This window comes from Sylvia atricapilla, chromosome 3, assembly GCF_009819655.1.
Source record: "Sylvia atricapilla isolate bSylAtr1 chromosome 3, bSylAtr1.pri, whole genome shotgun sequence".
In the NCBI taxonomy this organism is placed as follows: Eukaryota; Metazoa; Chordata; class Aves; order Passeriformes; family Sylviidae; genus Sylvia; species Sylvia atricapilla.
This window is the reverse complement of record NC_089142.1, coordinates 41,364,663-41,941,378: the sequence shown is the minus strand read 5'-3', so window position 1 is coordinate 41,941,378 and position 576,716 is coordinate 41,364,663. Positions and strand designations below refer to the sequence as shown.

The window sequence follows — 576,716 nt, the reverse complement described above, 5'->3', positions numbered from 1 at the left end:
GGGTTACTCTTTACAACACTTCTCTGTAGACACATTTTACATCACTTAGATGTCCTGGTAAGGTAGCTTTAGCCTTGTAGTTTTGTGTAGGAGTGAATAATTTATGTGTGAGCTATTTATTCTAGAATGTTTCAGTGGGAACATTTCTCTTTCATAAAATAATGTTCACCAATTCAATTATAGAGCCCTACAAACTGTAGGATTGGCTTCTCTATTCACAGTTAGAGTGCCAAGATGCCTGTAGGTAGATAGGTATGTCTGTCAGTGATCACAGCACCCACCGAGCAGAAATGTGCTTCAGAATAAACATTTCAAATCTTGAAAGTCAACAGAGTTGAACAGCAAAATACAGACTATATGCTTTAGGCAACTAGTTTTGGTATTGAAACACCTGAAAATCCAGCAGCTAATTCTTTCTGGACAGTACAGACCACCTTCTTTAATTATCTGGCCTATCTATTCAGTCAATGGCAAAATATTTGATTTATCTAAGAGGCAATTTTAAATAGTTGAGTTCCTTGGTTTTTAAACTGACTGCACACAGAGCTTGAACTCTTTGACAAGAGAGATCAAGGAGAAAGCTGCCTGCTCAGGGGCATATTCTAAGCCCCAAAGCACAGATCTGGAGCTAAAGAACAGATGCCTGCATGCACAGACTCTGCTTCAGATTGCTTCATCCTTAACCAAGACCAAGGAAAAAAAAATATTAATGTGTCCAAAGAACTTGAGACAATGTTTCTGTTCTGTACACAAGCCTAACTGACTGTACAGAACCACAAGACTCAAGTTTCTAAGCATTAAACCTCACATTCCATTTTCAAGCATTTGAGCATTATTGTTCAAGCAACAGGCATAATATAGAAGATAGACACTGGAATGCATGTTCCTCCTCCATATTTCTCCTTCTCTCACATCTTAAAGCTGGTATTGTGTAATGAGAAATGCAAGTGACATGGGGCTAGGCAAGCAGCAAGCAAAGATGAAAAGAAGGGTGAGACTGGTAATCTGCAATTGGAAGGTTCCACTCTGCTAAACAAAAGCAGAACATATTTCTGCTCACAACACTGCTTGTTTATTTTCTATCAGAATCATTGGACAAAGCCCAGAAATAGTACGAAGGAGCAGAAAGTGGTTTTGAATAGAGGTTGCTGTGCTTTATAAATAAATCGATGTTGTCTGTCTTTTTAGACATGCTCAAAGAACCTTTGCCAGCTGGAGTCCCTCTGAGATTCAGACTGTGGCTCAACACCTCCCTTTCATAGATCTTGAGCACACAAAAGCTTTGTTGTCCACAGTGCAAGTGCTTACAGGGAGAGGCAGTGAAAGGAAATGCTTTAGGAATTTTTTTCAAACCCCATCTTTTGCATTGCACTGAAGTTCAGCTCAGGCAGTCTGATGGTTTTCAAACTTGTATTGCTTTGTTAGACTGTAACTCCATGTTTTTTCTAAAGATGAACTCTAAAGAGACCGTTGAGAAAAAAACAATCTCCTTGCACACATTCCCTATATCTGCATGCTGGGCACACACTGTGCATTGGTATCAAGAGGAGGGTCGCACTTCATTCACACTTTCTTTGTAAGAGCAGAGTTACAGTTTCTTTGTGCTCAGAAGACCAGGGATTACTCCCTAGCTAGCTGGATGCAGAGTCAGGTACCCTTTGTAGCAGACTGCAGCTGCGTGAGGGCTGGACAGACCTTTGCTGAATGTAGCAGTAGTTTGTACAAGGGTGGCAGCACAATAAGGGATGGTATCCTGCTCTGTCACCTGCAAAACTCTCTGAAAACAATGTGAGCTGAAGTAAAAGCTGTGTTCTTTCAAGCACTCTAAGAGGACCAGTCAGATTTTGTTATGTGGAAGCCCTCACAATTTTCATTGAGTCATCTCTTTTACTTCATGTTTGCATTTACTCTCTTGGTTTGTGAGAGCAAATGTTGGATACACCACTATGTTACAATTTGCACATTATCCCTGGCAGTTAGAGGGCTCATTGGTTCACATCATCCTCTCTTTACTACGAGAAACCTGACCAGACCCACCACTTGCACATCAATAAGTAGGCAAGTATAATCTTTTAATCTCACAACCAGTAAATTTTTCATGCCTTTATTGTGTATCAGAACTCAAATACTGCCTCATAAGAAGGTGGAAAAGTAAATAGTCTGCCACACATGTCAGCAGCCAGCAGCTCTCTAAACACCTGACCTTAAATAGAATGGTCTGGAGTATACACACAGCACATTATCCCCTTCTAAAAACTTTCCTGAAGTATTTTACAAATAGCAACACTTTGCTGGCACTTTATAAATACTGCTCCACTTCTGATTAAGGCTACCTTATGATGATGACGAGATTTTGTTCATAATTAGCATTGACCTACATGTCAGATATTAAATCTGTATTTGAAGTCCTCTTACTTACCTGTTAAGAGGGACAACTTCCCTCAATAGTGATAATGGAAATGGATTGGAATTCCTGTCTTCCAGTTCACTAGTATTTCTGGATATTTACTGGTATTTCTGTGATCACATAGTATGTGTGTGGAAGTGTTCCATAGCATTTTGTAGTCTCGAGTCTGCACAATTTTTATTGTTCTAATGCAAATGCTGGTGGGAAGGCATTATTTTCTAGATGAAGAGGGACAAGAACTTTTTATATAAGTAACATTACCACAATATATGCAGTTTTGTCTGGAAGAGCTTACAGCATAGATACAAGAATTAGAGAGATCCTAATAAGTATTGCAGAGCTAGTACCAAACCAACCAAATAAATCTAGCAACCATCATGGCATAAGTTTGGGTCCTGAAGCAGTAGGTGACCATTTGCATAATGTTGCATCAAACTAAACCTCATCTTTTAAAATATTTTGCTAGGAAAAGAAAACACAAGGATAGTGAAACAGACTTTAGCTAACTTATTATTTCCTTAGCTTATTTCAAATACTCACATGTACTTCATAAAGAAAGAGCAGTAAGAAATACATTCTCCCAAGTGAAAGACTGACCTTGTTATATCCCTACAGTCTAGTGGAAACTTCCTTTATTCTTCCTGTAGACAGTCCAAATATAGTCTCTATGCAAATGAAAGGAGAAATTAAGTACACAAGGTTATATTCCACTACCTTTCCCCTTTTGGAGCAATGCACACATCATCAAAGTGTGATCTATCAAAATCTCTGCTATAGTCTCATTTCTCTCTTTTACTAGGTTATAGAGGGAGGAAATGTTAACTGTGGCAAAGAAAAGGCCAAAATTAGCCCCAAAAATTTTAATATGGGTTTGCTTTTGTGTAATTTTAAAAACAAATAAATCCGTATGACTCAAAGCAATAAACAGCTATTTGCAGCATTTCAGCATTTCAAAGTTCTGATGAAAAGGGTTTGTCTATAAGTGTGTCTGAACTTTACACCCTTTCCCTTTTTAGTATGCAGTAGGTCATTCACATGTTAATCAGCTCTCTGCTTTCCAAAATTTTGATTCTGCTACAAAACTCAATTGTTTCGATGAGGACTAAAGGTCTGCAGATTTTGCACTCAGTATAGACAAGGATTAGCTTGGTGATGTTGCATTAGGAACTATTATCCTAAAAATAGAGCTCTTTCATGACACAACATCAGTTAAAAATTTGGTGGTTTATCTGTGAGACAATGGGTTATACCAGGACACAATGTAAATTTAGCCCATGTTTTGATTGACAAGGTTCCTTAAATGTGTTATTAACTTGTTCTTGGACACTCCAGTCTTTTCTAAGGACATGGAAATTATTAAAAGGAATATGTTCAATAAGAACACATAAACAAAAACAGGACCTTTTTTTCTCTTTTTGTAATTTTTACCGAACATAGAGATTGAGGAAATAGAGAGCAGGTGATTGGCATGCAAAAAAGAATGAGTGAGTACCTTGCTGTCTTTTTTAAAAATACCAAACCCACAAACCAAACCAACTAAAAATAGTTAATTAATTTTTATACTTAACTGTTTGTTTATTTATTTATCTCTATTATTTTTATTCATAACTCTTGATTTTAATAACTTTCAAGAAAATAAATAATGTTAAAGCAAAAGCTATTTTAACAATGCTTTTATATTACATGTTTTTCAAGGGAATATGTGCTTGCAGTCATTGTAGGCAATTTTGCCACTTGGAAGTCTAGGATCTTCTACTGAATTTCCTGAGACCTCTAGTTTCCTTTTTTTTTTTTAATTTTTTATTTTATTTTATTTTATTTTATTTTATTTTATTTTCTAGTGAAAAAATAAAATTATTCTGAAACATCTCACTCCCTATGAGTTTTGAGGTCAAAATATATCTTTTTGGCTTAGAGAAAGAAAGAAAGAAAGAAAGAAAGAAAGAAAGAAAGAAAGAAAGAAAGAAAGAAAGAAAGAAAGAAAGAAAGAAAGAAAGAAAGAAAGAAAGAAAGAAAGAAAGAAAGAAAGAAAGAAAGAAAGAAAGAAAGAAAAAGAAGGCAAGGCAAGGCAAGGCAAGGCAAGGCAAGGCAAGGCAAGGCAAGGCAAGGCAAGGCAAGGCAAGGAAAGGAAAGGCAAGGAAAGGCAAGGCAAGGCAAGGCAAGGAAAGGAAAGGCAAGGAAAGGCAAGGAAAGGCAAGGAAAGGCAAGGAAAGGCAAGGAAAGGCAAGGAAAGGCAAGGAAAGGCAAGGAAAGGCAAGGAAAGGCAAGGAAAGGCAAGGAAAGGCAAGGAAAGGCAAGGAAGGCAAGGAAAGGAAAGGAAAGGAAAGGAAAGGAAAGGAAAGGAAAGGAAAGGAAAGGAAAGGAAAAGGAAAGGAAAGGAAAGGAAAGGAAAGGAAAGGAAAGGAAAGGAAAGGAAAGGAAAGGAAAGGAAAGGAAAGGAAAGGAAAGGAAAGGAAAGGAAAGGAAAGGAAAGGAAAGGAAAGGAAAGGAAAGGAAAGGAAAGGAAAGGAAAGGAAAGGAAAGGAAAGGAAAGGAAAGGAAAGGAAAGGAAAGGAAAGGAAAGGAAAGGAAAGGAAAGGAAAGGAAAGGAAAGGAAAGGAAAGGAAAGGAAAGGAAAGGAAAGGAAAGGAAAAGGAAAGGAAAGGAAAGGAAAGGAAAGGAAAGGAAAGGAAAGGAAAGGAAAGGAAAGGAAAGGAAAGGAAAGGAAAGGAAAGGAAAGGAAAGGAAAGGAAAGGAAAGGAAAGGTTTTCCAGTTGTATTGTTCACAGGATATATTGGCATGAATTGAAAAACATTTATACTTCTATGAAAACCACTCCTTCAATATGAAGGTCTGATCCCTCTACCCCTCAAATATTTGCAGTAGCTCTGGTAATGTTAACAGCACTTCTCTCAGTCCGCTTAGCAGTGCTAACTGTGAAGCAGTCCCCAAACACCACTCTAGTAGAGAAACATGTGTACAAACACAATATGACTGCTAAGCCAGCTGCCCAGTAGCTAAGAGAAATTAATCTTGGGTGAATTTCTCTTAAAGCTGAAGTTCATTGCCCAGTTTCATGTAAGCTTACAGCATATGAAATAAAAGATTAGTGCCATCATTCTGACATATATTAAGCAGAAAACATTTCTCTTGTATTACACAAAAACATCTTTTTTTTAAAGTTTTATCCTTAATATCAAGTCTTGAAAAATTTCTGGAGTTTATGATATGTCTTAGAAAAAGTAGATTTAAAATCTCTCTTTAGCAGTTTTTTTTAAAATTAAGTTATTCAACATGGAAAGGAAAGTAGCAGAAAGCGGGGGGTGGGGGGGGGCGTTGGGGAGCACAAGGCACTGGAAAGAAAAAATGAAAATAAATCCAGATGATTTTTTTCCTATTATATATTCCTAAAGACATTTCCCTTTGCCAAAATAACGATTTAGTAATACAAAATGGGTTAAAATGAGTCCAACACCTAGTTATCTTTTTCTTTTTTTTTAAAGTAATATTTTAATTAAATAACTAAATAGAATTCTAATTCATAGCTAATGAAATGATACAAGGACAAAAAAAGCACAAGGAAACTGAGTAGAGGATTCAGAGTCTCATCTTACTCTTCTGTTTTCACAGAAAGCAAGATATTAATACAGAATTATATAATGACTAGTAGAAATATGAACAGTTCTGTAAATTTAAAATATTAATATCTCTTTCTAAACTATTTAGTTGCTTGGTTTGGGGTTTTGGTGGAGTTGGTTTTTAACCATTTGTTCAAATGGTAAAAGAGGTTTGCTGAGAACATGGCTACTATGGGAAAAAGCTACCACTGAACAGAAATCATCCAAGATGGAGAGAACACACACAGAAAAAAAATTGGTTTTTAATTTCAGTTTTAAATCTTATTTTGTGTTCCTGTCACCACCTCAAAACTAAACATGCCACTTAATTGGTTTTATTTAGCACACATTTAGTAACAAAATACATTTAGCGTTTAAATCACGTAAGTCATCTAGCACAGAAAAACAGTCTTTAGGTAGCTACTGTGATGTATCTTTGAATTCTTAATGTCAGACCTCTAAAAAGGGTTATTTGCTACTAAGTTATAGCCATCTGACCTTTATTTGTAAATGTGTGGAGTGAGATGCTGCATCCCAACCAGCAGCTGGAGGCACAAACCCGCACTCTGTTGGCCTAGACACTCCCATGCTCTCTGGAAATTACCCACCTGTGTGGGCTTGGGTACTCAGCTCTCCAGGTAACATGGATGCATCCTGTTTCCTACTTATCCATTACTTCTTCAAGGACAGCAAATTCTGATTTTACCAGTTTCATGCAAATTTTCAGTCCCATCTTCTGGAACCAGATGATTTAACAGCAAAATCATAGATTTATTTCATGTACTTATGGAAAGGCTTATATTGTATTATGATTACATTTCTGTAAGCAGATTAAATATAAATATATATATATATATATAAATATTCAGTACTAATTTAAATTTAACAGGATTTCCTTCTAGTATATATGGTACTTTTCACCTGAACATTCCTATGTATCTCAACTTCATCCTGCAAAATCCTGTACTTCCTTTTTAATAAAATAGATATTTTAGAAAAAATATCTGGTCCTAATCTGTAGATGCTCCACAAAAATAAAAGCCAAGAAAAATAAGCAATATATAGCAATATCACAATACAATGACAAAGAAGCAATTGCATTCAATTCTCTTTTAAAAAAAATAACCTCCAACATAATTAGACCCTTGCTCCATTTGGCAAATTTCTCAGCTGTAACCGTATAGACTTATGAAAATAGTGTCTTAGGGCTTATAATTTTTTTGCTTGATAAATATTGAAAGATGGCACCAGTTTTGAACAATTTCTGTCAGCTTGCTATTGTTATGAGTCTGAGGATTCATGAATTCCACAGAAAATCCTGAATCAGCAATTGTTCTGCAAACCACCACAAAAAAATTATCCCCCCAGTTAGTGGTCACAAGATAGCAGATGAAACCCAAACATGACCCTGAGATTAGCTAGTTTGGTATAGCATGGTGTTGATAATATCAGAGTAGTATGTTTGGTCCCTGTACAAGCCATTCACTTAAGAATGTGACTTAATGGTCCTTCTTGGTCCTTTCTGTCTTTGAAAGACTGTTTTGCAATTCTGTGACCTAATTGCAAATGCTACCTTTCAAAGCCAGTCTTAATCCACAAGACATAATTCCAGTTTCAAATTGTACAGATGTTTCTTCTGCCTATGCAGGAATTTGTGTATTCACATTCTATCAGAAAACTATTTTTGCATCCTAATTGGTTTTGTGATCATCACATCTGCCTGACCATCCTTTGTTTTAGAGATAGATGAGTTGACACTGCTCTGCTGGCAAACTAACAGCTTTTTTTGTGTTTTCCAGCAAATAATATATTGCCTTTCCATTTGAAGAAATAAAAGTCAAACATCAAAACATAATATGTTGTCTCATTTCTTTCAATTTAGAAACTAAGTAGGCATTCCGGGCTTTGTTGTCCTCATAATAGTGTACCACAGAATGTACCGCAGTTTATTCTAAAGGCTTTGTTATTCTAATAATAGCAAATAAGGTTTTGTGTGTAGACCCTAATAGGGGTTAGTGGTTTGCAAAATTTTATAGACCTTTTTCACAAACTTCACAGTTTGTTACCTCATTTCTTTATGCTTGATGAAACTCCATAGCTTGTGTAAAATAAACAAAAGCCGAACTTTTCCTCATGACTTGGCCTTTCATCTCTTCATGTTAATTTATCTGGATTATAGTTCATCAAGCAAAAACTTGGGCTTTTTTACATTCTGTAAAGTGATTAGGACATCTTGCTTGATGGATAAAACATAGAGCTTACATAATTTTATACCAAATGATGCTGCTTTTTTTTTTTTTTAACAACCTCTTAATAACTAGTCTTCTTTTAAAAAGTAAGAAGAGTCAGTATATACAGGCTTCTTTCAGTCTTCAAATAAGAAGTTACACAACAAAACTTGAGTGAGAGTCAGTTCTAAAACTTAATGAATCATAGTAGCTTTTATTTGATTTGATTTTTTTAAATTTGTACCAGTCTTGACCAGTTCTAGACTTTTCAAGTAATTTTTTTTTGTTAAAAACTGACATTGCAGTGACAAAACCAAAAGCATTTCTGCTCAAGTATGTTAGGGAGTTCATTACATTTTTGTAATTTCTTGAAAGCTAAGTACTGTTAAACATGTAGTTCTACCCTAGCTCTTGTCCTGAAAGTAGTCATACATTAAGCAACAAAGTAATAATGGAATTCCCATGGTGTTTCTTTTCATTCCCAACTGAGATGACAATGTTTAGTTCAATAGTATGTATCAAACAGATGAGTATAGAATTAATGTGAGGTTGTGACAGGACAAAAGTTCTGAAAACTTTCAGCTCATGGAAACCTGAGAAGCAGAGAGCTGACAAGATGCAGATGATGTGACTAATTTACAATGCTTTAACAACTACATGCAGCAAAACATGAACTTCTCATCTATTTCAGAAACTAAATAGAAGTTTATCATCTCTTGAAATAGGCTGTGATGAGCTTTGAATCTACATAAAATATACATCATTTCGGGTTGCGATTTTTTGCCCTCTGCACACAACCTTTTCAACAAATCAAGAGCAGAGTAAATTGAAAAAGGGCTGAGGGAGATAAATGGTGCCCTGTTCTTTTCTCTGGTCCAAACAAGAAATTTGTCTAGCTACATGCAGAAATGGATAAAGAGACACTATATCTATCTATCTATCTATTTATTTATATATATATATATATATATATGCACTAGTAATACATTCATTGAACTATAGCTTGAACAGACACAGGCACCTTGATCAAGCAAAAATAATGTAGGCCATATCTATTTATTTTCTTGAAAATATCTATATCAGTAATTCTTCTCCTCCAAGAGTTCTGTCACTAATAAGAAAGTGTCCTTTTTAGGTAATTCAGGAGTATCTTATGGACACCCCATTTCTTTGTAAAATGAGGCAGAATTGCAATGAAAAGTTTTAGTGAAAGTTAGTATTAGTTTTATATGATCTTCTTTAGTTTCTTCTCTCTCACTGACTAGAAAATAACATTTTCTAATATATTGCTTTCTTCTGTACTAACATTTGAATGCATTTTTAGAGTAGCTTTAACACAGAAATTATTTCTGGACATATATTTTGAAACACTTCTCACTATTAGACTGGAAAGAATGATATTTCTGTATGATTATTGGAAGGACAACTTACTTTTTGAAAATATGGAAAAAAATATAGAGATTTCTGTTAACACACCATCTCTATTGGAAGTCTTACAGATATAGTAAGTATGAGATCGGTGCAAAATGACAAGAACCATGAGGAGATATAAGTAACACAATTATTGGTACTCTCTCATTGTCTTTTTCCAGATGAACTGTGGCTGAGCACTATGATTCTTCTTCCTACTAGAGAGCTAGAGTATAAAAAAATATTCTATGAGCAAGCTGGAAGAGAGCTAGAGCATTGCAAAGGCTGCAGTTGTTACCATGCAGATGAGTCTGTGATTTCATGGAAGTTCCTAACTTTCAGACTGGGACTTATTTAAGAGAGAAAAGAATACTGGGAAGAAAGTGAATTTTTCTTGCCTTGACAATCATAAATAATTCTAGCTGAAAATAATTTTTCTGTTTTTTTGTTTCAGCACAAATAAAAAACATTGTTCAAATGCAGAGGGGTTTATGCTTTCACTCTATCTGCTCTTAAAAGAGTGGTTGTATAAAGAGAGATTTTCCTTTTTCTCTAAAGGACTAATGAGCTGTAATTTCTTCAAAATATGTCATAAATTGGGTGAAATAATAATACTTTTACCTTTATTAATTTGGCTTGCCATCTCTTTGTGTTGAAGTCTATTTAATCTCTGCAAACTGTCAACCCAAATGACAAATGCTCAAACAAAAAAAAGGAAAACTTTCTAGAAAAATCTTCTGGATCAGAGAGTTTAAACTTCTATTGTTAAAAATACTAATAATTTCATTTCCCTTTCCTAAATGTGTTGTGATCTTTTATTAGTTCTGTTGGAATACAACCTAGAAAATTTCTTTGATAATAATAATTTTCACCTGGTTTATTTTGAGTCATGATTGCAAACTATGTTCCTTAGCTGCAATATCTTGATTCCTTTACTGGCATTCATGCTCTCTACAGGTACAAAAATCACATCTCACTATTTTTATTTTTTTTTAACCTGTTCCCTTCATAAACAATGGGTGTTTTGGTAGTCTATAAATTATCAAGAGGAAAATGGGAGGGAAGGTAGAAGACTCACATTTGTGTAGTCAGGCTTTGCTTTCATTTCCAAAACAATTATATTCTACTGAGTAGAATTCAAGGGTATAATCACTATATATCATACTGAAATAAAGTAGCTCATGTAAATAGCTAAAGAAAAAAAATCAACCAAAATTATTAGAAAACGTCACACATTTGCAGAAGGAAAACCTCTTGACAGAATTCTGGATTCCCAGAGACACAAAAGTTCAAATGAAATGGTTCAAGGCAGAAGACCTGTACATACAGAATGATGCTACCAATCTCTTGCTATCAGATCTACGACTGAAATAAAAAGCTCATAAATATGATGTACCATGTCACACTCTATCTGCTGCTCCAAACCTAATCTGATTAATTCTCATGTGACAAGAGCATGAGAAAGCAAATGCACACGTGTTAGAAGGGATATTTGTCAAGATGAATAAGTAATTAGTTTTATTATACAGGATACTAGACCTAATTTAAAGAAACTGAGAAGTCACTGATTAACTGTGAGGAAAGACAGTTGGGTTTATGAACAAGGCAGAGTCTTTTTTGTCCCAAAAAGCAAAAAAAGTAAGTTTCTTAGTAAAAAAATTCAAAAAAGATGTGGTGATTTTTGTAAAAAAACTTTTTTGCCCATTAAATGTATCTAAAATCCAAAGTATGAATTCTTGGGTCTTCTTCCAGAGAGATCTGTTCTTGTCATACGTGAGGGCTTTGCATGTAAGTTCAGAGCATGCAGTGTTTGTATATGCTACTGAAGGCCACAGACAACAGCATAAAGAATTCCAGTTCCTACCTTTTCACAGTCATCATTAACATAAATAAATGTATTTGCTTTGATTACTTTCTGTTCACTGTCTACAACTGAAAAAGACAAGATTATAGCAAAAGACCTTTTTCTTGTAACTCTGGGAAAGAAAAATAATGGAATCTTTTTTGTTTTTATCACAGGAGAATAACGTAGCTAATTGTGATTCTGAATTAAATTAATCTACAAGAAATTTATGGTTCTGAAAGCATCACCATTCTCTCTATAAAAGGTTTGCTGTAAGTTCAGAGAGCACTTCTAGGTTTGTAACTGCCTCATGACTTGAAAAGTAAATGCAGCTTAATATTTAAATTAATAATTAAGAACTGAAATATGATGCTGCTTGCATTCATTAGTGTGCATCTATTAATTAAAAAAATAATCCTGCTGTCAGGAATTGCCTTCATATTTTACTTGTATACCATTGAGTGAACCGCCGGTGCTCAGCAGCCCAGATGGAGCAGCGGGAGGCATTGTGTGAAATGTCTCACAGCAGATTACATTATTCTCTACATGGAGAACTGAGCAATCTGTCATGCTCCTTTAAGGTTTTTACTTAGCAGCTCTGTTGGCTACTGCTTAACAGTGGCAGAAAAGTTATTCCATCTACATTTTGGACAGAGGTTGCCAGCTGGGAACATATTTACAGCAACATAGGGGACATGATTTTATGGAATCCTTTTGCACACACTCAGAAACAGACTCTCTTTATTACTTGCTTTCTTAACTGTGTTTGGGGATCTAGCTCCAAATACATTATTCATAAAATGGTTTATGTGTGTGTGTTAAATCAAATGAAAATCTTCCCAGGAGAGGAAAGTGCCCTAATAATGTACACTTATTATGAGAAAGGACATCACTAAGGAAAAGTTACCATATCTACATCTTTTAACATTACTCTGAGAAGCTCAAGAGAAATCGGAAGGTTGAGAAAAGTTAAGAGAAAAAACAGATGACTTTGGAATTCTAACAATTCGTTAGCTGAGTGTCTTTTGCAAGCTCAGGTTTACAGAAGCTCCGGGTTTTCTCGATTGCAACTGCAATGAGAAAATTATAGTTTTGAACCTTTTTTGAGACACTAAATGCATGATCAGTGTTTTTTGACACATTTTTAATGGAAGAGTACTAATCCACCTAAAATTATTAGTTCATAATCTGCAAAAATAATTGTTTATTATTTGTTTATCAGGGAAGATTTGCTGAATAGCCCCAAATAAAACATATACACTATTTACATGGAATAAAACTAATATTTAAAATAAAATAATAAACAAGAGGGATGTTGTTGGCAACAACTTAAGAAAATCTTTGGACTATTGAAATTAATGGAATTCAGCCAGTAATTTTTCAATCCATCCCTGATTTACTAACTTACAAAGGAACTAAGAGTCCAGTTTGTTTTGCAACCAGTACAATGATTTAGGAACTGCATAAAATTGTGCATTTTTCTGTATACATATATTCAAGCTGTCAACGTTACCCACATGTTTTACAAACACTATGTACATTAACATGAACAGACTTTAACTAATTAGGTTTGAAAAGTAGCAGATCTTACAAGTGTGATTTCCTCTGTGTTCAATGATTTCTTATAAATATTAATAAAAATTTTAGGAGAAATACTATGGACTGAAACTTATGTTAACTTTAAAATATGTCAAATATATTTTTCTTTAATTATGCTTTGACTAGAAAGAATTTGTGAATGAGAAATAAAAATAACCCATATTGTACAAGACAAAATACAGTCCCTTAAGCAGAGGCTTGGGCCTCTGTTCTTCAAGAAGTAGCAAAGACTATTAGAACAAAATAGGTTCTTTTGGACATAAATTTCTTCTGTAGGCATAAGTCAGATATTGAAAATGTCCCATTTTTATGAGTACAGATATATTAGAAAATGAATCTCCAATTTAAGACACATGTGAGTTTTCCAGCTTGTTACCTGTGTGTGTCACAGTGATGCTTTCTTTTAGAAACCTATTTGCATTAGTAGTTCCACTGCGCAGAATGGGAAGAAAAGTCAAAGCATCAGACTGATAGTTAAAAGGAAGGCTGCAGTAGAAAACAAATTTTAATCCAAATTGCCATCATGGCATTTTAGTATAGTAAATGCTGGACAATCTATCTTCTCTAGAAGTTCTTTCCTTACAATTTCAATAATTTCCTCTTGCCTGAATTACTACAGGCTTTTGAAGTCTTCCAGTTTGTATTTCCAGGACCAGGTTTAGCAAGTAATGAAAGAGAGAAAGAAGCACACAGGGCTGAAGGGCTTCCAGAGCCACTTCCACACAGGGTGTTAGCATATGTGTTGTAGATCTGCAGTGGCTGCAGTCTGCTTCACCCTCACACTTAATGTCACATCCAAATTTGTCATAAGAATTTCTGTACCGTAATTGCTTTCTCAGTCTACAATGGCTGGAGCTTTTTCATGTGCATCTGAGAGTGTGTGTGATCTTGCAAGGAAAAAAGAAAGAGCTAAAAGCAAGAATGTGGAAAATTTGACTTCAGGTAGAAGCAAAAGGAGGAGGAATACTGAATGAGAAGAGTTACCAGAATATATTTTCAATGTTCAGGAAGTAAAAGTTAAGTACCTTTCAATCAGATTATCATAGAATGGCCTGGGTTGGAAGGGACCGTAAAGATCAGGCAGTTCCACCCCCCTTGTAATAGGCAGAGATACTTTTACCTAGACCAGACTGCTCAGTTTCATCCAACTTAATTTTGAGCACTTCAAGGGACGGGGTATCTTCAGCTTCTCTGGAAAATTAGTTCTGATACCTCACCATCCTCATAATAAAGAATTTCTTCCTAATATCTAATCTGAACCTACACTCTTTCAGTTTGAAACAATTCCCCTATATCCTGTCTCTGTATGCATTTGCAAATAGTCCTCTCTACCTTTCTTACAGGCACTCTTCAGATACTAGAAGGCTGCGATTAGGTCATAATGAAGCTTTCTTTACTCCAGACTGAACAACCCCAATTCTTTCATTCTCTCTTTGTAGGAGAGGTGCTCCATCCCTCTAATCATCTTGACTGCCCTTCTCTGGATTTGCTCCAACTGGTCTATGTTCTTCCTGTACTGAGGACCCTAGGGCTGGATGCAGCACCCGAGGTGGGGTCTCACTGAAGCAGAGGAGCAGAATCACTTCCCTCAACCTGCTGGCCATGTTTCTTTTGATCATATGTCAATAAAACTGTATCTATGCATTCCTTTCAAGAGATATCTAACAGATACTTAATGGGGTGCTTTTTATCAGTTGCAATGCTGAAAGTCCAAATAAGGAGGTCTCCTGAAGATTTTCCATTTTTATCAGAAAAAAAATCTGATGGTATACATGAATGTTTGTGCCCTGTTTTCTACTTCTTTGCACTGTGGTCTTCCTTCTGCTGCTTCTGGTAGAAAAATAAGTTCTTGTTCTTGTTACAAATGCATGGTGCTGTATTTCAAAGGTAAAGCCAACATGAGGCTTGCATTCTGTAGTGAGGGCAAGGTTAAGTATGCTTAAAGAGATACTGTCTATTAGTCTGAAGTGAATTACCATGGAGATGCTGGATTTCTGCCCAGAGATAAAAAGCAGTCAAGCTACCTCTTCAGATACACAGATTAATTATGTATTAGTCTTATTATTAATTGTGTGGGTTTGTTCACTTGGTAAGAATGGTAAGTTACAGACAATTCATTCATTTTGTAGTAAACAAATAAGTGGATATTTAATCCTAAGTCTACTGGGTAAACCCTATCTCAGATGACAGAAAATCTGTCATCAAACTACATCTGTGGATTCTGGCCATCACCTGGCATGACTATATTCCACCTAACAAAAAATTCCAGAGTTTTGTGATTTGATTTCAAATAGAAATCATGCAGGAAGATCACCAATGATATTTTCAGAATTATTTATCCGTTCTTAAAGAAAAAAATTATGTACTGTTGAGGACATATCAGTTCTCTTAAGAAGTGTCTGACATGCCTAAGGTAATGATCTCTTCATTTCAGTGACATTTCTATTTGTTGCATTATGATTTAATTCTATGCCTTCTACCTTTCTTATGATGACAATTAGTAAATTATTTTTGTTAACCTACTCTATGTTAATTCACAATTTGCGTTGGAGCTGCATTGTCAGCAAGGCTATAGCATATCCTCCTTGAGCTGATTATAAAGGGGCTGTCAAATTTCAGTGATCAAACAACAAGGTTATCCAGGTTGCTTTACACTTCTGATACAAGTAATTTGAGAAGCATGTTAGGGCTTGGCTCAAAGTTTTTTCAAGCTTTAAAATGCAAAGTAATTTTTGGGACCAGATCCCTGTCCTTGTATTCAGGACTGCTATTTAAGTCAGGGAGCTGTCTAAGTACAAATATACAAGAACTTCAGAACTTGCTTACTTTAAAAGTGTGAATGTTTAGACATTTATAGTTTTCCTTTTTGCCATGGAGAGGGTAAGTTGGTAGCTTAGCAAGCATATAGCATACTAGAATTGTGATAGAATGAACATAAGGAAGACAACATCCATGCCTCCAAAAGTGTCTAGGACCACCAGAATACTTACATTTATCTTCTTCATTAGTTCCTCACTCATTTTTTTTCACTTGCTTACTTGCACAACATATGGGAGAGGGCTGAATTTATTCTTGGTTGCATAATCATTATAATTAGTCCCTCACCTCATCAACCAAGAGGTTGTACAAATAACCTTCAATTTGCTATCAACAAAATGGATGATCTCAGAATTTTTCTTTATTCAAATGCTGCCATTATCGTATTTCATTACAAAGTTGTCACCTGCTCATTTTAAATCCTGAGCTGTTCCAAGTCCTGGCATTCAGGAACAAGCAGTGTTTGCTCTGAAGAGCTGTTCTGTACCATAGCACAGTGTATTATCAAGTCATTCAGGCAGTAGGATCAATAGCTTGGTTAGTGCTGAAAGCCCTAGATCTACATTTTACAGTTACAGTGTTTTACTTCAGACATACCCTGTTCCCATGATAAAGAGTACTCCCCGTGTAACTGATTTTAAGCTGTCTGAAGGATCATACATGTCTTACTGGGGTGAAAGTACATTGATCCACCTGAGGCAGACATCCTGGTTCAGTTTCCTCTGCAAAATATCTTCTTTTCAATCTTTGAAGCAATTCTGGAAACCATCCAATCTTCAGTAAGCATAACGACTTGCTTTAAATCTATTTGATTTGCTTCTGAATCAAAACCCAGATACAAATAAAGCCACAAGTTTCCAGATCATGTTACAACCCTTTTAGTGTTTATTATTAAAAGTATTAAACTTCTCAGCTATAAATTTTAGGATCAGAATACACTCTGAAATACCATATGCGTTTAAATTTTTTTCAGTAACTGATACAGATGTAGACTCTATTATAAACTGGGGTATTATGATATATTTTTCTAAATCTACAAAATATTTTAATCCCGCTGTTCATCACCACATTGTATCTGTGGTGAAAGTTCACTCTTGAACAACTGGATAGAAACCCTGCCTCCACGGAAAAAAAGTCTAAATAACCTCGTTAATTTTTAGTCAGTCAGGAACAAATATCTACTCAATATTCTGTCCACACCATACAACAAACAACATATGTTCACAAGAAATAATGGTGTGAACCATTAGTCACAAAATAGTTCACACATGAAATATATTAATTTTCAAAGCTGAGATAGAGTTTAAAATAAGATAATTAGTAACACCACCTACAGCAGTGAAAGAAAGTTCAGGAAAGTTCCAGATAAGTGGAGAAACTGAGCAAGAGGAAGCCTTACAAAGAATTCCGAAGAGATTATCACGATGTAAAAGCTACACTAAAAAGTGCAATTGCAGCCTTTTCTCACTAGAGGGGAGTAAGTCTTAATACTCCTGGCAAGATGCTCTGCAAGCTCACTGGTTGGGAAAAAAGGTATCAAATGTTTATCCGTACCTCAGTATATGTTTTGCCATGTTTTCAGGACTACTTATGCACTAAATAATGCTCCACATAGACTTCAAAAGTTCCATAGAGTTTAGCTGGAGGCCTAGTCACTAGTGGTGTCCCTCAAGGTTAAATACTGGGAACAAGCCTTAATGACTTGGAGGAAGGTCCTCATCATCCACCAATGCCTCCTCAGTGAATTCACCAGTGACACAAAGCTGGGAGGAGTGGCCAATCCTCCAGGGTGCTGTACAGCCCTTCAGAAGGGCCTTGACCGGTTGGAGAAAAGAGGAGAGGAACAGTCTGAAATTCAACAAAGGGTCTTGCACCTGGGGAGGAATAACTCCATGTACTACTACAGGCTGGAGATTGACCTGCTGGAAAGCATTTTGTGGAGGAGGAGCTAGGGGTCCTTGTGGACAACAAGCTGTCCATGAGCCAGAAGTGGCCAAGAAGGCAAATGGTTTACTGCCAGAAAATTGAAGGAGATAATGCCGACCTTCTGCTCAGCCCTAGTGAGGCCACCTCTGGAGTGCTGTGTCAGTTCTGAGCTCCTCAGGAAAAGAGAGACTTGGAGCTCCTGAAGCAGGTCAAGCAGAGGGTAACAAAGATGATTAAGGGACTGAATCATCTCTGTTACAAGGAAAAAACTGACAGAGCTAGGCCAATTCAGCCTTGAGAAGAGATGACTCAGAGGGAACCCATCAATATCCATAAGAATCTGAAGAGAGGATGTAAAGAGAATTGGAGCCAGGCAATGGTGCATGTTCCAAGCAGTAGGACAAGAGGCAAGGGCAGAAACTAATGCACAGGATGTTACAACATGAGGAGGAGCTTCTTTACTTTGCAAATGACCAAGGACTAGAACAAATTGACCAAAAAGGTTGTGGAGTCTCCCCCACTGGAAATATTCAAGAATCATCTGGACACAATTCCATGCAAAGTGCTCTAGAATGACCCAGCTCGAGAAGTGATGTTTGACCAGGTAATGCACTGTGGTGCCTTCCCATTTTGTGATTCTATGATAACTAATCTGAGAGTAAAGTTGAGCAAAAAGCAAAAGATAGCAAGTTTAAGTTAAGCACTGAAGTACACATCTTTTGCACCAAGATTAAATAAGATCTTATGCAATAGCAGCCTCATTCCCAGTATAGACTCTATTTTTTATGATATAGATGTACCATGATCCACAAGGTCATTGCCAGCTATGATTTTCTCCTCGGGGAATGGGAGAACCTGTGATTGTATTTCCTTTAAAAGCCTTCAGCTACAAATAACACTAAGAAGTACAAGTTTAAAAAAAAAGTGTTTTTTTATTCAGTAAGTCACTCATGTTGAAATTTTCTGCATATTCCCACTAGCATTCTGCTGGGAAGAGAGAAAATAAAAGAATCCTTGCAAATAATTAAATATCATTAATTAATTATGGGGAAAGCATGGTAATGTACCTCCAGAGTGCAAGTGCATTATATAGCTTTTAGTGGAGCTAATTTTGCTCTACTCTTTTTGTTGGTTTTTATTTGGTTTAATATTGGGGTTTTAGTTTGGGCTTTGGGGGTGGGAGAGGGTGAGGTTGGTTGCTTGGTTGCTTGGTTTGGTCACTTGTTTTAGTTTGGATTTTTATGTTGTTTTATTTTTTACACCTTGCGCTCAAGCCTGGATTGTCTTTTCATTTTAATTGAATCAGTGTATTAAGATTAAATGGTCAAGAAATTTGGACTTACTGGTTTACTTGGAGAAAAAGTCACAATATTTGGATGCAGAAGAGAGTAGTATTTACTAGCAAGAATCACTTTTTGTCCCTTCCTGTAAGCAGCCTGAAAAGGGAATTCTCAGAATTCCTATGGCAGGACAAATATATTTTTATCACTATATTCAGACTATTCTTACCAAGATTTTCATTGAATCTCATATCCAATCTCCAGCAAGATGGAAGAACAACATTAATTTGCTTTGTCCACAGAAATACACATAATTAATGGTTCTAGAGGTTTATACACTTTACCCTTGGATTCCCAGAGTAATGCAAAAGCAAGCCTTTGTGTCTGCATCAGAGGAATAAATTTCCTCTTTACAACCTTTTCAACCTAATCCACCTTTCTGGGAAAATCATTACAAACCATTCTTACTTGAAAAATGTGAGGAGAGAAAATAACTGGTGGCATGGCATAGCACAAAGAAATCCAGGTTTCTGTTAATAGCCTCTATATATCAGTTTGAAAATGTGCAGATTGCACTGAAGTTCATTTCAGAGGAATCCTGTCTTGAAGTAGTATTCATACTGAGCAGCTGGAAAACGAAGAATGGCAAATAAGGATTTTTGGGTTGCTGTGTTTGTTGCTACAAGAACTTGGTTGATTTGGCAATTAGATAACAGAAGAATACGCAGAAGAAAGTCTGAAGCCAAATAATAGTCAGAAGTAGTTATGAAGCAAATTACATTTCCTTTTACTCTGTCTTCAGAGTGAGCAAAGCTAAATGTAGTGGCTTCGCTGACCTTGTCACTGCCTCTGGATATAGTGGTTTCTGAAGGTCGAAATAGTTCTGATGCAGTAGCTTAGTTGTAATGATGCTAGAATGGTAAAATTTAAGCCATGACCAAACAGGCAAAGAACTCTTTTTAGAGTCCATTTTTCCTCCCAATAAGTAACAGAAGCAGAAGTAGTATGGTAGCAATATAAAGAGGTGTTTCCAGTCAAGCATGTAAAGCAAAATAAAAAAAAGAAGCTTTTCATAGGGCAAGAATTCAGTTTCTGTATCTTTAGATTTAACCTCGTGTTTCAAAATTAACAAGTTTTCTTAGTTTTACATTTTAATATCATAAACTGTCTTTACAGAAAATTCAGTGAGATGATCAATGCACATCCAAGACAGCAGTGATCCAGAACAGAAGTGACTGGTCACTATAAAAGCGACATCAATGTACTGTCAGAGATCGTCAAGAAATTTTTGGATGAGAATAAATCTCTCGTAAATCTCAGATGACACAGAAACCTTCAAATGAACATCACACAGGTTCCCAAAGATATTATAGCCTCTTTCAATCATTACAGTGCAAGACTCAATATAAATTAAAGATTAAATTTTTACATGAGGTATGGGTTAATTTCTAAATGTCTGTAATTTTCATTGTCAGTTCTCTAATCAAAATTTTTATCTACTTTGCAAATATGGTTCTCCTCAAAGTATTCAATTCAACATCTCCTCAAACTATTCAAATCTCCTTTTCCTCGTTTATATATTTACAGAGCAGAAACTGAAGTCCAAAAAGTCTCTGTTTAAAATATTTTTAAGGAAAATGCAGAAGATATTAAAACGAATTTTGCATTTGTTTTTCCACTAATCCCCAAACATATACATAATGTCTACAATTTTGGAGCCAAATTTCAAATTTGGTCAGATCTCTAAAGACATTATTGATGTTTGTGAGCTTATGAAAAATATAGTAGGTACATTTTGTATCTTTCAGTGCCTAATTACCTTAAAAAATTTGGTCAATTACTTCCCCGCTATTTTTGATGGGAATGCCCTTCCTGTATTTGTATTAATTCTTCCAATGCTACATGAACAAAAATAGAAAAAAACATTCTTAATGCAGCAGCATATCTTGCAGTAACTCATGAATTTCAAAGCACCACATGCTTACAGATCTAGCTAATTAGGCACTCAGACAATGCTAAAGCAAATCTCAGTGTGCAAGGAAACAAACATGTGAAGTGAAACATATTTGCCTCTGTTCATCTATTTGTCTTGTTTTGCTCTTCTCCTTTTTCTACCCCTCTGACAAGCTGCTCTTTTTCATTTTGTTTTTCATGCTTGACTGGAAGTGCCTACTTCACGTTGCTACTGTACTAGCCACACTTCTGTTATTATTGACAAAACATAAGCTCTTTTTACTGCCTTGTCTGTTTGGTTGTAGCTTAGCTTCTACCAGCCTAGTATCACTTCAGTTAAGCTGTTATTTTAGAACTGTCTGCACCTTCAGAAGCTGCTATATCCAGGGTATTAGCCAAAGTACTTGGGCTTGAAACTTTTGCAACTTCTACCTGTTTTTTAGCAGTAACAATATTTCAGCTCCATATAAAAATATAAAGGTTTCGTTTGGTTTTTGAGTGTTCCCAGAATCCACGTCTAGTCAGTTTTTCTGAGTCCTTGTATCATTTTTTTTTTTTCTGTGTCCCTGCTGCTTCCATATGCAAGAAATTATGGTTGAAAATTTCCTTTTACAGAATCATTCCCAAGTCCAAGATTTCCCTGATTTAATATTAGGGAGCCAGCAAGGAAAAAATCCGTTTAAATTTACATTTCCCACTATCAACAGTACAGTTCTGAATTAATTTGATAATCCATATCCTGTTCCCATACAAGAAGCTTCTCTTGGACTGCCATACAGTTAAAAAAAACCATATAGCCTGAGGAGCTCTGACCCGTGACAAGGCAACTTATTGTCATCATTTGTAAAATAAAATTCTGAAAATACTTAAAATCATTATATATATAATCTTTCTTCCAGGGAGTTTTATGATTCTATTGAGCTCATAGTCAAGATATAGTTTTAGATAATTAAATCACATCAATCTAGATGTATCTTAATGGTAATGAATCAGCCAGGGCTGATTTTTTAGGTCAGCTGCTGGGTTTGGTATGTTTTGGATACGCGCTTCTCCCCCAACCTTGTTAACGTCTCCCTAGACCTGAGATAATTGCACAGTAGTGACACCTTCATCCTAGCTCAAGTTGCCTTAGGCAGTTTAACAGTCTGAAGTTCCCCTCAGGAGGCATTTTCAGGGAGGGGTGGGCTTTGGTGGTCATAGCTCATTTATACATTTTACCATACTGGGCAAAAGTCCTTCCTAACAATATTTAAGCCACTAAACATAACATTTCAGTCTCTCACAGTGAATGATCTCCATGTCTATCTCAACCCATGGGCTTCTCTATCATATTTTCTCTCCCATTCTTCTAGAGAAGATGGATAGGGCACTTTGATGGGTACCTGGCAACAGCAAAGGTCAATCCACTGCAGTGCCAAACAAAGTTAACTGAAATCTTATTATTTTACCATATGGAATTACTTTTATCCTTTCTTCTCTTTAAAAACTTTCCTTTACCCGTGGATTTTAGAAGAAATCCAAGTTTTTATTATTTTCATTGAATGTCTAAAAATTGGTATTGCTTATTTTTATACTTTGCTAATTAAAATTCTGGACACCTGTTCTTTTTTATTTCCAATTTGCACATTACCTGCACTGGATTAAATTGTGCTAACTATCAAATATTCTTCCATAGAATTCTGTCATTTATGCAAATAATGTGACATCTATAATTTCTGAAATGCAATTTGTGATTAGATTTAAATTTTTAAAAGTAAATTAGGTTGAGATACAGGTGATTCTTAAAGTATATGTAAATATTTTCATTTGATTATAAAAAGTAATTATGTTGACAAGCAATATGTTTGAAAGTGAAAGGGAGGTTATGAAAAATTAATGCAATCATTGAACTGCTTGATAACTCTTGAAAATGTGTTAATAAAATAAATCAAGGAGATGTCATTTTGCAGAGCAAGAAAAGTGAGGTTTGGGCAAAAGTAAATGTGTGAAAATCAAATGCTGTTCTGGAAAAGAAAATGCTGACATAATCAAATATAAACTTTAGACATTTATTTCTGAGTGACATATCACATACAATTCCCATACTTATGGGCCTGGAACATTTTACCAAAATAAAATTGCTCCAGGGTGATTAACTGGAAATATATATTGGCCTAAAAGACTCCATTAATGCTTCCTAAATACATGTTCTGTCATGAACCTGAGCATTCTTAAGTAATTTTATCAATCAAATTTTTCGCTCATTTCTGCATGTCATGTTTCCAGACCTGAACTTCAAAAAACTAATAAGAAACCCAAAATAGAACCAAAGCCATGATCCTGCATAAAGTTCATATATCCACAAGGAAGGGTTAAGAAGGGGACTGAATCATCAGCGGTGAATCCTGTCCATAGTGGCAGGATTGTTCTCTACAAAAATGTATTTTCTTTTTAGTGGGCACTTTCATTCTGTTGAGTCACATAATGGTTTGGGTTGGAAGGGACCTTGAAAATGGTCAGGCACCTCTTCCACAAGGCTCCATTAACACAGAGCCCCATCCAACCTGGCTTTGAACATCTCCAGGGATGGGGTGTCCACAGCCTCTGGGCAACTTATTACACTACCACAACAATCTCATAAGTAAAGAATTTATTCCTAATATATAATCTAAATTGTGAAAGTTTTATATTCTTTTCTTCCTGTTAAAGCTGAGATTAATGCAAGGGATGCAGTTTTATTGTTCAGACTCAGTGTTTATTAATTCTTGTCTATAGAACAGTCACATATGTTGTGAGTTCTAACTAATGAGGTAGAAAATGGAGTACCTCTAACTTTTTCCAAGGTCTTTTAAGTGCTAATTACCCCATAATGAGATGACACTCTATTGTTTATACTTTTAACCCAATAACTGACTACCCAATGTCCACAATGCAGACCCTTTTCACCTAATTAGAAAAAAAACACCCGAAACCAAGAAGAAGAAGGTGAAGAAAGACAATGCCTTAAATCCTCCATCTTGCCCCATATACATTACTATATACCAAAACTCCAAATCCTAAGTTTTTCACCCTGTGAGATCACACAATACCATTAAACTACACACCCACAGCCCCAGTGCTATCACTCAACTTTGGAAGCCTGTTCCACAGCTTCAGGTCAAATGCAGTGCCTGCCTGAGGGTCATTGCCTTTCAGCATAGAAAGCCTAAGATTCTCAGCTACCAGAATTCCAACACTAAACCTACCCTCTTTCAGCTTAAGGACATTCCCCTTGGTCTCATCTCAACATACCCTTGTGAATAGTCCCTCTCCAACCTTCTTGTAGGTCCTGGAAGGCTACTCTTAGGTCTCCCCCAGTTCTTCTCTTCTCTAGGCTTAACAGCCCAACTCCAAGCCTGCCTCCACAGGAGAGGTGTTCCAGCCCTGCGAACATCGTAGTGGTCCTGGTCTGGACTTACTCCACCAGATCCATGTCTTTCTTGTTTTGGGAGCTCCAGCACATCAGTTAAAGGTGCCGATGTTAAAACACAGAGTCATTCAGAATGTGGAAGGCACAGATCTGGGCTATCCCCAGGCTGTGAAGCCATTTGTCTCAAGTCCCAGAAAAATGTGTAAGCAAAGATAGGACTGAAACACACTTTTCCTGTTGAAACACACTTTTCCTGTTCAAACACAGAGTAGGTGGAATACTCAGAGTAGGAGGAAAAGGGAAAAAAAGTTCTAGTAGCTGTGCAGTTAGGGCAGTTGTGTGCAGCTGTCTGCACTCATGTTGGAGAAACTTGTTGCAGAGTTTCTTAGAGAGCGAGGGCATGATTTATATTTGGACTGGGCCCTTTGGTCTGCAAGACGTGGGGCCCCTGGGGCCGACAGGGCCTGCAGGCCTCTGTGGTACAGTAAAAATTCACATTAAGGTGTCCCAGGGAATAGCGGGTTTCTAAATGTAGTATTGTAACACTGACAATTTAGCCATCTTAAGACTAAGATAAATAAGGCTTGTTTGCATTCTTTGTATGACCTGTCATGGTAAACTATACTGTGAATCTATATAATCCGGTGTTGGGAAACGAATATATGGAGAACGTCGTGGTAGCCACGTTGGTTTAGACGTGTCGCTGCTCTCTGTCCAGCCTCCTATTATTTGGAGTCTCAGCTACACTAATCCAATTATTTAGATTAAAATATATGAACAGCAAAAGTGAAAGGGGTGAAAGTACTACTTTGTCACTCTAAGCAAACCCAGAGTGCTAGTTAAGAATTAGCCTGCTCATGTCTTACACACCTTCTGAAGCAGCTCCTTTCTCCATTAGCCTTGCAAAACAAAACTGGAAAGGGTACATCTCTATAGCTATATTTAGGAAAGCAATCAAGAGCTTTGATTAAGAATCAGCTCTTCAGTTCTGAAGACTAGAATAATTAATAATTACATTGTTTCGCTTTAGCATTAGACATCTCAAACCACAGACAAAGATCTCCACATTTGCGTGCAGCCTACAGTGTCAGCACTTAGGAAGGGTGGGACAGACAGAAAGGAGTTCAGGGCTAAGGCCAGTCTGCAAAGTAATTTCTGCTGCATCATGGCACTGAAAAACTGAGGGGAAATGAAAAGTAAGAGAAGAAGTAAATAATTTATGCCATTTTTTGTAAGACTCACAGGATCAAAAACAGTGTGGTACAAGCAATATAAGATAGTTTGTTCCTCAAACATATGGCTAAGCTTCCCAAATGCATGATAAAGGTTTACCATTTTTTCTTGCATAAAGTAAAATGTCATTGCCCATAATAGAAAAAGAATGCTTTTTCTGGTAGAGGGCCAAAACTTTTCATGGAGGTCAAGACTTGGAGACAGCAGAGACCATCTAACCTCAAACAAGCAGAAATGCCTAATCTTCATTAATAGTGGAACAGTGTAGAGAGTTATGCTGTCAGAGCTCAGGCAACAGTCCCAGAATTGCTAGAGAGAAAATTAAATATTCTTTTCCTTGCATATTGAAAATGTCGTTATCATATGCCATGCATTTAAAATATGTATGTTGTTATGCACTTTGAAGGCAGCTCTAAATCTTGAAGTATGACAGTTTTCAATATTTTATATCTTTGTGTATGTACTATTTAATTGACTATAGACAGTCAGTGATTGATCAGGTTGTATCTTACAGACAAAACAATATTGTTACCTGTAGCTGAACTGTGCTGATCAGCATTTTATTAGAGACACTGTTTTTGGCAGAAAAAAATTCAAAATTACAAGAAACTGACAAAAAATAAAAAGAAACAAAGGGTAGAATGGAGCTTGTTAAACATGGATTACAAAGAAGTAACTCTAAATCATTTCAAGAAAATTTAATTAGATTATACATACAAAAAGATTAAAGTTTGATCTTTCTAAGGATAAATGACCAAGGTACTATACTTCAGTCCATGCGTTTAATTAAGGACAAATTTTTGGAAAGATGAATATAGAAAAATATGGAATACAGGACAAGAAACAGAGAAGAAATAAATGCTATAATAGTTACTAATGTTAGGGAATAGCATTTCTAAGGAGAGTTTATTTTCTCTATTTTAGATGTAACTGAATGTTAGTTATGACTTGGAAATCTCAGGAAAATATTGTAGTCAGTAAAAATGAATGAGATACGGGGAGAATGAAGCAGGAAAATAAAAAAGTTCATTTAACTAATGCAAATAAAGCAGAGGAAAAAGAAAGAAGTTGAGGCAAATCAGAATCTGACACATGGTACAAAGGATGCAGTAGCAACCACTATAATTATGAGCATATTAATAAGCCAACTCAACAACACTTCGAGAATTACAGAACCATAGAATCAACTAGGTTGGAAAAGACCCTTGAGATCATTAAGTCCAACCTATGACCAAACACCACCATGTCACCTTGACCATGGCACTAAGCGCCACATCCAGTATTTTCTTAAACACCTACAGGGGGCTGATTTCACCATCTCTTTGGGCAGGCCATTCCAAAGCCCAATCACCCTCTCTATGAAGATCTTCTTCCTGATGTCCAAATGAAACCTCCTCTGGAACAATTTCTGTGGAACAAAGACTGTGTCCTCTTGTCCTATCTCTTTTTTCCTGGTAGAAGAGACCAGTACCTTCCTTTCAGGGTGTTGAGATAAGGTTACCCCCAAGCCTCCTCTTCTCCAGGATAAATAACCTCGACCTTCCTCAGCTGCTCCTCATGGGACGTGTGCACCAGATCATTCATTAACCTTGTTGCCCTTCTCTGGACACGCTCCAGCAGCTCAGTGTCCTTCCAAAACTGAGAGGCCAGAACTGGACACAGCACTCAAGGTGTGGCCTGACCAGTGCCAATTACAAGGGAAGAATGACGTCCCTGCTCCTGCTGGCCACACCATTCCTCATCCAGGCCAGGATGCCCTTGGTCTTCTCAGCTACCTGGGCACATCCAGGCTCATCCTCAGTCTGCCATCAATCAGCACCATCATCTAGAGGTTTTCCTTACCTGTCCTTTTTCTACCAGTGTATAAAAACATTTTTTTATTATCCTTTAAGGAACTGGCCAGGTTGAGTTCTGAGTTTTTGTCTCTCCAATTTTCTTTCTGCATGACCTAACAGCATCCTTAAACACTTCCTAAGGTTCCTACTCCTCTTTACGCATCCTCTTTTTTTTTCCACTGAGTTTCTGCAAGTGCTCTCTGCCTAGACAGCTGTTTTCTCCACCAGCTCTTCTTTTGTCACATGGGTGATCTGAGACAATCTTCTTGTTTCTTAACTTAAAATTTTAAAATTCTCTGTTTTGCCACAAGACACTATTACTTATTCATAATTTCTACTGCTTGTTTTCAAAGTCAAGGTAACATTTTTCTTGGTTTTGTGTAGTGTTCTGACAAAAAAATAATGGGGGACTTAAAAATATACTATTGAAATATTATATCAAAGGTATTATCATCGTGGAACTGGAACTGGGAGCTGGAACTGGCCAAATTAGACTCATTTTTGGATATCATAATGGTTTCACATTTCCCCTCTTATATGAGGTGATTGAATGTCCTCTACATTAACTGCTTGGGATCTTTGACAATATTTGATTCATATTTTTAATTAAGCAATGTCTGTGATAGCCTTATTGTGAATTCATTTGCATGTCAATAATATTATTAAGCAGTTCCCCCTCCTGAGAGTTCAAAACACTTAGTTAAGAGGGTAATAATCACTAGTATTATTTTAAATGTGGGTTAAATACTGCATAAAACGTTGAACTGACATGCTAAATGTCAGAGTCAGCAATGATACAGATAAACTCTGGATACACTAAATATCAATTGAACCAGAAACACTGTTTCAGATTCCATCTCAGGGCACACTATGCCATTTTATTATAGGGTTTCACTCTTTTTAGAAGTTTGCTTTGGAAAATGAAAATGACTTGTCACTGGACTAATTAGAGAGGAAACTAATAGCTGAATATAAACATTAGAGCTAAATATTTCTGTATTGAAGGCTGCTGATTTCTTTGCACATTTTATGTTGAATACAAAATAATGATATAGGAAAATATATCTGTGACACTGAATAAAAGTTGGCTTATAGATACATAGAATGATTCCTTCTACTTAAGGAATCAAAATACTATTTTGTGTCAGCAACAAATGTCCTGTGTGATCTAGAACTACCTTTCAGCCTTACTGAGATGCAATTTTTCTGTAAGCAAAAATTTCTAAATGTCTCTGAAAGAGAAATAGAATTGCTTAAAATGTTTTGGAACAATGGTTTAAAGGCTCTATGATATTTTTAGCAAAAGCAGTACTTGCTTTGCTTAAACAAAAATGTTGCATCAATGCTACCCTATCTGCCTCCATGTTTTTTGCATTGTTTGGAGAACTTACACCTGCCTTTATTTTTCTTGGTCTGGTTAATACAAACAGACATTATTAATATAGTTCTGTCAAGTATTATTTGGAGATATTTTTATTACATGATTAACAAATTTCAAACTATACATATGTATTAGAATTTCTAGTAGATTTGTACAATAACTTGGGCGTTGCTAATGTATCATGAATATCTGAATATTGTTAATGCAATGATAGCAAAGGTCTCAGTCTCTTTATCAACTATAATTAAGTCACCTGTCTTTTTTATATAATTGTGAATTTTTCTTCATAATGGCTAAAAAAAATAGGGAATCTTTTTTTTCTAATGCAAACAACTATGCCTCTAATTATTAACCTACAACACTGTGTTGTTTGTCTTACAAATAATGATCAGAGGCACAATCCATAACCCAACCAAATATAGCATAATACCAAAATTTCATCACAGAAAAATTAAAAAACAGTGAATGATCAAATAAAAAGAACAACACGACCATGTAGAATTACAAGAATGAAGAAAAATTATTAAGATAAAGCATAACTTTATTGGGCAGTCTCTAACACTCAAATATTTGCAAAGCATTTTCCCCATCAAAAGTTGATCTGAAAATTTTTCTCTATGCACCTCTTTTCTCTACAGCAGATTGACCATTGATATAATTTGGTCCAGTAGTTCTTTATTCTGAATGTAAAATAGCAAAGTTTTATTATCTCTTTGTCAGGTGAATATATATGCTAACGACTGTATGAATTCAGGTTTTTTCCAAGCTACAAGTTTATGTTAAAATTGATTTGTAGGAGTCTTTTGACTGAAAGCAAGGAAGGACTTAGAAAACTGTTTGAAGGAGTATTATGCATTCAATGAACAATATTAGAGAAATGATTAGTTCAGGCAATCTTGCCCTTACATATTTAATGGTATTAATAGTAATGAACAAAAGAAATGTGAGTGATGTTGAAATTTTACATCTCTATAGCATATTTCTGACAAACCAGCAAATTAGTTTAGAATTAATTAGGACAAATGAAAAGCAACACTCCAAAAACTGCGGGTTTTTTAATTTTTATAGAGAAGGTTGGAAGTTTAGAGTAACTGTTTGTTCTCTGGCCTAGAGACAAAAACAAGAAAATATTCAAGTTTACTGAAGCTTTCTAAAGGAATACACGCAAATCCATCACACATTGTATTAAAAGATTCAAAAGATTACTAGACCTTACTTGATTGACCTATTTTTTTGTAAAAACTTTTGGGAAAAATACAAGCCTGATAATCTATGTGTACACAGTCAGTATAACAACAAGCAATAAAAATTTTAATAGCAGAATAAATTTTATTATTATGCCTAACAATAATGCAACACCTGATAGGATATTTCCAACCTGAAACATCAATAATGCAACCAAACAAACTGAAAATATATTTAGATCTTTAAATTTGTGGTGGCTGTTGGAAGAGATATTGGAATCTGATCTACTTTAGGAGACAAAAAGGGAGAGAACTAGTTCATTATCAGATAATTTTGCATCATGCAAATTGTAACTTTGCTTTAATTGTTGAAGTATTGCTATCTAAAGTTTCTTCACCATTTTTGCAGTACTCAGATGAAAACTAGAAAGATAGAGTCTGCATGATTATACAGCATTTTTATATACTGGCATTGAGAACAGGAAGCTACAAGAGTCAAAAGCTCCTGTATTTCAGCTGAAGGCTTTGGGATATAAATATAAATTTCCAAATACTAGTGGTGCATGCTTTCTTATACAGTAAAAATTGCTGCATTCAATGCTTCATGAATAGAAACACAGCCTATAACCCTAACAGGACAATGCCAGTCAGGGACCTTCAAATTTCCTCCCACTTGCCTCTGACAATCATCTAGGAGAAACCCAAAACAACCTGGTGAATGAAAATACATGTTTTTTACACAGGAATAAGACTCAGAATTTGGTTTTTTTGTTCTGTTTTTTTTGGGGGGTGGGATTTTTTCTACATATTTTAAAACACTTTTTGTCACTTTGACAAGTGACTTTAGAAGGGATCAATAAGTAATGTTGGGACTCAATGGTCTCCTTTCCTTGATTCAAATCTTCTGGCTTATCTCCAGCTTAAATAAACATTTTTCATACACCTCCTAACTTTTTCAAAGAGCTTTAAGAGGATATTCACTCACAGAGCACTCAATGTTTGCGTGCAATTGCCCCCCATATCCTTCAATAGGAATCTCTAACCTTTCTGAACCCTATAAGATTTTCACATGCCTGGAATATTTTCCTCAGTGTCAATTTTCCCTATCAGCAGCTCTGGATTCTATTTATGAAAACATTGAAATTTTTCACCTTGACAGGATAAACAAAAAGAAAATTATTTTATTCACCTCTGCTAAAATACTAAAAGGTACAGGCAGCGTTAATAGGAACAATATGGATTTGTTACTGAAAATTATCCATCACAAATTAGAAAAAAGCCCACAGAGTCATGACAATAAAACCTGGTTGTTTCTTTTCTAAAAATTAATGTCCTTCTGAAAGGTTTCCTGAAAAAGACTGGGATCTAGCCGTTACACTGGGCATTTGGAGTCATAGTCAGCTACATGAGGTTGAGTAGCATTAAAGAAAACACATGTTCCTAGTGGCTGCTTTGCACAATGTGAGACAGAACTCACTAAACTAGACCTAACTCCCACCCCAAGCAATTTCACTGACAACATCAAAAAACAAACAAAAAAAAAAACAAAAAGAAAAAAAAAAAAACCCAAAAAGAAAAACCAAACCAACTCACCCAAAACCAAAAAACACCCAAAGAAGCAAACAAAAAACCCCAAGCAAACAAATACACATTTTCTTAACATGTAACCAACTGCAGGAATTTTCAAGGAAAAAAAAATTTCCTGTGACTAAAGGGAGTAGGAAATTTTCCCTTTAGAAAATTTGACATAGGAGAATGACATAAAATATGGGGGTTTTTTTAAAGGCTTTAAAATGTTCTCCATTGCACAAATATTTCCATTCTCTCATTCTATTAAAAAACCAAAAAGTCCTATATTAAAAAAAAAAAATTGCTGTCTTTGAAATTAGTATTTTTCAAGACAGAAGTAGTAGATTTTAGTGGTTGCAGCTATGACTGGAAGCAGATGGATACACTTCATAAAATCACTTAATAATTCATCACTGTCTCACATTGCACACTATACTATAACACTGGTTACAGTAGAGCATATAGCAAGTTTGATAGGTTAAAAAGAGAGCTATCAGATAATACCTGGAGGTTATAAGTTATTTCATTTAGAGATAGGAGTAAAAAATATTTTTAAAAAGTCATGTCTAAGCACTGAAATTAAGTTTTCACAGAATACAACAGTATATAAATGCATTCCTTCCCTGAAAATGTTACCAGGTCATGGAGGAGAAATATATATATATATTCTGGTTGCTATTTCATTATGTTATTGACTGGATAAATAGAGGGAAAACAATGTCTCAACATTAACATTTAGAAAGAAAACACAAGCAACTGCTAAACTTTGTGTCTGAACTTTGTAATCAACCAAAAAGAACTTTTTAAATCCTTCAGTTCATAGGGGAACAATTGCTCAGGATTACAGGAAGAGATTATTTTTCCTCAGTTCAGAGTGAATTAGGTTTGGGAGTTGACATACAGTGAAGAAACATGATAATAATACGAGGTAAATTGTCTTTATTAATTTTACGGCAGTAAGTGAGAGTATATAGACTTAGGGACAGCTTGATACAACATGCTTTCCCTTCACTTATCCTCAGGAAGGTTTATTAGTGATTCTCTCGATCTCTTCAGCTACAAAGCATGAGACGTCTACCTAAGATGCACGAGATAATACATAAATAACTCCTGTCTGTCCTTAACATTTCCTAACCTGCCAAATACCAGGGATCAGTGATCGCACTGGAAATCCGCCATGAACTGGAACAAGGTGTTTAAAACAAGCAATTTCTTTTCATTACGCTGACCTCTACAAATGGCCTCATACCTTCATTAGCAGCTCAGATGAGGTGGAAAACTAGTTTTGTTTTGGAGAAGAAAATAAACTATCATCTTATAGTTTCTCAGCACCAATAGAAAATTCAGTCTCTTGGTTCATGGTAAGATATGCAAAATGGGCGTAGACCCTAACATAGTAAGCACAGTGGCATCATTAACCCAATCCAGAGTATAGAATGATGCCTCAATGTGCCTATGTTTTGGGCTGTGGTTTTTTTAGGATAAAGCTAAATGCCCCTAAAATCTTTTTTCAAAGATAACCTTTAACCATTGCTAGTAATAATTATTTTTAATCATTGTTTTCTAATGAAAGCAGTAGTCCCATACTAGATAAAATATCAGCTGTGCACATGATAATGTGTGACAATCAGAACTCCATCAGAAAGTGCAGCACTTTCTTTTTTTGGCCTAATTAATTCTAAAATGGGTTCAAGGAGAGGGTAAAGATCTTCCTTCTCTTTGTCTAGCTCTTTTGGAATATGGAAGATATGCTTTTGACAACTTTTGCAGAAGACTGAGTGGGTCTTAGATCTTCCAGTTCCTAGGTGTGTTCTGCAGACATTATGCTGTTGTATAAAAACTGGAATCTGATTTTTAATAAAAAACCCACAGAGAATCGGAGCTTGGGACAAATTAAGGGGAAAAATCAAACAGAACTATCTAAATAGTTTTACACGTAATAGTTTTACAAATAATAGATTTACATGCACATTTGTATATATTTGAAAGCATAAGATGAAAAATCTTTAAAATTTAGTATTCTTTTCTTAATATTTTTTACCACTCATCTCATTTTAAAAATGGCCTATTAGCCAATATTCTGAGAATGATGGTGATACCCCATAATTACCCCTAACTCACGCATATTTTTAATGAAAAAATGTAACTAACTTCCTTTTCAGATTTGTGTCCCATGATAAGATTCTATTCGCCAAATTTTTATTAAAAACAAGAGAATGTTCTAAATAATCTTACTTTCTGTAACAAAAATGGAAAAGGAACTCCTAAAAAAACCAAACCAAACACTCCCTTGCCTCCTGTAAAATGCACCAATGGATCCATAGCATGTGAAATGTGTGTTCCAGCACGACATAATCATGGTTTTCACTTGTGCTTTGTAACCACTGAGAAAGAAGCACATAGAAATGATACTCCCAGTCTAGAAGTGTATTTCTCCATAATAATAAGTATTAGTTGAGGAATTCTTTTAAAAATATGAAATACAGTTATAAAATGAATCAGGTAATAAAAATGAGATTTTTGGCTGTTGGAAATTAATATTGTTCCACTGGAGACAAAGGAACCTCTTTATATTAGCTGCAGATTTCATTATTATTTGATATTCAGGGAGCTCAGCAATGACAGAGCTGTAAGGCAAACAGTGAAACAGATGAGAGAAGTAAGGAATGAAAAGGCATGCAGAATGCATATTCACGCTGATAGGGCAGATCATCTGTCCCTCCAGAAACCCCAGTAAGCACAGAGAGACCACGTGTCCATTGGAAACACCTCGCATGTCTACTGAGAACTCACTCAATCTCATTATAGTCCTTCCTGAGGCTTGCCTGTCTCTCTCATTCCAAGTCTCATTCCAAGTGGAACAATTATCTAAGCATTTAACGGTGCGGGATCTCAGTCTCGCTTTGGGCCTTGTCAGCTGATATGGTTCAGACTACAGCAATTAAAGTAATCACAAATTAAAAATTAGGTTGGAGGTAAGCCTTAATTCTCTGAGTTTCTGCTTTATCATGCCTGGAATTTTTATGCAAATTAGTCTTCTGGAAAAGCGATATCTGCTAATCCATAGAAAAATGCATGCAGCACTCTTCTTGTTTAAAGAAAAAAAATAATAATATCCTCATGCTTGTAAGAGATTATTTAAAATGTTGCAAATACTGATATGAAAGAACCCTGTTCAAAAGCCATTAATATGCTTTAAAGTGTGTGTTTCTTTCCATTTACTGCAATGAGATGCTAGGGTAGAACTTAACACACTAAGGGAAATGCCTACCAAGGGCAAGTAATCATGTCAGCTCTGCTCACAGCTGGAGCTGGCAGACGAGGCTTATTAGTACATCCCAGCTGTACATTAATATTCTTGAATGCAGCTCAGAATGGAATCCATTTTATGACTACTGATATAAAGCAGGTATGCTACTGTCTATTCCTGAGCATATCACGTTTTTCAGTGATCATTCCATGTGCCTTTGAGTCCCACATAACCCAATCAGCATGCTCTACCTTTACTTAACACTCCATGTAGCATCTTTAGTATCAATTACTTGGTTTAGATTGGGAATCTACAGTTGTTGATTGTCACACGGTAATTATTTCCATGGATGAATATACTTTATTCTTCAAATATTTCTCTTGAAGATTCATAAATTTGTACATCACGAAGTACTAAAATAAAGTGTTAAATGTTTCTTAAAAAGTTAAAGCTTTTTATATTCAAGTTGGTTACCAGTTGGAGATATCATACCTGGTATTACATGTTGCAGGGGAGCAAATATTTCTCCTGTGAGTTCAAAGGAGTAAAGAACTTCCCATTTTTGTCGGTAAGTATCTCTATTTCAGAACCATTAGACCTTATCTAATACAAATCAGGCTTATAGTTATTCCTGTGTCCTGGGGAACATATAAACTGCCAAAACATTGTGCAACTGAACAAAACCATTTGCTCTCTATATTCTCTATTTCTTTGCCAACAAAATAACTGGTTTTTTTGAACCCTGCTCTTTTGAGGCTGCTGTCAAGGAGTTGAGTGCATCAAAAGGCTTTGCAACCTGTCTGCACTCTAGATGTTTAACTAACTCTCACATGTATTGAAATTCAGGTTTTACATCATGCTTGGATCAGACTGATGTGAGCTTTACTATGTGGAAGCTCCAGTTCTTGCCCTTGATCCTTGCCTGATCCATAAAAGCCAATCCAACACACATCTTCGTGCCTGGCCGTCTTAATTCTTACCTTCTGACTTGGTTTCGTGGCTTGACCTTGGGTCTTTCACATAATTGAAAACACTCCTTGCCACTCTGGACTGTGGCTGACCCTGATTATCATCACTGGACCTGGTCTTGTTCACCATTTGTGTGCTGTTGAAAGATAGCCATGCTTTGCCTTGTAAGCTCTGCTTGTGGTTTGCCTTCTCTTTCTTGTTTTTGTTGCAAATTGACAGCCAATCTATGGACAAAAAGCTAAATATGAGGTGGGTTTAGCTACTCATTAGAAAAAAATAAAGCATTACTTTGGGTTTCTTCTGAAAATAAAACAAAAAGCCTGAAAAACTCATTCAAATAACATCATGGATTCAGAACCTCTAATCTGCAAAAGATAAATTGTGTTATTTTTGTTCCAGTCAAAAGTGATGGATGGCAACTCACCTTTTGACTGACTATCACTTGTATAATCAACAACACACATGAATAATGGTGATTTGAGCGCTTCAACTGAAACACACAGAAAAATAGCAAAGTACCTTCGTATTTCTTAGGAAAGTATCTCATAATAAGGATTTATACATTTGAAAAACCCTAGGTTATGCAATAAATTATGCAGATATAAGTTACACCAAAACTCAGAGCCATTGTTCATTCCCACAGTCTTATTTGACACACAGAGATAAAAAATGGCTGTTAATATAATTGTTAACAGAAAAAAAACCCCAAAAATCAACAACAAAAAAAAGAAATTAATCCATATTGCAAAAAATTTTCTAGTAATTTTTATTCTCTGTATCCTTTTGTCTGTGCCAGTGGCACTCACACATTACTCATACAAACACAAGAAGAAATGGAAACATTTTATGTGTCTCATCCTTTCAGCAAATAACTACTAAGGATTTTTCCATTGCAGAGTTCTGTACTGAAGAGATGGCTAATAAGAATGTAGACTCTCTACAGAAGAGCAGTGCAAGGTAGTATAACAATAACCAACGTATGCAAGTATGCATACGTTGTTTATTGTAAAAAAAAATGTATGCAATTAAAATTTTTATTCTATAAATTCTTTTAATGAAATTCTCAAAAAACTACAAATGGGCTTGATGATCTTAGAAGCTTTTTCCAACCTAAACAATTCTATGAGTCTATGAAACAATAATGTATTATACTTGACAGTATCTCTATGTGGGAAGAAAAAAACAAACCTCTATGATCCTCTGTCAGCAAAGACAGAAATGTTGTATTAAGTTGATTAATCTACAGTATTTGCTGTAAATAAGTAATAATATAATTTTTTAAAAAGATAATATAAACACTTTTAAAAATAAATTTAGGGAAACTGTTCTGACAAACTACAGAACTACCACTACAGGTTAAAAAGGCCTTTAGGATATTTATACTTGCCTTTAAACTTCTGCATATTTTCCGTCGTGAAGTTTATTTATCTTTAGCAGAGGCAGAAGACTTCTTATATATACTTTCATAAAGTGTGAAAGATTTTACATCAGCGGTGAAGTAGGAATGGTAGATTTTTCTTCACACTGAATTTAAGAAAGGGTTGAGTGAGAAAATATGCTTTTTAAAAGTAACCTATTCTTTAAAAGCTATTGAAATAAAAACTACAATAAAAAGCCATAGGAATATTTCATTGTTAGATTATTCTAATTTTGTGAATCCGCAGACAAAAAATTAATTATTTCCTTAAGAAATCCTCCCAACGAGTTTCTGAGGCAGTTTGTTTTCTAGAACTCAAATAAATTTTGAACTTCCATATTCATACTCCTACTGGATTCCTATCACTATCATTTTGTTTGCCTCTTAACTAATACCTCTTTAACCATCAGCAATTCAACATAGCTTCAAAATCTGGACTCCTATGGTTCCTGGCATCATTTTTAAAAGAGCATTTTAAGAATATGGAACACAAAAACCAGTTAGATAAAACATCGGCCAACAAACCAAAAACACTTTCTTCCCCCCCCACTAAAATTAAGTGACAAAAAAAACACCCTTCATATATTTTGAAAGACAATTATGTTGTAATTTGTATGAATTGCATATTGGTTTGAACTAGTCTGTTAAAGCCTTTACTTTGCACTGAGTGTTCAAGGTGAGTGTAAATATTGATGTGTTGGGATGGCTGTCTTAGGGCTTTTACTTTATTTTAATCACCAGTTTTTCAATATAGTCTTTTTTGTAGTAACATTAATATTTAAAGAAAATCTTAAATTAAATGTAATGGAGCTAATTATGAGAGAAAAAGCATAAGTTAAATCTAATCTTTAAAAAGAAGACACACGCTGGGAATTATATATTTCTTCCCTATGCATTTTTGATAAATTTTGCCAGATTGCACACTAAAAAAAATTAGCTGGAAAGGGTTTTAAAAATTTTTCTGCCAGATTCAGATCATGTGCCGCAGATAATACATAAAATCAGTTTAGTATATGAACTTGATTTCTCATATTATTGTATAATGTCTGTGTTAATGACATGAGAAGTACTCTTTTGTCATATTAAATAGATAGATAGACAGACAGATAGATAGTTAGATAGATACTTAAATGTAATGCATTTTTCCACTATCACTCTGTTCTTAAATGTGAAAAACAGAAGTTCTGGATACTTTATTCTGCTACCTTGAACTTACCTCTTAGTCTATTATATATTATAAAATTTGTGAGTGATGTAATGTATTTCTTCAAATTAGAGTATTTTACCCAATTAAAAAAAATGCCTGCCAATTTCTCCATTAAAACCTTGCTGTTAGGTTTTACTTAAATTATATCAAATTTTCTGTAATGATCCCAAAAGCATGGTTATGCATAGAAATAGAAATGACTAATAAAAGATGAGTTTGAACTGACACAGCTGGTGAATTCAAGTGATCACTGTAATATTCCAAACAATTACTTATTCTTTTTGAAACTTCAAACCTCAATTTTCAAATGAGTTGCAACATTTTCTGTAATCAGGATCATAATTCTAAGTGCTGCTCCTTTCAGATAACCCAGAAACTTCCCCTAATTACTTAGCATTTAAGAAGTTTTAACCCAAGCATACAGAAACAGATGCTGTGCTCATTTTGTTGTGCCCTATTACGCCTGTAAGAAACCATAGTGCTGAAGATGCATAAGATGGCTTTCATTTTCCAGATGACTAGGCCTGCCAGGAGCCACTAGAAAAGAAATAATAAACTTCTATAATTTTCTTTATTTCTGCATTTCCATGAGTTTACTTGATTTTGCAAGGAAGGAGAAGTCACATCATGAGTGCTAAATTTTGTCTACAGAAAGCATCCCACTGGAATTCTTAGCGAACTCTTTATGTCAAGGACATGACATTTTAACAACAACACTTTGTTCTGAAGCTTGGGAAAGTTCAGATTAACTTGATAATAAAAACTAATCACCATTTCAAAATGGAATTAATCTAATTGAAATGAGAGGCCTATTCCCTTCACACTATCCTGTAATCAGAATTATTCCCTAGAATTCTGAAGATCATGCCACTTTAGGCAGCATGAGTAAGGGGAATGACTAGAAACCTAAGTGCAAGCTGACATATTTGACAAATTCAGAAGTCCTTGCAATCTATAGCTAAACTGATAGTGAGACAAGGTAGAGAACATTTAATAATTTAATAAGATTACGTTTGTGGATTCAATTACCAATATATTAAAATAGAGATATTTTCACTTCTGAGAATTACTACGGAACAGTGTTATATGGTCATTCAATTTTTAACTAAAGCTGTTAGAGAACATTTTGATAGGAACACCTCTGTAAAAAAGTGTGTTTTCTTGGGAAGAGAGAACAGGTTTCATTTTACAAATGTTTTTAAAATATAATCTAGAAAAGCTGCCCAAAAGTAAGGGCCTGCAAGCACAGTAATTTAGCTAAGTTTAATAGCAGTGTAGTTATATCCCAGCCTTTGAGAAAGATATTTGCTGGAAAACCAGTCATCCAGGACTTCCAGGCAATCAAAATAAAGTTAGGATATGCTCTTATAATTTAGGTCACGAAAATAATTCTTGCAAAATTGAAATGCAAATAAGAGAACAGTTATTACTGATACCCAAATAGTCAAAGTAGAAGAAATTTCTACCTGAAATAATTTAGAAAAACTAGTAACATACCATAAAAATAGGTAAAGGATAAGAAAGAAAGTTATATACTGAAACCCAGCCTACAGAAATATAAAGCAGATGAAATCTGATCTGAAAATAGAAATCTGGCTGAGAATCTGTATCAAACTGTCTCATAGCTATTGATATTAGAAAATTATAATCACTTCTAAATCTATAAAGCATGAATGCTAGAGTGCACAAAAGCTAGAAGATGAAGAGCTGTAACAACCAGGATTATAAACTAAAAATAAGGGAGGATTTTACAAGCATGTGACAATCATTTAAGTACATACATTTGAAAATCTGATAAATGCCAGAGTTTATATGTTTGGGGTTTTTTTACTTCTCAATGACTAAAAGTTTAGCTCACCAGCCTTTTGTGTGGCATGAACTTGTAGCATGGATTAAATGATAGAAATATTTGCTTTGTCTTTGAAGGAGTGATATTGACACATAACACTGAAAAATACTACAGTTCTCCAGACTTTAACATTGACAAATACAGCATACTTTTTCATGCTTTGCTACCAATAAAGTGCAGTACAATGCATTGCATTGCCAAGCTATTTTTGTTAATATTGAGAATATTCTTTCTCTTAACAGACTTCTTACACACAGATTTTTTTTCCGATTCTGTGGTTTTTTATGTATCTATTGCAATGCAAATTAGCAAAATAAAACTTATCTGTTTTTTAACCTTTACTGTAAAAAAAATCATAAACAAAAGCAAATGTAAATTAGAAAAACTAATTAGTTATCCATGGAACGTAACTTCATAATAATATATCTCACCCTAGACTTCCCGTCAAGATCCATCAAGACTTCAGGAGGTATTCACCTTTATGGAGAATTTGTATGTAATTTCTTTTTACATAATAAAATTTAGCAATAAAGTAATTACCTTTAAGATTATGGACTGTTGAAAAATAAAAGAGCATCGCATCATGCAGCAAAATAACAATATACTTTGTTCTGGATTAAGCTTAAAGTAACTATTTCTGAAAGTGTAATGTGAGAGTTTCAATTTTATTAGATTTATAAATACTTCAGATGTTGATAGATACGATGGTTCTACCTGTTCACAAAGTAGTATACCACTAGAGGTTAAGATGGGGTGAAACAAAATGCAGTCTTAAAAGTGAGTTTTCACAGAAAGTATTACAACTGAATGAACTATGTCAACAAACAAGTGTTTACATTTGTACAACCCACGCACCTGAAAGCGTCATTCTTCAGATTGATGTCACCTGTGTCATCCTCCTCCATGCCACTTCTGTGTATACTTTGTATACTTTTACAGAAATCTGAACACCTTCTCCAGAAGAGCTGGGTGACATGATTAATATGGATCATTAATACTTCTCTTTCTCTTTCTTATCTCCCTAGGGAAGTGTGGCTGTCATAAAACATCTCCCAGTTGAATGAGCTGAGTTGTTTTTTTCTCTTGCATTTTAAGCATGCACACTGCCATTTTTATGTACTAACATTTAAGTAATGTTGTATAAATGTGACAAACAACAAAACCAAATCTTCAGGTTTTAAAGCCACACATCTTATCCTAATCTACTTAATTTGTCAAAGCAAGTATGAGCACTGCAGACTGCAGTCCTTCATTAGTACGTGGACCTCCTATGAGTAGTCACTAGCAAATATGAAGGTAAATGAACCCACTTTATAGTCTTAATAAGCAGTGCAAACAAAATTTAGAAAACTGACATTAAATAGAATGTTAAAAATGGTTTGTAAATGAACAAGTTTTTGTCACTATTTTAGTCTTCACTTAAAAATACAAATTCATGATTGGTTACTTAAAATTGTATTTATATTATCTGATTATCTATTCATAAATTCAGAGCTGAAAAATTTGCAAATTATTTGCATCAGGACAATCATACCTGCTCTAAAAGATGAAAAGATACACATAAAAATAATCATAAATAGCTAAATTGATAAAGGCAAAACCAAAAATTGAACCCACAAATATGAATGAGAGATTTGCATTACTCATCGTGAGACAAAATATGGAAAAAGATAAAGATAACAAAAGCATTAAATGGATTTTGACACCTATAATTCAGGGCTAACCAACACGTAGACAAATATCTGCATGATTTAAAACTCCCAGTCAAAGGAAATGTTCCATAGTTCTAGGACCGTAAGTAGTTGAGCCAAGCTACGAATTACAGCGGAATTACACAGATGACCAAGGCAGAGGCACCAACTACAAAGCTGTCAAGTTTTTTCATAGTAGCATGAAGTAAAAACAAGCTGAACTCTGAAAAAAATTTGAATTACTAATACATAAGAGATGAATCTTGAGCATTTACACTCTACTGTGAAATTTTATGATTTCTCTCAAAATATTCCAGACAACATGAAATAATGAAAGGACTTGTTAAAGTCAAGCACTGTTTTAAACTAGGTAGAAGTTGTACAGACATAATAGAGGTCCAGATAGCTTAAGATTTAAAAAAAAGGCAAGCCAACAATGAGAAGTAAGAAAATTCCCCTTGCTATATTAATTTTCTATAGTTTTTCTAACATAGTTCAAGTTATAGAAGTACAATATTATATGCAGAGCTTTTTCAGAACTATGCAATTTGAGGCCAGTTTTGTCTCCTAATTCTGTAAAACAGTCAAAGTACTAACGCAAAAAGTTCATTATAATGACATTTTCTGGAAGGCACATAGCTATCATAACAAATGTTAACACATGTTCTTAGAACCAGCACATGTTGCACTGGTTTTGACCCAGATTGATTTTCTTCATGGTAACTCTTATGGAACTCATTCAGATTTGTGCTGAGAAGAGTATCGATAACACAGGGATTTTTTTTTATTTTTGTTTTTTACTGTTAAGTAGTGCTTACACCGAGGTAAAGTTTTTTTGTGGTTCTCATACCACCCCACCAGAGAGTTGATTGGGGGTCCACAAGGAGCTGGGAGTGCACACAGCTGAGACAGCAGACCCAAGCTCACCTAAGGGATAATCCTTACCATGTGCCATCATATTTACCATAAAGGTGGGAGAAAAAGAAGGAAGGAGTAGTCATTCAAAAAGATGACATTTGTCTTCCCAGGTCACCAGTACACTTGATGGAGCCCTGCTTTCCTGGCGATGGCTGAACACCTGTCTGCCCATAGGAACTGATTAATGAATTTCTTGTTTGCTTTGTTTGCATGAGTGACTTCTGCCTTACCTGTTAAACCACCTTTGTTCCAACACCCAAAAAAAGTGTTCTCACTTTTACTCCTCAGGTTCACTCCCCCATCCCACTGCAGAGCAGAGTGTTAAACCATGACACTGGTAGAGCAATTTCTTGGATTATTTTATGAAGGTATCTTTTCCCTTCTGACAGTTCTTTGTGTAAACAAAGACTCCTATGAGGAAAAAGTGACTGTAGATGGGAGGCTGTGGTGACTGTTGGTAAAATACCCTCTCAGCCAGGGGGTCAGGCTGAAGTAGATCCCTACCCAACATCCCTTGGGTTACTCTTCATTGTTATCTTGACCGTGAGACTCAAAACTGTCAAATCTCCTGGTATGAACCTTATAGTAGCACACATACATAATGTAAAAAAGGTCCCTGAATAAACCATCTGTCTAATATTTGCTACACTTACAAATAAAATTCTGTTTTCCACTTATTTTATGAAGGAAGAAAAGCTGACAGAAATATTCATAAACAGTAAAAGCATAAAAATCTTAGAAATGCAAGATGTAAACTACAGTATTTTATGTAGCTTACTGTAAGCAAAGACAGACCTGATATTTATGCTGAATATTTCCAAGGGAAAAAAAATCTTAAATCCCACAGAGAAATTATAGAATGTATGTCTCTCTCCAGTAAGTAATGAATATATGAATTGTTGAGCACATAGGTAAATACTTTGGGGAAATTTTTTCTCTCCACATTGAATATTGTCCTAAATTGGAAGTGCCTTGCAGTGGGGTTCTTTTTTTAACGGGTTATTGCATTTTCTGTTAAAAACACCAGTTCCATGTAGTTTATTTTAATAGTAATAAAGGTTTTTTTTTTACTTTCTTTGCAAAGCTCTTTGAAATTTGTTGATGAAAAATACTATAGGAAAGCCAGATGCTATTATCATCATTATTGTACATGTAATTTCAACAAGAGGAGTTCACAAGGAATTATATGTTGTAATATATTAACTGTTAGAAGCAGAAAAATTAGGAACTTTGCAGAGATTTCTACTCCACATCTACAGAGACATATTAGGGGAGAGGAAAAGGAGAAGGGAAATAAGTAAGCGATCCCTCGTGATTTTTTCACACTAGTCAACAAATTAAGGGGTCTCTTAGGGAATTATACATCTGCATGTATGATTAATTGATAAGATAAATTATGTAAATTAAGTAAGCATTATGGTTTACAAGTTACTTGTAATTAGTTCCTGTGAACACACTTCTGCTGTAGCCATTTCAAAAGGGATCTGAAGAAAAAGATCATTGCAAATATCAACTGATTAGGCAAATGCTATTTAAACAAGATGGAATCAGTACAACATTGGAATTTACAACCAAGAGACTTATCAAAATATCAAAATAACCCTAACCTGCTGCAAGCAGCACTTTTTTTTTTTTTTTTTTTTTTTTTTTTTTTTTTTTTTTTTTTTTTTTTTTTTTTACTTCATTTACTACAATCTATTTCTATGAAAGAATAGATGTTTCTTCTATTACCTAAGATAAGACTTGCTGAGAAATGTTTAAAAATGTTTTGGTTCAATTAGTGACAATGCACTGCTGTGGTTATACTAGCAAAAATATTGAAAGAACGGTCAGCAATCAACTACAGTGGAAGGCAATGCCAAGTATAGCAATTTTCTCTACTCAGAAATCTAATGATTGGAAAAATAGTATGTCAAAGTCTTACAGAGCACCCTAACAGTAAAGAGCTGAATAGCAGTTTCTATTTAGTAAATTGTGGGCAAGGCAAGTTCACGCTTCCAGCAAGACTCAGGTTTAAAAAAATATAATTAACCATACCATACTGCAGAACTGACCAAGTTTGTCTGCACCTGTTTGATTTTGAATATGTTTTAACTTGATTTTATTTGTATTTCTAAGTAATTTAAGAAAATTGTGTTGTGGTGCCAACTTTCTCTACTGATTTGCAATTGTCTAGGTTGTTCTACTTGCTATGGTAAAATGGACAGATCTATTGCTTGTGCTGTGATTTTGAAGTATTAAAGGCATATTATTATCTAAATTCCTACTTTAAGTGAATACAGTGTATAATTTGTTAATAAGTTGAGAAGTATAACCATAACCTTGAGCAACAGCCCTCAAGACAAAAACATTCCAGTCAATGTAGTAGTTGTCTCTGTAAAAAAACAGGGGTGCTGACAATGTGCCATAGCAGCATGCAAGTAGTGTGGGATTTATATAAATAAAGGAATACAGGCTAGAAAGTTGGTCAAAACTATTTTAGTAGGATGAAAAGAAATTGCCTCAAGTTGTGCCAGAGTAGATTTAGATTAGATATTAAGATAATTTTTATCATGGAAAGGATAGTTAAACTTTGGAACAGGCTGCTCAGAGAAGAGGTGGAGTCACCATCCCTGTAGGTATTTCAAAGATGCATAGAAGAGTCTGTTAGAGAGGTGGTATAATGGTGCACTTGGAAGTGTTATTTTAATGGCTGGACTTTATTATCTTACAGATCATTTCCAGCCTAAACTGTTCTATGATTTTATTCTATACAATGGCTTCTCTATCACAGTAACAGAAAAGCTTAAATAGACTGACAGTATTTACCTGAATGATCAAGTAAACACAGTCTCAAGACACAATGTAATCCTGATTGATGGCCAGCTTAACCTTTACCTTAGTCAAGAAAGTTAGCAACATAATCACTGGGTTCAGTCTCAGGTAAGTACATTGAAAATCTATCTTCAAAATAATTACAGTTATATGAAGGATATGAATTAACTACATGAAATAGAAATCTTCAAAAACTAAAATGTAATTTCTGTCCTAAGCATTTTATGTTTAATTTCAAGACAAAGACATTTTCCCTTCTTCTGTGTAAATTACCTTCCTTAGTCCAATGTTTCAGATAAGTCATAAATAATTTCTTTTCCATACAAATTACATGATGATTTTATTTTCATCAAATTTATTTATAGTGTCTGTTTATTCTTTAGTAATGACAAAGCTGTGAAAAGGCTGCAGACAAAGTCAAATATATAGCTGAAAGATATTCTGAACTATTTCCGGCTGAATGATTTCTTCAACATGTGATTCCACTGCACTACAGATCCTGGCATGCTCATCAATCGGCCCATGTTTGAAGTTACTATTCCCCTGGGAAAAGGAAAATATCATATGAAATTGCTTGAGTGAGCTGTTCTGTCGCTGTGTTTTCACAGTCAATCTGGGAGTTCAAAGCACAATGTTTTATTAAGACAAAAAAAAAAAAAAAACAACACCACAACAGTCTAAGATGCAATGAGATGATTAGGTCAAATAAGCAGAAATGCAGTGTGCAGTACGTTTTAAGAGAATGTATTTATTTTCTTGACATATCATCTTCCTTATTTAGTATCATTAGATTTTTCACAGTTACAAGTGATCACAACCACAGATTAATTTGGTGAAGCAGATGCTATAAATGGTTTGTATCTCCCATTCAACTATTCACAATTGTTATGCTTATATGAAAGAACATTCTAAAGGTTAAAAAATCAGGTAAAGAAAAACTAATCTGAAAATTTAAATTAGTTTTGTAGACTTATTTCAAAATTTTAAACGTTTATATATGTTTTATGATACTGTCATATTTTTCTCTACCCTCTGCTTCATTTGGTAGAAAATAAACATTGCTTAGATGCACTGGATAGTACAATAATATTTTATATTTTCAATTAAAACATTTTTGCTGAAAATATAGATTTAGGATTTATTTACTGGACATTATTTCAATGCTGTTGTTATTAAAGTTTAGTAATTATCTCCCAGGGTGTTCTGGACTAGTCTAAGAACTATAGTATCACAAATTTTCAAAATATGTTTGGTAGATGAAGGAACAGTGTCATTTCATTTCATAGCTGGAGACCCAAAATAGAGGAAGATTGCTACATTTTGTGCAGGAGGCAGCTGGAACCTCTTATGACTAAGCAATTTTCATTATGCAGCATTTGATACGTTCAAGGCACATGTCCCTTTGTTTTTAATTGCTACTGTGAATATACATAATCTTCAGCAATTTGTTGTGAAAGAGCTCACATTTGACAATTGCCAAAAATGGGTGACCATTTTCAAATAATTTTTTTAGGTTACTCACTTCATATTTCATGAACTATCAGGCACACCAAATGAGAATTTGTCCCAATTTTCTTCTAAAACACTGCATAAGTAGAGTATCCTTCTATCAGAAGAGGACTTGACTTTAGTCATTGCATACTTCCCAGGTTCTTAGGGACTGTTGCAATGGCAACCTTCAACACCACTTGCTTGCTTTATCTACATCTGTACAATGCAATGAAATAAATGCAAAAATATTACTCTACTTTTTTAAAAAAATTCATCATTTTATTAACATCCAAAGTACCTTATAATCTTACATTTCTCAAACTTTGATTTTTGCAGTATGTTCTTCTGTGGTTTCCAACTTTAGATCTATCTTTTTAAACAATTTTTCATAAAGATATCTACCTATTTCAATGAGCACTGTCAAGTGAACAGGTTAATAACAGTAATATGTTATCTACTACGAGAATATTTTCAAAGCATTTTGTCATTCTGCTTCCACCTACATCTGAAAAGTAAAATAATTTTAAAACAAATGGCACATTTTGAGGCACTTTGCTCCATTCCAATAATTTTCTACATTTATGTTTATGAAAAATTTTAAATGTTCAATTGAAATCAAATTCCATATTGTTATTTTACTGGTGAGCAGAAAGATAAAAGCATTGCTTTTCCTTCTTTTCCCTTCTAAGGATTTTTGAAATGTGTGGAACAAAGCTTAGAAATTCAAAGAGAGGAAATGTATCATAATCATATGTTCAATGACTCAACAGAAAGACTTGGGTGATTAGCACAGGCTAAGCTAAGATTTCTCATTTTTCATATCAATATGCACCTCACTCAGGACAAAGAACAGCTTTGAAACTGAAAAAGGCGATTGCAGAAAAGCCTGTAAAAATAATCCCCAAGATGAATTACATGGTCATTTAAAGAAAATAAATCTGTCAAAAATTCTCATTTTAATCTATAGCCTTAGGAGTTTGTTGTGAGGTGTGTCCATTTGTAATTTCTGTATCAGAAAAGGAAGTAATACACAAACATAAGTTACAGAAACTTAGATATATCTACATTAATTTACATAGATATTTTTTAAAGGGTGACTTGTTGGCAAGAACTTAAAAAATCAAATTTCTATAGAAATCTATCTGCAAGAATTGAGCTGAATGGGCTATGAGTAACACAAAATGCTTGATTTCCAAACTGATACTATTTAAGGCAGTCAAATATCCATCAAAACACTTCTATCTGCTCCAGTAAAACACACATTCTAACTTTTGTGTATATTGATTAAATTGAACATTTGTGTTATCACTAAGCCAATTTTTTTCACTCAATCTGCATTGTGCGCAACAGAAATATAAGGCACTACTAAAAAAAGGTGATTTATGATTTATAAATAGCGAAAATCAGGAAAAATTTGATTTCTCATCTCCTTGGAATGGCAGGTAGTCAAAAAGGATGAGACAGTTTTGTTTGTTCAAAAGAGATTATATATAAATCACATCAGCAAAGTGAAATGAAGGTCCAGCAGTCCAGTGTTTGGCAGAAGCAGAGAATGAAATCAAAAATTTTGTTACAATAAAACTCAAAAAACCAACCAACCAAACAAACAAACAAAAAACCAAAAAAAGCCACAACAAACAAACAAACAAAATAAACCAGGAGAAATATAAAAAATATTTTTAAAATGTATTTTTAAGGAGAAAATTTTGTGACAATGACAAATTTGACTTAGTCACTACTTCAGAAATAATAGGCAAGAAGTAGAATATACCTGAAAGAAGTTAAGAAAGTTGATAAGTTGATAGTGTTTTATTAAGTTAAGAAAATATAACTTTTTCTGTCAAAATGTATGAATATTTTTATTGCTGCTTTTGTTTTCCATAACATAGTTTATGCTTTTACCAGCTGTCAGAGCTTTTAAAGATTTTAGAATGCACAATGCAGCACACCCTGAGCTAGAATTTTTCTTTTATTAAAATTTAATTTGTAAAAAAATAAGTAAAAAGGAAGATATAGAAAGAAAGGAAGGTCCATTATTTAACAGATACTTCATGTACAGTTTATGTGGTAAAACTCCAAAAATTATAAAAAATAATATAAGATATGGAAATTATATTGCATTATAAATACAGTTTTCTGAAATAACTAGCTATTTGTTTTACTTTATTCTACTCAGCTAAAGTAGAGTATATTTCCATGAATAATGTAAATACAAAGCATGTATTGCAGGAGATATTGCAATTGGTAGGTTTGCTATAAATTTTGATATGGTTATGATAGCAAACACAAATGTGTGTAATACATATTGATATTTTAATGAGAAAATGTAAAAGAAACTTACTAATATGACCAGACATTTTTATCTGATATTTTACTTTTCCCTTTCACTGTTCTGCTGCTGTTATAGTAGTGGCCTATCAACTCTTGATTACATGATAACGCATTGATATATATTTCAAACTGTGAAGACATCCTTAAGGTGAAAATACCAGTTTGTCCTATATCTCCAGTTTCAGTTCAACTGCAATGATGCTCCTTTATTGCATCAGCAGAAATAATTCTTAGATTTGGAAGAAAAACTACAGTAATATTTCAGGTTTCAAAAAACAGCAATTTGGAGGGGACTTCCTTCAGCACCCAAGAAGCTGGTTGGCATTTTACTCATCACTTCAGCATCTCTAGATTCAGAATAGTCCCTTATTTACTCCCAAAATATTATATTGCTCTGCCATTTCTCAGTGTTTTTAATTCTCTAAATTCTATACTAAATCTCAGAATAATCTTCATCTTATTTTATTATTTGTAATGTCTCCTCTTACTATCAATTTATTAATTCTTGCAATTGTTATGACATTACAAAAAACCCTCCACAAACCAGTGGTGATGCCACTGTTTATAATTAGCAAAGGAAACTGAATATTTTCAATTACTCTAACTGTTGCTAACAGTTCATGACCACTGGCAAATGCTGACTTTCCAATAACAGCAGGTGATGGTACTTAGGAATTACAAAAAACAACAGTTCTTGTTCATTTTGGTTATATGTAATTTTAAAAATTATGGACAATTTATCCTCCATCTAAAATTAACTTCTTCCATCTATATCAAATTAGGATTTCTGGAATGTCATACTTAGTTGCTAAATTCATGGCTAGAAAAATATTATTGATTTTTTTTCAAGATTATCTTAATTATTTAACAGCAGTGCTGTATGAACAATGTCATGTGGGTCTTTTTTGGTTTATATGTTCAGAGTTTTTTGCTCAAGACAAAGAAATAGCTATTAGAATACACAAGAGGATCCTATGTAAACATCAAGGAAGGCTTTTAATGAGCTCTAAACACAAATTTTATTGCAAGGTATAGTTGAGGGTCTCTGCAGACACAGTAAACATGACGTGCATATATAAAGAAAATCTTTTGTCCTTCAGGAGAAATTTCCTTTAAGACAGTGATAAAAGTATAATTTTACTTCTTTTACTTCTTTTTCCTTATCTGATCAATTATGAATGGATGAATGACCAAGAAATAACCATTGTAACAATTTTTAAAAAATTATTAATGAAGGTTATTCTAAGTTACCACAATCTTTTGCAGATGCTTTTTTCCTCTAAAGAGCCATTTGACACTGACTGAAGGATATGAGATTTGCAGTTTTTGCTGAATGTTGGTACCTGTTTTCCTATTTAGTGACAAATTTTGGATCTTGCAGAAAGGAAAATATAATAATATGTACGAATCCTCAGGCACACAGAATATGATTTCTAACCATCAGCATTTTTTAAAATAGACCTCTTACTTTTGGAAAAATAGAATCAAAGCTACAGAGAAGAAAGTAAGCCATAGTCACCACTATAGTGTCCTTCAAGAGTTGAATCTTCCCAGAGAGAAGGGTCATTTATTAATGTAGCATATCACTTTGGTTCTAAATGGGAGAACATAAAGACAAATGAAGGAATTAACATATTATAAGTAGCTATCCTAGCAGAGGACTGGTGTGATGGATATGGGCATGGAATGGATAGTTCTACACTGATATATTCCTAATAATAGTAGGTTCAGGATTCATGCAAACATATTAAACAGATCCTATAGTGAGTGTCTACTGTAAATGTCACCACAGCATCTGTCTGGGAAAATAATTGTGGGAAAGCACAGGTAAGTACTCCTAACATTCACAGAAAGATTACATTAGAAGAGTGAGTTTCTAAATGAATCAGAGCTATTCTATTTCAGAAGGAGTGAAATAGTTTAGCATTTTGAAGCTTCAAATAGATTCAGGTTCTAAGGATTTTTTTTTTTGAACTATCAGTGAACTGACTCAAAACATCACATATTGTCTTTTTTTTATTACATATTTTGTATTTTTTTCAAACCTCTGCTAATGTAAGGCTTGTCTTTTCTCTCTATTCCTTTTTATATAGCATAAATATTGTTAGAGTAGCTTAATCAATTTTATGCCAAAACTTATCCAGGCTTTACTAATGCTGTCAACTGGAGTATTGCATCTTATTTGTTCTTCAGAGCCTTGGTACAAAGGGTTGGAATTACAGCATACAATTTCATACTTACAGCTCAACCTTTTGATCAGCTGTATTTCAGAACTGTACAAGTGAAATAAAATTTTCTGCTGTTTTAAAACATCACAAATGCATATGAAGATAATTACTTGCGCAGCTATTAAATGGTTTTAGTATCTTCTCTGCAGAGTACTTTCTTGTCATAGTATAGTTCTGTCAAAGTTTAATGCTTCAAATTCAAGTATATAATTTTAATCTAATGCAAAGAACAGCTAATATTTCAAACAGTGTGATATGTGCACTGAGACAGAAATGTGTAGCTTGTTTAACAAGCCATCTAGACTGACTACGCTCTCTGAAATTATTTGACAATTTAAGTGAAAACTCTTAAATTTGTGGTTTGGTTTTTGTTTTAGATGCTTGGGTTGTTTCTTTTTTATTTTTTTTTTTTTTCTTCTCCTAAGCAAGGTGAAATAGTACAACAATACTCATGTTGGCTAAGCAAGATGTATCATCACCCAAACAATAATGAATGTTAAGAGAGAAAAGGATTTGTTTGAGGTATGGTTTTCTGTTTTCTTTGTTTTTCAAGATAGCCATTTTATTAGGTGTGAATTTTAGCATTCAACATGATAACCTTGATTACAATATTGATTTCCTGTAAAAGCTTAGAGTCTGATCACAGAAAGCAATCAGTTGCATGATTCTGATTATGAATATCCAGCTCCAAACATTGCTCTTTTATAGGAATTCCCTGCCTTTACAGACCAGATATAATCTGCCTTGTCTCTTAAATCTCTTAAGATTTATATCTACAGAAACAAATCTAGACTAACAGACATATTATGTATCAAGAAAGCATTTAACTACTTAAGTGCCTCTACTCATTAGAGTATTAATTTCTTTTCCTAAGACCACACCTTAGTAATGGATAGAAAAACTGTAATTGATGTTTTCTTAAACCAGACACAAAATAAGAATTTCAATAGAACTGAAAATGCCTTTCTTGCTAGCTCTTATCTCTCCCCTTTTACAGTGCAACTGATTGTACAGTTATAAGGAATAAAATGAAATATGAGGACCACAGTCTTCTCGAGTGGCATCCCTGAAAGCTGTTAGTTTTCTCTTACTCTGAGGGGCAGTTTTCTGTATTGATTGATGTACAGGCAAGCATGTCAAAACATAGTATGTACGTGGGCTAAATTCATTATGCTTTCCACCTTTTTCTTATTGTAGGTTTGATCTGTACTGGAGAAACCATAGAAGCCACTTATCATTCTTTTCACCAAAGGCTTTCTGTGCTGCTCATCTACTTGTCCTTTCAGAAATAAATTCAACTTGCTACAATTAATAAAATAGCTGTTTTCTGGATGCAATTTATAGAAATAAATGTAAGTTACATCACTGTGTGCTCATGGTCATGTACAGCTAGTAATATTGATTTCATACACAAGGCACTTTCTAGACAACTGAAATCGGTATGTAAAGATTATCTTTTCAGAAAGATTCCTCTTAATATATTTTGAAATCACTTACAGACAGACTCAAGAGGCAAAGTGGATTTCATGCAGGTTTTTACCAATTGCTTTTCTTCTCTGATCAAGAGTGAAACAAAATATAGCAATTAAATAATATTACTTATGTTACACAGAAGCAGCATATTGAATGTATTTTCTTTTTTAAGAATATGTAGCTGGCCATATGTTCCTCATCCTGTGGAAGGAAACAAATAGAATGGAAAAAAAAAGATTAAAGCTTATTGTTGTGAACTCATAAAACTATGTTTTTTAAGAAAATTTAAAAATAGCATTATGAAGGTTATACTGTACATGGCATCAATCCAGCACAAGATTTTGGAGAGTGGTTTTCTTTAACAAAATAAGTAGATGTTTCTTGTAAATTTTTTACTTGAGTACTTCATGGGGTATAAAAAGCCTGAAAAACACCATTTCAGTACTTTACGTATAACCTCAGTTTAAATATTTCTTATTTAACTTTTCATATTGCATAAGTGTTTTAGAAGGGAAATTAGACATATTTAATTCAGAAAACATTGAAACAGAATAGTACTGTACCACTTACCATTTCTCATCTGAAACAAATTTTGTATAAAATCTCTATGGTGTTAAAGGCATGTTTTTCTTTGCACCGATCTCTAATGTAATCTATACAACAAGGGCTGTACACAAAAGCTACAATACATTTTGAAATAATCACTAGTGCCTCAAAAGAGAAAAGCCACTAAAATATATCACTAGTTTAAGTACATCTTGATTTTACTATCAGCTTACAAACCACTTCAGAGATGTCGATCTTTAAATCGTCACACAGATAATTCAACAAGAAAGTTTCCCCATAAACTGGTATTTAGAACTGAAATTTTCCAGTTAAGCAACAACATGAACCAGAGGATTTCTCTTGACAGTGTCAAAGAGCAGAATCGTAGAATCATTTAATTTGGAAATAAAGTTTATGGCCTTGAAGTCCAACAATTAAACTGTCAAGCCCACCGCAAAACCCTTTTAAGTGACATATCTACATGGTTTTTTTTTTAAATCCTACAGGGCTGATGACTCCACCTCTTCCCTAAGTAACCCATTCCAATGCTTGAAAATCCTTTCAGTGAAAAACATTTTTATCTTAATATCCAATCTAAACCTACCATGGAGAACTTGAGAACTTTTTCTCTCCTATCACTTTTACTTGGCAGAAGACAGCAACCTCCATTTCGCTACACTTTGCCACTTCACTCCTTTCAGGCAGCTGTAGAGAGTGATAAGCTCTCCCATGAACTTCCTTTTTTTTTTTTTTTTTTTTTTTTTTTTTTTTTTTTTTTTTTTTTTTTCAGGCTAAACAACTCCGGCTCCCTCAGCTACTCCTCATAACACTTGTGCTCCAGACTCTTCACCAGCTTTGTTGCCATTCTCTGTGCACTCTCCAGAACCTCAGCGTCTTTGTAGTGAGGCACAAAACTGAGCACAAGGTTCAAGGTGCAGTCTCACAATTCTGAGAATGATCACTGTCCTGGTCTTTCTGGCCAAACTATTTCAGACACAAGCCTGGAAGCCATTGGCCTTCTTGGCCACCTGGTCACATGCTGACTCAGGTTCAGCTGACTGTCAGCCAACCCTTGCAAGTCCTTTTCCACCAGGCAGCTTTCCAGACACTCTTCTCCAAGCCTGTAGTGTTGCATGTTCTCGTGACCCAAGTACAGGACCCTGCACTCAAGCTTCCTACAACTGACATTGGCCTATTGAATAAATCACCAGTTGTGAAATCCTATTCCTTCAAAACAAAAGAACTTGCTGCAACTGAAACATTCGGCTCACATAAGAGCTCAGATTTGTAAATGCATTAGAGGGTCTACTAAAGAGAGGAATTCAATCTTTTTCTTAGAGAAATTTGTAAGTTCAACTCTTGTAACTCATCAGACATTTATATACATACTTCTAAAAACATAACTGACTTTTTTGACCCAGAAGGACTTTTTAAATTCTTTTTATGACTTTGACACTTAATTCATTAACATTATTTAAATGCAAATTTTATATGTGCAAGACAATTATTGAAGCTTGGTTTTCTTCCAAGTTATTCCACTGGGCCATAATGTATGCTTTAAGACCAGTCTATTTAGACGATTTTAGGATATATGAAATCACACTGAATAATTTCAATTCTATTTGTTTCCTTTGAGGTTTCTCAAATACTTTGATGCATTCTCCTTCTCTGTCTATCCCTTCAAAGTCCCAATATATTCCCATTAGAGGCATTGTAAAAATATATCCTCAGGGTTATGATTTATTCCTAGGCATATTGACTAAAACTTTGCTTTCTTCTCCTGTCTCACAATTATGCAATGGGGATTTCAAAATGCAAAGTCTCATTGGCTTAGATTCAAAGGGTATTTAGGAGCTAACACATCTAAATACTTAAATTTTAAGCACTGGTCCCATGGATGGAATCATGAAGATCCCTACATGATTCATTAGAGAAGTTAGACATCTTAAAATGTTCTCCACAAAAACGTGCATGCTAAATAGAGATCTATACCTACATATAGTTCCTTCTTCTCCATTTTGAGAGGATACAGTCTATGACTCTCACTTGTCCTGTCCTATCAAAACTGGTTTATCTTGCTTGTTCTGGATGCCAGGGTGAGCATATTAGATATGCATTGAAAATGGTTTTACTTTACATATGGTAACAGATATCAGTCACCCAGAAAGAGCAGGCTGCTAGATTTTAATCTTGTAATAAGTGTCTTCGAGAAAGGTGTGATGGGAAAGACTAAAAGCAGTCTTTTCAAAGGTTTACCTCAGCATATCATTCACTGACTTTCATTTGACTCACAGATGTTTTGTTTATGTTTATGCTGGTGAACAGAATGGACTAGGACTAACATGTGCATGACTAAATTGTCCTTCTTCCCTCATACAGACTTTATCCACAATGTTTGGCAGGAGCACCAGGAATACTCTTACCTCTCATCAAAAACTTTTCTCCAGACTACTTGGCACAACCTGGGCAGGCATTAGCTATCATGAACCAAAACAATCAGGTATTATTTTAATGGTTAGAGTCATCACATACCAAACTACATGCCCTGAACACTAAGTGTGACCTTTATGATCTCGGATGAAAATGCAAGATCTCCTGATTCTCACGGGAAAGAATGATCCAACTAGGAAGAAGAGTTGCCTCTTATTTTCACTACAGGCTGGCAAGTTTACTCCCCTAGAATCAGAGGCAGGTGGTGAAAAAGGGTCACACTACTCACTTTTAGCTAGGAAATAGATGTGAAGCTGATTTCCTGTAGAGTAGAGCCAAATAAAACCCCCAGTCAAGCAAGCCACCAAAATAACCCAGCTTTCTCACATATTAGATGAACGATGGAATGCAAAGGAGAAATTTCAAAGCAGGTTTGAGTAAAAGCCTCGATGAGAAACAGTCTGAGAAATACTGATTTTATGAAGCTTAATGAGACAGGGGTAAGAGAACTGAATCTGGCTACAACTGATGAATTTTTTGCCATATGCAATACAGGAAGGTCAGTGCAGCAGATGAGGCTTCCAGCATCATAGCTCTGTGTGAATACCTCTTTTACAGTGATCATAATTTTTTCCTTAACTTCAAGTAATTATAAGCAAGGTCCATCTTCCTTGTTTCAGGCTAAACCACATTTTAAGCAGATCTGATGAACTCTTCTGATTTATGGACATACCCAATTAGAAGGATAAATGTGTATACTACTTGTGCTCTAATGTCAGAGTAATTCAGCAAGAAGTTCAGGTGTCCAGGAGGAGTGAGTCATAGATAAATATTACATATATAAACAATGAGTCACAAACTGGACTATCTCTGGTAGTCTTATAACCTGAATAACTCTGGTCTATAAGGCATCTACTCTTTTCAAGTGCAGACAGAGTAAAGAAAACATTAAATACTGTGGAAAAAAGTTATATCAAAAGGGCTCTAAACAGCTGGACAGTGCATGCACCATTTCAGGAAGATACACACAGAACCTATATGGGGAAAAAAAAAAAAAAAAAAAAAAAAAAAGTAGGAAACATAACACAAAGATTGCTTGTCAAAATTGCAAAACCTCTGACAACATTTGCCCAAAAGCCCACTGTGATTAGAGCATAATGCTAAGAGGAAACATGCATGTAATACATATTTATGACCTTAGTGAGAACTGGCTCTATTAACTTGAGTACAGATGGCCCGACATTTCTGAGGGAAATATTTTCATTGAAAAGCATTTCACGGAGTCTGATTGCTTTGATTGACTCATCTCAGGTTTGACTACATTTTGCCAAATCAAAGGCAAATCCTCTAGTCCTGCCAGGCTGCTTCAGAGCAATGAATTTACTGCTGCCAAGTTTAGCAGGTCTGGGACTGATCAACCAGAATACTTCCAGAGCAGGGAATCTGAAAGTTTTGATTGTCAAAAGCTGGGACAGGTTCACACAGCTTATCTGTTCTGGGTCAGTCTACATGATGAATCTGCCCTGGAAGCTGTTGGCTGGTGTCCCCAGCTCTGGCATGAATTGTCTGGTAACAGAACAATTATGACAATCCTGTAGCTTCCTTGATAGTGTACAAACACGGTCAGGTTGATGGTCTTACTAAAGCCTCCAATCTGAGAATCTGAGAGGCACAGTGCCAAAAAGCTCTGAAGGGCTCAGGCAACCTCTTAGGCAAGAGGTCTATTGCAAGCTCTATGTAAGAAAGCCAGGACCTAAAAGCCCAGAATGAGATTCTCCATTCTGTGTTTCAAGCTTATCTGCATGGTGAAGCACCCTGAAGACCTCCAGAGCTGCTTAACACTGTTCCTTGTCAGTTCCTCTAGTCAATATTATCCAGTGTCTTAGGCTCAAGTGCAGCACTTTTGGAAATTCTTGGCCTTTATATATGTATATGTGTGACTATATATTGACCCAGAGAGACATCTATACAGATACATATGTGAATATATGCACATGTAAATGCCTACATATAAAAAAGATATGTGTTTGTGTGTGTTTGAATTAAATTCCAGGAAGCAAGTCAGTCCAAGGGATCTGGTGACCAAGAAACCATTAAAAAGGGTAATCTTCACAAATGTCACACTTGTGGGAGTACCTAATGAATGCAGTGAACACACCAAATAGTCTGTTCTATATAGCAATAGAGACTCTGCAACACAAAGGACTTCTTTATTTGAAAAAAAGGTAAAGATACAAAGTTAAAGAAAGCAGTCCAGAATAAGAAACATTTTCATCGGTTTTCTCAGCTACATAAGTTTGACAGGCCCATTCTCTATCTTTTAAATATTTTAATTGTTTTCATTTTCCCCTTAGATTATTTTATTCTTGCAGTCAGATTAAAAATCAAATTTCAAAGCAATAATTCTCTGGCTTTTTGGTCACTTATCTCTGTTCCATCTTGTCAGGGTAGTCAATTTCTTAGCTTAATCAGCATGAATCCAGCTGTGAACTGTAAAATAATTAAGGAAGAGCATCCAAAATTAATTTCCATGTCTTTCTATCATTTCTTTAAATCTACATTTCTGAAATACTTTCAGGATTTTTACATCAAGCCTTCTGTTTCATTTATGGAAAAATACAGATCTAGTTATTAACACAATTGTCCAATAGAAAAGCAAATGAGATTAATAAATTAATGTATATCAGATGACTCAGCAGGTTGGTGCAAAGCCAAAGAAACTGAAAACCTGTTCTTTGATCTAGGTATGAGATCATTCTTTGGGAAATGCCAAAGGTACAGCATCTTTTGTATCTTAAGGTTTGGCCTCAAGAAAATGTGTAACATTAATACAAAAAGGCAAAATACTGGATGGAAAACAACACTGAAAAATAAAGTAGAGATGGTATTCTTCTGGGCTTGTGGGATAGGAAAGAAAGAATATCAAAATTTACGAAGAAATTATAAAATTTCATTGGTGGAATACATGTGAGATGGTGCAATAACTTCTTGGAAATAAAAAAGATAGGGATAAAAAAAGCTTAACTGTTGGGGAATTTCTTGATTTAGATAGAGAGGACATAATAAAGATGTATTTCCCATTTAAAACAATGGTAGAAGAATGAGTTGAGAGAAATGGGGAATCCTCTGAAAAGTTTGGCAAAGATAATTTAGTTTTACATCATAATATTTTGCTATCTCTAAAAGGAGTTTGATAAATGAACATTTAAAATATGTGAAAAGTTACTTAACAACCCTAAACTGTTACTATGTGAAAAATATCCACATTATTGAAAGTGCTTCTGATTTAAGGGTGAAAATAATCTGTAAAATAATACATGTGTTCATACATTCTATTACTATCCTATCTGTATGTCACAGCATCATGTGCACCAAAAAGGGATCATGAAAACACACAAATGGCTTAGCTGGTCTCATCTGGGCTTGTGAAAGAAAAGTTCATACAGGCCTGACCTGTGGTAACAGACTGCAAAATTTAAGAGGCTGAGCCTACATATCAATGACTACATATAACTTTAGGTTCACATCTGAAGTTCGAGCCAATATATCTAAATAAAAAAAGTGTCAGAAAGTTAATAGTTTGTAAGCTATTTCTGTATTTTTCATTACTTCTTGCCTCAGTGGTGAAAATAATAGCTGGTTTGGATCTCATGTTGGTCCAGGAGACAGGTGCCAGCCAAATGACACAGAGCATTTCCTCATTTACATTTTAGGAAAACTGAAGATCACATACTGTGCAGCAGAGCATGAAGATGGTTTGATAAGATTCCGTTAAAGTGAGCAGGCAGCAAGGTTAAAGTGAACTGGGAAAACTCACCTGGTTGATATCTGGGAAAGAAACAATCTGTTTGACATTTCACATTATCAAAATGAAAGTCAAGTGTTCCTTTTTAAAGGCATTACAGCTGATACTGGGATCACTCTAACTCATTCTAGACTGTAGAAATAATTTTCTTCCTATGGTGAACATGACAGATGAAGAGTTCTAAAATTACAGTAAATATTGTAAGAAGTATTGCTACAAGTGTGGTATATCCTGCCTTGCTGTATGATGATATTGAAAGATTGATCTAAGTGTTAAGCTAACTCCATTTCTGAGGAGTTTGGTTTTTTTTTGTTTAATTTTAAATATTCTGTCACAGTCTTATTAGCATCTCATTACTAAGCAGTTAGCTAAGGAAAAGGACAAAGAAGGAAAATTAGATGCAACATTATAATGTATATTTTCACCTTGATGAGCAAGTGAAACTCATTAAGGGTTACTGAAAGTCATACACATGCTTCAGAGGAATAATGCCCTCAAGGTATTTTGTAATTACTAAAATGTTAAAGCAACAATATTGATTTTTTATATAAAAGAGAAAATTGCCAATAACAAGTAGGAATACATGCAAGGCAAAATCTATACAGATAAGAGAAATATAATTATGCAGTTAAGGAATTTTCTTTCTTTTAATTATGTAGAGACAAAGGAATTGTAAGAATAAGATAACAGTGTAATTTGAAAGCTAAAACTGTTAAATGCATACATAAATTATTAACGGTTTCTTCCCTGCTATGCAGGGACTTCTGAATACTATCTTATATTCCTTTTTGGAGGGGAAGGAGAACATGGAGGATTTTGAGGCAAGTAGCTGAGAGCTGACTGAGCACCAAACAAAATGCCTATGCGATCTGGCCAGGTACAAACTGAACCCTGGGGAGAAGAAACAGTAATGCAGTAGGGTTTCTGTCAGGAAAAACACAGTCCCCATTCACCATGTGTGTGCTTCAGTGCTCTTCTGGAAGAGGCAGAATGAGCAGTGTAGGGCAGGATCAGCCCCACCTCCAATCACTCATATACATATACACACACATACATGGAAGAGTTATTTCCTCTACATTTGTGTTTCATTGACTTAATTTTGGATTATGAAGTTGCTTCTAGTTAGCCAGTGATTCAAACACTAGAAATATTATCAAGACCCAAAAATCACTGTCAGAACTTTTTTCCCCCACTCATCATCTCTAGCCTAGCCTTGTAGAGGAACTAAAATCACCCTCATCAGCTTAAATTCATGAAATGGGTAATTCCAAATAGCATTCAGAAACATTCATTGAGACTCTGGTGGACTGCATTTTACTCACATACAGTTCTGAAATCAGAAGTTTTTATGCTAAGGTTTTCTTAGCTCCCATTTTCCAGTGAAAGAACTTTTAGCATTCATATTTATAGAGAAAACAACATAACCCACTCTGACCTTTCAGGAAACATTCTTGAAAGAGTTGGTACTTATGGGTCCATTGCAACCAGGTACACTGTACTTTTATAATGTCTTACTAATATACATCTGTTTCCTTTCTGATCTATATATTTCTTGACCAGACTCAGGATTGTCCTGTAATCCTTTTAGGAATTTTCTTCTGTTTATTTTGCTACTACATCATGGCTACAATGCATTTGTAGCAAATTCTGTCTTTTTCATCAAATTCAACTTGAAGACTTAAATCTTCAAGACTGCAACTGGAAGAGCTCCTCAGCAGCGCCAGTGTGTGATTTGTGTGATTTAAAGACCAAATTATGTTCTATTCTTCCTGTTAAAATGTTAATGGTCATCACACAGAAACGTGTAATGCCATCTAAAGTAAAGACTACAGAGAAAAGTTTTAGGGAATTACAAGTAGCAAATTGGCAGCACTGGATTCCCTCTTACCAGAGTCTGTCCAAGGATGTGATATGCCTCTCGACTGTCTCCAATGATTGAGGACTGAGACCCCAGACTCTGAAAGGAGCCCTGGCCTGGCTGAGGTGGAGCGTTTGCCAAGTCTCGGAGGACTAGTATGCATCCCCATGAGAACAGAGTGCAAGAACAATGGAACTGGTCACAGTGGACTGAGCCAAGGCTACTTGCCCAAACTGGTCTGTCCATAGCAGAGTACGGACATGTGTGGTATGCAGCTTGTTCCTGAGCACCCAACCCCAAGAAGAGTGGTTCCTGCTATGGCTCTGTGCCACTCACTTTGCCTCAACACAGGTGGCTCCTGTTTTGGCTCTGTGCCCCTTGCTTTGGTTCCTGCCTTGACCAACCTATAAAAAACTCTGGAGACCCCCGCTCATTTTTGTGATCACCCCACTGGAGAAGATTGCATCTATAGGCATCTCAGCTTCGAGGACTCGTCCCTCCACATTGGTAGCTATAATCCCATTACCCTCTCTCTATCTTTTCTTACTATTCTTTATTTCTCTCCCCACTATCGCATTTTGGTGGCACTAAATAAAGGTGCATTTTTTATTGAGTAAACCGAGTTGTCCCCCACTGTGTCTTTTGTACTCTGAGATCCTTAAAACAAACCATCAGGTCTCACACATATGTTTTTGGACCTGACACCTCAGTAGTCAAAAATGAGGAGAATATCTAGCTGAATTTGAAGTAGCAAAAATTTGATGTCCAGTCACATATTGGGATGTTACTTTTGCCAAAGTTATGCAGTTAGTGGAGCTGTCCTTCCACAGAGAGATCTCTGGGAACATTAAAGAATCAGTGTGCAGGAATAAGTGGATAAAACTAAAGTAATTTTTTAAATTAATTAAATATTAATTGTACAAAAGTACCTAAAATAATTATACCAAGTAGAGTGAACTGAGAAAAATACAAAAGCTAAATGTAATCACTATCATAAAGGATCATATTTTATAATTTCTGTGTTCTATATTTTTAAACAATTCAAATAAAAACGGTGCAAAATGAGCAATAGGAATAGAAATAAGCCAGTGGAAACACATATCAAATGTGTAGGTCAAACAGAGAAATGCCACTCTGGGTCATCAAACCATCACTCTTGAAAAATGATGTTGGCATCTCAGGTACCATCTCAATAGCTCCCACAGTTTGCAATTCTACATTTACCTCATTGTTCAAACAAGAGTAAAATCATGTCATTTGATTGTGGAACTCTTCCTTTCCTTCAAGAATTATCATTTAAAGACTGCAATGCTGTAAAACATTATAGATTAGTGCTCGATGCTGATGGAATAAGTTTCTTCAATCTATCCCTTGGTTAAAAGCAGAACCAATTAGACATAAGCAAAAGTAAGTCACACTCTAAATCAATTTTTGTAAATGGGAAATACATGTTAGTTCAGTCACTTTAATTCAGTTATTATTTTGATACCAACATTAATCAACAAAATAACTCTTGGGATAGGCAAATAATTTTCTTCACTAACATGACTAAAGCTGCCACTAATGTTCTCCGCAGGAATAATTCAATTGACCATGTGTAAAATAACTATAGTGACAGTAGTGACATCTAGAAATAACTGACTGGATATGAGCTGATTTGGGTGCCAGCTGCAGATTAGCAGAGTTTCATGTCTGCTTTTTGATGTGAGAAGCTGTGTGATGCTAAACCTGCATGGTTACCAACTCACTGCAAATGGGTACTCTTCAGTTTTCTCTGATGCTTCTACAGCCACTTTGAATTGCAATCACATTGCACAGAGGTCAGGCAGAGTGCTAAGAAAGGGCTTATGAGGACCCAGTACTCAAGCATGGCCTTCCTCAGAGTTCTGTAAGATTTGTGGAGGTTGTCTGAATCCAGGATGGGTAATGACACTATATAATCCATTTGCACTCATCAATAGCTACTTCAGTGTGCGTATTCATCTAGAACACACAAAAGATATTCTGCAAGCAGCCTACTCCCAAGAAAGTGCATGGCCTTAGGCTCCTCTCTGTCCTCTTCCTACTTCAATGAGGTTGAAATATACTTACTCTTCATGTAAAGATCATTCACTGATCCTTTTCTAGATCTTTCCCTGGGTGGAATGCAATGCAAAAATATCTGTCTTTCATGGATTTCTTGTTTTATACACAATTTGTATTCATTATTAATGGTGACGTGGAGAATATTTATCAATTCTCTATTTTAGAAGGATATCTTTAGCATATATTTTTCCACATCTAAATGCATGTGTAAAAAAGAAGGCCAAAATCAGGAAGAAGGATTTTATTATTATTATTTTATTGGGAAATCCACAGGAGAGAATCATTATATATAAATCATGTAGTTACTATTTTTATGCCAAGCATAAGGTGATAAATGTCACGTCATTAGTTTGAAAAGTTTAGTGTCAGCTGAATGCTAGTTCTTGGCCTGTCTTTTCTTTTTCTATTTTTATTCTATGGGATATTGATAACTTGTGTCATGCACACAATAAGTAAAGGAGGACATAAAAAGAGCTGTCATTTGCAAAACATCTTGTTTTGAAAAGAGGGAATTCAATAATCTTTTTTTGGAAATGCAAAGGTGAACAGAATTTAAAGCCTTCAAAAAGGCCCAGTCTAAAATTATACCGGTTAGCACTAGGGAGTAAGTTAGAATACTACTTCTTTTATGCCAGTTGGCATGCAAGGCTCCACTTAGCAGTAAAGAATGTTGCTAATGTGCTTCAAGTGTTTCTAAATTCAAATTAAATACTTCCTCATTCTGTGTGTATGCTGGGACCATCCTTTCATGGCTTGAATAGACCAAACTATGTTGTTCTGGCTGCTGTGCCCAGCTTGACGTAAGGACAAGAATAAGTAGGATAATTTTAGAGGTTTTTTTGACTTAGGGTTTTTGAGTTTGATAGTTTTACTTTAGGAAAGAATTTACCAGTTGGAAACATGTATGTATTAACAGCAACAAGAGCTGCATTTTCAGGGTAAGTTAACAACTCTTCATGTCTAGGAAGTCCCACACTCACCAGTGTGGGATACATTAGAAATAGAAGCAAAGCCTTTCTCTGTTTGGTAATCACCTGAGATTCTTATTTTTTCATTACTAATTCCTTTTTTCCCTGTATATTCATATCTCAGTTTTCTTAAAACTGAAAATACTAATTTTCTCTATTTTGGGCTGGTTTAAAAGCTATGATTTTCAGAACATACTGAGAACTTCCCACTCAGTGCTACTCCATTTTAAGTACAGAAAAAGATAGACATCCAGAATGACTACTTATCTCTGAAAACCTGGAAATAAATACCTAATATTTCCCTGAATATTTTATGAGCATTTGCTTTTGAAACACTTCATGGTCATGAACTGAAATTCAAATCATATGACCTAATTCAATAGACAAATTTTTATCTTGTATCCAGCACCTAAACTGGGCTGCTGCAGCTTGCCTGTGAGAAGGTGTTAGCACAGAAAAGGCTAGAAACCCTGATTGTGCCATTTTGTGGTTGAGTCATGCAGAGAAAGTGCTTTTTTAGTCTTCTGTTCTCTTCTTTGAGCACATGCAAAGCTGTATGGCAGACTGGAAGTAGGAAAATAATTTCGCTTTCTCTTTGCATAGTATGTAACATTTTAGTGTACCATAAATTTGCACAAAGAATCATCTTTAAAAGCATCTCTGTTCACCTCTATCACTGCTGTCTAAGACTTTTCAGCAGAGGGAGACACTGTGAAAAACTGATCTTGCTTTATTTGCAGCATGGCTTGAAGGTCAATGAAGACATTGTGTCTCATTTGACTAATTGAAATTCCTTTGAACAGCCCAAGTGCAAAAGTTTAACTCATAATTAAATGCTGAGATCACATTTCCTGTGTAAGACACGGTGGGTGGAGAGAAATATGAACAAGAACAAAACTAAAAACCAACCAGCCAAAAATACTTTAGAAGAGAAAAAAATTATTTTAGGGCCATCAATGCTTAACATTACACAATTTTTTAAAAAAGTTCTTTATTATTTATTTTTTATTATTTTCAGAGGTGAAAGAGTTCATGGGTAGTGCCAAGCACTGTAAGGAAGATCTGGTACCATCATCATTCTGCAGACAAGTTCTCAAAGGGCACAGGAACACACAGGGAATCAGATCAGTGTCATCACAAAATAAAAGCATATAACAGTGTGACTATTTAAGCACATCCTGCTTATAGGACAAAAGTTAATGCTTGAGTCCTCAACATCATCTTAGGAAAAGCTGTGAAACCAGTGGAGTGGCTCTTTGCAAGCCTCTACAAAAGAAATCATCTTCCTGTGCCATTTTCTACTTAATCTTGTTCCACAGAGTTCTTTAATCTATTAATATCATCATTTGCTCACTCAAACTCAAAGAGTGAAGGTATCTACTGTGTCTAAATGTCAGCATCATGTATCTGCATTTTTTACTGACTTCTCTGGTATTAACATTTTCTTTTTCTAACTTTCTAACTTTGTCAAACCCTTAGGAAATTACACTTTTAGCATATCATCATTATTGAGGACAAAACATCAGGTTCTGAGGAGAAATTGCAAGATTAGACCACCATATGTAACCCTTACTTTTCGCACAGTTATGTATGGAATTTGAATAACTAAATATGTGATCACATGATTTTATGAACTGCGTGAATATAAGATATTTTTCCAGTGATTTCTGCCTTGTTTTGTTCAAAAAACTAATATTGCATAAATTATAAGTATTTGCTTGTTTTTCTTCTGATTTTTTGTGTTTTGTTTCTCATTTTCTTTAATATCATTCCTGAAAATGTTTAGTTTACTCGAGTTTCTTTTTTGTGCTTGTGAATAGACCATTTCAAAGCCAAATCTTCCTCACTGACATATAACTATTTTTTTCTAGAATTATCATTTCACTCCAATCTAGTTACCTTTTCTATAGACAGTGGTTTCTAAGCTGGAGGTAAGCAATATTTTCCAGCATTATAAGAAGAAAAAATAAATTCAAAACTCACAGGATAAATCTTGGTGTCATAGATGCCTGAAAACATCCTGCAAGAAAACGGACTTTCCTCACATATGCACCAGCAAACATAATACATAGAATAAGATTATACTCTAGGAAAGTTCAGTGATTTTTTTTATATGGAAATCAATAGATTTTTATGATTTTTTTAGATGTTGCACCCACTAATCAAATTAAAAAGAAATCTCTCTACTTATCCTCTATTTGCTCATGCTCAACTATCAGAAGCACTCTCCATAAAAACCAAAATCATAGTGAGGATTTTGTGTATTGTAATTTTTTCTTTTTTCCTGCAATAATTCATTTTTCATTTAAACATGAAATAAGTAGGAAAATAAACTTTTCTTTAATCATTGTTTCATTTAAAATAAATCTCTCTCATAGCCGTTTATTTTCTGTGGATTCTGTAGTGAAAAGAATTGAAGTTCATTTGAAAGATAAAGCTTTACCAAATAACCTTCACTGAGGAGCTGTGTCTTTCACTCTCCTATAGGAAATCTGTTTTTGATTTGACAGAATGATAAGCCTTTGAAAACTGTGGACTGAAAATACACAGTAGATTTTTGCTAAAGTCATAAAGTGCCCAACTAGGAAAGGATTCACTGCACATGAATACGAGCTAAATTAGCTGTGCATTCATGATGTGAAAGTCTCATTAGACTAGAAGTCCTTGCAGAACTTGGGTCCTAGTGAACTGTTTCTGCTCACTTTGTCACAAACTTTGTAGAAATCACAATTCTGAGGTGGTAAAAAGTCTCTTCAACATTTTTTGGCTGATCTGAACTTTACACAGTATCTTATAGCAAATCTAAAATACAGTCTTTTGTGGGTTTTTTTTTTCTGAGGAGGAGACTAATTTATTTAGTGTTCCTTTCTGGTATCTTTCTTTAAAGAGGAACCTTGTTACACAGGAAAGAAGGATTTAGAAGCAACTGTACCCAATTCTTTATTGGGTACAGAATTGTTCTGTGACTTTTGAATATGATAGTCATCCACACGTTTGAAGAAGAACAGACAAGTTTTAATTGTATTTGTGTGGGAAAGATTAGCTGCTATCCTATATAAAAGGCAAGATACAAAAGGTGAATGAAAGAATTAAATAGGCAGTGGACTCCAAAAAAATCTCACAAGAATAGCCCCATGTGTGTAGTTTCATACATGTATGTTGCGTCTATGATAGAATACTTAGGATTGCAAATCTTTTGATGGATTTTTATAAAAAGGATTTTGATGGAATTTTATAGAATGATTTATAGGAAGATTTTTAAGATACATTCTGAAATGTCTCATGTGGTATATGTTCCCTGTCACTGTTGTGAGAAGAATTGTAATAAGAATTATGATGTAAAATTATGTAAAATATATATTATATGTTGCAAAATGCATAATTATTATCTTTAAAATATAGAAGCCCAAGAATAAATCTCAAACTGATATAAGGATTACTACAGAATTAATGCACACTGAAATAGTAAAATCCTACATAAAATTATTATTATTATTATTGAGTCATAAAAATACAAAAATTAAAAGGATCTCCTTACCCTGAGTGACCTGTAATCTTCTCATTGACAATTTTTACTCAGTCCTCCAGATTCATATGCAACTTTTATACCTCTGCTGCTAGTATTGAAAACCAGTGTTCTACATTTTTCATACTCTGGAAATAATTTTTTCTAATTTTCAGACTAAATTCTTGGCAAGTTGAAAACCATGTTTCCTATGTCAATTTTAAAAGTTTAATGCCCTTTTTTCCCCACTATGTGTTTAATACAGAGATGATTTAAAAAAAAAAAAAAAAACAAACTACTTTTATTCTCTTTTGTTTTTTTATTGTTCCTAGCTATATTGCATAAACTTTTCTACAGTATAAGAGTTGAAGTTAGCTTTGCAATAGTTAGTTCAGGTGTTGTTAGCAGCCTAGCAGTAGCTGCAGTGAGATGACGATTGCCTCATTTACTGTCTTGCTAAAAATGAAATCTATATCTACACTGTTTTTTTCTGTTTAAATGACAGAGGAGAGAAATCTGTGAGGAATATGTGCAAGTGGTATCTTGCCCCTCTCCTGAATAGACTATGTTATTTGCACTAGGCTAGGAAGATCTATGAAGAAACTTCAGCTTTGGTCATTCCTTGGGATCTCTTTAAAACATTAATTTAACATTTCATAACATGAGTATAACTCCCTATATAGAGATGACTGTGTACCTGTGTATGTCTATAAAATTGGGAAATTGTTTCCAAAAGTTAGCAAAAGACCTATTAAACAAAGTTTTATCTCTCTCATCATGGATATTAATCTGGAAAACAGAACTGGAGTTCCCTTCTCTCTTATTTTGAACTGATCAAGTAATTTTTTGATTAAAAATTCAGTCATTTTTTCTCCAGGCTGATATACTGATTTTGATCAGAAAAGCTCTTAGTTCAATTTCAATTATATACAAAATACAAACACATTTTCAAATACATTATTTGATAAGATTTCATGAAAACAAATGCAAAAAAGCTATCATTTTCATAGGAATAGAAGATCCAAGTCAAGACAATGTTTATGATATATGCTTATCAACAATAGTGAAGTCCAGTTTTACACATGCTTTATTTTTGCACACACACATGTCTTTGAGCATATTCACTTCATGTGAAGTTCCAGTAAGCACAGTACCTTCCTAAGGACAGTAGCTTAGTTTCCAGTATTTGGCTGCCACAAACAAGCAGATATATCTATAATAATCCCCAGAGTGAAATCCACACTGAACAGGTGAAGTTGGTCAGGCTTAGCAAAATTTGTATAGATAAGGTTTATCCTTTCTTCTGGGCAGCCAACAATTTGCACATTTTTAAGCTGTTATTAATAGGATTAATTTTCTATCACATTATCATCTTCATTTTCTGTTGTTCATGGGGAACTGCAATTTACACTAAATTATGTTTTGAATAATTCTGAACTAGTTTTACTTGTGAACTAGGTGGTATTGGCTTGAAAGGAACTTTTATATCAGCTAAAGCTATGTGCTTGGAACATAAGTAATGTGACAGATCTACTGAAACTTATGAATGTATTATTGCTGGAACATAGAATACTTGACTTTTGTACTTTAATATCAATCTTTTGGCAGCATAACTGCTGCAGATGAAAAAAAAAATGTGGATATCAGCTTTTATTCTTATTCATGTGTTGGCCTTAAATTACCCCCTTTCCCAGATGGCCAGTCATCTCTAAGTTCTGAAATGTTAACTGGCACCATTATGTTTGCCCTGCTACTGCAAACCTGTTCTCCCTGAATTCTGTACCATATGAAGTATTTTGCAATTATGTGCCAAAGAAAACCCAAAAAACCCAACAAACAAACAAACAAACAAACACCAAAACACCAAAAACACTAAAACAAAAACCACCAAAAAACCCCCCAAAACCAATGAACACCCACCCAAGAATTAAAGAAGGAAGATATTATTTTCTTGAAAAACCCAGGAAAAATTGAAATATTGTTTAACTAGAGCTTTTCAGATATTATAATCTAGCTAATTGTTTTCTTTAGATTTACTCAAATGCAATAAACGGTACTGTCATAGTTAAACAAGGCTATGACTTGCATTTTTCTGAGTACAATTCATCAATCATTTTATCAAAATTGAGGCAGACAGAAAAAAACTAACTTGTTTCAAAAAAATTCTAGGGCCATTTATCTAGGCCTCATGATTTAACATAAACGCTCTAAAATGCTTTAGAGGAAAAAGGATAGTAGAAGAGAATGGCATGGTGAACACCTTATGCCGAAGGGCTTGACAACAGGAGAAAGTGTTTGCCTTCAGCAATATCACTATATTCTTCTCTGGGAAAACACCCTAATCCACAGTTTAGCCAAGGAGCCTTTTCCACTCACAGGGAGGTAGCAAAATGGACAGAAGTGGAAAGGACTTGTATCAAGACCCACTGAGACAGGGGAGATGTTCATAGGAAGCTCTCATCAGTCTGGACAAAGACACCAGACCACATGGGAAGGAACTCCTCTGCTTTTACTGTCTGGGCACCCTAACTTGAGCAACCAGCCCAATATTCAGAATCAAAAGAGGTTGACTAACAAGCCCTGAAATTTTACAATGCATTCCCACAAGTGGTGGCTAGCAAGCCTTAAATTTTACTGGATTGAATATGATAGCAGTGTTTTTCCCAGGCAAAGCAAGGGAGGAGACAAATGAAGACAGAATAGAGAGAAAGAGAAAAAAAATCCCTGCTTTAGATCTGATGTTTATCCTGCCAAGTGGATACAGCCAATACCCAGGATAAACAGTGAGAATGAAAGAGAAAGAGAAAAAAGAGAAGGCTAAGAGAGAGAAGAGAGAAGAAAGGTGTGTAAGGGGTAAACAACTTCATTTTACTGTTAACCTGGTGAATGCCCCTTATGCAAACTAAACTTTTTTCACCATTTCATTCTCACTTACACAGCCAGGCTTTCTGAATGAGCCCTCGCTCCCCTAAGAAGTGAGTTAGACAGATGAGGCAGGATATAACATCATTTACTGCTGGACTTGAAAGTGTTGGGTTAACACTTAGACTTGATGATCTTAAGGATCTTCTCCAACCTAAATGATTCTATGACTCTATGATTTATACTCAAATTATTTCACTATTTACCTCTTTAGAAGGAAAGTTTAGTTGCCTGAACATTTTTCTCCACCCAGTTCATCTTTCTCCCCATGTTTGCCATTGATTAATCAGATTCATTCTTTTTTATTTTCTTCAATACATCAGGGAGTTTCTTTCTCTTGTCTTATTTATGAAATCAGCATTCTCATCCTAAAAATATTCCTTACCCCAAAGTGTTTCTCAGTCCATTTATACAGTAAGTCCTCCCTCTGTTCTGTTCAGATTTTGGTTCTCTTTCCTAATGTATTTTTTTCTGCATTTTCTTCATCAAGAAACATTTTTTATCTCAAATCTGCCTACCTCCATCAAAAGAATCATTCTCATTTTTGACTTATGCAGGTATTGATGTCTCTCCTTTACTTTTATCACAAATTCTCAGTTCTCATTCCATCAAATGAAATATTAGACATTATTTCCTTTTGCTATATGTAATACACACAGCTGTATTGATTTTTAAAAATATTTTTTTTTACTTGAATATTCTTTTTTTATTTTTGAATATTTGAGACTGCTCAGAAGACAAATTTGCTGTCCTTGCAGGCGTCTTTCCAGGCAGACTGAGTTCAGCAAAGCTTCATAGCAGAGATTTCTATCAAGAAATTTTCACATCTGAATCTGCCATATTGCAACTTTTTTTCCCTTATTGAATCTGACCAGGACATTTTCTTTGCTTTTTACACTCCATTCTTGTCTGATAAGATTCCCAAAGGAAATTAAAGCAGAAACAATGGATAAAGTAAAACCAAGACCTAGAGTTATGAGAGTTGCCTACTAAACAATGTGACTGAATCCCTGTTTAAAAAGCATTGAATATAAATAGGCATCTTAGTAACCTGTTTCACAACCGAGTATAGAGATGACATTTTCCACAAGCCTGAGTGTGCAGGAACTCCTATCATTTTTGTTCCTCAGTCTGACTGATTAGGACTCACAATGAGTATCTTGTAAGCATTTGCATCTCAGCTCTTTATTGTTTATACACACATAAGAAAAAAATAAGCAACCTAAATCAAGTTTTAGATTTCTAGTTTAGGAAAAGAAATGTATATCTTCATTCTTTTTATCACTGGCATCAAGATTGAAGGATTTTTTAATATATATTTTAATAGAAATAATAAATAAATAATTTTAATATTTTAATAGAAATAATACTATTTCTGTTTAAAATTGAAATAGTTTGAAATAATCTACAATTATAAAAGTTAAATCCTATTTAAAATACTCTAATGCAAAAAAATACTTAAAGAACTTAACCAAGAAAAAACATCTAGTTTGAAACCCACAAAAATACACTCTATAACATATATGAGGAAAAGTGCAAATACTAAAAAAACACAAAGCAATCCTTTTAATAATTTAAAAGCATTTAAATCTCATTTTCTTTCCAATCAGATATACGCTCTCATGTGCTGTATCGTTTCGTAAGGTAAAAAAAAAAAAACAAAAATCAAACAAAAAACCAAACCAAACAAAAAAACCATAAGCAAAACAAATAAAAACAACAACAAAAAAGCAACCAAACTCATTATTTTGCAAAAACCTGGATATTCATTTAACTTCATGCTCTGTGATAGTTCATCTAAATTTACCAGGACTGCTCACAAAGCATGAAGTTAAGGTCTAGTACAAACCTTCATAGTATCAAGGTAAACATCTGCAACCATGGAAAGTCACATTTTCTTAAGCTGATTCTGTGTCATTTGCTTCCCCTCCATCCTGTCAGTGGATGTTTAGTACAGTCACACTGGCTTTTGCTGTAAACAGAAAAAGACACTTGAGAATAATAAAATGTTCTTTGGTATTTCACTCGGGGCAAAGACACTAAATTACACATTTATTCAGTTTCTCTTTACACAATCAATGGAAACACCTACCACAAATCATATGACCAACATTGGATGCAATTGATTTTAAAATTAATCTTTTTTCACAGTTTCACTGGAATCAAAAGGGCAGTAACACCATTCAAAATATATTAAGTGTATTCTTCCATCTAATGTTTTTCTGATTCCTAAGATGCAAATTTTATGAGACATAATCTGAGAGTTTTCTTTTTTTCACTTTAAAAATACTGTCAAAAATTTAAAATTCACCAATTTTTGTGAACAAGAAATTTATTTTCCCTTCTTTTACTCTATCCAGTCCCTCTTTAAAAAATCTCAGTGTGAGATATACCCAGGTACATACAAGGCTTTTGTTTCAGAATAATAGCAGACATATTGATCAATATGTGTCACTGGATGACAAATCACTATTTTGGAAATTACTTATCAAATAGATGATGTTAACAAAGTATAATTATTAGTATTGGTTGTTTTCAAATTTCAAACACACTTAGAATGAATGTTTTGCATACACATAAGTGCTCCCCAAATTCATTGCTCAGGCCTTGCACCGCAGGCAAAGTGACTGCAAAGTGATGCAACAGACCCAGAGTTTGCTGCAAGAGGTGGTGTCAAACTGACTCCCATCCCCAGGGGGAGGTACCTGGAGGTACCTCCTGGCCTAAACATCTATTAACCCATGGGATTCTATGCTTCTCAGGGAACCCTCACCACCAAGACCACTTGGAGAGGATAATCAAGATGACAGTGGGATCCACAGAGTAGTGATATTTCTTTTAATCTGTCTCTGTCACTATCTTTCTGTCCCCTAACCTCTGTCTTATTTTTTTTCCTTTTTTCTCCTCATTGCCATATTTGCTATTAAATAAAACCCATACTATTGATTTTGGCATGTGATCCTGTTTGCACCTTTATTTGGGCAGAGGCATTTTTAATATTTTCAAGAAACTGATCATAACACCCTCAAAAGAAAATTCTTGTTTCAATCCTGACTGTACTTTATTTCAGCTTAAAACTTTTACACCATATCCTATGACTACAAAAATGTATTTTAAAAAGTGTACCCAACATTTTAATGAAAATCTGGAGCTATTTCAGCTGAACAAAATCTTGCACAAACCTTTGAAATAATCGAATAACAGTATTTGGGCAGTAATAATCTCCATAGTGTACAACAGATTTGCTCACAACAACCTATATATATATAAAAAAAAAAAAAAAAAGACCAAAAACTTCAAAAATATTTTCATCCTGGAAGTTCATTGAAATGATACTATTTTTAATTAGTTTGCTTCTTCAGACCATCTTTTGAGATATGACTGAAGCTACCAATGTATTTTTCCAGGAATGTGGCAGAATAAAATTTTCATGTCCCATTTTTTCTCCATTTTCCTTGTGTAAATTGGATCCTGGGCAGGCATTTGTGTCACTCCTTTCCACTGACTCATAGTGTTCAATATACTTGGAGGGTATAGATTGCCTCTTCAAAGTTAGGGCAATTAATTAAACTACCATTACCATTTAACTTTTACCATCTCCTCCAAATTCCACTTTCCTCCACTTTTCTTCTTGTGAAAAGAATAATACACAAGATGAAGGATTAAAGATGAAATGACAAAATCCTGACACAGTCTTCCTTGTTTGTTTGTTTGTTTGCTTGCTTGCTTTTTACTTCTTTTAACTTTGCAGGATTTCGCTCCAGTCTTCTGTCACTGCTCTGTACGCCACCTGGAATCACAGCCAGTCTGCTCTTTCTGAAGCAGAGCTCACTTTCTCTCTCTCCAAACTCTTATCATCACAGGAGAATAATCTCCCTTAGGAGAATGGACTTTAACAATCCCCCCTGGATTCTAGATCTGAGCAACTCCTCTTTCTGGGTATTTTTTTAAATTTTTTTTTTCCACAACTGAGACTATTCTTTGCTCTGAACTTGCAGCATCCTGTACATACCTATTTTTAATTACTCAGATCAGGAAACACAATCTAAATCCACATAATCAGACAGTCCTTTCTAAATTCAAGCACGCTGAGAATGACAACCATATCAACAGTTGCTCCTTTTTGTAGTCCCTTGAAGAGGTAAAGAAAAGCTTGAGGAACTGGGACCCAAAGAGTGTGTTTGCATGGTATAAAGAAGCCATTTTTTAAAATTAGGGGTTTTTTTCCCCCAGGAAATGAGCATAAGGAGACACAGTATATCAAAATCTGTTTAGTTTATCACTGATTATCTGCAAATTGTTTCTTCTATAAATGAATGAATCATCACCACTGAACAAATCACTTTATTATATTGCCATTATTAAGAAAAATTGTCTGCAAAAAATGTTGCAGAAGTTGTTTCACAATGGTTCTTTGGACAATACTTAGTAACATGCTAAAACTAAAGATGCATTTATTCTCATACAACTGTTTGCTTTCGGTGATTTAAATAGTTTATGGAATAATACAGTGTTTCACTTTCAAAAACTGAATTAATCATTGTAAAATCAATCTATCACAGCTTTTCTCACTTCAAGGAATAGTGCAGTGACTATAATTTTGTATAATGTTTTCACAGATATTTGATGGATTGTTAGGGCCAGGCTCAGGAAATAGCATAAACTTTATTTAATTTGTGGAGCACATGTGCATCAGTAAACTACATCTAAGTGTTGAATATTGATGCCAGATTTCTTTTTTTTACTGAGACTCTGAGAAACAAATCTTTGAATGGGATCTGCCATTACTTTTCATTAATTATGCACCCTGAAATCTTAAATAATTTTAAATCGCAAAGATCAGATATTATTAAAACACAATCAAGAATGAGCGTCTTAGATAGAAAAAAAAGAAAACCGAGACAAAATCCACAATCTATCAAACTAACAAACCAACCAAACCCACCGGGCTTTAAAAGAGATAGAGTAGGCTTAAAAATCAAAGCCAATACCTAGCATTAGAGTACAAGAATATCACTTCCCTTCTTCTTGTGTTTTTGTTGTGTAATGTTCTCCTTTACAAGCTTCCTCCCATCTGCCACTTAAGAGATGGTCTGGTTTGCAACAAATTCTTCAAACTCCTTATTGAGCCTTGGGAAAAGTTTCTTCTTGTAAATTCCAAGGCCTGCTGTCTGCTGGAAGTCCCTTTCAGCAAAGCCCCTCCAATTCCATTCTAAGTCTTCGTTATTCTGACAGCCCTTTTTCTTAGACTGAAGAACCTGTCCCACTGGACTCTGCAAAAATCCCAGAGCTATGGGTGTTCATTCCTCAAATGCAGTCTCTTGTACCCTACATAGCTCTGCCTAACCTGTTATGCAACAACCAGAAAGTAAATGGAGATTCCTCATTGCTACTATTTAACCTCACGCTAGGAGGAATGTAAACGAATAACACACAGAAACTATCTGTTTCAAGCATCAAAACCTAAATTTTGCTATCTGTACATAACTGACTGAAAAAAGTTGAGAATTAATGGTTTAAAACTGCAAAACTTTTGCCTGCATTTTTGTGCTGTGTAGCAATAAATCAGCTTAGGTACAAGGCCCAGGCTAGGTTAGTTAACATCCAGTTTTGTTAAGAATTGTCTTGCTTAGAATTGTCTTTACAACACAGAATGCCTTTACATACAGAATGTATGGAACATTGATGTATTACAAATCATATTTGGTATTATTAACTGCTCCCTGATGCTGGTTAGTACTGCCAGATGAGAAAGAAATGTGTGTTAAAAATAAAATTAAAATGAGAACTAAAAAAAAGTAGACATAAAACTTGCATGAAATTAGATGAATTTGCTTCTCTTGCTCTACTTACTACTTGTAATTATAATTTCACGCTGTTTGTTTGTGTGCAGAAGCAATGCCTGTTGGATCATATTAACTTGCATGTAGAAGTGTGAGCAATCAAATCCTATTAATTTCAAAGAGGATTCTTAAAGAGGAATCTTTAGCTGATGCAAATTAATTAAACCTTTTATGACAACACTAGAAAAAATAAATGGTATTAAGACCAAAATTTATAAGCATAAGGAAACAAAAAGGAACAGAGCTGGTAGCAATGGTTTCTTACAGTCTCAGGGTCTTTGCCTTCATCAGATGTTGTCAACCGTAAATTCAATTGAAGAAGAACTAGTCATCTATCCCAAACTGCAGGCAGAACACAGTTCCACTGCAGAGCAGGAGGAAGCCCTCTGGTAGCCAGAACAGCAGCCAAGCCGGTTCACCAGAGGATCTTAAACACCCATGTTGCTGAACCAAGTGTTCCTGCAACACCTGTTATGTCATTCATTTAATTTCTACTCGAGATACAAGTCTGCGAACATCAGCATAAAGAAATAAAACCCTTGCATTATATTGACAGAGCTGAAGCAAATTGTGTTCCGATGATTCTGACTCATTAAATATAATAATTTGGGCAGGGATAGAGTTAATTTTTTTTTATAATTGTCTTCAGTTGCAATGCAAGAGGTAACCAAAAGTATGCATTCTATTACCATCTGTTAAAACCAGTTGGGGAAGTGTTTCTTTATCTCTTCTGTGACCCATCTCTCACAATCCCAGGGCAGCTTCTGTTAATGGGCCAGCTGTTAAAACCAAGTGGGGCAGTGTTCTTTATCTCTTCCACAATCCATCTTCTCTCCGGGGGATATATTCTGTTAATGGCCCATTGAGTCTCACCGAATAACTGAAAAAATTACATCATCCCATTGTGAGATGCTCCACTCAGTGGGAGGAGCCAAACATTCCTACCTGGATAAAAATCTGAGATTCAGAACACCAGAGTAGCTGGCTCTCCACTGGATTCCCAGAGGAGGACTGGACCCATCTGCACCACCACTGGACCTTCAGAGAAAACTACACCCTTCTACAGGATCGTTGCTTCAACAGAATCACATCTGTCACTCCAGGAGGACTGCAGCCACGATTATAATAGAACCACTACCAAACACCCTGACTAGCTGGGTTTCAGATTGCATTCAGACTGTCACTGTTTTAGGGGGTTTTTTTTTGTACTACTTAATTTTTATTTTAAGTTTCCTAGTAAAGAACCGTGATTCCTCTTCCCATACCTTTGCCTGAGAAACCCTTAATTTCACAATTATAATAATTCAGAGGGAGGGGGTTTACATCTTTAAGGGATGCTCCTGGCTTCCTTAGCAGACACCTGTCTTTCCAAACCAAGACAATTCTTTATTTTTTAAAACTTTTTTTAGCAGCTTGTATGGTATTATGCTGTGGTTTTGTGACCAAAACAGTGTTGATAGTACATTAATTTTTCAGGTACTGCTGAACTGTGCTACCACAGCATCAAAGTCTTTTCTGCTTCTCACACTGCCCTGACAGGGAGTTGGCTGAAGGTGCACAAGAATTTGAGGAGTACACAGATGAGACAGCTGACCTAAACCGACCAAAGGGATACTCCACAACATTCTTAGCAATAAAATGCAGGGAAGATGGAGGAAAGAGGGAGGTATTCAGAATTACTGTGTGATCGTGCTGAGAAATCTATTTAACTTTTTGGTGTCAAAAACTCATGACAAGTTGCGTTTACACTGTTGTACTCTTACAATTATTTACACACTATAAAAATGACTTGCATTTGTTAAGCATGAACATTAAAATATACATCAAATTTCATTGCTAAAGTTACTGGAATGGCAACAATTTCAGTTTTAAAAACATTACAAGTAATATTAAAAAAAATAAAAGGAAAAAAAAGAGAGGCAAGCAATACCCAGAGATTATGTCATCAGTGCCAGAGGTCATTTTCAAATCATATTATAATGGCCTTCAAATGCAAAAGAACTTCGTTCTTTATGCAAGCAGTGTATCTAATAATTATTTTCCCTACTGAAATTTTGTACAAGAGGATAATATATGGGTAATTTGATTTTTTTATTACAAGAAATAATAATGAATAATGCAGATCATTACTTATCAATAACTAGTCGCTCAAATGCTCAAAATTGTTGTCCCAATATTTTTCTGAGAATACTCTTACTTGACAAGATAGGTGAGCTACATTATCACATAAAAGTTCAAATGTCAATTATCTAGTCTTTCTACCAGCATGTTCACAAATTGGACTAGGCAGCTTGAGTGATTTGGCTCCTAATGGACTGCAATATCAGCACAAGCGGAAGAATAGCATAGGATTCATGGCCATAATTCTTCTTGCAATTTGCTTCACTCCACTGGCCAGACTTTTGAAAAGCTTAGCTTCTAGATATACAGAACTCCCTGATTAAAATTTAGTCATCAAGAATATCTTGTAGCAATTGGGAATTGTTTCAAAGATTATTTATCACCCCTGCTAGCACATATTATCAGTAGCCCTATATGGTTAAGTTTAATTTCCAGCCTTTGAAACTGTTATATTTCTTTATTTTATGCACAAGCAAGACTTCTTTTTCTTCACAGATAGGAACAAAACCATGCCCTAATCTTTGTACTACCTGCCTGCTTGAGAATTAGTTTTCAAACACAAGGTGTTGTGATTGAATTTTCACACTTGCTACTAAGCTGTTGTGGTGACAGATTTTCGTCCAACAGCCCTCTCTATCTCCACTGGCACAGCATCTCACCTGGAACATTCCCTGAGAATTATCTCTGTGCCCAAGGAGTCATTGCTGAAGTCCTTAGTTGCATCAGGGTCACTTCTTTCAGATCTTCTGTTCAAAATTGCAATGCATCAGGCTAGAAAAGTTGTGTTGCAAAAGCAAAGCTAAGCTTCAACTTGGATGAATTTCTAGATATTAAATTATTTTTCCGTAACTCAGCAACATAAATAACACTTTGAGATAATTCTCTTCCTCATTTTTCCTATTGCATTGAACTCGATTTTTTATGAAGTAATGACAAATTTTTTCAGGATCTTTCCTGTGTTCTTAATTTTTTTTTTTTTTTTTTTTTTTTTTTTTTTTTTTTTTTTTTTTTGTATTGTTCTGGTATGGGTTTTAGTTGGGATTTTTCATTTAGTTTGTTTTTCTCTGAGGAAAAATTCTGATCTCTAATTTTTGGTTTCAACTTGTTAAATAATAACTTTAGTTTTTAAATGGCTGAATAGATATCACAGCTGGAAATCCAACTCTCAGGAAAATTTCTGGGAAAATTTTTCAGCACTGGCAAAATCATACACTTCTTCACTTTCAAAATAGCTATTCAGCAATTTATGATTTTTTTAATTACTACCTCATCCTGGGAAAGACAGATTATTATTCATCTTTTGTTAAATAAATGACGTTTAAGACAAAAATATAGTAGAAACAGTATTGTTTAAAGTTATGGTCAACTTCACTTTACTCAGATTTCTACATCCATACAGATACTTAATTAATGTCATCATATCCTTCTGGTCATGACCTATTCACTAGTCAAATTAGGTTTTGACACAGTATCTCTTAATGCACATTTTCAAGTACTTGATCACTTTCACCGCTCTTCTCTGAAACCTTTTTAACTGTTTCAATATCCTTCCTTCAATGTCATCATCTGAATTATAGGATTCAAATAAATTAGAAAATACACTAGCATTATAACTTTTCTTGCTCCTAATAATTTTTCCCACTTATTGTAGAATGAGAAAAAAAAATAGAACAAATAAATTATCTTTGCCTGCCATAGCAGTGCAGTAGATATTCATGTTAAACAGATTATCTGTCACCACTTTTTCAAAATTTGCTTCTGAAGATAGACTCCCTTCTTATGCCCATACAGATACTTTACTCTATTCATAATTCTGTGACATTTCTTCCTGTTTTATAATGGAAAACATACTGTTAGCTCACACATTGCCAGATTATAGCTAGTAGTTTTTGAGGTGATATAATCAATAAAATAGGATTGGGAGGGTAGAGAGCAGTAGCATATATGGTGATTATAATTCAAGCTCTTTTAATTTCTTAGCAAAATCTCTAGAACTGAGACATCATGAATTTACAACACAAATTGCAAAAAAAGTTTTTATTTTTTTACACATTTCATGGCTCTTCGATTAACTTAGTCCTTGGAAATTTTATGTTAAATGAATATTTATTTTTTTCTGTCTTTTCTTCTACTCTTGAGTAGTCTACTAGTCCAGCACCTAGAATATGAGTTTTGTTTGTACAAAAATTTAAGATATCTAAACAAATTAATTTGTTTTTCCCTTGGGAAAAAAAAAGAGTAAGGGGTTAATTATACATAAAATAATAATAAACAACAAAATAAAGTAATAATTAAAAAAAACAAGTTTCTTCAACGTAGTCTATAATTTTTTTTATTATTGGCAGGTAGATTCACACTTTCTTGATTTTGGGATTATGTTGCCTTCTGAAGCTACTTGAGCTTTCATCTGCAGAGCTAGCTTCCTTTTCAAGATTTAATTTAAATAGAACTGACATAAAGCTGCAAAATTCCTCTGTCCTTACTGTAGCAGAAGACGTCAAAGACTCCCTTTTTCACCAGTGATTTCCAGTATTTGCTGCATATACCAATTCAGTATCTGTTCCTATTGAAAAAACATCACTCATAAATAATTTCACATTGAAATGAACTAAAAAATTAGACTTCATTGTTGGAACACTGGTACAGTGACAGATTTGTTTAGGATGATTTCACAGCCATAAAATGATTTTTAAATGTTGTATACAATATAGGTAAAATGGAATTTGTCTGTATATCTATCACATAATTAAAATAAGACTTCCTTCACTCCCAAAGGATCAGTGCTGAAACTCAACTTATGAGGAACATATTCAGCAGTCATACAGTGCACTAGGAATTTATCCAGAGATTCCTAAGACAGATAATATTGCTATGTGGTTTATAGACTCTGTTCATCTGCATATTGAAATATTTCATTTTAGACTAAACAAGTGAGTTGAAAAAAAACCAGTAATGGGAAGGCTCTATGCCATTTCCATAAAATGAGTAAGTTCTTTTCAGTTAGTATATTAGGTAGTGAAGACTGTTTTCAATTTGGAAATTTTAAGTCAAATTTGCCTGCCCAAATATAAATTTCTACATGTCTACTACCAAGCAAGAAAATTTATGTTTTTATCACCACAGGAGAGAACGTGCTAGTTTCAGACTATAATTAATGCTATCCTAGAGTAAGCATCTAAAAATCTACAGATAATTACCTTACAAATGCCTTCTTTTTCTCTGCTGGCATGTGAGACAAATATTTTTAAACTAAAATGAAGTAAAGCCCCTGACACTCTACTAGAATAATTTTTATTATTATTTAGTAATTTTTAAAGTAATTTCAAAGTAAGACATCCTATACATGAAGTGGTTTTGCAGATTCTTCTCAAAAAATGAATTCAGAATCTCAGTAGGAAGAAAAATGGAACTGCATCTTTTGATTAAGTAAAATATTAATTTCTGGAAGATGATGCCATCTAGCAAAGCGATATGCCTTTAAAATATTTTTTGCCATTAAGTGTTCTGATGATCACATAACTAAATTATCAAAGTACCACATGAAGCTGAGCAATTAAAGGAGATCCATTAGACCTTTTTTTTTTTCCTGGATAAGGAATGGAATCCAGTTTTTTCTGCTCTTGGGACTCCAAATCAAAGATATTTTGTAGATGATGTTCTTACTACAATCATTCTTAGTTTGTCTTAAGGCAAGCAATGGTGAAACTATTTTACAAAAAAAAGAAAAAAACTTCAGCAGGAAAGGCTCAGAGAAACTTGTTAAAAAATATCCACTTGCTCTTGCAAAAGTTTTAGAAGTACCACATGAAATCTTGGGAAGACAAATAAAAGTCTTTACTCCATGCTAGACTTCTGATTTTGGCAGTACTCGTATTTTAGATGACCATGTATGTCTGGGGGTAAAATATAGAAATCAGGAGATGAACATCAAGAATGTATCATTTGCTTTTCACAATGGACACCAAAGTCTACAGAAAGCTACTGCTTAGTTGGATATTTCTTATTCTATTTTACAAAAGAAAAAAACTCACAAAATGCTCCACACCACATATTCACAGAATCACAGTATTGCTGAGACTGCATAGGACTGCTGGAAATCACCCAAGTCCAATGGCATGCTCCAAGTTTGCTTGTGAGGTTTTCCAGTTTTGATAGTGTCCAAGGATAGAGCTTCCACAACCTCTTTGGATGAACAGTTTCAGTATTTGGCCATTCTAACAGTGGAAAAGGATTCTCTTAAGTAGAATTTCTTGTATTTCATCTTGTGGCCAATGACTCTTTTTCATACGCTGAACATCACTTAAAAATCCTGGCTCTATCTTTTTTTACTTTCCATGATGAGGTACTTATAGAAATTGCTCATTTGTGCTTTAGTTTTTCTCTTCTTCAGGCTGAACAGCCCCATCTCTCTCAACCTTTTGCTGTGTGACAGATACCCAAAGCCTTTACCTGGCCTTTTGATGGGCACTCTGCAGTATGTCCTTGTCTCATACTCAGGAGCCCAGAACCACATAGTGACCCAGATGTGGTCTTGAATAAAACATTTCAGACTAAATGAAATAAAATAGTTCTTAGTTAAAATAGTTCTAGTAGCTTATTTAAATTTATATATCAGTTCTCAATGCTGTCACCAAGTGGAGAAGCAATAACTTACATCATGCCTTAAAGAAAACACTGTAACCACTAAGTATTTAGAAGTTAATATCCTATGATGAATAACTGAGACTCAAAAGCAGTGATCATTCATACCCCAGCAGTCCTGCCTCATAAAGTCTTATAAAAGCCAATAAAACCAACACTCAAGATTCACCTTTGGCCTTTTTGTATCAATATGCAAGGATCCCTATGATTTTGAGCTTGACAGCTGACAAAATATATTCCATCCTAAGGACTCTCTTCACCATTGTGCATAAATGCTTCTGCCTTCAGGAACAGCCATTAGCACATCACATGGCAGGCAGACTTTCATGATCTTGAGTAACACACACTTATGAGGTGGAAAGAAGCCCTTTATTTCTAATAAAGCCAGTCATAACATTTAGATGTCTGAAAAACTGCTAAATTTGAAGATGTATGAGGGGGTTAGCATTAGATGCAAATTAAGGGAAGGAAATTATATCATGTACAAAAAATAACAGTGCTAATGTTTAGTTCATATGCTTTCAAACTACAGCTATTGGAAAGAAAGAAGGCTTATCATTGCAACTCTAAGCTACAGATTTCATACAAAGGACAATTTTTAAGGCTATCATTATTTATTATTTTTGTCTTAAACATTGCAGTTTTCTGCACTTCCAATTTAACACATCAGTATTCATTTACCACTGTAGGGCATCAATGACAGCTGCAAAGTGAAAATCCAACTAGATGTTGGCAGACATGCACAGAAATGTAATGTTGCCCTGGGTTACATCTACAGTCTAATTTTGACTGATGAGTAAACACATGTGAGTTTGGTTGTTTGTTCTTTGATCATTATTGGTTGATCCTTTTTAAAATAATATTGACATGAATCCCTTCATTATCATTTACCTTCTACATCTGTGTTTTACTTTTCATCCTGCAATATTTTTTTTTTGTCTTGCTATGAAACCATCATATATGCCTTGCCTTTTGCATTTATTGAGGGCCACTTCCAAATTTTTTTTTCCCTAGAAAGACAGTTGCTAGGTCTCACAGTGTCTATCACATTGTCCTGATCTTTTCTGCAAGCATAAGCCAGAGACTTTCAAAAGTCCTCCTTTTTTGCTTTGCTACACTAGTAGTTTATGAACTGTGTCTCTAGTATTTTACTTGTGTATGAGACCTACAGATCATGACCAGCAGCAGGACTAGAAAAACAGATTCAGTGGAGAATCTCTTTGCACAGCAACAAAAATCCTAAAACTATTAATGATTTTGCAACTTCAAGTTTTATATCTTATTGACTTAAAAGAAATTTTTTTATAGCCTAAGTGATACTCAGTGACTGTATGTGTCTACAAAAGATAAATAATATGCTGATTCTGTTTAATACAGCTAAATTTTGCCATCTTGCTCATAATAAGAACTTTGTTACGTGAGGAGACATTATGGTACACATCATGTACTGCACAATTTACAAAAATTATTTAAAACTTCCTCTAAAGCCTGAGTTCAAGACGTAAGACACTAATTCTGTAGATGTTCAGATACAAAATTTCTAATTTGAACTTACTGCCTTTATTAAGAAAATCAAAATAGTTCCATTTAGTTTTGGGGAAAACAGTTTATGAAAAAGTTACTTACAATCATAACAGATTAAAAAAAAAAATAACAGCTCCAAAAAACCACCAGAGTTTGTTTAGGTAAACAAAAAGATCCCAGTTTCCCTATGCACCTTCACACACCTTTTGTGCCATTTTGTAAGAGACAGGAAGTATATACACCTACTTTCCTGAGTACTCTGGAGTTTGTAGAAAATCTAGGATGTATACATATTCACATACATTTTTCTCTAAGTTTTTGCATCAATGTTCTGTTCAGCAATAAAGTGGATGGCAGTTTCTGTTCTAAGCTGCAGCATAAGTGTTTTCAAGGTAAATTTCAATTTATTCATAAAAGCATATGACATTTGTTTGATGTCTTAGAGCAAATTATAGCCTAAGAGACACCAGAACAGTGACAAACATATGGTCCATCCTACCTAATATAATATTTTAGGCAAATGCCTGTTCTAGACGTCTCTGATTTTCATAGGCATTAGCAGAGAAGTGTCTGGACTTTTATGTTTCCAATCTAAATTAAATTTCTGCCTCACCCCTTCCCTTCCCTTCCCTTCCCTTCCCTTCCCTTCCCTTCCCTTCCCTTCCCTTCCCTTCCTTCCCTTCCCTTCCCTTCCCTTCCCTTCCCTTCCCCTTCCCTTCCCTTCCCTTCCCTTCCCTTCCCTTCCCTTCCCTTCCCTTCCCTTCCCTTCCCTTCCCTTCCCTTCCCTTCCCTTCCCTTCCCTTCCCTTCCCCTTCCCTTCCCTTCCCTTCCCTCCCCTCCCCTCCCCTCCCCTCCCCTCCCCTCCCCTCCCATCTTCTCCCTTCCCTTCCCTAGAACAGAAACTATTCAGCTACAATGGTTTGTCAAGAATTTAACTTTTATCTTATCCTGTTCAAATGTAATCTGCCAGACTGAAAAACAGCTGAAAGAAGTTACAGAAAAAGAAGAATAGTTTTGGGGAACTTATAGAAAAAAACTAAAACAAATTTAACAGTATCCAAAATCATCTAAGCCAATAAGTTTAAAATATTCATAAAAATATTTTGAAGATCTATGTAGAGCAACTGCTTGTTCAAAAGTATAAATGAATTTCTAATTTATCCATCTGCATGTAGTGCTGCACTGATTTTCAGCTGATTTATAATCACAGTTTAATTTTGAATCATCTAAGGAATAGATTTAGACTCTAATCTATTAAGTGACTTATGCTTTGACAGTAGATGAGATTAGAAGGTCAAGGCAAACCTGCAGTACGGGGGACTGACTGATCCATGTTTCTGACCCTCTGTCCTTAGGTTTATACTAATAAATTTGATACAACGATGTCTGCTTTTTAATGTTAAGGGCAACTGGAATGGAATGCCATGGACTTATCAATAGATTACGCTCTCTGACCTCTCAGACAGGATGTCTGCATTGTTATGGGACAATAAATAGTTTTGATCAAAAAAAGGTAATTTGAAAATATAGAAAACTAGAGTCTGATGCTTGGAAAATAGGTGAGGAAAGATTTATTGTTATTTTCAATTAATCTCACTTGGTAGATATCTGATATGTGCTTCTAATTCAACACCTTGAAGCACAGAGTTTTCTCTGCCACATGTTTCATTCACCCCCACAGGAGCCCACTGTCCAATTATATGTAACGCTCGTGGAGAACTCTTATAAGCAAAATTTAAACAAACAAAAGAAATTTGTACTCCACTGAGATGTGCCTATGTACTTAACCTTACTGGGAGCAGAAACATTATTTTTTAAACATTCTCTGTAAAATCCAAGTTATGAAGTTGTTCATCCCCATGGACATCATATGAATAAATTCCCTATATGACATTTTACAACTAATACTTTTTTCCTTGAACTAAACATAAACAATCTGTCAACTGGCTTATGCAAATTTGTTCTGAACTTCTTTGAAGTAGCTATTTTTAAAGGCAGATATCATCTCTGCTTGGGGCTGAGCACTGGAATGATTTATATTTGTTTCAATAATGAAAAAAATGCTAGAAGTTATTTTCTACATGGTTTGCTCCATTAGATACATTTATTCTGACAGGAAGTGCTGAAATGCTAGCAATAAAGTGCTGGAACTACACATTTAAGTTTAAGATCAAAATTCAGCAGAAAATTCCAAGTGAGATAAGGTTTGTACTTTTGAACTTAACTGGAGACATGTATTATTTAAAAAGCCATACATTCAAACACAGCTTGTCTGAATCAAGAGCTGTTCTTTAAAGGGTCACATGGAGAAAATGATTGGAAGGAAAAAGTAGCAGGGACCATATGTACATAAGCTGTAACCTTGGTTTAGGGGAAAAAAGGAAATTTGAAAAGGTCATTAAAAAGTTTTAACAGGACATAAGCTGTAACCTTGGTTTAGGGGAAAAAAGGAAATTTGAAAAGGTCATTAAAAAGTTTTAGCAGGGAAACCTCAGAGTTGATTTAGTATGGAACTAATTTCCAAGGCATCTGTGAGAACACATGGGTTTAGATATTATTACTCAATTTGTAGAATAGTTGGAAACAAATAACAAGCTTTGGAACATGCAAGTCCCTCCTCAGACTTCATAACTTGTTTTGTACTTAATTTAATATTGTCATTTGGATGGAAGAAAAGTCCTGTAATTCAGCAAAGGGAAGTGCAACCTCCCACACCTGACGAGGAGCCACCCAATGAACCAGTATATCCTGAGGTCTGGTATTCTGGGAAGCAGATTTGCAGAAAAGGATCTGGGGCCCCTGGTGGGCACCCAATCAAACAATCAGCATTTTACCTTCAAGGAATAGTAGTATGGTATCCTATCTGCAAAATTTGGGAGTGCTGACAGCAGGCTGAAGGAGATGAACCTTTCCTTCTCTTCAGCACTGGGGAAGCCACATCTAGACCTCTGGGTCTAGGTGTTGGTTCTCAAGTGCAAGACAGATATGGACATAGTACTCCAGCAAACAGTCATAAAGATGATTAAGGGACTTGAAGTTCTCTTCTATCAGGAAAGACTGAGGGACTGTTCAACTTGGAGAAAGGAAACCTCAGTAGGATCTTATCAATATATATAAATACCTGAAGAAATGGTGTGAAGAAGATGGGATCAGGTTCCTTCCAGTAGAAAATATGCCTAAATTACATTCTTATAGATTTTCTAAGATCAAATTATCATTTGCTAGTATGTGATTTTGATTTCAGAATTATCACTGGGGGGATTGTCAGTTTCTTTTGGTTTGGTTTTTTTGTGTGTTTGTTTGCTTGTTGGGGTTATTTTGTGTATTGTGACTGGCTTTTTGCTGTTTAACTCTCATTTTTTAGAATTTGGTGATAACTGCAGTAGTATTTGAACAATAGAGGCACTCAAAATCTGAGACAAGTGAAAAAGAAAATACCTTTTTCTTTTCTTGTTTTAAAATGGAAGAGCTATATAGCATTTCAGCTTGTTCATTTACTTCACACATGAAAGATATCTTCTTTGCTTTTGGATTTGTTTAGGACCTGAAAAAACAAATCTTTAAAAAACCTAAAGAATTAAGATGAGGAAGAAAACCAATCTTGTTTCCAGGTGAACTGGGCCATACAAAATTAAGCATCAGTCAGTACTTTCTTAAAATAAAAGCTGGGAAAATACCTGTGAGTAGATTTAGTCAATGTAAATCTCACCACAATATGCTTACTCTCCAAAATTTAAATAGCTTTCCAAATACTGATAAACTTGATTAGCTTCCTGACACACTGTCAACACAGTTCCTAAGCAAACAGACTGATCAGACCACTAATAATATTTGGAATCTGTGTTTACTTTGAAAAACCTTTTTTTACAGAATTTTGACAGTCTATTTTTTGCTTTCTGGATTATAATCTCTCTGAAATATTCTGCCTGCCAGCACATTCTTCTCCAATCTGCTCAGGAATGTAGATTTGTTTTGTCTCATTTTTACCTTATAGATTTTGTTTGCACTGCCAGCTATTTCTGCATGCAACAGTGCTATTGAGCAATGCAGCACATTGTCTTTAAAATGACAAGATGTAAAGAACGCAGGAAATCTTACTTGAAATTATTTTTTTCCTCATGATAGTTTAAAACAGAGATCTATATATACCTTAAACTGAAACTACTGAGTTTTCTCAGGCTTTATGTGAACAAAAAAAAAAAAATTATCTTTCCCAAACAAAAATGGCATACATATTTATGTAAATCTACTTATTCTACATCAGACAACAAAGAAATTGCAAATTGTAACTGTCCATGAGAAAGGCATAGCAAATACCAGAGTTAATTTTAGCACTAGAGAACATCTACAGTATTGGATTACTATTTTCAGTGCTAAAGAAGCAAATAAACAAACAAAAAAAGGAAAGCGTACCTTAAAAACACAGAACTAAAGAGTAATAGAAATTTAATAGTCATGGTCTAAAATTTAAAAGTTTCAAGTAAAATTTTGATACTTTCTTGTATCTTCAGATGTCCTGTAATTTTTCTTATTTCTGTGGATTTTCTTTGTCCTGAACTGTTATACCATGACATAATCGGTCCTTGAAGAAATAGCCAAACTCACATGCAGTTAATTTATCATGATTATCACTCTGGCTGTACCAGTTCTGAAACTTGCTCCTTTGGAGTGATCTCAGCATGTCTGTGTGGTTCTCCATTTCAGCTATTCAGCTGTACTGTAAGAATTTTTGTTCCACTTACTGTGCACCATCTGGAAAAATTATCTAAAATCATAAATCTAATGACAGCCACCATCCTTCCCTCTTGCTGAGAGGTGGTGGAGTCAGTTGCAGGGAAGGATTGAAGATGAACCAAGAATGACAGATTGAAGAATATAGAGAGTTTCACTATACATGATGTCTTCTTGCTTGTATTTGACACATATCTTGTCTATCTCCATGCAGCCTCAACATATGTTTGAGCTAGCTGTAGTCACGATGATACCATTTTCCCTAATTCTCAAAGTAGTCTCCACATCGGGTGGAACCAGCAAGTTTGAATGAAGACAAATGTCTTCTATTCACAGTTATACCTTTATTTATGAACTAGTTTTGAGGCAAGAATTGGTGGTTACATTACACAGATCAGAAAAGTAATCACAAGGTCCTAACTATCTTTTACATCCAGGAAAATAATGTGTGGTGTATGTTCAAGTTCACATTTTGGATTATTTAAAGTAAATACAACACAATTCTTAATGCTTTGTATTATATATAGCGAATTCCAAGAAGCTGGTGAAGCTATAGGATACTTACATTAACAAATTCATAACCTCCTTCCATATGTCATAGCTTTGAAATTACTGGTTTTCTAATGCTAGTGGGAGTCAGTTAAGCATATTTTATATTGAAAAACAAAACCAGGTCTCTATAATGATATTCAGAGGCTATTACATTTAAATCTATTTTATCCAGACCCACATGCACAGGAACTGATATCCACTAAGGAGTGATGAGATGAATATTCATTTCCTTTTCTAACCCTAAAAGCCTGTGTTTTTATCAGATATAGAGATGACAGAGTTCAATATTGCAATTGAGTTGTTTCTTTTTCTTAGTCTCTTTTTCATATCATAGCCAATCTTAAAAAGATTCATCAGAAATCTTCTGGGTCTGTAGCAGAGTAAGAAATAGATATAAAAGCCCTTGTTTCCTTTATTTTTTTAAAATTTCGAATAATTTATGCATCATTTGTACTCCTAAACATCTTAGAGTATACTTCAGAATTATCTAGTATTATTAATGACGATGATGTTGGTCATAATAACATGGTTTGGTCAATTCTTGTTTTCTTTTCTTTTCTTTTTGGTAGGCAATCATGATTAATAACAGCCAAGGCTCTATCCTGCACTATAAAGAGAACTAAAAACAAATTACATGAGATGGAAACATAACAGGGCAGACAGAAACTTCAGTCTGTGTTGCATGATTCCTGTCGTATGGTATACACTGTAATGACATGCAAATTACTTACAGCATGTCAGAATTGTGAATAGGTCTTGTCTCTTCATTGTGAAAGTTTTCTGTGAAAGGTTTATCTTTCATAGTTATGGAAAAGCATTCAAAGAAACAAGTAAAAAATACAGCAGAAGTTTTCACAAATCTTTTTTATTTAAATAAACAAGCCAGTCATAAAGCAGACAGAGCTATTGTTCTACACATTCTTTTCCAGACTTCTGAACTTTCTCACACACTTCTGGTGATGCAGAGAGGTGAATATCACTTAGATTCATATGGTGAATGTCAGACATCATCTTGTCACCTGAGGAGGGAATGATGAGACATCTCCAACCTCTTTGTTTGCCAACTTAATTCCATGTTACTGCTGCTAGTCCTCTTTGGCATGTGGTGTCATGGAGCAGAATATATACCAAGGCATATACACTGAAGAAACATGAAATGATGAACGAGCTTGGGACCAGAATGGGGCTTGACTTCTCCAACTAATAGATGATGAAGTTAGTAAGAAACCAGAGACATCAAATAACATGCTATGATTTACAGCCCATTCTCAGTGGAAGACCACTCAAAAAATGTCATGTCTCACATAGAGAAATTCTTACCCAAAACCAAATGATTTGAAAATGCCTGCTCAGGCTTAAAATGATAGGAAGTTGGCCTTTCAGCAAGCATTCTATATTGATGTGTGCTTCTTTATTTTTTTTTCCTAATAAGCCTTATTAATCATGTATCCCCTCCTCATTTTTTTTTTTTTTTTGAGTAATACCTTGAATTACCACATTAAACATTGTCTTCCAGAAAAACATCTAACCTCTAGGGTAAAAAAAATAAAGTTATATCAAATTTAAATTCTGGCATGAACATGACTGCATCACAAGAAGCTTAATATTAGAGCTAGAGTTGATGATTTTTGAAAGCAAAAAAATTCTTTTTCTTATAATTTTTAGAAATAATAGCTTCATCACACTGAAATGTTTTACTCTTTCTACCATAAATGAGTCTCCAAACCACGTGTCAATCATGTATTGATGGACCCTTTATTTCAACTCTCTGTATCAGGTGAACAAACAAACAGAAAAGAGTCCCAGGCAATTACAGAAGCAGTTTTAGACCTAAATCATTTTAAGTGTACAGTATGTTTACTCACCATGCATCATGTACTGTCTTGTTGATATCTACTAAACTTTCTGAAAAGGTCTTTCCTGATGGATTATTGACAGTTGTCTCAGAAGCCACTCAGGGCTTCATGCCTTGAAAATGCAGTAGCAGAATGGGCATACTCTTCAGAATGGATGCTGTCAGTTTTTGGTAATTTTCATGGAAAAAGAATGGATAAAGTTGTTTTCACCAAACTCGCAGCTGCTTGAAAAATCCCCCCCTCACCCCCCATCCCCAAAAAATAGCATGGGTGTTTTTTTGAATGTGAAATGTATATTGTTTTCTACCTGTGTTATTCATGAGTAGCAGTATATAAAGCAAATACTTGACCAGTCTAATAGCCTATAAAACTATTATATCTCCTCTGTGATTTATATTGTCCATTATTACATTTTGATTTGATAATACTTAAGAAAACCCTCTTTATCTAAAAATGTAAAGAGAAAATGAGACATCACAGAAGTGAGGTAAAACAAAAAATATATTAGAAACTGTGTTATGAAAGACTCTTCACAGAAATAAATCACCCCACAAGGCCTCTTTGTGTCAGTGGTTATTTGTCTGCAAGATGGGAAACGTTTATTCCTTCACAGTTCTCTTTTAAGATATATTTAATGATCTGCTAATAGGTTTTATTTTCACAAGGGCACCGAGAAAAACAAAGTACTGTATAGAAATGACTTTAGGCTTTGAAGAAGTATAAAACTGAAATTCTTAGGAAAATATTTTCCTTTTCCACATTTTGCAAAAAAACATTTGTCTTCACCACCTACAACAGCAGAAGAAAGCAAAATTTCAAACTGAATATTCAGGATTCAAAATCCATAAAACAAAGGGAAAAAGAGCCCTTGGTAAACTTTAATTAGGAAAATTAGAACACTATGCTTTCAAAATTTAAGCTGTTTGAATTGCCCAAAGAATGAAATATTAATGTCTAATTTTCTTTACAAATTTGGTAAGATTCAAAAGTTATTTTCTGTTCAAAACTAAATCTGAAAAATATTTATTGCTCTGGGTTACTACTCAGAAGTGCCCAGTATTTTAAATCATATATGCTACTTAGTTATTACTTGGATGAACAGACGGGGGGAAACTTATGAATTAGCTTAGTCTCTAGACAGTAGAAAAGGTCTATTAGTGTGTTGTATTGAAAAGCAAGGTTCACAAGTACTTGCCCTCTGGATGTTGAACAAAATGGACGTGGAACAAGACAACTGAAAATAAGAAGCAAAATGTAGTAGAATTATCATTGTTGCAAATTTTAGAAGTGTGTTTAACAGGAAATAAATACAACACTTTATCATTCTCCTGTTATAAATTTCATGACGTCTCAGAGAAGTAAGAAAAGGTAGTGAGACAAACATCTTTTAAAAATAATTGTAAAGAAATTAATTAAAATCCAAAGTAATTCAATATAAAATTGATTTTTGTGTCTTCTTTTAGTTTAGGTTTTTTTGTAAATGCTGAGCTTAAAACACAAAAGCTGAATTGTCCTGAAATATTTGAAAGAATAAATCTCTCAAATAGTTTTCCCTAGAAAGAGAATTTATAAGGGTGAAAATTGCTGTGAATTGCTCTGTGAGACATATTATTGGTTACTAACTTTATGTGAACTAATGAACTGTTTTATCTCAATATTATTATATGAATAACTTCTCAGTAATATAATTACCAATAATGAGAAAAGCACATAATTTTACTGCTCATAAAAAAAAAAAAAAAAGAATACTATTAATAGGAGAAAATTATTAAATGAATGAAATGGCCTTAATCAACTTTGGCTTTAGAAGTCTATATATCATTTATTAATATGTTTCAACTCAGTGAGTTGATAAGGTTGTTCATATCTTATCTATAATAGTTTGCTTGACCAGAATATTTTAAGAGGTTTTATTCTGCTTTAAGAAAATTGATTTTCTTTTCATTTTTTCCACAGTTCTATTTATATTTGCTATGCTACTTAGAGTGTTAATACTACTGAAAGAAGAGGGGTTACAGACTTCATAAGTGCTTTTCTTCCAAGTCTCTCTCTAGCTTACAGTTTTTGCTATTTTTAGTACAGAAAACTATATTGGTCTGTTTACCTTTGTATAGATCAGTTCTCTTGAACAAGAAAAACACCAAAGAGTAAATCATTTATGTATACATATGTGTGTGTGGCGAAATCAGAACTAAGAATAGGAGAACTGGATTACTCCCTGTTTTGAAAGCATAAAACCATTCTGCTGCTCTATGAAAATGCTAAAGATTGAACTCTGTCATTCTTTTAGTTTTCTCTCTGATCACAATTTACTTCAAGGCAGCTGTAAACTCTCACCACTTTCTGTGGAAAAGATTCTCATACACATTTGCAGTAACTGACATCGTAGGGAGGAGACAAAACTTCCTCCTCCGTGTGCTCTCTCCTGTGAATCCTCACAAATGTAATACTTCTGGTCCTCTGCATTGTGCAGCTCCCTGGAACAGGGAAATACAAAGGAGCTTCATCCCTGCATGAACTGCACTCTATTCCATGGAAAAGGCAAGTTACAATTGTGATTTTTATTGTGAACAAAGAAGCCTACTCTTGGGAGAGCCACCATAACATGGACTACTCCTATTTGTCAAGATCACTGAACAAAAATCTTGGTAAAGCTTTATCGACTTTAATTTACAGAGCAAGTTCTTTCATGGTTCAATATTTTCCTACCTGTCTCTTCAGACCTGTTCTTTTGGAAAAAAAAAATGGCCCTCCATGACAACAGTTAACACAGTGGCAAAGGAACAATAAATACAACTTCATTGTTATTTTAGTTTTGAAGTATCTCATCTATTAAATAATAGGTTGAAAACAAATTATTCCAGATATCATCTTACTTTATAAAAAAGTGATCTACATGGGGAGTCACAGTAATAAATGCAGTAGAAGTAATGAAGACTGTTTCTTAAGGTTTAAGTTGTTATAGAGTGATATGTAATTTGAAAATGGAAGAGTTGGTGTTTATCGTAAAAATTTACTGTTGTATAAGGAGAATATATTTCTTACACCTAAATAAAATATAAAGAAGAATTTTCATTCTCATTGTGACAAGGATATCACAATGCTGTTCCAAGGAGTAAGAGGAAGAAAAAATAACAAACTTTGAAATCTAACAAGTGAAAAATTGTCTCAATGAATAGATATTGCCATTGTGATTTAAGAGTTTAGGAATAATACCACAAATGAGAGAATACAGAATGGTGCACAGGCAACACTGAGGGGGATATATGCATCTCTCCTCACACCATTGTGCTTCTGTATCTATCTAGCTTTGTTACTTTGCAGCTTGATGCACACCCTGGCAGCTCATGGTAAGTCATTTCACATCCCTTTTTGTCAATTTCTCATCTGTAAAGTTAATATGAATTCTGCCAACACTAAAACTGACTTTCAGAAAAAGCTCCAGGAGATAAAGTCCTAACTTTCAAGCATGCTTTAATCCAAATTCCTTTGAAGATTTCAAACAATGGATTAAAGACTGTCTTTCAAAAGCAAACAAGTGAAAAGGGAAATTCTTAATACAGATATTGCTCAATTTCCACTCATCTTTTTAATAAAGTCAGTAGTGCCAAGAGCTCTTCTTATTAATGAAGTCCAGAGGTTTGGACTACCTGCTGCTATCAAAAAGAGTTCATCAGCAAAGGAGAGTAATTATTTCCTTTATTATAAAAGTAATTAAAAACAAAACAAAAAAACACAAGCTTAATTTATTTTCAGAGTAGATTTTTCCAACATTTGCAAAAATTGTCAACATTTGCTAAATATTGTTGCTCAACCATCAGAGGTACTTTCTATTCTAAGCTCTTAAAACCTTCAGGAAATACAAGGCTGTGGGTAAATTACTTTTTTCATAGTTATACCTGCACAATCCCAGAGCCCAGAGTGTTTTTATATTATCTCTCTGTATTAACCTTAGCAAGAACATTTCTGAATATGACCTCTGAAAGTTTGATCTTAGTTTTTTTCTTAGTAAATACTTGTAATATATGAGGTCTCAGGGCAACTGTTGGTGCTGCTTTGTCAGTTAATCAGCAGGTTTTCCATCTTGACAATACTTCATTGCTCTCAGCTCCTGAAGGGCCATGTCATGAGATTATTGAGGACCTGTTGCAGAAAATTGCCTTGAAGCTCTTTAATAAAACTGGGGATCTTAAATTTGCTGTTATCATGGTATAGAAGGAAAATGTTAACTGGCAGTACGACGTGAAACCATCCTGACTATCACAATTAAAGCTCTATCTCTTGAATGTGAGCTTACAAACACAACTTTGGTATTAAAGTTAGTTGATCAGTCATTTGTAGGAGTTAGTGATATTTTTACTAAAACGCTTAAAGACTGTTTTTGATAGAATTGAAAGTCATTCAGCTGTGAAAACAGCTTATTGTGCCTAGCAGCTCTTTGCTTTAAGGATCAGAGGAGAAAAAATTAAACTGAAACTATTATATTTTGCAATAACCAAAAATTTGTTGGTGTATTATCTTCATGATGTAGACTAAGCCTAAGGCAAAGAATAGAGTATCTTGTTTTTCAGCACTAGATTTACTAGAACATGTTAGGTATATTTCCTGGAGTTGTGACTTGTATTATATTTTTAGCTTTCCAGCATTATAATTTAAGACAGACAGAATCAGTAGAGTGGCTATGCAGTAACTCAAAGGTCTGACCTATGAGGATGCTGAAGAACCTACCTCACATATATTTTGCATTGAAAAATCTCTGCCTGTGTTTATGCTCATTCAGCCCTGTGTGAAATGCTCTGGTCAAACTAATTTGATTTAGATCTCTATTTTGTTTGTTTTATTTACTATTTGTACAGCAAAGATCACTTTAAGAAGGAGAAAAAGTTATGAATTTTGCTTTTAAAAAAATATTGCTCCAAAATATTTGCTAAATTCTTGAATCCTGAAGACTCCTTCACTGTAGAAGTCTGTCTATTTTCCAGTCCTGTCCCACGGGAAAAAAATGTAATTCCCATAGTGAGCATGCATGCAAAAACATAGTGACTTTGAAGTGGACTCCTTCTGAGATTTTTTAATTCATGATGCCAAATGCAAAATATTGTCTCTATGGATATCATTATTTTGTATGAAATGTTCAAGCACTTTTAAAAACAACTTAAAAATTCAACCAAATCCTTAATATATTTATACTGTTGTGTTCATTGATTTTATTTCACAAATTTAGGTAATTTTAAGATTGCAATTTATTTTGAAAGACACAATATTTACACTGATCTCTAAGCAGGACAGTACTCAGTGAGACCAGAGATGTTGAGATCTGTGATCTTAATCCATACAAACTTGCCTACTGCATAGTTACTGTCCAGCCATTATGGATGACTTATTGTAATATAATAACTGTCAGACTTTAAACTGAGGGACCTTATGCTGATTTTGAGGTTTTTTTAGGTTAGATCAGATAGAGTTCCCTTTCAACTGGTGTTGACATTCTATGATTTTTCACAGAGATGTAGAGAGGAAATAAAAAATTAGTGCATAGACATAATTCAGATACCATTCATCACAAAACAAAAATGATATTTCAAAACAAAAATAATATTTTTGAGGGGCAGAAAGGAAACTGCATTTGGGGAACACTTAAGTGACGCATGTGAGCTGTCAAAAAGTCTGAAGGTTACAGAAAATGTGCACTCAACTGAAAAGGTGACTGAGTCAGCCATGTTGGATAAAAGCTTCTCCAGCCTAGAAAAAACAAAAACATCAGTTGCGGAAGCAGCGGTTTGCCTGCTTTCCCAAGTGGAAAAAAGCATTGCTATTAAGTGTTCTGATAAAATATTAGTGTACCTATTAAAGCCTCAAGAATGGAAGTGCCAGCTCAACAGCAACTACTTTTTGAGTGCAGCTTTTACTTGGTTTTACCTGAAATGAAATCAAAGTTTATTCAGTTTTCACCTATTTTTCATGAAAACGGAAATAAAGAAACAAGGACAAGGCATTCCTTTTTCAGCAGGCTTAAGAGACTCTCTTTTCTCTATTTGACAGATTCCACTACTTCCAAAGGTGTTTTTTGGTTTTTATATGAGGAGCATTTTCCATAACAATGCAAAATGTCAAAGATCAAAAGTGGTTGAAAAAGAATAAATTCATCTTCAGTACCACTCCAGTTTTAAAACAATCACATCTCCTTCATTTTACCTCTAGACTGCTTCAGAGAAGTAGCTGAAATCCCTCAAAAATCTGTACTTACAGTAGAACACAATTAATTCTCGACTCCAGTCTGGGGCATTCCAATGTTAAATAAGAACAATACGAGGTGTAGCTAAGGCCAGATAGAAATCTTTGGTTATGTGAAGCACACTTAAATTATACTTTCCTTGCTGACAAATGGCAAGGTACTCATAGCAGCTCTCTCCAGAAAAAAAAAAAAAAAAAGTAATTCTATTTTGCCTTATCTTCCCCAATATTCTCAAAGATAGTTTAATAAATCTAACAGTTTCAGAAAGAGTAAGTAATAAAAATAGACACAGTAGCTTGCTGAAGCTCTATTGAATTATGAAATATACAGTGGACAACAGAAAACTAAGAGTTAAATGATAGTCAAATAATTGATTAATGCATATAGTTCTCTGGGTGTTGCACATTTGAATACCTGTGGCATTTCACATACATACATACAACTGTCTTACTTATTTAGTTTTTTCTATGTAAAATATAGCTATAAAATTAATTGTGAACAAAGAAGATGATTCCTGCTAAAATATCTACTCCTAATTGCTATGATCAAAGCGAACTGAGAGTAAGAACCCATTCAGAGATAAAACCAACACATTGAAACCCATCAGGAAACCTCTTCATACTCAACTCCCCAAATCCATCTTTGCTGTTAGTTACTCACATCAGCCTATTCATATACAAGAAATTGTTATTGGGAGATCCCTTAAAAATGTCATGGAAAGGGGTTAATAAAAGCATTTCTTGAATACTGTCCTAACAGCAGCAGGGAGACTATGATGAAAACTGATGAAACTTTCCTACATGGAAAGGCTTTGGTTCAGTAAGTCTTCAGACTTCTTCTGAAATAAAAGAATAATACAGATGATTCAGAGATAAATTTTTAACCCAATATGTAATTATTTGGATAAGGAATTGAAAGGCTTCTTTGGAGGACATCAGGTAGAAGCTAGAAATGTAATTTGGTCTGAAAGCAACATAAGCCACTATTGACTGAAACAAAACAAGGAGGTTAAATGGGATGAAAAGAAATAATTTTTAAACAAAATAGACAGAGGTGGTTATAAAAAAAAAAAGAAAAAGTTTGCAAAAACTTTTCATCTCCAAACAAAGCATTTATAAGAGTGAAAGTTCACTTAAAGAGAACCTTAAATTATGATTTTTGACTAAAAAAATTTTGAAAGCCCACTACAGTGATGGCACATGGTATTGAGTTGCTAATCAAGTGCATCAGGATAAAAAAAAGGAAAATAACAGAGAGGAAAATACCCAGAAATTTAAAATCTATACTAGTATTCAAAAAGAAACAGGTTCAGAACTGTTAAGCTTCACTGGAAGCTTACTGTTGTCTACTGGATTTGAAACTGTTTTTGAGATAGATGGTGCTTGCAGGTAAGAAAATTGTCTAGCAAGACTCGTGCATGAAATCCTAGGTAATGTTGTTTAGGTACTTCTAACCCCTAGCTTTCTATCAAAAAAAATTTAAATCAAAGTCACTTTTTTCAAAATTTATTGCCCGGGTAAATAGGACAGGCATATTACAAGTACAAAAAAACACCAATTTTACCTTTGTCTTCTGTCTTTTTGTTTCCTCTAAAATTCAGGTTACAAATGAAAACAAAAAGTTGTATTCTCTCTGCTCCCATCCAGTTCTTCCTGGCTATTAAATCATAAATATTAGATTTTGTTGCCCAGTTTCTTTCTTTATGAAAAGCTTTTCAGTTTTCTCTTGCTGTTGCCTATGGCTTTTTCTAGCATCAGAGCTCAGTTTATCTAATTCTTTCAGTACTGTGAAAATTATATTCCAAATTATGAGCATACCCCTGGAAGACACAAATCTGACTTAAAACAATTTGATTTTTTTAAAAAAAGAAATAGATTTGTAAATATTTTATGAGGGAAAGCTCACAACAAGTATGTTAAGGTTAAAGTATTACATCCTGTGAGAATTTTGACATTTTATGTTGATGGTTTTGTTATGAGCACCATCAGTAAAAAGAAATGAGCCATTTTTCAATCTGTTGTTTCCAATCACTGTGACAAGCTACGGATAAATCTGACCAGCATTTAGCCAGCTGCCAATTAGGAAAGCCATGAACAGCAGCAAAGACAATGGATAGATTTTACAGCACAGTAAGGAAGACAGTACCCCAGGCATAATCTATATTTCTTTGCAGTTCTAAGCAAAAGGTCAAGGTCTATGAAAGCCAAGGGATATATCTCAGGACCACCTCCTTATGAATAAAAAGAATTTTTTTATCTGTCCAGCCATTTTTATTCAATCATATTGTTCTCTTGCAGGAAATCTTCCTAGTGTAGCACAAAGAAAGTATGAACATTCTTTAAATAAGTCAGTTAAAATGATGGTAACATTCCACCAAAAAATAAGAATATGAATATTTTTAAAAACATTTTAAATGAGGGGGGTTTCTTTCTGTTGGCTGGATTGATTAGAATTTTTTGAGGTTTCTTGCTGCTACACCTGTCCATAAAGCACAGACCTGGAGTATTTCCCTTTCTAGAGACATGTTCATTCAAACTTGTAGCATATTGTCTACAGAGTTCACATCTCTTTATCTGAAGTCTTATCTGAAGGAAGAAATTTTCAAAACTTCCCTTATTTTCCGAAATACATACTTCCATGTACATGTCACTGTCCAGAGAAGACCTATGAGACCGTCACACCTGAAATGCATTTGGCATTATAGAGTTGAGAATATTTTCAGTGAGAATAGCCATCTTATGTTTGACACTAGAATTTATTCTGGCTTCTAAAAGTGCACTTTGTTTTAATGAGCATGGAATGACAGATCTTATTTTATTGTAGCTTCAAAAAGAATTATTTTGTTCTGTAAAAAGACAGGGTTGTTGAAGGACAAATTATGTTATTACCTCAACTGAATATATAAAAATGGAGATGTTAATATGTCCAGTACTATTATTAATAAGAAAGATAAATGGTAATGGACAGTAAGGAAAGGGAGAAAGAAACCACAAAAACGTACTACATCGTTTGATGCAGGAAAATGTTCAAGGAATTCTATTTTCTTGCTGTCAGTTCCTTCAAAAATTTCCGGCTTCAGAACACACAATGAATTCCAAATATGTTCTCGACTTCCAAGAGGAGAGGAGAGGTTTGTCTTCAATTAAATACTTCATTTCAATTTTGATCACATATTTAAATCCACTTATCTATGAATTTGTATATTTAATGAAGAAATCAGATTAACTTATTGTGTACTTGCACAAGATTTTAAAAAATCCGAAATTTTTAAAACATTTTTTTACTTTAATAATTAAGTATGTTGATGAATAAGGATTGTCATGTCGATCATCACAAAATAGGTCTTTAAATATAGGGACTCTCTTTTTGTATTGATTTAAATAGAAGACAAATTTACACTTTTGCACCACAAAAAGCAAAACAAAACTTTTGTTTCTTTTTTGGCAATGTAGTAAATTAAGAAATCAAATAAAAGATGGCACACGACTACTTGGCTACACAAGCCTAATCCTAAACATATAGTTAAAATTTATTTATATTAAAAAAATTTATAATCATAAACATTTCAGACACTTCAGATCATTGACACATTTATTAAATATTGAAAATTATATTCTTCTGCATTTGCTTATTTTTCATGTACTAGACTGTATGAAATAGTTCAAAATGCTGTTTTAGTTAAAACCCCCCTTTTTTTTAACTTGAAGCCATTTAATTAATTCCTGAAATCAATCAATCAACCAATCAATCAGTCAATCTAGGGTCAATAAACCACAGAAAATTTTTAATTAAAGAAATGATCTGGGATAATGTAGCTTCTCAAATGAAAAGTTAGATTGCAAGGAAACAAATATTTAAGACATAGAAATTTCAAACTCATCCAAAAAAACTATGTCTATGAAAACCTTGGCAAGTGTGAGGCACCAGAGAGTGGTTGGAAAATATACTCTAACAAAAAAAGGAAAATACATACAATTGAGAAAAAGAGTTTAGTAATATATTTCCAATTGGCATATTGTTCTTGTTTGCATTTGCTAGAGGTTTAACTTCTATTGAATTATTAATTAGTGAGTAAAAGTTTGGACACCTACAAAGGCATGTATAGAAATCAATATTTCTAATTTCAAAGTCTAACTGTTTGCTTCTGATACAAAACTAGGATATATTTAACAGATTCATTAATATCATAATTATATGCATGATTTCAGACAGTTTCTCTGTTCATTCAGTTTTACAAGTAAGTGGACTGAAACCAAAAGATTCCTTTAGAGTCACTGCCCTGGGTTCCTCCATTAGTCACCTGTCATTATAAGTACACACTTTATGTGTACTTTTTACTGCAGTGCAGTTTCATAGTGATCCAGTATCTGATAATTTATTATCTTTAAAACATTTAATTCAGTGTGACTTCAGAGAATATACATACATTTTACTGACTTGGACCCACGACTGGAAGGGATACAGGGCAAGTTTGCAGACAATACAAAACTGGGAGGAGGTGCTGACTCCCTCACAAACATGGAGGCCCTGCTGAGAGACCTTGGCAATAGGGGTCTGGGCAAACAACAGCCATATGAAGGGAACAAGGGAAAGTCCTGGGATCTGCACCTGGGATGGGACAACCCTGGATGTACGGACAGACTGGGGAGTGAGACTCTTGAAAGCAGCGCTGCAGAAAGGGACCTGGGGGTCCTGGTCAGTGGCAAGTTGAACATGAGCCAGCAGTTCCCTGGCAGCCAGGAGGGCTCACCCATGTCCTGGGGTGCATCAGGCACAGCATCACCAGCCGGGCAAGGGAGGGGATTGTCCTGCCCTGCTCTGCACTGGGGGGCCTCACCGTGAGTGCTGGGACCAGTTCTGGGTGCCACAATGTAAAAAAAAAGACATTAAACCTTTTTTTAGAGCGTCCAAAGGAGAGCCCAGCAGGATGGTGAAGGGCCTTGGGGGGAAGCCCTGTGAGGAGCAGTGGAGGTGACTTGGTCTGTTCATCCTGGAGAGGAGGAGCCTGAGGGGAGACTTCATTGCATTTAGAACTTCCTCGAGGGGAAGAACAGAGGCAGACACTGATCTCTTCTCTGTGGCGACCAGTGACAGGACCCAAGGAAATGGCCTGAAACTGTGTTAGGAGAAGGTTAGACTGGATATCAGCAAGAGGTTCTTCAGTCAGAGTTGTCAGGCACTGGAATAAGCTCCTTAGAGAAGTGATCACAGCACCAAGCTGAACTCGGTGCAAGAAGCATCTGGACAATGCTCTTGGACACTCTCCTGGTGTGACTCTTGGGGCAGTTCTATGCAGGTCCAGGAGTTGGACTCAATGATCCTCACAGGCCCCTTCCAACTAAGCATATTCTGTGATTTGACAGAGAAAATATAGCTATTAATGAAATTTTCATATTGAGGAAAATCATATTCAGGTATTATTTGGCTGTTTGGAAACAAAATGTCAACTTATCATTTTCTTTATAAATCTTTTTTCTTTAAATTCCTGAGCCTCTTTAGTACGTGAAATGGCAAGAACACTAATGTTTTAGTACTTAGCTTCTTTACCAAAAGATCAAGATTTGTCATTTTGTTTTTGTCTGGGTACATGTAATTCTGGAATAATTCCATAATAACTGCACTAAATACACTGGCCTGATAAATGTAACAATTCCATCAAGTTCTCTCTTGAACTGAGAGCTACTCTCATTAAATTTCGTGTTGTATGCAGTAAATCTTAAGTCTGGCAGAATCTGACTCATTCTTTTAATGTCAATAATTTATATATTTGATTTTGCATTTTTTTTCATTTCTTAACTCAAATGATTAGCACTGTGCTGCACTATTAAAATTGTTCACAAATTACTCTTCAAGTTATTTCTTTTTTAACATGGTATATTGTTGAAAATCAATTGCTAATAAAAGCTGGCATATTCTGTTGAATAATATGGTTTCTTAGACACATATATTTGGAATAAATTCTATTTACCTACATTATTCTTTAAGGTGAATACAAACAAGTCAGCTACCACTGCTTTGCCACCTGAATGCTTTAACCACTAGTTATGGGATTCCATATATAAAGCGTGAGAAATCCTAAACTCTACACATGTTCTGAGCTATTTCTATTTTTTCAATGTGCAATACTCCCAGTTTTTATAGCAAAAATAAGAACCAAGAGCTTTTCTAATTTGGGCAATACCATGTTTAATAATGCATATAAGGATGTCTGTATATGTGTACATGTATGGTGATTAAATATAAAGTTAAAAAAAGCAACAAAATCCTGGGGCAAAAGGTTGGCTAAAAACCCATATACTTCTGAAGATCTTTCTCTCTAAAGACAATAAATTCTAGTTTTGAAATACAAATTCCTCTTATCATTTCAGTGACAATCAGTTCCACAAATGCATCTAAGAATGTGAACACACTTTTACATGCTTTATAATATGAGAGCTCTTGTGGGAATGGCATTTAGAGAAAGTCATTTAGATGAGAAACATTCTTAAGAGTGCAAAAACATTCTGCACAATCCACAGTCTTCTAAATCATAATCTAAATTTTTGATCTGCAGTAGTTCCAGAACACTCTTATCATGTTATTTGAAAAATCCTTTATTCAAATTTGTTACATTTGCACCTTGAATTTCTATCCTTTGCACATAACTTTTGGTTAGTGGGTTTATTGGGTGGCTTTATTTGGGTTTTTTTTTTTTGATTGGCTGGTTGGTTAGGATATTTTGGGAGTTTTGTTGTAGATAGGTGGAGTTATTTTAGCTTTTTCTTTCAATTAAAATTAAAAAATTTGGGATTGAAGAGCAAAGTTGAATCTTCTCTAATGTCTTGTCCAATTCATTTCTCTTGACAAATAATATTTAGAGCTGGTAAAAATTATTTGTGGAATATTTTGTCCTAAAAGAGGAAGAAAGTGGCTTTTTACTGTCTGCCACATTTGAATTGTCATGATTATTTCATTTATACTTAGATAAACCTTATAGAAATTGTGGCTAAATATTTTTTTCATGTTTAATATTCTTTTAAACTTTTTTTTTTTTTTTTTTTTTTTTTTTTTTTTTTTTTTTTTTTTTTGCTTCTGCCATGTTAAAAGTTAGAAAATACATTTGTTGTAGGTGGAACTAAAATGTATTATGTGCTATAAAGATCAGTGTTACAAAAATAAGTGAATAATAGGATTGATTGACACTAGGTGGGAGTTTTTTGAGGCAAATAGTGTATCCAAACCAGGGAAGAGTTTTTCTTTGACCTCAACTGGGTTTAGTCATTCTGACTATGCAGAACGGAGAATATTTGTAAATTTACAATCTCAATATTTTTTGCACTGAAATGTTTTTTAAGTAATACTTTTGCAGTATCAAAGTCTATAAGAAAACCCAAGGAATAGATCTTGTACATAAATTTATTCCATGATTGTGAAGACATTTACACCTATGAAAAATACACAGTAGTCTTATGCAGGAATTGTAAAATTTTACAAGAAATAAAGTGTGCACAAGAAAGCCAAATTTTTACAAGAATTGGAAATAAATATCATTGAGACTCTATTGAAATACACCCATTGTAAGGATGCTTAGCTCTATATGAGTCTTAACATAAAATCTAGAGAAAAGATATAGGATAAAAAGTACAGTAAACGTTATCAGAAAGGACCCTTTCAAAGTTAAATTATGCTAATTACAGTATCAGCATCAATAACTAATACTTTTAACAACACCATATTACTAATACTAATGATACTACTTTGAAATGTAATTGTCTAATTAATGTCTGTATTACGCAAAATCAAATTGCACTTGTAGTAACAATGTACATGCTTAACAGTTAAGCTTCTATTCAAGCTGTGTGACTTTTTAAAAATATTCATTTTAGGAGAATGAAGACAGAGGATGAATTTATTCACAATATGGATTATTACAGCTTTACCTTTAGCCTTTGGAACTTTATTATGGCGTCTAACTAGAAAAAAATAGTAGAAGGATACCACATCATCTCTTGAAAGCATTGTTTGTTCAAACATGCCATAATAAAATATATCTCCAGCAGAATTACAAAACAATATAACCATTTCAAATAATAACTTAAGCCTGCCTACTTCTGAATTTTGTTGTTATAATTTTGTGAATCTAAATCCAGTAAAAAGGTTTGCCTAGCATCCAATGTTCCACTGGTTTTTACTGAAGTTTCAGCTACTAATAGTTATATTAATAACAGTGCATAGTCAGCTAGACAGACCAATCCAGCAGCTATTGTTCAGTTTTACCTTCACCCTTTTTTAAATCACAACACAACATATATACATATATAACTCTATCCCATATCTTGCAGAACAGTAGCACTATGAAACTTGAAGGTTTTTTTGGTTTTGTTTATAGGATAACATATTTGACAAGTATTTTCAAAAATACTTGTACAAACCCACCTTATCTTTTTCTGCACTGCTTTATCCAGTAAAAATACCACTTTGTTAGGGCCTTAACACGGAATGTGGAGGACTTATTTTTGAAGCAGTGCTGTAAAGGACTAAAGCAGAATTTTTCCCTTTCTCTCTCTTACTTCTGTCATTCATTCTGCCTCATGAGATAATTAACATTATGAAGTGGGAGTCAGTAGGCAGGGCATTCAATGTGGTTCTAGTTATTACTGTTACAGTAACTTCAACTGAAAAATTTCAACACAATAATCTCAGAGAACCCTGAGTTACCTATAACCTCATGGCCATACTTGTCTAGGAATACAAATCCTCAGAGGGAAGGGGTATGTGAACACTTCCATGTCCTGCATTGCCTCTTAGATCAGGCAAAGGAATGGAAGGGAGCTCACTATGCAGTCTGTGCTCCTTCTTTCTCTGTAATAATATCTGTGCAATAATATCCATGACTGAAAGTGCAGAATGCAATGAATGTGTTAGGAATATCAACAGTTTTAGAGATTTTGTTCTAAACCTGTCAGTGTTTCAAGATTTGGATGACTGTAATACAACTCTGCCTCATATTCCACATCACTGTAAATAATATTGTATCATGTAAAACTGCACACCACCTTAATTAATCCAATTAGTCCCCAAGTCTCAGTATACTTGTAAATTAAACATGATGAGACAGATTATGATACTAAGTCCATCCACCCCAGAGAGCTCTTTCTCATTAAAGAACAACAGCACATCCAAACCACCTTGAGACAGAACATGTCCTTAGTCCTAAACCATGACAAGGATGTTTGGTTGATTGGTTGGGGTTTGGGGTTTTGTTCTTTTTGTTGTTGTTATTTGTTTTGTTGTTGGTTTTTTTTTTGGTGGGTTTTTTTTTTTTTTTTTTTTTTTTTGGGGGGGAGGGTGGGGGGTGGAGGAAATGGTCAGAAGACCATGCAAATTATTATGAGGAGCCAGGGAACTTTCTATAGTATTGTGTCCAGAAATCCCTTATTTAACTTACTGATATGAATATAGCCAAAGGATTCCATTTTAACACAATCATCTTAAAATATCTGGAAACAAAATGTCTATCTATAAAACCTACCATACATTCTAATAAAATAAAAAAGTAATAAAATTCCTTAGGGACATTAAATATTATTTATTTAATTAAGATGCATATAAATAAATTCATAACAATATGCAAAATATAATTTGAATTTTTTTTTTCTTTATTTAATATTTTGAGCAGTGAAATAACTCTTAACTCCGAAGATGTCAGTGAACCAAGCAACTACCAGAATACTTTGAAAAATTATTGGTCACCTATCTGGTATAAAACCTATCAAAACACTTCAAGATAGATTTTGAAATGTGCTCAACTCCTATCTAGTACTAGAATTTCCAATGTTCTTAAGCAGTTACTGTATCTGATGATATCGTACTCGTTCACAATACAGTGAATAGTACGCATCTCCTTAAAATCTAGAACTGCCCTTTATGTTTCAGACCATTAGGTGAATTTCAAAGATAAAACAAACTCAGAGTTGTAAAAAAGTCTAAGAAAGATATTTAGATATGGAATTTAGTTAGTTTACTCAGATGTACTTTGACAACTCTTGGCAGAGTTACATGTCTTCCATGTAAATTGATATTTTATGCCTTAATCTAAGATGAGTTGTTTGACCTCAGAATGTTACACTGATAGTAACTTGAAGTGGTCTTTTTCATGAGGAAAATTCGTATGAGTCAAGATATCCATACAGGTCTGATGAACTTGTCTATACACTTTAATTTGTGAAGAGTTATGTTTATTTATTTATTCATTTTAATTGTCTGTTGGTGTCTTTCAGGGATCCATAGAAAAGTTGCATAGAACAGCTCTAAAACAGTACAATTCATCATGTACAGTACAATTCATCTTCATTACATTTCTTCAGCAATCCTGAACTTTTCTTTTCTTTTCTTAATTTTGCACACAAAGCTGAAGAAAGTAACTTTTAATTGAACAAAATTTAACATTTGGAGTTTTTTAAGAGTTAATTTTCATGTTGCTTAAGTGTGAAGCATCATCTTGTCCTTCTGCTTTCTGCATTTCCCTGCTCTGTCATTTACCATATCTGCTGAATTAACTTGAGAACAGATGTCTTTTTCCTTTGCTTTTTATCTCTTGCTCTTTGTTCCACATCATGGCACAGGTGTGCTGTGAGGTGTCATATGTTCTCATCTTGCATCATCACAAGACGTGAGGGGTCACTCTGGAAGGTACCTGGTGATCAGTTGTTGTTATTGGCTGTGTGTAGAGGGCTCTGTGTGGACTAGTAAGCCTACTCTCCTTTTAAACACTATTACTTTTATGGAAAAATTGGTTTCAGAAGAGGATTCGATGACTAGTTCAGGCATGCCTATCAATAGCAATGTCATGTAGTGTTAGTTGAAAATAAATCCTTCGTAAGGAAATACATTGCATCAGTAGCGCTGTTGAACGTGTGAGATAATACTTCATCAGCAAAGTAAAGTTGTTGAATCAGGATAAAGTCCTCTGCAAGTAAATTAAACCATGTTCCAACTATCCATATATCAGAATAAAAATGAATAGGGGAAAAAGTGAGAGCATAAGTCATCCAAATGCACTAAGAAGAAGAAAATCCTTTGGTCCCAGCGAAAGAACCAAAGAGATGAGCCCATCATACCTTAAGAGATAAATATAAACCGGGTTATTATTATAGGCACTTAATATTAGTGTCCTACAGGAAAACTGAATTTAGTACACTCTTTAATTTATTGAATTTTGTTTCTAAATTTCTGGTTCAAAAATGTAAGACAAAGACACACTTAATTCCTTATATAGTATAATCTAGGTGAAAAAATTAGTGCAACATGAAGGCAGCCCCCTTCAGCCTCTTTAGCTCCATCCCTTTTTTACACAGCTGAAACTCTAAAGAGAAAAAAAACTTGAAAAATATCAAGATTTTTCATTCAAATTAAGCAAGAAGAATGAGGGAAAGAATGATTATGTAGTCTTGTGTGTGTGCACTGAGAAATTCAGGAGTTGTATCACCTCTGGGGAATGTAAAATACTATTGCTTCATGAACAGTATTTAAAGCACTGAAGTCAGCCCCTTACCAGGTAGGTGAAATCCTTCTGCTTTGAATGCCTGGAAACACTCAGAATGACAGCACAGACTGTTGCAATGGGCTTTGTAACACAGTAGCATTATTCACTAGCATGTTCATATTCAGGTAAAACCTTGCGAATTCTATAAATCTAAGACAATTCAAATACAAAAAACTCTCAATTGGTGTTCAATTTCTGTCTGAACTGCTGTTCTTTTCTAAAGCAATTGAAGTGTTTGAACAATTTCCTAGATTTTCTTTACCATATTGTATGCATTATTCTTGCCAGTAGTCATTTTTTCATTTCCCTGTTCATCTATATTGGTTAAAAGAAAAAAAAAAAAAAAAAGGAACAGAATGATACTCATCTCTTACTATATTTATTACTAGGTGGCATGCATAATCTCTGTGCCTAAGAAATTTATCTCTAAACACTTTAATTTTCTCTCCATTACTTAAAATCATTCGATTTCACCCATCATTTCCTGCATACTTCCAAACCTTGTTCTGCTGAAATTCAGTCTTTGGTCTCACTTCAGTACTAGATATAACCTAAAAGAGATTGCATTACAACCTTCATGGTTACCTGTTCACCCTATACTGTGGAGTAGCAGTGTACTCATATTTGCAAAAGTCCTAATATTTATTTCTTCACATAGTATGTTACAGCTTATATTTTTTAGTATTTCAGTATTTTATCTTATACCTTATCATTAGGCTTTTTTTAAAAAGAAATTTCTTTTCTCATGGGTAATACTAAATTATTTTTATTTTATGGGTGCAAATAGATGAAATAAAAAAGATAATTTGTTTTTCCTCTGCAAACAAAGTTAATTTCAGTTAGTTTTAGGAGTTCTGTAAAGCTTCTATAATGTAAATTTATAAGTAAAGGGAGACCTATGTAAATAGACTTCCCTTTCCCTTCATCTCCTGCTAGATCTCACTTCTATTTCTCCTCTAACCAGAGAGGAGACACAGATGAGAAATGAAGTCATCGACTGTCCACAGATGGGGATCCTCCTACCTGCATCACCAGAAGGCTCACAGAGCTCCTACAGCCCTAGGAAATATTTCTGCATAAGAGGATTGCCTTAGTTTTTCTTGTGCCAGAAGACAGATAGACTTATTGCAGAAACAGAGCCCTTCTCTGGCTAGCTGATACCTCAGGAAGACAGTGGCTTTGGGAGGGATATACTCAGGAAGGAGACAGGTTGTGTAACCATCAAATGAACAAAGTAGGAGAGTCTATAGCACTTGGCAGTGACTTTTAGTATAGGACAGGATGGTCAGCTGCACAGGCAAGTAATTACTAGGAAAGACATTTAGAGGCCACCTTTCACTCTGTTTGATGCATTTCATTAAAACAAACCAAAAAAACCCAAAACAACAAAAAAGAGCCCACACCAGTCCATGAAAATATTTCTGTTGTTTAATATGCCCTAATTGGGAGCAGCTGTATTTGATTGCATAGTTGAAACTGCCTTTCTACATTCTTTCTACAGCTATCTATCTAGCCAATAGACAAAGTTATTCTGTGTTTTGTCCCTCTTAAAGCAAGACATAAAATATACAATTTATGTTTATCTTCCCACCACTGCCTCATGAGGGTCACAAAAGGAAAAATGCAGCAGTTCCAATTGGATCATTGGACCCAATGCTTGACCCTCAGAAAATGTGCAGTTCTAAAGAACCAAATGCTCTTATTTACTCTTTGCTGAAGTTAACAACACTTTGTACTGTTTGTTACAACACATCAAATGCTCGAATATTAACGTGTTTTAGTTACCTTGCTGCATTTAAATTGTGAAAAAGTGCGTGGAAAGTCAGAACGGTCAGTAGGTTGGTGCTGCAGACCTGTGCAGTGAAGCTGCAGAAGGCCAGTCAGGAAAAGGGGGTAGAGAAGGTGTGTGTCACAGTTCAGTTGCTGTCAACAGTCTGTAAACATCAGAAAGTGTTATTCATCCTCACAGAGGATAGAACAGTCTAAATTACTACATGTGTGTTAAATGCCATTCAGACAGTCTGCTTTTGTTTTCTCACCTTTTCTTTATTTCAAAGTAAGGGGAAATTGAAGGAAAGAGGATATAACATTGTGTGTCACATTTCTTGTTTAAGACATCACAGCTTTAAACCTGTAATTAATGAAGGCTGAAGTTTTACAGTTTCATTAGTTCAGTGAGCTGTGTATGTCATGTAAAGTCACTGAATGGCTCATGGTATCAAGCAAAAAAAAAACCCTACCAAGATGCCAACTGTCTTGTGGAACCCTCTAGTTTATTTTATGTATATGTCTGTCTGCTTTCTTCAGAATATCCAAGAGTAACAATTAGCTGTGTCATGTCTTCTCTTACTTTGCCGATGATCTGGAACTTCGTTAGCAAATAACTTTCAGAGAAGGAAGCTTTAAACTGTACTCCCACAAAATCATCAGCAGGTTGTGCTAATTTTGTGGTAGTTTTCTCAGCTTGCTTCTGTTGACAGTGAAAGATAATAACATGTTTTTGTGTAGCTACCTAAAAGGCTGTTCCCTGGGTTATGGTAATTGTTTTGCTGAAGTCCACAAAAGGCATAATTGAATGTAAATGGAATAATTAGAAAAAGGCTCCTGCAAATACCTGTTGCCTAAACACGTGCATTTATATGCCTCACGTAAAGGTAAATAAAACCTTTCTTCAAACAGGTGTCTTGCTCTGTTTAATTAGTCTTCCAATGATTCTTTTATATACACTGGAATACACACTGGAATACTGAGATAGAAAAAAATTAATAATTTCTGTCACATCTTCCTTGTCTAAAGCTCTCGTGACAATGATAGGCAAGGAAAATGGAGGGGGAGGATGCAGTAAGGGAAAATGTCATGTCTGTTAAATAGTCTTTAAAATACCTAGCAGAGGCTTGGGTTCTGTAAACAACATAAATATTTAATCCAAAACCCCTTTATATCATTGTTACCACTTTCATTTTCAATTTACAGTGTCACTAGCATAGTTTATATTTAGGTTTGCTGCAGTGTTGACAGGGTTTTCAGAGTCTGTAGGATATCTTTAAAGCTCTAATAGTCTCAGACACTCAGAAAGCTTGTATTCCCTCTTATTTCACTGTTAAACTGCTTGTAGGTTGATTCAGTGCTGTAACTGTGATTTTTATATCAGACTCTGTAAACCCAGCTTCTCAGGCAGTTCCATTCTAAGAGGCATCCCTTTGTCAGGGACTCCTCCTCAGCCTTTTTAGGAACCTCAGTTAACAAATTCCAAGTAGAATAAAAGATTGGCATAGTTGAGCCATTTTTTTTCTCTTGTATGTACATAAAGGAATATATAGGACTAGTAAAATGAGTGGCTCCATCTTTAAATATGGACACAACTCATTTGTGCCATATTTGTTCAGCTTCTGTTAAGATACATTTGTCAGGGAGATTATTACAATGATACTGTTACTTTGCTGTCTTGGATGAGCAAGAGGTCAAACCACTTAGGGAAATAACACAACTTATTCTACCTTCACATTCTTCAAATAAGCAAAGACAAAAAGTGGGTGAAGGAGCACAAGACTTCTGTGTGCTGCTTACAGTAAAAACCTCTCTATATAAAGAGTGAGATAATTCCCACCAGTCTGGAAGGAATGCAAGATTATGGCCAGTCATTCATGGGTTCATGGAATGCATCCACTTCTAGACAGTGTTTATTCTGGAGGGTTAAAAAACAACATACAGTGAATTTTTTTTCCTGTGTTCTTATAGATTTGGATGTTAAATTTCCTAGTGTTAAAAAATAACATTCTTCAGTGAAATTTTGCCACAGTTATCATCTCACTGCTTTACAGCACACCATCATTCCCAAAAGAGGTATCCGTTCTGCAGTTTCAGTGACACCATTTCATTAGCCTTTTCCTGTCTTGTTGGAATCTTCACAGAAGAAAACTGTCTTCTCAGAACAAGCATAATAAACAAAATTATCAACCCCTTCTTTTTAAAAGGAAAATGCTAAAAATATTTCAGAGACCCAAAAATGTCAATGACAAGGTAAACCTTGAATGATTTATACTCACAAAATGTCAAGAGTATAATGCAAAATATTGTCTTCATAACACTATATTGATTATGTTTTTAAAAGCTAAAAACAAAAGCAGAAGAAATTTTTGATCTTTAGGCTCACCCTTAGAATTGCCCACAGTTCAAACAACAGATGGTCAAAACTGGAGTTGAGAGTATTTGAATAAATAACATACTGAAAAGAACCTTTCTAATCTTTACTGTTTTGCATTTGTGGAATGAAGGTTAAGAAGAAGTTTTTTGTGCTGTTCACATCATTCAAGTCAGAGTGAATACTTTCAATATATTTTCCTGTGGTAATTCTTTCACAAAGGGCAGTGTTAGCCACTGCAATCCAAGCTAAACCAGAACTCCGCATGTTGCAATCCTGTGTCTAACATCAGATTCCTCTGCTGTTTGAGATCATCATTTCAGCATACACCTAAAAGGTTCTTCTAACATATGATTAAAGCATATATTCAGCATCTGAAGGTCTTATAAGAGAATCTGTTATATGTGTTCTTACCTTGCTGAGCTAAATTAAAATGTAAAGCTACACTTAATGTGTAAGTTAGACTTCTCTAAAAATACCAAATGCAGTTCAGTGCTTTGATTGCCCCATGTCTAAAAGGGGCAGAGTTTTAGAGAGTAAGTGCAAAAATAGCATGAAGCCAGAATTATTCACTAATGAGCCTTTGATCATGTAATAACCCCTCCTGCAGGAAATCCCTTGATGACATGTTTTCTCACTTATTACCTTCCCCAGACAATACTTCCGCAGAATTGAGCTAACGGAAGACAAAGACAGATTATTAGACACTGATTCTAGTTTTCATTTTCTGCCTCCCTCTCTGCACAGCAGCTACACAAATCTCTCTTCAAAGTCCAAAATAAATGTTCCGTAAATATAATGTTCTTCACAGTAGAGGAAGCACAAGCAACCCAGGCTAAAGAGGAAAAGCTAAAAATGTCACAATATAGCTTGCAAACAGACATCAATACAGACAGACTTATACACCGTAGAGAATTATTATACAGTTCTCCCAGGCTAAATAACTTGCTTAAAGAAAACTAAACAAAAAAAAAAAAAAACAACCCCCCAAACAAAAGCAAATTAACAAAAGAACAATAGAAAACAAAGAAAAAGAAAAGGGAAATTATTTTTAAAAAGTAAAAAATAAGAAAGAGGAAAAGAAGAATCAAGGAGAAGGACTCAAGGTTGGTTTCCATTTTATGGTGAAACTTCAGTGTAAGCTGAATCAGCATCAGGGACTTTGAAGTGGAAAAGTACATGATGCATACACCATCAGACAGATTTGGGTGGAGAGAATGCAATTTTGGTCAACTTCTGACATATCTGCAATGTAAGCAGAATTGGTTGGTCTAATTATGTGCTTTCTTGAGATTTATTCTTCTTATTATTGATTTCATTATTTCTATACACTGAAAACGAACTAAAGCAACAGAATAATACTCCCACAGTTCTCAGAATCTCAGTTGAAAAATAATTTTTGCTTTATGTTTTCGTTGCAGAAGTAGTCACTGTTTTGTCTCCTTTTTTACAGAAATAAGATCAAAATATTTTTTCTGCCTGGAAACTGAGATAATATTATGTGTTTTAGTTGTTTTATGCATTAGCTCAGATATAGCTTCTGAAAGTCTAAGGCTACCCACGTTAGCATCCAAAAGCAATCTTCAAGCTGGGAGAATAATAGTAGGCAAAACAATTTAAACCCAAGAGAAGCATCTGGTCTGTACGGAAGAAAAATACATAATGTTAGATTTCTGTCCCAGAGAGTGTCTAATTATCAGAATCTGAAGATACTAAAAAGAAAGAATGTGAAATAAAAGTAAACTTTCCACAGCTCATGGTTCTCTCCTAAAGCGATAAAGTAAGAAAAATAAATGCAAGGGCAGAAGCGAGATAAAATCACAACGATAAGAAGTAAAACAAGATCTGAAAAAATTGCACCTCCAAGTCATTTAACAACACACTTTTCTGGGACCTGTCATTCTTCTTTCTTCTCCCAATGACTGTTCATTATTTGTACTTTTAGATAACCATGTTTCATTATACAAAATGTGAATTAAGTTACTAAGAAATAAACACTGCTTTGGAAAATAGCACAAGGTTTGAGATATTTCAGATAAGGAAAATTGTGATTCAAAATATTCCAAAGTGGTAATGCTTTCAGTGGTTGTTTTTCTGTCTCAAAATCAAGTATAGTGGTTGCTGTAGTCTTCTCTATTCTGTGCTGCAGTCTTCTCAGTCGACTTGCAGTGCTCCAGCTGCAAACAAGTCAGAGGGAGAGCTGACTCCTCACGTTAAATGGAGCTGGAACTAGAACTTGGTTGGCTTGAGCATCTGATACCAATCCAGCCAGGGAAGAGAATGCAGAGCAACTCTGGGCCTTTGCTAGGTGAGGTGCTGGGGGTCACAGCTGCAGCAGAACCCTGCTTCTCAAAACAGCCAAAACCCATGAGAGGGTTGGCAGCATCCAAGCTGAACAGGCACCTCAGCCTGTAATGACAAGGGCAGGCCTCCTGTTACTAGAGTTGTACTGGAGCAGACACAACCCAGTGTTGTTCTCCAATTCCTTTCCAGTACTGAAATGTGCTATTGAAATATTTCTCTCTCAGCTTGGGGGAAAACATAATTTTTATGTAAGGGAACATAGATGGCTATAGTTGCCTGCAGTTAGCTTAGTAAAGGTCCTTCTTATCATATGGTCAAAATACATAAATAAATAAATTATGATGGCTCAAAGAAGTTAAAAAGGTAGAAAACGGAGAGAGAAAAGAAAGAGAAGAACAGGCAGTAGCCTGGATTTATGCTGCATTTAAATGCTCATGAGACTGAAGACCTGGACTGTCATCTAATTTTAGGCAATTCTCTTTTCATTGTCATTTATGCCATTCTGTAAATTGGAAAAAAATACTCTTTGATTGGAAAGCAATTCTCCTTATGAGGGTGTAAATATTAATGCCTATTAGGAAATCAAACACTGTAATAAAGACCTCTGCTGGAAATATATACTAAATAGATTTATTACAAGTATAATTAAACTAAAAAAATTATTTACAGTCATTGAGGAACACAAAGAAAATATCTGCATCTCCAAGAGATGAGGACATAGATACATGAGCAAATGTAACCACTGTTACAGTCTCCAGTGTAAAAAATGTAATCACTGCTACAGTCTAAAAGCTATTTTAATAGTCTCCAATGTGAAAAAAAGAAGGAAAAGGACATTGGATACATCTTTGAGAAATTTTTTTAAAAAATTATTAATTTTAAGCAATTATTTCAGAATTATAACAAAAATTATCTATAATTTAGTTATCTGAAAATCTTTACAGAAACTGACACACTGCTAGGATTTCATAATTAAGCTAGCAGACAAAAATTGAGTCAATTTTAACTATGAATCATCTAGATCACTGAAAAGAAATTTAGAGCATTAAATGATGAAATCTCTTATCAGTCATTTGCTGGTTATCTGTCAGATTTAAAGAGAGCCTGATACAAGTTTAGAAATAGGATTCAAGATTACTAATGAGAAGGAAAAAAAGTTTCACTCAAGAATAGGCAATCTTATCTACTTTTTTATACACAGAATTTTAAAGAATGTCTTAATGCCTATGGATTAATTAACATTTTCATACCATATTTAAAATTTTAACATCCATTGCCTAATGTGTTTCAAAATTAATTATTTAGGCTGCATTTGCTTATTCTCGTTATCTTGACAAAACCATTTGTCACCTTAAAAAGAGGCAAGAAAATTGCAACACTGATGTGACTAAGAGGCCAAGAAATTAGGCTTCATGTATCATTCAGTGTATCAATATATGGAGTTCGTGAAAAAAAACAGGAAATCACATGCAGGTAGGCCTTGAGGAACACTAGCAAGTCTGGACTAATACATATCAATTCCCATATTTTACCAGTCTAAATATTCTGCAAAAATTCCCATTAGTTTCATTTTTGCCGGGCAAGGTGTTAGGTAAGTGGGATGATTATAGCAGTCTCACCTTCATAATGAGTTTTTATGAAAATGACTGAAAATGGACAGCATCCATATTAAAAACTAATCTGTACCATCAATGGAGTAAAAATCACTGGGCTCAGATCAATTATCTAGTTCTCATAGCCTATTCCTTACAAGTGGGATACATAAACTTGGAGAAATTCAGAGTTCTGCAGAATTTAGAACATTCAAAGCAAAGTTCACACTGTTTATTTTTTACTCTCAAAGATGTCAATATTAATTATGTGTTAAGAGTTTGACAGCCTAACAAACAGATGAAAAAATGGGTCATTCAATTCTGCTCTAGAACAAGACTCCTTGTAGTTCATGTAGTACGTATTAATCCACAGCTTGTTAAAAAGACCACACCTCATTCTATCCTCCTCATTTTATCATTGTAAAATGTAATTGCTCCTTGCAGTGTTTTTGTCAAAGTCACAGTTTAAAAAAAAGCTCTTTGATTTATAAAGCTGGTTTTTACCAGCTCCCAAAGAAATCGTGGTAGGCCCATAGGGCTGTGTAGGCAAACTGAAGTCCCAGAATCTCCATAGTCTTATTTCATTAATTTTGTTCCATAATTGGAAAAAGACATGATTCATATTGTTGATGTGCAGCATGGTGGAACTTGGTCTTGTCAAAAGGGTGCCAATACTACAGATTTGATACATTATAGATAGCCCATATATGTTAAGAAGAGTGGAAAAACTTATATCCTGGAAGTGGGTCCTTAGCTCAAGCTAATGTGATTTCATCACATAGACATCTTGTACCAGAATATCTAGGAGGCAAGATGGATACCAATCTGAAAAACAATGTACATATTTTGTTCTTTTGCTGTAACATAATATTTGTAGTTTGAGATAATTCTCTTTTTTTGGAGTCACTTTACATAAATGCATAGGTTAAAACCAAGCAAATCAACCAAAAAAATCCAGCTACCAGGACCAAAACTAAAAAGTACAAAAAATTCAATGAAATTACAAGAAAAATGCAGTTGTTATAATGAAATGCAGTCTGCTAATGCAACCTCTCACAGTTCACAATTTTGTAGAAACTAAAACGTTCTCTAGCTTCATAGGCAATTTCTGGAATATAATGTTAGACTAGTTATTATTATTATGTGAACCCCTGTAAAACTGGAATAAAGAAAAGGGGAAAAAAAGTAGATCTAGCAATCAGAATACCCATGACCAAAAAAGAAAACTTCAAGATGAAATGTGGACAACTGATAGTATCAATAGCTTGGTTATAATTGTGTTCCTTTGATTTGATTTTAAGGGCCATGTTTTGTCTCCCTCAGACTAGATTCTGGCCAAAGATCTCATTTTTGGTAGAACGCTGTACTGACCTTAAAATATATCGAGAAGCAAGAGTCCAGAGGAAGTAGTTAGTGGTAGATTTAAGTTAAAGATAAAAGCTAAAATGAAAAAGCCTCATAAACTTTACCAGATAGAGGAAAACATTTGACTGTACTGCAGACATGTTTCTAGGACACTTTCTTCTGAATCTGAAGGACTGATTTGGACAGTGGGAGCTATTTCATCTTCTGGAAATTTGAGAGCAATACACGTGCCTCTCCAGTTACCAAGTTGAGTCTGTGGTTTAAAATCCTGCTACATGTAAACTTACTAAGTCATAGTATTCTGGTCTAGAAATAACTCCTGAGTTTCATAAACCATGAATACAAATAGGCTTTATTTGTTTCTTTCTTTCTTTTCTCATTGGTTTCATTTTTCTTTTTTTTTTTTTCCTCATTAGGAAACTTCACTTCAAAACTTCCAAAGAGAAAGATGAAAATATGTCAATTAATTAGGTATGCTGAAAATATACCTTCATTTTGAAGCAACTGAACTGTCTGATATATTTCAAAGCAGAACAACAAAATCTGCTTTCAGCCACTTTTCTGTTCACTCTAAAATAGTGAATGTTGTCCATCACATATGCAGACATAAAACTTTTTTACAGCTAATCAGACAACTCACTAAAAGTTGAAGTCCAGTTGGGGAGATATATAGTCATGGTTCTCTTGGCAATGCTAAGAAATATTCAGAAAAAAACCCTCAAAAAATCGCAATAAATCTGTAAAAAACCCCTTATTTTTTAATATTTTCTAAACAAAGTTTTTTTAAAAATATTATTGAATAAGAGTTCCAAGAGAATGAAGATGATATACTGCAAATGAAGATGAAAGTGTATATTAGCCTGATGTATAGCACAAAATTTGTCTTGCATGTTGTAAATTTTGGGTAGATTATGTCTTCAGAAAACTGGAAGAAGCTTCATGTTCTCTAAGTCTTCAAGTCCTCATGGAGACTTGAAAAAGCATGGTACCTACTGAAGAGGCAACAAATCAAGGCAATTTCTAGCACAGTTTGACGATAATTTCCTGATAGGGATGTTGGAGGAGCCAAGAGAGGCTTTGTCTGCTCAATCTCATGCTTGCAAACATGGAAGAATCAGGGTGAGGGACAGTAGTGGCTTCAGGTGATCAATTTAAGTATTCTGAGGGAAGAGGACCAAGGCAAAAAGTTGGATCATAATCCTGGATTTCCATAAAACAGAATTTGTTTTTTGGCATTCCAAGATCTGCCTGTAAGAATTCCAAGAAAAGCAATCTTGGAATACAGTCACAGTTTTACAAATGCCAAAACCCACCTGGACTGAATCCAGCAAGCAATCCAATCCTTCCTTGTAAAATGAAACAAGAGGCTTTCTACAAATATATATCAGTTGAAAAAAGAAGGCTAGGGAAATCATGAGATGGTTGTATGAGGTGGGGGTGGAGAACTGCTGACAAGGGATATGGAGAAGGCCAAGTACTCAATATTTTCTTCAATATGTGTCTTTATGGATAAGCCCTCAGAAAAGTGAGGTTTCTGAGACCTGTGGGAAAGTCTGGAGAAAGGAAGACACCCTTGGTGGAAAAGGAGCATATTAGGGAACATTTAAACAAACTGGACATGCATAAATTGATGAAAGTTGATGAGATGCACTTGCAAAGTATGAGGGAGCTGACTGATGTCATTGTGACATCATTCTTGATAATCTTTGAAAGCTTATATTGGCTAGCAGAGATGCTTGAGGTTTGGAAGAATGCAAATGTCACTCCTCCATTCATGCAGGGCAATAAGAAGGATGTGGAAAACCACAGGTTAGTCAGCCTAATCTCCATCTCTGTGAAAATGATGGAGAAAATCCTCCTGGAATTTTTTTCCAAGTATTGAGGTCAAGAAAGTGCCTGATATTACTCAGCATGTATCTGCAAAGGGGGAATCATCTTTGGCTGATGTAACAGCCTTCTATAATGAGAAGAATAGATTCTTGGAAGAGGGAAGAACAGCAGATTTTTGGTTGTTTTTTTTTTTACTTTAGCAAGGTTCTCAGCATTATTCTTATAACAGCCTCATAGACAGACTTATGGTATATGAACTAGATCTGTGAAAAGTAAGGTAAATTGAAAACTGGCCTACTTAGCAGTTAAAATTGTTACTCAGTGCCAGCAGGTAACTAGAGATGTATCCAAAGGGTCTCATAATGTTTAATAATTTCATTAATTATGTGTATAGAAGAACATTGTGCAAGTCTGAACATTGCACAAAGGAAGAGTGTTCAATAAAGCAGAAATTTGTGCTGACATTCAGAAGGACTTTAACAGGCTGGAGAGATGACACAACAGGAAGGACATGAACCTGAGGAAAGGGAAATGACAAGTCATGCACCTGAGGAAGAATAGGCCCGTATACCAGACCAGTCTGGGAGCAAAACAAGTAGAAAGTAGTTTTGCAGAGAAGGCCATGGGGGTTCTGTGGCAAGCAAACTGAATTTGCACCAGCAGTGTGTCCTTTCAGCTAGAAAAACCAAGTTCTCCTTGACTGCATTAGGAAGAACACCGCCAACGAGTCAGGGAGTGGAATCCTTCCCCTTTTGGTGAAACACATCTAGGGTGCTGGGTCCAGTTCTGGTCTCCCCAGTATGAGACAAAGACTTATTAGAATATGGTTCCTAGCTAATGGCCATAAAGATGATTAAGAGATTGAGCATCTGTCATGCAGGGAGAGCTGAGACACTCAGATGGAGAAGAGAAAATTTAGCAGAATCTTACAGGGGGGAAATGGAACTGGACTCTCAGTGGCAGCCAGTGAGGGGATAAGAGGTTATGAATACAAGCTGAAATGCAATAAATTACCTTTAAATATGATCCAAAAAGTATTCCTCACTGTAAGCATAATTGAACACTGGAAACCGAGGGGCTAGGGAGTCTCCATCCCTGGACAAACTTCTTTAATTGACCCTTCTTTCTGCAACAGGGGTATTGTACTCAAGAGTCTCCAGAAGCCCCTTCCACTTAAAGAAGGCCTTGGACTCAGCAATTCAAAACCTTAATGATTCTGTGATATGATTCTTTTGTGATAAGCCTACAGGCCAGTTTTACTTACGCCAAATTAGCATTTTTAAGATTGACATTAAGGCATCAAATTGCTTAGCACATGTCCATATCAGAAATTTCTGTTGATCTACCTGAGCTCAAACGGCCCAGCCAGTCAGTGTGGTTACAGTATAAAGAGAACAATGATGGTTACCACTGTGTTTGGTTGCTTTTCATATCCTGGGCTTAACAGCCAGAAGTCTACGTGCAGGAAAAAGTCATAAGACAATCTTTGGCATAAATCTATCATAAGTTGATGTCATACCTTCAAAACCAAATCATTACAAATTTGGTCTGTGGTGGTCAAAGGAACATTAACTACAGATCCTTTACTAATTTTTCATGTTTTCATACAATTTTTTTCTGGTAAGTTCAATGCAATGTATCCAGTTTCCACCAAGCAAAACTCCTACAGTCATGCCAAAGAGGAAACTCTAAGATTTTGTCATTATTTTAAAACTTAGGATTAGATTTCCCAAGTATCTGGAAGCACAATACATTGTGTGGTCAGGAAAGAAAGGCATTCTCTTGGCTCTGAGAATTCTTGAAAGACAGATCCATGTATTATTGCCAGCATACACTTTAACATTCAGAAGAGCTAAGCTCAGCGATATAGAATGTCACTCCTTGAAGAGGAAAAGGGTAAAAGGGAAAGCTGATGTTTGTCCTCAAAACCACATGTGTTGTTTCCTTTCATTTATATAGCTAGCATTTTTCTGGAATTCCCACAATTTTTCATTCCAGCAGTCACAGAAAGACAGTGTTCTTGAATAGAGGCAAGAAGTGTTTCTTTAATTTTGTTTAAAACTATATTTTGTAGAAAAAATCTAATTATATCCATAAAAGTATTAACAAAATAGGAGTACTATAGATTTCAATAATGAAAGGCTTGTTGACATAAGTGGGTTGATAAGATGAAGGAAGGAAAGGTTCCTGGTGTTCAGCTTAACCAATCTCTTAATCATAACTTTTTCAAATTTTAACCAATCAAAATTCTCATTCCAAAACTAATCCTGTATATTTTAGCTAACCAACCTTATTATTATTATTATTATTTTCTATTTTAGATTATTTAATATTTAAAGCATTATAGAAGATATGTGAACATGACATTCTATTCCTATACCCCAACCATGTAGGGAAAATTCCAGTAAGATGAGTCAGTGTGATAGCTCCTTTGGGTCACTTTTATTATTTTTATTTTTTGATTATTCTATTGCTGCAGTGATCAGGATTTCAGGCAATGAGCTAAAACAATATATTACTAGACTGGCAGTCAATCAGATCACTATCACTTCAAACATCATTTAAGAAGATCTACATTTTTTATTATTTATATAGCTCCATAGTTCATGGTGCTACATAGAACAAATCAAAGACAGATTCCCTGCCCCCTAAGAGCTTACAGTCTAGGCAAGTACAAGAACAACAGGAGAAGATAACACAGGCAGGGGACAGAGAGGGGTAGAAAATGAAAATAAAGACAATTAGATTACAGTCACATGAAAAGCTAATGTTTTTATCTTGGTGGATACAAACTGGGGAGATGAGGTGTTTGAGTAACTTTATTTTAAATTAGAACAAGATTTAAAGGGAAGCCAGAAGAAAAGGGCTTTGAAAATAATTTTCATAGTGTCAGAGGTGCTTGTAGGATGGCAGAGAGGCAAGACTGGACGGGAGCAGGACACTAGCAGGTTTGAGGTTGGAAAGCAATGATCTTGTAAGTAAGAGAAGCCAACCTCAGTGACCCTTTGTTTTCCTATATACCCTTGAAATTTTGGCAGAAACACAATTGCTTCTGTGCACCTAGTTCTGCCTTAAATTTTATATCTGTACATATTTGGAGCTGTATTGGACAAAATCTTGATTCCTCTTAAGTAGGAGCTTTGGCACTTGTTTCAAAAGTGTATTTCAGTTATATTTTGTGTTTGTTGATGTATTTGGAGACTAAGCTAAGTGGTGTCTGAAGTACTTCACATTTTCCTAATATCCTTAATGTTAAAACAATAAACCATTTTTTTACAGCATAGTGTTTTACCTCTTGGTATGATATTATCTCTGCTCATGATCCCTTTTCCCTGAAAATATTTTTATTTTGTAGAATATTAGGACATTTCTCCTATTTGTGGCTTTGGATTTTGGCAAAATATGTCTTTTCCCTCATAAACTATGTTTTTTTCAATTCTGAAATACTAACAAGTTAGTGTAATAGGACTAAACTGTGTTATTTTGGGGGTTGTGAACACTCTATGGAAAAAAACCAGGAAAGATTAATGGACAGAGCCTCAAGTAATAATAAAATGAAAGAAAAGGTTATTTCAAATTTATAGTGAATTCTTCAACTGAAAATTGAGACAAATTTCAGAAAGAAATGTCACATATAAAATCTGCCAGATACTCCCTGTATATGTCTGTACTTACATTTATATAAAAGGAGAATACCATTAAAAAGGCCTGCTAATGTCTATAATAGGACAAATTCTCATTTACTATAAAGCACCAGAGATCTCTTGATTTCATCCAACCATTTGGCTCATAATTTCCGCTACCAGTCCTTCACAAATGACATTTGTCAACATAAAAGGGTTTTGTCCTTTTTTTTTCTAGTTATCTATTGCTGTACAACCATGCTGAGGTAACCTGAAGATCTAAATGGTGTGTCTTCTGCGTCTTAAAGATTATAGATGTCTATTTTCATTGAAACAGATACAGGGGGAAAAAAAATCTTTTTCGGTTTTTATCTCCAGTTGTCATCCACCAGGCAGTGCCATTTCACTGAGCTATAACTGCTTCAAAATTCTCTAGAGTGACATTTGACGTCAGTCAGAGAAGCACCCATCATCCTGTCCTGAGAAATCAGTAGACTAATTAAACTGTTATATGAAACCACATAAAGCAGTCATATGTGGATTTCAAATTTTTGTGGGCCAGATACTTTCTTGATTTTAGCTCAGAAGTTCTGTCAATTTTAATGACAGTATCCAAATTTATGCAGCATGAGAATTTTGGAATTTTGCCTTTGAGAAGTCTTTCAAAATGACGAATTTTTCTTCAAAATTGTGGAATTTTGAAAAGAAAATTAAGCTTTTGAAGAAATTGAAAGAAATTGAGCTCTTTCAAGTACAAAAGTATCAGCAGTATTTTCTATTCTTTTGGTGGTCAGATCCTTACTAGTCAATTTTCTGTAAGTGTCTGAATACAGAAAGAATTACTAATGCACAAAGTAACAACATGAGTTAGTGTATGATTGTTGAAAAAAACCCCATTATCTTACTATGAATCATAGTGGAGCCATGCATTTCTAGTCTTGATCTTTAACACTAATTTCCAATTACTTTGCATATTTCCCTCAATAATGGAAGGCTGAAATTCTAACCAAAATCATAATTATGCCATGCTACCTCTGTGATAGAAGTTTTTTTCCTTGGAGAACTTTCACTCAATAAAATATTTGGGACATATTCTACATTCACTCACTTCAGCTTATATAAAGCTTAATGAGAATTAGTCTGATGAGAATGAAATTCTGCTTATTTCAATATCCTCAATGGAAAAAAGAATGGTGTGTTTGAATATAATACAGCATTTTATTACATGATTTTGCAAATTTTATTGTAAATCATCAATCAGATGCAATACCAAATTTTTTCCAGTCCAAGCCATCATAATTAGGAGTTTTCATTGTGTTATATGACAGTTACTCTTTTCCCCTTTGTGTTCTAAAGAATTAACTTAAATATAAATTATGTAAGTATACTCATTTCCAGAAAAATTGCTTTAAATGTTTTTATCCTTTTTATACTTCAGACAAAGATAACCTGTTCTTTGTTATCACATAAATGGGGATGAAACTCACAAATATAAGAGAATTTGCTTTCTCAGTCCCTGCTCACAATGGAAATGGCCAGCTCAGTCTCTATGAAGATTTATGATAACTGGGTAGTAGACACAAACCTCCCACTTACCCCCAAATTTCATGATATAATTTCTACAGTTTGGATGATATATTTCTGTGCCACAAAGATGATGATAAGATTAAATTAAACTCGAGTAAACAACCAGTCTCTTTACTCATCACTGACTTATTATCTATGATAATTTTAATGGTTTTGGGGGGTTTTCCTAATTAGTCAAATTATTTTTTCCATGTAAAGACCATCTTCATAATCTTTTTGGTTGAAATAACATTCCTATATAGTCCATACTATACATTTCTTGTTGAGATACAAATAAATTTACAATAGACAGAGGTGCAAGATTCAGCATCTGTAGGGCAGTATTTCAAAATGTTATGTCCAGGAACTTACCACAGTCAGGACATATAAGTTAGCCTTGAAGCAGCTAAGAGCCAAATCCTGCAAATATTATCACAATGTGCTGTAATGGCTTCTGTCAGAAATACCAGCAAACTCTCTTGTCACAAATTTAGTGGCAAGAATCATCAGGATAGGGCACTAGGCTGAAGCTAAGTACCAGTACTGACACAAAGTACTGCACATGTGTTGCTCAAATCACACAGCAAAACCAAACCAACTAAAACTGACATAAATTTAATGCTTTCTTTTTTCTCTTTTTTTTTTTTTTTTCTTTTTTTTCTTTTTTTTTTTAATTTTGTGCATTGGATTCAAAAAGCAAACTGAGTGCGTATTAAATTCTATCACAATGTGGTCAAGAGGTCTGTGTCTTTTACCATTTACACACAATTGTTCATGACAGCATGTTATCAGCTTAGTGGAAACCAGGGGTGTAGCATGGTAAGCAGTGGTGGTAGTGCACCTAGTTTTTTTATATTATATAACTTGAAAATATGTCTCTTCTAAGATTCCTTTTTCATGATAAAAATAGTTTTCACCAAACGTTGGTGGTGCGCACGCACTACCACTCATGCTTGGCATCACACCCCTGATGGAAACACATGTTCTTCTTTTGTTGATAAAAAGTATTACAAAAATTTCCATACAAAAACTATTTTCATAGAAATCTTGCATTTCCACAAATAAACCTGAACATTTTTTTTTTTTTTGGAAAAAAAAAAACTGCTCAAGAATTTTGTTCATTTAGTACTGTGACTGTATTGAAAAATGCAGTCCTCCTTTAAGTTCTTGACATTCACTTCTTTTAGGTGACCCATCCCTCTTCCAACATTAGCGAGAATAGCACAGGCTCCATTGAGTTCAATTAGTAGCAGGAACAAGTGTTTCAAACCCACTCAGGCTAAAGTGCAAGCCCTCTATGTGTGAAATACACTGCTTCCCACCCCCTCCCTCTTTTCACAATTATAGAAAAGAAAATTAATTGCTTATATCTAAAGGCTGTAAGATACATTCCTTTGTACTAAGGAAACTTTCATTCATCTAAAAATTGGGTCAAAATTCTGGAAATACTTTTCTCTTTTTTTACATCAAAGTTCCAACCCAGCTAATTTTTTTTTTTTTTTTTGTAATTATTATTTATTTACTAAGTTCAGTGTCACAGTCTGAAAAAAAAAATAAAAAAAGCAGGTGAGCATCGTCATATTTATTCTTCTATTCATGGGATTCATGTTTCTTTACTTTTAACATTTCTTCCATCCAGGAAGATCATATCGCCTTCTCCAGATGGTAGTTTCAGTCTACCAGCAGTTACCAACTTCTCAGTGCTGGGAAGTTCAGAAAAGCATATGGTTTCTTGTTCCACTACAGTTCTGAGACATGACTTTTACTAGACTCCTTCTGTGGTTTATATCATCTTGGGCATTTATTCTCCCTTTATCTGGCAACCGTTGAACGTCAAAAGGAACCTGTAACTTCTCACTGAGACTGCATTTGAAACCAGCCACAAAACTCACATGGAACATTCATTCATTCTGTATGGTGGGAACCCATGACAAACAGCATAACCCTGCATAACTTGGTTGATCCATGATGCTTGTGATTTGAGTCTGGCCATTGCAACTGCTGAGATCACAGAGTCTCTAGTTCATAGACACAGCGGCATGAGGTAACTCATTTTATTTTGCACTTGTTGCATATTTCCACAGGAAACATTCTCGCAAGGTTGTTTGGAAAAAAAGATGACAGTTTGTGCTTGGGGTATTTGGCTTCCCAGCTCTATGCCATGGTTTCTTTACCTGGCAACCTTCTGTCGTTAAATGTGTGCATGTTGATAACTTCTTCTGTTTTCACAATAACAGGGGCCTGTGGCTTGTGTTTTAATCGACGCTGACACTTCAGAGACATCCTTAGCTCCTCTATCATGGCACTACAGAAGGACCTCTACAGAAGGAAATAGAGGAACAAGAGAAAAAAAACAGCTGTAAGAAATTACTAAATGCAATCCCTAGAAGCAGATTCAATGTGCTGGAACAGTCTTGTCAGTCTTTGCTTTGTCCCAGTCTGAAGCTCAAAGCAAATTGCTGGCCTTATTATATGCATCACATAATAATTAAAAATAATTATCAAACTGTGATGACTCAGTTTAAAAATCACCTTGACTGTACAATTGTTTTTTTCTGGCAGGTACTTCAAGCAGATTTCCTGTCAACAGATTAGCTTTACAGTACAGTATCTGAATGTAACATGTATGTTAGGCATTCAGAAGACTCTCCTTAGCCATATTTCAAAATAATAATTGCATTTCTATGTGACTTAAGTAAGAGTTCTTCAACAAAACATCAAGTTTAGAATAGGAAGTTTACCTGAATTCATGTTTAAATACTGTTAAAATCCAGATCCATTACTGAAAACCGATATTTGATCCATTATTTATAATATCTTCTATATATAAACACTTTTCCCAGTACTGGTTATCATTTATGGAGTATGCATTTGAAAAAAAACCCCAGCAATTCAGTTTTGTTTGTCTTCATGAAAAGTATATTATTAAAAACAGTTTATTAACGTTCCCATCAAATCCTCAAAGCACTTTTTCCAGTTTTCAGAGCAAGCAATTTGAAAGGTAAAGTAAAATCTCCCTATTCCCTCAGTCTAACTGAGTTCTCAACTGCATAATAGTGTGCTGAGCGATTAACCTCTCAGTGTGAGAATTGGAGTATCAATGACATATGGTAGGAAGGAAAAGAAAGTCTCACTTTTGGCCTCTGCATCATAGTTTAACTTAAACATTTTCCAGCTAATGGAGAAATGTATGAACTAAATAACACATCTCAGAAGCTCAGATGTTAAGCCAAGCCTCTGACAATTGCTCTCAGCCAAAGCAAATTTGAGGCGTGGTCTAACCCTTCACATTCCTCTCTCTTAATAGTTAATCTCCAGTTTAGGGAGATGATCAGGAAAAAAAGGCAAATGAACAAAAGAAAAACAAACAAACAAACAACCTATCGAACAAGAACCGAAGAAGTCAAAGCACTTAGAATTACTAAAAACTATCTCTTGACCATTTTTTGATTTTCTATAATTTGTGGTAGTCAATATATAATTATCTCATTTGGCTTTCATATCAAAACGCTGCTTTATTTCTGAACTGTTATATCTTCACTATTCATACAAACCTGAAACTTGGAGATTAGATCCAGATAATATTTAAGGATCTCACCCTACCTAGTTCACTGGGAACCTAGATTGAAGCTGTATTCGTAAAAAGTTTGCATTCAGCTTCCATCCTCCAGGATTGAAAGCACTCTAAGCAGTAAGGCAGTCAGGTTTCCCCATTAAATTTTACAGCTTTGTCATTTGGCTACAGTAGAAATTCTGTGAAACACATTGGTGTTTGACTTAGTTGTGGATCCTATTATTATTCACATTCCAGTTGTCCATGCATAGTTATCAGTCCAATAGGTATGCTCTGAAAGGACTTAACAGACCAAGTTCCTTAAAAATGTGGCAACAGCTAAAGAAGAATACGTTTCAGATATCCTTTTCTTCACTGCAGCCAGTTGGAGCATTACAGCTGGAGCATTAGAGCTCAACATGAGTCGCATTTAAGAGTGTCAATATAGTAGCATCTTCTGCCAGGGAGATTTAAGCTGGTGTCTCAGTAAACAGCTATAACCTACAGGCATTAGACCATTCCAAGGTAAAGTCAGTGGCAGTGGCAGTCTACTGATCCTGTTCCACTTGGCACAGTGGCAGTTAGCAGAGGAACAGAGAGAGAAAGGGAGCCAGGGAAAACATGAGCTGTTCTCTAGATGAGGGATGAGACCACAACAGCAGCAGAGGAAGGGCTTCAGTAGTAGTTCCTGTTTCACTGAAAACTTCAATAGTTTTTACACAAAATTCTGTTTTGTGCAGAAGACTGCAAACATAAGTTGTCTTAATCAAGAGTTAGAACTGAACATGAATCCAACAAATCCTGAATCCTTCTTCACTAATCCTTTGGATGAATAAGGAAACGGGCAGGTGGGAAGTGAAAGAAAGGGTAATCTTCCTCTGGGCGCGAGACACTGTGAAATATTTCTTTCTCCTGCTGAGTTTGAAATAAAAGAATAATGCCAGCTCAACTTACAATAGAAATTATCTTACCAGCTACAACTAGGAAAAGTTTAAGTTGTGAGTCCACAGGAGAAGAAGGTATATTTCTCTCGTTCAGAGTCAATTACATGTCCTTCAGAGGCAAAAGTTTGGCATTTCTGGCTGAAGTGAGCTCTGCAATGTGCACTGGGTTGACATCCAAGACAACTCTCATTGTGTGAATGAGGTGCCTAAATTCCTGATTGAATGGTCTGAGTGTAATACGTCAGATCTTACTGCATAAGATATCTTTACTGACCATTGTGTAGAAAATAGAAAACTGCATCTCCTTATCCTGCTATACTTTGAAAGAAAACATTCAATTCTCTTAGATTTACCCTTTTTTCTAGTGAAGTGCTGTTGCTTAACATCAAAACTGCCGTTATGATTACAAAATTGAAATTAACCCTGAAATATTTTCAAAGGGCAAGATTTAATTTAGTATTCCCTAATGCCTTACAGGCTAAAGTGCTAAGGCTTGAAGAGCTTGGCATTTCCACTATGTGAGGAACCTAGCACATAACTCAGGAATTTCATAGGGAATCCATTAAGTAAATGATGCAGCTCAGCACTACACCACTTGCAGCCATTATACGGCTGTCACCCCTGGAATTAAAGACCTAGCTTAAATATTCTAAGGAACAAAATCCTTCTAAATTTTAAAATGATGCATTAGCTCTTAAAACTTTCAAGATTATGTCCCTTGTCTTTTTTTGTAAAGATATCTAAGAAGAGCGCCAAAGTAGAACAAATACTTTTCAAGAGGAATCAATCCACCAAAACTTTTGCAAAATCTGCAAGGGATATAAATTATTAGGTAATATCAGTAGGAAATGGATTACAACCAACATACAAAAGGTGAGAAGATATGTCAACATTCTGAAATACCCTGAAAATGAGATCTTAAGAAACTTGCCAACACATTTTATCTGCAAATTTTACCTGGATATGAAAAACTCATTAAAAGAGAAATGCTTGAATGACTGACAGTCTTAATAAAGCAGATAATACAACTTTGAAAGTGTTACTTTATATAAAATATTCTTCCATTCTATGTTTTCAAATTATTTTTTATAAAGTGTATAAATCTTGTATGCACATATGATAATGAAAATATTGTTTCTGGTTAAGAATATTGTTACATATCATCTGTTTGTTTGCTTGTTTTAAATTTCACTCACTGAAATAGTCATGTATTTTAAAAATATTATTTCAAGGCTATGTACGAGTTTATGATCCAGATCTTTTTCTTCTTTGTGTTCTATCTGAGAAATTTAAGGTAGAGTTTTCACAAATTAAAAAAAGTAATATTCAATAAATTTTAGAAAGGATTTATCGTTTACTTTTTAATTGAAATTAATCAATTTTTTTGTCTCATTTCAATTTCAATCTCTGTAGTCTCCATTTTCTATACCATAAACCTTTCTATTCTTTCACTGTTAGGATACACTTTCTGGAATAATCCGACATGAAAACAAGAAACAGCTCTAGAATTTTTTTTTTTTTTTTTTTGTGACAGATAGAAGATGTTTTCAGATATGATTCTAGAAAAGATAATCCAATGTCTTGAGCCTGAATTCAATTTCTAGGGGAAACCAGCAAAATGTTTACAGAACTGAAAGGCTACATTTCAAAAGTGTTGTCCATCATGGAATTGTGAGCACTTTAGTATATATTACAAGACTCTCCACTTAATTCAAAGAAAATAACCTCTTGCTCCCAACTTACCTTTCACACTGCAAGCATGTTACAAGAACATCAGTTATTATTGATTTTTCACTAACCCTTACAAAATCATAAGTTGTCTTCTCAAAGGCTAACAGAAAGTAAATGCTGCCTCCAAGCCATCTTAGATATAATCAAATGCTAGAAGAATTTAAGTACAGCATACAGATCTCTAAACCATAGTGTACATAAGTGCATCTGTTTGTTGCAGCATATCATGATACTACATTACAAAAAAAGTGTGTAAAATGTCATTTTAATCAGAACTATAGTTCTTAGCCTTCTACCACAAAACAGTTTTGGAAAAAATCCATCTCCTTAAGATAAATAAAGAAGTAGCTGACACCTCTGACATTCTTTGCCACAGCTGACATCTCACAAATCATGGAGAATCAAGATGAGAATTTTGTAAAATGTTACCACTGCTTACAAGCTGATTAGATAGCTTGTGCATGGCTTTACTGCATGAGAAAAAATTTATTTTTGCATATGTGTATTATATGAAAGGTAGATAATACTTACACTGCTTTCATTATTTTGCTTTATAGGAATTTAGAAAGGTAATTAGAAATCATAAAAGCATTTGTTAGACACATAATTATGAGACTAACATCATAGATTTTTCTTTTAACAGCCTAAAAAGAGCAACAGGAAGAGAGAACAGCATGCCTGCACCACTCTAAACATTCTGATTTAAGCGACTCAGTGTGTTTTAAATTAAAAAATCTCCAATCACTGGTTTATATTTTTCCCTTGTTTGATGCAGATAAAATAAAACTGACTGTCAAAATTAAATAGAAGGATTTCAGATTTACTGAGAAGTTCATTGCTTTCAGTCTTATCTGTCAGACATTATTTGAAGATTTGTTTAATTATCTTAAAGCAGTAACAGAAGTAACCCTATATTGTGTTGTGTTACAGGTCATTTTCTAGCATCTAGGAGGACATATCGCTCAAACTGCTTTTTGTCTTGAAGTTAGCAAAGAATGAATGTACAGTCCTACCCTGACTCTCCTAAGCACTTTCTGATTCCTATGCCACTCCTTCAGGGATTTTAAACATGTGTATGGAAAACCTGTCAATCTTAAACCTTTTAGACAGAAAAACAAATCCTATCAAAACTTTGGCTTAGGATCACAAAGAGATGAACAATTAAAGAGAAAATTACCTCAGAAAAAGTGAAATCATAGATCATGGTAGTTGAAGTACAAGCATTTCAAAGTTGAAGTGTACTTGTAATGATCAGATTTTTAGATTATTTAGTTATATATCTATTCTTAAACATGACTGTAGATCAAAGGTTGCACATATATATGTGGATACTATACATATCTATGTATGCATAATACAGTTGTATTGGGTTTTTTTTTGCCACTGACTTTTCTGATGCAGTACAGTTTCAATACAAAGAAAGTATAATGCACAAGTACACTTCAAACTAAATTCACACCAATTACCTGAACATATAATCAGTATATTCTCAACTTCATATTAAGCCATTATTTGGGGTTTCAGTAGAAATAGAACAAGCAAGATGCTATTTTCAGACCAAAATATATGTCACTTGTATGCAACAGAAATTTCACTGCCCACTCAAGTGAAGACAATAATATCAAGCAAAGTGAAAATTTTAATTCCACAGATAAACTTTTGTGTTCACTGTAGTATCTACAAAGTCTCCACCAGTAGAGTAGTTCATGACAGCTTGATGAAGCATGAGGTGCTTTACCCTGTAACTGAAGGCTGGTTGTTTCAAGGACTTTTGTAGCTATTTGATGGAGAGGATCAACAACAGTCTGATGAGACTGACCCTTTCTATAACAAAACAACACTGACACAATTTTCTGCAGGCTGAAGTGCTCACTGAGTTTTAGAGTTATGAGATGAACTTAGATGACATATGGCACCTCACTGCTGGCCACTTCTTGGGTTTATTGTAAGTGTCTCCCAGTGGGACAATAAAATTCCAGCTTGCCTTAAATAAATTATTAACTAGTATAAAAAAAAAAAAAATTTAGTCACTCTTAAATTCTAAAATTTATTTCCTAACAGAACAAAATGCACTCTGGTGGATGACAGAGACTTTCAGGAAAGCAACACTTGAGTTCATTTAAAGTCTTCTGAAACTATTTTCCTTGTTTCCAGCCTGACAGCTACCCTTCTTCCTGTGATTGATGGGGAACATCCATTAGTGCAGTTAGCTTTTTTAAAAGTTGTTTTGTTTAGCTCTGCCAGCAGCCTTTCTAGCCATCACGCTGACCATAATGTTTTTCTGACTCACCTGTGGACCTAGGCTGGGGCAGAAGGGATTGCACTTGTGTGGTTCCACTCTTTTCTCTCAGAGAAATCCCAGAGGATGGCATAGGGCAATTGCTCATCAGCCCCGAGGGCTCTCTCTCATGCAGGATTCCACAAGGTTTCATCCTGTCATCTCTCCTTTCAACATGTATATGAGGCCACTGAGGAGATAATGAAATAATTTGGGCTGTGGTGTCATTGACACGCAGATGATACACAGTCCTACTCTGTTGTCAGACCAGGATGGTGCAGTCATTTTGAGCTTCCAGTGCCTGGCTGAAATAGGGGGATGATGGCAATTCAGTCCCAGGGAGACAGGTGCTGTGTTGGACAGGTTAAAGGCAAGCACTCAGAAGACATCTTCTATCCTCATTTTTGCACTCAACCTCTTTTGGAAGAGGCTGACAGTCTCTCATTTCTCTAGATTTGGATCTGTATTTTCCAACTCAGAGTGACAATATATGCTATTTGTTATTAGTGTTTCAGTCAGAGGCAATAGTTTCCACTGCTGTAAACCTTCTCACACCAGTCCAGGTTTTCTTCCAGAACATGGTACTGCTGTCTCGAGTCCCTGGACAATGGCTACACATGACTGGAAGGTGTTTAACAAGGACTGAGAGCAATTAATAGTACTTGAGCTGTGTAGCTGTCACTGAGAAAACAAATAGCAAAATATATGGCACTGTCTAACTGGTTTAGAACAATAACCATTACAATGTTAATGGACGTGTTTTTTGGAATTACATCTGTGCAGATAATCTCTGCCTTTCAGTGGAGGTGATCACGGTTGCACTGAGTCAATCCCCTGAGGTCTTGCATTCTTAGCCACAGGATAAAAGGTTCATTCACCTGTTGAATCATCTTTGATCCTACATCTAAATTTATTCCTTCTGTCCAAGGAATGTTGGGTTTGTTGATCAGCAGGCATGGTGAAAGGAAGTGCTGATGATATTAATGCTTTGTAGTACCAATCTATCTGGATTCAAATGCTTTCTATAACAATTTACAGAAATGTTTTAGAAAATAAATATAATCTCTCTTACCTGAATTCTAAACAGCGATTTTTTAAAATTTTGATCAGATTAAGTCCTCTGTACTTTATTCACTGTAAAAATTTATACTAGTTTTGTAGTTCAATGTGAGAATATGAACTTAATGGGAAATTTGGCATGGCCTCAATTCATATTGAACAGAGAGAGACTGCTAGTATTAACTTAATGCCAAGCATTTTTTCTACTCTGGAAACACTGTTATAGTCATATTGCAATACATAATATCAAAAGGTTTAGCACCCATTTCTCTACAATTATGTGGTTTCATCTGACAGTCAAGGATATTTCTAAGTCTAAAAGTTAGTAGGAAGTGCTTGTTATTTTGCTAACCTATATAAAAGTCAAAGTAAATTAATCAGTGGAACTAAACTGTATTTGCTACTGCATTTAGCTATAGCATTTAGCTATAGCATAGATGATCAATTAAAAATTGAAAGTTTAATGTTTTATATTAAAATATTATATGCTAAAGTAATATTTAGAGGGAGACAATGAGAAAATATTAGAAAGATATGAATACTTTATGATCTCACATTCTTTCCATTGAAATGAAAATATATTTTTATCAGAGGAGAAAATATTAATATAATGCGTTTCTTCTTTCTACTGATGAGTGAAAGTGAACCATATTTTCTATAAAGTAAACAGCATGTAGGGGTTTCAAAATTTTTTGATCCAACTTTAAATTCTTCTCAGACTTAAAATATTCCATAACTCAGACTTATAATTTAAGCTCTGACCTTTGACTGAATGAATATGAGACTACAGTGAACTTCCTGAACTTGTGTCCTTAGGTATTTATGTAATGGTCAACTTTACATACACTCCTATATTTTCAGTTGTTTTTTGAAAGACACAAATAAAGACGTTAAAAATACATCAGAAAAAAAGGTCCATTACCAAACAGATAGTGGTTGAGCTGCAATCAAAAATCAAAAATCAAAATAGAGTTCTTGGTTTTAGTATTTTATTGTTTGCAAATTACTTTAAAATATCACAGTTGGTAACTTGCTTTCTTCCACTTTTTCTTTTTTCTTTTTTTTCTTTTTTCTTTTTTCTTTTTTTCTTTTTTCTTTTTTCTATTTTCTTTTTTCTTTTTTTTTTCCTCTGTTAAGGGTGTGGATTGGATTTTGATTTTGGGAGGGGGAGGTTGTTTTGATTTGTTGGGTTTTGTAACAATTCCTCCCCTTAGAAAATATCCTCTAATATATACTTACATTGTTTCCAAGAGGGCATTCAATTAAAATTAATACCTGAAATTCACGTAATCTCTACACTTACACACACACACAAATTAACCATACAGGTTTATACATACTCATACAGTGCTCAGAGGACTACAGGATGATAGAAACTACAAATTTTCCAACAGCATATCTGCAGAATGCAGTGTGCTAATGTTGGAAAAACATTTTCTTCCATAACCTGTCCCAGCTACTTTCCCAGCCAAAATTACAATTTCTGAGCTTACTCCATTAAAAAATATGACACAAAAATACAGAACATCGCTGACTGTAGATTGTATAAAAGCTACTTGGGATATAAATCCCAAAACTTTTACTTCAATTTACCAAGAATATCCACATTCTTTTGTTTCTTGTAGCCTGAGGAACAGGCTTTTCAACTTTAAAATCTTTTGAACTTGTGTCCCCCTGGACAAAAATTACTAGGCCGAGATTTACTTTGTCATTGTTCCAAAACCATTATAAATTACCGCCCCAAATTCAAAGGCTTTTGATATTAAACTATTAGGAATGTTCTTGAACTCCAGAAAAACTAATGTAACTGTATTTTTTTGAAGAAGAAAAATACTTTACTGAAAACTAAATTAGTAAAATTTGGAAAAATAACCCAAACCACCACACCATAAAATATTATGATAAAATAAGAAAGATCCTAAGACCTTTTCATTTTTTCATGTGAAACTACTGAAATTTGGGTTTTCATGGTTGGCGAGACAACAATTACAACAAAGATTAAAATACTGACTTTCTACACATCTTGCTGAGAAAGAAGCATCATGATATTTCAGTAATTGTTAACTTCTTCCTGCATGTCCTTTCCATATAGAAAAAGCTATATTTTTGGTGACATGAATTCTAAAAAGAAGCATTCCAAGGCATAATGAACGAAACTTATCCTAGTACAAATAGATAATAAAAGGATCTTGGAAAATAAACTCTTGTTATCATTTACACTGACTCCCTGTGAACACATTGAGAACATTTAAATTATATTTGAGAGAAGCATAATCAGGATGATGTGTAACTGCAAACGGTCACAGTGCAACAGCTGTTTCTGCCTATGAGCTCTTGGCCCCTCCTCACCTCTTGATGAGGGTGTGGAACCACTACACCAATAAAACCAGGTTTGCACATAACTTCTCCAGCCAATGCCACCCTCTCCAAAGAGATCCTGACCAGGATAGGCACATCGACAACAATTTACCAAGGACAACAAGCAATGTTTTATATATCCGTGGCACTGCCTTCATCAATACTGTGAATTTTATCCTAATATTTTCAGCAATCCATCTGTGTAGTTTCTATCACACAGATGACATGGTAGTATCTAATCACTGTGTAAGGGTGGTATGAAAATGGAAATTATCTCAGAGAAAACTTTAAAAAAACCCTTGAACACAAAAGATCAAACGAAAGTTCAATAAATTCTCAGACTGAGAATCATCAATGTATTATGCTAAATATTAATGGTCTTCAAGGTCAATGTTTTCCCTGGCATTTACAATAATAATATGAGCTATACAAAACTTAATCTGTAAAATAGACATAAACCCATAATGCATTGATGCACATCAATTAAAAAAAAAAAAGAAAAGAGGAAAGACATAGTAATTGCTTTAAATGGCTTCTGTTTCTAACCTTGCTTACGCACTGCCCTCTGAGTGCCTGTTAAAATAAGAGAGCAGGTCATTCAGCAGCAAAAGCAATTATAAAATGCAAATAACTGAGCATTTATTGTCAAGATTGGCTAGATAAAAAAGGTCTGATAATAATATGTTTCCAAGTAGATGACATAATTAGATGTTTGTATCATAAACAATGGGAAATAATACAAGCCTTTAGCATTTTCAGAAAGGCTGCAATTAAACAATAGGTAAGCATTGCGACATAAATTTTATGTAAAAGTGACAATTAAATTTCCCTCTCAGAAATTGGAAGACACCATCTTGTGGTTGCACTGCAGGAATGCAATTAGGACAACCTCTGACCTACCTTCTCCTCCTACCCCTTCCCACTGTGCCAACTGGAATATTGATATTCTGCCATGGACAAGGATATGTGCTCTGCCATTCCAGGCAGTTTCTCTCAAGGAAAGAAATAGACTATGTACTAGGCAAGACTAGAAGAATGACCTAGTCCAAAATATACTCCAGGTTATCACATTATTAAAATCTCTCTGTGAAGTAGAAAATTCAGAATTACTAGCAATCATAGCAAAACCACATTTAATTTCCAATAATTTTAAGATCAAATCATACCATAACTTAAAGACTCCGCAGCTCATTAAAGCTGAATGAATTTTTGATCCTGTTAGGATCAGAAAGTCTTGTTCCTACTATCCTTACATTATAAAAACATGTTTTGAGCATTTTACAAAAAGTGTTTTAAATTGTTGTATTCCATCCATTTTAGGCAAGAGTCACCCAGATAAATTTGTGCAATCTCCGAAGACTTAGTCTCATATACAGGTCACAGCTCAGCATTCTGAATTTCTTGCTCCATGGAATCTGCTGCTGTGAATAAAACAGTTCTGTATGTAATACATGTATGTTACCAGCTACTGATCTCTGCTTTGTTCTGCCAAGAACTCAGTGATTGTGCCTTGTGAGGTAAATATCCTCACTAATAGTTCTCAACTCAATTGTGCAGCACCGCAGTGAATTATTTAACATGGAAAGTTCAATAGCTTTTGTCTTCCCTGTAAACATATATGAAATATAAACAAGTATTAATGTACTTATTGCTTATATTGCTTTTATAATAAATTATAAATTAACAACTATTTCAGAGAGGTTAATTTAGTTGATGTTTATGTTATTATTTGATTGTATAACTCCAGAAATACTCTGTTGGCGTTACTGTTTCAGTACACGTTGAGGCTTAATCCAGTACTTTTTACTGTCAGAAGTGTCTGACCTCATCTCTTAACAAGTAGTTAAGGTATGTGTCTCGTTTCACATTGTTTGAAGTACTAAATGGTTCAAAATTAACAAAATTTACATCTGCTATTTTTACACAACCATACCTAATTCCATCCTGCTGAAGGCTCAATGAATTTTGAATGGCTAGAAATGATAGCAGAATTTAATCCATATATAGATGTATTCACATTCATAATTTCTGGATTTTCTGGAATATAGTTAGCAATTTAGGATACTTATTTTTCAAGCAAGCTAGCTCTAGTATGTGCCAGTGACTGGCAGTCTAACCGTGATAACATTCAGGCTTATCTTTGCTTTTGAAAGATGTCAGTCAAAGAGGAATTTCTCTCTGTCTGGAAAGTGTTGTGGTAGCATGAAATCATCTGTTTCACAGAAAGTTTCAGGAGTGTCACGTTTCCTTTGGACTTTTAAACACATCAGGGACATGGATGTTTTGAGTTGTCTTTTCTTAGAGGATGCAACATTTTTTATGTTTTAGTAAATAACACCATTTTATCAGCTGTTTTTATGAGCTTGATTCCTTTCAAGATTTCACTCCTCCAAACAGGTTCACACCAGACAATATCGCTATTTATGTGTAAGCTCCAAGAGCAGGGTGACATAAAAAATTCTCAAACTCCATATCTATATGATATAATTTCAATCTGCATTGCCTCACTGATGGAAGTACAACTGAATATTTTGTACACGTTAAAAAGCAAACACTCACTCCCACTTATATCTCAGGATACTCCATATACTCAGCAGCTGAAGTTATCTGATTTTGTTTCCTTGGCTCTTAATATGGCCTTTGCTCTTCCCTCTTTCCAAATATTTACAAACACTATGCCAGAATGATACTCTTATTCCTAAGGGATGAAACCACAAATGTTGCCAAAAATAGATACCTCCTCTTTCCCATGGGATATGCAAAGCAGAATTATTTGCATTGTTTATTCATCTCAGCAGGGACTTTTAGAGACTGGAGACAAATGACAGGATTTCTCATCTTGCCCTAGGCTGCTGTTGCTCCCTCCCCAAGCCAAAGGGGATCTGCTACACTTGGAGAGGTTGCAAGATGTTTTCTGAAGTCTTTGTGTGCTGCAAGAAGAGTAAGTGAGGGGATGTTGGGGTAGGCCATGTGTAGGGATACAAGCATCATCGTCCTCTTAAGTTCATTCCATAAATAAAACTGCAGTGAAATTTTGGTGGTCTGCTCATATCAGCTTATGTGGGAGTAGCAGGGAGGAGATGAAAGGTAAGTGATTGGAGGCGAAGAGGAGAGAAAGGAGAGAAGCCTGACTCAACTCAACTCAGCTCAACTCAACTCAACTCAACTCAACTCAACTCAACTCAACTCAACTCAACTCAACTCAACTCCTTCAGATTTATTCTTTAACTTTTTTAAGTATCTAAATACTTGATGATTAAACATTTCTGGTACAAATGCTATTGAAAGGTGACATTCCTCCAGTCATTGTTATCTCTATCCAACACTAATAAAAAGACAAGAGGAAAAAAGTAAACACAAAAGAAAAAGAAAAAATCAAGAAAACCCCAAACTAAACAAACATAAGCAAATTCCTCCCCTACCTCTCACAAACTAAAGGACTTAAGGATACAAATCCTTAATTAGAAAGTTTCTGTTCGTTTCCTCTCACAATTTCCAACATGCTGCTATTGTCACATGTGTATTTACACCCTGTAAAATACTGAGCTCATGTAACAAAATTATTATCAAAGCAGTGCTATTTTTCTACTTGAGTGCTTGCTTAAACTCCAGAAAAGCTAAACCAAATTTTACTGATGTTTATATGAGATCCATATCCATTTTAGGAATGGAAAAAAAATATTCATATTTACATGGGTTTCTTAAGTAACCAGTATATTTTTCCTTACAAATTCAATTCAGAAACATAGCATTCCAATAGCATGTTAACAGAAGAAATTAGCCTGCAGTATTGTAAAGAAGAGGACCTAAAGAGTCCTTTCACAATTAAATGAATGTACCCATGTTCAAACAGTGTTTAGGACCTTGAAACCTCACACTGTCTTAGTGTGTTAGAAAAAAAATTCTTAACAATATATTTATAACAGGAAATTTGAGTACCAAAAATTGCCTCAAAAGAAGTGAAAACAAATAGTAAGTTTTCTGAGTAATGATTCAAGTTACAAAAGCTCACTAGCATCATCTGGAAAAATACGAATATAAATATAGCTTTCGGATTTACTACTGATTTTATTAAATTACATTTTTAAACATAAATTTAAAAATTGTAATAGATCACAACCTCCTCAAAAGTAAAAAAAAGAGAAGACCTAGCAAAATCCAACCATTTGTCCGAATGTTTAAAATTCAGATTTTGCCACAGCAATAAAATATACTATTTTATTTTAGGTTTAGACATGGGCACATACATATGGAAAGATTTATTTAATTATTATGCAAAATGATAACTTCAGTAACAAATTTTTCAATATATTACTAGTCTTAGCACAATTACAGTATTCTGGTTGTATAAATTGCAAGTACACAACAAGTCAACAATAGGATTTTCAAAACTGGGTCAGTTTGAAATTACAGGACATCATATCAGTAGTAAACCCACAAAAAAAAAGCATCATGGTGATGTAATCTTTTCCAGATGTTACCAGGACAACCTTGCAAGTATAAACTCCTATAAAGAACATTTCTATAGAGACATTTTTAGATTTTGACTTTGAGCTACAGACAGTTTGTCTTTTGAAAATCAGAATTATCTGTAGATTAATTTGTTTCCCATTACAGTTTCAGATATCTTCTTCATCCATAAAATTAACTGCAGTGAACTTCCAGGAGTAAAAAGCTGTCTTTTTTCAGGCTTGAATAAGAGGAGAAATAGTCACTTGTCCTGAAATCTGGCTACAATTAAACACATTGAAGAAAAATTAAAAGCTGTAAATGTAAAACTGGATATTTTGCTGTCATCCTTTGTTATACAAATGCTTTAGTATAAAAATAAACAATAAGTATGCATCACACACATTTCACTAAACATCACAAAATGCTTAAAATATTATTTAAATAGACCATAAATATAAAATAAACAGGCAACGACAATATTTACCTTTTCCAACTGGGCATTTTTTTTTGATTTATACAAAAATTCCCCAACTGCCACAAAGACAGAAAGCACCAATCCCGCTGCCAGCACGATGAAGATTCCTCCAATATTCTGAACTCCCAAAGCACTGGCCTCTTTACTTTCCTCTTCTGGGCAACCATTGCCTCTCCACCATTTCTCTTTCATCATGTGGAGCTTGCCTTCTTCCTGCAGCTGAAGGATTGCTATAGTGATCTTGTCTCTGTATGGAGAACCTGAAGAGACCACAGGGAAGAAATATCGTATGGAATATATTACATGAAATGTTAGTTGTTCGGAATAAAAATAAATAATATCTCATGAAGAACTATCTTTAACAGCTGTAATATTAATCAAAAAAGGCCGTTTTGCTTCTCGACACTATCACACTGGTCACATAAATACAAACCCACTTGCTCACAGAAATATATATCCAGAAAACTTGACCCAGCTGGTGTTTGCCAGTAAACCAGGCCACTTGATTCAACAATTCCTGTCACATTTAATCTCATGGTCTCAAACGTCTTCATACCCAAATATTATATTTAGCCACACAGTATTCTTTTTTCAATTTTCTCCCAATAAGTTTTTTAACAGGCTTCAGTATATTTAGTCTAATATACATAAATCTACAGGATGTTGCTTCATAGCTACACTACATAGCTACACTACATGGCTACACTATACTCTACAGCTAATAAAAGGTCAAATATCAAGTGAACATTTCATCCTTTTACATTATTTAAAGCCGGACAAACAATTTATGCTTCAGGACCAACCTACAAAAGTCTTTATTTGATAGATTGTCAGGCACTTGAAACACCTTTCAACATGCACTTACTTATTAACACTACCAGGTAGCAAGAAATTCGGAAGGATAAGATTCAGTGTGTTCGGATAACAAGGACACAAATTTTCATGTTTTGATGTGTTTCTTTCTCATAATTCATTATTTTAAAATGACATGATAATTTTGTAGCTTTTAAACACTTCAATATTTCAAGGGGTAATTCAAAGGCTGGTTTCATATCTTTGTATGCAATCTGTTCTCTTTTTCTTTACATTGTGCATAAAGGCTTTTCAATGAGTATTTTAAAGTATACATTGGTAATTGAATATTCGTAATGGAGAAAGCTTCTATTTTCTGAATTTTAGAGGGTAAATTGTGCCAGTTAGAAGTGCTTTCTCTGTTAAGACTTGTGCAGTGTTTGAGTAGAGAACAAAGCCATCATTTTTCTTGTCCTTCTTCGAAAACAGGAACAAAAGATTCTTCATTGAAGTAGTTAAGAAATCTCAGGAAAGGAAGAAAAAGAGCAAGATGAAAAGGCATGGCATCCCCTCTTTCAGTTGATATGAATGCAATTCTATAATGTATCCCTCCTCCCCCTCTTTCTATCATAATAATGCTACATACTGGCTATAGTTTTTAGGGTTTCTTTTGGCTAAGCAATAAACTACATTTTCATTAATGTTTTAAATAAATCCTCTGTATCTGCTACAGAGATACTGCCTGTTTAAATATTTAATGTACAGTGATCAGCTGTGAAGAACATGAAGGAATACACAGATAAGATGTTTTATAGTCTTAAAACTGTTGGAGAACATGTATACATTTTTTAAAAAAATTCTTTGAACTTATTCAAGGTTTCTTCAAATTCTTTTTACATATCTAGAACTTATCCTGAGAAGAAAGCTTATAACAAAGAGCTGCTGTGCCAGTATAGAACACTGGACTGTTAATTTCCAAATACAAATTCCTATATTCAAGAACGAAAGGTGGTGAGAGCCATCCTCAAGGTATTCAAATTGCCAGGATTTGTGCTTTTATCATCTATGCTTAAAAAAGGATAATGTTTTGTGCTAGGAGGAAAACTGTGTCTGCACTGGACTATACAGAAAGCACAAAGAAAAGGAAAAAAAATTATTTTCTACACTCTTGTGCATTCAGGGGCCTAAGCCACATCATTTCAGACCATCCTGATTATGCTGGAATTCTGCAAAACTCTAAACTTGACATGTTGCTTCAGTCAGATGGAAGAAAGAAAGTGATTAGTCCACAAGAGCCTGGGGAAGTATAAGTGCATTCTGTAATCTTTTGGGGATATTTTCAACATTACACTGCATATAAATATTTAACAACAACAACTTAAATAACATTAGATTCAGAGAAATAGTCTTGGACTCAGTTTAAGCTGTCTTCTGATCTGACAGGCTGCTTTCTACTTAAACTGATTTGCATTTTGTTTCCACGCTCTCTGTTGGTCTAAATATAGTGAGTACCGTCTATTCTCCATGTAATATTTATATTTTCTGGGGATCAGATTTGTACGCTTACAATTCAAGTCTATTTGAAGCAGTTAAAAAATTAATTAACTGAGGAATTCATAGACAGAAACAATAAAGGATGGGCTAATACAGTCTATAATTAGTTAAGCTTATGAGAGTTGCATTAGAAAGATACAGCTAATAGTGATTCAGTTCAATAGTATTTGTATTACTTACTGTTAGTGGTTAACAAAATTTTGCACAGAGTCATGGAATGGACATATTACAGGACCTTTGGTATTTCTAATGCAATGTCTTATTTGTTATACCTTATTATCCTGTCTAAGAAGTGATCCTGTCATAAGGATCAATGTGGGATGACAAATATATATTGCTGCTATTAAATCAAGCATTTAAAAATTTATACCCATGAAAAAGCTAGCATTGAGTGCTGCAATTCTATTCTAATGCTGGAGGACTTAAAATATTCTAAATTCAGAGGTTTACATTTTGAAGCAAATATTGAGTACACCTAATAATCTGCTACTTTGGAAAAGGGAAATTTTAACTCTGTTTATACTGACGGAAGTAGCCATTAAGAGAACAAACGAAGTATATGAAAAAGATTATTTCCTCTTACTAGATTTTCTCCTAGCTTTTTTTCTCTTACAAATGGGACTGCAAGTCCCAGCAATGGAATATCCATCCAGAAGCACCTGATGTGGCTACAAGTACCACAGTCTGATCTGTGGATGACAAAAGCAGCATAAAAAAATAAGAAACAATAAATAGAAAAGGAAAGGCACACAGATTACACTCTGGATGTAACAGTTGTTTTCCCTGCAGAACTTAAAAAATTTAGCAAGTAAATGCAAAAGATTTCTGACATTTAGAGGTAATTTTGTCTATCAGTCTCATCACATGACTGAAAGATTACTTGAGCCCTGCCTTGAGGTGTTTCAAGAAGCCCATATCCTGATTTTTAAATGTTTTAATCTAAATTGCTTAATATAATTCTATTTAAATCCTCATTAAAGAGAATTTAATGTTCAAAACAAAAACAAAAAAGCCATAAAAGGAAAATAGAAACTCTAAGACTCACAGACAAAATATATGAATGAAATTGCAAAATACCTACAGTATGAATAAGAGTGAAGTAAAAAGGAGTAAGAAAAAAGAATGAAGAAAAAGAAAAATAAAAATCTGCAACATGAGAAAATAAAAACTTCACATTCTCAACTTTCAATAGAAAGACAAAGCAGTTGGAAAAAAAACCCCCAATCTTACAAGTCTTTGTATGGAGGGAAGACAGGGAGGGAACAGTGATTTTTAAAGCTCTCTTCCAAAATCAGGGGGAAAACACTGAGTACATAATCTTCCACTCAGTGAAGAGAAAGAGAAAAGACTAGTATGGAAATATCTGACTTTTTCTCCCCTCTGTTTTGTTGGCTTCTACTCCTTTTATTTCCCTATCCACTGATTATTCCCATGACAAACTAGGACCAGAGGATCTACAGAATATAATCTATAAATTTGATCTGATCCTACTCTAACTTCTGTTTGCAGGAATGAGAATTTCTGCCAGAATAATTTTAAGCCCTTCTGTTATATATTATAGAGGCCTTTCTTCCTTCCTGCACAAGTTCAACGACCTCAAGAGAAGAAGCAAGAATTTTTAGTTGCAGTTAAAAAAGTTTAAGACAAAAATGAAAATTTGCATAAAATAACTTTTTTTAAAGCATTTATACAAAACTAAGTCTCTCAGAGTTACTGCAGAAGCTATACATAGATATGTTTTCTGCCCTGAAGTCTCAGTATATAAAGATTTATGCACATAATGATATGTTTAAACATAAATTATGAACACATAAGCTTTCTATATTGAGGCCTCACTGCATACAGATTAGTATTTTGAAATTCTGCTGATCTAACCGGTCTTGAAAATGCTTCCTACTTAGATTTTAACTTAGACTAAAAGTAACCAGGCAGGAAATTTTACTGTTTTACTCATTTTATCATATGAAAGCAGTTGGAGCACGTAGAACTGTTTTTGACCATAAGTAAATCAAAAAAAAGAGCAATATTCTGCTAATTCCTCCAATAACAAAATTTTGAACCAGGAATTTTTTGTTTAATCATGCCAGATGTATTTTACCAAAAGGAATTACTATGAATTGCCTAGTATTTTTAAATATGTCTACAGGAGATACTAACGTTACTTTTGATTTGCTAGATAGGAAAAATACATTCTGAATACACAGAGACCACAGATAGCATTTTTTATTTCTGTTTGGTTTTCTTTCTTTTGTTATTAGTAATCCCAAGACAGTTTTATTTATCTTGCAACATTATTTCATATTCTGTGTACTTGGCCTAAGCAAAAGACAAAGGTAGGTAGCAATACACCATCAAATTCAGAACCTAGGTACAAAATGGAGATAATTTAGAACTTATTTGAGTAGTAAAATATTTACTGGAAGGAGAAAGTCAAATATAACAGGAAAGATATCCAGGGTTTGAAGCTGTGTATGACTAGTATACAATGAAGAAAACAACCAGTTTAAGTTATAGTTTTGCCAGTTGAAAGGAAAAAACACTAAACTCAGAATAGGAGAGTTCCAGTTTATTCGTTTTGAGTTTGTTTCTCATCCAGAACCCATCCCTCTTGTGCTTATGCCAGCTTGATCTATCTATCCTAAAGACAGTTTGTGTGTAAATTCAATGTACTGCAGACACAATCTCACTCCAGGGTAAGCATACCTGAAATTTCCATAAGAATGTTGATTAATACCATTGATACTACTGGGAATGGGTGAATCATTTAAGTTTTAGCTTAACTATATCTCTCTTACCCAACTTCTTAGCCCTGTCAAGAACTACAGTCTAAACGTTCTGCCACAAAACTGTTTGCATGCTTATGAATATAGTATTTGAAAGTTTTGGGGTTTGTATTGTTCCATTATCCCTGCTCCTCTGTCACTATGACAAAGTTTCCTTTTGCTTTTACAAGATAAAATTCAGCTCAGTCCTTTGGAAGAGACATCCCTTCCTAGGAGATAACTGGTGACACACTATGTGGAGTTCAGTTTCTCACAAGTGTCATGCAAACCGTAGTCACAGGCATGACAGAAACAACATGGAAGGTTACACATTACTCTGGAGCAGATGTTTAGATTATGAGGAACCATGAAAAACTATTTCCTACAGCCTCATACATCCCAGGGCCTGAAAAACCTTCCAGGAATCCAGAGTATAGTCAGCACTCAGTAGTGAAGACTGACAGTCACAGTTATTACATGCCATAGGAAAGTCTTAGGTACTGGCTCTAGGACAAGCATTCACTTTATCTCCACACAAATGTTTTTCTTTTAAAAGTTACAGCCACCTCAGCTCTCTAACCCTCTTTACTCTCCCTAAGTGGGATAGGAAGGAAGCAACAGAAGGAAGGGTCAATATAGCTCGGTTCATTCTTCCTATATGTAGGTTCTAAAACCGCAAGAAACATATGAAGAAAGAAAAGGGAAAGGGATCCTCTTAGTTCCCAGTCCCTGGCTCCATTTCCAAAATCAAATTTTTGATGAAAAAAAAAAACACCTTAGTGTTTGTAGATTCTTATTCTTACCCAGCCACTTCCTGTTACATTAAGATCATAATATTTTAATATTAGACATGGAGTTAACAGAAAATATTAATTAAGTTGCAGTTACTCCAATGGAAAATCCTCAGTAGATGTTTACTGTCTAACTAGATGTTTAGCAGTCTAAACTACCCTATATCTAAATTAAAATTGCAAACATTCAAAACAAAATCCAAACCAAGCCTGCTCACTAAACCTTTACATGTATATATAAATGTATATGTAAATATACATATATATATATATATATGTATTCATCTTTGAGTTACTTGTATGGCTTGGGAAAGACAAGTTGCTGGTATGTCAGGAAGCACTTAAAATCAGTATTTTATGCTAAAGGTAGTTAAACCACTTCCTCAGGTGCTCTGTTCTCTAATTGTTTTCACTTCTTCTCACTCATAACCATTCCCAACTGAGGCTAATTTCTGGTAATTTCTTTATAGAACCACTGTTTTAAAGTTCATATAGGTATAGAAACAGAAATGTAACCAAGATGAGTGATGTAGCTGAGATTTAATAAATATTAATTTCCCAGACACAAATATGCAAAATCATTTATATCAAAGATTAATATTTGGGATTGGAAGTACAGTAGCCATTGAATAATTCTCATGTCCATAACAACTTATTGTTTTAAGACAGAGAAAGAAACATACTTAAAAATACTAATTTGCAACTAGCTTAAGACACATCTGTCCTCCACAGTGAGCACATTTAAAAAAAAAAAAAAAAAAAAAAAAAAAAAAAAAAAAAAGCAGGATAATGGTAGCCTATAATTAATAATTCAAATAAGACATGACAATAACAGGTTTAATACTAAATACACACTTTCTTCTTGTAGTACCAACATAACATGAACAGAAAGAAGATGTTTATGGATTTTTTTTGCTGTTTTAAATACTCACATCACTATTATATTATTTTATTAGCCATTCAAGTTGTTTTTTCCTTTTTTTTTGACACAAGTTAGTTTTTTCAGCCATTCCTCAAACCATCGTTATAAACTGCTCTAAAACACATGTCTTAGATAGATTAAACAAATGAGTGTTAGTAACATTTTCCACAGACTCTTCATGCATTTTAACATCACAGACAATTTGAAAATATCATAATCATAATACACTATTATCTCTCTACCCTTGTTGAATTGCACAGCTGTAGAATGGGAAGATATCTTTGTTGAAACCTCTAGTGAGAAAATCAATATTATTTTTGTCACAGATAAAAGTATTTCATATTTATACACGGCTTTCTTTTTTCAATTCGCCTTGCAAATCTGTGACACATATGAATGGTTTACAAATATAGCTTCCCTTGGAAGAAATATTTGTCTAACACTACCCAGCAATAAACAGATGAATTAATGAAGCCTAGAGAAATTCTACAAGTATTTCTGGTATATGGGAAGATTTTGGTCAGGCAGGCAAGATTATTTTGACAGACAAGTGTAAGGTCATAATAAAACTGCCCAGACCTGAAAACCATTTCACACTTTTGCAGAACACCCCAATCCTTTGGTGAGCTATAAGGGAAATTCTCTAAACAATTAATATCTTGCTATTAACTATTTCATCATGGATATGCACTGGGGTGTGAAGTCGCCTTGGGTGCATCTAACTGCAAACCATGGAAAAACCACGTGCTGTGATGTAATACACCAGGTTTTTTTCTAATTAAGGGCAATGTATCAGGCCAGAGAAATTTTAAATTTGTAGATGAGTCTTTGTCAATCCAATCTGTAGATTCATGGAATTCACAGAATCATTGATTTTGGAAAAGACCTCCAAGATCATCAAGTCCAACATTTGACCAAACACCACCTTGTCAACTAAACCATAGTGTAAAGTGCAACATCCAGTTGTTCCATGAACACTTTCAGGGATGGTGATTCCACAACTTCCCTGGACATTGGACACCTCATTCCAGTACTTGTCAACACTTCATAAAAAGAAATTCCTCCTTGAAATGAACCTCCCTTGGAGCAGCTTGAGGCCACTTCCCCTCGGTTTGTTGTTAGCCGCCTGGGACAAAAGGCCAACATTCTTGAAGGTCACCTATAAGCTCTATTTTCTCCAGACTAAACAACCCCAGCTCCCTCCATTGTTTCTCATATGACTTACTCCTTGACCATTTACACAATATGTATATTACCATATACTATGGTTCTAGGCAAAATAACATCAACATTATGTTTTAATAATGTCTTTGCTTTGGTTATATCTGTTTGGTAAATCCCTACTAGAAGCCCCTTCTCTAAGGCAGAGTGAGCTCACAATAACTACAGGATATTAAGTGTTTTGGTAATTCCTTGTTGATATAAAGCTCAGTCTCAGCATGCCTCCCAGAGAGTGCTTCAACATGCTCACAATCCTGAGGCAACTATAGAAACCACTTCTTTCATCAAATATGTTAGCTACACATTCTTACATTTCAGAAATAATAAATTAACTGTTCAGGCAGTTGAAATTCAAAATTAGTTTCAATATACAGCTTGACCTGAATAAAAATAAATAATGTATACCTTTTTTTTTTTTTTTTTGCATTATGTTCAACTAATGAAGACAAATGTATTAATTTGTTTTAGTTATAGAAGAACTGAAGTTCAGCACTTTTATGAATGTATAAGTGATGAATATTACAGTTCAGATTGTATGAAGGATTACAGACTAAGTGCAGGCAAGCATAAGAAAGAGGCATTCTGTCTTGGTACTTGATTTCCTATTAATTTCTACAGAGATAGATTTGTTTATATGTCTCATCTCCAAGGACTGAAAAAAATTCTCATATTCTGTAATATATATGGTCTGAAGGTAAGACACTAGGGTGTTTTAACAATAAAAGCAAATATTGTCTAGAATTATTTTACCACTACTAATAGTTTTGCTGCTAATAATACTGCTACTTTAGATCTTGAAAACTATAGGCAGTGGGAAGATGTTTGCATGCTGAGTACTCATATTCAAAGTGTGTTTTTATTTTTTAAGTGTTTAAGTGTTTAAGGTTTTTTAAGTGGAGTTCTAGATTGTGAGATGGCAAATTTTCTCCAGGAGTAGCAGTTTACAACAGCTAATGGCTGAGATACCCTGTGTCCCACACAGTATCAGCAGGAAATAGCTACAGATAAATAACTACAGATTCTGAAATCAAAAAAATGGTTAAATTTGCAACCAATGTTAATTGGGTTTCTTACTTTACAGTCTGGAAATCTGAGAATACATCTGCAACAATGAAAATTTTAAACTTCCAATGCCTTCACTTTTTTTTCAGATATGTACAATTTTGTTTCAGTTACATCAATCAAGTGTATCGCTTACAACTTCAGGGACTAAATTTATATATAATACCAGTTATTTCTTTCAGTCTTGAAACTGCTTTTTGTAAGGTTTTTGTATGATTCATACCTGTGGCTTTGTTGCTTTCACATAAATATATTTAATCATAGATGTGTAAAAAGAACAGACCTTCTGTTTATTCGCCAGTGTCAGACAAAATAGAGTTACTGGAAGAGTAGAAGCAAATCTCACTAACTGTCTCTGTGGAGCCTACTGCGTATTCTGATTTTAGAAAATTGTTTAATGTGTAAAAGAAGTAACAAAAATTTTGAAGAAAAAAAATCCTGCTTGTGTCTCATGGAAAAAAAATTCTAAAATTTTGTTCTGCATAGGTCACTAACAGTCCAGTGTATGCATTAGTTGAAATAAATGTGCCAGTAATGCTTAGTGCCAGTCATTGTGCTCACTAGCATTGTTTTCTAGTCTTGAGATTAAAGGAAACTTTTCAAAATGACTCTTCAAAACGTGTCACCTTTTAAGTTTGGTGAAGGTGTGAAAAGAGAATTATGTCAGGATACAGAAAGCAGCCTCAGCTACAGTAAGGACTTAACTTCAAAGAGTAAGGAATGTTATAAACTCCAAACAGTTACTTTTGAAAGGGTCCATGGGATCCCTTTTTTTTAATGTTTTTTAATATCAGCCTATATATTATAATTTCTTGTGCCTCTCTTGCTACCATAGCCTAGACCTACAGGAGAAAAGAAAAAGATTAAAAAAAAAGAAAAAACAATCTGAAGTGGATGATGCTCAAGTTCTGCAAACCTTGAGGCAGAGTGAATGGAAGGTATTGGGAAATAACAGTTTTAAATATATGCAAAAGTCACTTAGACAGCTTGCCTCTGTATTGCATCTACTCACATCTGTTAAATTACAAATGTTTTGTATCTCCTACTGAGAAATACATTAGACCTTTTTGAAACTACCAGAAAGCAGGAAAGTCTCTCAGGATGGCCTTCAGACTTGGTGTAACAGCTAGAAAATGTGCAGAAATCCCATTTTGTCTTCCACATCCCTGTCTGCCTACTATCACTGCTTGCTTTGTACTATGTCTACTTCCAGCCTCATCTGCACCTATGTAGATAAATATGAAGCAAAATAATTTCATGAAAAAAAAATTGAGCATGATTTTTCTGGTTTAGTTCACTAAACCTGCTCAAATAGCTGCCAGTTTTTGCAAAGTGCACCAGCCCTGTGGCAGCTTGATGTGCTGTGAATCTTCAGTGACAGTGAAACTTCAGCCTTACTTTTGTATTCACAAATGTTAGACATAGAACTATTACGTCATGGGGATTTTGTCTGGTTTTTTGTTGTTATTTTGTTTGGTTGGTTTTTTGTTGGCTTTTGGTTTGTTATTGATTTCTGATTTTTTTGTTAGTTTGTTTATTTTTTTCAGATTTTATTAATTATCTAGTTCACAAAATCAGATCGTTAAGTCGTTGCTATCCCTATCATTTCTAGAAAAAGTTAATTAAAATTAGAGGAACAGGCTGAAAATGGGCAGGAATACTACTGCAACTGCAGGAACAGAGAAAAGCACCATAGAATGAAAGCATTAAGCATGTAAAAGTCTCTTGTCAAACACTTCTCCAAGGAAAAAAGTATTTTTCCTCAAATCTGTCCTCAAAAAGCAGTTGGGAAAGCAACAAAGAACTTCATATTCTTACCAAGAACAAAACACTTTGTCAGAACTGAATGCTGTAAGAATTGAAGTAATGTAATTGGTCTGATTTACCTACACTGAAACATATTTGGAATACTAAAGTATGTTGAAGGCACTCAGTAATTAAAATATAATACTTCAAACCAATTCTTTTGGTGTATCAAGTAATCTTCTCTTAGTGTAAAAGCAAACAGAAAAAAAAATGAAAAAGAAAAAAATGACAAGGGAAAAAAGGGAAAAGCAAAAGGGAAAGAAAAAAAAGAGAAAGAAAATGAACTGTATAAAAAATGGCATTGAAGGAATAGAAAATAACAGAATAGAGCAGAATAATTCAGTTTAAAAGGACCTACAGCAAGCATTTTGTCCAACTGCCTGACCAATCCGGGGCTGACAAAGTAGAAGCACATTGGTAAGGGCATTCCCCAAATGTCTCTTAAACATTGATAGGCTTGGGCTCTCAAACACCTCTCTGAAAGTGCATTCCAGTGTTTGCCCATCCTCTGAATAAAGAAATGCTTCCTAATGTCCAGTCTAAAACTCTCTTTGAACCATTCCCACACATCCTATTCAGACATGCTGCTGCAAATAGCAGAGCTCTGGTGTTTTTAAAGCTAAACAAAACATAGGCAACAACATCCTACACATCTATAGGATGATGAATTGCTAGTCATATATTTACAAGGCATCTACTCTAATCTATTTTTTATTTTGGAGGCAAGCCCCAGAAGTAAACTAATTTTTAGACATTTACAAAAAAAAAAAGGCTGCAAAATCTTTCTGGAATAATAATTGCAGCAAGGAAGAAGGCTGACTAAACTCTAAGGGGAGAGTTAAGACTATTCTTTTCACTTGCTGTTGCGTATTTAGGAAATGAATAATTTATTTGTTTGTATTTTTAAAATATCAAGCTATAGTATTTGAAATTAAAAGCATTTATTAAAAGATCTGTCTTGAGTAATTTATATGCCCAGCTGTGCCTGATTTAAAATTTTCTATATTTGGAAACTTGCCCTTAAAAAAAGCAGGTAGTGAAATATTTGTAAAAAAAACCAGCATTAAGAACATGGTCAGGTCAGCTAAAAAAATTCAGTATTATAACATAAAAACTTTTACTGTGAATACTTCTTATAGGTCATTCCCTAGAGTCACAGCAGGTTCTATAAATCAGCTGAATCTATACATTGTTACAGGATACTACATGAGAATTAACTGTTATACATTTACTGATTAAACAATTTATTTGTTTAAATTCTCTTTGAATCAAATAGCCTATCACTGAGATAAGAAGAAATCCACTGTATTTAATTTATTGATGGCTTAGATAAATATAAGTGATTAATTAAGTCATATTCCTAGAGAAGATATCAAGTAACATATCATAAATTACTGCCTGAAATCCTTTTTTTCTCCAGTAGAGTCTTTAATTTAAGTGAGTGGAGTGTGAAATACTCTTTCTAGAGTCTATGACTGATGAAATTGTATGAATTTTACCATCTTCAAAATGCACATAATCCAAAAACCATTTTAATTACATGCTACAAAGCTGACTGAATTTCAAAACAAATACAAAAGAAAGAAAAATAACCCCACACTTGGCTTTGATTTTACAAAAATAAAAATTTAGAATATTACGATTGGCTACATTATTCAAAAATATATTAAGAATTTTCTACATGTAAGTGTTGTGCACCTTACATTAGTTGGCCAAAGAATTTTTTGGAACTCGTATGTGAGTGGGGACAATTTTGAGAATCTCTAACAGTCTAATGTGAAAAATGTGGGGGTTTTGTGTGAGAGGTAGAAGTGTCTGTAAAAAAAAGACATTTTATTTGATATTTCATTTGAATTTACAGAAAGGAGAAGTTCACTTTAAAAGGCACCTCTGAATCAATAGAACATGAGAACCTTGAAGTTCTATTTCATGCTTTGAACTTAAGTGAGTGTGCTGATATCTGGGGCCTGCAGACAATGCTTTTCTGCTGAAAAGCTGTTGATTTTACCCATATATTTTTCCTTTTGACATGTGAGGTATAATTTGCTTGAATCACAGTAGTTACCAACTTCCTATTGTGCATTTATGACTATAACCTATGCAGACCTATTTTATGCACTTATATGAATTAATTGAATTAATTTTCGTACCTGTATCTGTGTTACTATTGCAAGTTATTGTAACTTTGAATAATGGGTATTTATGTAAGGCTTATCTTGGAAACGAAATGCTGGAAATGTTGATCCCAAAATACAAAATTTAACATCATTCATATCCTGAGAGATGTATTTTGTGCCCATGCACATTGTGGAGTCTCTATATAGTCAGGGAAGTGCCCTTTTTTTTTTTTTTTTTTTTTTTTTTTTAAAAAATTTTTGAGTTAACAATTAGCTTTCAAAGATCTGAATGTTAAATCCTTTCCAGTGTTTTTCAGGGCATCCTGGTAGTCCATGAATATGGAAGTGCCAGGCATACAAAGAGTGATATGTTCTACAAGAGTCATCGTTTGATCTGCTTGATCACAGCTAGTGAAAAGTTAGTTAAAAAGCTGGTAAAAGTGAAGAGAATCATATAACATATTCAAACATCTTTCTCATTATATTTTGCAAATGAGGCATAATTGATACTAATGACAGAATTTGATTGTATTAACTGCACAGGAATGAAGAATAAAGAAATGGGTATTTTACCTTTTTCTCTCTTTTTTTTTTCCTCATCATTATCAGGTGTTTTAGGAACATCACTGCAACACCGCTAAAGCCCCCTCTTTATCTAGTTCTGCAACTTACATTACAGAAATTACTAGCTCTGATTTCTTCTATGCACCATATCTATATACTTTCCATTTTGTGTTTCTTAAGAACTAGAAGAAATATGTGCAATTTTTGAGATTACTTCACATACCATTTGTCACTTTCAAAATGTCAAAGGCATTACTTTGCACATATCTCCACACATACAGAGTTTGTCTGGCATGTACCAATAGGATACTCCTCATCTGCCACATAAAGGCAGATGATCTGAAAGGTGCATGCTCAATAGATCTATCTATTCATATGGAATCAGTTCCAAATATTCCCTTGTCAGCCATCTATGTGCTCCAGGTTCAACACAGAAGCAAATGGCAATTCAGTAGAAAATCTGCCCAAGCCAGATGGGAAGTAGCCTGCTGTCAAACATGATGAAGAGAGACAGGAATTTAGAAAAGAAGTAAGAGAGAGATGAAGTATGACTTTTCCAAAAGATGGTTTCAACTGTGTTCCTTCCAATTGGAAAGTAGAAAAAAAGGAAAGGAAAGGAAAGGAAAGGAAAGGAAAGGAAAGGAAAGGAAAGGAAAGGAAAGGAAAGGAAAGGAAAGGAAAGGAAAGGAAAGGAAAGGAAAGGAAAGGAAAGGAAAGGAAAGGAAAGGAAAGGAAAGGAAAGGAAAGGAAAGGAAAGGAAAGGAAAGGAAAGGAAAGGAAAGGAAAGGAAAGGAAAGGAAAGGAAAGGAAAGGAAAGGAAAGGAAAGGAAAGGAAAGGAAAGGAAAGGAAAGGAAAGGAAAGGAAAGGAAAGGAAAGGAAAGGAAAGGAAAGGAAAGGAAAGGAAATAGAGAAAAACCCAAGGAAAGTGAAAAGTAAGCATTAAGACTTTAACATTAATTGTATAAAAGCTACATTTCTAACATTCCATATGGTTCACTTCACATTAGCAAAGATACTAGTAAATATTCATTATGCAAAATAGCATTTGTCACTTAATATTACTGTGTTTTAGAGTACGTTGACCATAGGAAATTCACATTAGCTGTGTTTCAGTAGGACATAGAATGTAGATTGCTGGATAGTCCAGGTTTTCTTGAAAACAGTGTTACAATTTCTGTATGCCTGTAAGCATTTGGATGCATCATAAACATTTACAAGCTCATCGCAACAGTAAATTTAGGCCCAACGGGGCTTTATTCAAGAACGACCCAAATTTTAAGCAAGCATGATGATGAAATGGGAAATTGAAACTACTGGAAATGATAACAAATGCTTCAGATTATCTGTAACGGAAAGCATAAGCTGCCCTGCATACCCAAAGGATTTGTTCTCCCTCCTTCCTCCTTTCCCACTACCCCTTACTTAATCTTCTTTTGTGTCTTTTCTCTTTCTATTTCTTCTTCCCTCCTTCCCTCTTCTCATTCCTGTCTTGAATGTCAATATTGATGGTGAGGTAAATTCCCCTACAAAGAAAAGTTCAAACCACTGGAAGACATTTATGTACATTTTTAATGGATAACTGTGGATGATACATATCTACATTATTAGAATATGATAGAAATTATTAAGCAACTATACACTATGTTGACAACTATATGCAAATAATTTTCCTCTCTGCCAGATTCACTGATGAAGAACACAGACCTGGCAAAATAGTGCCTCCTAATAAAACGTTCCAGAATAAAGCAAATTAAAACCCCTTACATGTGGATCTTCAAAGTGAAAGACTAAAAAAAACCCAAACAACGAAACAAACAAAAAGTAAATAAGCAAACTCTAGCAACTATGATACTATTGATTACAAAGCTATAAACAATGTTGCAAAGTTAGACAACAAAACAATACAACCCATTACAACCTCCTCCCTTATCTGCTCCAAAGTATCAGTTGCTATAAGACATCTCATCCCAGATCTGTTATTCTCTTTTCATTATAAATCAAGTTCTTTTAGCCTAGTGTCAGAAGTGGCTAACCAAAAATGAATTCTGGTATATACAAAACTTCAATTTAAAAACTTTAATCATAAGAATCAGTCACTGTATGCAAAATTTATCAAATTCACTCTCTCTAGTTTATATTTCACTTCTGGAAAGACACCATACAGAATTTTGCTTTGCACCGATTTCAAGTATCAATGTATCTTTTTGATTGTAAAGATGTACACTGATTCTGATAAGCGGATTTTGTGCAAAAGTACATTATTTCCAATTTTGTTATTGAATGTTACATTTTAGCAATTTAGACTTTACTTCACTAAAGCTTTTAGAGGAAATAAAATAATCATGTAAACTCATATTTTGTTTCTCCATTTTTTTAGGAAGGAATTGATGTACTGCCAGCTCCAGTGGTGTTTTTTACTCTTAATCTTGTGCAACTTTCTTTCTCTAAATTTAAAATATTAACATCATGAGGAGAGAGCTTTTACTGTGGTGCTCTAAACTGGTGCTATATTTGCTTGGTTGCATTTTCCAGGTGATTATATTGTCATAAACTGATAGCATATTTTTCTGTTAGGAAAGCTTTCAGCTCTTTTTTTTGTAACTGCTTAAACTCAAGTGAATTATGTTCCAACTAATTATTATTCTATTGTCTTCAAAATAATCAAGATATGTTGCACTTGCTTCCTTTGGTGCTGTTCTCCAAAAGTAACCATATTTTTTTTTACTGCAGTCAACATAAGATCTGTAACAACTGTATCCTACCAATTTAACCTTATGTGCAAAGCCGCTATTCCAGGAGACAAACTGGATTTTTAGTAGATGTTGCACATTATATCTACATCTTTCCAACACCATGCCTGTAACACCATATGAAATTTAAAAGGGCAACTGCTGGATTCTGCACCTAGGACAGCACAATCCTGCTTATGTGTAAAGATTAGGGGGAAAGAGGCTTGAGAGCAGCTCTGTGGAAAGGGACCTGGGGGTCCTGGTCAGTGGCAAGTTGAACATGAGCCAGCAGTTCCCTGGCAGCCAGGAAGGGGCAACCCTGTCCTGGGGTGCATCAGGCACAGCATTACCAGCCAGGCAAGGGAGGGGACTGTCCCACTCTGCTCTGAGATGGGGCGGCTTCACCTCCAGTGCTGGGGGCAGTTTTGGTCACTGCAATAAGACATTAAACCATTAGAAAACATCCAAATGAGGGCCACAAAGATGGTGAAGGGTCTGGAGAAGAAGCTTTATGAGGAGCAGCTGATGTCTCTTGGTCTGCTCAGCCTGGAGAAGACTGAGGGGAGACACCATTGCAGTTACAACTCCTCATGAGGGGAAGAGATAGGGCATGTCCTGATTTCTTTACTGTGGTAACCAACGACAAGACCAGAAGCAACATGAAGCTGAGTGAGAGGATGTTTAGGTTTGATGGAAGGAAATGGTTCTTTACCCAGAGGGTGGGTTGGGCACTGGAACAGGCTCCTCTTCCCTTCCAGGAAGTGGTCACAGCATCAAGCCTGAGTTCAAGTATTTGGACAATACTCTTAGGCACATGGTGTGATTTTTAGTGTCCTGTTCAGGGTTGTGAATTAAACACAATTATCCTGATAGGTCCCATCCAACACAGCATATTCTATGATTCTATAAATGCAAGTAATTCTGTACTGTTCTTGGAGACAAGTTGCTTCTCAAATAGGCAAAAGCAGTAATATATACTTTGTATATGAAGCCATTACCCTGCAGTTTTCCAAGCACTTGACAAGTTACTCATAGGATTATTAACTCTAAAAAGATATTACTCAGTTGCATGTCTATACACTTCTTTCGTAGTCATTAAATAACAATGTAATCTACTTCTATAGATATAACCATGTCATAAGTTCTTTTAAAGTCTGCTGAATTATTTTTTCCTTAGAAATGAGATTAGCTATAATGCATGAGAATATTTTGCATTATCCACTGCTCTGCAATACTTTTTAGCTTCAATAAAGCAAAATATTTATCAAAATTATTCTGACAGGCACCATGGAAATGATTCTTCATAAGGATTCCTTTCAAATGTATGTGCAAACTATGCATCATTCTAGCAGAGGCTGCACAATCCCTTTCCTCTGAGACTGTGCACCTAATAAACAGGACATAAACCCATTATAAATGTCATCTCTCTCAACAGCATTTTACAGATACTGCCAAAATATTGGATTAATCTCTTATTTCTAGCTGTTCTGGGAAGGCCTCAGATGCTGTTTTGTTCTACCTTAATTTCTTTAGTGAAAAATTTTACTTTACATCCTATTTTATATTCTGTTCTATTTCCCCTTGTGAAGCTGTCATCTTTTTTTCAGATCTTTCTTCAACTTCTTTTGTTAAGTTTAACACTGTTTCAACTCTTATTTTATCTTCTTTGGTAACCACTGATTCCTGCAGGTATGTCCTCTATTTCCTTCATCTTGATTCAAGACAACTATCAGCTCTCATATCCCCTTGTATGACACTAGTATTCCTCTTGACACAGATAATTTGTTGCTACTTGGAATCTTGCAGATGAATAAGAACTGAATAATATCTCTGATATGACTCAAGGTTAGTGAAGAAATAGTGCCTACTGTCTCCATAGAAAGTAGGGAACAAAGACCAACAGACAGTTTACTCGACTTCCTTGCCTCTTTACATTCAGCATTTCTTCTGCTAAACTTAAACCCCAGAAATCTGTTCCAGGATTTATCGTTCTTTCAAAGCTGCTTTCTCTGGTGTTTATGATGCTGCTCTGACTTACAGATAAACAGAACATTTTCTAGAGTGTTTTGTTCTCTCTGATTCCTATCAGCTTGGCATTTCAACATTCACTTAAATTTCTGGGGCATGCCTCAGACACTTCACAAATTTGCACGCAGATCATTCTAAGATTATAAACTGTCCCTGGGATTTGATTTTTCCGTACTAAACCTAAATGTAAGGTGAGTTTTACCCTCAAAATAACAAAAAGGTTTATAAATAAGAAAATACAAGATGCCAAAAAGACCAGCAGGACCGAAGTCCAGTCCATTCTGTCACTTGCACATCTATAGAATATATTCAGTAATAAAAAAGCCCAATAGAATAGGGTGGGAAAAATTGTATGAATCAAAACTAGATTCCTAACAACTAAGTGTTCAATGAGAGAATGAACGCAATCATAACTTCTTCAGCAGGTGTCCATTACATGGCAAATTACTGAAATAATGAAAATTTCAAAGATATAATTGAAGTAGCAGTAAATATATCCAATATATAGTCAAATATGTATTTGATAAAACTAGGTACCTCTTTACCCAAAATATTCCAGTAAACTTTATTTATTAAAATTCCTTTCCATGTCCTCAATTTATAGTACTGGACAAAACTTTCCCAGCACAATGATTTAACATACGTTATTAACATAGATAAAAATGGTACCAAACACAAGACCTACCTGAGAAAAAATAAAAGCATATCCACATCAATCACAAAATGATGAATTATTGTTCAAAATTAAGTTTAAATAAATATTTGCCCGAGAAATAGGTCTGTAAGCAGAACAACCTTACAATATTAACTTAAATCATTGTGCGGTACTCACAGTCTTTGTTTCACACCATTTTTATTCCCATCTACTATGAAATTTAAAGCCATATCTTCACCTCATGTTATTGAAAAAATCACTGCACTCAGTGGGTACTCATTTCTTGTTGAATCCCATTTTGTGGATTCCAAGAGCCAAGCTACAGACAAGCTAACTCCTGTAGGGAGCTTTTAATCTCACAACTGAAGTTTTGTACTCAGTAAAAAGCAGCTGACCTGGAAAGTACTTAAAGGATTGGAATTGCCAAGCCAGTATGCAAATCCATATTCCACAAGGCTATGTCAGTCGTTGTTTTGTCTGTGGCATGGCATGGAATCTGTCCTGCTCTTTTAGCAATCTCAGCAATTAGCCCTCTCACTTTAAAAGAATTAGCCCCAATTGCTAATGCAAGCCTTCCACTGCTAGGACTTCATTCTCTAAACACAGAGATCAACATCTTTATTTTTTTTTTTTTAATAAAATAAAGTACTGTGAAAAGTACTTTTGTTGTTTTTGTTGTTGTTGAACATGTGGAAGGCATCATGTAAAACAAATTTACCATATGAAAATATCCAACTATTTATAAAGTAACAACTGTTTTCTGTTTGGAAAATACAATAAAATCCATAAACTTTGAAAAAATATGTATTGTGCCTGGTTGGGAAAAAGAAAATAAAGGTAAATCTAGCAATGTAGAGAAAGAGCACTGTATGGGACATTTCCTATGCTGCTGCAGCAACTAAGATTAATGAACAGAGAGCAAGTGGCTGACATAGCACCTACCCATGGGAGTTCCAACGCCGTAACCTTTGGAATCTATCAGGCCTCCAATCTGTGTTAGGTTACAGTTCCTCTGTGTGACAAACTCAATGGTTGTCGACTCCATTAGAAATGCGTAATCAGAGGTAAGCACCCTTTGGATACCTTCTTCATTACTTTTGACAAGTACTGACTGCCTCCTGCTGCTCATGAAGGCCCACATCTTGTCATAAGTGGAGATTTTAGATTTCTGAAAGACAAATATTAAATGCAATATGAATAAGAATAATATGCTTATACGAGTGAAAGCAAACTCTCAATTTGCACGTTGCTCTCCTCTCAGATTTTACTACATCAGGTTTTACCAAGGCAATTTTCTAAGGATGCCTGTGCCTTTTATCCTATCTGTACTTCTCATCTTCTCCATGTAAAAATAAACAACTGGACAGATTGTCAAATGTGAAAGTTCTGTTGTTGATCTGTTTTTATTTTTTTTATGCTTTTATGCAGGAGGAAGGCCTAAAAGTACTTCAGGTGGAAAACTATTAAGTATTTCACTGTAGCAAAGATAATCAACTATGTTGTTGAGTTTTGGTAGGAGAATCTGTGGATTCTGGCACAAGTCAAATTTTGCTGTTATTTCAATCACTCAGCTGAACAGTTTTGAACACCTCATGCATTGCATGGCAATCTGAAGTAATCAAAACACTTACAGATGGCAGTGTGTGGAGAAAACTGTTGTGAAGGAGAGGGCAGAAAACATTTAATCTATTGTACATGACAAAAAAACTTGGAGAAAGATTTTAGCTAAGAGATAATATTAGTCATTGGTCATAATAAGGATAGCTTGCCCTACGGAAATGGACTACTGGAAGTTGCAAAAATTATTATGCGTTTTCTGTTTTAATATTTCCAGAATACAAGGAACTGTTGTGGTAGGAAGGGATTCAGTTATTTGGGACAAAGGAGTCAGTAGTTTGGAAGAAATTGATGCTGGGCAACTACAGAGGAGATGCTTCATCTTTTTTTCACATGAGTTGGTTTAAAAAGAAGGTAATTATCTCCTCTTATTTTTTCTAAAGCACGGTGCTTAAGAGATCATAATGACTGGATAAATTGAAGTTATTTGAAATAGTGAACATTTTATACCGCATTTGTCCCATCTGTTTAATAACACTACAATCTGAGATGTATCAGAAAATGTTCTGTAACATTAAATTTTGCCTAGTAAATAAAATGTAGAAATACCATGTAAACACTAGTATTATCAGACTTTTTAAGGTCTCTTTCCTCTTTTCATGTCAGCCTTAAACATATTTCTGCCATCAGCTCTGGAAGAAATACTAAACAAATATTGACACTACAAACATTTCAGAAGTTCAGATGATTGACAGCCAAAAATTCTGACCCAAAACAGAATTAGTAGTGTATGTGGAATGAAAAGAACCTTTATTTAGAAAAAAGAGGTTACTTTGTCCCCCTTCTGAGATACAATCCAAAAATTCTTTCACTATGCCAGGGGATTTAGGAAATCAAGCATTTGAACTAAGTTTAGTGTCAATCCTAATGAAACTAAAGACTTTCAGGGCTCTGCACTATGCATATTGTTATTATACTGAACACAATCTGGGCCTGATTGCAAAAGATTTTAGTAACAATGAAAGAGGAAAGTATTTTTCTTCAGAATATTCTGTAGACACGTAGAACAGAGATGACCAAACAGATAGGGTCTCTCCGCATAGTATTTGGTTTTTTAAAATCAAATAACTCTTGCAAGCATTTAGTATTGTATTGTAGCATAATATACTTCAAGCAATACATACCAGCTCTGTAGGAATGTAAGTTAATGTGTTACACAAACAGGGTGGAAATAAATGTTTTTCAATATTTGTAAAATTTTAGCAAGAACCCTTATTTAGTTCATTTATTATACAATCTTTACCCCAGTAAATATATTAGCTATTATAAATAATCTGAGAAATATAAAACTTTGGCAGAGAAAACAATTTTAGTAAATGGTTAGATGCACATGGCTGACAATGTTGGAGGGGTGGGGGGAAGAAAAAGCCAAATGAGAGACAACCAAAAAAAATAAAGAAGAAACTGTAATACACATGTATTTTTCTATTTTTGTTGAGAAAAAATAAACTTCAGGATTAAAAAAATATTAGCAAGGTGAACGGTTGCTTTCTACTCAATCACTAGAACATGTGAAAAAAAATACAGTATCCTTTAAAAGACAGAGTGTTCATATTATGATGGCTGATTTAATCAACTGGGTTGAAGCCATTACTACTATTGAAAAGAAAAGAAAAAAGGTCATCAACAAAAATCAAAGAAAGCTACTGCACAGGACATTTCATTTACTGGAACAATTAAAATAAAACTAAAACATTTAAACAGTCTACACATAATTAATGAAGAAGGGAAGAGAACGCAAAACCTAGAGTACTAGTGCACATGGCTCACTGCTATAAAGTTGACAAAGGTAACAAAAAGTGCACAAAAAGTGAATGCTTTTGCACTACTTTCTTCCACCCCTAAAACCTGAAATTATGCCAGGGAATAATGCCATTCTACTTTTGAACCCTGTGTTAGTTTTTGTTGTTGTTTTTGAATGTACAAGAGATTTTTTTTCAATCTTAAATTTAAAAAACCTTCTTCATTTGATTTAGGAAAATATAACCACAAATAGTTGTCTTGTGTTTGCCAAAACACTCAGCAGACTCATTGATGAAAATCAAGAAGTCAGAACAGTGAAAAGCAGCTAAAGCCTATTTGATATTAAATTAAAGATAATGACACTCCAGCATGCTTCCTGTGGTTATGACTGTATCATTCATACTCTTAGAAGCAGATGCTGCAATTTACATTATGTTTCCACCTTCTTTCACTGTGTGCAAATCAATCTGGGTAATCAACCTATACACTCCATCAATGAAGTGTATTATTTTATCTGGGTTAGTTCACCATATTGTTTCATCTAACTGGAAATCACTGTCAGGAAATCCAACCTAAATTGAACTCAACCAGAAGTGATATTTGTATAAGATAACTTGTGGTGACATGATTTCTCATGCTTGTGTTCCCTCAGGAATACTAAAGACAATGTAGAGTAATAAGAAAGCTGCCTATGCCTTGAATTTCACTGGAAGAAAAAGGGGAACGAACTAATAGGAAAGCTGGAAATGAAAAAGCAAATCTACCAACTCCTATCAACACCAAACTTGATGCATAAAATGATAGCTCTCATAATGACATTCAGAAGATACTGTCACTGCCATACTCAGCATTCATGAATTATACATTGTTGGAAGATAACTGTGTTTGTCAGGGACCACAAACAGAACCATGGCAAAGGCTCTAAGTTAGTCATAGTCTAATGCTGTGTATAAATATGAGTCTGGAAACAGAATGAGTCATTGTCAGTAATGTGCTACTTACTGCTCCATCCTGGAGCACTGGCTTGGAAAGAAATATCTGAGCAGTGGGACTCTGGACCACAAGGTTAGAAAAATATCAGAATGTTGAAAATATGACAGAATAAACAAGGATCAAACTACATGGAAGCAGATCTCATGATACAAGTAAAGAGTGGATAAATGCACAGGAAAAATGTGCCAGGCTAATTCTGACATTTCTACAAAAGAAAAATTACAGCTCCATTAATGGGGATTTTTATTTTAATGATAGCTTGCAAATTCTTTCCTGGCTTCTAATAGCATTTAGGTGCCACAGAAAATGTTTTAGCTTTGCTTTCACCCATGCAATACTTAAACTCAAAAGAGTCTGTAGTAACTAAGGAATGATTGAAGGTAATTAAGATTAAATTTCAAGAAAAAAAATTAAAAAGTCAGCAATCCAGTTCTGATATATTTTATGAAAGCACTCTCCACCTCATGAGAATTAATTATCACAATCATTATGTGAGGAAAAAACTCCACAGACTCCCAATCCTACCATAGTATTTTCTATTTCTGGCACCGAGTATAACAGCTTTGTGACTTTTGTTTTCCTGAACATTACATGATTATTGAACACAAATCACTTTTCTTAAAGTTGATCCATGGATTTTTTTAATGCCAAAGGAACAATGCCCATTCATTCTGACTTTATGTAATGGACGAACTACAAAATGTCACTTCTGAATGACTTCACCAAGCTCATCACTTACACATTTGCACTGACAAAAAGAATGACCTATGCAAAGAGATTTCAAAAAACAGAATCTGTATGAGCCATATTAAGATGTCCAACATGGTCTTTCAAAACATCTTTGATGACAACCTGGAAGGATAAGGACTGGACAGATGGAGCAGCTACAAGTGGAGAAATGGCAAAGAAAATGGTAGTTAACATCTCAAGCCAGATTAGCATCTTGTCAAGATTTGACTACCTCAAGAGTCAGTCCTTGACCTGATGCTACTCAGTATCTCAACAAGCAGTTGAGAAAATGGTACTGACAGCACCCTCATCAAGCTTGTGGATGACACAAAACAGAGAGGAGAGGTAGAAATACTGAAAGAAAGAGCTATTGTGCAGACAGGTAACAAAAGGCTTGGAAATTAATATAACAGGAAACACACAAGATTTAAGAAAAATTAATTCAAAGTCTGTGCTGGGAAAAAGCAATACCAAGCACCCATACTGGCTGGAAATTAGCTGGTGGGAGTGATCTTGGTAAAAATGACTTATGGTCCCAAGAGGGCAGCTAGCAGAACATAAGTAGCCCATCTCTGCAGCAGACTGCCGGAAATATCAGCAAACTATGGCCAAGCCCAGAACAAGGAAATGGATTATTCTACAGTACTTGGCACTTGTCAAGCCACATCAAGAGCACTGCGGCCAGTTTTCATTCTCTGAGTTCAAAGACATGTTAAAATTAGACAGTGCTCACCGAAGTGATCAGAAGATTGGAGATATTAACTTATAAAGAAAGATTTGTATAAAATTATGTTGTTTCTACAGAGATTATAAACACCTTCTTCCATTACCTAAAGAGAATGTTAGAGAGAAGCTGAAGGTACTGTCTTCATTAGGATGTGTGGTGACAGCATAAGAGGCAATATCTAGGACTGCCAATTGGAAATTCTCTGAGTATATAAGGAAAAAAAATTTCACCATGAAAAAACCTAAGTATTGGAACATGTAGCTCAGAGAAGTTGTAGAATCAGCCCACTGGAAATATTCGATACACCTTAATGTAACTCTGAATAAATTAATCTAGCACCATGTACCCTGAATAAGTTAATCTCGCATCAGGGTTTCAATTAGAAAAGCAGATGTCCTCTAACAAGAGTAAAGGACCTCTAGAGATTCCTTCCAACTGAGTTTTCTTTGATTTCTTTGAGTCTTTATCAGTATGAACTTATGTACAGTAATTAATGATTTTCTGGAGATTCTTCAAATTTTTGAGCAATTTCAAGAAAACAAAACAAAGTATATAATTTCTTGTTTTGGAAAAAAACCAAACCAAAACAAAAATAACCCAACAACCAAGCAAGTAGAAAAAAATGAAACAAACCCCAAAAGCCTTGTGAATTTATGTGGTTCATGTATCAAGATAGAGGTATGCGCATCATTATCCTGAGTGTGTTTTTCCTGTCCTATTTTTGCATTCAATCCTCTGAAACTCAAGTCGAATCATCCCAATTGTTTCATACACGACCCTTTGGAAATCCTGAACATGAGTATAAGAATCCAAACTAAACTGTTCATATAGCAAGTTATTTTATTCATTCCTTATTCTTTTTTGCAAGTTTGACATTTCATTTTGACATCTGACCTAAATCTACATATCTGTGAAATAAACTAGAAAATATATTTTTGGTGTTTTAATAATGACAAAAGCACTAATGTATCTCAAGATTTTTTCTAAACATAAGAAGACTAGATGTTAAATTTAGGTGAAACAATTATTATAGTCATTCCTCTTACTGCTTGTAGATGCTTTAAAACATTTGGGATATGTCTCCAGTATTTTAGGCCACAGAGGATTAGTACCATAAATAGAGAGATCAACAAAGTTAATTAATGGAATATATTTCAAATTATAGTGTCATAGGCTTAAAACTGACAGAACAAACAGCCTAAGGTAAAGAATGTTTTAGGAATCCTGTTACTCTCATGAAGTACTATTAATTCAGTAAAACTCAAAGATAAGGCTATCTGGAAGAATTAGAACAGCAGAATAAATGAAAATAAATTGTACAGAAACACTGTTCACCTGCCTATAGTCTCACCAAATGAAAATTTGTAAAGGCTAATTGCTACTGTTCAAATACCTATCAATGACTTTGGATGTGTTTTATCTATTGTGTATATTAATATACTTAATTGTTTCTGTAATGTATATCTGTGTACGCTGATCCACCTCTCCCAGTTGTTAATATGAAACCCAATTTTTTGGAACAGGTACTGTTTTCTCCAAACAACTCAATGTTTCTGGAGTGGACAACAATGATTCTGTAAGGATATAATTAATATAAAGAAATAATTATAAAATCCAGAATCAGAATAAAATATGACACTTTTTATTAATTTTTTAGCTTTACACAATTTTTAGCTTTCACAAATCACTACACATGTTGTTGAAGATACTTTGTTTAAAATAGTACATTTAAATTTGTTTTAATGACCAAAACCAATTTCTAGTTTCTCATATGTCTTAGCTAATTCTACACTCCAAAACTAAGTGCTGTTTTTGAGGCAGCTAAAGCATTATAATTACTGATTTTGACATAGCTAAGCATGTTATGTGTAAAACGCAATTTGGTCTTAATTGCATATCTGCACCTTATGCCTCCACAGGATAATACAATGCCATGCACAACCCAGACTTAAATCAGCTTATCTGTCCTCTATCACCCAACAGATAAACTCAATTCAAGTGGGCTTCTGAGTATCATCTGATTTTTTTAACAGTTTAGGAAGTAGTTTTAAATACAAACCTCTTTAACACAATATTTTCTTTATTGTGTCCTAGGACTATTAGACTAGCTTCTTCTCAGTCATCACAGAAAAATGAAAAAGACATTTTCTTTTTTCATCCTGGTCTCATTCACTATAACCCTCTGACCTCAGAGTATTATTTTTCTACTTTTTTTTTCTTTCTTTTCCCCCTATTTTTTTCAGAACCGCTGAGGCCTGAAAATCCCTAAGTGAACCAGACAATTTAGATTTTGTTGTGTCAGCATAAAAACAATAAAAGTAATGCATACAGTGTTCTCTCCTCCATAACGGCAGTTTTTATGGTCCATAGAGCACAAATGAAAAGAGGAAAGGTGTTTCTGCCAAGAATAGAGCTACAAAAAATAAAAGATGCAGTACTCAGAGAAAGACATTTTCACTCTTGCCCTGATTGTGCTGACTTTTTGTTTTAAAACCCAAAGATTTTTGAACAAATGTTAAATATTTCAAGTAACTTGTGGTTAAAAAACCCAAACACTAATGCTACTGAAATAATTTTTTGCTATCAGCTTTGACCTGGAAATAGGTAAAGATTTCATAGCTCCAAAATTACTGATGGATTTCAGAAAACTTTCTTGCCTTTTATACCTAAATGATATATAGTCCTCTACTGAATAATAACTAACATCATAAGAGCTCTTCTTGTAAAATATTGAGGAAGATGACAAGTGTCATATATCTCACACTTCAGCAGGTTTCTTCCTTTATAAATAGGAACAGGAATTTAATCAAACTTAGTCTGTTTCTAAAGCATATCCTATATTCTGGGTGTTTGTAAAGATAAACCTACTTCTGCTCACTTTGCCTGTTCTGAGATACAAACTGCACGTACAGAACTCCACACGTCATTTGTGCTGTATCTGAAAACAATCTCATTTTCCAAAAGCACTGACTGCATAGTTTTATCACTGGAACTAAGCATGAAGGTCACAAGTATTACTTTAAATATTACCTCTAATAGAGCAAGAATTTGTAACAAAGGCACAATTTTAAAAAACGTATTCTTACAGCCTCTATAGCTGTATGAGAGATGTTTCTGCAATATTCAAAGCAGAATTATTATGTGCTACTCCCAAAGTACTGTTGCTGTTGAGATTTGATATAAACTTATTTGGTAGCATTAAAAGCCAAACTCTGCCTTCCTTTGGTTAAAGATCTCTTTGAATGAGCAGAAGAGACAGAAAGTCCATTAGTTATTATTGGTCATTTTTTTCCCCCAAAAAAACCCCATAATTCATAGTTTAAAATACTGTTTTATTGTCTCCACACGTTTCAAAAACTTAATGGAATTTCCACTGTCATTTATTTCCTAATGGTACCAGTCAAGCAGCAGAAGTAGCATTAACTATTGCTTGTAATGGTAAGTCATCAAAATGAGCCTCATTGCACGGACAGATTGTTGGGTTTTTTCTCCCAATAAGTTCAATTATCGGTTCTGTTGACAGACATAAAAAAACCCCTCTTTACATCCAAAATAGCAAATTATTTTCAATATTTCTTCACAAAATAGCTCACATTAAAAAAAATTGCCGTCTATACATTAGCATAAACCACCGAGGTATTTTGCAGTGGGATTTGGGTTTAGCATACTGTACTTTTTCTATTACACAAAGTAAATTACCAACCACATTGGACCATATGTGCTAACAGCTGAGTCTTTCTCTGTACTTTTCTGACCTTGGTGACTAGAAAATTAGAGTTAATTCAGGCAAACAGGATTGATGTCATATGTGCTTTTTATCAAAGGTGTAGAAGAGTGGTGGGATACTGATCAGAAGAATTTTTTGTTAAAAAATCTGTCAGATCTTGGAATAATTCTAGCAGTTTTATCTTTAAAAACCTTTAGTTTCCTAAACAACTTACTTGAAAAGATAAGCAGCTCCCTTAAGGAGCTGCTTCCTTCCAATAATAAAAAGAACTAAAAAAAGTTTAAATATTTTAAAAATCTAAAATATCCAAAATTAAAAGTTACAGTAAAAGACAAAGGAACTTTTCAGCCAGACTAGTTCCTGATGAATACATCATGAAGATTTCATCTACACAGCTATATGAATTTACATGTTTTAAGGCAATGATACATACAGAAAACACAGACAATAGCTGTTATAAGAGGTAGTGTTGAGTACTTTTTAGTACTGATATATAGAGCCCTTACCCAACGTACCAGAAGTTGATGGAGAAAATTGCAGTGCTGACAAAACCATAAAACATGTCAAAAGTTAGAGTAAAATGCAATGCGTTTATTTGCATCCTGCAATTTGGACATCTGTAGTGAGTCCGGACAGCATAGATGTAGTTCAGCAGAGAAAGGGATATAGTATAGCTTTTGAAGACTAAGTTCTGCAAAGGCTCTGCTTTATTTATAATTGGGACAGGCAGAACAAGTATATGGCAGAACAAGTATATGGAAGAACAGAAGGAAAGAATTGACTTTCCAGCATTATTAACTGGCTTATTTGAACTCTTTTCAGAAGAATTGCTAAAAATTAGCAGCAATAAAGTAACTGAAAATTTTCAATTAAGGAAAATGTGAAAACAAATCACCAGCTTGTTTGACCACCCAGTGATTTAAATTAGTCATGTTAATGTTAAATAATACACCAACACTCAGTCATAGATTATTCTAAGATTTTCCCAGTTAATCCTGTGCCAATTACTTAATTATTGCTCATACAAACGCCTTAATATATAACTGAACTGTGCAGAACCAGTCTTGGGGGAAAAATCTATAATTTAAAGTAGCACTCTCATGTGTGATCTTCTCACACATGTGATGTGAATCCAAATTCCCCTATTTCATATATTTATGTAGAAGAAAATCAAAAGTAAAATCAGTGAAAAGTTCATACACTGTATTTCCACTACCCTATACAAATGGAAGAAACTTGTGCTGCCCAAAATTAGACTTTAAATACATAGTTTGCAGCTTCAGTAGAACCCTGGCTCCTCTGTATTCTTTAAGTTAGATTGAACTTTAAATTGCAAAAGCCATTTTAATTTGAACATATTTAACATCAGCTGTAGGAACAGACACTTTTTCCTGTGGCAACAGTGAAGTGCTCTCCCATGTTTGCACCAGGAAATGTCTGTCATATGGAATAGCCTCAAAATTGCAGCCTTAACATTATAGATATTCTGTTCACATTAGTTGCCCTGAATTCTTGGAAAGATCAAGATGAAAAGCACTGTCACATCTTACTTCTTCCCATCTTCAGCATTTTCTCTGTGCACTTCATGAAGTAAACAGGTCCAACTATAGTCTTATTAAACATTATCTTCAGTAATGAAAATCAGAGTTAAAATGACAGTAACATTGAGTTATATCAGTCAAAATAAGGAAATAAGTAGCTGGGCTGGGATGACCTCCCCTCAATCTTTACTTTGGTTTTTTTTCCTTAAGTGAACAATAATGTGAAATTTCAGTGATAAACTAAACTAAACTTTCAAAAATGTTTCAAAAATTTTAGATAATAGTGTATTAAGAAAAAAGAAAACAGAATGATGGAAACAATAGGGGAGATCAATATTTCATATTGATTTCAGTTGAGAGAACAATTATGACAATAATAAGAATCAAAATTTAAACATGTAATTTCTTTTATTTTTGGGAGAAAAATATTTTTTATAGATAATTCCTCAGCTGCCTTAAACATTTTCTCTGTTACTCAGCAAGACCACATCATGTGACGTGTATGCAGAGATACATTAGTGACATTTTAATCTTTCTAACTAAAAATTTCTACTGATTGTTATAGTAAAAGATTTTTTAATACTGACTAAAATATTATTCAATATTGATGTATTTATTGTTGCACATGGTAAAAGCAATTACACTTTATAATCTGTGCATTTTGGGAACAGAGCAGAATTTTTTATCAGTAATGAAGCATTTCAAATATGGCTTGAAATAGTTACTCTGTGGCCTTTGATATCCAAGTTCTGAAAAAAGTCAAGGGAAAGAACAGATATTTGAAATATACTGATATGGTCTAGTGCAAATCTACGTGCCATCAGAAAAATATTGTGTGAGCTGGTATGTGATAACTCCTAGAAAATTTACTGTTGACAATCACAAGGGACCTGGAACTAGGTGATCTTTAATGTTCTTCTAGCCCAAATTAAGCAATAATTCTACGATTATCCAGCTGCCAAGGGTTCTAAACATTTCCTTCATGGAATCACTGGGTTTAGCTGTGTGTCATTCTGTTTCCCCTGTCAAACTGTCAGTAAATTGATCAGTTAAACAGAAAAGTAATTCTGTTATTCATCTAGTAAACAACAAATGGGAAACTCAATTTCTGATGTAGTTTGAGAATCCATTAAGTTGAATTTAGCTAAATTTATATTATTATCTTTGCTAATCTGCTTACAAAAACAAGCCAGCCTTTTCAGGGTGCTACCAAATTATTTTGCTGAGCAGTTTCCAATAATAACAACTGGGACTACAGGGTTTGACTTAGTTCCTTATTTGGTTTTAATTGAAATATTTGAGAAAATTCCATTCTGGGGAATTTTATGGAAACTAGTTTATGAGCAACCATTTTAGAAACCTCTAATAAACAATGAGTAAATATGTATTAAATTTCAATTTAAAAAGCTAGTAACATTCCTGGTGACTGACTTAATGCTTTGTTGTTCACACGCATTATAGGAAACTCAAAATAACGACAATGAAAACAAAAATAGAGTGAAAGCACAGAAAACTCATTGAATTCATTTTGCATTGTACACCATGTTACTTATCCCACTACATCTTGTTCCCACATAGTCTGACAAAAATAACAGTTGCCTTGATTGTGTTTGTGATTGCATTTTAGCACATAACTGATGCCACTGTCAATCTGTTATCATGGCTATGTTATTTGCATGACTCTCTGGCTGACCCCTTCGCTACTCACAGATAGGGTTAAAGAGATCACCTATGAGTTTGAAAGCCATTGTGTTGGAAAACGTCTTTTAGCAACACTGCACATGATTTCCCTGCACATGCTGAGAAAAAATGCAACCAAAGCAGTGACAGTACAATTTCAAATATGACAAAGTGGAGGAAATTGCTTGGGCAAGTAAGGAAATAGTTTCATATTTATTTTGAATATCAATCATCTCCTGAATTTGCTTAAAATGTGCTAATTAACATGAAAGGTTTTTCCAACGAGCACCTGGATCAGCAGTTGGACAGATACACTTAGTTCATTTTAAAGTAAATAGCTGCAGATAGGTGAAAGACATTTGCTGTCAACAAGTAAATTAGTAAGGAAACATTCATGGCCTGCTTTAAGGTGTATGGCTCCACAAACAATTTTTAACTTGTCATAAGACCCAAATCAACTTTTATGGTTTCATCTTAGCAATAACTAACTTCAGTATTGTGTATCAACACAGAGTAATTAATGTCATTTCTCAAGGGGACAGGTATTTTAATCTTATTAATTTGTATGGATAATCTTATAATTTGATTCTGGTTTATGTTTATATGACAAAGTTGCATTGAACCTTTTTGGAAAGTGACAACTTACTGAAGATCTCTGGGAAAAGTATATTCATATTCATCATGACAGATGTGATAGCATCTGTCAATTAGGCCACGTTTCTATTCAGATCATGACAGTATTTGCCATAATGCTAGGATTGTATTTTTCTATTCTGTATAGCAAATATATTCTATAGCTAACTTTATCTCTTGCTGTGTTTTTACATGCTCCACTACTTGACCCTCACAGTAAATTGTTTAAATGTAAATGTTCATATTTCAATTTTTGCCCGCTACCTTATCTTCTTTCATTGGAAACCACCAAGTAAAGACTGGCTCCATCTTATTTACACCCTCCTATCACATATTTATAAATATGTCTACATTCCCCACACACAACTTTTCTTTGTTCCAGACTAAACAAACCCTGCGCTCTCAGCCTCTCTTCTAATGATGGATACTTTAATTCACCAGGGACTCGGCATTTTCTTTTTTTAACCTACATGAGGTTCCTTCTTACCCATTTCACCAGCCTATTGAGGTTCCTCTAAAAGGCAGCACAACCATCTGGACTGTCAACTACTCCTCTCAGTTTTGTATCATCCATAAACTTGCTGAGATATTACCATCCAGATCATAAGAGGATCTGTATGGGACCTGATACACCCATGAGAGCATCACCATCTATAAATGGTCTCCAGTGGGACTTCAAGCTCCTTATAACAACCCTTTGAGCCTGCCAGCTGAACCAGATTTTAGTCCTATTCACTCTCCACTTGAAGAGAGATACCTTTAACCAATGATACACTAGCAAAACTCATCCTGGTGTTGTTGTGGTGTTGAAATCTCCTCCTCGTCTTGATATCCCTTTTAAAATCTAAGTAAAGGTACTCAGCCTGTAAGGGTCTCTTTATACTACTTATCATAATTTTTGTAGTCAGAGTGGATTTCTGCTACACTGAAGATTAATAAATCATAGAATATGTTGCTTTGGAAGAGACCACAAAGATCATTGAAGTTCAGCTCCTGGTCTTGCTCAAGATTGTCGCAAGAGTCACACCATGTGCATAAGAGCATTGTCCAAATATTTCTTGAACTCTGTCAGGCTTGATGCTGTGACCACTCCCCTGGGAAACCACTTCCAGTGCCCAACCACCCACTGGGTGAAGAAGATTTACCTAATATCCAACCTAACCTCCTCTCACACAACTTCAGGTCATTCCTTTTGGTTCTGTCACTGGTGACCAAAGAGATCAGTGCCTACCTCTCAACTTCCCTTCATGAGGAAGCTGTAAGCTGCAATGAGGTCTCCCGTCAGTCTCCCCTTTTCCAGGCTTAACAAGCCAAATTACCTCAGCCCCTCCTCTTCCCATCTTTTTTATCTTTTGTCATCTTCACGTACAAAATGACACTTATCTCCATTTCCCTCTATTGCTCCACCAATTTCTTTGCTAGGTACAAGAACTTGGATTTAGACTCTACTTCTTATTTTAATTCCACCTCCTCTGCTGCTAATAGATATTAGATTGCTAACATTTGAAAAGACAAAACAGCATCCCTGCTGCCCCCAAAACATGAGTAAAAGTAAATAATTAAAAACCTTTTTATTTTTCTGTAGTAGTTAGAAAAATCAGTCTTATCTCACTTCCTTTGTTCAAAACCAAGTTTTCATAATTTCGTTTGATCATTCATTAGAATTTTTCTTAGCTCTCTTTCAATTGATAAGACAAAAACCCCCATTGTTATCTCAACATTCAAGTCTGGAGTGCTTGTCTTAAAAACATTTACTGAGAATTCATTAAAACTTTCCCACTGTGCCTTATCAATCTGAACCCGATTTTGTGACCTTTATGCTTCACTTTAAAAATTTCAATCTGTTTTAGATCACTAGCTTAGCTGGCTTTTTTCCATTTGCCTGCACCAAAATGCTCCTTGTTCGTCTCAACTCTTTTGACCCTCACCCCTGTATAGTATGATTAATGCCTAGAGAAGAGATATGTTAAACGTTTGCTTTGACCAGCTTATTTTTCCACTTTCAATTTTCTTATTTCCTTTGAGTCTTTTTTGTTATGTATGAATTTACTTCAGACTGGAAGCTGACAAGAGGCTTAAGGCAATCTTATTTTCTCCCCCTTTAAACAGGCTTTATCTAAGCAATACCAAATACCATAGTCGCAGTGCAGTACCTTTTCTTCTTGATTGCAGGGCAGCCCATTTACTAGAAATTTCAAATTATGGAGAAGGAACTAATACAAGCTCATACATACATTTACTTGTCTTTGGGATCAACTTTTTGAACTCCTTGAAGACAATGATGAAGCTATTTCTTACTGTCTACCCAGCTCTCCTAGACCAATTTACAGGTTATAAGTCAGCCTACTTCTTCACTTTTATCATCCATTAGAACAAATCTGCAATGCCTGGAAAGATAATAAAACTAGCAAAGCAAAAACATCAATGGATATAAAATATACCAGTTCACTGAAACCATCTTGCTTTTCAAAAATCCTGCCTAAGCATTGTGCAAGATATTGTGCAATATACTTAATTTTTTATTTATTTCTCCTGATTCTAATAATCCATCAGATACTGAAACTAAAGCTATTGTCCTTTTAATAGTTTCTAAATAAATTAATTTATACTTGTTATTCTAATTTCCCAGGATCTTGATTTTCCAAGAGAAAATTAAACTTCCAGACATTTCCAAAAATATTTTCCCTTTGAAACTGCAGTTCAAAAAATGGAATGCATGTTACATACTTCAGACATTGTATATAATGCACTCAATATGTAAAGTTTGTGTAGACACTCAAAAATGAAATTTCCATAAGTATTCTAAATCCTTGATGAGTTGTATATGGTGGGAAATTTTATTTTCCAGTTGTGGAATATGAAAAACTTACACCTAGGTCAGAGATCCTTAACAGAACCCCAGACTCAGCTGACTAGTTTGCAATGAAGTCCAAACAATGGTCACAAACATCAGTGAGAAATAAAAGATATATTTTTTTGTGAACACTCAAACATAAATATTATGAACTCTATACTGAGATAACACTCAAAGGTAAAATTTCTACTAGTCATTTTGGAATATGCTTACCCCACCTGACTAATGGCATTCAGTATATTTCTATATTACACTAAATGTTTCAGGAATTCATTAAAAAGATTCACACATTAAAGAATATCATTAGTATGAGCAAATTATGTCATAGAATCAGAGAATTATAGAATCATTTAGGTTGATAAATATGTATCTTCTAAGATATATCCAGTTCAGCCATGATCATAACACTGCCAGGTCTACAACTAAGCTATATGACTAGCCCAAAATTCATGACTCCATAGTGCAAATTGCTTCAAACTTTATAATGGATTGATAAAAACTTTATATTGATCCATGGAAGGGTTTAGGTTGGAAGGGACCATCTAAGAATATCTAGTCCAACCTTCCTGCCCTGGGTAGGGGCCTCTTCCACTAGATCAGGTTGCTCGAAGATCTCTCCAATCTGACCTTGAACTAGCTGATACTAATGTTGCTGATACTTATGTTGCTGTTCTAAGCAACATAACAACTTATGTTATTATCCCAACAGTCAAAGAAGGACTATGCTGAAGCAGTAGTGTCCATCTGCCTAAGTTCATATAGATTTGGAAGGTGGTTTTTATTAAAGAATCCCCTACCACATTTTTTCTGAAGCATCCTTAGTGTTAACACCTTCAAATGGAAAACATCTTCTAAATTATCAAGCTGAAGCCTTCAGCTTAAATAGTTCTTAATGGATATTTTTTCTGCAGTTTTTGGACTCTCAAAGTTTCTTAGAGAAAAATCAATCTGGTCAACATTTCTGTTAAAAAAAACCTGCACTGAAAAATATATTACTCTTCTAAAGATGTCTTAATGATATTTTTTGCTTGCTTTTTTGTTTTGAAAAGTGCAATGTAGCTAAATTTATTAAAATATAAATTTGATCTCAGTTTTTTGAGCCAAAATTTATTTATTTAAATAATTAAATAAATAGGTAAATAAATGCTACAAAGCTTTGTTTGGGTTGTGTTTCAGTTTCCCTGAACAGAATATTTTGTTTGGTTTGCCTTTTCTCCTAAATAGTCTATCCATGACAATTAAATTTTGCCTCTGTCAGAAGTCCAGTTTGAGGAACATGTTTAGGGATCTAAAGTAGTTCTTCAGGAAAAAAACCCAGCAGATTAAGTGACATGATATTGTCACTTTAATTAAAGTGATATGATATTGTCACTTTAATTAAAGTGATATGATATTGTCATACATAGTCCCTAAAATCCTTTCTAATGATCCAGGATAAAGCCTTACTATCTTTAAAACATAACTTATTTTCAGAAAGTCATTGACATTAAATGAAAATAATAATTTTCCCTTTCTTTATATCTCCCTGTCAGCATCCCCGGTTTACAGTCACTTGTAACATTCATGTAAAGAGGTCCTTGACTCTCATAATCACTACGTCTTCTTATTTAACAAGAAGTAAAGTCTAAAAATAGTTTTAAATAGAGCCTAAAATCATAGACAAATTCACTGAATTTGGATATTAAACACTTTTCTTTATGATGGCATTCTTTCCTTCATTGCATCACTCCTACTAGCTCCCAAATCCTAACTTAGCCAATCTTTAGCCATTTGGAACAGCATATCATTCTATATATATTCATACACAGGTATAGATACACCTCTTGCTCTGTGTTTTTGTGTTTATACATAAAAATACTATGTTTCTGTGTGGCTTTATTTTTACAACATATTTCTCACAGGTCCTAGATGGAACACTGAATTTAAGTAGACTAGATAATTAGGTTTAACAAATAGTCTTTCTATGTTACAGCTTCTCTAGAGCCTTCTATATTTTATGAAAGAGTTAAAGAAAGTTAGGTATTTTGGACCTTGAAGAGCATAAAAAACTTTCAGTAGAGGATATTGCACCCTTGCAATATAATTCTTCGAATTTGATGGATACTGATTCCAGTGAATATCTACGATATTGACACTTACATTCAAACATTTTCAAATATATTCTGTCTGCTATATTGTACTAGCAAAATTGCTTCTTGTCCATTTATGTTTCCACTCACTTCCTTAAGGCATGCAGAAATTAGTATCTCCTTATACATCCACAATGTTCTCCAAGAGAAAGGTCATCTGGCAGGGTTGGAACTATCTCCTTTGAAAACTCTTTAGAAGTAAATTCCTCATTATCCTTTCAAATACATGACCTATGGTTAGAAAGCTATAGGTCTTCTGAAAAGATCAAGATGCAATCTATTCTGGAAAAAATACTGACATAGCACAATTTGTTCTTCAAGGAAGAGAAGTTAAATTTTTTCTTTATCCTAATTTAACGTGCTGAGGTAAGTGGTGGAAATGGAGAGCCAATAATCTTCCAATAATCTTGATCTTCCAGACCAGCAAGCACTCAGGACCAATTTACTTGTATTAATATAAAGAAGATATTTCTCATGTTCTTGATGAAATTTAAGAGCCTATTTCATTGCTTATAAATAATGTATAAATATTTATAGAATGCTATAAATTTCATTTGGTTATAAAAGTAAGGTTACACAGGTAAAGTTCTCATTTGCATATTCAATTTGAGCCTTACTCCAAAAAAAAGTAATTCTTTTTGTTTATCTGTGTTCATAAACATCTTCCCAATTGCCTACCACTCTCAGTATAAAATATAAGCATCGCTATTTTTGTCAGGATTTTTGAGACAGGTCAAATATGACGGAAAAGCAGAGAGACATCAAGACATTAATCTTGAGACACTAATAATTTCAGTTGAGCTATTTCATTCAAGACCACATGACGATGAGAAGCTACAACCTTGCACCTGTACTATGAGAATTCTGATCCTGAGAGTTGTCAAATGACTCAATTTATACTACTCTTTCGTTCTCAAAATAATAATTGTTATTAAGTAAATAACTTTCTTCACCATTCTCACTTTTTTTTCCAACATCCCAGAAAAGAGGAGTGTATGGGAAAGGAAAGCAGTAACTATTTCTGGTCTCTGAAGAAATTTTTTCCATTAGACCTATTATTGCTGTACAGCTTTTTTTTCTGTAGCAGCTGCTAGCAGAAAAGTATATATGATAAACATTTCATGACTACTCAAAAATGAGAAGACACCTACTGTACAGTGTGCCCTTGAGTCACTAAGAAAGAGAGTTATAGTTAGAAATAAGCTGGACAAGTCTGCTTAGCAATACCAAGCTTTGTGGAGCAAAAGATGAAACAGGAAAGGAAATTCAGTGATTTGATAGAACAAATATTCAAGAGGGTTGACTTTAAACAGTTTCCAAGGTAACTACCTCTGTGGCTGGAATCTATAAATAAGGGTACAATCAGGGTTTCAACTATGACACTGAAGACAATCAAATAGACAGAGGAAAATAAATTATTAAAAGAATAGAAGATTGAAAGAAAGAACATGGAAATTGCATTCAATGAAAAAACATAGCAAAATAATAGTATTTAAAATATTACTGCATATTAGTGCTGTCAGTAGTATATTCACATTGGCCTGAAAAACATTGACAAAGAATATAAAATTGTCTACCAGAGGAGTATTTGGAACAAAATTATATGACTTTATAAGTAAATTGGATGCGCATGTAGGTGCACATCTGATTTATATAGACTGTATAAGCATAAATGTACACATACACTGTGCTTAGGTTATCTGATACTGCTATAAGTACAAGAGATCAAATTAATCGTATAGTTGATATATGAGGTAAATTGAGAAAATATATTTAATCTGAGCTATGAATTTATCAAATAAATATTCCCTTAGATTGCAAATATTGTTGTTAATGATTCTTTATTTAAAAATATACCCTTCCAAAGACCGCATTAGATTTTCCTTCATGATTTGACTGAAATAAAGTTTGCTCGTTGTGGGCCAATATCTAATTCAACCCCAATACTTTCGACATTACAGCAAAATTGTTTTTCCCAAAAGTAGTAAAAAAAGACAGAGAGCAACAGCTAGATTATCATGTAAATACAAGCACCTTTGAGCCAAAACAGATTTGACAAAATTCTGAAAATAAGATGCAGAGAAGATTCAAATGATTAAAAATTATTAAGGTGGATTTGTGTACATTTGTGCTGTGCACATGAACCTAATGTGTGCATGCAAGCTGATGAAACTGAAAACAACTTGAAAAATTAGTGTTTGATATCATTTAAAAGTTTGAGTTTTCAAGAGTGACAGTAAATTTTTCTGATGCATTTAGCAGAATACAGAGGAAAGAACAGAAGGAAAGGAAAAAGAGAAGAAATTAGCTCTGAAATCCAAATCTTTCAGAGACTGCTGATTTTAACACCAAATGTTGTTGCAAACAATGATATGAACCAACTCATATCTGCTATTTGTCAATGCTTACTCAGGTAAGCTCTATGAACTATAAACTACTGAAAAATGTAAGTTGTGAAAGAAAAGCAAGTGACACCTGTGGGTTTGCCTAGACTTAGTACTTAAACAATAAGAGTGATTCTCTTTTTCATGTTCTCAAAGAAAACAGCCCAGAATGTAGTTTAGCCACCTTAGGCCGAATGTACATGTTGCATCATTCCAGGATATTTATTCCAAACAATAAGGTGAACTTTGTTCCATGAAACCAAATTAATTCCTTTAAAGAGACATGGCAAGACATGACTATTACATCTGTGTACTTCAAACTGCTGGAATCTGGCTGCCTGACTACCTGAACCCCTACTAGGTTATGGAGTTATGCCATGGTGAAGGCCAATAAAGGAGTATAGATAATAATATGGGCACGGATCATGGAAGAATGAAAATTCGTTCAGAACAATTCAGAACAAATGGTGCAGCATTACTTTAAAAATTTTTCTGGAAGGTCATATTAATTTCATTAGAAAAAAAAAAAAAAAAAAAAAAAAGCAAAACTTATCTCTTCACTGCCAATACCAAAGAGTATTTCAGATTTTTGTTAAACATTATTCTTTAACAGAGGTCTATTTGATAAGTTTTATGCTCTCAGTTGGTTTTGGATAAGGCCATTTTGCTTTGCTATTATTGTTTAGATACATTTTAAACTTTCAGCTATACTTGTTCAAAGTAAACATGGAGGAGAAGAACTCCCTGTTGCTGTAGGAACACAAAAGAAAATCAAAGGCAAAAGTAAATAATCGACTTTTTGACTATTAAACGGTACACTTCCATGAGAATTTCTTACATATCTTTTTTATATTCAAAGTTTTAAAGCATAGTAGGGCAACACTTCTGTCACTTGAAGATGATGTGAGCACAGAGGTAAGAGTGTGTAGAAAGCACAGGAGCCCAAGGTATTCAGTGCTTGAATATATAATACATGCAGGAGCATTTAGACATTTAGGTATTTTCATAGGTAACTACTGCACTAAAGTTGACTGCATTTTCTGGTATGTTTAGAAGAGAATTTTAGACACATACTAAAACATACAAGATGTATTTATGTCATTATGAATTTCTGCCTACTGAAATTAATATAACAGGGGTCTCTGTGAAGAAGGCTGCTGTGCTATGCTAAATCCAGCCAGTAGATAAGCAGGTATTAACATGTAGTGAGAAGAACAAACAGAAACCAAACATATATTGCTTTGTCATAGTAACTAATTCTCCTAATATTTAAAGGGGACAGACAATTGTTTGGAACCTTGTATGGACAACATATGACTAAAAAGTCTTAGAGGTCTTGCACTAATATTCTTCAGGAAGAATAGAAGACACCCAATTCATTTTGATTATTATGATAATTTTCAAAACACTTGATTTTTTTCAATTAACATCATATTTCAATTATATTTTTGTCTACTCTTACATGAGCCCAGAGAATCTAGTTGCATGATCTTGTTCCTACTATACCTTTCTGCACTAGCAAAAAGTAACATATCAAGGAAAATATGATTCCCAGCAGAAGATTAATTACAAACATCCAAAAAGTCAGAGGGGCATAAATCAAGAGCATAATGTATGCATTTTTTTTTTTTTATTGACTCTTCTCACATCTTACTCAGTCTCTAAGATTTATACAGGAAATAAAGATCAAATATAGCAGTTTAATAAGATTTCAATTTTCATTGCTTTTACCGTGAATTTAATGCAGTGAAAAGAAATTAATTGTAGAGAGCCATTCAAGCAAGGGGGTTTGTCACTGCAAGTTTTCTGTTATTGCATGGCTTGAATCTTGAAAAATAATTTGATAAACCTTTGATAGGATTTTTTTTTATCATTATGCAACCTGCAAACAGTGATACACTTACAATAATTTTGTTATTACAAAATAATAACCTTTTTTCTTTTAGGAAAAACAGATTTAAGAGAATTTCCACCTCTGAGGACTTAGCCTTAACCTTAACCTTATTCTGTGACAAACAGACTTTAAAACAAAGTAACCTCCTTAAAAGCTTAATTTCTGTTGCATTTTAATACTAACTTCTCTCTAAAGAACACTATGAGACATGTAGCCCCACCTGTTGCATCAGATCTTGTATGGGACCATTGTGCAGGGCATCCCGAGGATTTTCCTGTAACTTCTCCTTACAGCTATCAAGCAATAACCCTTTTATTACTGCTGACAAAGTGTTTATCAGAAGCTGACTGGGGGCTGAGAGGGACAGAAAGGATAGGAGGAGAGAGTGAAGTAGAAAAGTATAAAAAATACACTTGCAATTCTAAATACAGGCAACTGTCAAAAAGCCTCTAAAAGCTATTCTAATTTGTCTGCCATGCAGGGCCAAGCACAGATATGGTGCATAATCAAAATAAATGAGCTAACAAAAATGGGAAAACAAAGCTCATGTATTGAAAACAAATCAAATGTTCACAATTCATTTAGGGAGAGAAAAACTTTATCTAATGACATATCAGTGGTGAATGATAGGTCAAACACTTCTGGTAGTAGTATTTGTGATTGCAACTTCATCCCATACTTTGAATAAGAGCAAGAAAGATTGAGTGAAGACATTCTCTGCAGGCTAGCAATTTTCCAGCTTCCTTCTGTCATGCATTGCCAGACTGCCTTAGTAGTACAAAGATACAGAGAGTATGGAGAGATAATAAGCTGAGAGTGAGCAATTTTCTAAGGGAAGAAACAAGATGAGGTGAACACCTAACAGCTGCCAATCAGAATTAAATGATATTATGAGGATACTTACCTGACAGTTGATGAATAAAAATTTAGCAGGTGTCTCAATCTGCACTTTTGTATATACATAGCACTAAACCAATACTGTCCAAAATATAAAAATTAAAATATTATTACTGAAGATTCTTTTTTTCTCCCAATATCTTGTTATTTGATAGAATTATTTTAAGATAGTGATATGATGGGGTTTTCACACTCTCATTCATTATTAAACTTGTTATTTCAATTTAATAAATTTCTAAATCTCATCAAGTTTTTTTCATGCTGTGTCTGGTAGTTTTTCCCCATTGAAACTGGGAGGCAAATCTTGACTGGAGACAAACAGCACACACTACTAACACAGGAGACAGGTAAATTCCAGGAAAGCAGCATTAATAAGTGCTCTCATGACCCATCTTAAAACAACTTTTTCATCTCTGCTAGATTTTTGATTATAACTGATGACAATCTACCATGGTTTTTAATTTTTTCTCTGTGGGGCGGTTTGGAATGGATTGTGATTGACAGGTTGGCTGACAAATGGGAGTGTTTCTATGTCTCTGGAAACACAGCCTTAAATCCGAACTTTTCAGGCGACTCAGGCTCTTTCCTTTTCCGGTCATCGAGAAGGTAACATCACCTCGTGGGTCGGGGTCGGGGTCGTCCCCCTAGGGCCAGGCCTGCCTGTGGGACAGTGGATGAGGCTGGCCATGTCCCCTATGTCCCCTCCGATGGGGAGAGGAGGAGGAGGAGGACTGCAGACCAGAGTCTGGCCCTGCGCCAGGACCACGGTGGCCGTGCTCTGGGCCTTGGCTGCCAGAGCCGCTGGTCCAAAGGAGGAGAGGCTTTTAAGAACTTTTTCCTCCAGAGCCCCAGGAAGCTGATCTGAGTTTAAATCACTTGAAGTCTGACCAGGGGTGGAGAAGATTTCGTCTATCAATGTTCTTGAGCCTGTGCTCTCCCTTGCTCTCTCCTGACCGTCATCTGTGGCCTTGAGCCTGCTGAAGAAGAAAAACTCTAAGCAAAGACTTTAACTCTTTTTCCTCCTCCGTGGAAGACATTTGAAACGTAGAGAGAGAGAGAGCATTGAGAAAAAGTGAGTAAAAGAACTGAGAAAGACTATTTTGAAGATGGAATAGAGGAAGTGGACATTTCTGACCGGAGTTTTCTAGATATGAATTATGGGGAAATGGACTGTTTTTTGTAATATCCTAATGCTGCTTGGGGGAATGCAAGTTCTAGCCAAAGGGTTGTGTGTATTGATATACGTGGGTTTTAATTAAGAATTTTGATTAGAATATATCCCCAGCTCCTGGGAAAGAATAAGGAGGTCTCTATTTCTTTTGAGAGAGAAGTGAATTTAAAAATTGAAAAGAATCCCTGTTTTGTACTAGAAAAGCATTCTTAAAACGATACCCCAAACACGTGGAAGCCCATGAACAGCGTGAAAAGCTGTTATATGGATGAGACTGCACAGAATCTGCAAAATTCCGGGTGATTGCAGATCTCTGAAAGCCACTCGATTTTTTTTTTTTTTTTTTCTTCTGGCATGTTTCCCATAATCCTAGAGAGGCTCCTCTCCCAGAGTGATACAGAATCGTGTTTAAATAGTAGAAACTGTTTGAAAATCATAGTTTTTTCTCTGTGTAGTGTGTGAAAAAGTAAACAACTGGAAGAGGTGGGGGGAGGAGGTGTTTGAATGTCTCAGCAGGTCTCATTTTTTATCTTTACTTTTTTTTTTTCTTTGGTGTGTATTAATAAAATCTATCTGTTCTTACTTTTAAGTTGTGCCTGTTTTGCCTTTTTCTCCCAAAAATCCTATATCTCAGCTGATAAACGAAATTTGACGAATGTCAAACCACGACACTCTGTCATGTAATCCTGCATTATTTTTAATTTCTAGAGTAATACCTAAAGTCAGCCCATTGTGAGGAGGTATTGGATTTTAATATGAACGACTTTACACTATACTGAAGAATAAGGAAATTTTATGGAGATGTAAGTGAAAAGAGGAGCTATGATACCACCACTGTGATCTCTTTCTGATAACATTTCTAGGATTTGTTAAGATGAGTTTCTACTACTGTTGGAGGATTCAATTTTCGCTGCCTAATCCAATTTTACAGTACTTTGAAATAACATATTTCCATATACATCTATGTGTTTTTTCCCCTCTTTCCTGTAATTTAATATGTCATGTGATTTCTATTAAAATTATGCAAAAAATTAGGGCAATGTGAACTGTTCCCTTCAATGGCAAAAATTAAGTATGAAACACACTAGCATGACTATGGTCCTTGTTTTTTAAAATGTTATTATTTCACCTCATCGTTTTGGATTTTAATTTTACTGATGAGTATATTAAATGACCCATCAAAATATGGAGAAAAATATGGAGAAAAATCTGTAAACTCTCCCCAGTTCACAGATTTGTTTGGGACAAAATGACACATTCTGCTTCTGGTATTTCTAAAAAGAAATGGCTTCTATGTATGACAATGCACCCAATACTATTCTCTCAGCCTAAAGATCTGACATGTATTTTTATTTCCTTGTGGCTGTAAGAACTGGAGATGATGCCTGGCTTAGAATTCCCCAGTGAAAATTTCCTCACATCCTTCAGCCTTTTCTCCTCCTGCACATATAGGGGAAAAAGAGTAGGATTTCAGCCTCTCTCTCTTTCGTCTATTGGTTCCTTGCAGGCCTTCACAGACAAATTATGATACTGACCCTTTGCTTAGAAGAAAAAATGTAAGGAAAGGAGACTGGAGAAGACAATGCAAAAAAAACCCTCTCATAGTCTTGGATGAGAAGGGTTCTCAGACAAAAGAAGAAAACAATGCAGAATTAAACCCTTCATTTTCCAAGTACTAATCAAATATAAACTACTCCTAACGTCAGACACTGAAGTATGTAAATATAACTCATTTTTTTCAATACAGAAATTGAAGAAAAAGAACACATTAGGTGGCCTTATTTGTAATAACATCACTTGATAAACAGAGGCTGAATTTGGGAGTTTTGGTCTTGAATTCAGGTGTAGAAGTGTGATAGGTCTAAAAAAGAGATGATAAAGCAGGGTAAGCTGCTGTAATGGTTACTTCAGTTTTCACATCATTAGCAGAGCCCACCCGGGTAGCAAAACCAAATAATGTTGATAGAAGACCAATTATATACATGTTGATTCATAATCATGGTTTTTTCCCTTTCAGAAAAAAACCTAAGCAACCCTTTTTGTATCCTATTAGTAAAAAGCTACTCTGGGGAGCAGGTAACAATTACTGGTCCCTATGGTAACACTGCCACTCACTGTTTCCCTCTCACTTCTCAGAAGGCAGGAAATGTGCTCCAAAGCCAAGGGAACCTAAACCTATTATGCCGTCTCACCGTAAGATAAGTCTTCAAACTAGCCCATGGCATACAAATATATATATATATATAAATTTTTATTTATGTATATATATAAATAAATATATATAAATAAATAAATAAAATAACTTATATATATATATGTAAAGTTACATACATATATATATATATATAAAAGTTGCAGGACATTTTCAAGAATCTGTATACAGTTGTATTTTTTAAGTGAAATCCACAAATAACTTCGTAAAAGAATCCTTAATGAAGTATTGAGTAAACAGTTTGCTCATTCAAAGTCTAACTGTCAGTAGGCTGTGATTACAGGATAAAATATAAAGATGCACTTAAATATTCAGTGTGTTGCAGTGCTTTTCACTTTTAAGCTTCACACATTATAGGTACTTTTGCTGCAATGCATATTGTTATTTTACTCAACAAATTTTTTAACACCATACATTATATAACAGGACAGATGAGCAAATCCCTTTGCTTAGAACTAAAGCTCTTCAGGCTAAATATGGGGGAAAACACAGGTCTAGCCTCTAACATCACGAAATTAGCTTGATAGTATATATTTGACTGGATGTATGAATATTTGGAATAAGCCAACAGAAATTAGGAGACAACAGGATTCATGGAGCCTTTTACAGGGTCACAGGGAGGGCTGGCTGCAGAATGATGACTAGGATAGATTTTGTGCACCATTTGCAGAATAAAGGCAGCAGGTGAGCAATGTCCAAAGCTTGACCTTATCTGACAAGCTATCCAGTTCCTTTTCATGTCAGGAATGATCCTATTCCCTTTGCCAAGTCTTCACTGGAGGAACAATCTGTTTGACCCTTCATAATTCTTCCAGATCTTACCTCCATTGTCAACTAGCCTCCCAGCTTTTATTCCACTATCAAATTTTCTTTGCTTTTTTTGCATCTGAAAATAGAGACCTGCAAGTCTATTAAGTGTTTCATAGACCTATTTCTACTATCCCTGAAACATCTGGAAAGATTTCTAAGAAAAAATTTCTAAAAAAATTTCTAAATATCTGGAAAGCATTTTTATTACAGAAAAATAAAAGTGGACTCAAGTGATTTGCAAGACATTTAGAAGACAAGTAACATCACTGTAAAGCAGCAATCTTCACCTCTGCCTTTTATTTTGGCAATGTAGTTATTAAATATAAATGGTGCTACTTTTATCTCAAGAAGGATATGAGCTACAAATCACTGTCAGTTCAGACAAGTAACACTATGTGCATTTCACTTTCTCATATTTCACCCTAGACTGATGGCTGCCATAAACAACATGCTGAGCTAAGAGATACAGTGGTAGCCATGCTCATATTCTTATATTTGCTATGATTTGTTTAAATTAGAGGTGTCCATATAGAGATGTCCGTTCTTGTTCTAGTCTCACAACTACAAAAGCATAAAGCATATTGCTAGATTTATATTATTTCAGCTCAGCCAGCAGATATTTTCATGCATTTTTAGACAAAGTATCAAGATGTTTTAGGGATCATGTCTAAAGAGACAACATAGACTCCAATAGATTTCATTTAGCTAGAAATAAACCTAGACTAACATCAGTCCATACTCTCCTAAGTAATGAGATAATCATAGATAGAAAAAGAAACTCTTATAATCTGTTAAAACCCCATGAAATAATTAATGTGCATCTACAGTGTTGGAGCAAAACTCCCAAGGGGCATACCATGATGGTGATAGTGATCACAAGCCAAATTCTAAACTTCCACGTGGTCACTCAGTGTGGCAGGAGTACTTGGGGTGTTCAGGAAATTTCTTGCTAACAAAGTGCTGTCGTGGGCCATAACCAAGCAGCTGTCATGATTTAGACTATGTTTGAAATAGAATCAACCCCAAAGACAGAAAGCCACTGTTCCTCTGTGCAGCTTCTTTGTGTGTCTGCAGAACTAATCTCTGTCATAAACAACAATCAAAGATCATCCCATTTATAAAATAAAACCAGTGCCTCACCTACTCATTGGAAGTAGTTGATTTTTACAAAGCTTTTAAGAACCATGCTTTAACATATCTATCTATCTTGTGCATATTATTTCCCTTAGAAAGTAGTTCAATTGATATATATGGTGACTCATCATTGTCACTGAAAATTGAGTTTTCCTCAAAATCAGAAGGGTACCAGGTAAGTTCTAAGGTCTCAAAAGCTTAAAATATTGTAGGTAGAAATTAGTTTGAGGGGGGAAAAAAAGTACTTTTGGGAGGATATATACTTTATTTTTATATTTAAAATACTAAAACTTTTTTTCTTGTGATAGTAATTTCTAACCAATCAGGTTCATTCTTGTCATTTGCCTGTGTTTTCAGTCACATGCAGTTCCATTCTGGAGTTTACCTGTGACCCCTGCAAATACTTGCTAATGTGTGTGCTTTCCAGTGAGAGGCAAAAGGCTCTCTCACTTGATTAGTTTATTGTGCACAGAGAAAGTAATCCAAACAAGGTTGTTACGTCTCCTGGGATACAGAATTCAAAGGCATCTCAAAAAATGCACCAATATCAAACAGTGTATCTATCTCAAAAGGCCTGTAACTGGGGATAATCTCCATGTGTCATGATGATCAGTTCAGGCAGGGGGACAGAAAGACACTGCACCAAACACTGTATGTTTCTCTTTATTAAAATCTGGGGAATGAGAAGCTCTTTTCCCTTAAAGTATTCCCCTCATAATTAGATTGTAATTGTACCATGTATCTTCATCTTTTGCACATATATATAATGTGTATATATATATTAATATATATATATATATAAATACACATATACAACACATATACAGCACATATATATGTGTGTGTATTCTATATGTATATATATTACATTTATATGTGATATATGACAGTTTGTCATGATTGACCTCATTTTCAAAATATTCTTTATGGACAAACCATACTATGTTAGAGCAAAGAGCTATAAAACAGAAATTTAAGATTCATGAAGAACAGACTGTTGCTTGACAGTAATTAACAGTAAATAGAAAGTAGCACAGACAAATTCTAATGATCTGTTTATCATATTTTATAGTAAGTTATTGCTACAATTTTTATTGGCATTTTCATTTTGTCATTAAATGTCACGGGGATTATGCAGCTCATTTTTCTGAGGTCATATTAATGAGAAAGCTAATGAATGGCAATAAGAAACACTGCAAACATAAGGGACTCAAATAACAACCCAGTACTCAGAAAACACGCTCTACTGATTAACACCATCCCTTAGCAGCCTGGATATCTAAACAATTGGAACATCAACAGAGAGATGATAAGTGAGGTGCAGTCATAAGGACTGTTGATACCCTTTAATGTCACATGTAAGAAGTGCAAGATCAAACTTTGGAGTGTAAAAGGTATTCCTCATCTCTGAAGTACAAACGATGAGTTGAGAAAGATGTAGCCAAGAATGGAAGTGCTGTATGTGCTATGTATCTGCTATATGGTAGAAAGACAAAAAATATTCCAAAGAAACCTTAAGGAAGCACTGTTTTGTTGCTAACACTAAAATATGTTCATGAGCCACTCACCATGGAAATGACAGTTGCTTGGCTAGGCTTATTTTTTATTAGAAGAGTTAAGCAAAATTATTTAGCTACATTGCAAAATGAAATTTTACCACCTCAGAATAGGCTTCATTCAGACCTTTACCTCAGTTATTAATTGATTTAATTGATCAGGTAAAATATTCTCTGACAACATAGAAGACTAGAAAGATTCTCTCTGGCAGAGGTCAGATTAGTTTCTACCAATATGGCATCTTCCCTCACACTAGTTCATTTTTAGGGATACAATTGATGGAGGCAAGAATCAGCTCCAGATGGGAGGCTTCCTAATTTTTTGCTTTAACTAACTGGGTACTTACACTGCATAGTGATGTGAGCACTTCAGCATTACCACAGTAATATGTAAAATGCAGTAAGAAACAGCAATAATGAAAATTACTGTTTTGTATTTTAATATATACATTTTTAATTGACTTTTTTGAATTTTGGGGTTTTTTTTTTGGTTTTACTGTTTACTTTTACTAAATTGAAGATTAAATATTATAATCAGAAAATATACTGTATTTTGCAGATATTAAGGCAAGGAAATTAGATTCTTTGCAGATGTGCTATAGCAATTACTGAACATGAATACTCAAGTAATTACTATGTTAAATACCTTATTCAAATAGGCAGAGTACAAATTAAAGCTATCCTAGTTTGTCTGAAATCCATAGCTTGCTATGAAACATTTTCTTCTTTTTCCCTCCAATTTTTCTTTCTGTTTTTTTTTAAAGCAACAGCAAATTTTCATGCTCAGTGTTCTAAGTAGAATGACCTCAGTTTTCTGCACCTTTGTATCTTTGACATCATACCAAGAGGAAAACATATGTTTACTGATGTTTCCAAAGAGAAATAATCTAAATCAAAATAGACTATTTAAAAACACAATTTACATTTTGAACAGCATAAATAAAATGGAAATACAAGTTATGTAGAATTTTTTTCCATCCTGTATGCATAGCATTGGCAAAAAAGACAGAAAACTTACAGTCCCTATAAATAAACCAAGTAGCAAAGGGTTGTTTGGTATATCACACATTAGCGTTCCAGTGAAGAAAACCCTGAATTTTCAGATGTGTTAAATGCCTTCTGTCCCTTCTCTTATCTTAGAATGTTAATCTATTTATCTATTTTCTCTTTTGTTCATAATAATTCACAAAACTGGGACATCTTAAATGGTATGGATGCAAAGAGTTCTCCCTTCCAATTGTCTCAGAATTAAAAAATCCAGTTATTCTTTCTAATGTATTTTTTAGAAACTGAATCACCAGCTAAAACCGAGTTATAATAACACTGCTGTCACTGTTGGAATCAAGGAAGATCCAGTCATCTTGTTTCCAGACCAGTCCCTCAAGTATTGTTAGGTCCCCAGCGAGATTTTGAAGTAGGCACTCAGCTGTTCAGAATAATCAGGCTTAGTCATTTCTGCATAACATCAGAAGCAAACTTTCTTAGGAAACTAATGAAATTGCTGACTGCAGGGACAGGTGGCAACTGAGGATTTAAATGTTGTACTTTGACTAAAGCAGCAATTAGTTACCTAAGTTATCTGTAGAACAGATGGCATCTTAGGAGAAGAAATGATGGATGTAAAATTTTATTTGAATAATTTAGATAGGTAAATTCGGGAGTAGTCCTTTGAAAATTTAATGCAATAATAATATGCTTTAATCAATATATCAACACTGCAGTTTATCTTAAAGTAAGAATACTTATTAAATTCATAATTATTTCCTTCACCACTTTCTATTATAAGAAAAATATGTGGGTACGATTAGCATTTGGACAGTATATTTTAATACAGAGATTAATATGGCATAATATTTCTTTAATGATTTAGTAGGAGTTTTTATCCATAAAAACCAAAGATACAGTTCTAGTCAATTAGAAGGGAAGAAAAGAACAAGAATAACCAATTCCTTAAAGTAAATGGGGAGCTATCCAACTTGCATATAACCCAAAGAGGCAAAAGACTGTTTATAAACTTTCCAAACTTCAAAAACTTAACTAAAAAATTCCTGAATGAAAATAACATCAAAAGTTAAATAAAAATACAGTTAAAGAGAAAATCATAGTGGTCTATTTAGACCTTCAAAAGTAATTCACCTGTTAAAATCTAAGATATTTATAGAGGTTCACTTTTTAGTTAACAGAAAAGGAAAAAAGAGGATATCTCCACAGGGTAATTCTCTAGCTGTTCTAATCTTACATTACCAACAGAAGTGAAATAAAAAGACCTCAGTCAGGTTATGCTCTGAAGCTAGGGAAGATGAACGACTTGGTTTAAGCCAGGGATAAGTGAATTCAGGTAAATTCATCTGGAGAAATTTGATAGCAATACCTACTAAACTGATGAGATTTTTACAATGAAACTTTTTTTCTGTTGGAAACTGATTTTCTGAAAATATAAAATGTTTGAAAGACCTTTTAATTGCAAGGACAAGATACTTTCATTAGTTAATATGACTGGAACAAGATAATAAAATTAGGAACTCTACCCAAGCACTTTCCTATCCATGCACCTCCAGACTTTAGATGAGATCAGAAAATGAAGACACAAGTGAGGAAAAACTTCCACCTTCTACTTATACCTGAAATTCTGGAAAATCCTGTGGGAAAATATGTCATTGGACCTGAAAAGATTTTTGTGGGTTCCTCACACCTCTCTCCATGCTGTCCACTGAGAGAGATTAAAAATAAATTTATTTTATATTTCACCTCAATTTACATCAGCCTTTTCTTTTTGCTTTAAGTTTAGATATTGCCAAACATTTTCAATAGATAGATGAAATGAAGTCACCTAAAAGCTAAAGCATGGCATCTTGTGGAATACCACTAACCATATGTTATTTATGAGGATCTAAAGAAGAATAACAAGCTGCTGTTCTGTTGTCTGGAAGGAAAGGAAGCACCAAATTAGTCTGTGAGAGAGCTGGGCAGCAAGAGTACATGCCAAGCTAAACATCAATGTCTCATGAAATTCATGTCATAAAATGAATCCAAATAATTGCTTTCAAACCATGGCTTTAAACCATAATAAAAAGACTTAAATGGACCATAAGGCTAATGGCAGAGAACTTGGGGCTAGATCTACCTGTATTTAACAATGTCATTATTGAACAGAACTGACACAAAGGCATCACAGAGATTAGAAATATAATGAGGAAAAACATTGCATGTAGTTTCAGAGAAACTAACGTAAAAATAAATTTTCTGAGGAATAAAAAACTCCACTCCTACACCTCAGACCTGCAACCAAATAATCTGAGAGATTTGTTCATTCCTTCTGAACTTTAAAAGGGGTTTTAGTGTTCTGATCTCAAGCCACATAATAAGCACTTATTTCTCTGCTGTCTGTGATAAATATCAATGCTAGGCAGATAGAAAGATATAAAATAGATGTTACATCTTTACAATAATGTCCAATGACAGAGGAGTCCTGCTGTTGGGGAGGAATCAACACTAAAGATCTGTTGTCTTTAAATCACCAGCTGTGATTTAAAAATGATAGGCTTGTTTCTTACAAACTTGTATAATCAGGTATATCCGTGTGTAAAAAAATGATAAAACATTTAATTATAAAGATTTTAGGAAATTAATAACTTTTTATGTACAGTAATCTGATAAAACTTCCAAAGCCACACTATTAATAATATAATTAGTATACTATTACATATTAATTATATAATTAATGTAATTAATATCATTAATTTACATACCTAGATTATGTTAAATTTATGGTGAGCATAACTCTCTGTAAAACTCTTTGGCAGACAGATCTTGTATTATGAACCTGAAAACTAAGATCCAAATTTCAGATTTTCTGGTCAATTAAATTGGGTTTATTTAAGTTACTGGATAAATGGTTACACATTCAGGGTGCCACACAACAGTGAAGTGTTAATCTTAGTTTATTTCATGGGGGGTTTTTGTTTGTTTGTTTTTCCTAGTTTGGAAGTTGTTGGGGATTTTAGGTGGGTTTTTGCTGATTATTCCAATTTATTTTTTTTTTTTTTAACTGAAGCAGGTTTTTTCTGTTCAACTATCTCTGTCATAAAACAGCTCTGCACTTCGAGTATACTGAGCATGCATAAACTTTGCTGAATGAATACAATGCTGAGGGCTGAGGAAGTACCAGGAGAGCTGGAGACAAGCAAGCTGTTAAGATCCCAGACAGCCAATGCAGAGGAAAATTTTCTGTGACTTGGACATGTGAAAGCTGAATCACTTTGTTTACTGAAGAGTGGTAACCAGACCACCACATTAAAGCATGGAATTCTACTGCAAAGAAAAATTCTTGTCACTACATGAAAATTAAATCACTGGTGCAAATCCATGCAGGGATTTGTGCCTTTTATGAATTGCACTACATTGCTAATTTCACTCAGATTTTAACTATTTGAATTCACACTAGGGCTTTAATGTAAATCTATTGCAATATAATGCCTAGGATATTGTAGACAAATGAAAGCAAGACAGTAAACAAAACAAACCAACAGATAAACAAACAAAAACCAACCAACATAAGCCATTTTCACTAATGCAACAAATAGCTGGTAATTGAGTTGCAAGTCTCTGAAGTTATCACAGGAATAAGCATGGCATAATTATCTTTCAAAAACAAGCGAGAAAAAAATGTATTTCCATGAGAAGGTGAATAGGTGTATGGGTTTTTTTCTGACTGTAACTAGAAGTAAAATAATTTTCTGTATAGGTAGAATTTAAACCACAATTACACAAAAGCATTACCTCTAATGTAATAAATCATTTTTCAGATTGTCCCAAGAGAACAAACTGACCTGGAGCAATCAAGACCATGAAGACAACCAGAAACCAGAAATGAATGTTATCAATCTGAAAGGAGGTGTGTGATTCAGTAGTTTACATAAAGAAGGTAGGGGAAGGATATTAGCAGATATTCTAGAAATATTATATGTCTCCTAAGTATAAATTAGCCTTTTAAAATCTATATATTCTTGAATATCTGTCAAATCACATGTGTAGTTAGTTCCTTGCTTCAGTAAAACACAGTGAATTTGATAGTACCCAAACTTGTTAATGTCATGAATTTGATGTCACAAGTAACAGCATTGTTCTGTTTATTCTGTACATTTCTGCATCAGTAATCTGTGAATATCCTGCAACAAATTTTCATTTACTTTCTGTTGACAAATTTAGTAGAACACATTGCGGCAAAGTGGATTTCTCTGTGTACAAGTTTAAGAAAAAAATTAGAGGAAATGGCATTTGATAACTGTACAGAGAAGGCTACAATTGTAAGTCAATTATCTGATCCAATATCTATCTATTTGCCTAGAGACTTTCAGCATAATACGTTGGGATTGCATAGAAATACAAATTTCAACAATTAAAAAAAATATATATCCATAGTCCTTAGTAAAGTGTACTGTTTCATATGATACTATTGTTTTGATAATGCATGTCATTATGAAAAAGAATTTTCTTGGATTTAGAATTATGATAGAAAATTATCCTAGAGGATCAGATTCTTCTGATGAACATTTTTTCTTCATGGCACCTCGTTGTATCCATGTGTTAAATTTGCTACGGCTGAGCTTTGAAACAGCTCTGTTCCTCATCTTTTATTGAATCGCTATGTAGTTCCTGAGGAAAAGTAGTTTATCTTAATTCTTTGAACTTTATTATCTTGGTAATCAATTAAAATGATCATTGTTTTCAAAAACCTCTCAGGAGACCTACAGTAAAAAATAATACACTTCATATAGTCTAATTAGCTAAATTGCAATATTTAATGAATGAGACATCACCTGTAGGACAATCAAATATTGTCACTAATTTCATTCTGTAGGGATTTGGGGGTTTTTTTCTCTTTTTTTATGGTGGCTTGCAAAATGCTAATTTTAATGTGACTTACACAAATACAGTCAGAGGACATACTCTATATTAGATACATTCAAACCAGATTTTCCCACTCTGAAGACTACAATTCTGAGTAGAAGTTCTTTCTATAAAAGAAATGCAGTAAAGGAACAAAAATATACTACAGGAATCGTTACACTTCTAAAGCTATATTGATTAAAGTCACAGATATCAGAGCAGATGAAAAGCAGTCAGAATAAAAACTTACAGGTCATCTCACTTACAGGTAAACTTGACCTTGAATCTCAGTGCTCACCGCTGATATAGTTGGCTGAAACTCTGTTATTTTTTCTGAGCAAGTATGAAATCATTGTTATCCAGCAATATTAAAAAAGGTTAATCTATGTCCTCTCATATTAGAAAAGACTGAAGATTTCAGCTTGGACTGTTTTTTGTTTTGGCTTTTTTTTTAACTTCAACACACTGACACAGTTAACATTGTCAGCATAATTATAGAAGGTTATTTTCTCCATTACTAATGTGGATTTGCTACCTAAAACAAGAACCTAATTGCAAACTTCCAGGTTTTAAACTTTTATGCATGCTAGATGCAGATCTAAATCTTATTGCTATCTCTGTTTTCCTTGTTTTGAGAAATTGTTGATGAAAAGCAGCAAAATCACAAAAGAGGTGAGATTATTTGACAGGTTTTTGTGGTACTTGTGTCTATGTTTATTGAGGAAAAAATTAGCTAATGTATGACAGGAACACCTCAGCTTGATTTTAAATCCAAAGGCAAAATAATTTTCTCTTGTTGCTAAATGTACCTTTAACTACTGAAGGCAGAAGCAACTTCCTTGTAAACATCATTACACGGGCTCTAAAAAGAAAGACCACTCTCAACAGATACCACGTGTGCATTTAAACTCTTAATGTCAAAGTCCTCAGTTGTGAACTTTGTTGTTCCCCTGTTGTGAACTTTGGAGTCACAGGAATTTGAAGCACTTCAAAGTACTCATCAAATCAAATTCTATTCTGGCTCTAAATGCCTAAACTGTCTGTGCAATCTTTGATTCCGTGTGTGTCATTGTGCATTTATTTGTTTATGAGCCCAAGGACAATTAATTTTCAATCCATGCTGGATTTCAGTGAGAAAGGTGCTTTTAGATATTTAATGCTGACTCCTTCTTCATATTTCCAATAAATATATTTTCTCTAAATATTAATCAACCAGATTAGAGGCATAACTTCCATTTAGCAGTATTTTGACTTAAAGATCAATGAGGAGAGAAAGTTGTTTCAGTGTTTTATAAGTAACATGTATCTATCCCTTTAACAAGTGGTATTCTTAGAGAAAAATATATTATTAAAAACTGAGCTCCTTTTTTTAAAGAAAAAAACCCCTGTATAACCAGTCTCAACCACACAAAATCTCTAATTCACCTTCTCAAAACCAAACTGTCTTACAAGTTTGCAAAGTGAATGAACAAAATCATCCATCAGTATTTCCCTACAAGTACTCTCTCCTCCTTTTTACAAATGCTCAGAAAAGCATTCAATTGCTAACAGAAACTTCAAGCTCTTACACTGACAAAAACTATTATTCACTGACTCTCCAGTTTTACCATTCCTGGCAGAACAATCTCTTTAAAGAGAATGAACTTGACTGACGTATTGAAATTCAGTTTTTCTGCACTAGTTTCTGTGCGGATCATTATTTATAGTCTTCAGAAAAACAAACAAATATGAATATCCAAGGTAGTCCCGAAACAAGAAACTTTCTGAAGTTTTTAAATATTTATACTGTAGAGAAATGATAACATGTTGTATTTTTCCTATGAACAGTAACGTTTATACTCATCTACAGTTATTACGAAGGGAGGCAGTCCTTGTCCCAGAGCCATTGCACTGGAACTGCTTTCTTCAGAAAGAGAACAAATTGCAGCATTTAAGTCTAAAACCCAATAAAACCCTGTTCACTTGGTACAACTTCCCTGATGGATAGCTATCTAACTTTTTAATTGTTTTTAAAGTGAACTCTTTCAGAGCTGGAGTCATGAAAGCCATCATACTCTAATTTTCTGAAAGCTTGATAGAACCAATATTCTGAGTATAGATAAAGAGTAATGAAGCACTTTCTTTCCCATAGGAAAGCTTTCCCACTCATATTCTTTGATGCCAACTAACCTTCACATCTGCTATTTCCCTATTGATTGCTACAACTTGGCACTTTTGTAGAGTGTCTGATGAGGCAATTCTATTCAATGACACCACTTCCTCTTCAACAAAAGAAGTGCAGTAAAATAACAGTGTGCTTCCTATACCTTTAGGGGAAAGGCTGTTTGCAAATTATGCACACAAACATGTAGTCATCATTTATGTGCGTGTATGTGGAGAAGAAGAGCATTTGTTCCTTTAGACTGAACTGTTATCTATGTAAAATTATGCAAAGTAGATCTGGGTTTGAATTTTTTAAGCAAATGAGGAGCCATTCTGGGTCCCACTTAAAAAATCCATCTCAAAATACATCATGTTCTCTATGGAAATAAGCTTGGAATTAGTCATCACTTAAAATGCATTCCAAATATATGTTTACAAATCAGTAGTGTGCATTAGACAACATCAGAACTAAGAATGTGTTTGTTTTGCTGTCCTTGGATACGAAAAAACCAGATTCTCTTTCAAATTAAATGAAATAATTTCTTTTTGACACGTATTACTGTAATGAAATATTTTATTTAAAAATAAAATGGTAAGCAATATCGACCACATAATAGTTTCACCACAGTGCTGTGGAAAACACCAGCATGACAAAAAGAAAAGTAGTTTTTAAATTCAAGATCAAACACAACACTTTTGTTTCAAACAGACTGAAAGTGTTAAATGACTGGTGTTTTAGTTGCATTTAACTTTGGTTTTCCTTTAGGCCCTGGACTCTACTGTTTTTTGTTTGTTTATTTATTTGTTTTGTGAAACTTCAGTTTTATTATGCTTTAGAGACCGCGAATAATTCTGTGTTTAGTCTTATTTGGAATTAGGTCCTTTCTTTTCCTTTTTATTTTTGTTATGTCTTCAGACCTAGATTCACAGAGGTATTGAAATACCTAATACTTACTGGAATCAATGGGAATTAGGTATAAAAAATAAACATAGAAGAATTAAAGATTTAGTTCCATCTCAGGATTTTCAGGTTGTATTTATAACTTAAATTACTCTCACAACAATTAATTTGCTCTAAGTTGAACCAGTACAACTAAGAAAAAAATTTTCTTTTGTGAGAAGGACAGAAACAAAAAACAAATAACAGGTCAGGAGGTGTCAAATACATACCAAAGACTGTTTCTAATGGGGTGTTTGTACATGATTGACTAATTTTGATGGAAAAGAAAGTTTAGCCCAGTGACCTTGATTTCAAAAATTATCCTGTCCTGTTTTGCTTAGTACTAAGAATATAGTCTGAATGTGTACAAGACAGAGATATAGAACACATTTAAAAATATTTCTGTGAAACTCAGTAAAGATTTCAGTATGTATTTTGCTTTAAACAATCCACTTCAAAATTCTTACTTCAAAACCAGTGGTGAGAAATCATGATTTTTTTAGCAACAATTTTTAAAACAGCTTTTGGACACTGGAGCAGGCATGCTAGAGAAGTGGTCAATGACCCAAGCCTGACAGTGCTTAAAAGGCCTTTGGTTAATGCCTTTAATAATTTGCTTTAACATTTGGTCTGCCCTGGATTGCTCAGACAGTTGTACTTACTCTAGATCTCTTCCATCTGAAAAATTCTGTTCTAGCTATAATATTTTTTGTGTTCTAATTATTAACTAAGAAATCCAAAATTACAGAAAAATAAAACTTGCAAAACATAATTTCTGATTCAGAATCTGTTAGAGGGTGTAGTTTGTTCCGATGTCAGCTAATACTATTTTTCCAGTAAACAATTAACAATGTTAATTTTGCTGTGTCGTCCTACTATCTCCCATATGAAAGCTGAACTGTACCCTTTCAAGTTTCCATGAGAATTCTGACACAGAATATGTCAAGACTACCACATACTTCCTACAAAATATGCAAACAGTGCAAACACATTACTGGTACACACATCAAAATCCTGCAGCTGTCTCTCTAATTTAATAAAACTATTTGAACTTATAAATGTAACAAAAATGACAAGTTATACAGCAGATGACACAGCAACACCTGCCTTGCTGGTCAAAGATAAATGTACTGAATCTCTAATGTGATCAAGCACATGGAGCCATATAATCAAATCAAAATGTTGCAAAGTGTTTATTTTTACATCTTTTGTTTCCTTTTTTGAAATACTGGCCCTTGCAATAAACAGCTTACTCATTGTGACCAGCTAAGTCTTTCTATATGCAACTTTTACATACACAGATCTTAATTTTGGCAATATTTCAACTCAGACTTGTAAGCCAAAACATGAAGTTTTTCTATGAGAGATTTTATCTTTTTCCTTTTATTTTCTTTTTTCTTTTTTTTTTTTTTATTTTTGTTCTTTTCAGTGTTAACATGTTAGAAAATAATTTCTTTGCAGTTTTTAAACTATTAATCTAAAAAAAAACAAGCATTCTCTCTATGAAAGGTAAGTCAGTTTTACTATAGAATTGAAATTATGTGCACTATTCCTTGTAAAATTAATTAATTTGAATACATTTTTTTTTTTAATCACCACCTCTCCCTATGGTAAAACTGTAATTTATACATATATCAAAATTTCTAGTATTTAAAAAGTGGCTATAAATTTTATAGGATTCTTCTTAAATACTTCTAGCCACCTGCACATTAAGTATCTACACTCAAGTATTAACACGAGTTTCTCTACCATCACATTACAGATTAGTTTCTGCAACTCTGGAGAAGGCTGTCCTTCTAAGACATTTGTTTAGTACAGAGGAGTTACTTTCTGGTGCCTTTCAGTTTTTTCCCAGTGTCAGTCAGGGACATGTAGATTACTACTGAAGAGGAAAGCAAGTATCTACATTTTGGAGTCAGGAGAAACCTGCCTTACATGTTTCAAAAGCTACCTTTTCCCTAATCAAAGAAATCACGTGTGTGTGTGTGTGTGTGTGTGTGTGTATGTGTGTTTTCTGGCTTTGAGACCAAAACACAGGATATTATTATGACTTCCTATTAAATTCTCTCAATCGACAGTTGATATCCTTTCCATACCAATTCACCAACCTACTTTTAGTGCAGTTCTACCCTATGCATTTGGAGAAACTTCAGGAATACAGCTTATTCCTGCTTTTACTCATTATTATTTTAGGGATGCTAAACTTTCTTTTATAATTCCTATATCTACAAAGAATAAATTACCTTTGCTAAACATTTTACCCATGAGGCAAAACTAACTACAGTAACAGCTGATAACATTAAAATAGGGGTTTGTGTAATGCAATACAGTGTAAGAAAATAGAGTATATATTAAAAATTTAAGTGACAAATACATAGTAACAGGAGGTTTTAAGCACTTGACTTCATCAAATGTAAAAATAATGCCAATAAATGTAAAAATAAAAGAAAAAATGCAAATCACAAGTTACTGCAACTGCAGACTTTTTCAGTGTTGGTGGTTTTGCTGTTATATTTACTCCCCTGGAAGTTAGAGATTCAATTTACCAAAGTAATTCTACATTTCAGAAATTAAAATTGAAAACCTAAAGATTAAGATCACAAGTCTTAATGTATTTTTGTAAGTGTTAAGACATTTATTTGAAGTATTTGGAAATCAAGCTCTAGCTTGGAAAGAAATCTAAAAATTCTTTATGAGATGAATAAGAATGTAAAAAAATAATTTGCCTCAGTACTTTAGCGAAACGAGCCCCATGGTTCTCCTTCAACCTTCCTTTAATCTTTGATAATCTGATTTGAAAAGACAGTGGTTGAAACTGCCAAATCTTCTTCATTATGAACAGACTGTGACTGAAAGAGGGAACTCAAAGATCAGTGTTTCCTCCACTAACTTCTGATTCTAGAGGTAGCCAAACCCCTGACTAGAATGGCATTATTGGATTGCACACATATAATGAACTGTGATAAGCATCTCTGCTCTTCAAGGAGCAAAAACTGCATCAGGAATACAGGGTGTCCCCATAAAATAAATTGAGAAACTAAGCTGTTGTTCAATTCAAGTAAGTTCCTTAGCGATTCAGCCTGAATAAAAAATACACTTGAATGATAACTACCTGGATAGACCTAGATAAAAGTCTTAGAATCAAAGAAATTAACCTCAAAGCTCCTTTGCCAGATATGGTAATAGGGTGAAGAAAGAGATAGAGAGCATTCTTATCAAATCACAGAAAATTTTTAGTGCTAGTATTCCTTCCTCACAGAAAGTTCCTTTAGGGATGCATATTCCTTTTTCAGAAGGTGGAAAAGCATGTATGAGTACATGAAACTTCTATCAGAAAAGTCAAACAGAAGCTTCTTAGCCTTCTGGAAGAGGTCTTGTAAGTCAAGGAAGGTATCACTAGTATAAAAAAAATTAAAAATGAAAGCCACAGAAAGACAGAGCTTAAGAAAGAGGAACAGAACTTTTTCTGTCTTGCCACTGGTCCGCAGAAAGTAAGAGTTCTTCAAAGAAAGACCAAGGAATTCAAGTCTTCAAAGACCTTCGTGGTATTTGCTATTTTTCATAGTTTGTTGAGAGATAAAAGATTTCAGTTTTCAAATGCAAAGATATACAAACAAATATTGTAAGGTAAGGTATATCCTTTGCTAGTAAATAATAATTTGCTAATAGTATGTCTTAATATAGTAAAAGTTCTCTTGCTTCCTTCAGACCACAACAGTTCACATGATCACTTATCTGGATTTTGCTTGCCAATTGTTTTTCAGTGTCTCGTTCTGATAACTGACTGCTCGTGTCTTGGAGGGGTATACTCTTTGCTGGGTAAAAAATGTCTGGATGGCTAAGCCCAATGACTGGTGAATGGAGTTATTTATTTGGCAGCTGGTCACAACTGGTGTTCCCCAGGGCTCAGTATTTGCCCCAGTCCTGTTAAATATTTGTATCAATTATCTGGATTAGGAGATCAGATGCATCCTCAGTCATTTTGCAGATGTCACCAAATTGTGTGGGACTGTTGATCTGCTGGAAGATAGAAAGGCTCGGAAGAGGGATCAGAACAGGATGGACTGACAAGGCTGAAGCCAGGTGTGTGAAGTTCAACAAGGCCAGTGGCTGGATCTTGCACTTGAATCACAACAGCCCCATGCAGAACTACAGGCTGTGGGAAGAGCAGCCTCTATTCCAGAAAGCTGCCCAGTGGAAAAGGACCAGGGGATGTTGGTGGCAACTGGCTGAATATGAGCCAGCAGTGGCTTGCCCAGGTGGCCAAGAAAGCCAAAGGCATCCTGATCTGCATCAGCAACAGTGTGGTCAGCAGGACCAGGGCAGTGATTGTCCTCTTTTGATCAGCACTGATGAGCCCATACCTCAAAACCTGTGTCCAGTTCTGACACTCTTTGCTACCAGAAAGAAACTGAGGTGCTGGAATTCCAGAGAAGGACAACAGAGTTGGTAGAAGGTCTGAAGCACAGGTCTTATGAGGATCAGCTGAGGGAGATAGGGGTATTTAGCCTGAAAAATAGGAGCCACAGGGGAGACTACCTGAAAGAAGGTTGTAGCAAGGTAGGGGTCAGTCTCTTCTCCAAAGTAACATGCAACAGGATGATAAGTAATTACTTCAAATTTTGTCAGGGTAAGTAAAGTCTGGATATTAGTAAAAATTTCTCTCTGGAAAGGACTGTCAAGAGTTGGAATAGGCTGCCCAAGGCAGTGATTATGTGTCACTGGAGGTGTTTAAAACACATGCAGATGAGGTGCTTAAGGACATTGTTTAGTGGTGGACTTGTTGTGATGGTAGTGTTGGTAGTGTTAGGTTAGTGGTTGGACAGAGCCCTTTTCCAACCTAAACGCTCTATGATTCCACAATTCTAAAGCATACTTTCTATACTCTTTTACAAACTAGTAAAGTATATTGTGCAGATAAGGGATCTTTAATACATTAAATACAAGTTCAGTTAATGCTTGGATAAAGAAAGATGCCTAAAAAGCAAAAAAGCTTGCATAATTACATAACTATTACTCTAGATCTATTGCAAAAAGGATGGTTTAATCAATCTCAATAAGTACTCTGTTTGGTGAACTTAATAAATCTGGAGAAGGAATTCATCAGCATAATAAGACTTTAGGTGATGTCTAGGGCAATTCTGGCACTGAAAATATTTCTGTACACAAAGCAATGCTAATGTAGTTGGACAACACCTCAGTACTATGGTAAATTGACAGGCAGAAATAAGAGTTCACTTCTGTTAATGAATGGAGGATTTCAGGATGTTTTAGTGGGCAGAAATTCAACACTGAAGGTTGCTCATATGGCAGGATCTCACAAAAAAAAATCTGAAACAAGGGCCAGTTCACTCTGGAGAATTGCTTCTGAATCACATTCCCAGGATGAGTCATAGATAAAATCTGGCAAACTTTACATGGCTACTTGGTGACAGATCTATTTGCTTTGAAGAGCAAAGCATTTTTTTTTAGACTCTGATAGTTAAAAATGTTCAGATGTACTCTGAATTTCCTAAACAAACCCTATCTCTGAATTATGTCTTTCATACAGAATGTTGTTTGCAGTTAAAAGTTTCTCTATGATCTACTTCAGTTCCCTTTCTCACCTTGCTCAAGATCTGAAGGCAAACATAAAGGGAAAAAAAGCTGAAAAGAGAAGAAAAAAGAGAAGTGTTCTCACCCTGCCTCCTGGGGAAAACAGCAGGAGGAGAGAAAGGTGATAAGGAGAGAGAGCAATTAGGTTATGCATTTCTGAGGAAAAAGCCTTGCAACTAAACTTATGATGAGAACCGAGAGATCAGTAATTCTCTTACAACTGATCCTGTCAGCAGTGTCATTACAGGCCCTGAAGAGAGCCTGTAAGAAAGTAGAGGGTATCAGGTAAGGGAAAGAAAGAAAAATGTGTTACAGTTTAAGACAAAACCTGAATTAGTGCATAAAGAAAATGTGCATTTCAGAAATTTCAGTGTTGGTGATTTTCTCATTGTCACACTTTCAAATGTCGAGGTGACATGACTCACTTCCCAAAGAGCATGGATTCCCAGTGGCTTTCACATTTAGCAGGGTGATATGACTGCCCTGCCATGTAATGACACTCTGCTCCGCTCCCATCAGTTCTAGCATTATAGTGGCTAGAGCAGTTTTCTTCACAACTGAAAAATAAAAACGCAACAACAAAAATGTTCATTTGCAGCTGGATCAGAAAGCTGGGTTGACTCTTGCCAAAGGCCTAAGGGATGTACAGCCCACAGTGCTTGAAGCTGAAGGTACAAGAAGAAGTTGGACTACTTGGAGTTAGACTGGCTTAAAACAAAACAAAACAAAAAATAAAACAACATAAAAAAGCTATTGAGAAGTGGTGATTAAACTCCATCTGACTTCAAAGGAAAGCAAAGCATATATTGGGGTGCATTAGGTAAAGCATTGCCAGCAGATTCAGGGAGGTGATCCTGGCTTCTACTCAGCTTTAGTGAGGCCACATCTGGGGTGCTGTAACCAGTTCTGGGCTCCTCAGTACAAGAGAGATATTATGCTGCTGGAATAAATCCAGAGGAGGGCTATGAAGATAGGTAAGGGCCTGGAGTATCTCTCTTAAGAGGAATAGCTGAGGGAGCTGGGCCTGTTTGGCCTCGTGAAGAGATGAATGAGACTCGACATCAATGCAAATAAGTATCTGAAGGGGGAGGTCAAGAGGATAGAGCCAGGCTTTGCTCAGTGATGCTCAGCAATAGCACAAGAGGCAATGGGCAGAAACAGATACACACAAGAACAGGTTGACCAGGGACATTGTAGAGTATCCCTCACTGGAGATATTCAAGACCTGTTTGGACACAATTCCACGCAATGTGCTCTGGGATTGACCCTGTTTTAGGCAGGAAGGTTGGATTAGATGACCCACTATGGTACCTTCTAACCTTACCCCTTTTGTGATTCTGTGATTGTTGTCTTCTGTGGCATCTCTATATATTCTCAAAAAAAAAAAAAAAGGAGGCAGAATGGGTTTCTCTTAACTACAAAATGATTTTTCAAATGTCCAGATTATTGTATCTCTCTGGATTATCTACATTTGGTAAAAATTCTTGTCTTTTGGTGATAAATAATCTTGACACAATTTCAGACTCAAACTGTGCTTTGGGTAACATATGCATATTAGGCTTGAATTTCTAAAGGAGAAATGTAAAGTTGTTATTTTTTTACCCACTTTGGGCTCTGATTTCTTGTATCCCATATTTCTATCCAAATGGAAATTAGATCTTACTATATTTTATCATACCTTATACACTGTGAAAGATCCATTTTACTCAGATCATCTCCACCATGTACCTGCAGTATGGATCATTAATGCATATGCACTAATTAATGCATATTGTTGGATGAATTTTGAAAAATAATGCAAATACCAGCTTCTTGTTTGCATGTGTATTTTACCTCTGTATAACAGTCATCTCTGAAATACTTATGGCCCCCGTATGGGTAGCCCACCTGAGAGTTCAATGGGAGGATCAGCATAACACTTTTTACCCTCCAAAAGCTTTTGATAAGGCAGAAACCGATACTGAGTTATGGGAAAGTTTAATTGATTCAAAGAGAAAGTAGAATTTTCATAATGCCAACTTTATTTTTTATGTCTCTCTTTGATTTCCTTTCAAAATAACTAGTGGGGATCATGGAATTCATGGAATTCATATCTCAAGGATTTGTTTCAATATTTTAATTATTGTGAATGTCTACTCTTGTTTTCACTGGAAAGTTTGGGGTTTTTTTCCTTGAGACGACATCAAAAGACAATTGTACGTATTTCATCTATTTCCAAGAGCTGCAGCCTGAGACAAATGTAAATTATAGAAATGACTCCTGTGGTTTTTGAGTATAACCAGTACAATGTTATCCAGCAGCTCATTAGGAGTACCTACTATCTGGATATATAGACTAGTCTTTGAAAAAAGAAAAGTTGACTAGTCATTTCCATCTTTTTCAGTCCTTACTGAAGGGTATAAGAAATGAGGAACAGGGAAAGGAGAAAGGGAAGGGAAAAGGCATGGATGGGGACAAACATGTGAATGGAAAAGTAGTGGATTTCTGTTCCACTCCATCTATTTTTAGTTTCATGCCTCAGCACTGAAATGCGACACAAAGCCAAACATATGTTCTTATTTACTGTAGGAGTAATAATCACTCTAAGGGTCAAAACAGCATAAAACCATTGTCCCAATAACTAGACAATTATTAGGAATTAAGTGCTTTCCGTGAATTTGTTCTGCTTTCTGCCTTCAAATTCAAAAGAAAGGCAGCTCATCCCAGAGAACTTAATGGTATCAAATTTATTGTAATTTCTTCTATATAGAATTCAAATCTCTACTCTTCCTGTTATAGTCTGTGTCAATGTATCATATAACTTACCTACCATTGTCTAATTTCTCTCATCTTTTATGAAAATAAGTAGAACTCAGTGAGGCAGAGATGCTTTGAGATCTCTGGACAAGGCCTATATCCCACTCTCATAGACTCTGCTATTGCAGATTTAGTTCTTATAACTATATGGAGCGACCACAGACCTTGTTTTAGAGATTTACAACTATATCTGGATTTGTTGTGTTGGTTCTTTTTGTTTGGTTTGGGGGTTTGTTTGCTTGTTTGGTGTTTTTGTTTGTTTGTTTGTTTTTAATATTAAAAGAAGCAGTGGTTAACTAAGTAGTTGTGCTGGTTTTGCATTTATTGACATTTGGTGAGGAAAGGAAGACACCTAAAGAAGTGAATTTTAAGAAAAGTTGTGATTAAACCAATCAGCAACTAGGTTTGAATATTGACATCTGGTTAAACCACTAGAAAGATGACACACATCTGGGAAAACATATGTTAAAAATCGGGAAAAATTATGGGAAGCTCTCTTTTCCTTCAGGCCTCAAAAGAAGTGACAAGCAGGCCCAGTGCCCTCCTTGCTGTGAGGGCCAGGCGAGCCCTGCCGAGGAGCCCGGCCTCTTCCCAGGGAACCCCGCCAGGTCCCAGGGAACCCCGCCAGGTCCCAGGGAACCCCGCCAGGTCCCAGGTCAGGGCCAGGCCCAGTGGCTGCCACAAAGTGGCGGGGCTGGACCAGTGGCGGACAAAGGGAGAAGCGGAGATAAGGGCCCTTCCCAGCCGGATCTGTCCCCAGCTGCTGTTGACATCCTGCTGCTGTGATCCTACACTCATCAGCCCTGCAGAGTGGTCCCGCAGCTGGAATTGAATGCAGCTAAACCCCCTGAGATCCTGACACAGCCCAGCACAGCCTCCATAAACAGCTCCAGAGTTGGCTGCTGAATTATCTTGTTGAGATACTAGTCCAGTGCCATGAGAGATCATGTGGCAAAAGACCATCACAAATCCCTACAGGCCTGGGCGACATATTAAATCTTTCCTTGCACAAATGAAACTTGCAAAACATTGGATCCTCTGTGAGTGAGAGAAAAATATGCTGAAGACATGTAGAGAGAAAATATGAAGACATCAAAGTCAGTGAAAGAGGAGTCACGTCTTAAATGAGAAGAAAATGAGGAGATGCCTAGTCTTAGGCTGAAATTATTTTGTAAGGTCATGGTGATAGACTGTAATTTACTAGAATATCCCTTTAAGTTGTAGAAAAACTTAGATGGGGGTATGAAGTATTCAAAATTACAGACATGAAGAAAGACATTTATATTGAGTAAACGTTGAAATACTTGTGATCCCATGAAAAGCTTGAACAGAGACAGGGAGAGATGAGATGAAGACCTCTCCCAGTAAAAGAAGATCTCTATTCCTAGAGATGAGGATGGTCTAAAAAATAAATGAAGAGAACTTTTGCCTTTGAATAGCTCATCCTTAAAATAGTACCCCATAAATTTATATGACCCATAATGCAGCTGTGGGAAGGCTGCATAATGTGGGAGGGACTTCACAAATGCAAATTCCCAGGTGGCTGCCATTTGTGACAATTGAAGACATACGAGAACTGTTCTTGTGGGAGAAGTTACCATGACATGTCAAAAGAGACTTCTCTTTCTAAAAGAACTGACGAAAGATTATTTTAGAAGTGGTAAACTGACCTAGGTTCCACATTTTGTCTCTATACAATGTCAGTGAGAAAGGAAAGGAAAGTTGTGGTGGAGCAGAGCTGTTTTGAAGGTTTTATTCCGATTCTTATTAACTTTTGCTCTCTTATAATTTTGTTAGTAAAGCTTTCTTTATACCCTTTAAGTTTGAGCCTGCTTTTCTTTTTCTCTTAATCTTATCTCACAGCAGAAAATGAGTAAATAATTCTAGTGGGCACTCAAACCACTCCAGTAGTGTTCTTGCAAAGAGGGAATCATGGCAAAGAGGAAATGATGCATTTCAGCTGTAAGTTTTTCTGCTGTTAAGTCCAAATCAGCATGATCAAAAAGAAGTAAAAAAATGTTTACATTATATTTACATTCAATTCCCTTTTTAGCAAAATGTACCACATGTTTTTCATGCAAGAACAAGTCTGTATTTGTTACATCAAAATGCAACTTTTCCATAAACTTAAATATCATTAAATCAAACTAAGCATGTATCAGTAGTATCAGTATCAGTAGTATCAGTAGTATCAGTAGTATCTGCTACCAATTATTTTTTGTATTGTAAAATTAGTACAAGGAAGCTGTGACTCAAAAGATTGTGTTCCATTAGTCACTGTCAGTCACTGGATGTTTGAGAAACTCACAAGCGGTACTTTTCTTATCTTTGACTTGCAACTATTGCACCAAATAATTAACACACACTGCCAAACATCATGGTGTGTGTCAATTGAAGCATTAAATTAAGGTTCTGTGTGTGTGTACACCAATGTGTTTGTAGTGCATCTTTACTTGTTAAAGAAATAAATATCATTTGTTTATTACAGTGTTCAAACCCAGGCTTGAAAATCCCACTGAAATACTGGTTTTGTGCACATCAATGCCAACTTCATACTTGACAAATGAATGACATTAATACCTTTATTCTTGTTGCTGTTCTTCTGTTTATGTCAGAAGAATCTGTCATTTGTACTCTAGTTGCAAGCAGTGGGAAAATTCCCCTATAACTCTTTCCTTTATCTTTAAGAGACTTTTCCTGAGACTTTGTAAGGTATAGGTAGAGCTTAATGCCATTTCTTTTGACAACAGGCTGAGAATGTGGTAGGAGAAGATAGACAAAGACTGCTGAATTCTTGCTTCTCTAAATTTCCTCAGAAAGGTGGCAACAAAATAGCTAGAGTGAAATGTGAGGGCATGGGGGTAAAGGAAAATTACTAAAAAGGGTGAGCAGGATGGCTCTTTATAGAGAGAAAGCACTGCAGGAAGAAATTAAATATATTGTAGAAAAGTAGAGCTGGAGTACAAAACTTGATCCTAAAGAAGAAAAGCAAAGAAACTGGCAAATGTAAATGGTAAACAGAATAGTCAGTCTACTATATAATTCAAAGGTTCATGAATCAACTTTTCTGAATTAGTCCTCTGTCTACTTTTCACCAGAATTAGTTCCCTATCTACCTTTCACCAAGTGATCTTGAAAAAGATGCAATCCCATTTAGTGCCTCAGCTTCCTTCTCAACAAAACAAGAGTATAAAATACATGTCACACAGATTGCTGAGAAGACCTTTAATTTCTGATACAGGGGTAATGACACTAATTTACTGCTATTAGAGAATGAAAAAGAACTTTGGTTTTTACTTTTTGGTATGCAGATGCCTCATAAGTAAGAAAAGCTGCATTGTACCTGGTACTGTACAAAAATCTAGAAAGCAAAATTCTGACATTGAAAGTTACAGATATGAAAAATTATGGCAAAAACAGAAGCACATGACAGCTTCTATTAAGATATTATATATTAAGATATACCATGTTAATATATTTCTGACAAGAAATATCTTAACATTGTAGACCACATACACGCATATGTGTTGAAGTACTTTGTGTGCAAGGGTGAAGAACTGTGGTACCCAAATAGAAGTTTGATAGAATTAATATTGTTGTTCTCAATTTCAGAATTGTCATTCAGCAAGAAAACCAAGTGAGAAACATAGACTGAGAGACCATAGAAATCAGAGGCAAATGAAAAAATCTGAGTTTTTTCATCCAAGAGCAGTTAGTAGATTATTACCTTTCATGAAAATAATAAATGCTTTTTATTTTATTCTAAACAGGAAAAAAACGAGATTTCTGAAATTTGAAAGTGGTCAGTAGTGACAAAAGCAGCCAAAAGAAAGGAAAAGAATGTCATAAATATCCATAACTTGAGAAACATCAAATAATGTTTCAGGAATGGACACTCCTAGCCTAAAAGCAGATATGACTTAGAACTTATTTTCATATATCTTTCCTTCTAATTTTTGGACATTACTAAGGTTTTCTTTATTATTCACGATGAATTAGCCAAGCAGACCCACCAAGTGCATAATGGACTTGTAAAATTATTTCCTTTCCATGCTTAGACCAGATCTTAAGAGGAGAGAGCACTTAAATTTTACCTTGCTTTCTGGCTTCTAAAAGAGTTTAATTCATGTTTCTCAGACTATGAGGAGGTATGAGATGAAGGACTTAGTAAAAACCTGAAGACAACATTCTCCTTTTTCATCAAAGCTGTTTCACAAGGATGTTTGACTCACAAGGGTAACAGCACTTTCAACATATATCCCATGTGCTCTCCATATTTTACCTTCAGGAGATTTAATCCAGTATTTTTTTGTTTGTCTGATGCCCATTTAGGTTCACCTTCAATAATAGGTTCTTTTGTTTTAGCATCACACAGCTTTGGCTGTGCACCAAAGTATTTTTGAGAAAAGCATTCAATGGCCTGCTATGTAGTTAATTTATGCAGAAATTACTGTCAGTCTTGTGGGCAGCTACCAAGCCTCACTGTGATTGGAACTAATAACTATTACCAAGATAAGATAATTTCATTTAACATTAGCAAACCATCTGGTGCCTTTATATCTTGTAACTCAGTGTCACTGTTTTATTCAATCCACTCTCATTAAAACAAGACAAAAGTAACTAAGGATGAACATACACACAAATGATAAATTTATCCTTTCAATTATCTTCGTGCAACCACTACCTCCAGAACTCATAGCCTTTGAGATTTTTGAAGTATGAGAGTACTACTAAAATCTAATCTGACCTCCTGTATAATGAAGGCTTTCTGTTTCATCAAGTAACCTCTAAATCAAAAGAACAACATGCTTGGACTATGCTGTATGTATCTTTCTCTTAATGGCTGCCTGTGATGGATGAATCCAACCCACTCCTAGATAAGTTATACCAGTGGTTAATGACTAACTCTTAAAAATATGCACCTTATTTCTAGCCTGAATGTGCCTAACTTCAGCTATGAAACATTGGATCTCATTATGCCTTTTTCTGCTAGATTAGAGAGTCATCTACTGTCAAAAGTCTCATTTCCATTAAGGCACTTGCAAACCATGATCAAGCCACCTCTTAACCTTCTCTTCAGCAGATTAAGCAGACAGATCTTTAGCCTCTAACTGCAATGCTTATTTTCAGACCTACAGTCATTCTTTCACCTTTAATGACCTCTTTCCAATTTTAAGCATATTTTCAAAGTGTGATCACCAGAACAGGACACAAAAGTTCATTAGTATTTTTCTTAATGCTATACAAAAAGGCACTTCCTACTTGATATTCAGTTATCTATGTGTCAGAGAATATAATATATACCATTTATAATTGTTTATCAGAGTCATGTGCCTAAATGCTTTTTGTATTTTTTAGCATTCTCTATGAGATATTCAATTCTAGCAGTACCTTGTAATGCAATTCCACTTAAGGTCTTATTTTAAAAATATTTTCTTGCATCTTCACTCTTTTATGTAAGGAAATTTCATTCCTGAAGTAATTAGCTTTTGCAAAATAAAAGCATATTTTGAAATATGCAGATGTAGATATACTATATTGACCAAAATTATAGTACTTTATTTTCTGATAACTCCACATCATTAGGTAAAAATTCCTAATTTTAAAAGGAAGTTCACTATTAAAGATTTTATATAGATGTTTTGGTTTATCTTTCATGGAACACATATGTAATTAACCTACATTCCTTACACAGGTAGCTCCAGTGAATAGCATTTACTTCAAGAAAACCCTAGTGTTCTGCTGGACATTGCTTCAGACCACTGAATGAATCAAATGGGATTATATAGTTTTCATTTACTTTTGTATTTGAGCATGATTTTCACTTATTGATAATCTACAAGAACAGATGTAGCTACGTCTAATATTTAAGTTTAAATTCATTTCATTAGGTAAATAATATCCATTAAAATAATAATAGTAGTAGCAAACAATATAAATTAATTTACCACTAGATGAGATAGTAAAAAGCAGAAAAATATTCCAAATCTGTTGGTTCCAAATTGGAACAGTTAATTATTGGTTCAGTTTCACATCATAAAACATTTGCTAATCAAAATCTCTCTGCACAAAAAATCCAGAAAATATATGTGTTAAATAGAATAAACCTTAATTTGACCTAAAATTTATCAGATGAATAAAGAAATCCAATGTTTTCTTATGATTTCTCTTTTTCACTCATAACAAAGGAGGAGAATTTATTAACAGAAAAAAAGTAATACTAAATTATGTGATCTAACATCCTAAATCTGTTGTGTTTAAGTCTAGGTTATTTCAACTGCAAATAAAAATCTTCAATGAAGGATGTGAAAATGCTATTTCATTAGATGTAAGGCCTTTCTAGTTCTTTGATACAATATATTAGATAATCACAAAATAAATCTAGACAAATGTAAACAGAAGAATGAAGAAAGCAGAAAGGAATAATTGTGCAGAAAAGAGAGTACTATATTAACATCCAGAGGGAAAGAAGTCCAAGAAAGAGGAATAGTCTCTGTGCACTTAGAATCTTAGAAACCCACATTAAGGACATAAAAGAAATAAAAGGTGAATAATAAAATTAAGAATGAGAAGGAAAACTAAAAATTTAAAATTGCTTCCTAATATTTCAGTGCTCACAGTTTGAATCTGAAATAGAATTAGATCAAAATTTTCAGCCATACTAAAATTAAGTTAAATCCCTGTAGTGTTTTCTGGTAATTTGATAAATACCTTGTGTTATTTCTTTATGTCTTAAGATAAAAATAATTTTGACTCTTGTAAAAAAATTAGAAACTTTACACGTTGTTATTTAAACTTTCCATGTTGTTACTTTTAACTGCTTCACATATTTCCTGACATGAAGAGATCTCTAATTGATTAGTTACTTCTATCAATTTTATAAGCTCCTTTTTCTAACTAGTATTCTGAGGAGAATGCTCAGAACATTCCCAATGCATGCTTGAAGTTAAGCTGCCCGAAGCATTTTGAGATATTGGAGTTAAATGATTTTTATTTCCAAGAAGAGGCTGAAAGCCTTAGAAATTATTATTAAAACTATTTGTACACTTTGATTTGGTACAAGGTCTATGGTCGTAAGATTAAATAGAGATTATTTAGCCTTGATATGTAAACAAATTTTGTGGTCTCTGAATTTCATGAGAGAAATTGAGAACACAAACTTCAATTTCTGTACCAGTTTAAAAGCTACCTTGGTCCTCAGTTTGCTGATTACAAATACCAGCGTTACAGTCCATGCAGAACTTTAGGTGATACCATAATAGCTCTTAAAACTAGACCATATTAGCCAAAAGTCTTCATAAATTACTAAAGATCAGGCAAATATTGTTAAGCACCTTTCTGGAAGATCTGAAACACCTCTGTGCTATCCAACTTAAGGAGTTAGAGAACAAATCACTTTCGCTCTCTTCATAAATACTTATCACTAATTTAAGTCTGCTTAAATGCCTGATGAATCTAGGCAAGAAATATTTTTCCTCTAATTCAGTATCTCACTTCACTATATTTCAAGCTGAATTCTCTTAGTAGCAGGGTAAAAGGAACAGTAAAACGGAGATAATCTGAGTTTTTTACATGGATCCAAAATTTAATTCAGAAGTTTCTCAAAATTATGAAGTCCAAAATTTTCCTTAGTAGAGCCACTAATATCCTTAGTGCTTCTTGAGTAAAGACTACAATTCAGTATAAAGCTGCTGAATTAAAACTAACTTTAAACATGACAAAGCTTTATCTTGTACACAGTTATAGAAGATCTGAGCAAAGTATTCAGGTTTCTTCATGTATAAATTGCTATAAATTCAATTCTTTAAAAGAAATCATTAAAGAAACTTCTGCTTTTCTGTGAGAGATATTTCATTTGATTCTTTTGCTACCTTTTTAATCATAAAAAAAGGGTTTTCACTAGATTTTGACAATATCAGGAATCGTACCAGCTGCTCCTAAGCAACGTGCAAAAGCTTTCCCCCCAAAATCAGGATATAGCATCTTCTTAGACAGAATATAAAACTTACCTTGAAAAAAGTCATGGTGGCTCCATCTTCAACTGCCCCATATTCAATCTTTGTCTGCTTGGCCAAATCATCAGCAGAATCAATAGGGGATTCCATACGTTCCACTGTCAGAAAGGCGGCTAGGTTAGCAGTGTACGAGGAAATGATGATAAGTGTGAAAAACCACCAAATGCCTCCCACTATCCTGGTGGAGAGGGCTTTAGGCATGAGCTCAGAACCTAATGAAAACCAGGGGAGAAAGGTGAAATGGATGCACAGAAAATAATTAAGTGTTCAGCACTTTTTGGCACAGTGGGGAGATGGAATCACTGTGCAAAAACATCTTTAAGATACAGTTTTACATGTACTGCTTGTACAAACACACCCAACTGAAATGCAAAATAACTGGTTAAACTTATAATGACAGATCTTTTTAGAGCTGTGGGAATCAAAATATAGCAATGGGAGATTCAATGAACAGTGCCATTTTAAAATTTCTAAACATATGTATATAAATACCAATGGGAAAAAAAAAAAAAAAAAAAAAAAGGCAGTTACTCCAATTTGCTTTCCAGAAAAAATAAGCAACTGATGAAGGTACCAGATGTGAAAGAAAGGATTTCTTTCAAAGGATTTCATTTGAAAAATAAAATCCTAAATCTATTCTAAATATGCTCTTGAGTTTTGTCATTTGCATTGCTGTAAAGGATAGTTTATTAAATGTTTAGATTTTTAAAAATTAACATCTCCCATCTCTATGTTTAGCCCCACAATTTCATATAAATATGGATGGCTATGCTACACACTTAAATTTAATACAAGAGCAATAAGAATATTAGACTTCTATGCATAAACTAGATAAAGATAGATTATAATGCATTGCTGGAGTTGCCTGCTCATGGCACTAAAGAATGGAGGGGGAGACAGACACTGTATAGTAATTTGCATAATTTTTAATGCTAATTTAGAGCCTAATGAGACAAGTTGAAGCACATAAACTCCTCTTGTGTCTAATTACTAAAAATAGGAATAAATTAAATTCACTGTAATATACAATCACAAATATTTATTATAAATGAGCATATATGGATTTTTTTCCATAATGTTATAATTGAATGAAATGAAATTTCTAATGATGTCAAATAAACAATTTTGAGCTTCATTTTAAGAACTTTATGCAAGATCTTTTAGAAGTATCTGGAAACTTGTTTCCAAGGAAATAGTTTCACCATATCCGCTATATCATTGTACTGAAACAATCCCTTTTTGTTAATTGGTTACTATGTTTGCTCTTAAATCTCCTGGGTAAAATGGAATGAAGGCAAGATGGACTATTTTATTCCTGTTAAATTTTAGTGCTTATATTGAATTAGTTAAGGAACTGGTCCAGCAAGGTAACACATCTTCATAGAGGTGAAAGATTATGTCAAACTTCCAAACTCAATGCCAAAAAAAAGAACAGAAGGACTGGGGAGGGAGGGAGGAAGAAAACAAAAGAAAAGGAAAAAAGAAGTGATATCATAACTGGACTACTGTATTCAAAAACAGCCCATCTTACCCTGCAGTTCATCTTACCCTTGCTGTTTCAAACAAAAAAGGCTGACAGACTTGGACATGACAGCCAACTCCAGCGCCAGACTCTGCCTAGAATTCTGCAAGGGAAAAAGTAGAAAAGTACCTGTCTGATGTAGTTGCTCCTAGACCCTGTTAGTCAGACACTTAGACACCATAACACTAAGAGATTTCCCAACAAGCCCACTATCATGAACTCTCTTTAATTGCTCTCACTTCATTTTAAAAATCAACAGTAGTAAAGTCAGAGAGGACTGGGAAGAAAAGCAGAGTGGAGACATTTGCCGCAGTTACCTCAGTTACCACAAGTTCATACCTTACCAAGGACTGAAACCGAGTGCCACCTGGGCCCATGAAACAGAGCCTGGTCAGGGGCTGACTGTCATGTACCCAAGGTAACGTCATGTCCAGCACCATATCCCACAGTTTCCTGGGAGCGAGAGGTGCCAGCAAGACACGTATGAGTTTCCTCTACCATGTACCCTCCAGCGCTAAGCTATTCTTTTGTAAAGAAGTAGCACTTAATAAGTAATATGAGTATGGCCCAAGTGTTTCTATATTGTTTTTTAGTGGAAAGTTACTGCTATTAGGTGAGAACTTCTGTGCTTTTCTAAAAGCCTACTTTTAGATGACTTTAGGTTTTTGAGAATTTTTTTTAAAGCAATCATCAAAATCAAGACTGATACTGCATCCTTAAAATGGTGCCTTTACAGTTTATTAAAGGATGAACTGAGTAAAGGTAAAATAATATAAGGCAAGGACAGAGGGTCAGCCTTAATTCTGAAAAATTAGTTTTCCTTCAAGGAAAACTATTATCCTCCAAAGATATCTTTTAAAATGAAAGTTGGGGTTTTCTTCTTATTTTGATTCTCAAAAACAATGTTTAGGTGTTACAGACTAAAATACCTTTTTCTTGCAAAAAGGTGTGAAAATCTAAATGGCTTTCCATCCTTCAGAAATATGAAGAAGCATAAGTACAACTCAGCATTGATAGAGGTTCCAACAATTCTGAGAACTGTGAATGGAATTCAAAATACCTTCTTTTTTTCAGCATCCAATTTTTGATAGCTTCTTAAAAGCAATCATTATCTTACAAACACGTATTATGCAATTGTGCTTCAACTATATAATTTCTTGAAATGTATATTGACAACCTAGTTGATAGTAAACCCTTAGCCAACTATAGATATATTTTTATTTCTGATTTGAAATCCTGGTATCTTTTTACGCATTAATTAATGTTTTTCTGAGTACCCTTTTGGCTGAGGCATTAGGAACTTTTTAAGCCTACCAAGCTGATATATGACAGAATATTTACTGCAGTTACAGGAAAACTTTATGAAATCATTTGATGAATTAAAACCAGCATTTATTTATGGTTGGTGTACTTATAATAGGAAGTTTTAAAAATTATTGTTCAGGTACATCCATTAAAACAACTCTACCAATATGTACTCATTCCTGCCAACATTTTCTATGATTTTTTGGGTGGATATGTAGTGGTTATTTTTCCAGAAAGAAAAGTCATTCCTTTTAATGGCTTTTGGACAGGACTAACAATCTTTTGTATTACACTGTACTGCCCAGTGAAATGTCAGAGCAAAAACTGAGTCTGCGCTATTCAAATGTGCCTGATATTATATGACTGTATTCAAATCCTTATGGAAAAGTGTAATGAAATGGTGATATATTTTTACGTATCTATATATTTGGTATACTTTCAAAATAAGAGGAATATGGCAAGAAAATTATGGATTTTTAAGAATGTGCTTAAGCGTTTTACTAAGACACATATAGTTTAAACAGGTTGTTGGTATTACTCTGGGCAATATGACTACACAGTTGCCAATTTTATTGTCAGCAATGGCATCACTTTCTCAGTGTATGGATAATTGAATATAGACTTTTTATGTAAATCCTTAAGAATGGGCATTCTGATTTTAAAAATATAAATTATGGCTGGACAGGATTAAATCTCCTATATTATTTTATTTTACAGATTCTAGCTAGTAGATAAAATCTTTCTGTAGTTGAAAAATTTCTAGACCAAAATTAAACAAATACAGATCTTTACATTTTACTTTTATCTGAGAAAGTTATACTCTGTTTTAGATTGCTTAAATTGAGATTATTTTTAGGTTATAGACAGATTATCTAATGTAATTATTCAGTAAGAGTTTCCTGTTTAGGAAATAAACTATATGACTATGCTGTACTTTTTGAAGTTTTAATTTTTTTATCTGTCTTCAGACTAATTCCTGAGGTGCTGGGAGGGCCTGGATAATTGCAAAAAAGCTGGTTTATGGCTACATGCACAGAGGCACCCATGCAAGTGACTTGCACCAGAGAGCTGTTACCCCCAGCAAAAAGTGGGACATGGTGCCCAAGAAGAAGAGCAGACTGAGTCGTATACCTTGCTGCATGAGAGCTCCAACTCCAAACCAGAAACTATTTAGCAAGGTAAAATTGTTTTCCACCACGTCTGAATCGGGGTTGCAAGGATGTGGGTTATACCACTCATAGGGGCTAAACCTGTGGTAATTGACAGAAAAAAAAGAACAGATTTAAAATGCAGCCATCACAAAGTCTATCCAGTAAATCTGCTGTAAAAGAAAAAAGAAAAACAAGAGAGGTTATAAAGAAAATAATGATTGAAAGTTTTTACAGTGTGATTGCATTATAATTAACAGCAATATTAAAAGGAAAAACAATTTTGAAGATTAACATTCTTAACTATTGCTGATACTGATAAAGTTGCATATAGATTGGCTCTGAAAGATTCCAAGTGCCACCTGTAAACATCAAAGCACTTATTCTTCTATTGACACCAATAGAATCACAGAAAATTGGTCCCATTTAGGATTAGGTTCTATAACCACTGTGTCAGTATTTTGCATCTTAAAAGAAAATTATTATGTTAAATCACAGAAATTAACCAGAAAAATATACATCAGGCAAAATGTTTTTTCTCGTCAAAATTACAAATAATGAATACAACATAAAATAAATAGTTAGCAGTAAATGTGGCATTGTTAATCACCAAACAAGGGTAACGACAACCACAATTCACAGAAAAAAATACTATAGCAAAATAAGGAATTGCATCCTGTCCTGTGAGGTGCACAGTAGCATCCCTGGAAAGGTTTTCCAAAAGAAGCTGGGGACACTCACAAGCACCTTGCAGGGCCAGGCAGCTCTGGGGAAAAAAAAAAAATGAAAAAGATAAAGGATAAGACAACAAATTAATTATCTCAAAAATAAATAGAACAGAGATAGTAGAAAGATGCCTGAGTCTGGCAATAGATTAAAAGCAGATTATATACAATAAATTTTAATTCATGACTTTACAATTGCTGTGCATTATGATGGGTTCATATCTAAATGCTATTTTATGAATTGTAGCTAAAGCAAGCAAACATGTCTAGATAAATTATTCTTTGTTACAATTTCTTTTGTTAAAAACAAAATTTTTAGTTCTCTCTTCCTCAGGATGCTTTTGTAGAACTTTAAATTTGAATTCCAATGTGCAGGATTATTCTAATCATTTAAGAGCTTTAATCACAATGCCTGGAGTTGGAGGCACACACCTGAGAGGGGACTTTTATTTTATGCTTAAATCATGTCTTCAAATCTTTGATAATGAATACAAGTTAATGCATGTGCATAATATATTTGAGTGAAAAAACTGAAAACCACTGCAACACAGTAGAATGGAACTAGCACAAGACTCCAGCACAATAATTAAAAATATTACAGATTTTAATTATTAAATCAATATTAATGTATTTTCATAATTTCTCAAATCATTAAAGCCACTCTGTTAAAAAACCTTCTTATAGGCAGCCATTATGAAAGAACTTTTTTGATGTATCTTATAACCAAAGGTATCTGAATAATTCATCTGTCACTTTGAAAAATTGAATTTTCTTCACAATAATATTTTAAACACACTATAATAGAGAAAATCAAATGTTCCACTTTGAAGCTCTTAATGTAATGTTAAAACACCTTTCTTCTTAAAAGTGTCTACTTGACAAAGAACTGTTTCATTTGGATCTCCAAAGTAATACTGATATTCTTTTCAAAAATGTTGATTGGGTTCTAATTAAACATTTTGACCTTAATTCTTCTATTACTTTAAAGCAAAACTAGATCAGAAATTTATTGTCTCATTAAAAACCTAAGTATCTTTCATGTCATGTTGTTGTCAATCCAATAAAACCTGGAAACTGAGCACTCGGTGAAACTGAAGCAGGTTTTTATATCCTTTTCTTGAGAGATATTTGAAGATTGAATAGGAAAACACGTTTTTCTTGTGAGGACAATGTTTTCTAGACAAAGCGAACACATTTTTTATTTAAAGATACATATTCAAGTGTTGTTTTTAGTGATTGTGACATTACTGAGCAATCTAAAGCATAACTCAGTAGTTTTATATTTTTGTTCTGATGGTTTATTTAATTATTTTTATATTATTTTGAAACATGGGAAAATTGTCCTTAGTTGTAACAAAAGGAGGAAACAACCTACAAGACATACAAGATGGCTTTAGGAAAAAGAAACAATGCAATCTGAGTCTTATAGTTTTAGAATTCTCTACTTAAAAAGTAAGGAAAACTATTACTTGGCTTATTATGGATAAATATTGTTCTTTCTTATTTTAAAGATGATCTATGATATTAGATAGTCTAGTTTGAAAATCTTAAGGTATGGATCCTTTATACTATTTTTGGGTTTTTTGTACCACATATGTGTATCTTTCATGCTCTTTAGCCTATTGCAATAAATATTCATAAATCACAGAATTGCAGGTTCACCTAGAAGGTTTTATAAGCCAGGATCCTGCTCAAGGCAACATCTGCTATTTCACAAGAAGGGACTGTTCAGTCAGCTCTCAAAAATGCCCAAAGACAAGAATTCCACTTCTTCCTTGGAAAAACTTTCCCATGTTTAGTTATCATAATAACTTTTTCCTTTAAGTCAGGCTTGAACTTCCCTGGTTTCCAAGTATAAAGAACACCATCTGTTTTGATCAGCTTCTTCTATGAGAAAGTGACTTTTAGGAAAACATCTTCTGCCTGATCCCAGAACTGCTCGCAGTATTTAAATGCGGTATAATAAATGATATTATCAGAATAATCACTTTCCTTGATTAATGGACTACATTCCTACTAATTTAAATGCTGAGCACTAGTTCAATCAAGAACAAGAATGAAGCAAAAAGGGAACTTCAGTGAACAGATGGAATTTTGAAGATTGATTTTTCTGACCACTGATAACAGATACTCTTCCCATTTATCCATTGCTATTAGTGTTTATTCTAACATTTCAGATACAGTCTCTTAATCTCTAATACCTTCAGGTGTCTGAAATACTTGAAAAAATAGACTATAAATGAACTTTACAAGACCTGAGTTCCAGTTTTCCTAATTGCTGCTACTCACTGAAAAGATACAAGTACTCTCCAAATACTATTGGCTAGTGCAAATAATGTTTAAAAGTCAGCTATCTCAGCAATCCACAGGAAGGAAAAATTTGTGTTAAACTTTAATTCCACTTTAGGAATATACCATGATATTAGAAATTAAAATTAGTGCTCCCAGTGATCAGACAGACCTACTTCAGAACTGCAAATTATTTGAGACAGACTATAATTTATTATACTCTGTATTCACACAGCATTTGAAATGATAGTGTAGAAGCCCAGAAGACAAAGGATCTTACGAGTGTGTCTCAAACACCTGTAGTTGAATAGCCATTGAGCCAACCAAAGGTTATTGGTAAGAACATGTTGTGATAAAGAACATGATGTGACTGGAGAAGGGGTACATACAACAGCATTTTCTGGGATAAATGTCCTTGTTCTGACTCCTGAGAATAAGCACAATACAGTACAGTTCAAGTACAGGACAGAGGTCAAAAAGTAGACGCAGTCCATTGATCTATTGATCAAAGGCTGACCCTGTACAGGTGGATCAAGACCACCAAAGACCTCCAAAGCCCTCAAACCTAGTTTCAGAAAGGTCTGGAAGAACAATCTGCACCTGATAACTAATTTGTATAGAAAGGAAGAAACTTATCTCCAGGATGGGAAACATAGCTAAAAAAAGGTACCTCCATGAAGACCAGATGGTGCCCACAGGACCTTGGACACCCTACCAGCTGGATGAGTGCTGAAGCCACCACTGGTGATCTTATTAGTCTCCTTAAGCCTGTTTGACCTCAGAACCTGTCATAATATTAACCATGATCTACTGCTAGCATTCATCTTCTCTTTTCATTTAGGAGCTTGATTTTGTGTGCTTGTGGCACAGGGAGTCTTGTGATGATGTTGTAAGATTCTGTTAACTCTTGACTCACAGGCACCCACTCCTCCCTTCTGGCATCCAGTTTTAGACGAACTCAGGAAGAGAAATTACTTATTCTGGATATACTAGAACAGTTTCTACAATTTTGGTCTGTAATATAAATATAAACAGAGTATTAGAGCCACGGACCTTAGACATGATTGTAGATACAGGGTTTTGTACACCAACTATACTCAGAGCAGTTCATCCTTTCACACACACTGACTACTGTTTTCAGTTACTTTCATAAAAAGCATTGTCTGGCATGTCCTATGCAAATCAACTCAATTCAAAACTGCTTAGAATATGTCAAAGGTACCCCTCACCAATTTCATTAGTTATCAAATCAAAACCTTTCAGTTTATTTCTGACAATAGCATGAAGATAGTATTAGGTTTTGAAAGCAAATTAATAGATATGCTTAATACAGACTGTAATATCTGGAGATAAAGCCATTTTTAATTTAAGCTGTATCTTCTGGAAAGCAATGCAACTTGTTACAAAGAGTAGAGAACCCAAAACTGCAATTTAGAGAGAAGAGAAAATGGACTAGTGGAGTAATATTTGTAATTGCATTTTGATTATACCAAAACACAGCTGCCTAGGAATATTACACAGAACTGAATTTAAACCAGTAGGGATACTCGCTGTGGGAAAAAGACTACTTGGACCCATTATTAAGATACACAGGCCATTCAAGTTTTGTATGCTGCTTTCAAATATTTGCAAAACAGGTATCAGGTACTGTCATTCAATCATATTCAGCATGCTACCTGATTAAATTTTTATAGAGAATTTTTCTGGAAGGTCTTAAATAGTTTTTTCCTTTTCTTTTTTTTTTTTTTTCTAATTATTTTATTTTTATTTGTTATTTAACTTTTTTCACTGAGTATCAAAAAAGCAAAACACAAGAGATTTTTAAAACACAGGCTGATTCTGAATATTTAGCTAAAAGTCTATGAGAGTTATCAGCTACCATTATAGTGCCTGGACTTCAATTCATATTTTAAAATACATACTGACAAAATCTTTCATCCTTATCTCTGACACAATACTGCCTTCTGTTCTGACCCAAATAGAAGCTAGATAACAACTGTGGAAAGGCTAAGAAAAATCTGTGCTCTACAAGTTAGTTTGAAATTACAAGACAACAATCAAACACAATAAACTTAATTCTTGGTCTGATGCAGTCAGATAGAATACTTCCTTAAACCTATGGAATTATGAATATAGGCAAGGGACATAAAGAAAATATGATTGCAAAGAAGTATGATACAAGTATAATTTAAGAGACTAATGAAGTTATTTATATGCCACAGACACCTGCCAAAATTCTTTACTTTTCCTTTAATCAGGTCTATGAAGAAAAAAAAAAAGAAAATATGATTACCCACTTACATGCATATAGACATCTCTTTTGCACAGTCAGACCAAGAAGTGAGCAGACAACAGGTTTCACTTCAAAACCATTAGCACAAAGATTTCACAAGCTGTAAGGCTTCATCTAATGACCAGAAATTGATAAATCAAAATAATCTTCCCCTATCTTCTTCATGAACTGATGAGCAGACTGATCTAGTGCTGGCTGTTGCTGAACACAGCAAACTATCAGATCTAATCTCAGCTCTAGCAAATTACACATTCTCCCATACTATAGAGCACAGTGCAAGAATGATTCTTCTAGTTGTTGTTTTACAGGGCTTCTATGCAGGACTACACTCTCAATCCATATCTTACTGAATAAGAGCTGACAAATTATGATATTTCAAAACATTTTCAAGAATATCCAGGATATGAGATGGATGCTTTATTATAACATACTACACTACTTAAGAATAAAATATTTTACTACATCTCTTTATTAAAGCCTCCAATTTTTTTTTCTAAATTATGGCTCTTAGAAAAACTGATGTTTTTGTTTGGCTCTTTCATTGTCTCACCTTGTGACATTCACTGCCACACCTGATGACTTCTGGGCTGTAAACAGAGACTGCTATTACCAACCCCCCTCCCCTGTTCATATACATTTCTCAGTACAGCAATTGCCTTGCTTGCATTGTGCTCATCTTCCACATCATCTTTCCTCATATAGCTGCCATGCTTTTGCTGCTTTCTGAAAAGGACTAATAATCTAAAACCTCTTTTATATACAAAAAAACCCCCAAAATCCCCATCTAAAGTAGTTGCATCGAATCATAATCACCTCTCTATTAACTAGAAATTTAACCCAATGTAAAGGACTTTTTATATCGCTAAAAGAATATCTGTGTCTTCTAAATTTAGGTGATATCATCTAGTCTAAAGTCTAGACAGCACAATATTCACATGCAAGTTCTATACAGACTTTACAGAATTTTGCGTTATATGTTTACCCCCTATACCTTTAAATTGCCTATAGGCACAATTAATTTTAAGCATAGGACAAACGTAAACATTTAAACATAAACATTGGATCCTGTTAAATCCAATTGAGTCAGAGATAAAATACAAATACATAAGCTACTGCAGGATCAGAACCAAAATCTTCATTATATGAATGAATATATCTTGTCCTATTTTTATACAACTCAAGCCTCCTGGCTAATACAAAAAAAAAAAAAAAAAAAAGACAAAAAGACAAAAAAGGCCAAACAAAATTAGCTTATAAGCAAATAATATAAAATTGTTTAATAAACTTCTACTATAAGCAGCATGAATCCTACAGGAGTAATATAACCCAGCAATAGGGAATATTTGATGATTTTTGAATTTGTCAGTTTTTACTCCTGTATTAGCTACTAGTCCTGCTCTTAAATCAAAGAAGTATAGACTGGGCCAGTCCTTACATAACTTTTCAATTTCCAGAACATTAGTCCATCCATTTCTTGAACAGAAGAAATGTCAATAGAGTTAAATGACAGTCAAGAATCTGAAGAAAACTTATTTTAAATTACTATCTTTTAATGTATGTGAACTTCACAATGATTGTAGACTTCTCCCAAAATGAGTATGTCCTGACTACTGCTAAATATATTGAAGTCTTACGGAAAATATTCTAGGCGATATTCTGAAATATCTCAAGCATGATATGTTAGGGGACATGTAAAAAGATTTGCCTCCTTTTGAGTTTTCACTTTTACTAGTTCTAACCACTTTTCCTAGTTCTGTATCTGAGAGATAACTCAGAAAAGTAGAGTATTTATTATGTTATAAAATATTTTGCCCCCTTTTTGGCTACATAAGTAAAATGATGTCTCCAACATGATTTTCCCCTTTGTATGTTTTGCTCTTTAGGCTCTTAGTGTACCTGAGAATCTTTGAATCTGCATTTGTTTTGTTTTATTCTTCTGATTCAATAGTAATAACTGGGTGCCGTTTCAAAAAACAGATTATTCACAATATTTCTAATATTTTTAATTTTCATTTTCCTTCTAAATAGCCTACATTTAGCTCTTTTGTATAACATTCCTACATCTTTACCAAAGAACATTATTATTGTTTATCCATACATGTTCTTCCCTGAGCATATTAAAGAAAAAAAAAATCGGTAGAAATAAAAAATTGACTACTTTGGAAAAGCCTCATCCCTATTTTTTAGAAATACTTAAATTTCAAGCAATTTGTAAATTATTTTTCACTGGAATTGAGTCAATTTTCTTCCTAGCAGCTGGTATAAGCTGGTAAGTTGTTCAATTTTGGATGTAGTATGGTAGCAGTGTTGATAATACACTGATTTTGTAGAGGTTTCTGAGTCGTATTTATATGACCTCATCATTTTCTTCTTTCAGGAGTGCCCTGGTCTTGTGCATCCTTTTCTCATGATTTTTAAGCTCATCTTGAGGGGTGACTGTCCCAGGCCTGCAACCATACAACAGAAAACATTTAGAAAAGGCCTGAGCATCATAAGCATATGCCTTGTCCAGGGATGTGTAGTGTGTGCCTCTGATTAACAGTGCTGAGCTTTCTTGTGAGTCCTGTGCCTAACAGAACAGAAAACCTCTTTTAAACAGACATAGTGACTAAACCAGCCACCTAAGGGATCTGTTGGATTACAAGCCCTCCTCAGCCTGAGCAGTTTTGAACTTGGCTTCTGACATGGAAGGCACTTCTCAGAGGTTAAAATCTAAGATAGAAGTCCATCTACTGAACCTTGGCCAGTGGTCATAAAAAGGGAGGCTAAGGAAGATGGAAAGGGGAAGTTGGGCGAAGTGTATTGGATATAAATTGCAAGGACTTATATGTGGGCAAGAAGCGAGAGAGAAACCACTGACTACAAACTGCCTCTCAAGCTCCCTTCTCTGTCCGAGGGTGGGCAGAGAAATCTGGAGCGAAGGAGTAAAGTAAACCTTGGAAAAGGAGGGAAGAAAGGTATTGTCTCAGTGTCTGTATTTCTCACCTTCCTAATTTTTTTCAGCTGATAACAACAACTGGTAAGCAACTCCTTGCCTTTATCTCAACCCATGACTGTGCTCATTCTATTTTCTCTCAACCCGTGCTGCAGAACGGGTTGAGTGCCTAAGCAAACCTTTGGACCTTAGTCAAGGTTAACCCCTAAAACAGAATTGGCTTATTTCCTATATTAGGAATCCTCCTTTTGGAGATGAGATCTGAATTCTGGTCAACAGTTTGAGCATCCACCCACACACAACAGAAAAAACCTGCCCATGCCCCATCCAGGAGATACAATAAATTTAAGTTGTAACTAACCACCACCTTGGAGTTATTCTACAAAACTATATTAACATATCTAGCAAAAGAGAAAGTCTAAAATGTGCTTCCACATAGATTCCACAGATTAGTCATCATCCAAATATCTTTTGATGGCTAGAAGGTCACAAAAAAAAACAAAAGAGGATGCACACAAATTTAGACTCTAATTTTCCATGCAAAATTACTTTCTTTTATAACCTCTTTGAGGTCAGCTAAATCTTAGACACACTCTTATCTTTCAGATACCTCTCCAGATACTTCTGGAATACTTATAGAAGTTTAAAAAATGTCATATACAAATTGAATAGTCATATTATGAAGATATGCATGAAATGAACCCAAGTAACCCTGTAATCTCAGTGCAACCCTCTTCAACTTCTACCCTTCCACACAATTTGCTGTGCACACTTGTTTTGTCATGTTTAAAATTAGACTTGCCTGCTTCTCCCGGAAAAAAACATGTCTTATTTGCTTTGTGAAGTCTATACCATATCTAGTCCTGGATGAGAACCGTCTTCTTCAGTTCATTATACTTTTTATGTTCTCAATTAAAACTTAATCTGAAAAAAGAAAAATAAAATCTTTCGAGAGCCACAACCTGTTGTGTTTGTGGGAGTGTACTCAAGAGAAGAACTCAGGTAGACTTTTTTAGCTTTTAACTTTTCTGTATGCATCTACTTCTGCCCACACTCAGAGATAAAGTACTCGGCTAAATTAATTAAATCTCTATTGCATCCTTAGTATTTACCAGGGAATAGAGAAAGGCAAAATTCAAGTTCTTGTTTTCCTTCAGTCAGTAACTGGCACAAACAGGACAAAAAAATTTACTCCCTTTCAAAGGAACCTCTTTCTCATTCTACTGCCCTTTTATTTTAATTAGAATTTCTACTAGATACATGAAGGTTAAAAAAAATAACTATTGCACTTTCTGGAAATTATTTACTATGTCACATTTTTCACTTAAAAAAATACATCACTTAAAATTCCTGGAAAACTGGCAAAAAAATATTTTATGTCATGAACAATAACATGCTTGATGAAAATTAAAATACAGTAATAACTTCTCCTACATACAAATCAAACCTTACCAGCTCATGGTTGACTTGTGAAGACAGCCATAAAGAGCAGAAAAAATTACAGCGGTAGGGTGTTTGCAGACAAAGTGTTACTCCCTGTATCCCCTTTTTTATTTATTCAAGCCACTTTTCATTCTGAGTAGTTGTAGATTTTTGTTTCTAGAATGAGAAATTTCAGTCTTTTCTTCCCTGTAAATACTCTTGCTTAATAGCTTAATTTAAAAAGTGCAAAATATTTCCTTTCTTATTCAATAGTCCTGCTGTACATCCTGTATAGAACTAGGGCTTCACATCAATATTTAGTTAAGGCTCTGTAAGATTATACAATTGTTATCTGCTTTATCCACTTCTTATAAAAAGTAAACTAGATAGAACACCATTCCTTGCTTGGCCGACACTACAATAAACTCAGAAGAATCTCTAAAGATCATTGTTTGCAAAATATTATTTACTTTTTGCTAAAAAGGCAGGAGATATGATCCTGTATCATAGTGTCTTTATTGATCAATTCAAACTCTTAACAAAAACATTAATGACCTCCCTAAACTATGCTTGCAGTATATTATGTGTTTTTAGAGATCTTCCTGCCAAGTATTCACAAGCACATGTGGTTTCTTTTGCTTGAAATACCTTTGACAGCTTTGCAGGCCTGAAGCAATGTTACACAGAAAAGTAATTTGCATTTCCTTAAAGGGTCATACTGGACAGATAATTTACTTATTTATCTTCAGAGGTCATACATGCTATAAATTTTATAAGGCCTCCATTTCCTGGGCTCAGTAGCACTGTACAGTATCATTGCTACTGGAAGTAATTATACAGGATTTTAGAAGGTGTTTCCCAAAGGAAGAAAATGTTTAAGGGTCTTTTTCCTTCTCAGAGAAAAAAAAGGCATTATACAGTGTCCTGTGTGTAACTGTGAAGACCAGACTCAAATTTACAGAAATTCAGTTCAAAGAAAATGTGGTAACTGGTTTATTTGGCTTTGAAATAAAGGTTGACCTTTGGAGTATTTTGGAGTGAGAGAGAGCAAGAGGGAAACCTCATTTCTCTCTGGAATTACCTGAAAGGAGTTTGCAGTGATATGAGGGTCAGTCTCTTCTGTCATATCTCAAGTGAAAGAACAAAGAGGGAAGGGCCTCAAGTTGTACCAGTGGAAGTTCAGGTTAGATGTTAAAAATTGTTTTTCACTCTAAGAGTGTTTAGCCACTGAAATAAATTGTCCTGGGGTGTAATGGAATCACCATCCCTGGAAGTACAAGTGTTTAAGAGACATTTAACACTTGTTTAAGAGTGTTTAACACTTGTTTAAGACAAGTGTTTAAGATGTGGCATTTGAAGACAGGGTTTGGGAGGGATTATGGTAGTTCTGGGTTGATGGTAGGATTAGATGATCTTGAAGGTCTCTTCCAATCTTGATGATTCTGATTACTTGATATTTTGGTATTTTTAGGAGAAACATAAATTACTCTGTTTAAATGTGAAATTAAAATCAGTAGTAAAATTAAATCAGTCTTTTTCATAAATGCATGGTTAAATCATAAAGCTAATCATGTATTGTTCTGCTTGTGACATGAATATGCATTAAAGATAATGATTTTGTTACCAGCCTGATCTCAGGAGGAGTGAAGGGATAAGGCAGTGTAGCTAAGAGCATTCTTCTTCATCATATGTCTAAAAATATGCATCAAATTAAGCGTTCTTAATGCAGGAGTTAATAAATCTTTCTGCAACATACCTGTGCTTATATAGGGGTACAATATAGTACATTAAGGAACAATTTATATTCTGTCAATATTCATGAGTGAAGAATACCGTGTAATTTTTTTTTTTCTTTAATTCTTTCTAGTTGGGCACAAGAGATAAAATTTCTGGTATGCTGTATTCTGGTGTAAAACATTCTAAAAGCTCATATGTCTAATTATATCAATTACAATAGGTACCAGCCAGAAAACTCTCATCTCTTATGTTAGGATTTTACTCCAATCTCACAGTTTGTCTATGCTGTTTCTATATTATAACAATTAATTACTTAACTGCTGGTTTTATGGATTAGTTTTATAACTTTCAAATTAATTTACTGACTCTAATGTCAAAATTATAATAGAAACTCCGCCAGTAGAAGATCTATTAAAAAAAAAAAAAAAAAAAAAAAAAAAAAAAAAAAAAAAAAAAAAAACCACTTAATTTAAAAAATTATTTTAAAGTTGATGGGTTTCTTAAACATGTTATCTCTGGAAAATTACTCAAATATCTCTAAATGGGTCTGAGTAATTTCACCAAAAACACTGAGAATATATTCACAGAGTGTGAGGAACATTTTGGGAACTGTAAAAAACAATCACAATTCCTGGTTTCTTTTTTTTTCTGAGATATTATAAGGTGTAGCTGTCCTAAAGGTAAGCTTGAATGTACAGACAGCATAGTCATTCTTAAAAATTGTACTTCAAATTTTCCAACTGATATCCTTCTTCAAAATAAGAATCAATCACATCAGAACTGGAGGGATCACACTTTTCTACTATTTTCCTTTCGAGGAGCATTATAATCTTTGATAAAATTATTACTACTTTGAGAATTAAGAAAAAAAAATTACAAAAGCGTATTATAATAACTAAAGATGAAAGATCCACATCCCTTTTAATACTAGTGCCTCTTTTTCCATTTCCTTGCCCACCTTACAGATAAAAAATTATTTTTTGTTCATCATGGATTTTACGCCCATTAAAGCTATGTGCTATGAACTATTGAAATATGTAGAGTTGCATTCTCCTGACTAATAAACCCATAGTAATTATTACAGGAACCCTGTCAAGTTTGGATAAACTCAAAGTTACACAGGTACAAACACACTCAGTAGAGTCCTGGCAAGGTAATATAACTTTAATAGTCATTAGAAAACACAGTTAATCTTTCCCAAGATATATTTCTTTTACACTTACAAAGAGGAAACTGCATGAAGAGAACCTATACCAAAGATATGATTTCTTCATCTGTGGTGGCACAGACTACAAAATAAAATGAGTGTGTTGAATTTTCTAACTATGTCTTTATTGCTCCTGCTTACGTTATCACCCTGTATCCCCAAACAAATTGAGTAAATAATTCACTTAGCTGTAGTGCTCCAACTGTTTGATCATAGGTGGATAATGTTTTTTAGCATATTGTAAAACAAGAAAACAAATGAAAATACTTTGCATTCTCACTGCTACATCTCATGGAAATACTTAACAAATTACCAACATTTTAAAAGAAGTCAGATACTCAGTATGAAACCAGAAATTATGAGCACACTTTAAAACCAGTTCTGACCACATTTGAATGAATTCCAACTGTTTAGGTTATCTGATAGGATAACTAGCAGTCTTTAGGCCACTTTTAATATGGAATAAAGATTAACAAGAAATACAAACCCCCACAAACCAACATCTCTATGAGTCTTGCATACAAGAATTTATAAGGATGCTGGTTTATGCTAAAAGGAATCTGAAGCATGTTATGGATTAGACCAACCACAGAGATTAGTCTGCAGTTTCCTGAGCTACAGAAATTTACACGATGATACATAAATAAGTAAAGGATAGAACCATTTGATGAAAACTAGAATTAATTTGAAAGAGAAACAAAATGGGCAAGGGAAACCAAGATTTTTAATATAGACTGTAACAATAACTGTCAGCAGATACAGAAAAGGAAAAGGTCTCTGAGTATATGGGATACAATTGTGTACCCCTAACTGATGATTTATCTGATGCAATAATTGGACCAAAGCAGATAAAGAGGACAGTCCTAATTAATTCAGTCTTCATTCTATCTTAAAAAGTAGCATCCCTTTAAGAATAACTGTTCCTTTACCTGATGCAATTCATACTAACTTAAAAAGTTTATCTGTATTTCATAGTAGAGAAACCCATACTTAAACTAGAAATGGTTAAGACTACCAGAATTCTGTTATTTTTTCCAATTAAACACAACAAGGGAAAAGAGAATGGAAGAGTAAATGGAATTAACTGTTCCAGGACTGTCTTCTGATAACTTTTAATTCATGTTAAAAAAAAAAATCATATAAAATTTACGGCTAATAATGTTAGCACGGTTAGCTCAGTTAGCAGGCAAAAATGCTAGGGAACACTAAAGACCTGGAGACCACAATAGAGCTCCATGATGTTTCTTGTCTCACCAGGGTTCTGAGATTCAGAGAAACACCTGTCTGATGGACAAAACAACTTAATCAGTGCTTGTAGAAGTCCAGAAAAGATATCACCAAGTACTCTCCATATTCCTGCAACTGACTCTGTATAAAAAAGCCTACATTATGTCTCTAAGTTTTTGTATGTGTTAATGAACTGGTTTCACTTAGGATAGTATACCCACTTGCAGAAGCCTATTGCACTCCCCATCTGAAGTGCAAAATGATTTGCAATGAATCGAGGCCAATCTTTATAATAAGACATTATATATACTCACTTCTGCCTGGTATCTATCAATGAAGTAAAATTACTGTTGACAGCCATCTAGTTTGGCACATTAGAATTTATTATTGGACAGTCCAGGAATTTTTCTGTAAACAGGATAAGATAAGCAACACTGTGATGAAAATATTAATGGACATGTCAACATTATTGCATGTAAGAAAACCATCTCTCTCCACTTGGAGAATGCTAATTTTTTTGGTATTGACTGTTGAATATTGTTTGATTGATGCTTATCTAACATAAATTAGAAGATTAAGAATAAGAGAGTAATAAGGGCAGCCCCACCTGACACTGATTAGTTCTGAAAACTTATTTAGGCAAAACCCTTCTCTATTAATTGTTTCCTTTACAAACTGACTATTATAGTCAAAAGACAGGCATATAATATTCAGGAATTCCTCCAAAAAAAGCAGTGTCTCCTTCTAAAGTTGGTTTTAGTAAATGGATAGCGTAAATTTATAGAGACAGATCACTTCTTCAGGCCACATTCAAAGGAAGTCCTTGATGTTTGGAAAAAGAAAATGTCACCTCTATCTTCAAAGAAGGTCATAGAGGAAGATCCATAGAACTACAGACCAGTAAATCCCACCTCAGACTCTGGGAAGATAACAGGGAAAATCCTCCTTGAAAGCCACTACCAAATAGAAACACCAAAATGTTTCAGAACAGAGAAATGAGGTTTACAAGGACAATCATATCTAACCAGCTCAAGGATTTTCAGTGATAACATGATTATCTCTGTGACTAGAAAGAATAGGAGATGCAAACTCAATTTTAATGACTGTTTATCAGAGTGTCCTATAGCAGCTCTGTGGCCAAATTGGAAAGATAATGCCTGGACACCAGTAGATTACAGAGTGAAGAAAAAATTTCTGTATTTCCATTCTTGGAGAAGAGTGGAAATACTTCAAAATTTAGCTGACAGCTAGTAATGGACAGTATTTCTCATTGGTTGATATAGGAGCAAAAGCTGTCAAAAAGCCTCATTAGCAACCTGAATAGTGGAATGTGATATACACCTCAGCAACTTTCAGCCTGAGTGTCAAGAGAAATTATTGTTCCTGCCCATTGGACAGCCATGAGGCTACATCTGGAGTACTGTGTCCAGTTCTGGGCCACCTGTGGCATAAACATCTCAGAGTCCAGCAGAATGAGAGATTTGCAGAAAGAGTAATAGGGTAATATCTACTTTCTGTGTTTAGCTGTCTGAAGAGTGGATGGACTTAAAATCCTTCCTGAATATTAGACTTCAGGAAGTCTTAGACAGAGAAAAGACTTAAGGCAGAAAAAAGAGTTCTCTCTGGACATAAGGGTTTTTCACAGTGAGAGTACTGAAGCACTGAAACACATTACAGAGAAGTTAGACCACCTCAGTTTTTGGTGATCCCATAAACTTGACTTCGGCATGGCATTGGGAAACCTTCAAAGTCCCACCTGCTTTCAGTGTTGGGGATTCATGTGGATGACAACAAAGTGTCCCTTCCAACTCAGTCTATTCTATAATTCTATCATATTTTCTAGGAAAAGTATATTTACACAGAAGGGCAAGACCTATGTTAGCTGACTTTGCTGGTATTGCTCTAGTGGGACTAAAAGCTGCTATTCAACTTGTCTGAAGGAGTTCATATACATGTTGTCTTTGAGTATAGCAAGAGCTGTAATTTTGTGCTTTGTAATGGAACAAACATAGTCAAGAAAACTATTAGAGCCTGGCCTCTTTGACATGTTTGACCCTTAAAGTATGAAAATATTTACAACTTTCATTTTCCAGAAGCTTGATATGAGATATTTCGAAAGGATCAGGCAGCATTTTTAAGATTTTTAATACAGGATTTTTATGCAGCTTAAGGCAGGCATCTTAGAAATCAGGAACATAGAATAATTAGTCATTGTATAGAAATATATATTACTTAACATCTAAATATATATAAGAATATGTATTGCTCAGTACATGTAAAATATTATTATAAAAATTTAAATTTACTAATAAAAATTTTTGCGAGTTTATCCATGAGAAACTAATCTTGTATTATGTGAGTATGAAGGGAAAACTAAAGCTTATTGTTCATTCAACCAGACAATTATTGCTAATATTTATCTACATAGAACCTAATCTCTCAAGAGCACTGTTCTGTATTGAGTAAAACAGGTCATGTGCAGGATAAAAACCATATTTATGATGAAAACACTCCAAGTTTGTAACATCTGAGTTTGTAAAGTTAACAAGTATGGTCTCAGTAACAACCATTAGGCCCATTCACAAATTATCCAATAATCTAAATATATCTGTCAGCAATTTGAATCAAAGAAGTCCTTTCTTCTTCTATCTATTTCAAAGCATTTCCAGCATTAGCCTTTAATGCCTACTAAATGTACAGTCCCAAAGCTGAAATTATTTCTTCTTCTATTTGTTTTTACATTTTTATTTTGAATTCTGTTTATTTCAGTGCCTCTAACAAGCAACTACATTTCTACTAAGAATTTTGAAGCAAGATAATGTTTTTGTAGAAAGTATACAGGCAATAAAACTCAACATTTCAACCTGTGACACAGCAAGCAGATACTAAACATCCCAAGGTAACTTTTACTTAGGCTAAATGGGCTATGTTGCAAGTGTGCATTGCAAGCGGTCTGGCAATTGCTCTGGGTCCTGATACACTACTTTTCTTTTTTGAATAGTAATTATTGTAATGCCAAGCATACTTGCCCACTGTACCTCTGGACTATCTGTCTTGGTTTTCATTTATCAGCTGTGCAATGACTTTGGTTGCGTATGTGACCTTAAGAATACAGACCCCAAACAAACAAAATCAAGTCATCATTTCTTAATGCCAAGCTGGTGACTACAGTCATTTGTATATCCTCCTTTTGTCTGTCCAATTGACTATAAGGTCAAATCCACCTGTTCAAACTACCTTCACTGAATTTAAGCTAACACATAACACTGTGTCATAAGGATAATTTAAGAATATTCATAATTATACTAGTATTGGCTGCAGATGATAACTTAACAAACAAACATTATAAAAAAGTGTAATTGTATAACCTTATCCTCACTATGGTCTGGAATACATGATATGAGTTTTGCCATTGATATCCATAGTTTTTTTAACTTTTCACGTGGCTGTATTTTCAGACTGATCTTCCTTTAATACTTTGGGAGAGTTATTCTTGCTGTGAGCATGCAATGCTCTGTCCATTGAATGATACAGTGGATAAATGTAAAATAGATGAGCCACTGATACAGCATAGATGTCAAATAAAGATATTTTGTCTGAATCTAGGTTCATTCAAAGTGTGTCTTAGTAAGAAATATGCAAAAATTTTCTAAATACCTCAGAGATTTATGAAAAATCATGAAAGGCATTTAAACTTGTTTCTTTCTTATATTTCTTTTACAAGCATAACATTTTGTTTGTTTTATTCAATCCATTATGTTGAAATAAACTTGCACTATTTTTATTTTGTGTTTAGGATAGCCCAAATTCACCAAGTTTGTCGCTTATCTCAAGAAACAATTACAACCTAAAACAAGATGACTTTCTTATGACTTCTGCTGATTTAGCTTTCCATCCATATTCATCTCTAAAATAAGAGAAACAATTCCCATCAGAAAAAACTGCTTGATGATCAAAGAAGCAAGTCAGCTACTTTACAAGAAGAACTATCTTTTTGTTTATACTGTACTTGCTTGCAAATAATTCCTTCTGGGATCTGGGCTATTGGGTGTTGTAAACTAATTACTACATGCAAAGAGATTTTGCATGTCATATGTAGCTGCTGGGAAGCACCTGGTTATTCACCACTATACCAAGGGGAAAATAGATTACAGTGGTACCTATTCTATTTATTAAAAAACAGTTCTGTTTAAGCTTTTTCACACAGTGTAATCTTCTAAGCCAGATAATACTATGTCCTTGCTTCAAAAAGACAGGTTTTGGATTGATTTTGTCCATTTAGGTTTTCTTGGTAGTGTGTATTCAACAATAATAAAAATCTCAAAGCAAATTAAAATACTCTTATGAATATGTACAATCATTGTACAATTATATGATTGCTATATTAGCAATATCTCCAACATTTCTCCGGTATTCTTTCCCACTTTCCTTCCTGATATAATATAAAATTTACAATAATTATGGTCAATTTCTTTACTATATAAACTGATATCAACATACTCCACTAAGACTGAATTATAAATCAGGTATTTTTTCTGTAATTAAGAAAGTGAGCTCTTTTTAAAAAGTGAGCTGTTTCAGAAATACAAAAAGGCTATTATTTTATCTTTCTAATGCTTACAAAATCCTTTTAAACTCTCTGTTCAAAAGATAAGTATAATTAAGACATAAATGTCATCACTGTAATGAGCATTTTTGTTTTATTGTAGCAGTAATGATAGATTAATTTAGGGCAGAAGATTTAGCTATAATATGAAAATTCAGTAATTTAAAAAAATCAGCCATTCTTTTGTTTCAAAATTGTTTACCTTCATATATCAGGTGGCAGTCTTACAGTATAAAAACCAGTCTAATCCCCTTTAAAACAAATAATAACAAATTAAATAATGATTCTTTAATATTAATTTAAATTACATTCTTTAGAATCGCTCCTTTTAAGAATCCTGAACAGTAATGGCTGAACAGAATTGTAGCAGTTACTCACACCTGTGTTTCATCAGACTTTATTAAGATAGCATTTATACATACAAAGTACTCTTTATGTAAAACCACAAGGATAGATTTGGAGGATAATTTACTGAGCACTTGTAGGTTATTGAGAGGTGTTGTGTCCAAGAAAATTATAATTTGAGTCATATATTTTACCCCCAGAAAAGTGGGGTTTAGTATACCATGATATTTTGTACCAAACAGCATTTTTACATTAATGTATTCTTTGGGGATAAAATAATCCAAGCTTTCTATTCCTGATATGACAATCGGTTGCTTTCCAGCTATATTTAGAAATATATTAGCTAGTTCCAGCAAGTCAAAAGCTTGACTCTTTCCCTAACAACAATGACATTTCTCCTCAGTATTTTACTTTGAGTACATTTTGCCAATTTCCATTGAAAATTTTCTGGTCTATTTTATTTTTATGTCATTCTCTAACTTCTTTTAAACTAACAAATAAAATTATGAAACACTACATGATGTGATATAATTTTAAATGTATTTCTAAGAGTGTAGAAAGAAAAGACGATATGGCTTCAGCGAACATTTGAACTGCTAAGCTGAATCTCAAATTATTTTCAGCTTTATTCATCACTAATTCTCTCCTGAGGTTTGAACAAATGATTTTAAGAGATGGCACTATAGGAACCTTCAAAGTCAATGCGTGACAACTGCTGTTAGTAAAACAAATGCTAAGGACAATTGGATGTACTGGAACAATAAGCAAAAATTTACAGCCTATATAGGAAATTATTTGCCTAAGAAGCTTATAGATAATATCATGCCTTAATGGAGGTATAAGAAAGAAGGAGAAAGGGATATTTCACTGACAGTTGGGAACAGGGAGATAGGAGGAGGGAGACAGTCACATCCACTTAAACCCTTAAAAATGTGTTTCAAAGATTAAAATGATCCTTTAAATATAAAAGGCATTTCTTTTTGAAGAAACACAAGGACTGAATTTGAGGTTAATTTACAAAATGCTTTGAGGTCAATGGAAGATAGCTGTAGTTCATTCCACAGATCCTGGCTTCAATCATTCCCTGTACAATGCTTACCATGGGAACAGTAATAGTCATCTTAACACTCGCAAGAGATCCCAGAGGATCTTTTCTGTCCATGCTAATTGGAATGGTAACAAGGAAATTGTAAGTTGACCCTGTAAATTGCTGTGTCGTCCCTAAATTTTAGATCAGCTGCCATGTGTACAGGGTATTCAGACTTAACCGCCACTACACCTGTGGAAAAAAAATACAACCCTTAAGGCCTCAAGAAAAAAGCCATCTGATGGCAGGATTGTAAAAAAATCAGGATACTTGAATACAAATCACACACGCAGCCATCACCTACATATCTACATATATGTAGATATAAATATACAAATATAAATTGCATATGAACAAAAACTACTAACTGCCAGAAATATATTTCAATCACTACCTGGGCAAATGTTTCCTAAACTGGTTCAGACTAATAACTACAAATGTCTAGTGCACAATTTAAATTCCATTATGACAAAAAGAGTATATATTGCCTCAAGAACCCAGACCCAATTTTAGAGCTCCTATACTTTAGCTGAAAATTCATTTTCTGCCACATGACATGAACATAGCGAGTCATATTCAAAGTTGAACAGGAAAAAACTGTTAATATAAACAAATCTAAGCTACAATTATAATTAAAAAGTGGCAACTGGAGGTAAAAAGAAAGAAAACCCAAAAGAGTTTTTAAACAGGCTCAGAAAAGGAATGCACTTCAAGCAAAGTTCTCAAAGATTCTACATTCTCTTCTCTGAGAATTCTCTCTCTCAGAGTCCTGTAATTGGACTCTGCACCTCAGTTCTATGAGTACTATGAAAATGGATGAAAATGTAAAGTTCTAGAAATACCCAAATAGTTTTCTTTGGCAGGGGCAGTACAGCAAAGCAAAATGCTACTTTTATAGAAGTTTGTGTATTGAGTTTTGGCACATATTGCACAATAAATAAGTTTTCTCTATATTTTAAATTGTTTTATTTATTTGAATGAAAATGCAAAATATCTTTCAAGAAATTATTTCTGTTTTCAATTGATCCCTTTTATTTTTATTTCATAACACACTACTAATTCAGGCAAGAAAGAGTATGATCTCTTATTATTTGCTTCCTTGTTCTTGATCTCTTGCCTAGAGAGATCTCTTGCCCACGTACAAATGAAAAGTTTAAGAAGAAAGCCACATGCTATTGTTAGATGTCTCACTGTCTCACAGAGGCACTAGGTCTAGCTGTCAGAAATAGGAGAATGAGTTACTTGCAGGCTGAACTGCCTTCTTGAATTCTATCAGCTGCATCAGAACATCCCTCCCTTCATTCAGTCTGCAACACTGTCTGTAAATATGTTAAGAATCTTTTTGGAAGTCTCTGTCTCTTACTCTCTTACTCATTGAGGATCCCTACCTTTTTTTTTTTTTTTTTTTTTTCCCTTCTCTTTTCTTTTTTTCTTATTTTTCTTGTTGTTGTTGCTGGAATTCTTTTCCCTTGTCTAATTTTTAAATTTTATGAAATAAAGAAACTAACACTATTTAAATGGAAGTTAAATAATACCTGATAAGAATACCATCAAAATAACAGAGAAAAGTGCTCTTCACTTACATATCTAGTCCATTAGGTAGTCAATGCTGTGTGTAAGAAAGAACCTGGTCCTATTTGCTTTCAGATTTCTAAAGTCTCAGAAGACACCACATCCCCTCTCAGTAAGTGGAAGGAAACAATAGGGATAAGCCTACTGCAAAACACAGATATAGAAGCTGGGGGGTTTTGATTTTTTTATTATCATGCTGAAGATTTTTTTTTAACTTAAAAAATATTGACTTTAATTATTGTTACTGCTGTTGTTCTTTTTCTAGGCTATTTTTCTAATTTCCTAATGCCTATTTCTGAGAAAATAATGGGGCAAAAGCTGTGCCATGCATCTGGAAAAATGGCTTTTAAATTTCTCAGATTTATGTAGGTTATAGCTTCACATCTAGTATGAGTCTGAGCCTATCACAGAAGTCACTCCCAGTCAGGTGAAGCAGGACTTGAGTTCTAATGCACACTGTATCCTTTTGAAAAATATCACTTTTTTATCATTCCTTAATAATTTTTTTCACGTTTCCCACTAAGTAAATTTCATTGTATCTTTTCGTAAGTATACATTTCCTGAAAGTAAAGTAGAAGACAAAAGTGACAGCTGTTCTAGGTCTACCAGGTTCTGTCTTTACACTGTCACCAATTCAGAGACACTGAATCCCCATGAATTCCTTTGTAAAGGTTTTAGACAACTTCATTATGCAGGTTGGACACATTTTTTCAATTAATGGCAATGTAAGCCATGAAACAATGACAAAATGTAGAAATGCACTCAAACTCATACTCTATCACCTTAATGAATGCATATTCATAAATGTTTCACTCTCAAAATTAAATATTTAGAAGCAATCTCTCAGAATTACTTGTAAAAATGACACTTGATCAATTCATTACATAGTTTAGTGAGGCTATCGTTTGCAAAGCTCTTACTTAACTGCTTGTTTATCCTGAATAGGCTAAGACCTGCACTCTCCATTAGCATTCAACAGGAAAGCATGAGAAGTGCTAGGTATCTGTAAACAAAAGATTAAAATGCATGGATGCCTTACATGGTAGACTAAGTGGATGCAATTATCACAGGATTATAGAGAAAGATGAGGCATTCAAAATCATCACCATTTGCTGATGAAAAGCAAATGAGAGCTGTTTCAGTGGAAAACTGATCTACCCTTCAAAGAGATTTCTAATAAAATCTAGGGTTCAGATTTAATCCCTTTGGGATGACGGACGTGCTATATGCCCATTTTCCTCACAAAAAGTAAGGCATTTACCAATTGTATATTTCACCTAAGTAGATATTATTTAAATATTATATATGGGTTGCTTTTGTATATATGTATAACAACTATATGTAGAATTATTACTAAGAAACTGAACCATATATAATATAGCCACACACAAAATATAAGAAATACTTCTGAAAGAACTCGATAAGAAAATTGAATATAGAAATCATTATGGAACAAAGACAACAGAGTATTACCTGTGTCATGAAAAAGTTAAAAAAGAAAAAAAAAAAAAGTGTAACATTTCCTACAATGGGAAAAGAATAATGGGGGTTATGGGTATGTCTGTTACTTTTCAGAGAAGACTCACTGTATTGGCTGGCAGTGTCTAGATTCCTTACAAAAAGGGTTTTGCTATTGACAAATCTTAGAGTACAGGAAGAATACTCTTGCTGGATGGACTTTGTAGTGGATTGTTACTCCAGAAAACAACAGACTGCAGAACAAATATCAACTTAGTCAATAAGAAAAAGGAAACACATGCAGGAATATGCCAGAGCTTAGGAATTACTGCTGTAGATTCTCTCTGAGTGGCTTAATTATATGAAAATAAGAATTTCAATTAAAATTACTACCAACTGGGAAGAGCCAAGGATTGAAAATATATCCATTCAAAATATACTTTTTTAATATTATTGGAATTGTTGGCATTGTTTTTTTTCAATTTAATTCAGTTTCCAAAGTTGTAAAAATCATAGGCTATAACATTGTTATCATGCCAAACTCATATTGTCTTCATTTTATTAGTAGTTGTGCTCCCAGCATCTACTAGTTTTGTTCACAATGCAAAGAATAAAAGAAAATTATTGTACAGTTCATGTGGCCACTCATCTTGAAGAGGTGAACACATTTGGTAATTTGTTCTGACCCAGCTACATTTATCCAACCAGGGTTATCTAATCTCAAGCTACTACAAACAGCAATGATCCTTTCCAGTTTTGAAAAGCAGACAGAAAGTGAAACGGGATGTATTATGTATTATATCAGTTCTATTATGAAGTCAAGCAACAATCAATATCAGTACTGCATAATCACTAGATCTCTTGAGTAAACGAAAAAATAAATCACTTCAGGTTCATGCTCTTAAGAATCCTATTTAGTCGTATCTAAACACTCATTCAACTATGAAATTCCTCACATTCTCAGGCAGTGTAAGATTTCTCTTTTCTGTTATATTTATCTGATATCTGTAAAATCAAGCAGTTCAAGAAGTACTGCCTAGTCCTTTTAAATTTGCCTGAGCAATTATTGTCTAACTACATGAAACAGTACTAGTTCTTCATATTTTACAATCCAATAAGAGGAAGCTGGCAACTATGAAACCATATGCTTTCAAATTCTTTTTAAAAAAATGTTAGTTTCATGCTGCACAGTAAAACTTCAAATAAAACATTTTCTTTTTGCTACAAACAAGGAAAATGGAATGATAAAATAAAAAGGGCACCATATTGTCACAAACATGTCTCAAAAGATTCAACCTGATTTTTAATTTTAGCCACAAAAAATTAAATCAGACAGTAAGGAAAAGATAAATAAGAGATAAAAAGGAGATGGATAATATTTCTTTCTTATTCATTTTAATATGCAAAATATCACTGCTTCTAAAATTTAAAGAAAATTACCAGAAATCAAATAGTTGCTGTTTTGATTTGGATGCATTACTTAAGAGCACACCTTCCTGAACAAACTTATTGTGTAGAGTTCAACATACTGCACTTTCAGCCAAGTTCAAGCGCAATAACGCAATCTCCAAGTTATATTCTCCCTCTAGAAATACACATGCAATTCATTCTGGCTTATCCTTAAAAAAACCAAAAAAAAAAATCCCCCCAAAAAGACCAAAAACCCTTAAACAGCCGTTAAGCAATAAACACAGAATAAAATAATTATGGATAAACATCTATTATTTTATCCATGCTTCTTTGATTAAGGACTGACAGAATGGACCCAAAACTTGCTTTAGCTCATTTGGATATAACAGTACAATTAATCCTTCTAAGTTGAAATTGCTTTATATATGACTGAGTAATTTTTTTCACTGCTATAAAGCAATTTTTATACATATATCATTGATCACAGAGTGGCTTTAAATTTGAGAATGAAGAAGGAAAAAGCTCATGCAAAAGAACCATATTGTTTTCTGTAAATGAAACAGCAGTAACAAATTAGGCAATTCAGGAAAAATATTTCACCTGACCACAAACTCTCTTTTTTTACTGTTCTTTAAAGCAAAACCAAAAATTAATGGTTAAATTATTGTACTGATTTTTTGACCTGAAAAAAAAAGATTGAATTTTATTCAATTGAAAAGAGTTTTAAAAAATAATGCAAAGAACTAAATATTATGATGGATTTTCTTGGGTTAATTAGGTGAAAATGCAAGCAGGATCATTGTAAGCATCAAACAACTAAGCCACATGTTGATTTTATGAAGAATTCTCAAAGGAAAGGATGTCACTAACAATTTAACTAAACATATTTGCTTTTATAAAATGAACTAGTATAGCATAATACTACATGAGACACAGCAAATTCATATATGAATTGCCCCTAGCAATATTTTAAATCTATGTACATTATCTTTTGCTGAATCTACATAATCAAATACAATATATGGATAAGTATATTCTTAATTTACTGAAAAATATTAGTTATCATTATAAAATATATACATTCACATTACATTTTATTATTAGTTATCTGCATGAATTATTTATGCCTTTTTAAAAATAGTTATCAAAATTACATGCAATAAATGAGTGAAATAATATTTGTCTGTGAGGTTTTTAATAATGACAGTACAGTAAACAGGTAGAGACACTTTTAAAGATACCTATATACAAAATTGTTTTGAGCCTTTGACTTTAAATACAAAATGTGACATTTATTACTACAGATAAAACTGCTTAAGCATCAGCAGTTATTAAACATGCCTGGAAAAAACCCCAAGCAATAACCTTTACCTAAATTGAAAATTATCTATAGGTCATTAAGAATCAAATCTTGTCTTTACTTTCCCCACATTGTTGTTTTCAAGTTACAAATGCATTAACTAGTATTTTCATGATTTTTAAAATTTATTTTTTGCAAGGAAAAAAGCCAACCTGTTTACCACTCTGTCATATTTATAGCTGTTTAAATCAACAACAACTTTCTGTCTCAACACACCATTTGACCTAATTGAACTGCTAGACATAAATTCATAAATCAGGAATTATTAACAGGGAAGTAGGGAAAAACTTACCTAATTGTCACTTACTATAGTAAAATAAATATTCAGGTGCATATTCTGAACCAACTTAGATGACAGTTGCAGCTTTTGTTTCATAATGGTCATGATGCCAGTAACATTCATAGAGGCCTGAAGTCAAGGCCATATTTTTCACCATTGCTTCAAATACTAACTCAGGAAACTCAGGAGAACATTTTATTTTATCCTATATGTGTTCACCTCACTGAAATATCTGTTTCTACTTAATTAAATTCCATGTTGTTTGCTGATTTATATGTTCAAATGGACCTTAACTAACGTCTACAGAAGTTGATGGAAATATTTTCCATGATCTCTGGGAATGCTGTCATAGACATTCAGTCTAGAGAAAAATTTCCCAGATTTATGTATTGACTTGTGGATTTATCTGATACACAAAGAATTTTCTCAACAGACAGTGTAAACAGGCTAATGAAACACATAGAACATAGAATAAAACGACATTACACAGTACCATCTATGAAGTAGATCTACTATTTCACTAAAATTTTCACAATAGGTAAGACTGCTATAATAGTAAATATTAACATAAGAAAATCAGAATATCTGCTATTTATCACGGTGATGACTTTTTTTTCTCAACACTACTGCTCTCTGAAAAGATATAATGAAAAGTTGCTGCAAAAACATATTCTGTTTCTGACTTGTATTAGTACTAGCATTTCATACGAAGATGCAAAAAAAATTAAAGCTGAAAAGTATGACAAAATTGAAATTGCCCACATGCTGCTGAGAAAGTTTCTTTATAATCTCCACTCCTTGCTTCACACATGAAGCACTACCTCAGATGCGTTTGTATAGCTAATCACTATAAGTTTATTGCAAAGCCTTTTTTATTTTATCCTAGGAAAAGTTTCAGAGGTTAATTAACAATCTACAAGAATAAAAGTAATTAAATTCTCTTTTCTGTTTTTAATTTTTTATTTTCAATTTGATTTAGCATTCTCTCTTTTTCTGTATTCTGAAAAAGGGCAAATAGTAAAGTATAATTTATCTTCTCCACATAATTCTCTCTTCACTATAATTCCATAGTTTCTCCTTTGTGTTCCTGTTCTCTAATTGAAGTTTTTACTGTTTCAAAAGACTTGTTTTATATAGCATAATTTGCTTTTTTTTTTTTTTTGCTCAGACTAAGAAATACTTGGACTTTTAAGTCTAGTAAAATGACGCACATTTGAACTAAAGTAATCTTACTGTCATGTGGCAAAAGAAATAATGCAGCTATGTGTTATGAAAGAGTGTTATCTTTAAAAATGCCATGCCTATGAATAACTAGTAAACCATGACATCCTGAAACCATGAAACCACTCTCATTTTTTAAAAATAAAATGCATCTATATTTTCCCAAATTTTAAATTCCTTTAATGTATGTTAAACATTTGAATAACACATTATTTTAGAAGTATCTATTATCTCCATTGCTTCTAAATTACTCCTGAATGAAGAATGACTCATTAAGCAATACTAAAATGATAATAAAAATAATACAATTCTGCTAAGTTTAATATGTAAAATAACTTGACTCCTTCCGAGTAAATTCATTGATCTGATCCTAGAGCCTAGACTAAAGAAATATAATTTTACCACGGATTTTCCTTTATATTCCCCCAAAACACACCTTCAAGAAAGTTTTAGTAAATCACAGAAACTGAAGTCCTCATCTGGAACTTAGAAGTTATTGTCAAAGAAAATCAGCAAATCTAGTCTGTTAACATTCAAAAAATATTCAAATATGCACAGTGTGCATCAGCAAAATGTTAGCAACACCTTAAATCAACTTTTTGAAATAGCACACACTGATATTTAGCCCATGCTCTAACATATGGGGAAAAAAATGCTTTCAGGCTTCCAAGGAATAAACCATAAATGGTACATAAGAAATAACAGATGTATGTAAACCTTAATGATTATGTATTTTTGCAAATGATTACTTTGCTTTGTCTGTAGAATGTTACTCCTTGTGTTTGTGATAGTTTTAAACTATCATGTACTATTGCTGTCATGGACTTCACTAGGTTTTGTAATGTTCCTAAACTGAAAGGGTGAGCTGAGTTCTCAGAAACTACTTTACATAAATACTTAACAAGCTGACACATCTACAAAGATTATATTTAGCCAGTTTTCCTAACTGAAGAAATTTCTACATCCTACATAAAAGATAGGAGCTGCAAACGCATTGCATTCATTCTCCATTTAATTATTTTTAAATAAAAACACATACCAATCACTGCCTCTGAAGGATTACCTATGATTCTTAAACTTCGTGGTATAATATCTCATATTGCCCTTACTTGGAAACAGGTTTTATTAGGAAACCCAGTCTGTAAGAGTTTGGTGTAATTTAGTCCAAGAGTGTGTAACTCTCTACTAGGCCTTGCAAAGTTGCTCACACTGTCGACTGACACGTTTGCAATAATAAGAGATTCATTTGCACTACTGATTAGAAGATATTGCCATCTTGGTCTGAATAAAATTTTTAAGATAGTTATTCTGTATCTATGAATAAGATTGTAAATTTATAATATAAAACAGTGATAGTTATTCAATAGTAGTAACCTACAGTAATAAATTAATAATTATTTCTCTTTAAGAGAATAAAGCACAGTACAAGAGAAAGGTACTTGAGAAATTCAGATACTCCCTCTTTTAAAAAAGTAAAGCACCTATTGATTTCTTCAGTTTATTCAAGACTTTGTCACAAGTTGCAGGGAAGGGTAAGATACTGCAGAGGATCCCCTAAAGGCACATAATGAAGTGTGAAATCGTATTTTGCGATGTAAAATATATGGACTTCTTAAAAAAAGTTTGGTCATTCAAAGGTTGCATAACAAATCTGGCTTTTCTATTCAATTTACAACGACCTTCTTGTTTAACATTTAACACCACAGCAAAGGAAATATTTATTTTAGAGTCCATAACAATTCGCTGTTGCCCTTCACTGTACATTAAATGCCACCCACCAGAATGACATGAATAAAAAAAAAATAATATTACAGTGGAGACACTTCATAATAGGATATCCGCTAATATAGGCACACTGAATGTGATTTTTACATAAAGAATAAGCCATGAAAATGTTTTCAAGACCAACATTATGTTTCCATCTGCTTTAAAATTGTCAAAATAGAACATCCTTTAAATAAAAGCAGTAAACTAACAACTTTAATTGTGATATATTTGGGTGATGTGGAGTATTTTGGAGTATTTATTTACAGTGAATATTTTTTTCACTTGTACCTCACTCTGAGAGTACAAAAGTTTTTCCATCACAAATTAGGACCTGGACAATTGTTATTTTATGGTTTGGTTTAGGGGGTTTTTGGTGGCCTTTTTTTTCGGGTGTGTTGTTCTTTGGTTTTCCAGCCTCTCCAAAAAAAGAGAGCATAATATTTTTGCGTAATATTTGTATATAATATAAATATATAAATATATAAATATATAAATATATAAATATATAAATATATAAATAACTGTTCGTTTAATGTACTTGATTAATTTCTCATTTACAATAAATAGGAATACATATATTCTATGAACTGCCATGATTACATCTGTATCAGTAAGTGAAGGCAAGGACTCAGATTTCAGCAGTGGCATGTGATCTTCCATACAATTTATTTGTTAGGGCACTACTGCTAACAGTTTTGGCCTAAGCTATGCCCAGAGAAATGCCCAAATGTGGTTTAAAGAGACTGAAATTCTGCTAAGAACTGTGGGTGGGACAGCTGGAATGATGGAGTATTTAATAATTTGGAACTTTCTGGCCCTCTGAGCCAGAAAGCAGGCCCTGAACACCAGCCCTTGCAATGTATAGACACTGCCATTAGAATCCACTGTGCCACTATCAAACCACTGAGAGCTTGAATGTCTAATGCTGCAGGAACACGATAGGAGAATCGTCTACTATTGACAGTGGATAAAAAAATGTCCCTTCCTTTTTACTTATGCCATTACGATTTTCAACTGTACTAATAGTTGTACAAATATATCAGTTGCTGCTAATGGAACACATAGGCTTTTTTCAGGAAAGACCATGGTTATAAAGGAATTCAAGCACAATACACGTTTTAAACTAGGTAACAACTGCAACTGAACTACAAGGGTTTTCTTCAGGGATCCTGCTGAGTTGCAGCTCCATATCCTGATTGTGGATAAATAATTGAAATTGTTTTGGGTTAGGATTTTTCTGTTTTGTTTGTTTGAGTTTTTTCATTATCTAGAAACCTTTCTCTCACCTTCAAATAACACCCTGAGGCCTAGATATGAGCTGCCTATGATATATTCAGCTCAATATTAATGAAATACCAGTGCTTCTTTGATTGACAGCACTGATCATCAGGAACTCACATCTTCACATGACCACCACCAAAATGCCTCCTTCACAGAGCTGTCAGTTAGCTGGAATTCATCCCTACAGCTTTCCAATTTATTAAAACTCTGTCAGGGTACTAAGTATTTCAAGTCTTGGTTTAGCAGAGTATTTATTTTAGATTTTCTCCAAGAAACTCTGATTCTAGAAGTAGTATTTCAACAATGTAGAAACTAGATCCAAACTGTTCCTGGCCATATGCAGCAACATTCTTTTCAATAGAAACAGACTATGCATAGGCCTTTATTTTTCTTCTTTTCTGAGGAAGGTCAATTACATCAACTGTTTTATTACCAAGGACCACTCATGTGACTTCATTCTATATTTAGCCCTGTCATTGGACTAAAACCATACTAATACCACCTGGCCCACCTGAATTTAATCTATCACCTTCCCTCTGACCAAACTGCTAAAACAAACATATGTGGGTTATAGAACATTGGAGAGATTTAGCTGCTGTAATACCAATGTCTCAGAGATTGCCCTAGAGACAACTCACATGTTTCTGCAAAGGCAGTAAATTCATAACTAAGTCCCATATATCTGCAGATCTTTCCATCAAATTTCAATACTTTCAAACACATTCCTTTCCACATAAACTAATCTGAAATGTAACTTTTCAGATATTTTTCTTTTTTTCCTGTTCCTTATATCCACTGCTCTTCCCCAACAAAAAGAAAAACTTGGAATTTATTAATGCCACTTCCATAGGATAACCTGTGCAGCTATTCCACAGGTGCCAGTTGAATCTTATCCAGACTACACATGAGAATAGCCTCAAGGCAAAAATCAATACCTCTCTTTCAAAATCCTCCTCAAAATTCTCTTGCTTTCAAATGTAAACAGCAAACTGAAATATGCTCCTGCCTACATAGCTGAAGAACAATAACTGCTAACTTCTTAAGAAAATTACTCATTTTTCGCTTCATTTTCTTCATGCCTCATAGAAATTTTGTTCCTATTTAACTATCGAAATAATTTAAATACTCCTTCTGAATTGTTTAAAGCAAATATTTGGTGTTGGCTATGTAACAACATGACATGATCCTGCTCAGTGGTGCTCCAAAAGCTGTCCTGTGTTACAGGAAAGCCCAGTCAAGCTTCCCCTGCCACCCAGAAATCTTCACTGCTTTCACCTTTGCAATAATTTAGATTTGTGCACAGAGGCACAACACTGTCATTCTTACTACACATTTGCTTTAGTTCAGGCCCAAATGACTATACAGTATAGGAGGCAGGATGATGAGGAAGGTGTTACAGACATTCCCCATCAACTTATAAGCTGAAGTCAAAACCGAGCTTCTAGCAGCAGCTGAGCAGAAAGCTATGAGGACCCCCTGGTAGGCATCTACCTTTATCCAATTACAGTTACATTTGAAGCAAGGTGAAAATTCCTTTCATTGCCATAAATGAAGGGCACACTGACCAGATTTTGGCAAGTACTGGCTCTCCTCTAACATGCCCGTTTAGAACAAAAGGAGAGTAAGAGAGAGAAAGTAAGAGAGAGAAGTGTGTGGAGGATAAATATGACAAATTTGAAGCCTTTTTCAGGTATTTTTGCAACTTGATGTTAAATTTGCCACGCTCCATGAGCACAGCAAAGCAGTGCAATTCAAAAAATTCTGCAGCCTGCTTCCACTTTTTTTCTAGGCAGGGTTCATTGGTTGCATTGTGTCAGCCACAAAACCAGAGAATTTTCTAAGCATTGGAATTCCTTCCAAAGGAACTTCTCTGAACCTTCATTACACTATAAACCTTTTGATTTTCCCTCCAAAATACCTACCAATAAAATTTCTCCAGAACACAAACTAATTGTTGTACTACCTGTTAGCTGAAAACTGTCTGATACCCTGGTGATGGTTCTCCAGTACAGAACACTATAGCTTTACTTCTACAAACAAAAATGTTAAAAGCAAATAGGCATCCTGTTCTGTGTAAAGCTAAAGCCGTTATTCCTAAGAAAGGACAAAAATATCTGGGAGAATGGATAGAAATTGTACAACCTTCTTTTGCTGTCTACCACTTCGCTATTCACCCCATAAAACTTTTCCGTGCAGGGTTTCTGTCCCACACTGTTGAGCTGAAGTAACATTTTCTTCATGTTTCTTTCTCACAGCTAATGGCTATCTGATGTGAAGTCTTTAGGAAAATCCTAAATGGCAAGTGAAGTTGCCACATGTCTAATGGCCACACAAAACAAAACAAAGCAATATAATGAGAGTGATTTTCCAGAACAGCCCTATTTATTAAAAATTACTCATATTTAAACTTGTCTCTGATGTGCTGTAAGAATTATTAATGACAAACTTTTTGATACTTTAAACACTTATTTTTTTTCTAATAAAATAATCTACATCCCTTAGCTGATGTTGGATTTTCAACCATGGTGCTCAAAACTTTTAATATTGTTGAATAATTTTCCTGTAAGAAGAATATCTTAGTTGCCTAAGTAAAAATTTTGATAATACTATAATAAATTTTAAAACGAAAAGAAACAAACAGAACACAAGAAAAAGGCATCCACTATTCTTAAACCTGAAAATGCGTGACTGGACTTACATAAATTCAATTTGACCATCATTTGAGTTAACACTGAGTGACTTCCATACATAAAACAGAAATGCTTGGAGGACACACTACAGATTTAATTTCAGCATCAAAATCAGCTATCATACTTATTTCTTCAGACTGATTCTGATCAAGCCCTGTCAGTACTAAAATGACTAATACTCTCTAATGAGTTAGAGGCAGAATTCTTGCGTAAGAAGGGTAAACTGGAAACAGCTAAATAGGAAAGATCCAGAGATAAATAATTCCCATATGTCTGTCTAGAAGGACTTGTATGGAACAATTTTTTTTTCTTCAGATAGTGAATAACACTTACAGTCAAGAAATATTCACTTTTTATTTTCTTACTGCTTTTAAAGATATGCTTCTGGTTTGAAGTACAATGCTTAACCATGACTTAAGTCTAATAATTTTCTTCTCCAAAAAAGAAATGCTCTATTCTTCAAAAAGATAGAGTTCTGTTAAGTTTATTTTTGTTTGGAGGTTTTCTTTTGCTGTTTGTCTTTTCTTCAGTTTAGCTCTACCTAAAAATCTATTGTAATTTATTTCTCAGAATATAAATAATGATGACTGGGAGAAAAGAGATTTAGAAATTTGGTTTAGCTAAATTTGCAAAAACTAAATAACTTCTGGTTCTGAAGTCAGAAACTTATGCCTATTAAAAAAAAGAAAAAAAAATCAGAAAAAAACCTCACAGACCCTTAGATTCTAACTGGCAAGTTTCACTACTCCAAACAATCAGAAAATTGGCAATTCAGTTACAAATATCTAAAAGTACTTGAGAATAGTATCTGCATTTTTAACATTATATAACAGCACAACATCAATTTTATAGAGAGTGAAGGAGTAAAATAGTAAAATACTTTTGTTTCCCAGATTTTCCTATCCTTCAAGTAATCCTGAAACCAAAAAATCCAACAAACAACTCTGAAATACTATCCTACATAAATTGCTATTTCATTCCACTGAACATCTATTCCTAGAATTTTCTATAAGGCTAATAACCATCATATCATTTTGGTTTTTCTTCCAATGTTTTAACTCTCTCTCTTAATTTAGATGAAATAAAGAAATTTATTTTTGGGTCTACATATTTAGCAAAAATATAATGATCTTTCTATATGTTTGGCTTATTTAGCATAAAAAGTGCTTTTCATTCCTTCAGTCATTTTTGCTCAATATTATTTTATGTTCCTGGGTCCTCCAGAAGAAAGGTAAATAGAAACCATGACTGCTAAGATTCAATTTTCCATCTCTTTACTATAACCTCTACATTTTTTTATGAGGAGACTGCTCACTGTTAGTCAAGTGTTCCAAGTAGAGTGCATACATGAAATTACTCCAATAAATAAAATGTCTCCTACATCAGGTTTTTGTTTTGACCTCGGGGAAAAAAGCAAACAAACCTAAACAACAAATGAAACCAAACAAATAAACAAAATACCATGCAACAGTTCAGCTGCTGGTTGAATTAACTTTCTAATACATCAGACACTCTGTAAATTCATACACTGGTGCTAATGGAAAAGGAATCAGTCAATTAGGTAACTTGAGCATTTTCAAATTACCACTCACACCTAATTATTAACAAAATCTTTTGGAAACACTGTGGTACATCCTTGGATTCTTGATCCCTATCCCAGTAGAGCCTTGTGTTCTGTTCTTTAGGTAGGGGAACTATGAATCTGATGAGAATGAGGTTTTGCATATCTCATGAGAAAACTGCTACTTTGCATTATGGTGAGCGTTACAGTTTCCTTCTCCCCACAAATACTTATACATGCCAAAAGACATGAAATACAACCAAATTTAAATTAAAGCAAATAAACCTTCTGTCCCCTAACTCCAAACACATAAGTGGCACTGGCCTTTCTCAAAAAGATCATTTTAGCTTTAAAAGCATTCAGCTTCATGTACAGAGAAACCTTTCTCTTTAGGCACATTTAATATTCCATGCTATCATATGCTACATAAATATACGAAGTGCCAAGCCTAAACTTGTGTTTTCTTTTCTTGGCACATATAGAGGAAGAAACCTTTGACAAAACAGAATTAAATTATTCAATTTCAAAAAAGCTGAATGTGCAGCACTTTTTTTGGAGACTCAACATATTTTCAAGCAAGCTAATTCATAGAAGTAATCCAATATTCTTCCTGTGTATATATCTTATACATATATCTTAGTAATATCTTAGTATATCTTATGCTATATATCTTAGTAATTAGCAAGGATTAATGCACTGTAAAGAATTTTTCAAAACTAAAAAAAGGATGTTCCTCAGATGTCTTTTTACAAGCATGGACTAAGGCAATATTTGTTAATGGATGTTAATAAAGCACAAATAAATTAACAAATCACTGCCCATGCTAGATATGAAACATTATTTTGCATGATGCCATAGAACTCTTGATAAAACAGTCTTCAGATATTGACTCACTTACAGAAATTTTTTAACCAAGACATTTGAAAACATAAAACTAGGTAGATGACAAATACCTTGCTTTCAGTTAAACTCAATTAGCTAAAGGCAATTACAAGTCTTTTATGAGAAATATCACTGTTTTGACTGCAGAGAAACTTTCAAAATAATTTTCACTGTGTGTATGTTTATAACATTTTAACTTGGCCATAGAGTGTGCAAAAATAAAATCACAGGGAAGTGGGCATCTAAACTCAATTATGAATAAGACAGAATTACGTGTGTCTGAAAAGAAATGACAACAGTGTGGTATCATATCTTTCAGTATCTCCAAGCTTCTTCTAAAGATGAAGGGAATGCAAATGTAATTATTAAATTGTCACAGGCAGTTAGAAATAATGATTTAGATAAAAAATGAATGGTATTCAGACAAATGTCTAGCAACGAACTCTGTGAAACACAATGAATCAAATAGAACAACTCTAGTCAGTCAAAAATCAAAATAGAAGGCCACTGAGTATACTCATAATTCCATCAGCTATTCATCAATGAAAACCTAAAAGATTTTACTTAGATGGTTTATCCAACTGAATCCTCTTCAAGAGCTTTAGTGAACACCCTTGAGATCTTAAGATTCAAGATACTGTTGAGATTCAAAAGCATATTTAGGATCCTGACATGTTTGGGCAGTGAAATACTCAGTGAGATATGTAAATGATTAACCGAAACAAAGAAGAAATCACAGAATGAAAAGTAGTTCAACATGACTTCGGAAACAACTTTCCATAGATACCCTCAAGAGTCTATGAAAGACTGCATTGCAGTGTTCCATCAATATGGACAGGAAATACATGCTTTAAAATACGTAACACCTGTATGTAGGAAGTCATAATAGTCAGAATGTGTACTTAAGTAAGTGACAATGAAGAGATTGAAATGCTGGTAGTAACAGACACAAAATTCCTTAAAGGATGAAAAAGAGTCAGAATTTAGTGCAGCCATTAAAAATGCCTACATTCTTGGATAATTAGTAATGGATTGTAGAGCCTTGTGATGTCTTCAGAATAATGAGAAAAAAATAACAAGAAGGGTAGAGTTTCTAGGTCACCTTCAATTCTAGAGAGTATTATTAAGATATTTCTATACTTTTCATTAACAAAAATTAAAATCTGATTGGGATAATCTACAAAGGAACAAGAATTAAGATAAACATACTGGTGAAGCACCTGGATAAAAAATGCATATTATAAGATGTTTTCCTTGAGGGAGAAGTCACCAAACCCACTGCTTTCCTAAAATACCTACATCATGAGAAGCAGAAAAAAAATCAATTTCTTGACATAGGAATCCAGAATTGACTCTCTTCAAGTGAATATATTTTTCTTCTTCAATATGCATATAGAGACTTAGCCAATGGGGAGTACTATATTTTCTGTTGGACTGCTAAAGCAGTTGGTTATGATTTTTTCAGCCAACCTCAGTGAAGTTATTTCAGTATTTTTGCTGGTATCAGTTTCTTCTGTTTTGATGCACGGCAAGTAGTATCTGGGAATTCAGATTGATCTACCACCAATATAGGAAGAACTGGGGAATTTTACGCCTAAAATATAAGGATATATATGTTAAGAAGTTTAAAGGCTAAAAAGTTTTCTCTTACTGTGATCTCAGACAGTAATAGGGTAGAGGTTATTATGTAGATACTGTGCTTGTCTGTAGACTCATAGACCTCCTGGAAGTCATGTCTCTTCTTGATCAGCTGGAGATCAAAGACCAGAAGGAGACTGGAAGCATTCAGAAGTGGTTCAGGCTTAGAGGGGTTGGGATGAGGAGCCCATACTCAGTTTCTTATTTTTAAACTATAAATTCCATAAACTAGCACTAAATTTCTTCTGGAAGAGTCAGAGAGATCAAAGCATTCTTCCAAGTGTCAAAATGCAAAGTGAGAGATTGTTGCTTAACTCATTGCTATACATGTCCCCCTTTAAGCCATATATCCTCATCTAGAACATTTAGATTTTATAGCACTGATTGTGGTCTAAATCATAACCTCTCAAAATAATTACACAGTCTAGATGATTACTATGAGAAGGAATAAGTTTTCTTGCATTTTTCATATAGAAAAGGGATAGATCATCAAATCTGTGTGCTAGCCACAGAAAATTACTTAATTACTCAAATACTGTTATTACTTATACAGATTTATGCTCGTATAAATGGCATACAGCACAGTAAACTATTTAACCAATTTAAAGTTTACTTAGAAGTATCTGAGCATATTTGAAATAACATGGACAAGTCTTGCTCACAAAATTTCCAGTGATTCCTGTCCAGACAAGATAACTTCATAGTTATAACATTTATCGTTATAACATTTAGCAGGATCAACTAAGTAAGAAACAAGTTCTTAATAATTTGCTTAGGAGTGCAAAAAAATAAGATATAGCTGCTGTGTCTTCTTTATATTACCTCATTTATTGAAACTTCATTTGAATTTTAGAATTCTAAAATTAAAATGTCTCAGTTCTCATGTTAAGGAGAAGAAATTTAGTTCAGGATGTAAGCTTTCTAGAACATTCTCACAAATAATTTCTTGGTACAGCAACACAAATGTATCAATTAATAAAAAAAAGCTTAAGAAGTCATCAAAGAGAGAGAAAAATTCTTGTCATGCAATCTGCCAAATACACTTGACAAAACAACCTCAGTGTTCCAGAGGCTGGCACAATTTGGTTTTTTTTTACAGAATAGCATTATTCTGAAAGGAGGATAAGGCAGGAAGTCCTAGCACAAAAATGTCTTACACGTAAAGGAAAATAAGCCCTTTAAAATGACAACTCATGATTCAAAATTATCAACTATGGCAGTGAGCACAGTTTAATGTATATTTGCACAATATTCACCAATACTTCAGACAGCTCAGTGTAAGAAGCACAAGAGCTCAATAGTGGAAAATTATATCCAGGATAGGTTATCTGCTTCACATCTGATATGTAATATAAAAGAGAAGCACCTTGCTGAGGCAGATGTATCTCTTCCAGTTTTGAAGATAGGTCACTAAAGAGTAAACTTCTTCAGGACACACAGAAATGTCCGCAGCAAAAAAAAAAAAAAAAACACCAAAAAAAAAAAAGACCTTACTGCACAGAGAAATCCATCAGTGTTCAGAGAATAACTTGAATAACTTGATATCCAGTAAATTAGGCATAAAATTAATTTAGTCTCCCATCTATGTTTTCAGGAAAGATATAAAAAGACATGGATGTTTAAAATTATGCATTAGACTCATAAGTACAATATAGACATAAGAAAACACAGCTGAAAAATAATTTTGAAAGCAATTTAGGAAGCAAAAGCAAAAATAGAAAATCTATGTAAATAAAACACATTAAGCATTTTTCAATGCATAAAACTGGTTTTCTTCATATTGCCTACAGAGAAAGGGAAGGATCTTCCAGTTACCAACATATAAGATTTTGCAGGCCAAAAATAGGAAGTGTCTTTTTCTTGTACACAGACTGATGGAAAAGAAGGGACAATATGTGTCCATGAAGTTGATATACAACACTCTAAGAAAACAGCATGTTGCTTAGAAATGGAACAATGGCTTGCAGCAACAGATAGAAAAAAAAAGAAATTCCACTAATTGAGATTTTTGATTACACAGATCAGAAAATGTTGTGTAATTGACAGAAATCCAAAAAACAGCTGGTGTGCTTTACTGAAGTCTTAGTTTTCCTTCTAGTCATATCCAAACTGTGAATTTAACTGGTATTCTGAATCGAAGAAACTAGTAAAGGCAGAGGCATAAAGGTATGGTATTGGAATACAACAGGATTTTAGATGACACAAGACAGTGCTAGCAGACACAAAAAAGACAATGCTATCTAGCACCAGAAAGATCTATTACTGTTGCCAAAAGAGGAAAAAAATGCTGTATGAATTTCTCAGTTCACAGGAAATGAATAGTGTCAAGCAGACTGGGTTTAAATATCAGTCATCAGTTTGTATAACAAAGCAAGGAACTTCCAGAAACTAACCACCCTAACTACTGAGGTTCAACATCAGCGATAAACTAGGTTAAGAGGTTTTTGTATCTATGGAGAAAGCACAGTCAAAGGATGACAATTAAAGAAAAGTCTTTGTACAACACATATAAGTTAATCTTACACACAGTGCAAAATCTGTCTGTTCAAAAGTAGAATCATCTTTTTGGAGAGAACTACAAGAAGAAAATAAAATAAAAAATCCCTCCAGTTAACACATAGATCTTTCTCAGCTTGTCTTGCTGAGTGTGCAAAGATTGCCCCTCTTTACATATGGTACTTCAGTGCTCCTTCAAATAAAGAAAATAACTGATATAGATTTATGTTATATTTCTCTTTCTGTGGAAGTATTTTCAGCATTTCATTCCTAAAGGTTGCTGAATCTTTTACTAATTTCTTCATCTTTCCTTAAATATCATCATACCACTAATTAATGAGTGAGATCCAAGTGGCACAACAGAATGGTACTTTCCATTTTCAACATACGAACCCCTTATATGTCAATATTGGTTGGAAGATGTGATGAAACAATAATATCACAAAACATTGGACACAAAAATGGGAGGTTTCAATTTTAAAATAAATACTCTATACTGAACACTCTGATGAGTTGCAATTACAAAACATAGTATTGTTAAAGACATACTAAGTACTGCTCCAAAGACACACCTTATTATGAAACACACAGTAATTATTATAAAACACTGGTAGTTAACATCCATTATGGAAGAATTGTTATGGAATAGAAATCTTCTTAATAAGCAACTACACTACCACACTTTAAAGTATCTCTCTATACATGGTAGATAAAATTTTTGAATTGTCTTTGCAAACAGCTCTTTAACTTCTGAATGTGCTTCTCTCTTTCTGCTTAGTATTCAGCAGGAAATCCAACTTTTAATTTTGACCTGCTTCCTTTTACGAGCAATAATGTTATGAACATACTATTAAGCTATTCTGCATTATGAATAAAATCTGTAGATTGTCTTTACATAACCCTACATCTTTTATTTCTAAATGTGTTACCAATATTTAATTGTACCAGTTAAGAAATATTGAAAATGTCTAGATATGAAAGCTAGATATAAATTTATGTCTAAAAAGATATCCAATTCTACAAATACCAAACTTTGCTGCTCACTTTTGTATTTATACAGAGTATAAAGATATTCTGTATTGCTTTACAATGAAGATAATGATTCCAATTGCATAAGGAATTTATGGTATTCATCACAAAAAAAAGACAAATGAAAAAATAGTCAGCATTATTGGTCTATTATCTGGTGCTTCTATGTAAAGATAAATACTCTTTCTTGTTCTGTTAGTGAGCTCAAGTGTCCAAATATCTTAATCAAAGAAACCAAAACAGAGTCTTTAGGAAAATCTATCTTTCAAAAAAACATATCAAGGCACATTTTCAAAGCATAAGTAGGAATTCAGCCATACAAATCCTACTAACATTAGTAAGAGCTATCTGTCAAAAACACTGTGCATCATGCTGAATATGTTCTTCAGTGATAGCAGTAGGGTTAAAACTTCTAGACATCTGCATAAATATTTTACGTGAGGGATTTCACAAGATATCAGTTGTGATTTATGCTCAGCTGTGTTTTCAGAGGTATCTGTATGGCAGGAACACCTCAGAAATGATTGTACTCTCTGGTTACATAGTCCACTAAAATACAGGGGTCTTTCAAGAATCTTTCAACACAGCTCTGGCTCTTTAAAGCAGACTTTTCAAAAAAGTACACAGTAAAGTCTTTCATTACAAAATATGTTTCAGGGTGATCTATATTATTTTAATACCACATGTACTTCATATACAGGTGCTAAATTACTTTCAAATTCCTAAATATATTGCTTCTCCCTAATATAGGAATGATACAACTTCTCCAAAATTAAACAGAGAGTATCAAAGACAGATGGAGAACCCTGATACTAAATACAGCACAATAGAGAAAGAGATATATGAAGATTCTTCTGTGAAACACAGAACGAAATCACAGAAATCTCAGGGCTGAAGTGAGATTTCATTATCAACTCAAACAAAAAGACCCTATCTTATTAAAGAGATAAAAGCCAATAGAGTTTATACACATTTGATTAAAAAAATTGGAAATTGCTACAAGGGGAAAAGAGATTACATACTCTGTTCTGATTTCTTTCTCTTGTTGTCATGACAAAAGTCAAAGTTGCATGTAAGTCTGTATTTATGTGAGCATCTGAACTCAACCCTAATGAGCTAAGAAGGAAAAGGTAGACATATAGGGATTTTTTGACAAAATATACCTTTCTGCTCATTTGTATTGAAAAAAAAACAGATGAAATGATGAGCCCTGTATATCAAATCAATTATAATTTAAGAATTGATATATTGAGTTACTTAATTCCAAAAGCTCAGCTAAGCTTCCGAAGACATTCCACTCAGAGACTTCAAATTCTTTGAAGTACCTCGGGAGTTTTACCTATCACAAAATGTAAAGATAAATATTGTTACCCTACTTCAAATATACTAATCTACACAAACTGTTTTGCAGCTGGTAGTGGCCCAGGTTTGATATCTAGAATTAGCACAGACAGCTAAGTACTAAAATTGAGATTGACCACCACAGCATAAAAACAAGTCAGGGTAACAAAATGAAATATGTAAATGCTGGGTTTCTAAATGCAGACTCATTGGGAAAAGATATTTTGAAAACTTTCTAGTGTCTCTATATTTGTAAATTAAAGAAGAAATCTAGCTAGCATACTGAAGACTTAGGGAAAAAGTCTGGTAAAATACTGGAGACTTAGTATGGCAGTGGAGAATATTAATAGTGAGAACCCTCATCATTATTCTTCTGTAAACCATTAAGTTTAAATATAAGAGTATGAAAGTAAGAAAAATTTTGTGACTTTTGACAATTATTAGTAAGAAAAAATATGGTAACAATTGCCAAAAAAATCACAAAAGTTGACATGTTACCTGGCTATGACAAAGAGCACACAACTGACACCCAAGTAAGCCAGCAGAATATACATCCAGATATCAGGGGAGAGAGGATTCAGGAAGGAGAAGACGCCCGGGTTTGTACCATTGGGCTTGCGGTACAAAATACTTATTCCAAGAGTCATAAAGGGCTTGGAAAAGTCGATGACCTTCTCACGAACATAGGTAATTGCCAATGGTGCAACTGCAAGGTCAGCTTTCTGTTAACAGAAATACAAAAAGAGAAAAAGGCCATAAGTCAGAAGAAACAGGCTGAAGCAGACAATCAGATTACGCAAAATACAAACTCTGTGTGGAGGATGTTTATTCTTGTACTAGGTTGCCTGAAATTGAAAACTCTCTTCTCCCTGTAAGTAAGGTAACAGATTTATTCTACTTCCTCTTTGCTAAACTGACACAGCATTTAGAAAAAATTAAAAGCACTGCAACAGGGATACAAGTAAAGAAAAATATTGTACCTTGCAGAAAACATGAACATCCATTATCATATACCTTAAAACTTTATTAATTGTGCATTTCAATGTGTCTTCTCTTTGTCACTCCTTCACTGTGTTCTTTAGAAGCAAATATATTTGGGAAGCAGATGTGAATATGCTACAAGTGCAGGAAAGGGCCAAGAGGCAATTCTCCATATTTTAGAATAAAAAATGCTAGTCCAGTTAAAAATGGAGACCAGTTTAAAATTGAAAGTTAAGAATTGCTACACCTGCAAGGTTGTTGAGGATGTTCTAACAAAGTACAACTGTCCTTACTCATTTCTGGGAATCACTACAAAACTTACAGATAGTTATTAATCAATTAGACTATTTAAAATGAAATCATCAATTGAATGCATTCTGTCAATTAACATTTTTAGTTAATTGTTTTTTAGTTTTGGTTATTACAGGAATAATTCATATGAGATTAATAAATGGCCTATGCTATTCTTTTAATAAAAACCAAATGGAAATCAGAGTCAAAAAAATTGACAAAATCTGCTTCTTAATCTCTTTCAACAGCTCTTGAGACACTCCTGTGCATGTGTGTATGCATTTGTGTGTGTGCACGTGCACAGAAGAGGAAAGTTCAGAGTGAGAAAGTTTGCATTACAAAAGCTGGAAAGCTGTAAACCAAGAATTCCTTATAAACCACACATAAATATAGATATGTAATTACAGAAATTGTATAGCTACCATGGAATACTGTTATCCAAGTAATATATTCAGGTAACATAGCTGCAAATTATACCATTTTCAGGATGTTTGTTTTAAGATACAGAGATACAATTCCTAATAAAATAAATTAATGTATTTATGTATTTTTTCCTCACTTGGCATTATGCATACTGTGTAACATTCAAAATTCCATGCAATGTAGCATTTCAATGTTCCCTTTAATTTTTATTTTCTCACCTCAAGAAAGTTCTTCACTGGTCTATTCTTGTTACGAGCATTTATATAATTAGATCTACTGTAGTCAGTTACAATGTGAAACTCTGTTGGCACTGCTAATTTTATTTTTTAAGGGTTTACTGGTCAAAAAAATTACATGCACTCCATTTCCATTGGTATTAAGAACTTATAGATATTAATCAAAACAGCAAGGCTTAATTCCACAGTGAATGGCTTTTTATTGATTGCATATTATTGATGATATTCCAGCTGATGTAGAAAGAAAATGTTAAAGCAAGAAACTAAAACTAATTTGAATTAAAAGTTACAGGTCAACATGCAGAAGTTTGCAAAACAAACAACCCAAGCTATTAGTCTGAGGAAAGTAGCAGAGCTTAACTTGAGTCTGAAGGCAGCTGACTAGAAATTGTCAGGAAAGGCAGCTTCTCAAATACAGAGAAATTAGATCTTTTGGAAGGCTATTGGTAGATGTGAATTTTGATCGTATTATATTAACAGAACCTTAATGAATAACAAATAACTAATTTTAATAAATACCATAGAAAATCCGGCCCTTGGTCATTAGATGTAAAAAATCCTATATACAAATTAATATAGGTTGTAACTATCTCTAGTGAAGCCAAGTTGCAGATGAAATTAGAGAAATAATTGATTGAGAAATAATATGTCTCACATGACAGAATAGAACAGATATCCCAGCCTGAGAGGACAGGTATAAAATTAATGTACATAACTTGAAATCTCAAGATTCTCTTCAAAGCTGAGTAACTCTGTTTTAATACTCTTAAATTAGAATATCACAGTAAGAAAAATTAGGCAGCTACAAAAAAAAAAAAAATCCAGAGTCTTAAATAACTGAGGAAATTACTAACTTAAAAAGGTAATGTTACCACATGAAACTTTATTAATATCTTTTTTCTCCAAAACACACAATTCTCCTGGCAATTCTTTAATTCTGAAAAGAGCACTATTTGCAAGTATGAGAAAGCAAGGGCCAAGTTTCCAGAAGCACAGAGTACCAGTTTCTCTCACACTCAGTTATAATGAAGATATACAAGGAAGAGGATCCTCTTTAGTTTACTTCTAGAGACGCATAGGGGAGGAATGATGTAAAACTAGTATTTTATCTATATATATCTATTTATATATCTATATATATATCTAAATATATATCTATATATTTATCTATATATATATATCTATTTTATCAATATCAGTTAAAATTTAACAATATTAACAAATTAGTATATCCTAAAATGGCTTTTTGAGAAGTTCCATTACAAAGAATATTTGTCTCACTTGGCAGTGATGGATAATTTTATTTTTTATAATGAATGTATGCATGCTTCTATTCTTTAAAATAATAAAAACATCTATCTATCTAAAAACACAGTCCATAATAGCACTTACACTTTCTTGAGATGAAAGAATTTTTTATGACAGGATTGGTGAAGTAAGTAAGCTAGTTGCTACAAAGAAAAATTCTGCACCAACTGAAGGTTACAGTAGTGATTAGAAACAGTCTGACAAGGGCATTCCAACATGAGGCACAGTCCTGAGCAAAATGGAGGAATTGTACAGGCTACTGTACTATGTGCTAGAGGACTGCACTGCAGATAATGTGGTGTGGTTGTGCATCCTCTCCCTTCCTGCCTCACACCACCCCTCAGGAACTCAAGAGCTCCTGACAAATCTGGACCAAACCAGCTGAGCAGTGAAGCACCCCCTTGATCATAACAGTAAGGCAGTAAATCATCCCTTGAAAGTACCAGAAGCTCATCCATGATACAGGTAGGAACAACCCTGACCATAAAACCTACCTGACCAAGGTGGAGACAAAGGATAAGCATTCACACATGTGTAAAGCTTCCCTGTCCTGCTACCATGTGCAGTTGTACAATGCTCATTCACCAACAGCTCAGGTATCCTTGATTTATTTCAGATATAGAAGTGCCCAAGGTAGGCTAAAGTCATCCTCCTTTGCTTCTTCACTTACATTTCACTTCCAAGCAGCTTGTTCATCGACCATTTTACGTAAAGCAGTATTCAAAGTAAAAAAGGGAGGACATTTTTTTTTCACTTATATAGGGCTGAAATTTGGTACATAACCTCTAAGGATAGAGATTTTAAAATTATATGGAATTCAATCTATGCTTGCAGCAACAAGTACCATTAATGTTGAGTAGTGTATAGCTATAGCATGCACAAAAAGTTGGTATTTGCAGAAATTGGTGCTTTTCTGTGAAAATTAACTCTAAAAAATCCAGAGAAACCATCACAATAATTTTGGAGGAAATAGAATTTTGAAAGGATTTCATAGCTTCTACTACTAACACCAAGGAAAGGAAAAGCAAACATGGATTGAATTTCCTTTTGCTGATAATTTTCTGAAAAGCTTTTGTCTCACCTATTTTATTCAAAAGAAACAAGAATTTAAATACAATCTAGACACAGGAGCAATAAAAAGGCTAAAAACTCCTTTCATTAGACACTACAATTACACAATATTTCACCATAATAATTGAGGTTTTTTACCAATATAAATGGAGTCTTCTGGTAAAAATTTTGCTCCTAACATTTTGCATTGATTTAGCAACCATTAATGTTTATATTAAAAATGCAAAGGGAATCATACACTATTGGTTCTCAGTTGTTTATTCAGTCAATCAGACAATCATATTGTAATTATGTAATATGCACAGAGCTACACATACACTGAAAATACATTTAAGTAATTTTACTTCTCTACAGGCAGCAATGCACTTACTGCCTGCAATTATTCTCAAAAATAAAGGGACTTGCCTTTTTCAAAAAGGAAAATTTCATAAAGCTTTTATTTAATCCACTATGTTTCCTCAGCCAAAGACACTAAGCCGATATGAAAACTTCTTCAGTCACCCCAAATTTTTGAGACTGTTAACCTGAGTTGAATTTCAGTCACGTTTCCTTTGGAGAAAATGCATCCTCAAGATAAAAGAGGAAGGCTAAAGCACAGCTTCAATTCTTTAACCCTGTCTAACACTCTTAATGCATAGAGACTTTATGCATTATTCCTGTTCACAGAAGTGCATTTCCCTGCCACTTATTTGAAAAGATAAGATCTGTAATTTGCTTTTAAGCTTACAGTCTATCCTAAACTGCCTTGTTCATTCTGCTAAGTTATCAAAAATTTTATACCCCACAAGAAATTTTTGGTCTTGTCACAAGATCTTCATTTCCTTTGAAACCACTGGGAATTTATTAGGGCATTATTGGTATTTTTATTTTAACTAGCCACTTACATTACTTTGACAGAAATTGTTTCTCTACTACCTTTCACAAGATAATAGTACAATTCAAATGGGGAGAGATCAGGAGGTCTCTAGTGCAATTTTCTGTTCAAAGCATCTACATGGATGAGACCAGTTTGCTCTGCACTTTACCCAGTCAGTGTTGAAAACCTCCAAGGAAGGTGACTATGTGACATTTCTGGATTAGCTGGTCCACTGCTTGTATATACACATAGTGAAAAAGATTCTACAGACAAGCAGTGGAGCAGGCTGCTTAGAGAGGTTATACAATTTCCATCCTTGGAGTTTTTCAATTTATGCTTGTTGCCTTTGGTCTTCCTGACAGCTCTTCTCTGAAAAGCCCAAATGTAGCTTCTTGGTAACCTCCTCCTGGAAAGCTGCTACTAGAAATTATTGCCTTTGCCAAATTTGAGTAACATACTATAAAATTTAAAAAAAAATCCAGATTTGATAGCTGAATTTAGATGTCATAACTTCTTATTTGTGGGATCCTGATAGGTATAATTTAAACTTAATTTCTAACAATACCCCACATAGATGGAACAGTAGCAGTTGCTACTTTCTTAACATAATAAAGTACTTTAACATAAGAAAGTGACATATGATTATAGTTTCAATAGATACTGGCTCACCTAACACATATATTTGTAAGTGCTGAGGTGCTTCTCAGTATTTATTCAGCAACAAAAAGTCACTGGAAGACAGATGGTTTACTGAGATATATTTCATTGACAGTAATATTACACAGTGGTTGCATTTCATTAGACCCTCTTGTGTCAGCATTCTTTTCTTGGCAAAGTCTTGAACAGCAGTGGTAACTAAGGGGGTTTTATCAACTCTCCCTTTAGAGAGGATTCTGATCTAGAAATCAACAAGAACATTTACTAGAGGTAGATTTTTTTTAAAGGCAAAACGTTTTGTAGAGAGAATTTGTATTGTGTCTACTACCACAGAAACAACTTTCTATGTGAATTCAATTAGACAAAACTGGTATTTATGGACTGTATGGAATCCTTCCAATTCCAATGAGTCAATTTTCATTTGCCTATGCCAGTATGGATAAGATTTAATAGCTGAATAGATGTAATATGAGCACTCATTAAAAATAGATATAGTTTCTGTTTGTTGATTTATAATGCACTTTCACTGAAGTATTTTGCACCAACTTCAGTCTAATCAACAGGTAAGGAAATTGCATGTAAAAGGACTAGAGGCAGTAATCCATGAAACTATATGTAGCAGGAAGATGGGTGAATATTCATTTCAACAGTAAAAAAAAAACCCTTATCACTTCAGTTCAGGAATTTTGTACAAAGATTTCTTCTAATTGTTTAACGAGGAGGATTCACATACCTCCAGAATGAGGAAATTGTCAAAGACATTTGCAAGACTGTGTGATACTGTGGCTCAGGATTCAGGAAAGAAAAACTCTCTTATTAAAAAAAAATAAAATAAAATAAAATGAGGGCAGTTATATTATAATGTATTGGTTTTTCTCTGCTGTTTTATATACTCTTTCTAACATTGTATTTTTGTACTAGAAATGTTTACCAAATATTTAAATTATTAGACAACATACTGAAGTACACCTTTTTGAAATAAAGTACGCAGGTAACATTGCTTCCTCTTTCGTAGCTAACATTTTTGTTGCTATATTTTTGCAGATTTACTGTATCTTCCTGGAAATATTGGAGTTTTTTTCCACTTGCTAAACAGCTGTCACCTAGACTTTCAGTTTCTGCACTCAGGACAGAAGAAATCCTACATCTTTTAACTTTGACAATTTTTGTTCTCAAACGGATGGGGTTTTACCAAATTGTTTCTGTGAATTAATTTCATCACACAAGAAAGTTTCACTTGTGTCAAATTTTACTTAATCTCAATTTTTTGTATTACTTTGTCATCTGCAATTTTCCACAATGGTATCAAAAAGATTAACATTTTTACATATCATTTGGATGGAAGTAGATCACTGCAGGATATGCCATCTCTTATTGATTAACAATACTCATTTTTTTTGTAATCTATAATTTCATCATCTTAATTAATTACTGAAGTAAAACTTATTAATATTGGCAAAATCAACCTCTTGTGCACTCACCTGCATTTTCATGCAGGAATCATAATGCACACTCTGGAATTCTTAATTTATCATTAGATTCCAGGGTCTTAGACTTAACTAAAATTGATCATTATTACAAATAATAAAAAAGGTCCTTTTACAAAAGTCTATCAAATATTAAATAAAACCAGAATATTTTGTATATTCTCAAAACGTTCTATCATAACAGGTTTTACATGTCCCATAATTATGAAAACATAGGCAATATAGTAAAGATTGTATTTCAAAAATATTGTCACAAATCTAAAGAAGAAAAATGTTAGCAGTATTTTTATGCTCTAGATCTTAATTTAGCTCTCTTCTGCACAGTGTATATATATGCTAGCTCATTTGAAAAAATTGTTACATTTATTTAAATTGAATAAAGCTTATCCAGGCCCTAGGCACTATTTAAGTGCTAAAGATACCAGGACAAACTTATTAGCAATCAGCTTTAATTAAAATAAAATGTAAGTCCTAAGGAAGAAATATGTGGTGGCCAAGTTAAAATATTTCTGGTATTTATAAGATGAAATGTATGAAATCCTTTTAAATTTCATTACTTTTATAATTTATTCCTTAAGTGATGTTTTGCTTCATTCTAGAAGACAAGGGTGAACAGAGGAGTAAAAATACTTAATTAATAAGAACACACAAAGTAAAAAGACAAAAAAAATTGTCTGCAAGACAGGCAAAAGCAGATAAATTCCAGTCTAACTACTGCCCAGTTACAAAGTCAATGGAGAGTTAAATAACATTACCTATGTTACTAGACCCTCATGAAGTCCAACAAGGTAAAGTGCAAGGTCTTGCATCTTGGTCAGGGCAATTGCAGGCACAAGTACAGGCTGGGCAGAGATGGATCACGACTAGCCCTGATGAGAAGGGCTTTGGAGGTGTTTGTGGACCAAAAGCTCAATGTGACCCAGCAATGGGTGCTGGAAGGTAACCCATAAGGCCAACTGCATCCTGAGCTGTAGAAGTGTGGCCAGCAGGAGAGTGAGGTGATTCTGCCCCTCTACTCTGCTCTTGTGAGTCCCCAGCTGGAGAATTGCATCCAGCTCTGGGGTCCCCAGCACAAAAAAACCCGTTGGAACAAATTGAGTGGAGAGACAGTAAATTGATAGAGAGCTGAAGCAGCTCTCTTATGGAGACAGGCTGAGAGGGCGGGGCCCTTCAGACTGGGGAAGAGAAGGCTTTGGGGAGAACTTATGGAACCTTCCAGTACCTAAGGGGGCCTACAAGAAGGCTAGAGAGGAACAGTTACAAGGGTATGTAGTGATAGAACAAGAGGGAATGACCTTAGGATGAAGGAGGGTAGGTGAGGATTAGCTATTAGGAAGAAATTCTTTACTATGAGGGTGGTGAGGCACTGGAACAAGTTGCCCTGAGAAGCTGTGGACTCCCCATCTATGGAGCTGTTCTAGGCTAGGTTGGATGAGGCTCTGAGTAAACTGATCTAGTGAAAAGTTCCCTGCCATTGGCAGAGGGTTTGGAACTTGACAGTTTTTAAGATTCCTTCCAGCCCAAATCTTCCACAATTACTTGATCTTTACTGAATTATTACATTGGTAATCCTTGATGTCTACTCAGCACTTCATGAGACAAGTGGACAGGTGGGTTGACGGGTCCAGGCCCAAGCTGGTACAAGAGAAACAGGGACATACAGGAATGAATAGAGCAAAGAGCTATGGAGATTACTAAAACATTGTAGTACCTGCTGTATAAGAACACACTTGAGAGACCTGTGACCAGTTAGCTTGGAGAAGGCACAGTGAAGTCTGCTGAATGACTACAAATAACTGAAGGATAAGGGGAAGCAAAGACAATGGATCCAGAATCTTTTCAGTGGTACCTAGTGAAAGAGTTAACAGACAGAAACTGAAATGCAGAAAAATTGATTTAAAGATATAAACCCCACCTTTCCATTTTAGGAATATTCAAAGGCTGGAGCAAGTTGCCCAAAGTCCCCATCCTGAGGAAAAGTCAGAAGTTGACAGAACATGTCCCTTGGCAACCTGCTGTAGCTGGTCATGCTTTGATCAGGGATTTGGGTGAGGCAGTATCTAGGGTCAGTTTTTGATCTCAACAATTCTTCAATTCTGTAGGGCAAGTAATTTCTCTTTCGATTTCTTTAAACCCATCTCTGTAACAAAATTGCAGTTTTATTTCTGTTCTGGCTGCAGACAAAGTTTACAACTAGTGAAACTAGGTTTGGCATATATTCTCCTGGTTTTCCAACAATATTCCCATGTTAAGCTACAAGTAACAGATAAAAAAGATAAAATCTTTTTTACAGTTATGAAGACTATTAGAAATTGCTCAAATATCTAAGCTTCTAGTGCTCCTTCAGCAAAATCCTGATAGCAATAGGATTACTCCAGAAAAGTGCAATGAAGTGTTTCTGTGGTGGCTTTTCCTAACTGAACTGTTTTTTCATTGTTATTGCACCATACCAATAATATAAGTACAGATCTTAACCTAGATTTTTGCTTTTACATTTTGGAATTATGAAATATTACAAAGGAAGGATAACTTCCAACCAGAAGGCTCACTTCCAACCTAACTTGAAGATCATAAGGCATGGGAGTGACAGAGCTGAATGCTGCAAATGATATTTGAAATAGCTCAATTATTTTTCTATCCAGAAAACCTAAGTTTAAATACTAATGAAGAAAATAATTCGCCATGAATTTCAAGAATGACTTTTGACATATTTTTGCCACGACACTTATTTTAGAACAAGTGTAACTTTTTTACAATACTGATCCACATAACAAAAAAATCTAGCAAAATACAAATGTTTTCATTAATTATCTATTTTCCATTCTATAAATGAATCTTTCAGTAACGGATTACCGTATACATTTCTAAAGCAGAGAAAGAAATAAAAAAATTCCTTCAAGTTTAACATTTTTTGGTTTTTGAAACTTGCTTTTGTAACCTTAAAAGGAGACTTTTAATCATTTATGTCACATGACACAGTTTTTATAAATAGATTATCTCAGTATGTAATTTTTTTATTCAATATCTTGAGCAAAAAAAACTCCAACAGGTCTGTCTACTGTTTCACAGTTTTGTCTGGCATTCTATGAGTACCCCACCCCACAGGTTCACATAGAAATATACATACATTCTTTACAAGCACCTAGGCACAATCACTGACACGAATATCTATGTGTGTATGTGTATTTGTTTCACAGTAACATACTATCTCAGGAGAAAATGTTACTTATCTTTGGAAGTTACCACACATTACTGGACCTCATATTTGGGCCTTCAGAGGTCAGGAAATAGCAAAATAGAAATTGACTGTATGCATCAATTTCAACATGTGGTGAGAAAGTAACATAATTTTCTTCCTAAGACACACACAGTGAGTTTCATTTCATGTATTTTGGACTGCTGTAAAGCTGCACTCATTGTCTTTTTTTTAACTCTGACTGTTTGATGCTTGTATAATTTTCTTAAACTACTGAATTATTTTCAATGCCCTAAGAATAGCAGATCAGACTTGATATTTTCCAGTTCCCCAAACACTGTGGATGACATGCTTTGGTCATCATTCCCAGAGACACATCTCCCACAAGCGCATCCTGAAACTCTTTTACCAAAATGGTGTTTCCATGAAAATTGACATACTCGAAGTTTCCACAGTCCCTCCTCCCTGTCTTCCATGAAATGTTCCCTTTGAAATATGTTGAAATTCTTTGGATAGGAGTAAAACACAAATTGCAGCATTATTAATAATCCCTAATAAAAGGGATAAGACCCAATGGAAATTAACTCTGCTATTAGAGAATTCTATTTTTCTCATGTACTTCACTTCAGCAGACATACACATAGAAACAAAAATCCCAATGTTATTTTCTACCATTCTGTACTATCATTATACCAGCAAAAGTAAAAAAATCAGATAAAGGTATGAGGATATGAAAAATTTAATACTTTTATGAATGCAGCCCTAATCCTGGATCCAATTAGTTCATAATCATTACTGTAAGCATAGATGATGCCTGAGCAAAAGCATTATTGTTTGGAGTTTCATCTGAAAAACTTAATGCCACTGCCTTGATTGGCTATGATTCACTTTGCTGGCAGATCATTGAAAGTTAATTACAACTATTTGCTGTACAATGTTTCTCTGTAACTGAAAACTAATTATTTTATAAACCCCAGTGCATTAGCCAGGGACGTCCATAATGTCCTAATTGTAAAAGAACAATACATAGGCATATTGCAGCTAAACAAACAAGAAGACAACATTCACTTACTCTTAGTGTCAAGAAATTTCAAATAAACTACCCCTGGAGTACAGATCTCCAGAAAAAAATCCACACATCTCAGTCCCTACTGTCAAAGTCCTCTGCCACCTTTGGTGTGAAATCACTGAGAATGTAGTTAAAATTTTTCATTCAGTTTCTTTGGGAAACATAGGACATGATTAGTTTAAAAAATAATGGATTAACTTTTATAACCCTTTAGAAAAATTGCATACTTTATTATTCTCTATGCCTTACAGTAATATTAGAAATTTTGCTGGGCCTTGCTTTACTAAATGCAGACTGTGTGGAAGTTCCTTGCTCTTTAGAAAACAAATTGTTCACTTAAAACTGCTGTTATATTGGAATCTGCATCTTCATCTCTCCTGTACTTGAAATCAATAACAAATTAATAAGGAATTAATATATACACATATATGTTCCTTACTGAATTTATACAGAGTTTAGCAAACCTGGTCTGAACTTCTGGATTAGGATTTCTTTGGCATATTAGATTACTGACTTCTTTTTTTTCCCAATTTCCCCGGAATTTTTTGTGTATTTATGCATCTCTACCTGAAGTTTACTTTCTGCATAACTTACGCTGAGTTAAGATGTTTGCACATTTTCCATGGAATATAATACATAACCTTAATTAAAGAGTGACAAAGTAGCCATGAAAATTGTCTTCTTGTGAGAACAGAGATGAATGTTTAGCTGTTGGTTTGAAATGAAATTGTATTGTCATGTAGAAGACCATCTCTTTGATCTTTTTACTTCAAAACAAACAAACAAAGATGGAACAGAAAGTGCAAGGTATGGCATGTTTGAGTGAATTACTTTGATAAATTCAGACATGAAAAATATTTGAAGAGAGGTTTTGTGAGTCTATAAATATATACAGTTTGCTTTAAGTGAAAAACAGGATCTCAAGCAACAGAAGAGATATGATTAGTTGCTTCTCAGGGACACACAGATGCTTATTCAGCTTGGGACAAATTACTTTGGAAATAAAAGGTCAGAGCACTTGAAGCTGTGGACTAATGAATTAGCAATCAGACTGAAGAGCACTAAAAGGACAAGTGATATTTTCTGCCATATTACAAATTATCATAAGAAATTATCTTATGACCCCAGGACATGTTTACAGAAATGAAATGCTACTTTAATAAGGAAGGAAAACACACAAACAATAAAAACTGGAGGCCAATATGAATATTTAAAACAGAAAAAATACACATGGAATGTATGTTACAGGCACTTAACAATTAAAGGGTCGTGGATGCTATATCATAGCACAGTATAACTGGAAGAAATTGGAATATATATTTTAAATAGTAAATAATGCAAATCAGTAGCTTTATTTAAAGAGACGGTTGTGCTGGACTTCCTACATAGCTTAATAAACGTAACTAATAATGATTACTAGAAATTCAGGGAAGAGAGCTTCAGCATAAAATATCAATGCTTAATCTGCAATGTAAATAAAAAAGTACAGAGGATAAAAAATGCACTCAAAAGAGATGGCTTTCAAATAGCTAAATAGAAAAATGGGGAAAGAGCTAAATTATAAACAAAACATAAAAAAGCTGAAAATACAAACAGATAAGGATAATAAAACTGAAATATAACAGCAGCATTTATTTTATTATGTGTTATTTTATTTTACAGAGACAACAGGAAAAAAGTGAATTGTGCCTTATTTTTCTAGGAGAGTAAGGAAAAATGAGATAAAATCCCAAGAAAAACTAGAAAAACAACAGACTAGAAAATACTAGAAAAACAACATTAAAACGGGGCTAGTGGAAATCAGTTGTCATTCAGGTTACCATCTATCTACATTCACCAGAGTTGCTGGTTCAAGCAGCAATAGCTGAACTGCAGACAAGCCAAAACACTATGTTGTTTATGATCTATTACCCCTCAAAGCCTTACTTTCCCAAAGCATCAGAGATAAAATTTACTATATGTAGAAAAACCTTTAGTGTGAGTGAAATTTTCATCATATGACACCTGAGATGCAGATTCTAGTTCCATTATAAAATGAGGAAGACATGAAGCAGACATGGTGCTTTAAAGAGTACTGATAGTCCATAGATATTATTGTTGAGCACATTTAATGATGATGAAAAGAGGAACATTGCCCTTCCTTCCTTCCTTCCTTCCTTCCTTCCTTCCTTCCTTCCTTCCTTCCTTCCTTCCTTCCTTCCTTCCTTCCTTCCTTCCTTCCTTCCTTCCTTCCTTCCTTCCTTCCTTCCTTCCTTCCTTCCTTCCTTCTCCTAAAGATTCTCTAATTGCCTATTACCATAGAGTCTCCTGAGATTTTCACTTCTAAAAGCCATGGCTAAATTATCCTGCATTGTATTGAAAGTTTCAACTGTCAGACCTTTGGCATAAAAACTGCAAGAAGAAAGAGGGAGGAGAGTTCTGCAGTCTTTTCTTATGAGTCTCTATATGGCAAGGTTTCCTGTAGGAAAGAGGTAGAGTCCAAACAATGTGATGAAATTGCTTTTGAAATGGAAGAAATAGAAAAGAAAATAGTGGAAGAATGTAAAATTTCACTGCCTCAAAAGGAAGGAACCAAACATCTACACAGTCAGTTTTTAGAAGGTTTTTTGCCACTTCTATACAATAATATAACAGTTTTGGCTATAGGTGTTCAAGATCATAAAGACCTTATTTTAAAATAAGAGAAAGAAACCAACGTGTTATTGAAGGAAAAACACAAAAAATATTTAAACTGATCATATAAACATCTATTCTGTTACAAAAAGAATAAAAAGCTACTACATTATTTTTACAAGTGTAAGTATTTGATACATATTTATTTTGAAAAATTGATATAGATTTTGAAAAATTCAAAATATACTTGAGTAAAAAACATTTTGTCTAAAGTTAGCTTAAACTAAATAGTTCTTTCTAAATGTTCAACTGTGTAAAATTCCTCCAAGCTGAAAATCTGATTCTTAGAGACAAAGTTCCATTTAATCCTCACATATGATCAAAGAGCAATCATGATCTAAAAACTGAATCTTTTCTGTAATTATTTATGAATCATAAAATATTTGCAAGCCTTGAAGTCTATTTGTAATGCATAAGCTTTGTGCTGTAGAAGAATCATTCAAAGAACCCCCCACAAAGGTTATTTTTAATCATGTATGTATAATAACAAATTATTTCCAGTGGATTTTTCATTTAAAGCGCTGTCAAAGTATAAACCAGTATTTTTTTACCTTTTTTGGAACCCAAATTTAAGAATTTTTTAAGCAATGTTGGATCCTTAAAGTTGGATGTCTAAGTTTCTAAAAACAATAAAATTATATATTTTCATTCTGTCCATCTGTGCTAGCTATATTGGAATATAACTTACAGGAATAAAGGATACATCTCATGCAGTATAATACAGTGACATGACAACTTTTAGTACTTAGGAACAACCAGAAATTCTCCAGAAATTATGATTCAGTTCAAAACCTATTCAATAAATCTGTTCTTTCTTAAAGTTTTTGAATCAAAGGCAGGAAGTCAATATAAAGAATACTTTTTTTTGTGTATGTGTGTGAAGAATTCATCCATAAAGAATGGAGATACCTGGAACTTAGCTTCCCCTCCCTCCAATATGTAACACTCTTACCCTGAACTAACCTGAGAAGAGGGTAAAATACTCAATGAAAAATTGTGCCAAAGAAATCGGAATGCTTAAGTGGAGAAATTCAATTCAAAATTTATTCATAGAGAAATGTCATCTGTATTTGCTTTCCTAGTTAATATTTGTCTTACATTTTCAATTCTAGACACCAGTGTCTTTTTCCCAAAATAATTTATTGTCAGTGGTCAAAGGGAAGGAATCTTTGTACTAAATTTCACTGTCAGTATTTATCACAAATTCAAAAAGAAGCCACTTATTGCTTGGAGAGTGGTGTAAGAATGCAGATGTGAACTCTAAGTCAAACAGTCAAGGAAAGAAGAAACATGAGCAAACTGTGGAAAAGGAGATTGAAAACAAACAGAGCCTGATGTAAACTCTTCTGTCTCTGTTTATACTACAAAATTTACATTCTGAGACTGACATGATATGCTGAGCTCAACTGAGATAGCATTATCTTTATTTCATTTAGACTTTTGAGCCCCAGCCATTATGCAAGTGACTAAGTACTGATTTAAACAGTTTATTTAAATCTTAGATTTTATTTGGTACTTTTAATCTTTACATAAATGCGCATTTTCTTTTCTATACATATAATATACCAAAATTATTAATTTCATTTATTCTTGGACTATGCATATTATATATTACACTTGCCAACATATATACTAGAGCATAGTGACCTTTCTCTCTGAACTTAATTGACTGACAGATAAAACAAAGAGATAAAAATAATTTATAAAAACATTTTTCAATAGATTTAAGTGCTATGGCAACTTTGAGAGCTGTCTTTATTCTGTAGTCTATTTTAATTAGAAACTCTAGTTGAAAAATATAGAGTCATTTCACCTTTCAAAAATAAAGAAATTGAGCTTATTAAATTACTTAATAGGAGCGAAAACCTTCATGACAGTTTAAAAATATGCTCTAAGAGAAAAAGGAAGACTAGAAAGCCAACGGAGCATGTGAAATACTAACCATATGGAAACATCCAATGTGAGAACTGTCTATCTGGAGTGCCTCACTTTTGAGGTCTGAAGTGTTGCTTGCTAGTAAAATGCACCAATAACATGCATGTAAATAAAGGGCACAGGTGTATAAATAAATTGCATGTATTCAAATAAATTATAAAGTAAGAATTGAGAAAACCAAAGAAAAATTTAAAGGAAAAATTTTAACAAGTGAGGAATTGAGAGAGACTAATAAAAGTTATGGTCCAGATTAGGAAGTGGGACTACATCTTCCATGTGTACTAACACAGTCTCTAAACTTTTCTGACTCCTAAGTAAAAATAATTTTAAAAGAATAAAAATAAATAAATCAAAATTAATCTAGGTTCTAGATTCAGCTGTATATTTTTAATGGGAAAAGGAATACCTGTTCCATTCTGTGTTATCAAGAGGAAAGATGGGGAAAGCTACTGTTTCACTCACTTTACTTCTGCAACTTGTTCAAATGCGTTTTATTTTATTATCTTAGTGTAAAGCTTAGGAGGCCATACTAGTGTTTTCTTAAGAATGCTTTAGGGCTGAATAATAAAAGATGTATAAAAATGTGATTTATATTTGTTTCTAAATAAATACTTCCACAATATACACCTCAATCACAGAAAATTAGTTTTAGATGAGGATGTTACTTAACAAGCATCAAATCAAATAGTTGAACAGGCCTATGCGCTTATTCATGTGTAAAAATGCACATCTATAGAGAGTCCAGCTAAATAAGTTTGCTTTCTATGTGTGTGTGTGTGTATAATAAATACACACATTTAAAGATAACATAACTATAATACTCCCACGCATTCTTCTTAAAAGTGTGAAGCCAGGCAAAATCAACATCTGTTGCAACACCAGATTATCATTTACTAGAAAAGCATGAAGAACCACTCTCCCAGTAAATATGAATATTTTGATTAGCACATGTTCTGCCCATCTGCTGAAATCTTAAAGCAAATTGAAGCAAGATAAGTAAATATTTTTCAGGCTATTCATGCAGTTTTTGCCATCATTAAGAGGTTCCACTTGAATTAACTACAGTCTTCTCTCCCATTTATTTTAAATGACAGTGATGTGCAGAATATGTTTCATCTCAATCTTCGACATCATGTCTATAGAGAAAATGCTATCAAGCAATTTACCCAAATAAATGCAGAAAGGAACAATGACATAATTTTTAAATTTACAAAAATATTTCTAAGAGACTGAATTCAACTGGCATGACCAACTGAGAAAGCATATTTTGAGGAACCTGAAGTAATGCCTCCCTTAGTCACTTACAGCCGATTGTAATGGCATCTGGTGTGACATTGCTTTGTTCCATCAGTGTATGTTGACATTGTTGTCTTGCTTCTTGCACTTAATTGTTAAAATGTCAAGAAAGATGAATATCAAATGATGTGTGTGTGCTTACACTTCACACAGAGAAATTTCTCTAGGACAAAATCTCAGATCCATGATCAGAAAAGGAGATCTGACTCGTATTCCTGTCACAAATTTTGTTATAAAACCCCATACATCTGTTCTCAGAAATAAATTCTGAATACTATTTATTTTATATTTTGACTTAGATGTTTGCTATGGAAGAGCTAAACCAAAACAAACCCTGTCTATAGGCAAAAAGGAGATGCTTTATTTTACAAATTCTACACAAAAGAAATAATGGATATCAATCTACTTGCATTATTTCTTAAAATAGCTGCATTTTGAAGACAGTAATATTAAAATGGAATTATCATAAAAGTTTCACAATTCTTATAGAAAGATTTGAAATCTAAATGCATAGTTGCAAGCCTGTAAAAGTTAACTTACATGATCAATTAGTTCACGAACCATTCCATTCCACTGTCCGCTGGCATCTTCTTGGGCTCCATATTTTCCATCTTCCACCAGTCTAATCTCATAGGAAAATCCAAGGATAGTAGACAGCTCCCTGAGGAGGTCAATGCAATAACCTTCAAAGCGATCATTTCCATACAAGGGTTTGTCAGATTTCTTGAACATAACATATGGTTCTTCCTGTAGGAATTAAAAAGACAAAATGGATAATGGGTGCCCCCACAACCTTTCTTCTCATTTTAGCCTTAAGCAGTAGACACTCAGGTGCTTACATATGCATACACTCATGACCTCAGTCGCTGTACAAAGAAATAATATGAAAACTAGAATCCTCTTAGCTTCAGCTATGTGTGTCTAAAGTCTTCATGTATTTTCAAAGATTCTTTTTTCTTTTGGAAAAAATTACACTCTAAACATTGTAGACATGTCTTCAAGGAATGCATATACACACTAAATTTAAATGTGCTCCTTAATTAATTGCATTTTACAGCAATATAAAATGTATTGTTTGCATGGACAATGTAAGCCTATTAAAACGCAGAAACAATGTGCTTTGGCAAAGGAAAAAAATTCATTAAAACTAAAAATTATAAAACATTTTAAGTATTAGATTTTACATTTTTATTTATACAAGTACTTAAACTGTTTTCTCAATGATTTATTAGGCAAAGTGTAAAAAAGGAGGAAGAAGGAAAAAGTCAGTGAAAGAACCTACATCTCAAATGCCTCAAGTTATAGGCTGCCATTTACAAGACTTCATCAAATCCCGAAAACATTTACTCAAAAAGTAGATTCTATGATAGACATTCCATAAAAACTCAATTAAATTTCTTTAAGCATTTATGTTCTATTTTAAATCAAATTCCAATGTAATTTTTTACATTAAATGATGTGTAAACAGACAGAAAACAAATATAAATGTTTGTCAGAATAATTGTAATTATAGGAAGAAAATTTACATTTATCAAAACAGTACTTTTACATCTGCTTCTCAGTATAAAATGACCTTTCTCAAATAGAAAATTAAAGAGAAAATACAAGAAAAACTGTTGGTAGTTTTCCTCTACAATATGGAACCAGTATTCAAGCTGTGTTTGTTAGGTTAAATATGTAACTCGGTCTTTGCTCACTTTTGGGAGAGACTTTCTATTTTTTATAATTAAAAAGAAAAAGAACCAAGTAAGATAAGACAAATAATAGTATATTCAATCATTGCACCCAACACAAGACTCATTGAACAGTCAGATATACTCTCCAGGGTGTAGGAAAATTCTCATAGTCCTAAGTCCCCACATCAGCACTCAGTGAGGTTAAAGGAACCTCAATCCACAAGTACCTGACAGCTTTATTAATGTAATCTTCTTCCTATTTTTAATGTAACCTTCCTTCCTATTTTCCCATGATTTAAACATTATATCCACGTATAACTGGAACTTTAGGACATAAGATTTTATTCAAATGAAAAGGAAAATGCAGGGATGAATCTTGTTCTTAAAAGTACTGTTAAATACTCCTATTGAAATTAGTAAGGTTACAGACATTTTCAAAAAGTACATCACTGATCTTCATACATTTAGGAAGGAACAAACATGAAATAAATTGTCCAGCCAAACAACTAGGATGTTTTGACAGAAATTTCTCAAACAACAGATAAACATATGACTCCAGAAGAGCCCTTCAAGATGTAGTACTGACAAGAACAAAGACCTAGCAGAAAACATGAAAGTTGAAAGCAATTTAAATGACAAGGATCATTGAATAATTCTTGAGAATCAGAGATGGTATCAGAGCAAAAACTATGTGTGAAAATGGTTGTTTACAAACTTGGGAAATTGATATTAAATATCTCAAGGAAAACAACTGTAAGAAAAAATATTTTTCAGGTGAAGCGACAATTTTGTGAGGAAAGCACACCACTAGCTTTCTGTGGTGCTGGAAAACACAGTGTGCTTTTTTTTTTTCTTTCTGGATTAGCAGCAATTTTCTTCATATTAACTAGTATGGTTTGGGTTCGTGCTCAAATAAATGTTACAACACAGGAGTATTTTCATTATTCCTGAGCAGTGCTTGTGTCGAGGCCTATTCTGTAGGAATGAAGGAATTCCAATGTGGCTTGGAATGCTCATGTGCACAGATCTGAGACATTTGCTCTCAGAGTTCTTCAGGTATTTACAATCTTACATGTCTCTCAATCTCTGAACTTGGCAAGATTCTTGACTACGTCTTTGTCTCTCTCTTCCATTCCAAGCAATCCTGAGTTATCTGGGAGAGAATTTAAATATGTGCAGTATCGGGGAGGACATATAATTGTCAAGTTATGCTTTTAATTCTCTTTTGCTTAACAAGCACAGCCGGGTTTTCTTCATTGAGCCATTCAGCTCATTCATACATTCCTACATATTTTTCTATCGGATCATTTTAGAAATCCTTAGACATTTTATCTGTTCTGCTGATGCTTTTTTTATAGTTTGTTAAAGAAAAATGAAAAATCTTGTAGCGCCTTCTGTAATTCTTAGCTCCAACTCCATACTCATTTATATTCTTCACCCTGGACAACTTGGATAAGGGCTGCAGTAGTATCTGTACTACTGCTTAATGATTCTCAACTTTTGCTGAGAAGACTGATCAATAAGCTATTCATACTCTCTTAACGCTTTTCCGATCCTACATTAAGTAATTTCTTACTGATACTTGTTACTTTTTCTTATAGTCTTCTACTGTATAAAACATTTGTTTTTTCTTTTCAGACTTTTTACTTGCTATCTAAAATGATTTCTAACTTTACTTGAGCTGGGTTGGTGTTGACAGCTTCATCTGTAATAGCTCTCGTTAATCCTATAGTTTTCCCTAGTTCACTTTTTTCTCAAGTAATACACATTCTAATATTGAACATGGCATTCAGGTACTCCAGACAAGTGCATGCAAAGGGTTCTAAATGCTTTATTGGCTCAAGATTTGAATTTGTAGAATGGGCTAATGTAAAACTGGTTGCTAAACATGATCTCAGGAAAGTTTCTATGCACTAAATGTACAATCACCCTTGCTTCTTGGTGGATTATCACTTCCACCAAAATCTGTCACTAGGACAATTGTCACTGATTAGGTAGGCAGAGCTTTTAAATTGAGTGATATGTAGATTGGCAGCTGCTTTAAACTTACTTTAACATTGTTCACAATCTATTTTTTTTCCTTCGGTTCCTGAAAGCATGACCCTTGTAATTACTAGACCAAATAACAAAACGGGTATTTGAAATCTTCTAAACAGTTTCAGTTGAAATTAAATCTTTCAACTGGATCTCCCCAGGAAAACAGGGAAACACCTTCCCTTGACACTTTCATTATTGCTTGGAATGACACTCCAAGTAGCTTGAAACAAAAAGTCACTAGAATAAACACAACATTTCCAGAAAACATTGCTATGCTAAATTAAAAACATGTGAGCTTGCTACAAAATTTTAGGATCAAAGTCATCATTTAATGTTTCATAAGATGAAAGTATCTTCAGTGAAGAGGGATACAGAAGAGCCCTATCCCAAGCCAGATAAACACTAAAAATGAGAATGCAAAAAAAATATTCTGAGAAAAATTACTGAAAAGTAAACTTAGCTAAAATACTGCAAATAATGGTATGGCTACAAGGAACAGTGGAATCTCAAGTAGATTAAAAACTGTATCTGTAAATAGAAGATAAATCTTTGAAAATTAATTAATATTGTAACTTTATAAACTCTTTTTAGTTATAAAAATGTACAGCTAATGCTTGAATGAAAGCACATTTATTCTAAAAGAATTTAGAATACACACTTTTCTGTGACTTTCTCTATTTCTTTTCAGATTTAAACAATAAACATTTATTTGAATTATTCTGCTGAGTTGTATTATATTTCAACTCCAAAGATATTACTAGAAATTACAGCAAGTTTTAAATTTTGAGTAGTTTTATTTTGTATAAATATTAATCAAATATATAATTTTTTATTAATAATTTCAACATGGAATAACATTTTTTTAAAAAATCTAGAATTTGTTTCTATCAGTATTGAGGAAAGCAAAACAAAGCAAAAAAAAAATCAACAAAAAGAAGTGGAAAACCTAATGATGAAAAGAGGAAAACCATTTGCAAATTTGCCAGTGTTAGAACAGAGGTTTTAATTATTAGATTCTGTTCACCAGAAGATAGGATACTAGAGTGTTAAAAGGCTTCCATATCTTCTTAATATTTATTTCAGATATAAGGAATACACAATTGGTTTTCACAGTACGCAGTTAAAATTGTAGTGGGAGAAGTGAAGCAATCCACTAGTCACTATCAATCAAAACAATTGATGGGCAACCCATCTATATAAAGATGACAGGTAAATTTAGTCTTTAAATTTAAATATTCTTTTAATATATATTATTTTAAAATTTGGCCACTGAAAACTCATGTTTGGGTATCCAAGAGAAGAGGGAGAAATATTATGAACTACCTATTTGAGAAAGCAGCATATATTAATAAAATACAATGTAAGAATACTATATTTTGAACTAGGTTAAATAATTTTAAAATTTATTATAAATATTCCTCCTGATTCCTACTAATTCTATTCCTATTACAAACCAATTTTTAATGGAAGTACAATAAAAAGGTAATTTCATTTTTCAAATGCAATGTAACAAAAGACTACTAAATTTGAGAACATCACACATCTTTCATAACTTTCACACATTTCATGGAAAAATTAATCTTGACAACTGTGAGCTTTTCTGAGCTTTGATGTAAGCAGGTACAGAAAAGTACATAAATGCTACACACAAATGGAAACAGGAATTTATTTCAGTAGAACAGGGCCAATGAACCAGTATGATAAAATGTACGGACTGATATGAAATAAGCATAAAAAACCCCTAAGTACCATGCACATACCTTTATAAACATGGAAATTGAATTCCAAAGTTAAAACTCTTTGAGATTGGAAGTAGTATATATAGAAGAGAAAAAATATTCCGATATTTACATCTGAAGTGTAAAGAGAATAAACATTTCAGAGTTCTGGTAGGAATCAGTTTAATCAAATAATAAAAAGTCCTTACTACTGGAGCTGAAAATCTATATTATGTAGGTGTTTTCTTTGGTTTGATTTTTCCAAATGCAGAATATTCTTAAAGCAGACTTTTAAAAAGTTTCAATGCAGATGGTTTTAAAATAAAACAAAGCAATGTTATCAAAAAATTGATATATCCAAAGCCATAGTTATAAAAGACAAAAACAGCACACTTATTATTTTTCAAATGTTTTCCCCTCTCCACAGGACTCTCTCTCCTGTGACCATGTTCAGCTGGTGTTTGGGGCTGCTATGGGATCAGAACTTGGAACTGAGACACATTTCTTCACAAAACCTGCTTGTAGGTAGATGTCTGAGACAGGATGAAACCCTGAGAACCCCTGTCCCTTTCCAGAAAAGAGCACTGAATTGTTGAGAAACCAAGGAATAATCTTTCATCTAGCTACCTCCAAAATGCATTATGAAGAATTCAAGACAAAAAGGAGCACACAATTCTGTCCTTATTTAAAGTAGATAAATTTGTGCATTACAGTTTATATTTTATTACTTTTCCCATCAATATATTTGCTTCTTCTAGAGGCTCAGCCAGCACTGAAAATGCAGGGTATACTTACTCACAGCTGTAAAGATCTTAATGACTGCAAAATATAGGAGGAAAAATATATTGCTCCAAATTTCAGAAAGAGAATTCAAAATAAAAGAAAGACTGGGATATTTAAATGTAAAGTGAGCATTAAAGAAAACTACAGAGAAAAATGATCAAGGCTCCACAGCTGGCAGTACACTATAGACTATTGTAGGGAATTCTTAAAGTGAAATGAAGAAAAACCACATGAACAGCTTAAATGATAGAATTGCCTTTTTTCATTTATGCAAGATTTTGCAGACTCAAAAAAGGAAGAAAAGGAAGCTAATGAGGTAGGTATTTTTCTAGGAGCTTTAGCATTTTATATTTTTTCCTTGCATTGCTACCAAGTGAATATTCAGTAATATGTTTTCTGTCCAACATAAATGTATTTTTAAGCATAAAAAAAGATAGAACTACCAAATTAAGCAGAACGTGTGTTTCTGAACCAAAAATGGTTTGGTTCCTTTTTACTATTCCAAGTACAGCTCTTCCAATTTGTACCACTTCTTCTGAGTACCATTCTTCATGGTAGCTGAAAAGAGTAACTGCAGTTACCAAAATTTTTACTAAACACTAACTGAAGAAGAAAAGGCACCTACAAATGAGCAACTTGTAACATCAATTTATAGTCCTCTTTTTTTCTTTTTATTGCATTGTTTAGATACCTGCAAAGATGATGGATACTTATAAAAGACCACTAACCAAAAGTTAACTCTTAAGAGAAGGGTACCCTTGATTACAGAAGGCAGCTTTTCTTTTACATCTCAGGAGTCTTCTACCAGAATAAAATCAGTGTTCATTGGCAGCACTGCTATTTACACTTGTGCAATTTACCATTTCTTGAGTTAATTACTTCATCCAAAATCATTTCAGTATCACTATATAAAAACCAATATGATACTCAAAGTATATTAACTCAAACCTCATCATCAGACAGGTGTTAAAACACAAACAAAATTGAAACACCCCAAGTTATTGAGTGTTTCTTCTGTAATCTTGCAGGGATTGATCCTTGTCACAGTACTGTTATCACTGGTCTGGAACCAAGCATACAATGATGGCTATTGAAGAGTGCAGATACAAAGTCTGGTTGATCATTGAGTAAAGAAGGGAGCAGGTCACTCAGAGAGACAGGACTATATTCTGTAAAGGCGTAATTCTAGCAGCAATTAGGCTCACATAAATTAAAGTTACATATCTGTGAAAATCATCAAGAAAAATACTGTGTAGGATATCTGAGTACAAAGCAACAGCAGTATAGAGAGCACGGGAGGTCAATTAGAATTATTAATAATTTTTACTTAATAATGAAGTATTTTTTACATGTAGAAAAATTGTAAAAGTCAGTGGGAAGAAACTTGACAGATAAATACTCTAGAAGACATGCTTTTACTATCAGAGAATATATGAAATTCCTTAACATTTCTTTAAAATATAGAAACAAGGGATTATAAATTTATAAACTAATGTATAACTATAGTGTACTGGTATTATAATTAAATGCTAAAAGAGAAAATTGTGGTAAATCTGTGCTGGTGTTAGCGTAACAAAAAATTACATCTGAAGGTGAGTCAGCCATGTTCCATTTTATATATTTGGTATGCATTTTTCAATTAGTGAAATAAATGAAAGAAAAGATTTCAGAAGATTTTGTATCACTGGTAAACAGACCTTATATGCAATGAAAAAGTTACCCACTGGATGAAATTATATGACTTATGTTACACAAAATGTTAAAAGTACACTGGCATTTGTGTCTATGGACCTGTAAAAATTCATTCTAGCTTGAAATGTCATAATATATGTTGGTAGGTAAAAGCTCCTGAGCAAAGTGTACAACGGCCAGGAAGTGGATACTATTTTAAAATCTTCAAATTCATTATAATGGTGGTAGCAGACAAACTTCTGGAAAGTTTAAAATTTGCTTTGAAATTAAAATTACTATTTCAAAATCATTGTGAGGAAATAAATGAACACTTCTTTTTTTACATAAATAAATGTATTTAATTATAAGTAAAAGATACCTCATTCACTGCTGTGAATTTGCCAACAGTGAAAATAAAAAAGAAGTTACTCAAATTGTTTCTTCTGCTCTAGTTCAAAGGACAAATCAATTAAATATCTGTATGACTAAAAATTTCATCGCAATAATTGAGTACTAACAATTCTATATAAATGTTAAATACTTTGTACTTTCCTTTGAGGTGTTAGAATACCAAACAAAAGCAATAATTTTTAGCTGGCTAAAATCATTAGGCTAACAGGAAAAACACATTTTAAAACCAATTATCTCTTGTCCTCTCACATGGCACTGAAAAAAGCAGCTTTGTAAAGAAGAAAACATTTTAGTTAATAATAAGGAAAGTTAAATTACTAATCAATTAACATAACTCCAAAATTGGAATAACTTGCTCGCAGTTAAGGTAAGTGTAAAAATCCCCAAGTAGCTTAACAACCAGAGTTCATTCAAGACACCATAAATTCCAAGTAATTTTAAGTTAATTATAAATTGTGATAACACATACTGCAGACTATTCATTGCTATTGCAATTACTGTGTCACATTCTATCAGTTTTTCTGCATAACTGTATTTCAGGAAAAGCAAATACAGTTGCTTACCAAGATGGTAGTAACAATTAAAGAGCGATTGGACAGGGAATCTGTGATGTTTGCTGGTTTTCCTTTCTGATTCTCTGTCATGTTAAGGCCGCTCAATGGATCCCAAGTTCCAACCTATAAAACAGTAAATTACTGTGTAAATCACCCATGAGTTGCATTTCAGCATCTAGAAAAGAAGACTTTAAGGAAAAACAGATTGCTACAGGGAAAAAATTTGATTGGTAAGAGCTATCATTGAATTTTGTTCCATTTTTCTCTGTCATTGCATTTAAAGTCTGCTATTTAAAATATGATTAACAATACCTCAAATTGTGTTTTTTGAAGTGTGACATTAGGTGTAAAGATGATATAAAGAATATCTAAAGCTACTCTTAATATTTAATTTTCCATTTCTCAAGATAAACCACATCTGAAGATAATTTAACAGACAAAAATTAATTTGCAGAGCAGAGAGCATTGTCTCTACAAAAGGATTTACTCTTTTCTGTGATCAGAGAGAACAGCAGGACAAAATATGGTTTTGGGAAAAAATAATGGAGAAGACAGAAACAGGCTAAGTGCAATATTTTAATTAATTTACAGATAAATCTTCAACACATGAGTATTTTGACATTTTATATTTTGAAATAAAGTCCATAGGATTTTTATGTAAGTAAGAACATGCAAGGTTGTGCTCCAAGGTTCAGGTCAAGCACAGACTTACATAATAATTAGTAAGTAATGAGGCTTATCTGTAATTTATCTGCATTTTCATCCCTATACAACTAAAATGGTAATTTTAACTATCCATTTTAGAAATCAGAATGTTTATATTACTCCATTGTCTAAAAAAATCCCCCACAAATGTGTCTTATTTTGGTTTTAGACAGGATTTTGAACATCATTTCAAATACTAAGTAATATCTGTAACATAAGGTCAAGATATTTTAAAACTGAACTCAGAAAAAAATTAAAAATTTCTGTAAGGATTAATTGCAAATATATATATGCATGTATATAAACACATACAAATTTTAAATTGTCTTTTCAACTGAGTCCTGAGAGACTGTTTGTGTACTTTAAAGTGATCTGTTGCCACAGGGCTGTAAAGTAAGTTTAGGATGCAATGTGGATAAAAAGAGTTCCAGTTCTAAAACTGAGACTACAGCAGAGCATGAATCAGTGGATGCTGTAATAAAGAAAAGACAAATTCAATCTCTTTTGCTGCAATTTTCTGTTCCACAGGATTAAATATTTTGTCTTTATTCCTTGCTTAACACTCAGTTCCAGGAAGTCACTCTTTTGAACTTGGCCATTAGGTACCTCATAAATTGATCAAAGAATCATGAAGGGAACAAAGAATACGTGTGTCTCAAAAATACAATTGGAAAATAATATCTAACACATCGTTTCAAAGTATTGAAATCAAGCCTGTTACCAAAAACCTCTTCTTCATTTACTGTTTTAATACAATTTGATTTGGTGAATTGAAAGACTCATAAAACATAAAATGTTCAGCCTTGCAGCTTGGTCACAATCAAGAAATTTTAGAAGGGTTGCTAACATTTAATTGCAGTGTTCTACTAATTATGACAATCACAGTGTTTGGTTTACTTCAAAGACAAAACTAGAGTAGAATAACGAGAAATGAAAAAGACCAGAACTTGAGACTGTCACTGAAGCTGAACTAATCTCCTCTATGAGATATAACTTCAGGTACACAAGTAGCACAAAAATTTCTGAGGAAACACCACCATCTTATATGATCAGTTTCAAATCCTAAATTCATTAATTTTTTTTTCTCAAATTCATGTCTATAATTCAAATTAATATTGGCAAAAGTTAAGATTTTGCTAAAATACTCCCTCTCCTACTCTTTAACATAGTCACGACCACAAGCAAAAGAGTATCAAATGTTAGGATTTGGATTTTATCTCACTACAGACTTAATCTACTGCTGACCTATAAGAATTATCAACAGCATTACTTTAAAAAGAGACTTCTGTCTCTTGATAAATCAATACATTAATTTCCTAAATTAGATCCATTGTACTTTTGCTGCTGATTTTGTTAACCCAAAATCTAAGAAATGGACCAAAAGTCAGAGGTTAAAAATCAGACTTTCTTTGAATTATCGTTGTTGATACGAAACAATTTGAACCACAGGTTCTTATACGCTACTGATATGTTTAGCTACCAAATCATACAAATGTATTTTCAGAGCTGCTTCTTACAGAAAACTTGTGCAAATACAATGCAACAAGTTAATTATTTTCTATTTGTTTTAAATAACAGTGTTTGTTTTAAAAACCAGTGTTTTAATTTTTAAGTAGCTTTTTGAACTTAGCAGAAGGTTGCCAAGGTCTTTTTTACTAGAAAATTTTAAATTCCAAAAATGTAGAAAAAGTGCATCAAAGTAGTCTATAACTGAAATTCAAACAAGGTACAATTTCATTTACTATATTATATTTATATTATATTGGAAAAAAAAAACAACCATAAATTTTCCTAAAAAGTGAAACAGGTATTCTTATATACACTTTAGAGACAATTTCACACAGTAAAAATATTGTAAATATTGACCATATTGTCAAGCCTTCAATCTCCTATTATTCTTTCCCCTAAATGGCTAAACTTCTGAAATTCTGAATCGACCATATTTTAACACTTGTTATCCAAAGTACAGGATCTAAACCATGAACATGTGCTCCATAGTGAGACAAAGAAAAATGATAGAAAGAATTAGCTTAGGCAAGAATCAGTTTATTTAAGTTTAAACCATTCCAAGAGCTACATTCATCACTGAATATCACAGAATATTCTATAACATGGTAATTGCAGTGGTCCCTCAAGGACATGGAATACAATTTCCCAAATTCATGTGAATGGTTAAAAACTTGTATCCAAGCTTTCACTTATTTGACTTCCAGGTTACTGCAGTCCCTCAAAACGAGGTATTCCCACCCAGCTGGACATCTCCACCCAGGATTATTTTGTAGCTCTGCAGGCCAAGGAGGCCTTGACTTTGTGTAAGAACCACTTAGCAATTGCTGAAACATTCCTGTGTTATCAATGCTGTTTTCAGTTGGAATCTAAATCACAGCCCCATACAAGCTTATAGAAGGGATTTAACTCTGTCCTGGCCAAAATCATCAAAATATTTCACCATCCCAAAAAGAAGCACTGAACACTCACACAACTTAAAATTTGCTGAGTTTACATATGTTTTAGAGCATTTTACTGAAATTCAGTTTCATGAGATGCTAGCCACAAAACTTCAGCAGCTTTCTTACTTCAGCAAGTTTGAAAAGTGATTTATCTTCATTAACAGATAAGCATACTTTCAAGTATTATTCTTTTTGATTTATCTTCAAAGTTCTCCTGAGAAAATTAACATTATTTTTGCTCTGAATCAATCAAAACTGTGAATATGACTCACAGTGAAGTGCCACAAGCATTGTGTTAGGAAGGATCATTGCCTTTCTGCAGTGCTTCCCACTGACTAAGCAACCAGAACCAGAGCCATGTTCAACTCTCAGAGAGTTTTCAAATCTATCTATACCTTCTTTATTTACTTTTGTGGAATAGTTAGTACTAGTGGCGATTACACCAAGTAAATAATTATACTCCATTAGGAATAATAATGTTTCTTCATATTTCTGTATTTGCCATTTGCAATCTGATTAATTTATTTTGTTTTCTTCAGTAGTGTTATTATCCATGCTTTCTTAATATAACATTAATAACAATACTTCAATACTTCTGGATCCCACAGATTTACTCTTCCTCTTATTTTTTTCCTCTTACAAAACCTTACTATTTACTTTTTTGTTTTTATCATTTTTAGAGATACAAAATAAAGCAAGATCTTACACTGATATGCTAGACAATGAATTATAACTAATTTTTTGTCATTTATGTTCATCCTATGTGAAGGTTTCTAAGCAAGGCTTCAAAGCTTCAAGCCAGTTGTAACGTCTCCTATTCAGGATGTGATTCTTCTTCAGTGACAAATTTTCATATCAAAAGTGGTATTAAATTCAGGTATTTGTTATCTCCTTGAAGCATAAAATAATTTTCCTCACAATGCAGTCTCAGTCTAAAGACTGATTGACTGCAATTTAAATTATCATTTATTATGCTGGAGTGTCACAGTTTTTGAATTTTCACTGTGCTTAATCATGAATAGTTTCAGTCTGTCCAAAGTGACTGTAATAAAATTTTGTGGTATATTATGTTAGCAGCACTCCAATCATACCTTAATTTTGTCATTTTCATCTTATAAGGAGCTATCATTTTTGGCAGACATGAAATTTTATTTGGAAACATATACTTCTTATTGACTGATGTCTGATTATCACCTCTCATTCAAGACTTTCAGGAACAAGTATTTTACATAAAATCTGGGATTGTGCATAGAATTTTTTTTAAAACAGTGAGGAATTGTTCTGTTGTCATTGACTTTAGCAATCACTTAACATTAACACATGATTTAAGTAATTTCCCAGTTATACTGGTTATACTAACCAGGTAATTTATCTAGGATATATTTTCTACAAAATCTAAGTTAAAAAATATGTCTCCTGGCATTTCTTCATAATAAATCTTTTTTTTTCCCCTTCCATTAATATTTTTCTCTTCATGGATTACAGCTGAAATTGTTGAGTTAAACTCTTGTCCTTGACAAGAGAATTAATTCTCCTTTATTTGGAAGGAAGTTAGAAGAGAAAATAACATTTTACAGTATGGAAACTTAACATACATTTTATGATGCACAGAATTATTCTCTCCCCATCTTTTCTCATCCCACAAGTGGCAGGATGTACAGAAGAAAAGGAGAGAAAAAAAAACAGCTGTTCAGGACCTCTTACTACACAGACAGAGGTGTCTGACAAAATGGTTTGGGAAGAACATTGAAAACATACGCGATAAAGACAAAGATGTAAAAAGGTTCCTTAAGGAAAAAAAGAAAATAGAGAGAAACTGCATGGAAAGAGATTAATAGGTACAAGGGAGAGGGATAAGATGGAAAGGGAAACAGGCAGGGAGAGTTTGGAGGGAGAGACTAAGGAATGGGAGAGGAAGGAAGAAAAGAAAGGAAGGAGTAGCAGAAAGAAGAGAAAGAGTGTGATATGGGGAGATGGAGTGCACATATGGAGTGAAGAAAGGGACTGAGAGAAGGGTGACTCATCATAGCTTTAACAGAATTAAGTCTAGGAGGAAAAAATCCCAACTTTGAGACAGCCCTTTTAAATAAAGAAACTGGCTAAAATGTACTCTTTCTACTAGGAAGTGTCCTGCTCCAAAGCATAAATATTCACTCTGGATTCAAGAAGAATAAGTTTTGCATTTTTTCAGAATAATGAAGTTTGTTCAAGGAGAAACATTTCTCTGTAGGCATTGATTTATCTTTCCCAGTAAAATACACCGTATGTTCCGTATGTTTAGTAAGCAATTCAATCGAATGTGCATACACTTGATTTTTCTTTTCCTAATCTCATCTTCTTACACCGCAGAGAAACTGCTCTGGTTTCGCTCATACACAGTAACTGATTCCTTCTACTCATTCCAAAGATTGTCAGCACTTTTTGGTGAAAAAGTATTATCACTTCCATTTATCACATGACAAAAATAAGCTATGAAGGCAGCAAAAGTATCTTCCTTTTCTATGAAAATCTTTATATATAGCTCAAGCACATACTGTTTTCTTTAAATATCCATATGCTTCAACAATTATTTCTGGTTTTGTCTCTTACTTAACTTTCAATATAACTGTTTCGCAAGTTCCTTTTTTCTAGTATGTGTTTTAGAGTACTACTGTACTTCCTGTTGAATTTTATTGTCTTTCATGTTTCTCTGTAGACCTTTTTTTGCTTTATCTCTACATTTTCACTGACGTATATATCTCCTAGTGCATTGTCAACTGAGATTCTATTTTCCAGAAATCTCATGTTGTTTTGTGGTTTCCAAATGTCACCTAAAGTTCTTAAAGCCATCCTAAATTACAAAGATTTCCTTTCCTCATTTTCAATAGTTGTCACTTACATTCAAATTCTTCAGCACCACTAATTTATTTAGCTATTACCATGACATCAATTCTTCCATTTCTGTTTCCAGTAAGAAAGACAGGTTGAGCTGTATCTATTCTACTTGTATAGAATACTAGTTTACTTTTCAAGTCTAATCATTACTATATACTCTTTTCTTCTGCTAAGTTGCCACAGCTCACTTCTTGGAAAATTCATAGGAGAAATCTACTGTCAGTGTAGTGCTGAACATTTTAAAATATAGTTTAGTTCTTGAATCACAGGTTTTCCACTGAACAACAAAAATGTTATTATCTATGTAAGTGTTTCAAGAAAAGCTTATGGTTTCTGAGCCTTTACAAATCATCCCAGTAAGAGAAACTTGATATTCCTAAGCTAGTCTTGTGAGACAGAATTTTGGGAAAATATGTTGTTTATGCTAGCTTCTCCATTCAGTTATTTACAGAAGGAAATGCAACTCCGCAGTATAGTCCTTTCCCTTCATTCCTGTTTTTATTTGTGCCCACAATTATCACCTTGGGGCAACAGCTGATAGAACTTTATCTGAAGATGAAGGAAAATATAGTTCTTACAGAACATTGAACACCAGATATCTAAATGCAAACTACAAGGCAGATGCCAGTGGCAAAACCTTTGTCTGCTGATCACAACAATGTGAGACACTGTAACTTCCTGCAATTGCCCCTTCATGGTAAGATGGCTGGAGGGAAGATGATCTGATTTCAGATCATGATGGTGTCACATAGGCAGGCCAAATGTCTGTACATGCTTCCTGAGGTCTTAAGCTCAAATATAGACAATATTAAGCTACATGGAAAGAGCATTTCCCAATTCTTTGGTCTCTCACTTCACCTCTGTACAAGAAACATTAATGTCAGAAGACAGATAAACAAGTCAAGATAACAATTCTTAACTTTTTAGTACCACTTATAGAGATACTGAGTTGAGAGCAGGCAAACTGTTTCATGTAACACATGAAATACTATTGTAAGTGGTTTTACGGGATGAGTTTTGTTTTGGTTTTTTTTGTTTACCACCTCCTTGGAGGCAAATGTCTTACACACCTTTTCAAGACCTTCTTCCTTGAGGCTGATGACATCCAAATCAAAATCTGTCCTTAAGCCATTAGTTTTGTTGAAAGTTATCCTGCCTGTGAGGCCTTCCCAGTGGGCCTATGGAGAAAGAAAAAACAATTTCTAGAAATAAATACCTCTTCCTTTTTTTATTTCCAGAAAGGACAAACTATTCCTGCCAAAATGGGATCATAATTATTAATTTTATGTAAATAATTTACCTTGTGGCTGATTTTTAAATATTTTCTATTTATTTTTTGCTAATGAAATCAAAATGTCTTTCAGTCTTCCTAGAGTCTTTTTTCAACTTTCTGTGTCAGGCAACAGACTCTTCTACTGAACAAGATGAAAGTCTGTTTTGTTTTCATTCCTCCATCATTCATGCACGCATTTCCCCTTCTGCTTCCGTACATACCTCTCCCTCCCCAGCCCCCAAGCTACAGTCAAGGTTCATTGATGCTGGACTTGATGTTTTTTTTCCTCACGAAATTTCATTCAAATAAAGTCTTACTTTTGCAAGATGCTGATTCCCCTGAAACTACAATGACACAGCAAAAATTGAGGTCAGTGAGCCAGACTTTCTCAGCTTATTCCTCACTTTTGATAAAGTGCTATAGATTTTTTAATAACTTTAAACCTACCCTATTTCTGAAACTATACAAAGTAGGAGAGGAAATGTGGGAAATCAAATCAAATTATCATCCTAGAAGGAACCAATATTGAAAAAAAAAATACATTCCAGTGCAAGTAATTCTCATCATAATATTTTGTATATCTATATTGAGAAACGCTGTATCAGGAGTTACAGTATAAGACATTTGAATAGTCTACAGTGTTCACCTTTAGCACCTTAAATCTCCTAGCTTTACTATCACTGTCTATCAGCATCTAAACAGCATCTTGAGGAATCAAGGAGACATATAGTAATTCACCACACAAAATGAAGAAAAGAAATTAATTTAGACCAGGAAGTAAAAATAATTCCTGGCCCCTTTAGACTTATGCCAATATTTAGCTGCTGAATTTCTCATAATCAGTCTACAGTTTAGAGTAGACACAGAGTCTATGGTTTAGAGTTTCAGGTGTTTGGGGTTTTATGCCACTAATGCTCCACACAGACCAAGTTGTCTATAAACGTAAGTTTTATTTAGAATGAAGTTATTTCACTTCCCATATACTTTTTGTTCCAAGTAAAACCCACTTTCAGGAAAACCCACTTTCAAATAAAAATGCTGTCTTGCTTTTTAAAACTCCTTGTACATGACAAGATGAGAGATGACCACCTACTGAAAAAAAAAAAAAAAAAAAAAAAGAAAGGCAGAAACCAAAGGGACTTAAAGCGAAAGAAAATGGGAATTGGGAGAAAAGAAAGGAGTGGGGCAGGACCTTTTTTAGTGTCTTACCTCCTTAATGAGGCTCATGAAGCGGGTCCCGAAGCGCCATGGTTTGTGGCGGTTGCACTGCAGCGAGCTGACGGTCATCTGCGGGAACTGCTGCACGGCCACCGACACCACATGGACCGCGTCGTACATCAGCGCCGCGTCCGTCTGCAAAGACACATGCCAGCACCGTGAGCACCCCGCAGGCACCTGAGACAGGCCAGCAGGCAGAGGAGGAAACAGCAAACCAGCACTGCTCACTCTGCTAAAGGCAAAAAATGGTCCAATTCTTGTAAAATGTAGCCTTGTTGCCAAGTCATACATGAGTTATCTCAGGATCGTCAGTCAGTCTCAGCTTTTCTCTTTTTAATGCTGTAAAAAGGATTTTCAGGATCATGGGAGTACACTAGCTTTGGATGACTCATGTTACTTTAAAAAGAGTACTTTAGGGAGCTGTATAAATCACTGTGTGCATGTTTGATTCAAGTTGGTTATTTTCATGAGCCATGCAAAAGAAAAAAGGAAACAGATTAATAAAAACTTAACTATGAAGGAAAGTGTACAGGTTCAGGTAGCAATGTTTTTTGTTTGGAAATTACAGACAAGATTCCATCCCAACAGTACTCAATTGATTAATTAATAATTTTTAATGTGCATCAGTTCAAATCCTTATGGCAGAACCAATCAGTAACTTCAATAAATCAGATTAGAATTACATCAAATGCACATGAATTTTAATAGTTTTCATGTCCCATCCTCCATAAATAGATTTAGACGTAGTATTTGCTAAGTAATGTTGTGTTAGCAAAGGACAGAGACAGCCACTCAGTACACACTGTCATGCTGTACAAGAAAGTGATATCTCTCTCTTGCTCTCCTTGATAAACAGAGACCTGATAAGCCTTGGAACCAAAAGCATGAGAAGACCTTAGATTCAGCTGGAGGAAATGAGTGCTGTGCCATCTGCTCAGCATACCTTAGAGAAAAAGGACCTATTTCCCCTTCTCATTCACGTAATTAGTGAGCTGTGAAATTAGTTCTTTAATGGATAGGAAACCTGGAGATTATTGCACTTGTCACAATACAATACAATACAATGCCATACAAAAAATAGAGCTTATATAGTGCCTTTCATGTAAAGGCATCCCGAAGGCTCTTTACAATAAAACTAAGCATAAAAATGCAAAAATATTCTACCATTATAGCCCATAAACTACTGCTAAAGAGAAAAATATATGCTCACATTTAAATGGCTCTGCAAGGGAGAGATCTCAGAATTCAAACAGTAATAAATCCTAATTTTAAAATAGCCAATATAAGAGGTTTCAATGATCTCAGGCTCCAAGCAGTTTATGCAGGAGCTCCAAATAATTCAGAAAATATTTTTTGCTGCCAAATTGTTCATTATCTTCAAGGCATTAAAGTGCTTTTAAGGCAGTCTGATATTTGACAAGGAGGCAGTGCAACACCAGAAAGTTGGAATGACATGCAGAGTAAGCATCATGCAAACTTTAATATTCTAGAAGCAAGACTTGGCAGTAGTTGAAGTCTAGATAACAGCTTTTTAAATAAACTACACAATAAGTACAACACATAAATCTGGCTCAGAATTGCAAACTGGTTTTTGAATCAGTTTAACTTCTAAAACTTTAGTCCCTGTATCAGTAAAGGAAAACTGAAATTGCAATGAGACTTCAGCAAAAATATCCCACAAAGATGCGATCAGAAATTCAACACGAGTACCAACTGATAAATTAGATGCAAATTTGGAAGCAGAACTGTTAAGACTTGTCAGAAGGAATCAAATGGACATTATTCCAGATGCAGAACAATATGGCTTTCTGTCAATTTCTATAAGCCACTGAAGTAGAAATCCATAGGATGACAAAAACACCCAAGGATGTCAGAAGCACATGATAAGCTCCAGCAGACAGATGTTGTGAGGCACTGGAAGAGGTTGCTCAGAGATGTTGTGGATGCTCCCATCGCTGCTCAAGGCTTGTTTGAATGGAGCTCTGAGCCTGTCCATGACAGGCAGGGTTGGGTTTAGATGATCTTTAAGGTTTATTCCAACCTCTTAACATTCTATTATTCTATTGTTCTGAAAATGCTGTCAAAATCTATTCATCAAAAAAAAAAAAGCAAATGAGGAAGAAAATGTAATAGTGTTAATATCCAGTTGACAAGCCCTGTCCTATCAGAGGGATAAATCTGAATTTGCCTCCACCAGTTACTACTGGTATGATATAAAGTTAGAAATACATAATAAATTAAGTATATCTAGATTTTCATGCAAAGGCAAATATGGTACTAAAATTATTTTAAAATGTCTGAATAGTTCTTCAAATATTCTAGAAGAAAATGTCCTATTCAAAATAAAACAACAGTAAAAAATTAATCTTGATACATAGTGTTCTTTTTCTCTAATCAATTTTGTATTAAACTGAACTGGCTCATTAAAAATTTCAATGGAAGATATTGTGCAGTTCACTTAAAGCATAGCATGAGCCAAGCTTATTCTGAGGATTAGTAAAGTATGCATACACTTCATTACATTTTAGTTCTTATGCTATCTTTACCGGCATGTTATCTGAATAATACTACTACAGTAAGTAGAATAGTTAATAATTTTCATATGCAGCTCATTATTCTCTTGAAGATTGTCTTTGTCTTCCTATCTTTAGTCAGTAAACTTTTATCCTTGTGAGATAAATTCAACTACATTTAAAAGGTCAAACTGTTCATAGGGTTTTGTTTAGTGTCTGATGGTCACTAATGTATTCTGAAAAAAATTGTGCTTTAACTAAAATGATTCTTAAGTTCTTTCAAGTCTGACTTCCTTAGCTGCATCAAGAATGAAATGAACCTGCAAATGCTCACTAATGTATACCTACATTTTTTTCCAAGGTGATCATGACAAAAGTGTTCAATAAATGCACAGAAGTGAAAGAACACTGTCACATTTTATTGACATAGTGCTTTTAAAGGTATGAACACATTAAAAGCAATTAATATATGGTCTTTAATCCTTATTGAATCTTATTTCTTTACATACAATAAATTATTTGTTATTGACTGGATTTCAGGCCATAGTATCATCTGAAACAAACTTAATTCAGACTGACTGCGGTCACTGCTTTAAGTGATAACACGCTCATTTCATACAGCAACAAGCTTTTCCTGCTAAATTTGTATTTATGACACTTGTCCTTCCAAGGATTTAGAACAGAGTGAGAATGTTGCATTCCCATTTGGCAAAAGGAGTGTAAGTACACAAGACAGAGCATGTTCCATAAGAAATGAATTTTCCATTGGCCTTTACAAATTGTGTTTTATCACTTACACAAGAGTAATGTCCTGGATAGAACACTGGATGCAAAGTCAGGTTGTTGGATTTAGATGTTTTTGACTCCCAATATATCCAGTCTATTTGTAGTCAGGTTTATGAAGGACAGAAAAGATGTAGTACAATTTGGAGAGAAAGAACAGCAGCTATTCTTCTTTAATCTAAGAGCCTGAGTAAGCAGTAGATGCAGAAGGTACAATGAACAGGACATCTTAGTCAAGTCTCCTCTCTCCCCAGCATAACATTTTAGAGAAAAGGAACATTACTTAGGCATCACTGCACAGTAAGGATTTACAGTAGAATACTTACTCTTCTCAAAACCATCAAAATGTACTATAATCACCTTAGCCTATGAAGCAGTACTTCTCCTTTGGTAATTACTTACTCTTTTATATTTAGTGACAGTGTAACACACAATACATAATCATTGGTTAGAAAACCACGAATAAATGGAGTATTTCATAAACAAACAAAACACTTCCACTTCTTTGTTCAACTACCTGCTTTTCCTTTCCCCCCCATATTACTCTTATATTTAACCTTATTTTCATTGTGAGCACTGTGAACAGAAATAGGCCCCTGTCCAAGGTGGGTTTTTTATTATCATTATTTTCCTTTGAAGACTGATTTTCTTATAGAAGCTGTCTCTGCTTCCTTTCTTCTGAACAACTTAAAAAATGATGTGTGAAAAGTCTGATAACACTTAGAAGTCAAGAAGCAAAGACTATCTACAGTGCAGAAGAGGTGTCATTACTGGCACTATTACCTTCCTTAAACTCTGTCCTGTTTGATAAAAAATTAAAAAGTTGAATTTAAAAGTTACTGGATATAAACTACAGAAACAATGATAGGTTACATGGAAAAATAAGTTAAGAATATTTTAACTTATAAAAAGCCATAGTTGTTTTATTATAAATTCTTCTAATGCTTTATAAGAAATTTTAAGAGCTAGATCTCAAGTTTTGTTAGGACATGATCTTAACCTATGAAAAAAGAGTATCTAGAAACATAAGAACTTTTCCCCCCAAATTCTCATACACTTAATTCACTACATATTTTTGATCAGACACCTCCAAACTCTACTAACAAATCTGCCCTACAAAGAGATATTTCAAGAAGTTCTAGAACAAGAGATTAATATTTAAGAAAGAAATTTCACTTTGGCTTTCCCAGGTGTGCTAAAGAATACAGACACCAAGCATGGATGAAAAATACTACAAAACAAACAAAAAGCCCTAATAAACCAATTCAGAGTCATTTTATCTTACTTATAGGGGCTTAAGTTGTATTAGATTTAAATATCTTCAACAACCATTAGAAGAACTTCTGCACAAGCCCATCAACAAAAGACATTTCAGTTAGATGATGCCTGACAAATGCAGCATTATGCATACAAATTCCAGAGACCAAACATACTACTACTAGTCACAGAAAGCTCTCCCACATTCAAGGCAATTATAACAAGTGAATGAAATTAAGAAGAAATGGTTTGAAAAACTAGTTCCTCCTCTCTTCAGCTAATAAAATTTATTGCCCCTGAAATCATTTCACTTAATTCTCACTTGCTAACACATCCCACAAAACAATTTTGTTAAGTGAGATTGAATAAATCTCTGAGCCTTGGATTAAATTTTACTGTTTTATGAACTGTTAAATTGCATTGTATGCTTATTAATGCTCATGTTTTCTTACTTCTTGACACATTCCTAACTCCACTACAGGATGCAGTTAAGAATAGAGTACAGATATGCTTTTTCACCCCAAAAATGCATTCCAATAGGGAAGGAGATATAAGCACCAGTAAGCTATGTTCATCTAACCATGTTCATCTAACTTTTAAAAAAATCAATTAGCTTTTTAAAAAAATACTCTAGTATTTTAAATAATACATAGCTTCTTAAATCATTTTTTAACATTTAGTGGTCTAGTGAATTGAAACAGGGGTTTGTTTGCAGAGATGTGTATGTGAATTTAAGTAGAGACAAAACAAATGGAAATTATTTTCCCCAGCACCAGAATAATTAACATCCAAACAAAGAAAATTATTTATTTCATATATTATTTAAAATACTTTACACTAACAATTTTTTTTTCAATCTAGAAGAGTGAACTAGTCAAGTAATTTTGTATTTTAAAGTGTAATTTTTTCTTACAAAAAAAGGCAAAAGAGAAAAAAATATTTCCTCTTTTGACTCAATGCCTCCTAGTTTGTTGCCTCATTTAAAGAGACACAGCAAAGTGGAACATGAACAATGACAAATTTTTAGAAAATTTCAAGAGAAAAATGGACTAGGAAAAGCATTCCAATTGATAATGATATGGTTTCCACATTTCTTGTCATTGCATTGCCATTATCTAGGAAAGAATATACATTCTTTTATTGGCAGAGTAAACACAAATTTCCTGGTATAAAAGCTTGACGTGGTAGAAGTTTTTATCATTTCTCAGAACATTCTTAGATAGTCATGTCATTTAATAGAAAATATAGGTGTTAAGAAGCTAGAAGTATATGAAAATGAGTTAGGTGGATAGCCGTTGATTGCAGCTTGATTTTAACTTACTGCTGGTGAAACTTTCAGACAACTTGAAATTTTGTCAGAAATAGACACAGAAAATCTGTTTAGCAAGTAGTTTAAATGCAGGTTTCCCTGAAATAAGAACAGCACCAGTATTTGTCCTATCTGCTTGACCTTTTATTGAAGACCAGAATTTCATTTTAGCAACCAAAGGTTTAGAATACAACCTCAAGTGAATAGGAAAAGTTTGAGTTATTTTTTCTGATGAGGACACTTTTTCATTCTTGTGAAGCAAGAGTTTAAATCTTAATTATGAGAGTAAATTTCATTTAAGGGAGTAAGTAGTGTTAAGGAAACTTCCCTGTCTGACCAGACACTCACATCACCTGAGATGGGACAGAAGCCCCTCTGCAGCCACACCATAAATCATTCAGCCTAAATGGTGATCTGCATTTATCTGGAATAATGGAATAAATACAAACGGGGCAGGATGAGGGAAGAGGGAAGTAAAAAAAAAAAAATTCTAATGCTATTTTTTGAAATGTATTTCTTAAATATTCTATTTTCTATGATTTCAGAACAAAATTAGCTTCAGTGTCTTGCTTGCAATAGCAAAAGTTAAATGACCACATAAATCTTTGCAGAATGTGCTTATAATATACAATTAGGAACAAGATGCTATGATGTTTTTATTTAAGTTCTATAGTTTTATATATATATATATGTTTCTACATATCCTTAAAAACTAATGTAACATTTACAGGTGAAAGATATTCTGAATTACTTTCTCAACCTTCCATCTGAACTTAAGAAATTATGGTATCAGCTATATATTTTTTTTTTGCAATAAAATACCCCATCACACTTTCATATACCCTAGGGACAGATAGCAAAAACCTAATTACAAGGAACAATGGGTCATTATTTGGTCTTTGGTAGTCTATTTCCTTTCATCTGTTCTCAAGTTAAAAAAAATCAATATGATTGTGATCACTGCAACTCCATCAACCACATCCACAATAAAGACCTGACTGGTACTATTATATTGGCTCAGCATTCAAGACTTATCACACCACATGAAAAGTCCTTCTGCATGAGCAATTCATAACTAATTACAGAAAGATCCTACTCAGCAAACACCATGAATTCTTTTGTACCCGCACACAACAAGAATGTACACCTGGCAATGGAAATAAAGCATAGAGGCATAAAGCTAATATGGCACAGAGATTAAAAGTAAATCTGATCAAAAATAAAGAGAAAACCCCACACATTCTAGAGAATGAACCTCTAAGTATTCTATTTTTGTAGCCTGTAAAAATAGTACAATGTTTGAGGATTTCCGAGCTTTCACATCTACAAATTTGGTAGGTAAAATGACAAAAATAAATGTATTGATGATTTTGAATGCAGATAAACGAGTTATGAGTATTCATAATAAATTTCCCTCTCCTGCTTTAAATTTCTCTTCTTTTAGAAAGGACTAATGATACAGACTTTAACATCTTTAGCAAAAAAGATGATTATATGTACAACATTACAAAGTTCATGTTTGCAGGAGAAAACAAATTTTTAAGCAGCATAAAACATAAATAACCCATAAAAGAGTATACATTTATTTCAAAATAGAATTCTGGTATGTCAGTCTTTTACAATCCTTTTATTAATCTATGTCCTATGGCTATGTTCTAAATAAGTAATGATTTTTTTCTTTCGAACTAACATCCCTTTAAAATCAGTAATAGCTAAAGAAAAAGGTATTAAAAGACATGGTGCTGGCCTGTGACTTAGAAAAATCAATCTTTTTTTAGATTTTAAAAGTAGACATTTTATGTGGGGATGTTTTCATCTTTGAGATTGTTTAGAGGTTTGGAGCTTTTTTGGTTTTGTTCTGTTTCTTTTGAGAAGCATATCTATTTTTAGATTCTTTATTGTTTTTCCATAAATCTTTGATCAACTTCTCTGCTATACACGAATGATAGTCTAGACAGATTACAGAAAATCAAACTGATCTTGCAATATTACTCTTTTTTCCTTTGCCATTGTGCCTCCACCAACTGTCTCTCACTGTATAATTACTTTTTCATTTCAATGAACTCCTCTATTAATTAATATTTATTTCAGAAAAAACCTTTTTATCATACTATGATGCTAGTTCTAATAATCAGATTCTCACAGTGTTGATTCCAGCTTCACAGAGTAGACACAGAATTAAATACATTGACATATCTGCATTAGGCACATTTTGTTTTGATTAAAATCTGCTTATAGTAAGGCAATTTATTCAGTGATTGAAAAGCTGCATTCTGATTTGTGGCACTGCTTTTCTGGGCTATATTCTAAAACTGCCTTCATAAAAGCAGCTATCATTGACTGCTATTCTAATATATTAGCCCACAAAAATTTACCTAATTTAAGAATAGCTTCAAACTATGTTGGTTCAGGAAAAGTTGAGTAATGATTACTGGGATCCTCCATGGCTAGTGAAGAGGGGTACCTTGACAGTGAAAGCTTATTTGAAATTTTAGGTACTTAGACACCCTTGAATAGCAAAGCACATAGACATTAAAAGTATATTAAAAACAGCTATACAAATTTAAAAAATATAAGAACCAACTACATTCATCATAGTGATCAGATACTTTTTTATATATATTTTAAACTTGGTATGTTCAGTAAAATTTGTAGCAATGTACAGAATTCAAATTCACACAGTGATCCATCTTGAAAATTTTGGAACTCTCTCTAAGCACAATTCACTTTCAAAGGGATATTTATATCATAAAGCCAATTGAAAGTATATAATTTTCATAATTACTAAACTAAAAATAGGAATTGAAAAACTGAATATTCTTCCAGCTTTTTCAATACTCCATCAGGATTCCATCTATCAGGGTAACAGTCAAATTACTTCACTACATCTAAATCTACATTTAAAAATAAAAATGTGTCCAAGCTTATACAGAAGTTTTAAGAAATTCTTTTGCATGTCTCTGACTAATCTGGTGAGAATTTATTTCTCCTGAAATATACATGTACCTCTTAACTATGCTTAAGCAAGATTAAAAAACATATTTTTCATACCATTTATCTTATTTTTCAGAACATTGTCCATGTCTGAAATTGTAGACTGTAAGAAACAAAAAAGAGGAGATAAGGGAAAGAAAATCAAGGAAATATACCCTCAGCATCATGAAGATTCCAAGTTTTCTCATTCATACTCACAAAACATTCTCCTAACCAAATGGCCATTGACAGATAAAGCAGTACATTAGTCTTGTTTCTAAGTGGAAGAGATTATTGATCAGGTATGGAAAATTTGCAAGAAATAATGTAATATTTTTATACTCCCTAAACAGCACGCAAACTTAAAATATAGTGTCACAAAATTAAAATCATAACGGATCACATTTCACCTAGATGTCTAATGTAATGATCTTATCGAAATAGGCTGTTTTGCAAATAGTCCTACAGAGAAATAAACCAAATCAGGTTAAAAATTTTATCATCTTATTTTCTTTATTTCCTATTTCCTATAAAAATGTTCATGGACAGTGGAATGATATATTTTCATAGAAGGAAAATTGTTTCTCCTGAAGTCGTTAATCTAAGATGTTAACTTCTGCCCTTGATAAAAAAAAATCCAGATATCATAGAGTGCAGTAAATGTCATGGTTGTTTAGCAAAACCTTTCCTGACTGGTCATGAATAGTTCAAGGCAGCAGGCAGCATACAAATGTTATCTGCAAGACAATATTTTCTTCATTTTAACATGATTATCTATTTCATCTCCCATTCTAATGAAACTGTGAAGGCCTGAGTAATCTAAAGCTCAAAAGGTAGATATTTCAAAGTCTCAAAGTGATTAGCAGCTGATTTCTTTACAATTTTTTCATCTAATATTTAATTAAAAGTGCAACAAGAAATTATCCAATTATAAAAATCACAAAAAGTCTTTGAGTTTCAACCATTTCCAATTTGTCAGAAAGAAAGCCGTGTAAGAGAATTCTTTCTGCAGAGAAGTATTTCTGCATGAATTCTTCATATTGAAATATGTGAGAAAAACCAATCTATATATGCTGTGTAGTAATTTAAGGACCTCAATCTCACAGAGCTTTAGTCTGCACTAAAATCACTGGCACAGGAACAGTGAAATTTGACACCAGAGACATTAGCAAGATAAGTCTGCCAAAGCATAGGTAGCCTTTTAATCACTTCTCAATTCTCATAACTTATTTTGTTTTCCATAGAACTGCTGACTTTGTAAATTATGTGGAAGAGTTTTCCTCTTGCAAGTGTGTTTCCACAAAGAAGCTAATGTGTAAGAGTCTGCTTCCATAAACATTTAGCTAAATTTAATTGGTTGGAACCAAAGGCTTTTAACAGACTTGTTTTGATATTTTAAACAAGTATTAAATCTCTATTATTTACTTCCCTTTCCATATATGGCTTTTTCTATGTCTATTTTTGCTTTAGTCTGTCACCAAAACAAAAACAACCCTTGCCCACTCATTTCCCTCTCATCAAGGTTTGTTCTCACAATAATTTTTGAAGGCTTCATTACTGTGAAATACTTGCCACAGATTTTACTTTTGAACAGCAGTAAGCTTTTGAAGTGACTCTCCTGATGTGTGACACCACAGAGCTGTGCTCTGGTGCACATCATGAAGAGGTCTCATAATGCATAGGCTCTCTTAAAATAAAATTCACTGAAAGATGTGATTGAGGGCTGTACTTTATGTGCTCCATCTGCTAATTGGCTTTGTCCAAAAAGAGTGGATTAGCAAAAGTCTGAAGCAAAGTAGCTGGAAATAGGAGACTATGAAATAAGAAGTGTCAGGTTTTTGGCACCAACAGCTTTGCTTTATGAGGCTGCCTCCAACGGTCCTTTTCACTTGCTATTGTAGCCATGTCGTAACTAAATTCTGGTGATTACTAGAGAAAATCTGGTGCCATCCTTGCAGTTATTATCTTTTTTTATTCTTCTGAAAACATTAGTCTTATCTTCACACCATCTCTAATTCAGGTGTGCAAATCCTGATCCTGTTTATTCAAAGGGGAAAAAAAAAAAAAAAAAACCACCCTCTGATTTGAAACAAAGAAAAACTTTCTGCCTTGAAAGGAGGGCAGCTACTCATTTAAAGTGTGAGGAAATGAAAAATAATAAAGCATTTTCAACTCTACGAATATGAAGAATGGAGAAGCAATGTGTATATGCAATTTATTTATAGAAGATAATAGCCTTTTATAGTGGTCAATAGAGGGCTGGGTTGAAAGTCATTTGTCAGACTGCACAAATGCATGAGAATTGAAGATGGAAATGGTTGCCTTTGGCTCTAACTGCTAAAAACCAGTTATCAATCTTCATCTAAGTCTTCAAGGAGCTTCTCTTGGTGAGCAATCGATACTGCATTTGCCACAGTAGCTCATTTAATTATTTTCATCCTAAATATCCTGTCAGCAGGGGGAAGTCTTCCTGATTTTAATTAATTTTGAGATCATTGATTTTTTTTTGCCTTTTCCTTTTCTGTGGTTACACATGCAGACGCAAAGGCACAGACACACACTTTTTGCCTGCAGGCTGTGTAAGATGTATGACACGTCCTGGGTGAAAACCCTGCCTATAACTGTAGTACACCTAAATGATCTAGAGCTTTACTTTTAAATCTTTAACCTTCAACTGCTGCAAATGAGCCTCTGGCATCTATATCTCGTTGGGCAAAACAGTAAATTGAAAAGCATGTTTGTCGAATAGCTCTCAATTAAAGAATCTCTAAATCAATAGGTAGTAAGGATATCACAGCCACAAGCCCGCTGTAACTTAGAGAGAAACACAAAGACAGGAAAAGGAAGTCAGAGAACTGAAAAAAGTAGTGGAAATAATGAACTTACATTATATTTGTAAATAAATAATGTTGTGCTGATGGATATCATTAACACCCAAAATAAAAGTACTTTAGGCTCTAGAGTGCTATATCACATTTCCCCTGTGCTAAATAGTAAGAACAAACAGGACAGAGTGCAAGTCACTCAGAACAGTCTTGAAATTTGTAAAATACAAGTTCACAACAGAAGTTAAAGAAAAACGGATTAGTTTTATACCTTAAGGGAATAATGCATCTTCTACATGAGAATCCCTGCTTCCTATTTTCAGAGAAAACTATAAACTGTTAATCTCTACATTGTAAATGGGTGAGATGACTGCTCTCAGGACCCCCGGAAAAAGGCTGGGAATAAGGAAATGAGATTCACACAGAAATCTATTTTTTTCCCTAGAATAATATTAGTTTTTCTCTATAAAAAGTGTTACAATCAAGTAACAAAATATTATTTTGAACATCCCCAAAAAGTATAATTTCTTCTTGGTCTGTATATAGATCTACCTATATCAGGGAAACACATCTGCATAAGTAAACAGGCTCATTAAGAAAAAGGAAGTTTCTGTATAAAAAAAACACTCAAAAATATGAAGAGCTGAAAAATTTTATATCTGATGTTTAAAAGATCAGATGGATTCATTTCAGTCATATATATAGCTTGTAATCCCATTTGTGCCACTTCCACTTTTTTAGGAAAAGGAGAGGGAAAGAACCCCACCGGTCTGTAGTAAATAATTGGCAACTACACTAGTGAAGAATATTTAAAATCTACATATATTCTAGAGTGGTTAAAAACATCTTCATTCATAGGTCCGCTGACAGAGACGACATTTTATTTGTAGCTAATAATAAAGCAGTTATATATGATTATTCTTATTTAACATGGCATAGAATAATTGTGGAGTTCCTTATTTTAATAAAAAGAATATAATTTCACAAAACACCAATACATAAGAAACAAAGCAAAGTGACACATTCTGTTTTAATGTCACTTACAAAGGACAGAATTTTCTGGGCAATGTCAGAAAAGATACAGTATTGCACAAGAGAAATTAGAGCAACATTAAAGGGATACACAGTATTTTATTATTTACCCTACTTCTAGCTGCAGTCTTTAAAAGAGAGGCTGCTCCTAAGTAGAGCAGCCAGTTATAAATGTTTTCCATCAACATTCTTAGCTTAGACCTTGGACAGTGTTTCCATGAGCAGCTCTTCATCACAAAATGGTTTTCTCCACTATCTTTTCCTGGAAATGATAAAAATTGTCTCTAGAATGAATCCAGTGATTTCTTTCACTAAATCCATGAAGATTAAACACATTAAGTTTAATTATGAGAAGCAAGTGGCATAAATTATTATTTTGTTACAATTTTTTTGAAAAAGAGTGTTTAATATTATTTCAATTTTTTAAAATCTGAACAAAAATATCAGATTAAAATGCTGGAAAAATATCATCACTGCATTCTCCTTGGCTGAGCTACTGTTGTGTAAAAAGCTATGGATTAAAATTCTGAGAAAGGAACTCTCTCTGCCACAATCCATTAAGCACTGTATAGTATTAACACAACTGAAAGAATTTGGAAAGTAGATGTTTGTTTGAAAAATGAAAGGTGGGAAAAACAAGACCAGGAAACAGTTCTGTACTTCAGAGACAAATGCAGTTCCTCTTACAGATGTTCCTCAGGGATATAAACAGCAGCAGCCAGGCCAAGTCAAGAAAGCTCTCTGAGAAGTAAAAAAAAAAGATTGCAAAGTACTCTACCACATGCTCACATTCCTCTGGGAACTGTTATCTTGCTCAAACAAATCCAACTCACTAAAACTGACAGTTGTGCACTGCTCTTTATTCTTAAAGGATTAACATTAGGAAAAAAAAAATGAAGTGGAAGTGTCTTTCAAGACTCAAACTATATGAAAGACAATCTAATCACTGCTGCTAGAGAAGGGAGTATGTGCTGAGACTCCAGTCTCTTTTTCTTCTGCATGATTGGCACAAGAGATCTGCTGAGAGACTGCTTTTTAAGCTGGTTTACATTCTTAAGAAGAAAAAAAAATAGGAAACTGAGCCACCAAAATATTCTAAGAGAGCAGTAAATATATGGAAAAACCTCTTAGAGACTGAACACCTGTTTGCATACACATTTATGAACATTTCAGAGCTATTATTTGGATGTACGTAACATATGTTGCTTCGTGTGTTTGAATATTTGTATATGAATATTTTCCAGGTGTACTGCCTTTTAAAAATTTCATCCCAGTGAACTGTAGCTTTACAGAACAAATTGCTATAGAATTCATTTCTTTAACTTCAGCTACCTTAAAACTACCAGGAGAGCCATGAAAAAAACCTGTTATTCATCGGGTTGTCCTGAGATTAGAGGAAGCCTAGACTTATAACTTGTGTTGTATACCCTATTTTGAGTAAAACTCTCTTGATAGATTTCAACCACTTCATGTTATAAAATCCCAAGATCTGAATGGAAACTATACCATGCAGTTTCTATGAAACAAATCAAGTATCATTAAATAATTATAAGCTCTAATCCGCCCAAGTTAAGTCCAAGGGAGTAAACTGTTTCATTGGATAATACTGTACTTATTTTAGAAGTTAGACAGGATGCTTCACAGCTGTGGAGAGCTACAAATATGGATTTCTGTCTCTGCTAAGCAAATGGCTCTCTAGGCAAGCTGCAGCAGTTCTGTTTCTAAAAGGATTGAAAATATGTTGTTGCTTTATCTAATGGATAATTTCAGATATACAAATGAGAAGCAACAGATCAAAAATATCACAAAGGCAGTATTGCAAACAAAGAGCGGCTGAACATAATTCTAGTTTTCTTAATCCCATTCATTCTTTACTGTGTGAGGTGGGAAAGGTAATAGGAGATGTCCCACATGTAGCATTTATCTGAAGTACTTGAATAATAAATAAAACATCTCATGTTAATTGTAAGAGACCAGACAGAATGCACTTGTGCTTACTATTCTAATTCAGGCAGTAGAAGAAAAATATTTCTGGCTCAAAAGTTTGTGTTTTGCTATTTAATTCAAGATTATGCAAAACAAAAAGAAAATGAAGGATACACCCTAAGAAATTGGAAACTAATAAGACTTCTAAAACTGAAGATACAAAGCCCACTGAGACCAGTCTTTGCTTATAACCATTTTCATTTTTAATAGGAGTTAGACAGCAGATAGTATTTCACAGTTTTAGCATGCACATTGACTGCCTCATCAGCCATAAACTCATAAACACTCCCTGCACCTACTCAAAGTATTATAGTAGGAAGATTTTACACATTTCCTAAATGTATTTTTCCTCTCTTGACCTCCCTTTTCTGAACAATCAGCAGTTCAGATTGTTCCAGTCCTGTAACTCAAAACACCACGCAGTAGTTTATTGAGAAATTTTAGCAATATTTAGAAATTAGCACCTGTACAGAGACATTAGCACCTGTACAGAGGCTTGTTTCCTAGGACATCCTTCCACATATTTATTTAAGCTCAATTTCTTAACCCTTATCTTGAAGGGACTCGCCACTAGGATCACAAGTAAACTCTAAAGTGACCAGCAACTGCCTCAGGAAATGGATACTGTGCACATTCACTGGTGCTAGAAATCTTTGAAACAACTGATTAAGATGCACAAAGGTCAAATGCAACAATCAAAAATCTTTTCTAGAAGGGGAGGATGGAGAATGAGAGTCCATTATCTCTGCTGGGAGTGCAAATGCATTTCTCTGTCCAACCTCAACAGTGCCTCGGCCCCACCCTCCCAGATTACTTATATTTACTGAAACACTACTAAAATAGTTAAACACTAAGGATTATGAGAGTAATATGTGAAACAAACAGAGAAGTAAGGAACTCTATCAATAATACAATTTAAATGGGTTCAAGCTATCTCAGCAGAAATTGTGATATCAATGCACACACAAATGCGCAATAAATAAGATACAGAGCTCAAGAAAAACGAAAAGGACTCAAGGAGATTATCTTTTCTATTTATACTGGAAATCTTTCTTACAACAGTATAAAAAAAAAAAAAAAGAAACAATCAGAAAGGTTAATCTAATCTTGCTACTTTACTAGTAGCTCCTCAGGATGAGTTCTGTAGAGACGCTTATGTACCTAAACTTATTTCAGCTGCAGGTAAAAATACTGCCACAAATAAAGTGGGAGAATAAATGATTTTCAGATTAAGGAAATTTCAAACTGCAACACAAACATGCAACACTTGTGAAACATATCCAATGTGTTTTTCCTACCTTATCAAATTCACATATGAACAGCATAGATATTAACCACTGAAAAAAAAGATAAAAAATTAAGCCAATTTCAAGTTCTTCCAAAACAGATTACATAGGAGAAATTTAGTAAATCCAGATTACAAAGGAAAAAAGCTTGCACTTTTCTAATTAAATGCATAATCATAGATGCAGATTCATGTGAGTAATGCTAAATGTCTTCTGTTTTAATGAGCCATTTGAAATGAAATGGTTGCCTGCAATTAGACATCTGCAGTCCAAGGACAGCAAGCCAACTGTGTAGTCTGTCTGCCAGAATTACAGTTGCATTCCTCAGCAGGACAATAAGGAGAATGGATAATTGTAATTATAACATATACATCCCTTAGTGTTCTGTGGTTAAAAGAGTGTGAACAACAAGGGCTCTTAATACATTTAATTGCTGGCTGCTAATAAAGGGTTGTCAAAAAAAGAAGCATTTTTAAAATGCATTCCAATCCACAATGAATTACAATCCAAGGTCACTAACTACCCACCTGAGGAGTTATCTCCCAGCAAACTGTCTCTTAGACCTTGTAAATATCTAGTCACACAGACCTGGTGTTCAGAAAGTTGCAAGCTCATGTGAAAGCTAGTAGAAGAGATGGGAGACAACGGGCATAGTATTCTAGAGGGTTTAGCACATGTTGCAAATTCTCTACTCCCATTCACTTTGCAAATATCTTTGCAAGCTTTTTTCATGAAAACTTGAATGAAGATCCTAAATGCTTTTTTGATGTGTGGATTTCTGCCTCTTTCCTTATACAGTTACTATATCTGAGTATTTCACCTATCAAAAATTTTCCATTCCTATATAAGAATAAGGGAAAAAAAAGAAATTGAAATTTATCTATTCAAACTCCGGGCAGAAATCAGAGCTGCGTTCCATGAGAGAATGCTTCTCTCACTTAGCCAAATTATAAAAAAAAAAAAAAGAAAAAAAAGAAAAATTGAATTTAATGACCAGATTTTATCTTTCATTCAGTGCTGCTCAACTTTGCATTTTACTGTGGGGATTCAAGATTAAAGACATTTTTTCTTCTGTCTTTGCTATATATTCTGAACATGGATTGAAAATTCACTGTGATATTACTGTAAGTTCTTCTGCAGCAAGCAGCCACCTGAACTGCTCTAGTCTGTGAAATCACACTGATTTTTAAAAATACAATTAATTAATAGTATCAACAAAATAAATGAGAGCATCATACAGGAATAAGAGCTCTTCTAAGCTTATCCACAGGCTATCATGTTTAAGTTATTAGGTAAGATTTCTTTAAATCAATTGTTTTCCTCCATTTTTACTTTCGTCGGTTCCTAGACAAAGCTGAAGCTTTACACTTCTTAAATTGGCTAGATTCAATTTTCCAGGTGTGACCCTTGACTAATTCATTGTATCCTTTTCAATGCTTCTCTCAGGTCAACCAACCAACTTGCTGAATTTCTATAATTTTTGAAACCATGAAAAAGATCTTTATTCTAATACTCAGTATTGTTACATTGAACCTTTAGGAACTTGGACCACTAAATGCAATCCACATGCTTTATGTAACTCCATACCCAATGCACAGGACATTTCAGAACACAATTTATCTTAGCCAGCCCTCTAATTCAGCTAGCTAGTAGCAACTGTTCAGCACAAAATAAAATCTGCTTCTTTTTTAAATATTTGACAAAGTGTTGAACCTCCATAACACATGCATCTAAAGGCTGCAAGCCTCTCCTCCTCAGCAGGCTCCAGACATTCATTTGTAAAGAGACAGAGAAATAATTCCATTTGAAAACTATGCCTCTATTTTACCAGAATATAGAGAAAACTCACATTCTCCTTTGACTGGCAGATGGGAAGCCTGCTGGACTATACCAAATTAGGGGAAAAATTGCTAGGTATCTAGTTGTGGATGAAAAAAAAATGAGTTATTAGACTCTCATCTTCTAAAAGCATAAAGCCAAACTTTGGTTTGCAAGTGCTACCCAGGAATGGTGAGATAGTAATCCCATCCTTCTCTGAGAACAAGTGTCTTCAAAGTAGAGCAAGACAAATAAAAGATAAAGTAATATATGAGAAAAAGGATATAGTATTATAAGATTCTGAACAGAAACAACTAAAAATTTCTAGATCTTGCAATTTCACCTTTTTTCCTCTTTCACTGGAGGGAAGAAAATATGAGGAGGCCATCAAGTTGCAAGACAAAATCAACTTGGTCTTAAAAATGTAGGTGTAAGACATTATTCTGGGCATAAAATACAAAAAAAATAATTCATATTTGTGTAATTATAAGTTCTCCTTAAACTCGATGTTAAAAAAAGTTCTGCAAGTTTCTGTTTACTAATTATTACCTTCAGTGCCCTTTTCAATTTTTCCAGTTAAAAAAGTCTAGTCTTCTTCTATAGTCATCAGCATAAACCATATGTGATTCTCATGCTGTCTACACAAGCAATTACAGATGTTTACACTCTATGCTGCCATACTTCATTCCTTATTTGTATGTTCGAATGGATAACATGGCTTCAAGCAATTAATGAGAACATGATTCAGCTAGCTCTTTTTAAAATATAAAAAAAAATCAAAACATTGTTTTTAAAAGCCATCCCTGTTCATCAGCTTACACTAAACTTCTGGATTATCGCTGACACATTGCTGCAAAGTGAAGTAAGTTTATTTCACTCAATTTTTCATTTTCTATTAAAAGTACAGAGCAGCCAAATAGAACTATATTTAATCAAGACTGGATCTCTTCTTTGGACATTGTCATCATAACGTGTTATTCAGAGTACAAAAGTTATTTCTTGAATCTACCCATAGAGTAGAAAACTGCTGTAATAAGTAAAGAAATTCTTTGCTTCATAGAGTCAGAAAATGGTTTGGGTTGGAAGAGACCTTAAAAATACTCTATTTCCACAAGCCTCTGCCATGGACAAGACACCCTTCACTACACCAGGTTTCTCAATGCCCCAGCCAAACTGGCCCTGAACACTTCCAGGGATGGAGCAACTTCTCTGGGCATCCACAGTTTCTCTGGGTAAACTGTCCCCTATTCTATGCAAACTGTTCCTGTGTTTCACACCCTCACAGTAAAGAATTTCTTGGTAATATGTAATCTAAATCTACTCTCCTTTCAGTCTGGAGCAAATTCCCTTTGTCCTATCACTACATGCCCTTGAAAAAGGTCCCCCTGAAATTTTCTGTAGGGCACCCTTCAGGTACTGAAAGGCTGCTCAAAGGTCACTCCGGAGCCTTCTCTTCTCAATGATGAATAGCCACAACTCTTTCAGCCTTTCCATATAGCAGAGGTGTTCTATTCCTCTGATCATATCTGTGGTCCTCGTCTGGACTTGGTCCAACAGATCTATATCCTTCCTGTTCTGGGGACAGCAGAACTGGACCCAAGAACTCCAGATGGAGTCTCAGGAGAGAAGTGTAAAGGGGAAAATCACCTCCGTCAACCTCTTGGTCACAATTCTTGTGATGTAGGATACAATCTACTTTCTGTGCTGCAAGCACATGTTTGATCTGGATTGCTTGGATCAACGGGACAAGGCATATTGTATGAAGTTCAAAAAGGCAAAGTGCTGGATCCCACACTTCAGTCACCACAGCCCCACGCAACAATACAGACTATGGGAATTGCTGCTGGAAGGCTGCCTAGAGAAAAGGATGTGGGGTTGCTGGCTAACAGCTGTTGAACACGAGCCACCATGTGCCCAGGTGGCCAAGAAGGCAAATGTGCCAGAGGAAGCAGGGTAGATTGTCACTCTGTACTTGTCACTTGTTAAGGCCATCCTTTAACAAGTACTGTCTCCAGTTCTGGGATCCTCAAAAAAGACATTGTGCATGTGCAGAGAAGGATGATGAAACTCTTGAAAGGTCTACACAGTAATCCTATGGGGAGTGGCTGAAGGAGCTGAGGTTGTTTATTGTGAAGAAAAGGAGGCTGAGGGAGACCTCTACAACCACCTGAAAATGGGCTGTGGGCTTTTCTACCAGGCAACCAGTGACAAGAGGATATGACCTCAAGCTCTGCTAGATGAGACTCAAGTGAGATATGAGGAGAAATTTTATCACTGAAAGGGTGGTTTAGGCATTGGAATGGGCTGCCCAGGGAGGTGGTAGAGTCCCCATTCCTGGAAGTGTTCAAGAAATGACTGGACATGACACTTAGTGTAGGTTTTATTTGTCAGTGTTTGGTCAGAGGTTAGACTCTGTATCTTGGAGGTCTTTTCCATCCTTAACGATTCCATTGCCAGCAAATCTCCAGCCTCACATCCACCAGTACCCGAAGTCCTTCTGGGCAGGGCTGCTCTCAGTACTTTCATCCCCAAGCCTGTATTTACCCACATCCAGGTGCAGCACCTTGCACTTGGTCTTATTAAACACTGTGAGGTTCCCATGGGCCCACTTCTTGAGCTTGTCCAAGAAGTGGATGACATCCTGTCCTTCAGGTGTGTCAACTGCACCGCTCAATTCAGTGTCGTCTGCAAATTTGCTGAGGGTGTACTGAAGGACACCACTTGCCATTGATGTCTGCAGGGGAAGATCCATGGACGGCAGGGACAAAGAACTCTGCTGACCTAAGATATTCTAGAAACACATGGTTTTATTGCAAGGGTCGTGGGTAAAAGAGCCTTGCCTTCAGCCACCAACCTTGGCTGAAGTGAAGCCCTTAAAGAGAGAGGGAGAGAGAGAGAGAGGGGGTACGAGGTAAGGGAGGTAAAAAAGCTACAAGGGGTAAGAGAGGTAAGAAGTGTGCTGGGGTCAGAGCGGTAAGAGAGAGGGAGATAGAAGAAGCAGAGGTAGAGAGTGGGCAAGAGAAGGGCGAAGAGGCAAGAGAGAGGGGAAAAAAGAGGTAAGAGGTAAGAGAGTGAGGTCCTTGTTACAATACATTATATCTCCTTTTGTGATGAATATTCTGATTTACAGTGACTAACAAGACACAAAATCCTATAGAATCTACATACAGGCTATAAGAACAACTACATTACCATACAGTGTTATATTTCAAACTCTAAAAGCTATTCTTTAGACTTTTCTGTTTTGCTGCATTGACCTTTGGATCCTTTATCCAGGAGAAAGATACTGTTCAATCAAAAGGGATTCTCCTTCAGCTAGTTAGGCTATTGTTTTTGGGTTATATAGTAACTAACACTTGGTATCCTACAACTCAAAGTAAGCTTTCATTTCTACTTTGATTATAGGTTTCATATTTTCAGAATCTTTTGCTAAGCAATCATATTTATAAGGTTTCCCTGATTCATCTTCCCCAACAGATGTCCACTGGGGCTCTGAGTCATTGGCCTTTACCCTCTGGATGTGACCATCCAATCAACTCCTTATCCACAAAACCATCTGCCAATCAAATCCAACTCTCATCAATTTAGAGAGACAGATGTTGTGGGGGGACTGTGTCAAAGGCATTATAGAAGTCCAGACAGATGACATCTGTAGCCCTTCCCATGTCCACGGATGTATTTAGTCCATTGTAGAAAGCCACTAGGTGGGTCAGGCAGGACTTTCAGTGAAGCTGTGCTGGTTGTCTTGAATGCCATCCCTGTCCTTAATGGCTCAAAATAAAATAGTTACATCTGAGTAAAGCAGAATAAGAAAAAAAAAATCTTCAAAAATTAAAAGTTATACAGATAGTGTGCATTCCTTTTTTCTTTTTTTTTTTTTCTTTTTTTCCTTTCTTTTATTTTTTCCCTGATTTAAACCTAATAAGAATGGGAAATAGGAGAAAAATTAAAATTCTAATGTTCAGTTGAAGTTTTATCTCTAAAAGATTCCTATTTTCCTAGCATTAATTAAGAATATTTTTAATATATCAGAAGAAATAATGTTACTCCAAATTTGGGTTACACAATTTTGGGGGTTTTTTTACTGAAATTCTTAATAAAACAATCCCAGCCTGACACACAAGATTTAACTCTGCTGTTAACAACACACAAATTAGTTGATAAACTTTTCTGATTATATACAAATGGATTTTTTAAATATATTTATATTTTTAGACATTAGAAGAAAATATTTGCTCTTCTCTGAACAGTATTAGCCTTTGAAGTGTATCTACATCTGCGTCAGATAGATATCTAAAAACGCACTGAAAATGGTAAATAGAAAAATCATTTAATCATACAGAACTCTGTACCAACAGAGGGGGTTATAATATCCTTTCCTGAAACAAGGCAAATAATGTTTTATGCTAGATTGAAAAATATTCCATAGGAATCCATGAAATTAAAACTTCAGCCTTTTGAAAAGGACATCCAGTGTAGAGCTTCAGCTATCTACTTAATTTTCAAAGCTCAATCAGTGAAATAAAACCTACCAGCCTATTAAAAAAAAAAAAAAAAAAAAAAAGCCTTAATTCTATGATTCTGTTAGATATCCACTCTACACTTAGACATAATTATTCACAGATTTGAATAACAGCTTTGTGCACTGACTTTGGGGGGGTTTTGTCTATAGAGGATAGCTGACTTCTATTAGTAATTTCTAATTTAATTTCTATAATGAACCAAACAAATGAGAATTCCACACATGAATAATAAATATTCCAAGTAAAAACCTATCTCTACTATCATAAAAGCGGCAGCCAATCACGCTTTTCTTCTTCTTGCTTCCCATCACTTCCTGGTAAAATTATATTTGAATAATACATTATTAATGGCTGTGACAAAAATAATTATAAGAGTCTTTGGAAAATTAATAAATTAAATACTGGTTTAGTTTCACAGACTATAGCAAAAATGGAAAATCAATCACAGGGTCTACAAAGAGAAATCATTAAAATTCATGTCTTGTTGATATTGACGGACTTGTGCTTAAAGAACCGATCACAAATCTAGACCTTATATGTAGCCATAAACCATGTTTTAGGATACAGTACCCAGAGTAATACACAACTGAATTTAGGAAAAAAAGGTGGAAAAAAGCTAAACAGTTTCACAGTACAAACATTTAACATCCAAATAATCAATCTGTTTCTGCGCTCCTACCCCACTTCTCTCTTCCAACTGTAATAGCAATGTTCAAGAAATATCTATCAATGTAGACAGTGGGAAAGAATTTTTTAATGGCTTTTTATATAGCATAAAAATATTTGTCATCACTATTTAAAGCACCCCCCAAAAAAAGCAAAAAGAAGAAAACAAAGATAAACACTATGCATTAGCTTTTACGTGATCAGCCAATCAAGAGCTGAACTGATAAGAGAAAGAGCAACAGCAGTGGAGGGGCACATGTTAGAAAAGAGGGCTGAACTTTCTTCTAGATGTGACATTAGGAGAAAAATTTCAAACATGTGAAAGTCCTAGATGAAAAGAAGCAAATAAGGGAAGTCTGGCAGAATAACTCACTGAGGAAATGGCTGACTCATCAGTCTTGACTTCACAGGAGACATGCCCTAACTCTCTTGTAAAAATTCACTGACAACTGTTCCTGCCTCACATACTTAAAAGACATAAATCCATAAGAAACAAGCTTTTCCCACAGTTAATGCTCAAGGTTCTACTTATACTGTTGTAACAATGAAATGAAGTAAAATCAATCAAGCAGCCAGGGTCACACCACTGGCCGCAAAACAAGTATTGCCATTGTATTATTTCAGTGCCAACTCATAATGGTCTTAGCAGAACATAAGAAATGCAGTAATTTTCTGCGTTATTTTTGGAATTTGAAACACATTTATGTATTACTAGAAGTACAATGGTTCATAAAATCTAAAGCTTGCTGTAGGGCAAAGAAAGTTCAGTTCATGCAAAATTCAAGATGTGAATATATATAGTGACAAATACACACTACTCAATGTTTCTACCACTACAGGCAATTCTCTGTTTGAACTTCCACCAAGAATTATGTAAGCTCAATATAGTCATGTAACAAAATTAGCTTTCAGTATAACAAACATTTATGAAATACAGGCTGTGTTTTCAGCTTTAGGATGGACAAATGTGTAATGGACTTTTTCTGTTGGTATTTTAATTACAGACAGCATCTTCTTCCCCAAGATGATTTCCACTTTCCTATGCATTTCCAAGTATTTTTAATATAGGATACTCTTATTTTACTTAAAATAGTCTCAGTGAGAAGAAAAATAATTCCTCAGTGAGAATGTATTTTAATGTTTCTCAAAACAAATCTTTCTCAGATGCTTTTGAGCTGAGATGTTTAGGAATTGATTCTTACTATTAATGCCTAGACATGGATTTTCTGTGGCATTTTTTGCTCATTCAGATAAAAGGGAGTCATTAGAATCTTATTTCAGTGACTAGTGATCCTGGTGAAAACTCAGATCATCTCTGATGATCCATTAATTGCCACAGGTATATTTACTGCCGCAAAATAATCTTTCTAAGAGGGCAATGTATTATAGGAAATGCATACAACAAAATTCTGACACTTCTAACTTCTCCATCAGGAGAAAGTGCAAAGTTTATTCTGAGTCTGTTTTATTCTTTTATTTTCTCTTTATCTCATGAGAAACATCTGCCTTTCTAAACAGTTCCCTCTTGTTTGTAGAAAGCAGGAAACTGAAGAAAAGCCAAAGCAATTATTAGTAACATAAGCATTTAAATACAAAAACATGATGAAATTCAGCTCTCCAAGGAGGAAGAGTAGGTATGCTATACCACAGTGTTTTTAACTTAAATTCGTTGCTTAAGTATATGATGGTAGGTTCATACTAGATGAATGTTTAGAACTTAAATCTACTGCTATTGTAGCCATTTTCTGAAAGATCATGCATAGAAGAGAACAGATATTAATTTCATGAGCATCATCTTATTTTAAAAAATCATTTGGAAAAATCATGATGTCTAAGAGAAACCAAATTATCAATCTCAACAAAAAGAATGTACTTTTTTGTTTTTAAATAAGATAGCTTAAATAGTAAATTCATTCTCATTAAACCTTTATTTGGGGATTTTTCAAAGTTTTCTTAAAGCGTGAAAATATAAATTTGATTTCTGCATCCCTAATCCATACTAATGGGTGGTGGATTGATACTCATTAAAGTTCCATGAATGATTGTTGCTTCATGCTTATTTAAGTACAAATTAATTTACTTCTCAGAACATTGTTTTTATTTATCAGATAGACATATGAATACTTTATCTACCAATCAGGTATTCTCAAATTATTTCCATTTCTCTAAAGTAACATCACTAGGTTTCACAACAACCAAAAGATTGTTCATAAAGGCAACACTAATGTAACTGATGATTTACTTCCAGTAAAAGGTTATTATCTACTGAGTGTTTTTCTTTGTGAAAACAGTTAACCTCTACTACCGTTAGTGCAACAAGAAATCATTGAATCTACACAGTGAAAGAGACAAATGATATTGCTCAAAAACCTACTCTGAGTATTTAGAAATTGCATTTTTTTGAAGTAGGTATAGTCCAAAACTAGATCTAAATACTGGCATGGGAAATATATTAAAGATTTACACAGAACAAAAAATATAGGTATTAAAGGAGATAAGTATTTTAGTGAGTTTACAATATCAAAATGGAGAAGCATCCCAAGGAAACACTGAAAATAAAAAAGAAAAACTGATGCAGATTATACACTATCAGGTTCTACGACACAGTTCTATGTTCCAAAGTACTTTTCCTCTAGTGAGAAATTCATAGTCAAAAAGAGAGTTGTGCACCTGCTGTTTACTTCTTGTCCAGTTTACAGTCCTGCAGGCTCCAAAAGGAAACACACCTGATATGCCCAGGTACTAGAATTAAAACTGTATGGACTAGCAAGGGGTACACATCTCACATTTCAGAAAGTACTTTGCGCTTTATAATTATTTCTATTCAAATCTTTACACATGACCTATTATATAAATATATAACATAATCTGATTGGACTTTAGAATGTCTGTATATGTTTAGAAAGGAGGTTACTCACATCAATTTTTAAGGCAATTATTTAGTCTGGATATAAGGAAGAATTTCTTTACAATGAAGTTGTTCAGACAGTGGAATGGTTACCTAGGGATTTTCTGGATGCTCCACCACCAGAAGTGTTCAAGGGCAAGTCAGATGGTGCTTTGAGCAACTCGCTCTAGTGAAAGATGTCTCTGCCTGTGGCAGCAGGATTGGACTAAATGAGCCTTGAAGGTCCCTGCCACCACAAACCATTTGAGCATTCTATAGATTTATATTTACTAAAGTCTTGTTATCTACTTATTGTGTTACTCTAGATACAATCCTTTCCTTACTATGCATACTTCTGAAAACTACAGTCTTAATCCGAGTTTTGCCTACATTGTAAATCAAGGCAAATCTGATTTTACAATAAAATATCACTTAATGGTTCATGGGAGGGTTTCATAAAGAATCTGGGGCAGAAAGTTTAGCATGCATAGTAGACAGAGAATACTTATTCCAGTCACTCTGGACACCATCTACTTTTCTGCATTATTTGATACATGCAGATCCTTTGCAGATCCTTTAGGCCTTTCACTCCAAACATCTTTTATGAATTGACAGAACGATTTTTTTTTTCTTATTTCTTTCTCTCTCTCTCTTTTTTTTTTTTTTTTTTTTTTTTTTTTTTTTTTTTTTTTTCCCTCCACAATAGGGCTTTCTAGGAAAGGAGAGCTTTTGCTATTATAATTGAGAGAAAAATAGAAAAATTATTTTCGGGTCAGAAATTTAGCAGAAGAGTAAGAAACTTAGCACAACAAAGAAAATAATATCTTAATCAGATTTTATCTTTTATTTTTGAAAATCGTATATCAGCTCACCTTACACCATAAACAGATATAATTTTATGCAGTTTCTCAAGCAACATTAATGTCTTTATAATACTGAACACTCAATAGTTAATCCCAAAAAATAAATTATGAGTGCCCTTATTGGAGAATCATATAATAGAACTGTCCAGGGGATATTAAATGTTTGGAGACACAAATAGATACAAGAAAATACTGAAACCTATACAGAAGACAAAGTGGAAATTATGGGTGACCAAACTGAATAAAACAATTGCATGTATAATGCAATTATACAATAATCTTCCAAGTCAGATTAAAACAGCATGAGCTTGATTAGGGAATGAAAAGAAAGACCACAGTAGTCAGGCTGGAGACAATGGCTCTAGGAGGAAAGTCAATGGACTATTAAATAGAAAAGAATTTGTTTTCAAATTTTACTTTGCTACTAATACATTCCTCCAGTGAGCCATTGTCTGGTAGAGGGGACCTTAATTTTCTGGCAGAAAATGCCCATGCATCTAGCACACCTATTCATATCATAATGTGCAATCACATCTTCATAAGAAATTCCAAAGAAAATGTGTGCTTTCCCAGCACGGTTCCTCCATTAGCACATTCAACTACCTAGTGAACTCAGAAGACTTAGTGCTGTTCCATTACTGGCTGCTGAAAGTCTCATATCTAATCTTGACCTATTTAATGGCTCACACGTACTCAAAAAAAAAAAAAAAATTCTCCCCCTTGTTTGCCTTCCCACAGGGCACTTGAATGGACTAAATCACAAATAGATGTACATAAATAATATTCTCTTGCTAGCTAGAAACCTCCAGGTCACATGAACCTAATAGACTAGTACTAGAATATATACGTTTTTTCTTCTGCTGTTTTTGTTTTAATTTGGTTTAGGTTTGTTGTGGGTTTGTTTGGTAAAAATGAAAAAACAAACAAAGCTGAGATTCTTGTTGCTGTCCAGACAATGAAAAGACATATTGAAAGACTAGCATCACAGTAAATTGACTCATGAATATTCAGTTTACTAGCTTCTGAAGAGCAACCCCTGACTAATCTCTAAATTCTAAGGAACCTCATAAACATTTTTAATACTCTACAGAATTAGGCATTGAAAAGTTCTGGAGGTTTGTCTACTTTTCTGACATAAAGCACTGCTATATCTTGTGTCATATATCACTGCTTTATTTTAAGAATTCAAACCTATTTCCTCCCTCTTTCCATCTCTGTCAAAAACTAAACTGTTAGGTTTACAGAATGCAACATGAGAAGAGGTAATTTCATCAAGTCTCTACAAAATATTCTCAGAGTGATCTGAACAGCTAAGGAGTGACAGTCTTCACTACAAGTCATCAGGAAGAAAGTAGTGTAGAGTGACATAGTTCTTGATATGGTTATCAACTTTACTACCTGAGCCCCATCCAAACAGATGAATTGTTAAGAAGTTCCTTCAGGGGGGCAAAATCAGAAAGAGTTCACAATGAAAGCACACTCTTGGATAGGCTGAGACAGTTCTGACAACTGACATTCTGTGACCAGCCTTAAAAGCAGCCATGTTCTTGTGCTTTAGGCACTAAACAAGCAGTGCTATTTACTTGCAGATTCTACTGTATTCTTACTGCTTTTTTAGTTAGTTTATTAAAAGCTATTACATGCACGCCAAGGTTTAGCACCTTGGCGTGCATGTAATAACTAATTCAAGTTAGGGCACCAAGGTAATATACTCCATATTAAAGGATACGTATCTCCTTACAGCCGCTGGCAAGGCAGATTAGAACAATAAACACAATTTCAAATGTCAAAGACCAATAAAATAAAAACTGTGGAGAGATCTGTATGTGTAAAACTCACATATATTAGAAAGGAATCATTTCTTCTAAGTTCAGCCATTTGAAATGGCCAATCATCTAGGCTCCCTATAGACTCCTCTTCAGTAATACAGTCTATGTAGCTTTTTTAGGACAAATTTCTCTAGTCTTCCTGTACTGACTGAAAAGGTAACATAAGCAATTAGTAGACATTTGAATTTTACATGGATTAAGTTAGGAGAGGCAAATTCCACACATACTGTTTAGGCATCTTCTTCATTAGGAGGTATGTATGTACAGTTCACTCTGAAGCACAGGCAAAGGATATTAAACTTGCTCTCTGGGCAGTTTATCTGCAAACAGAAACAAATGAAGCCTAAGACATGGCCACCACCATGAAAGAATATGTCTGAATATGCCAAGTCACTGCTGGAAAACTTAGCAGACCACTAGCCATTCCTGGAAAGGTTCTACATGGTTTGCCACCAAGCTTTCTGGAAGGTTGCCAATTCAACGGCTGCAGAAAGGAAACAGGTAGATTGACCTCTACACCTTTGTCAGACAAGCTGTATCCGTGATTCTCCCTACACTAAAACATGAAAAAAACAGTCATGTTCTGAGCAGAACCTGAAGTTATTAGGTTTCTCATTGTTTCTTTCAATGATGTGCTCATCACTTTAAGTGCTGGACCCTTTTAAATTCTCAGAACTTTTCAAGTTTATTTGTTATAACCATGTCTGTGTTGACTGATAGCTGTCATGATCATCCACATTGACTTTCTTAAAAAGCTCACCAACATGCCTTATAAAGATCTCACAAATGCATGTTTTAGGGGCTTCCAGGAGAGATACAACTATCACTGTATTGTTTCTTTTACTGAATGTGTTCACTAAGCATTTAGGTATTAGCATTAGTCTGATAATATCTTGATTGATATATTCAAACACACCTTCTGTGATTGTGTAAGCTTAAAAATTATTTTTTAGACCATACTGTGAGGTGAGGTTTTGTTGGGATTTGAAAAATTCACATGGCCCCTTAAGATTAAAATTAATAAAACCTGCTGGAAGCAAGCAGATACTTGTCTCAAAGTAGGAGGATAATTTCTAGAAGAAAATTAAGCACTGGTACTCTGGTTTACCAACTATATATGTGATCAAGCTACAGTTCTTAATGAATATGATAAGAGTCTTCAATTTCATGGCTCTAAACTGCTGTTCTTTATGAAGACTTTCCCTCAGATCTAACAGTGCTCTTTAGAGATACTGGAGATTTACCTCTCAGAGGATAGCCACTCTTGTTGAGCATAAAAAAAAGATCATAAGGCAATTCAAGATGAAGAAACCACAGGACTTTCCTAGTCCAAAACCTTGTACGTTTTGCACTGTTTTCAGTGTCACCTCTAGGAATAGACACGTTCAGAACTTTATCAGGATTTGAAAACCTTCATGGATGGAGTCTACAACAACCTCTCTGAGTAATCCTTTCTTACAATGAAAACATATTTCCTTAAATCCAGTAAAAATCTCTCCCTTTTCAGTTTATGCCTTTGCTCTCATGCTTATGCCATGTACTGCTGGGAATAGCTTGTGTCTGTCTTCTTGATAATCTCCCACCATGAGGTTAGGGGGATGCTGTTAGGTCCTTAAGAGGCCTTCCTCTCCCCAAACTTGTTCCCTCAACTTCTCCTCATTGTACAAGTGCTCCAGCCCCTCAGTTCTGGCAATCTTGGTTACTGCTAATTTATATTCCCAGAAAAAGATCTTCAATATTTTTCTCTAACAAATATGATACCTAGTGTTCAGATAGTAAAGTGTCTCTCCTGTGGTGCTTTATCTCCCACTGCTCTACTGATGGATTTTCTCCCTTGATTTTACTTGAAAATCAATACAGATCCCTGACATTCAGATTCTATCCAACAGCATTGAATAAACTCAATGTAGAGCATACAATCGTTTAACTCTGAAAAGATCTTTAACACCAAGAAGTCCAGCCATAAATGTAGTGCTGCCAAGTCCACCACTAAACTACGTCCATTAACACCAGATTTACATTTTTAAATACCTCCAGGGATAGTGACTCAACCAACCACTTCCCTCAGAAGCCTATTCCAATGCTTGACAATCATTTTCTGACCAAATGGAAAAAGGAACATGTGCTGGTATCCACAAGATAAAGAAAACCCAACATATATATATATTTATATATAAAACTCACTGATTTTCTACCAATATGTTTTTCCTGATTCCTAGATCTCCAAACTAGTTTCAGAATATATACACTTTATTACAGCATCCTACACTTTACAGTTAAATTATATTCATCTTTCATTTGTATATTTTCAAGTATATCCCATCTGAGTTTTGTTGGGCTTTTAAATAACGATCGTTATTTAAGAAACATATTTAGTAAATGAATAGGCTGAATGTAGAACAGTAAAGTTAAAAAAATCTGATCATGTTTATTGCTAAAAGAAACACAGAGCCAATGCTCTCTGATGCAACCTAACATAAATTTCAGTTTTTCGTCTAGAATATTGCATCAAGACTAAACCCAGCAAATTAAGACAGAGAATCCTACTTGTATAAATATTAAAATAAGAATAATCAATTTTAAAGAGCACATTTGTGTTATTATTTTCCTAGTTAATTGCAAAACTGTGGTGCTTTGCTAATCAAAATCATTAACCACATCTTTACTTTGGACAATTATATGAAGACCTAACTGCCAAAAAAAAGAAGCCCTTCTAATTGCTCCCAGGTGTTCCTATAAATCTTTCAACCAAGACAAAAATGTCTCCTTCCATGAATATTGAATTTATTTTTGCAATTCATGATCATACAACAAACGCTAGGCTAAGGACCTTACATGAATGACAGTGGTCTTTGAACAGAATGTGGTATGTCAGTGTTTAAGTTTCTATATACAACTAGAGATTGAAAAGAAATTTACCCAACTCAATTTAAAGAAATAGTGCAAAGATGAAATGCTATTCTAATGTAAGAAGCCAATACTGGTTAGGATCTTCATGAATGGGGAGTAGCCTTGCTGAAAGAGACTTGGAGGTCCTTGTGGACAAGTAGCTGAAGATGAGCCAAGCACATGATGTTGCAGTAGCAGAGCTAAACTGGGCTGCAAAATCATGGTCTGCACTCACAGGATTCTTACTAACAGAGCTAGAGTTGTGATCATCGCACTCTACTCAGCATCTGTCAGGCTGAATCTGTAGTACTCTGCCCAGTTATGATCCCCATAATTCAAAATTTAAAAAAATATTCAAGCACATTGGATAGAGTTGAAAGGATCACCACAAAAATTAAGAGGACTGGAAACATGCACTCTGAGGAAAGGAATGGGTTTCAAGTTTACTGAAGGAATTAGGTCTTTTCTCCCCGGAAAAGGGAAGGCTTGGGAGGGACCTCACCACAGCATTTCAGTACTAAAGGGGCAGCTACAAAGAGGACACAGACTCCCTTGGCAAAGATCCACATAAGGAAAACAAAGGACAACAAATAGAAGGTGTGCTGAAAGAGGTTTCATCTTGAGAAAGTGTTTGTTTACAGCAAGAACAACCATGGTGTGAACAACCTCCCCAGGGATATGATCAAGTTCTCACTGCTGAAGATTTTCAAGACACAATTGGACAGAGTGCATCTTAGCTCCCTTTCCCATTAAAAGTTAGACAAGGCGTTTCAAGGTCCCTTCAAACCTGGGCTGTTCTCTAAATCTACAAAATTTATCATTGATCAAAAGGTGTCTATGGGTTTCAAATTTACTCAAAGGAGTTTGGAATAGACGAGTCAGGAAATATTGTGGACATTACCTTCTAAGTTAGTCTAGCAACTTCATGAAATAAAGTCATCAGACCTCGAGCTGCAAAGCTAATGTTCTCTGACTTCAACTCTAGATGTACACTACTGCAAAATTGTCCACTCAGGAAGACCTACTTCCAGCACTCATGGTAAAATTAATCTCACTGTGTGAAGGACCCAAAGGACTATAACAAAAATAATGAGCACTGTAATAAAAAAAAATTTGTTTTTTTTTTTTTTAAATTATTATTTGAAGAATAAAGTGAAAAAAATGTTTATTTTCAGTAATCTTGTAGATAAGATTGTTCCTTTAAATACAGAGTTATTTTTATTTGGATTCTACTCACAATCAAACTTTGGAATTGCATCAAGAGTAATCATTGTGAATTTTAAGGAAATAGAAGGCAAAGAAATAGTCAAAAGCTATCTAAAGTCTAATGCTGTTTCATTTATGTAGACAACACTGAAAACAATCATGTCATCAGGTATCCACAAATTGAAAAATGGCATTTTCTAAACTATATTTGTTATCATGAAGACACAGAGGAGAAATTGCCCCTTGTGATCAGAAATACCTTGAAATTCTCTCTCATTCTTTCCTCAAAATACAAAAGTCAAGAAGTGCAGCAAAGCAACTTAGATAAAACTTTTTTATAAGTGACCTTTAAAGTCTCATTTAAACAAATTATATCCTTCATGCTAAGTGTCAATGTAGTCCACTTGACGTCAGCAGAACAACTTGACAAGCTTTGTATTGCTTTTTCATCAAGAAAACACAGTGAACATTTTGTTGAACTCAGGCCTCAATCAACAGCTCAATAAACAGACAGGATGGTTAACACATCCATTGCTACATATGACAAACAGATAAAATCAGATTTTGTTTTTATAAGCAATATATGGAGAGACCCCATGCACGGAATATACTCTACAAAATAATGTTTTCCCAGTAACATTCCAATACAATGCTTCAATAAATTATGCTACAGGATCAAAATAAGAAAATTATGAAATTTTCATATTCTTTTCCAGGATATTACAGAGATTGTCATCAACTGAATGAGGTCGCAGCATTATCACTGGCATTAAAATACTATACATACACTCAGACCTGGGAAATGGGAGTAGTAAATCTGAAATCTCTGTTTCACAACATCATGACACTTAATTCTCTTTAGTGCATCCAGTACATGTTTCTCACCTATTTCCTAAGCTGAACATGACTAGGGAGAGTAGAGGCCTCACATTCACAGAGAAAATATATAATATTGAAAACATGCTAATTTTGTTTCCAGTCTGACATAAAGGTATTCTGATGCAGATTTGGGTGGATGCTTGAATTTTCCTAGGCACTGTTTAACAGCTCTGTGTGTGTGCTTTTGGCAATTGTATTCCCTCTAGACTCCTTAAGTGGAAAACATATTTACTCTTGCAATTCTACTTAAGGCCTGACAATGTCAAGCATATAGCATAATTTGAAACATGAAGAAGAGACAAAACATTCACCAAAGGTAGGCAGACATGAATTTGGACTTTCAGGAGACCTTTGATCTTCTGAAGGGCCAAAAGGGTGGAGACCAAGCAAAATATCCTGTGAATCTATAAATCTGTAAAATGGTTTTACATAGGAGTCCGTGACATTCTAGACAGGAAATAATGTAACCTTTTAGGCAAATTAAATTAGACAATAACTACATGTCTGGTTAGCATCCCCATGAAGCCAATGGGTACTATATGAACCTCTTTAAAAGCAGAAAATGTGCTGTGACTTAAGGAGATAAGCAAAAGTTAGTGGAAATAATATCTCTTATCAGAGATAAATCTATAAATATCTGGAAAAGGGGAAAAAAAGAAAAAGGCAAAAATTCAAGCAGGTACACTTACAGGTCTTCAGCAGAGAACATGGTATCCCCAGAAACATTTTACTTCTAGCAGCTATGTCACCTAGTCCAGTAATTAACAAGTACTCATTACTAACAGACAGAAATAGCATATTCTTGGTTTTGATATATAAGAAGCATATAATGAATGGAGATCATTCCAGCTATTAAGCAACACCCAAAATAACCATCTGAACTTTCAGAGATAAATAATTCCATATGGTTTTTACTTTTTTCCACTCCATTGCAGTATGCAATGTCTAATACTCCACTTCAAAATTAAATAAGAATTTTAAAATGGTTGCTCTTCATCTGCTTACCCTATCTGTGCCTGGAATGCATGTAGCAAACTAAAGGTTAGCCAAATGACCAAATTATGTTGATTTCCAAGGACCAGGATTTTACCCAGAACATGCTTGTAACTGTCACTATAAAGTGTAGTACATTCCCAGTCCTAACAGGCAGTGCCATTGTGAAGCTGATAAGTGCACAGTGAAGGCTAAATTGATGGTCCCTTTTCTCCTGAAATTATATTATTTACATTGCTGCTTAACCTACCACACCTACACTGTTAGCATTCCACATCCCACAATGGTAGCCATAATGATTCTTAGAATTGTTAATTCCTGCAGATAAGTTCACTGATTATCAGCTCTGGTTATGCTGCCCCTCAAAGCAAGTTCTAAAACTAAAGCAAAGAAAGAGAATGAAAGAAATCTTTCTTTCAGTTCACTTTTACTGAAAATTTATGATAAACATAGTATATACATAAACCATTTAAATTAATTTCAGAATGCCTATACTAAGAAACATGTCTTCATAGTATCGTAGAACTGCTTAGGTTGGAAAAGACCTTTAACATCATCCAATCCTTAATCCAGCACTGCCAATTCCACCACTAAACCACGTCCCTAAGTGTCACATCTACAAGACTTTTAAATGCCTCCAGGGATGGTGTCTCCACCACTTCTCTAAGCAGGCTGTCCTAGTGCTTGATGACCCTTTCTGGGAAGAAATGTTTCCTAATATCCAAACTAAACCTCCCCTGGGATGACTTGAAGCCATTTCCTCTTGTTCTGTCACTTGCTACTTGGCAGAAGAGACCAACAGCCACCTGCCTACAACCTCCTTTCAGGCAGTTGTAGCAATAAGGTCTCCCCTGAGCCTCTTTTCCTCCAGGCTAAACAACTCCAGCTCCCTCATACACTCCTTGCAAAACCTGTGCTCCAGACCCTTCACCAGCTTCATTGCCATCTTTGACAGATTATGTTTTCTTAATTGCAGTCTCAGACTAAATTTCATACTGTGAAGACACATGCACATTTCCTCAGAAAAGGCACTCAAGTTTCTGTTTCAAAAAACAACCTATGCTTCAGCTACTCTCCTATGCTGTGTAGGAGATCCTGCAGGTTGCACAAGCTCTGCCATTTCTCTACTTGCTGTTACACTGAGTTCCCTCTATTGCTTTATAAAGGCATAGCAGCATGCAGATTTCTAACATAAAAGCATGATATAAATCAATGGTAATCTTAGTATATATGTAAATATATACATACATCCTCAAACCACATTTGGAAGAATTCAACAAAATCTTCCACAGAAGAGAAACTGCAATTTCTGCCAAATGCTGTACAGTACTTGGACAGAACTTTCCTTTGGGATAGGATCATAGGTTTCTGATCTATCCTGTCTCTTAAAATTCTAAAAGTTACTGTATACAGTACTCAGATATTTAATAATGCAATTAATTCCCAAAATACCTGACAAATCATTTCTAAAACATCTTACAGCATGAAATCCTGCATAGTCCCTAAACTCACAAAATTAACTGTGCCTAAGGGAGATTCTTGTAATGTAGTAATGAGCAATTGTTTAGTATTTCCTTTGAAGTACACATTTGCTGCTACACTGTTACTAAACACATCTCATCAGCAAATCCAGAAAATTCTTTTAGCTAAAGGGATAATTATAAAGCTGTCTACATAAGAAGATACCCTCTTTGAAGCTCTAAATCAGAATCCAAGGCTGTATTTCTGTAATAAGTATTTATTTTTATTTTTATTGGTCTTTTCACCCTCAGGAATCTTAACAGCACCTTCTTCTCACCAAATTCTCCTGTCCAGTCACAATGCTTCATGGATGTTACTAAATTATTTTTTAAGTAGCTCTCCCAAATATAACTGTTATTTCCATAGTCATGTGAAGATAAGAGATTGAAGTTTCACAAACATCCTTTTAGGACCTTAGGAAAACTAATAGTACTAATTACTAATTTATGTCAAGCTATTCAACAGTTTGTACTGTCATTGAAAACACTGACATCAAAGATAAATAAAGTCAGACAAGTTCCAGGAAAAAAAAAAAATTGGAGATCACAGATCAGAAACTATGAAATTAATCTAGAAAAAATTAAGTTAAAAATATAATGATCGAAATATACAAAGTAATGATAATACTATTAGAGTATATTTCCAGTTTTCCATCTCCCTGATTTCTTGAGTCTGTAATTAAGAGCATCATTTTAACTCTATTTGGTTAAATTTTAATACCTACACTTGTCATAACTTCATTTTTTTTTAAGTCATGATTTTCCTTGGCTCATGCTGTTTACCTAAACCTAATTAAAACGGATTAGCAACAGCTAGATTAAAACTACTGCAGTGTGAGAGGGTAGGGTCCGTTTGGTTTGGATGGTTGGACTGTGTTTTTGCTTGTGGTTTTTTGTTGTTTGCTTGTTTTTAAGTAGAGCAAAGAACCTGGAAAACACACACTTAGGTTTCAGAGTAGCATAACAGTGCCTTCAGTATTACTTATGTCCAATTATCTGACATCAGAGTTGTTAGTTTCTTTTATGAAAAACATCATTAAGCCTTGGTTATACCACAATAGAAGAACTCTATCTCTTTTTCTAAATTTTGGATTTTTATATTTCATACAATTCTTCCAACTTCAGTTGTCCTGATTTCAGTGCCATTACTCTCTTAATCTTTCCAAACTTAATAATGCAAAAAAGGTACCCTTTCCAACATTAGTGGCTTAACCAACCTGTGATTACCATGATTCAAAATCCTTTACCAAAAATAAAGGTATTTTATTTTAATAAATGTACTCTTCCACCTGATTACAGGTGGCCATTTAACATGGTCTTTTTGCACTAGTCAAATTTCTCACAAGGTTTTAGGGTTTTTAAATACATTGATCCAATGCAACTGAAAATAGATCGTTATTGTCCATCTATACTCACTGTTTGACCATATTTTTTTTATCAATTCTTTGGCTTAACCTTGGATTTAACAAAACTTCTGAGAATATTAAACTACCCACAAAGCTGAGAAAGAGAACATTTAGATAAATTAGACTTTACAAAACAATCATAAGATTTAGACATAGTTTCCAGTTTGCTTACTGGAAACTTTCTTGCAATCAGGGAAAAAGAGAACAAACAAAGAATATATTATATAAATGCATCCTCCCAGTCTTTAGGTGTGCAGATATGGAGAGCTAATTAGGGGAAAATATCTACATGCTTACAAATACAACATTATTCTCTCTTTCATTTTCATTCTCAAATACCAAAGGAATTATAACTTCAAGATTTTTACTGTATCCCTTAAAATGGCTAGTTTAAAAATGAATTTCCTAGTCAGCTATGTGGGTAAATGCATTTGTACATTCCTTCAATTAAGGACAATTTATGGAGGTTTTAGAATCTCTCCTCATGATCTTTGAATCTTCTTTACAGTTACATACTTAAAGAAAATACCATTGAATCTATTTTCCTCATCTGAGGAAGTCTATACACCAGCTTTAAAAATTTCAAAACTTTATTAATAAAACTTCATCTCCTTGTTTTTGAAGCGAATGAAAATCCCATGCCCAGAAATGAACCATAGACTCATTCTGCATATGCAATAAATCTCTAGCATTTTGCCAATAGAATTTAATATCATTTTAAATTTCAGGGTTTTTTTCAACTATCATTTTCATTTACTGAGAAGGAAAAAAAAAAAAGGAAAAAATAATTAGGAGTGAAAAGAGAAAATGCCCAACTAAATAATGCTCCATTCTGCCAGGCAGTACACAAAATACATCAGGTGCAAAGTGTGATTTTTCTGGAGTAAACACCTAAACATTGACCTTGGCTCTCACATTCAAGAATTATCACAGTGCTTCTCTGCACCTCCCATATATAGCTACTAAAGTGGGCACTAAAGAATAGAATTAATAGTCAGAATAGAAAAAACCTGAACACTCTTTTCTATATAAGAAGAAAAAGCAGAGAGCTGAATTGGATGATAGGCAAAAGCAATTAGTAAGGAAAACTTTATGTTAATTAAGCAGCAGGGCTTGTTAGGTCATCTTAATTATGCATGCTAAATTCTGACTTGAGGCAAAGAAAACTGTGAAGATTCATAGTTGAAGAGTAAAAGAATTCTGAGTTCATAACACTTTATTTATGCTCTATTTTGCTTGGTGTGAAACATGGTTGTCATACATAAATGTGGAAGTGTATTTATGCTCAGGGTTTTGTGGGCTTTTTCTTGTTTCTGTGTAATACTTGTACAGACATGGTAAGTGAATTATACCAAAGTAAAGTTTCTTTAAAATAATATGTTGCCCCTCTGTTTTCCAGAATATTTTCTACTTATACAGTACAGATGCCAATATTGTTAGAATTTAATAAAAATATCATCATAATAATTAAATATTATTTTTCCATTTTACAGGAAAGTTCAAAATTCATTTTTACTCCAGGCTAAAATAAAAATGAACCCCTGCCAATCTAAATTTTGAAGAAAAAAGGTCTGCTGAAGTAACGTTAAATAATTTTTTTTTCATTATAGTATATTTGGGGGTTTTATTTACTTATAGGTTCATTTTTTTTCCAGAAGAAATCATAATCTGCTTGAAAAATAGTGTGGCTTTATTAATGCCTAGTCATTCTGTTCAAGTGCTTACTAAGTACTAATCACTTTGAAATTTCAGAATTCAGTATAAAGTTGATGGAAAATAACAGTAATGAGTATCAGAGAATTGTTTAAACAGCCTGAGTCTAGTTAGAAATTATTTAATACCGGGATAACACAAGGTTCAAATGCTAACAACCCACCCAGTCCAGAGTCTAACTTTCTAAAAGTGCTTTTTGAACTGGTAACAAGTAAGAATAGGTGGTGAGAAATAGGGAAATGTGTGAATTAATCAATACTTGTCCCTTTCATTTTGGCAGAGTAGCCATTCTGGATTTTACTCGGAAATATGTAAGAGGTCAAAATTTTTTAAGAAACCACTTACATGTATTGCTGAATTAAGTCAGGAAGTGCAGGATCGAGTGAGAGCTGATTTAAGAGTTTTCCTAGTCTGAAAAAAAAACCTAGGTTTGGATTTAAAATAGACAAAAATGCATTTTTTTGTTTCCTTTGGGCTTTTTCACCCAAGTAACAAGAAGAAGCAAGAAGACAATGATAAATAGATACTGAAATGTTAGATACAGTTGATTCTACTAGCAAGAAAGAAAAGGTAATGCACCAGTTTGATCTTTGACACTTCTTTTCTTCTGCAAATTTTTAAAGGAATGGTTTATTGCCTCTGGCAAAATTATTATTACTGTAAAATTCCTGTAATTTTATTATAAGAAGTAACAGCCAAGGCATGTCCCAGTTTCATGTGATGTTTACTTTTTAAGAACAATATTTTCTTTATTTCCAGTTAGTAAGAGTATGATGATACCAAAACAGTCATCAAAGTAAATAAAAGATGCTCATATATTTAAAACAAAAAGATTACAAATATAAGAAATAAATGCAACTATTTAAGTAGCTTAGTAAGTGATACCACATGTGCACATGCGTATCTGCACAAGTGTGTGGCAGACAAAAGGATACAAATATAGTAGAATAGCAACACATTTTGATTATTATTTCTATGTTATGAGGACAAGTATCATTTTGATTATCCTCAGACATTAAGAAACATAAAAGAAACCATCAAATGCACAAGTTAGGTCTATTCATATGTGAATGATGATAGGAAAATGTCTTCAACCAGAATAGATCAGTGAGATTTCCATAGAAATTCTATGTATCATATTAAAAGTATATTCACATTTTTCCTTAATAGAAATTAGTTTAGACTTTAAAAGAAATAATTTCTTATAAATATTTATACAAGCACAACTTTTATCTCAAGAAGATTGTGCAAAGAAAGTCTGAATAGTCTGAAACCATATGGCAAGTGATTTTCAACATTTCTACAGATTTTCTGGAGCCATGGAAAAAACAAAGCCAATTGTACTGTAGTTACTCTCTAAAATCACAAAATACATTTAGTTTCTTTATTATACCAATAAGTAACCATTTATTACTAGAATTGTTCAATAAGTAACCATTTATTACTAGAATTGTTCAATATGGTAGCATTAAGTAGTTTAATTTTTTTTTTTTTTTCAAAGTCTGTACAAAGGAATACTTAAGAAATCTTAAGAGAAGAGTGAAACATGATAGCAAATTTGATTTTGATCACTTTTCCCCTCAGGTGTGCTAAACCATCATTTTTTCAGAGCTCTGCTGAGGAACAGCCTAGAAGGCCTGTTCCTGGAAGGAAAAGCTATCATAATTGAACTGAATAGGATTCACACTTGCAAATTTGACTTAGAACATTCCAAGTAGACGAGATGAAATTTTATACCAACTTTGTATTCCATCTGGATACTAAAAGGCAAAATAATCATGAGGAAAATTATATACTAGTAAGAGAGTTATAGAAGCCTAAAGAAAAGACCTTGAAACAACAAGTAATGCTGGGAATTCTGTGAATCATGAATAAGGAAAAGCAATGTCAGAATTATACTGGTAGTTCTAACTGTCATAAGGGTTAAGTCAACATGGTGAAAAAGTCTGGGGTAGAAGTACCTTAAACAAACATCACTGGAGCTTAAAATCTTTGCAATTCATAGCTGCTTGGTTTTATACCACCAGAAAAAATTAGTCTTTTCTGAGATCTCTAAGTGCTTTATACAAACTTCAGGTTTTTATTTGGAACAAGTTTTAGGTGTTTTAAACCTAATTAAATGGCATTTGGCTCTGTGGTTCAAGCTGAATGCATTCCCATTAAGCAGTCTTCTTGCCAATTTTTTCTGATTAATCTGTTGCCATTATCAACCAGTGAAAACAAAACACATTTCCAGACCAGTCCATACCAGTTAGAGTACATCATAGCACCAATATCTGTGAAGAGTCTTTGATTCTCAAGTCCATTTTTGACTTAAATATACATGAATAACAGTGACATTAAAGTCAAGTTTTACACACTTAGCTGATTTTACAACTTCTCTGACAATAAGTCAATAAAATGGCTTATTTTATTCTGAGCACAGAAAGAACGTTGTGCAATGACATCACGGTTTGATTTCTTTCACGCCATCCAAATGGACAAGCTGTTTTTCTGTATCTAAGGGCCAGATCAAAAACTCTGTAATCTCATAACACTTCTCCAGGTTTTTAACCATTTAAATATAACTTAAATATGATCTGCATCTCTCAGGCATATAAAACCCAGGTAATCAAAGCACATTTAAAAGTTTAATCAATGAAAAGAATGACCATAAAATATTCATCACAGCCTGTGTGAACACTTGGTTCCACTTGGAGCATAGAGGGCTCTTAAGGGTCCAGAAGAGAAGCCACTGTGTTTTTCAGGCACTTTTTTGTACTTTTCTATCCTGAGGCAAAGCAATGATGCAAAGTATTATTCTTACAGAATCATATAATGGCAATTATAGGGCTCTGCCTCACATCAGAAGGTTTTCTGAGAAAAACACCTTCTTTACAACACCACAGGAGATGAAAAACGTGTAACTGGCCCACAGAACTCTATTCCAATATTTATTATTCCATTATTTTTCACCATGGCCCTATGTTCTCATAAAACAACTATCAATACTGACCTTGGAAAATATCCAAAGGTCATTTGGATAATTTACATCTTTGATCAGTACATAAAATATACAACTACAGTGAATGAGAAGAAGTGAGGCAAATTTTAAATTCAAAAAGGTAAACATAAAAGAACTAAAATTATTAATGTAAACAAGGAATCATGAAATGACTTACAGTTACAAGTAGCAGCTATATATAAACCAGATTCATGTTTCACAGTTTTTCATATTTTGGGGAGGTTCATTGCTTTTTCGAAATTATTTAGATAAATGCACAATATAACTTTTAAACTACCATGTGATGAAATCTGTAAAGTGCAGTGCAAGGAAATTAGTAAACAAATCAAATTTAAAATGTTTCAAACTATCATGTTCAAGACATCATATGCAGTAAGGACATTAAAAAGCATTTTTCTATAAAAAGGATAATTTTCTAGAAAAAAATTAAAGTAACCTGATAAAATATTGATTGCAATTTATTGCCTAATATCTATAAGATTGTTAAAACTCATCAGTAGAAAAAATTGTTTATTAGTTGTGCTATGTCAAATAGTTAACACAATCTAGGAATCTGATAGATTACTAAAATACTTGTCTTCAAGAAAAACAATTTTTTTATTTTTCAAATGGAATATTAAAAACCTAAAAAAAACAAATAAATAACCACCTAACAACAACATCAACAAAAAATCCGCCCCCAAGAAACCAAAGCCAAACAAAACCCCATTACCTAAATTGGTAAGAGGCCAAAGAGGAAAATCTTTCAACAAATTTGAAGACTAAAGCCCTAATGTAGGATGTCCTTTAAAATAGATCCCTTCCTGAGATTATAATTCCAGATTGAATTCCAACTAATGAGCAGAAACTCACCGAAACCTAACAAAGAAAATTTGTTTGCAGTAAAAAAGTTGTGATTTTTATGGACTGAAGTGAGGCCAAACACTCGTGGCAATGGAATGGAAAAAATGCAAATGAACTACCAGATTAATTAATCAGATTAATCTGAAAGCACAGAAAGTAGAAAAGATAGTAATGAGGTCCAGTTAATAATATTAATAAAATATTTTAAAACAAAGTTTATGTAAATATTAGAAAGTACACATTATTAATGAATGAATCTTAAATTAATAAGACACAAAATACAGAGAAAGAGACTATTTTCATTAGCTTGATTTTTGTCCCATAAAAAATTTTCTCCATCAATTTAGGGAAATTAGGTGAATTTGACATTCAGAACGCAGTATTTGAAAAAAAAATATAGCATGTGTAATTTTGAAGGAAAGTTAATATAATCATGTATTCAATATGCAAAATATTGACAGGAACATCACAGTTACTCTCTGACTCATGATTACAATAATATTTGGTTACATACCTCTAAACACCTTTAATAACAAACAGAAAGTAAATTTTTTTTTTAGCTTCACAAACATATAAAAAAAGGAATCAAATGCTGGTATTCATACCGTCATAAATCCATCCAGCAAACCTGAATCAGGCTTTGGGGGTGCTTGCAAGCGCTCCATGGACCACTTCTCAATGATAGAGGACACCTGGGTGTTTTCTGTGTTCAGAATTCTGAATCCAGTCATATTAACACCACTGTACCGATAGGGTTCCACATCCAAGGCAAACAGGTCCTGAAAAAATTACCATTGTATAAATTCTGTAATACACTGCAATTGCTATTTCAGTTGTTGGACCATCTCCCCAGATGAGAGCATGGTAATTTTTCAGTACTATTGATACTAGGAAGTGTGTTCTGCTTGTCTGGGGGCCTCTGACTGTGAGCAAGCAACTTGGCTGCCTTTATGGTGGGAGTAATCTGACTCTCAGAAAAAGAACAGACATTCAAGAAATGTTAGTCCAATTACAGAACTGTATCTACTGCTAGGTAGTATGCTTAAATATTATTTTAAATTTCTAAATATTAATATTATTGCTAGTTCTTGAACTTACCAGAAATCAGACATCAAATAATAAAATAAACTCGATAAGAGTTTCCTTGAGCCTTCACTCCCAGTGAAACTTTAAAATATTAATCTTAGGAGGATAAATTGGTAGAGGGGATTAGGCAGGGGGTGGGGCTGGTGGTGAGCAGGGACAAGGAGAAATTTACACGGCGTTAAATTTAATCAAAAGCATTTTTCATTATCATCAACGTATTCCCAAATAGAGACATATCTTTGATTAGGAATTCATCTTTGCAAGAATAACTTTTGCCAATTTATATTTTTTCAGTATATCTGTATGTGTCTGTGCATATGTACAGTTAGGCCTCAACTCACACGGGGGAAATATGATTAATAAAAATTTTAAAAATTCAAATTTTAGCTCAAAAAAGTAAATTCAAGGTTCTCCAAGTGCTTTGATCAAATCCTAAGAAGCAATACAGAAACAGTACTTGACTTCAGGAAATTCAGGTCTAAGAACAAGTTTTGAACGGGGGAAAAAAAGATGTAATCACAATTATATGTAATATATTGTTTCCCTATAACATGATTTTAATTTATTGAACATATAAATTTTCCCCATAATTCACAGGTAGTCATTAGTCTGATTTTTAATTTAATTTTTGTTGTCAGGTTGCTTTAGGTGTAACACTTGTCTGAATCCATTCAGTTTACTGGCTACAGCTGAAGAAGATTAAATATTGTACTACAGAAACCACAAATTTAACACCCATTGTCAACATCACAAAGCCCACAAAAATATCAACCAGTTGTCAATCACTACACATTTTTAATTCTGTAGCTAGTAATATGATATAATTTCCCATATTTAAGATATGGGTGTTTCAAAATTCATTTAAAATAACCTCACATCCTCTTTGCAAAGAAATAAAACATTTTATTAAAAGAAAATGTTGGTACAATATTCTCTTTAAAAAATTCTCTTAGGTTTTACTGTACAAGAAGTCAGAACCTTGAATGCAATTTTTTAATCCAAACACATTCATGTTTACCCTGGAATGTAATAAATATACACAATATTGTTATGCATATAATACAAATGCACACAGGTCAGTGTATAATGAGCCAGCGCATTACATCCTGAATCAATCAAGAGAAGATTACACAGAAGACTGTTGTAAACACTGTGACTTCAAAATTTATTTGACAGGACTTTCACCATGTCAGATTAGAAGCAATTAATATATAAAAACAAATAAATTCTGATGCTGGTTCCAGGCCTACATTGCAAAAACAAAATCTATTATAGGTTTTTGCACAGTAAATTATCTCTTGATAGTTCCAAGTCAATAAGATACTCTTGTCTCCACAGAAAATCTAATGTTTTAAAAAGTAAATAAGAATGATAGAAAATTCTGATTTTTAAAAAGAGCTCTAAGAGTGAAAATTCAAGGCCAAAGGAAAGCATAGTATTAAAAAAAAAATTATTCAATATCAAAAATTTTAAAATTTTAAAAATAAGAATAAAAACCTTGAAGTATCTATAATTGATTTTTATGAAGGCAAATCTATTTTTTAAAAAAATTTATTTTATAACTATTTCATGTTAATACTTTCCATGAACTTCTCTTTTGTGATTCTGAGGCAGACTCCTACTCTGCAGCAAAAGATTCATTTTCATAAGAACTTAAGCATGTGTGTGACTTTAAACATCGGCCATTTCAAGCATGGTTTTGCCAAGGTACATCTGTCTCAGGTTTGTCTCATACTTTTCTTTTAAAAAACACAATAAACTGCAATATAATTAAACAAAATTGAACACAAATTCAAGACAGAGAAATGTGCACAACTCTGGAGACTCTGTAGCCTCTAGAATAATGTATTACCAACTTTTAATCTTAACTAATCTTCTTAGTTAGGCTGTGATGAGCAGGAAAAAGGATTTCACATTCATGTGTCTTTTGTAAGAGCATTCACATTTTAAATGTTCATTTACTCCAAATTATAGATCCAAGAGTGATCAAATTCCTCCTAAGTTGCATTTACAGTGGACACTAAAGAATATTGCATAATTCATTTGCCTAAAAAGCTCATACGAATTGTTAAATAAAATGCTGCTAAGATTCACACCAAATTATTCATGAATCATATGACAGAGAAGAACTACCTTGTAAAATGTTGGATTAAAAATATGGAATATGTGAGTAAATTTTAAAATATCTTAATCTTCACATACAAACAGCTAAAAGACAAAAAGGACAATATGCATAAAATAAACAATGAAATATGAATTATACATTTAACCCTCCTTGACAGCTAAAAACTGCAGTGCTACAGCCAGATGCTTTTTTCAGGTCTATCAGTTCCCAGGGCATACTGCTGAACACTAATTAAACCATCCTGATGAGTTTTCACTGAAAGTAAGAAAACTCAGCAAAGAAAACATCTTGCACTCATACTCTATTCCAGAGAGATTTTTCCACTTTGTTGAGTTACACAATTAGGAAAGTAACGTCTTTGTTGGATGTCATCACTATGTTTACACAAGCCACTTACCAGTGTGGTAAAGATATAGTGATAGTATTCTGTCATCATCCCCATAGCTAAAGCCTTGAAAAAAATAAACAAAAGATTAATGTTTCTGAGGCCACATAATACATTTTTATCATGCTCACATGGCAAATGAAAAGCTGCAAAAGAACACTACTAAGATCAGAATATAGGGTTGGAATTATGCTAAAATTAGGTCAAGCAAGTCATTTCTTTGCAGTTAGAGAAGATTACTGACTATTAAAGGAATTTATGTACCAGATCTTCTGATAGAAAGAATATTATTAGACTGTTTAGTGCCGTAAATGTGAAAGAGGCTTGTATTTTTACATACTAATGGATACATTAAGTTACAACACATAATTTGAGTAGACAATATTTTCATTCATTATTGAACCCTTCCTTTAAAATGAATTACCTAGTAGAAACAGGGTTTTTTTCCTATTTTGATGAACAATACCATGCATTTAAAAGAAAGACCCAAGCTTATATTATACATGTGCACCCAACCATGGAAGAAAATTTTCTTGAGTCAAACTTTGAACAGCAAGAGAAACAGTACTTAAATAAACAAATATTCATAGAATTACTTTATAAATTCAGGTATCTCTCGAGTATCTTCATTGCTCTTGCTAACTGTGTAATAACAAGTAGTTTTTGATAAACTGTGCATTTTAAAAGCTCATGCTTTCCTCTCGACTGCATGAAAAAAAATTGTAGATAAAAAACTGTGTTTAATCGTGTTTATTCATTAAGGGCATTTTCTCCTGGGAAGCATATATCTTTATGCTCTGCACAAAAGCTATCTTAGTATTTTCTTCCTTTCCAGGAACTATTAAAGAAATTCTTTGCCAAGTTGCTACCAGATGGACTCCTTAAAGACACTGAAAGACACAATTATACTACTCTGACAATAACAGAATTTGTATTAAAAAGAATTGTCAGCATTTTGAAGGCTGTGGGTGCCTTTTTATTTGTGACATTGTCTGAAAAATGATTAAATGAACAGTCTATATGATCTTTTCCAAAAAGAAAATAAAACCTAGAACTAATCTAAATATCAGTTGTAAAACAGATTTTATAATACTTTAAATATTTGGGAAAAAAGCCACATCACTTTTCCAAAGAATGCCCATATTTCTGTACTTAGAATTCCATGACAATACTTAGAACTAGAGTATAGGGTTCCAGTAGCAGTTAAATTCTCTTAAACACAGGTAAACCACATGCCCATAAGATATATTACAACTTTTTTAGGAACTTTACAACTAAAAATATTCTTAGCTTTTAAAAGAACTTATCTTTTTTTAACAAAACCAATGCATCTGCCTCTATATATGTAACACATTTGCAGTCACCTATAACATAACTGCTTCCAATCAAGTCTTGCATACTCCAAAGGATCACTCCACAACATCCTACGCATGTTCCTTATTCTTCTATGCAATGATGCTGTCGCCTTTACAGTTCTTTCTTCTTCCTCCTTCTCACTTCTCTAAAGATCTCACTCCTTTTCCCTCTTCAAACACTCTGTAATTTCTCTGTTATTATTACAGCGTTTCCCTAGCCTTTTAAATTATGTGTGGTTTCCCTGGTAGCCTGGTGATGTAGATAACAATGAGATTCACCTTAATTTAAGCATGCTTGTCTGATTGATGGGATTTTTTTAAATTATTTTTCATTACGTATTTTTGGCCGGCAAAGAGAAGTTGCGATTTCACTAGGTTCTAAAGGTTTTGGGGTTTTTTTCCAATTTGTGTTGTCTTCTACCAGCTGCACCGTTAATCTTTCCAATCATCCTCTCAAAGTGAAACCCCTTGTCATGTCTCCCAAGATTCATTCCTCCATAACCAAGAAAAGAAAACTGATCAGTCAACAATTCAGATATGGACATATAAGGATTTTTTTCAATAATCACTTATAAACACATGTTTGGAATATTAACATTAAATAATATTCTCAACACTCCTGTGTCAGTTTTGACAGCAAGCACTTACACTCAGCTACAAAACTACAAAGTTTGGGCATATTTAAAGCATTGTAGTATAGCACCTGAATGGAAAAGTAAAAATGTAAGTATGTCTATAAAGATCTAAACACTCATGAATGAATTTTTTATGCATCTTCCCTCTGTAATCTTTAGGATGAGCAATGTACTTTGATGAAACAGTTCACAATTTGATGTAAAGAGCCTTAATGCTCACTCTTGGGTCCTGGGACATGATTTAAGATACAATGCTTTTAATTTTGTTCCTATTTCCCTCTATTCATACATTTTTCACAGTGCTGTATACTGTGAAATGAAAGGGTTTTTTTCACCTAAAAACTTCTAGGTACTGTGTAAGTAACGTATCTCAATGGAGTTATTGTTAGTATTGCAGCTTAATATTGCCATCAACACATTTTCCATCTGCATTGTTTAGATTTAAAATATTTAAAATAATTAAATGTACATTCAATGATTTGGCCTAAACAATCAGAATAACTAGGCTAAATAATGTTTAGAAAAAACTGCCAGTAGAGGTTTAAAATTACTAGGGACTAATAAGAGCTTTTCAATCAGTGAACAATAAGGAAAAGAAATTATATTATACATGTAGGCATACTAGCAACTTTAATTATACCCACAATATTACCTGCAAGCACCTATAATGAGATGTAGATTTCCAACTCTTAAATACATTTTGTTTTCAATTTATACCCTACAGTTTTCTAGCAAACATAATATAAACATGAATTAAAGTCACTAAATGCTACGAATTAGAAGTATAGAATAGTGTCTCAGTTTTAGGTATTCTTCCTATCCTATAAAATTTGAAGTCATAGCTTAATTAAAAAGCTATGGAAGTTGGTCTCTGAGCCAGTTAAGTCTTTGAAATTCTGCTGCATCTCACCTACTCACCTCACTTGCACACAATATTTTCAAAGCATCAACCCAAATATATTTGGGTGTTTTGCAGTTCCATTACTAGCACAACGAGAATATGGCTCTAATGTATCAATTCTGTCCTCTCAATGGAAGACAGTAATGTGATCTGTTGGTAACATCAGATATGACTATCTGATTAGGAACATACATCTTAGAGGCCTCAAATAAAAACAGATATATAAATAAAAAATACATACATACATACATAAAGATTTGATATATAAAATTACATCAAGCAAGCATTTAAAACCATCCTTAAAGCATCAATTCTCCAAAGTACCAGTTCTTCACAGCTGAAAGACTAATATACCTTCATGTTCCTCCTGAACATAAATTAATTAAAATCTTTCTTTATAAAAGCATAATTAAAGCACCTACCATTTGTGTCACCAATAAAATTACCTCTGAAATCCTTGGCTGATTTTCAGTTAGGCCTCAGTAAAACTGACATACAATTTCCCTGCTTGTTAAATACCATTAGGTCTGAATAATACTTCTATTTATTATGGATGAAAGAGATTAAGACATCTAAAGCAAAATGAGGATTACCTGTTTCAAGATGCCTGCTGCCATTTCATGGCTGCAGTCAAAGATTACATGGAATTCTTTGCCTCTTTTCATCTCTTTTAGCAATGGCTTTGCATCTTTTGTGTCAGCTGGTAACTGACGGATTTTTAGTCTCAGGTTGTATCGTGACGGAGCCTTGATGAGCTCTTGTAATCGAATGAGACCTTAAAGAAAACAGGAGTCAGGAGAAAAGAAAATTATCAAAACAAGAACCTGAACTGTTAGCAGAAGAACATACTGTAAGCATTCAAAGTTTCTTGATTTTTTTTTTCTATTCTCAGTTGACTGGAAATTATACATAAAATGTTACTAAAAAGAAAAATTAAGTATCTGTACTCTCAATACTTGAACACAAGTCTCTTCTCCCTTAATATTAACGGAGAGTAAGCTGCCTCATTTAGGATTACCTTAAGACAGACAAATCTTTCTCTAGCATTATCATGAAACTATGATATTCCTTTTCGAAGAACATATTACTCTAATTCAATTAAAGCCATATCCCAGACTAATAGTTTTTAATCAGACTAGACAGTCTCCCAAGTAATAAATCAAGTTTACATGCAAAGCTGTGAATCATTTCAGCACTGTAGAACATTCTCACATGAATCTGTTCTCATATTTCTATACTATTTTCCAGAACAGCAAGAGACAAAAGTAGCTTTACACTACTATACCTTTTTTCAATTCAAACCATTCCAGAAGAAAACTCATTATGTTTGTTGAAGTGACTTTGAAATTAATTTGATTGCATGAAACTTTACAATGATTCATGATGATCAAGTTTTCTGTACAAGTACTGAGTATTTTTAATATATCAAATGTTAAAGGGAAAACTGACTGTTCTTGACTGCAAACTGCTCTTTCAAAGAATTCTTTACTCAAAAGGGCAGAGTCCATAATATGCACATTTTATGCATATTTTCAAGTGTTACACCAGTCACCTTTGCTGCACATTTGGAGATGAGATGGACAGTTAAGCCATCAAAGAACTTTGAAATGGGATAGAAAGAAGGGGGAAAAGGGTGCTGCTTTTCTCTGCAGCAAGTTTAAATTACAAAATTTTTATAAACAAATGTAAGAAACTACAAATTGACAGGTCCCTTGAACTATACCCATTGCTTGCACAAATACAATACAATTTTGGTCTTTTGCTATAGGTCCAAGACACGTTACAGAACGGCAAGAAGCATTTTCTTGTCTACAGGAGTTTTTGAAGTAAATGTTTTCCAATACCCTAATGAATTAAATATATAGTTTAATTTCAGAATTAAATTAAATTAATTTCAGAAAACAGAATATTCTGAGTTGGAAGGAACCCACAAAGACCATCAAGTCCAGCTCTTAACTGAATGGCCCATACCGGGGTTGAACCCATAATGTTGGTGCTGTTGGCTCCATGTTCTAACTGAGATAACCTCAAGAAACAGCTTACCTCAAGAAACTACCCTACTTCAGTGGGTAGAACCCAAGAATTCCAAAACTTCCTACCTTTGCTCTGTTCTAGAGCATTACCCAAGAACATCAGTTCTAAAAGGCCCTAATTGGGCTGTTCAAGAATTTAAAAAAAAAAAAAATCATGAATCTTATCATTATTGGACTACCTCATACTAAAATCATGCTAAAATTTAAGCTGGAATATTTACAGATGGAAGCTAGAGAAAGAAAAGGCTGGCAAAGAGAATGCCGTGATAGTGTCTGCCTTTTGGGTTACCCATGCATCTGATAGAGAAGTGATGAGCAATAAAGTACTGCATTGGAAGGCAGTACAAAAGGTAGAAAGCTACCAAAGAAACCTGAGTGTGAGAACATGGGGAAGAAAATCTGCATACGCACATCTATTCAATGCACTGACGGGACCTCAGTGCTGGGGCATACAGATGTGCAGGCAAGCACATGGAGAAGTATTTATGCCTTCAATAACTGTCAATTACAAATAGTAATCAGTGAGATTTCTCAAAATATATTTTAAGACAAATTAAATCTGAGACATAAGCAAATTCCAGGGTTTTTAAAGCTATTCTTTTTTTCCTTGTTCTCATCAATGTGAAATAAAAAGCAAGTTTAAACTTTTAATGTTTAATATTCTTCATAGCTTCTACATGTAGCAGAATATTTATTTTTAGTAATAGTTACAGTGAGCACATACTTCTATTTTTAAGATTTTAACATATCGTTTAACATCATGTTTCCAGCATTTGTAAAGTTGAGATGGATTATGGCAGGGAAAAAAACATATTCCAGTCTACTAAATGACTCACTTCAGTGGTCCACTTGGCCACCCACTATAAGGAATAAATTCTTTACTGGCAGATGCTCAACAGCTTCCAGCTTGCTGGGCAATCAACAGGATGATTTTGGGAAACAAAATCCCCTCACTTGCAAGGGAGAGGGGACACGCGACTCTGGAAAGTGCACGGTGTGAGGTGCTACTGTGAAGGTGTGTCACACATGGAAAGTACCAGTGCCACAGTTACCCTACAGATCCTTGCTGCAGAGAAACACCTCACAGAACAGTATCAGACAGTGTTGAGCATACCTTACTCTGGTACTTTTTATTTCTAAAATATAAAATGTTGAGAAGAAGGATTTCCCCATTCAGGCATTAATGGGAAGTGAGAGCAAGTAAAGGTTTTCCAGTTCTGGATCACACTTCAAAAGCTGGCTCTTTGAAATACTAATTAAAGGCTAGAGGTTTCCTACCACAATGTATCTACCATTTGGGATTTAGAATTTGCGTTTTTAAACGTGTGCAAAGAATAAATTAGCTTTCCTGAAAAGTAAAACCCACCAAAATAATTTCCTGAAGAACAGAATAATTCATCTAAAACAAACAAACAAACAAATGAACAAACAAAACAGAATCATCACCATACACAAACAAAACCCTTTCGAGATTAAAAATTGAACAGTGGGTCATTATTTGTAACCAAATTAAAATTTAAGCACTGGAAAGATATAAACCAAAAGAACAAAGTCCCACTTGTAAACTGCAGCACTTGGGTTCATCTATGGACAATAACTGTTTCCCAACTCCTGGCTGCCACTGATCTTCTCTTCTGCTGAACACCCTAACATCTTGGCTTCTACAAGACTGGTTTCTGAAGTAGCAATGGCCAAAAACGTTCCAGGGGATCAGAACATTACACCGTTGAGGACTAACCAGGCAATACACATGAGACATAAATAAATTGTGTCCCTATCCTTATAATAACAATCAATTCAATTCAATTTTTCACAGCTATAAGATATCATAAGTAAAAGGCTTTTTACAGTAAAACAAATATCTTGGAATAACAAAAAATGAGCTCTACCTTATCAAGTCTCTTTAACATTTAGTCCTGAATACATCAGGTGAAGTCAGACAAATTAATTGTTTGCTTTCATTTTCAGATCTTACCAAAATTTGCTCTATTATTTAATTTTCTCCATTTGCATTATTGAGATTTCTAAAACTCAAAGAAGATCACTTGTTGCTACTGTGTGCAGTTTCTCTGGACTCAATTTCTACCTTTCTATCCTTTGTGCAAATTGGTTGTTTTAGGTCAAACAAGCATATTTACATATTGATTAAGATTCTTAAGCTACTGTTAATACAATAGTAAGTTTCCTCGCTGTTGTCTGACATTAGAGGAAATGTCATAAGCTGGACATGCAGGATAAAAGTAATAAGCTGTCATGTACTGAAAAATAAAAGTTTCTGTATCAGCAAGGGGTAGTTTCAAAAGGACACATATGTAGTTTATCAGAAGATGAGGTATCAGAACCTCCAATGAATGGAGGAATGTAATTCAAGAGCTACAAGGACCATGAAGCTGAGAAAAAACAAGTCCTTTCTTCACCATGATTTTGAGGAGAGCTAGAATATTTTTAATTGAACATTTGTCTAGTACAATTTTAAAATAATTGATTTAAAATATTATATGAATTGCAGGCCTCAGTGTAATTTAAAAAAAGAATTTAGAAAAACCAAAAAAAAAAAAAAACCCAAAAAACAAAACACCAAAAAAAAAAAAAAAAAACCCACCAAAGCAAACAGAATACAACCACTAGTGTGTATAAACTGCTAAAAAAATCTATTTTACAACAGTTGAGAAATAATAGCTGCATTTTGGGAATGTACTTCCTGCATTTTCTTTCACCAGGGACACCTTTTTCCTGTCCCTTTAAACTCTCAATTCCTTCTTTTAGCAGCCACTGTGATAGAGCCCTACCTCTGAATGGCTGGGAAGAGTGCGGTGTGAGTAACTCTTTTCAGAAGCTGCCATCAATTCATCGTTAAGGAGAATCCTGAAGGAGCAGTTTGTGAGCTCTCCAGCTGGCATCTTCCTCCAAAGAGATCAATCACATTACCTCCTCGACATGTTCAACTTCAACCAGTCCAGGAAGCAAGAGCCCCAAGTTTGTTTTAAAACCTGTCTCCAGCTCAGCAGTCTTGCGGGCCATTGCTACGCCACCTGGCTTGCTCATCAAACTATTTATCATTTCCATTAATGCTGCCTTTGTGCTGCACAGGAAGAATGCAAGCAAGTGCACTTTGCAATAGGCTGAACACATCAACCTTTTTCTGTAAGAAAACACTAATGCCCTTTTAAAGGCTACTCCTTATCTTCACCACATCAAAAATTTCAAAACTAGTAATATACTGCTTTGCCGAGCCACCAGAAAACAGTCCTTCTATTTTTAGCAAGTTGTTTCTTCTCACATCTCTCTGTACTCCTCTCCTTCCCTGATAGTCCCCCACCCAGTATTTTGGTTATGTCTCAGAAAAATCTCATTTTGTCAAAGCCCAATGGCTTTGAAAGGGGTATGGATAGAAGGGAAGAGAATGCTGGTTTATTGACATTGATAGAATGTTTCACGTCAACTGGAATATTTAATTGCTGCAAAATGACTCACAGAGATTACCCATGAACTCTATAGTTTAGTTTTATCATCTTCAACTGAAAAAAAAAAAAAAAACATTTCTAGTGAAAGGATTAAAAAGAAATTGCACTAGCTAGTATTGGCTCTCAAACAGTGGGCTGTTCTGTTTCCTTTGTGCTGCTTTATCTAATACAGCAACACCATTGGACAAAGCACAGAGGAAATAGAAACAAAGGAAAAAGACAGCTTGATGGACTTTTCATATTTATTCATACTAAGCTTTTTTTACTGCATTAAGATCATTTCACTCAATTCCAGTAGTGTAAAGCATCCTTAAAATGAGCATAATTTATATTTAATCCCATTTAGATACAGTAGGAATGGTGTCTTTAATGGAAAAAGTTTTAAGATATGTCATCTAGGAAAAAAATTGTCTTTTCACTGTAAACATAATTAATGCAACTTTTTATTAGTAGCCTTAGAATCCAACATTTTAGCAGGATTTTTCAATCTCATAGTTTAAGGATTGAAAAGCAATCAGAATAGTACACATGAATGCATGTATATTTTTACAAATATTAATGTATGAGAGTCTGATGTCATTTGCAACTTGCAATATTTAAAATGTACTATGATTAGAGGAAGTGATATTCAAAAGAATTTTTGCCAAAGAAAATTCTATTTAACAAGTCCTTCGTCAAAAATATGGCTGTTCTGTTTCAAATGTCTTTAGCCGAAAATCTAAAAATTAGATTCATGAGGGCAAGCCAATACACAAGACACATCCATAATAGTAGTATTTGCTCAAATGAATTTTGGAGATGCATTTGTATGACATAATTTCCTACTGGGGGAAAAATGCAGGTATATAAAGTAAGCACAATGTCCAGCTACTTATATCTATCTCTCTATCTCCTTTTCAAAACATACAATGTGACTACTCACCAAAATCCTCCTCAGGGATACTAAGGAACCACTGTTAATAAATTAGAACAGCCTTCGACTTTATTGACATGTTCTACTGTATATTAAGAAATTCATTCCAAGTTCCACATTTCCCATATGTGGCCTTTCAACTATACAAACATATTTAAAGAATTTACACTGTAGCAGTTTATGCTTTAGGAAAAAAATTCATTTGATCATTAGTTGGGATTCTTGAGGAGTAGGGAAGGAAAGGGTGAGGGGTTTAGATAATATAGTTCTTCTGAGCGTATCACTATCTAAAAGTTTTAGCCACCCTGAAAAGCCGGTTCTGGACCACCGAGTATGAGATGGCAAATAAAAGTTACGTTACATCCTACTGAAAATATTTTCAAAAACTATCTCTTTGATGGTAGGTAGCAGTGTCAGTAATCAGAGGAAATGTTTCGGTTTGACTTTCTGACTTTAGTTTTCTTCTGATTTTTTTTTCCCTAGACTGTGTAATAGAACAGAATCATACAAACATGATCCAAGATCATAGAGACCAACCTTTGACCAAAGACCATCATGCCAACTCAAGCATAGCACTAAGTGCCAAGTAATTTCATTGAAAACTTCCAAAAATGGTGACTCCACCACCTCCCTGGGCAGCCAATTTGAATTCTCAATATGTGAGAAAAATTCTCCTTTCTAAAATAAAGAAAAAAAAGGGCAGCACTATATTTTTAATTATACATCTGTGCATGTATGTAAATGCATTTGAAATACAAACCTCGTTATTGTGAAAAATTTCTAAGTGTCTAGACTAGGCTAGAAAAATTAAAACAACCCTAAAATCCCAATCCTCCATTTTTAGACCAAAAAAATAGCAATTTTTAAACAATTACCTAGTACAGAGAAGCAGAAGTGTTTAAAATGATATTCATTATTAATATTAAAGTTGCAATTACTAAAATACCATATATAGAACAGATTAGCTATAGGGTTAAAAAAAATCACTGAACAAGAAAACCATGGATTCAGGTTTAACTCCATAAACAGTCAAGATTTCTATTCTGATACTGTGCATATCACTTAATTTCTCTGTCTTAGCATCAGAATGTTAAATCCATTGTACTGCTGTTTCAGCATAACCAGCTGTAACTGAAGAGCAAGGCAATAATCAGCTTTATTGTTTTCCTTAAATATGCTAAGCAAGCACATCAGAGCATGGGTGCAAATGTCTTTTATAGTTGCAAATAGCCAATCCAAATTCAGCTTATTTCCAGATATTATTCTTTTCTAATAAAGGCTTTGCAGTCCTGCAGTGGAAAAAGCCCTCTACCCTATCCCACAGAATTCTACAAGAGAGAATCAATGTGTTACTGAAGTTCATAAAAGACCTTCATTTCATGGAACAGTTTTGATCTTGAAGATCACCATACCAAGATGAAAACTTTTTTTCATGCCACCTGAGTACTTATAAGATGCAACATGCAGCAGCCAGAGAAAAAATTAAAAACTCAGAGTCCTGCACATCCTTTCCTCACCTTTGCATTTAATATGTGAAAATGTAAGAAAAAAAAATAACAGAATTGAAGGAAATGTTGACAATTAAGACAATCTTATGCCCTATTAATATATTAAATTTGCATATTTTTCTAGTCTCCAGCTCCATTTTACATTTATATATGTCAAATGCTCTATTATGATATGCCTGATTTGAAATGTTTTTGCTATTCTGTTTTGTAAACATGCTTTTTTGAACATTTACATAGTTTTATCATTAATTCAGTATTATGATGGTGACAGCAATAAGAACAGTGTTGGGTATTTCAAAATAATTATAATAATTGTATGAAATATGATCTCTCAAGTGGCTTATCTATGAGCAGTGTAGTTTAATGAGGGTGAAGAGTGAAAAAAAAGAACTTTACAACAGTCAAAGGATAAAAGATTTCATCAAAGATGTCAGAATCAATGATAAATGAAGCAGAGGAACAAGTTAGCAATTCCTAGATATACAAGGGAATATTACTATTGTATCAAACTATACAAAGCTAAATAAACAACACTGTCTACTATAAATCGAAATGGACTTTGCTTGAAAGGACACATAAATTATCATCTTCAGATGGAATTTATACCAGCTTAGTACATTTATTCTTGGAAACAAAAGCAGTTTCATTTTTGCTTAAAAAAAGGTAGTTGGTAAGATTTCAGGAGAGAAGAAAACTCTGTAATTGAAGCTGAAATTAATTAAGGCATAATATTTGGACTGAGAGTGACGCAGAGTGATTCACAAGGGAATTGATGTCACAAGTATATTTCAGAGTGTTCTCCCAACCAAAGGACAAAATATGTAATACTGAGTAAATCTGTACTTCAGTTTGGATAAATCTTTAATGTATACCCCATACAAGAATTTGAAATTGATCTTGTCTCTTTTCCTCTTTTAATTGTTCACTTAGTTTTCCTTTCACATATTTCTTTATTTGGACATAAAAAAAATAAAAAATCCCATCTTTACGAATGAAACAATTATTTTGATCAGAAGTTGCCTAGGCAATTTTCTGTAAGATTTTCATTCTTAGTTCATTCAAGCCCACAAAAGCAAAACAATTTAGAGCCCTATTTGGAATAGGTTCATTGTTATAACTTATGGGAATAGTACCTCTGTTTCTGTTCCTTAGGCCTACAGAAAAATATTATAAAGTACCTTATGGATTTCTAAAATTTATTTTTTTTAATCCACAGATTTTTTTTTTTTTTTTTTGTGATACTGAGCCTTGTTGCAGTAAGTCCAAATTCAATTATTGGCTGAAATATGGGTGAGAGCTGTTGTAACATGCTTTCCTGAAAGATAAGCTAGAATCATGCATTTTGTTAACTTGTTAATATTTACTTTGCTTTTCAAAAAATTAATTAAAACCTATATAATTAGATTAATGAGAATTATTCTCAAAGAATAATTACAGGCCCATTTACCAGAAAAGTATAACAGAATTTAACTCTTCTTCTTCAGACAACTATCTAAAGTAATTGCTAACATCTGCATAAAGACAAAAAGCGTTTGAAAGTGAAATTTTAACTTCATATCTTTCATACTACTGATATATTCATAAAACACTCAAAAAATATTTCTGAACTTTACAGAATAAATGTGCAATAACTGTCTCAGTAAAGGAATACACCAACCAGTAACATCCAAAACCCACTATTAGGCTTAGTACATAACTACTAATTGAATCTCCACTTGAAACTACTGTGCACAGCACTTGAAACACTCTGTATTTAAAAGAAACTATGGAATTGGTAATTGGTCAGGATAATATTTCTTCATTGTCCAAATTATTAGTGCTATTAATTATTATATTTTTATCAAATTTTAGTTTATTAAAGAAGGGTTAAAAGTCTATTATCTTCAATAAAAATATTCGATAAAAGTGTTGCAAAGGCTGTAGCCTCTCTGAACTGGTGACTGAAAAGATGTGGAACAGAACTACATGCCATTCCAGCTTATATGCATGGAAAACCTCATGGAAGCTTTGTTCACATTGACAAATATAATTCTCCTTTAGATATTCATTTAATCCATCCCACAAAAGCAACATAGAATAACTATTAATTGATAATTGATTAGAAATTAAATTGGAAATGAAGCATATTTCCCTTTAACATTCTGTGCTAAGCTATACCACCCCAAACTTTGACATGATTTATACAAAAATTCATTTATTTGCAGAAAAGGTACCCATCTAGCCCTTCACAAGCAATCAGTAGTCTGAATTCTGCATCTGCTTCATAGAACCAGAATAAATGCTAGCTAAAACTGCACAAGTCAAAACATTATAAATATACAAAAGTACACACAGATGCAGTTTTCATCTATATATAATATAAATATAAATCCAATTTGAGAAATCAGTATCAATGACAGTGGAGTAACTTAATATTAATTTATAATTTAATGTTTCTGCACATTTGATAAAGACATTAGTCAGTACCAGTGTTAGTTAATAGTCCTGATAAAGACCTTTGAACATCACCCTTACCTATCTTTTCTTTTTCTGTTCTGTTCTGTCTAGGAAGATCAGTATGAAAAGACTGATGTTGTAAAATGAAAATAAAAAAATTAAGAGAGAACTATTACAATACAATACAATCTAAAAAAATACACCACCCAGAAAAAACACCAACAAACCACTAAACTCATGAGGTGGATTTTCCATAGCCTTTCAAGGACACCTGTTATTTTGTTCTAACCTGAATGTTCCTAGCTGAATCCTTGCTGCTCTAGTTTTAAACATGTGTCTAACTATTCTCTAACATAAAGTTTAGTTTATTTGTTTCCTTTTGTGAGACTTTTTTGACAACTTCCCCTACAGAAAAAGAACGCTCTTAGAGTCTTCTCCTCCCAGGTCATATTTTTGTTAACCTCTGATATCAAGAACTCTCATCTTTCTTGAGATATGCTGGAAAGAGCAATTTAATAAAATGCGACACTTTTTTTTTTAATGCAGATGAAAATTTTAATTACTTAGGAACTTCTTACACATGGAATTTCAGATCTGACACCTGAGTTCAATGTCATGTTTTCTTTCTCATATTGCCACTATTGGCTTATCCACAATATGACCAAGCATTATGCTTGAGAGAGAACTATTACAATACTTTAACACAAATTATATTTTCTAGAGTATTGTAACTTCTGAGATTCTTGTCACTGCATATGTAATTTATATGCTCTTCACACCACAAAGTTAACCTTGCAAGTCTATCTTTTCAGTATACTGCAACCAATCTATTTATGTTTATTAGTCTTTGTTTGCATCCATTTGACCCTGGCATAAACCATTAGAACCTATGGTTCCAATTTGTATATGAATGTCAACTTGAACAGTTTGGTTTTCTTAACTCAGTATGTATCACATCAACTGGATTTTTCCCTTGCCCACAAGACACACTGACCTGGCAAAGAAGGAAGTTTTACATTATTTGCTTTTTATAAAGGAAACCTCACAGTTTCAGCAAACATAACACTTCGAGGTATTTTTAATGCTTACAAGTGAACAGGGCTTTTTTTCCCCAGGAATAGAAATTCAGTTAACTGGTCTATTTAAAACAAAAACAACAAATAAAACAAAAACAACAAAACAAACAAACAAACAAAAACCACCACCACCAACAACAAAAAAAAAAAAAAAAAAAAAAAAAAAAACAACAAACCAACCAAATACAACCACAAAAAACCAAACAAAACAAAGCAAAACAAAAAAACCCACAAAGCAACAATAACAAAAACAAACCAAAACCAACAAAACAAAACCCAGCTAACAAATGCATACTACAATTTCACTTTATTCTACCCAATTTTAAGTAGGTTCCAAGTTAGGAAGGAAGTTGTTTGGGATAGGTAGATGATTTGATGTAAATTAAACAAAAGGAACCAGGATATGTGTACTTCAAAATCTGGACAAATATCAAAGTTGGGATGAACCTGAGCTTGCCTACCTTACCCAAACTTCTCAAACTTTGTCTATCATCTATATGTTCTCAAAGGTAATTGTTAACTGAAGATCACCTCATTTTAAAGTTTTTCAGAAGTCTATTGGTCCAGTGATTTGAAAACGTAGGTTCCTTGATAATTGTTGCTTCTTTTTAACCAAGTTTGATATGATTTACTCTTCATTTAGGAATCCAACTAATTCTGTTGGGAGAAATTACAGTTTAAAAAATATTCACTTAATCATGGAATCATAGAATACTCTCTTGGAAGGGACCCACAAGAATCATTCAAGTCTAATTTCTGGCCCTACACAGGACAACCATAAAGATCTCTCCACTTTTTTGAATCATTTAGTATAGTTTGTTCTTTTGAACATGCTTAATTATAACCAATACTTTTCATTCTCAAGCACTGAGTCAGTATCAGAAATATCACAAGTCTTTTCAGTATTGAAGAAGTCAACATATATTATTACGTCTTTCTATGACTGGTTTAACAGCTCTGTCCTTCTATACTTCCTTTCCCAGTGAACACCTAGTTTGAGATATTAGTTGATATTAAAACAGTGCCTGTGGTTAATTTTGTTAGATGATTCTAAAAGGATGGGCAAAAGCCTTGTCTGCTTAATTTTAATGGCTTAGTGATTGTTTTGAATCTTGGCCACAGCAATGTAAATAACAGTAATACTCCTTTGTGCTTTCTTTCATTTGCTCCCAGCAGATGTCTCCTACTGTACTGTGATTGAGAATCCCAAATTATCTTGCATAAATTTCATCTTATTTCTGCCTGTCATCTATTCTTGAACAAACTTTGCCTTTCAAAAATATCAACATTTCAAAACTGAAATATATTCTACTTCATGCCTGCACATCAGTTTATAAGTTTCTGTTATAGATCTCCAAAATTTAAGCTTTGTCTTCTAAATTGGGATGAAATGCACTGTTATTACATCAGTTTCAAACCTTTAAATACAGCATTCTCAACTCTCATTCCTTCTCTCTTAGAATTGACTACTCTTATATTGAGACTTAATTCATTTACCTACAAGCAGAATCAACCAGGCCTTTTCAGACCAACCCATTTTCTTTGTCTTTTCAGTTGCCAGATCTCTCAAGTATCTTAAACACTTTTTCTCATTTTTACAGTGCACTATGTATATTCTCCTTAAAGAGAAATTTTGACCCTAGCCAAAATTTAATTTGAATCACTCAGAAGCTTTTCCTCCTCAATCCTTTAGCAATATTTCCCACTTGTGATCATCCCACATCCATGTCACCTACAAGATATTTAATTCTCCTTAGTTTAAAATGATATTAACTGCAAAAGTGGCTGTCCTTCAGCAATCGTAGAAGAACGTAAAAGGAAAAACCCAACCATAACAAACCACAAGATGTAAGATATCTGGAAATGAGATAATATTTCTTATTTTGAAAAATAGAATTGAATGATTCAATTGGAAGGGACATACAACAATCATCTTGTCCAAATACCTGACCATTTCAGGGCTGAAAAAGTTAAAGCAAGTTGAAGTCGTTGTCCAAATGCCTCTCAAACAGGCATCAACACTCATCAATTTGGGGAATCAACCACCTCTCTAGTAAGTCTGTTATAGTGTTTGGCCAGCCTCTTAGTAAATAAATATTTCCTAATTTCAAGTCTGAACCTCCCCTGATGAGACTCTGAGCCATTCCCACATGTTCTGCCACTGCATACGAGGAAGAAGATATTAGCACTTCTTTCTGTGCTTCTCCTCCTCAGGAGGCTGCAGTGAGCAACGAGGTCACTCTTCAATCTCTTCCTCCAAGCCACAATGGCCCAAAGTCCTCATAGGACATCATGCCTTCTGGCCTTTTCAACACTTTTGTTGGCCCATTCAGGACATATGGAAATAATTTAATATTATATTTTTAAATTTTAAGAGGCAGAACTGCACACACAATCAAGGTGAGGCCAAAATAACACCAAATACAGTGGGACTTAGATAATGGGAATTTTAATACTTGTACCAAGAAAGAAATTGTCATTTTATTACAAATCAATGCGACCTGCATACTAGAGTGAATATATCCACAAAATTACATCTTTCAACTTCCCTCATTTCAAATAAAGCACAGGATCCAGTACTAAAGACAAACACAAAACATTTTTATTTCTGAAGTAATTTTTCAGCATTTACTTTGGCTTCTGTTCATAGATGTAACAGATTTTTGGTGTTTATACTCATTCACTCAAGACCAAAACAAAAGTTAATTAAGAAAAAATATCCAGAACCCTGGTTATATCAACTTGTTCTGTTGATATATAAAAGTATCAATATATTGATATCTATACAAGTGCCACTATAATTTAAAAGCCTATCATCTAACTATTCATTTTTTTCCTTTTTTTAATTGTGTGAGAATCACAAACTTATTTACAGTTTGTTCAGTCTGTTTTCTTTAGCACAGAGATTAGAATACGTACTTGAAATTTAGCTACTCTTTTGAAACTAGTTAAATCCATTAGGACATGCAGCTGATGAACATATTGTCATTTTTCCACTTTTCTTTCTTAAAGACAATTGACTGTAGCAAATCTGTAAATCTGAAAGGATTTAATTAGTGTCCAGGGACAGTTTAGTGGAATTTAATTAACAAAGAGACCATAAATTATTTTAAGGGGGAAAAAAAAAGTAACTAGCCGCTCATTACATCCTGCTGGGAGGTTTGTTTGATTTAGGTTTGTTCGGATTTTGGGTTTTGTTGCTGTTTTGTTTTTTGGTTTTTTCTGGGTTTTCTTTAGTTTTGGTTTTGATTTTTTTTGGGGGGAGGGGCTGGGGGAGAGTGCTGCCATTTTATTTGTTCCTGTATTTCTTTTTTAACATGAAATTCTAGTTAAAAGGAACATGTTTTTCCATTTAAAATTATCAAAGGAAGCAATATTTATCTTTTTAGCAAGAAAAATATTTTAGAGCCCCATTACAATTTTCTGCCTGTACAACAGATGTGCTATATTAAAAAAAAATCTTGAGAGAGAGAAAATCAAATTAAATCATAGAAAGAAGCAGAAAATAGCTAATGTTTAATGGAAAAAAATTAAAATCATGAAAGTGAAAGCAGGAGTATTAAAACAGAGATCCAAAATAAAAGGGCTCACACATTTCTAGATCCCTGAAAGAAAAAAATTCATCTATTTATTGTCACAATACCTACTCCATAAAATACTACCAGGGCAGAGGCTTTATATACTATAATACTAAAACCTTTGTCCATTCTGTGTTCATACGTATTTCTATTGCCATACCCTCACTGTAAAACAGTGCATCTCTTCTTACTGAGTCAAGGTAGAATTAACCTTTCTAGTGTATTCATCTATTTCATCTTATTTGTAGTCTTGAGTCTTCCTTAATACACTATACCAAACCAGATCTCTGCTCACTCTGCTGTTAATAATCTTATTCCTCTAGAAGCCTCTCTGTACCTATTCCAGTACGGCACAACCTCTATTTTCTCCTGTGCTAAGCTAACTTGAATTCCTCATGACAGACTCCTGAACACGAGACAGGTCTGATCAGCACAGAACAAACCAGTGTTCTGATGCTCAGTCTGACATGAGGAGCAATAGTTGGACTGCATAGATTCATCTTCTCTGACTTAGCTACTTCTGCATCATAAAGCATGGGTCAGGGGTCTAGTTGCTACCTATAGTGCATTAAAAACAATTTATGCCTTTTCTCAAATTAGGAGCAAGATGTACAGCTGCTCCTTCTCTGAGAATATAGGGAGAATGCTTCCATGAGGGAGACTACAAACTGATGGCTGTACTTAGTAGTAATCTCTTAGATTATTACAAAGGGATACTGGGATTCCAAATTTTCTCTCTTATTTCAAATTGGGCTCTAAACAAGTACTGACTTCCCCTGTACCACCTTCATACCACCCAATCTCAAATCGAATTAGATCCAGACCAAAAACAAATATCTATTTTATACGTCTCATAGAATCATAAAATACTTTGGGTTGGAAGGAGCCTTTAAACACCATTTACAATCCTATCCTTGGAAGCAGGGACACCTCATGTTAATTTTTTGAAGGCAGCAACTCTGTGGATTGAAAGGCACAGAAAAATGGTATAGAAGACTGCATCTACATTTACATGGATCAGCCACATAAATGGCTTTTCTTCATAAAAGGTAGAAAAATGGGGGATTTAACAAAGTTGGACACGATGGTGCTATCCAGGAGAATCTGAACTGTGCACTTGGAGTATTGGCCTCTAGCATACCTCTGGGAATGCCACTAGAGTTAACATGGGCTTTTACTGGCTGCAGAATAACCACACAGCTTTTACCATTTGTTTTTACTCTAGAAGATAGATCCCACACTGAGGAGATGAAGATCATGGACACAATTTATTTTTTGTAGCTCGAAAGAATATGAGATATGTCTCCTTTATTATTACAAAGTTTTAACAATTCCTTAGAAAATTCTTACAACTGAGCCCTAATATTTAAGGACATAAACACATTTTTAGAAATATAAATAGTAAATAGATACACAAAATCATGTTTTCCTTCAGAGCCAACCTACAGTCTTGCAGGACTTTAACATAAGGGTAACACTCATAATTTATTGGAGAAGTATCCAGACCTAGTTTATGCATGCTTTATACCTTTTCTTCCTCTTTATAATAAGATATCACATGCCTTTGTATCCATGTTTACAACAATAATAAAAATACATAAAACAAATATGAATCTCAAAAAAATATTATTTCTATCAATTAAAAATAGCTGTAGTTGCTATACCAATGTATTATTTTCTTGACCAGGATGTCCTTCGGGGAATTGTCCATTCTGATAAAGGAAATCCATAGCTCTAAAATAATCATTAAAAAAGCCATACATTATCATCCTAAGCAACCATTCAATAAAGGAGTGTAAAATGTGGGTGATTAAAAGAGAAACAAAGGAGAAAGGAATTAAAAATTATATCCCTCCTACATTAAGGAATCTGAGATCAAATGGAAGAAACAGACATTAACAGTAATGAATATTTTGTCTTCATTGCCTTCATTTTAATTATTTGAGATTAAGTCTTAAATGGCACTAATCATACAACACAATTTCTAAATCTTAGTTGAAACATCATATTCAGCTCCAGTCCTAGACTCACAATTGAATATTTGTCTTATCCTATGACAGGAGACAACCTCTTCCTAAGGTCAAGCAACAACTTCCTTTCAAAAGATTCCTCTCCCCCTACCTCAAAACCTACCAGTTTGCACCTGAGCTCCAGCAGATATAAAATCTGCTTCTTTAAGACTTATAGTTCATTATAGATAATTGTTCCTGTAGGTACTTCAAAGGCAAGTGATGCTGTGGACTTCCCAGCAGTGTCATTTGCTTTTGGAGTCCTGGAATTATCCATGTGAGATTCTACTAATAAAGAGAAGTTGACAGTCTTTATAATGTAGAATTTAAAATCACTGATTAATTTTTTCTGCCTCTTCAGACAGAAATTGATATAAAGGGAAAAACAAAAATGATGTTGTAGATGAGATTACTGTTTCTCCACAGGAACAACCAGTATTATAAAATTAAGGGCCTGGCCACTCCAGAGAGAAATATAATTTCAAAGAGATTATATCCTGGAATAATTCTTTATGTTTTTAAATTAGGCTAAATAACTCAATCTATTAATTCATCATGAAATTTATTTCAAACTTATTCTGAAAGAGTTTATGTTTGAGGTTTTATCTCTCTTAAATAGTAGCAGTAATAACAAGTAGAACAAGTCGATCACAATATATACAAGAAAACTTTTTTTCCCTTTTTCATTTTCATTCATTTTCTATTTATGTCCTGGCTTCAAAACATGCTTTATTGAGATCAGGTCCATCAAGGCTGTCAACAACATATCTCTGGATATAGAGAGATCATTAAACATGAAATATTTTTCTGGTTACCTTTTTTTGACAGAAGAGAATTAATTTAAATTATCAAGCAAAGTAGTTTCAAAGTATTAAAACATATGTATTTTTCCAACTGAACTGACTGTTTTAAGAGGTAACCTGTTCTTGAAAAAATAGCTAGGTTCCAAATTATTTTAATCAAATATTTTCAATTTACACAAACCTAAATCAATAATTCTGCCACCACAACTCACATCTTTCTATCATCATATGGTTAAAATTAGAGACTTTCATTTCCTTTCCTATTTCAGAAAAAAAAATAGGAAAAAAAAGAAAGCAAGCTGCATATTGTTTGCCTTAAGTCTATAAAGCTAAAGTTTGATTTTAAAGCTTAAATCAAAGGTTTGATTACCTGTGACTTTTGGTAACAAGCCAACAAACTTGTAGTGAGGCAGACTCTAAACAACACTGTCTTGCATTTTTTAAAAAGGCATGAAGAAAAATATAAATTGCAAAGATTTTATGCACCATCTTCTCTGCTCTCTCCTCACCATTTGGCAGCTATACATGCATCTTATCTGGGCTTGATAAGCAAGTAGGTGTTCTGTCCTCCTGTAGTAACTGCTGTTTATCTAGCAGAGTTAGAGTTCCCTACAGGTAATCTCACGTTGTTTCTTGATTTTATTTTTTTAAAAAATTCAGATTTGGATAGAGATTAGCACAATGTAATAAGCACATCAACGGTGTTCCAGTTCAAAGAACCATGAGAAGAATTTGAGGCTCACTATGCTCTTTTCCTGACAAAGATGGATCAACTGTGGAAGAAGTTAGCTGGATTTCCAATAATTTAATATATCTTTTTTTGCCAAGTACCTTCCTTGTATCTTCCATTACAGTGATATTTTCCTCTTAACCAAGGTCTGATTTTTGACCACCAATGGACCTCAAATGAAATATAAGTTTTACAGCATTTTTCAAAGGTGCCACTGTCAAAGGGAACCTGAAAGGTTAAAACAAATTTCAGGGTGAATAAAAGAAAGGTAATAACCTAGTATATTTCTGCTGGGAAGTGAGAAGTTCATTTTTAACTCTTTTAATTCATATGCAAAACAAGCCTCCAAACTTCCTTTCATTTCCAATTGCTAGGAGCTGAAACCAGGGCTCCGTCTTAACTTCTATCTGAAAAAACAGACACTCAAATTCCAAACTAATATGGCATCTGCCTTAGAACTCAACGAACACCAGAAGAAGCACCAGAATTTAGGCTTTCTACTTCATTGGGCACACTAGTGTATCTTTCAAGTTACCATATTTTTCTTCCAAGTTTAAGTAAAATCAAAAGACATAGCTGTTAGCTACTGTTAAGACACTGCAGAAAACACAGACAGTGTGTGACCATTTTATTGACAGCTGTGAGCTCAAACACACAGAATTCAGCAACTGAAGCATACTTAGGAGAATACTTATGCTAATAAGTCCACATTATTTGTTATACACTGCCTCACCAGTAAAATTCTTGTAAATTATTAAAGATTTCTTAAATTGTGAAATATGAGTAGTGACACCCTTCCTCCCTCTCTCTGTGAATATGTGAACAGATCTGCACATAGTCTGATGTTTTGGCCTTACCAGTGCTGTCATCATAAACAACAGTAACTGTTTTCCACTTGAAGAACTGCACAAGGTCAAGGATGGCACGGCTGAGTGAAGAGAAGTCTGGATAGAGGCTGACATAGAAGGAGTCCTTGTTGTCTGACACCTGATGTTTCCAGCGGGTCTGGATGTGTGGCACTCCCAGAGCATTGCAGATGGATTGCACAGCGTTAGCTGAGGAGCTGTGGGACGGTCCAAAGATTGCTGCCACCCCAAGGGACAGCTGATCGCAGGCTGAAGAGGAGACAGAAGTCTGTCAATGATGAGAGGAAAAAAGGCGGTGTGCCAGAAGGTATTGCACAATTCATATTAAACAAAAGGCACTCCATGAAATACAACAGTCTTACTGACCGAGTTCCCTTCTTGTTAACACTTGCACTTACTTACATATTTTAACTTCAGAATATGCTTCCAAGCTTTCATTACAAACTGATGAATTTTAACATCTAAATAGTGCTCAGCTATGTTTATTAAATATTTCTATGTCAGTGGAAGTGACAACAGCCAGTAACTGTGTCTTTTTTAAAGTACTGACAAATAAAACAGGTTTGTGCCTAGCTACATCTTACATTTGGAAAAGGGTCAAATAGGGGAGTATCCTAATGAAGGTTGTTTAAGTGATAACTTCTTCCTCAGTCAATCAACACTAATTCTACTGAGGTCCTTATTAGTCAGAAATTTTACATGTGAGGTAGCTCGGAGTTAATTATCAGGCACAGAGCTAATTTCACTAAAATGGACATTTGAATTTCTGTATCTGAAGTAGGCATGTTGGCTAGTACAACTTAAGGACCAACATTTTCCCCAAAAATAAATTGTTGTCTGTTAGTGAAAAAAAAATTAAATGTCCCTTCTTAAAAACTGGAAATGCTCAGTTTTGCTCAGTTTTTGCATGAGTATATAAAACTGGCCCTGAGAGTCACTGACATGATACTGCTGTACTCAAGCGACTTAGCTTCCTGTTTTCTGATACAGGGTGACCCTATCTGTACTGTTCATTAGCAGTCTGTGCTCTGTATCATCTCCCACAGCATATTCCAGTACCTTCCTTAATATTTGTTAGGACATGCCAAAAAGAAGGCAGAAAAAATCGTCAATACTGAAGAACAGAGTTTCAGCCAATGCTCTGCTCACATGTCATTCCCTACTACAGGCATATCTTTTACAAGTGTACAGTTCTAATAAACAGACTCTGTCTTCTAGGAAAATAACTCATTTGGTAGAGAGGAGTAATGAAAACAAAACTAGACATGAGTATTTATATGGGGTTTGATTAATTCTGTTACTACACCATCAATGTTCCTGACAGCTGAGGAAACAAGCAGTAGAAACACATCTTGCTGCATTGCTTTTCTCATCAATTCAAAATTAATTGTTGTGCACATTGTTTTCAACTTGATGAAAATATTGCTAAGTCTTTCAAGTGCATTCCAGAAACTATGCTGGCACACCTTTTTATTGCTGCAGAGCACCAGTGGTTTAAATAAACATGTCAGACACACAGGATCTTCATTGCTATTCGGTGTGTTGCCTAAATGACTAGCTCAATAAAAAAACATTTATGCTAATATTGTCCTTCCTAAGAGTAATCAACAAGCTTTATGCAAATGTCAGTAAATGGGATCACTAACAACAGCAATAGCTACCAGATGGCTTTTCAATGGACTTTTTTTTTTTTTCCTCTTTCTGAGATTTGAATAATGCAATGCTTTCACACGTGATTTAATATGGCACTGGCTCTATCAGACGCATACAAATTTCCTAGAATATTGAGGGATATTTTGTTCCATTTGCATTATTCTTCACTGAAACAGTAGCTTGGAAATAGCATCTTGCCTTCAGGTTGCTTATTCACAAAGTACCTTTAAAGCCATTAATATTTCATCTATATTCAACTTCAAAAGTATGTGTTAATAAGAGGTCTAAATGGGCTATTTTTGATGCAGTGCCTGCCTGCTCACTAATGGACATGATAATGAGCCACAAAAATGAGTCAAATGCTTAAACTTCATTGTTAAAATTCTGCTTTGGATCCATCATAATAAAATGAACCATTTTGCGTTAACCTTTAGCCTTTGATTCTGAACTAAAGCACCTGTGAGCACAAATGCAGTTGTCTGTATTGTGAATTGATGATGCAAAAAGCTATTAGTACTAGAAGATTACACAGATTTTGATATAGCCCAAGCAGTTACAAATAAAGTGTTGCATTTTCATCCAGGATGCAAGTGGGAAAAACGAATATATGCTATCTATTCAATACATCTAATCAACAGGATGTTGCCATTCTAACTTCAGCTACTATAGTCTAAGAAGAATTAGCAACATAACATTCAGGCTAGCAAAGCCCAGGCAAGGGCTAAAAGTAGTTGCATATTCTCAGGAAAGAATAAGAGATCTCAGGAGAAATTTCTCTGCTGTCTACATAATCCCTCAGGAATGGGGAGAAACTGTCCCATTGGATTTCAAAGGTCAGCAAGTGCAGGAGTCAGGAAACAGCTGACTTTGGAAGGTGAGAAGGAAAGGAGAGTGCAAGAAACAGAATTAAGATTCTGCCCTTTTAGTGACTGTTGGCTGAGATGGAAAGAGTAGTCTCACTCAAGACCTGCTTTAATCCATCATCCAAGACACTGGAATAACAACTCAAAGATACCCTATTAAGAGTGAATTTTTGCCATTTTCTTCCACCATAGATACTGCTCTGCAAAGAAATTATCTTGCTAGGCATAAATATTTAGCCAATAATTTTTCATAAATCAAAAATTACCAATTTTCATGACAATTTCTCTTAATCATCCTTCAATGATCAAACTGTGTAGATTTCTGTGCAAATAAGGATAGTCTCTTTTCCCACCTAACAAGATTTTATATTTGAATTATTTATTTGTCAAATAAACAGATAAAACAAGTTAGCAAGATTAACTCTGTTAATCTATTATAGTAAAAGTGGTAAAAATTTCTCCTCAGTTCTAAACTAAACATTTAATTAGCATTAAATTCCACTTTCAAGATGCCCTTCATGTACATTAATCATGGCACAGGAGCTTTCCCTTATGTATAATTTCTAATGTATTAAGTGTTTTCACTCTTCTTAGCCCACCATAACACCAAAAATCCCTTATTGTATAAAGCTTTTTGTCTTTAATGCTTGGGAGAGACATGCTGAGAGCAAATCACTTGGCAGATTTAGGCTAGAAACCTGCCATAAGAAACACAAATTGACTTCAAATCATTTCACCCTTCTTAATGTCTTGTTACATACAGAATTCACATGAAATCAGCTCTTCAATTTATAAAAAAAATGCTTTTAAAGAATATGTAACACCGTGCAAAATTCAGTCTTACTGAGTTTTAACATGATGCTTTGTACTTTCTTCCATAAACACTTAATGAACATTTTGGTGTTTGCACTTTCTAGGATACTGCAAAGATGTTGAAATTATGCCTGTTGTCCCTGACTTAAATGTAAAGCAATCTGAAAATCTGGATGTTTTTTAATCAAAGATTTTAAAATTTGAGGAAAATGTTAAAAAATAATTTTTACACTTAATTCTTCTGCAAACCTATAATTTCTAGTTAGGAGAAAAGAGCTTAATTCAGACCAAGACACGTTTCTTATACTGATAGTCTTAAGCACAGACTTATTTTTATGCCATGCTGGTATAACATGCACAAAATTACAACTTACTGTTGAAGTCCATTATTATCTATATAAAGGCATTTGTGGAAATGTACTTGAGGTGATTGAATGCTTAAAATTAAATCACAGGTTCAGTAGAATTTGGGGGAACTTGGCATTTTCCTAGATAAATTTTGGAGATAGTGAGATTTCTCACTCCAAAGGAGCTGGTCTCAGAAACAACCTAGTCACAATGTTCGGCAAAATTAATCTCAGATTTTAAATATTTAAGTGAGTAGCTTTTAGACAGGGTTAGTGGGAGCAAAGGTGGTCATGTAATTGTCAAGCAATTCCATTACAACCTTTAATAAAGCAGCTCTTTAATGTCAGTGACAATAATGTCAGTCCCATTGCATGTGGCTTCACTGGATAGACATTTTTTCAGGTAAGTAAACTAAGTGAGTCTTAGTTCTTCATTAAAAAACTAAATATTCAAATGGTTACCTTTTTTGGATGCTTCAAAACTGTCATAGAGATTTATCTTTTGTGTGTCGTATGTTAATGTGGTGTTTGGCAGAAGAGTTCTGTTTCTGTTGATTGTGTTCACAGCAAATCTGAAGGCTAATTCTTCTGCTCCCATTGGACCAGATTCCACACACTCAAAAATGCCTCCTGGTACAAGGACAAAGACAAAAGAACAACAAAAAAAACCACTAGTAAGCAAAAAGAGCATAAAATATCATCTTTAATCATCCATTTGGAAAATATTCATCAGCCTGAAATATTTAATTTCATAAACCTGATCCAGTACAACTCATGGTTTGGATGAGCTTTGAGTCAGGCAATAGATAAACCAGTAAGAATTAGAACTTACCTTAAGGAAAACCTGTTGCTTTTTTTCCATTCAGTACTCATTTTAGTATTGTGAATAAAAATAAAAGCGTAGCATTATATATTAACCACATAATTTAGAAACAAAATAGGAGAGGGATGAAGTATATTTAATTATTACATAGCTACTGTCACTTGTGTTACCATTTTATATAGTTAAACTTGAAATGAATACATTTGTCCCTTGCAGATTTTCCATGACCTATGTGTGTGTGGCAGGTGGAGGGGAGACTTATGGACTCTTGCTTTCTACTTATGATACATTAATCATGAACTCGACAGTTCACTGAAAACACAACATACAAAGGAGCATAGAACTGGGATTCCTCAAATTGTCTCCAGAAATTAAAATGTAGAGATATTTTAGCATGACTGTTAGCCTGAACTGATAAATATGTTGAGTAAAAATTTCAGATTTTGCTCTTTTACCCTGAACTGCATGTAGATATTAACTTCATTCTCAGTAAATACAGGAATCCAAGAAACTACATCCTGCTTGCAGTGCAAGCATCCCCAAATAAGGCACACTACCAGAGTAGGACATGCATCAAATATTAAACATTTTCTAGAACACTTTTGAACCAACCTTCATCTTAAATGAAGCAAATAAGTTTTTGAGACGGTGTTATGCTTTAGTTTTTATCATTAATGAGATATCATTGTGCATAGAATGTAAAATTATACATACTTTGGGGTAATATAATTTATTCTTGGATCTGGAAAGGCCAAGGATACTATGAAAATAAAAGTAATTTGAGGATGTGCTTAGTGTAGTAAATTAGAATGCCTCAGAAAAGTTACCAGCATCCTTATCATCCCTTCAGCACTCATTTTAACAGAGACCTGTCAATACTAATGGACAGAAAAAGGCCATCATCATAGGATCACCAATTACAAGCTAGGTATTGTGCCTCTGAAAGAAATGTTACTCATTCATTGTCTCCTCACTTGTATTTATTAATTTCCAAAATAATGATGCTACCTTGGCTTTTACTGTCTAAAAATATTTATGCAACACTTACTTTCTCATCAAGAAGCTTTCAGAATCTGAATATCCAATGACTGGATCAAACTAAACTTCAAAAACTGCAGTCAGTTTGTAAACAGCCTTGTGTGTAACCAAGCAGATAAACTGTTGGTACAGCAAGAAGATGTGTATTTACTGTTTACTGGTAATATTAAATATAAAAGGCTTTTTGGTTTTGCAGATTTTCTTCCTCTTGCTACTCATTTCTCATGACAAAACTGACGTGTTAACCTTTTTTTTCCTACATATCAGCCTTTTCATTTCTGGCAAGAGCCATAGGAGCAGATGCTCATAAAATATTGCTTCAAAAGCACAAGCCTTAGCCATTGAGATAAGATGTGACTAATAATCATTTAAACATTAGTCATTTCAAACTGGAAAAGAGGCAATGATGGGAAAGGCAGACTCTCAAGAAAAAATTAGATATCCAGGGAAATTAAAACAGATTGTGCATAGAATATATATATATATATATACGCATACAATCTGTAACCAATATTAACAAAACTCTAGGAGCTAAAGCTAAGGAAACTTAGATAGTATTCAGTAAATATATATGCCTAGTACACTTTAAAACGGAAAAAAATGACCGTGTTTATTTGTACAATAATGGAATATGAACATGAAAGGCAGCCTACTGCTTTTGAAGTTAATGGAGTGCTCCGTTCAGGAACACATTCTAATAGACAAGGTTTTGTGCTGCTAAGACTTACAGATTCTAACACTGTAATTCAGATGGTGACATATAGGAAGATAGTATTTGATTTGTGGAAAATATTTTTAAATTGCTGCAGAAATCTAAAAATTAGTTAAATTATAAGTATAGATATTCAGAGACAATTAAAAAGACATTTCCATAAACAAAATGAAAATTAAGATAGATTTCATAGGCTTTCCTAAGACATCTGGAGGGCAGTTATTCAAATACATTTAAATAAACTGGTATCACACAAATAATTACAAAATCCTAATTATATCCAAAGCTAAATGGATTAAAAGTTAAAAGAAATAAACATTACAGTTTCTTTGTTCCTCTGAAGTTTTAACATTGGAAGATTTCTTCTCTAATTTCCATGTGTCTGAAGCCCAGTACAACCTTCCTTCTTGCATTTTGCATTATGCTGATTTCAAAAGCCTTGAGACAGGGAATTCCCTGTCAAAGATTCAGCCACTACTCTCAGCACAAAAAAAACCACCAAAAAACCAAAACCAAAAAAAATATATATATAAGATGACATCTCCTGTGAGTGGCCATGATGTGTAATTGTCCACATACACCATTCACTGATTTTTTCCCTCACTTACTGACTTATTCTCTATCCCTGTGATGATAAAACACCCCCCAAACCTGGCATCATATGATCTGTCTGTTTCAGGGTATATTTCCTCTCCTAAGAAAAGAGAAATAGAACAACCTGTTTCTATTGTTCTACAATTAGGATATTTTGCTAGGAGGAAGGAAAACTTACTTTCAATTTCAGTGGCTACCTAGTGCAAAATATGAATATATTCAGGAGCAGAAAATAAGAACACTAGAGAAATATAAAGTAGACCATATATTTGAAGATTCCTAGTTATTTTTCTAAGCTGCAGGTTGTCAAAACCCCACTAGTTTCCTTTCATTTCAGTTTTGTAAAATATATAATAAAATATCTTGGATGCTGACAGGTGTAGGTTCATTGTAATCTTCACACTAAGAGACTCAAATCAACTGGTTCTCAAAAGTGTTCCATGTCCTACCAATATGCAAAATGACTGAAAATTCCAGCTTCCTCAGTAGTGACTACAGCTTTGGCCAAGCTGATAAATCATACAGGGCAACACCATTGTTTAGTTGAACATCTCAATAGGTTAAATTGAACTCAACCGGTAAGAAGACCAGGAGCTCAGACAGACACATGTCTGAATTCTGAATATCAGAATATATTAAATTAAATAAAATACATTAAATATATTAAATAAATTAAACAGACCCTCATTCTCCAGATGGAGAAACATTCTAAGTTTGCTTGGAAGTCTATGCATTAGACGTTTCCAGGATGCTCAGCAAAGACACATGAATGGATTCAAACACTGACAAGAATGAGAAGTTTTAAATGATGCTTTTCCATTGTTATATAAGAAACAGAAACTTATTCAGTAACCTTAAATTTACTAGTGTGTTCCTATATTGGTTACTGAGTATGTAAATAATAGAAAAAAACAATAAAAATAATTTGAATATTTTTAAGGACTATATCATGCAAATCCACTGGCTTAATATTGGGAGACAAGTCATTATTTACATTGCAATTTTTTATAAAATGGAAAGGAAAATAAAAGAATTAGCTTTCCAGTTCAGATATACTAAATTATGTAGGGATGGTGATATCCAGAAGCTGTCATTGCATATTGTGTCTTGTTGTTCTCTCTCAAGCAGGCTTTTCTTTACTGCTGCTTTACTTTGCATTCAGGACAGCCTTATTAATAATCAAATTGAGGAATGAACTGCAAGCCTTCAGATAAGCAGACAGAAGAGTCATAAATCTTGCCATTCATATGTGGACAAGCAGCCAAACCAATGCCTATCTCTGTCTAGCAGCTTGAAAAATGAAGGTTCTAGGATTTATTTTTTTTTTAACAGAGTTTTTAGACCCATGGTAGGCAGAAACATGTTAGTTCTCAGATGCAATCAGCACTGCATCCTGGAGGAATAGCCTGAAATTCCACTACTACCTCAAAACACAGAGAGAAATCCTAAAAGCAGTTAAAAAATGTTTATATTATTCTAAAACTTGCTTCAGTGGTCTCATTAATGACTTCTCCATTTACAGCGTTGACGATAAGGCAGTTTGTCTCTGTCCTGAGATAGTGACAGCAGGGAATATGGGATCACGTATCTACAGCTCAATCTGTAGCCCATGAAGTTTTATAGGCTGTGTACAGTAGGTGATAGCTGTACAGCTGAGCACTTCCAGTTTTTATTGTCACAATAACCACTTAGATAAAGCTCACTAGATTTTTAGGAGTGATCAACACCTCAAGAATCATAGTGTTGAGGAATATTTCAGACTTGCCAATCCAAGCCAGATAAGCCAGAGCAATTAAAAAATATTCTTTAAATACTGCATCTTTAAAATGAAATCTGGAATAATGGGCCTGAAATACACTACAATTTGTCATTAATTGTCTCTATTAAAAAAAATCTTTATATGACCAAGTTCTTTTACCGAAACAAATAGGAAAAAATCTATCCTCAATGTAATACTGATGGAATAACTGTTTCTTCAGAAACACAAACCATTGGGAAAAATAAAGGATGATAATATTTTTACCAAAAAGGATATAATGTAGATGCCCTTCCTATTTTTCAAGGAAAAAGAAAATCTAAAGTACCTTATAACTATACGAGCCCAAAAATATTTGTCCTGAATTGTTCGAATGGAAAAGTCTGCATTTTCTATCAAAAAACTGCAGTAGAATTGATACTTATTGTTTAAAAGTCATTTTATTTTCCCCAGTTTTCAAATAATTTTCTTAAACACAAAATCCGGAGGAAAGAAAAAAGTCAGCTTGCTACACATCTTGGAAAAAAGTTATCCCCTCAAAAAAATTTTCATACTCTAAAGTACCTAATTTCACAAATAATAGGTTAACCCTCTGAATGATTAAATTTTCCATTTCCATTCCATAACAGGGTCCCCTTCGAAGATCACCATCTTGTGTGCTCTGTATTGTCATCTCCATAACACACCTGACAAAACCCAGCAGAGAGAATAAAACTTCTTAACTGCACAAATCACTAGGTAACTAGAAGTTCTAGAATGAATTAGTAGGAAATCTCTCCTTCTCTTACATGTACAGAACTTCTGAAATAGCAGCATATCATGAAACCTGAGCTACTGTTGCCTACTTGAAAAAATACTCACTCATTCAAGCTTTAAAAGTATGCAAATGGGACTCCAAACAAGCTAATAGCAAATCTGGCTAATAGTAAATAAAAAAATTTCTCATTTGTTTCTAGAACAGTCATAGTCACATGTCTATTTCATGAGAAATGAATGCCATCTAATTACAGCTACAGGCTATTTTGCAATCAATGCCCTCTGAAAAATTAAACCCTTAAAAGTGTAACAGAAAGCCACATTACCTCAGATCATAGTCTATCTAAACAGTCAAAATGAAGCTTACAGATTACTTGAAATTGCTGAGTCTAAAATAACTAATAATATTGCAAATGTAGGAATCATATACACAGAGTTAAAACTTCCATAGTTTTTAAATGTGAAACCAGGCTAAAAAAACTTCTAAAATGATTCACACATAACTTTTTTCACATTAACAAAGTTATGGAAACAGTAACAATAATCTTTTAACTGTGATTTCCTTGTATGAAGATATTAAATTAAGTGGGTGTTTTTCTAACGTCAAACCAACTGGATAGAGGTCCTGCACATACACACGCTAGTTGTTAATATCTATACATTTTTTAACATATTAGCCGTGTTATCAACATGCACCAATCTGCACAAATTTACTGAGAGCTCTGAAGGTATTTATCAATATGTTATAAAAACAATCAACAGTCACATGGGACACGAACACTTTAAATATAGCAATGTAAACCTCTTTCTTAAGTAGCATTAAAAATGGGACTGAGAGGCTGGAAAAAAATTGATTTTAAAGCCCAGTAACATTTCTTCTTATCATTTTACTTTGAAAGCATACAAATATATTTAAATTTTAGTAGTAAAATAGGAAGCTTGATAGGACAAAATAAAAATATTTTTTTCTTTTTCCTTGTCTCAGGTCAATACTTTTAATCTAAGATATTTGTGCTGCCCAGATCTAACCCTGATGTGACAAACAGATTTTTTTTTTTTTTATTAATTATTTCCCATTCAGAAAACATGAACTCTCAGACAGATTTTGTTTACTTAGATGCAAAATTTGGGAGAAAGGAGTAACTGATATCTGTGATAAACAGCTGTTCTGAAAAGTGTTTCAAGACAGAATGCAAGCAATTCTGTCACTCATTATACAATTAAAACCTATGCTTATCTCTGACATGTTCCCATTTCAAAACTGGCCATTTGGTAATTGAAACCAATGATTGTGCAAGGAGGTACCACACGATAAGTCAAATACACACCATTGAGAGTTCAGCGGATAGTAGCACACTATAGACATTTACAGAGATGGAAATGATGACTCTTTGAACTGTGAATGAACTACACTTCTCCAATAGAGTTATAGCCAGAAGGTAGTGAAGAGGCTTGTCCAGAAAACCTGATATCACTGACGTGGTGTGTATGGTACTGCCAGGAGGAGGCACGGTGGGTGCTGAGCTACAGTGACTGATAGAGGCTGCTGGCTGGAGGCATTTTAGCCCTAATCAAGTGTGCTGTGCACTGTACTGATAATCCTCTTTCAGGTCCTGTTATGGATTTGAAAGCTACAGGGGTGGTTCAAAGAACTCCTTTAAGGCTGACAGCTTAGACTTGTGCTTCCTATAAATACAGAACAAAATTACATCTCAGCCACTTATTTCTGCCTGGAACAGGATTTAAGAAATTGAATCACTTTCAAACAAGATGTTAAAAATGAATGAAAAATTTTCTTCTTTACAACATTTTCCATAAAGTAAAGTAGTCCATGGATTTAAAGATTTAGAATACAGTAGTGTGAATCTGAACAATACCATGTTTTTATTACTTCTTTTCAAAATTATATTGAAAGCCTTCTGAATCTCACAACAGGAAAAAGTTGAAAAGGATTACTTGACAAAGAAAATGCTGGGTTTTTCACTTTCAAGCTGGTTTTGTGTGGATACGGCACTGCAGAAAAAGATAGCACACTTCAGCAGAAACCTTTATCCACTCTGAGTGCACATATGGTTTGGAGGAAGGAAGCAGGATCTGGAATTTCAGGGATTTACTTTCGTTGCTACTATTTCCTGCAAACTATTAGACAAGGAGATTTTCTTAAAAATAAATATTTCATCTCAAATCTCAACAATGCCATACAGGCATGATTATTGCAAAATCTAACATGTTTTGAAATGAGATATAATTTCTGTTAATGGCATTCCTGGAATCAGTGTATGAATCTATGATCACAGAATCCTGCAAATTTTGCTGTATAAAATGCATAAAACTATTAGCTTCATCCTCTAAGCTACTTTTGGATTGACATTATAATGTAGTTGCATGAAACTGACAATTTTTAGACATGTTCACATCCTAAAAGGATTTGAATTATCCACTGATTTAAGACAAATAGAACTGTACCTTTTCTGATTCCAATAAGGAACAGGCTAAATAATTAGTCAATGTTATTTTTATATTGTTAATGCTAAATATCAAAAGAGAAAGAGTTTGGTTGTTTTTTCTTAAATGTAGGGAAATAATAAGGAATATTATGAGAAAATATTAACTGTGGATCTAATTTGAACAAAGTTTTTCTTACCTTATAAAACTGCTGAAAAAGATTTTAAAAGGTTTTTTGCATACAAAATTTGTATGCATACAAAAGTCCATACAAATGGTAAATATATTCAAAGTCATTTTAAATGTAACTGGATGAATTTTAACATTTCCAAGTCAGATGTGACAAATAACACACACCAGAATCTTCCCTTTCATCAGCACAAATATTTTTTTCATCAGCTTTGAAAATTAAAAATTAAAGCTTAAAAATATTACTAAACTGAAACATGCAGTATACTTGTAAAATACTGCTTTTGGTAGCACCTCTACAAATATTATTTCTTTTAGTCAGAATATCAATAGAGCACAAGTAAAGATGACAGGTAAAATAATAATACCTGAACACATTCATGTGGATGTACTAGCCATAGTATTTCTTCCCACTGTAAGGCATGTACATTAGCTTTCAATACATGCTAAACAATGTATTACAGAATACACTTGATAATATCAATGCAATTATCACACTCACATAATAATTAGCCTCTCATGATTCACAGTAACAAAAGGAAACAAAGTAATAAATTAAGTCTGACTACAGATGTGGCCTCAGGAGATTTTGCTAAAACGTGCTTTACCTTACTTTGTGTAACAAAATGTTTTTGAACTGCCTTAAAACAATGGTTTTTTCTAGATACAGTCAATATCCAGACTAAAAGCTTCTCAATATCCATAAAGAATTTTTTTTTTCTCAAAATCTTCTTTAAAGAAGATAACATGCAACCTTAAATGCCCAATTCTACAGAAACAGTCTTATACTAGCCCTTGTGAAAGTTTTATATCTGCTTATAGGCTACTTACTGGACAGCTACCATCTTTTAACTTCCCTACTTATAGGTCTAAAGAGCTACAAATCATAAACCATTTAGTCTCATTCTAGAAAGAGTAATAGAATGTATTAGAACACTGACACAAACAGTTCTCTAACTTCATCATAAAGACCATGGAAAAGTGCTAATAATATTGCATCCAGGCCAGGATTTTTCTTTTTCATTATGCTGCATGCTATTTGTCATCTTAAATGTAAGTCTGTGTCTGGAATCTCATTTGCGAAGCAAAACCATTCACAGACAATGAAGGAAATTGTATCCAGGTTTTCACTTGCTTTTAAAGTAAGCATGACACACTTACAAGAAATAATTTAACATTAAAAAAGTAAATGCACTTTGAACTTAACACCTACAGTATTGTACTGTATAATACTAACGTCCATATGTGAAAGCTGGAGAAAAATATGGGGATTTTTTGTTTTGGTTTGGGTTTTTGGATTTAGTGGGCCTGTGGGTTTTATTCAGCTTTACTTTAATAAGGCAAAGAAGAGTCAGGAAAGAATGTCAAATTTTACCACAATTTTTCAAGCAGAGCTTGGAAAAGTCACATATCTAATTTCTTGGAAGAAATTCACAGAGACCATGGTTCAACAGTTACCAGAAATCACTTCAAAATTCCTGGAAAATAGAAAAGCTTTCCAAGAGCTAAAGACATCCAAGCAGGTAGAGATTATATTTCCTATAATGCATTATGCTCATGCTTGGATCTCTCAACATCTAAAGATGAAACAGAAAAAGGCATAAACTTCAAGGTCAGAAGACAACTAGTAAAAGCTAAATGTGCAGCTTACATGGAAAGACAACTTCAAGAAAATATACTCTGTGTGATTATGTGATTATTCTTTTTCTTTTTAAGCAAACTTGTTAAAGCATTTGCCGATAAAGCAGAAAACAAAATCCATTATACACAACATTCAGAACGATATCCTAACCAGCAGACACCACACTTACATTTAACATTATTTTCAATTTTGGCTGAAGGTAGGCTACCACGTAGGAATTTCAGTTTGGAAGATAGAAAAAACAAGAGCAACTCTGACATCATATATTTGTATATGCCTCTGCTAGTTATAAAAGAGGAGCCAGCTCAAAATTTCCAGATTTTTTGCTTCTTATCCAATGAATTTCTTGTAGAAAATTCTGAAATGGGAGAGAAATTCAGGGCCAGGACTCAGGTTTTATGCCTGAGTAATCAACAGTCCCAGCCTGTAGCTTCCAACTTGCTTTCTTACTTAATTCTCTGATTCCTGTCACAATACCAGTGCACCTCAACAGACTGGTGTCATATGGTCAGGTCTCCTTCTGCTTGCCCTTTCTGTTTAAGTAATTTCTAATGCATCTTTGACATCAAATATCAGCATGTGGTAGCCAGAAGTACCTTCAGGGTCAAATCCCAGTTATCCAGATAATTTGACTCACCCTGCTAGGACCAAGTAGGTAATTTAAAAGCAACAAACCAAACACTGCAGGATCCAGCAAAAGAAAATCACAAAATATGCAATTTTTTTTTTCAATAAGAAAACAAACAAAACCCAAATTTTCACACTTAAGCCTATCTAACACCTCAAAAAGGTCCATTTTCTGTTTCCAAAAATATCAAAACCAAAATTTTTCTTGATATTCACAAAAGCTAAGAATTAGAAAATGCCATAAAAATCAATTTCTTTCTTAAACTAATCTATAAGAATACTCATTGCCATGACTTTGGGCATTAAAGAAAGCCAATAAAAAGTTAATTTGCAGTCACAAAAGACTAAAACTTGAATCTTTCAAATGGATAAACAGTAACAAAAAAAAATACTAAAGTCTGCCAGATGCTGTGACCATCATTAAAGTAAGTGAAATTTTAGCAACTGGACTGCTGTGTAGAATCGTCTTCAGAAATTGAATGTTTAAGCTGTTATCTTAGGTTATTTTTTTTAACGCTTAATATTTAAATGTTCAGGAGTTTAGAGATATTTTAGTGATTTAAGCCAGTTCAAAAAGTGCCTTTTCATATTTTTCTTCATTCTCGCAAGCCAGGCATATAATCCTTCAGTGACTTGAACCGATTCTTATTATCTAATTTAAGCAATAGGAAAAGAAAAAGGTCAAAAGATATATCTAAACTACAGACACACACACACATATATATATGTGCACATACATACATCTGTGTAACAGATGCAGAGTACCAATACAATTCTGAGTGGTATGAATTTTAAATATGAACAATCTCTTATTTTTAGTACTTGTATAAAGTAAGAAAATGTTTTTCAATTTTTTTTATATTTCAGGAAAATACTTTCCAATTTTTAGTTTGCTTCATCGTGTTTTCCTTACTGCTGCCCTACTGCAATGCATTAACTGGAGCTGTTTATTGTCTCCATTTCACCCTTAAAGCCATTGAAACATAAATTTTCTTCAGTACTGCTTGAGGTATTTTTGCCTCTTTCCAATGTGTTTTTGACTGTACTACAATAGAACTGTTTCAAATCATTGATATACAAATGCTGTGAAATACAGGGAAAAATTATAATAGTCTTCAAAGATTAAAAAACAAAACAAGAGCAAAAGGAAAATCTTAAAAATGAGACTGATGGATGAGTTTTAAATGTGACAAACACTGTTAAAATTACTAATGTTTCACTTCAGTACTAAAATGTTTAATGTCCAAAAATGTTATCATCTTATCAACAATTTCATCAAAATCACTTTTGTCAACAGTTCTTACTACCCTGGTTAAAATAGAGTTGTGCTTCCGTGAGTGTAAGGTTGTAGATACTTAAAAGCAATTTTCAGAAGACCAATGCAAGTTATTGAATGTTATTTAGAAAAATCTTCACTATTTCTATCCCTGATATATGAACTTGAACTGCAAAAGTCGGTATTCTCTCAATTTTTATCTTTATGATTCTTCAGCCATGGAAGAAAAATTAAAAAGAGGGAGATGTGGTGAGAGGAAGGGATGTACTCTGAATGAAGAAACAAACAAGTAGTATGACCAAACAAAAAATATTAGGTGCTCATGATAAAAATGCCAAGAAACAAGAAAGAGGCAGATCTTCAATGCTATTGTTAAGTGTTAGTATTGATAAATGAGAAAGTTGAAAACAAAAGTCTCTTTTCAAAAGCAGATACATTAGATGCTTCTGCTTCTAAATTTAGCAGACTTGATTTTAAAGTTTTAAAAATGAGTTAGTTCAGATTTCTTGAACTTGCCTATTTCATAAGTTACAGCAATAGTGAAGCTTACACATTTCGTAATGTGACCCAAGATAAATAAAATCTCAATATGATGTAAGCAAACAAGCCTAGCAAAAGAAATTTAGACATGGCTCTCAAGAAAAAAATGAAGGAAATTTACTATATCAATTCCATAAATAAAAGAAATATAAATTTAAATTCTCTTCTAAATCTTAACAACAAATGAACAACTGAACAAACTTTGCCATAGATTCATATTTCTAAAGTAATTTAATTAATGTGATAAATATCAACATAAAGCATGCCAATGTATATGAAATTTTATTGCTTCAGAAACTAATAATTTATGGCACACTCCTGTGAAAGACAGATTCCCGTGGGCCCCTGAAGTAAAGAAGCAAAAATGTTTAATGAGGCACAAGAGAGTCTGTTTCAGTATGTTGCATATCACAGATACTGATCCACGTCTCCAGTGATAAACCAGCAATATTGAATTCACAGTCTGCAGTATTATTATTGGAGGGTCTGGGGGAAAGTGCCATACACAAGCAGAAGGTAAAAGCATTTGACATGAAGCACAGAGATACTGAATACATTACACTCCTCTGTAATTTGCAATAAATTTGACTGTCACTTGTATTTCTTAATAATTACCCAATTAGTCTTTTCCGAGACAGGGAAGGTGTTCATATTCCTAATGACTGAAATGCAATCTAGATGTGCAAATGATTCTTCCAAAGTATATAATTTCACTCCGTTTCCATCTATATGTTGAAATTCAGCACTAAAGATATCCAGAGTTTGGGCTAAGATTGATCTTCAATTATAGGCAGAGATTTTGTTTTATTAAGAGTCTAGATGATAAAATGTTATTAGCTAATATGATAATTATGCTCTAAAATGTTGTTCACTAATTTGATAATTACATTTTAATTACTGAATTAGATACCTCTTGGGAAAAATGAAAAGCAGTTTTGGCAGAAAACAAGAGTTATGCACCCTATCTGAGCCCTGTATTTGGATTAAATATTAACTGTTATCTTATATACAAAGAAACTCTTCCTTTTTATTCCCTCTTCTTTATATTTTTCTAGTGCATGGCCAATCAGATTCATCTTTAACCAGAATACCATAATGCATGACAAGAGTATTCACTTTTTTATGTACAATGATATCCCTAAAAAAAACCCAAAAATCTAAAATGCTTTAAACTACTTTGACCACAGGGAAGGGTTATATTTGTAACAGAAGAAAAAGCTGTATCATAGAATTACACAGAATATTCTGAGTTGAAAGGACTCATGATGATCACTGAGTTCAACTTTTAAGTGAATGTTTTATACAGTGATCTGTACAGGAACCTACAACCTTGGCCTAATTAGCACCATGCTCCAACCAACTGAACTAATCTCACTGGTTATGGTTTTTTCTCATTTACATGGTTCAAACAGAAATTACTTTTTCCATCCAGTACAATCAGCATCTCCCCATGCTGAGGCCTTTATTTTTTCTTCCCCCAAACACCTGCATAGAGAACACTAGTTGTTTTAAAAGTAAAAAGATGTTCCATTAATTATAGGTATCACATAAAATGTGTTCTTAATGAATCTATGTCTTACAACTGCATTTATTAGTGCCTAACAAAAAATAGCATCTTCACTGACAATCATTCTGGTTTAGGCATATGAACATATAGATAGGAATATCTAGCCAGCTTTTTCACAGCTCTTACCTACACAACCTCTGTTTTCAGGTATTCAAGCATGGAAGCATACTTAGAAAGAAGGTATTGACAGAATCACTCCAACTATTTCCATAAGGAAAACAGTCTAAATATCACCAATTAAATAGTGGAGAAAGGGTTTAAAACAGTAAACTAAAAGATAAATTCTGTAAGAGTGTATAAGGTGGAAGCTTTACTTTCATGACAGTATCTTGCACACTGCACATACTTTTAATCCTCTCCACTGGGGAGGGAGTTTGGGCAGGGAGGGAATCGACTGAAGTTCAAGATTTAGACAGTTCTGTGTAGAAGCCAATATATGTGGAAGCCAAGAGGTGTGCCAGGAGGACAAGTTCCCATTGCACTCATTTGATCTGCCAGAACAGTTGACCTGAGCACAGTTAATACTAACACTCACATATGGGGTACCTGATCTTGTAGAAGCTACCCCTCCCGGCCTCTGGCACAGAAAATGAATGTGTCTTTTCCAGGTCTCATATCTTATCTACATGGGAATCTCTGGAATGCAAATAGATCTCAAATGTAATCAGTCCTTGGCAGCTTATCAGTTTGCCCGTTTTGTCTGCTAACTTCCTTTCACTAAAAGGAGAGTTTGAGTACTTGGCACTTGTGTATCTGAACCTTGAACCAAATCCTGCTCATTTCAAAAGTTATGTAATAGATCTGGAAAAAGTAAAGAGGATGGCAACAAACTGTATGATAGATTTCACACAATGAGTCAACAGGAAAAGATAATTCAACCTGGTAAGGAGACAGCTTGAAGTAAGGTAGAATTCTGCAAAAGCATATATGTCATGCAGATGGTGGGTACCATTTTCTTATTCGCTGTTTCCTCACTCACAAGAACTAGAGGGCCTTACTTGATGCAAGTGTTAAAGTATTCAGTGCTAATTGTCACTTTTTTTGCAGAGGTATGAATTGGGGAAAACAAACAAGAAGGAGATTTCAGTGCTGCAGACAGTGGATATAGGTTGCCGCCACCTAAGGTGGCTTAAAATCTGGTAGCATTACAAGATATATATGTCTTCTTTCTGGAGCTGGAGAATTTTTCTTCTTTTAGATGGTGTGAACTTGTGATATTTGCATGAGACAACTTCATGTAATACAGGTGGCTTTTATGCTGAGAAAGGATCTCTCTGAATTTGGTGTTTAAATTTTCTCCATTTCATATTTATTGTGAAAAGATGTATTTGCTCACAAGTTACATAGTTTGTATAAAATATTTAGTATTTCTCAAGTACAGCTGACAGATAAAGGTGAAAATAAACTTACCTTTAGTGCCACACAGTATAGAGGAAATATATTACTAAAAATTAATGGAATAAAAAGATCAAATAAAATTATATTTAATATTTTGGTGGTCAAAACAGATATATTTTCACATTTTTAGGCCTCTAATACACTTCTTCTGTATCAAAGAGCAGAATAATTGACCTTCTTTGGGTTTATTTTTCCATTTAAGTCCTTATATTACCATGAGTTTTGCTGTTTTGAAGCATCGTTTTTGGTCTATCTTTTTAAAATATTTATATACTTTAAATGAATTTTATATTTGAACAAAGCAACAGATTACTAATGTTAAAAAACACCTCCTTACTAGTTTTTCGCTTACAGTGTAACTTTTGGGTCGTACTTCAGACCAAAAACAACCAACTTTTGGAGTATTAAACTCTTGTGCAACAGCTGGTCATAGAACACAAGTAAAACCTCAGCAACAACCCCAGTGATTGGTTTCATTGATTTTTTTTTTTTAATTGTCTCTTATGTTTGGTTTGGTTTTTATTCTTGGGCTCATCAGCCCAGCAATTCAAGTTTATTTGCAGTCATAGTTAAAATTTTCACACTGAGTTTCAAAGAGGAATTTTAGGGAGACACAAAGCAAGGTTCAGTTGCCTGAGAAGAGGCATCTACTGCCTTTTCTGACTTCCAGTTTTGTGACTGTGGCTGGAGGCAATATATCTCATAGCACCTACATTATGGCAGCTGAATCCCTTTCACTGAGTTTGATTCAATTTCACCTACAATTAGTTTTCTTCAGGATGGATGTTACTTCTGAGTTTGCTGTTGTAAGCAGCCTTTACAATCTTCCTGAGAATGAGATTAATGTATGCTTAAAGTGTTATTCAAAAGAGGTCAGATTTCCCTGTTGCTCCTTGTTAAACACACGTATCCAACATTCCTGAATACTCTTGCATAATCCTCAATGACTTGCTGCAGGTGAGCCTCATTAACTGTTTTTCATTTAGAGAAAAATAAAAATCATTTTTCAGCAGCCCTGCTGAAGATTATATACAAAACAGAGGCATACAAAAAGGTATTAGTCACTTTCAACAACACCAACTTGCATCCACCACAAAAGAAACCAAAGCATGCATTTTGTCTGGATTTTTTACTTTTCACAGTTTTCGGAAAAACAAGGCATTGATGTGTGGCGATGGATGCTCAAACAATTAACAGGAAACAGGTGATATAGAAGTAGTGACTCACTGATACAGCAAAACAGAATTTACTCCCTAAACTAGAAACAAATTTTCATTAAGCCAATACATACTCATTTATAAAAAATGTAATTAGTCTTACACATATGAAAATACTTTTCTTCCTAACCATTTGGAGGTATGCTGAAAATATCTGTAAATAATTTGCCCACTAAAGGTTTACAAGGGATTCAGAACACAAATGTACAAGATTCATCCTACTGCTTAAGAGCCAGACTGTTGAAGTTAGTATGATAGTTCCCACTACAACAAAAAGGAAAGTCGTGTAGAGACTGATTCAAAGTAAGTAGGCTGGAAAGCCCCTTGGAATCTGTCATTTTTCTTACTTCTCTTTACAGAGCTAAGATAAGGTGAATCAAAGATTGTCTTTCAAGCCTCTCATAGGTTCTTCTCTGAGTAGATGCATCTAACATGTGTGGGAGATAAATGTACATGAGCCAGCAACAATATGAGGCCCTACAGTTAGAGTTTTCTGAGCTGTTCTCTCACCCATTCATAATTGCTTTTGTATTTACACACCAATGTGCTTATTTCTTATTCTTTACCAGTTTCCCTTTACTACCACATTGTACTGAACAACGACATAAATATTCATTCTCTTATTACAGAATACTGTTTAAGTTGTTACTGTGGTTTATTTACTGTTAACTGCATTTTGAAACAAACAGTCATCATAAAACATCCTTGGTCTTTTATAGGGATTCTTTCTTATAGCTCTTTTTCCCCAAATAATCAGAATTTAAATATTCCACGCAGTGATTTTCCCCATGAATAGTATGTTGCAAAATGTGCTCACAAATTATAGCTTTCCATACCCACTCAGTAGCAGGAATTTCTTTAGAAATGGCACAAGCAAAAGCGTATCACTCTACAGAAAAAAAAAAAAAAAAAAAAAAAAAAAAAAAAAAAAAACCAACAAAACAACCACACCATTAAGTTGTCATTTTTATAAAGATATCATGTAAATTACATTTAAGTAACAAATTTAAGTAACAACGTCTTAAATTATTAGTTTGTCATTGTTAGTGACCACTTTTGAGAAAAACAGGTTTTCTAGCCTTTCATATTGATTTATGTTAACTACTAGCCTCAGTGTCTTTATAATGCAATTCAAATCTGTAATGAGTCAGACCTGTGGAAAGGCCTGTTCAGAATGAACAGTGACAACTTAGTTGAAATGCTGCTCATGCCATGGAAACAATGAAGTGTGACACTTTGTCTTTTACATCTGGCACAGGTTTACTGGGAAAGAAGAGTCATTTGTTCTGTTTTCCAGAAAGGCAGCAATACATTAATTCAATAGGAGAATTAAACATTTACTTTAGGGGAGCGCAAACTATTTCTTTTCCTTTTCCACAGGTGTATTAAGCTGTTTTCTAAATTGATTTGGTACCTTTAATATTTATCAATTTTAAGCTTTTCCTGCTTAAATCTAAGCGGTAGACTAAGAGTAGATTAAGTCTACACATAATCCCATTTGAAAAGCTTCCATGACATTTAAGATACATTTTATAAATGTTTCTCCTGCTGTTGAAGTCTGTCTCCAAAATATCCTTCAGTTTGCCAGTGTTGAGGTATTTATCCACGAGTACAAGAAAACAGAAGCTTGGATAGAAAACAAGATAAATGTTTCAAAAAGTTCAATGACAAGTGTTTTTCTGTCATATAAATTGATCTAGAGTAAATATATGTGCATTACTTCTTTTAAATATAGCTTAATATTAACACAAAATTGCATACACACTTTGATCATGCTAATTTTTGTAATAAAATATCCTTAGACCAAAATTTAATGCATTCAGTCTTCTGAAATATTTTAATCTCTGGCTCAGATTTCCTCAAGCTTATTAAGTTTATTTAATATGGTGTTGATTTCTACAGTAATCTAGAGCTCTAGAAATTCAGATTTCTCCTTAATAAGGGGTAATTTAAAGGATCAGATTGTATTCTGAATCTTTACACCTTAGTTTTAAAACTTGGAAGGGCTAAAGTCAGATCCTATTATCTCTTAGCTCCATGATATAACTTTTCATTAGACATGGGGCAATAGAAGTACATCTCTACTAAATTATTTCAAATCAGCAAGCTAATGAAGTGAAATAATTTAAGATCACATGTGGAATGCAGTATTGTTCATGTCAGAGAAAAGATATGCAGGCAGATATGCAAAAATAATTCATAAATGTAGAAACAAACCACTGATCCAAATCAAACAAGAAATATGAATTCATCAGCTGGTTACAAAAGCCTTAAATAAGAGCCTTGCTCTGATCCTCATTTCTGCAGGTTTCTGGATCCTTCAGAAGAAAAAAACATAACTTGATAATTTTGAATTTATAGATCTTAAAAAAAAAAAAAAAAAAAAAAAAAAGAAAACAAAACAAAACAAAAAAAACACCTCCTAAATAAATGTATTGTAAACATGCTTGAAGTCAATTCTCCATTCTGAAGGGTTCAGCTTAAAGGTCTTATGATCCACGCTACAATTCCTTGTCGATTGTGCCTTATAGATGGCTTTAGCAAACTACAGGCAACTGTAATCAGGAAGGGCTCTAATCAGACAGACAGTTACACTCATGTTATCCCTCATGTATGCCATTGCAGGAAATAACTCCATCTAGCATTAGAAAAATCTTCAAATAGTATCTCTTAAAGTGTTGCTCTGCTATTCAGTAGCATATAAATGAAAATAGTCATTTGGGCTTCAGGTGATGATTTAATTTTGCAAAATTCAAATTTGACAGCTGTAAGATTTACTATTTTGAGCAAATTATGCAAAATTTTAAAAATATAGTTTGGTTGAAATTACATCTCAGACTTTTACATTTCCCCTTTCACTCGAGTTATTTTACAGTTATACTTAGGTCAACTTAGGTCCTTTAACAAAAGTCTTAACAAAATGCTTAAGAAAATACAAGTTTCAAATTGAAATTTCAAAATATTCATGTCTTCTTAAATTTGGTATATAGTAGTCTAAGATAAGACCATTCTTTCCCACTGTTCAGTGCTGCCAACAAAAACTGGGAAACCCACAGATTTTTCAATTTTTCTAGCTGGAAAGCAAAGCACTCAAAAGCTTAGAAGTGAAACAACTGAACATGCATGTTCAGTCCTTTCCTGGGTTTGGCTGGGATGGAGTTAATTATCTTTATGCAGCCTATAGGGTGCTTTGCTTTACGGTTTTGGCTAAAATAGTGTTGATAACACACCACCATTTTTGCTATTGCTGAACAGAGTTTTCACAGTGTCAAGGCCTTTTTTGTTTCTTGTTGCACCTCAGCAAGAAGGCTGGCATTAGGCAAGAGGCTGGGGGGGACCAAGCTAGGACAACTCACCTGAATTGACCAAAGCAGCATTCCAATGCATCTAATACCATGCTCAGCAATAAAGCTAGGGATGGATTTCTTCCAAAGCAGTTATTGCACAGGAATTGGCTGAGCATTGGTGAGTGACTGGTGGTGAGTGACTCCTTTTTAAATTTTTCTTTCTTACTTCATTAGTTATTTTTGTTTACTTTTGCCCTTCCAATTCTCTCTGTTTGAAGAATCTTTGAAGAGCTTGTTTTGGCATGCATGTATTTGTCCTTAAAATCAGCCACATGGGGTTTGATTGCAAAAGTGCAAGTGCTCCAAGGTGATAATTGCAAATTACAAGTATTTTTCTTGGTTCTAAGTGCATAGCATCTAGAACTGTTGTATTCCATTGATTCACTGATTAGATTATGCTGTATATTCCCTGTGGCTCTGTGTTAATTAAATATACTATTGCATTTTAATTTTTATTATTCTTGAGAAACTAATTGTCCTAATACCTACAGTAAAATGAAAAATGTAAATGCTTGATGGCTTAAACACTGATAAAATAAATAAATTTAATGTTAGATAAGCTGGTTAATAATATCTCCAAGTGTCATAAATGATGATGTTTCTTCCTTCATTTCCAACTAAGTAGACCCATGGTACTGCCTTTATTTTCTGTAAGTGGTTTATTAACATCTCTGTTTGCCATATATTGACATTCCCTTGCCAAAGTTGCCAAAATTCACCAATATCTTTGTCAATGTCTCTGAAAATTATTTTAGGAACTGATCATTTGACCCAAAAGCCTGGATTGTATTTTTTCAATCTTTTTGGAAATAAACAATAAATTAACTGATCAATTATTTTACAATTCTGAAATCCCAAATGGATGAAAGAATTTAGAAATTTAGGAAAAAAAAGCAGACTGACCCAAAACTAGTCGAACTTTGTATCAGTTCTTCCTACCTCGTATCTGGGAAGTTTGGAAAATCTACAGGGCTTCACACCGGAGTTGAAGCATCAAAGAAAAGCCCACAGGAGTATATGACTATCAGAAAAACCTACCTTACACTGTGTGCAAAATTAAACACTTAACAAGAGAACAGAGGATAGATAGAAGAAAGTTTAGTCCAGGAAGACATGAAAAGCTTCAAAACAACAAACAGTAAAGTCAAGAGTAACTGCAAAACTCACAATTCTGCAGTCATAGTATTTTAAAAAACTCTCAGAGCACTTTTTTTTTTGCTTGAGTGCCTCTCAGCTGCGGATGAAGAAAATACTATGATGGTTAGTTACTTTGTTTGATTGTTTAAAAAACCTTGTAATACCCAAGACCAAATACCTGAACTCAGAGTCACAAGCAGAAAGGATTTCTTTCAAACACTTAAGTTTGTTTTAATTCCTCTGTATCGTTCAACTATTGAAATTTTTAAAACTTGAAATCTGAATGTTTTCCTCTAAGGAACAACTGAATCTGTACTAGCTGCTTGCCCCTGCTGGTATCTTCTTAGTTCCCTCAGTGCATTAAATCCTTTTTACCTCTGTCCCAAAACTCCCACCTCAAAAGCTCCACTCTCATCTACATCCCAATCTTTCTCACCATCTACTCTGCACTTCCAGTATCCAGCATGCATCTTCTAGACCTAGAGATGACAGCTTCAAGTTGCTCAAGAGCTGTGGAACCTTTTTCCTACGTTTACTTCATTTCTCTAAGCTCTTAAAACATTCATCAAATATTGAAGAATGAGTTATTGAGAGAATAAGTTACATACTATGGCAGCAGACTACTGTTCATTAGCAAAGATTTATCCTCTCTGCCTAGACCGTATTTTCCAGAAACAGAGGAAAACACCTGTTTTACATAATAGTAAACTCACTTTTATAAATGCTACAAATTCACATCTCAAATTTGCAGTGTCTCCTGCTCTCTTTCTTTTGTATGATTGATAGACATTACCTTGGGGGTACTAAGGTTTTTCCTTATTTCCTTAACAATCAGATCTATAATTTATAATCACTTTAAAAAAGATACTTAATTATTATCTTTTTAGCTCTTAAAAGAAAAATCCCAGAATATAATTCCACATAGACTTGAGCAAAATGTTTTTAATTAAATTTTTTTAAAAGGAAAAAATAAATTTATTTTGATTTTGTACTGAAAAAGCAGTTAGAAATCAACTTTTTATGGGTATTTAAATTAATCTACAGTAATAATATATGTTTATTGACCTTTACTCTCTGATTATCCTGGTTTAAATTCTCACTTTTATTAATTCTCACTTTTTTGTAACATACAGGAATTTTCTGCCACAAAATGTTCTATAAATGCAGATCTGTGGATCTGCAACTAAGTTCACAAAATACTTTCCAATCAATGTTTGTACATTAAGAGAGGAGGACATCAGAAAATTAATAAGAGGGTGCTAACAGATAGAAAAACCGCCATTTTCAAGCCAAAAAGCAGATTTAAGCCCAAACCTAGGTTTTATCTGCCAAAACAAAGAAACAAAATAGCCTGACTAGCTGGATTTGCATTGATAATAAAAAAACTAGCAGTGATAGTGGCTCTTTTAAAAGAATGTGGTTGATAGTGTAGTAGAAATCACTGTAGGTAACAACAGTCTGTATGAGATGCTACCAAGCTGGAATGTAGATAAATGCTGAGATTATGAGAGGGCACATACTCTGAAAATTTGAATATTTTTATTTCGTACAGAACCACTGACATTTTGTACTTTAGTTGTTTAAGTAAGTGAATAAGATTTTAACAAATTAAATTGATTAATAACTTGTACATTCCATGTTCCCAGCTTTCTCAAGTATTCCAGTGTTAGTTATGTTTTTCTCTACATCTATTTTCAGTATCCATAGGAGACAAATGTTCAAGCAGACATTAAATTGTATTAAATTTCTGAAGTATTTTTATACATATAAAAATATTGATATTTGTTTTATGAATCTTATTTGGATCAAAGGAAAAATTACTAAGAAAAATTAAAAATTAATTACTTCCTAACACTATCTTTCAATCACAAAGTGCAATGAATCTTCCTCCTCTAGGAAGATAAACTGGTCCATGCCTTTGTATACTGTGACTATACACCATAAAACATGCATTCCAGTTCCATAACCCAACAAGATACTGCCTCAATAGCTCCGCATATTCTGGACATTTTTTACACAGTGGGTATGTTAACAATTTATTTTTTAATTTCTCTTCCATGGTATCTAGGAACAAGAACATGATTCGGTAAAGGAAATTTTAGAGCATAAAGCAATTTTTTATGCAAGACGATTGTGATGATCTCTTATTGCTTTGGCCCACTGCTACTGTATTCATAATGGGTACCCTTTTTGAGTTCCCCATGGATTACTAACAGCAGTCATATATTTTAAAAAAGCATCCTAAGGCAGGTATCTGGTGAAGCTATTTAATAAACAGTGTAAGTGCATTTCCATGAATGTATCATAACAGAGTTCTCCATATATAGTGTTCTTTAATTCCTCAGCATAACAAATTTCACATTCCAGACTCAGACAGCATAGAATCATATATTCATAGAGCAGCTTGTGTTGAAAGAGCCCCTTAAAACCATCTAGTCCAATGCCTCCGTATGGGCATGGACATCTTCAACGAGATCAGGTTGATGAGACCCCCATCCAAACTTGAATGCCTCCAGGGACAGGAGGCACCACCACCTCTGTGATCAGCCTGTTCCAGCATTTCACCACCCTGAGGATTTATCACTGCAGCAGTTACAAGCTAAATGTAAACACACTGCTCTACAAATATTGTCACTGTTAGAGACCCAGGATCAAAGAGCAGGAGGACTAATTACTTAATATGGGATTATATTTTTTCTCTTTTTATACACCAGGGAAAACTGGAGTGCCACGAGTCAGCTTGATACAAACATAAGTTAAAAAAACTACACTGGGATTTCTGTCTGCACAGGACATTTTTTATTGATGTCTGCATCATCATTAAATATAGGAGTTTTCAAGTACTAAAGGAAAATACACACCCTTAATCTAATCACAAGTCCTACTACAGTTCAATTAGGTTAAGAATAATAGACGAGAGAAAGTAGTCTTATTTGATTTAATCCTAACTGAAAAAGCATATGCAAGAGCTTTCTTCCCCGTACAGCAGCTAAAGGGAAAAAAAAAATAATAATAACTTCCTAATGGCTTCCAAGAAGCACTGATTTTTTTTTTTTTTTTTTTTTTTTTTTTTTTTTTTTTTGGTTACTTTCTAATAATGCTATCAAACAGCTTCTGCCTAAGAAAGCTTCCCTTCTCAAAGGTTCTGCTTTCTTTCTCAGGTAAACACAAATTTTTGCTAGGAAGAACCTTCACTGGGAGGAACCATCACTGTAAGTCTGTAAACAGTGATGTTCTCCTTACAGTGGTGGGCAGGAGTTCCTAAACCAGAAAAGATTTTCTACCAATATCCACAGCTCTCATGACCTCCCAATTTTCAGATAGTATTCTTTTCTATTGTTTTATCTTTGCCAAGCACTCTCCTCCCCTAGGGGGCTGAAAATGCTTCTAATACAGTCTGCTGGTACCTGCTGTCTCCCTATATAGAACAGGAACATCACAGTTCAACCTCCTGTAGGCCTTATTTCTGAAAAGTTAAATTTTATTCCTGACTTAAAATGCTTTTTTACAAATAAATATAAAAATAACTTAACAACCATTCATTTATATCTGGTTCTTATTGTTTAAATGAATAACACACAAATAATGTTTTAAAGGCAAGGTCACTTCTTTAAGCAAAATAATAGTACAGTGAGTCACTCTGCTAAAGCTTTTGTTATAGGTGGGATGATCCTAAAATAAAAATAATCAGTGTCATTCGGTTGAACAAGTCCTAGGACAGAAGAAAAAAAATATATTTATGTCTCTGAGGACATTGTGACTTCCCACAAAACCTCTGACTGATAGAGTACATAAACTGACAAGACAAAAGCGACAAAAGCATCATACATCTAGGGATTCAGACAGCAAACTTAAAAAGCTATCCTGGGTCAGATTATAGGTCTGTCTAGCCCAATGCAATGTCCTCACAAATTTCCAATCATGATCACCCTGGAAAAAAATATTCAAGGGGACACACACAGGAATAATTTTATCCTTCTTACATAGTATATATGTTAAGGCTTCGACACAAATCAGAGGTCCAGTTTGATAAAGAGGTTTCTTTGGGTGAATCCATGGAATAAAACCCCATTGAATGCAGTCTGTTTGAATACCTATGAACTTCTAGTGCCTACAATGTTTCGAGGCAGGAATTTTCATTGAACCTGCTACCTGTTCAAGTCATTTGATGTATCATGGTTCTTGTATTGGAAGAAAGAGTGAGCAGTCATTGTGTATTCACCTTTGTATTCACCTTCTCCACGCTGCTCATTATTTTACAATGCTACATTATAAACCCATTCAGCTGTCCCTTTTTTCTAAGTTAAGAGAAGTGTCCTACTGAATTATTTCTGACATGGAAGCCGTTGAGCATCTTTGATCGTTCTTTTCTGAAGCATGTTTCAACCACCACCTTAAAGGTGCATTTTACACCCCCATCAATGATCTTGCCATTTTAGCCCCTTCCACCTTCCATTTCTCCTCAATAATGAATAGAATATTTTTCTGCTACTGCTTTATCACCACCACAAATCCACCATTCCAAATCCTATTAACCTCAGTGAATCAGTTGTGATCACAAGTGCCTTCAAGCCCCTCAGGATAAAGCATCATAGAGTTGTTTAGCTTGGAAAAGACCTCCCAAGATCACTGAGTCCAACCATTGACCTAGAATTGCCAAGTCCACCAACAAACCATGTTCCTCAGTGCCATATCTACACATCTTTTTAATACTTTCAGGGATGATGACCCAACCACTTCCCTGGGCAGTTTGCTCCCTTTCTCTGAAGCAATTTTTTTCCTACTATCTAATGTAAGTTTAGCTCAGGCGCAACTTGAAGCCATTTCCTCTTGTCCTGTCATTTGTTACCTGGGAGAAGAGACCAAGTCCCACCTACCTACAACATCCTCTCATGTAGCTGCAGAGAGAATAAGATCTCCTCCTAAGCCTCCTTTCCTCCAGGCTAAAACACCCCAGCACCCTATCAACTGCTTACAAGACTTGTGATCCAGAGCCTTCACTAACTTCATTGTCCTCCTTTGTACACAATTTGGCACCTCTCTGTCAGATGTTAACAATAATAGAGGTTTTGCTGGCTGTACCTATTACAGAAATCTTCCACATATTTGCCTACTGAAGAACAACCAGATTTCTAAGCTTACTGTTTCCCAGTTAGATCCCACTCTAAGGTCAGGGAATCCCAGATGACATAGACATAAGTCACATGGGCTGCATGGTTTTAAGGCCTGTACCCTGTGATCAGCCATTAGTTAATTCCCCTGACTGAAAACTCCACCTAAAGTTGTCAACCTTTTTTTTTTTGATTTTTCAATGGCAGCAAATGACTCCTTTTTCAGGAATAAGACAAACACATTTTGTCCTTGACAACCCACAGATTTCTCCTTCAAAGGAGAAAAGAAAAATAAATTCTGCAAAGCATCTCATTTCAGCTTTGTGCAGTTGTGATCATCAGCAATAATGTACTGCTTTATTGCTAATTAAACATTTCCATCTTCAGTATTTTCTTTTACTAACATTCTTTTTATCATCCCCAGCATCACAGACTCAAGGCATTATTCTTTTGAACAGTTTGTGTTGTCACTTAGGCAGGAGGAGAATGTTTACAATCCTAAGCAGAAAACATAGTTCAAGAAAAGAAAATGTCGCTTGTAAAAATTTCTGTAGAAATAATCCTCTTGCCATGTCAGCTGTGTATGTAGGCTTGCTTTTTATTGATCTGGAAGTATTTACATAGGTCATTTTCCTGTGCAATTTATGCATTGGCCTCACATTCAGCAGTGTGTATTAAGACATTAAACTATGAGACTTGTAGCTTTGTTCTTTATGTAAGAGTAGGAGACTTATTTTCTGGCACTTGCTATGCATTTTTAACTAGATGAAATCACTGGGTTGATTATATATATATATATATGTTTTTTTTTCCAATCCTGACATATAGTGACACTTTAGTAGCATTTAAAAGTTCATAAAACATACAGGGTTGAAGAAAATGCACAAAACTAGTGGTAAGTAAATGTGGTCCTGGAACCTTTTTATTAATTATATTTTCATTGTGCCCACCTTTCATGAAGAGAGAAGGGGATACATGTATTTGTGTTTTTCTTTCTACTTTTCCAGGGTATCATAGTTCCTCAACAGGCTAGAACAGTGTACAGTCTCCTCAGTATGCACTGGCATAGAACCGCAGTGTCTACTACAGATTTGTTTCCTTGACCTTTGGGTACAAGAGGGTGAACATCTGCATGAAAGATGTAGATGGTCAAATGTGTCTTAAAATTAACAAGAAGCTCCATGAAAAATAGAGCTGGCAAACTATGGTCTCTTGTTTTGCATTTTTGCAAAGATAGGGGTATTTAATAAAACCAGCTTCCTATACAAATAAGATTTTCTCCATACCTAAGAGAGCACTAAGCACAAAAAAATAAAAATTTCATATATAAAAAAGACTTTTCAATATATAAAAGAAAGCACACAATTGCATAGCTGGAATGCTCAAGGTATCTATATGTGGAGGTGAAGCACTGCTTTAGAGTTGATTTTAAAAATGTTTTATGATAAGATTTTTAAAAAAATATATTCTTTGTGTTGACATACAACTAATTGGTTTTAAATTCAGCAAAGCATGACCAGAATAATCAGATTTTTTTTAAAATCACATGTAGTAGTGATAAAGCATTATTAAATAATGTTTGCTCAAAAAATTATTCACACACTGAGAATTAAGCAGACAATAAAGTGTTTTATTCAATCTCTAATAATAGGTCTCAGGTCTGGCTTAAAAAGCCTCTCTGTAGAATTCCTTGAATGTTATTTTCCTTTAAATTTCACCCAAGGAATTATGGACTTCATTGTCTAGAACCTACTAGGAGCAGAATTATTAAAGAAACATAAACATGCCCATCACTTAAGAAACATTTTACCTACTAGGAGTGTGTACCTCATTATTCCAAGAGTGAAAATGGATTTCCAGCTTTGAAGATACTGTGCAGTAACTGTTGAATACAAATGCATTATTCTGCTCAGGAAGTCACCCAAAGAACTTGCAAGAACAATTTGTTCTAAAGCCCGAAGCATTTAAATTTAAAAAAAAAAAAGTGTCAGTCATCTTGATCTTTAAACAACTAATAATAAATAAAACATCTTTTTTTTCTAACCATTAGAGTATCATCAAACATTTAAATTCTTATCATAATATTAAGGTCCATGTACAAGGTAAGAGAAATAATATGTATCTATTAGCATTTAAACCACAGTTGCTGAATGTAAACTTAAACTTTTGAGAATAGCTTATTATTATTTATTTATGCAGCTAAAATACCTCAGTGAAATCATAATTATCCCAAAGGTTTCATATAGTCAAGATCAGTTAATTTTCCCTTAAATTCATTTTATTACTCAAGTGCTTTTCATGTCTTTAGGATTTCCTGCATGATACGACTGAATCTTTCTTATGAATTTATGAGTTACTCTGCAGACTTTAATATCTGACTCATACTGATCTGTATGAAGAGTTTAATACTTTTTTTTTTCCTGTGCTGGAAAGAGAATGTTTTGCATGAGACAGAATAAAACCCTGCTATCCCAGAAATGGCATTGCTTATATAAATGCGTAGCAGTTACAACCAACACGGAGACAAATAAGATGCGTCCCTATCTAGATTTAGGCATGATACCAAGATTAAAATTCCTAACACATTTTCTTATCTGTTTATATTCTCCTTTAAAACATAACTTGAACGTTCACTGTCAGCAAGAATTTGTCTAATTCTCCGCCAGAGTTCGAAGTGATATAGTATTAGATCCTGATTTAGCAGATAGTCAAAATCACCATTCGAACTAGTGGGCTCTGCCCAAAACAGTTATTTTCTATGAAAATAAATGAAGTGGTTTTCTTGGTCAAACTACTGAATATAAAACTGCCTGAGATGCAGATTCCAAGTTCTGTTTTATGCCAAAGGTTTAAGGTTCATGTTTTTTTCCTTTCGTAAGAACACTATCCTGGAAGATGACCTGGGCTATCACTATGTACATGAGCAGTGTCCTCCTCCTCACAGCAATAGGGCTTTTATAGAAGAGTTGAATAAACCTGACCAAAGAGGAGTAAGAGACAGCACAGCTCTCCCAATCTATTAGCTGAGTCAGCTGTAAACAATGAGGGGAAACTGACTGCTGGTCCCACAGCTCATGCAAGCTTTCCTCACTTTCTTAAGCAATGGTTTCGTACTGAATGTTAGGAGAGTTTCAGACTGTTGAATCCAACATCACTTCCTCAAGACCATCTGTTATAGGAGGCCATATTGAAAAAGCAGCTCTGTAAAAGCTGATTTTCACAATTCTTTCATGGTTGTTGCTCAACAAACACTTTTTACAAGTTTTAACGGTAGCACTTAATACTTCTGATTATCATTTACTGTGCAAGGAAAAGTTATATCATCCTTGATAATGGCCTATGAACTAAGTGCCTAAACCTGTCTTAGTTACTTCTAAAGTGTTAGTTCTCCTTTCCTTTTTCCTCACTTCACCTTTGTGCCTCACAACCCAAACATCTATCCAGAAGAGCAAAGAAGAAATGCACTTATGAATCTGAAAACACTAACTTCATTTGCTGCTGTCTGCTACTACACTGACGACACTCAATCCTATGGGCATGGGAACAAAGCAACCATAGCCTGCAAATGCATCCTGATGAGCTGTGCCAACAAGCCCAAGCATGAAAAAAGAAATACTGGGCCAACACTAGCTTAGGGAAGTTGACAGCCATTGTGTTTCAGATTAAAGACTTCTTCATCTCCCATGACCAATCCCATTGTGATTGCAGTTTTCATTATATAATAAAGTTTTTGGTGAACTTTGAAAAAAAGAGATTGAGTGTGGGCATATTATGGCAGAGGTCTTGGAGGTTTAAGCTCCAGATACTAGGAGGGACTCCTACAGGTATAAACAAAGTCCAAAAGTGTTTAGTTCCAAGACATCAAGGACTGCAACTGTGAGCATTAGTAAAACTGATTTTAAATCTTAAGAAAAGACACAGAATCCAACATCTTATGTATCATAAATACATACAGGGCACAAATTTAAAAAAATCCAATATGAACAAGGGAAAAGGAAAACAGCAGGGACTGCCAAAGCATTTTCTCTCCTCATAACAATGCTGCATCATTAACATTATATTTTAAAACAGCAAATTAGGTAAAAAAAGAATGCTGCTTTTTTATTAATCTTGTATCCTAGGGCAACTGGAATACCAGTCACACACTACAGAATGAGCTAGTATCTGTGTTTTCAGTTACAACCTTTTCCACACTTTAATTAATACTGCAATACCAAGCCTAAGTCAGCCTGACTGCAACTGAGTTTTCTGTATAACCTCTAACCCCAGGTCAAAGTGTTGTGTGGAACAGATTCTGCTATACTTAGTATTTTTACTGAAGCTGAAACTATCCAAGTCCATTTGACATCCTTTGAAGTATAAAAACAAAATATCAGAAGTTATTTCCAATATAGTAAAGGCAGGAAGAAAAAAACAAACAAACAAAAACAAAAACAAAACCACACCTTTTTTTTAACCACTATGAAAAGTCATAGATAAAATGTTTAATGATGTCTGGTTGCATTCATATGTATATATGGAAAACCCTAGGCTTAACCATCTATATCTACATCAGTTTAGTGGCTTAATTGAAAGTGAAACTCAGTCAAGTGTTAAACAAAAAGACCAAATGACTGTGCAGAAAACATGGGGAAAAGACAAACACAATACTATCACACATAAGGATAAAATAAAAGTGTAAAATCTGATTTTGCAGTGCAAAACAGCAGGAAGATATTTCAGCTGTATGGCTAGCAACCAGCTTAAAACAATACTCAGAACTGCAAGAAAATCTGTGACAAAAGTGGAAATGAGAAAGCACTGCCATCAGTCACTGCCCCCATGATTTCATCAGTGTAGTGCTGTGATGAAGCAGCAAGGAGACAGGCAGCAAAGCCCCTGCAGACAGTAGATTATAATATACATTTTACAAAGCTGGTTTCTCACAGCTGATTAAGTAATCACACAATTTTTGTTTGCTTGATCATCTGTGAAAACAGAAGGCTTCAAGACAATACAAGAATGTTGTGTTTCTGATGAGGCTGCTGTAAATGTCTGCTGCTAGTCTGGCTAACTATAAGCCATTTTTCCTGAAAACATATTCTTATGTTTGCCTGCAACAGCCCCAAAATACAAGTCTGCCAATGAAGAAAGGTACTTTAAAGACTGTGGAAGATACATTCATTAAAAGAATTTAACCAACCTCTGCCTGTTAACACATACAGCTCTACACCTGCAGGTGTCATACATGGTACCATATCTCCAACTTGTAAACTTCAAAGACATTAAATCAGTATGTATGTTTTACAGATGCTGAAGGTTCTTAAAAACAGAAACTAGAAAATAATTAGAAAAAAAATTACTTTTTGTCTAAAAGGTTAAAAAAATTCAGACAGATCAGATCTAGTGCTTTGGTTCATGCCCAAAAAAGTTTTACCTGAAAAAAAAAATTCAAAAAATCCTGATATCTTCAGACATGAAATATTTTCCACTCTGGAAAGGTAGAAATGGTGTATTCCTTATTCTTCAAATATTCATTTAATATTAATGAGCATCAGAAATACCAATCCCCATGGAAAAATTATATATTTATTCAAAATTATTGTGTAATCATTTCCTATTGCATTGCAGTGCTGAAATAAAACTAGTTTGGTTTAAGTACTGTTAGTTCTTAATGGAAACACATGTCAACTAAGGTAATGTTTTCTTTTTATTCTGAACAGCATATACTGTGTAAACAGTGAAACACACTGTCTCCCTGGCAACAAGTAATTCATCTACATATATAGTAGGAAATAAGTAACTGCAGATGAAGTCTTTGAGATGTGTGAAATATTTACTCCACATGAAAAGGTTATAGAGAAATCAATTTTTTATCAATTTATTTACACTAAACTCTACCGAGTGGCTATGCCTAGTGGGGCTGCAGGGCTGGCATCAGGGGCAGAGAAAGGGAAGCAGAAAAAATTGGGAGAAACAATCCTGTCAACACAAATACAAGAGCAGCAGGGGACACAGTGTTCCAGGTACAAAAGCAGAGATCACCCAGCAACCCACATACCAAAGCAGGTGCATATTTCCTGAAATAACTGCAGCCAGTGGAGGACCCCCATAGGAGCAGTCAGTGAAGGACAGTATCCTATGGGAAGGATCCACACTGGGGCAAGGAAACTGAGGAGAAAGGAGCAGGAGAGAGAAACTAATAAGGAATACACCGGTCTGCATTGGAATGGATCTCAAAGACAGATGGTTCTTTGTTTTTCTTAATTGCACATCTGGTTAGTTGGTCAGTAGAAGAATTGAAGAATTTATGTATGTGTAACATACAACTGAAAGCAACACGACATACTTTCATCTTCAATCACAAAAAGCTACCTGTTACTTAATTGCTAACTGTAACCTTAATTGTTGACAATTACAACTAACACAGCTGAAGTTACAATTTAACATGGCGAAGAATGAAAAATGGCAGCATATGATCCATAATGTGTTAGAGAAACAAAAAAGAATCTTGTTATCTGGCAAAACTTACCTAACCAAAAATATAAAGAAGAATAACTAAGAAGGAAGAGATAAATACATAAGGACACGGGAAGGATAAAGGACCTGCCTAAGATCACTGGCAATGCTAATGATGAAACACCCACAGGTTGCATCAGGGTAACAGACAAAATCAGTTCTCGAGTTCCATCTCTCTCCCTCAGCAGAAGATAAAATAAATAAAACTTTCAAATTAAATGCTTGATTTACAAATAAGTATGTAGATGTAGATCTTATAATATAAATAAATTCATTAACATTTGCCTGTCAACTTGATAAAATCTGCCAAGGATTTCAGTGCTCCTGGTCACTTAGAACTACTTTGCTACTCAGCTGGTTGCTCTTTCAGAGAAAATAATCACATATGGGATAGAATGAGGTTATGCCTAAAACTTGAAAAGAACTTTCATTTTCATGTGATGCAAGAAGAAATGCATATGTCTCTAACTGACAAGTCCTGCATTGCTATAGTGCTGATATAGCCTGGGTTTAAGCCTATTTCATGAGTGTTGTTCATTTCTATGTAAGACTTACGGATATAGAGAGTAAATACATGATCTATGGGATTGTTTTCTTTCACTTTTGACTTTAGAGTTTCATTTTATAGCTTCAATGCAATTTCTTTTTTACCATGCTGCAACATTAATTATTTTATCTCAACAAGATCTACATCATTTCTTTTACAGAGAAAATGTAGGTTTTTACACCACAAGAGTGAAAGTATTTCAGATTCAGTCATGAGCAATATGTTAATGATGTAGTACAGTGCTCAGCAAAATAATGTCAACATTATCTGCAATCTGCACAGCAAAAATGAAATGTCAGCCAATTCCACCAAATGGCAAGTGATTTTACTGTTCAGGGAACTGATTTATAAATCTGTTAGTTCAGACAAGATGACATAAAATAGGAAAACGGAGACTTGGAATGGGGAGCAAAAAAAGTAGTAGCTCTATTGATTTTTCTTTTAAAGCTTACTCTACAGTAAATTGTAAAATTTTGTAGGTGCTATTTTTTCAGTACTAAGCTTCATCACCATAATGGGTAAAGGTAGAAGAATCAATATAGTTCAAATGTTTAGAGAAAATTATTTTAAGAAAAAGTTTATTCTTTCCATAAATGCAACCTACTTATATTCAAAATAAACTCTGCAAGCATTTTTAAGCTCATAATTACTTAAGCTCAACTTTTTCCATGAAATCTATCTTTTATATTTAATAAAAATAGGAAGTATAAGCTGAACAAGCCTGTGTCTCATCCTGTCTAGTTTGTGTAGGAGTTGCATAGGATTTTCTTCCTGTAGTAGAACGGTAAATATGACCAAGTTGATTGGATAGCATTTACACATACAAGTGGATTCCCTAACTCTCTTTTTAACAGATATTGGGCTAAAAAATGCATGGATTTGCATCTAGTGTAGGGGCTGTCATCATTTACTTCAGCATCAGTCACACTAGTTAAAATGATAACTAGGAAATGTGAAAAATTTCCTTCAAAATCTCTAATGGAGTTCAAATATTTCAAATTAAGTCTTTCAAACTAGGTTACTGAGCTGCTTTTGACAGTTTAGGCTGAAAGGGGCAATCATTAAACCAAACCAAATAGATGTCATTAAATAAAATACTTAATACTGAGGTAACACGTTTGCTACCTAAGGTGGAAACAGTTCAGGCTGTAAATGCCAATAAACAACAGAACTATTTTTACTGTACTACATATATTCCTTGATGCAGCTCTGAAAATATCACACAAAAATTCCATAATTAATGAAACATAAAAATGACTATTTTTTAATAAGTTAAGCCATTCTATAGAATAGACAGAGAAGATTTTCTGAAAACTTTCAACAGGATTTTTCCTTATTCAGCTTTCTCTCTTATTTAATGGAAAAAACCCAGTTTGTAGCTCTGGAATTTGTGGACACTGTTTTATTTTAATGTTGTTGAACACTGAGAGAAAGAATAAGCACAAAGTCTAAGTTTATGACCTTGCCATTTTACCTCTTGGCAAAACTGAAGTGACTTGTCATTGCAGCATTTTCACAGTGCTATTAGATGGCTCACACATTTTTCTATCTGAACATGCAGAGTCCCTGTTCAGCAGTTGAAGTGAAGCCTTAGTCAAGAGAGTCTCTTCTTTATACTGCTTTTATAAAAATGAGTGAATGCTTGCCGTAAACTGCAATGGGAGTGAGAGGGGATAGGGAAGGAATTCTTAAGCTGCTGTTTTTGTAGTGCAGCTAAACCACTACCTTTCTTAACACATTTTCTGCCACTCAGTTGCTGTACCAGCCATTGCAGAAGCTGCTATGTGGATTAACTCGGAGCCATTCTCTTTTAGACCAGCTGAGAAATTGACTCCACTTTCTCCAGTGAGAGGCTATCCAGAACTGCAGCGCTTCTTCAGCTTGTCAGCTTCCCTTACACCTCTGGACTGTACAATTTCACAACCAAAAAAAATTACACAAAGGATATGAGCAGCAACTCTTAAACCCCTTAAACCTTTTGCCAAAGGAGGTGGATTAGTATTTAATTTTTTAACCTATAGTTTTTCAGCCTATTAAGTTTTTGCTTACTACTATTAAGCTTTTGCTAAATACTGTGTGAGAGGTGTAGGCTTCATTCCCTCTTCCACCAAAGCACACTGGAACTGCCATTGTCATTTCTCTAAAGGCAGCAGTGTCTGTATTGCTGAGGGAGAGGTTTGAACAAAATGAAATTGCTGGCATAAGTGCAGGAAATACTTCAGTAATTTAGCTACTATCACTGCTGTCCCTCTGTTTCTGTTCTATAAATACATATACTAGATTTTCTACATCATATACTCATTAGAAAATTCTCCATGGGTATTGAAGCTTATGTACCTATTTCAGAACTGTGAATTCTTATCAGCAGGCGTCTGAAAATAAGGCACTATAATGTTCAGTACTGTGATGTTTCAACACTTCTAAACTTCTCCTTTTATAGTTCTGCTCCTGAATCCATTACTAAATACCACACAGAGTTCTGAATTCACAGGGTTAAAGTTTAGGAAATAAATCCAACCCAAATCATCCATTTCCCAAATATCCCAAAATACTCAGTGGGAAAGAAAGCAACAGAGAAACCAAAACAGCTGTGAAGAAACTGAGGTGCTGTTGAAAGTTAGAAGGCATGTACAGCACTCATCGGCTACTTGGAAAGCAATAATTAATCATCTATTTTAAAGTAAGCAGGGGATCTGCTTAGTGCTACTGTATTTCCCAGGATCACCATCCAGACCTTCACAGTCATTGAGTAAATAGCAGCAGATGTTGAGCTGTAGGACCACATCATTCAGCTAAGATTAGGTATTTAATAAAAATAGACATGCTTGACAGAATCTTGCACTTAGTTTAATAAAGCTCTGCTGAAAGGGTAGGAGGAAGCTGTTCCCAGAAACACACTGTACACTGTCTCTTCAAACCTAAAAAACAGTGTTGTCTTCTGCAACTATTATATGTTAGATAGACTCAGCACCTCACCTACAAGAAGGAACTTTATCCAACAAGAGCTAAAAAATTGCCAGGTAAAGTCCTTGAGAAACAGCTTCTGTTGGTATAGAAATGATTTTAAAAGAAGAAGAAAAGAATAAATATTACTCAAGAGTAGTCAAAGTACACCTGCTTATTAATCAATTTGTAATTACCCTACCTCTTTCATTATTTCCTTGCATGTAGTAATTGAAAAACACTGTGAGCCTTTCCTTGGCTTTTTGGGAACTGTGAATCTGCAGCCAAATTAAATGTGGGAGTTGAATGTCTCTAGCTCAGCTTGGACTGACATGTGGACACAAAGTAACATGAAATGCATTTGTCAGCCTCACTCACAAAATCAAACAAACAAAAAAACCTGTTTCATTTATCATCAGAAAAAATTATTTCTTGATTCAGAGGTCTTTAGTGCAGATGATATCTCTCAGACTGTAAAATTCTGAAGACTTTCAAAAAGGAGTTGCAAATCCAGATTGCATCAATACAACTCAATGGTGCAAATAAGGATGTGTAAGAACATCAGAAGAGTAATTAAATGAGGAAAACGTACACATACAAATACATTTATTTTGTCCTATTCTTAAGAAATTTAGATCAGAGTTACACCAATTCCTCTGGAATTCCAGTTTTAATATGTTCCATATTCACCAGCCCTAGGAAAATATGAAACCAAAATCCAGTGTCCTAATGTACCCTTTAATACTGGAGTAAATGGAGTACTGGTAAATGGGCAAAATGAAAGTGCACAGCTGCCAAAATAACAAACATCATGAAATAGAGATAAACCAATGTTGTTGCCTTTAATAGCTCCATTGTTGCCTTTTATAGCTCAGACTAGAAAGAGGTACTCAGCATCTTTCTTAATGCATGGAAACTTCCTAGAGAGAAAACAGCATACAGGGGCAATTCAAATAAAACATTTTTAAGGATCCTAAACACAAAAATAAATTCCATTGCACTTTTGAAAACCTATTTAGAATTTAAGCAATACCTAAACTACAGCAGACCAATCTTAGATAATAAATATTGACCCCATACATCACTTAGTTGAAGCCATCTAGAACTTTCCATCTTTACCCCAAAACTAAGAAATGAAAAAATAAAATTTAGGAATATGAATAAGCTTACCCTCCAATTTCAGGTATTAATTCAAAATTGAATTAGTCATGTTAAATGACTAATCTAGATCATAGCTAGTCTACAATCAGTTGCATGCAGATTCTTGTTCAGAAGGCACAAAACTGTGCAAAGATTGGTCCTAGAAAGTTCCTACCTTCCACTACAGGTTCTGTAGTCTATCCAAAAGTTGCTTAGTACTGATTATATAAACACCCTTTAGAGAAAAACTGGAATTCAGATGAATGCTTTACCTAATGTGAAATATCTTGTTTCAAATTACATCATTTGAGAATAAAACTATTTAAGAAAGTAAAATTAACTGGAACATTTCTCCATGTACATCCCCTTAAACAAGTCAAATGTCTACTCTTTGAGCATTCTTTGGGATTTCTGAGAATTTGGGTCCTCAGAAAAGAGATTGTCAAACCTGAAGTCTATGGTCAAGCCAGTAAATAAAATATTTAGTATAAACTATTAACTAGAAATGTAATTATGAAAAGAAATCTTTCCTCCTGTCACTATGTTTGGTGTTATCACCACTCCTGTAATTTTCATGTTGTACTGGGAATAGAGAGGCATAACTCTCATAGCTCTTGAGCTCATAGAAGATATAGCTGTATTGCCAGAAAGAAGGCTACCTAATCTGCCCCATCACTTAGTAGCACTTAGAGAAAGTTAAAAAAACCCAGTAAAATAGATAGTCTCTAAGTGATTATAGATACAAGCTAATACTTTTTCCAGCACTGCTCACCAACTACACAAACACTAGTTTGCATCAGGGACCAATACAGTTTTTTCCACAGAATGCCACAGTTATACTTCTATATTGTTTTCACCCTCAAATAGCTCCAACATCACAGCAAAACTCATCTGTATTGATTTACAATTAGCTAAATCAATAATCTCTGTATAAAAAATCAATAATCTCTGTATGCAAAAATTTTACATCCTAAGTCAAGCTGAATCTCCTAAGTGCTTCCACTTTTGTCCATAAGGTTTCCTTGGAAAAAAAAAAAAATCTGACACATCAAGTATGAAAATTTTTGACCTTATTCATATACATCAAAAATTTCAAGCTCAGTTCTAAGATGTCTTAGAAGATAGAAACCCGAAACCATTAATCACTGACTTCAAAGGATGTAAAATTAGATCACAGCCAAAGGAAAAATCTAGCATGATATGGTTCATATCTCCAACTATCTGAGTTATATTTGAGTATTATTAATTCCATTACATCTCCGCTGAATGTTTTTGTCACAGTGTAATACTAGATAGTAGTTATTTAAAGGTGATTAAAGAGATTCACTACTTGCACCACTATTTGAACAGCATTTACTTTGTTAAATTATTAGTAGTATTTAGTGACTGTCAGATTTTTCTAACAATGAAAGATAAATCTATCAGTCAACAAATCCCCAGAAAGCAATTTAAAAAGCAATTAAGGAATGTTAGATCCTAGTAAACAAAACAATAGCCTTTGTGTTGTGTAAGAAAGAGACTATTTTTAATAGTTCTGAAAATTTCATCCAAAAACTAGACAAAATTGGTTTTTATAACTACTTCATCCACAAAGTATGTCCGGGACTGTGCAAGTCTTATATTCATTGAATGGAACTACTGCCTTGTCATCAAATAATTCAACTTTTTAATTATATATAAAGCAAGTAGAGCAAAGAGATTTTGATATACCAAGCATAAACAAATCTCAACAAAAAATTTCATTCATAAGAGAGCTCGCATCTTTGATCCTTTCAAAGATTCTAGTAGAGGTACAGATATTTTCCTGTTTTACATAAGTGCAATTTTTCTGTCAAAGAAACTTCAAAATATTTGTGGAAAGTAACAAACTTTCTAAAAGAATATGAAGGCACTACTTGACTTTGTTTTTTTATGACACTGTTCTCAAAATGTTCGGTACTTCCATTATGGAAACTATAGTCATAGAACTGTTATAAAGCTTCAGTCTGAAAATTATAAATGCATTCTATAATCGGATGTAAGAAAGAAGGTCATAAATTCATTTGTCCATGACTTTGTGTGATTCACTATAGAGACACACATAGTGTGGACATGTAGAATTTTTTTTTTCCTGTTTTAAAAGCACAGTGTGGTATTTTTGCTAATTTCACGTATAGAAAACAAATTCTAAAGTGACAAACTAAAAGCATCAGGAAAGTACTTGAATTTATAGACCGAATTTTTGTCACTTGTGTGATCTATGTCATGAGATCTTACTTTTGTTGGAAAGTGATTTTTCAGTCAAGACCCATGTAATTTATATTTTATTTGAACTCTAGTGAGCTACCTAGACATATGTAAGGTCATGCTCAAAAAGACAATTTTATTTAGCTATCACATACAAAATAAGGATACATTATAAAGACATTCTATAACACTAATGAGTAGTCACTATGTGTAAGAGTTCAAATATATGGCACAAGCCTGTTCAAATCAGTAATTGTTTTATTTTATGCAACAATTATTTGCTTGGGAACAACATTTTTATTGTTATTATGAGAGAATATTAATTAACAGAAACCTATCCATGATGATGAAGGCCTGAAAAGAACAAGTATTTAATTTAACAAATGATAAAACAGTAGAACTTATACCCCACAAGTGCATATCAAATTCTATCTCCATACAAGTTTTTGTTAAAAAACACTCTAGATGACTGCAATAAAATTTAGCATTATATTTAACAATACACATATATCAGATATTATCTTAACAGATGCAGGTTTAAAGAGCTCTCAGATATCAATTTTATGCCCTTATTACTTATAACTACTTCAAAACTGTTATGTTTTGTGTAACAACCAGCCTGATAGGATTTAGTGATCTTGAGGTGATTGTCACAACCCCAATCTAAATGTCAACTCTGTCTTTTATTTTATGGTTTATCATACTAAAAATAAGGCACAGATTTGCATGAACTCAGTGCTAGAGAATTTTATTTTGTTTTACTTACCCCACTAAAATGAAATCATATAAGTTCATTCTTGCCCTTTTCATGACAAGATATAAATCTTATTTTACTTTTTTATTTCTGTTATCATGGAAAAGACTTATTGTGTCCCTAAGGAGAACATAGCAGGCAATCTGAAAAATATGTTGACCAGTGTTTTTAATAAAATTGATACATTTTACTATCAGTTACTCTTTACATTTTGGTGATGAAGAATTACCAAAACTTTTGTCCTGCATTAGCTTGCAGTTAGGCTTCAAGACACCTGATAGGTAAGATTCAAATATGAAATCTACCTTGAACAGCATGTTGCAAAGTTTACCAATATGTTTTTTATTTCAAGGATAAATAGATTGCTCTTATATCAACATTTCTACTCTCCAGAGCAAATCCTCTTTCTGGAGTAATTTTTTGAGGTGCATAAATTGGGCACTATTGTTGCTGAGTGTAGGTACAAAAGGAATGCACAACAGATTTTAGTGCTTTCAGTAGGCACAGAGGAGATGTTATTAGACAAATTTTGTGTTCAAACAAAGTATGTTGGCTTAAAATTAACATGCATGGGGGCTTAGAGGGCACACATGAATAGCTTTGGTTGGGAATTTTATTGCTGTGTTGCTACTGGTTAGGAGACAAAAGGCATAACATATTACAATAAATATATTAAATCATGTTCAAGAAAAAGGTAAAGAAGAGATGCGTATAAGAATGAGTTCAACAGACCAAAAGAGAAAATTCTGCAGAGGGGTAGGCATTACAGATGCCTTCAAGAAGGAAAATAACAAAGCTATATTTATAGAGTTTCAGTGTAAATTGTGATCTCTTAGCTATGATAGTTTTATATATGACAACAGTATATTTATATGATAACAGATAATATTTGTACTACAATAGCAGTAACAAATGCTGTGTCACATATACAAATTACTACAAACTAAAATTTAGGAGACACAGCTACAAGAAAATGTTTTAAAATCACCCATAGAGTTGATGCATTAGAGATGTTTCTAGCAGTCACACCAAGATGCCAAAAAAATAGCTACTTTCAAAAAATATGCATATCGACCATAATGGAATTATTGCTATCAACCAAACCTCAATTATTTGAATAAAAATGTCAATTCAGAACAAAATTTAATTTCCATATATGAGAAAATTACGTGTAACTTTAAAATTACACATACATAAATTCTGTTAGAATTTATGTATATCTTTGAAAAAGGTAATGCTATTTCAAACAGAAGACTGAAATAAACATTCAAGAAAGTGAAACTATCAAAAAATGCTTAAAATAATGCATAATAGTTTAAAAATCTCTATTTAAACATTATTTTTAAAGCAATTTTAAATACAAGTTTTTATGTGAACTTAACCATAAATCAGCTCAATTAAGAACTGCAAGCTTATCAGTTATTACATTCAAATCCACCCTATCATATTAAAATCTCTAAATGCAAATGTTGAAACCAAAGCCAGTCCTCAGTATACTATTTGGGTTTTTCCTGTCTTGATTTTATGAAAACAGAGAAAGAGAAAAAAAAAGTGCCAATAACTTTATTCACTAACCCAGAATTACTGTTCAGCTCTCTTCTATTCAAATCATGCAAGTCTCTTTTGCATATTCATCAGAATGTTGAAGGTGACCCTGCCAAAATTTTAGTTTCATTGCAAAAATTCTCTGTTACCTACTTAGGACCCAAAATCATGGCATTCATGATTTTCACATTCTAAGATCTTCAACAGTCAAATAAGATCTCAATAAAAATTATAGTTTCCCTACTTTCCCTACATATGACCATGCAGCTGGAAAAGAATAGATATCTATAACTACGTATCTATATCTACACTGTAGAACAAAGTGTTTCTCAGGATACAAAACCAAAAACATTCCCAGAGGAGCAATTTCAACCAGCAGTTGACCCCACCAGCATGGCACTCAGTTAATAGACTAAGAGCCACTGAGAGCAAATCAAAGAAGGTTTCAAAACTGCCCTTTGCAACAATCACATGTGGAACAAAGGTGAATTTTACCGCCATGACTATGATTTTGACCTAGATCTGTCACAGATAACATTTTGCATTCATATAGCACCTGTCAGCTTTCATCCCTAAGGATTTCAAGCACCTTACAATATGGCAGTACTGCTGGAATAAGTAATCAGGAAGACATTTTTCGAAGTATTCCTGACCTTTGACACTAAACAGACTAATTTTCTTTTCAAAACTGGGTAAGAGTTTTGGGTTTGTACATTGTTTTTCTTTAAAAACAAACACCCCTCTAAGGAAAATTCTAAAGATAAAAGCTACAGAAGTTTAACAAATTAATAATGACTCCTTTGAATAGTCAGCCCATAACCCTGAAAACATTGCAAGAACTGAATATATTTACTGTTAAGGGGTAATATTTTGAAATCACATATTATTTCTAACAAAAGTTACAAATATTAATCTAATATTTAAATAAGTTATAAATGTTCATCTTTCACCTCCAAGGAAAAACTACATTTTTCAGAGCTTCATACTTAGAATAAGATGGGTCTTATTTTATAAACCATTTTTGAATTCTGAAGATTAAGTCAGTATTCCACTCACATATCAGTACATGTACATGTGCCATGTCTGTGGATGCTGACAAATTTCATGCATTCCAGCTGTGGCTGGTTTAGTTCTTCCAAGTGAAGGACATAAAAGACCTTGCAGTCACTTGGAAGATAAAGCCCACAGTAATCCAAAATAGAGGCTGAAAATGATCCCTTGTCCTTCCACACCACCAAAGACTCATGCATCCACATTTTCAACAGACAAGGCATCTTTCAATATTTCTTATACCACAGGAACTTGCAGAACTCACACCATAACTTTCCTGGCATTTGCTGTTGTTCTGTTAGAACTATGCAGAAACTATTTCCCTTTACAATGATACATTCCTTATGTGAGGCAAATAATAATATAATGGTGTAAGGGAGCCTATTATCTGGGCTAGGTACCTTCCACCGTAGTCTGCAGGGGTCAACCTCTGCTGTTTGGCCCTCTAAAGTGTCTTCCAGCCAGATACCCCTGTGTTTAGCTCAGAGCCTAGAACTCCTAGAAACGTGTGCAATCATTTAAGACGTGACTTTGTCAAGGGTTATTTTGCTCCTTGGAGACAATAACAGGGTACACCTAACATCAACCACACTCAAAAACATCCAAGGAGAAGGCATGGATTGAAGGGAAGTACATGGGAGAAACTCTCCCACAGTATGTAGCAAAGGATATATTTTGTCTTTCAAAAGTGAGTAAAAATTTGTATTAAAATTCTCTGAAATCAGGCACAGATCAGAAAACTACATGAACACCACAGGTACATGTCCTTTCCTGTTAGTGTTAACAATAACCCTATGGACTTCAGCCTTGCAAAAAGGTTGGAATTAACTTTGCCTGTGTAACAGCATCTAAATCAATATCCAGTCCTTTCTGCTTCACTTCTAAAGACAAACCTAAGGCTGCCTGCGATTCAAGCAGCTTATTTGTACCAAGCAACAAAAAAAGTTCCTTGATAAAATAACCAATTCTCAAAACACAACTCATCCAAAACAGTTGCTTTCTAACATTTCAGCTCCAGAAACCTAAAGTCTGGGTTTCTTCTGGGGTTGCTTCAGAAAGGTTGTTTCTGTCACAGTTACGAAAAGCGTGATGGCAACCTTCCCTAGGCTCATTAATAATTACATTTAATGCAGTTTAACCTATGCATCCAACCATTACATCCAGTGAAACCTATTCTTGGGTTCAAAGCACCTGCCTCCATGTAGCATGAGAACTATTTTCACTGTTCGTTTTACATTTCCGTTTACAAGCTTGTCCTCCTTCTGCAAAAGGAGGCAGGCAAAAAGGCAATAGATGTTCAAAAACTTCCTATGCTACAGCTTTACATAAACTTTTTTGCAGAGCAATGGGTATGGTTCTGCTAGCTCAGCAGTCCAGGAAAAGCAGGACAGGCTTTATAGCCAGTGAAATTTACCATATTAGGAAAATGTTTAGAAAAATCTTTCACGTGCTTCTTCTTCTTTCACTGTCCTAGAACAAGCAATTAGAACTAATCACAAATACAAGACAGTCAGGCAACTATTCCCACTCCCACAATGCTATTGTTAATTGTGGATAAACAGTGTTCAGCAGCACTTCAAACAATAATGCTTTACTTTAGATTATCAATGGGGTTTTTCCCTCCTAAGGGTTTAGCTTCTAAACTTCCAAACCAGTGAAGTTCATTTGAGTTTACATAACCACAGCTGAGGAACAGTTGTGGCCTCTGGTTGTTTCTTTCACTTAGAAAGATTTAAATCAGACCTTTTGATACGAAAAGGTTCAATAAACATGACAAATCCTGAGAAGTGCCTTCCATAAAAATAAGTAGTACTTGCAGGTGTCTATCAGCTGTCAGGAACTGACATTGCCTGCAGAGAAAAAGGTGTTCAACAGAAAAACAGTCTTTGAAATGGAATTAAAGTCCACGAGGAACTTTGCTATATACTTTCAAAATCATTGGTTGTACTGAATCACACTTGCAACCAGAATCACAGCTTAAATCTCTAGCAATATTCATGGACCTTCCTGAATCAAAACTGATAAGCTACATCTGAGATGAGGGAAGGAGAGTAAATGTGGTTTGGGATTTTGAGGGGTTTTTGTTGTCTTTTTATTTTAATAACTTGGTTTAAGTAATTGGATCTTGTAGCAACCTCGAAGCTTCCCTATCCAGGGAGCAAGAAGTAGTACAGCTTAAGCAAAAAAGATCCTCCGAGCTTAGTTTTAATGAAATATTTTAGAGAGCATTTTTTCTAAATGAATCTTTCACATGATGATATTGACTAGATATCCCGCTGAACTGACAAAGTCTAAAACAGGAATCATATCAAGTAGTTTATCCTTAATAGGTCTGGCATGCCATTCTATGGAAAGATACCATTAGTGTCTGCTGGCATTGATTTAATTAGTTACTAATCAGAAGCCATGCCAACTGCTTGACACAAGTTAGAGTCAGAGCCAATCTTTTATAGGCACATGGTCAGTCAACTGCACGTCAACATTTTCTTTTACCCTCAGGTAGACGAGCAGAATATCCATAAGTTTATGAATGAAAAGCTAGATGAGTGGACAAAATGAGAAAAAAAATTATTTCACTGACAAATTATTTTTCAAAATTTAGAAATAATGGCTACTAGACTAACCTGTCAAAAATTCATCAAACTGACAATTTCCCCAGCTATATAATATATCATATATAACATATAATCTATATAAAATATATAATATATAATATATAATTATTATATATTATATATTATATAATATAATGCACATATTTATTTTTTCTTTCAGTTTTGGAAAGTGCACTATTTTTAAGAAGAAACCAGCAGTCAAAAAATTCTGAAGAGTTGCTTTCTCTCACTTATGTTACAAAAAGGTTGTAAAAAACAAGATTCTTTTTTTCAAGTCAGTTACAATTGTCAGTTGCAGCTGTTTTCCCCTCCTACAGTGCCAGAACTTTGGTTTCCTCATCTTTGCTCCTCCTTCTCCTCTACCCAACCAAAAAAATAGAAAGACAAATTTTTTCATTTCTTCCTCATTTTCACCATAGTGGTCAAGTTAATCAAGTGTGTAGGATGTTGGGTTTTTCCCCCAGTTTATCCTTGTTGATTTGTTTTGCCATGTTTTCAAACAGGAAGGTGAAGGTGGAAAATTACATTTAACAAAAACTTCAAACAATATAGAAGGGGTCGAGGAATAAAACAAGCACAAAAGCAAAAGATTCAAGCAGATTTCCGTCTCTAAAGAAGGTACTGCCTGCCTCTATGACACACAAAAGTGTCATTAAATGTCACAGTACATTAACAGAGACTGTTTTCTCACCAAGTGTAGTTAAGCAAGCACTTGCTGTAGCACTTTGAAACTCGGCATGACTAACTTTAGAAGGAGGGACATTTTGATCTACAGTATAATTCAATATTAAGGCTGCAGGTTAGTATTCCAGAACTGCTATATTATACTAGCGTATTCCTTTCAGTAGGTTTGTCAATAAAAGTTGACTTAAAATTAGATTAAGTTAGCTGAACCATAAGTGCCAATACTTAAACCAGGAATGACATATGCCATTGTGGCCCTTGTTTACTGCAGAATGAAAATACTAAATACTTAGATCTTCACAGACTAGAAGGAATAACGTATTTATGTTATGACAGTCAGACCTGACATTTTTCTCAAGCAGTACATGAAAATATTCAATACTTCATAGGCAAATCCCACCTCAAAAATTCCAATTTGTAATTCAACAAATCTGTAACCAGTTTAATTAAAAATTCTCAGACTTCTAATAAAATATGCATATCACTAGTCAAGTGATCAAAAAATAGCAAATTCAGATTTTAGCATGTGCTTGAGATTTAAGTCTGTGATTAATTGTGTGGGTTTAGGGGGTGATTAGTAAGAAATCAGACCTCATAATACAGAGTCCATATAGAGCAACAAATTTATTAACACATACCATAAGGAAAAACATCTTTGGAGGAGATATATTTAATTCAAGCCAAACCCGAACACCTTTAATTTCCTTCAGTTCAGCACAGCTGTTTTGAATACTTGTTCTTAACTTTGCTAAAGTTTTAAGCAGGATGCAAGGGCTTCCTGTGTGGGTGTATATAACAAGAATTAATATCTGCAATGCTTGTAACATATGATCTTTATGGCACCTTATGTTATGGCAGCATCCAAGGTTATTTTTATGAAAACTGAAATCTGCTTCCTGTTTTTAGTGAAAAACCATATAACTACTTTTTTTGCATTATATTTGACAGACAAATGTTTAATATTAACTAATACTTCTTGTCTGACTAATTAAATGCTTTCCAAATAAGAGCATATGCATATGAGCTAAAAATGCGCATTGACAAGAAAGACAGTTTGCTCAGAGTATAACCATAGAATATCTTAAGCAAATTTTGAATTTGCAAGAAAAGAAGAGAAAAAAAAAAAAAAGTTCAGAAAAATCCGTATTTGTTTCTCTAAGGGTGAAGTTTAAAGTACTGAGAAAATTTAATTTTTACCACAAAACACAGGTACAAGTTGTACTGTGGTTTCTGGTCAGCCTTAATTTCTGCCTTGTGAACTGACTGTATAATTTAAGTTCAGGAGCTCATGATTTCCTTTTTAATCAATACAGGAATTAAACTAAAATTTGATGGATTTCTTCTTTAAAATTCTTTGTAAAATATGTTCTTTTACATTTAATTTAGTGCTGAATAGATTCATAACTATGGAGAGTAGTAGAGGAGACATTTATGATGTGTTGTAACAAAGACTAGGTGTAAGTAGAATTATTCTTTTTTTCAGTTCAATACTCTGAAGTATTTTCCAAACTAGTTTTCCATTTATAACAGTTTTCATGAGAATAGTGCTCATAAGACTATAATATGTATGGAAATAGTTTGCACTAAGGAAACGATCTGCAACTGAAGCCCTGAAAAAAACAAAATATTTGGTTTAAATCAGTACTGCTAGCAAGATGAACCTGCTGTTTAACAACTCACTCATCAATTTTCTTCTTCAGCTTTGAATTTACAAGTTTACTAGCTCTTTTCCATTTTAATGTTTTCCTGACACATTAGCTTTTCAAAATTTTTCTTGTATGGTTGTTGATATGGCAAGAAAATGAACATATTCATTATTCTAAGTTGTGTTTGTATTCTGCTACACCTGAAATTACTTTGCTTGTCATATGATATCCTGGACTTGGAGGATAAAAGTCTGACCTGAAGAACAGTCAAGGGTAAATAAACATGGTATTCTGAGCAAAGAGGAGGTATTCAATTAAAGACAGTTTTAAGACCCTGTTACTTCTTTTTGACATGTTACAGATCCAGATGTAAAACTTTCATATCAACTTATATTTGTTAGTACTGTAGATACTACTAAAACCTGAAAGCAAGGAAACCTTTTAGTTCTTGTAGTAAAATAACTGCCTCTTTCCAACAGGAAATCAAAATTTATAACACAATTGTAACCAGACATATGATTGCAAAAGTTATTGCTACAGCCCAGCAATATGATTTTTAATAGTACGTAAAAGCATTGGACATACATCAGCCACTACTGGATATAGCTTCCTGCAAGTAAGTGTCAGGTTAAATAGCTTTGTTCTGAAATAAGAGGTGAGTGAAATGCCTGTAATTCTTTCACTGACAGAGCTAGAAATAGGGTTCCCATTTTTTTCTTGAATGCTTGAATGAACATTGAATGGTATCAGATAGCTTTTCTTACATATTTATGTACAGCAGTGACATACAATGAACAGGCAATTCCAACAAGGCAGTTTTCTACTGATGGGTTTCCATTAAAGAAAAAAAAAAACAAAGCACCTACACACAAAACAAAAACAAAGCAATACAAAAAACAAATAAATAACCCCACCACATTTTGTCAACTCACAGATTTTGCAATGAAGTAAATATGGAATTAGTTGTCTCAGAGGAGCATCTCACTAATGCACCACTTGGATTTCATATTTAGTTAATATGCTAAATATTTGGCTTTCAGCTAACCTTGTGGAAGGCAACCATTAGCTTATTCCATAAAGATGTCATAATATTCAACATTTTTTTCCTTTGTATATGTTTCTAAATAGTCACAGAGTTTATCCTAGCCTACTGGCAAGTTGCAAGAACTAACAAGTAGACATCTTGAATCCACTAGGTCATGAGACATTCAGAATACCTTGTGCTCATCAGTCAATCACCAAGAAAAAAAAAAATCTGCCATTGAGTAGTTCAGTTTCTCAGCCAGCATCTCCTGTCTGGCTGAATGGGACAAGATCAGCAAGATTGCATGTTGCCTCATCTGTCAAAAGATCTGATTGGTATTCAGAACTCACAAAAGAGGACTATTCAGTGCTCCATTTGGGAAGTGAGGGACTCTGCAGCAAACAAAAGAAATTAGGTTATTTGAATGAAGTAAATACACTTTTGTGCTCCTGCTACGCTACTGCTAATATGAGGAGAAACTTAAAGTATGGTTTTACAAGACACTATTTACTGAATAGTTTTCATTTTTGAGGGCAGTTAGACTGAAGTCAAGGAGACTCCAGGTAAGGTGAACTATAAAGGAAAGAAAAAAAAATTCTGATATAGAAAGAACATAAGGAAAACCTTATAACATTTTACATAGATGTGCATTTAGCCCAGCAGTGGGATTTTTCAGGACACACTGTTGACTGCAATTTACTCCCTGTAGCTCCTAGAGTAAAAAAAAAAAAAATTAAAAAAAAAAAAAAAATCAACCAAACATACACAAACTGCTCTGGATGAGTATCTATAGAGAGCGTCTACTTTCATGTAGCTTTATATATTTTTCACAGACCCAAATGCCCTAACCAGCACTAGCAGACAGTACACAGTGTTACAAAAGCTTGACATTTACAAAGGTAGTGTGTTCATTTTCTTGATCTTATGCACTCTTATCTAATCATCATTTAATAAATACTAGTAGATCATTCTCTGTAAGGAAAAAGAGGTACTTTGTATATAGAAGACCTTCTTCTGAATAACAGAGCAATAAAAACAATTTACATGAAATTCTGAGATGTTTCAAGTTCTTGCCAGCAGAATGAAAACCATCTTCCTGTTTAAGTTAAATTATAAACAAGGGCTATATTGCTCTGAAATATTAAGAAAACAACTTTTTTTTCTCGCTTATCCTCTACATTTTAACATGCATCTCTTCAGTCGGTTCAGGTTACCACTCACAAAAGGTGGCAATATTAAAAGCAGGAGGGGGAAAAAGTCACTGTCTAGACAACTGAAATGTATTCCTTTCTAAAGAAATACACCCAGCACAGATAGAATCTCAAATACTAAAGCTAAAAAATTCCTTATCACAAACTCACATTTCTATCTTTTCTTACTCCCCATCTCAACTTTCTTAAGTTTTTGCCTTTTCTTCCTCTAGCAATAGAATGTGTTTTGCTCACTAGGTGATGTTTTGTTCTTTGGGGCATTTTTCATAAGCAATACAGTTTAATTTGTAATCTGAGCAGAAAAGAATGAAATGGTGAAGGAAATTCTGGACATTCGCATTTGCAATTTAACTCATTGTCCAACATATAATCCAAAAATCTATAATTAACCATATATTTTTGTTATCTTTGATTGGTGATGTGGTATCATAGAATTCAGATAGACAAGACTCCATTAAGTAAAATGAGTTTCAGACCATAGAAAAAGGTATGATCATATTTGTAAAGGTATTTAAATCTGCATATGTGTATCATATCAAAGTTTTATGCATCTTTGTGGTGTCTATATGCAATTTGGTGATTAAACTATTACTACAATAGTACTGTAAGAAAGTCCTTCACTCTTGACTTTTTCCTGTTCAGCTTTTAGAATGAAGGGGCAAAAGGAATACCCTGAATGTCATCTAAAGTTTTGCTTCTACGTTATATTCTCATAAAATCTTTCTTGAAAATTATTCTTGAAGTGATGTGCTAGTTACCAGTACACCCATGTAAAGTCAAAAAAGTAAAAAAAGTTAGTTGCCAGTGTATTGACCTGAAGTTTCAAAAATGTCAGTGTGATTTGTATTATGGATCACCATCTCATATTATGACAGAGAAAGCACATTAGCAAAAATTGATGGAGTCCAATGGTAGACTCCACTCTCCTCACAATACTAAAGAGCAGACTCAGTAATGGTGTCAAAATTAGATCCCACATTAGGGTATCAAATAAACCTACAGGTTTTAAGAGGAATGTGAAAAGATACAAACAAAATATGTTAAGATAGCAGAAAAAGTAGGAAAAAAGAGCAGTAATGATACTGGAGAATCACATTTCTACAAAGAATGGCTGATTTACACATTGCCTTTAGTAATTGAAAATTGCCCGCACAACCTCATATGAAAAAGGGTAGAGTTTAGGATAGATGGAATATACAAAACCAGACTTCACACATTTTATAACATATAGATAGAATAATTCTAACCTTACAGGAAGCCAGACTGGATGACTGCCCTTCTCTCGTGTTGTCCGGGCATGCCCATTAATTGAAATTTTCCCTGAGTGAGGAGGCTTTGATTCAAAGCCGGGTCAGGTATATAACAGCACACCCACTAAGTAAGGATTGCCGGAATTTCCAAGTTCAAACCTACTCTCAGTATCACAAAAAAAAATCTGGTGACAATTTTTTGTTAAAATGTCTAATCATTAGATGCCCAGCTTTTTCCCTACCTTGCTACAGCAGTTTCTTGTTCCAACTTATCTTAGCAACTTCTGTTATTATACACTGACAAAACCTGAGTTCATTCAAAACCAAAATTCAGCATTCTATAGTGAAGAATTCAGCTACAATCTTCAATGTACCTGTAAGGCATAGTCTAGCATAACAAAATATTAACATTAACTGAGATTCCATAATGTAATGACACCATCCTGAGTTACAAGAAAAAATACTGGATTTTTGCTGTTGTTTTAATGTACAAACTTGCATTCCAGTGGTAATGTCATGCAGTTATAAGTAGATACAAAACAAAAGTTTTAAGGGTTTGGACTTTTTTACCCCTTAGAAAAGCTTTAATAATGTGAGAATTACTTTTCAGACAAAAGAAACTTTTGTGGAAAAAAAAACAAACCATATACAAGTTCATATTTTCCTGCTTTGCCCTTTTAAGAAAAGACAGAGCATACACATCTGTCATATTAGTCACACAGAGCTGCAATTTTCATATAATCACAGCTCAGAAAATACAACCACTTGTTCCCTTAAATGCTTATATTTTTCCACTATTATATTCTAAATTGTTTTACTGAAAAAAACCTCCAAAATCAATAATTAATTTTATCCTCCTGAAGAAAAAAATCATAATTCAATACTCCACTTTATATAATTATAGGATATTTTACATATTTAATATCTCTTAATTATTTCAATTTAAATAAAATCTAACCTGCTGTTTGCCAATACTAGGACTTCTTCCTCTTACTGATGTGCAGGCAAAATCAACACTTAAAAAAAATGCAGAGTATTTTAAAAACTGACCTAAGATATTCAAGAACAAGATGCATCGCATCCAGCGTTAGCCACCAGAAGTTTGACATCAGATCTCACCTAGACATTTACTTTATTTCTAAATGCCAGAAAACTAATTTTTCACTACCTGTTTGAGAGATGAGTCTCAAGATAAGCATCTTTCAATGTCTTCTGAGGAAGCCTAGAAGTTTGCTTGCAATTAACAACAGCAAGGTTTATGACAGTGAGAACCAAGCAAAGTAAACCTCATCCTGTGTTTCTGAATCTCTGATAAGTAGAAACTGATCTCAGGCACACATTTATTGTACCTATCCATTCATTGTATTTTTTTTAACACACAAAGTTTGAATAAGCATAGTTCAGGCATGTCATAACCAACAAGAATTAAAAATCAAGGTGAGTTCTACAATGGACATTTTTGTTGTACTCCTGTATAACCAATTTGGACAAGATTAAAAGGCAGCATATAAAAAGGAAAGATCCCTGTCTCATTGTGAAAATTGTACTGAAATTAATGGCCATTTTCTATCAAGAATTAAAGATCTGAAGAAAGACTGAAATTCTTTCATCTATAAAAACAATATAGACATAAAAGCCCAATCAGTGTTTGCTTCCTATTTAACACGTGAATTGGAAATGAAGTTATTTTCATCCAGCAGGTAGAAAAAAGGGTCCAGGAAAGCTACCCTTATCCCTAAAGTAAGGTCATCCACATTTCTGTGCTGTGGCTCCATGCTGCTGACACACTGAATGGTTCTGATGCATTCAAAAGAACATTTAATGCAACTCCTTCAGCAAGAAGAAATAGGAAGTCAACAGGGAAGCCTTCTCTGAAAAGGGAAAGAACTTTTATAAAAGAACAAAGAAGGCAATTTGAAAGGAAACGTGATGCTACCAGTTCAATAATGTATTTCATTGCTGAATTATGTACTGTGCTTAAAAATTAATAAAACAGGGTAAGTTTTACTTGCTTACTGTAACTAAATAGGTTATGCAGTTGTGTACATTTTGTGAGCTAAATGAAACCTATCTTAAATCATAACCTAAGGGACTGGAAAATGTCACTAGACTAACAGAGATGATCTTTAAGTGCAAGTCAAATTAAGGTTGTACTAAAAACTTCAAAGGTTCTGCAAAATAGCCTTGTCAGTTTCAGTCAAACAAGTAGTCCTTGGTGTCATTTGTCTCATGGTATTTTTATACCTTGTATTTAAGCAGTAGCACGCTGATTTTATGGTGGTTGTTTCAAAATAGGACTTGCAACATCCTCACCCCTCGGTTTCTATCCTGTGAAGATAAAAACCTCTCACACATAAAAAGCTTCCTATTACATTTTCTTTTACCACCATCTTAATATTTCAGTTTTGCATAGTGGGTATGAACATGATAGATATATATATTCCGTCTCGTTTCTCTAATATATTCCTTACTCAGTGACTGTTTTTATTAATAAAATGCCACTTAACTTCAAATACACTATGTAGACAAGCATCTGTATCTGCTGAATTATTGATATAGTAATTGATTAATTAGTGCTCCTACACATGATCTGAGGACTATGTAAATATACCAACCTTACAGAAAGGAGAAATCTTACAAGGCAGATGATTGACATGACCAGGATCATTGGAAACACCCTTACCAGACACATTAAAAACTAGCTGGCTTCTCTCCTGTGCTTAGATGATGTCACTCGCTAATATAATTCTGCCCCCTTCCCCTCCCCAAAAAAAATTACCTCCAGAGTAATCACAACAACTGTTTGCAGCAGTTCCAGAATTCTGCTTGGAATAACAGTTGCATGGGGTGGTCACACACCAGATTTAACAATAGAGAATGAAAGAAACACATTTTGCTTAAAGTAATTCGTATTATCATCTTTGTTTTACTAAACTTCTTCAGCATGAAAGGAAGCTAGCATATTGTAGAAGCAAAAGGCCTGGGGTAAGGCAAGAGACAATAAAGGAATACCATAGAACTGCAGGCTGGCTGCAATCGACCAAATTGCTTCTGGTCACAAAGAGTGTTGGGGCAAGACATACCCAAACACTTCAGCAGTTTGAACGGCTTTGGGAGATGTAGCTACCTCAAATCCCTGCACATAGGCAGGCATAAGCAAGATAGATGTGTTTTCTTATCTGTTATTGCACTTTGAACTAATGTGGACAGAGACATTTAATTTCTCCTTTTAGCATGGCTGCACTGGTAAGGCTGAAAAGTCCTCAGTGACCCAGATGGTTCTGCTGCCTGCATAAAATTTTTTCCCAGATCTAGCCAAGGTCCCTATAGCATCTTCTTAGGAATCTGGAGCAAAATGAGAGTAGATCAAAATGATTGAATACTGGTTCTTAATGTTGCATCTGAAATAATAACCAGGTACAAGTAACTATTTTTCTCATTATTTTAGTCTCTGAATTGTTTTTCCAAATGAGGTCCTGCAGGCATATGAGGCTATAAGAAAAATGTGGGTTTACCATTAAAAATTGCAAGCTCACAATTCTCTTTATGACAAATAAAAGCTTGCGGATATGTCTATAGGATACTCTCCCAATACCAGCAGGCTGTGATATTCACTCAGGCCTATTTCTCCCTTTTTGGGGCTGTTTAAACCACCTGCTTGACAAGAGATATCAGATTCATTTCAGCTCAGAACTGTCTGTGCATCTTGTTCTTCATCCGCATTAGTTGTTTGTAATTAGTTGAGTTGTAACTCAAAAATTACAAACAGAAATGAGATCAGCAGTGCCTGGAGAAAAACAGGGAAGAGCAAGCAAAGTGTGTAGAGCCCACAATGAATGATTCCACTGATGGACAGTAGTGGGTCTCACCCAGTCCATAGGGATTCCTACCCTAAGTTTCCTTTTTCAGTATGTTATAAACAGACATAACTTCTAATTGTGTTACTATCTAGACCAATGCTGCAAAGGTCCTGGTTGGATTTGTAGATCTAATTGCATTAAAAAAAATTTAAAAAGACAGTCTTGTCTGATGCATCAGATTTTAATATCAGAGGCTTGATGTAATTTATATATTTATTTCATTATTAATGCTGTGATTTTTTAGGCTTGAGTGGAGTTATCACATTCCCCTGAATTATTAGGTCACGGATATGTACAGAAAAATGCTTCTCCCTCTTTGTATAGGAAAAACATTGGTATGTTTCCTCATTATAGACCCTACAAATAAGTCTAGTAGTCAGCTGGCCATCATGCACTAATTACAGAATGGCGTTTTCAGAAATGTTTTTCTTACAAAAGATTTTACTGTGTTCAGCAGAATAAATTAGAAGCTATTTTTCCAAGTTATCAATTCATTTGGGTTTTATTAGGCAACTACAACCACAAAGCTCTGGATTAAACAGTAAACATGCGCATGTTTCTAAAATCTAGCACAGAGACAATTACAAAATTTGAAGATTAGGTGCTTTTCTTAGGTAAGAAGGGTAAATCAATAAAAACTATATAACATTGAAGAGTCAAGTGAACGCACTGAGATCACTCTACAAAAGAAACAAGAGTAAGAAATATATTTACCACCTAAGCTAGTCAACATGATCCCATGAAAAAGTTCATACACATTTTACAGTCCTTTATTTACCTGGCTGCAGCCTAAACTAGTCCCCTTTGAACATTGGTAAAGGAATCCAGACTATAATCTAAATTATATCATAGAGTGCAAATATTATGTATGGTGAGAGAATAATACATTAAACTGCATCTCTTAATGACAGAAACATGAAAAAAAAAAGTCAGGGAAAAAACCAGAAGAAATACATAATAAATTTTTCTCTTAAGTCGTAATCTCTCATGGATGCATTTTATTTAGGTACTGTAGCCACTTAACCATTGGACTGAAATCTGAGCACCTCAGTATACTTTAGATTGTTTGGGAGATGGAGGGCACAAATGCATAGAATGAGCTAAGAGTTAATAATCGACTGCTTCCAAGGGCAGCTGGAGTCCTCCTCCTCCTCCTCCCTATGTGTCTTACCTAGCCTTTTTATCCAGACTTCCAAAGTTTTGTTTCTGGCACTTGTTTAATTCTTCAGTGAGCTCATTTAATTCATTCATTAGCAGAAAACCAACCGCAGAAAAAGAACCCTAAAACTGCTGGTTTGGCAAGCTGTGTTGAGTCACTGGAAGCAGGGATGGACAAGGGCCAGGAGAAGCAAAAAGGGAGAGGATAGATTCATTATGTTGGTAACAGGAGGCAGAAGTCAGCCATCAACATCAGGCTACCAAGCCACCAAAAAGGATAATCACATATGACCTAGACATAGCAAGCAAATACTAAGTGATTGCCTTCCCTTAAAATACAGAATACCAGCTGCCCACTGTGCCAAACTCTTCCACTTCAAAAGCATGCTACAAAGCAGCCACAGCCCTGAGCAATTTCCTTATGTTTATACAGTTGTCTGGCACAGTGGAAAAATATTTCTTCATTGCTAACTATGAAATGAAGTCCTGTGTTGCAGATAACTCTATGGCTTGGAAAAAATAATCAAATGACAAAAAAAAATCCAGAGGGAATTTACAATGGGTTGGAGTGGACAGGAGAAGAACTACATGTCATCTAGTTAGACTTCTGTAAGGTCTTTAATTATAGAAGGTTAGACATTAGAAGATAGACATTCTTGCTAAAGTCTATCTTTGCACTGTATATTACACACACTGAATATTCTGAGTTAGAAAGGACCCACAAGAGTCTGGCACACACAAGGATCAAACCCACACCCCGGGCATTGCTTGCACCATGTTCTAATCAGCTGACCTAACTTCAGGCTTAAGTTCTAGTTCCTGGAGAGTATCTATTACAAGCTCCTTTTCTTAACTAGACTGAAGGCATATATTCTTCTTATTTTTTGCTGCTCACCTTTTATTCTTGAAAAACTTTTGTTGAATTCCAATGAGAGATAGAGCTGTGCTGTTAAAAAAATTACAGAAATAAGAAATTGACAAAGCAAGAGGAAAGGAACATGCCTTTGCCTTAGACATGAAAAGTAGGAGCTTTACAGGCCAGGTTATAGAAGCATGCATGACTTACCTGTTAACAGATAGCATATTATCTGCAATTCTGTGAAATCCAGTCTGAGTTGGAAGGGTCCATCAGGATCATCAAGTCCAACACCCAGCCCTGTGCGGGACACCTCAAGAATTCTACCATGTGCCTGAGAGCATTATCCAAACACTTCTTGAACTCAGTCAGGCTTGGTACTCGGATCACTTCCCTGGGGAGTCTGTTGAGGACCACAATGAGGTCTCCCCTCACGCTCCTTTTGCCAGGCTGAACAGACCAAGTGACCTGAGTCACTCTTCACACGGCTTCTTCACCAGACCTTTAACCATCCTCATGACCCTCATTAGGTCACTCTCTAATAACTTAATGACTCTTTTACATTGCAGCGACCAAAACTGCACACAGGACTTGAGGCCACCCCAGCTCAGAGCAGAGTGGGACAATCCTCCTCCTTGCCCAGCTGCTGATGCTGTACCTGATGCACCCCAGGACAGGGCTGGCTCTCCTGGCTGCCAGGGCACTGCTGGCTCATGTTCAACTTGCCATTGACCAGGACCCCCAGGTCCCTTTCCACAGCACTGCTCTCCAGCCTCTCATTCCCAGTCTGTACACAGAACTAGAGTTACTCCATCCCAGGTACAGAATGCACAGCTTTGTAAAAGTTTGTGTTGTTGGTGACTGTCTATCTCTCTAGATTGTCAAGGTCTCTGGCCCCAAGGGAGTCAACAGCTCCTCCCAATTTTGTCATCAGCAAACTCAGTATTCCTTTGAGTTGCTAATTACCTGCCAATTGGTACCATCTGAAGGTCATTAAGGTTATCGGCAATCAGAATAATATAAGAAAGGTGAAGCCACTTTCAAATTTACAGCTCTTGATTTACAGCTGTATTTACAGCTCTTGAAAGACTATAGTAAGGTATACTTTTCCTAATTAAGAAAAAGCTGTCACACTTACAGACTTTCTTAAATATAAACTATGTCTTGAAAGGAAGTGAAATTATGTTGTTCACTCTATAGATATATACAAAACCTTTTTTCATTCCACAAAAAACCCTTCCACCATCAAACGTTAATTAAAGAATTACTTAAATTCTGACATCAGTTTCTAGATTTAGGCTAAAAGGGAATAACCTGAATCCATCTTTTATCCTTTGAGAATTAAAAGAGTTCTTTTCATTACCATTTTCCCCCAAGGTTAAAATTTGTTTTAAAGTTCAGAACAATCCTCATCCTGTTCCCATCAGAATCTTCATCCTTCTGCTCTGTTCAAAGCCCAGGAAAACCTGTTTTGGCACCTCGAGTTAACATCACAATTCCCCGTGAGTAACAAAACACTCAGTCCTTTTGCTCTTTCTCTGATTCTGATTTGTCAGACTTTTATCTTAACATTGCCAAATCAGGTTTTTTTTTTCTATATGAGCAAACAAAATTAAAAAAATCCAAAATGTTCTTTAACATTTTGCAGACTATAATGAATATAAAAGCAAATTAATAAATTTCAGCATAGTAACTCCTCTGTGTAATGTAAAGATCAATAGGAAGGCATAGACAGGCACTTTGAAACAAATTCTCAAAAAATCATCCTTAGAACTACTCCTACAGATATATATTTTGAAATTAATTGACTATCACGTACTAAAGTAATGGAAACCCAGAATACCATCCTTAGTTTTTAGGGACTGACTCTGAATTTAGGTTATGCTTAATTAAAATACAAACAATCTACAGACCTCTCACTATTAAACTGAATAATACATTTTCATGAACAGTGTGATATATGGGAACTAAACATGTACTGCTAAAACAGAGATTGTGGGTGTTCCTCCTTTTAACTGCTGCAGTAACTCTGAAAGAAATGAAAGAAAAGTAGCAGCAAGAAAAGACATAAAATTGTCCTGTTCCTAAAACTAAGAGTCTAAAAGCCAACACTGGTGATATCTTTGGTGTGAAACTAACAAGGCAACAGTGGTACACCTCTACCATATATCACAAAAAAAATTGAAAGCTATTCATTTTTAGATAAAAGCTGTATTGCTGAAGTGGGAGAAGATGGAGACTTGTTTGGTTTTTGTGAAACAGAGCTGTGGTTGTGCTACATTGGACACCATCATATTCTTATACTTTTAAGTCAATATTTTTCACTCAAACTAAATCCTTTGTTCAACTGCTCTAGAAAGATGGAGAAAATATTAAAACAGAGAAAAGTGCAATTTTGTGTTTCAAGGTTCCTTTGCAGGGCAACAACAACAAAAGGAGAATTTCTTGTAAAAATCATCATTTAGCTGCAGAAAAAAAAAAAAAAGGCCTAGTAAGTGTAGTCATATTCCATTTCTAAAGGGGAATGTCTTGACCTATCTGAAATTAGGTTCCCTTTGAAGGAACAAGCTCCTTCAATGTCTGATTATATGCTATGTTCTAGGCCTATGTTGAGTTCAGTTCCTTGCAAATATATGCCTTCTAAATTTCAGAAAATAATTTCATTTAACAGTGAAATATTTATTAACATTTTTATATCTTTTTCTTTTAACTATTATACATCACAGTCAGAAATTGAGGTCAGAGAGAGGAAGGCCATACTTGAATAAATATATTCTTAACTTTCCATTTTAATTAGTTTCAGAAGAATTCTGTGCCTTTCTAAATCATAGATCACTTAGTAAAAAATAAAGAATTTTTTTCATTGTAACATATTTGCGTTTGTGAGTATTTTCTTTATTGTAATCTCTTAAGCATCAGGTACATAACCCACACTTGATTTTTGACTTGTACCCTGCAAGTCTGAACTGCATTTTACATCCAGGACCAGTGGTGTTGAAGAACTGTTTTAAAAGAATTATGCTGCTTAAAAACTCCCACCAAGAGTTCATAATATTTCCTTATAATATAGTATTGAGTTTGTACTAGCATTTTCTACAATATTTCACACAAAGCTGCAGAGACAAAAATACTGTAACTGCATATGTTCACATTTGAGTATCATACAATACTCAAGAAAGGAAGAGGTAAATATGTGGATTTTAAAGGCAAACAGACAGCAGTGTATCTTCCTGTCAAGTGGGAATTTTAAGAACTTCAAAGTTATAAGAAAGTAAAAAATAGAGATAATTTCCATTTAAGTCTAGTGGCTATGTAAGCAGATCTCTGACAGTAAAAATATAGTTCAAAAGTGGCTCAGGGTTGATCTCTTTAAACTCTTACTGTTTTCTAGATCCCTGTAGAAATTCATAAGCATGGATCGTATAGACTTGTCTAAATGCCAGGTCCATAAATCAGTGTAATAACATGAAAATAATAGATCATAGAACATTTTCCTAACAAATAAAACCCTATAGTAATTTACAGTGTATGTCATGGAAGACATACTCCCATTAAAAGAGGCAAAATATATTCCTTTGGCGTTTGCCTGAAGGATGCATGTTTCTCAGCTCATTCCAAGAGCTGAGAAGAAAGAAAGTAGGAGGACAAAGAACTCAAAGGACAGGCATTTGCTTCCTGAGAGTCAGTCTCTTCACACTTTTAATGGTTGTGAAATAATGGAGAAGGGCTTCTGCCATGAAAAGAAATCATGTTTTAAGTAGACTTTGGAAGGAAAAACACTGTAAAGAAAGGACACTGTTAAAGTAATTTTAATGGACATATGACCAGCAAATTGCAGGCCAAAGTGGAGCTGAAACCAGAAATATGATAAGTATGGCCACCATAGCTGCCTATTCATAGTTACATTGTCTCTGTATTAGATCACTGTACCCTTTTTGTCTGTTATTGTGTTCCTTTCAAGAAACTGAAAAACAGACTTTTCTCTTTCTTTGTGGGGTGGTTGCTCTGGGAGAGGAGTTATTGGAAAATTACAGTAATATTAACTCATTATGCTAGTTAGAGGACAATTACACTTTTTAAAAATTAATTCCATAAACTCACTCTTTCATATTTTCCAAATCAGCCCCTTTCTTGGTTTCAGATATCTCTGTTCGTTTAACTGGAACAAACAAACAAACTTCTGCTAGCTTCTAGAGCCCTAAAAAGGATAAAATTGAGATTACACTCAGCAGCTATACTCACATAATCGTATTCCAGACAGTAAAGCTGTTACTAAAGATGGTGAGGACACAACCAAAATCTTAATTTGACATTCAAAACTTTTTTCACTTATGACAGCACCAGGGAAAAACACAGATTCTCAGACCTTAAATTGGATGAGTAGGATCAGCAGTTAAAATATTTATTTATAAAATGAATATATTTGTTATAGAAGTGAAAGTCCCTAAATATAGAACTACACCATTTTTAGAGCCTTTTTTATAGCAGAAGCACAAGCAGTGCTGTGCAAATGTTAATATATCTTTTTTTAGGTGAAAGTTTCCCCTAGTTTATTTCAGTTCATATGCATGTAGGGTCAGGAAAGATGAGCTGAAAAGAGCTTACCCCTAATAGGTTTACCCATACTCCTTTTTGAAAAAAGCATTGTAGCCCCCACTTAAATGCACAACCAGGCAGCTGAGGCAAATCCATTATATTCCTAAACAGAAGTTGCTTCAAGCCATAATTTTTAATTATTTATTAATGAAAGAAGAAGTTGCTATTTTGAAATGTTGTTGAACTTGAACTAGAACTAAATTGGAATGACTTCAGCCACAGCTGAACAAAATGAAACAATATACTACTTCATCTCCTAGCACATAACACTGTCATTCAGATATGGCAATGGCTACCCTTGGCACAGTTGGAAGAAATGTGAATACGAGCAGAGACTAAATTGTATCTGCAGCCTGCTACTGGAACCATGCTAAACTGGGGAAGGATTTCACTGCATTGTAGGAGGTTGCTTTTGTTGCTCCTGTGAGCAGCAGGACTGTGTGCCCCCAGCCAGTGGCTGATGCTGACTACAGCATACACACAAGCCAGGTAGAAAGTTTAATTTACCATGCTTTCTCACAGCAATGCTAGACTTTGCTATTAGTCTGCTCTGCTGATAAATTTTGCTGGACTGATGTCCAGACACTTGTAAAAATGCAACCCCCATTAACTGCAGCTGCTACTGCAGAAGACTCACTCTTGCTTCCATGGGTGACTGAAGTGTCATTCCAACAGCTTCAAAAGTGTCACAAAATTGTATTGAGGGGAAATACAAAGAAATGTTAACGCTATAAACAAGTGTATTAGTGTCCTTGACAATTAATTGGCAAGTCCACTAGGCTTGTTTTTACACTATTTTCTACATTGAAACATGCCGTAACATATTTGTTTTTGTTTAGGTGTTGCTCATGAAGTAAATTTCTATGGTAGTTTTATACCTTATATATACCTTAGTTTTATATCTTTTTTTTTTCTGTCTTTAGAGCAAGGGTCAGAAGTATCCCTATGCATCATACTTCTTTTGACAGCACACTTTATTTACATTTTATGGCGCTTCAGTCCACCTATACTGATATGTACAAATTTTGAGATCGCTAAAAATCCCATCTGTCTTTTTTTTGCACACAACCTGTCACCAGGTATATAGCATTGTCACCAGAACAGATTGAATGTGCATGACTAATTTGAGACCCAGCCCAGGTATATACCAGGTAGTGCTTGCAGAGTCAGAGGTAAAGGAAGAATAGCATTCATCCATGCTCCACTTTATTAAATAATCTTGCCACAAAGTTAAAAGTACTCTCCTAAAAATGAAGAGAGCCTTAAAAAGATGAACACATGCTTTTCCCTGTATTATCCCTGATGAGATTTTTATTCACCATATAATTAAAGGAGGACGTGAACAGTATGAAAATAGAGCCTTAACACCTCTAAAAGAATCTCAAAAAAAAAAAAAAAAGAAGGGAAAAAAATATTACAGTATTGAAAAGTAGTACAAGTCAAGACCACAGCTGACAAAAATTCTGTTTAGTTAGTAACAGCCAGACTACAAGGAGTAACAGAAGCATACTGGCTTGTAAAGTGATCACTGTTATATATTTATTAATTTATCTTCATTTGTCAGAAGTCATTTTAGAGCTGTAAAGTATTTTAAATAATAAATATAATAATAATTAGAAAAACGTAGCACTCAGAATTAAGCCATGAGGTCATCTGGAATATTTTGCTGAACATAGAGCTGCAGCAAATGAAGTTGGCCTCACAGCAGCTGTAACATCAGATCCATCAATAAAGAAATTAGCTACTCACATTTGAGATAAAGGGCAACTTATGCTTACAATCACACGATCCAAAAACTGCTGCGAGAGCAAAGCAAACATCCAGCTCATAAACCTATCAGTATAATTTTTTGGAAATAGTTAGAGGTCAGCATTGAAATTCTGATTACAGCCAAAAACGTCAGTGGCTGAGGGAAGCAATTTAAGAAGTGGTGTCAGTTCTCATTGACCAAATAATAAATCACCTTTTATTTTTGAGCTGATGTTAGGATACATGATATGACTAAACACAAGCCTAGAATTCTGTAATAAGTGAGGTGGAAACAATCTGTCACAATCCTCTTCTGCCCGCAACGTGTTTTTGTCACTACTAAGTGTGACTTTCATCCCTTCTGCTGTCCCCAGGTTGCCAATCACCAGCCTGACTCTGTCTTCAGCTTTTACCTTTGTGAATTGTATGCTTTGAGAAAGTAGAAACCAGTCAATGATAAGATTTATTATTTTTAATTCCTGGGTTACTTGATTTTTCCAAAATGAGAAGGTAACTGTATATTAAAAAAAAAAAAACATAACAAATGATTACAGAACTAGTGATTGAATATTTTATGTGGTATATTCAACTCAAATAACCTAATCACTATCAGACACTTTGTAAACTAAGGAGATTTTAAAAAATAACCAAATGTAAATTTTGTTTTCCTGTTTGGAGGGACTACAAAACTCTGGGTATAATTTTGAAAAGCAGATGTTTCCAAATTTAAGTAAGAGAGCTCTTCAACTCCTTAGATGGAGTTGCATTTTTTAATCTCCTTTATTAGAGTATGAACACTCTGGTCATGAAAAGGCCATATTCAATCATTCATTCTATAGTCATTAATTATGTGTTTATTTAGCACATGCACTCTGAATAAATAAGTGTAAATGTTCTTTGTAACTCATAGATATTGTAGGGTTTTGTAACCTTCTTTGGTAAAAAAATGTTATGATGTATATAGATACTTTTCAATTTGCTATAATTAAAAGATTTTTAGAGAGACTATAAATTTGTAACAGACTTTTTTTATTAAAATATTTCAGTGTATAATCCACTCATATGGATTAGATAGTCTAAAATAACTGAGAAAAAGCAGCTATGAGTGCTGAATCACTGAACTTAGGTATGAAAACGCTCTATTGCCTTCATGCTTAGGGGAGGGTTTCCAAACGCCTCTTATGTATGGTCAGATATTCCCAAATGTGAACAAAGATGAATATAGGAAAGTGGTCTATGAAGTATTCATAATATTACACAAAAAAAAATAAAATGCACATCTGCAAAACTGAAAATCTGATACCTGAACATTATCCTGTAATCTGATAGATGTCAGAATCAATTACGATTTCTCCTATTAAATTCCTTCTGAGGGTGTCTAAAAATGAAAGACACTCTCTTTTGACTGCTGCTCATTTGAAATTGGCATTTTCATGTGGCAGATGGTGACCTTATCCCTGTGCTTTAGGAAAAATGATTTTTATTAAGCCTAAACAAGTGTGAACAGTGCTAATTTCCTGCAGCAGGCAGAATTTGAATGAGAGCATATAATGATTGGAAGAGTCCTGCCTCACCATATGGAAAAATGCACATTATGCCAACAGAGTAGATTACTAACAATACAGTTCCTTACAAATATATCCAATTTTCCTTTTTATCAGTAGTCATGGAAAGCATATTTATTTAAAGATTTCTAGGAGGGATGTTTGCAGCTAGTTCATATCCTAAAAGCCAAACACTTAATAACAGTGACATTGAAATGACTACATGAAACATAAATTGTAATTAAAAATTATCAGATGAAGAGAATAATTGTTGGTACCTGTCAAGTCAGACTTAGTATCTCAATAAAGACTATGTAAAAGATATGGTTTTTGAAAGTGTATGTATGATATCTGCATTGTAGGGTTTGATTAATAAATTTGATATTATGGGTAATGATCTTACCACTGTCTCTAACCAGTAAGAAAGTATAAAGGAAAAATTAAAAGGGAAAAAAAAAAAAGAAAATAAATGGTCTTCTTGGAGATGCACAGTGACAGGACAAGCATTGAAATCCTGAGTAGATTCTAGTTTAAAATAACCTGTCAAATGGACAGACATCAATCCACCTGCCTGAAGTTTGCCTTCCTTAGAGATGGAGATTAAACAAAACAACCTGCAGAGATCCCTTCCAATCTAAATTAGTTTGTGTATCTCTAAGGGCAGGCACTAATCAAGAAGCAAGACTAGAAGTAGTATGACTTTCCATGAAATATCAGATTTCACTTTAGGGTTTCTGACTGAGTCTGAACTGAATGACTTTAGGAATTCTGACTGAACTGGAACACCAATTAACTGATCCCAAGAAAGAAAGGCAGTAATTAATAATGTGGTTTAGGTATTCTGAAAATTTTTCTCAATAGTACTCTCTAGACTTGTTTAATATCTCAAAATATATCATGGAAATATAAATAGGATTTCTAAAAATGAGAATTATTAACAGCAATTAATTTAAACTATTTTTAAAAATAGTCCTTTACTTAGAGATTTAAATTTCCAAAACTTGGAACAGACATTGTGAATCTAATTTTGCAAGCAAATCATAACAGTGTTTTCCATCCATTGATTGTGAGTACATGACCTTCTCAAAGAGGAAAGAGAACATATTTCTCTCTCCTAACATTCTATGAAGAACAGAAGGAATAAAAGTCACACTAGAAACTTGAATCCTTTTGCCCATTCCCTTTAAAATCAGATAGATTGCCAGTGTTGGCTTCAGCTGCTTAGTAGTTTGTGAGAAAAAAATATTACAAATATACTAATGTTTATTTTTGCAGTAACTCTGTCGTGGCTGTGACCTCTAGGTGGGACTGAGGCATCCAATATTTGATGAGGAAGTCAAGAGCACTCTTGAGGGCATTGAAGGAACTCAGGCTGGAGAAAGCTAAAAGTCACCACCTGACTTTAAAATGTCAGTGAAGATGAGATGAACATTCCTTCAGGGAAAACAAATAAAGTAGCAAAAGGGGAAGGTAGAGAGCAAAGCTGAATGAACTCACCCAAGGGATTTTCCTCTTATACGATAGTTTTATTATTATTTTTATATACAGACACATTATTTAGGAAAGTTTTCACTTCCAAGAGTGAAAAATCTACTCCATTATTATATCTATTTCATTGCTGCTGTACCTAAATACCTGATTATTGGTGCCTGAATTATTTTAAAGATATTATTTAGTGGCATATTATACTGCAATATCTCTCACAAAACATTCATCTCTTAATTCTTTTAGGAAATGCTTGTGTAGTAGCTTGATTTGTTTAAGATTTACACTTCATTCAGAAGTATAGATGTTATATGAGTATTCCTGGATACTGGGAAATTTAAAATCCACACTTTGCTTTAAGAAGAGACACATCAGATAAACATGATTAGTGGAAGATTTAAAAATGGACATTCTATCACCTTGCCACAGTACAAAGAATACAACCTCACATAGCAGATACTTCCCTCCTCTGGTCATTCCCCAGACTGAACTGAAGCCAGTTCTATCCTCCCCTCACAAAGTTTAAATGTCAGTCTCCAGTTTATCTCAAATTTTTTCTGCCTTCTTTTACTAGTCTTATGTCTGTTGTGCAATTCTTCTCTTCTTCCTTTTATAAGAATGCACATCCTTCTTCTCCACCTTGCTTGCTGTAGCTGTAGGTTTATACAAAAACAGTGGGAAACTGAGAGTACAAGGGACAAGTTTTGGTTACTTAGAGAAATCAGGCATTAGAGTCAAAGTCAACTCTTTGCAGTTTACTCCATGTTGCTCTGTGAGTTTGCACCTTTGGCACCTTTACACCAGGACAGAACATGTTCACTCTCTGAAAGAGCTGCATATATTAGTCATCAGCAATCTCAGAGAGACCTAATGATGAGCATTTTACCCTAGCATGAAACTACGGGTAACCTTAAAAATAAGTAAAAATAGAACTCCTTTAGTATGTGTTTTGATATTTTGGGTTTGCTGCCAAGTGCATCACCTAGCCTCAGACTAATGTTTGTCAGGTGTCAAGTTGGCATGACAAGAAGGCAAGGGCAGGAGTACACAGGAAAAAAAAAACCAAAACACTGAAAGACACACTTCTAGGACTTTTTTAAGCAATAAGAAAGGAGATATAATATATATATAATAATATAAATAAAGGAGAAAAATAAAAAGTTTGACCCCTAAAAGCCAGTTTTAAAATACTTAGCTACTACTTGTAGCTAAGAAAAAAACTGACACAAAAAAGAAAATAGACTGGAGTAATAAAATAGTTGCTTACCTAACTCTTCATCCAAAATGTTAATATTTTCACATATTAACTTTTGGAATGCATTACAGTCCAAATGAGACCCTTAAGCAGTTTTTCCTTAAAATTCCTTCATTTTTAAAGGAAATTGCTCACTGTGAGGAGTCTTCCAAGTTTGTTTAACTAAGGAAAATGAAGTAACACTGCCTTTCAAAGATAATATTGGACCTCTTGTTTACAGTACTCCTAGCTTAAACACGTGTCACCTTTAGGATGCCTTGCTATTAGTCATTGGAAATAATGAAGGCAGATAAAGTTTTATTTCCAGAAGTCTTTTCTACTTCTCAGTGTCTTACAGAAAATCTTCCATTACAGAACAATGTAAGGGTCAGTCCTTCTAGACCTGCAAGCCAGAATAAATTGGTTAACTTTTTTGTGCATGCTGAAACACAGGAGGCTGCATTTGCAATTAGCAACCAGTGACAGGACTGAAGGAAACAGCATGAAGCTGAGTCAGGGGAGATTTAGGTTGCATATAAGAAAAAAAGGTTTTTCACCCAGAGAGGAGTTGAGCAGTAAAAGAGGATCCCCAGGGAAGTGGTCACAACACCAAGCCTGACAGAGTTCAAAAAGAAGCATTTGGATAATGTTATCAGGCACATGGTGTGACTCTTAGGGTGGTCCTGTGCCAGGCCAGGAGTTGATTCAATGATCCTTTCAACTCCACATATTTTATGATTCTAAGATTCTGTAACTTTTAAATTTTATATAGCCTGATAACTGCTTGGTTTTGAAAAAAAAATGTAATTAGTGGGACTACTGACATGGTATGCATATTTTTACAGTTTCAGCATTTCTTTAAAAAAATAATATGCTTTCTTAGATCATATTTATGCCACCATCTTTCTGCTACCCCATTATGGTACAAAGTCCTCAAAAATTGACATCACCAGGCTGAGAAACCTTTGTCCACTGATGATGTCACCATTTTATCTCAGTATACAGTTTTAACTATTTAATCATACTAAAAATTTTAATCTTCTTTTGCATGTTTATGCACGTAGTATTCCAAGTAATATCACAGTGCTACCAAACTGTTATTTAGGACACAGGAGTTAAAGAGAAGTTACATTATAGTTTTGTGTTATGTCGACCCTGGCCAGATGTCAATTGTCCACCCAGACACTTTTTCACTCTCTTTCCTCAGCAGGGCAGAAGAAGAAGATTACATGCAAAATTTCATGGGTTGAGATAAAGACAGAGAGATATCAATTTACCAATTAATATCATGGACAAAACCAGCTCCTGTTGGGGAAAATTAATTTATGGCTAATTAAAAAAGTTTAATGGTGATAAACAAAAAAACTGCATATTAAATTGGCATCTTCTCCAATTCTCTCATCCCCTTTTTCCCAAGTTCAGCTTCACTCCTTCTTTCCCAACTCTCCTTCCTCTAGTCCACACCCACAGCAGCACAGAGGGATAGGCAGTGAGGGGTTGTGGTCAGTACTCTGCAGCTCCTCCTCTGCAACTCCTTCCATCTCACACTTTTCCCCTGCTCCAGCATTAGTCTTCCCAGCAGGCTGCAGAGAAGATAAAACTGCTCCAGTGTGGGCCCTCCACAGGCCACAATTCCTTCAGGGAATATCACCTATTTTTTGTCGTGGTCCTCTCCACAGCCTGCAAGGAATACCTATTCCACAGACATCCTCTCCATGGGTGGGAGGGTAATATCTACAACACCTGGAGCACCTCCTCCCTTCATCCTTCTCTGATGTGTCAGGATCAAGTGGACACTCCTGACTTTGCAGATGGTCTTAGCTGTGTCATATGCTGGATCTGTTGGGGAGCTGCCTGAACCAGCTGTGTTCAGTGTATATGGCAAGACCCTCTCCCAGAGCCCAGCCCCTGCTCACCAACATCTTGCCACAAGCATGAAGTTCAAAACGTTGGTCTTGTTTTGTTGATTTACAGAATAAAGCTGAGTTAGCTCCTGATAATCAAGCAAAAATAGGTAGGTTTTAATGTCAGACTAAAAGGAAACAAAGAAATTACACTGAAACGAAATCAAGACTAATTTGGGGGAGAAATTACTTTGCTACAGCTTATCTTGAGACATTTGTATTGCATTACTCAATTGTATAACTGTCCTGTGTACTCTCCTGTGTAGAGAGATTACATCCAAATCCTATGAGAAGTAGTATGCAAATATGTTCCTTTAGTTCAGCTTTTTTCTCTTCCAAATTCCCTAATATACAAATAAAAACATATTCTGACAAGCATCTATTCTGTATGAGAAACCAGGAATAAACCATAACATTCCCTGCAACTAGAAGGTCTTCTATGCCTGTCCTTCAGTGTCAAAATTAGCTGAGAAAGCAATGAGGGAAAACAGAGGTAACCCTGTTCCTTTCAAAAGATCATGCACTCAATTCTCAGTATGAATAAGAAAGGAAAGCAAGGCATAAACTGAAGGGAATTGTGCTACAGCTGCCTGCATATTCACAGATATCTTAACCTAATCTTCCTTCCCCTAGTTTTTTATACCAGTGATATTCCATCTATTTTCACAGAAATTCTTTTTATTTATATTCTTAATCATAACATTCCTATATATTTGAAATTTCAAAAGCCTTACTCCCATTGCACAGACGTTGTTGGTTGGAATTCAGTAGCTTGATTTTTTTTTTTTTTTTTTTTAATTTTTGCCAGTCATTCAGTCCAGGATTTAAGGAAGTTGTCCATTTGGATCGGATTTTTCTAGACCCTGAATATGAGACTATCATTTTCTCATTAAGCACATGATTGCACACTAGTAAAAGATAGAGATAACCTCTGCATTCCTAGTATCTTCGTTATGCACATTACCACTCTCTCCTGTTCAGCAGTTAGTGAGATGCTGCAATGACAGTGGCTTGAATGAAAAAATTCTAGAATGAAAGGAACAAAGGTCAATGAGGCAGATTGAGGAAAGGCTTTAATTTCTCTGAAATTCAGCCAGGCAAATCCCAGTATGCTCAAACCAGGGACAGGGGGAGGACAGTTAACAGCAGAAATATCATCTTAGGAAGTCCTTCCAACATATTTTCTTAGGGTAATCCTTACAGAGGTCAGAGATCTAAAGACTACTGTAAGCAAACAGTACCATGTAGATATTCCAGAGACAGATCTTCAGATAACAGTAAGAAAATCCAAATCAACAGGTTAAGGAGGGAACCTAAAGGTAGAGGAACAAAATCATTTCCTAGTTCAAATATTGACAGCTGCAGCTACACTTTAAGTTTAGACTTTGTAAGGCAAAGCAGAATAGTTGAATATGTTACAGTGGTATTGCTTTGCACTCCAGTGATTGATCACCAAACTTGCTTTCCTGAAGCTAAAGGACCTAAGTGCTTTTCTCTAGGACTAAGCTGATAAATATTATGTCTAACATACCTAAGGGCAGAAAAGGTCCTTTAAAAATGTCACTAGAACAAAGTGTACACTTGGAACTAATAATAGCAAAGAGAGGCTGAGCTGTTTTAGAAGTGTTGCAAGGGCAGTAAAAACAATCTGCAGAAACAGTCTATGTTACTTTATCTGTAGATGGCAAACTAGGTTTCAAAATATTACTAAATCTGGCATGAGTTTTTTTAGTCTGTCTCTTTGTATAGAACTAAAAAAAACCAACAACAAAATAACTGAGAACTACTGAAATGCAAAGAAAAAAATGTTAATATAAAACTTAATTCCTAAAACTTAAAACAAGATCAAATCAGGAGACAAATTCTCAGCAACATGAAATAAATAGAAGAATGCTTTATTACTCAGTGAATTATGAGCTTTAACAGAGTGGGAAAATTAAGCAGGTAAGCAGTTCTGTGAAACACAAAGTTTGCAGAAATTACAGTGTGAATTATTGCCATAAATTATACAGCCATCCTCTCTAAAATAAGATTTCCAAAATTTGTTTTAATGGAGTAAAACTGACTTTAATTTTTACATGTCAGTTCTTAATTATTCCATCCCATATAATGGGTAGAAGTCTATATGTTCTGTACACAGACAGAAACATTCAAGAGACCACAGGATGAAAATCCATTTCTCAGTTGAAAGAAATAAAAAATTCTTAGGAATAGTCTGCATAAATACATCCCAACAAGATCACTTGTAGTGGTCAACATTATGTGCCAGGCTTTTCTGCATTACACATCATACTTAAAGGGGTAACACTCAGGTTTTAATGGAAATGCATATGAATATGCATTTTTAACTATTCAAGTCCCTAATGCATAATATTTCACAAACTTTTTCTTTCTTTAAATTTAGCAGTCATGTAACTCTGGAAAAGGGATTGTAGAACAAAATGTATAACATTTTAAAATCACCATCTGAAGGACTGCCAATCAACCAATTATAATTACATATTGTACTCTTTAAAAAGAAACCCAAAATAGAAATCTGTCCCCATTCATACGCTAAAGTATGTAATTTAAAAAAAATCTGTAACTTCATGAATTTTGAACTGATGTACTGTCTTGTCTTGCATCTTAAATGCAGAAGACCTGAGTTATATAAAGCAAAGTAGAAAGACATAAAATACACATTCTTTTAAAAATGCCTTTTTCTTGCAGGTGAATAGCCCTACCTAATTCTCTTTACAAAGGACCTTTGAATTCTTTTTAGTGTATGCACTCAGTTTAGGAAAACAAAATTTCTATCATAGTGTCAGTAGTGAATATTGTAAACATATAGCTTTGGAGGTTTTGAAAAATAATTCAACAAACAGCCAGTTCTTACTGTATTTGTTTCTAAGCCATCATGTCTTTCTGCATATGACATGAGGAAAAGACATCTTTGAGAAGATAAATTCTCAATGGTATTAAAATCCCCCCAAAAAATACCTTCTCAATGAGAAGAACATCAGAAAAAATGAGACACCTTTATCTTCGGTTTAACAAAGTGAAACAATAATTTACAGGTATCCATCTTCTTTGTCACTCCAAAAGAGTACAATGGAACTTATCAAAGACTAAGGATCTAAACCTATTCCAAAGTGTCACATCCCAAACAGAAAACAGTTGGGGTTTTGCAATTTTAATTGTAAGAAGAGGACAAAGATGAGGCATGAGGAACAACAAGGGGTTTTAAATATGCTAATGAATCTCTGCCATTTATATTTTCAGTACTGCCAGATGAATAAATGACTGAGCCATTTACTAGGTTAAGACCTGATAGCTATTTTACCTAATCCACATCAATCATAACTTTTTTATGATTGGGAGCTGAGGCATACTGGAACTGGTATCTTACAAATAGCCAACTAGATGCCAAGTGTGTCAGTTTATGTACCAGCCAGAGAAAAATATGTATCTTCATATTTTTCCATTCTTCAAGGAAAGCACGTCTGCTTTCCTTGCTATTAACATGTTACCCATGTTGTAGAATAGACCTTTTAAACACTTTGTAAAGTAGATGACAATTTTATAGAAAAAGTTGAAAACATCTTCATGTCCTGAGTGTGGAGGAAGACAATGAACTTCAACAGATATTACTGAGATAAAGATTAATTTCCAGGTCAGTGGCTTTCTGACACTGGCACTTTTCTGGCATTTCTACTCTGCACTTGATAGTAAACATCGCTCTGGTTGAGGTAGTATCAACACAACGAGTAACTTGAGATCAAGGATATAGAAAGGTCCTAGTGTTCAACTTCAGCCTTCATATCAGGATTCATTCAAATCCATGGGTTTTGCCAGGAGGCTAGGAGGATGAAAAAGATATCCTAATGAGCAGAAGTTTCAGGGATATGACAGTGATATTTTCTGACAGAGTATCTGAGCTATCAAGGACAAGTCCATAAGAGTATGCCACCTGTGAAAATAAATGAAAGGTTAGCACAGACTCATGCCTGTTACCAATATCAGCAAGCCATTAATAGAGGCCTTCCAGACTCCATGGGTTAATCCTGTTTTTCCTGAAAAACTTCCCTCCCCAGTTGTCAAGTGCTGCCTGACCAAGCAGGAAATCGAACTAAAGATATTATCCCATTTTGCATGTCCCTGAATTTGTAGTATTCATTTTAGCATTTTAGCAAAGGGAAAAATGTCATTCAGAAATAAAATAAAATATCTTGATTCTTCTTTGTCTTTGTTGTCTATTATTACTTTGTCACTATCCATTTAGAATCTGCCACTACAGGTTCCATCTCCATCCCTTTTTCATGCAGGCATTATAGCATTTTCCATAGGAATTACTGGGATTTTGCTCATCCAAGAGTGGGGTTTTTTTGCTTTAAACTCATATGACTACCATATTACCTATGAACCATAGTATTCATTTTTTGTATTTATAAACATCCCTGTATAACACCTGCTGGGAAATAGTAAATTCATCATATTCTCAACATGCTTTGCAATCAGTGAACTCAGATATTTTCCCTAGTGATACAATGAAAAATGTTGAGCTGATTAAGGAAGCTTTACATCTTGTAGAATTTGTTTCTATTGTCTATACAGACAAAAAAAATAAACGTATAAGCATTCATTCTATGTGCCTTACAGACCCAACTGGTCTGATTACCCTAAATAATTTCCAACCATTAAAATATCAACACAACATACAAAGTTGTGGAGAATTGCACCTCAATTTTAAAATTATATGTGCCCAAATAAATTAAAATTATAACTGTTGGTTAGCTTTTTTCATGGGAAGAGATATCTTTAACTTCTTGTTAAATTGAATAACTGTTTTTATGATATTTACTTTCTTTTATACTAATAACTCAATCACCATAACCCAAAGACTAATTTTCATAATTGCTTGGTTGATGGCTAAAAGCAGAACTCATAGACTTAATTTTCCTTTGTGTATAGCAGAAATTTTAATGGATTTTGAATTTACAAATTTAATATGCCAAATATATACCCACATATGTTAGCAAGATTGATTACAAAATGTCAGTGATTTTTATATAGAAGACATAGCTGTCATTCTGTGGAACAAAGGGTTCTTTAAAAAATTCAGTAAAATGCTCACATTTCACACAACTTCAAAAGGCAATGAAACACTTGGTACTGATTTCAGAAGGAATTTACAAAGAAATATTGATCCCCTTGTCTTTAAGTGACATACATGACATATTGTGATTTCTGTTGGATATTTAACAGAAGCATATCATCACATTGTCATTTCTTCATTTTGTAGTTTGTGGTGCTTACTGTACCCTTTGTCTACTTGAGGATGTAGAAACATGATGATATTTCCTTAACAGATTTCTCATTCATTTTCTCTAACTTAAATATACATGCAGTTCTTTTGAATCAATACCTACATTTAGAACAGTAATCCTTACCCTTTACAATCACCAATTTCAGGGGGTTTTAAAATTTTATTTTAAATTTCTTTTTTCTATATTTTTTTATTATTTATATTTTATTTTAAATTTAGATTTTAAGTTAAAAACACGTGCTAAGTTCTGGAATAGGATTTTTTTACAATAGGATGCATTTCAGCTTCTTCATGTTAAGGAAAATTAGAAGAAAATACAGTTTCCTAAAGATGGTTTCAAAGCTCTGTCTAGATTCTCATACTGGATGCAAGGAGACAAAAATAAAATGGTAGAACAAAGGAGATTTTTAAATGCCAGATGCTTTAGAAGTATCTTCCACAATAGATTGAAGTTTACAGAGAAAAAGGATTTTTAAAGCATGAAGAGGGGAAGGGGAAATTATGCATTTTTAGGACCAAGAAGCCAGTAAAATAATGTATTTGTTTTGATAACAAGACAGAAAAGAGAGAAAGGGTTACACTGCTGCTCAGTTAATCACAGCCCTGCCCTGCCTGGCCTGGGGCCACACCAAGCCGAGCTCCCTTTGTGACTCAGCCTTGGGCCATCCCCAGAGACCTGCTCGATGACCAGAAATGGAGCGGGCCCCCAGTGCTCCTGCTTGCCCTGCTCCTGGCTGGGATGATGGGATTGGTCCTGCCTGCCTGGCCCTGCCCTGATAGACCCTGGGAGACTCTTCTTGCTGCAGCATCCTGACAGCAAGATGCAGAATAATATATTGACTTTGTTGAACTTGTACCAAAAGTGTTTGAGTGCTCATTGCTTTTCTGGGCCAGACCTACCAAGCATTTAATTTTCTCCTCTTTTATAGCCCAGTAATGTCATATTTTAGTGATATTCAAATCAACAAGTTGCACACAAAAAAATTGAAAAAGGCCAAAATCTATTTTCAGGTCAGCAATATCAAAATTAGACTGTGTATTTCCAAATGGCTCTGCCTACTTATCTTTTTAAGTTTAGTTTAGCTTACCTGAGCTTATTTAGTGCTGCTTCTTAAGCCAAGTGTTCCAAAAGATAGTTTACTTTTTTTTAATCTTTCTAAAGAGAAATTAAGGCTTCCATTTCTTTAGTAACAATGAAACCACAAATCTGTGCATGTCTTGAATCACTCCAACTGATGCTGAACTTATTGTGAATGGTTAAATCACAGTTACAATACATGTGCAGCAGTTTGGAAGATTCCAAAGGCCCATTCCCCAAAAATTCCCTGGGGGAATTTTTGCATGCGTCCAAAGTCCTGAAATTCTGCCTACACAAGATTTCCATTTTACCAGCTACAACATGGATCCAACAGACTGGGCTTAGCACTGCACTGAAAGATTAATACAGGCAATTCAAAAAGTCATGAGGATTCAGGTCTCAAAGGGAATCCTTATGAAGGTATAACAAACTACACATGTGTGACCTGAGGCTAAAAGTATCATCACTTCATACCCAAAGCAGAGAGCAAGGACTTGAGTGCAAAGGAGAAAATATGAATAAATCTACTGCACATGCCAAAATCCTAGTCTCTCTTACATCCCCAAACAGTATTAAAAACAGTGGAATCACATACAACATGTGACTGGGCAAATTTCACAAGGTGAATTTTATCTTTTGTCAAGTTGCAATAGGTATTTAAGAAAATTAAAGGAAAACACACTGAGCCCATTGAAACTTCGGGTTGTATGTCTAATCTCCTGTGTTACTACGGTGCTCTCATGAATGACTTCATAAGAACACCATAGAAATCAAAACATTTAAGTTGGTGTATCTGAGAATCACTTATTCCTCCTCATGCTTTAGAAAACTTATCAGCCTCTCTAAAAGACCTTGCATGTCAAATAACATTTTCAAATATGAGCATTTCTGGTAAGATTTTTTCACAGTGAATTTCACATATTCAGGAATCAACTCAGAATTCAATTGCAGAAGTTCAAGCCCTGACTGGTAGTTGCTATTATTTTACACATAAATAAATACCTATTATTATTACAACTGTATCATTGAGTCCAGAATGCCACTGTGTGTAGAATTTCTTTAATAAATAAAGTGATAAATTATAAGCAATAACTATAAAGAAATATAATAAATTATTATAAATACAACAAAGTCATTAAACCATGGTTTATTTTCTCTAGACTAAAAAGTTTATGAAATAAATAAAATACTACAAGCATCAAATGTTGAAGAATCAGGAAACAGTGATAGCGATGTTCTGAAAACAAATCAGAATATAAAAAATGAAGAAGCACAAGGACAAAACAGAAAGAAATGTGTGCGTATTAGGATACGGATAGAAAGCATTCAATACAGGATTAAACAAGCAGTGAGAAATGAAATTGACTAAAAAGTAAGTTTACTAAACTTCTGTCTACTTAAATAAATAGATTATCTAATGAAGCAATACTATATATTAAAAAATTGAAAGCAAACTGAAAATACATTAACCGAATGGAGTCAGGTGATTAAGCAGAACACAAAATATCCTAAATTCACTGTGTTTTATACCTGTCATTGTATCCTTGTTTAAAGATCCACATAAATAACAGTTAGGTCAGGATGATTGCATATCGTAACAGTTTCCTCTTAACTGTTGAATAATTTATGCAAAAGCTTTTTATCTGTGTTAATTAATCAAAAAACATTCCCCTGTGAAATGCCTTATTAAAAGCAAGAGAAATCCCTATTCCAATATCGCACCAGAACCAAGTTAAATGTCTTCTCTTTTTTCCCTAGACAACACGCTTGTAAAATGAGTAGACCATGCTATGAGCAGTCCTGAACAGTGCATTCTGGACTGGGTTTTTTTGTTTGGGTTTTGGGATTTTCTTTGAATTGTTTTATATGGAGGAAGCACAGGTTGCAGGCTGAAAAATGCTTAGACACCAGAGGACTAAACACAGAAAATATTTCTTACCCAAAACCCACAAACCAGAGTGCTGAAAATTCCAGCAGACTCTCATAATCTTTCAACAGCTCACTGATAGTTTATAACGACATAAAGAAACATATAGGGACATTAAAAACCCTAGGAAATACAGCTGCATTTACACCAGAGTATTAAATTACTTTCTTGATCTGTTCAGTGAGGGGTCCAAGGCTGGAGCACTCTCCACTGAATCAATACAGCAAGACCTCAGGAATATTTAAGTCACATATAACTGATTTGTCACCAGCTTGAGGTACACTTGAACAGACTTACTTTACCAGTCACATAATGCACCCAGCAGAGACTCTTCTAGAATTCGATCTGCACTCAATACATCTTTCATCATGGACACCTAATAGACTCAATTTGTGTCCTCTGCAGAGGATCTGCCTATTTCTTGCTAACATTCACAATGATATCTAGCAAGAAAATAATATGCAAGCACCTGAAAGAGAGGCCAGAATCTAAATGGAGTCAAGACTGTCTGCCTTGCTCCTTGCCAGAGTGTTCTGCATTCTCTGCTCATTGTTGCCTGCTCGGCCCAGCTTGGTATATTCTGGGAAACCTAGTCAAGAGAGAGCTTGAAACTGCCTCAGTCTCAAGTGAAAGTCCTGTGAAAATAAGTATCTTTTTCACAGTAGAAAAGTCACTGATTTGTGACTCAGGCTGATGACTTCTAGGCCTACCTGGTGAAGAAGCCACAAATCCATCCACAAAATCTTTTCAACTCAATGATAAAGTGAGACACTTCCCCCTCAATGCAAAAACAACAGAGGTGGCAGATGTTTGTAAAAGAATCCTCAACATTTTTCATCTACCAGGGTAGTAAATATATTCCCACACAGAAGAAAAACAATACTGGACAAGCAATAGCTGCTTTATTTTACCCATACTCATATAACAACAAAGCTCATATCACATTTTCAGTGGCAATTGTGAGGAATTTGAGATACATTTCACATGAGGCCTGAATGCTGGCTCCAAAGAAGATAACGTTCTATATATTTATTTTGTTTGGGGTACCCAGCAATTTCAACCAGTAGATGGGAGCTGACTTTCCTTATTTACTAGAAAATAAAAAGCTATACTGACAAAAGCACTCGGTCACCCATCAGCTATCTGGAAAGCGATATGTTTGGGGGTTTTTTGTTGTTTGTTTGGGGTTTTTTGTTTGTTTGTTTGTTTGTTTGCGTTTACTGAAATAAAGGAAAGAAAAATATACCAAACCTGAATTGTATCTAAAATTATTTCTCTCTTTTGGTGGAACAAATCCTCATATATTTCATATCCCTGGTCTCCATCTACTCGATTTTCACTTCTCTGAAGTTTCAATTTCATTATTCTCATCTTAATTCTCATGTAATATAAATGTACAACCTTGGCTATGAATTTCAATACATAGATTAAAATAATGACCAGCCATGGGGGCGTCTCCCTTTTTAAATACTTAAAGTTTGCAGAATTTTGTTACCTGAAAGACTGACTAGTTTTTCTCTAGCAAATAAACAGATGCAATCAGACTCATGTTGAAACAAGTAGGACACAATCTGCATAAAAGTATGTGTCTGTGAGGGTCTAATGTGAGGTGTCTTTCCAGAACCAGGATATAATGTCATCTTCTTCCTTAACATACCTTTCAGCCAGACAAGAATAATAATAATAATAGTAGTAGTAATAATAATAATAAAAGGCACTTCACCTACATCTTAGGCAATAATTAACCAACAGGAGAGATATGTCTACAGTTTTTCCCACTTCCATATAATACAATACCATAAGCATTTAGTAAGAGCTGACAACCATCATTTAGTTCCTCTGTATAGCAAACCATGGCAAATGCTCTATGATGGACTTCATTACCATGGGCCTCCCGTGTTGTTAACGTCATGTGTTTCATAATTTCTTCTGAAGGTAGAAGGGCTAGAGACCATATCAGCTGAGGTATAAGGACCTAGGATTTACAACTCTTTGATCTTCTGCATTCTTTCATTTCAAGCAAAAATTCATCTTGATTTGCCATGGTCTTTATTAATCATCTTCAGTGACTCCTGACACAGCAAGAATTAAGGACAATTATATTTGGGGAGAAGGTAAAAACAAATCAGGGGGGTTTCTAAGGAGAAATTGACTTAAGATTTCATACTTTTCCTCAATTTTTGTGGTCATAAGTAGAAAAAAATAAAAGAGAATTTTTAAAACAGTTGGGAGCTTTTATGTAAATCACAGTTTTCCTGCCTCAATTTGCTCCCCTCTTCAAGCCTCAGCTTTGTTGATTAGTTATCCTATCTCCAGATATTTCTTATTACCTAGGTATTGGATACAAAAAACTTTTTGCAGTTCTACAGATAGAACATTTTGAGATTACAGAGTCTAAAATACAAACAATTTGTTAAATTACATATTAACTTTTGGGTCACAGAAACATTAAGGTTTGTGAACAGAAGTAAAATCTTTTAGGTATTTCATTTCTAAAAATAAATATTTATCAGACTTTCATGAGTAAAAAAATAAATCCACTGATTAAACTCTGTTGTCTTTCTTCTTGTTGACTTTTCTCTTTTGCCACCTCTGTCTTCACAGCTCAAGGAGCAGCCATAGGTATGGCAGGTTTTCCCCATGGCCTTGAGAGCCTGAGGCAAGAATGGCTAGTCCCAGTCTGCCCAGTCCTTTCCTCTTCATCACACACTGTGATTATTTGAATTTTGCTTTGAAAATGTTTGTACTGAAAATGCCTTTTCCCTTTGCAGCAGCTAGTTTTTTAAAGCCTTGCTGTCTGGGTGACTTTGAGGGCATCTGATTTTGCTTCTTTTTATGACAAAGGTTCTAGTTCTGCTTCAGATATGCACTTTCTTACTTAAGTGTGTAGCTTCTGGCAGGTGTACAAGCCAGACAAAAAATATGTTTAAGGCCCAAAATTAATAAATATCTAAGTTTTGCTATATAAAACAAAGCAAATGTTTTATTGGCTTTCATCTTGTGCAAACTTCAATTTCAACAGTGCTTCATTTACATTTCTCTTTTTCACTACTCAGCGTAGACATGTTGTTTAATTCAAGATTTAAAATGGATGTTGATTCCTTGATGACATGGATACATTTAGTACTAAGTGGCTTTTGGCTAAGGACAATTACTTGGGGTTTGTTAAACAGAGATTAAATAGGAGCTTAAGTACACCTTACTACATAGGCTGCATCTCTGTAGTATATGAGAAAATGTGAAAAATCCAATTGCTTGTCATTCCTTTCATGGTGGTGGATTGATAGCATATATATTCTATTCTTGTCTTGCACTTCTGCATAATGACTAAACTCTTCCCTCAGAACTTGTCTGTGGTTATGCAAATGCTGATGGATACATAGAGATGTTAAATTGATATTAATCATGATTGATCAGGAATGGAATTCAGTGCACACATTTTCTCACAGGACATTCCCAAAGAGTCACTCAGGGTTTTTATTAAATAACTGCCATATTCATATTAGCAGTGTTAGAATGCCAATAGTAACTCTAGGGACTGATTTAACTTAAGAGGCTGTGACCAGATGGATGAACACCAATGAGAAAAGATTCAAATACCATCAAATCTCACTTTCTGAGTGCCTGTTGAATATGCATTTTCTGATGCGATTATTGGCAATGCTACAAAGCTAAGTTTGAAATGAAGAGCAAAATTTTTATTAACCTAAAAATAAATATTTTTATTTTATAAAATAGTTATTATAGAGTGTTAAATAAGCAAATGAAAACTGGGCTAAGCCGAATTGTCTACTGATTTTTAAATTCTAGATCAAGAGAAAGATTGTAAAAGCCACAAAAGAAAATGTCGGACTGAGCAAGACTTAAGGAGTAATCTCACAGAAAGGCACTGTATTTTCTTCAGTTTTCCATGTGGCTTGAATACTCAGGTTTTGCATGCTATTTTCCAATAAATAGTGTAAATTTAGAACACGGGAATAAAGTTGAAAACAAAAAGACAACAGTATTTTTATAGTTACTTAAGAAAAAAAAAAAAGCAACACCAACCAATATAAAATAACAATATTAAGGAAGATATAAGCTGCTGTAAAGTTTACATTTCACAATTTATAGTTGGGTGATTTTGATTCTAGTTTTTCTCATCTTTGGGTTTGAGCAGACAAAACCTCTGGCTATAATTTAGGGAAACAAAGCTCTGCTAAACTCCAATAGTTTAGTAAATGCAAAAATTGTGCTGTGATTTTGGCCCAACTTCACCCCACCAATTTGAATGGAATCTTATCTGAAGGTGTCCTAGATAATCCATTTAAATACGTAGAATAGCACAGGAGAAGCCTTTGTTCCCTCCTGAGTGGACTAAGTAGCTGAATGATGTGCTGATGCATCTACCTAACCTTCTAACACCTCCTTATATTGAAGCATACACTGTTTTTCAGCTCTACAATCCTATTCTTTTGGCCAAAAGCAGCTGAAGAGTGGAGAAATTCTCCAGCTACTTCTTTATTTGTCTTGTTTCACTTCCCAAAACATGTCAGTGTTCCAGAAGATATGAGCATAGGTTTAGCATAGGTTATCTCAAAATTAATTGCAGTCTAAAGCAAGAGCTGGATTGTTAGTGGCTACTTAAGTATAACAGCTATGTGATGAAAAGATTTAATTTCTATAAGCATTTTAAAGGTAAGGAAAGAATTAGAAAAAATCATTCAAAACTTCTTTTAGCTACATAATACATCCTTAATGAAGCAGGAAGCCATACTACACTACAAGGACTTTCTCTTCCCTTTCATTTACACTCAATTTACACATTTGAGAGTTCACATTTACAAAATCCTAGTAGGAACATCCGGTCACATTCAATGTCACATAAATGTGTAAGTAAAAGGTAAGAAGGAACATTTATCCCCTCTCTTCTAAGAAGAGTAATTCTCCTATATTCAAAGTACAATATATATTTCTCCAGTCTTCTGAATAAAAGCCAATTGTTTCTGCACATAATTAAACAATACTATTCCAGATTAAAAAAAAAGTCTGTAACTTTTCCAAAGAGTAGAAAGTTTTGAAGAAAACTCATTTTTTCAGGCAAGCTGGCACTATAATCCCATTACAAAAGGAAAAAAAAAAATCCATACAGTAGGATTTACTTAGCCCATAGTGTATTTTGGCCACCTTCACCCTGTTCTTTCTTTTCTTAGATTCCAATTAAGTCAGTCGCTATACAACCAATGGTAACATTTTAAGAAACTATATTAAAATTATTCCTAAATGAATTATAAAAATTACATCTATCTTCAATAAAAAACTTCTATTTTAAATGAAACATTAGTCTTTTGTATTACAATACAGCTTTCTTGTTCAAATTAATAAAAAGGAAGGGACTCTTCATTATCTAAAGAGAGTAAAAATACAGTCAAACTTGGGTAGTCTCACTAAGAAATTGAAGCAGGCAAAGGAGGGAGGGAGGCTTGTCTTTTGTTTTTAGATTAGTGTCTCCTTACTGGTCAGAATGGCATAACAGTCATATCAATAGAGTTTTACCCAGTTTATGAGAATTGGCCTTCTTTTAAATTTAGAGAAAAAGAATTGCCCCAGTGGTTTAAAAGGCAAGAATTTCCATAGGACCTGAGCCTCCAGAGACTTTCAACTGCATATTCTCTCTTTTACAGTTGCTCCTTCACCTGTTCCTACTAACCACACATGTCAGCTCTATGTGAATAAGAGCATGGGACTGGACCTTTTAGGACACCCTCCTTATGTATCAGATCCCAGCCACATCAATTTGTCAGCAATTTGGTTTCTGCAAGTGATGCACTCCAAATGATCATCCATCTAAGCTTGTAACATCACTTTATGCTGAATTTTTCAGCACACTTTTATTCATTTCCCACTAGACTTCTCAAGAGAAATGCAGTACATATCTTTAACTACATATAGTTTTTGGTTTGGGCACAATTATAGCTAAGTCTATAAACAGACTCAGACCAGCATAAAAGCACTGTCTGGTTTTAAAGAACAATCAAACCAGAACTCCAAACAAAGCAGAAATTCCCATGGATGCACCAAAGTCATTATTTCAAGGGATCCATGCAAGAACTTTTTCTAAAACCAGCTGCCTGCTGGAGTAAAAGAAATACCTTGTCTTCATATCTTAATCTTCTACTGCAATAAAATTCAACTTTTATTTGTCCTTTTATCTGTTGAGGATTTACCATAACATATAAATGAGATTCAACAATATGACATTTAATTCTGAACAAAACATTAAATAACAGAAAAACATAAAGACATATTTTCTGTAATTTGGAGTGCAACATATTGGTGCATAATAACTAGGTTTCTATGGCAAATATTATTATATCAATTTGCTTCATTTTTAGCTTTGCATATCCAGTGTGTATGCAGTTTCTCCCTGCTCATGAAACAAGTTATAGTCCAGTGCTGTAAAAATTTATGAAGTTATTTGTGGCATCAGTGGAATACTAATTTGTCAACAGAGTCCTGACCACCAGGCATCCAGGTATTATCTTATTTCCCAGAGTTTAACAAGAGACGTATCTATATCCAGTTAAAGAATCCATTACTAGTCCATTTCTTGAAAAAAAAAAAAAAATCTGAACTGTGAGAAGTGAAGATTCATGAAGGGGAGATAACATGTGCAAAGATCAAATGCATATTCAAATCACAGGTGCTCATCTTACTTTCACATCACCAAAGACAAAATCATTAGGTAAAATCATCTTTTAATGACATTGCAACATTTTTTACAATATTTCTTTTAATAATGAAAATACATGTTGCTATTGCTACATGTTACTGTCCAGATCTAGGAAACCCCATTAAATGCTGTGAAAATTTTCTTTTTCAGTTTCAAAATCTGATATTTATTGGTCTGCATAAAATTCATACATTGACAGACCATGTAGCAAGTTATTTTTGGTTTTGATCTACAAATTACATCAGTGGCCCAAAAGTCAAAGTGATTGATCAAACAGAAGCACCCAAAAAGGCCAAGATAATGTTGAAGAATTTGTCATGCAGAACAAATCCACAGCATTTCCATTTAACTTTCAAAGTTCCACTCAGGATTGAAAAAAAAATTAACAAAGTAAAATTAATTCTTTCACTGTCCATGCTAGCTAGACTGCATTTAGGAATAATAAAGGAATTCAGCCTCCATGTCTGTTACTATGGTAACAATAAATTCCCTTCAAATACAAAGAAACAGAAGACTGGAGGGGATCTCTGAAACCTTTTTCATCAAACACAAGAAACTGGTCACAGATATACCGTCTATTTTTATTTGACTGTGCCTTAAATATTATTTCACGTTTTACTCCTCTGTTCCTAAGGAAGATGAATCAAGAAACCCTGAAATAGGCTCCTGACATTCTGAGATCAACTGTGCTCCTGTGTTAGCACTCTCCTTTAAGTTAGGTAACTTTGCCTCCCAAAAATTTCATTTTGTGTGTTACATGGAGATCACAGTCTTATCTTTTCTCAGTAATATTTTGCATAGATAAGACTATCTTGGTTTCCTAATTTAAGGCAGCCTGTGGTTCACTGACCATTCCCATTTCCTTTCCTTTGCACTGCTTTCTCAGTTTCTATCCATCTTTACTGAATATGGGTGACCATAGTAGCCTATCTCTTTCCAAGCGCATTCCTTATACTCTGGCATTCCCTTCCTGCATCTCATTATTTCTTTTACACATATATTCATGCCCTTAGGCATATACAAGCTACATCTTTCAAATGTCATCTCATTTCTACTATCCTGTCATCAGGAGAGTCATTCTTGCTTTATGCAGATTTCACGCTCACAGTTCTCTTTTTCTAGATGATATTAGTAATTAGAAATTTTAAAATCCGCTTTCAAAGTGCTAATTTTACTCTTGCCCATCAGCACAGTCCACATCACCGCCTCTTCAATCAGTTTCTTAACATCATCACGATAATGGTCATCATTTCTAGTCCAGCTGTGGCATTTCCCATGTAGCATCCTGTCAAATCACTTTGCAATTTGGAGAGATTACCTATACGTATCCTACTTTCCCTAACAAAAATAAGTTTCTTGGATGAATTCAGCAAATAAGGTCTACAGATCATAAACATTTTAATAATTCTTATTTGCTGTTTAAATCTAATTTTTGAGGTCTTCCTGTCCTTTAAAAACTTATTTGGAAGTTTAGCATGAACCATCAGAGATTGTACATCTAGTAGTCCCCTATTGTTTGTTAGTATTGACATATATTGTCCCATTTTCAATACATAGAGAGACTCTAAGTCCTTACTATGAAATTATTAAAGGGCTTTAATTTTGTTTTCAATTTGTGGTAGTTTTCATTTTCAAGCTTTTTATATAAGTTATTAATCTTTTTTTTTCTTCGTGTTGTACCCTGTACAATGACCATCATAAACCTTACTCAAACACTGAAGAAAGCATTTAGGTTTTAGATCTCCCAGACTGCATAATTTTCAGCTCATCTTTACTAGAAAACCGTTCACATCACGTTTTTTGTTTGGGTGGGTCTTTTTAACTTTATATTTTATTCTTGCTATTTACAAACCTAAGAAAACTTTTCACATTAATTTTCTTCACAAGGTCTAATTTATCTTGACCTTGGACAACTTGCATCTTATACTTATGCTACCTCATTCCAGGAAGGCTCTTATTCCAGCTGACTACTCCTAGCCAATGCCCTTATTTCACCAAAGGTTGCCCTTTAAAATTGAGAACTCTGGTTCTCTTATTTAATCTTCAGCTTAAATGTCAGTCCTTATGAAGTTCCTGCCACTTTTAAAAGAAAGTATTGCAGAAAAACCTTTCCTGCCAGTAAAGAAATCTGCTGGTCTCTGCTTTTTTCATTACTGGCAAGACATTTCTACTAATTATTTTCTGAGAAAATAATGCATTTTATAATTAGGATTCCTGGAAATTACTTTCTCTGTATTATAACATGTCTCTTACCACATCCATGCATAACAGGGAGTACCTCGAGCAAAATCATACCACTGCAATATCTCCTGCTGAATCTATCTTCAAAACTGATTCTAAATCAAAAAGCTCAGCTAATGATATCATTCATGCACATTATGCACTGTTACACTTAAAATGTGAAGGAAGATCTAGGCTGTTCATTTTTTTTCTAACTCTTGAAATTGCTCATAAGGTTGTTCTGAGCATTATAAAACATGGAAAAGGAATCAATGTTTATTAGAAGTTTTCTTTAATTTTTTTGATTACCTGTATTTCATTTCTGTGTAAGAGATCACAAGCCAGCAAAAAAAGTCCTAATCATTAGAGAAAAGTTTATACTTAAATGAAACTTTTCCATTATAAGTTTATATTCTGTAAAAGTATGTACTTTTTCCATTATTCTTCATATTCATCAAATGACATTTTCTTATTATATTTATGATTTTTAAGGCATAATCTCAACAGAGGATCGATTTACCTCACATAGGAAGTTAACTTGGTTAACAGCAAATTTATTATTTACTTAAGAATGTAAGTAAAGAAATTAATATTTTCTGGTTTGTTGAGTATTGTATAGATACATCATGCTTTAAACTCTTTTGCTGTTATTGTACTAGTCACCTCAATGAAATCACTCAGTCTCACATACATCTATTATTTAACCAGCTTTGAAATCCTTTCCCAGAAGAGATAATTTTGGGATGTTTGTTTTTCCAGTGAAAGAAGGCTTTTAGCTTACTGTCAGTATCATTTTGTATTCACATTTTCCTGCATACCTGGAATGAACTGCACTGCTCCACAAAATAATCTTCAGAATATAAAATACATAGGCAATATGAGAACTTCCGTTCTGTCTAGACATACAATATATAATTTCAGAGAGGCTTTCATATATTGCATTCATCCGTATAACCTAATTTCAAACATCTATTCAGGCTATGTGAAACTGATCTCTTATTTTGACAATCTTCAGTGCAACAAATCCCTTAAATAATAGTAATATAAGATCTTTTATGTTACATATAACATTTTTTAGACCTTCACCTAAGAAAAAACAATTTTACTTTCATTGCTTTATGTTTTAATGTGTGATTTCATTACCAAAGATAATTATAATTGTCACCTCTAAATTTGGTTTGAGGGCTTTTTCCCTTCTGATATTTTAGCAGCAAATTCTTACATGGTTTATTTCTGTAATACTTTGTAAACCAGGTTCATCCCAGCAACTGAAAACCTGTTAGCAAGTATCCAGAACCTCCAGGCACTCAACAGAGGACTCAAAAGACAAAAGAAGACCCAGACATTGACTGAAAGCCATGGAGTTCTGAAGCAAGGGAACATCAACCTATCGGAGTCCAGAGGAGGGCCAAGAAAATGGTCAGAGGCCTGGAGTACCTCCTCTATGGAGACAGGCTGATAAAACTATCTCCTGGACAGTTGTTCAGCGTGGACAAAAAGCTTCTGGCAGACCTTATAGCAACCTTCCAGTACCTAAAAGGAGCTTTTAAGAAAGTGAGAGAGGGACTTTTTAACAAGGGCATGTAGCGATAACAGAAGAGGTGAAAGACAGTAAGTTTACATTAGATATTAAGAAGAAATTATTGACTGTGAGGGTGGTGATACACTGGAACAAGTTTCCTGGAGAAACTGTGGATGCCCCATCCCTGGCAGTGTTCTAAGCCAGGTTGGGCATGGTTTTGAATAACGTAGTCTAGTGAAAGGTGGCTCTGCCCATAGCAGGGGAGCTGGAACCAGATGACCTTTAAGATCCCTTCCAACACAAGCCATTCTGTGATTGGTGAGCATGGCTGTTGCTAATATTAACACATTGAACACCTTGTGGGAACACTGCATATGTAAGGCTTTGTGGTTGTCATTGACTCTGCTGATTACAGCAGTGTCAAAGCATATATCAGTTTCATAAATTAGCTTGAAAAAAATTGCCCAGCCACTGTTATTATAACAAAGAAATTATGAAGCTTCTTACCCTAAAAACATCGGAACATTGTTACATTTATTTTGCTTGCTTTAGTTCAATAAAAACAGCACTCTTACTTTTATTTTCCTTCTGATATATAGGTCTAATAATTACCATACCCTAAGTCCAAATGCCTCAATTCTAGTTTTTCACCCCACTCAGTTTTCATCTAATTCTATCAACTAATCCTTTAACACCTTAAGCCAGTAGAGCCTGCTTCTTATTTTAACCTTTCCAGCCTGCCAAAGGTTCTGCTTTTGTGCATGCCTGGAAGCACTTAAGGCTCAACAGTAGCAAGAGAGCTCTGTACTCAAGTCAGACTTAGACCTGCTGGGTGCATAAATAGATGAGCTGTTCCTCCCTCTGCTTTTCCTGCAGTGCTTAATCTGATAGCTGGTGTTGGAGCATGCCTATTGGATTTGGTTTCACTCAAATACCACAACAGCCACAGGAAAAGATGGCTTCCCTAACTTTTTGCAGGGCTCAATCCACTCCCCTGCCTCAGTCTAGCAAGAATTTAAATCTATGCTTTAATCCTGAATCTGATTGTATTAACCATCAAATTATTGAAAATTCAAAGGTCACAGAATCGGTGAATGCCTTTAATCCCTGCTTCTGTTGAAGCATTTCTGTTGTACATTAAAGCATTCAAGATTCAAAAGACTAGCAGAGGAAGAAAGAGCAGTATAAAACTCAACAGATTAGGAGGAGTCATGGGGCTCAGTCTATTGCCAGAAGGATTATTATGCCTTTAACAGTCAAGGGATTTAAAAAAAAAAGTTATTTTATGTCTAGAAGAGAACTCTTACAAGCAAGTCTGCTAACAGCTAAGCTAGAAAGTCCTTTTCCTTCTTACGGTGTCTGCCTCAATACATTATAACACAAAACCTGAAACAGCATCAGCAGTAGGTTTGCAACAGATGTGTTTAAATCCCCATCATACATAACAAAAATTGGCCTCAGAATTACAACATCTTGTAGGAATGAATTAGCTACTTGATAATTCTATTAAAAATTGACATCTTCTCTATCAGTCTTTCACATAAAATGTGATAAAATTGTTTGTAAAATTTGGAGGTTTTTAAAGCCAGTTTTACAGACAAATGTAAAAATAGTTCCTAAGATTTAAAGCCACCTCTTCATAGTTATAAACACCATCCAATTCCAGGACATGAGTCATTCCCCATTTATCTGCTAATTTTTGACTATTCACTGTTCCACATGTCAGTTTTCGTGGTTTCCTTTCCCTGTATATCAAATACAGATCCTGACTACCAAAGACACAGTTTGGTATATTGTTTTCTTTTTTGGGATGCAATTTCCCAAATTTAGGTATTGAAATAAAATGTCAAATATTGATATGACTTATAATTATAACTTGTCACAAGATCTGGACAGACTGGAAAGAACTGGTCAGAATTTGAATTTTTCTCATAAAGCTTTGAAATTAAAATAATTTGAGGTTGTTCGGATTTCTTGCATGCATATTTTGGACCTACAACTTTCTGTTTGATTGAAAACATTAACCAGTTTAGTTTGCATCTCACATCTATTACAGTGGTAAAAAAAACCCAAACAAACAACCAACTAAAAAAACTTTGCTGCAGAGCCTAAGTTACTCTTAAGTTTCTAAATGACAACAAGTTCTACCCACACAGAACATGACTCAATTTCTTGCCATCACTTATGCTTGAAGAAAATTATATATATTAAAGATATACAGATATACAAAATAATGGATGGAAAACATGAAGTAATAACAAGCCCACCTTTTAAGTGCTGTTAGAAATCTTCACAGGGCTATTTGAATACAAAAAAAAGAGCAGGTCAGTTATTTAAGAGAGGTGCCATTTTCTTTCTAGTAGGTTTGTGTTTCAAAGCATCTCCAAGAGTCAATATTGGAAATTCTGCCAATTGCCTCAGCAGGCATCTTACAACCATGTGAATTTTGGTTTCTGGAAGTGTCTCGTATTTATATGGCTGCTCAAACTGATTATCAAAATTTAAGAGTCCCAGACCTATGTGAAAAAATGAAAAATGTGGCTAAAACTACATATTGAATCTGAGTATACTATTGGAAGAAGAACAATAATGACTTTTTCTTCAATGCCTTTTCATGGCTTGTAAATATAAGCACGTAAAGCTATGAATCAAATATTTTTAAAGATCTTAACCTTTTTTTCATACTATGAGATACAGGAACATCATATCTCAGTTTTGCATTTGTTCAGGAAGCAGTGGCCACTCAGGGCTGTGCAAGAAGCCTTCCAGACACTGAGCTTTCCCTGAAGACCTGTTTCCTTATGTGAAAGCAGAATTAGTGACAACTGATCACATAGCCATCATGTGGTTTTGCTATGTCTTATTTCAATTCCATTACATTCAGCAGAAATTTTATAAGGCGATTAATTTCATTTTGCTCAATGATATTTGCTTCAAAACACTTCTGCTTTGGAAGAATTCTTCCTTTTCCTGGCAGAAAAAAAGAGTAACTACAGCAGAAAGTGAAAATGCAAGGGTTTGTTCCAGATAGAGGAAACGATAAGAAAATATTTACCAGGAGGACGTTGTGGCTCTCTATGTTCCACTGGTTTATTTTTAAGGATGATGCTCCGAACACATATACAGAAAAAGGAGTATTCACAGCACAATGGACTTAACACAAGGAGCATGTATTCTATCTTCCAAGGACTTCTTCTTCACTAATAAAAGTAGCAGCTGTACATGTCTTCACAATGTATCTACTCCAGGAATCCAGAGCAAGTGGATTTCACCCTATCAGTGAAATAGTGTTTACTAGAAATTAGCTGAACAAGAGAGAAATACTAAGCTATGCATACACATACATGCACACATATCATTCATTAGAAGTAGTAATTTATCTAGTTTTTAGATGTCATCAGTGTGAGCTACTTCAGCCATATACACTGTTTAGTATTTCTATGCAGTAACTCAGAAAGGAAATTAAAGATCGTACCTGAAAAGTAGTTTTAAAAATAAACATAATGTGAATGAAATTAAACATCCCTTAAAAATGTTAGGTGAGCTTCTCTTTGATTTACAGCAGTGCTGCTGTCATGCCTGCAATGACATTACGCAGGTATAATGAGGTGAAAAATGTAACCCAGTGAAACAGGGCATTCATTTTGGAAGCAAGGTGTAACTAAGGGCTAGATCCACGTAGGGATCTAAGAGCCTAGCCTCAGGGTAAAGTCCATATCTAAAATCTCTACATATAGAGAGTCCACTAGTTGATCATGATCAGCAACCTAGTGGTTCTTAACAGGGGGCTGATGGGATGACACACAGCAATCTTGCAGAGACATAATTTGGGGAGGCAGACGTGCAGATTACTACTTTCCTTATAGGGACAAGGTTAAAATTTCCATCTTTTATCATCCTTGGAAGCATATAAATAGAAGCTTTACAGAACTCAAAGGACAGCAAGAAAGGAATTTTGCTGAAAATGAAGGGGAGGAGAGAAAGAAATCAAAACACTCCACAGATGGGTTGTAGAAGCTAACATGAGGTACTGACTAGAAACTTCAATTTGCATATACATGTACAAAATGTGTATGTATGAATGCATGTGTCATCTAAACATAGAGGTGAAAGTACATATTGAAAATTTCATTTTAAACATATAAAATAAGATTACATCAAGATACTGGAGAAACAAAAATAAAGGGTTTTGTCTATATGTGCACACATGTCTGTATTTGCAAATACATACATCTCAGCCTTAAGCTCAGTAAGTCTATGTCCACCCTTCTCCCTTCCCCAGGTGGGACAATCTACCCTGAGCTTTTTCCCTGAAAAGAATCATAGAATCATGGTTTGGGTTGGAAGAGACCTTTAAAGACTATCTAGTCTAACCTCTCTGAAATGAGCAGGGACATCTTCAACAAGATCAGGTTACACAGAGCCCCATCCAACCTGATCTAGAATGTTTCCAGGGATGGAGCATACTGCCTCTCTGAGCAATCTGTTTCACCACCCTCTCAGTAAAAAATTCTTCCTTGGATCTAATCTAAGTCAACCCTCTTTTGTTTAAAACTACTATTCCTTGTTCTATTGCAAGACACCCTACTAAAAATTTTGTCCCCATCTTTCTTATAAGCATATTTTAAGAACTAGTAATTTAGGAACTGGACAGGCCATGGTATTAATCCACCTTCTTCCCCACATCCCTACCCTACATTATTAAATTTAGAGTTTCAACTGTCTTTTTCTGTGTGAGATGGACAGACAGACTGGTAAACAGAGACCTACATAGGCACACTGTAGAATAAACCCAGAGTTTTATAACTCTCAAAATGGAATTTGCTTTCTCTGGATTCTGTAGCAATCAGGAGGCATCTGTCCAAGCCATGGATTAATAAGTTAAATAATAGTAGGCCCAGTATGAGCCTTGGGGGAAGCACTAGTGACAGGCCTCCAACTATAAACCCTGTGCCACTGATCACAGCCCTCTGGAATTTGCCATTCACTTCCAGAGTTTACCTGTGAGGATATCATGAGAGCAGTGTCAAAAGCCTTGCTGAAGCCCAGGTAGACAATACCCACTGCTCTCCCCTCATCCAGCCAGGCCATTATCTCATGACCTCTAGGACGAGGCATCCCATCATCTTTCCAGGGACTGAGGGGAGGCTGACTAGCCTCAGAAATGCTAAAATTTCTGGGTTTGTGTCTCTTGCACGATCTATTTCTCCACAGGATACCATATTTGTACCATCATATTTGTAGATATTTCTCTTTTGTCTAACTATTTAAAAATATACTGACTTTTGAATTAGTGTATTGTTGAATTTGATATTTAGTTTCCTGTAATACATAAAAATGTAATATATAAAACAAATGTATTTAACTGTTCAATGCAAGCATGCATTATTTTACCTACTCAGAATATTCTTTTTCTCAAAACTGTTTTCAGTTAAAAATATTTTTCTTTGCATCTGTAACTTGTGCAGTTGCATTATGTCATAAATTTCAAATCAGTTAGCCCCTGAATGTATGATTGCTAATAAAACTATGAAACCATTCCCTATTAAACAAAGTTAACAGCGACTATCAATTTAGGCTATATGCGCAATGCATTTTTTGCCATAAAACAGGTTTGCAAGTCTTAAATGGTTTCACATTCCTCTAAACCATACTAAGAGCATAACATGAATATTTTAAGCAGCTTAGCTTTGATTTAAATATATTTACTCAGGATATGCTGGCAGCATCCCAAAATGCAGTGTAATACCCTTAAAGCTGGCAATCCCAAACTCAATTTAAGAGAACAGATAATATGGACTTGCAGCATTAAAGCAAATAAAGTCAATTAATAGGAGGCTTTTTTCTTAATTTGTTTTCTCTAGCTTGAAATTGCAAAGGATGGAGAAAGCTGTGGGATTAATGAAGAAAGAAATTAATGGAAATGGAATATAAAACAAAAAAGGGAACAGAGTAATGCAGGAGCTATTATTCATTGCTCAGTTCTTAAGGTTTAAAATTGTATAGCAATATTCTCTTATTTAAAGCAGTAACAGTGCAAAATGGAAAATCCACCTTTGGAATATTTCAGACATTCACAAGCATATTCTAAGAGAAGCAATATGTTAATTTGAAAGCATTTACTTCCACTGAAAAATAAATTATTGAAAAAAATATATATATATATAGTAATGGAAAATGTTTACTGTAAGAACCCTGCCAAATTATCTGCTCCTGAGATTTCCTTCAGACATAAAGACTAATTCAATTCATTGTTAAATGAGTTATTCAGGCTTCTGTATGTGCATATTGAGATTCTGGCATTTAGGTGTTCCAAGATCAAGAGGAAAAGAGCCAAAAATAGTCACAGAATAGTAACACATTCCACAAGTGAAAACAAATGCTTACATTACTTAGTAACTGCTTGAAGATATTTCATATTTGCCTGCCTACATTTCAGCCAGCTTAAGAACAGAAAAAAACAGGTTTTATTCATATGATGTTGTCTACACTTACACTGGAAACCTTTTATTAGAAGTACTGCTGAAAACATTGCTAGTAAGTACCCAGCACCCACTGATATTCATGTTTTTAAAGTAAAATTTTGCTTTTAAATATCTCTATTTCCAGTAATATTTAAAAAGATAAAAACTGTCATTTCACCAAGAGAGCATTTCTCAACAATTCTATAACACAGCTCATAGGAGGTTCATTCTAAAGAACATTCTAGGCATATGTATACCCATATGCTTTGTTTCGAGACCCATCTGTTTTGATTTGATATATATGCTTCAAAATAACATTTATTTCATGAAACATACACCAAGTGGAGGGGTCCACAATACTTGTTTTGAACAACACAGGGATTTCTTGTAAACCAATTATGTTATTTGGATACATACTCTCACAAATTTGCCAAGGAAATTGCAGAATCTTTTCTGAAGCTGGAAATTGCATTAAGCTTCAAATCAAAATTGTAAAGTTAAGATGTAAAGCAAAATTGTTACGATTATTTCTGCAAATATTTAACTTCTGTATTATTGAAGCCATTCATTGCAGTCTGTAAGTCATTGAATGCTGTAATTCTAAGTGGATGGATATTTCACTAGTTCCAAGTAATCCGATTTAAGCACCTTTGTAGAATTGTTTTGTTTCACAGTTATCCAGCCATGTAGGGTATAGTTTTTCTAAGACAAGCCTGCAAACACATAGAATCATCCTGGATTCAATAAAGCCCTGAACTTGGGTCAAAATCAAATAAATTATTTTTAGATTCTATTTGCCCATAGATGCATATTTCAGCTTGTTATTAGCATTTCCTGACTCTTTAATATAATGTGAGCAATTAATCCATCAAACCCTTAGATCCTTAATAGACAATCTTCTCTATTTCCAGCTCTTTAGCCAGCTATAAAATCCCCTCCAAGAAGGCTGCCCACCTTTGAGGTTATTTCAACAACAGGTTAAAATGTGAGGGAAAACCAATCTCCCAGCAATCAGAGATTCAATAGGACAAGTGTGAGTGAAGAAAAACTTTAATAACAAAGTAGCAGTAAAATCAACTACTGTCATATATACTGCTCTCAGCAGCCAAATACCAAATAATGGAAAAAATGTGGAAAGATTAATGTCGAGCATTAACTTTTAGGAGTTCTCTCCTCTCAGAGAAACAATCAGATGATGTATGATGCAGACTGGCTGCACCCCCAAGTGCATGCCCAAGCACAAATAGCAAGTGTGGAAAATGCAGTCAGATAAGAGCATAAGAATCAAAGACTATTTGTGCAAACACTGAAAAAAAAAAAGATTGTAACCAGATTGGGGGAGGAGAATTTGGTTTTATCAGGAAATAGATACCTTATTCATGTTGACAGATTTCTGAGAATGTTGACTAAAAAACAAAGTTGAAAATTTTTAGTTAATTAAAAAAAATATTATTACATTATTATAGATCAAAAAACCCCAAACACACAAAGCACACCAAAACTACCCGAAAGAAGATCTACCTCTACCAAAAAAAAAAAAAAAAAAAAAAAAAACAAACCACACCAACAAAAACCAACCAACCCAAAAAACCCCAAACACAAAAACCCCCACAGATTCCAAGCTTACTCAAATTTAAAACCCAAAAGTTTTCAAATGCAAAATGTAAGGTCGTTAAGCAAAACCTATGATTATTGACCAGACTTTAATCTATAAAAATTGAGTTTATCCACAGGTAATAAATTGTTTGTCATTTTGATCAGACCAAAAAGTATGTCTTCTGCATTCCAATAGGTGTGCCCTAATTCCATGGGGACAGCACAGGGACATGACACAATATGTACTTACTATTTCCACAAGTAAAAACAAGACTTAGAAAATGTTTAATTTTCTGTGTGGGCTTTTTTCTTCTCTATCACTTCATATGGAATCCTATGACCTACCATGACAACTGTTAAAATGGGATTCTAATGCTTTGTAAAGTACATGGAGGAATTTCATATCACTACTGTAACAAACTGAACATTTAATATTATTATTAAGCAGGATTAGGTTGGATTTAAGAATGTTTTGAGAAGTAACATGAAAGTGAGGCATCCAGTTCTGAAACACAGCCTTTCCCTTTGTAATCCAACAGATGCATCTGTAAAAACTAATGTAAAACCCAAGTGTGACACATGACTGACTAGCATTATTTTTAAATGATAGCTTTATTTATTTCAGTTATTTAATAAATTTTCAGCATTTATCAATAGCCTAAAAAAATAACTGCCCATAAATATTGGTAGGTTCCCAAGGACCACAGGCAGGGATTTACTTATGGTACTCACTTAAATTTGTGTCCCTTTAAAAGTAATATTCTGTTTTAACATGATTGAAGTTTCTCTCTCTTGTGTTTGTCTGGTCATTACCAACATTTATCTGTTTACTGGAGTTGTATCCAGTCAAAAAAGTAAGGTCACATGAAATCCATTTCAAGAAAAGATAAATCAGATAGATAACACAAGACCCTTGACCAAGGCTGCTTACGATTTATTTATAATGAATAATCTCATAATTGTGTCATCAGTTTTATGTATGGTTATACTTGCAGCTCTTTCTTTTGTACAAAGGAAATAGTTCTAGAAAACCAGCACATGAAGAATCTTAATCTATGGATGAAAACTCCAATTGCTTAAAACACACAAATCCAATGTCTTTCAAAAAATATCGACATCTTCAGCATTTTTTCCATTAAAATACTGAAAAATAAAATTATACAGCTCTGTTCCACATAACCAGTGAGCTGATTGTCCTTCTGTGCTTTGAATTCTCAACACCTACTGGGCAGCTGTAAGATTATTTGAATAATAAACTTTCTCCAATCAAGGTAATGATCAGGATGATCTACTCGTTTAACAATGACCACCAGTTCTTTTCTTGTGACATAGTAACATATCTCAGCAGCACCGTTTGAGTATAGCATGAAACTGTTCTCTGTAGCTCCTGCACTCTTAAAATCATATTTTCCTGTCTCTAAAGAAATTATATTGGTGCCCAGAAAAAAAGAAGGTTTGGTTTTGGTTTGGGATGTATTTTAGTTTGGGGTTTGGTGGGTTTTGTTTTGTTTTTTGGTTTTTTGTTTGCTTGCTTGCTTGTCTGGGTTATTACTATTATTATTATTATTATTATTATTACTATTACTATTATTACTATTATTATTTGGTGGGTTGGTTGGTTGGTTGATTTAATAAATAAGATCACAGCACTCAACTCCAAATTTCCTATAAACTTTTTTCACATTTTTACCTTAGTTGAACACATTCTTCTTTTGAGAGAACTAAGACAAGAAGCTACCAAGTTAGATACTAGTTTGTGTAGCTAAAAACACTATCGTCCACATCCCTTCATACCCAGAGGCCATCCACTTCACTGCTGACACAAACCTCAGAGAAGCAAAATTGTCAGGACTCTGTTTAGTATTTCACTAAATTACACCAGAGATCTCCAGTAATAACTTCAACTCTTTAAATTAACCCCTTCTTCTACATAAATGCTAAAATAACAGTAAAATATGTCATATAGCAAGGAAGAATATGGAGTAGTAATGGAACAAGGCAAAGTAAATACTTACTAAAGCAGTATTCAGCCTTGCAGGAGAAAAAGTTGTGAAAGTGTAGTAGTGAAATACAATCATGGAAATGTATCTAATTTGTCTTCTTGCAGTTCTCAATGAGAATATTGGTGACTGTGGTGACCGATACATCTTTTTTTTTTTTTTTCATTTTTTTTTATTTGAAAAGTTTTGTGCCACTTTGTGTCATTGAACAAAGTGTTTTCATAAGACAAAAAGGGAAATATTAGCTTGTCAATGAAAGAATTAATATAAATATATAATGTTGTAATCAAGATAATTTTTTTTAAATGTGATTGCACTTTTTATAGAAGTTTTAACATTACTTCTAGTTCTGAAATAATCAATGTGTTAAAAAAACCTCTTACCTCTGAAGCAAACGAACTAAACCAATTTTCTTAAAAGTATGAAATTCTATTGAAAGGTACTAATTTCTAAAAAAATTGAAAAAAATAGTTAAGAGAAGTAACTACAAAACATGGGCTAAAAATATTTGAAAAATCAAAAGCACTGTAATCCAGGTCACTAACACTGTAATTAGGAAATATTGTACTTAGTGCATTTAAGAACTCATAAAAAATCTGAAAATCTTAGCATATCCCCATTCCTTCCCATTTCTGATAGAAGTTTTGTGGAAATTTTGAATAACAGTACAAAAAAGTCTTCAGCAACCATATTTCATTAATACTTAGACTAACTCTTTTCCAGTTTTCCTTTCACTTTGCTTAACAGCTTTAAAGATGCTTAACAGTTGTCTTTACAGTGACACTAAAGCAAATATTTTCTGTTTATCAGTGGGTTTATTTTCTCACAAAATACACAAAAATAATTTACATTTATTACTTCAGTATCAGAGCTACATGAACTCTAAACCTTAAACTAGTATTTTATTACTCCTTCAGCTTCTTACTCTTCAAAATCATCGTTCAACAAGTGATTCATGGAATTAAAGTATCTTCTGGCTTTGCAGCTACTAACTATATTTGTGCAGTTATCCCTGTGGGTAAGCTTTTAGAAAATGAGCCTGATGAAATAGAGAAGTGAAATACAGAAGTAATGAAAACTCTTCTGCCTCCTCAGGAGTTCCCCTAATTGATCAGCAAAGAACTAAAAGCTGAGCATTAAAAGCTTAATGCCCAGAAAACTTACCTAGAGGTTTGTCGCAGTACTGTAGCATTAATCTAACTAAGAGATTAAACTGTAGCTGAAAGAGACTTCACTAAACTCTTCTGATTTACAGCACTGCTAGCTGAACCCTGAAACATTGGCATAATCACCTCCTCTTAGAAGTGTAGTGAAATGAAGTTACTATGGGTCTCACATAGGAAAATCATCTATAGATGAAGGTTTCCCTTACACCAAAGGAATTGGTCCATGACAGAATTGATGTCTTAGCAAGTACCACTTCTACATTTTCAGCACCTGCAGTGAGGTGTTTTGGGTAGGAGCATGTATGCATCCACAGCTTCATTCACAGAATTTAGCTTTTTTTAGGGTAGAAAATTCTAGTGTTCTCTCTCTCTCTCTTTTTTTTTTTTTTTTTTTTTTTTTTTTTTTTTTTTTTTTTTCTTTTCCTGTCATAAATATGCTTGACATTGTGGGTTCTTTGCTAAATTTCATGGTTTCTTGCTTGAATTTTTTTTTTGTTTTCACGACCACTTTGAAAATATTCATGAAGATCACACCCTGTGAGAACAGATTCTGCTACCTTCACAGCTCTTTGTCATCCCAGGCTCACACTACTTGTCAGGAAGCAGATGGATAATCGTTATGAGTCCTTCCATCAAAGACCCCTGATGCACCCTCAGGCACTTCTCCTGGTTTACATTAAGGACAACTCCAGCAAAGGAAACACACTCCCAACTTTTATTCTGCATTTGGGTCACCACAGCACAAAAACGTGTGTGTGTGTGTCTGTGTGAGCATACATTCACTCAGGGCAGTACTTGTAAAATCATTATTGGCTAGTTACTTTGTTCAAGGCACAAAGAACACTCTGACATTCAAATTATTGCCAAAAATAAGTACAGGGACTTATCATGAAAAGTACAATAATCAATTCTTAATATGGATTAGTGAAAATATTACTGTTTACATTTTTAAGTATGTAACCACAGTGAAGTATAAGACAAAGACCTTCTAATTTTCTATCCATATAACCATGAGATGGGTTCTGGCGAGTAGAACATCACCTGTCTGTAGAAACAAAGTGGAGGTTTCCAAAACTATGTGTTATAATTCTCTTATAAAGTAGAAGATGACAGTAAAGAGAAAAAGGGAAATCATTGTGGCCACATGAAAGCTAAATACAACAGCTTTATCCAACTCAAGCATCTTCCCACGAATGAAAAGAGGGGAAAATACTCTGAAAAGCAGGCCACACTCCTTATTTGAGAATAGGGCATAATCTTACCTTAAGTTACCACAAAAGTAGTGTTTAATGAACATTAATGATAACAGAATGATACAAATCTACAGCTCAGTTTGAAATCTCCAATGTCTATACAAAAAAGGTCACAAATGGACAACACTGGACATGCTCTCACTGACTAAAGTTGATTTGATCTTTAAATGTGACTTTTCATTGTTTAGGCAGGTTTGAAGAGATATTAGGAAATAAGAGTTAATGCATTTTTGAATACATTTTTCTTAGCTGTATCACAGTCACACAGTAAGTTTCTACAGGTATATTGAATGTCATGAATGATAGAGTCTGCCAAGATCTGAAGAGATAAGCCTTAATAACACTCATATTTTATAGTCTTTCCTTCTCAAGGACATCCAAATGAATACATATAGCATTACTGGAAGGAAGTCACATGTATCTTTAACGAATTTCCATTTTCTTCCCTCAGTTGCTTACAGATGTGGTGTGCACAGGGCTTACCACTTCTCCTGAACTGATCCCATGCATGCTCCCTTCAAGACTAAGAAGAGATCAAATCTAGGCAAAATCAGATTATTTACTATGATTCTGTTCTTTATGTAAACATCATAGTGAATATTCAACAACAAGCAAAAGGATTTAACTGAGCAAATTCTTGGTTTAAAAAAATAAAGACATGTTTATTTTGTTGAATTATCAGATCATTTTTGTCAAATGCTATCTTTATGTTTGATTTTGACTAGACAGAAACAAAAATCTTACTATTTGCACAGTTGTATATGGCCTTTTTAGGCAAACAGTGTTTTTTCCATTAACCCTTTTCAGTTCCTTTCTGTTACTTCTTCTACACTGATGGCCTTGAATTCATCTTCATTATTTCTCTCAAACCACCTCCATGCTGCTTATCAACTTTTTTTCTTTCAACAAAATTAAGAGAACAGTGTTGTCAAGACTATCTGGGAGCATGTTCAAGTACCTCATTGACTGAAATAGTTCAGCACCTCAAGGTATGAAAGCAAGTGCCAAAAACCTTAGCTTTTAAAATCGACTGGTTCAAAAGCACAGTTGCTAAAAATCAGCAAGATATACTCCCTCAGTACGTGATATTTTCTTTTAAAAAGGAGAGGTCCAAATTTTCCCTCAAATTAGCTACGACCTGTCATTGGCCTTGCATTTGAATTTTGCACAGCAATATTTTCAAAAATCAGCTTCAGAGAGTGAAGCATCAAACTTTCATTGCTGCACAAACTAAAAGCATATATGGGTGGCTCAAAACACCAGAGAAAATAGGTATTTCTAAGCAGTATATAAATACTTCTTTAATATGCCTAATTATTAACTTCAAAAGGTGATTGGAGTAATGTTTTCTTGTCACTTGAAAAAAAAAATGTTGTTAGTATAGTATACACAAAACCTGTAAACATTGTTGAACTGTAGAAATCAGATAAGCAAAGAGGTTACAAGTTAGATTCCCTAGGGCTCAGTCCTGATATTGGTCCTTAAGTGGCACAATTTGAAAAAAGAATGATGAATTTTATTACTCAGATTCATGCTGATAATTTATTAAAAGTTCTGTATGACATTTTTAACAAATATTTGCTATTGAAATTCTATTGAAATACATACTCCCATTAATGTACATAAAACCAAAACCCACTGTGATTACACTTTTAAAAGAAAATCATTTCTGCTGTCTTAGAGTACTCTGTGTGCTTTTAATTTTCCTAAAGTATCTTTTTACCCAAATTCCTAATGAACGAGTAACATGGAACTTCTTTTATAGATTTCCTGCCTTGTAGGTTAAATGTTCCAAGTATTAATGAAGTTATTGCCTTAGAAAATAGTTTTCTCTTACAGAGTATGTATCTTCAAGTCTGCTATTGTTATTTACATGTATTTCTACATAGTGAAATGTTTCTGATTGTGTTACAGCATTTGATCAGTAAAACAAGTTGTTCAGCTACTATTAACTGCATTAATCAGTCAGTACACCATTTTCAACTTTAAAAAAGAATCAGTCAAATTATTTTTATCATGTTGAATTTGTCTTATAGTATATGCCTCCATATTGTTAAGGTCAATAAGTGAACAACAAATGTAGTTTTAAAAAATGGTAGTGTGACTTTAAAAGATAACTGGGGGAAAAATTCAAAGAAAGACAAGTTCTGGAATTGGCATTTTTGCTAATTTTTGCAAACCACTACCAGCACAGGTGGTTTGACTTGAAGAGCATTGTATTCAACATCACTGTGGACCTAATCATGCAACTTTGGAAGAATACTCTGTCACCAGTTTATAGAGGCAATGACTATACCTAGGATAAACTGGCAAATATCCATGAACTTTAACATGATTATTTCATTTTAGCCTTAGAGAAATCCAACTCACTCTTTTTCTAAACAGCATGCTACAGCTTACAGCTCTGATTCTTATTTCACTTCAGACTAACATAAGCCACTGAAATGAACAGAAAGTTAGAGAATAATCAGACCTAAGGCATACTTCAAGTTACCTTATTTCCATATTTTATCCATAAATTGCAGTTTTGAATCCCTACACATAAGAAACTTTACATAGCTTCCTATCATACATAGTGTAAAGATAAAAACACACTATCATAAATCAGCTTAGCACTAAATTCTCAAGGACTGTACATATCTGACCATCTCAGTGGTTGGTATTGACTGATGATCAAGCATTCACACTAAAAATATAGGTAGAAATAGAAGAATTAATTAGTTTCCAAGTAAAATAACTGGTTTCATCAAAGTTTTGTACTGTGAACAGTTGGGGCAGTTGAAAATATTTGCTTACATGCTTAAAAAAGTGAAAGTCAAATTTTACAATTGTGAGCTATGAGACTCAGATTTTCTTATAAATGTTTCATGCTTACTAGTATAATTATTTTAATTATGGACTCTTTGGTAAATCATGTCCTAATTGTGCAACTTCTAAATAACAGCATAAATGAGAGTTGATTGATATAGCTGACATATGTTTAGCTCTTGAGCTGATTGAAATAGCTGGTATATATTTAGCTCCTAGGGAAGGACAAAAGCCCAAATGGATGGCAAGTTCAATAATAAACTAATCCTTAATAAATTTACCCAGATTATTACCTAATCAGATTTTTTTAAGAAAATTGTTTTACATTCAGTATCAGTTACCTTAGGACAAAAACCACTTTAAAATATTCCTATATTCAGAGAAATGTGGCAATTTGAAATATGGTACTGGACATACATAAAAAGCTATGTATGAAGATGGCACACTCTTTCAGAGTGAAATATTTCTGCACCTTTTGAAGCAAGCCTGATAAGCTTTATTCAATAAATTTCTGTAGAGTAAGTAATCAGTTAAATATATGTGTTCACAAACAAGTCCTTATTTACAGGACTAGCTATGATTATCTATTGTGAAAACAAGGACCACCCACTTGCTGGCAAGTTTTTAGCAGACTCAGTGAGTGGTCTCTGATTCAGCATTTCTGTATTTTCATGTCAGGAAGAAACTGCTGACACATTTATATATTAATCTTTCCCTTTTAAATTTCCATCTGAAAAAAATGAGTTCAATATGTCGTAATAGACACTAAAGGCTCGGGAGAAAACAAAAAACCTCTACTCAGTCCACTTTGACTTCTCCATATTGCAGATTCCATGAGGGACATGGTTCATCTAGCCTAACTTAAGCCATCTAAAAGTTATCCAGCTTAAGCCAACCTTGTCTAATCCTTCTGCCTCTTTCACTCTCCAAATGCTGCAGAGGAGCCCTAAGGCATGGCTTAGACTAGGAGTTTAGTTTTAAGACAGAAATGAGGATTCCAGATTTTTTATTTTTTCCATGGATTTTCCCATGTTAGAAAAAACAAAGACTTTCCAAAAAGAATCAGAAAAAAACAGATACAAATACACATTCCTCTTTCATATCAGTAATCACTTTCCATTTCATTCTTTCAAACTAAAAAAGGAAAAAGACAAAGTGAGAGGAAAGGATCAAATACAAGATCAAGGTACAAAAATTTAAAAAATAACACAAAAAACCAAATATTTTTATCTCAAAATTATCCTACCCAACCATCAGATAATATATTTTTTAAATTAGTAAACATCAGAGACACAGAGTAAGGACAGAAAAAAAGAAGAGGGGGTAATCGTAATTTGAATTTAAAAGGACATCAAGTCTCCCAAACCCCAGTTTATGACAGCAAAGTAGGAAAGCTCTCCCTGGACCGTTCTCTTGTCAGTTATGAAGCCTTATACAAGAATTAATGATTCTAACAAACAGGTTTTTTTCATGATGGAAGACTGACAGACACTTTCAACATTCCTAGATCAATTGACTTTAAATCTAAATAACCATTCTCTTGAAAAAAATAGGTTTTCAAGAGTCTGTGAGTGGAAATACTAATATAATAAAACACACATTCAGCTAATACACAGTAAGGTATTTCTCCAAAAATTAAAGTCTCTAAAACCCACAAATGAATTCATCTTCCAGTTCAGGGATAAGAAAAAAAGTTTACTGTGAAATAAGAACAAACTTTGTGATCTAAACTCTACTGTGTAGCTGTGCTTTAAACTACTCCTACCTTAGCCTCCACTCACAATACCAGCAGGGAACCTCTTTTTCTATGCCCCAGGCAGAAATATCTGGAAATGGAAACACTTTAAAAAAAACCCGTTATCTAAAAATGTGTATTTCATTTAAAAGCAGCCAAACACATTCCTAGATGAGTTACTGTGTTTCAACAGCATTTTGTATTAGAAGAATAATGTTCAAGGAAATCTGAATCACAACTGATCGAAGTCACCTGCAAATTTCTTATGCAAGCATAGCTTTGCAACAGTGTAAAAAGAGCAGTCTTGACTTGAGAATTACACTCATTTGTCACTTCTAATTTTTGCCTAAAGAAAAGAGGAAAAAAAAAAAAAAAAAAAAAAAAAAAAAAAAAAAAAAAAAGCATGGTGGTTTAAATTCATTAAGAAGTACTTTTAAATGAAAAATAGATTTTGGTTTTGAGTTTGCTAAGTGTTTGACATAGCATTACTATACCACCTGTTTTATCCAAATCTGGCTGAGCTCCAGTATTGGAATAATGATCATCACACGTTTGTTCTGTGTTCTTTGCATTACTGAGAGCTTTGGCTGCTTAAATTGAAAGTGCTCAACACAATTATTACTGTATAACAAAGGAACCAAAGGACTCGGGGGGGAGGGGGGCGGAGAGCAGGAAGTGGGGCAGGAGTGAGGACAAGAAAGGGGGAACACAGCATGGATGGCACGGGACACGCACAAAATTATAAGTATTAATATGACAGTGATCTTTGATTCTCTATATTCCAGTTCAGATGTGACAGCATAATGACATTATGTCATTATGTTATCATGCTGTTTAATCTAATCTTCCAACATACATTACAGCATAACACTATAAAAAGCTTATTCAGGAAAAATTAATTTGCCTTGCAGATTAGGGAGTATGGAAATAAGACACTCTCTATTTTCTCTTTTGCATTATTGACATACCTTCTAGTAATTGTTCCTCTGAAAGAGATTAAAGAGGATGAAGGTTAAAACTCAGAAACAGACAAGGTAAATACATTAAGTAGGGGACAAAGATCTGCTTTATTTACAATAGCTACAAGATGTTTGGTTTGCTTTTTTCCCTAAATTGAGAGGATTTTCTCTGTATAAAATAAATACCTAAATAAATGGTGAAAAAAAAAATCCTAAAACTAAACTCTAATATTTGAGTTTAGAAAAATCTCTTTTTCTCTAGTTTCTTATCTCTGGTGGCAGAAATCATTTCTTTCAGCAACCACGTTTAAATTTGAGGTACTACTTGAATATTTCATGTCTTCAAAGAGCAGGTAGCAGTCAGTAAGAAGCAAATTATCAGTAAGAATAAGCAGTCAGTAAGAATACAAGCTATCAGGCAATTGTGCAAAAATCATTTTATGAGACTATTGGTGTTCCAAACACTGAGTGAAAGGATCTGGGGATATTCCAGAAAGCCCACAAGGATGAAAGCTTTCTTAACCTACATTAAATCTTGATAATGCAATAATGAGTCTTTTAAAAGGATAAGTCTAATTCCCCTATCTAGTGCAATAAAGACTGTATACAGCTAATCAGCTTTGCCCTTTCAATTAAACTCGTCCAGGACGTTCTATGTAGTCAGCACCCTGAATGAGTCATTAAAATTCTCGTTCTGTAAGAGTTGTGTGCAGTGCACCGTTGTTTCTAAATTCCATTAAATCCAAACGGTCTTTATCGCCCCATGACCACTGTGACTTCAATCAGCCAATTTAATTACCTTACAAAATTGTCAGCAGAAGCAGCAAAGAAAAACAGGAAGGGTTGTGACGTTATCAAATTGAAATCTTTCTCTGTGCTGTTTAATCTAGACCAGTCAATAACAATGCTTCTCACCTCCTTGCTGCCTTCCCGGGGCTCTTAACCTTACTCTTCTTTCAATGATTTCTGTTGTTGTTTATAAGACTGATTTTGAACACCTCTTCGTGAAGATGTTAACAGATATTGAAAGCTTCTTCTTGGCAGTAAATTTTTCATTGGCTCTGAATGCTGGACTTGCCGAGACACGGACCCCGAGGGCTGTCATAAGTTTGGGTTGCAGATTTTCATCACACTCTTGATCTGAAGGCAGGCTGCCTTCCCCACTCAAACAAGATAAGTACATTTTTTTGTTTCTCTCAAATAGAGGCAGAAACCTTACCTTCCCTCACTAAAAGGATGTCAATGCAAAATCCAAAGGAAAGAAAGTACACATCCAGGAGTGTTAATGCAAGTCCCTTAAGAAAACTCCACTCGATTACCCAGCAGGTATTTTTCACTTGACCTCTTGTCTCAGACATATCTGCACAGAGTTAGTTCCCACTGCTGCAATTTTAAAATGGTCTCCTGAATCCCAGAACCATGTGTTTTGACCCCCACCATCACCTCCACAGGCAGTGGACACAATAAGCCAGTTGCTTTTCTGGTTTAGTCACACTCGAGCTCATGAAAACAATTGCATGAAGATGAACTCAATCTGTTTGAGACAAAGCAGCTCAGCTAAGAAGTATGTCAGATGAAACCCATGCTAAATCTTCATTGAGGAAGACTCATAAGGATCTAGCAATTCCCCTCTCTGGGTTCCCACAAAGGAGTTGTAAAACGAGGGGGATTTTTCCTAAATCACAAAGAGTACATTTCTTAAAGTTTGATTTGCTATTATTATAATTTTATGTAGGGCAACAGGAAAGTGCTAGGCTTCATAAGGACTTGGTGTGGTGGATTTTCAGAAAAAAAAAATTAAAAAATAGTCAGTAGTAAGAAACGCTTTTGGTGAGAGTTCAAAACTCTTTTCTTTTTCCCTTGAAAACTTTCTCCTATGTTTCTCTTTACTTTCTTTTACTTTTAAGCTGGAAGAAACCATATGTGCGCACACACCCTTCCTTTATAGTTCATTGTAACACAAAACATTCATCTCCCTCTCTCATCTGCTTCAAGTCAGGCAACTCCAAAGAACCAAAAAGTCAAAACTACAGGTGTATGGCTCTACTTGTCTTTACCCTTCTTGAATGTCCTCAAGAAAATAAAGCATCACACGAAGTGGGTTAAAACTTATCAGGCAATTGAGCACCCTGCAGTGGAGGTCTTTAGACGTTCACCACATTCTCACGAATAATGAGAGCAAATACAGTGACCAGACCTCTTTCACCTTCTCGTCACAGGTCTCTCTTCACACCTTTGCTGTAGGAAAGACGAATTGCTCACAGCAGTAGAGACAAGGCCGGAAACGAGCAGTTTAAATAAAAGAGGACATTTTAGAGCTCTCCAGACTTCAAAGCGCTGACAATAAAGCTCCACACATTAGTAGTAGGTGGGGGAATAAAAAGGGGGCTTAAGTAGCCCAGGCTCTTGCTGCCTTGGGCAAGACAAGGGATGGGTTTCTGCAAACACAAGTGAGCAATTACAGGTGTTTTATGTCTCTTAATGGCTTGTTAATTCAGTATTCCCGGGACAAGGTGTTGAGATGTCTTCAGGAGGTAAAAGCAGACCTAGGAAAAGCAGCCTCGACGTGCCCAGCCCATGGGCAGAGGGGCGGATCGGCTGGCCTCTAGATCCGCCGAGTTCCCTGGAATTTCTTAGGAGCCGCTACCATGGGCCTGTGTTTACATAGGAGCAGTGAATCGGAAAGCTGCGAAATGCGATCCCCGATAACGTAAAGGATGCGCCGGCGGTCACGTATTTTGGCTTTTGTTCGGTGCCAAGTGATAAGGAAAAGGTTTCCATCACACTTAGCACAACGGATAGACGAATACTAGGCTGCTGCTTTTCTCCCTCGTAAAGGTGGGACCTATCCTTTTATCCGCATCGGTGGTTAGGGCTGTTCCCCTTTGCCACCCTCGAGTAGCATGTACACAAACCTCACCTCCAGCGTTCCCTGGGCTCGCTCGTGGGAAACTGCCTTCAGAAAGGGCAAGGGAGGCAGCTTGGTCGCATGCCCCACGAAGCAATGTGTCATTCAGGAAGGGCGCTTGGTGTGATGCCCGAAGACCACGTCGCCCTACTCCCTCAGCAGCAACAGGCGGTGTCCGGATGCCTAAGCAAGTGTCGCCGGGGAGGGAACGGTGCTATCGCACCAGCCTCTCTCCCGTGTTCGCTCCATAAGGTACAGACAGAAATAACCTCCCGAATCTGACAAATAACCCAGGCGGTTCGCCTTCCCTGTGTGATTGCTAAAAGGTAGCTTTAGAGAGAGAGGGAGGGAGAGAAAGGACATGCTGGCTAGTCCCAACAACGAGAGGAGCCGTGGGAAGGACAATGCGAATCCATGGTGGCTAATTTGCACAGGAGGAATGAGGGGGCTGCAGCTCTGGCAGGCTTCGAGCTCTCCCCTGTTGCCATAGCACTGCTGGCTGAGGAAGAAGAGCGGGGGCTGGCAGGCTGCCTTCTGGAGGGAATCTCCTCAGCTCTCGCTTCTCCTCGGGAAGGACTCCACGGCATCCCGTCCTCCTGGTCGCAAGGACATCCCGAAGGGACTGATAGAAGGGAACCCCGGAGGAGGCGGTGGGGAATTCCCCCTCAGAAATAACCAAACCTTTTGCACAGCTCAATCTCTGCTCCCTCCCTCTACCCTGCTACGCCCTACGCAGAGAGAGATATGTCAGCCTTGGGGATAGCGTGGAAGTTCTCTCGTGGTCATAGACAGAGTGTCTTAGCCTGGACAACGCTAAATCCAGACCCTTTTCAAACAGAGATATGCAACAGGCCCGGATGAGCAGGGCAAAAGTCTTCCTGCTCTTCTCACATCTAACATTCTCCACAACAAAATAAACTTACCAAGTGCTTCCTTCCTACTTCTAATGTTCAGAGATGGTTTGGCGATAGTTCTTTTCAAAGACAGGGAAAAGTAGGCAGAGATGCAGAAACGGATTTTTACTTCGCTGCTACAAACAGTGGAGTGATCACAACCCGTTGGCCAGCTGTGTGACCAGGACGCAGTTGGGTTGGGAAGTCAGCCCAGTGAAACATACGCATGCACTACTATGTCACCGGGTAACGGAGACCCGCTGCATCACCTTCCAGCCTCGGGATTATTTATTGCTCTAACGCTTGCCAAACCGCTGCTCTCTAGGGCTGTGTCTAGAGGTACACTGGACTAACAATTCAGAGGGAATGCCGCTCTAAAGAAGGAAAGTCCACTTCTTGCTAGTGCCGTGACCAGGAAGATGTTTGTTTACATAGCTATACCTGAAAGTAACTCAGGCTCCTAGAGGCAGACGCCCGGCGCCCGTGGAAACTCAGCCGGCCAATGCCAGATTACAGGCATCCTAGCACTAAACTCACGGCCATGATTATGGATCAGACTGATTGCAAAATAGACCCCACAATGATATATGGGCCCGTTTAGCTCTGTCCAAAGAAACAAGCATTCCTGAGGACGGTTGCTAAGAGCAACGTGCCTTAAGCACCACCTTTAGACCAGATGCAAGCAGAAAAAAAAAAAGTGGCGCTAGGAATTCAGCACACGAGTCTGGTAACAGCCTGGTGACTTTTTAATCATTACTCACCTTCCCCTCCATATAAAAGTGTGTGCGGGGGTGCTGATTTAAACTAAAATAGATACAAACCAAGGCATTATTCCCAGGCAAAGGCAAGATATTTCTGTGCCCCACAGAAATGGATGCAGGAGCTGCCACAGTTTATCGCGGACGGGCGAATACGGGAGATCCGTTTTTCCTCCCCCCACCCGTGCTGTCGACAGGCACAGAGGGTGCCGGCTTTATGGGGGAGCGATTTTCAGCCTGTCCCTTCCTGGTCGGCCCCCACCGCGGCTTCCCACGGCAGCCGGGCGACCAGGAGGAGGATAATGCGGGACTCCCACCGTAGCTCTCCCCGGACTAGCACCGAAGGACATCCTCGGCCCCACAGACCGCTTCAGACCTGCTTTCCAAACTTTCCGTCCTGCCCTTCCTCACTGCAAAACTTCTGTGGGGGATGCAGCGGCTGGAATTTGTCCTTCACCTGTTTGCTTAGACACGAACACGCGCGCACAGGCAGAGCTCTTAAGGTTAGTACCCTGGTCTAGCTGAGATAACTTTTAAACTGCAAAACTGCAAGCCCTCTCGATTCTCGATTCTTGAAATGTTGAAATGTCATTCTGACCTGCTTTTTTTTTTTTTTTTTTTTTTTTTTTTTTTTTTTTTTTTTTTTTTTTTTTTTTTTTTTTTTTTTTTTATTCCCCGGTAGAGGGAGGAACTCCTACAACTTTCCTCGCACAGAAACGCTGTGCTTTAGAAAAGTACCGCAAAAGCTCTTCCCCGAGCACCGCTCAAGACATAAATAATCTCTTCTCTAACCCTAAACGCCACTCAAGTGTCAAGCAAACAGACAGATACTTCAAGGGAAATCAGCCTAGAGGTCTCAGATCACAGCGCTACGCCCGCACGGGATCGGTTCGGGGGGGATAGGAGGCTGGCGGCCGAAACTTAACAACTACTTGACAGGTTTTTAACTGATCAAGTGCCGTATTAGCCATGCTTTCCCCTACTATGGAAACAATTAAGCGAAACAATGGAAACAATTACGAGGAAGCCACGCAAGCTGCGCAAAGCCTTAGGCAACCGCGTTTGCCAGTCTATTTTCTATTGTTATTATAATTATCATCACCATCGTGCCGTTACTACGGCTACAATGAGCAGCAGCGACAGGGAAAAAAAAATTACACAGCAATTCATCCCTCCGGATGCAAAATAAAGAAAGACTTCGCTGCCCGACTCCGGTAGCACGTCCCCGCTCTCCCCCAGCATCCCCTTCTGAGTCAATCCTACGCATATCACATTCAGGCTTAAACACACAGTGAAAAAAGTGTCGGGAAATCTTACCAAATCTTAATACATGTGTGGTTCCTTGAGAATATCCAATCCACAGTAAGCAAAGAAGGAGTCTAATGGTGCATCTGAAGACTGAATTAGTTACAATATGGGAAATAATCTTCATGATGTTTCTATGCACACACGCGCTGCCTTACTTCCCCCTTCTAAGCCGTCAGGTTTCCCGGTAGGGTGAGAATGAGGATACGTAAACTGATGGCCCTCAGACACGATCACGGCATGGTCACAGAGAGAGCAGAGTCTACGCTTCCCAAACCCATTAGCAATCCCTGCATGTTCTTCATTCACTGCGCCAAGGAGCAACCTTCAACTGCAAGGAATGGTGGGACATCCATGTTAGTCGGGGGAGAATCCTTGAGAAATCCAAACACACACAATGTCCAGCCGAGTAAACCTGGGAGGCGAGAAAGGAGGAAAATCAATAGGTAATCCAGCTCGAGAAATCGCTGAGGTGCCGCCACATAGCGAGCACCCGCCGCTTCACTGGCGAGGCTTTCGCCGTGCTCCCATTCTACTGCACTGCTGCACAGCTTCTGACGCGAAGCCAAGATTAAGTGAGAGAAATTGAGATAGCTCTTCTCTCCTTAAGGCTGCCTGCCAGACAGCCTTCCCAATTTCTATTATGCAACAGATCTGATCGCCCAGCTTTGTCGGAGGAAGAAAAAAAACCACCCAGCTCGGTTTTATTTATATGCTTCTTATTGTTATCAGTTATTCAGTTGTTCTGAACAATAGCTATAAGGGACGGGGAGGGGGGGGGGGGGAGGGGAAGAGGGGGAGAGGGGTGCTGCTGGAGGGGAGAAGGGAATCTGTCGTGTGAAAATCAATTCCTGTATTTTAATAGCTGACTGCTTGGGTCGAGATCACTTAGCTTTGGAGCTGTGAAAGAGAAGGCTGACAACAAAGTCATGCAGGTTATCAGAGTAACGTTCAGGTTGGGAAAAAAAAAAAAAGATAATGGTATTTACAGTGATTAACTGTTACTCATTTTAATGCATGAAGTAGGATATATGCTATGGCTCATATACTGACTGTCCCTAGGAACTTGCTCCGGACCCAGTGATAAGGGAGCACAGGTGCTTTTGCAAGGTAACAGGAATCGGCAGCACTGGAACAACCTTGTTGAATGCACAGATCTGTTTCGCTAAACTTGCTTGAAATTGCAGTGCTGCTTAAAAGACCGTAACTTCGGGATTTATTAGTTTATGATTTTCACTTTATTCTGCCACTCTCTTATTTTGCACTCCACTTTCCTTTCACTCCAATATTATGGAAATGTTGCTGTTCCTCCCCATACTATGATCTGTGCAGTTTGTCATTTTGCTGTCCTCAGTGAGAGCAACAGCATTTCCCAATCTGATAATGGGACACTGAGCTTAAGTCTGCAATGCATCCATAGACTTTTGGTTTTTGACCAGGTGTTCCAAAGAAGATAAATCCATTGTGTGGACTACTTTAGATTTTCCTTGGAAATGCAATTAGTTGTGTGATTGCATCCACTGAAACACATTAAGCCAGGACTGTCAGACTTCGCAATCTAAGTCAGGATTTGCTGAACCTACTTGAGCTTTACTACAAACATTGAAATATAATTCCTGTATTTCCCATCAGGAAAATGAATTAAATTTTTCTGCATTCTGCCTACAGACATCTTTTGTCTCCTTTATCTCCCTCTTTTGCTTTTCATTAATAAAGAAAATATCACTGGGAGACTTCCCCCACAGATACACACAGAAGAACATAGGATAAACCTGATTTTACAGAAATAAATACCAATGATGCCAAGCTAATGAGGACACTCTGTGAAATCTATCAGAAGGTGAGCATGGCAGAGGTGAGTTACAGTTTATTCTTAATTGACATCTCTGTGTTGTGGACCTGTAAATAAGTGACAGCAGCATTAGGATTATAACTTGCAGTGTTTGTGCTCTGTACCCCTAGAAGTGTTAGCAATTCACAGTAACTTTTTATCATTTTGCCTTACTGATTTCCTCTGCACACTTTTACTTAAAACACTGTAAAATCCTGATGAAAAGAAATGTACATTCTGCGAGAGGATTATTAAACATCATTGATTTTTTTTTTCCTTAAGATGGAGGCATAACTGCAGTGTCAAAAATAAGTATCACGAATGGCTAGTTCTGCAGTCTAGCAGGGAATTCAATCAGACGATTTGACTATTGGAGCACTTTAAAAAACACCTAGTGTTAAAAGCAAGGATATCTAGCGACTCCTTCAGTTCACACTTAGAATATCTCCCAGTAAAAAAATGCAGAGAGATGTTTTTTCTTCTATTTACTATTTCATTTATTCTCTTCTACTCGTTTATATTTTTTTCTTAGTCCAAGGAGAAATAAAATCAACCCACGTGAATACTGTGAAAGTTCATTGCCTCCCTCCCTGGTGCTGCTGAAATAAAGGATATTATTTAGGTACAGTTTTAGTTGTGAATGCCCAGAAGAAGCTTGCAGTTTTACCGGATTTTTTTAAAATTTTTTAAATTTCATTTTGGAGAGAAGTTTTGAAAATATAATATTCGTCTTCATGTTTAGCACAATAAACAAGACATAAACTTTGGACTAGTGACTCCTGTTATCAGTTTGATTTTCTAAGGTCTCTTGAAAAAGAAAAAAAATATACAGCTACCTGCAATCTCAGCCCAACTGAGCACCTAACTCACGGAGGCGTTTAGAACTGGAATCATAAAACAACTTGCGGTTAATTCCCGTTACTATTAAACACTCAGCAGCCCACGCTGCAGCCCCTGGTCTGACGCCTGAGGCTCACAGCGAGTTCCTTTCCCCCGCAGCAGCCCCCGCCGGCGGCGGCAGCGGCCTCAGCACCGCGGACAGCGCCCGGAGCGGCCCCGGGCGGCCCCTTCAGCACCGCGGACAGCGCTCCCGGCCGCCCCTCCCGCTTCGGGTGTCAAAGCGCCCGGGATCCTTCACCCTCCCTAGTCACTTCACAGCAAGGAGAGGAAATTAAAACCCCTTATCGGCTTCTTTAAAGATATATATTATGTCAGCTAGCCCTCTATTTTATGGCACTTTATGGGTTCAGAAGAAGTACCGATGTCCTCCTTATCTACTATCAGACGTCGCCTACTGTTGTGTTAACATCCCTCCCCCTTCTTTCAAAGGCTAGCTCCCACCTTGAAGAAAAGTCGTAGTTAAGCCAGAAATATTTTCTCAATAATACGAGTCCCTTATATAAAAAGGCAAATCTTACAAGACATCAGATATTTAGAACTCACTAAATATTTGGTGACTGAAGATCTTTTATAGACTATATAATTGACTAAAGCTTCAGCCTTCCCCACCCTAGACTCCTCTTCTGTTATTTGGACTTTAACTCCACTTCTTCTTCATGAAAAAGAAAAAGATACTTTCGTGCATCCTTCAGACTGATTTCAACATGAAAACAGGTAAATATTCCTAATGCTTTTCATATTTCTTTCCCTGTGAGATGTACAATTCAAAGCCTGGAAATCTTTAATAAAATGTCATTCAAGATAAGCCGATCTTCTGTTTTGGGATCCTGTCACCACTGTTACACAGCTCTTTTCATATTAAAGTCTGTATGAAACTGCCCTCTACACTTCAGTGGTCATCAGCTGGGAAATCTACAATTCCTTGGATATATGTTTTGATTTGTTTGGTCACCTATTGTAGACATGGTGGTAACACATGGACATACACAAGGACATCTTTAATACACAGGGCTCTGTTCAAGTGTAGCTGATATGAATAATAGTAATCCAGCTATAGACAGGGAAAGAAGAAGAGACAGTCTGAGGCCTTACATCTTTTCAGGGTAATAAAAACCTACTACAGTTTTAGCTGAGTGTCAAGTATAAATGGTCTACATTATGTCCATAATGTTTCATTTGGAAAGGGGAGATATGTGATTCTGATTACCTTACTATATCAGGAGCTTTTTCCATCAGATCTAATTTTTATGTGCTGTTATCATTATAAAAGTTAACCCAATTCCAGCTAGCTGCCACCTACTGGGATGTATAGTTTTATCATATTGCTGTAAAAAGGAATGGGCTTTTATTTTCAGGTCATAGCTGTGCCTCTAAGAACAGATAGTGAGGTTTTTATATCACGTAATCTACTATTTTGACCCCTCACAACAACAGCTGCTATAAATTTAATGTATGTATAACATATGGTCCCCCAAATGTTTCTCGGACATTTTTCAGCAAATCCTTGCAAACGTTTTGGATTCACATGCCACCACAGTCCTCCTGCTGTTGCAATCTGGTGTGAGGAGAGCCACAGCTTACTGCAACACCTGACCAGCATCTCCAGATCTGTAGAATCAAGTATTGCAGCTTTGCTGACAAAGCAGTGACACAGTCCTCCCTTCTAAAACGTTTGCCAAAGTATTCAAATGAATGTTGATATTATCATTTAAAACACATTGCGGCCCACTGGCATTTCACTCCCACCAGCTATAAAAAAAACCCCCGTAGGTCCTTTTCTGTTTGTTATTATCTCAGTCCAAATTTACAACCAAGTTTCTGCTGCGCCAATGATTAATGGCATTATAAGATGGTAATTAATTTTTAGCTAGTGGAAAGACTTGTATTCTAATTAATGAAGTGAGTGTGTAATAGACTTTCTTGTTCAGGCACTTTTGAGTATCACAGCAATGCACTTTCCTAGCAAGTTTAAGCAGCAAAAACAAATAGTTTTGACATGACCTACAGATCAGTCTTTGGTCCCTTCGGTTTCCTTTGGGGTTGGGGAAGCTGTGCAAGATTTTGGGGGAAAACCATAATTTCAAATGCTTTATGCTTTTCCTGCTGTTCTCCCCCAAAAGTTTCTAAGGATAATGTGAAGAGAGATTTCCATTACAATGTATTCATTCCGTCTCAGTGCATGCACGGCTCTTGCTATCATGCCTCCACTCCGTAGGCAGGAATGTCTCTTGCTTTCCAGAGGGTGTCAGCGCCCTGGCTACTTTAGCGATGGATGCTCACCCAAAGAATGCTGATTTTATTCAGAAATAAATGACAGGGTTGCCGATAAGCCGAAAGGGGGACTGGCTGCGCCGTGCGGTGGGGGCCGGGTATAGGGGCAGAGGGACACCTTACGGAAGTAGAGACTGTTGTCCACCCACAACTCTAGCGAAGTTAGAGCCCGTTTCTCACCTCCGCTCCCCCCTGAGAGCGGGGGGCACATCCTCAAGTCAGCCGGTTCGGCCTCCCTGAGCCGGCTCGGGAGCTACGCTCCGGCTGTGGGAGGGAGTTCCGGGCTACTGGGAGGGCACCGGGCGAGGGGCATCTGGGGGCTGCGCTGCCCTGGCCTCTTGCTCCCTCTTCCCACACCTCCACTTTCAGCGTGGGGACAGCGGCGGCTCTGACGATGCGGAGCAGCGATGGAAGGAAGACAGGAAGCCGACAGGTCTGCTTTTTCCCCACAGTGAGGGACAGACCCGGGCGGCAACAGCGGTCGGGTCGGCCAACTCAGCGCCCGCCTTTGCCCTGAGACACCTGGCCAAGAGCCATCGTTCTTTGCAGCTCTCGGCACAACGCGGCCACGGTGCATCCCCCGCCGCCCCCGGCCCCCCCGCCCCCCGCAGCCCCTCGCTGGCATGCAACCCCTCCGGCCGTGGCGGCCGGCCGGAGACCCCGGGACATCCTCCTACCTTGAGTTGCGGGAGGGGAATCGGGGAGGGAGAGGAAGGCGGAGGCGGGGGAGGAAGGGCGGTGGCAGGGCGCCGGGGACAGCCCGGGCTGCGGTGCAGCCGGCGTCCGGGCACCACTGACGGCGGCGGCGAGCGGGGAGGGAGGGAAGGAGGGAGCGAGGGAGGAGGGAGAGCGAGAAGGAGGGAGGGAGGGAAGGGAGGAAGGAGGGAGATCCGCCTCCCTTCGGGAGCGCTGCACAGCGCCCTTTAAAGGAGCAGAAACACACTTTCTCCACGGCCGCCGCTGCCGGCTCCCCGCACCGCCAAGTCTCGTCGGTGCCGCCGGCCACCGATGGGCTCAGGGCTTCCCCCCCGCGCCGTCGCTCGGAAAGCCCCAAGCCGCCGGACAGCGAATATTCACGGCGTTAAAAGTCCAAGCTCCTAACTGGGGTCCCCGAACCCGTTTTATGAACGCGGATGAAGTGGGAGTTGGATCCTGCTGACTGTGAAACAGCTTCAGAGACCCCTGCCCGTTCCCATTTTTCCCCGTGGGTGCGGGGGTGAGTGGAGTGCTCCTATCTCAGCCTGCGGGGATGCTAGAAAAAGCTTCGGCTGCTTCTCGACTTGTTCTCAGGCTGAAACCCGCCTGCCTGTCCCCTCTCCTTCCTTTAACTAGCGGGTACTAAGCTTGGGCACTTCCCTGGTCTGGAAAAGAATCCAGGGAATGGGAGACCACATCTGCCCCAACCGCCCCCGACTCGCTTCTAAGCGTCAACGCTGCTGGAGAGGGCTCTGGTGAAAGGACCAAGGCCACTCTGATGAATTAGGGTGGGAAATGTGTGGTCCGCCCCGCCTTGCGGGAGTGCCAATGATTTCCTCCCTCGCCCAGCCGCACTCGCCCCCGCAGCGCCACAGGCGTCTCTTCGCCTCTTCTGAGCTTCTCCCGATTTTGTTTCGTGACTCGGACATGCCTTGAAGAGCTGCAGGATTTCCCCTGCGCCTCCCCCTCCACAGTGCAGCCTTCTCGGAGTCTGACCTCCAGGCAGATGTGATGAGCAATTTGACAGGAAAATCCCTGTCTCGTAGCCTTTCCCTCACGGAAAATTCCCTTTCCCGGATCTGCCGGGGGAGCGCAGCCCGTACCCCACAAAGGATGCTCAGGCGTTGCCCCGCTTCGTCTACCCAAGCGACCAACCGGTTATCAGAGGAGGGAGGGGAGGACTCAAAAAGCGTCAAAGAGATGGGGCTGGAGCGGGTGGGGGGTGGGTGACTGAAAAGCTCCTATAATTAAATAAACAGCAGAGTTGTTGTGCGAAGTAAGTAAATAGTCAATGATCCCATTGTGGAGCCTTGCACAGGCGGCACACATTGCTGCGGGCTCGCAGCGATTGGGCTCCGGCCGCTGTGACTTGCAGCTTAATCGGTCCCACAGCACATCCCTTAATTACTTGCAGCACACTTCCATGGCCGACAAAAAACTCATTAGTCAGTTCATTTGCCTGAAGCGGTAATGGAGATAACTCTCGTTAAAAGCAAGCGCACTGCTAAAGCAAAGCGCTTCGTGCCACCCTGGGCGATGAAGGGAGCTGGGCAGGAGATTGCCTCTCCAGGACTAAGCGGGTCGCGGGTGGAAAACTGAGCGGAACACGGTCGTGGAAAGCTGAGCTCTGTGCGATTCTGCAGGAGAGAAAGGAGTGGCGGGGATCGCCACGGGAGTAACCAAGTCATCTCCATGATCTCCGGAGAAGGGGAGGAGGGTTGAGGCTGCAAGTCCAGCCATAGGGTGGGAAGTATATGAGGTAGGGGGGGCAAATATTTGTGCACGCACTGATTCGGTGATTTTGTGCCTTTTTTTTTTTTTTTTTTTTTTTTTTTTTTTTTAAATCACTGACTGCTTTTGCATTGTTACTTACTATCCAGAGTTTTCTGACCAGAGAACAAACAGTGAACAAATCAAACACAAAAATACATGACAGAAAGGAAGGCAGGGGAAGAAAAGGGATATGGTTCTAACACTGCAGATGAATTGTGTAATACTCTCATGTAGTCACTTCAACTCAACTACATTGATGTAGAGCCTTTTCCCTTGTTGCCTGGGTTACATTTCTGTCCAGACATGAAATTCTCAATGCTTTCTTCAGCCAACAACAGTTTACAAAGAATTAAGTCCTCTCTGACAAGAAAGAGGTTTCCAGTGCCACCAATGCTGGTATAGTTACCTATTGTTACCCATTTTTTAGGGTATTTAGGAACTTTACGTATGTCTCATTAGTACTCAAATGAAGAATATTGGAACAGGAAATTTGGATCTACAAGCCTAAGATCACACTGCAAGTCAGGGACATAATGCGAAGATAGTCTGTGATTACAATTTCTCAGATGTTGATTACTGCAAAACTCCTTCATTTCAATATTGACACAACTTCTCATGTTTCTTCCCAGATACACTGAAGAGACTTTGAACTTTATCAGTATTGACCACTAGAAAGAAACAGGAATGCACAGACCCAGTTTGTCAGTATCCAAAATGAGATGTACCTGAGAATTTGCTGCACAAGGTCCTGGACTGTAACAAGAAAAAAACAAAACAAAACAACAACAACAAACAACAAAAACAAAAACTAGCAAAAACAACCTCCTCAGGCCCACCTCCAAACTTTTTTACTTGCTTACTTATTTTCTATTGTTGGCTATTTTACTTGCTATTTATAGATATATCAAATACGAATATACATGTCATCTTTACACCAGCCATTTAAAACAATTTTTATAAATGTCAGTAACAATTCAACCCGATTAAAAGTAAACACATTTGCAAAGGTCTTTGTGATAATGGTTTTTGGATTTGTTTGGTTTTCCCAGCATAATTTTTAAACATTTTAAATGAAATTATCTGGGTTCATAACATTCCCATTAGGTGCATTTACACCTCAAAGTTAGGAGTAATGTAAACCTGTAGCCTAATTCCTGTATGCCTTCCAAAATGAAATTACAAAAGGATGACAGATTCATTCTTTCCCCACAAAAAGCTATGACTAGTACCAGGTAAATCTGAATATTTAGTACTTCTTTTCTTTCCTGCTTTGTCTTTCAATTTAGGTCAACTACGATAGCATAAACACTGACAGAATTTAATATCTTTCAAAAGAGCCTCCATTATATATTTTTTATAATGCCAATCTACAAAGACCCCAAACCAACCAAAATGACAATCTTTTAGGGATTCTGGATGCTGTGGCTTAACTGCCCTAAACAGACTCTGTCCAATTTAATGACCCAAATCCGAGTACTGACATTTGTTCAAGATGAGTGGTTCACAGCTTGTGCCCTGCCACAGAAAATACTGAAGCAAACCTTTGGGACTTCAGACTGCAGACAACTGAGTTTTTTGTTCTTTCTGCCAGCCATTGCTTTTTTTTTTTTTTTTTTTTTTTTTTTTAACCCTCTTGTAGTTGTGAACAAGACTGTGTGGTATTTCAGGAAATCTGTCGTCTATTACTATGACATAAAGAGTTTTGGTACAGCTCATGGGCAAAGAAAGAATTATCGCTGTTATTTTGGCCAAGGAAAATCCTCCCAAATGTTGTCTTTATGCAGCTTTTAATCATGACCTTGTGTACTCATATTCTTGGTAAAACTGCTTGCATGTATTAAGCCATGTCCCTTCAAACAGAAGACTGAGTCAAAGCAGGATGGAATAAAAACAAAAATATCTGTCTAAAAGAAACAAATCCCTTTTCTTGTATTATCCACTTGAGGGAGACAATGAGCCATAGGTTATATCCATATGTCAGTTTCATGGATCACATACAAAATTGATGAGGAATTTGTACCCATAATGTGTTATTTTTATTTTTAAAAGTACTGACCTGTGTAACATAGCAGGTATGATGTTTCTCATAGTGCTGCGCTGATCTGTACATTTTTCTTCTCTTTCCTTCTTGCCTAGCAAGATGGGATCATCCAATGACTTTCACTGATAGGAACATCCAGACTCTTTCGAGATGATATTCCATAACTCTAGAATTAATATTTCACATTTGGACTACCTAACCTGATTCAAGACTTATATTTGACTCACTTTATGATTTAAGAGATATACCAAAGTGTATTACAATACCAGGAGGGCTAAAATAGACACTGTTAGAAGCCATAAAATAATAAAGTTTAACCTGTGTCTGAATGCCTTTGGATGTACATACATGGTGAGGAAGTTTCATTTTATTTGGTGCCAGTCATGATGCATTGTACAATATTCTCCAATGGACTGCCATATTTTGAAGTCCTTCCAGAAAGACTTTAATGGCTTTGCTGTCATTATTGTTAGAAAATATTCTGATGTTTGCCTTGAACAGCCTTATGGCAATTGATAATCATCACTCTTCCTCTTACCTGCAAGGGACATAAAGACAAGTTTTTATTCCTCTCTCTAAAACTGTCTTCTGAACAGCTAAATAAATATTATGCAGGAAGCTAAATGTCACTCCTCTTTTGATGAAGGCCAAGGAGGAGGACACAGGAAACTCCAGACCAACCAGCTTCATCTCAGTTCCTACAAAAAGGATAGAGCAGTTAATCCTGAAAAGTATTTCTAGGCACATGAAGGGCAGTAAAATTGTTAGGAAAAGTCAGCATAGATTGACCTAGGCAGTCATGCTTGACTAAATTGATAAACTTTTAAAATTAGGTGACCAGTTTGGTTGATGAGGGGAGAGCAGTGGATATTGCACTGTTTCCTGTAATATTCTCGTAAAGCAGTTGTTGATGTGTGGGCCACACGAGCAGAGGGTGGGGTGGGTGGAAAACTGGCTGAAAGGCCAGGCCTGGAGGATGATGATCAGTAGCATGAAGTCTAGTGGGAGGCCAGTAAATAGCAATGTACACCAGGGGTCACTACTCCATCTATTTAATTCCACATCTTCATTAATGATGTGGATGATGGAGCAGTCAGTTTGCCAATGACACCAAATTGGGAGGAGCTGCCATCCAGAAGGATGTTGACAGGCTGGAGGAATGGCCTGACAGGAATTACATAAAGTTCAACAAAGGCAAGTACAGGACTCTGCACCTGGGAATGAACAATCCTCCAATTTGGAATTGATTGGTTGCAACACTGCTTGGCAGGAAAAGCTTTGCAATCCTGGTGGACACTCAGTTAAGCTTGAGGCTAGCATTGTTCCATTGTGGAAAAGGCTGGGCTTTGGTAAAATGCTGTGGTATCCTGGGCTGGATTAAAAGAAGTGTTGCTAGCATGTTGAGGGAGGTGATCCTTACCCTTCAGTTAGCACTGGTGAGACCACTCCTGAAGTAATATGTCCGGTTCTGGGATCCCAAGTATAAGAGGCACATGGAAAACTGGAAAGTGTCCAACGAAAGGAGATGATGAAAGGACTGAAGGATCTGCCACATGAAGAAGGGCTGAGAAATCTGGAACTGGTTAGCCCGGAGAAGAGATATTACAGGGAGGAACTTATAAATGTATGTAAATATCTGAAGGGAGGGTGAAAAGAAGAAGGAGCCAGGTTTATTCAGTGGTGCCCAGTAACAGGATCAGAGACAAAAGCCACCAACTGAAACACAGGATGAACATTAGCAAACCATTTTTTACTGTGAGTGTAACCAAGCATCAGCACATGTTGTCCAGTGAGTGAATGGAGTCTCCCACCTGGAAGGTATCTATCTCTCTGGACATGGTCCCAGGCAAATAGCTGTAGGTGGCCTTCCTTGCTTAGGGAGAGGGTTAAACCAGAAGACTTTCAGAGGTCCCTTCTAGTCTCAACCAGTGTTGTTGATTTTCTTGTGTCTCCCCCAGTCCACTCTATTCTGGATGATTTTTAAGTATCTCAAAACTGCTTTTGTCAGTGTTTCTAATTGGTCTACATCACTGAATTACAGGGAGCAGAACTGAATTTAGTACAGAAAATTCTACAGCAAAAGTAGTGGGTGGAAGGAAGGACTATTATTACTGTTTTCAGGTTCCCATCTTGTTCAGAAATCTCAATACGATCTTTGACTCCTTTGCAATAGCATGATATTGTAGTGTCATATTTGCTGTGTCACAATAATATCTATATCCTTTTCTGCTTAACTACCCCTGATTAGTTGCTTCCTCACTTGCACTTGCTGAACTACTTATTTACACCCAAGAGTAGAAACTTGTATATATAATTCTTATATTTTTCCAGAACACTACTTCAATTTATTTAGACACATTCTAAATTCTGGGCCTAACCAGAATCATTTCTTCTGTTGCTTCTATATAGCCTTCATCAAACATTTAAATGAGGCACCCGAGTCATTAATATTTGCAATAGTAAATATGCAATAGCAGCATAGCAGGTCATAAAGAATTCTAGAGAAGTCTTTTTTATTTCTTCCTCTTCTCTCCTTGAGGTTCAACAGCATACCAATAAAACTGCTTTGCACCAACTTCTACATTTCATTTTGCTTACGCAAGTGTCATGTCATGTTCAGGTTTATTCTTAGAAACTCTATAATCTTGTTTATGAATACTAATATATTTTATCAAGTGTCTTATCCTTGTGCTTTGTTCTTTGAGCCCAATAGATTTTCCTCCTCCCTCTCCTTTTAAAAAATTATAAATAGGAATATGTATTTATCAATTTAATGAATTTGTGTGTCTCTTGCTTTTTACAAACCCAGTGTTAATTTAGATGCATGGAATAAAAATATTAATAGATGGACCAATAAAGCCCTCTGGCTATAAATGAAGCTTTGAAAGAAAAATAAAGGCAAAACCTAAGTGGAGCAAATGGCATGACTGGGACCTAGTTAGAACTTAGGAACTTAGAAGCAGTCATAATGGGTACAAAATTAAATAATTTAAGGAATCCCAACAAAACCCAAACAGAACAGCACAAAAACACCACCAGCTAATTTTTACAAGCACAATACTTAAACATCAATGAGCAAGATTCCTGTTTATGTCCTGAAAAAGAACTGGATACACCATCTGATAATAGAGCCTTCAACAGCCCTATGGTTGATAATAAAAATAAGACTTCAATTTAATTAATGGGGAGTGGAAATTTCTCTAGCATGAGATAATGCTCAACAGTTCAAGTGACCTTGAACTCTGAATATAGAAGAGGGCATTCTAATTGTGAGAAGAAAGTTCTCTTCAACTCTGCAACCAAATTTTTACTCACATAAGATTTAAACTTCAGCAATAAGACAAGAATGAAGTGGATCTATCGTCATTATGCTTTTTTATGTCTCACTCAGTATATATCACATAAACAATTAATATTAATCATGCATCAATGAGCTGCAACAGTTTTTGTACAGCTGTACTGTTACATTGCCAGTATATTGGCAATTACGCCCAAACTCTCCATACGTGGGAAACTTTGTGTTCGTTGATCACATTTACAAGATTAAAAAATAACTAATTTCCAAGTGTCTGAGTTACTTATTCACTGTGAATTTAGAGAAATAATTCTCAATGGGGATATCATAGCAGGGAACTTAGGTACCAGGTTGCTCAAAACGCCTAATCTCAATGTGATAATATAAATAGGATTCATAGGTGATATTTTTGTGGTTAATATACAGCTGAGAATAGACTTTCATCCTCACAATATTCAGCCATTTAAACCAAGTAATCTATTATATAGTCTGATGAATTATAATTAATCCTACTTCTTTTCCTGGGATTTAGAAATTGACACAAATCCAGTGTCAAGATTCAGATATACAGCACTGCATAGCCCATATTAGTTGTGGAGACAGCCACACAGTAGCTCAGCTGTCAGTACTAGCTACTCATTAGGACAACTGGCAAAGTGTGCTCCATTGACTTCAGACTCAGAACAGAAGAATAAAGTGTACTAGTGTGTAGAAAATTACAATATCTGTGCAGTGTCTAAATCTCTTTGAGGTTTTGGAAAGTGAATTTTACCCAAAGAAAGCTTACGCTTCTAATCTACCTTGAAATTATTTTAGTTAGACTATATAAAGTATATTTGGTCCATTTCAGAGGAGGAAAGGAAAAGAAATTGCTCCACTATTCAAACCTAAGCAGTTTATCAGATATGGAAAGTCATTTCTAGAATGTGAAAATACCCCCTGGGGCACATTCCTCTACAATATGCATCTTAAGTAGATAGGAAGTCACATACCATGCCATTATATTATAAAATAGAATAATGACCTACTTTAGCAATGATAACCATAAGTGAAGTAATGGGGCCACAAAAATATGTAAAAATAAACACCTCTATTAACTATTTCTAACTTTTTTTTATAGAATCATGAAGTTGTTCCGGTTCTAAAAGGCTTCTAAGATCAAGTCCAACCATTAACCTAGGATGGTCACACTCACAACTAAAACATGTACCACATCCACATGCCTTTTGAACACTTTTAGGGATAGCAATTCCACCACTTCCATGGGTAGTCTGTTCAAATGCCTGAACACTCCATCAGTGAATAAATTTTTCCTAGTATCTAATCTAATCTAATCCCCCCTAGTGCAACTTGAGGCCATTTCCTCTTGGTAATTTCATTTTGGAAGGCTTAAAGGAGTTATACTACAGCCTCCTGTTGGGTAGTTGTAGAGATCAATAAAGTCTCCTCTTGAGCCTCCTTTTGCCCAGACTAAACAACTCAAGCTCCCTTAGCTACTCCTCTTGAGATTTGTGCTCCAACACCTTCACCAGCTCCATTGCCCTTCTCTAGACCTGCTCCAGCACCTCAACATCCTTCTTGCAGTAAGGGGCCCAAAATTTGACACATGTTTCAAGGGGCAGCTGCACCAGTGCCTAGTACAGGTGGCCAATCACAGTACTACTCCTGGCCACAGGAGTATTGCTGGCCACAATATGTCTTACACAAGCCAGGATGCTGTTGGCCTTCTTGGCCACCTGGGCACAATTGCTGGTTGTCAGTCATCTGACTGTCAACCAATACTTCCAGGTTCTTTTCCTCTAGGTCATTTTCTGACCAAGACTTTCTCTGCCCCAAGCCTTTACCCCTACAGGGCTTGTTGTGACTGAAATGTAGGATCTGGTACTTCTTGTTGAACCTCATACAATTGGGCCTCAGCCTATTGATCCAGCCTTCCTATCAACTGTCAGATCAACACTCCCAACTTAGTGTCATCTACAGACTTACTGAGGGTGCACTCAACCCTCTCATCCAGATCATGGATAAAGACATTAAACAGGACTGGCACCAACACTGACCTTTGTGGAACATTACTTGTAACTGTCCCTCAGCTGGATTTAATTCCATTCACCACCATGCCCTGAGTAGGTCATTGAGATGGCTTTTACCCAATGAAGAGCACAACTGTCCACACTATGAGCAGTCAGTTTCTCCAGGAGAATGCTGCAGGAAACCATACCAAAATTCATGGCCTTTCCTGACCCTTAAGCTTGTCTACCTTGTTGGAGAAGGAAACCAAGTTAATCAAGCAGGATCTGACTTTCCTGAGCTTATGCTGGCTGGCCCATATCTCTTGGTTGTCCTGCATGTGTCTCATGATGGCCCTCAAGATGATCTGCTCCATGACCTTCCTTGGCACCAAGATCAGATTGACAGGCCTGTAGCTCCCTGGATCCTCCTTCTGACTCTTCTTTCATGTGGTCACCACATTTGCTAATTTCTAATCAACTGGGACATCCTTGGCCAGCCAGGACTTCTGGTAGATGATGGAGTGTCTTGGTGGGTCTTTCACAATCTCCCTCACTACTCTTGGGTGGATGCCATCTGGCTCCATAGATTTGTGCACCTCTAAAGAGCACAGTATTGGTGATCATTTCATCTTGGTTTATGGCAGGTTCATTCTTCTCTTCCTCAGTAACTTTCAACTCAGACAGCTGGGTACTCAAGGAGCAACTGGTTGCTCTATTAAAGACTGAGACAAAAAAAGACCTCAGTCTTTTCTTTATCCCTCTGCATCTAATAAAGAATGGAGATCCTCATTAGCCCTCTTTCTGTTAATGATGTACTTGAAAAAAATATTTTTGTTGTTCTTTGTTGACTTTTACAGTAGTAGACCAATTAGGGTCTAGATGGGCTTTGGCCTTTCTAATTTTTTCCCCTGCATAACCTCACAATATCCTTGTAGCTCTCCTGAGTGACCTGGCCCCCTTTCTCCACTTTTTTTTTTTTTTTTTTTTTTTTTTTTTTTTTTTTTTTTTTTTTTCTTCTATGAATACCAGCCAAAGGTCTCTGTTCAGCCAGGATGGTCGTCTTCTCCAAAAACTCATGTTTTGGACCATGTGGATGGCCTGCTCCTGTTTCTCTAGGATTTCCTTCTTGAAGTGTATCCAGTCTTCCAGTACTCCTTTGTCCTACAGAACTGCCTTCCAAGGAACTTTTACAACCAGTCTTCTAAAGAGGCCAAAGTCTGCTCTCCACAGGTCAAGACAGCAGTTCTGATGATCCACCGGTTTATTTCTCAAAGAATGAAAAACTTCAGATTTGTGATGGCTGTGCCCAAGACAATCTCTGTCACATCAGCCACCAGTCCTTCTCTCTTCATAAACAGCAGGTCCAATGGGAGACCTCCCATGGTTGGCTTACACATCCAGTACTGCTGACATTTTAAGCATTTTTTAGAACCTCATGTTCCTTAATTTCTTTCTTAACATTCATTTGCTGGAAACAAAAGTCTAAGCTTCTTTACAAGTTGAAAAGTTGTAAACTACAAGTTTACAAGTTGAAAACTTGTAGTTAGCACTAAATTTGGATATTTAGTCAAATACCTTGTCAAATTCGGATCTGACTTAAAGAAGCCACTTCATGCTGTGCAAGGACTCCCTTCTCTGGAGAGTGTGCTAGTACCTACATTCAAGCCAAGAAATGAAGATCACATTTCAGAGATGAGAACTGCTTAATGGTCCAGATTTGGATAGCCACAAAAATAATCCTCATAGCTTAATTACACAAGGTATGATTGAAATATATTGTACTGAAAAATCTTACAGAAGTGAAAGGGAAAAAGAAGGACTTCTTTCTCCTTATTTGAGATTGCTGAAACTAGAACTTTGAAGTCACTGACAGAAAAAAAACAGTGATTGGACTTATTATTCTGAGAGAAAGTTCAGAACAAGCAGGAGAGGATGAAACCAGTGTTGTAAATAAGAGAACCTGGACCTGAAATAGAAAATTAGGAAGGATGAGAGAAACCAAAAAGCTGTTCCAGAATTGATGGTTACCTGGCTAGGAGGAAAGGAGGAACTTAAGAACATTATTAGAAGAGGAATAAAATATTCCGAACTTACTCAAATTACTTGAAAGCTACAACAAGACACTAGAAGATGTTGGGATAGCTGCCAGGAGCTGCCAGTAACCTTTCTGAAGCTGTTAAGTACCACACAAACTATCTTTGGCTAATTTAGGGGAGTTTGGTTCTCCTTAACACTATGTATAATGTGAAACATCTCTATGAAAGAATTTTAAACTGTTATTCTGTCATCTGTAGAATTAACACTTTACTCCTAACTTGATGCATTTCTATCTGTATAAATGATGAACATTGGAGGTCTTGAAAACACAGAGGATGAGATTTAACAGTCCACTAAGTCAAACATCTTGTCTAAAAAGAAGCTGAGAAACTTTCCAACTTCCTAGATTTTCTCAAAAAAACCCAAAAAAACCAAACCAAACCAAACCAAACTAAACTAAACCAAAACAGTGTCCCTCCACCTTAAATCTTAAAAGTTTAATTTTTTTTTCTCCTAATAGATAAGAGGCATTACTCTGGTATCTTTTGATATGAAAGAGCAGAGATATATCTGCTTGTCTAAACACAGCATTCCCTTTTAGAAGTCATTCAGGAAGAATATCTAAATCAAATGCAAATTCTTATCTCAACAAGATGAATTCATAATGAACAGTAGAAGGAGGAGACAAGCATATAATATCAAGACTTAATTTGAAGTCAATGCTATGCCAGTTTTATTTCTTCTTTCAGACTTGGCATGAATTCAGGGAGAATCAGCGCATTAATGATACTCTAGTCTTTCATGTTTTATTAACAAGTATTTTACAACTGGAAAACAAATAACAACAAAAAAAGGTCACGGACAATTCTAAAAATCACTGAGGAGGGAATTGAGACAAGGCACAAAAAAATCAAGTGAAAGACAGCTCTTATTAACAATAATTTCTTATACATGTCACTGTAATTTAAATAGCTGGAACACATACGAACAAATGCAGTAAATCTGAGTTTTCCACTTTTAACCAGAGATGGAAACATTTCCACAAATGTTAAGAATATTTTCATGTAACTCCCTACATTTTACAGTAGATAGCACTGTGAGTCAGATGATCAAATAAAGTTCAGAATTTTGAACAGCAGGTTTTACCACAGGTCCCACAGGCAAAAGAATGGAAACAATAATTTCATATGGGCTTCTCTGTGGCAGGTAAAAGGTGTCTTTGAACAGTCCAAGCAGCTGGTTTATAACACCCAAAGGAGCAGAACAAACTTGGATTGAATTACTTAGATGATATTTGAAACCCACATATCTGTAACTAATATGAGGACCTGCCCTGTCTGTTACCGAAAAAACCAACTGACACAGGTGTTATTTACTCTTTTGTTTGTAACAGACCTTGAAGGCAGTATTATCTGCTGTTTCATTGTTAACTGCCAGTTTGGGAAATAGGTATTTCAAAATTTAATTACTTTCCCCCAACATTTTTACTTTAGGAAAGCCATAAATAAATGTCTATAAGAAAATAAGAATTTGAAGTATTTCCAGTTGTAACCGTTTAGAACCTAAAAATACTTTTAAGACTCCAAATGTCACTAAATGCTAATATCCTCCCTCACACAACTGGCTCAGTTGTAAAACATCATCCCCTCCACCGGGGAAGGTATCATTCATGCCTTTTGATGGGCCATAACTGGCTCAGATGTGAAAATTCCCTCCAGGGAAGTACTGGGACATTCACGCACAGGCCTGAGTGTACTCATCCCTTCTTACTGATTCAATCACACTGATGTGAGAGACAGCTGTCACATCTGAGAAGATGTCCTAAAACGTCAAAGACCCCCGAAGTGCCCCCAGACTAATTCCTAGGGATTTCCATCAGAGGATTGTGGTAGTTCAATGCAATTCAAAAATCGGAAAAAACAGTAGCAATGATACAGCAGAACTACAGTCTTCCCAAAGTAAAAAAGATGGTAAAAATCTTAATTGATGTTATTTGTGATACCTCATTGGATTCTGAAACTCCTCCAAACTACTTAACTTAGTTATTAAAGAAAACAGGTTTTTACCAAGTGCATAATCATGAAACTAGAAGAATTTGGTCTTGTTTTGCACTTCTATCAGAGCATTATGGCCCAGAATTTACAAACAGATGATTTCACTCAGCATAACCTAAATGTTTTCACTTTGGCATAGAGACATGGTGTTATTTCCACTTCATTGACCAAAAATGCATGAACTTAGGAAGGAAAAAAAATCTAAACTTTTTTTTCCAGAATTTTTCCTTATTTGCACATTATTTTTGTCTTAGTTTTCCTGCCACACATGTGATTGCTCAGGTGTGTCCCACTTTCTGTAAGTATGTATTTGGCATTTAATATCTCAGCCCTAGGCTTTTAAATGCTAAAGATGCTGATTGTGAATAAATTTTCCTAAGGGAAAAGAAATAAATCCACTCTAAGCTAATTCCATGTCTTCTTTCAAATCTATCTCTAAATCTCAGGAAATAAATAGCTAATATATTAGTCCAGAAACAGTTTGATTAAATGAAGACTTTCTCTTATTCTGTGTGATAGTAATAAGGAAGTAATAACAAATAAGTAATAAATTCTGCTAATACATCTGGGGCTGGGTCATCAGCAAAGACAGATGAATAAAAGTTAGCAATTTTCCATAATGAGAGCTGGGAAATTTTGAGATGTGTGTTTGAAAATAAATGCCATCTAGAAATTAAAAAAATTCACTGACACTGACAGTCCCAATGCAGCTGAGTCTTTAGGGAGAGATATTTTTCATCAAACGTATTAATATTTTAAAAATGTGTGCATCCACTTTTTTTTTTTCTGATTTGCATTTCTGTTGAGATTCTAATGTTCAATATACTCTGTGAATCTTCAACCACTTTGAGGCTGGGAGAGAGAATAAACACCAGGAATTTGAACCAAGGAAAAATTCCCTGAAATTCCAACGATCATAGAATCATTTAGGTTTGAAAATGCCTATAAGATCATTGAGTATACCATAAATTCAACACTGCCAAATCCACCACTGAACCGTCTCCCTAAGTGCCATATCCACATGCCTTTAGGTGTTAAGTATTGGCAATGTATCTCTTCTGACCTCTGTGACTAAAGAGCTGAAAACTTGACCTGTTCTTTGAGGAATCATTCTTCTATCCATGTCATCCTGTGCTTTTCTGAAAAAATTTTTGTTGGTCCACTGATCCATCAAAATGCTTGATCACTGACCTTATATAATGGTGACTGCTATGTGGACGGAACCTTTAGTAATATTTGTTTCATTCAAAAGGCTAAAATGTAGCTCCTTAGTCAAAATGATGATTTTAAAAATTTCTTTGCTTCATTTTTTACCTGCTGGTATTCAAACACAGTCAGAGAGAAGCAGGCAACCCGTGAAACCTTTAGCATTTTTCCTTATAAACACTGAGATCAGTCTCCTGAAGTGTTTTGTCAGAAAAGGTCTAACAGCTGAACAATATGTTTTTGAACAATATGAACAATATCTAACAGCTGAGAATATGTTTTAGTGGAGTTAAATCAGGAAAGATTCCAGAAGAATATTATTACATTTCATAGAAATATGAAATGCTGATACATCCACAAAGTACAGACCATTTCTATTAATTCAGCCCTATAATTTTTTAAATTACAAATGAACTTTTAAAATGGCTCTGAAGCTAGGCTTATTTTGGAGGAGGGAATGTATGTTTTGATGACCTAATACAAAGTTTGTTAAACGAAACAGGAAGGCTCAAGACATAAGCACAAAAATAAAAACTTTACAAGAGACAGAGAAAGGAGGAAGGAAGGGACAATGATGTACAATCAGTTTAGGAATGTTTCAAAAATTTGTCAGGTTCTATCACAACCTCTATCACAACCTCCACAAGTCATGGATGTCTCTAGATTTGCCTTGAAACAAGGAGCCTAATTTCTGACATAAAGTAAACTTGTTGTGTATGGAAACCAGTATGAAGGTAGCAAGTGTTCCATAGATTCAGTCATGGGTTTATATACATAGCATTTTTTTAATCATTACTTTTCTCAAAGTCTTTTTTTAGTTACAAAATGTAATGTCAGAACTGCTGAAGTAAATGAAAGAGATTCAAGACATTAAAATCTAAAAGAATACTGCCTTCTGGAGATTTCTTCTCCCTCTCCCTCTCTCTTTCCCTCTTCCTCCCCCTCTCCCCTTTTTTCAGAATAATTGAGTACTATATGCAGATTTAAAAGTTTATGAAATAGTGGTATTTTCTATTAATTTTTATTTAGCAAATGGGACAGGATCTAACCAAAAAGCACTCTCAACCTGAGCAGATCAACCAAGGCCTTTTGTGGAAACATAACTGATGAAAACAAAAAACACCAAACACAAATGTGAAGGTTTAAGTTCTAAGTATCAAAAAGTAAGTGGTATAAATCACATTTCCATTGCCTAATTTTTCTTAAAAGGCTTCTTAATGCACCCACCTTCAGATATTTTAACTGTCAATGTCTAAATATATTCCTATTGTTCAAAGATTTATTATTTTGTCATAGTTAAAAGATTTTCACAGTGACAATACCAGGCACACCACTGCTACACTGACCGCAGCTTTGTTTCAAAGTGCAGAGGAAAAACAGTCTCACCCTTTCACAGTGGTTAAGCTTCTGTAAACCACTTTGAACTAAACTTCTGGAATAGGACTTCTCTGTTCAAATTTAGACATCAGCATCCAAAATAGATGTCTAGACTCCTTTCAAGTCAGTCACAAAGAGTAAGCTTTCTTACAAAGAGATGGATCTGACCCATTTACTCAACTACTCTAGGATGAGGCAACTGAAAATAGGTCTTCAAGCAAAGACAGAGTGCAATAAACATTTCAGCTTTTTTGTTTATTAAGTAGCTTGGAGGGTTTAATTTTAAATTAAAATATAAATCATGTACCAAAAGAAAGTGTATTTTGCTTTTTTGTACTTAAATAAATGCATGTGATTACAATGCATGTGTGTAAATTCAAGTATATGTCTAAGTGTTTAAAAGAGTGTATCTATACTTTCCTCATATCTTTAAAAGGGCAGTGTAATATAGGAGTTAAATTCCAGCTTGTATCATGGAACAGAACATAGAAAATACCACTTTTCATATGAGTGTCATCAGAATAGTTCACTTCTGTGTTGTAGCCCATCTGCTCCTATTCTTTATTTTCTTTGCAGGGATTTACAAAATTCTTTAACTCTATTTTATAAGCACAAGTGCTTGTACAAAACAGTAAAACATACAACCCTGAAAATTATTAAACCAGAATATAATCTACCCAAGCTTGCACAAAGGTACTTGATTTCTTTATTAACTGCTATTCAACTACACATAATATCTATTCATCAGAGAATTTTCTCAAACTTAACATTCCAAAGTGCCTGAGAAAAACACTCTAGCCTTTTAAAGTGTCTTAAGAATTTAAAATGCTGATATTATTAGGTCAAAGAAAAGGAGTGTGCACCTATGCAAGGGATGTTCAGGGCACTTCCAGTGCTAAGATCCTTAGATATGCACAAGCTGTGAATTTCAGCATTCCTAATTGTGATAGTAAGATAACATCAACTATAACGGAGGACAAAACTCTAAATTATTTAAACTTTCCCACTGACTTTACCCTGCAAAGGACAGTTAGGTAGCCCAAGGTGGAACTCAATGCTGCATTCCCTGCCTTCTTGCTGGCAAGAGCACTCATTTGGTGCTGTCACATAAAATAACTGGGTGTCTGAATAGGGCATTTCATTAAATTCTGTATAAAACCTCTTCATTCTGATTGACTTAGAACGCATTCCAGATCTGAAAGAGTGTGTATTTAGGTGAAGAGAATAAAGAAAGTGGATTTCATATAAAACCACCTTATCTTGGTTTTGCTCTGCAAATATCACTCTGCTACTTAGATTGGAATTCTGGAACATAATAAACTGGGAAATAACTTCAATAAGACAAAAATACTCTTATAGTAACATCTTGCACAAACTAAAGTTATGGTCAAGGAGACCTAGAAAGGACCTAGAGAAGTTTAGGCCTGATCTGAAGTCAGCAGACTACTACAAACTCTCCCACAAAATTATTGCAACATTAGAATTAAATATTATAATTATTCCATCAATTATAAATTATAGATTCTTGCTGTTTTAAGACAACTTCAGAAGAGAAAGGATTCTCTTTTCCCAAGGCTGGGACTTAATGTTTCTCTGCTAGTATCACAATGTATTTTTGGGTTATTGCATTGTATTTGTAAGAAAAAATAGCTATCAATTATCAAAATACATATTGCAGACCAAGAGCTTTCATTTTAAAGTGCATACATTCATACATGGTTCATTCAATCAACACTAACAATATAATGAGCAAACTGGGCGGCCAATCCAGGTCACATCCAAAATGTTTAAAGTGATACTTCAACCAGAGTAATTTTGTTTTCTGAACTATGTTACCATTAGAGCATCAAACTGTGAAGCATAGTTGCATAATATATTGTATTAGATAAAAAAAAAAAAAGTAGGAATCTCAGCAATGCAACTGCTTTTGTTAAGAGTACAGTGGCAATTTAGCAAAAATATATTCATAGGTCACAAGGATGGAGGAAAATTTTTGTTGTCCATCTTTCTACCAGTACAGGATTGCTCTTATTTTATGTTTGCCAACATGCAGTTAGAAGAGAACAGCAACACATTATCTTGGGTCATTCACAGATATTTAGGTCATTAACAGATGTGTTTAATGAGAAATTATTCAACAAATCCTGTGGGAAGAACGTGGGCATCGCTCTTGATACTACAGTGAATTCCAGGTTTTGCTTTCTTTAGAGTTTGCCACTTGCAAGGGTGCTTGGGGATTTTTAATGATATTTGTTTTCTTGATTACAGAAATAACAGCCTAATAGATGTAAACAGCTAAATAGGCTTTGGCTGAAATTTCTGTTAATTTTAGCTTTGCTAGATAAATAATCTTAAACCCAGTAATATTTGAGGATTTTAGTGCAAAGGACAGTGTTGAAACTAGTTAATTTTTTTTGCAGACACTTGAGTGTATCTACACAAGTTGTCTATATATGATACAAAGGAAATCTGCTTGACTGAAATAATCATCCTGTTGGAGCTCTTTCTCTTTGAGTGTTTTAAAGCTCTAACAATGAAACGTCTCATCAACTATTTGTGTTTGCACTATTGCTTAGGAATGCTTTGATGGTGCTTTAGAACTGACAAAGACTTTCTGAAGATGAATTCTCATGTTCAAAGAAAAACTGACAAGATCATGCTTAGGTTGAAGCAACTGCTTTGCTATTTCATAGCACCTGTTTGGTTCTTTGGGGTTTTTTTGTTTGTTTGTTTTGTTTTGTTTTGTTTTGTTTTGTTTTCCTTTTAGATGAAACTTAGAACTTCAGAGATACCGGAGCTCCATGGTAATGCCACTCATAATCCAGAATTCTTGTTAGACTGAACTGCTACAGTCTCCATCTTGTTCTAGTATCTCAGCACTGATTATTATTTTATATGTATATGTGTATATGTGTATGTATGTATATTTAAAAAATATTTTGCTGTGGGAATTCCCAAGCAACTCAGAATCTATGCTGAATAACTGTGTATGTGATCCATGAAACTACAAGGACCTGGTAGGAAACTGGTCAAAATACTCATGATTTCTGCCCTAAGAAAATTTGAATGGATGACACAAACAGCTGAATCCTAGAATGTTTATGCTCACAGTTACTCTTTTTATTTTTTTTTTTTTAAAAACTAAAACTAATTTACTGATCATCTAAAAATATGTCATAAAACAGTCTCTATAAATGGATAGAAATGATTAACTGGTGTGGGATATAAGGCTGGCTAAAGAACTGTTGCAATTTCTCTATAATAGCAGTAAATAAAGTTTGGAAAAGCTGGGGAGTCCCTGACAAATACACATATACAAGACTTTTCCAGTGAGCTTCAGATGGACTTTGAGACTAAAATGGAAGGTAAATCATTAGCAAGTTAAAATCTCAGGAGATGCACTTCTAAATATTGCCATAAAGTAGTTTAGAGATGGAAATATGTCAAACCACAAGAGATATCATTGCAGAAACAGGTGCTGATCTACATTCATATTCTATCCTCAAATCATTTAAATGAACATAGATGAAGTAAGAATATAGAAAATATCAGCAAAGACTTCAATATGCTAAGGAGTCATGATAAAAATGAATTACCATATGAATACGAGACAAGAAAGAGAAAACAGAAAAAACAGCAGGATTAAAAAAAGTGAGCTGAAATTTCTGTTTTGGAGAAAGCTACAGATTCAGTTTACCAAATCACAAACACAGATGAAATAAAATAAAAAAGAAAAAAATATCAAGACAGATAAAAGTGAAGAAGGAAAATAGAATCAACAAAACAGATGAGGTCATACAAATTGGTTTCACTTGAAAATTTAGAATTCCTTAGATAGGAACAATCACAAATCTTCTTGATAACACCACGAATGTCAAAGCCCTGGGCCTAATGTAGCAACCAAGCCAAGGGCAGGAGGCTCCCAAAGTGAATTCTCACCACCTTTCTTCCAGCAGTCATGTTTGAGATCATACAGCTCTGCCATATCAAAGCTGACCTTAAACATAGACATGTCCCAGGAAGATGGAGGAAAGGAGTTGCAGAGCTTTTGCACCTTAGTCAGCACCCTGAATATCAAGTATTAAGCCAAATATAAAGCCAGATATAGAGCTAAATTAATTAAAACTTCTACAGTGTTTTGAATGAAGCATCATTCAAAAAAAAGACATTTAAGGGTATCTTCTGATCCTTACTATGTGTGCTACTTCTTGGCTAGATTTTTTTGAAACATAATTGAAAATAAAATGAGAGAAAATAGATAATGGACATTGAATCAGTACTTATAGTCCGATCTGTATTGAAAAACACAGAACAAAAATTAGCAAAATAAATCAAAGCAAGTATGCAAGGCAGGATGTTCTCAAGAGCTGTGGGAGGAAGGATAGCAGAGTACAAGTACCTAGTCAGAGAGCAGAGTGCAAACTTGTGCTTCTTGGCTTAAAAGCATGCATGCATGGCTTCAGTAAGAGAAAGTGGCAGCTGTGCATGGCTATTTTCCTACTCTTTCATTGCTACTGGGAAAATAAAATCGAAAGGACAAGACATCATACACTAAAAGCAAGATAAAAACCTTTGGCATTAAACAACTTTGAAGCAAACACTAATTAATTTCAATGAATGTCTACTACCATTCTGAGTGTGGGTGGTTGGCCTAAGATGGGGGGGTTTTGCCCTCCAGTCCTCTGAGAAGAAATTAGTACATGACCCACATTCTTTCAAAGTCTGATAGGTCCTGAATTCATCCTTGATATATTTACCAAAATCTTCTTAAATTCTTCAATTTTTTAACTTCTGCAGGCATATTCCACCTGTAGGTAGGTGAGAATCAGTTTTTGTAAAAATAAATTTCATAGCATCTTTAGTACGGCTGGAGTAAAATAGCTGATTAAACTTCTTCCCAATTAAAAAAAAAAAAAAAAAAAAGAAGAAAAAAAGAAAAATAAGAAAAAAAATTATAAAAAAGAAACCTGGAACAGAAGCAGTATGCATATTTGGTGCAAAGTGTTCTCTTTTCATAATGGGCTCCAGCTGTGATTCTATATAAACTAAGAAGACAGGCAGCTAGTTTAAGAGCACTGTATGCAAAGGTCAGTGTGAGTTTGTTTTTCAGTGTTCAATCTAATAAGGATACAGAAGCCACAGTGGAAAACCTGACTAGCTGGACAGTGTTCAATATATTATATTGTGAATAGACAGGCATAGTAATTATGTAAGTTCGATTGATAAATAATTAAAATTACTAGAAAAGAACAAGCAGTAGGCCCCTTTGGATTTCTATGCAAAAGAAAAGCTTTTAAGATGCACACTGGGTTCATTACACAAAAGAAGGCAAGAGTGTGAGAGTCATATACACAGTGACAAGATATTAATTCTGAAATGATAATTACATTCAAAGTCAGTAGATCAAAACTGAACTGTGTAAACAAATCTGGTATGGCTCCTCTCCTTATAATAACTCTGTTGAGATTAGTTATTGGCAAAATTCAAAAGTTTGAAAGTTCACCAGTGATATGCATTCTACATTTTAAATTTGTACTTGAATATTAGTTTACAGCTTTAATGCCAAGAGGAGGTGAATATTCTAGAAAGTGATTACTCTTTATTTCCTGATCTCCCACACAAGAGAAGAGCCAAAGTTACAATAATCTAGATCATCACATGCCAAGTGGTCACTCTTTAAAGAAGCCTGTTCTCCTTTTCTTTATTTAATCTTCATATGGCTCTCACCCAGCTTCTTCTGGTTATTGTTCCCAGCAACAAAAAGTATCCATTTCATTAATTTTTCCACCTTCTTGTATTCTACAAGGTTAGAAGAATATCTGGCATTCTTTTTGAAAAGCTGTTGGACAAAAAAAAGCTTCAGCTCTCTGAATAGAATATTTTGGTAGTCAAGAAAATAAGGATTTTTGCCATTTAAAGAAGAAAGATTCCTTTTCAACTGACCAGAAAAATAGTGAAATTATATGCATATTGCAGTTTAGTTCTAAAAAGAATCATGTACTGGGGGAGTTCCAAACTAAAGTCATATTCACCCACTGTCATTACTTAAATTGCAACCTATTTCTACAACTTAAGAACACTACTGATACTGTAGTGTCTCTCTATTGGGTCCACAGCTAAATTCTATTTTCAAGTTATTATTATAATTACTGAAGAAAATAGGATATCCAGAATTCTTGGCTCATAACATCTACATCAGCATTTTATGACCAAAAACTACAAGATACTTTTCAGAGGCCTGAGGGGAGGTGGCCCTCCAAGAGTAACTCATAGACAGTCTGATCACTCTACCAGAAAGTAGAAGAGAAAATCAAAATAACATGTCTGGATCACCTTGAAATGCCATTCTCAGCAGGACTTTGTCCTTTCAAAAATGACACATTAGAATTATTCCTCTCATTGGCATCAGAATATCTCCAGAGCAGGACATACGACAGAGTTGTGCCCAGCCTTCCTACATTTTTAGAGGAAATGTATCCCAGCAGCCACACACTAACCATCCCTGGACTGACTGTGATGAAGAAAAAGCAGCACCATGTACCAATTTCTAGCAAATGCTGAGGCCTTAGTGAGAATTTAAATAACAGACAACCTGAATTTGAATCTTTACAACAAGATCCCAAACTTTGTCAATTTTACTTTGTGCTTTATGGTCAAAAAATATTCTTCTGTCTAAGCCAGTAGAAAACACTTATGGTAGAAAAAAAACCAAAAAACAAACAAACAAACAAAAAACAACCAAAGTGAATGTTTTAAGGTATGACTGACATTGCACATAAGCAGCAAAATTTTTGGTGTTTGTGGCCAATTAAAAACATTCAAGTCTGCTTGACTGGCAATAACTATACTGAAATAGAAAACAAACAATAGGAACTAGGTATTTCACTTCTAAAATTAACCCTCTCCCAGGCATACACATATTTCACTGTCTCACTGATGCCCTGCACCAGTACCTTTCAGCAGCAAATGACAGAATACATCTCATACGAAAGAACTTTAAGCTTCAGCTATTTCTTAAAAAAAAAAAACAACAGCCTGTATAAATATTTAAATTCAACAGTTATCAAGACAGCACCAGATGTAGATTTATCCTAAAGGATTTTATGTGTTTTGTGGCAGCACGTCTCATAAAAACTGCAATAAATATGATAATTTTTAATGTCTTTATGCTTTAGTTTCATATTTTATCAAATTATAAAACGAAGATTAAATGTATATGGATATTATACTCTCAGATATTGCTTTCAAAAGTGCTATAATAAGAGGAATATCAAGATTAATATTTCAATAAAGAATGAACAATTATCTTTCATTTGATATTTGAAATGGCTAAGTCTTTGGCCACTAGATGCTACTATCGAGGGACATTAGTGGAATTAGTTTGATACGATGATTTCACCTTCACTTTTATATTTTGGCAGTAGTCATTCTAGATTTTCTATAGATAATTTTACATGAAGACATTCATATTTCCTGTTGAAAAATCCTGATTCAGAGGCAGAGGGCTAAAGTGACACACTCTTTAGCAGGGGTGGAAGGATGATGAGTAGAGCTATTCTATTTTTCTTTCTAATTACCAGTTATCTAAGAGGATGAAGAGAACTTTGATCTTTCAGGTGAACTGAAATGCAAAGTGTAAGAGGGATGTAATTAATAGTCTCCAAACAATTTCAAACAGGTTACATGGAATAATTGGTAATATTTTCACAACTGTTACCTGTTACAAGCTAGATTTTGCTTTTAGAATGTCCACGTTTTGCAACAAAGCAGACTAAGTCTAATTTGCATGCTGATTGTGTATCACATTAAAAATAAACCTGCACCACACAGTATGCTTGTATTTCTTGTGCCTTGATGAATGTAATCACCCATAGTAAAATAAAGGAACCTTTATGTTGCTGTTTTCGTAGAAGGAACACACATGGTTCCAAGTTCAGAAGTCACAATATACAGTAGCATAAGAGTTCCAGGATTGTTTCACTGGTGTCAGCAGGGAAAGCAGAAGTATATTCTTCCTACCAAGATTAGTGGCAGCTACTGTGCCCTCAGGTGAGTCATAGCCAGCTTGAATGTGTTCGTCCATCTTGCTTTCCTCTCTGCTAGTTCAATCAGCAGTTTGCAATCAAATCTTTATTTTGGATAATAAATCACTGACAAGTAAAGGCAAAGAAAATATCCTCCAGGATTTCTCACAGCCTCCAGATGCTGGCCCAGTGGTGTAATCAGTACATACCTCTGCCAGTACTTAATCATTCATAAAACCATTACAAACTCTGGTCTGCTTCTGGACCATATGGTCCAATATGGGTCCTTCATATTATGTAATTTTTTAAAAAATAAATTCCCATTGTGTTCTCCAGGACTAAAACTTTCTTGCTTTGGAGCACCTGTTCTACCAGCTGTGCTTCAGAAGATGTTGCCTTACAATGTAAGAATGTCCACAAAGGTACAAATAACCGTGTTCCAGAAATGGAGAGGGAAGGTTATTGCATATTCCAGATCTTTGGCCAGTGTGGGAGGTGTATTCTTAGTCTTAGTTTACATATATATGGCAATATCTATACCTTGGTGAGAGAGTGAAACACTACTATGAGGAGTACCATACTCCAGTGTACAACTAATGCCTGATTTTGAGGTGAAAACCTCAGGATAAGCAAATGCCAGTGTACTGACTTTGTCTGTTCCCTCGTTCAAGAAACAAAATTTCAGAGCACCTTCATGCTTAGGAATTTGGTTTTTTTCAGTCCAGAAAAGAGAAGATTGCATGGAGATCTCACAGCAACTTTTTAGTATCCAAGGGGGTCCTACTAGAAAGCCAGAGAGGAGCTCTGCATCAGGAACTGTAGTGATAGCAAAAGAAGTAATGGGTACAAATTGAAAGGGGGAAATTTAGGTTCTTCAGTTAAATTCAACAAGACACAGAAAATGCACTATTTCATTTTTTAGTTGATTCCAGTGACTATGACCCCTCTGTAAAAGAAAATGTCTAACAAGTTTTCTATTTTTTTTCCTTCCTATTCCAACTTTTCTCCTAGATTAGAGACCTCATTGTTCTCTTTCTACTAGACTGCACTCTAGTATACAAATATTTGACATAACTGCATTTTCACAAGCAGTTATGTTGAAACTCTTTTATTCACTACTAATTCTAAGTATTCTCACAGTCACCATTTGCAGTTCAACCGCGAAAGTAAATTCATTAAAAACTGAATCCATTATTTCTAGATGTGAAAATAAAGCAATTGGCTAGTTAATCATATTTTGTCTTAACATGTCAGCGGTATCCAACTTTTTAAATTATTTTTCAATGTTTACTCATTCCTCAGCATCATTTCCTACTATGCCAATTTTCCTCATCTAAATTTGTTGCTGAACCTGCTCTTCCCTGTGAGAATTAACTTATTCTCTTGGGAAAGATCATTGCTGAATAGATATATATAGAAATTTAACAGGGATATTGGACTTACAGAGAGAAATAAATGTTCTTTCTGACCATATTAGATGGTATAATCCCTAATTATCCATATTAAAATATATGCATCTTCCTCAGTTTCTCATTTATTTACCATTTTGTAATTAAAGGGATTAAGAGGCACTGAGATTCTGAATTGTATGCAGCGACATATTATTGATACAATGTATTTTCAAAAATGTCCTTAATACTGTCTGAAAGATTTTGTCTCTACAATCTTCTCTGTGAGACAATTATAGCAGTATCACTAGGCTGACATACAATATGTTCCATTTCATCAGGGAATGAGTTGAAATATATTTAGACTAGAGGGTTTTGCTACTTTATCTGCCAGTAGTACAGGTAAAGCAAAACTTTTGCCTAGATGGATACTCACATGGCTGGATAAGTGAATAAATATATGGATAGATGGAAGAAGAGACTTGCTACAAATGGTGTCCACTGTTGACTCTACCAGCTGCAGTGCAGGGTGTCTCACAAATGAATGCATGGAGAATATTCTCCCATGCAGGGAGAATATCTGTAATAAGAGCATGAGAAGCCAAAGGCTTCTCAGGATTATATCAGGGGCCACATGGACTCCTGAACAAAGAAAGACACTGTATTGCCTCTTCCATACCTCTTGCAGAACTAAATTTTGAGTCATTCAACAATTCACTCAGTGCAGTGATACTATGAATAGCTCCACCAATAATGACAGAAAAATCTGCAAAGCTAGCATGGGTTTTGACAGGTTTATGCTGATAGACTTTTTTTTTAATGGATAGACTTTTAGTGCAGAATGAAGTCTAGAGGTACTGAGCTAGAAGTACTCTTCCAGAAAGACAAGCGTGGCAATGACCATGACTTGCAGCATACTGTCTGTACTGCCTGTCTGCTGAACAGTTAAGAATGAAAGGTCAGCTGCACTGAGCCAAGCACGTGGTTTAAAGCACACCTGAGTACAATTAACAGCCAGCTCTTCTGAACTTTTACCCAAAAAAAGACAGAAATGAAGAAATAAATCTTTCTTAAGAAAGACATCATGGCTACAGTCAGGAAAAAAGTATAAGACTGGGCTGAAATAGAAGGTGACCAGCTCATACCACGAGTGGTGCAGCAAATATTTTTACCATACACAGCATTGCACACCTCTGTATAGCCACTGAATTTGACTCACAACTCGACAGGCGGATGTTTAAACAGCTCACAATGAGAATAATGATCAAAAAATCTTCCACTGACTGCACTAAATCGCCATGAATCACACCGGGGAGAATGTGTTTACATAATTATATGTATACATACAGTTCACTTGCCAGATAATGCAGACTTTCAGAGGAAGCCATATGAGGCATGTGTTAACATTTACTAGAGATGAGGCAATTTAAATTCTTGGTCCTTTACTAATCATTCAACTCCACTCGAAAAAATAAAAAGTAACAGCTTCACTTGAACACTAATGTTACATGCTGGGAAGTGCTTTATTGCAGCTTGTAAAATTACCTTTAAGAGAGCAGAGTCTAAATGCAGACAATAACAGAGCCATGGATTTAAAGCATGCTTTTATTTTGGAAAGCAGCACTAAAAATGGAATCTTGTGGAGGTTCTCTGTTCATTATCCCTACCACTCCAATTTAGCTTTGCTGAAGTGTCAAGTGAAAAAGATGTTTTCCTCACAGTTCCAGGCTGTGTAAACTCACCCTCATGACTGCCTTGACAGCAAGTCAACCTGTGTTGCTTCCTGCTAACATATCAGTGCCAGTTCCACTGACCCAGTGGGAAAGCTGAATTAGATATAACTGTAAATAGGCACAGAGATTTATGAAGCATCTTTTGGTTTTAACTCTGTCACTGGCCTGTGTCCAAAATCAGTCTGGAGCATATATAAGAGAAGAAGGGAAGTGGCAGAGAAGAGGCTGTCATCACCACTCAGCACAAAGGAAAATCATGGGAAGTGCAGTGAAAGATGCTAAAATGGAGAAGGGATGAGGCAGCTCCACATCTGAGCATGTCAGGCCGCAGCACATCATGCTGAAGCTGAAGTCACAAGATTGTTGCTGGATGGGTAAATAAATACATGCTGAAGAAGACACACCAAAACCCCCAAAGGAAACAGTAGAAGAAGAGAGGCAAGATATCCTGGCAGCTGTTAAAGAACTGCCCTCAACAGCTGAATGAGATATGACATTGTTGGCCTCTTAGAGCCAGCTACACAGGGAGAGATCAGAAGATAGGGTGATAGATATGGATGCCAATCTGCAGTGTGAGAGAAGTGTTTGTGGGATCACAAATAACTAGAGTACTGACAGATTGCAACCAGTCATTTGGATATCACCATACCTTTTTTCACTTACACATACCATGACATGGTCTCTAGACTATAAGGGATGCAAAAGAAAAGAGTATCAAGAATCTCCTGTTCATTTCTAGGAGCATCCCACAGACTAACCAGAGATTGGTAGTTCATCATTTAAGTTATCTAAAACGGGGTACATCCTCTGAGCCACTCCAACATTCCTGCATTTGACTAAAAGAAGGTCTATCATTATTAGCCCAAATGTGTATATTTATACTGTAGATGCATATGTAATATTGCTCTTACATGTATGATATGCCAAGACTGAAAATTCCAGTTCAAAGCTCTCAGTCAGCTTCCATTTAGTCTCTTGAGATATTCCTACAGGACTAATATACATAGTGTCTGGGTCCATAAAATGACATGAAGACAATTGGCCCAGAACAGCCTATATCCATATGATTAAATTCTTTTAGTTTCAAAATAGGATTGTCCATCCAAGTAGTTTTTCACACATGCTAACTTCCAGATGAGTCCTAGGAATTGTTTGGATGAACACTAGTTGACCCAGGCTAAGTGCAAACAAAGGAACCTGATAAAAATTTAATGTTATGGACAATAGCATCCCAGTGTTCAGTTCTGTTCTCCGTCACTGTTTATTAGCATAGAAATATAACTAGAGATGTACTCTTGCAGTCTGAACCCCAGGCCACAGTCATTTTCAAACTGTGGGTTCTGAGATCCAATCTCTCTTTCTCCTCTCAGCTCTACCCTCACTCCCATTTTTCCCTTGTCCCTCCAAGACAAAAGTGTGTCAATGCACTTGAAGCAGGATTGTACTTGGCTCCTCATATTGTTTGAATGTACTGTTCTAAGGCTCATTTACCTAAAGTGCAGCATGACCAGCTTAGTTTGTTGCAAACTGTGCTTGAATTCCCTGCCAAGTGCATTTACCCTTGGAAAACACTTGGTCTTAGTCTTGCCAGAAATCACCTGTAAGTTGTCAAATGTCCATTAAAGCACTAAAAAAAAGTCTCCTCAGACATTTAGATGTTGGTAGGTAGCTTAAAATTAGCAATGAAAATTGTCTAGGCAATTTTTCTGAGCACCACTTTTCTGAGCAGCAGGAAAGGCTACCTAGTATCTTAGTCCCCTTCACAGATTTTCTGAACTCAGGAGTTTAAGGGAGTGAAGCTGAAGACCACAGAGGGAAGGCTGAGGAAACCACCAGCATTTAGAGAGGTCTTGTCTAAAGGTTTGATTATGTTTGAAGATAGGGCTTTCTTCGGTTGCAAGCCATTTAAGAGTCTTTTGTATCATCTTTCAGTCTCCATCCTTTCCTACATTTCACAACAGTCACACATGAAAACAAAAAGTCATGCAAATTAACAAAAATTGCACAATTGCAAATGCACACCCCCAAAACCCCTTAAAACAAGAAAGAAAACAAAAAAATCAAAAGAAAAATAATCCAAAATCAAATCTTTTAATTCTCAACACTTCTAGAAGACACAGGACTCTTATCTACTCTTTTTTGATCTTAATCGCTCTTTTTTTTAAGATATTGTTTCTATTTTCATTTTAAATAATGAAGGAAAATCACTGATCTTATAAGGAATTATTTCTGCATTTGTGGTTTTCATGGGGTTTGCTAAATAATCAAATTAACTGAATAATTTTCAAGGCAAGTGGCAAAAAAACATGGAAAAATATGTTGTTCTCTAGTTTTCCTCTTTTTTCCCTATTAAAAGCAAGTGATAAGTGAGTCCTGATAAACTGAACAACTTCACTTATAAGTGTGCACAGTGAAAAGCTAAAAGCTTTTAATTATACACTCGCTCAGTCGGGGTAAAAGTGTAATTTGAAGGACTCAGGGCAAAAGCTGAATTGTTACTTTCATATTTTAGCACAACCAAACTACAATTAGGCTAAATTAGTTAACAGCTTATTCATTAGCCTTCAATAGAAATTTGGATGCATGCTGATCCCAAGTTATTGTTTGCAGCAAAGTATATACCTACCTCAAAGTAGTCATGCATAACAGTTTAAAGAGTAGGTGTAGAGGTTACTTGCAGAGCTTGTGTTGGGCAGTCAAGGTTTTATGAGTTCAAGCCATCAAGCCAGAAAATAAATTGATTTATTTAAAGTCATTACGCTAATAACATTACATTTCCTGGGCTTGTAATAGAGAACCTCTCACTTTCTGCTAAAGGAATACCAGTGATAGCAAACCCAAGCATGCAATATTTCCATTATTTCAGTGTTCTTTTTATTTTGTAACTTACACATAAAAGAGCACTTTTTTGGATAACAAAAAAACAACAGCAAGAAAGAACAAAAGAGCTTGGCAGAGATTAGCAAGTGTGATTCCTCCTTTGCAGAAGAACACAACAAAATTCCCATTCTTGGCAAATATAAGACAAAGGTAACATGGTACTGTACCTATCTTCAACCCAGAGAAGCAAATCTTGGTTTCAACCAGGTCACAGACAAAGTTCCTTTTCATGTCACTCAAGCCAGCCCCATAGCCTCAGTAAATGAGGAATAAATGTTAGCTCCTGAGATGTATCACTCACATGTTCCACTGGTTTTTGAGACTTCCCCAGGCATGAAAAAATAAAAGTCTACTACTACTGTGCTGCACATTAGACCTCAAAACAAAGGAAAACCACTGACCAGGCATCACTGTGGCCTGCCAGAACCACTAGCAAAGGGTATCTCATTTCTATTGCAGTTGGCAAATGGCAGATATGGAAAGATAAGCAATGTCTCCTGTGATAAAATAATAGGGGAAAAAATAGTGCCAAGATATTATGGAGAAAAAAATTTTGGGATGCAAACCAAGCTCTGGATTTTAGCTATTTATTCTGTTAATAGCTCAGAGGAAAGATAAGTTCTTTACTTAAATCTCACTCAGACAAAACAAGTTTTATCCTTCTTTTTTATATTATCTCCCTCTTTAATTTGGATGATAGAATATCTTTTTTTTTTAAACACAAGGCTAAAACAACCTAAGCACTTCAGAAATTACACTACAATTTCAAAGTACAAAAATGGATTTAAGTAATGAATCCTGAGGACTATGAGTCATGCCGTGCTATCTTGTTTTTTTACACTGATGTACAAACTTGTAGAAAACAAAATATATTTTATTTAAAAATATGACAAGTTGAATTATCTTTCAGTCATCCTAGAAGTGTCTCAAATGGCAATCTTAGTTAGAAAAGCATGCCACGTGGCATGGAATATATAAAATAAGGAATTAACCGCTCTTATTAGTTTAATTGCCAGCAGAACAAATTAAGATAATTGGTCTCAAAGTATCCATACAGTCCAAAAGCTATCATTCTCCTGTGGCTAGGAGAGAGCCAAACTCCAAGAGAATTCCATGCCAGTATAGATATAAGTTATATAAGTTTTGAGCCTGATCCAATAAGCACAATAACAGTCAATGAAGAAAGAGGACAATGCATCGTCCTTCAACAGTCAGTAATACCTAGTAAATTACAATATCTATCAAATACTAATGAGTTTCCCCAAATGTTCAAGTGATGTCCCTTCTTGGTAAACAAAAAGGCTATCTCTAAAAATTTTCTAAGTGGCTCTTTAAGCAACTGCTACCTCCATTATCCTCTCCAGGATGCAGTAAGTACAGTAATTTTATTTCCACAAACATTGATTCAGATTAAAAAGTGAACACCTTTCTGCTACACTTGCATCATGTTTATGATAATTTTCTGCACACATTCAAGCAATTGAATTTCACTTGCATACATGCCAGCAATCAATTCCCATTAAAGTCAGTGATAGACTTTCAGCTGCCGGCCCCACATCAATCTAACGTTCAAGTATTCGCACTAAAAGCGATATTGTCTGGAGAGGGAGAGCTGTTGAGTTAACAAAGGAAACAAGATTCTTCTGAAACTTTTAAGAGCTATTTTGAGGAAACAAAAATTCCACACAGGTATATCAAAAAAACTGGTTTTCAGTTCTGCCTACAGCTGTGCCTCTCAGAGTGTTGATGACATAAAGCTACTTATATCAAAGACAAATTGCCAGTTTCTGCATCAGATGTAGCAGTTTATCTCAGTTTTGAGAAAATGTTTCCAAATGCATTATGAGAGACAAGAGTCAAGTTGGACATTTCACACAGAACAGAACGCTGAGTTGATTTAAAGTAAAGGGAAACTGTGAAATGGCAACATCAATTCCATGCAAAACCTGACACTGTATGAAATGCCCAGCAGAGTCGAGAAACATATCTGGAAAGACGTGCCCTAATCAAGTGGTGGATAATTTCTTTCCTATGCTGAGTGAGGATCTCATTGAAAAAGGAAGATTTTTGATCTGTTTTATGAGAATATTTACATAGGGAGAATATTTCAATACTATTCTCTTAGTCTCTGCAGAGAGATTGTCTCTATTGTCTTGATTCTAGATTCAGAAAAGAAATCCTGAAATTTACTAAATTGTATGATCGTGGTATTACTTATTGACATCTGTGAGTGTGGCTGGCATTAGATCTGTTTACCACTAGATAGTGACATAAATGAAGTTCAGGAGAATCTTGTACTACAAAATAGAGAAAGTTTGAAATATTAGTTTATAGATATCTTTTTTTTTTCTGTTGAGAGACTAATATTGTCTCCACTTTTTATCAGTCAACAGATAATAAACTGAAAGGTGGAATTTATTTATTTATTTATTTATTTCAAAAACAATTACTCAGTGGGAAGAATCAAAGGAAAAAAGGGAGCCAGACATGGTAGAGTAGGCTGAATGGTAGAATGCAAAGGCAAGTACAACCCTGAATTCTATTAAGATTACTAGGGGTTTTCTTGGGGGCACTGGCCTCCCCATCATACAGGGGAGTGGTATGCATGTCAAAAATCACCTTACTTGAATTTAGCACAGTAAAAACCTGTGCTGTGCCTGTGACTAATTTTGTCATGGTTTTATTTGGCAATATCTTAGTCTTTTTAACTCATCATTGTTCATGACCCAGACCATCTTCTGGTTCTTTCAACACTCTCAATAGACCACGTATACATAATCTTTTTCTAAAATGATACAGCTTTTTCAGAAAAAAATGCAACTGCCATGCAATTTGACAGAAGTACTGTGTCCTGCAACTCTTAGCCAAAGAAAGTTCTGAAGAATGGTAAGGAAATATAGATTTCATCCCTTGCTACATTCTTTTAAATGTATAGCCAGACTAACAGCATAAATAAAAAGCAAGCAGCTGGGTTCTCTTCTTACTTACTCTGTTTTTATTGCACTATTTGTATACTTGTTAAAATGAAATCAGTTGGTTTATAAAGTGAATAAACTAGAATCAAAATTCCGAGAGTATTGTGATGTTTTATGAAAGACAAAAACCAGAGCTAAATGCCAGCTTCTGGTTAGGATAAAGCAAACATTACATAGATTCAACTTAACTATTTCTATAGGACAGTAAGATACATAGAGAGAAACAGGGGACTTCATGATGAATGTCAATAAAAACATGAAACTTGATGATGAGAAAACCACCATCTAGATAAAATCTACAAATATATATATTTTAATAGATAATTTGTCTCTACAATAAAAAGATGATCAGGTTCTGAGGAGAGCCATAAGAAAACAAACAAACAAAAAAAAATTTAATTAATACAAATTATGAATATTTGCACTGTCAATGGTTCCACAATCTTGCAAATAAAAAAAAAAGCAAAACCAAAACTTAAACAAACTAAAATATCTACAAAGATATACATACCTTTTCTATATCCTGTAAAATTAAAATACATGAAAGTGTAATTGTAACATTAACATTGTAACATATAACATTAATGCTGGTCCCTTAAGAAGAAATACCATGCACTTGTACAACAGTGAATTACCAGTCTAATTAGTCACTAATATCTGGGCATTAACTCTTCAGATCCCAACAGTTCAGTGATCCTCTTTTGGACAGAAAGGAGAAATGCAGTTGCCTGTCTTAGGGAACTTATTTTTAAAAGGTGGCGGAAAGGGATGGGAGAATAAAGAAGAGCAGTGAGAGATGGGAACAGAGCTGGTTTTCAATAAATTTATTATGCAATCATTCACCATTTGATCTAAAGTAGCATATGGCACAAAAGCATGTGCTGCAGATGGAGTCCACAGTGACACAGACATCTGGCATCCAGGTATTTGATTCTGTGTATGCCAGCAGACAGGGGCTTTCCAGAACTTATTCTCCCACTAATTTTTCACAGCAATGTCAGTGTTTTGTCCACACTTTTCTTTTACATACTAATACAACATATTTTTTGCACTCCTTTATGTAGACATCTTGTGGTGGGTCGGCCCCATGTGGCAGCTAAATTCCCATCCAGCTGCTTGCTCTCTCCGCTGCTTCAGTGGAACAAGGGTATGGTAAAGAAAGAGTAGGAATGAGAGAACTCATGGGTTGAACTAAGGGCAAGCAGATTGCTTACCAAGCACCATTACAGGAAAACAGATTGGTTTGGAGGAACATTAACATAATTGACTGCCAATTAATGTATATATGCACACATATAATTACTGTTTCAGATATTGAAAAAAAGAAGAAACACATTTACACACTTAGGGAAAACACCTTTCATCTCCCTCTTTCAAGATCAAATTCACTCCTCCACGATGTTATTGCTGCATTTTACACTCAGCCCCCTCCATGAGGCAAAGCATGTGCAGGGGTGTTGTGGTGGTGTGATTCCTCTCCATGCACTTTCTGTCTCCCCTTCTTTCCTCTCCTCTTCCCTCTCTTCTCCTCCAGCCTTGGTGCTCCCTTTGCTGTTTCTCACTCCTTCCCCTTCCCCTCACTCTCTCCCCATCTGTGGGTCTTGGACTTTTCCCCTGTACTTTCTTACATTCCCAAAGGTGCCACAGGTTTTGATGACAGGCTCAGCTGTGTCCTGCCATGAATGCATTTGAGGCAGCTAGAAGCAGCTTTGTCTTGCATAAGGCTGCCTTGTGCCTCTTCCCACAAAAGCCAGCCCTGCAGTCCCCCTGTTGCCAGCACCTCAAAACCTGAACAGGGTGCGCTTCCATATTCTGCAAAATGGGAGATTTGCTGCAAAGTTTGTTTTGGTCTGCTTGAACAGAGGGATTGCCTTTGTTCTGAAGGACAGTTACGTTAAATAGGTCAATAGGAAAATAATTTGCTATGGTTTATATTTTACAAAAATCAAGATTAGACATATTTTTAATTGAAGCTGGCAACAGCTATGATTTCTGTGGCTTAGTTTTTCAGTTTTGGATCATGCCATATGGAAAATTCTACCATTCGCAATTATTGTCGCCATACTTATTGCATTATTTTATATATTATAGTACTATACACAAAGAACAAAATTCTCTGCCATGGTCTTCACTAAAAAGCTCTCAGGAATGTGTATATATAGAGGATATATTATCTCAAGTTTCAAATTGCTATCTCCAAGAAAAGCAGGGATGCAGAGTCCTAAATTGGTTTGAATGTTGTTGACACGAGGCATGGTTTGCCATGTATCTGTGATATGTTGTAGAGCTGTTACAAAACACCGAAGTCCGGTCTTTATTCCTTATCTGCATAAATGTAGCGAGCAGCACAGATCCAGCTGGGAGACCCAGGGTGACAGAAGGCATTACCCAGTACACTGGCTTTAGCCTGGACTGCATTAGATTTCTTCACAGCTGGAAGGATGGGACCATGTTTTCAATTTGTGCTGGAAACAGTGTAGATAACACAGGGATGTTTTTGTTATAGCTGAGCAGGGCTTGCACAGAGTCAAGGCCTTTGGTCCCTCTCACCAGTGAGGGGGCCGGGGTGCACAAGAAGCTGGGACAAGGCACGGACAGGACTGCTGACCCCCAGCTGACCAAAGGGATGTGCCAGCCCATACGGTGTCATGCTCAGCAATCAGACCTGGAGTAAGAGGGAAGAAAGGGGGACATTCAGAGTTCAGGTGTTTGTCTTTCCAAACAGCTGTGACTTGTGATAGAGCCCTACTTTCCTGGGGATGGCAGAACACCTGTCTGCCCATAGGAAGTGGTGAATGAATTCTGAGTTGTGCTTTGTGAATGTCAACTTTTCTTTATCTATTAATCTATCTTTATCTCAACCCACAGGTTTTCTCACTTCTACTCTTCCAATTCCCATCCCTATCACAATGTGGGAGGAGTGAGCAAGCAATGTGTGGGGCTCAGCTTCCAGCCATGCTTAAACCACAACACCCAGTGAAAAAATTAGGGAGAATTACGCACTGAAGAGAAAAGCAGAGATGCTTTCTTTTGGACAAAAATATCTACAGAGAAGTTATAATATCTGAAAAGGCATTTGACTTTGCCCAGAGCACACTCGCTGCATGGCCCAGGATTGCCTTTTGCCAATCCGTTCATCATCCATAAACTGATTGTATTTATCCTTGGGCTTGGCTGTAAGATTGTGGCTCTGTCTTGTGAAGATGCCATCTGCTTTTCACTGGCACTGCAGTCAGTGGTCTGGCACCCTCACATAGATGGTGTTTTCAGAAATGAGAGCAGAGTGTTCAGTCCCAGAGTGCAAGGCTTGGGACAGACAGAGACCTGTCAGTGCAGGCAGGTGTCTGCCCTCTCTCCAGGTGTCTGCTTTACCTGTTGTCTCATGTAATATTGAAGGTTTCTCTTCTGAATCAGTAACATTTCAGCAGCATTTCTTTTCCAAAACTGTCTTTCAAGAGCCAGAAAAAGCACTTTTTGTAGTGGATTATGTCCTTGATTTGCAAGGCGAGATGTCAGCTCTAATGTGAGGACAGTTTTATCAGGAAGATCAAAGACAATCTGTCAGGGATATGAAAAAATAGTTTAAGACATGTTTTTCTTTGGACAATATTTTTTTTACTACTCCTTTAAGTACAATCAATATTGTATTGACTATTCTCAGTAGCATAAGCCAAACTTTATGATTTTTTTTTTTTTGTCAGCATTGTAAGTCATTTTTTACAGTAGTTTAGCTGCTGGTAGATTTTCTCAGATCAAGCAGTTTGAATTAATTTGTCTTATATGATGTGACTCCTTTGAATATTATATTTTGTAACAAAAAAAAATGTGGATTTGATAACCTTTTTTGCAACATTAAACTTGTATTTATTGCAGCAAGATGATTCAGGAGTTACTCCTTGCAATTTATTTATATCTTGCTCTCTGACTAACATATGCATCACAAACACACACAGAGGAAAAGGAATAACTGAAGGTTTAATTGTAAGTGTCTTTTACCGCAAATCTCTAAGTATTCACATGGTCATTGAATCTAGATGTAATTCTAGAGATTGTCCACTGGTTTTTTTTTTTTCCTTAAATCTTACATCCATTTGGCTACAACTTTACTAGATGTGAGGATGATGTTTGCTATATCATGGGTATATGTAATTATGTTGAGAATTATAAAGAAAATTTCGGGAAAATAATTTATTCATTTCAACTAGAAAGAAAGTATAGTTTTGCTCCTATAAAAATAATGGTCATACTAAACTCTATTGTGAGCACAGGCTTTTATGAAGCAAAGTATATCATAATAATAAAAAATTATTTCTTCTTTTCCTTTGGTCAGTGGAGAGAAATTGAGAATTAGAAATCTGTCACATGCTAAGTTCCAGGCATCTGATACTTTAAAGGAGCTTTAAACTACTTTAATGTTGGTTTCTATATGAACATTTTAGTGTTTATTTAAAATTACTGATTATTTCTATCTCAGAGCTTGCAAATTTAAACACCTTGAGATCCTGTTTTTAAAGTATACTTTATATTTATATTTAAAAAATATATACTTTATATTTAAAGTGTACTTTAATAGATGTATATATATGCTACTATCTTCAGTCTACCATTTGATTTTGCAGGTGTTAGTTGACTGCTCAAATAGAAGCAAGTTAAGTGAGCAACACAATGTGCAGACAGGAGTAAAAGGAGTGTCATCTGCAGCCAGACTGCCTTAAGCTGTTTAGAGAACTTCCCCTGTGGCTGGTTCAAATGAATGAGCATAATTAACATGAATCTCCAGTGGCATTGCAGATGACAAATGGATGATTATGCATTGAAAAGCTTTGCTTTTATGTTACTAAGTTCTGTTGCTGTGATTGTTAAATTTTTTTTCCTTCTCTCTGTCTCACTTTGGAGTATCTTAAAAATAACAAAAAGATTCTTGCTCACAAAATAATAACAAGTCAATGAGTTCTATATTAGGCTTATCATAAAGTTCAGAGCTTCCATGAATAAGGAGTTCTAGCTAATGAAATAGAAACTGAAAGATCAATACCACTCAAATAAATACAATGAAGGATTCAATCTAGCACCACTGAGATTTTGATGGCAATAATTCCATTTTTCTCCTGCAGAATTGGGATGATAGAAAGCAGTCCATGTAAATGTTCTGTAAAATAATGGCATGGCAATGTGTCTAACTCCAAAAGCAACACTGAAATTTTTTTTTTTGTCAAACATCTAATTAAAGCAGTAAGTGAGTCCAAACCAAATAATCAAAATATGTGGAAGACACATTTTTCTCACAACCACTAATTTTCTTTTAACAACATAGCTTTGGATCAACCAAGTAAATCAACACTCCCATGAAAGGCACTTTGGTGGTAGAAGAGTTACCTAAGTACCACTTACTATTGTGCTCAGAGAGTCTAGAAAACAGCTCAAGGGAGCTGTTACCAGAAGCAACACAGTTTCAGGAATTCAGGAAAAGCTGACAAAGACCCATCCCAGAAAAACTGCACTGATTTCTCTTACATAAGATACACAGCAGAGTCCTGATCAACATCAACTCTTTTGCCAGACTGAATATTTCAATAAAATATTTGTCCATTAGAAAAAAAAAAAAAAAAAAAAAAAAAAAAAGTTGAAAACACTCTGAACATCATGGTTCCACAATGTTCCAGCTTTAGAGCTGTGGAAGGGGAGATGAAATACAGCGCTACTCAATAGGCCAGTATTTTGTCTTAGCTTCTTAAGAAGTTTTTAAATTCTCACTTCTGCTGTCTGTACTCTGCATATAAACTCATATAAGCTTTTACAGAAAATTAGGATTTTCATGTATTCAAACCTAAGAAGGCAATCCTCCAAAATCCCATATAACATACAGCTTGCTCTTTCTCTTTTGGAAACACACATATTTTGATTTACAGACCTGATGGTGTGTCCTGAAAGAATTTTATTCCAGAAGTTACTACTTCTCTCTGTACATTAAGCTTGAGCTCTTTTGTGAATTATCTAACTTTTACTTCCAGTCTATGAATTTTTTTTTGGCATCTCTTTTCCAGAATGGCAGACCCTCTGCAACTGACTTTTCCTCCTATGACAGAAATTACCAGACTGTGGTTTTACATTACTCAGCACTACAACCCCTGCTTCTCACTGTTGATTCTATAGGTAAAGTATTCAGGCTTCCATTTCACAACTTCTCTACTCAAAATCTGACTAACTATGGTAAATTCATTGGAGATATGAGTTTGAACTAATCTGGGCAGAAAAGGAAGTCTGAACTTGGGCCTCCTACTTTGCTCAGAAAATATTCTCTTACAAGGTATTTTAGAAAATACACCCACAGCCTCCTCCTCTTTCTGTTCTTTTTAGAAAAGTATCAATGAAACTCTACAGCCTTACAGCTTAGTTCTGTCAGTTCATCTGAGAATACCATCTAGGCTGAAGTTTCTCAGGAGACTGAAGTGAAACAATGAAGTTCAACATCCTGGATGGACCTAGTCATAAAATAGCAATCAAGCCACTTGAAACCAGGACAATTTCAAAGATTCATAAAGATGCAGTTCTGGTCATATCAGCAGCATAAAGACTTGCTATAAAGTATAGTCTGTCTTTACATGGTAGCTAAGCAAGATTTTTCAGAGTGACAGCTTTACCTTGGTGGGTGTATATACTTTATAATAACATATATAATGCTTTTAGATCTGGCCTTTACAATACATAGAAAGCATCATGGCTTTCTACAGTGTAAATTAATGGCTGAATAGACTAAAACACTTTACAAATAAATAGTGATAAACTGATGGAGAAATTTAGTCCACTAAATGAGCAATAATACTCTACTTATCTAGGAAGCAAGCATGCTTAAATATTGCAAGATCTATAAGCTACCACTGTCATAACAAATTAAAGCAAACACTTTCCTGCTTTGAATAAAGAGGCTGAGCAGCTACATGACTGCAGCCACATCACTGAGTACAGGAAGACACACTGCAGCAGTCAGCATTTTTTAGAAAGCCTGTCTTTTTTGCAGTTTTTTGTTTTCCCCATCCTTCTTTAATAAATCTCAGCTCATCAGAGTTGAGGGACATTGGCCAAAAAATCTTGTGAGAAGATTAGTGCCAAATTAATTTCCTACGACCACTGCAGTTCCAATTAGGATGTTACACTGTAATTTTTTGACACTGCAAGTCCTAGTCACAGCCTAAGGCCTAACCATGTACAGATTTAACAAGGAATTTAATCTGTACACATGAATGCATTTATGCATGAAGCTAACCTAGAGCTAAGTCTTTACAGTCATATCATTAGCATAGTCACAATCTTCTTCCAGCTGTGGTTACAGTGGCTGAAAATTACTGTCACCAGACCTAGAGGCAACTGTTGTCTCTCTGACCTACCATGTATTAGTCAAGACTTTGTATTAAAAAAAAAAATAAACCAAAAAAACCAAGACTGCTTAAAAAATTTAAATTATATATGCATGCTAATCTGGTTTATATGGACTAAGGTGATCCCACAAGCACCTGAATTGAGGGTATCTGAGGAGGCAGTAGCCTCTGGCTCCACTGCCCTGGGAATGTGTAACTCTGGTTGGCAGGGTAGCAGCAGGAAGAGAAAACATGATGACACTTCCTTATTTTTTTTTTCTGTAGGTTTAAGGAAGAAATTGCCTCATCTGAGAAGCACATTCAATCTTATTTACTTATTTACTTGTTTACTTACCCACCTATTGTTAAGTCAAGTAAGAATTTTGATTTATCTGAAATTTTATTTTACCCAGCTGAGATAAATGCCCTTGACACCCCCCAGGAATTAACAGAGATAAGTTGTGAGAGACATAAGTCTGAATAATCTTATGTGTAGAAATGCCACAAGATGATAATGCAAACAAAATCATTTGCGGTCATTACACTATTGAAAACTATTAATCATCTCTGAAATTATGCTTTTATCTACATGATAAACCAAGAAAGCATTTAAGAAACCTTAAAAATGTAGAACCAAGCCATGCCAAATCATGTATAGTGCAATTGTGGCCAATTATAAAGCTCAATATTCATTTTTGCGTTTATGTAAAATATTTTATCCACTATCTCCTCAAAGATTCAGGCTAATTAAGAGGAAAACATTTTGGCAGTGAGTGCAAGTAGTTTTAGATAAGACACGAAGTGATAATATCTCCTCTCTAAGGAGAGAAATGCCCGTATATAAACGTTCAAAGAACTTACGTTGTACCAATCATTTTGAGACAGAAAACAAGATATTATGAGGAGAACAAGTTTGAAGAGTAGGCTAAAAATCAGATACTGTTCTAAACCTGAAGTAGAAATAGCCAGTTGTGTTTATATAACTATGTTAGTAAACACTTATGCTCCCTTTTCTATTTTCAAAGTACTGAGTTAACCTTCACTAATTGAAGAAGATTCTGGTACAGGATTTTGATCAAGTCCATTACATAAAGCTATTGAGGAAGTTTGGTGATTGCTTCATGAAAAATAAATTGTATGTATATATATATATATATATATATATAAAAAAAATTAATACAATCAATGGCCAATTCATGTATTTTGTAAGCAGTTGCAGCGTCTCAGTGTCTTAAAATAGGGAGTAATTCTATCAGCCCTGCTCTAGGAATGCTTAAGCATATAAACAGTCAGATGGGAGGCAAATTTGCATTAGTAAGGTCTTCTGCAGTGAAAAATAAATCCAACTAATTTTATGCAGAGTACTCACAGAGATGTTTATATATTTATTTATCACTTGAGGGATATGCCTGCACTTCAAGATTTCAAGCAGGCAAACAACAAAGAAGAGAAGAAGCCAAAACCTAGTATTTTTTAAAGATATCTGAATGTCTTGGAGATAGTGTTTTTGCATATATGCAAAGAAAATCTGTGATGCAGCATCATGTGATTTATTTATCTGATATTCTGAAATGAAGGATCTTTATTTTATTGGTGATGTTTTGACTCTCCTGATGTATTGCAGTAAAATACGAGATTTTTTTAAATTACAGAACTAACATATTTCTCTTTTTGGATAGGTATCCACATTTGACACTCTACGCAAAAGATGTGGAATGTCATCCAGCAAAACTTAATATGAGCCAGGTCAGGCACAGATAAATTCAGTGTCTCCAACAAAAGCTGTATGCTCCAAGAGTGATAGTTTCATGCTCAAAGAACAATAGCTTTAAGACATAGCATCCGACAGGTCAACTATTCTACCCCCTCCCAACCATTAACCTTAGATAAACTTCCATTTTCAGAGCTCCAAACAGAATACCAGCATTCTCTTACCTAATCCCCACTGTCTGGTGTTCTTTCCTCTAGAAAACTACCCTTACTTTTATGCTATTTGCCTGAAATTCTATGAGAAGGAACATCAGTAATAACTAGTACATCTCTTGTTCATTCATCCTGAATTGCAGAGTGGATACTATGAGTAAAGGAAGCCAGGAATAATTTAGCACCTATTTATCATGGAAATAAGAGTCCTTTATAATCAGACCTTCAAAGATCAGAAGGATAATGATCTCAAAATAGGGCTTCAAAACATACCATTACTATGCGTCAGGGCCCAGACATATCCATCATTAAAATATGTATTACAAAATCTGTGCTAAAAATTTCATAGCATTGATCCAAGAGACTTATCAATCATTATGATCACAAAGGGCTACTCAAGGATAACTGAAGAAGAACAAGAAATGCCACCAAGGTGATGAATTCATGAGTGAATGAGAATTTGATGCAACACAGATGAAGTTTCAGGTATATCTGGATAGAACCAAGCTTGAATATTGAAAAAAAGTTGCTTTTGCTGAAACTGAACTAGGAAAAACGTGCAGATGGGCTTGCCTGGTTTTCAGACTTAATTTATATAAACAGAGAATGTGGAAGTAGTAGTAGAAGTTCAGACATGGAACTATACAATAAAAAAAATAAAAACTCATAATTGGGAAGAGAGGTCAAGAATTTTTTGGCAACAAAACTGTAAATAGCAAAACATCTGAGTTTTAATGACATAAGTAATTAAATATAAAGGTTTCCCTTTCTTGGTTTCAAGTCAGGCAAGTGAAATTTAAAAAAGTGGACATCTATATAAAGGTAAAAGTAGATTTAAAGATCGCATTAAGATAAGTATTTTCATATTTAGTGGTTTAGAAATGACAAAGCATCAATTAGGTTAGGCTTGTAGCAAAATAATTTTAAGAAATAACAGTACAATCAGGAAGATAAGATTGTCTTGTTAATCTGGAGAACGGCTTTTCCTGTTTCTTTGGATAGAAAATAATTTGCATTTTCAACTTAATGATAGCCATAAATATCAGTGGCTTAGCATCCCATTGTTTTTACAGTTATGTCTCCCTGCTGTTTTCCTTGTTGCATCGTTCCATAGAGGGTTTGTTAGTACCATTCAATAGCATAAAAATAGAATCACAGGAAGACGGAAAAATATCTCAGAAGTTCATTTGATTGTGCTCATGCACCAAAAAACCCCACCTTTTCTTTATTATCTTCAGTGCTGGGGACCCCTCACACCTTCCAGACAGCATTCAGTTTCATTGGAAACTTCTAAAAACTTTTGCCAAATATTTTTAATTTCTGCAGTTTGAGGCCTTTACTTCTAGTCCTGGGCATAGTGAATACATTATCATATTTATTTTTGAACTAGCCTTCTATAGTTTGTCTTAATTTTCTCTTGTCTCCTCTAGATTTAAATACATCAAAATGTGCTTAATGTTTCCTCATGCTCAAGAATTTTTTTAATTACATAACTAATTAAAAGAAAAACCACAGTGGTAAAAATTAAGTAGAAACATGCTAAAGAGCAAGGTAGACTTTATTCTCTCAGACTAAACAATGAAAGACAAACCATGAGTCATTACTGGTCCACTCTGTGCATTCTCTAGAAACAGTTTAAACTAGATTGACCAAGAGTACAATATCTCCTTCTAGCATATTGGGAGCAGCTACCAAATTATTTGTTTTTGTTATGCCATAGTCCTTTTTGGACTGTCCACACCATTCTCACCCTTACCTCTACCCCATTGATATGAGAGATGAGGGCTGAGGATAATTCACAAATCTGACTCCAATTTTAGGTCTAATGGACCTGAAAGAATTTGGACAGGTCTTTGAATTATTTTCACACCTCAAAATCTTGGAGCTGCCAATGTCTATCTAGTGACAGCCTATAAAGAAAGCTCCATCAAGTCTTTTCCACTTCCAAAGATACCTCTATCATTCTGACTGCACGTCCAAAAAAGATTTAGCAGCAAGGAGGGAAGCCATCCTCCTCTTATGCCATTACCAATATTTACTAATGTATCACACAGTCCATGCCCCACAATCTCCATGCAGATCTTCTTCCTGCATCAGTATCATTCTGGTCTCCAACTCATTTATTAAAGTATGCAGATGTTTACACATGTGTTGATGTATCCATCACTTCTCTGCAAATTCTTTGCATTCCTTGGAGATGAAGCAACTGACAGCAAACTGAAGCAAAGTTGACAAAGGTATTAGGCCCATGTGTGCCCTTTTCCATCACTAGAGAGTTACAATGCAGCCAAGATGGGCCAGTGAATTAGTTTCTTTGATTTTCAGCTGCTTTGGCATGTAGCACACTACAGGCTTCCTTTTTGTTTTCTTCCACTGGTATAAACTTGGGATAGCACTTAAAATAAAAGGTGCTAGGCCAGCATGAAAACATTTGTCTCATGGCATTAAAAGTGTCTCTTATCCCTTCATTCTTTTCTCTATTGGACATTAAATAACAGGCAATAAGTTAATTAATCAGGATTATAATTTACAAGATTGTTTGTTTTCTTTTATAGTAACTCAGTAAGCATGTGAGGGATTTTAACCAAGGAACTCCTTCTCACCCATTGCTATATTTCTACATTCATAGTCTTGGAAAGAAATTAATTGTCTCTGATCTTTGAGAGTATCTGAACAATTATTCTGAACACTTTCCTGAACAGTCAGACTCAGCCATGCTGTGAGTATTCTCACAACACATACATACATACACATGGCATGGGAACTACATCCACTTGCCTTGCAATGAGTAGAGCAAAAGTTATGACTGAGAGGGCAGGATTTTGGTTTTCATCAAGCAGATTCAGTATGCACATCTTCACTGTAGAGACCTAGCACGCAGCACCACAAGAGATGCAGTTACCTAACAACTGAACTGTGGAGACCTAAATGAGTCATTTGCCTGATTTTTGTAAGACACTCTGAAAACTGGAGTTCATTAGACACTCAGCTTGGGTTTTATGTAGAAGGTTAGAGGCACCACCCATACATAACCTTGCACAACAGTTGCTTAGTAATCATTCCAGCATGTGTTTACATAGCATGAGTCTCTGAAAGAAATATATAATACAATTTCTCTGCAAGAAAAGTAACAAGGCTCATGAAAGGTTTAGATATCATGTCTTATGAGGAAAGCTGGGTTTGTTTAGTCTCAAGAAGAGGCTCAGGGAGACCTCATTGTTCTCTACAACTGCCAGAAAAGAGGTTGGAGTGAGATGAGGGCCAATCTCTTCTCCCATGCTTGAAATGAGAAGACCAGAGGAAACAGCCTTCATCTGAGAAAAGGGAGATTCATATTAGGTATTAGAAAATGTTTTTTCACTCTTAAGGTAGTTAGACATTGGAACAGGTTGCTCAGGAAGGTCGAGGAATCATGATCCCTGGAGGTGTTTAAGAAGCATCTGGATCAGGTTCTAGGTGATGTGGTTTAGCAGTTTAAGAGTTACAGTGGTAGTGCTGGGTGAATGGTTGGACTGGATCCTAAAGGCCTCTTGCAACCTAGGTGATTTTATAAGACTGCACTCATTCAGTTTAAAGGCTAATATGAGAGACAGCAGAAACAACAAGTGAAACATCATGGATATATTTGCAAACAAACAAACTGAAGTAATTTGCATTATGAGAAAAGAGCCTAGGACTTTAGCTAGAAAAATATGAGTAACTAAAATAAGAGATTTGAGAAAGTTTAAGTGTTTTACTACCTAAGTATGCCCTGTCCTTAATTTATCTTAGTCTGTCGCCAGCTTTATTTATTTCCATTTCCAAGTCTGATAAGCCTTTCTGCATTTAAGAAAGTTACATCACTTTTTCTTCATAATTACTCTTACTGTGTCCCAATTTTCTTATGCTGTACAGTGCTACAGGGGTTAAGTAATTGTCACTAAAACTAGCAAAATATTGAGTACTTTTAATGCTATAGAAATAGATTATAAAAATTTATATTATTGCATTTCATTAACAGTATGAAATTTTACTTCCCTTTAAGAATCTGAATATTCAAAATATTCACATGTGCTCTAAAGTAGAAATAGTAAGTGTTGTCCTACTTTTAATTAGATGAGTAATATGAGGAAAGATACATAGGTTGATTTCCATTAGTCTGTTTCTTCTCTTTTTAGCATTAAAAACTATTTAGAGAAATAAATACTATAATCTATCGTTCAATCTAAGAAAAGATCCTACAGATGTAAAAGAGAATAGAATGCCAAGAGTAGGCATACAAAAGTACTTGTAAAAATAGTTCAAAAATATATAAAATTCTAAAATAATTGTCCATAGATACAATAATGAACCTCAGCACACTCACCTGCTGGTTATCTGGACAGAAGGCTAAGAACTTAGCATGACATGAACTCTCCCGTAAAGGAAATGTATGTGAGTCTCATAGTACACAGGAAATAAATTAAATTAAATATCCTTGAGAACGCCTTGCCTATAATTTAACTATTTAATTCTCTCAATTAATATGTCTCATTTTACCTCAACCATCAGAATTGTACTTTTAAACTGTCAGAGGTTTCCACTTTCTATAGTAGTTTTCATTATGGTAAAAATTCAGTTAATTGAAATTAGCAGTTTTTTACATTTATTGTGCTTCCCTGACTATTCATAGTTTTAGAAAATAACATATTTTACAACAGTATACTGTTGTTACGCTTCAAAGAAATAAAACACTAAGCTGACTAAACTGATAAATTTTTTGGCAATTTTATACAGCACAGAATCATTATGCTTATTTTTCTTGCTAACTACAAATGATAATTATATCTGAAGTTACCATAAAAATCTATGACAACAAATAATTCTGCAGTCATCCAGCTAGCACATCGATAAACTAGTTTCATTATAGTTCCACCAACTGCAAAAGCCATAAGTTCAAAACAGACAATACAGCATACTTGTCAGTGTCACAAATGAGATTATATAGCAGTCTTTTTTGGAATTCATAAGACTTTTTTTCCCCTAATTAATGTATAAGTCAATTCTACCTTTCAGTTTACAAATTTTCTATATATAATGACTGCAAGACAAGTAAACATTATTAAATTACCTCTAACACTGTGAGCAGAATGCAGGAAAAGGTCATTACCTACTTATTAATACTGAGTTATGTAACCACAAGTTAATAGAAATATAGTTTATGTTTTGAATTAGATAATGGGTAATCCACTAATGTTCTGGTGGGACATTTGTGTATGAATGGTGACTAATGTACTAAAAGCTACCCATCTGGAGTATGCATACTGCAAGACTTTTAATTATAAGAATAATGCATTTACTCATATTTGTTGGTACTACAATATCGGCTGAAACAGAAAACTTAAATATTCCTGAAAAAATATGCACAAGCACAGCACTAGAAAAGATTTAATACTTAGCAGATGGTTAGTTCTGCAGAGATGCTTTAACAGATGGTTGGCATGAAGGTCTGAAAAAAAGTTTACTGAAGTCTGAAAGTTATAATCTTACCAAACAAGACTCCTTCTCTATTCTCATGATGGCAATGTGTGGCATCACTCTGTTGCAAGTAAATATTATGAGGTTTTATCTCATATTTAAAGGCAACCACTATTACCACTTCTAAAACCTAGCAAGAGTTTTAAAAAAATCCATAGCTTCCTTATCACCTGTTGTTCCTTGGTTTATTTTTTATGACCAGTGAAAGCATGTGTGCCTGTGCATAAACTTGACAGCAGAACTTCTCCTCCTAAAATCTGGGAATCCTCCTGACTATGAAGTGGACATGGTACTCGGACCACAGCTATCAACTCAAAAGAAACATCACACCCTTCTGGGGTGCTTTATTGGGTAACTCCATTGTTAAAGTTGTTCCAGTGTAGGGAAGAAGACAATAGTCCTTGACATCCCTGAAGATTTCATGACGAGAGCATTAGATCTCATGTCAATTCTACCATCATCATGGATTTTTTTTTTAAGTAGAAAACATAAAATTTAAATATAAACCCACACAATTTAAACTTAATTTTTTACATTTTATGATTGCATGTAATTTCCATTGACTCATAAAACAAAGATTCAGTAATATCTAATGGTGTGAAATTCCTGTTGACGCTTGCCATATACTTGCAAAAATTGGCACAGAGGTTAACAGAGAGTTGAGCTGTCTTCAGTACAGCTGAATTTGACACTTCTTGCCACAGAGAGAAATCTGTAAAGCAAATGGAAGATCCTTTACCAAAAAGAAAAAGTGTCTGTCCATAAGAATGAGTTCTAGTCTATTTATTCCAAAAGTAGTATGAATAAACTTTATATAGTCATTTGAGATGTCCAGCTTTTAAACATCAACTCAAACACTATGATTTTCTGATTTTGTTTCCTAGTTGTGTCTATGAACAAAGCAAAGCTACCTTTCACTACAAGAAAAATATGTATTATTTTTTATTCCTAACCACTATAATTCACATGTATTTTTTGTCCTGCCTCATCTCTAGATGTCATATTTAAGAGCTTTTCGGACACTGTCCCTCACTCTTTTGGGAAAGAGAAGCATTATCAGTGCAAAAGAGCTCAGAGCAACCTGACCTATTTGGAGATGTCCCTGCTCATTGTTAGGGATGTTGGACTAGATGACCTATAAAGGTTCCTTCCATTCTATGATTCCATGACTCAAACTGATTTCAGTAATTTTGATTGACAGCTTAATCAAAAGAAGGTAAAGATAAACTGTGTGGTTGGTGGAGGACTGTTGAAAACTGTCAAGTACTAAATTCAAACAAGTAGAACTCCTGCACATTCAGTAATGGAAAAGATAATAACAGTCAAATTCATGACATGATTTAGGTACAAAGATTTAGGTGACCTCACATGATGAATCCAATTATATATGAATGTATAAATAAATTGTAGTATGTCCTCTTACATGATTTATTATAAACAGATACAGGTTGTGATGGTGGTAAACCTAATTATGTCATAGACTATTTTAATTTACAGGTTATCATAGAAAAAGAAGGCTTTAAAGAATTATCTACATTTACCTGATAAATGTTAATTATAACTATAATTATAACAGTAAAAACATGTATTATGTACTTGATACTTACATTTTCACGTTGCACTGTGAGATCAGTTATTCTTCACAGTAACAGTTTCAGTCTTCTCAGAAATTAAAATTGTGTGTTAGTATTGAATTTTATATTTAGCCCTTGTTTATTTTGATTACATAGTGAAAATGAAAGATTCCTTTTACCTTCGCTTATAAAATCATGCAGTAGCTACTCTTAATATTGTTCAGTAATAACTACTGTTCAGTTGTGAAAATATTTCACAAAGGGAAAACGTTTCACAAAGGGATGGATCTTCACTGATTTTGTGTGCCCAAACTAGTCATCAGTATCATTCCATTTTACACCAAATAATTTAGGCAGATGGGATGATCTGAGCTCTGAGGGTATCTTTTACTTTCACTATGGAGATATCCTAAACTCTCAGATTAGATATGAGGTAAGCAAAATGGACAGGAGACTGTTGCAAAATGTGAACAATTTGAAGATAAAGTGGTAGGAAACAATTTTTACAAAGAAGTTTGGAAGTGGAAGAGCTGAGAACATTGCATTTCTACATATATGAACACCTCTGGCATGCCAGAAATTAAAAAAAAAAAAAAAAAAAAAAAAAAAAAAAAAACAAAACAAAAAAAAAAAAAAACCAAACAAACAAAACAAAACAATGATTTCACAGACGCCCAAACCCAAAAAATCCTGCCTGAAAAAAACCCTATGGTCTTAAAGCATCATTAAGTTGTTTACCACCAAGTTCAAAAATGCTAGTACCCAGAGAAATACTAGTGCTAAATCACAACTCCCAGACCCAATTCCCCGGCATTCTCATTCCCAGTGAGTGCTGCTGCATTGCACCATGATTTCCATAGAAAATTGCACATAATCACACTTATATTTCTAAAAATCAGTATTTGTGCTGACTTTATAGTTAAGCTTGTGCTAAAGTGTTTTAGAGTGCATCCATTTAAAAGAATCTTTATGCCTACAAGAAGATACTCTCTGCTACTTTACCTTACTGAGTTGTAAAGTCAAAGAATGTTTACAAGTTGATATATAAATGCTTAAAAAACACTTTTCTCTCTGTGCTGATCATTCTTGTACATTGATAGGCAAGTGTTTCACTCAGCTTTTAGTAAGCATTCTCCTTCACCATAAGACTCCTATACCCATATTTTTCAATCTGTGGAAATAGCAATGGCAGTTAATTACAAAGCAACTCCTTGTTTATGTACTGAACATATATAATTAGAAAAAATAATTGCAATATAACAGAACAATCATAAAAATCAAATTTACTATTACTTTATTTCAGTGAGAAAGATTATATAGTACCAGACTATAATGTATCTTTTATGAGAAAAAACTTCCACTAATACATCTCAAACTTATTTCATATGATGATGTCAAAGTGCTTTATGAACAATTAATTAAGTTTTACAGCAAATCTCAAAGGTGCATTAGGCAGAGCAAAATAATTAATCCTTCTGTTCTTTTCTGTCAGGTCCATTAGGATTTGATTTTGAGTTTAGCTGTCCTTGCTATTACCTGCTATTGCAAACAAACCTATAGCTCTTCAGCTTTCCACCTACCAGATCCGAGGAAGGGATTTTCCCTAATAATCCACCACAAATGTTATACATCAAAAGCTTTTCCATAGAGAAATACACAAAAAAGTAGAGAATGTTCTGCTGCTCCATAGTTAATTTTTTCTGATATATTTGTGTGACAGACAGGAATGTATTGATGTGACTGCAGAACATATTTATTGCAGCATTATTGAACTACATGGATCCTAAGCAAAAACTTTTTTTTCTTTGAATTGAATTTAATTTGATTGAATTGAAATTACAGTCAGAAATACTCCCGTTTGGAAAAATTACTTCAGAATTTCAGCAGTCCTCAGCTTATTTTCCTCTCACCATCGAAACTTCATATAATTCACCTTGTTACTAATTAAGATGTCTTCCTCTAAGAGAAGTAGTGTATTACAGGAGACCAGGACTGTGTGCATTATAGAAAATACAGTTCAGGTAGCAACATGGAAACCATTTCTTGTAAGTGCCATTTCCTTATATGAAATGCTCACTTTCTATCTTTTGTTTCAAGTCAGGGAGACACATTCCTTAATAACTTCTACAGAATTACTAAGCTTTATGGAAAATGTTTATGTATTTATATTTTTGTCAAAAGTAACTTTCAGTTGAATATTAGGTTTGATATAAATGTTCCTGTCCAAAAGTATACCTGATGTTTTACATGCAGAAGTATGCAGAGATAACTGAATAAGTATCAAGAAAATAAGCTCAACATTGTATTGCATGGATCTTGTAGATGGTGTAGAACCACCTACGCTTTTGGCTGGATTCTGGAAATAGATCTTTACAGTTCTACAGCTCACATTTCAGCATTGCTGAATACCCAAAATTTATAAATGGATGGAGAGAAAAGGAGATACTCCTGAACACTCTATTTTGTCTAATCCCTTCAGAAGAGAGAATGGAATTAAGAAAACTAATACACATATTTGATAAGAACTTTGCTTTTACTTCATTCCGTTGAGAAAAATAAAAATTATTTTGTAATATCCCACAGTAAACAGTTTCAATATTTTGAAGCACCACTTATCTCCCAAACTTCAATTGCTCAGCAAATGTTTACTACAAGAAAGATGCCAATGTAACAATCTCCCAAAACTTATTTTTGAGATGACTGTCATAAATCATAAAATAATCATAAAAAAATCAGCATCCTGAAAGCTAAATTTTACATTTGCAAGGTAAATAGTGAATTACTCAAAGCAGTATTTGACAATTAACTTTCTTCATCCCTTTTCTAAACAACTGTGACTATCACTTTCCAGAAGGAGAAAAAAGTCAAACAAAGCAAAATAATTTAAAAATAAAATTTTTCCAACATAAATGACAACTATTTTGTTAAAGGGAAAAATACAAATATGGTATTTATGATGCTCAGGGAAATCACAAATATTCTTTGACATAACACACATTTTGCCTTCGATGAAACCAGCAGTTGTCATCATTGGTAATATTCAACAGCTCGTATCTTGGTCTCATAGATCAGGCTCAAGGATCAGCCTTCCTTCCCTCCTGCTTCCCACAGTACCCCAATTTTCCACCTTCACCTTTTCATCACCCAACTTCCAGAGTAAAACACCACTCCCTTGCACCCTTAGCAAATGCCCTCCCTCTTGCCAGCCACGTAGATACCAAGAGATGTCCTGCAAACACCTGCACAAAGGCACCCACCCAAGCTGCACTCAGAGTTACTCTGATTGATAACTGTGTGAAAAATCTCACCTCACATTTCACAGAAGTTCATGTAGCTAGCACAAGTATTAACTCATGTACTACCAGCTCACACAGCTAATGCGTTTATATTAGTCTGGGAACAAACTTCTTAAAAAAGCAAACCAAATCAAACACACACACACACACAAGAGAACCCACCAAAAAACCAACAGAAAAAACAAACACATTGGTTTCAGTCCACCTTAATTTAGTCATAGCATGGACATAATACTAATGGCTTTGGACATTTTGTAGTCTGACAGTCAGACCAGTTCAAATGGAGCAATGGATAACATGGGCACTGGTGCTGTGTTGCACACACAGTGTTGCCACCCCTCATCCCCCCTGCTTCATTTTGCTCAGCTTCAAGTAACTGAAGCTGAGCAAATTTTTCATCTAACTGAAAAAATATAAATTATGAGCCTTTTGGAGAATTGCTTCTCTTACCTTACAAAAACAGATGTCTTTGGATCTGAGAGTTACATGCACTTGCAAAAGGCTTCTTTGTGAATCCTTTCTGAAGTTGCAACAGTGACAGAGGCTTATTAATTAGCTGAACTAATCCTTGATTTTAAAATATAGTGATTTTCAGTGAAAAGACATAGTTTCCCTTCCAGTCTCTGCTTATTTAGTTAGAAAATATCTCATGATGTGCTCAAAAGAAAATGAGAGGTAAGCATATCTATAATGTATATCTATTGTTTGTCCTCACAGCCTCATGTTTAAATATTAATTTTATAGTCTTAAATCCATTCGCTCCAAAGTTTCTCTTGTTGCATTCTTTATTCCTCATTGAACTGAAGTGGGTAAACTAAATATTTTTCAAATAAAAAATTAATAATTGAATTTACCTCCAGCTCCCACTGAAGCCAGCTATGTGCTTCCTGGCTATGCTACACTTTTAGTTAACCTTCATATGCATACTAACAAGGTCTGCCAAAGCATGAACAACTCCCAGTGAATGCAGTTGTGCAGAGCCATTGTTGTTTGGTCAATAATGAGGGCAAAGGAGCAGGAAGTAGAATAAAAAGGTTAGGGCAATGGGAGACATTTTTCAGTAACTATATTTACAGTAAATTTTAAAAAGCAAAAGATGAAATGAAAAGCAGCAGAGGCCCTTCTTTTTTCGCCAGAAGTCCTCTGACTCTCTCTGCTGAATCACATCGAGCATAACTGCTGCCCTTTAGCTCCTCACATTGAGCCCTAGTAGGACTGAGGTGACTCATTCCCGTCACAACTGCTTTATACAGCAACTGTAACACAAAATTAATTTCACCATGCAGAACTTCAACCTTCAAAGCCTGTTCTAGCTATTAGAAAGCACTGTCTCCTTTTATGCTATCTGATAGCATAGTGACTGAAAATTTTTCAAGGGAGTTTGCTTGCTGTCCTGCAACACATATCTATTAATCTATTGGTTTCACGCTTTTATCCATATATGTGAGCATTCACTCAGTGACTATTCTTACAACTTTATGTATAGATTCAGAATAATGCTTACCCGTAATTCTCTTAGAGATATACAGAGCATAGTGTGAAATTGAACCTGATTAGCAGGAACTTTCCTTAACTTGTCAGTTAAGGAAAAATTATCTCAGGTTGTTCATTAATGAAAATAGAAGACAGGTTTCAACTCCAATAGAAATATTATTGTAATAAAGATATAAACATATATCCAAAGCTATTAAAAAAAAGGAATATTATTTATTGTACCAGTATAAGACTAAAAACATGCAAGTTTTTAATTACCACCACTGGCAATACTTCAACAGCTTGTAGCTTGGTCTCATGGATCAGGCTCAAGGATCAGAGTTTAATCACAGCGCTAAAGTTCTACAAAAAAAGAGATTTTCATCCAACAAATGAAATAAGCTTAATTTTTATATGTTTTTTGTAGGGCAATCTACAATATAATAGAAACGAAGGTGCCTAGTTTAAAATTTAAATTATGTCTTCCTGCAAGAGAGAAAACATTGATATATATTTTGACCTATTCTACTGCCAGGTATATAAATATAACTAAAATAATCAAATTGTTTTGATGAAATGTTCAACTGAATGTGTATACTGCTGGTGTTTATCACAACAACACATAGTCCAACAACAACTTATGCTTTAAAAAGGCAGTGTTGGTAGCCTCATGCCTGCACATCAGGCTCAAACCTGAGGATGTGGGCATGGCTTTAGGGAGATGAGGCCTGGTCCTGGTGGCATCACTGGGGCAGAGACTGATGGCCCTGGGGACTTAAAGGGGCCCTGGTGGAGGGGTGGCCCAGGTCTGAGCATGGTGGGTGCAGCCCAGGGAACGTTGGCAGGGACAGCAAGAATTAGCAGTACCCTGAGAATCCTGACGAGGAGGAGAAGGAGGAAGGCGGAAGGAGGAAGGCGGAAGGAGGAAGGCGGAAGGAGGAAGGCGGAAGGAGGAAGGCGGAAGGAGGAAGGCGGAAGGAGGAAGGCGGAAGGAGGAAGGCGGAAGGAGGAAGGCGGAAGGAGGAAGGCGGAAGGAGGAAGGCGGAAGGAGGAAGGCGGAAGGAGGAAGGCGGAAGAGAAGTGTGGCAGTTCAAGATAGTTAAGGACAGGCGATCGGAAGATGTCGTGCTGTATGGGCAGGCAGAACCCCCCTTTCCTCCTCAGCTAAGGTCACTTGACCCCTAATTAGCCAATAACACCTAGTTTATAACATAAACAGAAGGAAGTGATGCAGTTAACACAAGTTATATAAACCCATGCTACACACTAATAAATGCCATTTGCCGTCCACCACACTGGTGTCTGTGAGCTGATGGCCCGAGTGGTCTGGAGTTGACCGCCGTGCTGTTCGTGAACCAGGTCGCCACGCCTCGCAGGAGGCAACAAGTGGTGCCGAAACGCGGGAAATCATCCTGGAAGACAGGAGTCACCTGGACGGGTGAAGCAGCAGCCGGGCAGCTGGACTAGCTTGGTGAGGGGGACGCCCCTGGAGCCGCGAGGAGGATGGAAGCTCTCACGAAGGTCGTATCTCAGATTCATAAGCAATGGGGAATTGGGTGCAAACTAAAAGATTTTACTCTCGCTATTGCGAGGTTGATGCAAATTGGGGTCATTGAGCATCAGGTGGAGGTGCTCCACCCAGAAATATGAGATAAATGTACTAAGGCTCTGGCTGAGGAAACAATGTCCTCAGGCTCGGGAAAGCATCTTAAGGCATGGGGAAAAGTGGTGCAAGCTTTGCAAAAGGCTCTGCAAGAGCAAGAGACCTGGAAAGCTGCACAGAACTGTCTGATGGTCACGCCTCAGCTGGGGATTGAGGCAGCCACACAGACCACAGACAAAAGTGATTTTATTGAGTGTGAAAACTTACAAGGGGAAAAGCCCGTTTTACAGCCTCAGAGCTCTGATCAACTTACAGAGGGAAAAGTGAAGGCACAAGTATGTTGGGGAGGGTTAGCGGAACAGGCCAGGAGTGCCACTGTTAAGTCAGGGTCTGAGGGGGCCTGGGAGAGACCCCCGCCCTATGCACCACAAAATGGTGTTGAACTACAAAAAGATGAAAAAGGCGCAGCCATGGCTAGAGGGAACAAAGAAAGTCTGTTAGATAATGTGGATACTTGCAAGCAAAGTTCAGGGGAGAACCCAGAGAAGTACAAGGTCACCTCAAATTCTTATTGAAAAGCATCCTACAAGGCAAGAGCCTCCCCAAGCAGGAGGTGGGGTGAGCTGAGGGGAAATGAGTGGCCTGACTCTAAGAGAAAGGGGCGGGGTCGAAGCCTGACAATAAGGTATTGGAGCCCAGAAGCCTCTGGTCAGTCGCCTTCCAGCTCTGAGTCAGACAACAGCTGGGACGAGTGGTTTCGGGAGTGTTCAATAGCTGACTCAGGCTCTGACCCCAACAAAGAAATAGCAAAGGCAAATAAAACCAATAACGTTAATGCTCCTGCTTGGGACAAAGGGAAGGAGCAAACTCCACTCACAGACTGGAAGAAAATAACAGTAGCGTGTGCTGGCTTTAGCCAGCTGGCCTTTCTGGTCCGAGTGGGGGGGCAAGGCGGAAATCAAAGAACTTATTCACCAATAAACCCTAAAGATGTGCAGGGCTGGATCTTTGGATGCCTCCGTGACTCATTCACCATGGTGCCTGGAAAAAGCAGCAAATCATCGAGCAGCCCAACAATGCCCAAGAGCCGCACATCATCAAAATCCAAGCAGCAACTACATCTTTGTGTAATCTTGCTTTTACAGTTCGTTAGGAAAGGGCAAGCCGATGCAAACCATTACCCTCATCAACCATTCAGGTGGGTCCTACGCCATCTTTCGAGCAAAAAAAGTATTCAAAGAAACCACCACACCAGACAACCCACCTTTCAGTTTAAGCTGAGAGACTTATTTAACGCACAATTAGGATTTCCCAGTCTTGGTGACTTCATACTGAAACAAACTTACTGGTGTCCTGCCTCTAACCCAGGTAAAAGTTACAGTAATTACCCAGGGTATGGATACTGTGGGTATTGGGGTTGTGAGAAGATTGAGACAAGCAACAGATGGCAACCACAATGACCTGATGAGTTCCTGCAAGTCAGGTATGCTCCCCAAAACTCTCGCAAACCGAAATTTAGAGCGAACAAGCAAATATACACACCCTTATACAGAATGAGACACACTTATAAAAACTACACAATGACCGTTTTGCAGCCAACCCATAAAGGTTGGGAAACAGGCAAAGGGGGGATGGGGGGGATGGGGGGGATGGGGGGGATGGGGGGGATGGGGGGGATGGGGGGGATGGGGGGGATGGGGGGGATGGGGGGGATGATTGCCCCCACCCACATGACCCCCATATCTCTTCTTCCCTGCGGCTCTTTTTATCTAGGTGATAATACTTTGGCTCCTCCTTCCTGGGAGTTGACTGGAGGCTCATCAGAGATTAAAAGGGATGCCCCACCCACTTCTCAGGTCTTGCTTGTTACCTGATGACTTTTTCCCTCTCTCTTGGAATTATGGCAGGTAAGGCATTAACACCTCTCCACGATGGAGTCTTGTTGTGGTTTTGGTTCTGTGGTTTTTTTCTCGGTCCCTGTAATGGCTCTTTTTGAGAGGAGTTCTATCTTCAGGTTTCCTGGCTGCTGACTCACAGCCAGGGAATCACCTACATTTCGTAAACATGTTCTCAGTTCCTGTTTGATTAGGCAAACAAATAATCAAGGGAGGTTCATGGGGCCCTGTTATCCCTTCTGCAGGCCTATCGGCACCTCTGCAGCAATGCACATAATTTACCCAGGCTTTCTGGAAATTGCAGACTCCAGCTTGGTAGTGCACACAGACAGCTTACTTATTGTTGCACTAATGAACAGGGGACCACCATGTGGGGTAATACAGCAAAGGTGCCTGTAAAAATACAGGCGGTCCCATTTCTTTCCATGACAACTAGATGATTTTGTGATTAAATTTTACTGGCCCTTCTTCACACGTAATTCTGCATCATGAGAAGAAGGAGGAGTTCCTCTGTTTCAATTCACACAATCACAGTATCAATTTGTTTCCCACTTAGCTGTCAGAATACACATAGTGAAAAAAAAAAAATATTATACAAATACCTTAACCATTTCACTATTTTGTTTTTGGGCACACAACTGTAGTATTTAATTTATCTCATTTATAAATTGTGTTCATTTTCAGTTGAAGATTTCTGCCTCCTCTTTCCCAATGTTTTCTCACTCCAGCTTTCATGCAATTTAAATGAGAGACTCGAAGATGGATTTCTTGATTATCTTATGCAAAAGCTGCATGCAGTGTTCTGCATTGCTCATTGCTATTTGAGGGATGGAACAAAAACAAATAAATATGCACCTTTTGCTAAAGCTAAAAATAAAATATATCTTTTTGCAGTTGAGTTGGGGAGTCTTATTTAGATTTATAGGGCTTCCCTCCCTCCCTTCCTCTCCACAAGTATTTGGATGTTTGCTTACCATGGATTGTCTGCCTTGCCTGTACACTGCAGTGATAATGTTCCATAGGCCAGTTTTAGGACACCTATCAAACAGCTTAGGTTAAAAAGCATTTAGAGAGATCATACTCCTATGATACCTTCAGACATGGTTATTAGAATGTTGAGTGGACTTAAATTCACCCATAAGAGAACACTATGGGTGGTTTCACTTCTAATTTGGGCACCTCCACTGACCCTCTGAAGAAAGATACGCTGTATTTTCACCACTAAACTAAAACATCAACACCCTCGCCAGTATAAACTAAGTGTGCCAGATCACAGAAAGTGTTTTTTTAAAAAAAGTAAATATATTTTCTTCTGGCTTACATATCCGTTATGTGTGGTATGTTTTCCCATCACTGCCTAACCATAAAAAAATTGACATGTCAAAATCTGGAGCGATTTGAAGGAAAAAAAATTCTCTCACCAGTAGTTCTCCTTAATGACAAATGGTAAATTTTTCCATCAGATTTCCAAACTGACTTTTCCAAAACTACCTACACTTTTTAAATACTAAGTATTTTGTTGTTATGAAGAAAATAACATAAAAGTTCCTCTCCATCCATGCTCTCCCTTACATCTCTAGTGCAGACTTAAGTAAAAACAGATCTACTGCTCAAGTAATCACTCTAAAAAAACATATTCCCATAAATCATCAAAATTTTTTTCACTAATAGATTACACAAATAGCAAATCTGTATTTTGTGACTGCAGTTCTTGAAAAACACTAAATCAAGCTAGTATAGTCTAAAATGCACAAAATATATCGGCTTTCTATTTTAAAAATGTCAATGACTACAAAATTTACATTAATTTATGATATTTGTAAATACAGTCCCTTCACACTGTCAAGAACAACCACCATAGAACTACATTAATTTGACTGAAGGGAGTAAGAAAAGGCTGCAAGTAACTGAACGAACTTCTTATAAAATTATCCTCTGGGAATTTGTAGATCTAGCCACCCAAAAAGCCCTAACTTGGAGATGTCACATGTTATCACAAGTATCTGCTGCTCAACCTAGGTATGATAACAAACTGAAATTTATTAGGAGAGACAGAAAAACCAACAGCCTTGCACGGTGATAGTTTTGTAGGAAGGAGCAAGGCATGAATCTCACAAAAAAGTCTCTGTCACGTTTGAATTTTGGTAAGAACAGATATTACAAGGGAATTTTTCCTTCTGTTCTATTCCTCATCCCTTTCTTTTTCACTAAACCACTCCATCCTCATCACTCTTCTCCCCAGTTACCTTTTGTTTAATGCTACTGACTGTCCACTCCAAAACGTCCATCACTGAGCTATAAGATGATGTGGCTACATGAAGAGCTGGTTAATATAAAGAACCACAAAGAGAATTGAAGAGCAGCTGCTTTTGCTGTAGCAAACCCTTCTTGAAACATATTATAATATACTTTTCTTATCTTTAAAAATAGGCCAACTTTTATTTCAAAACAGACCTCAAAACCATCAGAATCAAGACACAATTGTCTAAAATCTACTTGAGTTTCTGGAGGCAGAAAAACTGGACATGTTAAAGAAAGCAAAGTGATGAAAAGTGGCTTTGAGAGATTTTGGTTTTTCTCTTGAATAAATAGACAAAATGAGCTCATTTTCCTGAGTCAGATTTCCTAAAACTCCATTGGTCAAAATCTCACTTTCTTAAAACTGCGAATAAAGTAATCTGTGACACATTTTTACTTATGACAACAAAGAACAGCCAACCCAGTAGTTTACATGAGCTAAGGACCCAATCCCGCATTCTCTCACTCTGCTAACCAGAAAAAAGTCTATTATGTAGAAACAAACCTTTTTTTATCGACAGAAACACAATTTTAAAAAATTAAAAAGAAATTCAACGAGCTAAAAAAATGCAAATAAGCATCCCCTAACAAAAAACTTGAGGCACTCCTTAAACGTCCATATTGAAGACCACGAAAGTTTAAGTTAAATGCTTGTGCAAGAATAAAGACTTCAAGAATGTTATGAAGTATAACAAATCCTGTCAAGACAAAATTTAAATTAGTTCCTTAAGGGAAGTACATTTTGTACTTCTCAAGAGAACTGGAATGGGTTTAAGTTTTGATATAAGAGCTGATCCTAAGCAAAGTTTGGAGTCAAATGCTGCAAATGCCCTGCACCACCACATAATTCTCCAGCTCTGGTACAATAATCTTCTAGAAGATACACTCTGCACAGAGGTTACTGCAATTGCTGACACATCCTCACTTTCCAGGGAGCAGTACAGGACTGTCTGCAGTGTCTACCAACACCTGTCATAGCTGTCATACAAGAAAACAAGAAAACACATGGAAATCTTTTATTTCTAATGGACTTTTAAGGTATACCAACAAATGATTGTGGAATATCAGTTTCATGAGCACCACAACAGAGATTCAAAAAGGCACTGTAGAGACACTAAGGCATCTACTGTCTCTGACTGAACTGGGTTCATTTTTAGAGATGGAACTCTTTCTCCTATTTCTTAGGAAAAGAAATAGATTCAGTAAATTCAGTCTTGGGTCTCTCATCTGTCTGCCTCTTTTACTCTTGAGCTCTAAATTACTGTCACTTCTACAGTGCATAGATCTAAGTGCAACTGAATGTTTGACTGGGCTTTCTCTTTGTCATGGAAACACAGGAATATTACACCTTTGCATTTAACATCTCTGAGAGAATTTCTACACGGACACTTCAAATATAGATGACAGAAGACAAATTGCTAAAACTGTGCCTGAAATGAACTTTACTTCCAGAATAATAGCATTGCTATCTCTCCCTACCTCATACTTTCCAGGATCAGATCCAGCACAAACCAAACTGAGCTGACATATGAGATACCCATATGAAGGTATCTTTTGTCACTGTGCACCTGGCTGGATGGTCTGATTTATAGTTTCATATGTAGTTTTCCATGGTTTGGCACCTGACATGATACAGCATCCAAATGATTGACTCAGATTTACAGAATCTCGAGATAAGATATTATAACAGTGCTCAAATGCATGCAAAAGTAAAGCATCCTCAGGTAGCTTTGCATGAAAATCCCTATGGGGCAAGTGAATACATTATATCCCTAGTAGTTTTCATTAATTCCCTGATTTTTTAAGTGAATCTTTTATCTTCTTATCCAGTCAGAATATTATCTCTGCTGCCAAATGCCAGCAGCTGTATTCCTGCAGTTTCATAGTTCTCTTTGGTGTTTTGACAGCCTTGTCGAGTCTGTTCTCACAGACAAGGATGTTTCTAGCCGCAGTGGGAGCTGGCAGCCACCTCAGTTGTGGCAGCTAAAACCAATGTGTTGTAAGGAGGGTCCTGAGCTGTACATTTCACAGTCAAGTGTATTAACCTGTAAGTAATGACAACTGAGTATAATACTCCCAGCTCAGGACTGCTCCAGATAAAGCCTGAACACATGATCTCCCACATTTTTACCATAACAAGGATAATAATCCCAGATGGAGAAGGGATGAAGAGCTACCCAGACACAGATAACAGTCTAGTCTGATGCAAGACCAGAGCTTATAACTGAAGGCCTTACTTTCATGCCTGAAGAGGGGGTGCTCCAGATTCACAAGGTAACTGTGAATGTTGCAGCCATGTTTCTGTAGTTAGGAACAGCATTTTTTCTCGGATTTCTAAAAGTCATATGTTATATGCTACAGAAACTTGGGAAGATTTACTTGACATATGTACAGTCATTTGTTCAAAGACCTCAAAGGTGTTTAAGAATATTGCAAATCTCCAGTGTGTGGACTCTTAAACATAGGGAACCCCATCAAAGCATTAAGTATGGGGAAGATAAATAGAAATTCAGATCTGGTATTTTTCTCCTTTGTTTTTGGGGGTAAAAAAGTGAAGGTTTGAGATTCTATTTGCAGTAAATGAAATAATGCTTGCCTAAAACTACTGAGAAAGGGAGGTGTAGGCTTTGCAATATTTTCTTGGTGGAACACATCAGTCATCTCAACCTTTCATTTTGCTTATTACAAGAAATAACAACAAGAAATATTCTTCCACATCTTGAATTTTTTATCATCTTATTTTAAAGAAAATCCACAACACTTTAGTAAATTCCTATGTATATTTCTTCTATGTACATGCAGATTTGTTAATGACAGGTTTGTACTTGAGCAGTTGTCATGGAAGAATTGTAGCTCTTGCTGAATTATCATGATTCAGTGAATGCAGCTATAGCAGTGGCCAAATCCCTGAATTAGTTCTAACTTCACTCATTGATAAAATACTAATCTTCTTTTATGTTTCTTCAGAAAAATAAAAAGTAAAAAAGGAAAACACATGGATGTTAATGAGCAAGAAAAACTAATGGAAGCATTAAGTGTAATCAACCTGTATTTTTATCTAGGCACAGCAGGCTTAAGATTTTAATGCAAATTATTTGTTAACAAGACTTTAACACCACAATTGTACATGCTAATGTAAAGCCCATGAATATTTGTTCTAAGAAACACTCTATTAGTGTTGGTTTTCCACCATCATTGCTTTTTAAAAAAATTCATGTAAAGGATTTTTTTTAATGATGATTAGATGATTGCAGCCTGTATCTATGTTTTTTACAAGAATAAGAGCTTGTGTAGCTGAATGCAATGGTAAGTAGGGCAACAGTAAAGCCAATAGCAAGTTGCAAGACAAAATAAATGATGGGGTGCTTGTAGCTCTGTGTTGGGTCATGTGAAGATAAAAGACATCTATGATAAAAATTTGGTATTCAGGGACATGGAAGATCATAAGTCCGAAGGATGAAGGTTCTAGAATGAAGTGCTGAAAAGGAGGGGGCACAGAAGTATGTGATAGAGATCTGCAGATGACAAAATATGTTGCCAAGAGTCCACTGACTAAATTATGATCTGGAGGTAGGGCCACAACATTCTCTGCCTTATTGTACTTCGGTTGCCACAAATATGGCAGTTTTCATAATTGTTTGTTCTTGTCCTGGTGATAGAACACAATCATAGCACAGTACAACTTCACAGAGGACCATAGTAAATATTAAAATGTGTTCCTTGATCCTTGAATATTGTCACTCTCCACCATGATGGCAGTGACTGTAATGGGTGGAATCACTGCCCACCCCGAAGCTCTGCATTCTGCTGGACTCAAGGTGTATGAATTCAAGTCATGAGTTTAAGCTATGGGTGAAGAGAACATATTTGTAACATTTTGTACTCAGAGGGAAACAGTAGTAGTTATTACCAGCTAAAGTGTCTGTCCTAAAGATAAATGCTTTTCCTACTTTCTTTCTTTCTTCTTTTTTTTTTTTTTTTTTTTTTTTTTGCATTATAGCACTAAACCCAAACACACTCTTATACACTGCTTTTCAAATTGGAAGAAAATCAAACTAAAGTGTCTGGATCAAGCTCTTATTTTAGCTTTATGACCATACAGCTTCAATTTTTTTTTTTTCCACAGCACCCTGTGTCTCAGACAAAGGCTCACTCAATAACTTTGAACACTATGGTAAGATGTTTCTGTGAAAGAGATCTAATATCATATATTCAGATAAGATTTGCTGGGAGGTATTTAAAGATTCAGGTTTCTAATAATAAAACATTACTTTTTGTCTGGTTGACACACCGCTATGGAGTAATATAGGGCATTAAATCTGTTTAACAGACAAAAAGCACTGCAAGTAACAACAGCAAGATACAGATGATTTTTTACTGATCAGTCAGAGGTCATTTAATTCAATGGTTGGGTGAGGAAATGACTCAATATGAGTTATGTAAGGTGAAGTAAAATCAAATGGCATAATGAGAAACTGAACACAGAGAGGGTATGGCTGAGACATTGTTTTGGCAATTAATTGTACACCAATTCTTAAACAAACTGATTGTTGCAGACTAAGAGCCACGTCCTTTAAGCAATTCATATCAGTTCAAAATATTATTCAAGTATCATAACTTTTTATTCTCCTTCTAGTATTACAGTTCTAAAATATTTTTTTAAAATAAATTTGTCTTTTTTTCTATATATTCTTCAAGATTCCCTTCATGGAATTAAGGGTGGAGTAAACATCCCTATTCTGTAATGAATCCATATATTCCAAATGGAACATCAGCTAATTAGAGGTCTCTCATTTTTAGGACATTTTACAGCTCCCAGCAATCACTTGGAAAAAAAAAAAAAGGAAACAAAAGGTACTTGCTGCTGACATTGTGTACAAGCTATAAACATTCTTTCTTATCAACTTGACATATTTTATCCTATTCTGCAGAAGAGTGGGTTTCAGATACAGATGCAGTTAACCATTAAGTACAACTACAGAATAGCAAAAAGGTCAGTGGTTATGCCATTACCCAAGACTTCCTCAAAAAAAAAAAATCTAAGAAATCACCGACTGTAGTCCTAGTCCACATTTGCAGTACAATCATTGCAGCAGCAGGTTGACTGCAGCTGTGGTTAAGTCACTGTCAGCAACAATAATTTCATTGTTAGACAAGATATAAAAGGGTGATCACGGAAAGAGAAAATTAATAAAGGAGAAACTTAAAATATAAACACTAGTACAACAGTTTGCAATGAACATCATTATTTGAAGAGAAGTAGCAGTTTGTGTTGTAAATACAACAAAAAACGTCCAGCTCATGTGAATCACTTGTTAATGGGACTATTGCGCCATTGTAAATTATTGTAAAGTAACATTATCACATGCATCATCCAAGCCATTTTCTAACCATTGATCAACATTAATTGTCATTGTAAAAAGACAGTTTCCTGTGTTTAGAAGCTAAGGTTATAGATATATACAAACCCCTGGAATTTCAGTTGTATATCAGTTCAGTTCAGATGTTTATAGAGTATCTTCTTGTCTCTATGTCATTGTTGGAACAGAAATTATGTCCTAAAACATGAACCAGAAATAAAACAATAGAGCAGACTAAACCAAAGATGTGCAATAACTTGAATTACTGAACAACACGACCACCAGAAAATAAAACCAACAAAAAAGTGAAACCCAGAAAACCAAAACAACTCATGATGTAGCTAGTTCTCTATTTGAAATGTTCCTGAAATTTACAAGTCAATTTGTTCTCAAATATTTGTAAGAAGATAGGTATTGCGTGTGGCTGGGTTGAAGAAAACGGAATTTACACAGATAATGCCTTTTTGCTTGTTTTTCTTTCTGAATTAGAAAAAAGAAGTGAATGAATGTTCAGTGACAGACATACAAGTATCAGAAATGCCCTAACAGCATCAGACAGGTGGTCTGGTCTGCCTAGAAGAGTGACCATAGGAGATGCTATTCATGAAAGCTACATAAACCTGACTATCTCCTGAGGCCCTCAAAGCAGACACTACCCCCCTCGGATCTGGCCATTGCATTAAGGGCCTTGGAAGGCACATCATTCTCTAAGCCTTATTTATATATTTATAGGTCTGGAGTTGGAGGAATTAATTTTTTTATCTGTTGGTATTGTTTGTCTCTATAATTACCTGTGGCAACAAATTCCAGCATTTCACCACTTGCTGCCTGAAATCCATACCTTTAAAAATGTTTCAAGGCAATCTTGTACTTCCTTGAGGTAGTTTCAGTATAATGTTGTGTGAGTAATGATTCTGTATTTGTATAATTCAGCAATTTCATGATTTTGCAAAAGTTTTAATTTCTCCAAATTGAGTCTGTTTTACTCTTGGTAGTAACTGACAAGTAAATAGTAGGTGATCTCCCTGTCTTTATCTCAACTCATGAGTTTTCACCCTATCCTGGGTGGAGGAGGGGGAGTGATAGAGCAGCTGGGTAGGCACCTAAGATAGTCGAGGTCAACTCGCCACGTATGTGTTCATATCTCTGGAAATAAACTGAGTTCCCTCTGGATATAACCTGGAACTCCTTATCCAAACATTTTCCCATTGAAAGCATATACCTTCAACCATTACATTTTCGTGAGTTAAATGTTCAATTATTTCTGAAGAGATGTTTTTAATGTCACTCAATATTGTTTCCTGTGAACTATTAAGAGTCTAACAGGAATTAGAGAAGACCTTTAAAAAGAGACAGATATTTCCCATATAGATTTCTCCAAGATACTTGCCAGAAATATCAACAACCTAGAAAAACTGACATGCTGAAGTCTTTAAAAGGGTACATTTTTCCTATTCTTTGTCCCATGGATTTGATGGGATGAAAAGCTTTTCTATGTCTGTCCCACAGAATTGATTTTTCTGCATCACCTCTCATCACACATCTACTTCATTTCCTTCTTTCAACCAAGAAAAATAAATTGAAGGAAAAAAAAAAGGATTAGAAAAAAAAAAAAAAAAAAAAAAAAAAGAAATCATCTTATAAATATGTTCTGGTTTTTAAAATTCTTGACAAAATTTCGATTTTTCATTTCTTATCCTGTGAAATAACATGTAATTAAATTCTTCTTCCTTTTACCCACACACACCTGCAATGCAAAAGTCACACTTTCTAGTACTGCAAGTCTGAGGGTATGTATTCTGAAACTAAAGCAAAAATTATACACATACCATGAAATAAATCTTATTATTGCAGTAACTATATGTTATTTATAGATATATATATATGGAATTTATTTTCAGCTGAGAAACATCTTTAATTTTCTGATCTGTGGGGGTAGCATACTGCTGAAAAGGAATGCTAAGGGTCTTTATCAAATGAACCTCGGGAAAGGATGAGGCCAATGCTACATTGTGCAGCAGTATTTTTCAGCAAAATTGAATTTTACAGATGCAGACCCAGTCTAGGCCTCAAAAGCATCATTTAAGGTTTAGTTGTTCAACAATTTCATAGTATGTAGGTGTTATAAAAGGGAAGGATACACAGTGAACCTGTATTTTCAATCAATTGCTGTTGTCTGTGAACATTTCATTTTAAGGGAGTTATTTTGTAGGCAAATGTGAAACAATTTTTCCAGAAAAATTTGTGATAATTATAAAAGTTAGGATGGAATAAGAAGAGAGCAAGTGAAATTTACCATAGATAATGAATGGATTTTGAATTAATGAAAATAATACAGCAATTCATTTATATGGATAATTTCAGAAAGGAGCAACAAAATGATTTTTGCAATTCTTTTAAAGATTATTTGGATCTATTCTGAGAAGTTTAGACAAAAAAATTTAATAGAAATTTGAGGAATAAATTCACCAAACCAGTTGTTATATTTCATTTTTGGTAATGATTTTAAGTTTTTAAAATGTCATCAGTGTAGGTTCTGGTTTTAGTATTATGTAGAGTGCAACACATTTCACTCAAACTTCTATTTGAAATTGCAAGGCAAATATCAAATACATTTTGAAAATTCCATCTCCTAAAAGATTACTTTTATGAAACCACTCTTTGTGTTGGCTAGACTTGTAATCTAAGACAATTTATGTTATAGAGAGCAGCTGGGATGTACTGGCAGATGAATGAATGGGCAATTTGTGCCCGCAGATCAGAAAGCAAATTGCACCCTGGGCTGCATCAAAAGAAGTGTGGCCAGCAGGTCAGGGGACAAGATTGTCCTCCTCCACTCTGCTCTTGTGAGATCCCACCTGGGGTACTGTGTTCAGCTCTGGAGCCCCCAAAGTATGAAGGACATGGACCTTACGAACCAAGTCCAGAGGAGGGCCATGAGGATTTTAGAGGGCCAGAGCACCTCTTCCATGAAGACAGGCTGAGAGAGTAGGAGTTATGCTGGCTGTAGAGGAGAAGGCCACAAGGAGACCTCAGAGCAGCCTTACAGTACTTAAAGAGGGCCTACAAGAAAGATGGATAAGGAGTTTTTACAAGAGTATGTAGTGACAAGAGGGAATGTCTTTAAACTGAAAGAGGATTAGATATTAGGAAGAAATTCTTTGTTACTAGGGTGTCAAGGCACTGGACATGTGTACTAGAGAAGTTATGTAGTCCTCATCCATAGATGTGTTCAAGATCAGGTTGAATGAGGCTTTGAGTAACCTCATCTAGTGGAAGGTGTTCCTGTCCATAGAAATGGAACTAAATGAGTTTTAAAGGTCCCATCCAATCCAAACCATTCTATGATCCTGTGATACTGCTGCTAGTAGAACAAACCATGCCTCAGAGGACCAGTTCCAGGCACTGGAGCAAAAGAATCTAGTTCGCAAAATTGTTAGAATGGTCATTAATGCAGTTTTAATCTCAACCAATTATCAGTCTTTCAATTTCTAGACATCATCTTGAATTTGAAAAAGAGAAAACAATCACAGATTGTTGTTGAACAGATGTTCAGACACGGCCAGGCATGCATGCAGGGTGTTGTCCTGTGCTATCCAAGTTCAACACTATTGAACGAACCTGTGTATTTGTCACTAAAATTTTCCAGCATAAGTATAGCCATTGCAGATCAGAATTTTAAATTATTTGATAATATTCATACCTCTCAATGAGAATTAGGTAGTCCAACCTCAGAGCATTCAGAAGCATTTCAGAAGCTTTTTTTATTATTAAAGTTATATATAGCTCAGTGAAAATCCAATGCACTTTTTATCTGGAAGATCAGACTAAAGAAATCAAAGTAAGTATTTGTTTGGAAATAAAGCAACACACACCAGCTGAGCATTTTGTTCACTGTTTTGACACCCTATCTTGCTGTATTAACAGAAATTCAAAACTCATCCACTGAAAGCTGTCTTACATCTGTCTCCACAGCACCTTATTCTGCACATTTACAGAAACATAATGCTGCAAAATATGGATTTTCATTTTGATCCAAATCAATAGCTGTGTTCCTTCTCTAATCTACATTTAGTATGACATTCATATTAGTCCAAACCCAGGATCTCAGTCTTCACTTCTATCTTGGTTTTGGCCAGAACAGGGTTAAATTTTGCAGTAGCCAGGAGATGGCCCAGTTAGGACTCAGCCAATATTCTAAGGGAGGAAAAAAGATAATCTTCATATTGCCAGAGTCAGCTGTGTCCTTCTTTCATTGACAGCAATGCCAGGGACTTGGCATACACCAAGGGTGCACTCCATATAAATTTCTGCCCCAGGGATTGTGTACACTGGACCTCATCTGGATCTACAGGCGATCGCTCGTTATTTGAATCCCTATAGATTACCTCCAGCACAGCAAATTCTCTCAGGCACTGGATACTTCTATCCATGGTGTTCTACCCGCTTGGGCACACTACTATATCTCCTTGAGAGAATACCTTTCCCTCATGATTGACAGAAGTTGTCTCCAGAGGCTGAGGGTTTCAGCCTTCTTCCCAATCCCCTTGTCAATGCCCAGATTCCAGGACAGGAATCCCAGTTGCTTGGCTGCATTACCATCTGCTTTTAAATCATGGGCTGTGATATCCCAGCACTGGAGTGGCCAGGTCACCAGGGTCTCACTTGACTGGTGGCTGAAATCCCTTTGCATATCTTGCAGTTTACCAACGGATAGGGATCAAGTAGTTATCTCTGGCTCTCCCTCATGCTGTGAGGGTCCTGCTTCCTTGTCATCCCTCTCTGAGGGAGCTGATTTGGTTTTGGGTTTCTTTTTCTGTATAGGGGCGACTGTTTTTCCCACTGGCTGAGTACAATTATCAATGGACTCTCAGAGGTAGCACCAGAGGTAAGGGCAGCAGAACAGCCCTGAAGACACATCCCAAATGACTCTCATTGCTCTTGATGCTGTCATGTCCTAAGCTGATATCACATGGTACAGCAACAAAGAAATCCTGATCCCTCTTCCTGCTCTGAAAAAGAGCAATGGGATGGGCACATACAGGAATATTTGGAAACATATACAGGGTTAGGTACGACAACCATGTGAATAGACCAACCAACATGTGTCCAGTGGCTCCACACTTAATACAAGGTATACTGAGAACAAATTTGTTTCCAACCTGCTCTGATCAGATCTGCTATTATATCAACCCTACAAGTCCCAGAGGAGGCACCAAATTACTCTGTCATGATTTAGCAAGTGGTATTCCTCGAATCAGTATACTCACTAAAATCATGCACTGCTCGTCCAATCCTTCTGCTCTCTCTCCCCATGTGGGTGGCTGAAGAGAAAAACTGAAGGCACAAACTTAAGGCCCACAGGCTAAGAACAAACTACTGGAAACAGCAATGAGATAAAAAAAATTGACAGTAATAGCTACATTATCAATAAAAAAGTGTGCAAGATGGGCAAATGATTCACAGATGGTTGCTTGGAACTGGCATCACCACCTCTCCCTCTGCCATGCTCACTCCACCTGAAGGAACCCCTTCTCCCCAGAAGAGACTTCCTTTCCCCCACTCCTGGCAATGCTGTGAGGGGGGTACAGAATAACCTTTGGGTCCTGGCCATGTCCCCTCCTGGCTACAGGAAAAATTAACCCTGTCCTGGCCAGAACCAAGATAACTTCTTAAAATTGACATTTTATTTGTTTATACTGAAATCTCCAGAAAGCTGGGAAATATTTAAAGAAATAGATCACTAACTAGTAAATCTGCTATATTTTTTAAAGGTGCATACCACCTCAATCCCAACAGCTCCAGAGAAAGTAATGCAGATCACCAAGGCCACATATGAGTTAGAAGTTTCTAAAAGTTACAAAGTAGGTTGTTACACAAGAGACTAAAAATGGCTCTTATGATTTATCAGGTCCTGATTCCTTTGGGGCTCTTCAAGCTTGAAACAGGAATAAGAGCCCTTTTGTAAAATCTCTCTTTTTGTGTTTGTCTGGCAAACATGAGAAAAACTTCACTGCTTTCTCAATTACCCATGAAGATTGTTATATACTCATTTCATAATTTGGAGAATGAGTCTGTAAACCACACATTCTAATGGTGAATTTTCTAACAAAAAGGAATTTATATATTTTGTTTTAATGTTACTTTAGGCAAAAAACCACATCTGTAATGCAAACTGGTAGACAATAAGCAATTTAGAGCTATGGCAGAACATCAAGAATGACACTCTCCTTAAAGCATCTCATTACATCCAGATGCTGAAGAGCTGACAAACACAATGCCTAATATCATGCAATCATCTCAGACAATGAAGATTGAAACCCTGAGCCTGCAATTCTTGAGGCAAAACTTTTATTTTCTGAAAGACTGCAAAGTCAAGCCATATGTTTCACTGACATTTTCTTCTGTAGCTCTATTGTATTTTGTTTTGTATTATGTTAAATCAGATCTTTATGTCCTGAATGTAGTTTTTTTGACTGCTATCCAGCTACAGTTGTTTTGCTATGCCTAGCAGGTACCACACACAGCTGGGATGAGAGAAGGGCATAATTTCAGAGAAAAAGTCTCCATCGTCCTTTGGATCATTAAAATGAAGGCAGGGAAAAAATCTAACACATCTTTATGTTGGAAAGTATGACAGACAAAGCAAAACTTGTGGCTATCAAAAAGCAAAGTAGAAAGGCCTGGTGTTTAAGAAAACTGAGCTGATGTTTGCTGCCTGCAGGGTGTAAAGCAGATACCAGGGCATGGATGACAGCTTCTGTTTTCACTTACTGCTTGCAGAAGATTGATGACAAGTACTTCATGAAAGAAAGAAAGTAAAATTCCACTGATCCGAGATATGTGCACAGTATATCCACACAACTCCTCATAAATGTTTAACTGAGGCTGTGTCCATAGCTGTTTCTCTCTGCAGCAGTACAGCTGAAACAGTTATTCTCCTGTCTCTGCCTTTTGCTTATTTCCACACCTATGCTGCCCACTTGCTTTTGTAAATACAGCTATCTGCAGTTCACAGAGCAGATTGGATCAGCAAATTGAATCAAGCTAAAATACTCATACTGGAAGTAAAATGCTAATGGAGGGTGGAGGAGGAATTTCATTTGTGATCCAGTTCAAAGAAAGGAAAGATACAGAGTTCTGCTACAGGCAGGGTGACATGAAGGATAATGTTGTAAAAAGAAGGACAAATAAAATGTATGTGTATCATGAGAAGAAGGTATGAAATTATGTTCTGCTGTATGGATCAAATTATAAACCTTTTTTTTTTTTTTTTTTTTCAGAAAATGTTGTAAGGATAATATTTTTTAAGTAATATAAGCATTTTGTGTTTTATGAATTTCAAGGAATATGCATTCTCAGCATGATGCAGACCTTGCCTCTATTTAAGTAGTAGCTTAAAGAAGATGATATTTTATGGAAGTGAATGTACTGAAGAATCCCCCTTTTTTTTGAGGTCATCCTATCCTCATTTTTCTTTTCAGAGAAAATGCTTTCAAAATGATTAGAAAAATGCTTACCAGCTGGAAGGGGGAGGAGTCTAACCGTATGTGCATGTGCTATGAGGATTCTGAAGACGTGTCCTTAAACTGAATACTTCTGTGCCAAGTACTCCTGCTCCACTCAGTCCAGTTATTGGAGACATACTAAAGAAAAAAATTCTTCCAAAATAATCCTCAACCTTTAAATGTAATTTACGTAATTACATAGTTTTATCTTATAAAAAGACCAATACCTTTATTTTGGAAAATATCCTGAACTCGTGATGTTTGTCAAAGCTTTAATAGACCCAACTTTAATTACCAAAAATTAAGAGTAACTTTCAACTTGGTAATTATTATAAAGGATTTTTCCTTACAAAATCTGGACAGATTTCAGATATAGATACTATTTAAAAGAAGGTGCTTGACCCTGAATTCTGCCAGTCAACTCTCAAAACTTAATGCTTTACAGAACCTTTAACAGATGATTGTTTAGAAACCTTCACTAAAACTACAGCACAGCATTTTAGTTAAAACCACCAAAGACCATGGCAGAGAACACACAACACATTTTACCAAGTGTATTTCTCCATGACAGAATACACTCCCACAGAATCAATATTACACTGCAGTTTGATTCTCTCAGTGCTTAGGCCTCAGCCACAAGATATCTAAAAAATACTAGAAATGTATGAACTGACCTTGCTTACATATATTGGGAAGAGAAAACCAATAACATACTCAAGGGTATGACTCCTCTACAAAAAATGAATGTTTTCCTTATGGTAAAAATGACAGGCATAAACATAAAGAAAATCAAAAGAAAATTAAATACACTAGTGTATAGATTTATTCCTAAAACACTCAATTATATTTTCTAATTATTTCATTTAAAATATTTTGTTGTCATTCAATTTAAATGAATGATAGCCATATTCTTACAAACACACTAAAATTAGGACTTTTTTTCCCCTTAAAATCATCAGCTTTTTTATAGACATTATAGTCATGATTTTCAGGGCAAATCTCTGTTGAATCTCTACTTAGAGGCTTGTCAGAGAGTTGCAAATATAAATAATTCCCAGGACCAAATTTCCAAAGTTAGAGAAATTATTATTACCTGGAAATTTTTTTAGCTATGAGAGTGGTGAGAGAGAAACATAAAAAAAAATATTCCCACTATAAAATCAGCAGTTAAGCACTGCTGAAAGCAAACAGCAATTTAGACATCACTATTAAGCGAGAGAAATTACACCCCACTTGTTGATTTCCAGGCTTCTTCTGATAGCAGAGGCACTTAGTGTTATCTCAATCAAGAGCAACAATAAAGCATGTCAGATGCAAAAAGAACTATTGAGCAGCCAGATTGAGTCAGAGCAATTCAGAACATGAAGGTGGCAGGAGGACAAGGAAACTTTCTGTTTCAGGCAGAAACTCCTTTTGAGGCTCATTTGTGTGCAGGAGACTCCATCCCTTGTGACGGTAAGGTGAATGCTGCAGAGTAGCAGACTTGATAAAAGAACATGCCATTTTTGAGAAACAAGCCCACAGTGTACTTGCTTCAGCTGCAACGACTCAAGTGGTTGGTCTGCTAAAGTCTCTGGCAACTGCTGAGGCAGAAAACTTTTAGTGAAACCAAATAGAACAAAGATAGGAAGGCCAGGCAGAAAGAAGGAAAGATATTAGGATTGAAAGGAGGATTAAGTACTTGCCATTTCCATTATTTAATTGTCTAAGGTTTATCTAGTGCCTATGTATTACAGAACTGTGGCTGGCAACTTTGCAGAAAGACCACTCTGGCATGGTGCAGTGGGAACAAAAAAGTCTGCAGTGAGGTTGTATTGACAACCTCAACCCAACACAGTCTGCAGTGGAGGAACAGTGCATCAATGGGATAGACAAATCATTCCCTGTACCACAGACTGCTCTGGGGAGGGGAGTGAACATCTTAAACCCTATATTTCTAATGCCTTAAAAGTACTGCTGAAGAACAGTCAGTAAGGTACTTCTGATCTGTCAACAGAAGCACCATTTAATGTGTCTACTGATCCCTCAAGAAGGTAGAGAATAAAAATGTGAGGCCCAAAGAAAGAAAATAATCAGAGTCAAAACTAACTTTTACAGACTGATGTTGTAGAAAGATTTGGACAACTGAAATGTTGCAGTACTGTAAGTTCTCTAAGTTTAAGGGGAAGGGGAAAGGTTTAATTCTCCCCCAGTTATATTTATTGTCATATTTCTTATCACATACTTATGCATCTACCAGTGGAGTCATGTACATTTTCACAACAGTCCTCAGAAAAGTTATTTCAAAATAAGGAAAATATATGGATATTTTTTACACTTTGTTATTAGAGTTGTCAGGACAGTATACACAGGAATAAGAGGCAAAAGCTGAAGAACATGTTAACCGGTGCCTTAATGTGAATAAACATTTATTCATGAGTAATAAGAGTTATCCCTCACACAAATTACTAACGTTTTTCAAAGAAGAACACTCCTGACATAATTCACTCTGAATTTAGGAGTGGTCCAAAATGGAGCAAAAATTAATTTAAATTTTGACTAAAATTTCAACATCATTATAGTAGATTCACTTTGCAATTGGTTAAAGCAGCAACTAATCTACTTAACACACAATAGAACTACTTTGCAAGTGTCTAAGTGACAAACACAGCTCACAGTAACAGATCAGGTTAGACCACAAAGAAATCCAAGAGTAACCATCTATTAATAATCATATTTAAAATATAGGCAAAAATATTATTGTAGCATATATACCAGTTAGAAGGAAAACAGAATTAGCTGGAGCCAAGGAAAATTGTAGATTTTAATTTGAAGTAATCAGAAATGGCTTAACAGCAAACTATAGATAGTACTTCATGAAGAAAATTATTTAAACTATTTCACACAGGCTTTTGTGGTAGGGAGAACACCTGGAGAAGCATAGTTTGATTAAGGATAACTAGCAAGGACTCTGGCAGGGAACTGTTATGCTTATCTAGCCTGTTGGAGTTCTTTGAAGATACTGCTGCTGTAAGAGATAAGGGGAATTCAGTGGATGTAATATACTCAGATTTTCAAAAGTATTTGACGAAGTTCCAAACTAGAGATTAGTGGTCGAGGTAAAGAATAAGGGTTAAAATGGGCTACTGGATAGAAAGACTGGATCAGGTGCAAGGTATAGAGCATTGCTATAAAAGGAAACTTCTTAGAAATTGGAAATGGGTTTGAGGTCAATCAGGTTAATAGGCACATGCAGAAGTCTAGAAATACACTATTCATGTGATAGTGCCTTGCAAATTAGTAGCCAAATCTCCACATCATATACGATTGCATACTAAGTGATTAATGAAAAAAAATAAAAAGAATTATAGGAAATTAATCAAAATTAATTCAACAACTCTCACAAGCAAGTGAAAAAGTTAAATAATTTAAATGAAACTGCTGACAACTAGACCAAATGCTAACCAGGAAAACTATATATACTCTATATATACTACACATACCCCATAACTTCCTGAAAGGTGGCTGTAGTCAGGTGGGGGTTGGGTCTTTCTCCAGGCAGCAACTTACAGAATAAGAGGGCACAGCCTTAAGCTGTGTCAAGGGAAATATAGGTTGGATATTTGGAAGAAGATTTTCACGGAAGGAGTAATTAAATACTGGAATAGTCTGCCCAGGGTGGTGGTGGAGTCACCATCCCTGGATGTGGTTTAAAAAAGACTGGATGTGGCACTCGGTGCCATGGCTTAGTTGAGGTGTTAGGGCTGGGTTGGACTCAATGGTCTTGAAGGTCTCTCCCAACCTACACATTCTGTAATTCTGTGGAGAAAAAAAAAAAAAAAAAAAAAAAAGAAGAAGATAAACAGGGGAAATTGTACCGTCGAGAGCATACATTATGAAAAGAAGTTACTACCATAACATCTTTTTTCAAACGAATTAGCAAATGACTGCAGAGATTGTTCTATTGCCATGTAGGGAAATAGGCAACCATCATGGATGCTCATGATTCTTGCTAAAGCATGAAAAGGATTAAAATGTAAAATTAAAAAAATACAAAATTTAATCAATAAAAAACCAAAAGGTGGTGTTTTTCATCACTGTTGAAGAAACAAAATCTCCAAGGGGACTTCATTCTTTTGTGCAGGTACCCGTTTATAAACCAAGAGATTAAAGAGTAAGGAAAAAATCCAATTGCAGAATTAGAATTCTGAAACCAAAAGAAAGTTTCTATAAAGGGCTATTAATAGAAAAAGTGGTTATTTGTGAAATTTGCTGCAACAAAAATGTTGTAAGTTTAAGGAACATCTAGTGTATTATTAATAATTACACCACTATATGATTGCAAATCTACATGCAGCAGATATTGTGCTGATGCAAATAATCTACTGGGTTCAAGTGCCTTTAGATGATTGCTAAAGTATCCAAAGATCCATTCAGTCATGTTGGATGTCTAACAACCTTTCTCATGTAAACATCGGTATGAAAAAACAGTAGGTCAGATGATTAGAGTTCCCAAGAATATTTCTGCTTTCCACCATGTAGATCTTCCACCTTTCTTCCTATATCTGCCAGGAATTTACTTCCTAAACTTTTAGAGAAGTTTCACCTTGTCTATCTATCTTTCCCTAGAGACTCCAGTCTAGGAGGTATGATTTCTTTGCACTAATAATTGTCATTTCTCCAGATAAAATGTGTCTACCCCAGAACATTCAGTGTTGTAGACCAGCCCAAAGAATTTTGCACTATTAGATTTTTGACAAGACAAATGTTATGATAACTCATCAGATTCCCCTTTGCAGCCTCATAATTCATTCTATAACTATAAAATCCTAATTCATGTCAGGTGTCTCAGCTGCCTTCTGTCAATACAACAAATAAAATGGCCCAGGAAGATTGAACATATGATCTTATTAATGCTCTATAAATCAAGGTAATTTAGATACACAAATACAATAAAATAAACAAAAACAAAGCTATTTTTTCTTATAATCAGCCGATTCATATTGCATATGGCTGACTTAATAGTTTTTAAATTTATCCTGCTCAATCTTTACTTCTATAATGAATGCAAATGTGGTCTCACAAACCACAATGGAGAAAAAACTTTTATAATATACTACCCAATGCATTCAGCTCTATTTGTACAAAGGTGTTTCATAACCCAATATAGACATTTTAAATCAAAGAAATTAGTTCAAAAGATACTCAGAAGACCTATGATATAAACAGCATTGTAGGGGTCCTTATTTCTTTCATATAATAATTTTTGTATCCAGTTTATTCAGGTAGCAAAATTGTTTATGTTAGTTTTTAAACCAACCAAAAAAAAAGTTTTTACTGGTTATGAAGGTTGAGGAAAAATATCACATTGCAATCTTCCAGATATTTATATTGCACTTGCTACTGCTAGAGACACTTCAATTAGGATCTAGTCCATTATATTCCTGTGGAATGCAGGTTAGAAGTGTAGCATGGTTGACTAACAAACCCACTTTTTAAGACCACTGGTGGCAATATATTTGGTAAAGAATACTTCTTTTATCACAAGCACTTTTCAATTTAACGATATATTAGGTGTGATTGTAACTTACCCATTGTTTGTCTCAATGAACAGGAACACAGTTAAGCATGCTGGATTAGGTAATCATCTCATCAGAATTCTGAAATGCTGCAAAAAATCCTAATCAATACATTGCGTTCCAGAAGATATAGCATCTTAAAAATATTTTCATTTGTTTGCAAATAATTTTTTTGTTACTACAATGTTATACATTTTTGAGCTTTAGCTTTATGCACCACCTCCTAGTCTACCATTATTTGATTTACCATACTTTACCATGATTTGATTAGAAAAGTAAATCTATTCCTGAAGGAAGAGGATGAAAGACAAAATAAAGAGTCCAGTATTTCAAGGATAAAGGCTATTCTTGTGAGATATCTCTAACTTAAAACAGCTGTAAGCTTTACTGGAGAGCATGGATATAGTCTTGAATACATATAAGAATTCCTTGGGCAATGGATTTACTAGTAAGGAGCTAAGGCTTAGAAATAATACTGCTAATCTTTTTTTGAAATGCCTTGAAAGAATATAGCAAATATTCTGCTTAAAATATTGAAGGGGAAGCTTGAAGTCAACCATACCTTTGCTAGTCAGCCTCCACAATACCTCAGAGTAACCAGAATATTGGAGATAATCTGCCTCCCAAAAGCTATAGAAAACATTATCAAATTTCTTTCATCTTGACAAAGTCTCAAGTGGCAAGAAAATATCTGTTCAGAGAGAATACTATTGCCTTATTTTCAAAGAGTGTGATTTGTATCTGTGAGCCTTGTAGACAAACTTTACTGATCTCAGTCTAGGTATTGGAAAAGCATAATCTTCACCCAATGACCATCTTAAACCTTTTAAAGATGATGCCTCAGATGATAGGACATGATTGATTATACTGGAAATAAATGTGTTTGATCTAAAGTGTTCCAAATATGTGCTGATAAAGGTTTAATTATTAACCATCACTAAGTCAAAACATTTTTTGTATAAGCAAATTTGTATGACATATATATGAACTGAGGTACAGGTTTTTTATGCTGAAGCATAATACATAAATACAGATAGAATATATTTTACACATTTATTTGTTCATCTTCCAAAACCAGATACATATATACATATACACATATACACATGTCTGAAATTAAAAAAGTAGCATCTTTATAATAATTTTAGATTTTAAATGACAATTTCCCTTCTAAGAAGTAGCAAGCTAAATTTCCATCCAATGGGATGGAATAACTGGCTGTATTTCTCTAATTTTTTAAAGTCTTGCTGGTCTCTTCATTATTTTTTTCTTAGCACTTCTATTAACTGTGGAAACATCAGACTGAGCAATTAGATGCTTCAACAACAGTTTTTGTTTTACTGTTTGAAAAGAGAAGTAATTCTGGAAAACACAAAGTCAAACAGATGGGGGGAAGAAAGAGAATTAATAAGTAATACTTTGCAGCTATAACAACATCAGAGCTGGAGCTGATTGAGAAACCTCAGCCAAAATATTTTACAACAATTATTTAGTTCATGTAACTAAAATTTTGTGTAGAAATATTTTTAATAAGATTTTCACCCAGGAAAAAAAAAATCATAGGATAATCTGGTTCATGATTAATTTTTTAATAGAACAGAAGGGAAAGTGACTTTGCACCCTCTCAGCAGTCTAGTGGACAGACTCACTTGGCAACTTCAGAATGTCAGAATCTCAGTCAGAAACAAAAGGAAATTAGATTCTCTGTTACAAGTGAACATTTTGAGTAACCTAGTTTGTTTCTCCCAAAATACCTTCACCTCATGCTGGTGTAAAATACGATTTTTAGGCTTCAAAATTTTGAGAAGATAGAAAATCTTTTACAACCTTCTCTGCTTGAAATTCCCTTGCTGAGATAACTACTTGCATCTTGAATTTTAAACCACAAAAATCTAGGACTATAGTAAAGGCAAGTAACTTTCACATGAAAAATGTTGCCAAAAAAATTCTACCTATAATAATTAGGCAGCGGTCATTATCTAAACTACATATATGATGCACTATATGAAAGCAGAAGGGAATATTTCAAAATGGTTTTTCATGAATTCTTTTGTGCAAGTTGCTCACTTATATTCTTTGAAGTTTCTCTAGTTTTCTGAGACGTAAGGATGTTGATCTCAAACAGTGCTCCTATGTGCTGCATTTTTATTATACAGGCTGTCAAAGGCTAGGGACCTCAGGGCTGAGGCTGGAGAATGCATTGGATTTCATTCAGAACCATCACAGAATGCTGATGAAAGTCTACTGAAAGTCTGACATTTTTGTTAAGCTTTTCATCTTTAGGAGAAAAAAAAATGTGGAGGAAAATAATCCAGATCAACTACAATCCTGGTATTTTTTAAATAGCAAAAATATTTACTTCCAACATGGGAAAAGATGTGGAAATGTTAAATGCTTTTTGTTGCTACTGACTTCATTTTGAAGAAGTGTTTCTAACTTAGTAATGAAAAGAAGCTTTCCAGGAGGAAGTATAAAGAAATATTTAAACAGAAAGTGGATTTAGAACATAAAAATAAATTTATAATATTTAAATTGCAGAAAAAGAAGCAGAAATACCGTGAAAAGAAAAACACTTCAGTAGTGCTAACTTGTATTTTAGACAGCATTTGAGTCGTCAGATGGAGTTTCTGTCCGTCATAGACAAACCAAGGCAAATATGAATTCAAGATAATTGACGTGGAAAGAAAAGCTTTTAAAGTTGATGGACTGATAAAAGAAGACACTCAAGTCTTTAGATGACAAGGAAGATCACTGACTTGAAATAACTTCTCATAAAAGCAGATCACCTGGTCGATGGTATAAGATCACTTATGATAAGAAGTCAAAGGTAGAGTGCTGCCAGATATAAAGTACATATCTTCAAATGCCTGAAGAGAAGCTATATCTGTCAGTTTTGAAAGCAAAATAAATAATCCTGTACTTTTTGTTCATTTTTTCTAGAATTCTGAACCAAAAAGATTTGCTCTTGTATCTAAAAAGTGCATAACTTCCAATACCAACAGTTTAATCCTGAACAAGACAGTATAAATCACTTTCCATCACATATTATTTATATAAGATGCAATTACCAATTCCAAGATATTGAAAAAAGCATTTTTTTCCTCTTAGAATATTTATTAACTAGTTAGAACTCTGTATACCCTAAGATTCCTTGACTTCAAAATAATGTACTGTCAAGACACTGGGAATTGTTTTATATGTTCTTATTGTTAATAATTTTATCAGCAAAAATAGGAAGCTGATACAGAATTTCTGACCTTAAGATAATAACTAAATTTCCTCATTTTCCTCTGAAGCTGTATTAAGAGTATGAGGTCACTGCTTAGAAGTATAAACTTTGGAAATATTATAAGTATATATATTATGGCTATGAAGGTGTGTGTCTTTGGAAAACTGCTTTTCCAAAGGTAAAGTGATTCAGCTATTAGTCAGAGAAACTACCCCAGAGTCCTACAACAGCCAGTACCTCAGAAGCATGGAAGAAATTAAATAATGACCCTCTCTGCCCCTCTACTCATCTGTCTTCCACTGTTTAATGGGACTGCCACTGCTACATGATGGCTACTGGGTGGTATGACAAAAGCAGCTGGAGACATGAGACCCTGGCAGATTTTTCCCAAACCTGATACTCTGGAAAACTGTTCATGTTGTATATCACATGATAGTACTGCCTGCATCTACATTAAATTGTGGCAGTACTGTTGATTTGAGGGCTCATCATAGCTGATATGATTAGGCATGACAGAATGATGGGCATTTTTAGATATACTGGAATAAGCTAGCTCAGTTCTGCCTCAGGTGTCTCCAGCCCTGAATGCCTCCAAACAGGACAACTGCAATTTCTTTCATTGGTCATTTGTGTGCCTTTGCCATTTAAAATATATTTAAGAAAAACCTGTAAAATAGTTATATATCTTGCTGAGCAGCTTTTGCAGAAAGGAATACAGTCACATAAAACTGCAACATATCAAGATTTCTCTTTTTATTGCATTAGTATTTCTTTAATGTGTAATAGGAGGTGATCTGAAATATGTCTTAGTAATGATTCCTATTCATTATAACCATAGAACCATAAAATGGTTTGGGTCGGGTGGAACATTAAAGGTCTTCCAGTTCCAACCCCCCTGTCATGGATAGGAATACCTTCTGCTAGACCAGAGCTCCTTCCAATCTTATATCTAACCAAATAAGTTGGATTTTTCCTGCTACCTAAGCAGCAATAGAGTAATCTTCTATGATAAGGATTGTGAACTGTGGTATGGAAAACTTTAAAAAAAAAGCACAAATATTTCCCAGAGTCTTTTTGGTTATGTGTCTGAAAAATACTACTATCCCCTACACCTCTTGCTTCTGTAAGTAATGGTATGTACAATAACAATCACCTCGCAGATGAACTTTGCTAGCATAGATACAAGTGTTTTAAAGCATTAACAAAGATAATGACCAAGGTGCTTGCTTAGAACTACATCCAAAACCCACGAAAATATTGAGCTTGGGGCTTGAGTAATGAATATAATTAATCAGAACTGTTTGTTTACTTCAACTCAATAGAATTGATATTGCAGCACCCTTGTGAAATTATTTGCATAACTTGAATACTAAAATGCAACTTGCTTAAAAATTACAGAGAAAGCAAAGTGAAGCAGCACTCTATCAAAATAGCATTGGCTGTTATTAACTGTGCTTGTTTTGGTTGATTTAAAGTTTTCAAAGTAGCTGGTATGGGGCTGCATTTTGGATTTGTGCTGAAAACTTTGTTGATAATACAGATATTTTTGCTATTGCTGAGCAGGGCTAGCACAGAGTCAAGGCTTTTTCTGCTCTTCACTCAACTCCCTCCCAATGAGGAGACTGGGGGTGCACAGGGATTTGGGAGGAGACAGAGCTGGACAGCCTACTCCAATCAACTAAAGGGACATTCCATACCGTATGACATCAAGCCCAGCATATCAAGCTGGGGGAAGAAGGAAGGAGTTCAGAGCTATGGCATTTGCCCTCCCAAGTCAGCTTCAGGGGCGATGAAGTTCTGCTTTCCAGGAAATGGCTGAACATCTCATGAGGAGCGGTGAATGAATTCCTTCTGCTCGGCTTGTTGCACGCATCTTTTACTTTACCTGTTAAACTGTCTTTATTTCAACTCACAAGTTTCCACACTTCAAATTCTCTCCTTCATCCCAATCAAGCAGAGGGTGGAGGGAGAATAAGAGAGCAACTGTGTGGAGCTCAGCTGCCTGTCAGTGTTAACCCAGAACAGTTATCCATATCTGACAAGCAAATGATCCTTGAAAAGATTATGAATCACTATTCAAATGCATAACAAAGGTTCAGAGAATCTTGATACCAACTCTTACAGTCACCTACATAAGAAGTAAAAAAAAGTGATATCACAGCAACCATTATTCTCTGTGAAATATATTTCACCCTCCTGATACAATTTACTTAATCAATCTATGGCTTATGTATTAATCTCCTAACTTAAGGACAGTTTCACCTTATTGAAAGAAATTTCAAGTCTATTTAGTCATGATCACAGAATTAAAATTACTTTGTAGAAAGTGCTCTGGTTTTTAATATATTTGCTATGTGCAAGCAGAATAGGAGAGTAAAAGTCTTTACATACATTTGGTGCTTAAAAATAGCGTTTTCACAAATCTAGTAGGTAATTGTAAGTTAAATCAGATTTTATGAACAGAAGAATGTGAATTCCAAGTAAAATATTTCATTATATATTTCAAAAATTTGTTATTAAGAAACTTTAATGTTTGTTATGGCTTAGAGACTTGAAAAAATCCAAACCAGACATTTAAAAAAAAGAACATACAATAAGTGAAGACTTGAATTTTTTACCAGTGACTATACAATAAAAATCAGGGAAACCGGAGGCCACAAGATAAACTATGTCACTATTAACTTGTGAAATGTAAGGAAAATATATTCCAATACTGGTAAATGGCAAATCTGTCAACAGCAATGCAAAGCACATAGAAGTATATAATGAACATAGCTCATCAGTATTTGGAAAAAATGTGGTGATAAACACTTCACATAGAATAAGAACTATCTTCCACTTCATAACTAATTTCATATGGAAGTGCACTTCCTTAATTTAGTAACTTAAAAATTGTGATTCAGATTTATTCTACCTGAGCATTTTGAGACAGTTTACTGAGGTATTTTCTGGATCATTAATATAGATTCTCAACAAGCCTTAGACCTTTGCAAAATACTTATTTAGCATGAGACTAGGCATTGAAATTAAAAATAAATGTAAAATAATAACACTGTAAACATTGATTGAAACCAATTTTCAGAGGATTAGGGATTTTCAAGTGTTACTTTCAGTCAAATTGAACTACACTATTAAATTCAACAGAAAAGCACTAGAAAATTTTAGAGACAGTCTATCTCCCTCATAGTAGCTCTTTACCTTATGAAAGTTTTAAGACCATCTGAGAAGAGGAAAATCTGTTTTAACAGATTTAACGTTCAAAATTTGAAAATGCAAAATCCAAAGCCTTGCATTTAGGACTGAAAAACAAAAACTGTCTTGTCTTACATTTCATAGTCTATAAGCAGAAATTTTCCATGAAAATTATACTCACATGGCTACAATATGGTAAAATGTATTTTCATTGGAAAAGAATTTTTGTATGCATTTTAAGCAACATCTTCCAATAATTAATCCAGAGAGAGTTTTAAAATATCTTTGGCTATTGCTTACAGCAGAAGATGGGGTAACCACATGACACAAACTGAAGTGATATAACTTTGTAATCATGAGCTTGTAGTGACATGGCTGACTTCATATATGACATGCTACAAATACTGCTAGTGATTGAGGCAGCTGCTTGTCATCCTTGTCAGCAGCCTAAGCTGGCACCTACTTGTCTTAACATAAAAGTCTTTGTGATATGGAGTTGCTGTCTCCCACTTGATAAAAAGAATAAAATTGAAATGTACCTAAATGGCAAGAGATCTTAACTGTTTTGCTCTAAATGAAAGTGGGAACTTGAAAAGCTGAGAGAAAATAATATTAATTCAAGAGGTTTTTTAAAATACATTAATGGCAATAGCAAAGACATTAAATGCAAAAATAATATCAGCCCATTCCAGGATGAGGACTATATTAGTTCAGTCTTTGTCCTACTCTTATCATGACAGTAGCTGAAATTCCTGTTGAAAATTAAGCAACAGGACTAGCAGCAAGCAATCTGCTTTATGCATTACCATCTTCAAAATTCAGATCCAGTATGAAATGTGGAGAGGGAAGAGAACTGAATAAACAAGTGTGTGGAGAAAAATACCATTAAATGTAATATGTACATTGTACCATGTTTAAAGTCATAACACTTTAAGACAACTTGAACAATGAAAACCCCCAAATGCATAGCATAAACCTAGAAGATGTGTACAAACACTAACTGTGGCTTAGAGATACTGCAACAGGCAACAGAAGAGATACTGCAACTTGCAACAGGCAAGATATTTAACACCTTTACCTATAGTTCCTTTCTACTTCATATCTATCTCATTAGTTTTTGATCTTCTTGACAGGAACAGCCACATACCACAGCTTTTTATAACAAACAAAGCAGAGATGCTTCAATTTATTCCCACTGTTCTTGTTAGTCCTTTTGCTAAAACAGAACAACCAAAAAACCCAGCACACATCTTGAATTCTGTCCAAACTGTCTACTACCATGGAAATTAGAAATTATCGTGATAAGAAAATGCTACATTATGTCTACTAATATTTCAGCCAAAGCAGTCCACAGTAGTGGAGATTTTGGAAGAACTTAATCCTATGACCTGAGAGCTGTTCAGTACATCCTGTCAGATAATTAAGGCTCTCAATTCCTGCACATTGAAAAGCCAGAAGCTGAAAGAGTATGTCACTTAACAGGAAGCATTCCGTAGCTTTGCACTGTTAAGTCTTGGAGCAATTTCTAAGAAACACCTCCTGTTTCCTTCTGGGAACATTACCTTGCATGTTAAGGACATGCAGTTCTTACTACTGCAGACATAAAATAAAAGCTCAATACAGTTCAGAAAATTTAGAAAATTATTTTTGGCTGTATTCAAGACAGAATACCTTCAGAAGGTCTGGAACAAGTTGTTGAAATAATTTAATGAGCCATAATGGGAATTAAATATTTCATTGTTTTTTAAAATGAAGACCCTTCTGATTATTCAGTGGGTTTTGCATTTGTATTTCAGGCTTAAAAAATTCAGTTTGTCTTCAACATCTCAGATGACCTTTTTTCTTTTTTTCTCTTTTACATTATATCAATTTGTACAACACAAAAACCAGAACAGACATCTGCTACATATTATTCAGGTAATGTAGGAGACAGAAATATTTTGTCTGCATACAAAATGCTAGAAGCAGATATGAAGAACTAAAGGTTCAGAAGAGGAGAAAGTATGAAGTAATGGTAACATATCAATTGCAGAAGGATTATAAAGTAGAAAATTTTTTCAGACATTTAACTGATTGTTTTAAAATAAACATTGTTTTACAAGGGCATCATATGGATGATTTAATGTCATTTTGCCCTGAAGTTCACTACATAAATAGAGAAAAACGTGTATTTCAAAATGTTTACAGGTCTTCAGAGAAAGTACTTGTTTCTTGCACAGTCCAGGATGAAAAAGAAATCTAAATTCTGGACTTCTTATTTACTCTTATTCCTATTTTAATGAAGCTAAACTGAAAACATTCCCAATGTAACTTTTGCAAGCTGTAGGATTTGTCAAGCTTCCAGTATTTTACAACATCTCTCCTAGCTGCCAGTACAGGCA

At 34.8% G+C, this 576,716-nt stretch overlaps 1 protein-coding gene across 1 annotated transcript; it reads right to left on the bottom strand.

Annotated features, from left to right (window-relative positions):
• Positions 1 to 127,946: 127,946 nt before the first annotated feature.
• On the bottom strand, positions 127,947 to 489,814 carry GRIK2 (glutamate ionotropic receptor kainate type subunit 2). Its single transcript, XM_066315185.1, has 17 exons — positions 489,765 to 489,814; positions 484,098 to 484,500; positions 372,245 to 372,412; positions 368,098 to 368,355; positions 349,284 to 349,465; positions 345,812 to 345,865; positions 342,809 to 342,982; positions 299,192 to 299,335; positions 297,780 to 297,887; positions 290,690 to 290,803; positions 282,371 to 282,577; positions 264,850 to 265,073; positions 222,476 to 222,594; positions 218,512 to 218,729; positions 163,652 to 163,877; positions 143,715 to 143,965; positions 127,947 to 129,174 (listed from the first exon to the last, which is right to left on the bottom strand). The coding sequence occupies exons 2-17, from the start codon at positions 484,210 to 484,212 to the stop codon at positions 129,010 to 129,012; spliced, it is 2,727 nt and encodes a 908-aa protein (XP_066171282.1). The 5' UTR covers positions 484,213 to 484,500; positions 489,765 to 489,814; the 3' UTR covers positions 127,947 to 129,009.
• Between the last annotated feature and the right edge of the window lie 86,902 nt (positions 489,815 to 576,716).

Coding starts and splice junctions, on each gene's coding strand:
- GRIK2 (XM_066315185.1), bottom strand. CDS start 484,212: ATGAAGATTATTTCCCATATTGTAACTAATTCAGTCTTCAGATGCACC. Junction 372,413..484,097: donor CACACATGTATTAAGATTTG/GTAAGATTTCCC, acceptor TCCTTGTACCAG/GAGGCATTTTTGAGTGTGTG. Junction 368,356..372,244: donor TTTTGAAGCATCCAAAAAAG/GTAACCATTTGA, acceptor TCTCCTCTTCAG/CCTGCGATCAGCTGTCCCTT.